This window comes from Vicugna pacos, chromosome 30 (assembly GCF_048564905.1).
Source record: "Vicugna pacos chromosome 30, VicPac4, whole genome shotgun sequence".
Lineage (NCBI taxonomy): Eukaryota > Metazoa > Chordata > Mammalia > Artiodactyla > Camelidae > Vicugna > Vicugna pacos.
The window spans coordinates 18,726,948-19,207,500 of record NC_133016.1 but is presented as its reverse complement, the minus strand read 5'-3'; the positions used below and the strand labels follow the sequence as shown (position 1 = coordinate 19,207,500).

The following is a 480,553-nucleotide window of genomic DNA, read 5'->3' as shown; positions in this document are numbered from 1 at the left end:
TGGCCGTCCAGCACTGTTCATCCTACAGTGCATCACCCTGCAAGCGTATTGACAGCCTTCCCATGGTCCTTGCTCTGCCTTCTTACGCTTTAAGGTCACAGTTATTATTGATCAATTTTGTTTTATAACAAAAGAAATACATGTTCCTTGGGGGAGAAACCAAGCATTGTAGAATTGCACAGAGCAAAATGTAAAAATACCCCTCACCTCCCACTCCTGCTTTCACTCTCCACAGGTAGCCAATATAAGCAATTGTGTGTGTATCTTTCCAGTCTTTTTGTTTTGCATATTTGTGTGTGTGTGTGTGTGTGTGTGTGTGTGATATTTTTAAAAGTCACATTATTCTGCAACTTTGCTTTTTCAGCCCTAATATAGACTATGGATATTCTTAGACATCAGAGCACACAGATCTACTTACCTTATTCTTTTTATTGTTCTTTTTTGGGGGGGGTAATTAGTTTTATTTATTTATTTTAATGGAGGCACTGGGGATTGAACCCACGACCTCATGCATGCTAAGCACGCAATCTACCACTGAACTCTACCCTCCCCCTTATTCTTTTTAAAGGCTGTATAATATTCTTTAGCATGGATGCACTATAATTTAATTTTTTATGACATTTTAAAGAAGTATAATCAAGATGCTTTCTCCATTCACTTATCATTTATCTTCCTGAATGCCTAAGCCTTTTCCCAGCTGACTTGGGCCGAATTGCATTTTTGCTGCTGAAACTGATGAGCTGGGTTTCTCCTTTGCTCACTGCCTTGCATCTGACAGCATCTCTAAGTCTTGGCCCTGGCTGGCTGTCTCCACTCTGATGCTCTGCTCTTTGGATGTCCCACTTTGTCACTCAGTCTTAAGTTGCCCTTTCCCAATATGATAATATCCAAATAGCCCCTGCAGGGCATGGGGGTCCTTGCAAGAGGAGTTCAGCCCTGTCTCAGGGGGATCAGATGATGGCATTTCTTAAGGTTGGTAGTGTGAGTGGGAAAGGGGTACAGGTGGCTTTGACAAATTTTCCATAAGGTGCCAGGATTTACTGAAACTATTGGCTTTAGCCTCTGGTTATAAGGAATAATGATGTACTATGGACCAGAAAAATCCAAATTATAGCCCTAACTTTGCAAACAACTGACTGCATGACCCTGAGCAAATTACTTCACCTCTAAGGGCATTAGGGTCATAATCTATAATTGAAAGAATTAGACTAGAATGAGGTTGGCAAACATTTTCTTAGAAGGACAGCTAGTAAATAATTTTAGGCTTTGAAGGCCATATGGCCTCTGTTTCAACACCTCCACTCTGTTGCCATAACGTGGAGGCAGCCAGAGACAGTAGGTAAACGAAAGAGCGTGGCTATGGTCTCATAAAACTTTACGACAAGGGGTCCAGCCTGCAAGCCCTAGTTTGCTGAGCCCTGGACGAGATGATGTTTAGCATCTGATCCATTTCCAGCATTTTGTGACCACACAACTCTATCAGGGCACAGTGACTCCCGCTGCACAACTGGTCTCCATCACCCTGTTTAAGTGCTTGTCCTGTGTTCGTTCTTGCTCTTTATTGCTTTGTATGAATCAGAGCTGTCTTCATACCTGGAGGGCAAGCAGTTGAGTGGCAGGACTGGCCTTCAGTCCTACTGAGAGCACATCACTGGGCAAGGGTTAAGAATTGCATAAACAAGACATGCAATGCAGTTCTCACTGACGAGGTGTTAGGTACTTACTGACCGAGGGGGCCAATCCCACAGGAGCAGCTCGTGCTGACGGTCTCCGTCTCTCCCTCCCCCAGCAATCGCAGAGGGGGTGAAGTGTGAGCACGAGCGGGCCGTGCACCTCTTTGTCGACTCCCTGGTGAACCAGGACAAGCCGAGCTTCGCATTCCAGTGCACGGACTCCAACCGCTTCAAAAAGGGCATCTGTCTCAGTTGCCGGAAGAACCGTTGTAATAGCATTGGCTACAATGCCAAGAAAACGAGGAACAAGAGGAACAGCAAAATGTACCTAAAAACCCGGGCGGGCATGCCTTTCAGAGGTAACCTTGGTCCCCGTCTGCGTCGCCCTGGGGGAGGAGCTTTATCTTTTTTCCTCCTTCTAAATACCACGTTGTAGAACAGGACACATTCCAGCAGTTAATTTAAGTCATTGCAAATCAGGTCATGTTGTGCATGCCCTAGTAAAGTTAATCTTTAAAAAATTAACGATGGGGACTCCTTTTGTGGTGGGAAGCATCACTCTAGGATCACGAATATCAATATCTTAAATTTCTATCTTGCACTTAGCTTTTCAAAGCTGTTCTATATTTGTTTTCTCACTTGATTGTCAACATAGTCTGAGGTAGGACCAACAAGAGATCAAAATTATGCCTTGCATTTTTATAACATGTTATAAAACCATAAGGTTTTGTGGGTATTGTGGGTGTTATTTTACACATGAGGAGGTTGGGGCTCAAGAGGTTAATACCTTGGTTTTTAATTCAAAGTCACACAGCTGGAAAGTATCTAGGTCAGAATCCCCCAAAGGTTTCCCTAAACCCCAAGTTCAGGGCTCCTTCTTCTGCAGTGACCTCTCAGGCCATCAAGCAGAGCGAGATCAGAGGGAGGTAGAGGCTGGGCTAGACCCAAAGGATGTCAGTCCCTAAAAACTCACTGTGCTGGGTGACTCAGTTTGGGTCAGGGTGCCCTACGATGGCAAGCCAGGCTCACACATGTCTTTATTCTGCTGTCTCTGCAGTTTATCATTATCAGATGAAAATCCACGTCTTCAGCTATAAGAACGTGGGAGAAATCGAACCCACCTTTTATGTCACCCTTTACGGCACCAGTGCAGACTCCCAGAGTCTGCCTTTGGAAATGTAAGTCATGTGTTTCCTTTGCTGGGTCCAGGACAGAGCACAAGTTGGTTTGAGAAGGAGAGAGAGCGCAGTCGCAGGCGGACAAGTGCAGGAGAGTGTAGTCTGGGAGGAGATGCGTGGTTCCTCTCTTCTTCTTTATATCCTCTGCTGAGCCCTTGATTCAGAATGTTTCTGGGAGGGAGCGCCTGGGATGAGTCAGAAGGATGAGAATTTGCTGTTTCATCTCAGACAATGCCTGATTCCTGAGGCTTTAGGAAATTTGGAACTTAATAAACGTCATCCCTGGCCCGTTTTTAGTTCTCTGTGGGAGGGGCACATAGCAATGTGTACACAGCCACTGAGCACTTACAAGGTGCAAAGCACCACGCTGAGTAATGCTGAGATTGCAAAGTAACGTCATCAGAGGACTCGCTTTCAGGGCTCAGGGCCGAGTGGGGGGACCAGGCTTGTATGCCCACATAGTTGTGCACACAAATGGGGTGAGGCAGCCTCCCCCAAGTGCCAAGTGAAAGGGATAGGCAGGAGGGACTGGGAGCTCTGAGGGAGAAGGATGCCTGTGGGCTGAGAGCAAGAGGACATTCTTGAGTGAAAACGTGTCTTCTTTGTGCTTTCTCATGTCTGTCCTTTCCTGGTCCTATTCCCCCCTAGGAAGTAGCCTAAATGGGGAGATGCTCCTGTCCCCCCCAGGAAGGGTTTTGATAAGAAGCTGAGGTGCCATGGGCAAGGTCTGCATGAAGCAGAGCTGTGCTCCTACCTGGTCCTGCTGGTGGGACGTGGCAGGCGTTGGGGAAAGGGACCTCTTGCTCATTTCTCTCACCTGCTGGGGGCAAGTGCTGCTATCGTGTCACCCCAAGTGGTGCTGCAGTTTTCCAGGTGGCAGGGGACTGACACCAGCTTCTTCCTCCCTTTACAGAGTGGAGCAGATCGGGCTGAATGCCACCAACACCTTCCTTGTCTACACTGAGGAGGACCTGGGAGACCTCCTGAAGATCAAACTCACTTGGGAGGGGACATCTCAGTCCTGGTACAGCCTGTGGAAGGAGCTTCGCAGCTACCTGACTCAATCCCGCAACTCCGAGCGGGAGCTGAATATCAGGCGCATCCGGGTCAAGTCTGGGGAAACCCAGCGGAAGTAAGTGCCCCACACCCCTTTTCCTGTCCTGTGTCAATGGTCAGCAGAAGGCGTGTGCTCGGCAGCGTCCTTTCCTTTGCTGAGCACGCACCTTCCAGCCTTCTGTATCTAGAGCATTTGGCAAAACCTCAAACCCCGTGCAGAGAAAAGTGATTTCCAGATCAAGGCCTCTTGTCAACTGTTGTGCAGCTTGTGCCCGATCACAGGCCCTCAGCTGAAAGGGGTGGGCCAGCGAGGGCTCGAATCCAGCCCTTGTCCCGTTTGCCAAGCCCTGTGTCAGCCTGGAGGAGTGGAGCTTCTCCTGGACAGCGCTCTTTAGGAGTGCTGCTTGTTAATCTGCTTGCTCTGGGGTCCATGCAACCAAAAGTCTTTGCTTGCTCCCTTTCAGAACAAACCAGGCTATCAAGTCTAGGGAGCCTGCATGGATGAGGTCTGCAGGGGGACCTGGTTTCCCTTGCATCCAATTTTCGGAGCATTAAACCTGTCCTTGGGAGGCTCGGACTCAAGGACATGGGTGGGGTCCTAACGTCGAGTAACTGAGATTCCTCAGTGCCATGCCAGCTGGCATCTTCCCCATGTCTGCTAACTAAGCCTAGCACAAAAAGCCACACCTTTGTTTATCAGCCCCTAAAACCGTGCCTTGGCTCTCTGAGCAGTTTCTGTCTACGTGGAAGCCAGGGAAACCTGGGAGACCTCTGTCTAGCAAGGAGGTTTTCTTGGCCAAGTCCTTCCGCAGACCTCTGGGAGGTCACTGCCATGTTGGGACGGCGGGAAGCAGCCTCCATCCCCTGTGCATGTCCTCCGGTGTTTTCTCCATGGCAGGTCTTCACGTGTCCCGTGTCCATCCACCACCTATGGTGCAGCTTGGCCAAGAGGGGAGTGGAGGCCTGGGTCCCTTGTTTGAGTGACTCTGGTCTAGAAACCTGTGAACTGGGGCAGGGAGCAGGGTTGCAGGGGGTGGTGTGCCAGCTGTGGGGGAGCTGTTAGCACCCAGGCTGTGGTCTGGATAGTTGTGTGTCTTCTCCCTTCTCTTGGCACTTGTAAATGCAGCCTGAACCTATGTGTGGTAGCAGAAAGATGATCTTTTTTTTCTTTGTTTTAGAAAGATGATCATTTTTATAAAACATTTCAAATTTTATAAACCACCGAGACTTAATATAGGTAAACCATTTTTCATATTGGTTTCAGATACGAGATTTTAAAAAGGAAAACATTACAGAGAGAGTTGAAGCCCCTTTGTGCCCCTCCCCCATCTGACTCCTCCCCCTCCAAACCAAATGCACTAATCTTCCGACATTAACTATTGTTGGTGTGTTTCCCTCCTTCATGGAATTTATGCCTTCATTTCTTCTGCTTATATCTATAAACAACCTATAGAATTGTTTTGGTTGCTTCTGAAATTTACATGAGTGGACCTATCCCTTTAAAAGTTGCTTTTCTCCATTCGACACTGTTTGTAAGGTTTATCCAATACGTACAGATCTTGTCTGTTCTCCTTTAACTCCTACATGTAAACCGCCATCGTGCAAGCAATAGTTTCGCCATTGTTCTGCTGAACCTTTGAGTCGTTGCTGCTTTTTTGCAGTCACAAATAGTGCTGAGACGAACAGCCTGGGACATCTGACTTGTGTGCGTGTGTGAGGGCTTCTCTGGGGTGTGTTGAATAACTGGGCTATAGTATGTGTATTCTCCAGCTGGACCGGGTATTACTAAATCCCTCCCCAAAGTGGTTGGACCAATTTTCAGTCTCAGCCACAGAGTAAGAGCTCCCTCTCCCCTTCCTCCTCACCTACATTTGGTGCACACTCTGGCCATCCATTGGGTCTGAATTGGTCCCCTACTGTTCTCATTTGTATTTCCTGATTATGAGTGTGGTGGGTGTTTATGGGCTGTCTGGGCTCCTGATAGAGCTTCTGAAAGCTGTTCTGCATGTGGCTTTTGTCCTGCTGGTAAGCATCAGGGTCAGGCATCCCACACATCTACCGGTCACAGGATCATGCTGACCACACACCACCAAAGCCGGGGCCGCGCGCAGGGTTTGGCTCTAAGTTATAGTTGAAGTGGTTATCGGCCCACTGATTCTTCCTGTGATCTTGGTTGTCTGTTTCTTGAATCTTTGGTGTTGACTCACAGCTGAGTTCCAGTGACACTTGTCAGTGAATATTTCTGAACACTGTGCTGGAAGCACCTGGAGTTCCTCCATTCAAGGAGCTTACAGTCCACCATAGGTGACGGGAATCCACACGCTATTCAGGGCGGGATATAATGTGTTGGAATAGGACACAACCTTCATAATGAACTCTATGCCGTAAGAAGTGATGGAAATGACAAAAGCAACGTTTATAGGGATGCGCCTATTTATTAAATTGGGAGATCAAGGGAGTGTTAGATTAGGAAGGTCTCGGACAATCGGGACAGCCTCCAGAGAGGTTGTGCCTTGAAAGCAGCCAGCCTTTTGGGTAGGCAGAGGGGAGAAGGGGGAGGGGTGGGATTAAAGGCTGTATGAGCTGAATCTTGGGAGACGGCAAAGTGAGACACAGTTTAGAGTGCTTGTAGCAGCAGCGGAGAGTTCGGAAGGTTCTTGAGTCAGGATTGGCACGATGAAAACTTCCCTTTTCTCCTTGCTCCATCCACCCCAGATCCTGAAGGCACCGTCTGGCTGATGCAGGGTGCAGCCATGTGCACCCGCCCCTGGACTTTTGGCTTCACTGGTGGTTTCTTTTTCCTCCTAGATTGACTTTTTGTGTAGAAGATCTCGAGAACACCCGCATAGCCCCTGGCCAAGAGCTCTGGTTTCACAAGTGTCGGGATGGCTGGGGAATGAAAAACGAAACCAGGTAACCGGGACCTTCTCAGAGGTTCAAGCAGTGCATGTTGACGGGTCCCCTAGTGTACACTGGACATGAGTCTGGGCACTCGGGACATAGTGGTGAACAAAACAGACCAAAGTCCCTTCCTTTATGAAGCTGATCTTCTGCTGGAAGGAGAAAGACAAATCAGTGGGATAGACAGGGTGTTGGAGGGTGTGAGTGTCCCTTTGCCTCTTGTTCTACCTCACCCTGTAAGGGTCACAGCCACAGTCCTGCTGGAATGAGGTCTTTCCAGGACTAAGTCCCCGGAGTTGGCACCCACGTCCCCAATTTGGATTGAACTTCTGTGTAGTGGCCAGGGCTGAGGGAAGTTCCTGGGGATTCCTTCTGGGCACTAGGCTGGACTGGAGAGTTGGGTGGGAGGTAAGGGAGAAGCACAGATGAAGTCCTCTTTTAAGGTTTTCTGGAACCCAGGCTGGTGTAGGTGAATATTAGTGGGCAACTCTCCCCCTTTTTGAGAAGCAGGAGTGCTCGTGTGTGTGGCTCTGTATGCCACCAAGGGGTCATCTCGCTTCAGTGTCCCCATTGCCCCATGCTGGGGTCTCACTGTTTCAGAATTGGGAAGGCTGATCTCACGGTATAAGGCAGTGGGTACATCCAAAAGGGGAATCTGTCACATACCCTCTGAGCCTAAATGCCTCCTGAGGAGGAGGGAGATGGCCCCCCACAAGCCCCTACCCTTTGCCCCGTCCGAGGTACTAGATAATAACGCTGCTGCCGTGCACCGAGCATGCAGTGTGCACCCACTGGCATTCAGTGCCCCCCACACATCATCTCATTTGCTTTTATCATCAAGCCCAAAATGCTGGTATCATTAAGTATGTGAACAGTTAGGGAACCCCAGGCTCAGGGAGGTTGACTCACTTTTTCCCAGTCCCGCAATGGGTGATGGCAGAGTGAGGATATGAAGCAGGTTGGTTTACCCTGAAGCCCGTGCTCTTTCTTGAGCATGGAGGTCCCAGTTGCTCAGAGAAGTCACCTCTCCTTCATGTGGGTATCAATTATCAAGCAGCTGCACCCATGCTGGGGTCCCCTGTGATTAACTGTCTGCCAACCCTGAGGACCAGGCTACATCCCAGCTGCTCTGTCTCAGGAACATCAATGTGACCACAAACTCCGTGATCACAGGACTTGTGGGATTCTGAAAACTGCCCATCTAATTAAGTGACTCAGTCTAGTGTAGGCTTATATGATTTTCTACTATGATAATAATTTTAATTCTTTACGTTTGTATTCAAATGTATACCTTTCCAAATGCTTCCATATGTATTAATTTCATTGATCCTCAGAACAGCCATGAAGATTGCAAGAAGGGTTGCTATTCTTATCCTTATTCTTTTTTTTAAACATTTTTTTATTGAGTTATAGTCAGTTTACAATGTTGTGTCAAATTCCAGAGTAGAGCACAATTTTTCAGTTATACATAAACATGCATATATTCATTGTCACTTTTTTTCACTGTGAGCTACCACAAGCTCTTGTGTATATGTCCCTGTGCTTATCCTTATTCGTATATATTTCCTTTCTGCTCCAGAATTTCTTAACAGTTGAGAATGCTGTAACTGCCTCATAATACCTCTTTGAGAAAACAAGTTATCCTTTCCTTTACCCTTAAAGGAGCAGAAAATAATGGGAACCCAAGTCATAAATTAACACCTAGTCACATGTTAGCCCTTAAGTACTCTCTCTGCTGACATGGATACTGTTCACCTGTTCACTGAGAAGGAGACTGAGGTTCTGAGAGGTCCCATGGCACATCAGCGTAGCTGAGACTAGAATGAAGATCTCTTGACTCTGCCTTGCCCTCTTCCTGCCACACTGCAGGGTCTCTTGTATTTCAGATCAAAGCAGCGAGGCATTGATGTTTCTCTCTGCAGTTGTGTCTGTGCATGTGCCTGTGTGTGCGTGTGCCTGCTGTGGGTCAGTGTTGTGCAAAATCTGCAAATGCCAGCATTGAGGTATATGGAACTAGGAACCCTGAGTGGGCTCCAGTGTGGTGTTTCTCAAAGTGAATCTGTGGCTTGATGGGGAAGCGGGAGGAAGGAACAGTCAGGACCTTCTCCATTTGTTCTGAAAGGGAAGCAATAAAAGAGTGTGATGAGGTATGTGAGAAAGCTTGGTCTTGAGGTAAACAGAGCTGCGTGTTTGCTATGCCAGCTAATGAATCACACTTCCACGTGGTTCCTTTCAGTCCAACCGTGGAGCATTCCTGAGGGTGCCAGCAAGGGCCCCCGCCTTCCAAACACATGGAGGAACGTTACTGCTGAGGACCCACCTGCTGGAAGGACCCCTCTTGACGCTGGAGCCCTGGGAAGAGCCTGCTTGCTGGGCCCAGCACCTGGCCTCCTGTGATGGCTGGGACTTCTCGCCGGAGCGGACCACGCACTGCTGTTCCTGCTGCTGCTCTAGAATAGCGTTAACTCCAGATCTGTGTGCAAACAGCTGAATGCCAGGCCTCTGTGCACCTCGGGCTGGTTTCTCGGTGACCAGAGGAGCCTGTGCTTCACCTGACAAGGAACCCTGGCCCTGGAGTGGCTCTGTATGGGAGGCTGTCGGCTGTCTGAACTGACTTGAGTTGTCGTGAGGGGTCTTTCTGCTGGAAGCTGACTCGTGTCAGGATGGCAGACCTGGGACCTTATTCACCCGGGAGGGGAGAGTAGGTCTGGGGAGGCCCTTGCTGTTGTTGGGGTTCAATTGGGTAACCGGCTAAATGTACTGTTTACCTTTTAGACATTCCGTCCTGTTCCCCAACTCACTCTCTGAAGCACACATCATTGGGTGTCTTATTTTCCCATTGCTCCCTTTTTAATTGGACAGATGTTTATTAAGCACTTAAACTTAATTAGCACGTGGCCGTAGACACATTAGTAAGTCGCTGCAGACCACTTCCTCATTTGAAACCCAAGGGGGTTAAGATGTCTAAACTCCCTTCGAGTTGAGATGATCCATGAATATGCACGTGATGAAAGGCACGTGGGGCACTGGGAAGGCTACAGGATGTAAGAGTTGAAGACCCTGAGGGTTAAGTGATTTCGACCTATTTCTTCTTAGTTAACGTGCATCCCCTTTAAGCGTGACATCTTTGATCACCAGCAGAGTGGTAAGCAGAGTATCAGATGTGCTGGGGCCAGAATGGTGACCAATGGCCAAATGCGACTGCTTCAGAGCAAAACCTCTTCCGTGTAGGAAGTTGGAAGGTATTACATAGGTTATACATATCTGTTTATACAGAAACCAGCACCTGTCACACACAGCTGGTGCCAAGATTTAATTAATGCAGTGTTTTTTTCCCTCCTTGGAATACCTTGCTCTCATATGAGTGCCTTTTCTGAGTTGAGCATTGTCAAAAAGCCTCCAATTCTAGATCTCGATTTGAATTAATATACATGATATCTGAGGAACCCTTTTATAATTTTCTAAAGACTTGAACATGCATCACTTAATTAGAGACTCACAACAGGGGGTGAGAAGGGCAGTTACTATTATCTCTGCTTTACAAAAACCCAGGCTTAGTGAGGTTTGGCCACATGCCTAGAACTATATACCAAGTTGGTGGTGGAGCCAGGTAAGGACCCAGACCTCCTGGAGGCAATGCCCATGGTATGGTTATCTCTGCGACTCCATCAAGACTTCTACATCGTTTCCCACCAATATGCCCCAGATATGACAAACCAGGACTCTTTTTCAGAGCCATCCAGAAAACCCTAAACCCTTTTATTGATAAATAACCGGGAGAACGAGAGTGCCAAGTGGTTTGGATTTTTATGGATGAGGTTAATTTGGAAGGAGATGTGATGCCAGGTGGTGGTGGTGAAGAGTGATTTTCTCTGTGCTTAGGTTTTTAAAGGGCATTGTTTTAATCTGTATTGTGCCAAAGTTGTATCTTTGTTCAGTGCAAAACCTCTGAAGACATGACCAGTCAAATACCTTAATTCAAGGTATTTTTTATCAATCCAACGGGGTGCTTTTTCTGTTACTTCTGTGATTTCTAGCCAAAGTAGAATTTGTTATTGACTGTGCATCCTGGTTACTTTCTGCTTCTGCTTTTAGTAACAGAAGCCTTGGGAATCAAATCCCCAGTGGGTCCTGTATTTATACATTTGGCTTGAAGCCTTATTTGTACATAATGATGCTTTTTTTTTAATGCTTACAATACTATTTATTTCTCAAGTGTATATAATGTATAAAAACAAATATATGGTTAGTTTTTACTTTATGATTAACCCATTTCAAGATTAAAAATTGTTAATAGTGAAATAATAAAAATCTACAAAATTCTTAGTGGTCTGGCAACTCAATTCTTTCTGGGGGGGGTAATTAGGTTCACTTATTATTTATATACCTTTAGAGGTGGTGCTGGGGATTGAACCCAGGACCTGAAGTATGCTAAGCATGTGCTCTACTACTTGAGCTATACCCTCCCCTCCCAACTCAGTTCTTAAAATTTGAAAGAATTATGACTGCCTGGGGTTTAACAAAGTTAAATTAATGTAGGATGTATTCTCTACTTGATACTAATTATTGGTAGGAAGTGGACAACAACTCTTTTCACTAAAGAACAAGAGAAAAATTATTTGGGTTGCAGTGGAAATGCTAAAGGTGGATGTTAGGAAGAAATGGGATGGTGGCTGGACATTGGGGGATGCTGGTGAGGATATATGTTTGGTCTCGTGGGATCTAGATAACAGTGACTTAAACCAGCTAGAAGGTGAATTGTCTATTGTGTTGAAGTCCCAGTTGGTATTGAGGTTCTGTTCCATAAAGCCAAGAGGAGTTCAGGCTCTTACTTTGCTGTGCCATTCATAGGATGTCCCCCTTACCCCCACAGTCGAAAGTGTCCCCATCAGGGCCTCTTTCAGCTTGCAGAAAGGGAAAGGAGAACATGTCCTCTTTTAAGAGAATGATTGAGAAGTTGCCCACATACTACTGGCCAGAAATCAGTCAGATGATCACGCCAGAGGCTGGAAAATACTGTTTTTACTAGGGGTGCCCAGGGGCCCAGCTAAAAATGCAATTACTACTTATAAAAAGTGAAATTGGATAATGCCATCTGTCCATCAGGAATTCACTTTTTATTCCCTTTAAGTCATCCTTTAAATCATTCCATCTTGTAGTCAAGATTTTAGTAATCTTAAACTGATCTACCACTATGAAGTTTGATGAATTACATAAATTTGACTTTCTTTCTAGTCTTAAATGTTAAAATGTTTTAAAATGAGAAGAAATCTCTCTGCAAGGGGCCTTCATGATGGTGGAAAGTGGCTGCTCTTCCTTTCCACCCAAGACATTCTGAAATATCAGGCTTAATCATGGAAGTAGGGGAGGGGCTGTGTTAGTAAGAAATACATTGTGTGTGTGTGTGTGTGTGTGTGTGTGTGTGTTAAAAGGAACTTTACTGGGTGTTGGGGGTTCAGACGAGGTCCATGAGGATGTTGTCCACCATGATGCTGGGCTGCAGGCCCTGCTAGGGGACCCGGCCTGGGGACCGCCCCCCTCAGCAGCATCTGACCTGGCAGTGGAGCCCTCAGAGGGAGCTGGGCAGGCCAGCCAGGGCTGGGCGGGTGTCGGGTGCAGGAGGGGAGGCCCCAGCTGAGAATGCCCCAGGCCCTGGTGTGGTGGTGGCAGAAGTGCAGGGGCCTCTGATGGCTGGAGGTGGTGGAGGGAGGCCTCAGGGGACACCCCAGTCTGGGACGGTGGTGGTTTAAGGAGGAAGCTCCACAGCTGGGTTTTGTGGCCGAAGGATGAGTCTGGGAGGGGGTTGCCCAGAGGCCACTCCAGGAGGGCTTTGTGGGGCACCTGGAGTGGGGGGGCCTGGGAGGCACCCTGGGGCTGGGGCTGCCCCACGGCCGCTGAGGCCCCTGTGGTATCTTTAGGCCAGGGCTGCGGCGGTGACAGCAGTTCTGTGAGGGTCTTGCCTGGACCTCCAGAATGAGGCCCAGCCCAGGGGGCGCCTGCTGTGCCCCTAACCTGCGCTGCTGCTGGACTTGCTTGTGGTGGGTGATGACCGGCCGGATGCCATTGACGAAGCTGCGCTGGTCGTAGGGGATGAGGCCCCTGAAGATCTTCTTGGACGAGTTCAGGAGCATGAGCACGCGCGCCTCGCAGGGGGCCGTGCGGTGGAAGTGCACGCAGCCCGCGGAGCCGATGCCCAAGAGGCGGTAGAGGCCTTTGAGGGAGTCCAGGTCCTTGGTGACGGGGAGCTGGACCATCCCTGATTTCTGGAACAAAGGGCCCAGGGTGGTCCATAGCTGGGGGATGAGCCGCACGATCAGCGCCTGGGGCCACTGCCCGGTTTTCAGGTTCTCGCGATACTTCACGTAGACCGCCCCCACACAAGGCAGGGACACGTCAGCTTGGTGTCGGCGTCCACGGAGGCAGGTTTGGGCTTCTCTTGCCACCTGAGGAACCCGTTCCAGGCCGGGAGTGCTTTGGAGACTGACTAATGACCGCCGAGAGCCTGGGCCCGGAGCTGGGCCGGAGAAGGGCCGCTCACGCCGCCTGTGGCCATGGTGCCCGCCAAGGACGTGCCCGAGGCTGCGCAGGGGGCGCCAGGCCCGGGCCAGCGGCCACAGTGGAGACCAGGTTGGGCTGGGAAGCGGGAGGCGGCCTGGGGGCGCCAGGGACCCTTGGAGGCAGCGGGGAGCCTGGGCCAGGCTGTAGGGGGCCCACTCCTGGAGCGGCCTGCTGAAGAGAGTTGATGGGCGAGAAGCGAGGGCTCAGCCCAGACTTCTGGTTCTTGGCAGCCTCTATTGCGTTCTGGGCTGCCGCCTGAACTGCACTTAGGTTCCCGGGGACCTGGTACTACTGCTGAGGAACTGGTGGGGCGAGGCAGAGGCTGCTGGGGGGCTGCCAAGAGTGTAGCCCCCGAGGGTGGAGCTGGAGGCAGGGCACAGGCTACTCTGGCTGGAGGGGGCCTGGGGCCGAGCCACCCGCAACGGACAGCACAAGGCCCCGCACCAGCACCATGTGCATCGGGTCCTGGCTCACATCTGCTGGCGGCTGGAGTGGCTCCAGCATGGCCTGGCCGGAGGAAGCGCCTTCTCCAACAGAAGCTGCAGGGCAGGCAGCTTCTGGGGACACACGATGGAGAAGTAGATCCCTGGCTCCCTAGTCTTCTGCACAAGGCTCTCGGACGTGCACCCAGAGTACGTGGTACTCTCGACAGTAGGCAGCAGGTCCGGCGCCAGTTACAAGATAAGGAGGCCGACTCGGTGTGTTTGGCCGTTCTGCTCGCGCGTCTTCTTGAAACTGCCTGCAAGGCCCTGCTGAGACCTTCGGCGTGAAGCTGCAGACTTCGCCACCCCACCCATGAACTTCATGCCATCCAGCCAGGTGACAAACTCAGGCTCTACTGGTGGGAGCACGACATTGGACGTGGGACTGTGGAGCGCTGTCCACCGTGTTGAACACCACGAGGCTGTACTGGGCCCGGATAGTCTCCCCTGAAGCCCGTCTCGGAAGGAGGATCACCATTAAAATACTCGACCACCGGAAGCAGGTAGTGCTTGTGGAGGCCCTCGAAGCAGGTCCCCAGATTGGCCTTGCCCTTTATCACAAACACCACGTCAGCTGCGAGGTCCCCGGCGCAGGCCTGCCCTCGGACCTGGGGACAATGCTTCACGCTGCAGATGCTGCAGCCGCGGGCAGAAATACGTTCTTAAGCTAATTCAGGTGACAGAGGAAAGGACTGAAACCTTCTCTCTGGCAGACTAAAGGAACTTTTGAAATTGCCCAGAGGTAGAGGTGTAGTCTTGGTGCCTCCATTGTGTCTTATCTGACTTGAGGATTCAGTTGCTGTTCCTCCCTCCACTAGTTAGAGTCGGAGAACTTCCATGGAACCTCCTTTGACCCTGCAAACGACCCGAAGCACTGAACTCCTTGGAAGGATGGATGCCAGGTAGGTACCAGAACAACCATTGTTACCAAAGGTGATTTTCTTAGTTTTCACCTCTGTGTTCAGAGCTACCCCGGGCCCTCAGCCATGTTAGTTCTAGGAGGGCTGAGATTTTTATCTGGCTTATTTGCTGTTGCAGCCCTAGGATGTAGACTAGTGTCTGGAATATATTTAGGTGTTCAATAAATATGTAAATAAAAGAATAAAATTAGGTACAAGAAATCAGTTGCTTCAACAGGCAATAGGGGAATTGAGAAAAGAGAAACTAGTTTGGAGTCAGAAGTCCTGGTATGTCACTCAGTATTATGTGGGTTTTAGGCTAAATGCAATCTTTCCAAACTTCTCATCTGAGAAACACAGACAATAACTTTCAGGGTTGTCATGATTATTAAATATATAGAGTAAAAATATATAGTGTTTTGTAAACATTTGAATTGGGAAAGAGCAAAGGTAAAATAAGATACATTCTGTGGCAATGTGGACATTTATACAAAATAAAAGGGGCTCTGTTAATCACTGGGCAAGGAATGGGTGGTTAGATAGATGATGCTTGGGAAACTGGGCTCATTAAAGGATAAACCTACGACTAGATCCCTATTTCATATGATTTACAAAGATTAATTCCATTTAAATGAAAGATATAAATGTAAAAGAAAGGTATAAAGCTGATAGATGTTAGAAGTATGAATTTGAAATCTGGGTAAAACCTGAGGAAATATGAAATGTCACAATCAGGACAATAAGAAATAGAAAACCTGAATAGATCAACAAATATTAAGGAAATTAAAAAGCTAATAAAAGATTCCCTTTTACCTCATACATTCAAAAAACTCCCTAGTCTTAGAGGTTTTCTTTGCTTCTTTTAAATGGTTCAGATGATTAGATTAGTCCCACACCGGATGGCCACCCTTTTGAGTAACTCAAAGTCTACTGATTAATAACTTAATCACAGGAATGACATGCCATCACTTCAAAGGTTCTTGCCACACTTCGGAGGAAGGATTACACAGGGTGTGTAAATCAGAGGGTGGGAATCTTAGGGACCATTTAATTTTCTGACGGGGAGGTAATTAGGTTTCTTCATTGATTTCTTCTTGGAGGAGGTACTGGGGATTGAACCTGGGAGCTCCTGGGTGCTGATCATGTACTGTACCACTTGAGCTGTACCCTTCCCCCAGGAACTATTTTATTTTATTTTATTTTATTTATTATTATTATTTTTTAATGGAGGTACTGGGGATTGAACCCAGGACCTCGAGCATGCTAAGCATGCGCTTTATCACTGAGCTATGTCCTCCCCCCCATTTTAGAATCTGCCTTTCCTAGTGTCCTTCCCTAGGGGTGTGGGCAAGTAAGTGTGGTGGATGCAGTCTAGGGAATACAGCACAACATGGACTAGAAGTGCTGGGCCTGATTCAACTTGGATAGACCTTGAAAACTGTCAAATGAAAAAGTAAGCAATAATAGGATGTTTATAGGACAAAAAAAGTTATATAAATGAAAATGCATATACTCAAATAACACTATACATTTTGTAAGAATATGTATCAAATGTGTTAAGAATAGGTGCCCAGGGTGGGAGGGAGGAAATGAAAGTTAAGATTAAGTGGAGGGTGGGGAAAAAAATAAAACGAGAGATTTGATGATGAGAGAATGCCGTGAACTGAGGCGAATGGATAATTCAACTCCCTGAAGCTGGGATACAAAAGGAAATAAATTGAAATACTTAAAATAGAAACTAAATTCTTTGACACAGCTCTCTTCCTTGCTTGTTTTCCTCTGCCAATGACTTAGAATGATTTTAGGCATAAGCAGAGCATTTCCTATGTGCTGTACAAACTATTTCAGTGGCTTCTTTTCTCAAGCAGGTTTCTTAGAAAGGCTGTTGGATTTGTAGGGCAGGTCACACAGAGGCTGAACACAAGTGCCATTGTTGCTCGAGGGGAATGGGACCTGCCCTGTTGGGGTGGTGAGGCAAGCAACTCTGCCTTGTCTGAAAGAATAGAGTCCTTATTAAAGTAACAATATAAATTAGCAAAATGTTATAATAATTATAGGCAGTCTCCAATTTGTGAACATACGTTCATTTTTAAATTGAATTTTGGGAACGTTCAAGCTTTCCTCTATAGGAACAATGCTATAAATAATCGTTATATACCCAATATTTGCTAGACCACACACACCACATAGCTGAAACAGGATAGGGGTGGAGCTCACTTGGGTTCTGAGTCTTGGGAATCAGGAGAAGGAAAAGAAGGAAGACTTCCAAGGCTGACTATAATTAAAATATTGAACTAAATGAAGTTCACATTTGTCAGTCTCTGATGTTTCTTTCTTATGTCTCTTGCTTTCTTCGCTGTACAATATAATGGGAGTATTTTTCTTGTTGCAATAAAGCTTATGATTATTTTTAAATGGCTGCAGAAATTTCCATACAATGGGTAGATGATCATCCTTTGCTTAGCGGTTTCTCTGTTGCTGACGATCCGGTCCACACTCCTTTTCTGCCAACTTTATTCCCCCTGGGTACCTCCTTTCCCGGCCCCTGTTACACATTCTCTAGTTGCTCTGAACACTTCCCCTCCCAGACCTCTAAAGCACTCCATTTTCCAAACTTACTTGACTTTCTACTCTCTCAACCCAAGCTCTTGTTTATTCAGTGCAGCTGACTTCTGCAAAGATTCGTTGGAAGCTTTGAACTGAACTCAGTCATGCTCATGTATCAATGGCTAGTAGACCTCTAACCAGTCCAGAGTTATTCACATTGTTAAAAGAAGATGCTCGTTAATCCAAATTAATCTTTGCATTGAGCCAGCTGAGCAGATCAAAAGGAAAGTTTCCCGTTAGGGTAGAAAAAGATTGGATCAGGGTGGTCACCTTACAAATAGGCTAATCCTGCTTGGGAATCTTTCCTCTAACCAAGTCCCCTAAGATATTGCTGGGTTTGCACAGTTGATTTCATGCCTTTAGTCTTTTTTTTTTTTTTTACATTTTTTTGAGTTATAGTCATTTTACAATGTTGTGTCAAATTCCAGTGTAGAGCACAATTTTTCAGTTATACATGAACATATATATATTCATTGTCACATTTTTTTTCACTGTGAGCTACCACAAGATCTTGCGTATATTTCCCTGTGCTATACTGTGTAATCTTGTTTATCTATTCTGCATATGCCTGTCAGTATCTACAAATTTTGAAATCCCAGTCTGTCCCTTCCCACGCTCCTCCCTCTTGGCAACCACAAGTTTGTAGTCTATGTCTATGAGTCTGTTTCTGTTTTGTATTTATGTTCTTTTTTTTTTTTTTTTAGATTCCACATATTAGTGGTCTCATATGGTATTTTTCTTTCTCTTTCTGGCTTACTTCACTTAGAATGACTTTCTCCAGGGACATCCATGTTGCTGCAAACGGCATTATGTTGTCATTTTTATGGCTGAGTAGTATTCCATTGTATAAAATATACCACATCTTCTTTATCCAGTCATCTGTCGATGGACATTTAGGCTGTTTCTGTGCCTTGGCTATTGTAAATACTGCTGCTGTGAACATTGGGGTGCAGGTGTCTTTTTGAAGTAGGGTTCCTTCTGGATACATGCCCAGGAGTGGGATTACTGGGTCACATGGTAAGTCTATGCATTCCTTTACTCTTGATCCTGTGGATCCTCTGAGCAGCAGTTTTTGTTTTTCCCTCCCCTCCTCTTTAATGGTTTCCATGTGGCATTGGTTGCCACTGAGAAGGGAAGAGAGGTGTCTAAGCTGTCTTTTGTTTTTTTCCTCTTTTTTTGGTGGGGAGGGGTTGTGGTAATCAAGTTTATTATCTTTTTTATTTAATGGAGGTACTGGGGATTGAACCCAGGACCTTGTGCATGCTAAGCACGTGCTCTACCGTTCGGCTATATCCTCCCCCACGTCTTTTCTAACTGAGGGTTTAATTGGTAAATTGGGAATGGTCTCTCCTAGAAAAAGCTTAATAAGCAAATAAAAAGAATAAGAGTAAAGCAAATACAAAGTAGAGTTCAAGTCATTTGTTTTCCTAAATGTCTGCAGTTGGCAATATGGTGTAACCTAGACTTTCCTTATATCATTTCAGTGCATGTGTGTGTTGTAGTGGGAAAGGGCTGCTGGAAGCTAGGACAGGTCTAAGCAGGCAAGGGCTTAGGTCCAGAGGTCAGCAAGGAGCAGATTTATCTGGACCAGTGCTAATTATCTCAGCCCAAAGGAATCCACATTCAAATCTGTTTATACTTTCATAGGAGAGGGGTGATCATCATCAGATGCCACAAAAACTTGAAAGCGTTGAGGCCAGGAAGAGAGGCTGGGAATATCTCCGTAGAATGGAGATGCTAAGAGCACAGATCTTTGCTTCTGCTCTGGTCATTATCCCAAGACAGCTTCGGTGGGATTATTGCGAAGCCAGAGCCTCACTGAGTCACCAACAAGGCGTGTACTCCATCTGACTCATTTCAGTCCACTCATTTTCTTTATTCTGTCAGAGATCTCAGTCCTACTGTGGTCCTGTGCCCTTTTTTAGGACAAACACATCTTTCTTCTTTCTGACTTGGTTGCTCCAAACTCTCCACAGGTTTCTTTATTGTCTCATCAAAAAGAAACCCTCAGAAATGTGGTTTCACAAACCTGCAGCTCATTTCTGCTGTGACCCAACCACATTGCTGCCATCTCTCCCTCCTCCAAGGCAGACCTCTTCATCCATACATCTCCTTCTCCTCCTTGCCTTCCTCGCCCTCCTCCTCTTCTTCATTAAACGGTTTTACACACTGAGATTTAATGGACACACAATACACAGCACCTATGTAAATCATGTAATTTGATGTTTTGGTATGTGAAGTCATCATGAAACTGTGACCTTGTCACCACAGTTAAGATAGTGAACGTGACGATCACCTCCAAAGATTTCCTTATACCCCTTGATAATCTTTCCCACTGCCCTCTCTTCAGCCAATCACTAATCTGCTTCCTGTCACTGCGGGTTAGTTTTATAAGTGGAATGAATGTAGAGTATGCTGTCTTCTGTTTGCCTTCCCTCACACGGCATAATTATTTTGAGATTCATCCATGTTTCTGCATGCATACTGGTCTTTGTAAGGACGTGGCTTTTTTTCTTGGGTTCATGTCTAGGAGTGAAATGGCTGCATCATGTGGTGGATGCATGTTCAGCTTTTTAAGAAACTGGCAAATTGTTTTCCAAGGAAGTTGTAACATTGTTGTATTCTTAGCAGCAATGTGTGAGAATTCCAGTTGTTCCACATCCTTGTCAACACTTGTTATGGGTCAGTCTTTTGTTTTTCAGTCATTCTAACAGGTATGAGATGGTATCTCATAGTGTTTTAATTTGCATTGACTTAATGACTAATGATGTTGAGCATCTTTTCATGTGGTTGTTTGCCATTCATATGTCTTCTTTGAGGAGATACCTGTTCATATCTTTTCTCCATTTGGGGAGAGGTTGTTTGTTTTCTTCTTACCAGGTTTTGGGGATTATGTATTCTGGATATAAGTTATCAGGCATATGATCTGCAAATATTTTCTCCCAGTCTGTGGTTTGTCTTTTCATTCTCCTGTCTTTTGAAGAGCAGATGTTTACAATTTTGATGAAATACAATTTATCAATTTATTTTTAATGGATGTTGCTTTTAGTATCATCTGTAAGAAATATTTACCTAACCCAAAGTTACAAAGATTTTCTCTTATGTATTCTCTGAAAGTTTTATAATTTTAGGTTTTATATTTAAGTCTATGGATGTTTTAAATTAATTTTTTGTACATAGTGTGAGGTATTGAGAGTTCTTTTTTTTTAAACACAGATATTTAGTTGTTCAGGCAGTATTTGTTGAAAAGACTAGTCTTTCTCCACAGAATTGCCTTAGCATCTTTGTCAAAAATCAATTTTTTTACAATATATTTGTGGCTTTCTTTCTAGACTCTGTTTTATTGATCTATTTTGATGTCAGTAACACTCTTCTCATGATTACTGTAGCTTTATGTCAAGTCTTGAAATTGAGCACTGATAGTTTTCCAATTGTGATTCATTTTAAAATTGTCTTAGCTATTCTAGGTCATTTGCATTTTCATATGAATGTCAATTTATACAAAAAGTCTGCTGAGATTTCTGCAGGGATTGTATTATATTTATAGGGCTGTTTGAGGATAATTGATTTCTTACATCAGGTTTTTCAACCCACCTTAATCAGTTCTTCACTTGAATTATAGTGCTTTTTACGTTAAGTTGGGTATTTTATAGCTTAGTTTTCTACAGACAAAATTATTTCTTCAGGGAGCTATGGCTTACTCTTTCCGAATATGTAAAACTTATTTTTGGATGAAACAGTTTTAAGCAAACACACAATTACTTATTTACAATGGCATTTTTATTTTTAAAGTTAAAAATTTGAACATTAAAAAATGCTAAAAGGCGGGAGGTGGTAGAGCGCATATTTAGCATACACGTCCCGGGTTCAATCCCCCGTACTGCCTCTAAAAATAAATAAATAAATAAGTAAATAAACCTACTTACATCACCCCCAAAAACTAATAAAAAATTTTTTTAAAAAAATGCCAGGATACCACTTCCGATGGTCTGTCGGATGTGTGGAGGGCCTCTCAGACGCCCCCTTCAGATCCGAGGCCCTCATCCTCTGGCTGCTGGGAATATTGATGGTTGACAGCGCTCATCGAGCCTCTCTGGGGATTGCCCTCAGCCGACCAAGGGACTCAAGGTCACAGCCCTTCCCTAGAGGCAGTACACATCCAATGACTAGTCCATAAGGCCTGACCTCCTTGCCTAAAGACAGAACCACTCTGAAGGGCTGCAGAAGCCGCACAGCTCCTGGTGGGATCAGCCGAAGCCTCTGTGATGTCGAAGTTCAACCCCTCCCCCACCCAGTAGACATCCTGCCCTCTAATCTCCATCTCAGACAGTCTGTCTCCCAGGGAATCCAAGTAAAGACAGAAGATAATTTCCTAATCAGCTCGCAGTTAATGCAAGGGCTTAAAGGAATGGAGATAGTGACCCAGGGCCAGCCCACAGGGCCCAGAGATGAGATGTGGCAAAAACCGGAAGCCAAATATTTTGACTGTTGGCTTGTGGTCAAAGTCACATCCTTCACTTAGAAGGACTTTTCCCTTTGACATGTCACCTTTTGAAACCACCTTGACTTTGGGAGGAGTGGAAAGCCCCTGGCAGGCTTCTGCGTCCTTGGTGGGGCAGGGACACCGAGGGCACACGGCAGAGAGAGAGAGAAAGAGGGACTTTCCGTACAGGCTAATTGACTCTGGCTGGAGAAGCTCGCCCTCTGGGCACAGGGCATCACAGTTGGAGGGGCTGACGGTAGGGGAGGGCTCACTTTATTAACTATTCTCAACTCCTGTTTGATGGGCCCAGGAGTGTGAGCCGGGAAGCAGGAGGAAATAGTACCAAAAACCACTGTAAAATTAAAAGTTGTGATCCTCAAACACGGTTTTAGTCACCTATTGATGCTAATAAAACCTAGAGTGATCAGAACTGACATGTGGCGACCAGGATCCTCAAGGAGGCATTTCTCCATGGCTCTTCTCTGAGACAGGAGCCAGCATTCTGCCTTCCATTTTGACATAAATCCTTCCCTACTGTGATTCCTCTTGGAATCACCCCACATTAAAAAAAAAAGTTAGAATAGGGCCTTTAAAAACAGCCTTAGGGTGGTGGGTAGGTATGGCTCAGTAGTAGAGTGTGTGCTTAGCATGCTATGAGGTCCAGGGTTCAATCCCAGCACCTCCATTAGAAAAAAAAGTCAAAAAACCTTGGGTCAGCCCATGTAAATGAGTTTCACTTTATACAGCAGATATATTTATGTAAATTTAGTTATATAATCATGACTAATAAATAATTGTATTATAAAGTCATTTCACCTGTTTTCCCTCCTCGTTTGACATTTACAACAGTCTATGGCAGAGGAGGAAACTGAAGTTGAAAGAGGTCACTGGCTGGTACTGGGCCTCTTAGTAAGTAGATGAACTTGAACTTAAACTTGGGTCCACAGACACTAACACCGGTGTTATTTCCTTCGCTTAAAAGCACTAGAAGAATTTACCTTCCAGAAGACTCCTCCATAAGTCTGTATCAACCTGGGTGTTCATCTGTTCCGAGGTGGGGCCAGCTGTTCTCTTTGAAGGAACACAAATTTCAAGACTTTCTCATAAGAAAATGAACAATGAAGGAACCATCACTGTGGTGCCCTAGGTGGGTGGGAGATTGGCAGGCACCAAAGTTTCCACACTTGCCTAGCTGGCTTGCTGTGGGATACCAGCATGACGCACATTCCTAATGAAAGTTCTGGAGATGTTTGCCAGCAAAACTACCTTGGCGGTGGGCGGGGAGGCTCCCTGAGGAGGGGTTGGGGGGACGGGACAGAGGTGCTGTGGAAGAGGAGCTGCAAGCGAGGCCTGATGCGCTCCAGCTGCCACTCGGTGAGGCAGGCCCAGAGGGTTCTGGAAGGAACAGAGGACCCAGTGTGAAACCAGGCCCTTCCCAGCCCCACTTCATTTAATCCTCACTCCGCTGCAGTGAGTTTTCCTTTCTTTTATTTCAAGTGTGGAAAGAGATTTTAAGAGGCTGAATTATCAAAGGTCAGAACAATTAGTGGGATGTGAGCCCAGGTCTCTCTGATTGCAAATCTGTTGTGTTTAACCACTCGGTTATATTGAGTATAGAGGTAGGTAGGCAGCATAGTGAACTGCTTTGCATACCTTCAGGCTTGTATTTAAAATATTTTTTCAACATTTACCTAGTGGAAAGGTTCAGGCTGAGAGGGGGAAGTTGACAAGTGGGGGCAGCATCCAGCGTGGATACATCACCTCCTCCCTCCATGAGAGGCAGACGGGGCAGCTCTGGGTTCACCTGAGCCCAGTGTTGGGAGGGATGTCTTCCCCACCCTAAGCAGCCCATCAGAGTATCCCTTACAAGGACGAGCAGTTCGGCCCCTGAGAGGCAGCCTTGTAAATAACGCTGCCAGGGAGAAGGCAGTGCTGAAGGCCGGATCCCTGGGCACTACCCTGTTTCCCCACGTGGTCAGACCACAGACCACAGACCACATCCGTGGACACTCTGGAGAAGTCTCACATTCTATCTGTTGGCTTCGTTCATCATGGCCTGTGTCTATGCTCCGTTCAGGGCTGGCAGCCTGCCTGGAAATGCTGGCCCCACAGGCCAGACGGCTCCACCTGGCCCTCCTCCATCTGGCTGTATTGCTCCTGTTCTGCAGCAGGGGTACAAGCACCCCTTTCTCAGCCAGGAGAACAGTAGTCCGGGGACCTGGTGACTGTTACCTGCTTGGGTGGCTTCCTCCCAAGAGACATCGCCTGCTTCCCCTTAGATTGCCAACTGCCCCAGGAAATCAGAGGACATCCTGCATCCATCCACCTTAATCTGAAGGAAGTTTGGATTACAGGAAGACCATCCTCGAGGAAGTGTGCCCCAGGATTTGCACAAGATGATAAATAACCAAAAGCCTACTGCTTGCATTTTATTTGCTGTCTGTAAATCATCTACATATTTGATTGAGGCTGCACTTCATGCATAGGTGAATGGGAAGTGAACTGAATATTTTTTAAAACTAACTTTATACAGTAATTCAGACATTTTTCCATCAAGGGATTAGTAATCTACCAAGATTTCAGTCCACGATGTGGGACAAATCTTATGTGCCCAAGCCAATTTCAACATGTGGAAAAGATAAGGTGAGAATTTGTGCACAAGTGAGTATGGGTGTGTGGGGATAAAAGGAGAGAAAGGAGCAAAGATGACCAGAGGTGACTGGCAAGGAAGGAAGACCCAAGAAAAGCCTGCACCCGCTATGATGTGCTCATCGGAATGCTAATTATTAGAGGAAAGGAGACACGGAAGATGAATGTCCTGTCCCCTTTGGTGAGACGTAAGTCAGCTAGACGTGCCAGGGAGGCCTGTCCTAATCTGTGCAAAGCAGGAAGGGCTATTGCCTGGTATTTACAAGATTCATCTATGCTCTAAAGATGTGCAGATTATTCCACGAGTGAGAGACTCTGGAAGAATGCTCAGCTGATGCTGGCAGAGATTGAATTTCCTGGAGGAAGATGGATCATCCTAGCCTGCAGATGTATACATGGTTTCCCAATGCCTACTGGTGAGTTTGAACAAATTCTGTGAAGACAAATCAGCGAACACTATTAAGGAGTGTCATGAAGTCTAGGGGAAGATACTGGTGCAGTGGATCTGGCCACCACAGGGGCAGGTAGGAAGGTCTGGAACATCTGGCTGTGAATGTAACATCTGAATGATACGGTGTTATTCATCATGGTGTCAATTTAACCTTTTGTTCTGGAATAAGTCTCTCTTGCATAACAAGTTGATACTCTAATAAGGATTTAATTAATGGTTTCCCAAGTCCTTTGAGAAAGAGAAATTAAATTAATTAAAGCAGGAAAGTGGACAGAAAAAGCAAGTAGCTTAGCCAAGATCTCATAGCTCAGTGGCACCTAACTTGAGGTTTTTGACTCTAGTAAACGATCCAAGGGAATGTTACTGCTGCCTTCTCTCCTTGTATCAGTTTCTTTCCACCCAAAATGTTGGGGTGACCAGCAGGATTCTTGTTTTTTTCTGGTCCTTTCAGAAAGCAAGAGGCCATTTTTTTTTTTTGTACACGAATGTTCATAGTAGCATTATTTGTAATAGCCAAAAAAGGAAACAATCTAAATGTCCATCAACTGAAGGATGGTTAAACAAAATATGGGGTGTCCATGCAATGGTGTATCATTCAGTCATAAAAAGGAATCAAGTTCTGATACATGCTACAATGTGGATGCACTTTGAAAACATTATGCCAAGATAAAGTCAGTCCCCAAAGACCACATGTTGTTATGATTCCATCTATCTGGAATAGAATCTATTTGGAAATGTCCAAAATAGGCAAATCTATAGAAACAGAAAGTTGTTGGCTGCCTTGGGCTGAGGAGCTTGGGGGTGGGGGATGGTACAAGGTTTCTTTTTGAGGTGATGAAAATGTTCAAAAATTGTGTGAGTGGTTGTAAAACTCTGTGAATATACAAAAAAACCATTACATTGTACACTTTCAATGAGTGAATTGTATATTAATTACATCTCAGTCAAATGGTTCAAAACAAGTAACGAGAGACCGTTAGTAAGATGTGGGGTGTTGTGCTAGAATTTTTTGTTTTGTTTTGTTTTAGGTTGGTGGACCTTCTGGATGCTTCTTAATTGACGTCAGTTAGACCAGTGCATCTCCAATTTGAATGTACAGGTAAACCACCTGATACTCTCATTAAACTTGACTCTAATTCAGTATGTCTGGTTGGGGCTCTCGTGAGATTCTGCATTTCTAACAAGCGCCCATGGGCTGCTAATGTGGCCAGTGGGGACCTCCTTTTGAGTAGAGGGGCTGGATGACCACCACCCTCCATTCAGCAGCACTAATACATGCAGGAAGGCGATGAGTTCCTCTTTCTTAGAGTCCCCTTGACAGCAGCAACTGTGTCATGGTCGCTCCATTTTCTTTTTTTTTTTTTTTCTGCAGTGTTACTTTATTCATCATTTCCTTCTTCAAGGTCCTTATGGAATCATACTAGGAAAAAATTCGTAAAACTTTATTAATCATTACATGTGTGTATCCGATTGGTACAGTAATCATAGGTTACATGCATTATGATCTAAAAAAATTGTACAGTAAGATGTAAATGACATAGTTTCTGTGAATGGTCGCTCCATTTTCATCTCGGTTTCTACCTCTCCTCACTTTAGCACTGTGCTTGGCATAAAGAAGGCACTTTTTTTTTTTTTTGCCTGAAGAATTCATTTTTATCTTTTATTGAAGTATAGTCAGTTTACAATGTTGTGTTAATTTCTGGGGTACAGCATAGTGATTCAGTAATACACACACACACACGTATATATATGTTCCTTTTCATATCCTTTTTCAGTATAGGCTATTACAAGGCATTGAATATAGTTCCCTGTGCTATAAGGTAGGACCTTGTTGTTTATCTGTTTTACATATAGTAGTTTGTATCTGCAAATCTCAAACCCCAGTTTATTCCTCTACCCTTTTCCCCCCTGATAACCATAAGTTTGTTTTCTATGTCTGTGGGACTGTTTCTGTTTTCTAAATAAGTTCATTTGTTTAGATTCCACATATAGGTGATATCATATGGTCTTACTTTTAATGTTGGACTATGAGCAGTCAGCCCTGAAGGTGATCAGATAAAGTCATGAACTCTGAGAGTTCATGATACCTCTGTTCCTGCTTGGCCACATGGTGTAAACTGGTGCTTTTCACCCCCACTGCAGATTAGGGGAATTTAAGAAATAACCAATGCCCGGGTACACCCCAGTGCTCTGATTTAATTGAACTGTTCTGGGGCCTTTGTATGGATGGATGATTTTAGAAGCCTTCCAGGGACTTATAACTCAACAATAAAAAGACAAACCAACCAACTGAAAAATGGACAAAAGATTTGGACAGAAATTCCTCCAAAGAAGATATACAAGTGGCCAATAAGTACATGAAGAGCTGTGCCAACTCATTAGTCATTAGGGAAAGGAAAATCAAGGCCACAGTGAGATAACACTTTATACCTAATAAGATGGTTAAAATAAGAAAAAAGACAGGAAGTGCTGGTGAGGACATGGAGGAATCAGAACCCGGATACCCTGCTGGTGGAAATGTCAAATGGTGCAGCTGCTTTGGAAAATAGTTTGGCAGTTCCTCAAAAAGTTAAATATGGAATTGCCACATGAACCAGAAATTTCATTCCTGGTTAGTTAGTACCCCAGAGAATTGAAGACATATGTTCTCACAAAAAATTGGACATGAATGTTCATAGCAGCAGCATTCATAAGAGCCCAAAAGTGGAAGCAACCCAAATGTCCATCAACTGATGAAGAGATAAATAAAATGTAGTATATATAATGGAATATTATTTAGCCATAAAAAGGAATGAAGTGCTGATACACATATGGATCAACCTCAAAAACATTGTGCTAAATGAAAGAAGCTAAAGGCCACACATTGTATGGTATGGTAGTGGGTACTCCTGAGGATTTACAAGCTCTTCAGCCCAGGATGGTGGCAGAAGGAAGGGTCAGCTCAGAACTGGGCAGCTGGGCAACATTGGTTGGGGTGGGGGTTCATTTGTGAACCAGGCCTCCTGTTCCCTGTGTTTCCTCTACTGCTCAGGGCACCTGCCTTCCCAGCCCCCCATCCCCACCCCTTGGGAAAACTGTATACCCATCCATTTACACGAAGGTGTTGGGAACTTAAAGTGCTACTTCTTCCAGGCTCATTTGCATTTAAGCAGTGGCTTTCAGGAGAAAGTGGTCTTTCTAAAGTGCAGTTTTAAGCTCTAGGGTGCCTGGGTTGGAAGCCTCCTGGTCTTCAAATCACATCTCCTCAGAGACAGCCTATGGGGCACAGGAATTCAGCTGTGTCTCCAGCTTCCACTGCTGAAGGCTGGCGGGCCCTCCCTAGGTGCAGCTGGGCTGCTGGAGCTGAGGAATTCCCCATCTGCTCACAGCCCCGTCCTCTGTGGGAGAGAGGCAGCAATTAGCATCCCTGGAACAGATCCTCTTTGTTTACGTTCCAGACTGTGGGATTCAGGCCTCCCCCAGAGACATGCTGATTTTGTGGAAGGGACCCTGGGTGCCTATTGGCATCAGATCCCGGCTCAAATGTTGCTGCTGCTGGAAATAAGCCAGGTGTAGGTGAAACCCCGTCCAGGCTTGTGCATTGATTGTAACCCGCTTCTCATCCAGGAAGCCCCCTGCTGCTCCAGCCCCTGGAGCTCTCTCCGTATCTTCCTCCTCCAAAATTTCTATAGCTCCCATGGTCAGGAAAACATGCTTGCTCTCCTCATGAGTATCTTCCATCATCTCACCCACGATTGCCTTTCCTTCCTATCTAGATTGCGGTTCCTTCACAGGGGACCTTGTTTTATACTTAAAGAATCTACCAACCAATCAATCGATGTTTATTAAAGAATCCTTTTTTGCCAAGCACCACACAAAGATCAACAGGGCACTGTCAGCTGAGGGGGGCTGAAGAGGGATTTGAGGAGGTGAGCTGCTCCAACTGGAAGAAGGCGCAAGGAGCCGACCTGGAGCAGAACTGCACAGTATAAGGGGGTGGTGTGTGCGGCACGGCGGCGGTGCCGGCTCTCAGTACTTTCTTCTAGTTTAACAAGGTGGTGCTGGCTGTGACACACTTGTCCTGCTTTTATCTATTTTGCCCGCACATGGGCGTTGTTCATTTCTTTGTTCATACTACTTACATAACGCTGCTAGCGCATGCATACCTTTACTTTTCTTTGTTCATAAGGCTTACATAACTGGCGCATGCGTATTGTTCATAATGGTTACTCAGCTACCAGCACGTGCATACGTTTGCCTCTTACCAGGTGCAACCTATTGTGAACTTTTGTTCTGGGCTCCCCTGGCCTATTCACTTAAGGCTGGGTCCCATGGCCTACTCACTAAAGGCTGCCAACAGGCACCATCTGCAATGAGTCGTGTGCAGCTTAGTTGGGGGTCGGGGGATATACAGCTGAGTGAACAGTTACATACCAATGGCTAATAGAGGAATGCATTGATTACTCTGGGAAGGTTGAGGAGGGGGTCCAGAAATGTGCCTGGGAAGAAGGGAAAGGAGGAATGACGGAGGGCTTCCTGGAGGAGGTGACATCTGGACATGATTAAGGATGAGTAGTTTACCTTACCAGTGTTACAGACAGCTGGAAAAGCATGTACAAAGTCACATGGTGGGAAAGAGTTTTGGGCTTTCCTGGGACCGTGGGAAGCTGAGGTGATTGGGTTGTGGACCACCTGTGAGAGGGACAGAGGCAAAGTGGAGAGGCAGGCGGCTGAGTCCTAAAAGGTATTACCTTCCAAGCTAAAGAGTTTGCAGGTTGACTTGAGGTCCTGGGCAACCAGTGAAGGATTTTAATGAGGATGGTATGGGCAGAGTTGCTTCTCAGAGAGAGAGAGGACAGTGTGGAGGATGAGATTGGGGTTATGAAATGAAAGGGGGGGACCAGGAAGGTGCTAGGACTGCTGAGGACTGAGACCCAGGCAGGAAGAGTAGGGCAAGGAAGGAGGTGGTGAGGGAGAGGGGAGACCAGATAGCACAGGGGAGTTAATGAGATCAAAGTGTGGACACATTGGATTGTCCGTCATGAGGTTACTGGTGATTTTAGAGCAATTTCAGGGGAGCGGCGATGAGTGGATAATACTTTCAAAAAACTTTGCTTTGAAGGGTGGGAGATGATAGAATGAAGTCCAAGTGGAGCAGGTATAGGAAATACTTCCTTCTAAGACAGATTTTGAACATATCTCTATCCTTTCTCTTTCCCTATTTTACTGAAATCATCTGAGCAGGTGGATGGATGCCTGCCTCCCTGACCACCCCAGCATTGCTGTGCATCCCAGTCTGGATCAGGGGCTGCTCTTCTCCCAGTGCCCCAGCCCCATGAAGAGCTGTGGCAAAGCACACAGGTGGTGAACCAGGTTGTCGCTTCCTTATGTGTCTTCCTCATAGACCGTGAGGGGCACAGGAACTACGCTCACGTAGCTTGGATTTCCCATCCCCCATCTTGGTGCTTGGCACGAAGTCGGTGCTCAGTAAATTGCCTTGAACCAGCTTGTGTGAGCAAAGTGGTTGCTGAGGGCTCTTGTTTCCAGACACTGCCTACCTGGGGAGACCCAGGTGGAGTGAACTGTGGTTATCCTAGCATTGGAGCCACAAAGCATCTGTTGACTCTTGTGTGACCAAGAAAAATGACAAAAGAGCTGAGATTTCTCTGCCTCTCAATCCAGGGCCAACACCTTGGGGATAAATGTTTAACTGCAAGTTCAAGCACATCCACATCAGGTATGTGAACCCAGAGTGGCTCACTCGTGTTCCCGGAACTGGTGTTTGTGGCTGCCAAGGGTGTGCTAAGTCTTGTCCCTCCTAGGTCATGAAAAATCTTAAAGGAAGTGCAGTCATCCTTGTTGATTTCCTAAGTGGAGGCTGTGAGTGAAAGGCTCTGCCCACTCACCGATACGGTTCCCTCCTCACTGATGCCTGGAATTGTCCTTGTCTCTGTGAGTGTGCATTACCCCTTAAGTACCGCCGTAACCTGGCTCTCCTCACCTGGAAAGTCAAGGAGTCATTTCAGCTCCACTTCGCTCAGATTCTGCTTAATTTTTAGATCCTTTCTTGAGATAAGGTTTTGATAGGGAGAGCCTGGAAGGATGTTATTTATGTACCTGAGAGGGAAGAAGGGCTTCTGTGGAGGGTGAAGGGCTGAGAAATGGGAGACTATGGCTCTGGGAAACCAATTGCCTACGCCCCTGCCTGCATATCACCTCCCATGCAAATGAGGGGTCAGGATGACCCTGACCGTGAGAAACCCAAGCAATTGAAGCAAGTTCTTGGTGATCATGTGAAGTCATATCTGTGGGCTCCCACGGGAAGCGGCAGTTTGGACCAGACCAGTTCAGACCTGCCCTGAAAGTAACTCAAAGGCCCCTGAAGTGGTCTCAGAACTCCTGGGACTGCTCTTCCTGGGACCTGCTCACTGGATTTGCTCTGGCCTGGACAGCCTCTAGGCCTGCCCTGTGCTGTGACTAAGCCCTCACGGTGATTCAGGCCCAGAGCACACCCAGCCTGCAGGGAGGTAAGGCAAGCTCCCTGTTCTACAACAAAAGCATTGAAGGCACCTCTATCTGCCCTTGACGCCGTGAAGATGCTGCCCCGAGAAGGCCTGGTTCTGGGTCTCGGTTGGTGGATAGAGCAGAGATTCTGAGAGAGCTTTCTTCACTTTCTGGTTCTGAGTAGACAGTGAGAGTGCTTGCTGTGACTTGGTCAGAGCTTGGTCCGGGCAGTGGTTCTCACATCGTGAAGTTGAGGAGACCCTTCCTGATGCGTCGTGGCCAACTAGACGTGAGAGGATGAGGAACATAGAGCATCTTCAGAGTCTGTTTTTAACTCTCAGTGCAATGACCACTCTCTGAAAAGGGGAGGCAGTACACTTTCCCAGGAAAAACCTGAACTGGGAGCCAGGATGCCTGAGTGGTTCTACCACTCAAGATCCAAGTGCACTTTACTACCTGGGTCTGTTTCCTCACCTCTACAGTGGGGACGACAATACTTGTCCTGGGCCCTCTAGTTTTGAGAATCAAATGAGATAAAAATATGAAAGGGCCTTGAAACTGCCACATGCTGTCCTGAGATAGGAGATGGTTCTTTTGTTGTTTGTTTGGTTTTTTTGGGGAGGGGGGTAATTAGGCTTATTTATTTATTTTTAGAGGAGATACTGGGGATTGAACCCAGGACCTTGTGTATGCTAAGCATGTGCTCTACCACTTGAGCTATATCCTCTCCCAGGAGACGATTCTTTTGGTTACAGACCAACTGGACTCTCCCTCCTCCAGATCTTTGCTACATTAGACCACACGGGCCTGCAGGGGTGGGCGTACGTGTGGCAGTGGGGCTCTTTCAGCCCAATTTGGGGCCTTCCAGCTGGCAGCACAGTTTGCTGCCTTGTGTCTCTTGTCCGTCTGTCCCACAGCAGAGCCAGTGGGGGCCTCGAGGCAGGAACTGTTTTCACGGTTTCTGGCATGAGCAAAGCAAGCTTTCCCTGGTCTGTGCTCCAAGCCCCCGGTTGTTGGAGAGGATCGGAGACTTGCTTTTATCTCTGGAACAGTTACAGCTTTTATGGTCGGTCAGGCGTTTTATTGTTTCCGTAGTGATGCCATGGTTGGAATTTGGTTCGTCTCTTTGTAGTGCTCCCCGCTGTTGAATTAATAAGGGGGAAGTCAAGGGAGTTGTGCACTGGACAGTGAAAGCTGTGGGCTTGGGATTTTACAAACTCACGGCAGTTCTCTTTCAGTTGGGAGGCTGCTGAGCTAGGAAGGGTTGGAGATCTGGAATTCTCCTTTCTCATCTGGTTCCTGGGAGTGGGGCCGGGATGGCTTACAAATCTCTGGGCATTGTCTTATTAAAATTCTCTTGTGGGAAGCAGGCCAGTGCCAGAGGAGGGGCTTTCTGGGGACCATCTCTGAGCGGTGACAGAGCAAAAATGTCAGCATCAGGTCTGTGAAATTTAGCCCTAAAATGATCAGTTTCATGCAAAGAGCAATGTCAAACAGGGAAACAAGATTCAACCACTTAGGATTCTGGCTCTTTGGAACCTACAGGAAAGGAAATTGAACATAGGCACACGTGGTTAGGACCCATGGTGGACTCTGATGACTGCCATTAGGGAGGTACCAACACAGTGTGATGAGGGTTTAGAGTCTTGCTATGTGTCCCCCCAAGTTCATGTGTTGAAGCCTAATCCTCAGTGTGATGGTATTAGTAGATGGGGCCTTTGTGAGGTAGCCCCTAGTGGTCGTGAGGATGGAGCCCTCATGAACACGATTAGTGCCCTTACAGCAGAGCCCTCAGAGAGCGCCCCAGTCCCTTCCACCATGTGAGGGTACAATGAGGAAATCAGAAAAGGGCCCTCACTGAGCAGGCTGGCACCCTGCTTTGGACTTCCAGCCTTCAGAACTGTAAGAAGTAAATGTCTGTAAATTATCCAGTCTCTGGACTTTTGTTAGAGTAGTTCACATGGACTGAGACAGGTATTGTCGGGAGACTCCCAGAAGTCTGATGGCTGATGGGTGGCTGCAGCAGCCACACCTGTGATCAGGTGTCTCCACAGAGCCCCACGTTGTTGCCACCTGAGCTGGTAGCCTGAGAGCATTGTTGCATCAGCCTGAGTTTGAGGCCAGTCTCATCAGGCAAACAAGCAGCTCTCTCACGGGCCATAACAGGTATGTGCCCGGGGTGACTGCCTGCCCAGGGATGCCAAGCCTGTCACCCTGCGATGCCTCCTCTGACTTGGACTAGCCTGTGTCCCAAAGATGAGGTCCCTCTTATTTAGAAAAGAAAAGAAAACTAGAAACCATCAGAAGCAGTCCCATCCCCAGTTCCTCATCCCCAAACCTTCCTCTTTTTGTTTGCACCCTGTGACTCCTCCCTGTGTCGCAATGAAAGTGTGTCTGTAAAATCCTCCCATCCAACTCACCCCCACCACCTGTCCCATCCAACTCACCCCCACCACCTGTGGCCCCGGATTTCACAACCTACTGATCCCCTGAAATGTCTCCTCTCTCCATGTCTTCAGCCCCCTCCCCCGGGCTAATTTATTTTCCATCTGCATTTAACACATTCAAGTCTCATTCACAAAAATAAAAGCCTCCCTCCTTGCCCTCATATGCCCTACCATTCTGTTTCCTGCACCTTCTGGAAGGCATTTCTGTCCTTGCCTTCTCCACCACTGTTTCCCCCTCATGTTCATGCTTGAACTCACCGCTCTCTGGCTTGTCCATCTGCCCTGTGGTACCAAAGGCCCGTCTCTAGAGCCAATGTCCATTTTCTTGGCAAGTTTGATTCTTTTGGCCTCTCCTTCCTGGCGAAAGAAAAAGCCTCCTCCTCCCTTAAATTCTTTGACACCACACATGTTCCTGGTTCTTCTCTGTCTGCAACTTCTCCTGCTCAGTCTCCCCTTCCCAGCTTCTGTTCTTGTGTTCTGAACTTTCTCTCTCTCTCTCCTTGACCCTCACCCTCAGCTATTTGATCCATTTACATAACATAAAAACTCACCGCCTACCTCTGATTCCAGCCTACACAGCTCTCCTGAGCTCTGACACCTGCCATGAGCATGTGAGGTGGGCTCCCCTCCCTCTTGTGTGCATCAACAAATGGCATGGTTGGTAACTCTATCACTCAAGTCAGGAACCTGACTTTGTGAATAAAGTGTGGGATGCCTGGTGAGTACATGAAAACTTCCCTTGAGCTCACATTTTCTCCCACCACTCTGGGGAAGTAGGTTCTGGAAGGACAGAGAGAGAGGAGGTGGGGACGGAGAGGTAGGAGGAGAAGGAGAGAGAGAGACATAGACAGAGGTGTGAAATAGAGCCTGAGTCCTCTTTTTTAAGGATGAACTTCTGTGACATGTTTTATCCATGTTTGCAGCATTTGAGTAGTGAAGAGTTGTCAAGGCAGGATTCTGGTGGATTCCTCATCAGAGGGCATTTCAGAGAATGGCCTTAAGGATGAACCCAAACAGGAAGATTGTCCTGATGTTTTCTTGAGTTTAGATCTGGGTCAGCATTGATCAAAAGCTGAAGTCCCCAACAAGAACTGGTGCCTGGGGGAGGGCTGGGAAGGAGGGAGGACAGGCTGCACGTGCAGATGGTGCCAGCATCGTGGCGCTACCACCAGCGAGGGGCTCTCTGAGCGCTGGTGGGCAGCTCTTCCTCCCTTCCCTGAAGTGGCTAAGGTTCAGGCAAACAGACCCTGGAGGCCTAGAAGGGCCGTGGTGGGAGGGAGGCTCCAAAGATGATACAGCCCAACTCTTCTCACTTTCGGTGGGGAGACCAGAAGCTGAGGTGCGCATGAGCCTTCGTCCCCTTTGGCACAACCACCCTGATTTTGGTGGATCGGTTCTTGTACCTCCTCATGGGTTCTGTGCAAAAAACTCAACACCTCTTTTCTGTTCCTGGTTTTGAACAGGCAGCATAGCTCCGTGGAAGGTTGCCTCATGGTCTCTACCCTTCCAGTTCACTCTGTCTCCTGCTCTTCCCTTGACGTTCCTCTTCTTCCGACACCCATCTCCATTCCCTAGTCTAACCAGATAATTCATCTACTCCAGTTCTAACCTGGATTGGGTGCCCTAATCTCTCAAGATATAGACATCTGTTGTAAGGTTTGGCTTTAAGGAGGTTTTCTTCAACCCTTTTCTCTTTTACAACATTCCCGTGACAGCAGGATTCTTGTAAGAACTGTTTCATCACATCACTCCACAGGCCAAAAGTGTGTGGAAGCTCTCCCGAGTCCGGTGGACTCATTCTGAACTTCACACCAAGTGTCTGACTCTCCACAATCACCTACCCTGCCTTTCCACCTTGTCTGCAGCCCATAATTACCCTGCTCCAGCTGCTCACCTTTCCACCATCTTTGACACACACACACACACACACACACACACACACACACACACACACACACACACACACACACACACACACACACTTACTCACACACTCTTCTGTTCTGGAATGATTTCCTTGGGATCTCATGCCAACTTTCCATTGTCAGGTTGTGCTGCCTGGGGCAGGTCCCTTCCCCTCTCAGAACCTCAGCTTCCCCATCAGGAAAACAGAGGGATTGGACTAGGTGAGCTTCATTGGGGCCCCTTTCAACGCCGAGATTCTTTAGCTTGGTGATGAGTTGGAAAGCCACTGGAGGACAGGGACTCTGTCTGGTATACACCTTTGTGTTCACCGCAGAAGCCGCATAGAAACTGCCGTCTAGGTCAGTGCTGATTTTGTTATTGCGACAGTCTGCCCCACCGTGGGGACAAAAGGTCTCCTTGCTGGTGTGGTTGTGTGTTTGTGTGGCTGTTTTTGTTTCTTGGACTGTGTATTCGTCAATAAGATGTGTGCATACCTAGAGAGGGTTATTTTGAAGAATTGGCTCATGGAATTGTGAAAATTGGCAAGTCCAAAGTCTTCAGGGACCGTCAGCAGCCTGGAGACCCAGGGAGGAGCTGCAGTTCAAGTCCAAAGGCTGTCTGCTAGCAGAACTCTCTACCCACCTTAGACGTTGTTTCCATAATCCCCAATTTTACGACATTTTCTACCGATTTCCATCAGTTCTCAGGCCCAATTGTGTGGGTGAGCGTGAGTGCTTCTATCGTATTACCTCCCTGGCCAAAATGTAACTCATTTGGTTCAGGAATTCCTTTTCTCTCTGACTCAGACCCAGAACAGCGCTTCAGTGAGACATCACTGGTAAATTGCAAGGTTCAGCACCAGGCATTTGGAAGCAATGCTCTTTCTTCTGCAGCCTTACACTTACCTTAGGTAGGGGAAAAAACAAAAGAAAAGAAACTCTCTCACCTGCCCAGGCAGGTTTTGCCCTGGGGTATGGGTCTAAGCCTGCCTTTCCAAATCACTTTGCCGCGGAAGGAAGAACACCAGTCCAGGCGAACAGAAGCTCCAGAGAAAATAAGAAAGTAAGATGAGCTCCATGACCCTGGGCTCATCTTGAACAAGCCAGTGGGAGATGGGGTTCCACCTTACCTTTGGCAGGTGAGGTTGGTTGGCAACCATCTTAAGCAGGAAGAAGCACAGTATTCAAGTTTCCATCGTCAAATATCTATAAGAGTTGATTTTGTGAAAATAGACAAGAAAATGTTAGAAAAGAGGTTCTGTGGATTAATGGAAGTTGACCAATCCCAGGCGATCACCTGCAGTGGCCGAGTGTACCAGTAAGATGCTCAAGCTGCGTGGTGCTTCTCTGGGAGTAGATCTGGCTTGCCCATCCCATGTTCTGGACCTAGGACCTGTCTTCGAAGGGTTGCCTGTGGCCTTGAACAAAAGCATCATCAGTTTGCAAGGAATCACACTTGAATCCAGCAACTCGAAACTCAGGGAGGGGAATGCAGCGTGAGAATCCCAGGGCAGCTTGTTGGACGCGCACATACCCAAATATCCCCACCCCACATGGTTCTGACTTGATAGGACGGCAGAGGGGCCCAAGAATATTCAGGCTCACTGGTCTTGCCAGGTGATTCTGCTGCCCAGCCAGGTAGGGGAACCACGGTCCTAACCCAGTGTGGAGTGATTGGGGATAGACCACTGGGTTCCATATTAGCTCCCTTTATATTCCCTCTGTTTTGGAGCCTCAGCTCTACACCACGAACTTCTGCATGCTCTCAGCAGTGTGTGTTACCAGAGGCCCTAGGTGTTTGACCTGCCCTCCCCACAATGAAAGAGATTCTCACACCCCTCCCTCCCCAGTTTTGAGAATTTATTAAATTCCATGTGTCTGGCTAGAGGGGGAGAGGAAGTTCCCCTGCACACACACACCTGGGCATTTGAACTCTTCTCCTTTATTGCCTGCCCTTCCTCACATGGTCCTGGGGGACGCCAGGGAGCAGAAGGAGGAAATACGCCTGGTGGTGGAGCTTTCTGTGACCTGGACACCTGCCCAGTGACTAACAGTTTTGATGTCAGCAGGTGCCCTTACAGTGGCTGTGTAAAAGTCCTCTTGAAAGACAGGGGCCAAGTTGGCTGAGAGCTGTGACCTCAAGTGCCAGCCCCCAACCCCTGCCACCTCCTTTGCGTCTGCTGCCTTCCCTGGGAAAGGCATGAGTAGTAAGAGGAATGGAATCGGCAAACTCTGCTCATGCTCACTGATGATATCAAGCCAGAGTGGAAGGACTGGAGGAGGGAAAACCTCATGTGTGCTCCCTGGGGAGCCCCAGAATGACTCCTCAACACCTGGGCTCACCACCGCCGCCCACTCTTGGTCTGCTTGCCTGTAGGTCGGATGTTGCTGCCCACCCTTCCCACACATTCTTATCTCCAAGCCCCTCCTCTGCCCCAGAAGACAAGCACAAGGTGTCTTTTTGTTAGAGGGTCTCGCTGCCCTCGCCACAGCAAAGGACAGAGGAGCGGGATCGCACACAGGGGAGTTGCAGAGTGTACAGGGCACACATAGGCTGCTCCGTGCTTGGCCCCCAGTTCCTGACTTCCTTCTGAGATGGTAACAGGGAGCCCCCCATGGACACAGCTCATCAAAGACTCCCCCCCACCCCAACCCCTGGGCCCTCTGTGTAAAAAGAGGTTAACAACTCACACTTCACTTGTCTTTCCAGATCTCCTTTCTTGCCTGTCTAGTTTTCCGTTCTGCTGGCTCTTTGGAGTCTTCCTCTCTGTTTCCTCTTCAGATCCGTAGCGCATGCATGGGAGCTGCCTCGTGTTCTGATGTGGCTGAGACGTTGCCTCTCAGATTAACCACCCCCCCGCTGAGTCAATTGTGCATCCTCCACCCCACCCCCCAATCTTGTCCCCTATTCTGGCCCCATCCTTTGGCTCTTGCTGACCTGGGTGGAGGAGCAGACATGGACAGATGGCGTCTCACTGGGGAAGAGAGAATAGGGGGCGCTCTATGACGCCTCCTTGGACACCCAGCCTCCTCCCTGCCTCCACTTGACAGCCCTGTTTTATACCTCCTTCACATACTCTCTGATTAGGACAGCTTTACCCAGCTGCTCTTAGCCCTTACGTATGTCTGCACGATGATGGGCATTAACAGGAAACCAAGCTTCACATGGGCACAGTCTACCACCCCAGATCAAAGAGGGCAGGAAATATGCCCCCAGCACTCATAGTGTCCTGCACGCTGGTGGAAGTCCAGCTGCACTGGCAGCTGACTCCTCCTGGTGAAAGTTTCCTGCTTTCCGTAGGCTCCAGGAGGTACTGGAAGCAAACTTTCCACCAGCGGCTTTGTTGTGACGAAAGCCAGTGGAAAGAAGAGCTTTCTTGCTGGGAAGAATTCTGAATTCTGGGCGTGTAAAGAAAACATTTCTCTGACCAAAGCAATCCATATATTCATTCATTTGTCCTTTCATTCACTGATTCCCAGTAGCCCTACTAAGTGCCAGTTCTAGGTAATACGCAGTCCCTGGCAGCCCATCATCTTGTTGGGGAGATAAGGCTTGAAACGATTAGACAACACAAGACAAGTCAGCACGTGACTAAATGCCCCAGGTGTTTGGTTGGAATCATGAGTTGAGGAGGTCAGAGAAGAAGGCCGGTAGGGTTGCCGGGGAGGGTTGAGGGCACTCTGTGGTGACGAGTGGTTTCCCAGGCCCTCAAAGGAAGGGCAGAATTTAGACTCACAGAAGAGATTGTGGAAGATCTTCCAGGAGGAAGAAATGAGCAAAACCATGGTGTCCTGCAGTGAGCAGCCGGTGCTCGGGCCGTGGAGGAAGCAGGAGAAAATGAATATTGGCTCCATGCTGCTTCCATGGATGAGCAGGCATGTGGGCCCACACTGGCCATTCCAGGCCTTGTCTGGGAGTCGCTTTGGTAACCAAGAATGTGTTAAAGAAGCTTGTCGGGGCTGCCCTCACCTCTTCCCATGCCCTACCAGCTGGCCCAGCCAGGGCCAGGGCCCCCATCCAGACCGCTCTCGTCTCGCTTCAGGAGCAGAGGTAGCAAAGACGCTGGACAGGCCAAGATGTTTGATTTCCAAGGCCTTCGGAGCCAGCCGGGTGGAAGGCAGCCAGGGAGGCAGCAGCTGGTGACAGGCTGCCTTACTGCTTAGATAGCAGGCAGCTACTCAAGGGAACAATTGGGCAGAAAGTAGGGTGGCAGGTCAGGGAATACGGGCCAGCGGAATTCTGAACAAGGTCAAAGTCCAATTTGGTACAGTGCTTTATTGCCAATTTAAATCTCGTCTTTCCTCTCAGGGCGGCTGCCACCCCTGCAGAAGAGGCTAGGGCTGCCACAAGGGAAATTTGCATTTCAAGACTCCAAGTGCCAGGCACCCTGGCAGGGCTGCAGCCAGGCCTGCAGGGCCTGTATGTTCATCTCAATGTCTAGAGGTCATATGCTAAATACTCACACGCTGAAAACGCTCCTGTTTTGCCCATATTTGGGTGTCTGCTTACTTGGGAGGAGGAAAAAGATCCTAAACTCTTCTTACTTCTTCCAATTTGGGAGAGGATCCTGGAGTATGCAGAGTGGGAGGTGGTGGGGTCTGGAAGCTAGTGATCATCTTTTTCTTTCTTTTTTTTAATGAATTACAACTTTATTTTTTTACTCTTAAAGGCTGATTAAAAACCCTTAGTAATCCTATTAAAGAAAATCCAACACAACATCTCAATTGAAAAACATGGTAACCGTATTTACTCATGTTCTAATATAAGTTCTACTTTTCTAAAACACAACTTGGAAACATCTAGCATGCATGTTTAATCTCAGTATAACGGTTTCAAAACCGAGCAAACATGTTACATGCATCAAGGCTAGATTACAGATTACTGAAGTCATCATCATCATCGTCACATTTCCTTTTCAATGCTTTTGGTGATTCATTGGCAGTATTTGTGATGGTGCTGTGTTAGTGGTAGCAGGGATATTTTTGGACCCAATTAATGATGGATTAATTAGAACATTCTGAACTGTTGATGTTACAGGAACTGATGCTTTCACAGCTGGGGATTGTGAAGTGGGTGTCTGCACTGTAAACCTTTGCCCTGTGAAGGACACAGGAGTCCCTAGTTTAGTTGAAACAGACATGGTTTGTGGGGTTGATGTGCCGAGTGTGGGAGTGCTTGGCCTGCTAGTAACTGAAGGGACTCTTCTCTGTGGAACTGTTACTCTTCCCGCAGAAGTACGTGCCTTTCTTTGTAGACTTAAGTCTATAATTTGGAGCAGTCAAGCAATGTCTATCAGGTGGCAATCTAGGGCCTGAATATGGCTTTATCAATGGCAAAGGAGTTTGATTTCTTTGCCTTACAATATCCAATTAAAAAAAATCTCTTGGAGGAGGAGAAGTAAAAGACTGATCAGCACAGCACTGGATTGCTGACCTGAATTCATTTTTGCGTCATCTAGGATTGTGGTCACGTATCAGAAGGCAAACTCCAACATCTGATTTATAACTCTCGGCTCATATTCTGTAGTCTCCATATCCTTCAGGATTTGTGCCGTCATCCGTGCGTCTTTTGGCATGCTCTTGGGAGAAACCATCTTGCCAGACTCCACGATATCTAGTGATCAGACTTCGTGGGCTAAATCACCCACCTTAACATATTTCAGTGCTGATCTTTTTTTCTTTTTCCCTTGGAGGAGGCACTGGGGATTGAACCCAGGACCTTGTGCATGTTAAGCATGCGCTCTACCACTTGGGCCATACCCTCCCCACCCCCGGTCCTGATCTTGATGCAAGTTCTTTGCCTAGCGTGGTTTTTTGAACCCCTGGTGTATCAGTAAGCTGAATGTTCAGAAGCAACATGGTTCTCACTGTGTTCGGTCAGGATGCCAATCATATGTTTTTCTTGCCTGGGGCTGGAAGAAAGTCCTAAGGGAACGGCAGTCAATAGGTAGCAGGGATATTTAAGGGGCTAAACTGGAATATGGGTCGGGGGAGAGATGTGGAATGTGGCCGATAGAAGCAGGCAAGAATCTGGGTTACAAAGAGGGTCCAGCAAGTGGATTCTGTAGCAGTGGTGGGTTGATTTATCCCAGGCCCATAATTCAATTTGAAAGAAGGCTCCGCTTCATGCCTCTCTCCTTGGGACCGTTGGTTCTCAGTCTTCTTCATCTGGGGAGCTTTAGGAAATATGAATGCATGATTACAAATGCCCCAGAGATTCTGATGTAGCAAATCCATGATGTTTCTCCTTCCCCATCAGTCCCACCACCTCTGCTGCCATTACCCTGAGGGAAAGGGATGGAAAAGCCCTCCTCACTTCCGTGCGTTCGTCTTTTCATGACTCCTTTACTGTTAAATCAACACACACTTATGCATCTCTACCTGTTGGTGAAAACTTAGCCACACAGCTTAAAGTCTAGGTGCCTTGGTGTTTGCTTCCAGGACAGAACTGTCTGTGAGAAGAGGAAGCACATGGTGCAATGTGTTCTTGACATCAGGGTTCGCAGGGACAGTGACCTTCTCAGAATGAGACTCGGTTATTGGTACCCTCAAAGGCAGAGCCTGTCGCAATCGTTTGGCTGGGACATTAGGTGCCGGTTACCCAACAGCCTGTGCCTGGAAGCCCCTCATGTACTCCTTTACACACACACACACACACACACACACACCCCTCCCTGAGGCACCTGAATGTACATTCTGTGTATCCTGCAGCCGTGCTGATGGCCAAGCAGGCCTGGCTGGCCTAGACTCCATCTGAGCACTCCTGGGACCCGGGGGTGCCCAAGATTGCACTGTGGACCTTGGGGCTTCCTCATCCTCGCTTTTCAGCTGGCAAAGCTGGCAATGGGGAGCAGAGGTCGATGTGCCAGGGACTCCCTGCTGTCTGAGTGGCAGGAACAAGGAAGGCTGGAACTCAGCTGTGCAAGAGCACACGGGCCCCTTAGGCCTCCCCATCATGCTTGGGAAGCTGAGGGCTCCCGTGGGCTCTGGTGAATCTCCGTAGCTGACAGGCACTCTGGGAGGGAAGTTACTCGGGGATGGGCACTAGATAAGTGGGCCACATACAATCTTTGCTAGGACACATTCCTCACATTAAAAAGCCCAGCCACACCGGCCCCATCGACCGCTCACTTTGGAAGTGGCAGGAGTTTGGTGGGCACGTTAGGGCCCCCTAGATCAAAAGTCCTCTGCAGCTCTGGGTTCCCACAGCCCAAAGCCCAGGGTCTTTGGGTACCATGCAGGACACTTTATCATCCACCTCCAGTTGTCCCATCCAGCCTCATCTGCCTCTCTGCTCTCTCTTGGTTCTTCGTAGACTGACCCACTCTCTGCCCACCTCCAGCTCACCTGGATGTTCCACAGGCCATCAGTCCCAGGTGCCAATCAAGCCACAGCTATGGAACACCTGCTTCCTCCCTCAATACCTATCAAATCCTACCAGCCCATCTAGGACCAGTTCTGGGAGACCTTCCTCGACTGAAGGTCATTTCTCTGCACTTCCTAAGGTTGGTGCTGTGTCCCTGATGCTTAGCTCAGTACGAGGAAGGAGTTCAATGAGGTTTAGTTGAGTAAACAAGTATGTGGATGATCTATGTCATAACTTGGTACTCGGCCTTGACTGTGTTTTTTTCATGGACGTACATCATCAAGCTAACTTATGAGCTCATGGAAGGCACAGACCCTGCATTTCACTCCTTTCTGCACCTCACAGCACACAGCCCATAACCTTGTACGTGGAGGTGTTCAGAGACAGATGCGTTTTGATAATGAGGAGGAGAGACATTAAAAGTGGGATCCTTTGTGTTCCATAATTTGTACCATATGGTCCAGCCAAGCCCGTTTCATCACTATCCCTGCCATCTGAGCTGTCACATAGTCTCTTCTTTAGTCCCTTCCTTTGTCCCCACCCCTCCCCGATCCCTACTTGCTGTTCTCAAGGTGAAATTGAACCCCACTTGATCCATAAGACCCACCTCTAGATCTCATATAACTGGGAAGCTTCTCAGTTCACCAACTCAGGTATGCAGGTAATAGAATAGTTCTTTATTTTCTATAAAACATCTTGCAATGGTTAATTTTATGTGTCAGCTTGACTGACCTAAGGGATGCTCAGATAGCTGGTAAAATATTATTTCTGGGTGTGTCTGTGAGGGTGGCTCTAGAAGACATTAGCATTTAAATCAACAGATTGAGAAAAGAAGATCACCCTCATCAGTGCAGGTGGGCATCATACAATCTACCGAGGGCGTGGCTAGAGCAAAAGGTGGAGAAAGAACAAATTCACTCTCTTCTTAAGCTGAGACACCCATCTTCTCCTGTCCTTGGACAGTGATACTGCTTGTTCTTTGGCTTTCGGGTTTGAACTGAATTATACAACCAACTTTGGTGGTTCTCCAGCTTACAGACACAGCAGATCCTGGGCTTCTTGGACGCCATAATTGTGTGAGCCAACTCTTATAACAAATCAATCTGTCTGTCTGCCTATCTATCTATCTACCTATCTATCATCTCCTACTGGTTCTATTTTTCTGGGGAACCCTACCAATACACAGTTTAATGTCGACTTCACATCCCCATCCCACTGGGATGTCAGGAAATTCAACCCAAATCTTTCTTTGGTCCCTACCTGATCCCCCACTGGGTTGGGTAAAGGCTCCAGGCCCCTCTTGCTGCGAGTCTATGTTAATCACAGGGGAGATGCCCCCTGCCCCAGGTGTGATCCCTGCAGTCTCCTGCTTTGCACCTTGTGGATCACCTTTGGGTCACGGGCTCCTGTGGCGAGCCCCAAGCCCAGGATGCCCCAGACCAGTGTTCCTTCTGAGGGTCTCCCAGTTTGAGGTGCCTTCAAGGAGCAGGTTGCAAGTTCCTATTGATCTTGTGACCCATAGACCCCACCCCACCCCTGATTTTAGTCTAGGAAATACTCCTCTTCTCAAACCCTATTCTCTTCAATTGAGCTTTGATCTTGGAAAGCCAGGAAGCCCCTGCAAAATTCTCCCAGGCAAGGAAACTATAGACTGTGACCTGTGAGAGCTGGGTAAAGCAAAGAGGAAACAAGAGGGGAGCATTATTATTTCAAAAAATGCCTTTGTCTCCTGTCCCTTCTCTTAGCTCCATTTATATCATATGACACTTTTTTAGTGTTCTTCACTTTTTAAGTGCAATACTCTTGTCTCTCTTATGAAATTGTAAATTCCATGAGGCCCATTTCCTGCTTTATAATGTGTATTTCCTCCTTAGCAACTTGCGCAGAGCTAAGCGTGCAAATGGTAAGTGATAGAGCATGTTGACTGATTCTTCTCTTTCCAAAGTTCATCCGAGAATGACTGTCTCTGCTCCCTCTTCTCGGAAAGCTGGAAAGGCTAGTCTCTTGCCTGGGTGGCCCTTGATGCTTTCTGTCCCCAAGAAAACGTCAGTTCTGTTCACGTAGGCTGCTTCCATCCCCCAAGCTCTTCCTGCTGTGTGGTCCCCTCCCACAGCCCCCACTCTGCTTGCCTTGGTCTGCAGCTGGGGAAGGCAGCCCACAGCAAAGGGACACACTCCCTTTTTCCTGGCTGGGATCTGACTAGAGCAGAGCAGAGCCATGCCACTCCCAGTCCCTTGTGTGATAGGGAGGCTGTGGGTCTTTTGGAGAGAGTTTTGAAATTTCCTTTCCCTTTCTCTCCTGGTGGGACTGAGAAATTGGTAAGGAGTCTGGAGGAGAGAGAATCCAGCAAAGGAGAGGTCTGCAGTCGAAGCCAGTCTTGCACTAGTTCTTGCCTTGAGCCCTTCCACCCCTTCCCCTCCTCCCTGCACCCCCCTCCTCCCTTCCTTTCCTTTCCTTTCCTTTCCCCTTCCCTTCCCTTCCCTTCCCTTCCCTTCCCTTCCCTTCCCTTTCCTTCCTTCCTTCCTTTCCTTCCACTCACCTCTTTCCTCATCTCTAACCAGTCAACTCAGGTAATCAGTGTTAATAGACTAGTGTCTCTCCTTCCACAACTTTCTCTATATGCATACAATCATACATACTCTTCTGTAGGTTAACTTATGATTGTTTATTTTTTAAAAATAGGACCAATCTATATATACTTTTCTGCATCATGCTGTTCTTATTTAACAATATAGTATGAAAATCCTTCCAAGTTAACTGGCATAAATATAATGCATTTTTAAATGGCTAAATACTGTTTCTTGGAATGGCTCTCCCACCATTTATTCAACAGATTCTTATCGATGAGGCATCAGACTATTTTTTGTTTTATGTAATATAAACAGACTTCTGTCATGGTGCTTTTTTGGTTTCGTTTGTTTTTTGTTTTGTGAGGGGTAGGGAATTGGGTTTATTAATTTATTCCTATTGGGAGGAGGTACTGGGGATTGAACCCAGGACCTCGTGCATGCTGAGCATGCGCTCTACCACTTAAGCTATACGCCTCCTCCTCTATCCTGGTGCTTTTTAATTCCATGGAATAGGTTCCTAGACCTGAGATTTCTGAGTTGAAAGAAATGTGTAAAGTTATGATTTAGATACAGGAACGTCTACCCATTTTAGTGTAGAGTTCTGCAAATTTGGATAAATGCAGACAGTTGTCTAACCAGCACCACAGTCAAGATAAAGAACAGCGCAATAGCCCCCAGCAAATTCCCTCATGCGTTTTTTGTAGTCAGCTTCTCCATCAGTTTCTATGCTTGCAGTCACTGACCTCTTCTCTGTTTCTATCATTTTGCCTTTTCCAGATTGTCATTTAAATGGAACCACAAGAGTAGCCTTCACTGCATCTGGCTTCTTTCACTTAGCTTTTGAGATTCAGCCATGTTGTTGTGCATATCAGTAGTTTGTTCCTTTTTATGTCTGAGTGGTATTCTCTTAAATGGAATTATTTATCCATCCCCCAGCTGAGAGACATTTGGGTTGTTTTCATTTTTTTGGAAATTATGATTAAAGATACGATAAACATTCATGTCGAGGTATTTATGTGGGTATATGTTTTCATTTCTCTTGGCTAAATTTCCAGAAGCAGGATTGTAGGTTATATGGCTTGTATATTTAACATTCTGTATTTTGCAAATATTTTCTCCCATTCTGTAGTCTGTCTTTTCATTCTGTTGAGTGTCTTCTGAAGGATAGACATTTTAAAATGTTATAAGGTATAATTTATCAATTTTTTATTTTATGGGTCATGATTTTGGTATAGTATCTAAGAAATCTTTGCTAACCCAAAGTCACAAAGGTTTTCTCCCTATGTCTTCTTCTATCTTTTATAATTTTGGTTTACAGTTTCAAGATTTATGTTTAGGTCTATGACTCACTTTTTAAGTTAATTTTTGAATAAGGTGAGAGGTAGGGGTTGGGTTTAATTTTTCTGCATAGTATGTTCAAGTTAAAGGATTATTTATCCTTTCTCATTGACATGCCTTTGCATCCTTGTCAAAAATCAACCAACCATATCAGTCTGGGTCTATTTCTGGACTTTCTATTTTATTCGATTGATCTATATATTCTCCCTTTCTCCAATACTAGGTAGGCGTATTTTTAATTTTAATAAATGTATTTTTTGTATTTTATAAATATATTGCTAGATTGCTTTCCAAACAGGCTGTCCAGTTTATTTTTTCAACAGCAGTGTATCCTGCAGTGTTTCCTGCATATTTACTAGCAAACGGTATTATCCTACTTTATTTTTTGTTGGTCTCCTAGGTTATAAGTGATTTCTCAGCATTACTTCAATTCTAATTATTTTCTCTTGATTAGTTCTCTGTACTATACTGGGGAAGGGAGGGGTAGGAGAGGGCAGAAGTGGAAATGAGCTCACTAACGTAAGCTATGATTCAAAATTTCAGGTAGGTTTTTTTTTGTATGTTAAAAAATTAGTATTTTATTGTGGTAAAACATATACATGTTTGTTTATATGTACATTATATATGTGTGTGTGTATGTATGTGTATGTGTGTGTGTATATATATATATATGTATATATAAAAGGAGTTCTTCCCTTGAGCTGGGAAGATGTGTGGGTCACGTCCAGGCTGGTTGGCTAGTGGCCTGGATTTAGCCTGGCTAATCTGGGTTTGCTTTTTCTTCCCTGGAGATATGCCCCCCCCTTTATTTCCCCAAGACCCTGAACCAGGGGACACCCAGGAACAAGAAAGGAGAAGCAAGCCTCAGATACCAAGGCTGTGGACAGGATGACCGAGTGAACTGAGGCAGCCTCCCTTCAACCAGTTGCTTGCTCACGTGGTTGGTGAGGGCCAGACCCCCTGGCGGGTTTCGTTTGGCTATGGTTCCGTCATTCACATTGCCCTCTGTGTCTGGGCTGGAGCTGTGCTGGTGGGAGCCGTCAGCTCCCTATGCTGGGCCTGGGCCTGGAAAATGTCAGGCTGTGGCCGACTGTACGTAAACAACCAGTCACTCCTGGGCTGAGGACAGTTTTCCACTCACCTTGCTCCAGATTTCCAGAGCCTGCATCTGTCTGTGTTTATGTCTTGGCCCTGTGAGGGGAAGTCTCCTTCCTCGAGAGGCCTGTCCTTGGGACCAGAACCTGTGGTGACCTACTCCCCACAAGATGAGGGGCTGTGCAGTCACACCTGAGCCCTCCACAACACATTCCGACCCTTTTGAGGGGAAGCAGCCAGGATCTGTGCCCCCTGAGGCTAGAGCAGTGCTGTGTGGGGACCAACACTATGGGCCCAGTGGGTGAAGTGATTCAAAGGAGGCAAAGTCCTGCTCCCCAAAAACATCTGCCCTTCCCTGTGTTGCTCCCATTTCTACCGAGATGTGACTCAGACTAAAAAGTTATAGCAGGTGGAGGATATTGCTCAGTAATAGAGTGCCTGCTTAGCACACACGAGGTCCTGGGTTCAATCCCCAGCACCTACGTTAAAAAATAATAATAATAAATAAAACTGATTACCTTCCCTCACCAAAAACCAAACAAAATTTTAATAAATACATTTTTAATTTTTTTTTAAGTTATAGTAATAGGAATGATGACATTTCTTATCTGAATTGTGCCATCCAGGTTTCATTAGCTCCTTTAGTCTCCATGTCAGCTTCACAGTAGCTGGGCCAGGAATTGTTTCTGCTCTTTCATGGAGGGGAGGGATGGGACACTGGGAGGTTCAAGGAGAGGAAGCAGGCTCGGATCGGAATCAGTTGGCCTGGTTCCCACCCTCATTCTGTTGCTGTCACTGTCCAGGAGAACAAACGACTCCTTCCTTGAACTTAGTTTCCTGATTCAAATGTATTTTGTAATTTATAAAATTATTTTTCATTTCCATCTGACATATCAGTGAAAGGCAGGTGTTTATGGTCTGACATGAAGGGTCTCCAAGATAAGGCGCTAAGTGCAAAGCGTAACATGTGGAGTGTGGGTATGATCTGCTGCTATTTGAGTTTTTATAAAAAATGGCCGTATATCCACACACATGTTTGATTGTGTGTGTGCATCAGTGTCACTGGGAGCATAGACAGGCCATGTCGTTGGTGGGGGCTGGGGTGGATAGAGGTGGAGGGTGGCAGAAGGGAGCACGTCAGGGGTGGCTGGCAGGTTGACTTTTCTATGTCTTTGTACCTTTTAATTTTCTACCAGGTATAAGCAAAATTTTAAAATAAAAATATCTTATGTTGCAGGGCTTCAGATTTTCTTTTGGAGCCGCTGGGGTGATGTAAATGCTATGAGACACTTCATGTGCATGACGGGCTTATCATTATTTTTTTTGTTTTGTTTTTGTTTTTTGTTTTTTGTTTTTTTTCTTTTTCTTTTTTTTTTTACATTTTTAATTGATTCATAATCATTTTACAGTGTTGTGTCAAATTCCAGTGTTCAGCACAATTTTTCAGTCATTTATGGACATATACACACTCATTGTCACATTTTTTCTCTGTGATTTATCATAACATTTTGTGTATATTTCCCTGTGCTATACAGTGTAATCTTGTTTATCTATTCTACAATTTTGAAATCCCAGTCTATCCCTTCCCACCCTCTACCCCCGCCCCCCGGTAACCACAAGTCTGTATTCTCTGTCCATGAGTCTATTTCTGTCCTGTATTTATGCTTTGTTTTTGTTTGTTTGTTTGTTTTTGTTTTTTAGATTCCACATATGAGCGATCTCATATGGTATTTTTCTTTCTCTTTCTGGCTTACTTCACTTAGAATGACATTCTCTAGGAGCATCCATGTTGCTGCAAATGGCATTATGTTGTCGGTTTTTATGGCTGAGTAGTATTCCATTGTATAAATATACCACATCTTCTTTATCCAGTCACCTGTTGATGGACATTTAGGTTGTTCCCATGTTTTGGCTATTGTAAATAGTGCTGCTATGAACATTGGGGTGCAGGTGTCATCCTGAAGTAGATTTCCTTCTGGGTACAAGCCCAGGAGTGGGATTCCTGGGTCATATGGTAAGTCTATTCCTAGTCTTTTGAGGAATCTCCACACTGTTTTCCATAGTGGCTGCACCAAACTGCATTCCCACCAGCAGTGTAGGAGGGTTCCCCTTTCTCCACAGCCTCTCCAGCATTTGTCATTTTTGGATTTTTGAATGACGGCCATTCTGACTGGTGTGAGGTGATACCTCATTGTAGTTTTGATTTGCATTTCTCTGATAATTAGTGATATTGAGCATTTTTTCATGTGCTTTTTGATCATTTGTATGTCTTCCTTGGAGAGTTGCTTGTTTAGGTCTTCTGCCCATTTTTGGATTGGGTTGTTTATTTTTTTCTTATTGAGTCGTATGAGCTGCTTATATATTTTGGAGATCAAGCCTTTGTCGGTTTCACTTGCAAAAATTTTCTCCCATTCCGTAGGTTTTCTTCTTGTTTAACTTCTGGTTTCCTTTGCTGTGCAGAAGCTTGTAAGTTTAATTAGGTCCCATTTGTTTATTCTTGCTTTTATTTCTTCTAGGAGAAAATTTTTGAAATGTATGTCAGATAGTATTTTGCCTATGTTTTCCTCTAGGAGGTTTATTGTATCTTGTTTTATGTTTAAGTCTTTAATCCATTTTGAGTTGATTTTTGTATATGGTGTAAGGGTGTGTTCTAGCTTCATTGTTTTACATGCTGCTGTCCAGTTTTCCCAACACCATTTGCTGAAGAGACTGTCTTTATTCCATTGTATATTCTTGCCTCCTTTGTCGAAGATGAGTTGACCAAAGGTGTTGGGCTTATCATTATTATCTCAGGGGGCTTCCTTAAAAACTGTGATCACCATTCGACTTGGCGACATCGAGTACTGAAAAATTGTGGATTTAGGAATGGAGTAGATGTGAGTTCAACTTGGCTTCTGGTTTTCTCATCTAAAAAGTTAGAGGAGCCAGGGAGTGGGGGAGAACAGCTATGCTGAGTTATGAGAAATGTAATGAGAACGTGAAAACCCAGGTGCAACAGAGCATGCTGTCTGTTTTCCCTGCCCAGGACCTGTGCCGGCAGGGCTCTGGGAAAATGGAAGACTGTTCTGTGTTTCAAGTAACTTTTGACATCAAAGAAGTTCTCTAGGGCAGCACTCTCCGATAGAAATATAATGCAAGTCACACATGAAATTTTAGGTATATAAAAGTACAAAGAAGCAGGTGAGGCTGAGCTTGATAATATATTTTAATGAACCCAATATATTTAAAATGTAATTTTAGCATGAAATCAATATAGAGTTACTCCCAGGGTATTTTATGTTTATTTTCATACTGAGTCTTGGAGAGAGCAGCTGGAAGGTGGGGGCTCTTTGCCAGGGATGACTTGCTGGAGGGCTCCAGATAACCTGGGGGCCTGGGGCTGGAGGAAGTTGGTGGAAGGAAAGCCAGGTTTTCCCCGTCCAGGTTATGATTAGGTAACAAAAGCACAGAACGTGCTTCAGTAAATAAATAGGGGACCGTACACGATGTCCTTTGAGGCTGGCCTCCCATCCCCCCAAGCAAGGTCAAGTGCTTTCACTGCTGCAACAAAATGGAAAGGGAACTGGATGGGAGGCGAGGACGCGGGGCAGGGAAAGGGCTGGGCACTGTCTCTTTGTGTGATTGCCCTGTTGTCTGTGCTCCTGGTCTCTCGTCCCTCCTCCTTAGTATTTGTTGTGAGCTCTTTGTCTTCCCAAGCCCTAATTGTTGGTGCTCCTCTGGTCTGTCTTGAGTCTCCCCCTCTCTTCACGCTCTCATTCCCATGGTACCAGGTCCTTCCATGGGCTCACTCCAGCCCTGAGAGCTCCCCTGAACTCGAGTCTCCTGCATTGAGTCCAGAATCTTTTCAGCATCTCCACTTGGATCTCCCGTCTCCTTCCTCCCCCATGGTCCTCCTCCCATGTGCCCTCTTTCACTTCCCTGAGACAGAAACTTGAGAACAAAATATGACTTCTTTCCTTCTTCCCACTTCCAAATCACCACCAAACCTTGTCAGTCCTGTCTCCCCAAAACCTACTGAATGTAGAGAGATAATTCTCTCAGAATTGCTGCAGACTTTGTTCTTCTGTGTCTGATTTTGCCCACGCCCAATCTGTCCTCCATCCTGCAGTCTGCATATCTTTAAAAAGCTTAAAATCTATACTATAACCTTTTTCCACAAACACATCCATCTGTCACAAGTGTCCCTGAATGAAGTCCAGGGTCTTTGTGTGTCCCCAGCCTACTTCTGAGAATCTCATCACTCCACTTCCACCCTTGCCCACTGTGGTGGGTTGAATCATGTGACCCTCCAAATTCATGTCTCCCCAGAACCTCAGAATGTGACTTTATTTGGAGATAAGGTCTTTGTAATTGAAGATGGAGATGAGTTCACTCTAGATTAGGTGGGCCCTAAATCCAATGAATGACAAGTGTCCTCATGGGAAGAGGAGACACAGAGAGATACACAGACAAGAGGCAGAGGTTGGAGTCATGTAGCCACAAACACCAAGGATTGCCGGGACCTACCAGAAACTGGGAAGAAAGAAGCAAGGAAGGATTCTCCTCGAGAGCCTTCAGCAGAGAGTATGGCCCTGATGGCACCTTTATTTTGGACTTCTAGGTGGCAGAACTGTGAGAGGATAAAATTTAGTTGTTTTAATCCACCCTGTTGGCGGTAATTTATGATGGCGGCTCCAGGAAAGAAAAGCACTCATTCTTTTTCAGCTGTAATGAGCCATTACTCGGATTTCTTTGTACTTGCTCTGCCATGTTCGCCCCGTCCAGGTTATGATTGGATAGCAAAAGCACAGAAAATGCTTGAGTAAATAGATAGCGGCCCGTACACGATGTCTTGTGAGGCCTTGCCTCCTTGGCCCTTCAGCCTGATTCATGGAAGCCCCTAATGTGTGTTCTCAGATGGGTTGGCTGTGTCCCCTCAGTATCACCAGAGCACATGGCTATCTGCATGCTAATTGCCTATCTGCCCCCTCAACTGGGAGCCCGGTGAGGACAGTGGCATCTTAAGGACGCCAGCATTCTCTTTCCCGCCCTCCATCCTGTGCTCAGACAGTGCCTGGCCTCCTGTAGATCCTGGGTAAGCATTTGTGGGATGACTGATGACTAGTTTCTCTGTCAGGCATTATCCTTACAAAAGTCTTGTGAGTTAGATATTATTTATTTTCAATTCAAGACATGGAAACCAAGGCTAAGGGCCTCCAGGGGCTGACCTGAGGGGCATAAAGGTCTGTTTACAGGCATTGTAGTCAACAGGAGTTTGGAAACTTATTTTGGGCTCTACACAGCCTGGCTGTGAAAACTGTATTTTTCACTGTCTGAAGTCCAAAAGTAAGACTTTACTGAGGAACGTGCATCTGACATCGAGTAGGAAATGGTGGTGGTCGTCACTGGGGGGCAGAGGGAGGCTGAGGGAGGAGCTCCAATCTGGAAGAGCAGACACTGGGAAACACTCCAGGAAAGTGCTCGGTGTTGGTTCCCATAGGCTCGTGGTTGCTATGCGAGGGAACTGAGTTCCAAGCTGGGAAACCTTAGAGGAGTCCAGGCTGCTCTACCGGTGGCTTTGTGACCAGGCAAGTCCTTTACTGCTAAGGCAATCATCCAGTCTTCCTCGTTACCTCCAGACAGACTGAAAAGGGGTTTCTAGAGGAGGGTCCATGTCAGTGTTTTTAAAGATCCCAGAGGAGATTCCAGTCCTTGGGAAGGGTTGAGAATCAATGGAAGCCTGGGGGAACCTGAGAGCCTTGGGTGCTGAGATAGAAGGGGAAGCCCCAAGGGGGTAGAGGGTGAAGATGGGGTAGCTGCAGAGATGAAGGCAAACTTGGCCGAGCTGTAACTGTGCCCTGGATGGGGGTTAGGGAGTGAGTCTGTCACAGCTTCTAGAAGAAGAGCGTGCACCTGCTCAGCCCACTCCCCCGCCACCTTGTCCCAACAGGGGCCCTTTCCCACCTGCTATCGCTCAGCCCTCACCTTGGCCCCAGGGGGCTCCGGGCTCACTGGACCCTGGGCCCTGCCTCTCTCACTGCCCATGTGAGGCCCAGGCAGCTCTTGCCTTCTGCACGAAGCTCCCCTGCACTTGGGCCCCATGATCTCCCTAGAGGCTGAACTCCTTCAGCCTGAATTGACACCTTAACCATCCTATATCCTCACCCACACGCATCCTGTCTCACGCAAGTTTTCTGCCCTGGAGAGCTGGGCAGAGTCCTGGAGTGCAAAGAGCATGGGCTTTGGAGGCCCCACACCTGCAAGAGTTGTCATTTACTGGCAACATAACTTTGAGTAACGATTAACCTGGTGGCCCAGCTTCCATTTCCTCTTCCCTGTAATGAGAATAATAATATCTTCCTCTTAGGGTTGCTGTGAAAATAAGATTAGGCACTGTGTAGAATGTCCTTGGCATTATAGTAGGTGACCAATAAATTCATGTTGATTAACCAAGCAACTGGATAATCATTGCCATGATCATGATTGAGATCAGGGAGCACTTTCTTATTTCCTCTTTTAATACAGTCAGCCTGTGGGTTTTTATGAGTCTTATTTTGCAGATACGGAAAAGTGAGGGTGAGACAAGTCCTCGAGGCACACCACTCCTAAGAGGCACATCTGGCGCTGCCCTAAGGATGTCTCCCTTCCGTCCTCCACTTTCTCAACTCCGTTGCTCCTTGGGTGGATATGAGACACATAAGGACAACGGTGGCTGTTTTGGCTCTGCTCTTGGGCTGAGAACCCAGTCCGTGTTTCAGTAGGCTCCTTCCAGGGTCTTTTTGACGGAACTCAAGCTTAGAAAGCTTGGCCGGTCCTGCTGTCAGCCGGGGAGCTGGGAAGGGTCTGTGTGTTTGGCTGCAGGTTCTGGTCATTTGCAAAGGTGTGCGGCTGTGTCATGTTTTGGCGTGTTCCCCGGTGCTATTGAGTGTTGCTGCGTTTGCTGCCCTCCTGCTCCTGTCACGGGGTACGGGTAGGAACGGGCACGCACTCTCTGCCTCTTTTCCCCTCTTGGTCCTTTCCAGGCCTGGCCTCAGGGCTGCCAGCATGGTCCAGAACACCCCCGTTCCCCCCCCCCCCCCGCAGTGGTACACGTTGTCCTGTTGCCTTAGGGCAGGTGTGGAGAAGAGGAGGAGGGAGGCGGAGGAGGGGAATGATGGGGTTGGGACTTTTCTGAAAAGTCACGTGGGAACAGTTGCCACATGTGCTTCTGCTCAGGCTGGTCTGAGGCCAAATTGTTGGAAGGCCAATTGGAGGATATGATTCAGAGTCCAGGAAAGATCACCATGGGGCCTCCGGGGCAGGAGACAGGGCTGGTGCTGGGGTCTTGGCCTGCCTTCCCTACATGCCCTGATAAGAAGCCTGTGGAGTTGCCAGGCCGCTATGTCCAGGTTGGGGCCTGGCTTCCTGAGCCAGGAATTCAGTGCCACACTTTCAATAATCACTGACCAGGCTTCCCAGGTTTTGATCATAGCTGAAGAAATGATCTCATGTGTGATTTTTTCCTGTTCAGATTTTATTTTGAACATAAAAGATTATTGTAGATGCCCAGTGCCACCAGCCTCTTTTATTTTCTCCCCAGGCCCTGGCTGTGTACACCGGTGTCTGGAGGAAAGGGGGTGTCCCAGCTCTGTCTCCCAACAGCTCCCCTCACACAAGCCTCAGCCCAGCCAGGGAGGCAGAGGGAAGCTCCCAGTGCTTCTGATCCTTTCCTTGCAGTCGGGAGAGACCAGAGGTCTTTGAGGGAGACGTGGTGGCTGGAAGCTGTGAATAGTGGAAGCTAAGAAAGGGGGAAATGCGCCCATCCTGGGCTTGAGGGAGAGCTGAAAGGAGCATGAAGATGCCTGGAGCTGAAGGGGAGAAAGATGAGAGAGAAATGTCTCTGAGGGCCCCTGGCCTTGTCCCCTCTCTCCTCCTGAGTGTTGAGCTCAGGTGTCCCGTGAAAGTTGGGGTGAGCCACTCCAGCTCACCCAGGATGGGAAAATTCCACCCGCTCCACCTGGGCTCCTTCCCTTGCAGGGAGAGAGCCATACTGGGCTCATTGGGAGCCACTCTGGGTCTGTTCTCTTTTGAGAGCTGGGCCATTCTGTTTGGAGGTCTCCGTCTGGGAGTGAAAGTGGAATTTGGGGGCCACACCTTGTTTGATCTTTTGTTCGTGGGATGATATTTGTTGTTTGGGTCTGTGTCAGAACTTTCATTGGCCAGTTGAGACGTCTCTGAGTAATGGGGACCCCGTGCGATGACACCAGGGCACCCGTCCCTATTGCGTTGGCCTCACCTGTGGTGGTGGAGCTGGTCGGGATTTCCCCTTTCTAGCCTTGGTCTTTCATTCAGCTTCCTTTCTGATGGGGCGTCCGGTTGGGGGTCTCCCCTTTTGGACTGATGAGGCCTTGGTTAGGAATCTCCCTTTGGGGCTAGAAAACTGTGACCATGAGAGACTGTTTTAAGTTGTTGTATGCGTGATATTTGATAACATCAGCTGTGAATAATTAAGAAGGGATGATCAGCATTCTGTCCCATCTTACATATAGTCCCCCTAGAGTGTTTTCTAAAACCAAGAGATCTTCATCTATGCTCCCATAAGTAAAAGAAAATGATATTTTTACTGTAACACTGTGTGACCTCAGGACTCCCTGAGATCAGGAGAACATTGGCCCTCCTAGCTCTGGCGTTACATCAAAGTGGGCCTTTTGTAACTTGGCTTTTATCTTGCGTGTGTATGTGTGTGTGAGCGTCTTGGTATCTGAGTCCAAATCTTGTCCTCTCTTCCAAGTTTTGCTGAAAATGAGGCATATGAATGTGAACGAATGATATGTATATATATTATTGTTTATTACTGTTATTTTTTAAAACTGAAGTAGATATTTGGGAACTGGAAAAAAAAAATCCCTGAAAATAGCCAAGATGATTGGGTTTTATATAAACCACTAGGGGAGGAATTTGTATTTTTCTTCCTGTGCCTTTGAGATGTAAAAAATGTCAAAAATGTTGTAACCAGATCGTTAACCTTGCCTTTTAAAGTCTTGTCATTCATAGACAGTTAAGCTGCTACTTTGCAAAACTGCATCATCTTTAATAAGATTCATAAAAAGGACTTTCTGACAAGTACAGGTTTCTTTTAAATCATACTGCCGAACTGCATAAGATATTTAAAGTCTAATGAAAACTCTGATTTCGTGAAAGTGTTAGTCAAAAGGCTTAATTTACTTTACTTTAAAGAAAAGTAGACTGGTACCTGGCTACAAGTCTTCCCTAAAGAGCCAGGTCCAGACTGGTTTTCAGGCTTATTCTCCTGAATTCCTCTGGGAATGGGGAATGAGCTCTGTTTTGTCTGTTAAAGTTCTGGTTGCCACTCCTCTACCTACTTCTAATTTGTTCTGGTGGCATCAAAAGGGCTGGGATCTTAATCATAACACCTTTTTTGGAGGGGTAGTGGTGGTAATTAAGTTTACTTATTGAGGAGGTACTGGGGATTGAACCCAGGACTTCATGCATGCTAAGCATGCACTCTGCCACTTGAGCTATACCCTTCCCCCTGGGATCTTAATCATACAAGACTTGGTCCAGGACTTGAAACTTAGGAATATTTTCAATTTGGTGTTGGTCCCTCAAATTTGAGGCAGGATGAGGCCCCATTTCAGCAGGAAGTAGCCGGAGTGGTTGTCGCCCCACTCCCTGAAAGATTTGGGGAAGAATGAAATAGGACTGGAGACTAAAACCAAGTTCCCCTAAAACTGGGTTCCTCTGCCGAGCTTGTGGGTAACCTTTCTGTCCGAAATATTACTCACTTTCTTGTCCAACACTTGTTCTCCTCAAGACTGAGGAGAATCAAAGAAGAGGGGGAGTTGTAACTGAGCAGAACCCTGGGGGGCCGTCCAGGGTCAGGCCCCTCCCCCATAGCCTCTCTGGCAGCTCCTCTCTGAAGTACCCGGATAGTAGTATCTCACGTGTACTCCCTGAGTCTTCCAGATGCTTAGAACCACCACCAAAGTGAAAAATTAACTACTTGAGTTCCTGATAATATCCTCAGTTCTTGAGAAGCCTTCAACACATATTTATTGTGGACCCGCACAAAGCAGTACAGGCAGATGGTGTCCTCCAAGAGTTCAGGTTCTCAATCTGGGTGCTTAAACCATTAAGGATTTGGGGCCAGACTCGGGATCTGAATTCTCATGAGCTTCGTGATCTTTCTAAAGTTACTTGAACACTCAGTTTCCTCATCTATAAAATGGGCCTAATCACAGTACCTAGTCATAGAATGAGTAATGTTCTTAGAACAATGCCTGCCACAAAAGAAATTCTCAAAGCTGTTAGCTATTAACTTTATCACAATACAGTGTGATCAACACCATGGGAAAGATGTAAACAGAATGCTGGGGAGGCCTAAGTGAGGAATGTTACCCAAGGCAATCCAGGGAGGCTTGTCTGTGTGCATCTCTGTGGCTTTAACAAAGGAAAAGACTCAGAAACCTGGAGCATCCAAGTAAATCCCGTTACCCAGCAGCCTATGTGGCTTTGCTGGAGCCCTCGGGCTGTCTTCCAGATGTCTTCCGGAAGTGGGGAAGCTTGGCTCCCCAGTGTGATCATTGTGGCATGGGTCCAAGTTCTCTTGAGGTCACTCTAGACTCATGGAACTGGGAACAGCTGCTTTTGGGGAAAAGTCAGCTGTATGTTGAACTGATGGAATTTCCTAGCATTTTCATTGTTTATGAGAAACAAATGACCAGTGATTCAGAGAAATAATATCTACTATTAATACTGAAAAAAACCTCTGAAATTTCTGTACAGTCTTGGTGAATACAAAGTCACAACTATCTTTTACACTCAAGCATAGCTCAAAATCTTTGAGTCTGGAGAACTGACGGAGCTAACCCTAATGACAGGGCACCAGAGAAATGCAAATCCCAGAGAAGGGGCATTGGTACCCTGGACAAGGTTATTAATGAGTCCTAAATTTCACTTGGCTTTTGGCTTTCTTTCTCTTGGTTATTCTGGCAGTTATATTGAAGGTAACTGTCAAGTGCCAAGATAATTCATTGAGGAAAAGGATAGTCTTTTTCAACAAATGGTGCTGGGACAACTGAATATCACATGTGACAGAATGAAGTTGGACCCTACCTAACACCATATACAAAAATTAACTCAAAATGGATCAAAGATCTAAATGTATGAGTTAAATCAGTAAAATTCTTAGAAGAAAACAGGAGTAAATCTTTGTGGCCCTGGAGTAGACAATGGTTTCTTTGATATGACACCAAAAGCACAAGTGATAAAAGAAAAAATAAACTAGGCATCATCAAAATGAAAAACTATGGTGCTTTAAAGGACTCCATCAAGAAAGTGAAGAGACAACCCACTAAATAAGAGAAAAAATTTACACACAAAAACTTGTTCACAAATGTTCACAGCAGGGTTCTTCATAACAGCCCGAAAGTGGAAATAAAGCCGAGGACCATCAGCTGATGAATGGATGGATAAGTGAAATGTAGAATATCCAAACAATGGGATGCTGTTCAGCCACGAAAAAAAGAATGACATTGCTACACGCTATAATGTAGATGAACCTTGGAAACATTATGCTAAATGTAACAAGCCAGCCCCTGAAGGACACACGTTCCATTTATATGTAATGTCCAAAACAGGTCAATCCATAGAGATAGAAAGTAGATTAGAAGGTTTCCAAGTTTTCAAATCTGTTGCACTACCAGAAATACATATCCCTATGATAAAATTTCTCCCTATTAAACTGGCAATGATTTAACAAGGGCATATGTGAAAGTGAGGGAAGGACTCTTATCTGCAACTGATGGGAGTATAAATTGGTACAGCAATTCCTGAGAGAATTTGACAATAATTATTAAAAAGTGTGGACACCTTGCATACCTTTTGTCCAGGTAGTTTCATTTTTAGGAATCCGCACACATTCTTGATGATTTCAGCAGAACAAAGTCTCAGCTACAAGGATGTTTGTCGTATTATAGCATTTCCCTTAATTGTAAACTGTTTAAATATTCCAGGCAGGAAAAAACAAACAAACAAACAAAAAAACCAAAGAAGAAGCAGAAGCACTTATGCCAGGAAAGGAAAACTTTCTGAGAAATTGCCAGCAAATAACTTTTTAGAGCTCCTTCTTGGCCATCCCTAGTTATAGGGAAAACTGGGAAATGTAGAATTTTATTTGGGTACAAAACCAAGGTTTTCTTAGTAAGAAAGAAGGGAGGAATGGACACCATAGAGTATTTCTGTCTGTCTGTCTGTCTCTCTCTATTATCTATCATCTCTGGCTTTCTATCTGTCATCTATCTACATTTTGAAGGCTAGACATCAAGTTCATTTGATGGTCATTCCTACTTGGTGGGATTTTAAAGATGATTTTTACTTATTTTTGCATATTTGAGATTCCAAATTTACTTTCAATGATGCTGTGTTATATTTATAAAAAAGAAAAAGTCACTTAAAAGAAGTTACAGTTAAGAATGGGATGACACATGGTGGGATAGGACCAAAACCAAGTGTGGTTGCAGAGAAGCTGTGAGGAGCAGAGAACCAAAATATCTCAGGTGTGGGGGGTGCGGAAATTTATGGAGATACAGCAACTGCAGTTTGTAGGGAACTCTGGCTGTTCTTGCTGGATTGTTGCTTCCTTGGCTTTTAATCTAAGGAGAGTCCAAAATGTTGCCTGATGTCTTCAAGTTTCTACCTACAATCTAGTTGGAATTTATAGGACTCTGCAGCCCTTACAGGCAGCCCTGCCTATGGAGAGAGAATTTCTCGAATATGTGTAGCTTTTAAAACCCAGGTAGCTGTCTGACACTGTGTTAACTTCTCATTTCAGCCCTTTAGTCGGTTGATGTTGTTCTAAGACCTTCTTATTGGATCCAGCCTCAGAAGGCAGGCAGAGGTGTCTTCCCCCAGAGGAGCAGACCATATAGCTATTAGCATCCTAGTGTTATTGAGTCCATACTCGTTCTGCTCACCACACAACAGGCCAATAAATCAGGGGATGAGGTGTTGGGGCAAGGAATAATGACTTTATTTGGAAAACCAGCAGACCAAGAAGATGGCAGACTAATGTCCTAGAGAACCATCTTACTGAAGTCAGAATTCAGGCTTCTTTTATACTAAAAAGGGGAGGGAGAGTGGTTGGTTGTCACAAACTTCTTGGTGTAGAAATTCTTTGTTCTTGCAGCTGCCCACATGGGTCAGGTCATGGTGCCCCTGTAAAACCACCAACAAAACAAATGTTATTTTCTATTCTGCAACTTGCTATCTTTGTATGAGCGCAAAAGTGTTAAAATTCTTAAAGATCAAAGCCTTGAGAATAGGTTCTCCTGTATATTTCAGGCTAAAGGCAACATTCTTTTACAAATGGTGCAGAGCTTGCAAGACTAAGCCTAGAAAACAGGGCACAGGATTAAAGCCAAAGGAACAGATCTAATATGGAGTCAGATTTGTTCTTTTCTGTTACAGTTTTAGCATTTTAAGTCCCACATCTTGAGAAATCCCTCAGTCCCAGGCAAACCCAGATGGTTGGTCACCCCAGCTGCTCTCCTTTCTCTCCTCCGGCCCAAATCTGATCATAGTTTAAAGCCTCCTTCAGGTCTTCCTAACCTCCCCAGCCCCCTTTGGGGAGTCCTTTGGTGTTTAGTTCTCCCACTGAGCACTCAAGTGGTGGCCACTTTCTTCACACATGGATGCCTTCCAAGCTCACCTGGCTGATTGAGGCTGAGGATTTTCCATAATGCCCAGGGCAACAATGGACACATAATTAGTCCCGAAGAAAAAAAAAATCCTAGTGGAATTAATGACTGAATAAATGATTGACATCACCTGGAGCAAATGCTGATAAGAGTCTTTACTGGGAGCAGGCCCTGTTAGGTGCTGTAGGAAGTACATAAGTGAGTTTTAACTAAATAACTGAGTAATGAGAAGTACTGACTTGTAGTTCCGGGTAGAGGCCTGTGCTGCTGGTGATGTGAACAAAGATTAATCAAGGGATGCTGCTGATAACAGCAGTGGTACCCACAGCAGCAATGCCGCTCTGCTTCTGTAGGTCCTAAATTTACAAGCCTTCTTGTTCACATGATATCATTCCTCTGCCTCCCAGCAGACATTAGAGATAAGCAAGAGGAGATGTGTTTGGCCCCATTTTAGAGGCAAGGAAGGTGAGTCAGAAAAATTCCACTAGTGATGATTGCATAGTCGGGGTCCAGAGCCACATCCAGGCTGCTGCTATATTTTGTGGTTTGCACGACATTCTAAACAACTGAACTGCATGACATTTAAAGATGGGGAGATTTTACCTAAATCTGGATTTCTCGTTCCTCCTGACAAAATGGAAGATGTGGTATCCGTGGTCGTCACTTTAGATGAGGCATGGGCTAACATTTCCAGGACCTTCCTGGCCTGTGTTACTTGAGGCACCACAATGAGGAGACCAGACAATAAAGAAAATATCTCCAGTGCCAGAAGGCATGTGGTTATAAGCATCCTTAGGACCCCAAACGTTGTCCTGTGTTCCAAGTGATCAAGAACGCACATAGGAGGAATGGCCACATCTACCAAGGCGCCTGCCCACCCCTTTCCCCTTTAGGAAAGTGGACCTTACCCTTGACCTCCCCCTCTCTGCATCACTGCCTCCCTCTCCCATCTAAGTGGCCAAGTTCCACATCAAACTTTTAATTTTTCCCTGATGACCTTTATCCTTCTATAAATGGCAGCTCCATTCTTCTAGTCATTCAGGCCAGAAACCTTGCAGTCTTTCTTGACACTCTCACCTGAGCAAACCTTGGCTTTGCCTCAGAAAGATATAGTGAAGCTGCCTACTTCTGCTGGTCCCAGTGGTAGCCTCCTAACTGTTCATCCTGTTTCTACCACTGCGCTGCTGCTGTCTGCTCCCTGTGCTGCCACAGAAGGATTCTGTTAAAATGATTCTGTTGAAATCATGGTCACCTGCTCAAAATCCCCCCTATGGCTTGCCAATGGAGTAAATCCATTGTCCCTAATGTGGGCCTGGCTACTCCTCCTTTTCTCCTCCACATTCAGCCTGTCCCAGCCATGAACCCCCCCCATCCACTGATCTTTGAATACAGTAAGCATATTATGGCCTGAGGTCTTTTTTTTTTTTTTAATTACTTTTGATGGGAGGAGGTAATTTGGCTTGCTTGTTTGTTTGTTTGTTTGTTTGTTTGTTTGTTTGTTTATTTGTTTATTTATTTATTTATTTATTTATTTATTTTTAGAGGAGGTACTGAGGATTGAACCCAGGACCTTGTGTATGCTAAGCATGCACTCTACCACTTGAGCTATACCCTCCCCCCGGCCTGAGGTCTTTAAATTTGCTGGGGATTTCAGTTATCTAAGGGTGCTAACAGCTCACCCCAAAACGTAGTGGCTTAAAACCATAACAATCTATTATCACCTATGGTTTCTGTGGGATAGGAAACCAGGAGCAACTTAGCTGGGTGGTTCTGGCTCATGGTACTTCACAGGATTATAGTCAGATGTTGGCAGGGGCCGAGGCATCTGAGGCTTGACTGGGATGGGGATCGACTTCCAAGGGGGCTCGCTCACATGGCTGGCCAGTTAGTGCTGGCTGTTGGCAGGAGGCCTCATTTCCTCTCCACTTGGGCCTCTCCATGGCTTCGCAGCAGGACGTCTTGAGAACGTGAAGGTTGGAGTCCCTCAGAGTAAAAACCACAAGAACAAGTGGAAGCTGCATGCCTTTTATGCCTTAGCTTCGGAAGTCACATACTGTCGCTTCTGTTGGATTCAGTTGGTCCCATAGAGCTGCACAAGGTGTGCAGCCAGGAAGCAGGGATCACTGTGGGCCGTCCTGGAGGAGTGTCTGCCTGGGGTGCGCTTCCTTTGACAATTGCAGGGCTAACTTTACGTTTCCTTAGGATCCTTGTTCACATGTTCCTTATCAGAGAGACCTTACAGACCATCCCTTGTAAAATAATGCCCTGCCCTCGTCACGTTCTTATCCTGCTCTGATTTTCTTCACAGCACTGATCATACCTGGACAGTTTCTATTTCTTTGTTTCTTGTTCCTTATTTTCTGGCATTACTAGATGCTCCAGGCTCATCTTGTATATTTCTTACCCCAGTCCTAATGTCTCTAAGGAGCCTTGGTCCCTTTCACTGGAGAAATTAGAAATTTGTATAAGAAACCAAGATCTGGAAATACACTTTAAAAACTCCCACTTCTCCCCATTTCCTCAGCACCACCCTAATCTTGGGCATTACCTCCCTTTGTGGCAACCTGACAGCCACCAGGTGTACTGCCTCTGCCTTTGCTCTGCTCCTCCATGCCTTCTCCTGCAGGCAGAGGCATTGTTCTAGGTCATAAATCTGATCATGCCAACCTTTTAATGGACACCATTGCTTCCAGGTTAAATTTCAAACTCCTTTGCACCTTTCTTGACCTGGCCCCTGCCTACCCCTCGAGCCTTATATTTTCTTATTGCCCCAACTTGGAAGCTGTGCTCTAGACACATTGAATTTTCCTTATTTTCTGTGTCTTTACATTGGTCCAGGCAGGACTTTCACAGTGTGGAGAGACAAATCCCTAGCCTAATGATTGTTGTGAAGTTAAAAAATGTCTCTTTTTCTTTTCTCTTGTTTGGAGCTGAAATATAAAAGGCCCCCTGTGAGATGAAAAGTGTGTATTTCATCTTTTCCCCTGGTTCCTGGCACACAGCTCCTAAGTCCCTTGGAATTTTCTGGGTAATAGGATTGTCTTTTGTTCTAACGAGGGCACTTCTGGTGGGCCCCTAGTTAGCTTCAGGATGGGGGCTGGTTACCAGAAAGGCCAAGGCATGATTAGAGGGGCCACACTTTAAGCCCTGCCTTCTGATCTCCAAGGAGCAAAGAGGGGCTGGAGATTGAACTAATCACCAACAACCAGTGATTTAATTAGTCAAGCCTATGTAATGAAACCTCCATACAATCCCCTAAACAATGGGTTTTGAAGGGCTTCTGAGCTGGTAAACACATCAAGGTGCTGGAAGGGAGGGTGTGGTGCCTGGAGAGGGCATGGAAGTGTTACCTCAAAAGGGAAAGGGAAAAGACCCCAGTTCTTGTCATACCTGAAAGAAAAGAATTCAGTCGGGGGATGGAGTGTTGTGTAGCAAAAGATTTTTAAAGGATTTATTTAGAAAAAAAGTTTACACCTCCAGGAACACAAGGTGGGGTGATCCTAGGGAGGAAGAACGACGGTCTTTGTTTGCCCCTTCTCTTATTCCCTCACTTAGAGGTGGCCTTTTGATTGATTGATGGCTCGTCCCTGAAATGCTTAGTCATGTTTGTCCCCTTTGTGCCTGTCTTTGCCCTTGATGTGCACATTGGGGGGGCCTAAACCTCAATGTTAATTATATTGCAATGAGCATTAGGTTCTTCTTGCTGCTGCACAGTTGCAGCAGTAACCTGTTTCTTGCTGGCATTCATTTAGCAGAAGTAAAACCCCTTTATGCTGAAGGTGGGCATACAGCCATCCTCCCTCTCCTCCACCTATCTGCCCGCTGCCCCTACTTACCTAACTACCTAACAGAAGCTGTGTGCACCGCCCACATACCTCACCCCATGCATCTCTTCTATTTGACTGGTCCTTTATGGTAAACCAGTAAGTGTAAGTAAAGTGACTTTCTGAGCGCTGTGAGCTGTTCTAGCCAAGTATTGAAACCAAGCAGGGGGCCATGAGAACTCCTGATTTACAGCTGGTCAGTTAGAAGTGCAGCTGCAACCTGGGACTCAGAACTGGCATCCAAAGTAGGGACTGAATTGTGGGACTGAGCCCTTCCCCGGTGGGGTCTGCACTGACTCCAGCAGTTAGTGCCAGAACTGAGCTGGATTTTAGGACACCCAGCTGCTATCTGGAGAATTGGAGAATTGGTTGGTGTGGGAAAAACTCCACATATTTGGTGTCAGAAATGTTGAGAGTGAAAACAGTTCCCTCTCCTCTGCTAATCTGGCTGGCTGGGGGCCAAACTCCACACTAAACTCTAGAAATGTGTTAGTGCACATGTGGGTGCATGTGTACGAGATGTGCGTCTCACACACGTGTGAGTTGTGTGCTTGTGTGTGCACACGTATGTGCGTGCATTCCTGTGTGTGTAGTGGGGATGGGACCAAACCGATCTTGCCTTTTATTGCCCTGTAGTTGTGTTTACCCACCTCCCCAAGTAGACCGTGTGTCCCATGAGAACAAACACGTGTAACATCCTTCTGGTCCCAGCACCTGGGTGCACACTTGCAACATAGTAGATGAACAAGTATTTGTTGATTAAATTATTAACAGGATGAATAACTAAACTAAAAAGTGAATAAATGTAAGGTTGAGTGAATGGTTAGATAAATTGGTCATATCTTTCTTTGCCCCTTCTTTGCCCTCAGGGTCAGAAGTGGTTTCTAAATGCTGAAAATTTGAACGGTGAATTGAATTGAACTGAATTTTGAATACTGGTCAGCAGTCCACTGGGGACAGGGGTGGTCTTCACAACATTGGTGAGCGTTAACACCCATCTCCACAGCACATCAGTGGGGAGGAAAGATGGTGTGCAGTGGGCGTGAAGGGGCTGCCTTTAGCTCATGCTGCATGGAGGGAGGAGCGCTTCTTGGGAAAGTGAGGTTTTCTTTGTGCCTGAAGTACCGACAGTGCCTGGGAGAGCCACACAGCCAGTTGAGCCTCAGGTGCTAATTTCTGGCTCACCTGGCATATGGGTGGCCGGGGTGGCACTTTGAGAAGGTGGGGCCATAAACACTGCTGGGATTTGAACAGGTGGAGAAGGGGCGAGGGAGGCTGTGGGACAGGGTGGAGCACAGCTTGGGTGGGAGCCAGGGAGGAGCATGGCCTGAGGGATGGAGTGAGTAGCAAGGTGGGGGGCGTGCCTTGGACCTTTTACGAAGGGCCTTGAATGCCAGTGTGGGCGCCTACAGAGAACTCTTTTAAAACAGATAATAAAAGAAATGTACTTTTATTTTTTATTACAAAGAAATTGTTGTTAATTATAGAAATATTGGAAAATATAGAAGAGAATGAAGACAAAAAGATCACAAGTTAGTCACCGCGAGAAGGCAATTGCTAACATTTTGATGAACACGTTTCCCTCCGGTGATTTTCAGTTGCAGTCATATGTTTATGGTCCCTTCTAACTTGTTTTCAAAATGTAACTAATACATTGCAAGCATTCTCCATGAAGCAAATGATCTTTTAAAACACAATTTTAATGGCTGCATAGTATTCCATCTAGAATGTATTTAATCAATTTCCTATTAATGTTTAGCTGAGTGTTGTCAATTTTTTCAAAACAATGCATTGATGGCATTCTTGTATATGCATCTTTGTGTGCATCTCTGATTATTTCTTGAAAATAAATTTCTGGAGGCAGAATTACTAGGTCAAAGTTTCTGCTGATTTCAAAGGTCTTTAGTGCCCTGGGTCCTGGGGAAGCTTTTGAGTAGAAGAGGGATCTGGGAAGGTCTTCTTTTCTCTCCACTTTTCCTGATCACTTTTACCTTCTCAGTAGAAGACAATCACTGGGGAGCCTGCTTCGCCCACACTCCTTTCTCGAGAATGATCCAGGGTCCACTGTCTCTGATGAAGAGGGGCTCCCTCCTTCATGATCCTGTTGCACACATCCCCCTCTCCATCCTCCCCATCCCTGGCTAAGACCTGTAGGACCTGGGGCTTGGTCAGTGCTTGATATGGGCTGAGGTCACAGAGAACTGAGGCTGGGACAGGGCTGGGGGAGTGGGGCATGTACCTGCTGAACAGAACTCCCCAGCTCCTTGATAAAGTAAATAAGTTACAGGGATGTAATATACAGCACAGGGAATATAGCCAGTATTTTATAATAACTTTATAGAGTGTAATCTTTAAAACTATCAGATCACTATCTTGTACACCTGAAACTAACATAATATTGAAGGCAACTATACTTCAAAAAAATGACCCACTCAACACTTACTCTGCATCCTGGGGATGGCCAATGCCCTCCCCATGATTTCTGCGAATTCCGGGGTTTATGCATCTTTGAATCACCTCTGGCTCCAATTTCCTGTTTCTTCTGAGCTCTCCAAATCTTCCTCTGTCTCTGCCCCTTCGTTTTGACCCCTACCACCCACTGCATCCCACGCAGGGATGCTAAATGTTTTGTTCTAGAAAATGTAACTGGCAATTCAGGGATTTGTATGAGGGGAGCTTTATTGCAGCATCATACAGTGGATAAATAAAAACAGAATATTCCTGTCTTTACTGTCCCCCACCCCACCCACTCCTTAGTTCCAGGTACCGACCGTGTTCTCCACTCAGCACTCCCCTGCCCCCCTCCCCATCCCCGCTGAGAGCTGCAGGCTGTTCGGTTATTTTCCTGAGAGGAAGTTTGGTGCCACAGGTAACCTTTTCCCTCACTCCTCTCCCTTCTGTTCCATGCAGTTTCACACAATGCTGGACACACTCCTGGGGCTCCATCTATATTAGGTGGCCTCTGAGGGGCCCAGAACACGGTCAGGGGAGAAGGAGGAGGAAATATTCAGGCCAGAAAGGAGCAGCCAGCTTAGAGTGACACCCTGTCCCTGTCACCAAAATCCTTCCTGGAATTTGAGGGCTCCCAGGAACTGGCGCAGAGGCCCTGTCCCATCCTGTCCCGATAAACGATGTTTCAGGGCTGGCTTGAGATTGTGGGTGATGTGGAGAAGGGGAGAGACCTCTCCTCTTTACCTCACAGGGCAACTGAGGGGTCAGATGACATAATGGATAAGAAAATGCCTCATAAAACACCTCATAAATATAAGAGCTTGTTATAAGATAGTTTTGATTGAGAAATGTAATTTGAGTTCCAAACAACCACTTTCAAATGAGTTCTTGGAACATAATTGTAGTGGCCATCTGTTGTTTTCGGTCTTCCCAGTGGCCTTTTCCCCTTCTTCTGATAACAGTACCACCTACCCCTCTTCCTCTGAGGAAGTGTGCCTCCTCAACTCCAAGCCTGTGGTACTCCTGGGGCCGCCATTACATCACCCCACTGCCAGGGCACAGGGATGGACATGTGACCCAGGCTTGGCCAATCACAGTGGTCCCCTCACCCCCTCCCCTGCCCTCAACTCACACAACAATGGGTCCATGGGATCCATGACCAAAGTCTGGCCAATCACTGTTCTACCTGGACATTTTGACACGGTTAAACATGAAGAAAGGCCCTTTCCTTCTTCTGGGGGTTGCTGAGCAGGGGTGACATGAGCTGTGGACAGTGTTGTCTTGCCCCCATCCTGCCTCCCATGGCCACTTAGAGGAAGTCTTCCCCAGTCGGAAAGAATAAGGCCGATGTGGGGGTTGCTGCTGGGAAGCTGAGTCAAGAGTAGGAGAGAGCCTCCGGGTCCTTCACGGGAGCCCTGGTCTCCATCCCTGAACCAGCTCCTGTCCCTGCGCTTTCCTGTCTCCTGACTAACACATCCCCTTCTTTCCTCCTGCTGCAGCAGACTTCATGCCTCTTGCGTCTGAAAGAATCCTGACCAACATAAGTTAACCCATTGTGAGTGGGAGGGGATTATTTATGAGTCTCAAGCTACTTCATGTGTGAATATCTCCCTCGTCCAAAGAACTTTGAAAGGTCTCACGGGCAGGAGACTGGGGTTTGACGCAGGGTCGTTAGCAGACAATAAAGACATAGTTACTGGATTAAACTGAACTAGTGATCTTTACACATAAAGTCAGCATCTGCCTTACTTCCTTTTCAGAACACAATGGAGTATAAAAAAGTAACATATAATCGATGCTAAGTATATGTGGCTGGATGAGCCAATGAATATATTCATAATTGAGAAACGTTGTGTTCATTCATTTTTGTCTCTAACTTGAGGTGATTCTGTTCACAACACGAGCTCAAGAGGCAGGGCCCGTGTGCTCTGGGGAGGAGGCAAGGGAAATTGGAACTTCTTTTTCTGTTCTGGGATCTTGTTTTGAACATTGCTTAAAAGACTAGGTCTTATCCCGATGCTGGTAATCATTTCGTGAGATTTCTGCCAAGACAAGATGTAAACTGTAGATTGTACCAGTTGAATGGAATGTGGAGTTGAGGACGCACAGAAGATGTGTAAAGGGGGGCAGTTTCTGGGTAGTGGTGAGAGCACCAGCTGGCAGGCAGCCCAGCCCAGCTCATTTTTTGAAAAATCAGAACACCACCACCGCCACCACCACCAACATAGCGTGACTTCAGCAAGGAAGTGTGGCAAGGAAGGGGACAGATGAAGCAATTCAGGAGCTAGGATGATGCTTAGGAATTTTCTATTGCTTCACACTATTAGCAAAGATTAAATAAATACATTTCAATTAAAGTCTGGCATTTGAACCTAAATTTATGCTTCTGTTGAAGGTTAATAAAATGTTTCAGATAATAGGCGTGTGACTAAGTAGTACCACATCACAGGGGCTGTGGAGGACCTTCTGCTCGCAGGCCAGGCTTCCTAGCTCATTCCAAGTCTGAGCAAGAGCTCAGCGACCTGGTAGCAGGGGTCAGAGGAAGGAGACAGCGCTAGAACGGTTCCGGCTCTGACCCCTTGCCAGTCCAGGGACTTTGTTCTCCGTTTTTCTCATCTGCCAAGTGCCCTGCTTGCTTTATAGAGTTGTTTCCAAGATCAGATGAAATAATGGATGACCATATGTTTTGAAAACTTTAAATAACTATCAAAATGTAAGCTCTACTTAGGAGTAGGGGAAATAGACGCTAAGAAGAAAAACAATAAAGTCTAAATTAATGAGGAACTAAAGCAAGGGTCTGAATGGGACAGAAGGATTTTAGAGGATCAGTGTTGTCCATCCAGGAGAGTCCTGCTTTTTGCTGACCAGTCAGAATAGGAGTTGTTAGTAGGACCTAGGCAGAGTGTTACAGGTTTCATGGCCTGGTCAGACCCTAGAGCCAGACTGTCTGGATACAAACCCCAGCTTCACCCCTTTTCAGCCTTTGGGTTGGACACTTCGCTTCTCTGGCTCAATTCCCTTATCTGTGAAATGGGCATAACTGCACCCTTCTCAGAGGACAGTTGTGAAAGGTAAGTGAATTCATTCACTTGAAGTACTTGGAACAGTTCTGTTACATAGTAAGTGCGCATTATTTATTATCCAGGCAATGGTCTCGGCCTTGCTCATGGTCATTTCTGTGATCTTAGGTGAATTGCTGGACACGTCTGTGATACGACAGTGGGTTGCATTTCTAATCTAGCAGGGTTCTCAACACTGGCACTATTGACATTTTGGGCCAGATAACCCTTTGCTGTGGGTGGTGGTCCCATGTATTACGGGACATTTGGCAGCACCCCTGGCCTCTACCCGTTAAGACACAGGGCCAAGATTATCCTTGGTTGAGGACACTGGGCTAGAAGCATAGTTCTTAGGTTAGGAATCTGTAGAATTTGGGGGTCCCAAAGATGAGTTTGGAGAGTTCTGTGAACCTCCTGGAATGGTATGTGAACTTTGTGTGTGTGCACGCATGCACGTGTGAGTTGTACAGGGGAGTAAGCTCAGATGCAGTTTTCTCAGGGGAGAGCTCCATCTTTATCAGCATCCCAAGGCAGTCTGTGACCCCACAAAAGCTTAAAACACTGGTCCCAAGGCCCTTCCAGCTCTGACATAAAGCTATGCTCTGGAAAGAAAGGTGTCTTTTAGATGAGCACCATGTCCCTCCAGTCACAGTGGGAAGTTCCCTGGTCTTTCTCTCTGAGCCTTTCTGATAACTCTTCTGCATTCAACCTTCCTTCCTCCTTCCCCCAGCCCCTCCTTTCCCTCCCATGCCAGTGACTTCAGGGGATTTTCCTTCGAAGTCTGAGTACAGTGTCCAAACAGCCGCTTTGTGCCTACACACCCTGTGTAAATGGTAGCGGTGGGTGGGAGGTAGGAGGAGTGTGGTTGGGAGACATGGGATGAGGTGGGTCATAGGACCCCCTTTTCCGAGTAGCCTCAGTCTTCTGCTGGCTTTGTTCACACCCCTTCCTGCTGGTATCTAGTCCTTATCATCTTGGACAGAGCCAGAGATGCCAGCATCTTCTTGTCCAAGGTCACTCTGCTGGAGAGCTAATATTCATACTGCTGGGACAGGGGAGGAACCTATTGCATTCTGTGGCTGCAGCAGGGCTCGGCCCACATCTCTTGATGCCACACAGCAAGAGTCTCCCATTAAGCTCCTGGCTCCTGACCAAGGAAATCTGTTCTCCATCCAAATCAAATCCGAACCTTCATTTAGACTGGATCAGGGGTGGAGAGAAGGGAAAGGAGGCCAAGGCACTCAAAGGGTTTCTGATTATGTCATAGTTTAAATAAAAGACTGGGGAGCTGCGTGAGAAGAGCAACTATTCAAACACTGTCAGCCGGTGCAGGAGCTGGACACCCGAAGGCACGCTATGGGGGAGTTCCCCCTCTCTGCTCCCAAAGGGAGGGCTTGGAAGGAAAGCACCCATCTTTGTCAAATCCTTGCCCCTTCTCTGCCCTTCCACGTCTTCCCCAAGGAATGGATTAGGAAGACTGATCGCTCTCCAGTGCGAGTCTCAATCTGAGGTATTTGTCAGGCATTAAGGCTGATGAAAGACAGACGTGGACTGGACAACCAGCTCGGCTATTTGTCCGAGTCAGCTGGCACTGTGACTCGCTGCACCCCCTTGGCTTCGACAATCGGGGTTCTTCTCTCTGTGGTGCTGTTGGATCATGTGGGCATGGGGCCATCTGAATTAGCAAAATGGATAAATAAAGGGGTAGTTATTCACTTCACAATTTCATCTTTACTAGTAAAAAGCGAGTCACTAAAAGTTTTTAAAAGCATATTCCCTAGGTGAACATTGAAAAGGATTTATTTACCTACCTTCTCCAATTCACAGCCTTCTTGACAATTTGAAGGGTCAGACAGACCACCCACCCATGGTTCCAACAGCATCACCATCGTCAACCAACACTTATCAAAGATGCCCAGAGGATGGTGGAGTCTGGCTGTTCCTCCAGTCTGCTGGATTCATGTGAGATGTGTGTAGCACCCTGTGTAGGAGAAGGAAGGAAGCTATAGGATGCCTGTCAGCCTCCCTTTCTACCCCTGGAAATTAGGGCAAACTGACTCAGCTGGAGACCCTGCAGGCCAGTCCTACTGTTTGTGAACTGAGGGACTTATGCGTTAATAATAGGATTCTTGTGAGGACTAAATGAGATGATGCATTAAAAAAGTTTTAAATACAGTGTCTGCCACATAGTAAGTACCCAATAAACATGAGTTACTATTTCCACCAGGACTGAAGACTGTAGCACTTGAGACATACCGAGCAGACATAGCTAATGTGGTTGTGGCCATATTGGCAGTAAAGAAGCCAGTTAAGCAGGAGAGAATGTGGTAATAAGATGAATATATTCTGAAGTCATACTTAGGGAAGTTGGGGGTGACATCATTTGATGCCCAAGACCAGAAATCAAATCTTATATGTTCTCATGCTTTTGCTACTCCAGAGATTCTTGCTGTATCCGGGAATCAGTCCGCTATATCTTCCTAATCTGGAATCAGAATGATACTGTCTACCTCCTTGGTTGTAATGGGAACATAGAGTGGCTGGGAGCCCAATGGCTTGAAGATCCAAGGGGAGATTTGTAGAATATGTGTCTCCTCTTGTCTTGTCCATGAGTAGCCTAGACTTGACCTAAGACCCATGAATGAAGGAGAGCCTACTTTCTGTAACCAGCAGTGGGGGGCCTGAAGACTAACTGAAAAAGTACATAGGATGCCAGGATTTGGGGTGAGTGAGACTTTGTATTGGACAGAGCAGTGCTTTGGGGATTTAGGAGCTCAGGTAACATTGTAGGAAAAGTACCACAACAAAACTTCTGGGAGCCCGCCATGAAAAGAGGAGTTCACTGTGAACTAGTCAGGTTCTCCAGAGAAACAGGGCCAATAGGGTGTCTATATTTGTATCTTCCTATCTATCTATCTACCTACCTACCTATCTATCTATCATCCATCTGTTGAGGGATTTATTTTAAGGAATTGGCTTATGCAACTGTGGTCGCTGCCAAGTCCAAAATCTACAGGGCAACCCAGTAGGTTGAAGACCCAGGAAAGAGCTGCAGCCCAAAGGCTGTCTGCTGGCACAATTCCTTCTTGCTCTGGGAGGTGAGTCCTTGTTCTATTAAGTAAGACCTTCAGCTGATTGGATGAGGCCCACTCACATTATGGAAAGTCATCTACTTTACCCAGAGTCCACCAATTTAAATGTTAATTTCATTAAAAAAAAAAAACCAACAAAATACTTGCGCAGAAACATCCACAGTAATGTTTGACAAACTATCTGGGCGTTGTGCCCCAGTCAAGTTGGCGCATAATCATCAATCATCACAAACTGAAAATGCATGGCTGAGACTATTGATCCGTGGAAGGACTCTATTCACTGTGTAAGCTTGGGAACATGAGAGTAGCCTCTGATGTACTCCAGGTGACCTCATATTCAGCCTCTCACTAGATAGGAGCACATTTCTTTGTTCTGCCTCTTGTATGTCCAAGTTAACGTCTTTCCTCTCGACTTAGAATGTAGGATGGTAAAAGAAACCAGAATTTGTTTAATAGGTTGTCTGTAAAGTTTCAATCTCTTTACAGAGCTTGAAGGTACAATCCTAATGAGGTAACTTAGCCACTTGATGTCAAGGTATTTGGAACTGATTTTCTCTGCCAATGTAACACATGGCAACCGCTGGACAATAATTTTGTGCTGTGTCTGGCCCAACTGCGAACAATGTAGTCAGTGTTATAAATTCATGAATAGAAGCCCTGGTGCTATAACTGCCCACTGCCCAGCTCCCAGGCATGAGAAAAGGAGCCCTTCTTTGGAGCAGATATAGGGGAACAGTCTTAGCAATTCAACGCACAGGGCAGAGGGTGGAAACATTGTCAATAGATGGCAACAGCATACAAACTGCTCAGGAGGTTTTCATGACCTTATTGCTCCTGAAACCAGGCTCAGAATGACTCCCCAGTATCGCCTGAGAGCCTCGGGGGTGAGGCAGGCAATTTCATAGTGCACAGGTTCCTGGCTCATCAAAAAGTTCCCCAAGGAGGGTAACAGCTGCATGTGAGAGACGCAGAAGTAATAAACATCTGATCCCTTCAAGAGCCAGTCATGTATCTGGGAGAACAGCATGAAAACTTGCCTTTCAAAGTCTCCATCAAAGACCTAAACACCTTTCCCTCTTTCTGGGAAGGTTGCGGAGAACGTGAACTCTGTAGATGAATGCCTAAGTGGAATTCCTGGCTTCACCACATCCTGTGTGCCCTTGGGCAATTTTCTCAGCCTCTCTGTGCCTCCATTTCCTCCTCTGTAAATTTAGGCAAATAACAGTACTTTCCTCATAGGTTTATTTTAATGATGCATTGAGATAAAAAGTAAAAACCTTTATGTTGGATTAAGTTATTTAAATTAGAAGTCATCATTGATTTCATGAAGTTGGATAATGTTTGATTTGAACTGATTTGTAAAAAATTCAAAGAAGAAAAATGTTAGCAAAAGATCGTTTATTACAGAGGCTTCTTCCTGTTTCCAAGTGTTACGTTAAAAAAGGGCAGACCTAAACATTAAGTAACCAATTACTATATTCCTTTATTGTTAGTGTCTATAAAGGACTGTTTAAGTATAAAGCGCAGCTCCAGTGAAAGACCTTTACCTTTGGAAGAGGAGACCTACACCTGCCATTTCCCAGGCCAAGTAGAGGATTATTCATAAGGTCCCCCCACCCCGTTTATTCTCATCACCAAGCTATTATTCTGTGAGTCCTTGGCGCCCAGTGATGAAGCAGTGACAGCAGGGAGGCAGTGACCCTGAGGGAGGGAGAGGATGAGGGTATAGAGCAGGGAAGGATGGGAAGCCACTGCATTTATGGAGTCACTGCTGTTAAAACTGCTCACCACTCTAACAAGGCATTTTTGGTTCTCTTGAAGATAAAGGACAGGCCTTACATGAGAATAAGTTTTAAACTAAAGTGCAGTAAAAAGCAAATTATACATAATGAACAACTTTAAGAAGAGGTAGCCACATACCCCACTGGTTTAGACTGGCGGCTAAAGCAAGTGAGTGTGTGGGTTGGAGGGTGTGGGTCATAATGTCACGTTATGCGGCTGTAGCTGGGACGGGAGGGAAAGCGCAGCTCTGCGCAGTGCCCAGAGAAGGCGGGGGCTCTGTGCGGAGGCAGAGGGGACAGCGCCGCCTCGGACACTAGCCGGGACGCAACACTGGCTGGGACGCGGTGGGCAGCAGTGTCCTTCCAGCGGGCAGGGAGGATGGCAGGGAAGCTGTGCACATGTCTGTTTAGGGCTCAGAGTGCAAGTGTTTCCAAGAGCCTTTTAAGTTGAGGGGCTGATTAAAGAAGGTGAGGGGAGTGGGTTCTTCTTGCACTTTGTGGAGAAATTGTATCTTCTTGATAAAACATGAAGGCTCTTCAATGGTTTGCACACACCATCTGTTCCTGTCATGGGAGCAGCATACTCTACCACTGGGCCGCAGTGATAAGCCAATTTCACTCATTATGGTATCTCCCACCCCCGGTTCCCAACAGATTTAGGTTCTGGGGTCTCAGGCTACACCAAGACATCAGGGTGGTGCCTGCCCTCATTAGTAGTCTGTCTCCACAAATGACTGCCTAGACCCCATTATTATAGCTCACACCTTCCTTTAGGTCCAGCGGCTCTCATTCAGTGGGTGCAGAAAAGTCTGGAAAGGCTGGTGGTCTCAATGCTTGCTCATGCACCTCCCTAGGGCACCCCATTGCCACCCAGGCGAGGGCTCTCAACCTCCCTGAGCTCTGACCCTGAGTGGGCTGCGGTTCCACTCTTGGATTCACTTCCACTCCCATCTCCCTCTCTTACTCTGGGTGAAGTCCCTCTCTCCGTTGCTCAATCTCAGAGGTGCTCCTTTCTTCCTCTCTCTTTCACAACCATTTCTATGGTCCATTAAATTCCAAATCAGAATAATTAGCAACGGAAAAAATTAATTTGCCTCCCTTGAGGGCAAGGAGCTATTAATTTCCCAACTTTCTAAGGAAGTGAGAGGAAATTCATTATATTTCAGTTTTCCAGTATTGCAAAGAAAAGTAAAACAATGAACTTTCCAACTAATTGTGGATTTGTCTATCTTTCTTGTTCTACCAAGGCTATCATATATTTTGAAGCTCTGATATTAGGTGCATACACGTTTAAGACAAGTCCCTACAAGTAGACATCTAATCCTCCTCATTTTGGTAATAACGCCCCTTTCCTGCGCCTAGTCCCTGCTATATGGGAGAGTCTAATCCTTCCCTCTGACTACCAGTTTGGTCCATGACCAGGCGTGACCAAGGAGAGTACCCCCACCCCCACCACTCCCATGGCTGACTTAGGAGTATGTACATGACATGAGATGGGCTAATTGGAACCAGTAAGCACATCCCAGGGAGTTTCCTTGGACTCGTGATGAAGGCTGAATATCTTTGAGCATGAGACATCTTACCTCCTCAGGTAGTTGATATGATGTTAAAATTTAAATGGAAACCACTACATGGATAAAAGTAGAATCAATCGCTTCCAAACAGTGGAGTGATAAAAGGGGATGGAAAGTTCTATGCAACTCGATCCACCTCAACATACAGCATAGACAGAGGGAAAAAGAAAGGAAAAATGAATGATAAACAGAAAATCAAAAATAAGTTGGTTCACCATAAATGTAATGGATTTGTCACCAACTTAAAGATGGATATTTTTTAATCACATTGAATAAAAAAGAAAACAAAATCCAGCTATATGCTATAGCCAAGACACTTGGCTGAAACAACTTCATTCAGAAGAGTTGAAAAGAAAGAAATGGAAAAAGCGTAGCATGCAAAAGCTAACCAAAAGATAGTTTAACAATATTCATATGGAATTAGTATTGGAAAATCAAAGTAGAATTACAGCAAAAATAGTGATAAAAGAGGCCCTTTTGTAACAAAGATGCAGGCTATTCTTTTCCATAGTAACTGATATTTGTAGCAGGACATGTGGGCACCCAGAATAAAGACTATTTCTCAGTCTCTTACACAACCAGGCATGATCTAAGTTTGGACCAATGGGATGTAAGCAAAACTATCATGTCGTAACTATCAGAAACCTTTGAGAGACAGGTGGTATATGTCCTTGACCTTTTTCTGGTTTCATGTGTGTGTATGTTCTTGGGATAGGACAACTCTAGAGGTCACCATCATGAATACCAATATAGCCACTTAATGTATCTCTTACTTGCTTGACTGTTATAAACGTGCTTAAAACTGAGCTCGTTTATCATCTAAATGCCTGTGTAGGATGGCAATAGAAATTAGTCGCTGCGCTAATTTAGGGATCATGTTTTATGGGGGAAACGTTTTGTTAACATGTTATTTATCTTCAAATTGTTTCTAAATTGTGCACCCTTGTATAGCTCCTCCTACGACTGTGGTGTTGTTGCCCCTTCTCTCACTGATTAAGGCTTTTTGTCCCAGAGGGGAGATGGGGGAGAAACATTCGGGTGAGGTGTTGTATCCCTTTCATGGTGGTGGATGTTCATTTTCCCCAGGTCTGGATCGCAGGGGATGCTTTCTCAAGGACTCTCCCCAACCTGGGGGTCTAGAGAGAAAAGCAAATTTCCCCCTTGGGCTTCACACTTTGTTGCCAGCCCACACACCATCTCTACTAGTCTGTTAAGTATTCCAACTGAATTCTTACTGTCTGTAGATGTCTGCTCCAGGTAAGCCGGCGCTCATTCCCTGTCTCTCCCTGTGGGCACCTGTTTCTTCTTGGATTTCTTTCTAGCTGGTTGCCCAATAAAAGCTGTCAACTTGCCATTTTTCCAGCTTAAAAAGAAATCTTTGTAGTGGTGGGAATAATACTCTTTCCGGGTTGTTGCACTTAGGATGGAAACTGGGAGACAGAGTTGAATTACTTTTTAAAGGAAAAGAAAAATAAATCATTTTGCTCACTCATGTTTGTGGACTGAATGGTAACCACTTCTCCTCTAGTGAATTGCCATTTGGGTCTTATACCCCTGTGAGGTGAGCACTACTCCCATTTACAGATGAGGTTCAGAAGAGATGCAAGGGAGAGGTGGGACTCCATGTTGGTCCTGCCTGATAGACCACTGCTCTATGCTGCCTGCTGAGATCAAGAGGTGTGGGTGCGAGCTTTGGGAGGAAGCTGAGGGAGAGGGCAGTACCCCCGTGTCCTCAGCCTGCACTTAGCTGAGCTTTTAAGGACCGAGCTGGGGAATGACAAGGGCGTTTAGGATGAGGGGAAAGATAGGATGGCTGGGGATGGGCTCAAGCTTTAGCTGGTGGATTTCACATCTGGACTCAGTAGGGAGCAGAATTTAGGGAAACGAGGACCACAGCTGGAGAGATGTGGAAAGCTTTCTGCTGAGATTTTTGCTGCCCACACGAGAGAGTGGAGTCCTTGCAACCTCGGAATGTGGGCTCAGTACCAGGGCAGGAGTGGGGCTTTCCCAGTGTCAGGGAATTTAGGCCATGGCCCTGTGTGGGGGGAGGCTGGGGGTGGAGGAGTGAGTATGGGAAATTGATGAGGAAGATGGAGCCACAGGATAACAACCCTAAAGTTTCTGCTCAGAAGCACTAGTAGCCCCATTACCCCCAGACTAAGTGTGGGATTGCACCGTCTTCCTGTAACACGCAGGCACACGTGCAGACACACACACAGTCTTTTCGTGAAGGTTTCAATTACATATTTATCCACTCATTCATTCACTTGTTCATTCATTTATTCATCAATAAATATTCATTATTTCCTGGCCTTATACCCTGTACCCTGATCTTTGTGAATTCAAGGGATGGAGGAGGGGAAAACATGTAGCTGAGTGGCTGTTAGTTCTCTGCTCCCCTCAGAGATGACCTCCAGTAAGGACCTGCATGTGATATGTTAGCAAGGGTCAGTTTTCCAGAACCTTCTCACAGATGAACAACACCTTGGTGTCACCTGGACAGCTGGCCTGGCCCCAGATCCCTGCTGGGGGCTTGTGCAAGGTTTACCTTCGAGCCCACCATTCCCTAAACAAAAAGCCACAGATCCTTGGCAGCCAATTTAATACACTGTGCTGTTCTGTCCTAATCTGCTCCTCTGCCTCCTCCCTGCCAGGAGGCCACTCTGATGGACCACTTGTTTCTGAGGCTAACCTTCCACTTCCAGGCTTCTCCACCTTCCGTCCTCCCCTCTGCCCATCCAAACCATCACACCCTTCAAGGCCCAGCTTAAATGCCACCTCCTCCAGGAAGTCTGCTCTGAATCCTCCAATTGGGATTGATCACATTAACCTTTTTTTTTCTTAAAAAATTTTTTCTTTTATTGAAGTGTAGTTGATTTACAATGTTAGTTTCAGGTGTACAGCAAAGTGATTCAGTTGTCCATATACATACATACATAAGAGAATTTTTTCAGATTCTCTTCCATCATATGTTATAAGAAATTGAATGTAGTTCCATGTGCTATACAGTAGGTCTTCGGTGTTTATCTATTTTGTATAAAATAATATGTGTCTGTTAATCCCCAACCCCTAATTTATCCCTCCCCACCCTTTCCCCTTTGGTAACCATAGCTTGTTTTCTGTGTCAATCATGTTAACCTCTTGGCTTTGACATCAAAATGCTTGTACCTCTCTTCTGTACTCAACCTCATTTGGTCATGGGGAAACCAGAGGCTGTTCCTGGAAAGCTGGGTTATCACCATCCTCCCTAACTCCCAGGTGTGCTCAACAACATTGAAATATGATCAGGCCTTTCCTGTGGAAACCCTTTCGTGGCCTCTCTTTGCTCCGGAGATCAAATCTGAGCCTTCAAGACTCCACATGATCCAGCCTCTCTCTCCGGTCTCATCTGTAAACTGTTTGAGGGCAGGGACCAGAGGAAGACATGCAAATCATCTTAAACACCTGGGCCGACAGAGGTAAACTAGCTCAGCCCTTCTTCTGGACACTTGGCGCTTGTGTGGTCTGCCAGGCTGGAGTGGCCTGGAGGAAAGGCCTTTTGTGAAGTAAGGTTCGGCCTCCAGATCAGCCCCTCCTCTCTCCCCTTCCTGGAAGGTGAGAGATACACAGGCTTACGTAACAAGCCCTCCCCCTTCAGCACTGTCTGGCTCAGCCTGACTCAAGGGCCTCTAAGTATGGTTCCCTGGAAGAGCGCTTTGCAGCCGTGGAAAGTCCCTGCAGCAGTACCTCCTGACCCCTCGGCCTAAACTGTCTGCTGTCTGGCTTCACGGGCTGCTCCAGGAAATGTCCACATACTTGGGATATGATTCTATCTGATGCCAACCTGATACTTCTGGCAGCTTCCACACTCCCCAGGGAGGAGGAGGTCCTGAATGGGAAGATACCAAGGTTGCTAGCCTAAAGTCTTAGGCTGCTGAAGGTGTAGACACATCTAGTCTACGAACCTTGGCCGTGGGCTTGTTGCAAACTCTTTTCTTTATCCATAAAATAATCTGTGGGGTAGCTAGAAGGAGAGTTGGATTTTCAGACTTTTTTCTTCTTGGCTGTGGAAACCTTCCTTCAGTGGAAACCTGACAGAAGAAGCCAACTGTGCGGGGATACCCTTAGAACTTCTGCTGTGTTTGAAATGGGAACTGGGACCCTGTTACTCACACTCCCTTGCCAGGCTAAGCAGAAACCCCAGGGCTCCTTTGGGGGTCCGTTTATATGACCCAGCTGTTATTATACTCCTGGTATTTACCCAAGAGAAAAGCAAACAGGTCTAAACAAAAACTTGTACACAAATGTTCCTTTCACCTGTTTTGGTAACAGTCCCAAACTGGCTACAACAGCAATGTACACCAACCAGTGAATGGATGAACAAATTATGTTATTTGTATAATGGAATACTGCCAGGCAACACAAAGGAGTGAGTGAGCTATCGATATGTGCAACCACATGAATGGATCTCAAAATCATGATGCTGGGATGAAGGAAGCCAAACCAACAAAAGTATATCCTGTATGACTCCATTTGTATGAAACTAGAAAACCCAAACTAACCTATAGTGACTACACACAGATCCGTGGTTGCCTGGGATAGGAATGGGAGTGATTCCAAAGGACCCTAGGAAACTTTAGAGTGATGGGAATGTTCCATATCTTGATTAAGGTGACAGTTTTTAGGTGATAACGAAACAGATCAAACTGCCTTTAAAATTTATTTATATGTTAATTATACCTCAAAAAAGTTGTAAAAGAAAAACAAAAGGCCACCAGATTGTTCTATCTTGGAGAGCTAGCTTTAAAGAACACAGAAATCCTCATCAAATTCTCACCAAAGCTAGTCCTGGGACCTCATTCTTACCAGAGCCTCGTGACCAATGTTGGACCCAACCCCTGCCCTGGTACCGTTCAATGACCCAGGTGAGAGGCTCTGAAGTTTCCAGGAAGCCACCTAAGAAAACCCTTGACCTTTTTGCTGGCAAATCATATTAGATTCTGCACTTTTGTATTTTCAAGTGACTGCAAGCGAGAGTCCCGTAGTCTAACTGGCTATGTCCTCGCCAGCAGGCCTGGCTGTACTCCCGCTAATGAGCCTTTCATAAAATATTCAACTCATACCCCCGGCTGAGTTTTATTACTGATGAATGTTTAAATCGTCTTGTTGGAAGGGCTTGTTCCCTCCTGCTGCTTGCTGAGGACAACATCAGAGGACCTGTTCCCTAGAGCTATTTCTCCAGAAAAGGGGTCACCAGACGGTGTGGTCAGCAGACGGAGCAGGGTGCTGGCTCACGAATTTTCCAAACATTGGAATGAAATGGAAAAAACACACTTGTGCTGCCAGGTGGAAAACAGAGAAGCAAGGCAGACATTACTTCTTTCTCTGCCAAGAGCCTGCCTGGCGGGACTCAGAGATTCCGTAGGAAAGTAGTCATCAAGCAACAAGATTTTGCTTTGATTATTTTATTTAATTTTTTATTTTATATTTCATTTCATTTCATTATTTCATTTCATTTCACTTTTAAAATTTTTTTATTTTGCTTTTGAATTCTTTCCCGGTACCTGTTAGCACCTAGTGCTGTGCTGTTCACTGGGAAATGCACAGGAAGTTCACGGTTCCATGGGGTAATGATTCAAGTGCAGTGTAGGGCAAGGGCGATCATGTACTACTTTGAGGCCACACCAAAGACTTTCTGAAAGCCTTTATGCCTCTAAAATGTTAGGAATTAAAGAAAGGGTAGACCCCCTGGGCCTAGAATCATCAGGCAAGGAGGAAAAGTTTAAGCCTTAGAAAACATGAAGGAGAGGAAGAAATGATAAAGTTTGATGATAAAGGCAGAAATAAATGTAGTGAGACAGAGTGGAATTTACTTTGATTGGACACAATGCTGAATATGACAAAAATTGTGTAAAATTATAAAACCTCAGAAATATGCTGGTTTTGTATGTCAATGCATATCACTGGAAATGCCCATAAGCTAACTGTCTGCAGGGGAGTTCCTCAGACTGAAAACAGTGGTAGTAGCTGATGAGGGCATACGACTTTGGCTTTATCTATATTGTTTAAGTATTTTGCAATTAACTATTTCCAAGAGATATGTGAAATTTTCTCTTATTATTAATTTTTCAACTTCTTTTATTGTGATAAAATATATGTAACACAAAATTGGCAAAGGGTACAGCTCAGTAGCATTAAGTACACCTGCCTTGTTGTTACTATCACCTCTACCATCTGTCTTTAAAACTTTTCATCATCCCGAACAGAAACTCCGTACAAAATTAAACCATCACCTCTCCCAGCCCTGAAAACCACCATTCCATTTCCCGTCTCTGTGAATTTGACTATTTCAGGTACCTCATATAAATGGAATCATACAGTGTCTGTCCTTTTGTGTCTGGCTTATTTCACTTGTCACAATATTTTCAAGGTTCATCCACGTTGTACCATGTACCAGAATTCCATTCCCTTTTAAGATGGAATATATTCTGTTGTATGTATGGACCACATTTTTTTTATCCATTCATCCACCCATGGACATTTGGGTTGTTGCTACCTTTTGGCTATTGTGAAAAATGCTGCTATGAACATTCATGTACAAAAATCTCTTCAAGACCTTGCTTTCAGTTCTTGTAGGTATATGCCCAGAAGTGGAGTTGCTGGATCATATGGTCATCTGTGTTTAATTCTTTAAGGACTCACCATACTCATTTCCACAGCAGCTGCAACATTTTACCTACCAGCAGTGCACAAGGGTTCCAACTTCTCGACTTCCTCACCAATACTTGCTATTCTCCCATTATTTTTTTTAACAACAGCCATCCTAAAGGGTATGAAGTGGTGTCTCAAGGTTTTGATTTGTACATCACTAATGATTTGTAATGGCATCATTTCATGTGGCTCTGTGAATTTTTAAGTAATAAAATATTTTAAAGATGTCAGCAATGAAAAGGGAAACATAGACTACCAGGAAAACATCATACATGTATCTTATCTCTTCAAATGTTTCTAGCTTTCAACAAACTTGACGTGGGTGTTTTTGCCCTTCACCACGTGGAGTGGTTCTGGATGGTGGCGAAATCACCGCTCATTCACTGCTGAGACGTGAACTCTCTGCCCAAGCTGCAGTCTCCAGAGTAACTTGGAGGCTGCACTGCTTCCCTGTGTTGGTGGCCAGACAGAGGTGTAAGGGTCGGGGAGGTGGGGAGGTAGAGGAGAGGTGAGAGTCCTACAGTTAGCATATAAGATAAGGAAGTTTCAATCCTCTGAGCAATTCACACCTACTTTGCTTCTAGGTAGGTCTAAATAAACCGAGGTAGGGCTGGTCAGCTGCCAGCCTCTGCACAGGTTAAGAGCAGTTTGCAGGTGGGGGGACCTGCTTGTTTCCGAGTAATGGTGAAGACACAACTCTGGCTGAGTTTAGACTTGCTTGGCTTTGAGACAATTTCTAGACATGCCCCTACACAGCTGTTAATTGAGCCACACAATTTAAAGAGACTTTCTGGAAAGGATGTGGGCAGTTTGGCTGTCTTCACTTTATTGAGCTTCTTGTTTGCAGACTGTGCTCAATAGCTTTTTCTCCACATCCACTTCCCCCATCTCCCCTTAGCTCTGGTGCATAGATTCCTGATTCAGGGAGAAGCTCTATGTAAAATGCAGCCAAAGTCAAAGTCAGCACTTGGACTTCTTGGCTGAGATTTGCTATCTTTGCAATCAAAAGCTCAAAGCATTTCAGTGAAATGAGTCGCTTTTGATATAACACTTTTTTTTTTTTTAACTAATTTTGCTCCAACTGGAAGTTGAGCCGGGAAACTCTCATCTGCACCCTTTCTTGTCTTACTGTTTTCAAAGTCTCATTCAGCCTCCTGGGGTAATGCAGGAGGTTGATTCGTTTAAAAATAATTGAAATCCCCTGTGAGTTCCCAGAAAGAACATGTTATTGCACTGGGAAATTTCTGTTTGGGGAAAGTGACCTCAGAGTCACTTACTCAAAATCTCAATATGATTGCAATCCAATTAAGAAAGCTTGAAGAGCCCACCTTTGAGGGTCTTTGCCCTGCCATTCCTTCTGCGGGGACCGTCCATCATCTTTTCTATCTGGCAAATCTGCCCTTCATGATCTGGCTTGGGCATCATCTCCTCTGTAAACCTTTCTTGGCTCCCCAAGGCAATTATAAACTCCTTCCTCTGGGCTCACGCAGCACCTTGAGGGCGCTTAGAACATCAAAGTGGGTTTCCTCTCTCCCATTAGCCTTGCAAAGTGTCTGGCACATAATAGGCCTTCAGAAATCTGTTTGTGAAGAGTTTTCACGTCATGCCATGGTTTCTGATTGGGTAGGAACCAGGCTTCACATTTTTTGATCCTTGAGTCTTTTGAGGACAGGAGACTGAACAGAGGCCACCAGCAATACCACTGCTGGTTTCCATGGTATCTATCCTTGTGTCCAGTCCTCCAGAGGATGCTCCCGTGCTCCCCATAGTCAGAAGGGGAGTGGCGGGTTTATACTGAGAAAAACCACAGCCCACAGTTCTAGGCTTTTTCTCAGAAAGTTGACCTGACCCCAGGACAACATCTTGCCAAGCTCCTCTGGGCCAGTCAGTCTCTGCACTTCCCGGGGGGGCTTCCTGACTCTGGGAAAACATGGGCTCCCTGGTGCCAGGGCCAGAAAAGGGCTGGAGACTGTGGAGGGGCTGCCGAGATGCTCATGTGCAGGCTCCTTCTCTGTTCAGATTGTGGAGGGGAAGGGAAGTCAAGGGAACAGCCATTTATGCCATTATGCCTCCAGCTCTGTCCGATCAGCTACCAAGAACCATCAGTCTGTTGCCTGACTCACACTGCAGTCTGCTGATCTTACCATCAGAATGTCATTGTACCCACCTCCAAGTGAGCATCTCATGTAAGTGGGCACACTCTGACTTTACAAGAACAGGCTGTGTAGACTGTTTCTATGTAAGGCTTGCTTTTGGCAGAATTTGTTCTAAGACTGGCTTTCGTTGTAACATGCCACCATGGGAAGAAATTGGGGGAAGGAGACAAATGGCCTCTATCTAATCCCCATTCCTAGAGGTTACTGAGAGAACATAATACAGGCTGGAAGACCAAGGAAATTAGCGTAGGTCATTCCTACCATCATGGACTCATAGCTTGTCCTAAAGTGAGAAGGAAAGTTGAAAATTACCTTTGAAAACCCCTTAAATTTCCCCACAATTACACCACACATGGTTTAGTGTGTATAGCCTGTTATCAGTTTCTGTCATTGATAGTCAAGACTTCTCCAGGACCTTTAATTTATTATTTCATTGCTTCTTTAAGGACCTTGGCAAAACCATCACGCACCTGCCTGGCCACTTGCAAACAGCTCCACTTTCTCTGCCACTGATCAGGAACCTTCTCAAATGATCCAGACGTTCATTCCACAGATCTCGCCAGCCCCGTTCCAGACCCGATGGCCTCCATGCTGTTGGCCATAAGTGGTGCAAGAGGAGTGATGCCTAGAGGTTAGGTTTAAATTCCCGTAAGTTAAATGTGCTCAGGAACAGCGTCTGTGTCTTCCCTGTGGGGTCTCCACCAAATAAAATTGGCTTTCAAAGTTGACATCTCCATTGACACAGGAAGAAACTAGGGCTCAGAGGCCATGATTTGATTAAGGTAATTTGACTGAAGTGACTCCTTGATGAGTCTTTTTATTCTGACACACAAACAATGGCTATGTTCTGTGAGAGTTTGTGTATTTCTGCATTTGGCCATTTAAGACAAGAACTATCAGTGTCTTGCACTTGACCTTTGTTGGTTTTTTGTTTGTATTTATATAGTGAATTTTCCTGATGAAAGTAAGTCTAAATACACAGGAAGTCTGGGGGAAGTAAAGGAGGAAAGATAAACTGGAGCCAAGAGGCCTCAATCCCTGCAACTTGGGAGGCTACAGATGTGACTCTGACCTTTCTCACAGCCATTGCTAAGTTTTTGCCACCTTGTGGCCCACGCTAGGTACCTGGAGGAATGCTGGTAGAATGGCAGGAGGGCAGCACTATGACAGCTGGCAGAGCTAATGTCCCTAAGTAGCGGTTGAAAAACAAAGTCCAGGGGTTGAGGGATAGAGCTCGGGCAGAGCGCATGCTTAGCATGCATGAGGTCCTGCATTCAATCCCCAGTACCTCCATTAACAGAATAAAAAAAAAAAATTGTACCTCCATTAACAAAAAAAAGAAAGAAGAAAAGAAAAACAAAGTCTGCAAGTTGAGAGGACCTTCCTTTCTTATAGTAATTCACCAAGGAGGAGACTTGGGTCCTTTCCAGGGGGGAGGTGGCATTTGATCTGCTAATCACTGCTGCTTATCAGCATTTCTGCTCTGACTCCTTCACCTCCAACACTCGGTCCAGAGCAGGTGGCACCTGTAAAGGGCGGAAGCACACCGGGCCACCTCCCTGTACCATCCGCACTTTGATCTCAGTGGCTCTCATTTGCATCACCTTGATATTTACCCAGGAACCAGGATGTGGCATTTTCTCATTTGATTCTTGCACGAACAGGAAGACAGGTAGGACAGGTGAAAGGCATTACTTTCATTAGAGGGAAAACAAGGCCTACAGCAGGAGATGGAAAGGACCACGCTTGGTTTAAATGCTCTGTTGTCACCATCTTGAATCCTTAATAATTTTACCTTTAAGAAAATGTATTGTGGTAAAATAGACATAACATAAAATTTACCATTTTCACCTTTTTTAAGTTTACAGTTCAGTAGCATTAAGTACACACTGTTGTATACCTATTACCACTATCCAATTCCAGTACTTTTCCACCACCCTAAACAGAAACTCCTCATCCAGTGATTCCCCATTGTCCTCTGCCCCCAGCCCCTGGTAACCTCTACCCCACCCTCTGCCTCTATGAAGTTGATTATGCTAGGAACCTCATCTAAGTGAAATCACACACTATTTGTCCTTTTGCATCTGGCTTATTTCACTTGGCACAGTGTCTTCAAGGTTCATCTGTGTTGTCTCTTTTGTTAGAATTTCCTTCCTTTTTAAGACTGAATAATATGCCATTGCATGGAATAGAAACTAAACTACACTTAGTTTATCTATTCATCCCTCAGTGTACACTTAGGTTGCTTCCACCTTTTGGCTATTGTGCATAATGCTGCTAATAACTTTGGTATACAAAGTGCTATTAGTTTTCAATTATTTTAAAATGGAGGAAACATTAATAATAGATGGACTTTGGTAGATAAAAACCTTCAAAAACCAAGGCCAATGGAAAGGAAATAGCAAAAAGGATCTTATGCAGTAAAAATGCAGGGAAACTTGCTCAAGGGCAAGGTTGTCTCCTGTTTGATTTTCTTCCTTGTTCATTTGCATCGACCTGTTCCTCCTTACCCAGTTGTTAGACACCTTATTAGTTTAATAATAGCTTTGGCAGGGGAGAGGAGCACTACATTAAATATACCTACTGACTATAAATGTACCCCAATTTCACAAATGCTCAGTGTGGATAATAATTCAAGCTGAGCGAGGGGTATATGGATTTGCACCGTACTGTTCTATTTTTTTAATGTTTGAAATTTTAATAAGAAAATAGAAAATAATTTTAAAAACTTATAAAATATATCTTGAAGTAGAGGAAAGAAAGTCCATTCTACTTCCTGGTTTAACCCACCTTTCCTGGCTCAGTCTCCATCCCAGAGTTTGGAGGTTGGAGGTTGGTTCAGGTCCCTGGGTGCTGACAGAGAGCTGGGTGCCCCCAGGAGGCCTGGAGGGGTATAGGCAAGTTGCTGGGGACTTATTCCCCTCTTCCTGTGGCCCCATATACTGTACTGAAAGAGATTCCGGTGAAATTAACATCCTAGATGGAGAAACAAGTGGAGGGGAGACCCTAGATTTGCTCCTGGGAAGCCCTCCAGTCTCCGGTCACCTGAGAGGGCTAGCAAAACCTGAGCTGCCAGGGAGAGGGGGCAGGGCTGTAAAACGAGGCTTCCTTCAATACCCAGCCCCCACTTCCTTATATTAGGAATTTAACAAAGGAGGGAACAGTAAACCATATAGTAATACTCTGCCAGCCTTTCTTGTGGTCTGGGAACATCTGCTGGAGAAACCACACATTGTGGGTGAGTCACAGGTCTGGCCTCGCATTGGCTGAGACGATCTCCTGATGCTGGAGGAACACTGGTCTTTCTTCTATTGGAAGGGAGCAGACCCAGGGCCGCCGCCAGCAATTTCTTGGGTCCGTTGATGCTGGAGCACGTTGCCACCACCATGGCCTCCTGGCTTCTCCTCAGCCCCTGGCAGTGTGCAGGGCTTCCTGAAACTGTCTGCGGAGTTTGGAAGAGGTTAGGAAAATGAGAAAGACAGTCTCAGGACAACCAGCAAAATCTGCACATGAGTGTCTGGCCCTAAAAAACTGGCCACTACATCCACACCTCATTGAAATGAGCTGACTGGTCAGTCCTGGGGATGTCAGTCCTGATGTGATTGAAAATGTGCGACGGCTGCTTAATCCTGCAGTAAAACTCTCACCTTCCATCATAGCAGCTCATTCCTTCCTGGTTTGGATGTTAAGACTTGGGCCTGGCACGGGGGTCCCAAGGCAGACCAAGGAGGGTAGGGCCTGTGTGAAGACCTGTGGCCTCAGTTCTGTGTAATCTTAGAAGGCAGGATTCACGGGTTCGTGCATGACGACTGTCTGGAAAGAGGGTGGCCATGGTTACCACAGGCTCACATTTTCAGGGCCAGTTCTGAGCCAGCTTTTCTCCCTCCACCTCTGCTGGCCACCTCCCTCTGGTTACCGTGGACACAACTTTTCCGTTTTCTAGAAACATTTGAGAAAAAGAGTAAAGAGGCCACCTCTAATATCTTTGCGTACACTGTATTTGGGACAATATCAAAGTTCTGAGGGCTTAGTGAAAATGGCTTGGAGTAACCACAGCCAGAACAATAATAGCTGGTTTTTGGTTTTAAGTCAATATACACCAGTCGGTGCTGAACTTACATGGACGATTCCATTTAACCCTTACCACAAACTGCCTAAGATAGTATCGCGGTTTTACAGGTATAAGCAGGTCAAGCAACTTGTCCAGGGCCACATGTGTTGTAAGTGACAGAGTTGACCTTCACACTCAACCCTGGCTGAGCCCAGAGCCCACGTGTTATCAAAGTCAGACCCCTGAAAGGCCTTGAGAGCACCTGCTTAGAGCACACTGTTCAACGAGGCCGAGGCTCATGGTTCCAAGGCACTTGCCCAAGGTCACACAATTCGTTAACAAAAGGGCTGGGAAGAGAGTCAGGTGTCTTGTCTCCTGGGCCAGGGGGACGTGGTTGAAAGAGCTTGTGCTGACCAGGCAACCTTCGGCTAATTAATGTCTCTGAACTCCACATCCCCCTCTGCAGAATGAGCATGGACATTCCTACCTCGTAGTCTGGAGTGAAGAGTAAATGCAGTAATATACACAAAGCCCCTGTGTTGACCTTGGCGCTTCTTAGGACGGAATCCTGCTAATATTATTATTATTATTTTCCCTGGCTATTGTTTTGTCCTATTTTACTCACAAAGTTCCTCCTTATCTGCTCAAATAATAAGTGAGCCTTGTTTCCCTGGCTGGGCATGGGGCACAACCTTGTAGATCCTTACTCTCACCTGACCTGTTGTTTGGAGTAATAATCAAAACCCAAGGGTGGGTTCTGAGATCTGGCCCAGAGCTGACTAACCACTGAGTGAGGGGGTAGGGGGTGGTATAGAGACCAATGTCCTGGTTTGCTCAGGACTGAGGAGTTTCCTGGGATGTGGAACTTTCAGTCCTAAAACCAGGACAGTTGTGGAAATGGGTGGCCACTCAAGATGGAGGCAGTGCTAGGCCAGAGTGAATATCCTTGGGGAGCTCTGGGCATTTAGGTGGAAAACCCTGATCTGTTGGCACTCACAAGGGCCCCAAAAGTAGGTGGCTAGGAATTTGCCCTGTCTGCTTGACAGAGGTCTTCCCTCTCTGGCCAAGGGAAAACAGAATCTACCTTACTCTGTTGAATCAGTGACTTAACTATGAAATGATCACAGCCTGGATCCACTGCCTGCTGAAGGCAGTGGCTATCGGGGTTGAACCTGGGCCTCAACAGGGCAAGGAGTCCCTCCCAGGAGAGAATTTAGGGCATCTCCAGCCTCAGAACCTGAGGCCACCCATGGAGAGTCACTACCCAGTGAAGGTGAAAGAATTTGGAGCAATGAAGACGTTCCTGGGGAAAGTAGCTGTGACCCTAAACTCCTGCGGGGCAGGGAAGTCAGCCGCTTGTGGGCCCTTGGGCAGTCTGTTCTGATGCTGAGGGGGCTGGATGGAGGGGTACAGACTGCTGAGGGAACATGCCTTGAAAACAGGGAGGCTGACCGGCCCCTTACTGCCACCGGAATTTTGATGGGTAACCTCCTCCATGAGGCTTTGTTCTCAGCACTAGGTTCTGATTCAGGGGAAGGTGAGGCAAGCTGGTGCCCCATAGGGCTAAAGGCTGGAGTGTGGCCTCCGAGGACAAAGCCCTGAGCTGTGCTGCCGCGGGCAGGATGCTTCCTCCCTTGGTCCTCAGTTTCCCCCACCTACAAAATGCCTAACTGACTTATAAGGACCACCCAGCTGAGATCTTTGTTGAAACAAAGTAGAACCCAGCCTGCTACTTTCTCTTCATCTTCTCCAAGAATGTCCCCATTCCATCAAAAAGAAAAAAAGGGAGCAAAATGGTCCAAGGTCATGGGGTGAATCTTTGTCAGTCTGTGCCTCTGTGCAAGGCAGGAACCCCAGGCAGGAAAGAACAATCTTGACTTCCAGCTGCACCCTTAGCAGTCTGGCAGATAGAACAGGCAGGAGTTTAGGAGACCTGATTTCAGTCCTGGCTGTTACTGTCCTCTGTCCCCAAGTCTGTCTGAACCTGTGTTCTCACTCATTAAATGCTGGTGGCAGGGGAAGGAATGTCCCCAGCTTTCCTATTATGATTCTTTCTGAGCGTGTTGTAAGAATCAAATATGAAAGGGCTTGGAAAAGGATAAAGTTCCACTCACACTTAGAGGATTATTGTTTACTTAATTCCTTGAAGGAAAATCACAGTGAGAACTTTCTCCATCCCAGGAGGGCTGAGTTTACTGAAAATAATTTCAACACCATCCAGTGAGACTTTACACCTGCCCTAGCCTGCCGGTAACTGCTTGTCCCGGAGATTTTTTCACAGGATCTCACTGTTATACAAAGAGGCCAAATATGGCCTTAGTGTATCAGCCAGCCTAAAATGTTCCCACGTTTTTTGATTCATAGCAAGCGAGGGCCGTTAGCCCAAAGCCTTAGGGCCAAACTCAAATTGTTAACACATCTAACTGCTTTAAACATAATCCAAAGAAACATTTTTAGCTATTTAGAGCCTACCTACTTTGCATATTCCTTGAAACCTCACTCAGCTTCTGCTCACCGTAGGGAAGACAAACATCAGCAAACCTGCTTAGTCTGAAAGTTCTCCCTGCGGAACTTGGTTCCCCAGTGCTCAGGGCCCTGGGGTGGCAGCAGCTCCTGGGAACCAGAGGGGCTAACCCCAAGACCAGCGCAAGCACTGCAGGGGTCAGACAGGGTGCCTGCCTGGAGGTGGCAACGGCTCCAGGGTCCACCAGGGCTGCACCTGGGGTAGGGACCAGGGCGGACAGGGGTCCAGGGTGTTGTTGCCATAAGGTTGGAATTGGCAGGTAGTTTACCCAGAAGAGAGCACTGAAGAGCGAGCACTGGAGCTGGAAGGTCCCGTGGAGACCATTTTACAGAAAAGGAAATTTCAGTCTAGGAAGTTGTGTGATGTGACTTGCCCCATTCACAGACTAATTTCTGGCAGCGCTGGGGTGCCTAATCCATTACTTTCAACCCCAACACCTGACTTAAACTTGCACAGGGCCAGTTTGCACCAGTGAGCTATGTACATGAGTTCCCATGAGAACGGTACCTGTAGACTGGCCGAATGTTCTACCTTACAGCTGTGAAATCAGCACACCTCATTTCCCAGCCACAGCGACTGGTCAGGGTGAGAACCATGTCACCAGACGTGTGTCCCCTCAAGCTCTGCACAAACCTGGGCAGCGTGGCCCTAGACCTGCCTGGACCCCCCTTGCCTCACATAGAGACTTGAGCATGAAGACAGCGCAGAGAACAAAGGAAGCAGAGAGAGACTTTATACGCACTCTGTGGAGGGAGGGGAAGAAGGCAGAAAAGTGTTGAAACTGAGAAAACAAGAGCCTCCAGACGGCCCAGGCCAGCAAAGCTCAGACACTCCTTTTCTCTGCTGCCACTGAAGGCCACCATCAATAGCAGTCAGCCCTGTCACCCACTGAGGGTTCAATTTAGAATGACAGCATCCATGCCCCAAGATGCTGTCAAGGCCCTTCTGGAAGGATCTAGCCCAGCTGGACAACTCCTGCCTAACTGCTGGAACCACCCAAAAGCCACCTGCTACCCTAACATCACAGTCATCCTTAGATTGTGTTGTTACTGGTGGCAGGGACATCTCCCCTCTGGTTTGTGAGATCCTGGAAACAGGAGCTGTGTATTTTCATTTTTCTGTCTTCGAGGCCTAGCACAGTACCTAGTTTGTAGCAGGCATTCAATCAATGTATGTTAAATGAGTCAGTTTGTGAAAAAATGCAGGAATGAATGAGTGAGCCCTTCCCATGGATGGGGACTGGTAATACAAAACAATTATTCTAACTGTGGGTTTTGGAAGCCTTATCTTTCTTACCTGAAAAATGAAGACAGTGCACCACTGTGTTCAGGCTCAAAAATGTGGATTTTTCAGAGCACTGAAATCTCCCCCAAGTGAAATCGGCTGCAAGAGCTCTTGAAATGCTCTTTCAGTCCGATGATTCCCATCAAAATCCTGCACAGGCTGGAGGACTAGGTGCCCCACCCTAGTTCCTTCTTAATGCAGAGGGTCCCGTGCCGGTTAGGGTGGAGCTGGATACCTGCTCCAGATCTCTAAGACCATACTGCCCCATCACACTGATGATACCTGGAAGGCTGCAGACATGTAAATATGCCAAGTGTATGCACCCTTCTATAGCTCCTCTGGTAGAGGGGAACTACGGAGGTAATTAAATATGCCAGTGTACTCCAGAGAGATCCGTGCAGTTGCCAGACAAAATGTGTGGTTATAGCTGGAGGGGATAAAGAGAAGTTGATCTCATTGGAAATGTAAAATCAAGAGAGACTGGTGAGACTTCTTGGCACCCATTTTGGGTTAGATGAACTAAGAGAGAAATCGGGAAGTGGAAGTGAAGGAAAGAAGGAGTTTGAAAAGAGGTTGTTATTAGCAACTGGACAGCTGGGCTCAGGGCCAGTTTCCTGCTCAGTAAGTAGCTCTGTGCCTTTCCTGGCAACAGGATGTGGCTCTTGGCTGGGGAGCCTTGCTTGACTGTGGCACAGGAGTTAGAGATGCTGGGCTTGTAGGGTTTGGGGGTCATTGTGCTTCAAAGTTAAGAGGGCAGAAGGCTGTGCCACTAATTAAATACTAATTCCACCTGACCCTGTTGAAGAACTGGTGGGAAAGGAAGGTTGGCTTCCCTAGAAAGATTTTAGAACGTGGCAGAGAGGCAGCTGTGGCATAAGCTTCAGCATCCAGGAAGCCTACTCTTCACCCCCATGGATGAGACCAAAAGCTGTTCTCAAGAATGGGGGGAATGAGAGAAGACTTTGATGTCAGGTATCCATGCCAAAAGTTTAGGCACCTTCCTGGTACTGTTACTCCAAGAGATTTTGGCTTCAGCAGTATTTCTGAAAGTGTGTTTCTATGGTTAGATGTCAGAACTCCAAGGGGGGAAGTTAAGTCCATTTCTTTAAGGCTGTGTGTGGCAGACACTGTTAATTGGCTACCCTCAATGTCTCTCCCAACCCCCTCTACCTTGCCATTTTTCACTACCAATGCTAGAATTCGTTATTCACTTCCTGTCTTCCTTGCAGATAGTGGTGAGCATATGACTCTGTTCTAACCCATGAGTATAAACGGAAGCCTTGGAGGGTAGAAGTTGAGGGATTCTAAGAAAGCTTCTGCTTTCATAATAAATGAAACAGAGGGCCAACTTGGGATTTTTCCCTTCTTCCTCCTACATACTATAAATACAAATGTGATGGCTGGAACTGCAGCAGCTATTCTGTCATTGTGAGGGAAGACCAAGAAAATTTCAGTGACATCTGCTCTGGCACAACTAGTCCATTGAACCAAGGTCACAACCACCTCTCTCTAGGCTTCTTGTCTTAAAACAGAAAAGCTCTGTGGTTGAATGTAGTCATAACCGATACCCAAGACTTCTCAGTACATTTAATATGCTTGTGTGTATTTTAAATTTCTAAGAAGGGGAGAGATATGCACAATGCAGCAATTCCAAACTTGTAAACTTGAGGTATGAATTTTTTTAAAGTAATTTTTGCAAAACTAGTATTTCAGACATACCCTTTGGGAAACTCTGGGCTGGGGCATCACAAGCCTGGTATGACAGACAAACCCTAGAATGGCTCCTTTGTTCTCGTGCTGTTTAATCCCTTCCTTTTGAGTGTTGGCAGGACCTATGACTTGCTTCTAACCAGTAGAATATGGCAGTGGTGATGGGATGTCACTTCCAAGATTACGTTACAAGTGGATAGATGATACATACATACATGCATACATACATACATAGATTCTGCTGCTGATCTTGAAGAGGTAAGCTGCCATGCTGTAAACCACTTATGGAGAGGGTCACATGGCAATAACCATGGGTGGTACTGAGGCGCTAAAGGCCTCAGTTCTATAACCACAAGAAACTGAATCTGCCAACAACCACATGCACTTGGAAAAGGACCCCTGGTCTCAGGTGACTGTGCAGCAGCCCCATCTGACTTTATTGCAGCCTTGTGAGATCTTGAGCAGAAAAGCTAAGCTGTACTTCATTTTATTGTGCTTTGTAAATATTGCATGTTTTACAAATTGAATGTTTGTGGCAGCCCTGTGTTATCAGATGATGGTTAGTAATTTTTAGCAATAAAGTGTTTTTTAATTAAGGTATGTACATTGTGTTTTTAGATATAATGTTATTGCACAATTAATAGACTACTGTGTATGTAACTGAACAAGACCCTGTGAGGCTTCCCAGGACAGACCCCTCCCCTATATCCTCTGCTGTAGCTCCTCTCTGAAGTACCCAGATAATAGTATCTCATGTATATTCCCTGAGTTTTCCAGATACTTCAAACTACTACCAGAAGGAAAAAATTAACTACTTGATTGAGAGCACATGGACTTACATTCTGGTGCCTCGGGGTTGATAGTGTTGACCACCCTTTTATCGCAAAGTCAGCCAATCAGAGAATTGTGCACAGCTGATCACGTACCTGGCTACCCTGCGACCATCCACCCTCCTCCCTTACCTGGCCTTTAACTAAGCTTTGCTGAAACCTTTCAGGGAGTTTGGGGTTTGTTTGGCCTCCTGGTGCATCAGGTACACACACTTGCCTTCGGTAACAATTTTGGCGAGCCAGCGCAGGAGTCTGCGCCCGTGGCAGGTTGACCGCAGCAGGGGGCAGCCCCTTCCCTGGGTCCCAGCAGCTGCTGGAGCTCACTTCCCTCCGGGAACCGGTAGGGACTCTCCCAGACAGGCTTCCGCCGCCCCGCAGTACAAGGCTGTCTGGAGCTAGAAATGTCTGGAGCTCCAGTCCACGTTTGGAGTCGCCTGGGGGTGAGTAGCTCCAGCTCTCACAGGCTGGGAATTCTCTCCACTCTATCTGGACTTCTTCCCACCAGGAAGTGAGCTGCTGTGGGCTCCTCGCGACCCACTCTGGGCCTGTTCTCTGGGGCCCATACATTTGGAGGCCTCCGTTAGGGAGTGGAAGTGGAATTTTTGGACTACGCCTCCTCTGATGGTCTGTCAATGTGACCGTAGGTTATTTGTTGTTTGTGTTTCTGTGTGTATGGTCTTGGGGGTGAGCCACTCCGGCTTGCCCAGGATGGGAAAATTCCACCCGCTCCACCTGGGCTCCTTCCCTTGCAGGGAGAGAGCCATTCTGGGCTCATTGGGAGCCACTCTGGGTCTGTTCTCTTTTGAGAGCTGGGCTAGTCTTTTTGGAGGTCTCCGTCTGGGAGTGAAAGTGGAATTTGGGGGCCACACCTTGTTTGATCTTTTGTTCGTGGGATGATATTTGTTGTTTCGGTGTGTGTCAGAACTTTCATTGGTCAGTTGAGACGTCTCTGAGTAATGGGGACCCCGTGTGACGACACCACGGCACCCATCCCTATTGCGTTGGCCTCACCTGTGGTGGTGGAGCTGGTCGGGATTTCCCCTTTCTAGCCTTGGTCTTTCATTCAGCTTCCTTTCTGATGGGGCGTTGGTTGGGGGTCTCCCCTTTTTAACTGATGAGGCCTTGGTTAGGAATCTCCCTCTTGGGACTAGGAAACTGGGACCCTGAGAGACCATTCAGAGTTGTTGTTTGCATGACATTTGATAACATCAGCCGTGAATAATTCAGTATGGAAGATCAGAGTTCTGTTCCATCTTATATATAGTCCCCCTAGAGTGATGTTTTCTAAAACTAAGAGATCTTCAGCTATGCTCCCATAAATGAAAGAAAATGATATTTTTACTGTAACACTGTGTGACCTCAGAACTCCCTGAGATCAGGAGAACAATGGCCCTCCTGGCTCTGCTGTTATATCAGAGTGGGGCTTTTGCAACTTGGCTTTTATCTTGCGTGCGTATGTGTGTGTGAGTGTCTTGGTATGAGTCCAAATCTTGTTCTGTCTTCCAAGTTTTGCTGAAAGTGGGGCATGTGAATATGAGATGTAAATGATCAACCTGAGTTCTCTAGGAAAAAAAATTTTTTTTGAACTTTGGCAGAAAAACTGAGATCTCTGCTTCTGTCTGTCTTTAGGTAAAAGTTAACATGTAAAAGAGCTCTATTTAACTGACTTAAAAGTAAGCACTTACAAATTAAATACTTCTAGGTCTAAGAGAAGTTAGACAACAAATTTTAGGGTCTTGTGATCTAGGAAATATTCAAAATTAAATTAATATCTGGTATTAAAGCTAGCTTAAGCTTGTTGATATAATCAACAGAGACATGTCTTTTATTGTACCTAGGTTTACTGAAGGTCAATAGGTTCATGTTTCTGTTGCAGAATTTGTCAGAAAAAAATTCCGTTAACTTGGTATGGCAAAATTCTTAATTTTTTTTTTATTAGAGTACAGTCAGTTACAATGTATCAATTTCTGGTGTAGAGCACAATGTCCCAGTCATGCATATACATACATATATTCATTTCCAGATTCCTTTTCATTAAAGGTAATTACAAGATATTGAATACAGTTCCCTGTGCTATACAGAAGAAACTTTTAAAACCTATTTTTATACATAGGGGCTAACACTTGTAAATCTCAAACTCCCAATTTTATCCCTTTCCCCAGTAACCATAAGATTGTGTTAATCTGTCTGCAAGTCTGTTTCCATTTTATAGATGAGTTCATAGTGTGCTTTTTTTTTCTTTCTCTTTCTGGCTTACTTCACTTAGAATGACATTCTCCAGGGACATCCATGTTGCTGCTAATGGCATTGTTTTATTCTTTTTTATAGTTGAGTAGTATTCTGTTGTATAAATATACCACATTTCTTTATCCAGTCATCTGTCGATGGACATTTAGTTTGCTTCTATATCTTGGCTATTGTATATAGTGCTGCTATGAACATTGGGGTGCATGTATCTTTTTGAATTAGAGTTCCCTCCGGATATATACCCATAAGTGTGATTGCTAGATCATATGGTGAGTCTATTTTTAGTTTTTTGAGGAATCTCCGTACTATTTTCCATAATGGCTACACCAAATTACATTCCCACCAGCAGTGCAGGAGGGTTCCCTTTTATCCACATCCTTTCCAGCATTTGTTCTTTGTGGACTTTTGAATGATGGCCATTCTGACTGGTGTGAGGTGATACTGCGTTATAGTTTTGATCTGCATTTCTCTGATAATTAGTGATATTGAGCATTTTTTCATGTGCCTGTTGGCCGTTTGTATGTCTTCACTGGAGAATTGCTTGGTATGACAAAATTCTTATAAGTAAATTAAATGCAAATAACGTAAGAGCTTTGGGTGGACTCTTTGGAAATAATTCTGTTTCAGGAATGTCTACTTAAAAATGATCTCTCCAGAAACTTAGTAACTTAATTTTAGAGTTGTGCTAATTTAAGTTAAATAATAAAGTTTGTTGAATAGCTTCGGTCATTCCCAAACAAAATAAGATACTGGAACATTATGTACTGAACATTGGCTTCTCTTTACAGAGAAGCTAAAAGTGTTTAGGATTATTATTAAATATTAAATACATTGTATATTTATTTTTATATAATATATTTTATTAAATATATTTTTATTATATATTTTATATATTTAATATACACAGATATTTTCTATAAAAAGCATATTTTTAGAACTTATAATTGGTATTTGTGTTTGCCAATCTACAGAATGCTAATGTAAAATACAGTACATAATTACTTTACTTTTGTTTTCATTAGAAATTAAAGTTTTTAAGAGTTGAGAATTCTAATTTATATATGTCATTAAAGCTACTAAAAATGAAACATTTCAGTATACAGTAAAAAAAAGTGGGTTATATGTTTTGAGTCAAAAAATTTTTTTGTTCTAAAGCTGGTTGTTTCTAGATTTAAAAAAAAAAAGAGGGACAAAGTCATACAAGTATAGAAAGTTGTGGAAAGTTCATAAAAAGGGAGCCCTAAAAAAGGGGTTTTGCGCATGGTCAGGCTGAGATGAGATTAAATTTAAGTAGGTATGTGGATTTTGTTATTAAAAGAAGACTGATGCAGCACAGATTTGCTTCCTCTCTGTTAAGAGATCAGGTTCACTTGCTTGTGATAACAGATGCTTCTGATAACAAATTTTGTGAGACTTTTTGATGTTGTTGACAAACTTCCTATCAGATTTTAATCAAAGTTCTTTTGACTTCAGCTAACTTTGAGATGCTTCAGAGGACCCCTGAGACATCTCAAAGGAAAATAGTAAACCAGCTAGGACTGGTTGGTATGTTAAATTACATGGCATTGTCAAATGAGTGAGAAGCCCCCTCAGACTTAATGGTACGGGTAAATGTTGTTAATATTGGCATTCTGGAAATTATATAAAGTTTCTGAAATTTAGATACATCCCGGTATAATGCTATCAGTGATAATTCTAGTTGTCCTGGACATAATTCTAGTTCTAGCCTAGTTATCTTAATATGTCATATGCCACAGCAACATGATTGAGCTTCTTTGTCAAAAATGTTGTAACCAGATCGTTAACCTTGCCATTTTCAGTCATTTGTCATTCATAGACAGTTAAGCTGGTGATTTGCAAAAGTGCTTCATCTTCAATGAGATTCATAAAAAGAACTTTTTGACAAGTACATGTTTCTCTTAAGTCATACTGCTGAACTGGGTAATACAGTTAAACTCTAATGAAAACTGATTTCATAAAAGTATTAGTCAAAAGGCTTAATTGCATAGGAGTGAGTTAACTGGTGAATATGGTTATACGTTTTTGGTTTTGTCTAAAAGATTACTGGCTTATAATCTATTTTCTAATTGAATTGTTTATCAGATATTTCTCTCCCTATTAATATTGAAAGTTATTGTTTTACTTCCAACCACACTGTTACCACCAATGTTTAGAAGGAGAATTCTCTAATGAAGTTGTCACAAAGTATAACTACATGATGTGTAATAAGGCTTGCTCTATTTCTGTTGCTCAAAGCACGTGTAGAATGCTTGTGTAACAGTTGGGTATAAGTGATTAAATGTATGGCCAATAATTGTGTTTCCCCATTAACATACCTTTGAGTCTGTTCCTGATATCTGAATAGTTTTTCCCCCAACGTGGATAACTAGGCAAATATAAAGCAGGCCTAGCACCAAGGGGCATGATCTGAACCTGGGGTAGGAGCCATCAGCCCTGCATAGAGAGATGAATATTTTGATCATCAATGCTTTCTATCGAAAAATTTATAATCCCAAGGGGAAATGATGGAAAAATCTGCACATATTGAGGTATGGGGAAGTCACTGTGGCTTATACATAGTTTAACTTAAACTTACTGACTGAAGTGGCCTGTTTTATGGCCTTTTGGACAGGCATTGTACATCTGCTTTCCCCTTGAGGAGAGGAATGCATTTGAAAGTCAAAATGGAGTAACTGACTACTTGATTGGGAGCACATGACCCCAGACCTTCTGGCACCTCAGGGTTGATAGTGTTGACTGCCCCGTTCTCGCAATACCAACCAATCAGAGAATTATGCACAGCTGATCACATACCCTGCAACACCCCGCCTCCTTACCTGGCCTGTACATAAGCTTTGCTGAAACCCTTCTGGGAGTTGAGGGTTTTCTTGGGCATGAGCCATCCCGTCCTCCTTGCTCGGCCCTGCAATAAACCTTTCTCTGCTCCAAACTCCGATGTTTCAGTTTTTTGGCCTCATGGTGCAGTGGACACACGAACTTGCCTTCAGTAATATGTAGTGTAAACAACTTTAGTATGCGCTGGGAAATCAAGAAATTTGTGTGACCCCATTTACTGAGATACTTGCTTTATTGCAGTGGTCTGGAAACAAAGCTGAAATATCTCTGAGATATGCCTATATTGATCTCTGACCCACACAGTAACTGAGATAATAAGTGTGCGTGTCCTTTTAAATGCTAAGTGTGTAATCATTGTTTGCAGTAGAAATCTAACACCTGGGAAAGTGCCAGCTCCCAAAGCAAGGCTCCAACTTACGGATTAGTTCTGGGGCTAAGGAAGTTAAGATTTTCCCATGTGGCTCACCTACTTTTCTTCTAGGGTACTTCTCCTCCAATAAATATATCTTAATCCAGCAAGCTCTTTTACATATAAAATGCTCAAAAAATGAAACTGCTCCAAACACGTGCTGCTCTGTCATGAATTTTGTCGTGTCTTAGTGGTCTTTGTGTCTTTTGAAACACCAGGTGTGGAGAGCTCATTCTAGGTTCCATTGACTTGGAGAGAAATTGGCTGCCCTCCCTGGGAGGCACACTGTCCTTTGAGACTATTTTGGTCTTCAGAGAAGAGAAGCAGGTTTCCTGGTATTTTGGTTATTTATCATCCTACTTTGTCCTCATTTGACATTCAAAATACATGTCTTCCTGTGAAATTTCCAGAAGAATAGATGGTGAGAGTAGCAGATTAGTTTGCTGGGTCCTTTAGCCAGTGATTATTTCAAAACTTTTTTTTTTAAGTAAAAAGAGAGTTCATTTACCCAAAACTATTTGTAATTTCTGTCCTTTGCTCCATGCAAACAAGGAATTCTCTGACACCAGCCTACAACTTAATTCTGACACTATATGCCCAGAGGTAGCACCAGATCCCACGGGTTAAGGGCTCAGTCCTACAAGATTGCCCTGCCCCCTCCAACTCAGAGGTCAGAGGCAAGTCCTGGTTATCACCCGTTATCCTGAGTGACTGGCTATAGATTGGAGTTTTTGGCGACTCCCTCTTTCAGCTTGATTAATTTGCCAGAGCAGCTCACAGAAATTGGAAACATTTCACCAGTTTCATTCTAAGAGGATGTAACTCAGGAACAGCCAGATGGAAGAGATGTAAGGTGTGGAAATTCCATGCTCTCTGAGGTGCCCTCTTCTGGAATTTCCACCTGTTTGCTATCCGAGAAGCTTTCTGAATCCCGTCCTTTCGGGTTTTTATGGACGTTTCATTAGATCACTGGACATTGACTATCAATTCAACCTCTAGCCCCTCTCCCCTCCCTGAAGGTCAAAGGGTGGGACTATAAGTTCCAACCCTCCAATCACAGGGTTTTCCTGGCAACCAGCCTCCATCCTTAGGTGATCCTAGGAGCATTCCAAAAGTTGCTTCATTAACAGGACAAAAACAACTTGACTTCTCTCACCACTTAGGAAATTAGAAGTGCTTTAGAAGCTCTGGGCTTAAAACGGGGGACAAAGACCAAAAACACATTTCTCATTGTAAATCAATATCACAGCATCCCATAGAAAACATGATGGAAGACAGACCGTGAAAATCATGGAAGAAGAAATACAACTGATCAGTGCCGTGAAAAGATAATGATAGTTATCTATTTACTTAATGTTAATCAGAGACAGGCAAATCTAATTTCAATTTCAATTTTAGAATTTATTTGGCCAGTTTTAGGTTATCAAAGATTAATCAGAATGATAAAACCTAGTGTGGTCAAGGTCTAGAAATGTTGGGCAATTTCATATCATGTTGTTAGGGTTGTAGATGGATACAGCTAATCTGGAAGATTTCCATTGTGACTGTTCAGTGTCACCATTTATGCAGATCTTTATATATTCTTTATATTGAGACATGTTCACCACATATTGCTGAACAGAACACAGCATCCTTTATCCCAAACTATGTCCTGTAGATAGATGTTTGCAGGTGTGCAGTTCCACCTGCACAATGTACGAACTGAGAGAGGGGTTTAAAAGGTGGTCATAGTAGTTCTTTCTGGATGATGGGATTTGAGGTTACCTTGTTCTCATTTACCATATCTGAGAGACCAGCCTGTTCCCACCCATCCTCACACACTTCTGTGACAATAGCTCTGGGTTGTTGACTCCCCTTCCAGGTACCTGGCTGGACTCAATTCCCTGGGCAAAGCCACCCTGGGAAAGGAGAACATGGTAGTCAGGCGATTTAAAGGAATGCAAAGGAAATTTTGGCCTACCGAGAGGAGAAAACAAAAGTCATTCATTTGAACACTGAAGAACAACTACTTTTGAAACTAGGAGAATCTTCCTGGACTAGGTGCCCCAAGACCACCACAGGTAGTTAGTTGCTTCTGTGGATTTTCAATATCCTTTTATTCTTTTCTTTTTGGAGCATTTGTCTATACTTCCCACTCTCTTATATTGTGAAAGTCTTTTTTTTTTTTTTCTGAGAATGAAAGTAGTACACCTGCAAGTCGACCAAACCACAGAGTCCTCTACCAGATGGTGTTTCCCAGCCCAGCCACGCGAAACACTGGTGACTCAGACTGATAGGGAGAGGCTGGGTGCTTGTCACTAGAACTTGTGCATCTTGGGGTGGGGAGGGTTTTTCCAGCTTTTCAGCCTGTTTCCTTGGAAACAGTTGGGCTTATTTAAACTGTGGTCTGGATGGAAATTTTTATGAAGAACAAAAATGAGAATTTAGAAAATCATTTTTAGGTTTTATTTTCCCCTGGGCCCAACATTTACTGTAAGAGAAAGGCTGAAAAGGAAAAGAGTGTGTGAGTCTTGGGTTTTCTCTGGAATGGGTGGCAACTGATATTCTGCTCTTTCTTCTGCTCAGGGTCTGGAAACCCCAAAGTGATGGGGCCAGGCTGCTGCCGGGGAAGCTGGTGGATTGAGAGTGGCCCCCTTCTAAAGGGGAGGCCTTAACCCAGAGCCCGGAATGTCACCTAATTGTTTTTTTTTTTTAATTGAAGTACATTCAGTTTACAATGTTGTATCAATTTCTGGTGTACAGCCTAATAGTTCAGTCATACATATACATACATATTCATTTTCATATTTTTTTCATTATAGGTTAGTATAAAATATTGAATATAGTTCCCTGTGCTATATAGTATAAACTTGTTGTTTATTTATTTTATAAGTAGTAGTTCGTATCTGTAAATCTCAAACTCCCAATTTATCGCTTCCTACCACCTTCCCCCTCTGGCAACCGTAAGTTTGTTTTCTATGTCTGTGAGTCTTTTTCTGTTTTGTAAATAAGTTCATTTGTCCTTTTTTCAGATTCCACATATGAATGATATCATATGGTATTTTTCTTTCTCTTACTGGCTTACTTCACTTGGAATGACAATCTCCAGGTCCATTCATATTGTTACAAATGTCATTATTTTATTATTTCTTATGACTGAATGGTATTCCATTGTATAAATATACCACATTTCTTTATCCAGTCATCTGTCGATGGACATTTAGGTTGTTTCTATGTCTTGACTATTGTAAATAGTGCTGCTATAAACATTGGGGTGCATGTATCTTTTCGAATTAAAGTTCCCTCTGGATATTTATCCAGGAGTGGGATTGCTGGATCATGTGGTAAGCCTATTTTTAGTTTTTTGAGGGATCTCCATACTGTTTTCCATAATGGCTGCACCAAACTATATTCCCACCAGCAGTATAGGAGGGTTCCCTTTTCTCCACACTCTCTCCAGCATTTATCCTTCATGGACTTTTGAATGAGGGATTGTTTATTTTCCTTTTCTGCTATCTCATTGTTGGTGTAAAGAAATGCAAGTGATTTCTGTATGTTAATCTTGTATCCTGCTACCTTGCTGAATTCTTTTATTGGCTCTAGTAGTTTTTGTGTGGAGCCTTTAGGGTTTTCTGTACATAGGACTTTTGACTTTAAATTCCACTATGATGTTAGTATCTCTATTTACCTGCTTTCTTTTTTGAGTGTGTTTGCTATCTCTTTGTCCATTCCTTTATTTTCTTCAAGTATGTCATTATTTTAATATAAAGTACACATGCTTATTATAGAAATATAAGAAATACAGAAAAGTATAAAGAAGAAATTAAACTACCAAAAATTCTACTATCTAAAAATAACTGATGATTACATTTGGTTGGCATCATTTCAGACAGCTCTCTATGCATATATAGTGAGAAGGATCTAGATAAAGACAAAGACAGAGAGATGAAAACAGTTGTATAAGGATGGTATCATTCTATATTTGACATATTTTTAACAACAAATACTGCTTTTAATTTTAAGTGATTTAACAGAAACGTTTAGATCAAACTACTTCAGGTAATTGTTTCTTCCCTACAAGGGAAATAAGTTCCTAAAAGATGTCACTAAATTAAGAGAATTTAAGAAATTGGAAACATTATGGGTTTTTAAAAAATGCTAGTTTCCAGATGGACAGGATTGGTTGATAACTTGCTAGGAAAGATAAGGAATTAGCAGTAGATATATCCTCCATCCTCACCTCTCCTTCCACCCAGGTTTGATACTTACATTATTTTAATTTTGTCAATGTTGTCAGAGTTTGCAACAATTGCATTCAGCATTGTGAAACCATAATTATCTCAGATGTTTATAGCACTCCTACATGTAAGTGAATTCTGTGCTCCCCATCAGACCGACGTTTATGGCTTCAGAGTAACAGGGCTCTTTATTTCAGTTCATCCTTTAGTGAGCCAGCTTTCACCACCAAGTAGACTTCTCAAAAGGGCTCATAGATGCTATATTTTCTGAGTCCTTTCATGTCTGAAAATGTGAGCTCTTGCCTTTATACTCAAGCTCCAATGTGGCTGGGTGGAATCCTCTTGGATCATATTCTTTTCCCTTGTAGACATTTCTCCTTTGTTCTGGCACTGATTGCTGCTGGAAAGACATATGAAACCTGCCCTATTTTTCGCCTTGTAAATGAATTTCTTTTTGTCTTGGATGTAAAAAGGTTTTTTTTTAATTTTCTAAGCTTAATAGTTTAGCCAGAATGTGTCTGAAGGTTTAGTGTTATAGAATTTTCTACTAAGTGGAATGTATTTTCAATCTTGCAGATTTAGTCTTTGTTCAAATACTTGTAGGAGTTCATTTTAGAAATATAGACCTCTCGTTCATTTGGAATTTATTCCTGTCTTATGAGGGATAGATCCAATGTTATCTTTTTCCTAATGACTATTCAGGTGTTGTTTGGGGCATTTTGAATTTAAGTGCTGATGGAACATGCAGGTGAAGTTGTCTGCAGGGCCACTGTCAGATCGGGGCTGAAGAGGAGGGGTCAGGGACAGAGGTACTGATTTGAGGGTTATAGTGGTGATGTCCATACAAGAAGACAAATGGGACTGATAGGTGTCAAAAATCCAGAAATGGCTAAATTAAACCCACCAAATCAATAAACAGTAGTTAGTAAGAGTTTATTGTGTGTGTAAGAACAGCTTGTGAACTGGGAGCTTTTAAATTCAAAGACTTAAATGGAGCTCAGGTGCATGACCTTATAGGATGGCTAATAAAGTGACAGTGAGGAAGTTGTTTAACCTTTACAATGACTGGTTATTATAACAAGGGTTTCCAGACAGCAGGGAATGGGTTATAAAAGTGATCCTCTCATATCATTCTTGAAAAGCTGACTTAAGTTTCCTTTGCACATTTACAGGAAGTAGACCAAGTTTTGCTTGTTTTAGAGAATAAACAAAATTAAATGTCACTTATGTGGCTTATGTGGTTTTGTCTGTTCAGGGAATTTTCAAGACTGGTCTCCCTTTTGAATTTAATTTCAACAGTTCCCCGCTAAGGTTGACCTTATGGAATCAATAAAGCCCCTTGAATATTGCCAAAGCTTTGACTGGAGCTTCCAGTCAATCAGTTTTCCATTAGAACTGTAGAAATTCAGCAGAGTATGAACACCTAGTATAGCATTACTCTCAGTTATCACCATTGATGGAGCTGGGAAGGAATCACATATCATTTTTCTGTTAGTTGAGTTGTCAGGACAGATGTTCCTGAGTCGCTGTTGCATTATCATCATAGACATGGAGGTCATATCATTGAGTTCATCCGGTTGTCTAATCCTGAGGGATACCATTTGGTACATGAGTGGCTGCCAAAAGGCAGGATGACAACTATAAGGAGAATAATAGCCAAGGATTGAAAGTTCCCCAGTGCAGAGATTCCCAGGAGCCCAGATTTAACTAATTAAATAAATTTAAAAGTTATCATCAGATTCAGGTTTTACCTTTCCAAGTCAATCTATATATTTTTTTTGATAATGTGTAATTAACTTTCATTTTTTTCTGAGTTACTCACATAGGTACAGCACGATGTCTGAGCAATCACACGTCCTCATGATTGCTTAGGATGTTCATGAGGATGTTTTATTTCAGGAGACAGTGTTACAGGTGGGCGCCCACCTAAATTAGGCCTCTATACGGTGTGAGCAATCAGGTCATTGAATAAGAAGCCTTTCTATGGAATCAAAAGAAAAACAAAAGTTACTAGTTAGAGCAAATTATAAATGCAGTTTCTGAGTTTGGAAAGCAGCAGCTGAGAAAATTTCTAGATTTGAGTTAGGACCATCTTTAAATAATGGAATGAGGATGGTTGTTTCAATCTCATGGATTTTTTTCTGGTTTGTAGTTTGACTGTCTTTGGTGGTGGTATCAGGTGTTCTGGTAAACTCTCTTGAGTGGCCCATGCAGCAACAGGCATGAAGGTTGTCCATGCATGATCTGTTGTGGAGATTTCTCTGAGGTTAACAGGTAGATTACAAAACCTTAAAGACAGGACTGAATCTGATAATGGGTACACAATAGTTTTCTACTGAAACAGAATTTTTTTTTACAGTCACCCCATTTTTATCAAAGGTAATTACAATGAAACTAACTTGTAAAGTAAGTCTAGTCTTACTAAACTTGGCTTGGTTATTTTATACATTTATGGTAAGAATAGTCATTCTGTGTATGACACTCCAATATGACACTCCAGTCAAAGCTTTGGTAATATCCAAGGGGCTTTATCGGTTCCATAAGATCAACCTTTAGTTCCTTAAAATTGCCTGGTAGTAAGGAATCTCAAGATTAGGTCTTTAAAATTCTCATTAGGCTAAGAAGCCAGTTAAAGACTTGTCCAATTGTGTCCTGTTACAAGAACAGGTTCTTTTTGGACTTATGTAAATATACATATTGTCCTGAAAAATAATAATATTTGATAAGAGCTTCTGAATTCTGGAGGGATCAGGTAGGGAGAAAAACACAAATGTTTCAACTTTTGTTTACAAAAGTATATTTTACCAAATTGCTGTAGTTATAGGTAGCTTAAAAGAGAAGACAAAAATGGGTTCTGGAAAATATAACATTAAAAAACCAGCAATATTTTAAATTAAGTCATAAAAATTATAATCATCTTTATCAGTTCATTGTTTTCCATGTAATTAATTATTTTGCTTGATTTTGGGTCAACAGTTTTATGAATCAGTTTTCCATTGGAATTTTAGAAATATTTACCCAATTCAGTGATATGATTTTTAAAGGTTTGAGAAACTCATTTTCTAGAATACCTGTCAGGGTCATTTCCATGAATATCTTTGAAGATGAAGCATTTTTGCCTGATGTTGGTTGTAAATACTGTCAGAGAGGAATCGAGAGTAAAACAGTAACTGCCTGAGAGAGACAAAAATTAAAAATGGCTGTGGTTAAAGGTCTGGTGAGAATTTATTTTAAAAAATTATGCAACTGATGAGCAAATTTGATTAATTTTGTGATACACAATATTTTAAGATAATAGATGGAACTACGATTGATAACATTATAACAGGATAAAACAGAAAAAGCTGTAAGTTTGCATTATATTTAATGTTAACAATTCTGAAGACATACATGTTTTTATTAAATCAATAAACTTAAACTAGCTTTTATTTATCAAATATTAGGTTCATAAATCCCAGATTATGTGAACCTAAATGGAAAACAGTTGAGTTAGTTTCTACAGTTCTGTTTTAACAGTACTTAATTCATGTAAGCTTTTATTTTTCTTTAAGCCAATTAAATAGAATTCTTTAACAAAAACTCATATACATAATATACATACATACATAGATATACATAAATAAAGAGACACAAACAGAAATCTCATAGCTTTTGTTTTAAAATTTTAGCCATGTCTCAGGTACAGTAATGCAAAACTTGAAAGAATGGCTGGATCCAAATTGTATTTCTGGCAGATAGACTAAGATTACCTGCTCAAATGGTGTTAAGCCAAATCCCTAAAGTGACCCTTTCCTCTTCACCCTACTCCTCTCAGGTCCTTTGAAGGATGTCCAGTTTTTAAAGCCCTGTGCCTCCAAGCCTGGTCTCATTAGAGTCCTTGCCAGGCTCATGTGTGTACATTAGCACCCTGGTGACCTGAAGACTCCATGTAATTGTTTTATATATTCATGAGAATACATAAATGCCAGCATTTTAAATAATTTGATAAAGTCTTTGTAGCCACTCAAAACAAACAAACCAAAAAGAACAAAAAAGATTACCTGCTTCGATGGCCAAAGTGTTTTACTAAAATTTTAAAATTTGTGCACTGTAAAGATTCTTTTATAGAAACATTTTTGGAGTCATTTTGCCTTTCAGAAGCTTCTTAATGCCAATCAAAGAATGCATTCCCTTGTCTCTGAGAGGTTTGGGATCCTCTCTTTTCAAAGGTGCCCCTTTAGGTGGATTATCTTATCTAAGTTAAAGTTTCCTCAGAGTGGCCACTATAATTCCAAATTATCCAAACTTTCACCCATTTTCCAAAAAGGTACAAGATCCTGGCTTGTAGAGTATATATACAGGAAGCAGGAGTATTCGAAGGAGGTGGAGAAAGAGTTTTAGACCAGGTAGAACCCATCTTTGACTTTAGATTCACTAAGATCTCTTTAACTGTGAGGGGCCTTTTGTTTCCATAGATGTTCCAAAACACAGGAAATTGCGTGTGCCTCCCCACCCCCCACCCCCCACCTTTGGAAAAGATTAGGGTCACTTACCAAGAAGCTTCAATAAACAAAATACACGTATGCACAATAAAGTCGGAGAGCCCAAAACACAAAAAGGGAGCACAGCTCAGATTCAAGAGACCTGCACAGGAGCTCCATGCTTGGTGAGAAAGCAATGAGCTCAGAGGGCACCGTGGATTCCACAGCTTGATCTGCTCACCAACCTCAGAGTTTCTGGGGTGAGGTTGGAGGCTCCTTTGGATCCCACCTCTAACACCAGAAACTGTCAAAAATCCAGAAATAACAAAATTAAACCCACCAAATCAAAAATAGTATTTAGAAAGAGATTATTATGCATATAAGAACAGTTCGTGAACTGGGAGCTTTTAAATGCGAAGACTGATATGAAGCTCAGGGGCATGATATTGTAAGATGGCTTATAAAGTAAAAGGGGGGAGTTTAATTTTTACAATCATTGATTATTACAATGAGGTTTTCCAGAGGGATGGGTTAAAATTGATTACCTCATATCATTTTAGGAAGATAACTTAAATTTCTTTTATGATATCAGAGGCTCATATAAGAAGTGGTCCAACTGAAGTTTTGCAGAATAAGCTAAATTAAATTTCATTTATGTGGCTTAAATGGTTTTGTCTGCTCAGGGGATTTTCATGTCTGGTCTCCATTTTGTATTTAAACACAGGAAAGAGTATGTCAATGCCAACATAAACCAAGAGCCAAGCCTTGGGAAACTTGTTCATTTGGGGAATGCAAAGAAGGAAAGAGAGGGAGGGGTTTGAACAGGTAGGAAAAATGTCACGCAGCGTTAAGGAAGCCAGGGCAAGGGGATTTGAAGGAGGAGGGAATCAGCAGGGCCAAATGTACCACAGAGATGGAAGAGGATGAGGATTAAGAAAAGACCATTGGATTTGGTCCTGAAAGACTGGCCTCCATGGGAAGGGAAGGTCAGGAGCCAGGTGTAAAGGGAAAAGGAATGAGCAAATGATAAGTGCCACAGCTTTTTCCAGAACTATGTGGAAGCAGAGGAGAAGATAGAGCTGTTCAAGACTTAGCAAACAGAGGGAATGTTTATTTTAGGCAGGAGACGTTAGTAGTTTAATAGAATCATGGAAGGGGTCAGGGAAAGGAGAGGTGGAAGACAAAGAAAAGGAGCACCTGGGTGACCCCCATCCCCCCGTCCATGTTCCCCAGGCTCCCAGTCCTCCTGCCCAGCTTGGAGAAGGGCCTGGTTCTCGAGGTGGGTAGCAACATGTTTTTGTTTTGTTTTGTTTGTAAAAATAAATAGTAATGAAAGGAAAATCTTCACAGGCCATGGAAGCCAACTGGCAAGACAATCCCCAAAGGGCAGTTTTAAAATTGCTCTTGGCAGAAGCACGCTATGAGAAAAAAACAAACAAAAAAAAAAAACAGTGTGACCCATAATGAGGAAAACACACACTGGGGTTAGTAAGTTCTGGGATGATTGTTTCAAAATTCAATATCACAATCAGTGTATTCTGAGTCTTGTGAAAAGATAAACACTTGGGAATAGTAAGGTCCATTTAAGGAAAGGACTGTGAGCTATGAAGACACTAAATGAAAATAAAAGGCATTTTATTGGTCCAGGAAAAGACAATTTGATCAGTGGAACAGAAAAGAAAGTCTGGAAACAAACCCATGTACATATGAGAATTTAATATTTGCTAAAAAAAAAATACCATTTCAAGGCATTAGGTAAGGAAACATGACTTGGTGTTGGAATAATTGGTTATCCACTAAGAAAAAAAAGTTGTAACCCTACCTCATACCAGTCACAAAATTAAATGAGAGATGCTTAAAGACTGAAATCATTTTAGGTGCTATAAATACATTAGGAGAAAAGGCAAAATAAGAGGGGGGAAAGAGAAGGCCTTCTACACAAGGCGCACACACACACAAGTAAGACAAAAAAGAAAAATAGGAAGTCTCATAAGTTGAATACAACATTAAAAAAAAACACTTGTAAATGACAAATGACAAATAACAAGTGACAATGAAGAGAACAGGAAAATGACAGGGTTTGTCTTGGATGATAAAGGAGGAAGCTGGCCTCCTCTGGCTGTGCCCAGCCCCGCTAAATTTCCCCCAGCAATGACTTTCCTGTCCTTGGAGGAAGGATCTGGGTGGGCCCACCTATTCCAGACTCCACCCTGCTGCCCCTCACTGAGCAACTCTAATGAGCTCTGCCCCGAGGACCAGTTCTGACTTTGAATCCTGTGCAGCTGGTAGGAGGGCCTATCAGGAAACAGCAGCCCTAGAATCACAAGGTCTGCCTTTCTGAGAGCTTTGCCCCTTTAGCATTTCCTGAGGGTCCTTTTCCCCTCCATCTCCTCTACCGTCTGCCCTGAACTGCTGCAAAAATGAAATAAAGCCTTTGCGAGCAAATCAAGCCAGCGTGTGCCTGGCGAACATGAGGTCTGGGTAAGCTGGATGGAGGGACATAAGAGCTGGAGGCTGACTTGGAGATCCTCTTGGGACCCATTTTCAGATGAGGTGAGTTCTGGAGAGGTCGTTGATCAACATCCCTCTCCTGAGTGTCCACCATGTACCAGGCATTGTTCTCAGCTTGGGTTGGGTGTTAAGCAGTGGTGAAGATGGACAACTCTGCCCCATGGGGCTGTTGAGGGGGACAAACAAAATCAAATGCAAAGAAGAAGAAAACTGGCTTTCAGGATAAATGTCAAAGAGAACTTTCACGTGGTGTGATGTGGAGTGGTTGGTGGCAGGTGGGCAAATCAAGGATGGTCTTGATTTCCCAGCTAAGACTCAAATGAGGAGAAGCTAGATGGACAAAGAAGGGGAGTGGGCTGGGCCAGGGAGCAGCCTGGCTGAGGTCTGGGCTGGGCTGAGCTTGGTGTGTCTGGTTAGTAGGAAGAAAGGCAACGTGTAGTAGGTGGGGAGGAGCTGGTAGGGGTGTGGCTGGCAGGCAGGCAGAGCGTTTTAAGCCAGGGAAGGACTTGGGATGTTTCTCTGAATGTGATGGAGAGTCTGAAGCAGGGATTTGATTTGACCTCTAGGGCAGCAGAAGCAGAAGCCAGGAGACCACTTGGGAGGCTGCTGCATGTCCGGGTGGCTTGGCTAACATGACAGTGGAGGGGGAGGGAAGAGGTCTGGCCCAGGATGTGATGTGGAGGGATGGCCAGCGGGACTTGCAGGTGGTGGGCTGGGCAGTAAACGGTAAGAGGAATCCAGTGAGGTCCCAGGTCTTTGCCTTGCAGATTCCCCCCTGAACAAAGCAAGATGCACCATCACAGCATACTGCAGTCAGTGCTGGCTCAAGCCAGGACTATGACACCCCTTGACCATCTTCTTCTTGCTCCTGCCCTCCAGGACTCTGCTGGCCTCATGAAAGTTCCATCCCTTAAGTGGAAGCTCTGTAATAGAAGAAACTAATCCAGGTCCTACACTAATAGGAAAGGGAACGTGTGTGTATTTTATTTGTGGCCTTTGGTCAATTTAGCTTTTCTCAAAATATTTTCTAGGTAACAGTGATATTGTGGAATGCTCTGCACTACAGCTGCCTGCTACATCCTCCTTGTCGGGTCTATAAACATATCATATTTAAGGCTCTGAGAAGTCCTGTGGCCAGGATACCTGTTTATCTTTCCCAAACTCCGTTTACCATGGAACCCCTTTCACTGACCCTGTGTTGGCATCTTAAGGACCTGTACTCTGCAGATAACACTTGGGGACACTGAGCTAATCCATTATTGCTCCAAGTAGTAAAGCCTAAGGTGGGGTAAAGGTAGGCTTTTGGTGAGAGATGGTCCCCTGAATTGTGCCCCGTTCCATATGCTAGAGTACAGAGCCACACCGATGTCCTGAGTGGGAAGGGAAGCTGTTTCTCTCTCTACCCTGAATCATACTGTGTCCTCAGCCCTGCAACTTGAGCCCCAGGGTTGCTTGGAGAGAGTTCCATTGGCTTCCATCTGTACCATCTCTTCATAGGCCCACTTGTTCTAAGGGAGGCTGGAGAATCAGCTTCAGGTCATCTCTGACTCTGCCCCTAAATTACACTGAGCAGGTGCCCATACCTCCTTAGAAATCTAAATCATGCAAATAGACATACTGGGGTGCAGGGTGACCACAGTTCATCAGAGGCAGCCAGGACTCGGGCCAAGTGCATGCAGAATGCATCTAGCACCCACAAGCGTCAGTTCAGGAAGGATGTGGTGGCAACCATGGGATAGGGTGACAGTGTCCGCTGGGTGGATTGTGTGTATTGGCTGGGGTGGCTGAGGGCTGAGCGGCAGTGAGCAGCCCTTACTTCTGGCCTCTAATTCTTGCATCGTGTTCACATTCCTCCCCTTAAGTCCCTCTGGGCCCTGTCTGATGGCACATGAGGACACAGAGGAGATGCTCCTTGGAGTGGAGTCAGCCCCCGCCCACTCCAGCTGGTCCAGCTCCCACATCTAGGGCTTGGTTCCACTCCAACATCAGGGAAAAGTGCCTCAAAGTCCCTTAGGCCCACTGTTGCTGGTTTTGAGACATCTAGAACAGAAACCTGCAATTACACCCTCCAAGAGGCTGGGAAGAAGCCATCCTGAGGTTCAGACAGGAAGCCCACAGCCCCAGACAGTCTCCCTGTGCTCCTCACACAGACCTGCCAAGCAGGCAGGGTGAGGTTACTTACCTGGCCCAGGCAGAGGAAGCAGAAGTTCAGGGAGTGATGCAATGGCTTGGGCAGGGCTGAAGCTGGAGTCAGACCCGGGCTCTCTACTCCCGACCCAGAGCACTCCTCGTGCAGGTAGAGGATTCGGCAAATGTGGAAGTTGTGTGAGGCTGTGGGCCCCCCTGGTCTCATGTGACTGAGTGGGCAGCTCCTGGAAGAGGGAGTCATGAGCTTGCATGACTGTGACTTCCAGATGGATCCTTGACCTTGCACAGGTAGTGGGTGCAGGGGAGCACCCTTAGCCTGAGTAAGTATTATTCGCAGTGTCCATCTTCAGAAAGAACACATTTGCTTAGACCCTCTTGAAGGAAATACCACAACAAAAGAAACTGGGTATGGGGCCCGTGAATGAGCCCTGGACCCAGCTTCAAAGTGCTTCCAGGTATACCCACAAATGGCTGTGTGACCTTGGAGAGATCACTTACCCTCTCTGGGCTTCAGTTTCTAGAACCAGCAAATGGCAGCAATATTTGTCCTAAGCACTATACAGAGCTATTTCAAGGATCAAAGACAGAAATGGATGTGGAGGCATCCTGCAATCTGTACAATGGACAGCATTTTCTTATTATTCAGGAGCCGGAAGGCACGGAGCCAGTGTTTTCACAGCATCCCCTGCCCCCAAGTCCATTAAAATCAACTTAGAACTTCCCAGCGGGATGATTTCACTTCTTGTCTGGAAGCCTGACTTAATCGTTTCTTCAGCTGGCTGATCTAGGGTGGTTTTCAGAATGTAAATTTGCCCACAAATTGTAAACAAGTTTGGGCAGATCAGCTCCAGGGGAGAAGGTAGTGGGGGGATTGGGTTGAACTTGCTGGGGATATTACGGTATGCAGTCTCAGGAGATTTACGCCATCCTTGCGATGCTTCCTTACTATACACAGATGATGATACTAGAGAGAGCCTCTCTGTAGGAACAGGACTAATTATGTTGCTCTAGAAAGTGTTTCTCAAAGTGGGTTCCCTTAAGATACTCAATGATAAAGGGTTTGTTCCCTGGTCATATCTCTTTGGCAGGCCTCTGAATCTGCATACTACCTCATCCTCTTAACAATGACCAGTGAGTACTTCTCTTTTTAAAGGCTCTGAGAAGCCTAGAACTTTAATTTAATTTGGTATTTTCCAAACTTACTTTGCTGGGGAACCCCAGCCCATATTTCAGCCCAAGAGTGCTGCAGGGGTAGGGGAGGTGTCAGCGGAGGCAGTGTGGACCAGCTGCGCACACAGTATTTAACAACAGCCTGGCTTAGTTGGGATCAGGCTTGGCTGGGAAGCCCAGGCCGTCAGGTCTCAATGAGCACGTGCTGGCCTCCAGCTGTAAGCAGCTTACGGGCTGGCCAGAGATGGAACTGACCTTCATGTCAGCTGGTTCACGGAGGCTCTGGGGCGGAGGGAGGGTTTAGCGTCCTCCCAGAGACAGTCTGTCTGGGATGGATCCGGGACGAGTCAGGGAGGTCACTGCGCCAGGTGCAAGGGTCTAGTGGCAACAGTAGCTTGGTGACAGTCTGGCTGTGTGTTCAAATCCTACCTCCACCACCGATGAGCTCTGTGAGTTTGGGCAAGTCCCTTCCACTCTGTATGTCTCTTGTTCTTCATTTGAAAAGGAGGTTGCTGATAATAGTACCTGTCCCATCTAGCGGTAGGAGCTCTGAGGGCTTCAAAAATTGCCAGCTGTTATTTTAATGCAAACCTCTTTTTTCTTTCTCCTTCGCCTTTGAAGCCGCTTCCTCCTCAGGTGCCTCTCTGGCATGCTGGGAGGGTGGGGTGGGGGGAGTCAGCCCATTGAGGGCAGCTGAGGGAGGTGCCACTTTAGAAATCAGGGCCTGACAAGGTCGGGAAGCAGGTGCTGGGCGCAGGGGCGGGGGCGTACTCCAGCTCTCCTCAAGCTCCCACAGCCCCCTCTTGCGGATTGAAGTCTGATTCGGGTCAGCTGTGTTGCTGGCTAAGAACGCTGTTAAGAAAACTCACAGGCTTTCTGACGTGGAGGTGGGGGAGACTGAGCGGCCTCCCCTGGACAGGCTGGCAGGCTCTCAGCTCCGGCCAGACAGGTCCATCCCCAACCCCGACCCGCTCACATCTCGGGGGACCTTCACTGTCCTGTTGGCCAGTGGCCCATGGAGAAGGACACCGGAAAAGAGGTGAGAGGCTCTGTTCTTGTGGTTTCTGGTCACTGGGGCAGCCCTGTGCTGGGGCAGGAGGATCGAAAGGGGAGTCTTTGTCGACCAAAATGTTGTCATCCAAGTGCCTGGAATTCTGCCGTTGGAAAGAATCTTTGGATTACGGCCCCTGGGGCTCCAAACAGATGCTTAATGTGTATATGTGCCCCGAGGCAGGCCTCAGGTGCAGTACAGTATCTCTGTAGCTGCAGGGGGCGGGGTGGGGTGCTGGATCAAAAGAACAGGCAGTGGATCAATGCTGAGAACAGTGCACAAGAATGAGAGATGGTGCAGGCTTAAGAACAGAGCAGGGTGGAACAGCCCCAGTGGGGTCAGGGGGGCTAGGAGGCCAGCATTCCAGCTGTGCCATTATTTTCAAGGTGAAAACGACCCGGTATGGGTCAGATGGGAGTCTGTCATGGGTAAAGGGAGAGAGTGGTTCAGACCATCCCTAAGGCTGGCGGATGATGGTAGGCCTCCTGGGGGGACACACTTGGTCAACTCCCAGTTTTTCTCCTTCTTTGTGGTTTGAGGCTCCAGGACAATGAAGCACTAGGGTGGAAGTGATAAGACGTTGCCAGTGGGAAGTGACGGAGGTCTGAGTGAAGCGCTGGGGCAGGCAGGGGAGGCTCCGCGAGCCCTGGCTACGGCCCAGCGCCCGCGCCCCGCTCCGTCCGGCTGGAGCCCCTCCAGGCAGTGGCGGTAGCGGCGGGGGCTCGGGTTTCCCGGGGTGAGCAGTGGCCCGAGGCCAGCCTGTCTCCACTTGTCTCCTTGTGCGCCTCGGGGAGGGGGCAGGGGGCTTCTCCTCCCACCTCCGCCCGCCGAGTCTGCCTTCGGCTGCCCCTTCCGCATCCCCTTTTCTCCGCCGTTTGTCTTCCTCCCCCATCTCCAGCCAGGAAACCCACGACCCAGTGTTCCTCTCCCCGTTCTGTCTTCACCCGCGTCCCTCCCGCACTCTTCGCTCCTCCCCGCAGGAGATGGTTTGGTGATACAGGCAACCACTCTCCCAACTCGACTCGGGGCGCCGTGGGGCTGGGGGCTGCTGCTGAGCAACTCTTAACACAGCTGTTCTGGACAACCCTGGTGACGTGAATGTGACATCTCTGCTTAGCTACCACAAAGAGACATCCACGGAAGCTTAGGTTCTCCTGGGCTTGGTAGAAATGGGGCTGACTTTTCTGGGAAGAGCAGGACCAGGCCTACGCTGCGGTAGACAGACCTTGTTAAAGCTCTTAGTGCCACAAGTCCCGAGTCAGGATGTTTTGGGAGAGGGGTGTCCAAAGTTGGAACATTTTTGGAGGAGAGTCCTGGGAGGTTTCAGGAGTGACGTCTCTTAAGATGCCTTTTAGGGACGTCTGGAGCTCTATTTCAGCTTATCTTGCTCAGCTGTAAAAAGCATTCTGGAAGGTCAGGGGATGAGCTTTGAGAATTTGCAAAACATCAAGAGAAAGATAAAACACCTTAAAGAGAAAGATAAAACCTTGACCTCTGGAATGGCAGACCATCCTGCTTCAGCCAGCAAGCCAGGGCAACTGCTTTCTGCCAGCTCAGCTGTTGGTGGAAGCGGTGATCTTGGGCAAACCATTTCCCTCTCTGGGTCTCAGGGTTCCAGATAGGATAGAGGTTAGGCCCTCCAGGCTTCTAATGATGGGATTCCAGTGTGGACTGCCAATGGGGGTCTCTAACGCGCCCCTCCGGGCAGATCTTAGGTTCTGCATCTGTATGCACTGTTAAATTTTTCTTCCTTTAGAATTAACTAAACTCATAGGAATGTTACTGATAATTACCCTCCTTCTCCCTGTTTTTATCGTTACTTGAAGATTCTCACTAAGTATCTGGGGAATGAGGCCTGGCAGATGTGCAGGACTTGGAGGGTTGGATTCACTGTTGGAGACAGAGCCCTGGAGCTGGCTCCTGAGGGGCCTGGGTGCCCCCGTGAGCACGCAGCAATCCATCACCTGGCCTGTGTGTCCGGGAGCTTCTGCTTCCTTCCCTTGTTCTCCCCAGGGCAGGCACTTAAGCCATAGGAGATTCTCCCAGCCTGGAGCCTGGAGGAGGTGGCTGCAGGTGGGGCAGCCTGGGAGCATTGTGGGAAGGCTCAGAATGAGCCCTCGCCTGGAGCAAGGGTGTGGTAGAGGGCTGGGCTAAGAAGCCTTCAGCTGCAGTGTTGGGCATAGCATCCCAAGTAGGGGATAAAGATTTAGTGACAGTGGGCATCAGGCACTGCTCTAATCCTTTGAGGCCCATCTCAGAGCCCATCTCCTCTCTGCAAATCTCTCTGCAAGTAAGATAAGGAAAAAAAAAAAAAAGCAAACACTTCCTTAGTTCTCAGTGTGACTGTCTCCTGTAGTCCAGACCAGATAGTGTATGATTCTCTCCCGTCTTGCATTTAATTATTTCGGGGCTCTTACCATGGGTTCTCGAATAGGATATGTCCCCTACCTGTATGAGAGGCAAAGGAGCCCCTTTCAGAAGTACCGAGGGATGTGCCCGTGGACTTGATGCTTACACATGCGCGCTTCCGGCATCCCGCCCCTCTGCCCCGGCCTAGGGAGCAGAATTGTGTGTTGTGCTCCCACCTTGCCCTCCCCTCCCTGTTCAGTTGTTTTCAGCACTTGTCTTTTCCTTGTGCCATTTGCTTTGTCTCACCTCTGCCAGCCTCTGGCTGGAAATTAGACACACAGAAGGAATTCTTTCTGTTGCATCTATTCAAGGAGAGAACGGCCCTCCCTGCTTCCTGCCTGCACAGGTGTCTGCTGCTCATGATAAGGCCACTGAGAGCCCTGGAGGACCTGGGGCTGCTGATGGTCAGACGTGTTCAGACACACTCAAGCAATTCTGATTTTCAGTACATTTTATTACTTTCTGACGCTTTATAAAATTAGAGCCACGCTAGTTCATTGATTCTCCGATGCTCATTCTGTTTAGTGTCTCTGAAGCTGGGATGTATCTTACTTAATTAAAGCAGGCTTTTCCAGAGAGGGCTGCAATCACTTCTGTTGGGTACCTGGGGACCACTTTAGAGTCTTGGCTTCAGGGTTGTTTCTTGGACCACACATGTAGTGTGAATTCAGACTGCAAGCCTGCGTGAGGAGCAGCATGTGGTTCAAATATTCAGACTTCCTTCCCTTCACTCCACTCCGTGCCGGCGTAAACTTGAAGTCTCCTTGCTGTCCCCACCATGAGGCGAGGTCATCACTTGTCACCGGTGCACTGGGCCCTGGGATGTCTCTAAGAGACCCTCTATTTGGGTTTCTGTCTCAGGGACACATGAAATAGTGTTTATCTTACCATTCCTGATAGCTTCGATTTGAAACATGGTTGTGGTTTCTCTATTAACCAGAATTCCCCATCTTCCCAGGACAGTTACGCTGTTAGTGACGGCGGTCACTGAGAATTCTGCTGTGGACCAGCACATGGGTCGCCCAGGTGTTCTGAGTCTCCCTGGCGCACGTGGGCTGGGTGGTTGAGAGCAAGCCGCACCAGGCAAGACCCACAGGGACTGGCCAGAGAGCGAGGCTGGAAGGAAGAGCCTGGAATCCATGCAGCCCCAGCCCCAGAGGTGGATGAGGGGAGCAAGATGGGTGGGAAGGGAGCTCCTGTGTGTTAGTTCCCTTCTTCCATGGAGCAGGAAACAGAGACTCAGCTCACGTCTGGTGATGGGGTTTGAGCAGGGTGTTTGGCTGGCCGACAAATGGCTGCTTTGGTGCCAATTTCTGGTCCATCAGCTGTGGCCTGCCTGGGTCACTCAATACATAGCATAGAACCTCCTGTAACCACTTTTTCTCAGAAAGGGGCAGTATTACTGCTCAGGAAATATATTCACCCTAAGGTATAAACACAAGGCCCAGGCAGTTTCACATGTCCCCCTCCCTTGGCACTCTGAATTTCAGCCAAGGGTGTGGAGTTCACTGTGCTGACTTTTTAAAAATGTGTTTTTTTACTTAAAAAAATGTTGAGCATGTAGCTGACCTAGAACACTATACTAGTTTCAGGTGTAGGCCATAATAATTCGAGATTTGGATATACTGTGAACGTGCTGGCTGCCCTTGTTCAGCTCGCCTTTTCTTAGATTTCTTAAGGCCCCTCAGCTGTGACCCAGCACTTCTGGAAATTCCACGGTGCCCACTTCCAAGTGGGTGGTCTTCATCATTTTGAAAAATGTCACAAATGGCTGTGTCATGAATCCATCCTATCAGGTCTATGATCCATCCAGAAACAATTCTATTCAAATGAGGGGATACAGACGTGTGTGCTGTGGAAAGGATGCTAACCCACAGTCTCCCCAAATATTACTTCAAATACCCTTGGTTTATTTATTTATTTACTATTGAAGTACCGTCAGTTACAATGTGTCAGTTTCTGGTGTACGGCACAATGTCCCAGTCCTGCATATACATACATATATTCGTTTTCATATTCTTTTTCACTAACGGTTATTACAAATATTGAACATAGTTGCTTACGCTATACAGCAGAAACTTTTTTAAAAATCTATTTTAATGTATAGTGGCTAACATTTATAAATCTCAAACTCCCAAATTTATCCCTTCCCAGCCCCTTTCCCCAGTAACCATAAGACTGTTTACTGCATCTTTGAATCTGTTTCTGTCTGGTTTACTTTAATAACCTATTCTGATTCTATCTGATGTATACTTACCTATATGTTTCTTAAACATATTTCTTTTAAAATATGGCATTTTTTGATAGTGCAAGAAACAGAAACATGTTATAAATATTTGGAAAGTAGGAAAAAAAGAGAAAAGTCACCCATCTCACCACTTATATACAGCATTGATAGTATTTTAAAAATATGTATAGCAAATACAGTAAAGAACACAAGCCATTAAGTATAGAGCTCAGTGAACTTTTGCATGTGCACATCTGTGTTACCGCCACCCCCATTAAAATATAGAAGGTTCCCAAAGCCCTAGTACATGCCCTCGTGTCCATTTCAGGAGATACTCCCTTCAAAGATAACCACGTTCTGACCTCTGTCATCATGGATTTGTTTTGCCTATTTTTTGAACATCATACAAATGGAATCACATAGTATGCAGTTTGATGTCTTTTTTCAAAGACATGAACCTGTGAGATTTGTCCATATGTCTATAGTAGTTTGTTTTCACTGCTGCATAGTATTCCACTGCATGTATTTCACAGTTTCACCATCTTAATAGGAACACCATTAGCATTTTAATGGAATTATCTTTTTTCTGCATGTGTCTTTTTAAACATAGTTATAAAGCTGTGTACTACAACTTAAAGTGTTTTTTTGTCTCTTTATACTTAACATTTTTGAAACATTTCTATTTTTACCCTGTTCTGTGTTTTGGAGAAAAGCTGCTGGAGTTGCTTTGCACCCATGTAAAGATTTCTTCCTTTTTGTTCTAAAACAGCCACTTAGAAAGATCCAAGGGGCTAAACACCACAGTATCCTTCATAACTTGGTCTGTCCCAACTCAGCCACTGTCTTTCCAGATGGAGGTCTTGTTTCCTCCACACAGTGGTGGGCTCAGGCCCACATCTGGGAGCTCACATCCATGATGGACATACAGACCCATGTGGAACAGAATTTCTCCCACTTGCCAGACTGTCTCTGCTCAGGGCAAATCCACATGGTCTCAGGCTCTGGGCTGCCTATGGAGACCAAGAAGCAGACTTGGTAATGCTCGATGCATATAGTCGGTCCACACCGAGGCTGGGATGCTGCTTAGTTGGTGGATGCTGCTGGTTCTCCCTGAAGATGCAGACTTAGAGCCCTGAGGGATAGTTTGCCTGGGGTCCTGGCTCCCACACACCCTTGTTTCCCAGCTCCAGGCACATGGCAGCCCAGGTACGAATCTAAAGGCCGGCTGAGCTGTGTGTTCGTTTTCATCTGCTGTGGCCTTGGCTCCTGGGAACTTCACTTCTCTTTGCAAACTAGAAGTGCAGCGTGAGGAACAGCTCTGTGTGTGTGCGTATGTTAATAGCCAGCATAGCTTGCTCTTTGCTCTTGGTATCAATGTGTTCCCTCATTCTGCAGTTTCTGATTTTATCTTGTCTTGTGTTTCTAAAAGGCTCTGGCATGTTCAAAGCACAAATCTAGCTTTTACTTCTGCTGGAGCCCCTTGCTTCTATAACAGCTTCAGGCCTCTTGAGTGTGTCTGCATGTTGACTGTGCCAAGATGGAACCAAAGCGTGGCTTTGGAGGACCCTGTCTCATTACTTTCCTTTGCGCTAACTTGTTGGGACAGGGCAGAACTGCGGGGACAGCGGATGTTGCAGAGCTTGGCAGATGGGGCCTTGTCTTCTTCCACTGGCCGTGTTCTGAAAAGTATTATGTCCACCTTGTTTCTTTACTGAGGTTCTTGCACTGGAGGCACCGAGGTGGAGGTGGCGTCCCAGGCAGCGTGCCTGTCCCTGGGGAAGTACAGCTAGGGCACAGGACACAGCCCTCCCCCGACCCCGCCTGCGCTCTGTGTCCTAGCTGCGCCCGCAGCCCTCAGACCTCACTGGTTATGGCCCCAGCATCAGCCGCTGTCCAGGAAAGCGTGGAGGGGAGAGGACAGGCAGCTCCCGGCAGCCCTCGCTTTGCCGGCAGGGGAAAGGTTGGGGGCAGCTGGGGGCTCTCACATAAACACAGGGTCCAGAGTGAAGATGAGGAGCCCTTGGGCTCCGTGTCCATGACGGCGAAGTGTGGGGAGTACGACTGCAGCCCCATCTTCTCTGCTGCTCCACACTGGGTCCCCAGCCATCTCTCCCTGTGTCCTCATCTGGCAGGGGCCAGGCAGGGCTCAGCGCCTTGGTGGGGCCTGCAGTCTGTTACTAGCAGCTCAGAGGCTGTGTGACACCAGACTCCCTAGGCTCTGGGCCTTTGCATCTGCCGTGTTTTTACTAAAGGAAATAAAGGGCAGTGTCCTTGGCCAGAGGGACCTGGAGCATTGGCTAGCAGGTGGAACAGACCTTTTGTCCCCAACCTGCAGCCCTAGGTTTCTTTACTAATGGCTCCTCCACTCCCTTCAATTCCTAGGAAGTGAGAAGGACCAAGAGTTTGTCCAGCTTTGCTGAGAGAAGCGTCTTTGAGATGCTGTTGAGAAAGGGACCAAAGCAGCACAGGCCTGTGGCGCCACCTAGGGGAAGAAGTGTCCCTGGGCTTGCTGCTGTGCAGGTGGACCCCCCACTGCAAACCAACCTGATCTGTGAAAATGCGCAGGATTCACTTGAATAAAAAATGAGATGGAGAGAAAGGAAAAGGAGAGTCATTGTTCAATTCATAAAAATTATTTCAATTATTTCTCAATTGCAAAGGCATCCCTTTTAAGTTAGGGTATCTTTAAAAAATGTATTCTCCCATTCTTCATTTTAAATTATTCAATTTAGTGAGGAATTTACATCTTTTTCCATGAGAGTAGAAGAGATGGCACTTATTATGTAAAATGATAAACTTATAAAATAATTGAATCACTCTCCATACGGATAATACAGATATACTTGTTTTTATAGATTATTCTTATTCTCATTTAAATTTTTGAGTCATAAAAAGAAAAACCTAAGAGTCTTAATAGAAGGGAAAATTATTCTTTTCTTGTTTGAGTCTATCTAGGATGAAGGTCACTAATTCTTTAACTTTCGAGGTATAGGTGATGTACAATATTACATGAGTTTCAGGGGTTCAACAGAGTGGTTCACAATTTTAAAGGTTATATTCCATTTACAGTTATTATAAAATCTTGGCTATATTCCTTGTGTTGTACAATATATCCTTGTAGCACACTTATTTTATACATAGTAATTTGTATCTATTAATCCCCTACCCGTATCTTGCCCCTTCCCCATCCCTCTCCCCACTGATAACCACTAATTTGTTCTCTATATCTGTCTGTTTCTTTTTTGTAATATTCACTAGTTTGTTGTTTTTAGATTCTACATATAAGTGATATACAGTATTTCTCTGTCTGACTTATTTCACATAGCATAATACCCACCAAGTCCATCCATGTTGTTGCAAATGGCAAAGTTTCATTCTTTTTTATGTCTGAGTAATATTCCTCTGTGTGTGTGTGTGTGTGTGTGTGTACACCGCTTCTTTATCCATTCATCTGTTGATAGACACTTAGGTTGCTTCCATATCTTGGCAATTGTAAATAATGCTGCTATGAACCAACTGAGGTGCATGTGCATTTGGGTTTTTTGGATTGATACCCAGGTGTGGAATTGCTGGGTCATATGGTAGTTCTATCTGGTAGTTTTCTGAGAAACCTTCTGATTGTTTTCCATAATGGTTATACCTTACCTTTGTACCAACAGTGTACAATGGTCCCCTTTTCTTCACATCCTTGCCAGCATTTGTTATTCATGGTCTTTTTGATGATAGCCACTCTGACAGGTGTAGGGTGTTACCTCATTGTGGTTTTGATTTGCATTTCGCTGAAGATTAATGATATTGAGCATCTTTTCATGTACCTATTTGCCATCTGTATGTCTTTTTTGGAAAAATGTCTATTGAAGTCTTCTGCCCATTTTGTAAATCAGTTTGCTTGTTTTTTGATGTTGAGTTGTATGAGCTGTTTATATATTTTGTGGTATTAACCCCTTATTTGTCATATCACTTGTAAATATTTTCCCCCATCCAGTAAGTTGTCTTTTTGTCAATAGTGAGGCTAATAGTTATTGATTAAATCCAATTTACATGCCAATGACTTTCATATCTAGCTCTATCCAAAATGCTAGACCCCTTCACCTAAATGCCTACTCAGCATCTCTGCTGGGATGTCTGAACTGAACTCCTGAACCTCCACTCAAACCTGCTCCACTTGCAGCCTTCCAATCTCAGTGTCCGAGGTGAAAAGCCCAGAGCCATCCTTGGACTCTTTTCTCTACCAACCACAGCTCTGTCTTCAGAATATAACCAGAGTCTGGCAGCTTCCCACCACTCTTCTGACTCTAGATCTTAGCTGCCGTCATTCTTGGCTTGGATGACTACTGTGACAGCATCCTATTCCAACACTGTGCCTCTACAGTTCACCTCAATAGAACAGACTGAGCTGTCCTTCAAATGTCAGTCAGGTGAAGCCTCTCCTCTACTCAGAAGCCTGCAGTGGCTCCCACTGTACTCAGAATAAAAGCCAGAGTCCCTGCAATGGTGTGTAAGGCCCTATGTGATACGCACCCAGGGTGCTTCCCTGACTCCTCTCCCACCTCTCTGCTCCTGCTCCCTCTGCTTCAGCCACACTGGCCTCCTTGCACAGCAGGCACGCTCCTACCTCAAGGCCATGCCCTGGCTGTTTCTCTTAACCTTTCTTGGGTATCTGTGTGGCTGTCAGCTCTTTCAAGTGTTTGCTCAACTGTCAAGCACTCAACAAGTCCACCTCGACAAATTACTTAATCATCACCAATACTTTTTTCTGTTTTTTTTATATATATAACAGCCATCTTATAAAAAACAAACAGAAAAACAGTGAAATTGGTGAGGATGTGGAAAAATTTAAACCCTTGTGCAATAATAGTGGGAGTGTAAAATGGTACAGCTGCTATGGAAACAGTATGGCAGTTCTTCAAAGTATTAATAGAATTATCATATTCAGGAATCCACTTCTGGGTATACGCAAAAGAACTGAAAGCAAGGCCATGAACAGATACTGGTACACCTATGTTTATAGCAGCATAAATTCACAATAGCCAAGAGGTGCCTCAAACCAAATGTCCATCGATGGATGAAAGAAAAACCAAAATGTGCTATATACATATAATGGAATATTATTCAGCCTTCAAAAAGAAAATTCTGAGACATGCTGCAATATGGATGAATCTTGAGACCACGATGCTAAGTGAAATAAGCCAGGCACAAAAGGACAAATACTGTATGATTTCCCTTATATGAGGTAACTATTGAAATCAAATCCATAGAGACAGAAAGTAGAATGGTAGCTGCCAGGGGCTGCAGGGAGCGAGGAATGGGGAGCTGTTGTTTAATGGGTACAGAGCTTCAGTTCTGCAGGGTTAAAAGAGGGATGGTGGTGACTATTGTATTTAATGCCACTGAACTATACACTTCAAAATGGTTAGTATGTTACATTTTCTGTTATGTATATTTTACCTCAATTAAAAAATTTTTTTAAATACAAAAAATGACAGGAAATGATTAGCTGAAGTTAAGGCAGAATTTATTCGATTTCCTAGCAATCATATTTTTTAAGGCAGAAGTGGTGGTTATTTGGGAAGGATACAATTCCTTTTAAGGCCTTCTATAGCTGGGTTTTAGTTCAGACGTACATCATATTTGGTGCAAATTTGAGAGAATTTATTCTGACATGGGCTCTTGTTCATGATAAATGCATCTTTGCCCCACTACTCCCTGATCAAACACCATCACACTCAGTGCAGGGCATGGCCAGTTGCGCATTAGCCAGGTCACGTGAGCCTGGGCCGTGGAGGCTCCCTGCTCTCCTAGGCTGTGCTCTGGATGATGACCGCGATTCCCTGGCCCCCTCCAATGCAGGCCGATCCTACAGCATATCTTCCACCCCGGCGCCTAAGAGAGAGAGCAGTGGCTGAAATCTACTTCAATAAAGACTACACAGAATTAATGACATCATTAATTAACTAGAACGTGTAACGATCACATTTGCATGATTCATTCTCGTTCAGCTCACCAGCTGAATCTTTTCTCCAATCCTCAATACTGGGGAAAAGAACAGAAAGAATTTGGAAAGCTGAATATTTTTATTAAAAAAAAAAAAAGGTAGTTACACAGAAGAGAGGGGGCTGAAACAAATATAAAAGCTTAGTTTGCTGTGAGAAAGGAGTGAGGAGAGGAGGAAATTGGGGTGAGCCAGAAGTTGAAGAAGGGGGAGTAATATTCATCCCCTTTGATTTACTGGCTTTAGATTTTTATAGCATCTTAGAATAAATATAATTTACTGAGGTTTGTCCGTATAAACGGTCAGATGGTTTAGAAACATTTCATGTCCCTTTCATAAAAATTAGACTCCTTTAAAGTAACATCTGTTTTCATTCTTCAGTTCTGATAGAATGACCTTGAGAAAACCATCTAGGAATTACTTTTGTGCATGTCAGTCACTCATTTCAACCCAATCAATCATCAAGTTAAATAGGAATCCCATTTACCTTAACCTCACAGGAAGCCAGCATGATTTTCTGGCCTGATGTATTTGGTTTTGTTTGCAATTTTCCTACCAACAGAGCAAAATGGTCCAAAGGACACAGTACAGAAGGAGGAGCTCTTCTATTAAACTGAAAAGTATCAAACACACAGAAGGCTCCCTCCTGGTGTCCGGGAAACGGTGAAGGAAGAACTTAGCTACTACCCAAATTGTCAGTTGTTTCATGTTTTTCTGCAAAAGATGGTAAATCTGAAATGCAACTATCTCTAGCAAGTACCTTAATTCATGAACTAGGTGTGTGGTAATTCTTGATCCAGATCCTCCCAATGGGTGACCCAAAGCAATGGCTCCTCCATTCACATTGGTTTTACTTGGGTCAAGATCCAAACTCTTCTCAACTGCCAAGTACTGGGGAGCAAAAGCTTCATTCACCTTTAAAACAATCACAACACTGATAAAAATCCTTATTCACAAAATGATTTTTAACTGAGAATTGTCCAGTCTTATCAATGACTAAATTTCCTGTTTTTCCTATTTAAATTAGTTTGCAAGGTTATTTTATCATCATTCTTTGTGAAGATAATAGGTTTGAAAATGGGTATATTCACTAAATGATACTATAGGCCTAATTCATCCCTTAGGAAAAACAAATCCTCAGTGATACTATGAACAGATACTGGACTCAAGGCAGTGGGATACTGTAGAAAGCTCACGGGGTCTGGAGCCAGATGCACAGTTCAGATCTTGGCTGTATGCACATTCATTAAACTCTCTTGGCATTCAAGTTTCTTCAGTGGTAAAATGTGACTGTAGTAACATCTTAAGAGTTATTGTTGAGGTTAAATGAAATCAAGTATTAAGTGTTTACTGTAGTACCTGATAGAAGCAAGTGTTCAATAAATGGTTGCTATTATTAGTACTACTTTGCAGTACTACCAGCCATACTTCCAAGAAGAAACTGATAGACAGCAAAGAATAAACCTTCAGAGCCGGATTCATAAGAGGAATGGTTACTGTGTTGAAATGCGGCCAGAACTAAAAAGTGTCATATTGTTGTATTATACTTAACAAGGCTGGCTGTGACCTTATTTCATGTTAATAACACTATATTTTCATATGACCTTAGCTAGGAAATTTTTACAGACAAGAAAACTGACTTTAAGAAAGCCAGCTTTTCCAGGGTTGGGATAAAGATCTAGCCTGTGTTCTTTCCTACTGTGTTTTGTGCTCTCCCAGGATGGTGCTTTATTTGTCCTTGGAGCCAGTGTTATTTTCCCATTTTATATGGTTATGCTTAAGGAAGTCCTAAAAGACCTAGAATATGTTGTGAAACTAGGCCTTTGAACCTAGGAAAGACGACTGCGTGATCCTCCAAAGTCCCGGAGACGATCACGGATGTGCTGAGAGCTGTATCCTGGAGTATTTATACATCGATTCATGACTATGGACAGCTCTGCAGAGCTGCCATATTTCAAGAGTTTTAAGTGTGAAATCTAAAGTTGGAAATTTAGTGGACCTATTTGCCGATAGAAACATGGTAATTAAGTAGCCCCCTCTGAAGCTCTGGGCTGTGATCCCCTGAGAATGGAAGAAGAGATTTAAGGATAACCATTTGTCTGAAACCACCATTTCCTGGGTGAGAGATTACCACAGAGGATGTCACACAAGTGCCTAGAGTGAAAAGGCCCCTTCTCCATCAATTTAAATAGATTTCCTTTGTTATATTAGTTATTTCCCAGTGTCAAGCAGCATTACTTAATTACCTAAAATATTCAAATACTCTCCAAATGTAGAATATAATAATCCATCTTTAAGCATTTTCTTAACCCTTTCTTTTAATTGTACTAAATATTTAAGATGTCTTTGTTCTAAACGAACACTAAAGAAGTCACTCTACCAATAAACTGAAGTTTCCAGTGCCAAAAATTAAGATTGGTGCATCCCAAATCAAGACACAACTATGGTGTAAGAGCCAAAGGTTAAGTTTGGTGGGGAGGGTGCTCAACTTGGCAGGAAGTGCAAGAACGTTTTAGATTTGGGATCAGATAATTGGTTTTCTATTAGGTCAATTTTTTTTAACTTTAATTTTTTCACTTTAATCCATAAAATAGGGTTCAAGTTTCTTCTCCCTCACCTTATGTAACATCCAACCCAATTCAATAGGCACATTAATAGTCTAAAATGTAATAGAATCTTACAAGGTCATAAAAAGTTTCCAGGAATTTATACTTTAGTAGAAGAAATCAGGCTGTTTTAAATTATTCAAATATAAATAAAGCATTTTAATGAGGTAGGGCCTGATTATATACCAGCACAGGGCATGTAATGAAAGTAATACTTATTTAGATGCACATCACTTGGAAAGTTTAATAGTACTAAAACAAAAAGAACTATAAAATACCCAACTAAAGCCATTTATGCTACAGAAGTTGGTGGTTCATTCATGTTGTAGAAAAAGTAGGACACTTACTTCTACCAAATCCATGTCCTTAAGACTCAGTCCTGTTTTCTTCAGCGCCCCACTGATGGCGGGGACGGGGCCTGTATAGGAACAGAAGTCAGTTTCATCGTGAAGTGTCAAATTTCTCCTTTACCAAACAGGTTAAGTAAGAAGGAAATAATGTGACAGTTAGTAGCTATAAATCTTGCCATCCTGATAGCTCACTATTAAAGGATGTGACAATAAAGAAAATGGGACCAAGGTGAAAAGCTGGTTATGCTGTCAGATTGTAGATGGGAGATTTACATGAAAAGGTCTGCCATAAATGACATTAAGAATTCAAATAACCAAAGGAGTCATTTCTGGGACTTTGCATAGAGCATTCTTAATCCCAAATGGCAAGGCAGACTGAGTGCTCTCCTGGGATACACATCATATGCGTTCCCAGTATAGAAGTGACTGTGGCTACTTCCTGAGTTTTCAGGCCCATTTGAACAAAAGGCAACAAGTAGCGGCAGTCTCGCCATATGGGCAGAGCAAGACAGGAAGCTACCAGTCACTTCAGGGAAAGATACCTGAAGCAAGCAGACATTTACAGCTCGAATAAAAATAAAACACAACCCCTACTGAAGAAATGCAAATCCACCTAAAAAAACTTTTGAAACAAACTTTAGCTCCCAGATTTCTGATGATCACCAGTGGCAGTTTGATACTGCTCTTAATTTTTAAGTAAATTGTTATTTTTTCCCAAAAGGTAAAAATAATCCGGCTAGGGATGATTATCTACATCTCTATCTGTTCTTAGAGAATGAAATCACCATAAATGTCTAAAAAGAAAAGGATGTGGTATGTTCTGTTGGATTCAAGTAGTCAAATATTCTGTAACAAGCTTCACAAATATACCTCATGTAAAGTGGGAAGTCAGTCTTTACAAGAAAAGCGTTAACACAATCTAAATATAATGTAATTTATTTTGTCAGCTACTTAAATTTCCTCAGACAACAGGCTGCTGATGGGTAGGGCCATCTAGTTGATAACGCTTTTCAATTTAAAGCATTAGGTCTGTTCTGGCTACTGATTTAATACAGAATCTAATTCCAGATTCTTTCTGTATCTCTAAGGCATGAAAACGGGATGGACGGTCAATAACAGAGCATCAGTTATCTAACATGGTCAGGGATGAAGCATCCTACAGGGGTGAAAGGTACACAGAACTGAAAGTGGAGGGTGTAAAACCATTGTACACACCTCTCTGTCCTCATGACACAGTCAGCATGAGCAGTGTGCTCACGTTAACTTAGGACCCTTACAGCCATCTGTAGCAACAGGCTTGGCCACCAGCTGACTTTCAAAGGGCCGCTCCCACACCACCCTGTGACTTGCTGGGACTCAGGGAGGTAGGGTATTCTTGTTGGGGACAGGACAGCTTATTTCTGGCACTGGCTGTTACCACTAATAGCCGTGTGACCTAGGTACCTTTTGGGGCTACAAGCTTCTCTTCAGAAGTGCTTTGAACTGGTTTTTGACCCATTTCTTTATAGGCAGTGGGATCCTTTCCACGGATGAAGCCAATAATAGAGGAAGCTAGCAATGCCCCAGCTGGAGAGGCTCAAAATGCCACCGACCAACCCCACCTCTACTGCCACCCTGGGGGGCTGCAGGGGCACCATCTCCCCATAACTGCGTCCTTCCTTGGAGCCATGACTGCTCTCTTCAAGTGCTGGCTTTCCCCCTTTTTCTGGGTCTGCAGCTACTCTGGAGAGCGAAGCATTGCTATATGTTGGATAACTGCATTAACTGGGGAACAGTTATTCTTAGAAACTGGATTGACGAATCAGTTCCCACTGGATGCTCAATAATCTGTTCTCCTGTGTTTATTCATCCAGTGCACTTCGCACAGTCACCTTGTTCAATCCCATACTACAACTGATAGATGAGCAATCTAGGTGAGGGGGACATCTGGCACTGTGGGACATCTAACATACACTGCTCTGTTCAAACCCTGAGGGAAAAGAGAAACTCCTTCCACAGTGGCATTTATTGTGCTACAGGGCAAACATCCAGGCCTGGGAACAGAAGGAAGGGAAACGTTTCCTTGCTCACTGACTATGTTAATGTATCAGAGCCTCTTAAATGAAGTGAAACTGAAAACTATAAAATAATTACTTATCTATATCAGATAAATATAGTTGATCATCAAAACCATCAAGAAAAAATATTCCTAGGCTCTACCCTGGACCTACTGAAACAAAATTTGGGTGGGGAGGATGTTAATAGGTGGATTTTGATTATCATTTGGGGTTGGGAATCACTGCCCTAGATAACAAAATGATAAATACCATAGCAATAGACAGATGTTTAATTTTTCAAGCTACTTTCCACTTTTAAGACAAAAGTATACTTTGCTGATAGTGGGTTGCTAACAGCTAGTAAGTTTTTAAGACTACAATATAGAAAACAATTGACTTTTAACAGATGCTAACATAGCTTGCAGTTTGGGCTGACATAATCTGCAATGCAGTGAAAGACGACAAGCTTACTTTCTTAGGAAGTCTGTACAGAGATAAATCTCTGAAGGACACAGTAGCAAACATGGTTGGGTATTAACTTAGTCTCAAATCAGCATAAGTGCTATTATTTGAGTAGGACCTGCAGGATTACACTAAAGGATTTCTGAGAAGGCAGGTCAGCAATAGGTGATCCTCCTCCTTCCATGGAACCTACTTCACATGCCAATTTTAGTCAAAAAAGGCCTCAGCATACAGGGAAGTCTCTGGACCTAGCAGGAATCTGAATCTATAACCTAGGGCAGAATTTTTCTTGGGGTGTGAAGGTACAGGTGGGATACATCAAAGCCTCTGGGTACCAATTTTATTTTTGTAAGTAAGGCACGTAATTGGTTCTCTGTTTCCCCAAAGAACGGTAACAGAAACTATTCAAATCAGCATCATCTGCAGTTTCTGAGTGTATTCAGCAGAAAGTCTTTGGTTTTCCTTCCAATTCATATTTTTTGAGCCAACACCATACATGTTTGGAGGGAGTTCCAAATTTGCTCTTGCCAGTACTTTGCTGATTGGGCTGCATTTCTTATAATTCTTCATTTTCCTATCAAGCCTCAGCTGAGTCAGGTGCATATTTCTTTGACATCTTGAGACAACACAGTGAAAAGAGCAGTGGAATTAGACCTGGATTCCCATCCCTGCTCCATCATTTACTGGTTTGGAACTTTATAAGACAACCTTTCTAAGCCTCAATTTTCTCATTCACAAAGAAGTCTCACTAGAGTTGTGGGAAGATTAAATGAGATACATTAATGACCATGTATAAAATACCCACTAGGGTGTGTATCTTCTATATTTCAATGAGTTCTCCCACCTCACATTTTCTTTTATCTTGTTAGTACCTTGTAATTCTTCTCTGTTTACTGTGTGATAATTTTATGTATCTGAAATGGACAACAGGACATGATTGCTGCCCACAAGGAGTTTACATGCTCTTGGTCTTCCTATTGTGCCTGGCACAGTTCTTCATAAAGATGAGTTGTTTAAATTACCAATCTCCTTTTCTCCACAAGTGACCTCGATTTGACTACTGTTTCAGGAATCCAAATGCCAAAGAAGACTTATCTCCAGAAATATAACAGAATCAGTTTGTTTCACTACAAACTTACCAATACCCATGATAGAGGGATCACATCCAGACACAAAGTAGCCCACGATTCTTGCCAGTGGTGTGAAGTTATGTTTTTTAACAGCATCTTCACTAGCTATGATGACAGCTCCAGCACCATCAGAAATCCCCTTGGAAACAAAAACAGATGATTAACTAGAGGGTAAAAGAATCTAGTCCATAAGGTTTGGACTTACTGGAGTAGCATCAGGAATGTGGCCATACATGTGAAGCAGTGCCATAACCTGGGACAAACCAAGCAGTACTCGTGGTACACTTGGGGATTAAAGAGAGTGTTTTAGGCACTAAATACAACCGCACTGAGGGAAAATAGGAAAAAATGTCATGGAAAAACATATCCGTGTGTGAGTAGAGGTAAGAAATCTAATGAGCTGTATACATGAAGGAAAAAAAGTATAAAAACTGACATAATGAATCAGATTTCTTTCTAACATTCTGAAAAGACTAGGAAACTGGAGGAGTATTAGATGGACCCTTGGCTAAAATATTTTGTGTTGGACTATGAAAACCCAAATTAATAGAAAATGAACACTACCCGCTTAAGCTAAATAACTAAAGACCGGCACGAACGGGATCTAAAAGGCGCTGTGCGATTATTTCGCATTGAACACATCAGGTGGAGTTCAAGCTAATCAGGGGTGCTACCCACTGATGCGTTCCCTGCCGTAACAGTTCCTTCTTTCTTGAACACTGGAGGAAGTTTATTTAACTGTTCCAGGGTGGTTTGGGGCCGGGGATGTTCATCCACTTGCATTGTCTGTTTTCCTTTCTTAGTCTTCACCTCAATTGGTGCCATCTCATTATGAAAGTAGCCAGCATCATTAGCTGAAATAGTAGAAAGACTATTGTAAGAATGGGGAGGAAAACGAATAGAAACTAGAAAAACAAAATCAAACATATTCTTCAATTTAATTTCTGCTCTACCCTTTCCTCACAGTCTTCTTCAATCTAAGCCTCTATTACTCACATAATTACCCTGCCTACTGGAGGATTTAATATACTCTCATCCATGCAGATGCATTCTGTATCTTTTAAAAAATTACAATTTTGATTTTTTTTTAACTTCAGGTTTTTTTTTACAAGGTACTGCTAGACCATCATTGTTTGTTAGCTACAGATGTAATAGCATTGAATGGATTTAATGCCCTTTTTAAACTTCTCTGGGCGAGGTAAGTATTAAAAAGTTACCAGACAACAATAATGTACACTTACAATTCTATTAAGAGGGTAGGTCTCCCATTAAGTGTTCCAACCACATTAGGAAAAAAGTTACCAAGTTTTCTACGTCACCAACTAGTCTATGACTGAAACTCAATGACAGGTAACCTGAACAAATTACATGACGCAGTTCTATGTAAAATGCTACTTCCACCTCCACTGCCTGAAGTGGCTTATAATCTAAAGCTTCAGAAATAGGGTAAGTTGGGAATAATAGCCCCTTAATTTTGATACCACCTTACAGGAGGCTAACACTTCCCCTTATTTGGTTCTCACTACAATTCTGTTAGGAAAAAAGGGAAGGCAAAATTTTTAGATCTCTGTTTTAATCTATTTTAATCTCAGTGAATAAATACTCAGTGAATAAGAATTGCTTGAGGTCAATCTTAATGTGGCAAAACTACAAACAGACTGAAATGACCTCTAGACCAATACTCTTTCACTTTAAATGTGTAACTGAAAACAGGATGAGCTAGATTAGCACCATTCCACTTAGCCCCCTGAAATGTTAAGATGAACTTTATTCTCACTGTTCTGAGTATTTAATACTCCTAAGTAAGAGTTCCTGCTCACTTATAATAAGTTTTAAAAACCCTTTTCAGAAGACTAGCAAGTTTCTTCAACTCACCATCCTGATAAAAGCACGACTGCCCTCTTGCTCATTTTGGACTGGTTCAACAGCAGTGTGCCGCGTGACATTGCCCCAGAGCAAGGGCCCTGGACTAGTCTGGAGTCTTTGAGACAGGCACAGTGATTCTCAATTAGGAGTGGGAGAGAGAAATCAGAAAAGGATACCCAGCGGGTCTTCCCCAATCATATCGTCCCCTTCTTTTGACTGTGACTTGTCTCACAGGGAAGGACATGCTCCCTGATGGGGAGTGTATCATAGCCCTCAGAGTGTCTACTGACAACAGGCTAGTTTGGGGCAAAATTCAAGTGTCCAGATAGGGCCAGTTAATCATACTACTATTTAAGTAGTATTAACATTTTGAAAATTTTTATAAACTTTATTTTTTAAGAGCAGTTTTAGTTTCACAGCAAAACTGAGCAGAAAGTACAAAGCTCCCATAATTCCCTACCCCAACACACTCTCAATCATTCCCACAATTGACATCCTGCACCAGAGTGGTATATTCCTTACAGCTGATAAATCTACGCTGACACCTCATTGTATTAACATGTTTTAAAAGAGAAATACCCAGTTAATTTGTAATCATTAATATCTGATCGTTAAAAACAAAGGAATGGTGAAAAATGGATTTTTCAAAATATGTAATTCTAAACTAGTATGATCGTTAAAATCTGAAATGATAAAAATCTTTCCTATAGTTTTCTTTCTATACATATTTATAATATCCAGTTTCACTGACCAGCTTTCCACCTCTGCTGGGACTGCAGGGCGTATTTGTCACAGTCTTCTCTGTTTATTTTATGTTTTACAGCAAGATTCTCTGCAGTAATTGCCATCGGGGTTTGGATATGCTGATCTGTTAATGACATCCACAAAGAGTCTTCCAGCTATTAAAAGACATTAATAAAGTGATTTGTAAAGCATATCTTTTGAAAGTAATATGCTACTATTTCTTAACATTTAAATAATTAATGGTTCCAATCAAAAAGTAAAATTAGATTTTCTGATAAGCGTTTTCTAATACTACAATTTATATTCGGTTCTGAGACATTTTTGAAAAAACATCCAACAATATAACAAAATGTGCACATTCTCCTCTCTAAATGTAGGGCTCTAAAGAGAGCCAGCAGTGCTAAATGTGCAGGGTAAGAACGCAGGGAGTCATCCTACAATCAAACTTAAACCCTCGAGGTTCCATTTTGTACGAAATCTCACGCTGAGTCCTCAGGCACTGTTTCCCTGCAGCCACCTTTGTAAGGCAGTTACAAGCTCCCTAGGAAAGAGTACAGCTGTGCCCTTTTTCCATCTGATGCTTTCAGTGGTAGGAACAGTTGGTTCTATTAGTTACTATGAGGTTGAAAAGAGCCTTACTCCCTAAGTAACAGTATTTGTTATCCAATAAGTCTCTGATAAGTGCACCCTATCTATTTCTTCTAGACTGCCCCATCACCTTTTGAGTCACTGACTTGTCTTCCCAAAGGTCTTCTCAAATGTATATCATAAATACTATCTCATATTTTCTAAGTCTTATTCCTTTCAACTTTCACAAAGGCCAGATGAGAAACTGGGTGAACAGGATAAATCAATCATTACAACTGGTAAATCCTAAGAATATAAAACGTCATTAGCCCTTTCACGTGGGAAGGATGGCGTAGTATCCTTTATCAGAACTATCACTCTCAGGCAGTTCTCAAAGGATCATCTTTTATCTGACTGACTTGGGGCACTATAATCTATATTCAAAGAGAATGTTTCCTTGGTAAACAAGAAATCTATTCAATGGAGAGTGCTCCAGAAATGAAACTTCAATACATCATGGTAAAAATTTAATTATTTGATTTACCAATTATTCAGTAGGGAGGTTCATTCAACCTTTACCTATCTTTTATTTATTTTTTATAAGTATATTTTATTTATTTATTATTGTATTATTTAATTATTTTATTTTGGTGGGTTGGGGGAGGTAATTAGGTTTATGTATTTTTAGAGGAGGTACTGGGGATTGAACTCAGGGCCTTCTGCATGCTAAGCATGCACTCTACCATTTGAGCTATACCCTCCCCCACCTATCTTTTAATTTTATTTATTTATTTATTTTTAATTGAAGTACTGTCAGTTACAATGTGTCAATTTCTGGTGTACGGCACAATGTCCCAGTCATGCATATACATACATATATTCGCTTTCATATTCTTTTTCATTAAAGTTTATTACAAGATATTGAACGTAGTTCTCTGTGCTATACAGCAGAAACTTTTTAAAATCTATTTTTGTATATAGTGGCTAACATTTGTAAATCTGAAACTCCAAACCTATTCCTTCCCAGCCCCTTTCCCCAGTAACCATAAGATTGTTTACTATGTCTGCATGTCTGTTTCTGTTTTGTAGATGAGTTCATAATGTCCTTTTTATTTCTTTTTTTAGATTCCACATATAAGTGATATCATATGCAATTTTTTTTCTCTTTCTGGCTGACTTCACTTAGAATGACAGTCCCTAGGTCCATCCATGCTGCTGCAAATGGCATTGTTTTATTCTTTTTTATGGCTGAGTAGTATTTCATTGTATAAATATACCACAGCTTCTTTATCTAGTGATCTGTTGATGGATATTTAGATTGTTTCCATGTCTTGGCTACTGTATGTAGTGCTGCTATGAACATTGTGGTGTATGTATCTTTTTGCATTAAAGTTCCCTCCAGACATATGCCCAGAAGTGGGACTGCTGGATCATATGGTAAGTCTATTTTTAGTTTTTTCAGAACTCCCCATATTGTTTTCCATAATGGCTGCACCAACTATATTCCCCACAGCAGTGTAGGAGGGTTCCCTTTTCTCCACACCCTCTCCAGCATTTATCGTTGTGGACTTTTGAATGATGGCCACTCTGACTGGTGTGAGGTGATACCTCATTGTAGTTTTGATTTGCATTTCTCTGATAATTAGTGATACTGAGCATTCTTTCATGTGGCTATTGGCCATTCGTATGTCTTCATGGGAGACTTGCTTGTTTAGGTCTTCTGCTCATTTTTGGATTGGGTTGTTTGTTTTTCTCTTATTAAGTTATATCAGTTGTTTACAGACTCTGGAAATTAAGCCTTTGTCAGTCACATCATTTGCAAATATTTTCTCCCATCCCATAGGTTGTTGTTTCATTTTGCTTATGATTTCCTTTGCTGCACAAAAGGTTATAAGTTTAATTAGGTCCCGTTTGTTTATTTTTGCTCTTATTTCTATTGCCTGGGCAGACTGCCCTAGCAGAACATTGCTAAGATTTATGTCAGAGAATATTTTGCCTATGTTTTCTTCTAGGAGATTTATCATGTTTTGTCTTATATTTAAGTCTGTAAGCCATTTTGAGTTTATTTTTGTGTATGGAGTTAGAGAGTGTTCTACATGCTGCTGTCCAGTTTCCCCAACACTACTTGCTGAAGAGACTGTCTTTTCTTCATTGTATATTTTTGCCTCCTTTGTCGAAGACTAATTGACCTTAGGTCTGTGGGTTTATTTCTGGACTCTGTATTCTGTTCCATTGATCTATATATCTGTTTTTATGCCAATACCACACTGTTTTGATTACTGTAGCTGTGTAGTATTATCTGAAGTCTGGGAAGGTTATTCCTCCAGCTTTGTTCTTTTTCTTCAATATTGCTTTGGCAATCCTGGGTCTTCTGTGATTCCATATAAATTTTAGGATTGTTTGTTCTAGTTCTGTGAAAAATGTCATGGGTAATTTGATAGGGATCCCATTAAATCTGTAGATTGCCTTGGGCAGTTATGGCCATTTTAACAATATTGATTCTTCTAATCCAAGAGCATGGGATATTTTCCATTTCTTTAAGTCATCTTTAATTTCCTTAATCAATGGTTTGTAGTTCTCCATGTATAAGTCTTTCACCTCCTTGGTCAGATTTATTCCTAAGTATTTTATTGTTTTGGATGTGATTTTAAAAGAGATTGTTTCTTTAACTTTCTTTTCCTGCTAATTCATTGTAAGTGTAAAGAAATGTAACTGATCTGTATATGTTAATCTTGTATCCTGCTACCTTGCTGAATTCTTTTATCAGTTCTAGTAGTTCTTGTGTGGAGAACTTCCTATATATAGTATCACGTCATCTGCATAACCTTTACCTATCTTCTTAATCCAATCCTTCTCCTCCTCCATCTTCCCAGGTGTTAATTCCACTATCAGAGGTGTCCTGAGATAAAAGTCTAATTTTATGTGAGTTAAAATGTTAAAATTAACAACTATGAAATGGTTTACAAATTTCAAATCACTCATTATTTTGTTAATTTCGTGGTTTAAAATTTTTCTCTCCCCTAAAATGGTGTTATTTAAATTATTAGTATAATAGCATGAGAAATAATTTTTTTTTAATGTTAATGGTTCCAGAGGGAGAGGGTATAGTTTAGTGGTAGAGTGCGTGCCTAGCATGCACAAGGTCCTGAGTTCAATCCCCAGCACCTCCACTAGAAAAAATTAAAAAAAAAACAAAACAAAAAACCTCTCCCCTCAAAACAAACAGAAAAACAAATATGTTTATGGTTCCAACCTTGACATCTGATCCAAACTTGGTTCCAAAACGAATATTTCTGACAAAGAAGGGAGCCTGGCTCATGCTTTCGGTTCCTCCACACAAGACAACTTCAGCATCTTTAACACAAATGTCCTATTTAAAAACAAATGAACAACAACAAAACCCTTTTACTATGACAGAAGTATGTATTAAAAAGTATTTATGTATTAAGCAGTAAATCTAGTAAGTAACTTATCCTCATTTACAATAAAAATTTTCAAATTACAGTGTCTCAAAGGGAAATATTTTTAAAATAATCACAAAGCAAATGCTAAGATATCCCATTGCCAAGACACAAGGGGAAAAAAGGTGAACAGAAAGACTTCAGTCACTTGTGCAGAAGTAACCTATTTTTCCTATTCCTACCTATATTTTGACAAGGAATGGTAATTCTTAACTCAATACAAACCTTGAAAATTAGCAGAGATACTAATGTCTGGCATAAATGTGAAGATTGCCAGCAGAGAATAAAGAATAAATCCTTTAAAAAGGGAAAAGTAAAATTTACCCTATTAATGGATGAATCTGAAGTAGACCACAGATGTATAACTAGGTTAACCTAGGGAACTCAGGAAAAGGAACTTATTTCATTCTTCCAACTTTTTCTACTATTTGCATTTCTCAGAAAAACACCAAATAACGACTGAGCCTGATGTTTAAAATGTTCACTAGGAAAATCAGAGTCAATACCTAAGATATATTCTTAAAGAAATAAATTCATGTGAAAGTAATTTATTCATTACAATAGGCCTTGTCTTTTACTTTGTCATAACATGAAGACTTTGACAAACTGGATTTCACTGTATCCCTTTTCCCTCTGCTCAAGGGAACAAACGTATTTGCCCAACTATCCTCTGAAGAGATCATACTTCTACCAATAGTATCATTCAGTTCCTTTGTAATAGAATATGTTTCTTATCAGCCCCTAAATTCTCCCTTTCTCACCTTATAGTCTTTATTCAGGGTTTCAAACTGCCTTTCCGGGAACTCTTGCACACGTGGGTTCAAATTCTGCCTCTACAACTTAGTAACCTTAATGCCTTTAATAATCAGTTTCCTTGCCTGTAAATGGGAATAATAATAGTTCTTGCCTCACGGTCCAGTTGTGTAGATTAAGTGAGATAGATCGTGGATGTAAATCTAGCAGTGCCCCACAAGTAGGAAGCCCTCAATAAAAATGACAGTCATGACTAGCTTTAAAAAAAAAACTGTGATAAAATACACACAATATAAAATTTACCATTTTAACCAATTTTAAGTGTACACGTCATTAAGTACATTCACACTGTTACACCCAACAACCATCCATCTCCAGAAGTCTTTTCAACGTCCAAACTGAAAGCCCGTAAACCCAATAAACACTAACTTTCCATTCTCTCCTCCCTCTGAGCCCCAGCAACTCCTGTTCTCCTTTCTGCCTCTATGGATCTGACCACTCTAGGGACCTCATATAAGTGGAATCATACAGTATTTGTCCTTTTGTGGTAGGCTTATTCCGTTTAGCATAATGTCTTCAGAGTCCATTACTAGCTCTTAAGAACTGTTTTCTATCTATGAATATTCTTCCAAGAAAAACCAAATACTGACCTCTCCTAATAAGTACTATGGAATAAAAACCTACAGTGTTATATTGAAGTAGGCACTTCCCCTAATAACTATTAATATGTTCAGAGAATTAAAATATTGTCCATACCTGGCATCCACTAACAATGGACTGAAAACCAGAGCCACAGAGCCTGTTAACAGTGAGAGCTGGGACCTCTTTGGGGATTCCCACACGCAAACCAACATGTCTTGCCAAGTATATAGCATCTGGAGAATTCTGGGAATAGAAGGGGGAAGAAAGAATTTCCTGTTTAAATCTTGGAACTAAGGAGAAGGACAAAATATATTAAAATGTTCACAATTTTTCAAAAATTACACACTGTATGGCTCTAAGGTAAGACACAATGCATGTAGGTTCAGCATAGTTTATATGTGTTAATGATTGGAATAAAACCTGTACTTTGGTCGACTGGTTTTTAAACATACTAAGTATGAGAAATCCTTCTATTAAATCTTCAGTAGAAAACAGGAACTTATAACAATTAGAGCTGTCTGAGAATGGAATAGGTTATCTGAAAGTAGTATGTTCTTTAACAGAGGAAGTATTCAAGGATGTAGTTCTCAGCCTTTGCTTCACACTGGAATAACTGGAGAGGCTTTATCAACATACTGATGCTCAAGCTTCTAACCAAACCAATTAAACCAGAAAGGCTGGAGGTGGGCCACAGGCATCAGTAGTTACTTTTAATAGCACCCAGGTGACAGTAACATGAAACCATGGCTGAGACCAGCTGACCTAGGAAGGGGAGCGATGAATGATGGTCAGGAGGATAAGAGGTGGGACTAGACCACTGTTTCCCAAACTTTAAAATGCACTCTGGGGCCTCTTGTTAAAATGTAGGTTCTCAATCAGCAGGTCTAGTACTGCCTGAGATTGTGCATCACTAACCACTGCCCTGGGAGGCCAGTGTTGCTGGTCCAAGGACCATACTTTGAGTAGGAAGGGATACAATGACTTTTTTTCCTTTTTGACAATAATAACAACCATTTTTATTGCAGAGACAGCTAAAGCACATTTGACAAAATATAAAGAATTGGTCCATCAAAGTAACTTTAGAGTGTTCATTGTCCTATTTTAACTTTTGACTAGGTTTGAACTCTCTCAAAATAAAATTCAACACATTCAGCACATCTATAGGTTAGGGGTTTTGAATGAAGATGGAAGCTCAGCATAACAACAATTAGTCCATTGACTGAATGTTTCATTTATTGATTGGGATGAAATAATCTTACTTTATAAATTAATGTCATGAAAAAGATTGTTGCTCTACAGATATTCTTTTGCTAGAGTTTTTTTCTCTTAGAATATTCTCTAATTTACCAGATTGGTAAAACAGGTGTTTTATAAAATCAAGCAGGAATCCAAGGTAATGGAAAAAATATTAGGCTACGATTTAGGATATTTGAATTAGAATCTAGACTCTGTCATTCATTAGCAGTGTGAGCTTTGGTTTATCTAAAGATCTCCATCTCAGCTAACTTCTTTATAGAAATGGAAAAACAAACAAAAACAAACAAACAAAAAGAAATGGAAAAACAAATTTGAAAATTCATATTGACTTGCAGGAGACCCAAAAGAGCCAAAGCAATTCTGAAAAAGAACAACTAAGCAGGAGGACTCACATTTCTTGGTTTCAAAACTTACTGTGAAGCAATGATAATCAAGACAGTGTGGAACTGACATAAAAGGACAGACATACAGATCAATGGAACAGAACTGGGAGTCCAAAAAGAAAACCATGCGTCAGTGGTCAACTGATTTTCAGTTAACAGTGCCAAGACCATTCAATGGGAAAAAGAACAGTCTTTTCAACAAATGGTGCTAGAACAACTGTGTAGCCAGGCACATGCAAGAGAATGAAGTTGGGACCTGTACCTCAAAACAGATACAAAAATTAAATCAAAATAAATCAAATATAAATGTAAGAGCTAAAACTATAAAACTTAGAAGAAAATACAGGGATAAATCTTCATGACCTTAGATTCGGAAATGGATTCTTAGATAATGACACCAAAAGCATGAGCAACAACAACTGAAATTGGGCTTCATCAAAATTTAAAATTTTCACACTCCAAGGGACACTACTAAGAAACGAAAAGATAATGAAGAACAGAAAAAAAAATTTGCAAATCATATATCTGATAAGGGACTTGTATCAGAATATATAAAGAATTCTTATGACTTAATAATAAAAAGACAAATAGCCCAATTAAAAAATGAGACAAGGGTATGAATTAGACATTCCTCCAAGGAAGATACAGAAACGGCAAGAGCACAGGAAATGATGTTCAACATCATCAGTCAGCAGGGAAAGGCAAATTAAAACCGCAATGAGACATTACGTCACATCCACCAGGATGGCTATAATAAAAAGATAGACAATAACAAGTGTTGACAAGGATGTGGAGAAACTGGAATCCTCATACATTGTAGGTTAAAAAAAAAAAAAGTTTCAGCAGCTTTGGAAAACAGTCTGAATGTGCCTGAAGCAATTAAACGTAGAGGTACCATATAGCCTAGCAATTCCACTTGTAGGTACATACCCAAGAGAAATAAAAACCTAGGTCCATACAAAAACTTGTACATGATGTTCAAAACAGCATCACTTACAGGGAGCAAGTGTGCACCTCTTTCCAAGCCTTATTCCAGCTCTAAGAGCTGAGCGTACTCCATGGAGCAGTGGCAGTAGCTTCAGGTCTTCCCCACCTGCCTCACCCAGTCTGGAACCACCTTACGAGCCAGGAGGATGGTGATTAGGGCTCCAGTACTCTCAGTGGCAAAGCCTTCTTCCCACCAATGAGAGCTGGGAGGAATAAGAGAGACCCCATCTCTTGGCCACACTCAAAGTGTGTATGAATATAATAAATAATGAATATTCAGCTTTCTGTTACCTGCAAATGAATGATCTGTTTTGTACACCATACATAGCAAGGTAGAGGGTAAAGGAGCTTCTTGTTTCTTATAACAAACATTGATCATTGCTGTGTGTTATAAATTATGGGGGAGGTGTTGCATTGGCTTGGGTTTGCTACCCTCCTTAGGTGGCACCAGAGAATCAATTAACTTCAAATAACTCAAGAAAGTTAATCTGCTATTTGAAAAGCAATAAAGTATATTCCAAGTCCCAGATATATCTCAGTCATATATATAGTTTCCAAATATATGCTCTTTTGAATTATATATGCCATTGCTTCTGAAGTCAGAGGACTGCTCACATTATAAATACCTTTAACTGTTATTGACTAGTACAGCATTATGACATGTCAAAGGAATTATTTTTAGAAACAGATAAAAGAAAACAACAGGTATGATTACCTCCCTTGTGCTGTACTAACCTGTATTACATTGCCTACAATGACACTGTCAACAGTTTCAGGCGAGACTTTGCCAGCAGACAAGGCAGCCCTAGCAGCAAATTCAGCCAAGTCAGTAGCTGTGAAGTCTTTCAGAAGACCTCCGTAAGCTCCAAAGGGTGTCCGCTTAGCAGCAACGATGAACACACCTATTGCGATGAGGAGATTTACAAGCAAGTACAGGTTAGTCAGTGTTCCTAATGTGTTTTAAATAATTTCACTGTGAATCTTATTGTAAAGTACAATTAGATACCAGAAAATCTTTGTCACATAATAATACACAGAATGGGTCGCACTCATAGAAGCAGTTTGAAGAGCTGTCATGTTGATCAACACTGACGTGCTGGCCCCAGGAACCGCATTGCGTGGCATGATGTAAATCCATTTTGGTTAGACAACATTCTTGTCCTCTGATGGTTTACAATGCTAGAAATATTTGTTTAAAACTGAAATGCTTCTTCTATTTGCTGGAGGATGTTGCCTAGTCATAGAATCAAAGAATCTCCCAACTAGAAGGTCCCTTAAGGCTGGTTGAGGCCAACCACTCACTCTGTGTGACAAGAGTTCCTTTCTAACCTCTGCTAGCAAATTTCCAGTAAGGAGGCATACTCCACTGTGTGAAGCAGTGTGCCCATGAACCGATAATACAAACTAATGACTTTTTTCTCATACTGAGCTGGCTCGGCTTACCAAGTCTTCCACCCACCAGTTCTAGTCTTCAATCCTAATGTGTCCCAAAGTCAGATATAGTTTCTAGAATATAGCTGCTTTGAATTTGAATTATATACACCATTGCTTCTGGAGTCATTGGATGACTCAAATGACAAATGTCAAACTTGACATTGAACTTGAACTATTATCTTGTACTGTTACCTTTTACTCTTAAAATAAAATGGGCAAAATCACCTTTATCATGGGCAGCCCCTCCAGTATCTGGAGCCAGCTAACCTGTAAAATTCCCCAGACCTAATAATAACTCTTTCCCCAATATATAACAAGCATTCTCTCAACAGTTCTCTACTTAACATTAATTCTGGTTGTTTTCCTCTGAAGACACTCTAGTTTGCTAATATCCTCTTATAATGTGTCAGTGAGAATATAAAAAAGTTTCCTACATGTGACCTAACCACAAAGGATACAGGGGAGTTCTCTATACACCTATTAATGCAAACAAAGCCTATAAATTTGCAGTGTAACTATTAGCTCAGTTGGTGTCCTTGTGCAGTAATGAACCTACAATGACTGTGATGTGAATGGCACCCACTAGAGTTAACAAAGTGCAAAGCCTGCATGGTGGTAAGCAACACTGATTACAGCAGTTCATCACTACTGTAGTAGGCACCTACTAAGTTCTAGACACTTCATCACTTCTCATATAATATCTCACCTTCCCAACAACTCTGCAAGATAAATGTTACAGTTAACATAGGGGGTACTTTCTGTATGATGGACTTGATGCTCGATGCTTTGCATACACTAATTCTCCCAAAGAGAATCCGAGCACACATTTCCACAGATTGCCAAGAAACTATGGGACTTTTAACATTGGTTTGTGCCCAGATATTAACCTGTAATTGAGACCATCAAACATTATACTACTATTTGTATCTGAGTACAATTCTCCTGTTTATGTTAGTGATCTCTTTCTATGGAACAAATTAAACCTACCCTAAAAAATATCTGAAGTGAAATATACACTAAATGCGTATGATAGCAGAATGGAAATGAAAGGTGTAAGATTCAGTGACTTTGACATAGATTAACAGACATTACCCAATCTAAAGAACAGAGAGAAAACGTGGGGAAAACAAAACAAAAAAAACATGGGTAGAACCTCAAAGTCTGATAAAGGAACAAAGACAGTTTAGTGCAGAAAGGACAATCTTTTCAACAAATGGTGCTGGGACAACTGGATCACTACATGCAAAAATAACAAAAAAAATGCAAAAAACTGGACAGACCTTATACCTTTCATAAAAATTAGCTCAAATTGGATCATACACTTAAATATAAAATGCAAAACTATAAAACTAGAACATACCAAAGGAGAAAATCTAGGTGACCTCTGGCTTGGTGGTAACTTTTTAGATACAACACCAAAAGCACAATCCATGAAAGAAAAATTGGGGCCTTATTAAAACTGAAAACTTCTCTTCAAAAGACACTATTAAAAGAACAAAAAGACAAACCACAGGCTGCGAAAAAATATTTGCGAAATACTTATCTGATAAAGAACTGGTATCCAAAAAATACAAAGAACTTTTTAAACTCAATAAGAAAACAAACAACTGAGTTAAAAAATGAATAAAAAATCTGAACAGACATCTCACCAAAAATGATACACAAATTGCAAATGAAAAGATGCTTGACTTCATATGTCATTATGTAACTGCAAATTAAAACAATGAAATGCCACCTCACACCTATTAGAATGGCTAAAAGTCCAAACACTGGTAACACCAAATGCTGGTGAGGATGTGGAGCAATAGAAACTCATCCCCTGCTTCTGGGAATGCAAAATGGTATAGGCACTTTGGAAGACAGTGTGGCAGTTTCTTCCAAAACTAAACATATTCTACCCATGTGATCCAGTAACCACCCTCCTCTGTATTTCCCCAAATGAGTTGAAAACTTATGTCCACACAAAAACCTGCACACAAATGTGTATAGCAGCTTTATTCTTAATGGCCAAAACCTGGAAGCAGCCAGTATGTCCTTCAGTAGGTGAATGTATAAACTGTGGTACATCCACACAATGGAATATTATTCAGCACTAAAAAGAAATGAGCTATCAGGTCATGAAGAGACATGAAGAAAACTTAAATGCATGTTCCCAGTGAAAGAAGCCAATCTGAAAAGGCTACACACTGTATGATTCCAACTGTATGACATCTAGAAAAGGCAAAATAATGGAGGCAGTAAAAAGATCAGTGGTTGCCAGGGGTTGGGGTGGTGGGGAAGGAGAAATGAATAGGCAGAGCACAGGGGAATTTCAGGCAGTGAAACTACGCTTTGCAATACTACAGTGGTAGGTCCATGTCGTTATTCATTGTCAAAACCTATCAACACAAAGCGTGAACTGTAATGTAAAGCTACGGACTTTAGTTAAAAATAATGTATCAGTCCTGGCTCATCAATTGTTAACAAATGTACCACATTAATGCAAGGTATTAATAATGAGAAAATGAGGTGAGGTAAGGAAGTATATGGAAATGCTCTTTCTGTTCAGTTTTCTATAAACCTAAAACACAGATTTACAGATTTGAGCTCTGTAAACCCAAAACAGAATAAATGCAAAATACACACACACTCTCACTCACCTTGGCACATCACTACCAAACTTCTCAAAACTAAAGATAAAATGAAAATCTCAAAAGCTAGGAAAAAAAGGACACATGGCACACGTGGAAATGATTCGAATGAACACCGGCTTCTCAGAAACAATGAAGGCTGATTTCATTTGCTGCTCCAGAAATTTCCTTTCATGAGTTTCTTCCTGGTACTTCATAGTCTAAGTAAGCATTTTTGTGTGGGAAGTGCTAACAGTGAAACGTGAGAGACCTACAAAAGTGAGTGTGTGAAAATGAAAGCAAAACCAATAAGGTCCCCTCTCACAGCATGTCTGCTTGCCCAGTGCTCCCAGACTGTGAAAGCTCAGCATGAGCGAGGCTAACACTGAGTGAATGCAATTATTTTAAATGGGGGAAATGCTATTAAGTGTATTTTTAAAAATAATCTGGGATGTGCAGTTACGAAGTCCAGAAAATTTAAAGGATTTTTTCTTGTAATTTCATAAAGTGGCATCTCAAACATGGCAATAATTATTTGATCTGATGTCAATTTTATATGTATGGTAAAAGGTTTAAAACTCAACAGTCGTTAACACCAAACTGAAATGATGCGTCTTTTAAAAAGCTCTGAAAATTCAGAAGCCAGATGTCTAAAAACTGAAACAGAGTGAAAAGACAAATCCAGAGCACAGTGTTGCAGAAATGCAAGGGCCAGGCAAGGGGACATGTGACCACAGAGTAAAAATAATACTGGAAGAGAAACGAATTCTGCTTTCCCTTCTGGCACATTTTTAGGTTAAGTATTTACTCACTTGAACTAGAGCAGTTGCAGACAGCAACCAAGGCAAAGTAAGGAAAACTGCTACTTTTGTATCTACTTCCCTTTCAGGATTAATTTTGCAGCACCCTCTCCCCTTACCTGACTTGAAAGGATACACAGATACACAAATGTTCCCAGCAAAGCTAAGGAGCAGTGAAGAGAACTAACACTTGTTGGGCGGAACCCTCCTACCAAGCTCTGGGATGGGTGCTAATAAGACACTGGGGGATTGGTTCTTCTTGGAGTCAGAAATCTGATAAATTAATGACAATCTTCACCAGAGTCAATTATGCTCCCAATTAAATGTGTCCTTTTCCCTACAACAATCTTACCCAGGAGTCCTGCAAACACCTGGTATGCTACATGAGAGAGGTGTGTATCTGCAATGTATTCTAGCTAACAGTAACAATCAAGACTAACTACCATTATAGACAAGCCATTTTATCTTTCTGGACATGACTGTCCTCATCTATAAAACAGGGAAATGGCTAAGTCACTAGCTCTAACACCATAGTAAAAGGTCTCCCAAATTTATAAATTTTGTGCAGGTGTTGGTGTACTTTCTTTTCCCTTACTGGATACAGTTTTCATCAAATTTTCTAAGAGGTCTGTATTAAAAGAAAGTGGTAAGAACCACTGATAAAATACTAAACAGAGAAATCAATAAAAAATATTGTATCTTTTTCAAGATAGCTCATTACAAAGCAGCTTTTAAATGATATGGGTTTTCTGAATAATGCATCTAAAAAATGAATATGCTGCTTTATTAGAGTTGGAAAGAGCAGTGACAAATCCAATTGTAGGAAACTGGATATAGTACAGTCTCAGAGTATCTGTTTTTCACTTGAACTGTTCACATGTCACTTTGGCTCTTCTGAGCTCCTGACTCCCCTAACCAACTGCCTACCTGACATCTCCACTTTGAGCACCTCAATCTTCTTTTCCAAACTAATTCTTTCCCCAGTCTTCCTCACTCTGTAAGTAGTACCACCAGGAACACAATTCCTCAAACCAGAAACCTGAAGTCGTCGTCTTTTTTTTTTTTTTTATTGAAGTATAGTTAGTTTATAGTGTTGTCAATTTCTGGTGTACAGCATACTGTTTCAGTCATACATAAACATAAATATATTTGTTTTCGTCTTCTTTTTCATTATAGGTTACTACAAGGTATTGAATATAGTTCCCAGTGCTATATAGAAGAAACTTGTTGTATATCTATTTTATATATAGTAGTTAGTATCTGCAAAGCTCAAACTCCCAATTTATCCCTTCTGACTCCCTTCCCTCCTGGTAACCATAAGTTTTTTTCCCATGTCTGTGAGTCTGTTTCTGTTTTGCAAATAAGTTCATTTGTCTTGTCTTTTTTTTGGTTTGTTTTTAGATTTCATGTATGAGTGATATATGGCATTTTTCTTTCTCTTTCTGGCCTCACTTAGAATGATGATCTCCAGGTCCATCCATGCAAATGGCATTATTTTATTCCTGAAGATATTCTTGACATTTTCTTCTCATTGACCTGCCACATGCAGCCTATCCCCAAGTTCTGTCAAATTCATTCTCAAATCATCCTTCCCCCCCTTTCCCCAACTCCACTGCCCCCAACTCGAGTCAAAACCATGTTATGATGTTGCCTGAGCCTTTCCCAGAGATCCTTAAATGGTCTTAAATTCTCCTCCTTGCTATGCAGGAAGCCTGACAGCCCTGTGGAAATCGAGGCGGACTGAAAACCAGATCCTGTCATTCTACTTCAAGGTAGGAGAATGCTTTCTTCTGAATTTAGAATAAAACCCCACCTCCTTCACAGAGCCCACAGAGCCCACAGTGCCCGGGGCCACCAGAATGTTGGTTCTTAGATCCTGCGAAGTGTCTTCCTACCCCAGGGCCTTGATACAGTGTTCCATCTGAAGGTTCTTCAAAGGACACATTTTTTTATGAGCTTTCTTAAGCTTTAAGGATGTGAGAGTTTACTTCACATCCTTTAAAGTAAAATTCCATTGACTGTGACCATTTGTTGTGAAAAGGCAGTTTACATAGTTTTTTAAAAAGTTAATAACCGAAGAATTTATGTACGCAGTGACTTTTCTGGAGTCACTCGAAGGAGAGAAAGGGAGAGGGATTAAGGCCAATAGAACCTCCACCAATAGAACGCCACCAGGTATTTCGGGGAGGGGCTGGTCCCTCGGGCACAAATTCCCTGGCGACCCCAAGAGAACATCCACTCTTCCTCCCAAGCCCTGCTCACCCCGTGACCAAGTCTGAGGGCCCGGGCTCCTCTGTGAGCACCCCTCCGCCCTAGGCCGCCTAGTGCTTATGGCGCCGCCCCAGTCTTCCCCTAAGCCGAATTCGAACCGGGGGGGGGGGTCACTACAGCGCGAAGAGGGGGAGTGACCCTCAAGGTCAGAAGCAAGCAAAGCGCCGTGTTTTCCCTTGAACCCAAACAATACTTTCGGGTCAGGTTTTTGTCAAGTCCCCTTTACTGCAGAGGAGACCCCCTGACTCCCACAAGGGGCGAGAGAGGCGGGGGCACGGCGCTCACCTCGGAGCAAGGACATGGCGGCAGCGCGGGGATCCTCCTCGGCGACGCACCATGCCGCCCGCCCCCAGCCCGGCTTTAAGAGCGCGGGGCGGCGCCAGCGCGGGGACGCCCCGCCCTTTCACCTACTCCGGGTCGGCTCGCGCCGGTTCCCTTTGGCCACCACGCTTCCCTCTCCGCGCCATCCGGGGGAACCAAGGGCGGTACCAAAACCTCCGGGCGAGACCGGCCTTGCACAAGTGAACGTTCCTTCAGAGCCAACTTTTCCCTCACATCTTTGCTTTTTAAATTTATCTCTGTTTCCCAGCTGAGTGAGTTGACTCTATTCTATCCGCCCCGCTCCACGCGGGTTAATTAATGTTCTCCTTCATCCCGGCTACCAGACTTTCTGAAACGTTCGACTAGGCGCCGAATGGGTGGAACGGGTTTGAGCGGCGTAGGGAGCAGCCCGGCGCGGCGGGGCGGGGCCGGAAGCCAAGTGGGCGGAGCGAGGAAGACGGCGCGAGGAGATTGGCTGAGCCGCTCTCGCAGTCGGCTGCGCAGACCAGGGGCAGAGGCCTAGGCGGCTGGGTCTGCTAGGGTACCAGGCCCGGTGGGGTGGCCGGGGGTGGGAGGGGGAAGGTTGGCCTGCGAGGTCTTTGGTGAATGTCCTAGAGCAGGGATGCCTCTGGGGTTCCCGATGCAGCCCCCGTATGAAGCCACAGTATTTTCCTTATATGATTGGGCCCCATTGCTGGCGGCGCCGCTGGCCCGGAGCCTGAGAGGATTATGAAAACGTGTGTCCGGCGGAGTGGGGCCAGAGAACCCGGGGCGGGGAGATAAGAGGCAGCTGGTTAGGCTAGAAATGAGGGAAGTTCGGGAGGCCTCTGCCGCTGTAACTGTGAGCCCTGGTCGATGATGACTTGACCACTGCGCAATCTGAGTTCTGGGAACCAGGTGATGGAGTGTGTGCTGAGAAAGGACTGAGACCGGGCGAGCAGGAGGCGACCCGGGCCAGCGGAAATGCGGTAGATCCGCAGCGCCAGGGCTCGGGGGCTAGCCAGGCTGCCTGGGGCTTGGTTTACTTGTGTGTGGGAAGGGATGGTGGGAGGCACTGAGGTTTTTTGTGAGCCGCCAGGAAATGCCTGCTCTGGAATCCTGCTTTCCAAACGCTTTCGTGGCCCTCTCACATTGTATTTGTTTGGTTTTTGATCCAATGTTTTTGTTATGAAAAATTTCGAACATACAGAAAAGTGGAAAGATTTATATACAGTAAACACCTATATATTCAACACCTGTATTCTACAGTTGTCAACAGTTTGCCTTACTTGCTGAATCACATCCATACATCTGTTCTTCCATCAAGCCATCTTATTTTTATTATGCAGATCTTGGTTCAGTTTACCCTCAGGAATATTTTGGCTCACATTAGAGGTCAGTATGTTTACAGTTCTTTTAAGGCAAAACTTCCAGGTAGTGAAATGTACAAATAATTGGATGGAGTTTCACAAATGCATACTCTCTCGTAACCCATACACTCAGCTTTCAAAATGTAATTAGAACATGTCTATCATTACAGAAAATTTCTTCATTTCCCTTCCCACCCTCTAGCTCCCAGTTATCCATTGTTTCTTTTTTCTCATCATCTGTTGTATTTGACTGATTTATTCCTTTTTTCTGTTGCTTTGATTTGAGCAAATCCAGGAGATTGACATTTATCAATTCAGTACATAAGTTCTGAGGCTATTAACTTAAAAAATAGATATTCTCCTTTTTCACAAGTGTATATAGTCAGTGGCATTTGAACTTTGAATAGATCAAATCTTCCTACATCCCTGACGATTTTTTTTTTCACCTGCATCTTCTGGATGATGAGCAGAGAACGAAAGTAAAATAAAAGCATTTTGTGGCACTGTGTGTCCAACACTGTGCCAGGCACGTCATATTCTGTTTAAAATTCATCTACTCAGGCAATATAATTGTTATATAAAACAGAATAACATACAATTCATATAGCATCAGACGAATCCAAATTGAGGGACATTCTGCAACCCTGTGAAACAGTTCTGGGTTTTTCCTTTCTCATTTTATAAATGAGGAAGCTTGGACTCAAAAGAAACCAAAGAATCTGCTAAGGCCTCAAATCTAGAAAATTGCTGAATTAGAAATTTCAGCCCTTGATTCGCAGCAGCCCAAGGCCCATGGTGTGTGTCTAGGGCTCAAGGCATGTGGAATATACAAATCGGGATAGAAAAAGAGACAAGTATCACTAGCTAAGATGTATGTTATAGAAAACAGGGAAGGAAGTGAATGTTAAGTCAATCTTTCCTGGTGGGAGAAACAAAGTAGTTGAAACCTTGGTAAGGTTAATATGTGTATATGGTGGGTTAGGTTTAGAAGGTTTATTTGCTTTATTTTGGCAAGAGAAGAGTCTCTGGGTGTGAAGTAAAGTGTGGTTTCAGGTAGGTGGAGAAGTGAAGCAATGTGTCACTACTAGATACTCAGCCTTTCTCAACCAGAACTCCTACAGAAAATGGAGTGGCTGGTTTCTCATAATTCTTCCAAGGACGGTACAGAGCTAGTATCATTCTAGATGCACAGGAGTTAAGTTATTACCTATAATGGTTACCTTGCAGCATTAGAACTTGATTTATGTTTGAAAGCTAGTAACTCATTATAAAATTGAAACCAAAATGAAATTCATTAGGGTGAGCCAGAATCAACACATGTTGTCTCAAGCTGACACTCAATGAACTCAACCCAGTCAACTGTGTGTGTTGTAATGAGGAAAATTTAAAAATCAGAAAACATGCGCAGTGAATTATGCCTAAGGGTGATACAGTGGTGGAGGAAATAGATCTTTAAAAGTTATGGGTTTTTTTTTCTGTTAAAACTTACTAATAGTCCAAATGCAGAGAAAACTCGTGGTTTGTAGAACTATTGATAAGGGTGAAAAGGCAGGTTCTATTCAATTTGCCCCTCCCCATATATTTATTAAGAAAAGTTAAGATACCATCACGAAGTGTCAGTTTCCCACCCAATACCCTACAGATCGCTGGCAGCAAGTTCTTCCAAATTTACTAAATTTTCTCTAATTTAAAATGTCACATAAATGGATAGATTTGAAAACTATTGGGTAAAAGATTTACATATATAAAAACATGTAACTCTATATAAAGATGTTTACACAGTCGCAAGTTATCACGAAGAGGAAAAGGTATCCTTACACTAGAGCGATCTTGTGGGTACTACCTTAACCAAATGATCAAGCTTAACATCACCATTAATGGGACAGGCTGATCTCATGCACTCTCTTGACACATTGAGAAGGACACAACCTCACCTATGAAGTATTTCGCAAAAAAAAAAAAAAAAAAAGTTTGACTTGAATCTAATCATAAGGAAACAGACAAATCCAGATTGAGGAACATTCTGCAAAATAGCTGACCTGAGCTCTCAAAAACTGTCAGTGTTGTGAAAAAGCAAAAAAGGCTGGGAATGGTATCAGATTAAAGGAGACTAGAGATGTGACAATTAAATGTAACGTGGGAATCTTTAATTGCAAAGGGGATTTAAAAACAACAACTCTAAAGAGCAGAACTGGGACAATTAGGGGAACTTTCTTGAAATTAACTGAGATAGTAGTATTGACATTACTTTTTCTCATTATGTTAATTAAATTGCAGATACAGGGGAAGATTGTTCTTTGATCTTAGGAGATACTAACATATTTAGAGGTGAATTAGTCATCATGTCTGCAACTAATCACCAAATGACTCAGAAAATGCAAAACAGAGAAAGAGAGATAGCAAATATGGCAAAATATTACCAATTAGGGAATCTAAATATAGGGTATACATTGTTTTATTTTTACAACTTTTCTGTAGATATTTAACTTTTCAAAATAAAAATTGGGAGGAAAAGTATCTTTCAAGCAAGCTGAAAAATTACCTGAAATAAATTATTTTGTAAAATAATTTAGTTATTTTCCTGTTTAACCATATGAAACCAGATAAATATTGTACAACACTATGTATATCAAAATTATTTTATATTTATTAAATATAATTTTTATTTATTATAATTTTTAAAATCTAGCCATGGACCATATGAGATGTAAAGTTATTATTCTGCTCTTAGACATTTAGTTTTCAGTATTTTTAGAAATGCCTTGTTATTTCTTTCTGTAATTATTTTTTGAAATAAGAGAGGAGTAGCATTGGTAAGACTGGAAACCAGTAAATCTATTATAAATCTGTAAATTCTGATATTAAGATTTCATTAGGTAGATACACACCAAGGACCTACTTATAGCACACGGAACTGTATTCAATATTTTGTAATAACCTATAATGGAAAAGTATTTGAAAAAGAATATACATATTTATATAACTGAATCACTTTACTCTCCACCTGAAACATTATAAATCAACTATACTTCAATTAAAAAAAAAGATTTCATTTAGGATTTCAGAAATAACCAGCCTCAGCCCTATCTCCTGTATTTTCTGGATAATTTTTCTATGCTTAAACTCTCGTAACACTCAAAATTGATGTTACCTTAAACAGATCTGGCTTTAGAAGTTTCAGTAATGGAAACTGGGAAAGCTAGTAGAGTTAGTTAGGGGCTAGGAAAATGTTAAGAAATGACTACAGTTGTCCCTCAGAATCTTAGGGTATTTGTTCCAGGTGTATACCGAAATCAAGTCCCTTATGCCCAAATGGCGTAGTATTTGCATGTAACCTATGCACAATCTCTGATAAACTTTAAGCCATCTCTAGATTAATTATAGTACCAATTACAATGTACATGCTATGTAAATGGTTGCTGATACATGCCAAATTCAAGTTTTGGTTTTTGAAACTTCCTGGAAAAAAACATTGTTCTTCAAATATTTTTGATTTGCGGTTGGTTAAATCCATGGATGCAGAACCCAAGGATACAGAGTGTCCACTGTATAGAATTTGACTAAGTGAGACAGGTGAGTTTCCTTATCTTGAGTAGCTTGGAGAGTTACGTATGTGCTCATTGTGAACCTAATTGCTTCAGTGATAACTTCAAATTTTGTGAATTAAGAGACAGCTTGGGTGTGGTTTTGTCCTTTTAGCAAATACCTACTCCTCAGAAAGTTCCAGTTGCCAAATAAGCACATCAGAAATGAAATGTAGACAGGAAATAATACAGATACTGATTTGCTGAACTTACTTGAAGTTTGCCCCAGGTCTAGATGTGTTCCCATAGCTTAAGACACTGTCACAAACTTAGGTGAAGAGTATATACAGCTGACCCTTGAACGACATGGATTTGAACTGCATGGGCCCATTTATATGCAGGTATTTTTCAATAGTAAATACTCCTGTACTACATGAATGAAGGTTGTATGGAACCTTGAATATGGAGGGACAGTAATGGAAGGCCAAGTATAAATTATACCCAGATTTTTGACAATGGAGTGGGCTGCTGTACCCGCCTCATTGAAGGGTCAGCTGTATTTGTGTTTGTTCCTCTGTTTGAAAATTATTTGCAATGTCTATATCCTTAAGAAGCCTTTGAATTTTATTTAGTAATACAGGCATACCTCATGTTATTGTGCTGCATTTTTTAAAAATTGAGTTTGTGATAACCCTACTTGGAGCATCTTCTGGTACTATTTGCTCACTTTGTGTCTCTGTGTCACATTTTGCTAATTTTTGCAAACTTTTTCATGATTATTATGTTTGTTATGGTTGTCTGTGATCAGTGGTCTTTGCTGTTATTATTGTAATTGTTTTGGGGATGCCACGAACCACGCCCATATAAGATGGCAAACTTAATAGATGTGTGTGTTCTGACGGCTCCACCAACCAGCTGTTCCCTTGTCTCTTTCCCTCGCCTTGGGCCTCCTTATTCCCTGAGATACAACAGTATTGAAATTAGTCCAACTCATAACCCTACAAGGTTCAAGTGAAAGGAAGAGTCGCATGTCCTCTCACTTTATATCAAAAGCTAGAAATGATGAAGCTGAGTGAGGCAGGCACGTTGAAAGCCATAATAGGCTGAAAGCCAAGCCTTTTGCAAATAGCCAAGTAGTGAATGCAAAGGCAAAGTTCTTGAAGGAAATTAAAAGTGCTACTCCAGCAAACACACAACGGTAAGAAAATAAAACAGCCTTATTGCCCATATGGGGAAAGTTTCAATGGTCTGGATGGAAGATCAAGCCAATCATAACATTCCCTTAAGCAAAGCCTGATCCCAGAGCAAGACCCTAACTCTCTTTGATTCTGTGAAGGCTGAGAGGTGAGGAAGCTGCAGAAGAGATGTTTGAAGCCAGCAGAGGTTGGCTCATGAAGTTTAAGGAAAGAAGCCATGTTTGTAACATCAAAGTGCAAGGTGAAGCAGCAAGTGCTGATGTGGTAGCTGCAGCAAGTCACCCAGAATCTAGCTAAGATAATTAATGAAAGGGGTTAGACTAAACAACAGATATTCAATGCAGACAAAACAGCCTTCTATTGGAAGAAGATGCCATCTAAGATTTTCCTAGCTAGAGAGAAATTAATGCCTGGCTTCAAAGTTGCAAAGGACAGGCTGACTCTTGCTGGGGGCTAATGCAGCTGGTGACTTGAAGTTGAAGCCAATGCTCATTTACCATTCTGAAAGACCCAGGACCCTTAAAAATTATACTAAAACTCCTCTGTGCTCTATAGATGGAATGACAAAGTTTGGATGACAGCACATATGTTTATTTATTTTTTTAAAACATTTTTTAATTGAGTTATAGTCATTTTACAATGTTGTGTCAAATTCCAGTGTAGAGCAGTTTTTCAGTTATACATGAACATACATAAATTCATTGTCACATTTTTTTTCTCTGTGAGCTACCACAAGATCTTGTATATATTTCCCTGTGCTATACAGTATAATCTTGTTTATCTATTCTACATATGCCTGTCAGTATCTACAAATTTTGAACTCCCAGTCTATCCCTTCCCAGTCCCCTCCCCCTTGGCAACCACAAGTTTGTATTCTATGTCTGAGTCTGTTTCTGTTTTGTATTTATGTTCTTTTTTTCCCCCACATATGTTTATCACATGGTTTACTGAGTATTTTAAGCCCACTGTTGAGATCTCTTCAGAAAAAAGATTCCTTTCAAGATACTACTGCTCAGTGACAATATACCTGGTCACCCAAGAGCACTGATGGAGATGTATAAGGAGATTTATGTTGTGTTCTTGCCTGCTGTAGGGAAAATGGAGTCACTTAGGCTCTCTTGCCAGACATCTGGTGCCCAGTGACTTAGATGTATTATCCCGCGTGCACAGTACCCATGTAGTGTTATATAAGCATGATTTGCACTCCGCAGGCACCCTGGTTAGCTCCTAGGTAATAGTTGGCTAGATGCCAGCTTTGTTTGCTTTGATGTATAAGGCAGACAGGATTTTTCACTGCGCCACCGCCACCACTGAAGCCTGTGTACTCCTCTGAAATAAAGGCATGTCAGAGGTACCTACGGCTCCAAGAGTGTTCTTCGGTCTGCCCAAACCCCGAGTGAACCTGCCAGGCCTTGAGCGCTTGCAGTACACCTGCTAACACAACATCCATTCTGTAGTCCATGAATCAAGGAGTAATTTTGACTCTCAAGTCTTATTATTTAAGATATACATTTTGGAAGGCTTTACCTGCAGTAGATAGTGATTCCTCTGATCTATCTGGGCAAAGACAATTGAAAACCTCCTGGAAAGGATTCATCATTCTAGATGCCAGTAAGGAAATTTGTGATGCATGGGAAGAGGTCAAAAATATCTACATTAACAGGATTTTGGAAGAAGTTGATTCCAATCCTCACAGATGACTTTGAGGGTTTTAAGACTTCAGTGGAAGAAGTGGTGGAAATAACAAGAGAACTAGAATTAGAAGAGGAGCCTGAAGATGTGACTGAATTGCTGCAACCTCATGATAAAACTTGAATGGATGAAGAGTTGCTTCTAAAGGATGAAATGAGTATAGAATCTGTTCCTGGTGAAGATGCTGTGAAGATTGCTGAGATGACCAAAAAGGATTTAGAATATTCAATTCACTTAGTTGATAAAGCAGCAAAAGGGTTTGACAAGATTGACTCCAATTTTGAAAGATGTTCTACCGTGCGTAAAATGCTAACAACCAGCATTGCATGCTACAGAGAAATTGTTCATGAAAGGAAGAGTCAATTGATCAGGCAAATTTCATTGTTGTCTTATTTTAAGAAATTGCCACAGCCACCCCAACCTTCAGCAGCCACCATCATGATCAGTCAGTAGCCATCAACATGGTGGCAAGCCCCTCCACCAGCAAAAAAAAAAAAGTGCACCTCGCTGAAGGCTCAGATGATGGTTAGCATTTTAAAGCAATGAAGTATTTTTAAATTAAGGTATAAACACTGTTTTTTTTTTAGACATAATGCTACTGTATACTTCAATATAGTGGAAACATAACTTACATGCATTGGGAAACCAAAAATTTCATTTTGGTTTTGAAAAGGGGGTAGTTATAAGTGAGCAGGACCCTATAGGGCCTTACCTAATAGACCCCAGCCGCATATCCTCTGCTGTACCTCCTCTCTCAAGTACCCAGATAATAGTATCTCATGCATATTTCCTGAGTTTTTCATATGCTAAAAACCACCACCAAATGGAAGAAATTAACTACTTGATAATCATGAGCACATAGGCCCCAGACCTTTTGGTGCCTAAGGATTGCTCACCATCAACCAGTTGGAGAATTGTGCACAGCTGATCACACACCCTGCATCGCTCCTCCCTCAGCTGATCTTTAAAGATGCTCAGCTGAAACCCTTCAGGGAGTTCAGGGGTTTTGGGCGTGAGCCACTCATTCTCCTTGCTCAGCCCAGCAGCAGGCCTCTTTGCTCCAAACTCCCATGTTTCAGTATTTTTGGCTTCACTCTATGTTGGGCACACAAATTCAGTAACAATTTTTGCAAAGCCAGCCTAGGAGTCTGTTCCCGTGGCAGGTCCACCCCAGCCAGAGACAGCCCCTTCCCTGGGTCCCCAGGAGCTGCTGGAGCTTGTCTGGCTCCAGGGAACTGGGAGGGACTCTACCCAACAGGTGCTGGCCCCCTCACAGTGCAAGGCTCTTTGGAGCCTAGAAGTGTTTGGAGCTACGTTCCGCTTTCGGTGTCGCTTGAGGGTGAGTTGCTCCAGCTCTTGCAAGCTGGGAATTCTCTTCACTCCATCTGGGCTCCTTCCTTTGCAGGAAATAAGCTGCTAGCTCTGGGCTCATTGTGAGCCACTCTGGTCAGTTATCTTTCAAGAGCTGGGCTCATCTGTTTGGAGGCCTCCTTCTGGGAATCGAAGTGGGATTTTTAGACTACACCTCCTCTGATTGTTTTTGTGATAGTAGCTTATTTGTTGTATGTGTTTGTGTGTATATTGTCGGAGGGTGAGCCACTCAGCTTGCGCAGGATGGGAAAATTCTACCCGCTCCACCTGGGAAGTGAGCCATTCTGGGCTAACTGGGAGTCACTCTGGGTCCATTCTCTTTTGGAAGCTGGGCCATTCTGGAAGCCTCCATCTGGGAATGGAAGTGGAATTTTTAGCCTACACCTTGTTTGATCTTTTATTTGTGGAACCATGTTGTTTGTGTGTGTGTATCAATACTTGCATTGGCTGGTTGAGACATCTTTGGTGAGTAATGGGGCTCACGTGTGATGACATCAGGGCATCGTTCCCTATTGGGTTAACTTCACCTGTGGCAGAGCTTTTGGTTGGGCTTTTCCATTTCTAGTCTTGGTCATTCATTCAGCTTTATCTCTGTTGGGGTATTGGTTGGGAATCCCTCTTTTGGGGGCTAGGGAACTGTGACCCTGAGAGACCATGCTGAATTGTTTTTGCTTGATGTTTGATAACATAGGCTATGAATAATTAAGTATGGATGATTGGAGCTCCGTTACATCTTATAGTCCCCCTAGGGTATATTTTGCAAAACTGGGAGATCTTTAGCTATGCTCCCACAAATGAAAGAAAATGATATTTTTTATTGTAACACCACCTGGGCTCAGTACTCCCTGCGATCTGAACAATGGCCCCTAATGGCTCTGCTATTATATCAAAGTGGGCCTCTTGCAGTTGCTTCGGCTTTTACCTTGGCGGTGTGTGTGTGTGTGTTAGTGTCTTGGTACCTGAGTCCAGATCCTGTTCTTTCTTCTTGGTTTTGCTGAAAGTGAAACATGTCAAGGTGAGCAAATGATTTCTTTTAACTGAAGTGGATATTTGGGAACTAGAAAAAAAAAACAATCTCTGAAAATAGCCAAAATGGTTGGATTTTGTAAGAAGTATTTAGAGGAGGAACTTGCATTTCTCTTCATGTGCCTTTGAGATGTAGATGATCTACCTGGGCTCTCAAGGAAAAAAAGAGGTTTTTTTAAACTCAAGCAGAAAAACAGATCTCTGGTTCTGTCTCTACATAAAAAATTAACTTGTAAATTTAAGTGCTTACACATTAAATACTTCTATATGTCAATTAAAAAATGTGTAACTCACAAAACAAACAAACCCCAAATACTTCTAAGTGTAAAGGAAGCTAGGCAGAACAAATTTTGGGTTCATGTGATCTGGAAAGTATTCAGTGTCGAATTGATATCTAACATTAGAGCTGGCTTAGGTTTATTGGTATGATCAGTGCAGACATGTATATTTTGTACCTAGGTTTACTGACAGTCACTAAGTTAATGTTTCTGTTGCAGAGTTTGTCAGCAGAAACATCTGCTGGTATGATGAAATTCTTCTAAGTTAATGAAATACAAATGAGTTAAGAGCTTTTGGGTGAACTCTTAGAAATGTCAACTGAAATAAAATTGCACAACATGAAAGTTGTAAGTTAAATTTTATTGGGGCAAAGTGAGGACTATAGCCCAGGGGACAGCATTTCAGATAGCTCTGAGTATCTGCTCCAAAGAGGTAAGGGGGGAAGTTCAGTGTACCTGTGATTTTGGTTAAGGAAGGCACATGAAATCGATCACACTTTTTTTTTTAATTGAAGTACCGTCATTTACAATGTATCAATTTCTGGTGTACAACACAATGTCCTAGTCATGCACATGTGAAGAAAAAGCCGGGCTGGGCCTACTCGTTTATCTTAAGTGTAACAAGTGTCGGATTACTGATCTGAGTTCTGCTGGGCTAACTCTTAAACCTAAGTTACTAAGTGTCGGTTTGCTGATTCCCTGCTCATGTTTTTTGCTAGCCAGCTGGATTTTCAGAGAGACATATTTGGCCTTGAAATGTTGGTTTGCTGCCTCCCTGCCTCTGCTTTTGTGATAATGATGCTGCTAAAGCTGTTCCATGCCTATTGGCTGAAAACCCCAAGCTTGTAATTAACCCTGTAAAGCCTCACGCACACAGCTTAGAGATGCTCAGAGCTTCGGAGCAGAAGCCCCTCTGAGCCCGCCAGTGTAATAAATCTGAGTACTCCAACCCTCCAAGTGGTGCTTGTTTCTTGGCTGGCCTGTCATTTCCGTAACCCATATACATAACATATGTTCGTTTTCATATTCTTTTTCATTAAAGATTATTACAAGATATTGAAACTAGTTCCTTGTGCTATACAGCAGAAACTTAAAAAAATTATTTTTCTATATAGTGGCCAACATTCGTAAATCTCAAACTCCCAAATTTATCCCTTCCTACCCCTTTTCTCTGATAACCATAAGATTATTTACTAATGTCTGTGAGTCTGTTTCTGTTTTGTAGATGAGTTCATAGTGTCTTTTTTTTCTTTTTTCTTTTAGATTCCACATATGAATGATATCCTATGGTATTTTTCTTTCTCTTTCTGGCTTACTTCACTTAGAATGACAATCTCTAGATCCATTCACGCTGCTGCAAATGGCTTTGTTTTATTCTTTTTATGGCTGGATAATATTCCATCGTATAAATATACCACATCTTTATCCAGTCGTCTGTCGATGGACTTTTCGGTTGTTTCCATGTCTTGGCTGTTGTATACAGTGCTGCTGTGAACATTGGGGTGCATTTATCTTTTTGAATTAGAGTTCCCTCCAGATATATGCCCAGAAGTGGGATTGTTGGGTCACATGGTAAGTCAATTTTTAGTTTTTTGAGGAGCCTCCACACTGTTTTCCATAATGGCTGCCCCAAACTACATTCCCACCAGCAGTGTAGGAGGGTTCCCTTTTCTCCACAACTTCTCTAGCATTTATTATTCATGGACTTTTCAATGATGGCCATTCTGAATGGTATAAGGTGGTACTTCATTGTAGTTTTGATTTGCACTTCGGTGATAATTAGTGATATTGAGCATTTTCTCAAGTGCCTATTGCCATTAAGCACACTTTTTTTTTTTTGATATGGGTCTTTCTCTTTTTCAATTGAAGTATAGTCCATTTACAGTGTTGTATTAATTTCTGGTGTACAGCATAGTGACTCAGAAAAAGAATATATATATTCTTTTTCATATTCTTTTTCATTACAGGCTACTACAAGTTATTGAATATAGGTCCCTGTGCTATACAGTAGGACCTTGCTGTTTATCTACTCTGTCCATAGTAGTTTGTATCAGCTAATCCCAAACTCCCAATGTATCCCAATTTGTCCCTCCTCCCCTCTTTACCCTCTGGTAACCATAAATTTTCTATGTCTATGAGTCTCTGTTTTATAAATAAGCTCATATGTGTCATGTTTTTAGATTCCACATATAAGTGATATCATATATTTGTCTTTCGCTGTACTCACTTAGTATGATGATGTCCAGGTCCATTCATGTTGCTGCAAGTGGCATTATTTCATTCTTTTTTTATGGCAGGACCACAATTTTCTTTATCCGTTCATCTGTTGATGGACGTTTAGGATGCTTACATCTTGGCTATTGTAAAAGTGCTGAGAACACTGGGGTGCATCTGTCTTGTCAAACTAGAATTTTCTACTGATAAATGCCCAGGAGTGGGATTGCTGGATCATATGGTAAGTATATTTTTAGTTTTTTAAGGAACCTCCATACTTTTCTCTGTAGTGGCTGCACCAAGTTACATTCTCATTAACAGTGTCAGAGGGTTCCTTTCTCTCCACAGTGCTCTTTGCATTTATTATTTGTAGTGTGCTTCTTCATAATGACTATTGTAACCAGTGAGAGGTGACACTTCATTGTAGTTTTGATTTGCCTTTCTCTGATAATTAGCAATATTGAGCATTTTTCATGTGTGTATTGGCCGTTTGTATGTCTTCATTAGAGAAATGTTTGTTTAGGTCTTCTGCCCATTTTTTGGTTGGGTTGCTTGTTCATTTTGCTGTTAAGCTGTATGGGCTATTTGTATATTTTGGAAACTAGTCTCTTGTTAGTTGCATCATTAGCAAATATTTTCTCCCATTCTGTAGGTGGTTGCTTAAATTTGTTTATTGTTTCCTTTGCTGGACAAAAGCTTTTGAGTTTAATTAGGTCCCATTTGTTTATTTTTGTTTTTATTTCCATTACTTTAGGAGCTGATACATAAAAAATATTGCTATGATTTATGTCTAAGAGTGTTCTGCCTATGTTTTCCTTTAGGATTTTTATCGTATCTAGTCTTACATTTAGGCCTTTAATGCATTTTGAGCTTGTTTTGTATTTGGTGTTAGAAAATGTTCTAATTTTGTTCTTTTACATGTAGCTGTCCAGTCCTGTTCTGGTGACCTGTCTGTTTTTATGCCAGCACCACACTGTTTTGATTAGTACATAGCTACAGTATAGTCTGAAGCCAGGAAGTGTGATTCCTCTAGCTCCATTCTTCTTTCTCAAGATTGTTTTGTCTAATTGAGATCTTTTGTATTTCCATACAAATTTTAATTTTTCTCGTTCCAGTTCTGTGAAAAAGGCCATTGGTTATTTGATTGGGATTGCATTGAATCTGTAGATTGCCTTGGGTAGTATGTCCACTTTAACAGTATTGATTCTTCCACTCTGAGAAAATGGTGTATCTTTCCATCTGTTTATGTCACCTTCAGTTTCTTTCATCAGTATCTTACAGTTTCCAGAGTCCAGGTCCTTTGCCTCCTTAGGGAGGTTTACTCCTAGGTTACTTTATTCTTTTTGATGCAATGGTAAATGGGATTGCTTTCTTAATTTCTCTTCCTGATATTTTATTGTTAGTGTATAGAAATGAAACAGACTTCTGTGTATTAATTTTGTATCCTGCAACTTTACTGAATTCATTGATGAGCTCTAGTAGTTTTCTGGTGGTATCTTGTCTCAGGATTTTCTATGTAGTATCATGTCATCTGCAAATAGGGACAGTTTCACTTCTTCTTTTCCAATTTGGATTCCTTTCCTTTCTTCTTCTCTGACTGCTGTGGCTAGGACTTCTGAAACTATGTTGGATAAAAATGGCAAGAGAGGGCATCATTGTCTTGTTCCTGATCTTAGAGGAAATGCTTTCAGGTTTTCACCATTGAGTATGATGTTAGCTGTGGGTTTGTCATACATGACCTTTATTATGTTGAGGTATGCTCCCTCTAGGCCTGCTTTCTGAAGAGGTGTTTTTTGTTTGCTTTTTTAACCATAAATGGATGTTGAATTTTGTCAGAAATTTTTCTGCATCTAGCGAGATGATTGTATGGTTTTTATTCTTCAGTTTGTTAATGTGGACTTGGATGACTGTTTTCCTTTCCCAAGTTAGGGAAGTTTTCAGCTATTATCTCTTTAGATACTTTTTCAGATTCTTTCTTTCTTCTCTTTCTGGGACCCCTATAATGCGAATATTAGTGCTCTTCATGTTGTCTCAGAGTTCCCTTAAACTGTCCTCGTTTCTTTTCATTCTTTCTTTCTGTTTTCTGTTCTGTGGTAGTGATTTATACTACTCCGCCTTCTAGCTCACTGATCCATTCTTCTGCCTCATTTAGTCTATTCTTGGTTACTTCTAGTGTATTATTCATTCCAGTAATAGTATTCTTCAGTCTGTTTGGTGGTTCTTTATATTTTCTCACTCTTTGCTAAAAACTTGGCTCTGTGCATCTGTTCTCCTCCCAAGGTCTCTGATCATCTTCACGATCATTACTCTGAACTCTCTCTTAGATTGCCTATCTTTTCATTACCTTTTTCTTCTTCTGGGCTTTTATCTTGTGCCTTTGCCTGGAACATATTCCTCTGCTGCCTTGTTTTGTTTAAATTTCTATTTGTATTTTTATGTAGGTTAGTTATGTTTCTTGACCTTGGAGAAGCGGCCCTCTATATGAGCCATCCTATGCATCCCGGCAGGGCACTCCCCTCTCATCACCCAAGGGCCCAGGTCCAGCTGGTCCCAGGGTAGAGTCTGGTCCATGTTTGCGACTCCTTCCACAGGCTGTGGGATTGTTGTTTTCTTACTTTTGGTGTCTGGCCCCTGGTGGATGAAGCTGGACTGGAAGCTTGTGCAGGTTTCCTGGCAGGAGGGGTTGGTGCCTGCCCAGTGATGGGTGAAACTGAGTCCTGGCCCTGTGGTGGGCAGGGCCGTGTCCAGGGGTGTTTAGCATTGGCTATGAGCTCAGGAAGTTTGCTGGTGTTCCCACCCAGAGGCATCTCATCACTGAAGCCTACAGGCTATTGAGTGGGGCTAGGTTTTGGCATTAATGACCCAAGCAAGAAGTCAGCATCCAGGAAAGCTCATGTAGATGACTACTCCCTGAATGTCCACCACCAGCTTTTATGTCCTCAGGGTGAGCCACAGCTGCCCACCCCCCACCCCGACCTCCCCAGACCTTCCAAGACCAGCAGGCAGGTCTGGCCTAAGTTCCTATGAAATCACTGCCTCTGCCCTTGGTCCCGGGACACACGAGATTCTGTGTGCACTCCCTAAGAGAATGAAGTCTCTTATTTCTCCCAGTCCCATGGAGCTCCTGTAATTAAGCCCTGCTGGTCTTGTCAATTTTCACTAAAAAAAAACATAGTGAGGTTGTTTTTAATCTATAGACCAACCTGGGGACAGCTGACAGTTTTGTGCTATGCTGTCTTATCCGTGAAACAAAGTTCTCCCGTTTTTCAATGTCACTGTTAATGTTTTTCACTTATAATTTCCTCCATACACATCTTGTAAATATTCTCACTGATTTTTTCATTGCCATCTTTACCATATTCAAAGTTACTCATGAGTCTACCTCTGGGCTCTGTTCTATTCCATTGGTCCACTACACCAGAAACTGTCTTGTTTGACTTGTGTAGCTCAGTCAGTCTTGTTTTACAGGGCAAGTTTCCCTCTACCCCTAGCGTGCAGGCTCTAGTTAGCCAACCCCTGGCTTTAAATGATCACAATGTATGAGTACAGGCCCCTGGGTAAAGTATCTTAGGAAAGCATTAAAAAAAAAACTTTTCAGCCAATATGTTTAGAGTTTTAAATTTCACTTAAATTTTTCACACCACTTTATTCAAAAGTATTTATTTCCACAAATTTTTATCCACAACTGAATATTACAATGACTAATACAAGCAATTTTTATAAACAAAGATGTAGTTTACAGATTTGTTCAAAATGGAAAAAATATTTTTATCAGTAGTATTTCTTCTACATTGTTAGATTAACCCCTGAATACGATGTGAACCCCTTCCGTGAAGCAGTCCTTCATCTAAACGTCAGTTGGTAGCAAATGTTATATTCAAGTCTGGATTATTCTGATCCAGTGTCACTTTAGAAAGTATCTTAAATTCATTTTTGATTGATCCCCTTTGTGAGAATTAGAAATTTTTTTGAAAAACAATTTCAATATCTAATGACCTTTATAATAAGGAAAGAAGTCCTATGTTTTATTGTCATTGGCATCAACCTCTAATTTTCTACACCCCCTAATTTTCTAACCATGGCACCAGTGTGTACAAAAAGTAGATTATGGCTCATGCAGCAAATTAGAGAAACTGACTGCAGAGAAATATTCTATGATGAAAAACTACAGGGGCCTGCCCCATGCTGTTGAGTCATATAGGTCTTATACAAGTGCTTCGACTTTGGATTCCCCTGCTGCCTTAGAATTAGGTCAAATGTATGAAAACAATTAAGCTTACTATATGTGAAAGCAAGGGATTCTAATTAATCTGTTACTATAACCTTAATGCACTAAGACAGACTCTAAGTAAATATTTGATGAATTGATGGTAGGTAGCAGTGTTAATTTTTTTCTAAGTTTTCCAAGTTCCTGGTTTTGTCTTTTTTTTTTTTTCCCAAACAAAAGCCTTAACATTTAGTATAGGGAAATCAAGGAAAGAAAATTCTATTAACATGCCTCATAAAAAGGGGGAGAAAGTCTGTTTTCCTTTGGGTCTGATCTGCTGGCCGGGTACTACATCTAACTGCAGCTGTGATGGCACAGGAAGAATGCATGTGGGTGATGTGCTTGTCAGCTTCAGTAACAATTATTAATATGTACCTAACACACAAGACACTAGGTAAACACGTAGGTCCCATGTAATACTTAACACACAAGTTGTTTACTTGAGAATCAAATATTTATAGATTAATGTTTACAATTCTAATGTTTCAAAAGACAAATCAAAACTCCACCATGATATGTGGAACAGGAAAATTCTTCACACAGCAAGACTTCGGAGAACTGATTAAGTCAGTTATCTTGGTAACTGCTAAAGGCACACGGTGAGAAAAGAGTCAACTAAATTTTAAATACTAAAAAATGCAGATATTTGGTATAGAATTCAAACCTTTATGTTAAAGTTGTTTAAATCAAAAGTCATTGATTTCATGAACTTGGAAAATGTTTTCAGTTGAACTGACTTTAAAAAATGCAAAGAAAAATGCTAACAAAAGATTATTACAGCTTTTTTTTTTTTCAGTTTCCAAGTGTTTAAACGGGGCAGGTCTCAACATTAAGTAACCAATTACTATATTCCTTTATTGTTAGTGTCTATAAAGGACTGTTTTTTAAGTATAAAGTGCAGCTCCAGTGAAAAACCTTTACCTTCGGAAGAGGAGACCTACACCTGCCATTTCCCAGGCCAAGTAGAGGATTATTCATAACGTCCCCCCACCCCGTTTATTCTCATCACCAAGCTTTTATTCTGTAAATCCTTGGTGCCCAGTGATGAAGCAGTGACAGCAGGGAGGCAGTGACCCTGAGGGAGGGAGAGGATGACAGTATAGAGCAGGGAAGGACAGGAAGCCAGTGCATTTATGGAGTCACCACTCTAACAACGCATTTTTGGTTCTCTTGAAGATTGAGGACAGGCCTTACATGAGAATAATTTTAAACTAAAGTGCAGTAAAAAGCAAATTATCCATAATAAACAGCTTTAAGAAGAGGTAGCCATGGACGCCAATGGTTTAGACAGGCGGCCAAAGCAAGTGAGCATGTGGGTTGGAGGGTGTGGGTCACAATGTCACGTTATGCGGCTGTAGCTGGGACGGGAGGGAGCGTGCATTTCTGCGCAGCGCCCAGAGAAGCCGGGGGCTCCGTGCGGAGGCAGAGGGGACAGCGCCACCTCGGACACTAGCCGGGACACGACACTGGCTGGGACGCGGTGGGCAGCGGTGTCCGCTGGGTGGGCGGGGAGGATGGCGGGGAAGCCAGGCTGTGAGGGTGCCTGCACACGGCTGTTAAGGGCTCAGTGTGCGTGTTTCCAACAGCCTTTTAAGTTGAGGGGCTGATTAAAGAAGGTGAGGGGGTGTAGGTTCTACTTGCACTTTGTGGAGAAATCCTATCTTGATAAAACATAGAGGCTCTTCTGTGGTTTGCAAACACTGTCTGTTCCTGTCATGGGAGCAGCATACTGTTATCTACCAGAAATATGGAAAAAATAGTTAAAAAAAAAAGGGGTGTAAACAGTATGTAGGCTTTTCTAATTGAATGCCTGCTTTTGAGGAGACAAAAAATGATAAAAGCAGCAAACACATAAAATCTGTTGTACATCAGTTGAATACTCCTTTTTAATCCTTATTTCAAAAGCAGAGAGACTTACAATTTTTTTTTGGTAAATTTGAAAAACGTTGAAAATAGCCTGAAAAGGGAAAGTTGACGTAAACAATTCTCTCTTTAAAAAGAGCACATACACCAAACAAACAAAACAACAACCCTCCCAAGCTTTGGAGTAGTAATTTAAACTGGCTTTTCAGAGAGTCTGATCCTTAAGGTGAAGCTGGTTTGCCTTTACTATTTGGATTATCTGGAATTACTGGTGCATTTTGTGATGTTCTTGTTGGAGGTGTAACGGCATTAAGGGATTTAAAGGCTTTCATACTGACTTGTCTGGTTTTTAATCTGTAAGTCAAATGAGTTATTCTTTTCTAACATTTCACGTACATAGTTTTGTGAAAGTTCTGTTGATCCAGTAAGTGCAGGGACTAGCACTGGAAACCATCAAGGATATCTTTCTATTTGCTCAAATGTTAAGTTCGGGGCAGCAGCATTTTTAGCATAAATAACTCCTCTATAAATCCACAACTACACAAATAGGTTTGAGCACATTAAGGGCTGAGTCTTCTAATTTTGCTTCAGAAACCAGTCATCCACCTGTTTAGCCTGGAGGTCAGTTACATCATTGTCTCTGCATCACTGGGCATTAAAAAATACCTTTGGGAAACTTCTCAAAAGGACCAGGCCTGTATTTTTATCCTCAGAACGTCTCCACGTAAACCCGTCCACACCTCTGGTTCGTCGACATGGGGAAATGTCGCTTGCTGTAGGACAGTGCCATGATTATTAGTACCGTTGTTTATTAAAAAGTCCTCTGAAGGCAATTTATGTGACTTTTAGTATCATTTTACTTTGGACATTCTCCAGTTATATGCAAAGATCAAAGTTAGGCAGTTTTGATTTTATAAACTGCCACCTTCTGTATTGCCGTGGGGACTACCTGGTGGCTGTAGATTAGGATGTGTATTTGTTTAGACTGCAATCATACTTTAAAAAAAAATCTTCCATATTTCAAGTGTTTTTATTCTGAGCAGTAGGTACAAAATATAATGACAGATGTCTTATTCTGTATAGTTCACTCTGCACAGGCTCTCGACCTCTAATTTGATCTACTTTTATAGATTTGACAGATCCTTAAATTTGCTTTCCTGTACTATATGCTTCCTTCTTCCTCCCACTGGCAATCGAGCCAAAGCTGGAAATGCGCATTTTTAGACTTGATTAAGGAACTCCAGGTTGAGACACGCTGGGATGTGGATTGAGTCCATTGTCAGGGAAGATGGATTAAAGGGGAACAGGACGGGAAACATGTGCTTGAAGTCTAACAGCAGCTGCGGAGGGTCGTTCCGATCCTGCAGTTGTGCCTGTGGGGAAGAAGAGACGGTGTGAAATACCTGCCACCTCTAAAGAGAGCCAGTTCTGGTGACTCCACAAAAGCGAATCACAGAAGTATTTCTGTGAAGATAGGGAGGCTTTCAGGAGAATGTGGTCTCCCTCTCCCTGGTATTCAGCAAGGAGAGAAGCCCTGGTTTAGGCTTGCTGGAAGTCAGATGACTAACTTGCCTCCTAATTCTAGCATACTTTAAAAATTTTTTTCCATCTAAGGGAGAAAATACACTTCAGGTAGAAATCATATGGAGAGGCAATATGGTGAAGGGGTTAAGGTCAGGGGCTCTGCAGGCAGATAAGCCGAGCTCTAATCCTGGCACTGCCCTGGGCAAGTTCTCGAACCTTACAATGCCTCAGTTTCCCCATCTGTTAAAAGAAAAGGGGAGAGTGATATCACACAAAATGACAGAGCAGGAACCTCTAGGAGTCAGTGCCTCCACTGGCGCAAACACTGAGCTGGAAAAAGCAACTGGCACCCTCTGTTTGGGAAATCTGGAAGCTCACTGGACACTGAAAACAACCAGGAGAGTGCTGATCTTTGCTAATACAAGAGCAATGTGCATGAACCAGCTTCCAGCCCCACGGCAGCTGTAGTCCTAGAGCAGCTGGCTGTTATCAGGGCAGGCAGTGAGGCCTTGGCCTCCAAACACTTGGGTTTGTACACTTTGGTCTGGTGGCTCCCTGAAGGATTGGCACAGAGGCCTGCCTTGATTTTTGGCTCTCTTGGGATGCAGTGACTTCCTCCAGTGGCATCAATTAGAAGATTTAAAGGGACAGAGCCCCTCCCCCTCTACTTGGAACCAGATAATGTAGGAAAAATGTAATAACTAAAATGAAAAATTGCAGTTTATTAAAGGGGTCCAACAGCAGACTTGAGCAGGCAGAAGAAATGACCCATGGACTTGAAGATAAAGCAACTAAAATTCTCCAGTTTGAGGAATAGATAGAAAAAAGAATGAAATAAAAGTGCACAGAGTCTGAAAGACCTGTGGGACACCATAAAGTGTCCCAACATAGACATCACTAAGAGTCCTAGAAAGAGAATGAGACAGCAAAATATTTGAAGAAATAGTGGCTAGATTCCCAAATCTGATGAAAGCCGTATATATCTCCAAGAAGCTCAACAAACTCCAAGCAGAATAAACTCAACAAGATCCACACTAAATGATCAAACCCCAGCCACAAAGAAGAAATCTCAAAAGCAGCAAGAGAGAAGTGACTCATCAAATGGCAAGGTCCCCTCGATAAGATTAAGAGCGAATTTCTTGCCAGAAGGCAGTGATATATTTGAAATCCTGAAATTTCTTCTTTCAGTCAACCAAAAATTCTCTATCTGGCAAAACTTTCAAGAATGAAGGGGAATTACAGTCAGCCCTCTGTATCTACAGGTTCCACATCTGTAGATTGAACAAATCACGGATCAAAAATAGTCAGAAAAAACATTTCAGAAAGTTCTAGGAAGTAAAACTTGAATTTGACACACGCTGGCAACTATTTACATAGCGACTTAAGAGAACAAACTTCCACCTGACTGGCAGCCCTCCCTTGACCGTTGGCCTCTATTCTCTACTTACACATGATGCTAAAGTTAATTTACTCTTTCCCCCGTCTCCTGCTGCCTTTAACTCACTTCTTTTTATCCCTATTTCATGCTGGCAATAACTTCACTGGCTAAAGAAGTTGTTTTGTAAGTTTGAGAAAGCATTGTCTCCTCAAGGTGCTACCCACATATATTAGTAGGAGAAATGTTCACTGTTTTTTGAGTAATCTTGACGTGACTCATCACTTAGATGCTGTCAGCTGCAGTCACACATAAAGGTTAGGCGCACATCCTAGGAAACTCATCCTTAAGTAGAAATCCCTATACTCGTAAGATAGATTTAAATGGTCATTTCCCTAATGTTTTCTTTCAAGGCTACTCCTAAGGGCAGATAAGTCTTAGAATCAAGATTTATGAGCTCAAGTTGTTTTCCTGAAAGATTATTTCTTAGATCCCTCTGTGGGTAGGGTTGATACTCTGCTTACTTTGCTAAATCCATTTTGTGCCATAGTTTAGTAGTAACATGCTCGTGGCAAATGAAACAATACTTAGACCATGCCTAAAATCTGAGGCAGAGATGATTAAAGTTCAGTCTTCCGTGTATACATAATAAGTTAGTCATGGGTGGTTTAATTCATTTTTACCCAAGGAGAACACCTAAGAACGTAAGGTCTTCTAGAATATAATGTGGTCAGTATTTAAGAGAAGCAAGGTTAAAATCTAAACTTTCAATTCTCTTTATTCGTTCTGTTGAAGAGTAGGTTCTTGTCTTGCCGCAGAAAGAATTCAGAGACGAGACAGGAAGGTTAAGAAAGTAAAGCGAGGATTTGCTAAGGGATGGATAGTACACTCTCAAGGGGAGAGTGGGCGGGCCCAGGGGAGCCACTGCCCTGAGTTTCTTTGGCAAGCTGGTTACATAGAGAGTAAAAATTAATGGGTGGAAGAGTCACATTCCCTGATTTTCATCCCAACTTCGCCTTCCCGAAGTGGGGAGGGATTTTTGTCCTTATTTAGTCTGGATCAAAAGTGTCATGGCATTGGTGCACGATGGGGACTTCTAATCTGCAAGGCTAATCTGATTGTAATGAGGGTATATTGAGCCAAAGGTTATACTGGGACACAAGAGATTCCTGCCTTTTCCTACCTTTCTTTGTCGGCCTCCAGGCCACTTGTCACCCCAAAATGTGTGATGCTTATCAGCCCAGAGATTCCTGCTTTTCTTTCTCTGTCCAGGGACCCCTGTTGTTTACATGATACATGGTTTCCTGCATTTGGTGAGTGCTCCACTTTCTCTGCTCATATCTAGCTATCTGCCTGCTCTAACAGTTTTAGACTAGGACTTTATAAAATTAACATTTAAAAACTCACCTGGATTGTTCGGATAAAGGCCACTGTTACTCGTTCTTCAAATTCATTCAGGGGAGTATAAAGGTTTAAAATTTTGACAATCTGTTGAAATTAAAACCAAAGTTCAGCACAGAGCTAAATGAACATCAGACAACTTTGGCACAGGAGTACACTTCTTTTTAGTCAGGACCCCTCGACTTACATGCAGCTGGACTGATGTTAGGGGGTCTACATTTAGTAAACTCAAATCTGTAAGCTTTGCCCGGTAGGTCTGAGCTCTCTATTGTGGGCCACAACGCAGTGGTCGCGGGCGGTAAAAGAATTTACCAACAACCAAAGACCACGAGGAGTTAAGAATAAAGGGGAGGTTTAGTAGATACGCTGCTACCAACAACTGTGGGCCACACAGATGAGGGGTGCCTACGGGATCCCCGAGGATGGGCACGCAGGGTCTTTTATTGGGGAGAGGGGGCTGTGAACACAAGGAGTAGGGGGCTGCACGATCAGTTCTTGCACAGGTACCTGACTGGCTATAAGGTCTGTTAGGGATAACTCTGAATAATAGGATTTATGACTTTGATAATAGCAGGACATGAGGGCTGTCTGCCTAGGGCATTGTGAGCTGGGCTATTTCTTGGGGCGGCTTAGCTTTGTTAGGGTAAACACACATCCAGAGAAGATGTTTCTACCTTGCAGAGATGCAGGTAGGCCAAGGGTCCTGCAGTGGGGAGTGGGGGTTAAGGTGTCAGTAGGCTCCAGGCACACAGAGAGCCCAGGGGTGGGGCTTTTATGACTCTAGAGAGTGCCAGCCGGCCCCACATCTTACCTCCTTCCCGTCTCCTACATATCCACCCATCTCTCCCCCTCTGCTCCATGGCTTATAAAGTAATGAGGATTTTACGAAACTGGTGCCTGAAAGCCTCAGCCTCTTATCTGTAAGTAATTTAAAGGGTTCATTAAAAACGTACTGGGTATCTTACCTTATATAACAGCGGTCTTAACAACACCTTTGTGCCTCCCCCCACCGCCCCAATCACTTACTAAGGGTTTTTCCTATCTGAACGGAAGATAATCCTTTGTCTGCCTACCAACTGTCTGGTGGCAGTAGCCTGCCCCGATGCAGAGCAATGCCAGTTGCAGGCTAGAAGCAAAGTTATGAAAGCAAAATAAGTTTAAAAGGGGAAAAGGTCTGAAAACTTTCGGTGCACATATAGACGGAAGTGGTTTTCTTAAGAGTTTGTTTAGTAGTTAGCGGGGAGGTAGGAAAACTAATGTTTACTTTACTGATTTGGGATTTTGTTCTTTAGGTGCCGAGCAGGGAGAAAGTGCATGATTTAATCTGGTAAGTGATTTCCTGGTGGTGGGCCCATTTCTGAAGAGGCACATGTGTGATGGAGGGTGAGGTTGCCTGGGTGTGGATGGGGTTTATCTTTTTTTATAGACTATCTCTACAACTGAGTCCTAATATAAATACAGTGGGGTGGGGGAGGAAAGGAGCATTTAAATGCTTCTAGGTTCTCACTGACTTTATATAAAATAATGTAAAACGTAACTATAATGGAATCATGGTTGTAAAGAAAATGCCAAAAGCCGGATGCTGCCAGTTTCTGAAAGAAAAGTTAATTTCTAGGTGAGCGATTTTCCAGACTTCATCATAGGGGCTTAAAAAAGTTGGTAGCTAAGCTTGATGTTTTGTGGGTTGACTGCCTTATCTTTCTAAGTGAACGAGAGAGACCAGAGAGTTACTGGAAAACGGTAGCATCTTGTTTCACAGACCAGAGTGGTCCTGGGCTCATCTAGGAACATCGCATCAGCTGAAACTTCAGAACTGTGTCACTGGGGGTGTAAACGGCCGGGAGTGCAACACTAAAAAACCACCACCGGCGAGAAGGGACTTGAACAGGAAGCTGGGTTTGCTCTGAGTCTCCTGGCTGACAGTGCCCGCACCTGCTGGGTGCTGAGGGAGGAGCACAGGGAGCAGATGGCCTCGGCGTCCTCGGGGCTTTTCTTCTTTAGCTGCAGGAGCTGAGCTGCTTGGATCAGAGGTTCCATGGTTTCAGCAGCTCCGCTCTGGTGCAGGTTTCTTCCCCGAAGCCACTCCTCCAGCTGACTTATGTTGTACCTTAGGCAGAGTAAGAGTGAGCTGTGTTAACCTGGTCCCCTTACCTCACTGGGATGAACACACCTCTTGGGTTTCTTCTGAAGTGTTACCATCCTCCTCATCTTAATTATCTCACCTGGGCAAAAGCGTGAAAAGTGCCTGGCACTCAGTAACTTTCCGTGGAAAGAATGGGGGCTTCAAATCATACCAAGATGAAGTACTTCAAGGGTCTATATTAACTACATTGAATTTAAAACAACTTACATTTAACATTCACAAACATATTTGTACTTTTATGTGAGCCTTCATGCCTCTTAACTCATTGTCTTTCCAATCTTTATCTTAGGGCATGTAAATGTGTTTAAGCTTTGAATTAATTTGTTTACCACATCACCATCTCAGTGTGTGATAAATTTCACCAACAAAAAGGTGACAGGCTTGAGTCACATACTGGTGATGACAAGGACCATCAGCTGGATTTAGACTTCGTTTTCGGAGACAGGCGGCTCGTGCCGGCTGGAGCTGGCGTGTGCGGCCCCTCCATCCTCGGGGCCAGGGCGAGGCGCCTCTCCTACCTGAGCTGCATGCCTGTGCTCCAAGAGCAGACGTCCTTCCGCAGGAGCAGGTTGTTGAGAGTCATCGCGTTGATCATGTAGAAGAGCTGCTTGAACACCTGCAGGATGATCTCGGGGTCCAGGCCCTGGTCGCACATGACTGTGTGAAAGGAATTCATCTGGCGGATGACGGCATCCAGGGAGTACGAGTTCTCTCCATCCACCATGCTGGAGGAGCGCTTCCGGTAGCCCGTCGGCTTCACACCAGACAGGCCCTGAATGCTCTCGTTCTCCAACATGGCAGAAACTGCAAGAAAAGCATGATTAGAGAAGCTGCATGTTCCCAAAGACGACGACTTGGGTCACTCAGATCACATAGTACTTGGGGTTTTGCCTTTGATCCCCCGTGGAATTGCACAATGTCAACATGTTTAGAAATTCTATGCCAAATTCCCTAAGTTCCTAATGTGTTGACCTCTACATGGAATAAGATTTCCATATAGAAGACTTGGACCAAATCTGTTCACTTAAATTTGTTGGTGATGGGCCATAGGGAAAGGCATGTAGCAATTCAATTCTGTATTGGCTTCAGTGCTGAGAGTCCAAAATCTGAGAATTGAGCAACTTGGGTGTGGTTTTGGCCCAGCCACTGACCTGGGCCTGGATCCTGAGATCATCCTACAGTTGTTCAAACAGCTCTTCTACGTGACCCCTGACCACGTAAATCTTAGGTTAGCTGGTCTGTCATACTTCTTGCACAAAATTCAACTATATGCCAGGCACTTAATATTTCAATATTCCTTTTAATTGTCTAACAACCCATTTACTAATGAGGCAACTGAGGCATAAGTAACTTGCCCGAGGTCATGGTGCTAGGAACTGGCAGGGCCGGATTTAAACTCAGGTCTGTCCGATTCCAGAATTGATGCTGTTAACCATCACCTTATTCTGAGTCGAGGCTCAGACAGGAAGGAGGATTCGGAATGAATCTTATCCCAAGGGATGTATTTCTGGATGGCACATAGGACTCTGTCCTACTTGGAATTCACTTACAACCTACTTGTGTTGCAGGAACCTGGGGAAGGCTTTACCCACAGGTCCAGGAGACCGTTTCCTCCCTGCCTTTCAGGAGCACAGTGAGTGATGCACACATGTGTCGTTCTTCTTTTAACTTAAAGAATAACTGCTCTTAATTTTTCAGTTCTGATTTCATGTCAGCTGCCCAAGTGTACTACTGCTTTGGCTAGAACGTTCAGTATTTATTGCATGAGTGCTTACTACTGTGTTCTTTTAGATGAACATACTTTATTCATGAAAAAAGGGAAAGCAGTATCTATGGGCAAGAAGATTATATTTTTTCACTGTATGTGCACTTATGCCTTCTAAATTTATATTTATTACCTATGGAAATTAGTTTTGGGGAAAAATACAATATATTACAAAAAGAGAAAAGGGAAAAGTGATCTAGACTCTCACTACCTGAGCATCGCATACTTTGCTGGGACGGTGTTGAAAATTTCGTAGCTCTTTCTGAGCAGATGGCACACGCCGCCTCAGCTGCCTTCACCAGGAGGGCTCTGGCTTTCTGCTGGCCACGCCTAAAATACCCATTCCTCCCCGAGCAGGCAGTGCTTACCTCCACTTCAGACCCCAGGACGAGAGCGGGCTATCTCCTGTGCAGCTTACCTATCATAGGCTGCAACAGGCCCTCGGCGATTTTAATGAGCTGCTGGTAGATCTGAATGGAAAGGTCGCTCAGCACCTGTCGGTACTCAGTGAGGTCAAAGTTCTTAAGACAGTGTTCATTCTGCTTCGCGGTATTCTGGGTCATGAAACCCTGCGGAGGGAGAGGCGTGCTTTACTGAGGTGCCGTGGTCTGCCGGGCCCAGCAGGACTTCTGGGCCTCCAGTCGCTTTGGCAATACCCTGTCTGTGGGGATTTGGGGGGCTCTGTCAGGCTCTGTCTACTCATATGATGTTCTACAAGACCCTGTCAGGTTCTCTGAGGTCTCCATGATGGCTCTTCAATTTTAGGCCGTGTAAAAACTCAGCATGATAGAAAAGTTGAAACTGCTTAATTAAAGAGGCCTAAACCATTTAGTCCAAATCTCTGGAGTTTTCCTAAGGCAGCAGGTCCCTGGAAAGAGGGATCTACCATGCTTTCTGAGCCTTTGCCCACTTCTCTTCCCAATATACCAGGTTCGCCTAAAATGTTACATTACACAATCCCTACAGGAGTACCGCGGTCAGACTGTATGTTTTTAAAATGAGAAATTTTATATGGATTTATCCCTTGGGTATCAGAATTAATGGATGAACTGAAACGACTCCACAGCTATAGCATTGTGTCTGCTTAGCTCTCAGGCCAAGGGAAACAAAGAGTAGCTGAAAGGCCAGTGTTTTCAAAAGGGTGCCTACCCCCAGCAGAGCCTCTCGTCCTAGGTCAAATCACAAAGCAAGTTTTAATGAAAACAAACGCAGGCAGAAGAGGGGATCACTGAGATAGATGTTAGTCTACAACGATGTGGTTACACCGCAGTTCAAGTCTTGTCCCAGGGCTATAAGCACATGGAACAACAGCCTAACGTCACGGAACTCTGGGTCCTCCCCAGCCCTGTGCTGCGCTCCGTGCAGGATGCACACAGCGTTGGGCCACGTGATGACCCTCCATGAGACAACCTTAAATGCAGCTCTGTGCTCGAAGTAAAAGCTTGTATGTGATATTGGGGTTACGTGATAGAGGATATCTGGTTCGAAAGGAAGGCCACGTCTCCCATTAATACAGTAAAAGCCCCTTCTTTAATGTTTAACCCATCCCCTTTCATAATAAAAGCGGGTGTCGAGCAAAGTTCTGATTCTAAGGAGAGAGAGGGAGTCAAGGCCCACTCCCAGGGCGGCAAGACGGCCGGCTCGGTGTGTGCTTTTATCATCCCAGGGAGAAGAGTCTGTCGCAACTTGTGCTGGCACCGAAGGTGGAATGAAGCTTTCAAAATTATTGCGCTATACTGATTTACACCACGTGCTGGCCTTGGGAAGGGTGGAGAGTGAGAGAAGGGAAAGCCGAGGAGGCCTGCAGGGAACTGGGAGTGTGGGCAGTGTCTGGGACGGGCTGGAATCTTCCCTGGAGAGACTAGGGTGGAAAGAGGCCATATGTTACTAGGTCATTGGGCTGAATGCAGAGCATGGGAAGAGCTCTTTCAAGAACCAACAGTGGGAACAGTGAGCTCTAGATAAAGCAGGACCCTGGAGGTCCACGGTGGAACATGGAGTGATGGTCCTCAGGCCAAGGAATCGAACTTAGTGGGAAGCATGAAGGGGTCGGTTTGCACATAGATCGATCACCCTGTGCCTCTTGGGCCACCTCCGTCTGCCTGAAAACGGACAAGCTAGCTGGCTGGCTTAGAAGACAACGGTGCGTCCTGTCAGCATTCACAGAAATGGGGCTTTTCTAGAGCTGCTTCAGAAAATTAAGGTCACAGGGGCTCTCAGACAATGGATGGTTTTTGTAAACTCATTTACCCACAAATCTACTTATTTCACTTAGATGCTTTCCAGGGCCCTCGGGGTCAAGGAGGCCCGCCTTTCCCCTGCTTCTAGCTAGCAGGTGCCTGGAGCCTGAGGTCAGAGAGGGTGTTCCAAAGACCTCACACCCTCTCCTCGGGACACATGTCACCTCAGAATGATGTGCGGACAAGACCGAGATGCCTTCCATGACTGACACCTCTGCCCCCGTTCTAACCTGAGATCCTAGGTGCTCTGAGGTGGAACGCGTGTTGCTGGGCACAAGGGAATGAGGACCTAAGCGCTGAGGACACGGGGCACTTCAGGGGCTCACCTCATCCCCACTGTACTGCTTCAGGCAATGCAGGAGGCGGCAGGTGTTGGATAACCAGAAGGACGTCATCTCAAAGTCATCATTATGCTTCTGTGACAAGAAAAGACATTCTTGGTTATGCGTCAGCAGTTCCCATCTGGTTAAATGCTTACCCGTTAACTTCCATGTCCACATTTCCTCCTCTCACCCAGCAGTCCCCAAGCAGACCCAGTGACAGGCGGGCCCTCGCCAGTCACGAGCAGAGATGAGACTCACTGCTTCTCCACTGCTGGGGATGGTACACGACCTCGTCCCGGTCCCCTGATCAGAGGCATGCACACGGAGGACAAGTCTTCTCTATGGCTACAACACCAAGTGACACAGAGCCCTGGGCTCTACTGTGACCTGGCCGGGCAGGTTCTCAGCTATCAGCACTCAGACAGAAGGAGTGGCAGAGAGCATGCCAGTGAAATATTCTGGTATCCCATTTATCTACAGAGGCCAGGTGTGCAACAATTTGAACTCTGGAAAATGGCAACAAGCTGTAACTAAATGATAAAGGTTGATCAACAACCTGAATAGCAACACTGCAGCTCGTGCACCAGGACCATGGCTTTGGAGCACGTTCCGTCAGGTCAGTGTGGTCATGACGTAAATGTCAGGCAGAGGGGTGAGCTATGGCGACAAGGAAGCTGAACAGAAAGTGACCGGCGGGGGCTGAGTGTGCTAATTCAGGAAGCGACACCACCTAGACTGGCACGAACCCCCCTGGAGCTCACAAAAGAGGTCAGGGCAGGAGACGCAGCCCTGAGGGTCGTGAGCAGGCGATGATGTACGTTTAGGGCCAGGAGTGGATAAAAGTGACCACGGAGCCCATGGCAGAGAAGGCCTGGCACGGAGCTGGGATGTGCGGGCTGGCGCGGGCCCTCACAGAAGGGAACGGGTCAGGCAGCGGGGCTCAGAGCTGGGCGGGACTCCATGCTTCTGAGGACGGCTTGCACCCTGAGTGGCAGCGTCTGAGAACTGGGGACCAAGGGCTCGGGCCTGCTGGGAGCTGTCAGTCTTTCTCTCACTGAGGACTAATGTCCCTCAGAAATCTTACTTCCCACCATGTGACCCCACCCTCTGTGCGGCTGGGCCTCAGCAGGCAGCCTGTGACTGCAAGGGCTACCAGCACATCCGTGAAGAGCCTTGGGCCTTCAGGTGGTGCTCCTGAACCCCATTAGAGCCCCGCGAGCAGCCCTGGCCCAGCCTAGTGTCTCACCTCGGAAGGTGGTGACTGTCAGCACCCTCCCTATGCCCCCACCCTGGGCAGCAGGCACCCAGCCCCTTGGAAAGGTCTGAAGAGAGCCTGTGTTCAAGTTGCATCCCTGAACCTCACTCCAGGATGGGGTCAACCTGCCCTCAGCTGAGGCAGGATGTCTTCCTAGCATCTCTGGTCAAGTCCTCTGAAAATGCCAGTGTTCCCTGGAGGTTTAGCAGGGAGCGGCTGGAGGGCTACACGGGATTTCTAGGCTTCCTGCTGTGAGCCCAAGCATCCTTCTTGAGAAACTGCCCAGGCACCCCTGCTACACAGGCGAGCTGCTTCTGCACTTGAATCATTTACCTTCAGAGCTGGAGATTTTGGAGAACTTGCTACTGCAAAACCCAGACAGAGAGAGGCAACGGTGGGCTGCTGGCTTCACTCAGTGCCCCCGCAAACCACCACCTTCAGCCTGGACACTGACCTTGAGGACTCTCTTGATGCCGTTGATGGTGGAGGTCAGCAGGGAGTGCACCTTGAGGTCATCGTTCACGTAGTCCGCGTACCTGATGCACATGTAGAGGATGTAGGCAGGGAGGCAGGGCACCGTGCCCGCCAGTGTCTGCGGCTTCAGGTCTAAGAGCAACAAACAGCAAGAGTTAGATTTGTAGCCGGGCACCTAAGCCATGCAGTGAAGTCCCAGCGTTCGTGCGGAGAGGCCGTGTGCAGGCAGCTTAGCAGGTGAGCTTGCCTGGGGCGCCAGAGCGATGACCGCGGGAAAGAGCCACCTGCCTGCTGGCAGGAGCAGTCTCCACTCCCTGTTGTTCCCTTTCACTCTGATGCTGTGAACTTTGAGTTTCATTCATCAGAGATTAAAGCTTCATTCCTAGCGGCATTTGAACAAGATGCATGTTGTTTAAGGATATTTGAGATGAACTTACACTGCATTTCGTTGCCAGACAATTGTGGGGGAAATCTACCTTTACAAAAAGAACAAAATACTCAACTACTGAAAATACCCAAAACAGAGAGCTGAAGCAAAACTTTTGTGAGGCTGAAGTCACACTCCATTCTTCCTGTGGCCCTCGGCACAAAACTCAGCAGAGTGGGACCTCAGCAAACTTAAATCTCTCTAACATAACATTTACCTTTTATTTGAGCTTTACCCCCGCAAAAGCTACCACCTCTTCAAATCCCTCACATTTGAGAAGGGTGGTGCGGCTTTAACACAGCACCGTTTCCTGTGAGGGGTGGGCGGGGCGGTATCCTTGTCCCATTTTACTGACAGGAGACCTGAGGCACAGGGAATGGAGCTAATGGCTCAGGGGCCAGAGGCCCAGACCACCAGGACTTTTCCTCCAGCTCTGCAGGTGGCTGCTGCACTGGGCTGCGCAAAGAGCAAGAGGGTGGGCTTGCTAAAGCGAGATGGGGTGTGAGACCCGAGAGGTCGAGGGGTCGGAGCTGGTACCACTGGCAAACCAGGCCCGGGGCTGGGAGGAAAGCAGCTCCCAAGAGCCCTGCATGCTGAACCCTGGGGGCAGCCCCCAAACTGGCCACAGCGTCAGCACCACCTGGGTGCCTGTCAGAACTGGGACGCAGCTCCAGGTGGTGGCTGAGAGGAGGCAGGGGCTGTACGGGGTGGGGGGGGATGGGGCTGTGCAGGAGGTGGGAGTGGGGTGCATAGGGGGCCCCGACCTGTCACCAGATTCCGCACGAGCAGGGCCTCGTCCTCCTTGTGGTACTCCAGCATGCCCTGGAAGTCCTTCTCCTTCCGCTGCACGGTGACCTGCCTGTTGAGCTCGTGGCGCTTCCTCTCACTCTGGGCCAACGCCTGGGCCGCTGAGCAGGAATGAGAGACGCAGCATGAACTGAAACCTGCAGGCTCAGGCCCTGGGGCCAGGTCATCTCAGGTGGGTGGGGTTTGGGCCTGGTCTGGGGACCCAGGGATCGTGGGTTCTCTGGGCTCCCACACTCTTTACACAGTCTGTCCCTGCAGCCTGGGCCATACTCCAAGTGTGACAAGAGGAGCTTAGCGGCAGGCACTAGGGTCCACTCCAGACTGGAGCTGGGGAAACACCCAAAATGGTAACAGGCAAGTTTGGACCAGAGGAAACTTGGGAAGGATGTGAGGTAAGGACAGGATGGCTGTACAGCCATGCTCTTGGGCAGCTGCTTTTCCCCACCCAGCTGTGAGGAAGGGAAGGGGGGTGTGGGGGAGGAGGGAAGGGAGAAGAGGTTAGGAGAGAGGGAGGAAGGGGATGGGGTTGGGGGGGAAGGAGGGAGGCAAGGGATAGGGAGAGGGGAGAAGAAAAAGCCTGAGTGACCAGGAGAATGAGAACTCTAGGAACAGAAAAGAGGATTCCAAAGAGGAGAGGGGCATGTGGGATATGGAGAGCATGGCCCAAGCTCTGCCCTCCCAGAGCCTTGTCTAGAGCAGCAGGGGGACACAAGCAGGTGATTAAACAAATACATGATAACTGTGATGGGGACTGTGACTGGTAGGCATGTGGTGTTAGGACAGTGAATGAAGGGACTTGAGCCCTGCGGACACAGCTTCTGAGCTGAGGTGGAAGGGTTAGGGGTCGGGGGCATCACGGTCGTGAGGGGACCAAGAGAGGGTTCCTGACAATGTGCAAAGAGGGGTGGGAAGTGACATGATCAGCTCTGCAGCAGGGCGTCGGAGGAAATCATTCTAGCTGTTCCTGGAAGAGCGATTTAAATCTCTGCCTGACTTCTCTGGCCCAGATTCCAATTAGGAAGTTTAATCCCAGAACTGACCTCTCTCCTTTCTGACTCCCACAGGATGGAGCGAGGCCCCGTGGTTTGGGGCTTTGTGTTACAGAGCATTCTCTCATTCAGGAAAGTTTTGTCTTCTAGTTTTAAGCCCTTTGAGGGCAGGACCACAGGGCCACCGTCTTGGCTGCCCCTGTAGAGCTCAGTCAGCACCCAGACACCCGCTGAGTTCAGGTGTCCGTAGTCCAGATTCCGGCAGACGGAGACTGTTCAGGCTCCTGGGGTCTGTGTGACTCTGTCACGTGACTGCACTGGGCAGGGGCGGCAGGAGGTTGGGGAAGGGTCGGGGTGGGGGGCAGGGGGTCCCCTCCCAGGGGCGAGGCTGAGCACACCTGCGCCTCACACACACCCACTCACCACCTACCTTCTAGGTCCTGGACTTTCTTCATGTAAATCTTCAGTTGTTTTTTCAGCTTCCTCTCATTCTTTTCCAGCTTTTCAACTAGTTCTTTAAGGTCCTAAAAGCACAAGGAAGCAGTGTGAGAACAGATCTAATCCTGCCCTAGTGGGCAGGAGCTAGAATTCGGGCAGCCATCGAGGCGGCCGGCCCCCCACAACTTGCTGCTCCCCAGTCTGGACCCACAAAGCGGGAGATGGGTCAGAGCGCTCTCCCAGTCAGGACGGCAGACTTCTCCCGGCTCCGGCTGCCTGGTGCTCTGCCAAACACACAGCTCTCTAGGCCAAGGCTCCTCGGTTGCCATGATGACCCCCAGGAGACTCAGCCTGGGCATCCCCAGGTGGATGGGCGGTGCCCTGGGAAGGAAAGGCAGGTGAGGGCACGAGAGTGCAGCGGGGAGGTGTCAGCTGCAAAAGCCCGCAGGCCAGGGAGGCTCCCCGAGGCCCAGAAGTAAAACCGGCCCTCGCTGGGGCCCCTCTGTGGCAACCTAATCCCTAGCAACCATCGCCACTGGGACCTGGAACAGTACTGATGTCATGCTGTTCCAGCTGGGCAGTGGGCCTCTGTGGCTGGGGAAGCAGGGCGCTCCACCACCGTTACAGACTCTGCGACCAGGGGTGATACAGAAGACAGAAGCAACATGCCACTGTGGGACCTCAGAAGACATCGGGGTGGCAATTTTTAAGCTTGGCCTACGGATGAAAGTTTGTTCCCACTGCAAACTGCAAACCTAGTTATTAACATCATCAAGGACTTCATTTATCTTAATAAAAAAAGAAAATAAACTTAAGTTCTCAAATTGAGAGGTATCTAAAAATTCAGCTCAAATGACAGGAGGTGCAGCAGAGTCAAACCCAGACCAGAGACCGACCGTCATACCCGCAGCTGGAGTCAGTGAGTGGAAAAGACCCAGGCACCTCGAGAAACCTTAGCCGGGATTCTTCTGGGTTCATCAGGTCTCCTGTGAAGCCTCAGCTCTACCCACCCTCAGCTCATCCTCAGGCATCTTTCCCGAGCTGTGCCATAGTGTGTGGATGTCCCTGTGGCTCCCTGGGCCGCCTCCCGGCCCCAGCGGCTTCACTGCATGCCACCCACCTCTACCTGTGCTCACGCGGCCCTCTCCACATCCAACTGCAAGGAATCCTCACTTGGGTTCTTACTCTTGCAAGTGAAGAAATGATGCTCAGAGGCGACTGATTTGGACAACCCAGTGAACACAGAACCTGGTGCTGCTCCAGACCAGAGTCAGGACCGCACTGCTGCAACAGCCATCCGGGCGCCACGCTCCTCTGTGCGACGGCTGTGCGGGAACCTTCTGGACAGGCCTGGGGGACTTTCTTCTGCTCCCCACGGGGACACTCAGCTCCAGGAGGCCACCAGCCCCCTGTGTCATCTCATCCTCCTCTCACTGTCACTCCTGTCCTCGCTCCCTTTTTCCATCCTCCTCTCTACCCATCTGCATGGCTGACCTCCCTTTCATGCCTCCTGCCTCAGCTCAAGCCTCCCCTGCAATTCTTTCCTGTAATACTTGTTCATCCCATGTAGAAGTGTGGTTTTAGAAACACCGTCTTTTTTTTTTTTTTTAACATGTGTTGTTTCTCCTGTTAACTCTCTGAGGACAGAGACTGTCTTCCATTTCTCTGGCATCTGCCAGGGCTTCTTTGGTGACTGTCTGCAAGAATGGGTCACCAACAGTTCCTCCCTCTACCCTTCCCAACAAGAGGAAGAGCCTGGCCAGCCACAACATCTGTCTTGGTCAGCAGAGTGTGGCAGAGGCGACCCTGGGCCAGTTCCGGGACTACATCTTGGAGGTCAGCTGCCACGTAAAGCAGCTCAGGGTGACCCAATTAAAGGTGAGCACACGTGTGCAGAGAGGACCACGCGGAAGAGAGCCAAGGCCGCAGCCACGGGACTGGGCGGGCGTGCATCCTGTAGCCTCAGCCAATACCAGAGGAGCAGAGAGAAGCCGCCCCTGCTGAGGGCTGCCAGGAGGCCTGACCGGCATGACGGGGTGGTTCTTCTAAGCTGCTGAGTTTGGGGGAGGTTGGCTGTACATTGACAGACAAATGAAATAGCTCCACAAACCTTTGCTGACGGGAGGTTTCTGGGTTCTCTGTTCCTGCCACAGGGCCAAGGACATGAACCTTGTCCAGCTGGCGGAAGACCATACCTGGTCCCCTTCTCTTCCAGAAAGTGACCTCCCAGAGCTGGGCTCCGCAGGGCACACCACTCACCAGGTTCTCATTGGTCAGCCGGGAGATCTCCTGCTGGACGCCGAACTCCACCTGGGCCTCCGGGGAGAGCAGGAGCGTCTGGCAGAAGGTCTGCTGCTGCCTGTCCATCTCCTCCCTCAGGGCCTCCACCTGGGCCTTGAGCCCCTCCACCTCCTCCTCATGCTCGCGGCTCTGCGCCTGCAGCTGGGCTTCCAGCAACCTGCACCGGGGGAGGGGGCGGGTGACCGTGGGGCTCGAGTCAGTGTCCCCAAGTAGGGGCCACAGACAGACACATGACAGGGGAGCAGCCGAGCAAGGACACAGCAGCAGCAGCAACTGCACGAAGCCACCGGGATGGACATGGAGGGGAGCAGAAAGCTCACAAGAATCTGCTAAGACAAAGCTCTGCAGACTGAACCCACTGTCAATTGCATATTTTCCCTACAGTAGATTCCCTGCAAGTGTCAGACAGGCAAAAATATTAACCGCTTTCTTTTTATCTTACCACTATTACCCCCACTTCCTCTCTGTATACAATTTCCCCAGTCAGAACAGAAACTAAGACCAATTACAAATTACCTGGGGGGAGGTTTAAAATCAACTGGTGTCATGACAAGAAGCGGAGAAGGCTGGGAAGGAGTTTTGGAAGCCCCTCTGGGAGACACGGAGGCAAGGAATTAAGGAAGGTTTGTAAGCAGCCTCCGCTGTAGGAAGTTAACTAGTGATACAGCCATGGTGCTGTCTTCTTGGACTCAACTACTTGGGCAAACTTTCATCTGAAGTCCCCTCAGTTGGTCACCCCAGCCTCTGCCTGGGGCGCAGGTAAAGACTGGGACCAGAGCTCAGCAGAGGTAGGAGCTCAGCTGCTCCGGCCTCTGGAGGGGGAGGCGCGGCGGCGCCATGTCTTGGCAGGTCTGCTAGTTCTGCTGTCCCTGTGGGAGGTGACATCACCACAAGAGAGGAGGGAGAAAGAGAGAGGGGACTGTCTACACTGTCACGTCCCAGATGGAAGCGACCCATAGCAGCTCTGAGTGCAGCGCTTGGCTCCCGGGGGCTTCCCAGCCAAGTTACACAAGAGAGTGAAGAAATGACAGAGGCCTCACCGCTGTACCCACAAACCACAGGCAGCGTTACCAAAGCAAAGCAATAACGCGAGGATTGTGGGAGATGATTTGGTAATCAGATCATGATTTTTAGAAGACACAGGATATTAGGTAACACCCAGTTTTGGCTGCAACGCACTAAAAGTAATCACGAGTAAGTCATAAATGGAGAGAGAGACTAGGAGCCTGTGGAACTCTGCCCAAAGGATTAGTTCCTGGTTCGTGCTGTTTACTGCTCGCATCTTGTTCTCCGTGTAGACTGGAGGTGGGTGACAGCCCAGGGTTCTGGGCAAGGTCCGAGAATCCCTGCCCAAGCTCAGGCTAGCCACCTCACTCTGCAGGGAGAAAACTCAAACAGGGAGAGGTGTGAGGCCACCGCCAGTGGCAGAGATGGTTCTGGAAGCCAAGTCTCCTGCTGTACAGGGCTATGCCTTCTTTGTTTTATTAATGCACTCATTTGCTTATGTATTAAGCCACATCCAATCCCTCCTTCCCCACCTCCCCCAAAAAACTTCTAGATGGAACGGGAGTCTGATCTTACTGAAAAACAGCCACTAAAACACAAGCAGCAGCTAATGTATACTCCGCGCTTACTACACGGCAGGCGTGTGCAAAGTGGCCCGCCTGTGTTAACCTCCTTCTTCACAGTGACCCGAGGAGGCAGACCCGACCCTGATTCACATTCTACCAGTGACAGAATGGAGCCAAGGTCACGCTGTTCACAGGCTGTGGGGCACATCTGAACCCAGAGCCAAGAGACACGCTGCCCTGAGCACCAGTGGACCTTAACTTTCTTTGGCCAAGAGAGGCTTGTGCCGCTGTAACGAGACCTCCGCTCTGTCATCAGCGGGCAGCACTCGGGAGACGGTGCGTGAGGCGCTGGGCTCCCGGGCGGCTGGCACGGTACTCACGCTGCCTCGCCGAGCCTGTTTCCTCTTTTGGGAAACGAGCCTGAAGACCGCTGCCCCATCTGTGGTTGGGGGTCTCTAAAGCTCAAAGCTATGCCACAGCTCTGAGAAGCCACACGCTGCCAACAAACACGCAACATGACCATCAGGTTGTGTTAATTCTCTGCACGTCTAATCTCTCTGCTAAACTGCTCACCCGGGGCTGAAGGCCAAAGGGCTATGGATTCAGGCTCTGGTATCAAATGGAACTAGGTTCACATTCTGGACTTTCCTCTCAAGCTCCAGGTCTTCGCCCCTGAACGTGCAGGGAGGGTCACACGTGACAACGCTGCAGCCCACTCGGCAGCTGCTGTGCGCTCCAGGCTGTCACTGGGACAAGGGTGCAGCACACGTGCTGGAGGCAGGCAGCGAGGAGGCCTGTGCTTGGAGCGTGACCAGCAGCACAAATGCAGCCGGTGCTCTTGGCTGGTCCTGCAGTTAGGACGGGGCGAGTACGTAGCATGGGAGCAGCACAGACACAGCGACTCCCAGAATTACGTTCGCCTTGTTCCAGAGAGCTGTATGCCTGCTGCTGTATTAACCCCCAGGTCTGCTCCTTCCCTGCAGAGCCGGTGAGCCGACCAGGTGGCTTCTAAGGTTCCACTGAGCCATCAAGTGCTATCACCTGGCCCCCAACAAGCAGCCTCCGCTGACCTGATCCGCACAGCCTGGACACAAAGTGACAGACGGCGAATGCAAGGGGCTACCCACAGCATCCCTGGGACTGTGCCCCTGCACCCACTCCAGCCGGAAAACAATTACGGAGAGACACGAGCAGGCAGGACGAAGCAGACACAGGAAGAAAGGCACGCGTTTGACCTGGCAACTTGCTTTAGGCCTTGGTAGGCCAGGCCGAGCTCTCCATCTTCATTCAAGTATCCCCAGTCCTCAGTCTTGCTAGAAATAAAGGACAGAAAAACAGGGCATCCAGTGTGCAGGGGAGAGACAGGGCAGCAGAGAGGTGGGAAAGTAAGGTGATTGCAGCCGAGGTTCAGAACGGCAGAAGGGAAGGCTCCAGAACACCCAGCTCCCCTCTGTCCCCTCCCGTCACCAGCATCTGGGCACCAACAAACATCACCTCCCCCAGGTCTCCCAGCATCCAGTCACCGTCCTGTGAGGCCCCGTGCTCTCCCGCGGGGCTCACTGACCCCTACCAGGCCAGAAAGAAGCATTAACACACGCTCAGTCTCCGTCCTTCCCTCAACTAGGGCAATCCAGAAAAGAAAGGGAGAGTCGGGAGAGATGCAGGCAGGGCAGGGAGGGGAGGTACCAGCTGTACAGAGCGGGCAGGGCACAGGCGCGGCATCTCTGGGGACATCTAGCTCAATGAGGACAAAAGCAGGAGACTATGCATTTTGCCTGCTTTTTAATGCATGTCTCCTTCCTGTCACTTCCTTAGGGTGTTAAAAAGTATTAACTCATCTCAACTGCAGAGTCTTGCACAAAGAAACAGCTAATAACTTTGTGGCCAGCAGGACGAGAACTGAACTTTCTCCCCTCGACCTTGGGACTTGGGTGCAGTACTCCTATTTACTCAGCTGGGAAAGCAGGAGGCCAGAGGCCCTCCATTGGCGAGCTCTGTGTCCTCTCCATTGGCCCCGTGTGTACCCTATGCCAGCCGCGCGGCTCCTGGAGATGAGGCGCACATCACATGCTCCCCAGCCACGTACCAGCCCCGGGCACACACTCAAGGCCCTTGGAGACCAGCAGGATTGGGTGGTGGGTGGCAGGCAGAGCCCTGCTGTCCCTGCCAGGATTCGGCCCCTCCGTCCCTGCTCCCAGGGGGCCTCTGCTCCTGCTGGTTGGGTCCCAGCTTTCCTGGCAGGAATCAAGAAGCAGGAGCTGCATCCACACTGCTTGCTCTCAGGACCAGCAACCCTCTCCTTTCCAGGGGGAAAACACTCCTCCCCAGGAGCATTTTTAGTGACAGTCAGCCAATGGGTGCCCCTGTGAGGCTGTGTGTGAGGCTGGGCTGTAGCTACCCATTGCAGCCCCCCAAGCTTGGCCTCACAGAGAAGGGCCCCAGCCCCTGTGGGGCTCACACGGGCTGCTTCTTGGGCACAGCTGGTTGCACCCACAGCATGCCTGACCGTCAAGTATCTGAAGAGGGGACGAGGGCAAGACAGCAGTGAGGACGCTTATAGGGCCGCTCCACGGCCTCTGCTCCCTGGTAGCCCTCTACTGTCACGCTGCTGTCCCTCCAGTTGGGTGGTGGGGGGGATACCTCCAACCAGTTTATCCTGGGACCTCTCCTAGTCGGGGCGCCAGCCCCTCTAACGTCTGTAGCCCTCACCCAGGCCTGGCCTCCCCAGGTACGGCCTTTGCTTGTAGACTTTGCCACCCCCTCTCCTGCCCCTGCCATGCTTAGCACTCGGCTGGCCCATGTGTTCTATGCATCCTTGAAACTCCAACAGGCCTGGCTGTGTTGAGCGGGAGCTGATAGCTTAGCACCTTCCCCTTCTCAAGTATTAATGAGGTGGGCAGCCCCATAAAAAGACTGGCAGGACCCCCAGGCAGGGCCACTATTTCTGCCAGCACCATCTGGTTCCCTGGCCCAGAGGCTCTATCTCATTTTTTGCCTCTGAAACAGCTTGCTTACCCCTAAAGTTCTATTGATTCCCTGAGCTCACTCCTGATTGGTTATTTCTCTCCCTCCTGATTTGTCCACTTCTACAAAGCTTGTTCCTAATTAGTCAACTTTTGTTATACCTTATTTGGATATGATGTTGCAAAGTGTAAACTCGCAGCCTATAAAAGCCTGTGTAAACCTACAGATGGAGTCTAGAGCTTGGAGTGTTAACTCCTCTGGGCCCACTGGTGTAATAAACCTGAGTTCTCCAAGTCTCTGAGTGCTGCTTGGTCTCTCGCCTGGATCCACATTGCTGTCACAACTGAGCTGTTAACACCCAGCTGTAACATTGAGCCGTAACACGTTTTTCTGCAACATTAACATGTACATGTAACTCATGCTTTTAAGCGGCTACTGAGCTAGCACACTGACCTAGACGGCGGTTCACTGGGACCAAATCCAGGCACAGCTGTGGTCATTTGTGGGTGGGACCCAGAGGTGGGCGCATCCTTGCTGAAGGGGCCTGGAGGATCCTTTCCTCCAGCTAGCTCGCTTCCACCCATGGAGAGACACCGAGGTGATTTCCCACCTGACACCGACACCCGGGCTAGACCCCAGGTGGTCTCCTGGCCTTGCTCTCAAGCTGGTTCCTGACTCACATTGGCTGGCCCCTCAGACCCTGAGGACAGGCTGCCGGGCCTCTGAGGGTCCCTGTGTTCCCACAGCTCCCATGAAGGCAGATCCCCTCTCCAGGGGGTCGCACGTGAGTTGCTGAGCTATACAGGGAGAACATCAGCATTAATCCCAGTTCAGAGGGAGGTACTCACGGAATCCTTAATCCTGTAACATGCCAGGCATTATGCACAAAGATAAAAGTAGAGAACTGTGTAGCCCAGTCGCCACACAGTACTCACAAAATCAGGCACATGAGTAAATTAAAAACCAGCCATCCAGCTCCAGACCCATCTTCTGTTCCAGATGAACAAGTCCCTCCCTCTCCTCTGACACCACTGAGGGCAGAGGCTGGGGAGGGAGTGCCACCTGGTGGTCTCAGAAGGAAAATCCCAAACAAGCTCACAGGAATTTACTTTTTAAAATGTAAGCCCTTGATGTCACTTAGTATCAACACGTATGTGTTGACATATGTCCTGTGTATGTCCCACTGTGCTGAACCTTGTTTCCAAAGAGACCACAGGCACACACATGAATAAGCAGCGAGTAGAGTCTCCGACTGCAGGAGGCAGCAAGACAGAGCCCTGTGGGAACCGGCTGGGGCCCCTGAAGGCAGCTCCCCTCTGCTAACAAGCTCCCGGCCAGGGCCTGTCCTACACACCCCAGGCCTGTTTCTTAGATGTAAAGTGAAAGTGCACCGCTGAATTATCTGAGGTTCCCTCCAGGTCTATAGTCACACAGCCCAAACTGTGAATGTCACGTCCCAGGAAAGGCCTGGGATAATATTCCTCTCCCTCTGCAGACGCTGTGAAAACTAGGACCCAGCCACCGTCCCTCCACCCAGCGTAAGGACCTGCCGCCCTGTGGACAGAAGCAGGCAAGGTTCCTGCCGGCTCGGAGGTGGTGGGCTTCCCACTTCTACAAAGACCACTTTGTGCTCCGAGGATGTTCTCATTTCTGTGCTTCACACTCAGACTTTCTACCCAACTGCCCAGGAGATTCCGGGATCTCAGAGAAATGGGAGGCGGAAACCCCAACACCATGAATGAGAGGGGAATGTTGAAACTACAGACCTGGCCACTTGGGGGGAACTCTCCATGGATAAATGTGGTTGTGCCACGGAATCCAGCAGACAGAAATTGTGCTGATGGCTCAGGACCAAGAGATTTGGGGAAACATAGGGAATGATCACCCCCGAGGAGAAAGCTGAGAGCTGCGAGCCAGGGGCAGCTCAGGCACACTTGTGAGCGGAGCTGAGCAGTGGAATCAGTGCCTCCCCTCCTCCGCCAGGCCAGCAGGACACCCTGCAGCAGCCGGGGCTCAAGGCCAAATGAAGCATCAACTCCAAGCCCACCGTAAGGCGGCTGCACATACCCCTTCCTGGTTAGACAAGGTCTCCACTCTCCCGCGCAGGCCTGTTAGGGGATGAGTGCCAACCCCAGGTCCACCTGCCCAAGCCCAGGTGGCAACAGCACAGCTGCTCTCTGTGCCGAGGACCTGCTGTTGTTGCCCAGCACCTGCTGGGTGGTCAGGGCCTGCAAGGAGGTTTCCGAGGACCCAAGGAAAGGTCCAAGAATGCACCCTACTCCTTGCTCTGGAGTTCCACAGGCTTGGCAAGGCCTGGGTAGAAATGGCCAGTGGCCAAAGGAACTTGTTTCTGGAGCCAGACCTGAGCCTTGGTCACTCCCGCCCACCTCACTATGTGACCTGAGTGCAAGCCAGAGGCGAGGCCAGCCCCAGGGCAGCAGGAACTGCTGTCTCCCCGCCCACTTGCCCGTCTCTCCCGGGAAGACCCTGATGGCAGCTCTGAGAAGAAGGCCTCTCTGAACACCCAGCCTGTCTGCGGCCACTTGTTTCTGGGGCACAGACCAGCCGTCTCTTTACTTTTGTTCTGCCATTTATAAGATGGTAATAATGATGCTGGTTTCTCTTAGTTCCCAGGGTGTGAAATGAAGGCGCTTTCGGAAGCCAAGTGCCGTACACATCCCTGTGGCTATTCTCAGAGCAGGCCCTCCACACTGGCTTTTCTCCAGATTCGAAAACAAAGGAAGACAGAGTTGCAAAGATCAAAAAAGAACTATAAACTATGAAAGTTAGCAACTGAAAAAGTTCTGACCTTGGGACCAGTAGAGGGAGGGGCTATGATTGGGTGGGAGTAGGTGGATCTGCTGGGATTCATGGAATTGGAAGAGAGACAAACCCACAAATGTCATTGCCAGGTGCGGCAGGCGCTGGGGAACCAACCAGGTCCTCCCTCTTGCCCTCCCCGAGGCAGCGGCTCCTTTCTGTGCTTAACTCGGTTTCTCAGGCTATTAGTTTCCTATTATACCCTGGGCTTGCAGGGAACCGAATTATTTTAAGATATAAGAAAAGCGATTTTTATTTTATCATCGTCATCATTATTGCTGCAAAGGAAGGCAAACCCAGGGCATTAAGCATTCCCTGGGAAAAACCTATACTTGGGACTGGATCCCTGACAACCATTTGGATGAATAAAAAGGGAGCTGATTACAGTGACGGCTCATGAAGATCAGAAAGATATGCACACTCACTTGTCAGGACCAAGCTGGCCTGATTCCTTCTTTTTTTAAAAAAATTTTTAAATATCACCTGTGCTCTTTTCCCTTATTCATCTCATTTCTTATCTTCACCCAAGATAATTTAAAATGACTAAATCTTGACTTCAGTTTTGGCATTCAGAGATTCAGCTTCATTTCCTTTTCTCTCAGAAATAAATTGAGTTTCCTCCTGGGGGCCTGTTAAAATACCTTCACCTTCTGATCTCCTACGCCGTGGGCGGGAGGCAGCCCTGCCTGGGAGTCTGGCCTTTCGGATTCTATCGTGACTCAGACTCAGGCCAGTTGTGAGCCTGAGAGCTCAGTTTCCTCGCCTCCAGAAAGGGAGGCTAGATTAGGAGACCTGGGGATCAAAGCCTCAGGAAGTGCTCACATCACTGTGACACGCCTGCAGACATGTGCATGCTGCCCTGTCAGTAGCGCCACCTACTGACAACTTCTGGATGCACGTACTGTGATCAGCAGTTTTGAAGAAATGCTTAATGACTGATTGGTGTTCAATTAGCTGAGGGAAGAGAGAAACGGAGCCAGAGAAAAGGCCACATTGCCCACGGGGCATAAGGAGGTAAAGGTAGTGACAGTGGCTATAACAGCACTGATGTTTACTGCTCTGAGGGCTTTGCACAGGATAACCTCATCGTGGTCACCACCTGCGGCACACTGCTCTGACTGTCCCCAGTTCACAGATGAGGAAACTGAGGCACTGAGCGGCTGTGAAGCAGTGACACACTCAAGGCTCTGCTGCACTACCCCGGGTCCCTATTCCATCCTGCATCCCCGGGGCCCTGCTGCTTGCATCAGACAGTCACTCTCTTTTGCCTTAACCCTGGGCAGCTCATCCTGGAGGGGGAACCAGAGGTGGTCTGTTCACTGAAATCCAGGGAAGTCTCATTTTAGCCAAGAAGAGATGGAATTCTCCCATCCAACCTCTACAGTGCCTAACTCTGAAGTGATTGCGCGTGGGGCCACCCCGGTGTACGCCCACTGGCCGAGCTGGGCGAAGATGGCAGTGAGGTGACAGCTAGAGCAGGCCCCGCCTATGACTCAGTGGGCTCGCCGTGTGCCTCCTTCCGTTCCACCGAGAAGTCACTCCCAGCCAGTCCTTCCCTTTCCTCCTGTCCAACCTCCCAGAGCACCTTCCCCAGTGTTTTTCAGAGGACCTGGGTTCTGGACGCTCCAGCTATGTTATGGAGTCCTGCTGAAGCTAGCAGTAGCTTCCAAGCGCGTGAGACTCACTGAGGCTGCTCCTCATTTATCTCTAGACCAAGTTTCACCCTGACGCTGAGCGCAGGTCTGGGCCTGAGGAGCAGCCTCGTGTACCAGGCTGGGCAGGGCCCCTCCCTGTCGCCTCTTCCAGGCTCAGTTACTGCGGGGTGCGACCTACCGGTTCGTCTGGCAGACCCCGTGGTAGGCCTCGATAGCATCTTCCTGATCCACGTGCTTTTCACTGTTAGGCCAGCTGGTTCTGGCATTGATGTTCGGTTCCTAGAAGGTCCCAGAATGAAAACTAAGTATCTCTAGTTAATACAAACAATTGCCATAAAGTGACTACACACAGAGGCATTAAAACAAGCCTCTGGGAAAAGACGAAGGCCCAGGAAGTTTGACCCAGGCAGAAATGTGATTTTAAAGATCCCAGTGCAAGAGTCGGTACACAGAAGGTCTGGCTGTGGAGGCACGGAGTGCGGCGTGGTGGGGGAAGGAGGCGAGGACAGTGTCCCTGGAGGAGAAAGCACCCAAATCCAGAAGATGTGCTGAAGTCTGTCTCAGTTTTGACTCCACACTCAGTGCTGCTGACCTGCCCCAGCCCCGTCGCACCCCAGGGCCCATGCCCAGCGTGGCCCAGGTGGCCTCCGGCCCCTGCCTCCCGCTCCGCAGCCTGTGCAGGAGGTGGAAACACTGGAACAAAGGCTTAGCTGGACCTGCTGCCCTGGGAGGGCCACAAGGGAGGAGGGACTTTCTCTACTTTGGAAACAAAGCAAGTAGCAAGGGGCAAGGTGTGAGCTGGAAAACCAGGCCAAGGGGGCTGCTCAGGCTGTGGCCCTGGTTTCCTCTAATTCTGTGCCTTGTTCTTTTTGAACACATTCCTACTGAGTAACTTCACAGGATTCTAGAAACTTCCAGCGAAGTCTCCCATGGAAAGTCACGCTGAGAGGACAGTGAGTCGCTTGCTCTGCTGTTAGAACAGACTCCAGAGCAGAAGACTCCGCCCTTTTAGGTTTAACACCCCCCCCCCAGTAAAGGCATGAGAGAAAACACCTCCCCCCAGGGCCGCCCCCAACAGGCCCGTCTGGTTACCGGGCTCCTGCCGGCCAGGCGGCGCTGGTCGGCGCTCACGATCTGGGTCCGCAGGATGAGCACCTCCTCCTTGCGCACCTCCAGCTCCTCGTGGGCCACCCTGAGCTGGTTCAGCAGGAGGCTGTAGCCGTCGGGGGCGCCTCGGGCGGCGGTGTGCTCGGAGGCTTGGTCGGCCACGGCTTTCCTCAGCTCGTTCAGCTCATTCTTCAGCTTCTTGTTCTCCGACTCCAGCTCCTGCCTCTGGAAGGCAGCCCGGAGACACCCTCCATCACCGCCTGGATCCCCCAGGCGGCCTCCTCCCCGCCTTCCTTAACCACCTGCTGACCTCCTGGGAAGCTAAGAGCAACCTTCCCGCTTTAACAAAGGGACCCACAGCAGAGCTTCTGATGACGTCAGCAAGCAGCCAAAGTTGGGGTCTGGATTTGAACCCACAACCCCAAGCTAACGGGGTCAAGGATCTGACACGATGCCTCTAAGGTCTCGTTCCCCTAAGTGATTCGATGGTGTTTGTACTTCTAAGCATGATTTGGCTATAAAACCCTTCCTTGTGGAAGCACCGGGTTAATAATTTTAAACAACATTTTAACACAGGACTTCCTAGAACTCCAATATGTTAGTGTACTTTTTGACTTTCCAAGAGAGACTAAGAAATGCCGGATATCCTAAATTCATTTGTCTAGAGAGACCCCTCTTTCTTCTAAGGAACATCACACGGCCTAATGTTTTGGAGAATGTACCAAGACCATCGTTTTGGTCATGCAGAAAGTCACCAGCTGGCAATGCTACCAGAGAAAAAAAATTGCCTGTATACAGAGTCAAAAATACCAGTGAAACTCAATTTTGCGATGTATTTAAAATTTTCTAGGTAAAATGTTCTGCTCTGTGTTTGAGATGAAGTCAGACAATTTACAGTCTGATAATTATATATAAACTGCTGATAGAACTCTGGAATATACAGGACTCAAAATTTCCCACAGGAAAGCAAGAACATGGATAAGTGGGCACTGGCTGCACTTTCTTTACAGAGCCGGTGCTTCGCTGATGGACTGGAACGTGGGTGCCAAGCTGAGGGGGCAGCGGGATCCCGGCAGGGCAGATTAAAGCACAGATTGCTGGACCCTCCAGCCCCCAAGAGCTTCTGATTCAGCTGGAGCCCAAGAATCTGTATTTCAAGCACGTTCCCAGTGACGCTGCTGGTCCCAGGACCAGTCCTGGAGACCCACGGGGGCTGGGCCATTTTACCAGCTTTAAAATGATGGGTGAGCTTGATGCCCCAATAGCCTAAGGAGGTCACGTGTTCCTTTCCCACCTCTGGGGCTAAGCCTTCCTCAGGAAGGCAGCTGAAGAATGGCATACAGAGGGCCCTGTAACAGGCATCTATCACAGCAAGAGACTCCCCCTGCCCCGTGGAAGGGTTTAAATCTTTTAAATATCATATGAGGAAAATAAGTCTAATCAGTATTTCAGAAAGGAAAACCCTACAAAGCACTGTCTCCTTATACCACGAGTGTGGCCCTAGTTGTTCAGAAAGCTACAGGAATGGTTCAGGGCTGTTTTCCTGAGCAGTATGACTGTTACCGGAGTCGTTTGTGGTCCTGTAAGTGGGCCCAGACTGACCGACCCTGGCAGACTGGATACATGCCCAATTCCCAAGTCTCCGGGAAAGAGGACAGGGGAGTGAAGATGCTCTATCTAATGCTGCTCTTCCGTACACGGTTCACCGGGAGAGCCCTCTCCGTGCATCTCTCCATGCTAGTCTGGGTTGTCCTCAAAGTGAATTCACTCCACTGGCCACATTTTATTTTAACTGAAACTGTATCAGGTAGTAAGACACATATGACATAACAAATATTTGGCCCCTCGCCCTGGTTCCTGGCAGAGCTTTTAAAGCTCTTGAAACTTCCCAGCGTCAGGGGTGAAAGGAACGTCTTTTGTTATATTTGGTGTTAGTCCCTGGTTCCTGGCACAGAGCTCCTAAGTGTTACAGGGGTTAGAGCTGTCTTGTGTTATTCATAGTAACCCCTTTCAACCCCAGCAGAGTTGATGCCAAGATGACTCCAGGAGGTTGGGGGCCGGCTGCCAGAGGAACCAAGCTATGGAGCCTTCAGCCCCACCCATCGGCCTCGGAAAGGGAGGAGGAGGGCTGGAGGCTGAATTAAACGCCAAAGGCCAAGGATTTAATCAACCATTCCTGTACTGGGGGCGGTTTCGGGTGGGTGAAGGTAGAGGTGTGGGGAGAGGGCTGGAAGCTCCAGGCTGCTCCCACACACCTTGCCCCTCTTCCATTTGGCCTTTCCTGGGCTGTATCCTTCAGAGTAAAGCAGTAACCGTAAGTCAAATGCTTTCCTGAGTTCTGTGAGCCGGTCTAACAAATGGTCAAACATGGTGGGAACCCATAATTGTAGCAAACTTCTGGGGACTCACTAACGTGACGGGCATGTGAAGTGGGGCAATTTTGGAGAGCCCCTAACCAGCAGGGTCTGTGTTAGCTCTGGGCAGTTTGTGGCAGAACTGAATTACATTGCAGGACACCTAGCTGGTGTCCAGAGAACTGGAGAACGGCTTGGTGTGGAACTCAAATTTTGTGTCGGGGTGTCCTGCAGAGAGGGAGCAGGGTCCTCCTAGCATATACTATAGTTCCTACACCTCAGGTCCTGGGGTAAATACAGACTTTCTTTCATCTCAGAGATGAAGAAACTCAGTGCGGGAAGAGGACTGCGTGCCTGCGGCTCCCTCATTGGCAGCCGGGAGCTTGGGACGGATCTGCCGCTGCCCAGCCTGCGTCACCAATCCTCCAAGGGAGACAGTTCAAGGAAGCTCGCCTTCCAGGAATCTCACCTTCAGACTGTTGTAGGCCAGATCTGCATCCTGGTCCAAATCTAGGTCATTCTTTGGTTGTTCCACCTGCACAGATAAAGAGGCAGAGCTGAGCGCGGACTTCAGGGCAGCTGTTCCGCAGGAGGGTTTCCAGCTACGGTCAAGGCGTGCTTGCTTTGCCCTTGCACGGGAACCCAGCACTCCCATCCCCCGTATGCCCACTTCCTTCCTGCCTCGGAAACGCAGCTCACTCCCGGGGCCACCACGAAGCTCTCCATAAATAACTCCCTCCTCGCCCCTACGTAACTTGATTCATAGGATCTTTACAAGCACCCACGGGGTGAATGTGCATAACGCTGTGTCCCGTACAAAGACACACTCAAGTCCTCGCTCCTGCTACCTGTGACTGTAATCTAATTTGGAAACAGGGTCTTTGCAGATGTAAGAAGGGGAGAAGACACCCACACAGGGAAGAACACCACGCTAACTGAAGATGGAGGCAGAGACTGGAGTTCGGCAGCTGCAAGTCAGAACGCCAACGGTTTCCAGGAGCCCTAGACGCTCGGAGAGAGGCATGGAGCAGATCATCCCTAAAAGCCTCCAAGAGAGCACGACGGCCCTTTTGACACCTTAATTTCTGACCTCTGCTCTCAGAACTACGAGAGAATAAATCCGGGTTGTTTTTAGCCATCTAGTTTGCGGTCCTTTGTTTTGGCAGCCCTTGGAAACTAGCATGGCTAGATTTGCGTGCCTGTTAAGAAGGTTAATATATGTTAATCATGTACTTATTAGGAGGTTAATGAGCTCCTCCTAGGTTTCTGGGATGCGTGTGTACACATTATATTCTATTTTCCCAACTAAGTCCTCTGAGCACCTCGTGGAGAAGCCTGCTGCCTCCACATCACTCCCACGGGGAGTCCGACGGCGGGCCCGCTACGGTGCACCACGCACGCCGGCTGACGCCGCGCCTGCAGAGCTGGTGGGGGTGGACGGCGACGTGAGCCGTCAGGACTCAGCTGAGCCAGGGGCTCCTGCAGCTGTCTGGCAGCTATCGGACTTGACGTGTCCAATGAGAAGGGGTAGAAACGTCTTCATAAATGGTTAACTGCTTGGGGTGATTTCAAGTAGTGGGCGATAGTCCCTGATAAGATGAGTTTTTAGAGCTAAAACCTGGCAGTGCTTAATTAGCTTATCCACAGCGCTGGTGACCTGAAGTCCAAGGTAAGGCCACCACCGGCTGTGGGTGGGTCAGGTGCGCCCCAGGCTTGGAGACTGGGGATGGCTCTGAGCCCCTCCTGCAGGCCCTTCCAGGCCAAGGACCACTGCACTGTTTCCAGCCCGCAGCCCGGGAAAACAGCTCTCCAGGGTACCAGTCTCTGCCCCATCTCCCGCCACCCCCGGTGGTAGGAGAGGTGACTGCTCGGGGTCAGCTCGTAGCCTGCTGCCCCGCGGAGAGGCCTGCCCTTGTGTTCTACGTGGCACGGGTTTGCCACATGACCACAGATTACTGTTGAGCACATTAGGTTCTTGGAAAATGGAGATCATCTGTTCAGATCTGTGGAGCTGTATTAAGGTGGACTGGCAATTATGTTTCTAAGTGGACAGTGCACTGGAATCCCTCAGGTAACCACGGTGACTTTGTGAGGCCCAGGGACGGGGAGTTGGATGGATAGGAAGTCAGATACACGGTCAGCCTGGCTGGCCGTCCCTGGGCCCCATCCTCACATCAGGCTCAGTCACTCCCCCACTCACAGACTCCCTACAGACTTCCCAGTCATCCCCCATTCAGGGCCTGGCCCCGTCTGTAAGTGAGATCTTGGCCATGTCGCTCCAGAAGAAAGACCCAAGTGGCTCAAAATTCCTCTTGGGACCGAGGGCAGATGCAAGCACAGGAGCCCTGAAAGCTGGGCGTCAGGGTTTCTGCAGTGGGAGCCCACACTCTCCTCTGCCCCACTTCCGCCCTTCTTACTGCGCTCTGGAAGAAACAGTCATTCTTCTTAAACAGAGATCCTCGATCCTCGTCACAGGGCTGCGCACCAGGCCTGCAGTTCTACCCCGTGCTCAGCGATTATTTTTTAATGGGAGAACTATCATTTTTTAAAATTTGGTATCAAGACAAGCAGAAGTCCTAAAGCCAAGATTCGAAAATGGTTTGGCATTTCCGTGGTGGGTCTGCCCAGAGAGCCTGTCTTCAGGGGCAGCGGGGCGGCTGGGAACTTGGACGCCAAGCGCCGTCTGATGTCTGTGCAGCTTTCCATCTCCTTGATTTGTACTCGCCTGTCAGAGCAGCTTCTCCTCTAATTGAACGAGTCATTTATAAACCTAATCTTTTCGCTCTCCATTCTGAATCTAATCCACCTGAGAGATTTAAATCCATCAGCAAGATTTACTCCTCCCCCACCGCTACTTACTGCTCAGGCAAAAACCCAAGAATTTACCAGTAATACAGATCAGCATCTGTATCCTATCTGATTGGAAAGGGAAGTCGGGTGTTAACCAAAGGAGACAGGAGTAGGGGATGGAGCTGGGGAGGGGGGCTGAGGGTGCAGAGAGGACATCGACCCTCACAGTGGGCGATGCAGGCCTGAGAACAGACCAAAGGCCTTTTATAAACGCACTGTGAGGTCAGCGAATGATGTGCTCCATGCCAGAAGTGGCCTCGTATCCCATTAGAAGTGGTCCTGACAAGAAAGGGCTCTCATCTCTGCATCGCTGCTGACTGTGGCGGGCTCTCTGCCCCTGCAGCACCGCTCTGTCTGTGCTCAGCCTTGCATTTATTTCAGTACTACTGATGTTATTTTTCATCTTTCACCTGTGTCATGTCTGGTCTTTCTGAACTAGGTCACACATTCCTCAAACGTGTAATCTAGTCAACCTGGGGCTTCCCCTTACGCCGGTATCCCCTGATTTAATCAGCACTTTGAAGCCCTCTAAGAGCTTGGCACCAGCACAGCGCTGGGCGTAGCACAGGTGCCCAACGGGTCCCTGAGATGGAGTGATACATCTGGGGACACTAAGGTTTCAAACAGTATCTTTTCAAGACCCAAGATACTGATGACAATGTGGACTGCGGCGAGGGTGCAGTCCTGGGAAAGGGGGGTGAGTGACTGCAAACTTGGTCTGCCCTGACCCCACAGGGTTAAACTCAAGTCCACGCCAGCTTCCAGGTATGAAAGGGCATCAGTTTTTCTCTAAGATTAGACTTCTGCCCAGACAGATGACCCTTGAACAACACAGGTTTGAACTGTACGGGTTACAGTATGTTCTCTGCCACCCAGCACCAGCAGGACCCCACGTGGCCGCGCCCAGCCCTGTGAGCGCTGGCAGGAGTGAGCTGGGTCATTCTGACGCCAGCACCTCTGGGCACCGTTCTGCGGGCCCACGGCCCCTTCACGCACCGGGACTTTCTTGCCGTCCTGCTGTTCTCTCTTCTCCAGCTGCACCTGTAGCTTCTTTCTCTCCTGCTCAAGCTCCCTCACCCTCTTCTGTAGCTTCAGGAAGACTGTCATGTCCATGGCCGCCTTCTCCAGGCCGATCTCCTGCCAAGGAACACGAGGGGCAGAAGAGGTCTGAATAGCACAGATGCCTTAGCGAGTAGGCAGCAGCCTCACTGTCGGTCTGTCAGCTGTCCTGTCCTCCCTCTCCCTCCTGAACATCAATCCACGCCTCAGATACAAAGCCAAGGCCAACCAACCGTCATTGCCAATGTGATAGTTGGCGCTCCAGGCTCATCATGTCTAGATAGCATGGGAGGCTCCGCCATTTGTATTCTGCCTGTATGAGCCACTCAGAATGACTGGTCATGTATCCCAAGGACAAATGGATAAAGAAGCAGCCATTTTACTTGGAAGTTTGAAGAGCTCACTTCTGGAAAACGGTCTTACACTAGAAAAACTGTAAAACTTCCTGATGAAGGATCGATGTGGTTACTAACCACTGTAAATGTGCTGTCAACCACCACTTGACTGCACCTTGAAACAGAACCAACACTTGTCCTGCCATGGAACCCATTTACCCAACAGATCCTAAGGCACAGTTTCCCAGTAGCTCTCTTCCTTCAGATTCATGCCCGGTTTCTCCTCCAGGGCCTGTACGTGCAGGTGTGCATGTACACACACGTGGCTCTGCACAAGCATATCCATGTGGATTCTCAAAGTACATGTGTGTACATATATGAAAACATAATTTGGTTCAGCCAGCACCTAACGAGTGCTCCATGCTGAGCCAGCATGATGCTCGCTGCTCTGGCCAGTCCCAAGAAGCAGCCTCAGCTTCCTCGAAGAATATAAATCCACGGATGGAAGTGCTTACGTCTGCACATAAACAAACAACTGGGTGGTGCATCTGGAGTTCAGGCTGACCAAAGCCTCCGAGACCCAGATTTAGGAGACTGCAAAGCAAAACCAAGGGCCTGAAGCCAGCATTTATGAAACTGTATAGTAAGTGCATGGCGGTGGGCAGCAAACCACAGCTAACTGTCCAGCACGCAGACCTTTCCCCGGGTGACCTCCTTTTCTATCCTTCCACCATTTATTCCATCGCTCGCCGACTCTCAGCATCCTTCACTTCCCTTTACAGCACTTAACAGTACTTGCTTTTTCCATCAACTGACCAGTGTCCAACTCTCCATGAGACAAGCTCCGTGAGGGCAGGGACCTTCTCTGGCTCGGTCACTGCTGCTCCTCCAGCACCTGCCAGCAGTGCCCGGCACAAGGACATGCTCAGAGCACGTTTGTTTTTATAACCGTCTCTTTTCCACATCTGTCTTCACGTGCTTCATTAGGGTTTGTGTGCTTGTGATTTTCTGCTTTTCAAATGCCAGAGGAAAAATCGTGTGTCTGCATACCTTTGATAAAATTACAGACCATAAAGACCACTGTGGGCTTCATTACTTAGTGACTCCAGGAGGCTATTACTGACAAAGATGCAGTCATTCAGCAAATATCTGTTGTTTCAAGTATTGGTTGCTGGCCTCTAATTTTATCCAGCTTCTAAGGCAAGGGGCACATTTTCTTGTGCATCTATCTGTTGATAATACTATGTGCACTGTGATACCAAATGGGGATGATAAGTTACCCCTCTTTTAATGACTTAGCTGTTTTACCTCTTTGCAGTGGGTCCTCAGTTTTGCAAGAGGAATCAGGGATCTTACTTTATGGAGAGTGGGTGGGATGAACGATAATGTATCACCTTGCTCAGTAACTACTGACTCCAGAGAACCATCTATAAGCCCACTGCAGTCCGAGTGCCCTGCTGTCAGGAATGAGCCTCCGGCGCTGTGATCACCAGAAACACGTCAGCGGGGTCGGGGCTCCGCACAGGCCACAAGCCCTCCCTCTGAAGCACAGACAGCAGCCACGAGCCTGCCTCACTCACCTCTACCTGTTGGAGGGCATCCTCTGTGTCTCCGACCTCAGATGTGGAGATGGAGGGGTAATTAGAGTCAGATTCTAAGCTACTCTGGTTTGACGGGTTCCGCCTGTGGCCTGGGGTTTGCTGTTCAGGGAGAAAAATGTGAAAACTCGTAATGAACTGATGTTAGTAAGAACTATTACTTTTCAAATAGCAGCAGGCACTAGAGTTGGACTTTTGTCTTATTTGTCAATGAGAAAAGGTGTCACCGTTTCTTGGAATGAAGGCTAAACACAGCTGTTCCCTCAAAAAGTTTCACCTACAGTTCTTACAAGTCATCTATCCAGCTAGGCAACAAAATGATGCTTGGAAGAGAACACAACTCCATAGTGGGACTGAATTCCCTCGTGTCTCTTAACGAAATGCTAATCCCTAACACTGGGTCCAATTACTCTGGCAAGTCCTTGGGAGATGACTCTTAACTCCCAATCGCCCTGAAGTGCAGAGACGGGGCGATTGGCCTCCGACTTGCACACCTGCCCCTGACGGCCCCTGCTTCAACCTGCACCCCACCGATCCTGTTTTTGAAAATAATAAGCGTATCAGAAATAGAGGTTACCATTTATACATTTCATTTAAAAATAACTTTTTCTCCCCCTTGCATCTGATTTGGCTTTGAGAGCAAAAACTGATCTCGGTAGGAAAATTTTAGATTTCTATTATGTTCCTATTCAGCTTCCCTTCCCGGTTTCTATGCAATTAACTTATTCAATCTTGTTTGACTATGCATTTCTGGAGGGAATAGTTACATGGGGTAAAAAGGAATGACACATCTTGAAATATGGAAAGGTTCCTGTGTACGTGCATCGCGTGGACGATGAGGAGACACGACAAGACCCCTGTGGCCCGCCCGCAGCGCGCACGCCCAGCAGCGCCGCTGCTTCCACACAGGGACTTCCCAGAGCGGGAAACAAGACAGAGGACTCGTACACGTGGGTGGAATTTTCCTTCAAGTCCCAACTGAGCTCTTCATAAGACCCCAGCGCTGGAAAATGAGTGTCCTTGGGAATGACTCACTGCCCAGCCACTTGCGTGTGTGACAACTACCCGCGGGAAGGGCCAGGACAGATGCGGGGAAGGGACCCTGTTCACACAGAGTCACTGAGCATCGCAGAGCCAGGAGCAGTGCAGGGGCTGCAGCTGCTCAGGAACAAGGGCTGCAAAGCTGGGGCGGGACGGGGGGTGGCAGAGCCGCCCTCCTTGCCTTTACGATGGTCATCTCGTCCCGAAGGTTGTCGTATCTCTGCTCCAGCCGGGAATACTCCTTCACCAGGTTCTGGTACCGGGAGCGCTCCTCTTCCAGCTCCTTCTTCATCAGGAGGTTTTCCTGGACAGAGTTCTGGGCTGACTCGTCTGGAAAGCAAGCACACGGAGCTGCAGTCTTGCTTCACAACGGATGCCCCTCACAGGTGCTCACTCGTGCCTTCTGACGAGCCTCTTGCTAAAAGGCTGCCTGGGATGTGCTCACAATGCGGACACTCCCTCCCCGCTGCAGAGCCAAGGGAGGCCCGGACTTGCGGTCCAGCCTTCAGGGCGGGAGGGGGCCCACCTGCTCCTAGGGGTGGGGGGAAGCCGGCAGCACACACGACAACTCCCTGGGTTAATGTGCCAGACTCTCTTACGACAACTGTCACAGCACTGCCGGCAGCATTTCTGGAAGAACCCAGGTTCTGTTCCAGAGTTTCTTCCCTACTCCTGGTCTCTCAGGTGCTCGGAGTGCAGAGAGATTAAAGGAGATTCAAGGAGGAGATCAGGCCATGGGTCAGGTGAGGGGAAGGAGGGAAGGCAAAAAGCTAACATGGATGGGCTTGTCCCCACCCAAACTTACTCTTCCTGTCAGCACCTAGCCCTTTGTAAAGGGAAATAAAAAACAGTTACGCTTCCAACGAGACAGTGCTGGGTGGGCCTGAGCACTCACGGGGTTCAATTGTCCCGTGGTAAGAGGGGGAACCGGGAAGGGGGTTCGCCTGCTTAAGGCCTCACTGAGTCAGCAGAGAACTGGAATTCTCTGCTCCTCTTTGGTCAAGCAGCACATGGGGGTGATGATGGCCCCCAGTCGTGGCTGCTTGAGCTGGGTGACCTGGGGTCTGACCCACGATGCTCTCTTGAGCAGACATTAACAGGTGACTCACTGGGTAGAAGAAACCACGCCAGGTACTAAGGATGCTAAAGATAAACTGAAAAAGAACAATGAGGACAGTTCCTAAGTACTCACTATGTGTCAAGCACCATCCTAAGCACGTCATGTTCTGAGGTCTGTACCTTTACGTCCATTTTGCAGAGGAAGAAACTGAGGTCTACCGTCATTAAGGGACTTGCTCAAGGCCACACAGTAGCACTGTCCAGTCATTCTCTGAGTGCAAAGTCTCCCTGACTCCAAATCTCATGCATTATCTGTCCATTATGTGTGTGTCTCGCTGCATTCAGCTGTTGAAATCCAATGTCAGCAGCAGGGTCTTAAAGAGCACCCTTTCTTCAGCTCTCTTCTATTACAATCCTTTCCCCACCGCAGCATCCCACCTAACTGCATGCTTGGTAGAGAATCTTTGGGGAAGATCAGTGTGGAAAAGAAATTAAAATCCACAATGAAAAATCAAGCACTTCGGTACTGACCTTTAGACTGGCACAGGATTTGGTTGTTAAGCTGTTCTTTCTCGTCTTTCAGGAGAGCATTTTCTTGCTCCAGGTCTGTGACTCGCTGAAAGAGAGCAACAGGGAAAAATGTTTCCCGGTGAAGCTGGGCAGAGGAAAGGCTCATTTTGTGGGGTGTGAACTTCAGCTGGTTATGTGGAAATGCTCTTTTTATTTAAGAAAATTGAATCAGCCAAAGCTGCTTTCATTTGGAGATAAAAATGGTACCTGGAAAGAAAAATCTCATTAAAACAAGACAGATGAGTTCACAACTGTGTATGGTTCTCCAATGCCCACAAAAACCTCATGAAAATTCTACACCAAGCTTGTCTGCTGTGTTCAGGAACTTACAACAGTAACTGGCTTTCCTGCATGTGGTTGTGGGTCACAGTAAAATATGAGCTTTCAGATCTGAGTCGCAGGAAACCCCGAAGCTCATGAAGAATTATCTCTGGCCTCTGTCTCCCCCTTGCCCAAGCCTGACTCACTGGACCAGCACAGCCCAGAGGCTGGGAAAGGGAAGGAGACTTGCTGTGGACTTTCAACTACAGTGTGTGAATTATATTCAATAAGGCTGCTACTTTACCAAAATCATTCCACGAATAAACCAATCTAGTGAGCACAGGACCCTGTGCTAGGTGTGGCAAAAGATGAGCGTGAGACAGGCTCCCGGTTCTCGGTCTGAGTGACGAGCCCCCCCCAGACTCTGCTGAGCGACCCCACTCCCTCTGGTTCCTGCCAACGTGGGTACGAGTTATGATGGACTCAGGAGAGGACTCTTCCCAACCTGTGCAGAAAGAGCCTCAAAATGCCATCCTCAGTACAGCAGCACAACACATGACGCTAGCCTGTGCACAGCAGCTGAGACTAGCTGGTGACCTACCAGGACTGCGACACAGAATCCAAGAGGAGACGATCACGCCGATCCCGGAGGACCCACCTGCACTCCCATCAGAGAGACACCTCTCAAACTCTGCTGGACCCCTTTGGCAGTAAAAGCAGGAAAGGAGGCCTCAGGGATGCTGGCTAAAGGGCAGAAGTCATGGTGAGGTTTGGATTTCAACTGGCCATGTTTAAATGCCATCTTCCCTCCCTCCTGGCTTCTAAGTTAAGCTTAAGGCACCAAGAAGTGAGTTAGGAGAACTGCTCCCCTCACCCTCAGCATCTGGTAGGAAGGGTCAGGGGAGAATTTCAACAAGGCTGGAGCCCAGGAGCGAGGTCCGTGCTCCTCCCCCAGGGAACTCAGGAGGCAGTGCCGCCCACTTAGGCGCCTCAGCCCGGCTGGGGAGCTGCTGATGGATGGGTGGGCGGCTCGCCATCTCCGGCTTGTGCCCTTCACGTGGTTACAGGCTAGCTGAGGGAATGGAGAGCGAACACTCACTGAACTTTCACTGTGTCCCAGGCAGCATTACAGATTTACTTAATACCTTTGAGGTAGGTGCCGTTGTTATTTGCTTTTAAAGAAATGAAGGCACAGAAAAGTCAGTGAGCCGGCGAAAGGTCACACAGCCAGGCAGCCATACAGCTGGCCGTGGCCCTGAGCAGTCCGGGTCCGGGCTCTTAACACTCTGCCGCCGCGTGTCCGGACAGGTCAGAAGGCGGACGTAGGAAGAACAGCGATGGACAGGCCTCAAACGCCTGGTTCCGACAGCAAGAGCTGCACGAAGGAGTTCGGGGCAGGAGGGGATGGTGGGGGCTGCAGGGGCCAAGTGTCTAAGACAGGCTGTGCGTCTCTCTGGAGGTTTCACAGCCAACACGGCCTTCAGGGTCGGAAGAGGCTTCCTGATCTGACCTCACCACCCTCCATCCTCCTCCTCCCCGCTCCCTCCACCTCAACCCGATGGTCCTCGAACCGCCCAGCCTATGGCCACCTCAGGGCCTGTGCACCTGCTGGTACTTTGTCCCCTGTGCCCTAGAAGTCCTCACGGCTCACTCCTCACCTCGCCTGGGTGTCTCCTCAGACTCTCTGGCCGTCATAAATGAAACACCTCCCCTGCCCCCAGGGGTCTCTCTCTTTCCCTTTACTCGGCTTTATATCTCTTTCTAGCGCACGAGGGATAATTTGTATTTGATCCCTGTCTGTATATTCTCCAATACCTCCAACTATTTAAGCTTCCTAAGGATGAGAAGGACTTTTAAAACTGCCCACTTCTGCCCCAGAGTGCAGAACAGTGCCTGACAAATACAGGCTAAACGCGTCTGCTGAATGAACGGAGGGCTCCGAGCATCCACGATTTCTGCAGTGAGATCATGTCCTTCCACAGACACGGGGTGGGTTCCTCTTTCTGATGACCATCAACTTCCTTATGAAGCATGAATCCTCCCTAGAGCACAAACGCTGAGTCCTAATTGGCCAAAGAAGTCCTGTTCTGTACCTTTCGGGGAAAACTCACAACACTCCACTGTGAGAACCCCCACTGTCCCCACGGGTGGAGCTGTTTATTTCTATTTGGAAAAACCCAAAACCTTTATACTGGAACTACCCAAGGTACCTATCGGCTAACGGTTGGGTGACCGATGACACGAACACAACCCCGACCACACCTGCCCGAGGGGTTCACACGTGTTCGGGACCCTCCGAGCCCGGCACCTGGCTGTGGGCTGCTCCTCCACCACTCGCAACCCTGCACCAAACCAGACCACGCTGGTCTCACAGGCAACCTTCCAGGCAGAGTCTAGACAATGAGCCATTGCCTCTGGGTCAAGGGCAGCCCTGGGAGTCATGTCTTTCATCAGGGACACAAATCAGCTCAGCCACACAAAACATCACAGCTGCACAAGTCATTCAGCACAGGGATCACTGACAGCTTTAAGGAAGAGTAAAATACACAGCACATGAGCTAAAAGGAAAGGAGGCTTAAGGCTTCGGTGCAGATCACTCTGGGGAGAGGCCACAACAATGGGTACCTTTAATAGAAGGGGGGCTGCCCCAGGCTCTGTGGACACCAGTGAATTCCTGCCCCTAGGGAGACCTGGCCACGTGTCCTGGCAGTGAGAACACTGTCAGGGGTGGGAAGCCCAACGCTTTCCAGGATGCCAGCTCCAATACAACATCTGCTGACGGAAATATCAAATCCATTAATTAAACATCTACCAGCAGTCAGCTCCCTCCCCGCTTCGCCTGTCTCATCAGTCTTGCTCAGTGAGGAGCAGGCTGCTGGACGGGCCCGAGAGGAAACCAATTGTCTGATTATTCAGCATTTGTTAAGACTGGACACGGTGCTGTGGATAAATATTAAACCCTAACCAGGCAGAGAAGAGCAAGAGGGGAAAAAGAAGCCAGCTCCCTACCTGCCTACCCCCACAGCCACCAACATTTGAAAGACCTTAGAGAGAGGAACATTTGCCTCCACCTTTTCTCTTCCTGGAAGAAGGTGGACAGGGTACTTACTGAGTCATCTTGCTCCAGTTTTTTACGTTGCGGGGAAGGCGCTTTTCCTGCTCTGCCTCTGCACCTACTATAGCCCCCTTCTTGTAGTGTCCCTGGGTTTTGTTTTTTTCCTTGTCAGGCCTAGGTTCTCATTGTATTTAAGACCCGGGTCAACACTTCAATAGTGACAATTTTTTTTCCCCAAAGAAGAGGGGGAAATAGTAAAAACATTTTTTCCAAGGAGAGGAGGGAGCCTGCTGCTTCATTTGGCTCTGCAGAGGAAGACTGGGATATTATAAACCCTCAGGATCCCTTGGATGGAGATCTGGATATTTTAAAAGCACTCTTGAGTCCCCAAACCACAGCACCGAAGAGGAAGCAGGAAGGAGCCTGGGGAGTCGAGGAGTCCAGTGCTGTCTGTGGGGATGCAGATGGGAGACTCCGATTTTGTGATCTGCTGGGTTAACAGACTTCCCGGTATCTCACGGTGACTGGCGCCCAAGTGCAGGGAGCCTGCTTTTCTTTTTCTCCCAGGGTCACCAATCTCAAGAGTTTTCAGTTCTAATCTTGGCTTCTTTATGCCTCCCGTCTTTTATTTACATAGAAGCATTACAGTCTACCTGTTCTCAAGGGCCCATAAACCACAAGACAGGGATTCCATGCTCTATAAGTTACAAGCTTGTAGCTGCATTTTAACAGGAGTCTCCTAAAGCACGTGCTTTATCCCAAAAAATGAAGTCCACTCCAGGACTCGTGATGGGTGAACTGGAGGGTTTATCTGTGCAACATGCTGCAGGGGTGGCCTTTTCTGTGCCAGGCTGCCTGCCTATGTCTCAATTTCTTTGTCTTCTGATCCTCCTGGGATCCCACCTCTGACTCAGGAAAGCCCCAGGATCTGGGGAAAGCCGTGGCTGATGGTGCGGAAATTCTGCCCGAGACAGGAGATGACGGAGGCACGCCCAGCAGGAGCTGGCTCTGCAGGCTCTCACGTCCCACCTGTTTCCAGGTTGTGCCTGAGGCTCAGCCCACAAGAAGGTAATGGGGCACCGGCAGAGGGAGGCACTACAGAGCAGGGCTGAGGGGGGTCCTCTTCCTGTCTAGAAGCCACCCAATACCATCTCATGGAGCTGATCAGGTGCAAGTCCAGAGGGGCTTTAAAGATGATCTAAGGGGACTTCTTTTTTTCTTTTTTTAAACAGATGAGGGAACTAAGCCAGTGAGAGTTCCTACTCCAGTGTCTCCCTCAGGACCCCTTCTGTGGCAGCATTCAGCTTGCTCCAATTTTTAAACACTGAAAAGTATTACTTCAACATTAGGAACACTGAGTCCTTCCCCGCTTAAGATTCTCAACCCTTTGTGACTCTCCAGCGATGGACAAGCTCTGAACAAGCAGGCAGCGTGGCATCTGGCCTGTGGCCCGTGGGTCGCTGTCTAGACGGGGGGAGAGAAGCAGTGTCCTGAGTCCACGGAAGGCTCTGCAGTGGGACTTTCCGGGTTTGAACAGCTCTCTTGGGAGTGGAGACAGGAATCTTCATATCCTGACATTTGAGGTGGGGGAGTAGGGTCCAATTCCAGAAAGTTCTATTTTATGGGGTGAAGAGTAAAACTACGGAGCACACTGACCAGAGTGGGCGGGTCAGGCACGATGCTTGTGGGCGGGGATGCCTGGAGATTGCCCCTAATCCCTGTGGGCAACATCAAGAAGAATGGCCACTACCTCGGGACCATCTTCCCTGCCAACAAGGACTCAGGGCACAGAGCTGACTCAGTGGCTAAGGAACCTGCCCAAAAGGCACACGTGTGTAACCCTTTCAGGGGATGCCACTGTGTCCAGCTAATGGTAGGAACTCAGTCAACACTGGTCAGGTGAATGGACACTTGCTTTTGTGTGTTCCCCCAAAGCAGGGGCACTTCCCATCTAAATGCAGAGGGATGGTCAGTCTCGGGCACAAGCCCCAGTGAAGTCTAGGCAGTTTTATGGCTGGAAGAAGAAACTGCCTCAGAGGGGTGCCCTGCAGGCCAGCCCACCACTCAGCTGCCCCACTGGCCCCAACACACCTTTCTCAGCTCATCCTTCTCACGGGTGTGGGCATCCTCCAGGACCTTGCGCTCCGAGTGGGCCCTCTGCAGCTCAGCCCGCAGGCTCTCCACCTCCTCCTGCAGCTGCGGAGTGCTGTCCTCACCCTGGCTCTGCTGGTAGTAGGCCAGCTCCTTCTTGAGCTTCTCCACCTCCATGGCATGTGTGGTGGTGACAGCCAACAGCTGCTCTGACAGTGTCTTGAAATCTTTGTTCTGTGAGAGCATCAGCAAACAGGGAGAGGGGAGACAGAGTTGGAGAGCAAGGTTATTGGGGCAGGTGGAAAATGGGAAAGCAATTAAAAAAGGCCCTTCCAAGGTGGGATTAAATCTCACAGTCACTGCATGCCTGAGTACTTTCTTGGCATCTCCCTAACAAAACTCCATTGTGAACCTAGGAGAAATACAGGAAAAGAAAAAAAACCCAATACTGATGTTCTAGGAGTGTTTGGGAGCAGTGACACAGCTGGAGGCTGTCTGACAGCAGCTGACCCTCCATGTCCAACTGGGCTGACCTCATGCCTAATTTAGAAGTTTTGAGAACAACATGGCTTCTTGGATCTGCAGCCTTTGCTTTGCAGTCTTCCCTGCTCTTTCATGCTGGGCCCTCCTGCCCTACTACTCAGTGGCACAAAGAGCTGCAACCTAATCTCTGGCTCTGAGACAAAGGACCCCTTCAGCATCCCCGCCTTCCAAGGAGGCCCTCCACAGGGCCCCCTGATCCCTCTCACCACCTGTCAGCTTACCCTGTAAGACTCTGACTCCAGAAACTGATGCCCTGGCAGAACTTGTCCCTGCTAGGTACCCAGTCACGTGCCACTCAAGTAACAGGCGAGTGGGAAGCATTCCCCCAGGTGCCTGGTGCAGGTACAGAGGGGGAAGGGGGGGGGCAAACTGTAGATGAGCTCGTACAGAGGAAGCCCCGAGGACCCAGGGCCAGTGTCAAGTGCTGGTGTAAACAGGGGCCAAGCAAGTGATGCTGCAGCTGAGCGTGTCAGCTGAAAGCGGTCAGCAGGCAAAGCGGAGAGGAAGAAGCAGGGCTCTCCAAATAACCAAGCAAGCAGTGAACAGTCACTGATTCTTCTTCACTCCAAGGAGAATAGAGCTATTGGCTAAAACACCAATAAACTGGGGCATCAGGAACCCATCCATGACTTGTTCACATCAGAAATGAAGCTTCGTGGAAAGCAGTGAGGAGCAGAACAGCAGCCGCTGGACCCAGCACAACACCCTGAAGGCCGTGGGACCTCACAGCTGAGACCCGCTGTTGGTGTCCAAGCAGTACATCTCCTGCACTGATACAGCACAAGGAGATCCTCCCACGGTCTCTGGAAACCTCCCAGTTACAGCCTGATACACCCTTATGTCTGGTCTGGTGGTCAGCCCTGCTCTAAGTAATCACAAACAAGAGACCCAATTAGGCAGCAACTGTTTAAAAAAACCCAATGTCATCTGTACCTCCCACCCAGGTTTGGGTCTCCCCGGAGGCTGAAGGTTCTCTGCACAAGGCGTGTGGGATTCAGGGAGGAAAAGCGAGCTGGACTAGCCACCTTGACTTTGCTCTGCTCTGGGTGTGAAGTGAGGTTCAGCCCAACTGTTACCTCCAGGTGGTGCAGCCTGAGTCAGATCACAGGAGAGTGGGGAGACGGACTGGACTGTGGAGACCTCTAGATGGAGCAGGTGTGGGGTGTGGGGGGAGGCACACCATGCGATGGTGGAGGGGACACAGGCACATCCCATGACCTTGAAAGATTCTCAGGGAGAACTTGGTTGTACAGATCGGCAGATGGTGGCACCCTATTATGGGTCGAGATACCACCCCAGGACTCTCACGCAAAGATGTGTCTAGGAGGCCAGCTCTTTGCTTTCACTGACACCCAGGCTGAGGTGAGGCTCATGGATCTCGGGGAGTTAAGTGGCTGGAGCCAGTCAGACCTATGTTCAGTCCCGAACTCTATCCTGATCAGCTGAGAGCCTATCATGAGGTCATCCCACCTCCCCGTGCCCCAGTCCTCACATCTGAAGGAGGGATAACAGTCACTCCTCCCTCATGGGGTTTTATCAAGGTTCAGAAAGATGGAGAGCTTCACCGGGGCTGGCACACCATTAATGCTCCATAAAGGGCAGCCCTCTTCATCGTTCCATTCTCCAGGGACCCCTGGGAGAGATGCTCCCAGCTCAGAGCTGACCGCCTGGGGTGTGTGTGTTGGGGGCTATTCCTGACAGCAGCACTGGGGCAGCTCCTTCTCACCCAAAAATAATCACTGGGGACTCACCGTGGCTGCACATTTTGTGTTCTGGAGGTGGGACTTTAGACAGAAAGACCCCAGAAGGGCCCAGCAGTTTCCTGTCTCATCCTCATGCTATGATGGCCGCATCAGGCGCCCATGGCGGTGCAGCCAAGTCCAGCACAGGGAGTGGCGAGGGGCACTTGCTCCTGCATAGATCCCAGAAACCCTTCCTGCGAGGCAGGCCAAGCTCCCTGGAGCTGCCTCTGTCAGGGGACCTGAGACCTGGCCAGCTCTGTCCCAAACCAGAGAGGACCTTTCCCTGACTCCAGGGGAATGTTTTTTGCATACGGACCCCTGTTCTCCTCGGGCTCCTCAGCCACCCCTAGAGGACACTTACTCGGCGTCTACTGCTCAAGGGCACAGGTCTGTCCTCAACTGCCAACAAGGAACCCAACTGGGAAGGTAACTTGAGACTCTCGGCTATTTGCTACTTTTTCAATAGCTTTTTTTTTTTTCTTTTTGGTCTCAAAGGTTTGCTTAGGCAAGATCTTTTTTATTTTAAGATGTTCCCCCACCTGAAGGATATGATATCCACCTGTTCCCCAGTCAGTAACCCCAAGTCCTCTGCCAGCCTCTCCAGCACCTTTGTGTAAACCAGAAAAGGCACCACCTCCAGAGGGACGAGCGTCACAGAGCTGCCCCTCTAAGTGGACACAGCCCCAGGGTGCACGGCTTGAGACAGATGACACCCCTTCCTCAGGGCAGTGCTGCACCAGGGCTCAAGGTCAGGTGGACAGAGTGTGGGCTGGATTTCAGCCCCACTTGTCCCCATAGCCAGCTACCCTTCCGCAGTGCACAAATGGCAGAACTGTACCAAGAGTTCTACAGACTCCTGGGGGAGAGGGAAAGTCACTGTCAGACAGCAGCACCATGAAAAATACCACATTCCACACCTAGCACTAGCACTTACCGCGTGCCTACTGTGGGGCAGGCACTGTCCTGCCTGATTCATGTCTATCATCTCATTCTCTTCTCACAAAAATCCTATGTAGTAAGGCTGATTAATATCCCCATTTCACAGATGAGGAAATGGAGGCACAGAAGGCCAGAAAGCTGTGACTTGTAACACAATTTTACAAATATATATAGATGCTCTTGTGAACCATAAATTATTAACTAATGTTTATTGAGTAAATACAAAGTATACTGAATCAATTTGATTTAAAAGGCTACTGACTGAATCCATATGCATGTATCATATTTTTTTCTGATAAAATAGATTTAAATATAGCCTTATATTCACAAAGGTCTAAGGAACCTGACCCTCATAAAAAAACTGTAGGCTCAACTGGCTTTCTCACTCTACACATTGTGCTTGAATAAAGCCAGGCTGGTAGAGAACCGAGTTCTTAGATGACATCATTTTGGCTGAAAAATGTCACACCACAGGTCTACACCAGGGGCTCTGCAAGAAATGGTCCCAGGAACTGTCCGTTTTTACTGTGAAGGATGTGGTTTATTACACCACAGATTACGAAACCCACAGGAAAACTGTCTCAGCACCAGGGACAGCTCCAACCCTCCTGAACAATTTCATTTCTTTCAACAGCTCTCAAGCGACCTTATTTCCTTCTTTCTGTTTGCTTGGGAACTTGGTGCCAGTTTTGCCTCTCGTTGGGTGCACAAAACCTGAACATGAATTTTGAGTGCCAATCTTACCCTGGTTTTATTTTTCATTTTCCTCCTTTGCTGACTTTTGGCAGTGGGGATACTTCAAAAAAAAAAAATTCTCCTGGAGATTCTACAGTGCAGCCTGGAGTTGGGAACCACTATATTAGCCACATCATGGTATCAGTGAATTTTTGAGCTAGAAGTTACTTTAGAGATCTTAGGATAATTCCCTCCGAGGAACTCAAGGCCCAGTTAGAGATTTGGTTGTAATCCCAAGGTGTCACCACTGGTTGCAAGTGTAAGTGAGACAGAACTCACGGAGGTCCTGCTGGGACTCTGTCCACTGCCCCACGCCGCTCTGACGAATGCTTTGGGATGCCTTCACCTAAGTTGTTCCTGACACACGTGTACCCTCTCCTCCTGGCGAAGGAGAACCTTGTGTGTCAGGGGAGCTGCTGCCTGAGTTGTCTCCAGGCATTACACAAAGAACAGAAACCCCTTCACAAAAAGGTCAGCCCCGCCTGCTATGAGATTGCGGCAGAACAAGAATCTCTAAAGTCCTGGTGCCACAGATTCGCTGATGACCCCTCTCGTGACAGAGCGCCAAGCATGTTCTTTGACACAGAGTCACGCATCCCACTGTAAAATGCCAGCCAGTCCAAGGACGATGCCGTCTGTGAGAATGGACCCAAACAAAGCTCAGCGTCGTCCTTGGACTGGGGAATTCTCACATGTCTGAAGAACCTTCCAAGGTGCAGATATCCTAAAATTTGCTTGGAGGTGGCCGAACATTCTCTGGAACCAAAGTGCCAAGTTTCAATCCTAGCCATGCTTTCAGACTAGCTGTGTGACCCTAGGCAGGCTATTTAACTTCTCGGGGCCTCAGTTTAAAATGGGAACCACGTTAGTATCTCATAGGGTTGTGGTGAGGATTAAATGAGTTGACACAGGAGAATAGTACCAGGTACACAGTTGGGCAACATGGGGAGGGGCCCAAGAAAACAAGATCTAAGATCTAACCCGCCTCCTCTCATCACCCTCCACACAAAGGGCACCCTGTCCAGGGCGGGAAACACCTGCCACTGCTCACAGATGTTTGCCAAGCAGGAAGCTTAAGGCAAACAGCTCTTTTTAAAAATAGGCCTTTTAAATTTGCTTCTCTTTGATGTTTCAGCATGTGGAGTGTAAAATACCGGATTTATTTTTAATTTCTTGAGTCAACTTCAGAAATCAGCAATGTCAATGCAGGGCCCTACAGCTGGAATGCAGGGCCGAGGCAGCTGGGCAGTACATGAGGCTCCTGGCAGGGTACAAAGCCAGCTCGTCCCTCTGACTAGACTTTGCTCAGAAGGTTAATGGGCGCAATTTGACTATGCAAATGTCTTTCCTGGCCAGTCATCAATAGCCACCATCATCATCGTCGTCATGATCATCATAGAACCCTTGGCCCTCCTTGTGCTTTCGTTTTTCAAATGGCTGATCCCAGAGACCAGACCTTTCTCTTTCCACTCCCTGATGGTCTGAGCAGATATGTCTCCCTCCCTGACTTGACCTACCACTGCAGGCTGACCAGGGCCAGGTACCGAGTGTCCTCCACCCTGCACTGAGCTTTCTGTCCTGCTTCCCACTAAGGAGCCAAGCCAAACAAGACACCTGCAGAACTCACACAGAGAACACAAACACCCAGGGTGACTGACAGTTTCTTCTCGGGAAGCCTAGTCTTTTGCAAGAACAGAGAAGCAGGAACATCTTACTACATTTGGGGTTCTGTTTAGGGCAGCTGGTTTAGGTGTAAAATGGCTCATTTATTTTCTTGCCCTGTTGGGATCCTTAAGAAGCTTACGAAGTGCCTCGAACAGAATGGGTACAATAAAAGCAGTGACCTCCAAGGCCGTGCCTGGTGGCCCCAACTCTAATTCTCCCCCTCCACACCCCACATTGTGTGCCCTCGGCAGGTTCTCTCCCCTCCTTCTCTCCATCCTCTTCTGTCCTTCCTCTGGAGGCCCGTGAAACCCTCTGGGGCACTGCGGAAGCCTGGTCCTGTGGTCATTAAAGCCCTCCCTGAGCAAGATAACAGTGAGCCAGTTTTCAACTCTGGGAACCCGTCTTAGCCATAACCCAGGAAAGGACCGACTTTAGTGACATTTGGAGTTAAAAAAATCGCCCCACTATGGCTGTGGGCTCAGACAGACCTGGATTGGAGTGCTGGTTCCAGCACCTTCTAATTCTGTGATCTTGGCCAGGTACTGGATGCCCCTGACCCACAGTTTCCTTATCTGTAAAATGGCCTCACAAAGTCACGCAGGGATCATATGAGAGCTCCCTGGGGAAGCCTCCCTGGGTGGAGCACTGACCTGGTCGTCGATCTTCCGCTGCAGTTGGACCACCTTGTTCTCCATGCCCACGTTGAGGCGTTTCAGGTGCTCTGCGGAGCGGGCCTCGATCTTGAGGGCCTTCAGCTCCCGCTTGGCCTTGAGCCTCCGGAAGGCGCACTGCATGACAATGGCTGCGCCCCGCAGCCGCTGGAAGCGCCTGCGAGCCATCCAGCCCCGCACATGCTTCTGGATGATGGTAGCCTTGTGCTCCCTGAGGACCTGATGGGGGACAAGCACACACCTGATGGGTTTGCACGGCAGGATGGGAGCAAGAGGGGCTCATACTGCCCTGGGGAGGTGAGAGCCAAGGTCAGCGACATACAGCCACCCTAAGACTGAAGGCCTTGGTGACTTTATGAACAAGTTGTAACTAGGTCTGCAGCCTGTGCCCCTGCAGGGCATCAGCTGTCAAATTGTCATTTCTAGTTTATTTTGTTGGCTTTTTATTCATTAGGAAACCACAGTCTAAAAATCTCAAAGTTGGAGGGGCCTAATGATTATCCAGCTGACAGTCCCCCAATCAACAGATGTGGATCCCTTCATGGTGACAGTGAGCTGGAGAGAGGAAGTGAGATTGCCTAGGGGAAGTCCACATTGGGTTAATGGCTTACAATTACAACTTGGCTTGTAATTCACTGTTTTCCTTTTTTCCTATCCGGTTAAAAGCCACTCAGAAACTTAAAGCATCAGCAATGTTCTTGCCCTAATGCCCTGCAAAATAAACGTTTGTGGAGTGAATGAATGAATAAACATGCTGAGAGACTTACATGCCCAGCATCACAGCTCTGAGATGAGCTGGGTTTAAACCTAGTGCCCTGCAAATGCTACCTGCCACGTCCATGGTGACATCACACACGTCACCAGTCTCCCAGGAATATTCACAGAACCTTTTCCCACTGGCCTGTGTTTCTTCACTTATTGTATTAGGGTGTGTTCCATCTCCATCCTAACCATGTTTGCTTTTTCACTATCATTTAATGCTTTATAGTTTTATTACTTAGAAAATCATACCTTCTCTATCACAGATGAGAAGGTAGATAGATAACTCGTTTTAGGAAAACAAAAGACCATTTCAAATACTTCCTCCCAATCCATCTTTTGTCTTAGCATCGACCTTCAGCTGTGTGTGGATGTTAAATGAGTTGGTGGAACAAGTATGTCCTGACTTGGGGCTACCTAACTGGGTCATTCAGCATCACTGGACAGTGGCCCAGCATGGGGGAGGCTGGGGTCGCTCTCCGGACTTCACCTCCCTGGGCTTCAGGATGCTAATGTTACATGAAGGGCCAGACCTGATGACGCTTCGTGTCACCCCTGCTCTCAAGTCTGCCTGAGCCCAAGGTGGGTCAGGAGGCCCTGCTCCAGCTGACTGCGTGCCCTTGGGCAGGTGACTCAGCTTCTCCGAGCATTTCACAGCTGTTAAAGGGGCACAGCGATATGCATCTTTCCTGTCTGAGATGGTTAATCTTATGTCTCAACTTGACTGGCCCTGGGGGCCCAGGTTAAAGACTGCCCCTGGGTGTGTCTGTGAGGATGTCTCCAGAGAGATGAGTAGTGGAACTGGCAGACTCAGTAAAGTGGGCTGCCCTCCCCTGTGTAGTGGGCATCGTCCGATCCCCTAGGGGCCTGAATAGAACAAGAGGTGGAGGAAGGAGAATTCGCCTTTTTCCTGCCTCACAGCTGAGCTGGGACATTTCATCTCATCTTTTCCTACCCTTGGACTGGGATTTGTACCATTGACTTGCTGGTTCTCAGGCCTTCACACTCGGGCTGAATGACACCCCTGGCTTTCCTGGGTCTCCAGCTGGCAGATGGGAGACGGGGGCTGCTCAGCCCCCATAACTGCATGAGCCCATTCCTCATGGTAAACCTCTGTGTGAACACACACGCATGTGCACACACACGCATGTGCACACACACACGTATCTCCTGTTGGCTCTGTCTCTCCGGAGAGCCCTAAAATGCTTCACCTCATGAGATTCCTGTCGAGATGCAGGGAAAGCAGGGCTGCGAAGTTACTTAAAAAAACTGAGAAGTGCCCAACATTTATGCTGGTGCCAATCCACCTGCTGCTGCTTTAGATCTGAGCTTGCAGCCTGAGTCCCCAGGGGGGCTACACACCTGGTGGTAGATTCTCCGCACAAACAGGCCCCGAGCGAAGGCCTGGATGACGATGGCAGCCCTGCGGACCCTCTGGTAGGCCCGGCGGGCCCTCCGCATGCGGCACTGCTTCTGGAGCACCACGGCCGCCCGGGTCCTCCGCATGTGCGTGGCCAGCCTGTGGAGGGAGAGACGCGGGGGCCAGGCTGGGAGAGGCCTCTAGGCTGCTAATGAACTCAAGCCCTCCCACCTTGGCCCTGCCTGGACACCCCCAGGCCAAGCCAACTTTCAGCACCCTTTCCGACCCTAGCAAGGCCTTGGGGACTTGAAAGTCAGCTCAGAACAGCAAAACTGGCTTCCTCGCTGTCCACCAAGTCTTCCCACATGTTTGAAACTCGGTCTAAGTCTGATCAACTCTGTGGTCCTCATCTGTGCACTCTCCACCTGCAAGCCCCTCCTGCGACCTGGGCGGTCCTCAACGACATCACATGTGCACTCTTCTGTCTGTCCCTGGACCTCACTGGGCTTGGAGATAGCAGGGGCCGCATCTCAGGCATCCTTGTACCCTCTACTGAAACCCCCTAATCTAGTACCGGGCCCAGAATAGTAGTGCTTGGTTGAGTATTTGCTGAATGAATAAAACCTCCTTAGGCCTGCAGCGAGCCCTCCTTGTTTCCTCATCTCCCAGCCCTTTCCGCCCAGGACGCAGTGCACGTGGACACCTACTTTCCTCTTTCATTTCCACATTCCTCATCTCACCCTCCAGGACAGACATAAAGTCAGTCCCACACTTTTTACCCTCCTCAAGGGCTTTGTCTGGAGCCAGGCTCATAGCAAGTGCTCCATTAGAGACTCAGAATAGTAAAAGCTAGAAGGGATCTGAAAAATCACCTGGTGCAGCTCCAGGTTGGAGGTGACCCACTCAGCCCGGCTCTGCTTGCTGACACGAGCCTGATTCCCAGCCCAGCTCTCCCTGAACTCTGTCCACATGCGGGCCCTGCACACCCACTAGAATTCAAACTCCCTGCGGGGAGAACGCAGGCCAGCTTGGTTTTATACCCTTAGCATCCACTGCGCAGGAGTGAGCCCCCGTGCAGAAAGCTGCTCAGTGATAATTAGTGTTGCTACTACTGACAACCCTCTCATTTCTATAGCTTTTGTTCCAGAGACCATCTCTCAGCTGCTCCCAGGTAATTAATGGCGTTCATCATCTCTGGTTATGCTCGGATAAACAGCCAATGGCAAGGACATGAGGGGGAGCAGGAGCAATCTTCTAACTTTGTGGTACAAAGGGTGCCTGCTCTGGGCTTGTTTTTTTACATTCAAGCAGAGATGCCTGAGCAGCCACCTGTGAAACTGTGGCTTCCCAGTGCAAGGCTTCCTGATAATTACTGTCACTTCTCCAGGGACATTTGTATTTGCAGAGGTCAGTGATTTTTTTTTTAATGGAGGTACTGAGGATTGAACCCAGGATCTAACCCAGCGTGCTAAGCATGCGCCTGACCACTGAGCTATACCCACCCCACCTCCCAGAAGTCACTGACTTTGAACCAGAGCTGGGTCCCAAATCTGATGACCTGTGTAAAGGCCCGGTGGTGGGTTTAACGGGGGCCGGTGTCCTCCGCATACATCTCACTGTAGACACTCATACCGCCTCAGTGCTCCATCAACCCAACGACATCACTTAGGAGGGGGCAGGTAAAGCAGCGTCCTCTGCGTGGTGCTGGGCTGGGAGCCTGTAGGTAGCTGCTTGCGGTCAGACAAGTCTCACCGTCTCCGTGCTGGCTGAGTGCAACAACTCATAGAAGGAAGCTCCCCAGGCTTTTCCAGCCCTAATTACCCAACTCCCAAGGAATTCTGAAACTAGTGGTGTAAATCATGAAGCCGAGGATACATTAACTGTGACAGAAAGGCTGAATTTGTTTCTTTTCCTGGAGGAAGACTGTTCTACTTAGGAGTTTACGCAAAGGGAAAATGGTGGTTTTGTGGCAAAAGCAGCCAGCCCGAGGCTAGCACTGGTGGGATGGCACAGACCAGGCAAGTCAAGAGACCTGAGAACTAGACTCACCGGCCCAAGTGAGAAGCGCGTGAGAGAAATGGGCCCAGCAGCTGGGAGAAAGCTGGACACAGACAGGACGCAGCAGGAACCACTCTAACTACAGGGGCTGAGAGAGGCCAGCCAGCTCAGAGCCGGTCCTGACCCTGCCCCCCGCCCTTACCACCAATCTGCCACCTTAGATGCGCCCCAGCTCGGCTCACCTGCGGGCCAGGAGTCCTCGGCAGTACCTCTGCAGGGTTAAGGTAGCCGCCCTCAGCCTGCGGTACTTCACCTTCTGCAGCCAGCCTCGGACAGTTTTCTGGATCATGATGGTGGCCGCCCGGAACTTGTCAGCCCGAAGCTTCTCGAGGTAGGCCACCTGGCCCGCCCGGAAGAAGATCTTGGTGCGGCCAAACTGGAACTTGTCAGGATCCTTTCCGAGGCAGGGAGGAGAACCGGTTCATCATCCGTGAGCAGCAAGGGAAAGTGCCCCACCGCCCCAGTTCCTCCGGCGCGCAACTCCCTTGCCAGAGCTCACATGCCCCTGCTCCTTCAACAAACACTGAGAGTGAGTATGTGCCAGACGCCGAGTCCGCCCCTGCTAGTGGTCAGACACTGGAATGCAGCAGGGAGAAGGAGGCCTGCCCTCAAGCAGCTGACATCACGGTGAGGGAGACGGACAAGCCAACAGGGACACAGGACGTTTTCAGGGAGCGGTGAGGATTATGAAGACAGTAAACGGGGGGCTGGCTGGAGGATGGGATGCCAGTGTTTAAATAGGCTAACCGAGGAAGGCATTTCCAGGGAGGTGATATTTGAGCAGAGACCTGAATGAGGTGAAAGGAGGCAGGCACGGGAAATTATGCATATGTTGCAAATAACCCCCAAACACATTTATTTGGTCTCTAAGTTGTGAGATTTTTTGAGACATGTCATTGCTGTCTTTTATTACATCTATTTAGGTTAATTTTTTTTTTTTTGGTGAGGGGGCAGGTAATTAAATTTATTTATTAATTTTTTAAGTGGAGGTACTGGGGATTGAACCCCAGGATCTCATGCATGCTAAGCACACACTCTACCACTGAGCTATACCCTTCCCTGAATATATTTAGGTAAAAATCAGTTGCCCTTCCCTGCGCTCGCCCTGGTGGGTGAGGGAAGATGACCAGCAGCGTGCGTGTGGACAAGCCTGGGACAGAACACGCCTTAGGGAGCCCACAGGAACCGAGCGCTCTCTGTAAATAAACTTCATCTAACTGCCCACTTGGCATGAAGACCATAACAAGGAGGAGATAATGCGCCAAGGTCTGAAGAAAACACAAGAACATGTTTCACGCTGACAAGTGGCTCCGAGATAACGCTGAGTCACCACTCTTCACGGCTGAGCCCCACATGGCTAACGGGAACCTAGTTCTGTCTACAGGGAAGACAGGCTGCCCGAGCCGTGGCTGAGCCGGGACACGGCGTCTGGCTAGACTGCCGCTGACTGCCCCCTCCCCGGCCAGGCTGCCTGGTTCTCATCTCTGCGTCTGCTCAGGGCCCCCAGCTCACGCGGGAAGGCACAGGGGCCAGACTTGGGAGAGGAGCTTCGAGGCAGCCGAGGCCTTGCCCTCACCACTATCCTGCTGGGGAAGGAAAGGGGTTGGGAAGCAAAAGGCGGTGGCTCAGCCCTCACAGTCGGGGACAAGCCTGGCTGCTAGGGCGTCAGCAGAGCCAGGGCCTGGAGGGGCCTGCTGCATCCCGGGAACCATAGTACACAGGTTCCACTTCCTGTTCTGGAAAAAAAATACCAGGAAAAAGGCAATCTGGTCTGCAAAGCCACTATTTTTTTTTTTTTTTTTACAAATAAGTGTTTCTCTGAAGGCCCCACCTGCTACAACTGTCACCACCCGCCTGATGGCTGCAACCTTACCCCACGTGTCTTGAGCACTTCCCCTGCGCAACGCCTGCTTTCTGTAACCCTGAGAACTGACTCTCCTTTTCATATACCAATGAGAGGTCCTCCTTTGAGAACCTCGCTCCAATAATCAGAGACCGAGGGAGTAGAAAGGAAGCTTAGCAAGTGTGAATGAAAAATAATGCAAGCCACATCAGTAAACAAAGAATGCTGAGGCCATCAAGTCGTCAGCTGCTGCCACCACCCCTCAGTGAAGACAGGCAGGCAGCCCAGCCTCTGCAGCTTGAGGGGACTCAGAGTGTGAAAGGACAGGACCCTGGCCCTAGCTCGCTAGCTGCTTGTCAAGAAATGATTTCAATGAGCCCAAACATTTGCTCCTTTCCATACACAGAAAAAACATTCTTTAACTTGAGATGTCTGGCTTTCTTTAACAGTAATCTTTAATGTTCCGACTACCTGGTCTTTGTTGTAAAGCTCCTATATATCCTGGCTCCTTCCCTACCTCTTCAGAGCAGTCCCTCAGAGCGACCTGAGAGGCTGTCATCCAGGGGTCTGAGCGGTTCAAGTCCTCAGAAATGTCCGCCGAACAAAACGTAGCTCTCAACTTCCAGGCTGTGCATTTATTTCAGTCAACACAAGCCATCCCAAGCCACTCCTTTTATTTCAGATGCCTAGAATGGTGAGGTGACTTGTTCAGGGTCTCCCTGAAAAGATCAAGGAGTAGAACCGAAGACCCCAGGACTCCCAGGCCAGAGGTCTCTTCCTACACCATGCCCTCCTGTAATACCGTCTCCTTTCCGCACTTCTACCTACACGGTTCCCAGTGGATGCTTGTTAATAGCCCCCTCACTGTCAGGATAAAGTTCAGGTTTGCGTGACGACCAGGCTCCGTATGATTCCCTCCCGTGATGTCTATCTCATCACACTAGGTAACTGGTCGTCCAGAGGGCAGGGCTCCCTGGTGACGCTCTTTTATAATCCTCGCACGGACCACTCCAGGTTAGAGTACAAGGAAGAACTCAACATGCGTTTGTGAAGTTAAAGAAAAAGACAAACTCAGGCTAAGGAGGAAGGCATTCCTCCGATCCTTGCTGTTGGAGACTATCACTCATGCATAACCTGACACAGCCCCCTGGCTGCCTCCCAATGAACGTGGCCGTGAGGTGCCTATTGCCTGGCCTACATGCCACCCTCGTCACTGCTTCTCTCTTCATCACTCTGTTGCAAGCCGTACTTAGCACTTCCTTAGGCAGGGCAGGAGCTGGCGTGTGCCTGCCTAAGCTAACGTGTGGCTTTGCCAAGTCTCAGCTGCTTCAAGTTCCAGGTCATTTAGCATGAGCACTAGGAGCACTGGTGACTAGATTGCCCCCTCTCCACCACCACCACCAAGGGCAAAAGTCAAAAAGGAGGAAATACAAGCTCTCCAGGGAAGTCTTGAGGCACTGATCCCGATTCCATCTCTCGGACGGATAACCGTGCACAATGACATTCATTAATCAGACTGGATAAGTGGGCAGTGTGGTTTAGACTGTGGGGGTTTCTGAGTCAGTCTACCTCTGCACCTTGGGCAACTTGTATCAGCTTTCTGTGCCTCAGTTTCCTCATCTGTAAAATGGGGATCATGTTCGTATTTCTCTCATTGGCGATGCAAGGATGAGATGAAGTGTGTAAAGAAGCAATTAGAAGAGTGTCTGACTCCTACCAAGTGCTTCATAGTCATTAAGTGAGCCACTGGTGGCAGGTTTCATCAGGACAAGTTCATCTGTCACCTACGTAGCTACCTGTGCCAACTCAGAGCTCCTGTGTCGACCAGTAACTGTGCTAGGAACACAGTGACACTAGGATTCTTGTCATTTCCTTGTTTACAGTCTGGTGGGATGATAAATCCTCAATTACCATACAAAGGGAGGAAGGCAATAATGGAAGACAGAAGCTGAACACTGTTGGCCAATGACTAACTCCAGCAGGGAGGCCAGGAACAGGCTTCACAGACCAGACAGAAAGCATTTTAGAGCTCAGTCTAGAAGGAAAGCAGAACCCAGCCAGCCAGACAGGTGAAAAAGGGAAAAAGCATTTCAGGCAGAAGAAACAGCTCGTATCCATAGACTTTTTTAAGGCAATTCACTTACTCATTCACTCATTCCACAAGGATTTGGTGAGTTACTTCTATGCGTCAGCCCTAGTGCTTGTAACGAGGGGACTGTCCTCTGCACGAGAGGAGACACACCTGGAGCACAGGACAGCACGCTACGGGCTCAGAGAGCGACACAAAGTACTGGAGCTGAGTGCTGGATTGAGGAAAGCAGGGGGCAGAGCCAGCAGGTAAGCCGGGCGCTGATAAGCAGGTGGGCGCCTCGCCAGGGAGAGGGGAGGCAGCTGAGCCAGGCAAGGCCCTGTGGCCTGAGTGCACCCAGGAGAGCCCCCGGGGCAGCGGCACCCTGTCCTGTTAGCGGGTGGGGAGTGGAGTGGGGGAGGCGGAGTCAGCCAGTCTAACCTGGGCCCCTCCAGAGTACCCTCTGTCTGGGAAGCAGGGGTTCTGCTGAGAGCCTGGGGAAATCCAGGGAAGGGAGAGGAAAGGAAGAGTAGAACTAGGGCCTGGACAAAGGAGAAGACAGCCCCATGGCAGGGCGGGCTACGTGCGAGCCTTGACCACAGTAAGAGCCAGCTCCGGTACCAATAAGGAGAAAGCCTCCGGACGCTCCACGTCGACCGGAATCGGCTGACTGTGCACAGAGATTTTCTCACCCGTGAAAAGGGAGCTGTTGAAACGCAGAGACCGAAAGACGCACCACAGCGAAAACTGCAATTAACCAGAGTCCAAATAACCAATCGCAACCTTCACAGTTAAGGAGACCGTCACCCTCTTACTCCCGACTGAATACTTAGCACAGCTCCCTGCACTGTCTACAGCAACAGACTTGAGCAGCTGAGACAACGCTCAGAGGGTGACTGTATCACTTTCACAAAGTAACACATGACCTGAAAAGCTGATCATCTGGCAGTGAGCTACACTCCAGATGAATAGATTTTCCTAGCAAAACAGTACTTGAAAATTACAAATCTTTGATGTAATTCTCTTACTTGCTTAAAGGAAAGATTTTTGATATAATTGAATCCTTTATTGAGATCATCAGGTATCATACTCCACCGTAATCCCTAAATACTCTGAAACTAAGAAATATGTAAGGATCTGCCCCTCAACAAACTCCCCCCCACCAAGAACTCTGCGTTCATAGTTCCCCAGTCTCAGACGTCAGCTGTGAGTTCAGACTGTTTCAATTAAAATGAAATCCACTGTCTCATTTACAACTAGCATCTGGGGGCGGGCCTAGAGAGGAAGATACAGGAAGGGCAGATATCCTCCCCTCCAAGGCTGTGCCTGGGCTCCAGATCAGGAGCCCTAGGTGGTGTACTGGGTGCTGGCAGGTGGGCTGAGCGCTATAGCCTGAGGCTTTGGAGAAGCCAGAGATCCCGGCCAGTGGCTCGTAGCCAGGAGTGGCCTCGCCACGCCCCCGGTGGGCTGCACAAACAATTCCATTTTCTATGTGAGCTGAGATGTGGGAAAGGCTAGTTCTCTAAAACAGTGCAGGGGCTTTTCCTTTACAGTCGCTGGTGTGGGAAAATGGATTAACATCTCAGTAACAGTGTCAGTAAGAGGAAGACCAGAAAGGCAGTTAACCGCCCCCACCTCCCCAATCCTCAGGGCATGGCGGTTGAGCATCCCTGCAGCCTGGCAGCCGTGGACAGACCCAGCTCACCTTGACGAGGCTCTCCAGCACAGACCTGCAGGCGGCCTTCTTGTCTGCGCCAGCAAGCTCTCTCTTCTTGATGAGCACCCGATACCGGTTGAAGAAGTCATGGTAGGCCCACCTGGAGGGAAGACGCGTGCGTCAGGGGACATGCCCAGCCTCTCAGCCACCCCAGGGCCACGGGTGATCTCAGACAGTGCCCCCTGGGGTCAGTATTTCTAGCACAAAGCCCTTTCTCAGAGCAGCAAAATACGTTCCGGGGCATGTCTGTGCTCCCTCAATGCCCTCTGAGAACTGCAGTGTGTAGTTTTATTTCAGAATTGTGGCTGGAAGACCTAAGGAAAAAAGAAAAGTTTTGGAGGCTCCCCTGGGAGGACTGATCAGTGGCAGAATGGCTCACAGGGGGTTTCTGCCCCAAAGTGTGGAGCTCTGTCCACTGCTGCTCAAGTAAGGGACCTTACCCGCAACGCAGCTGGGTTTTTAAATGTGGATTTTCTTAGAAAACTGAAACAGCTCACTGAAAACTTTTTTTTTTAAATGCAGAAAAGTATACGTGGGCAAATAAAAAGAGGCCATATCCTGGAGATACCGCTGTTCACACATGTTGTATAGTTCAGAAGTACTTTCTCCCCAAAGTAGATTTTGCTTATAAGCCCGCCCACCCCTGATCATGAGGGTCATGAAGGCCCACTGTAAAGGAAAGGTCCAGCAGTGCCCAGAAAATAAAGAGCACTTGTAAACTCACTGCCTTGTAAGTAAGTGCTGTTCCACTTTGTTCTGGAAGGAAATCATTAAGAGAGATTTCAGTTTATCCCTTGGTCTCTGAGGAGACCTCTTTAAACAGATGCAGTCTTTTCAATGAGCAAAGATCTTCTAGGCTGGCTCTGCCCCCTTCTTGGGAAAGCTGCCTCCTTTCACAAAGACACTCATACTCTGACCCTTCTGGCCTCTCATCTCTGTTTTCAGGGGTCGCTCACAACCCCCTCAAGGAATCTCACATTCTGTTGCGGTACAATGTCACCCTAAGGAGACTCTGAACTTCCCGTGTAAGTCCCTCTGAAGGTGGATTCAGCCCATGCGTCCCCAATCATTCCATGTCTTCGAGGCATCAGGAGATGCAATGCACACTATCTTCAGGGACACGTGCTGTCCACGTCGCCCATTTGGAAACCACTGAGGTGCTGCCTTGAGACTGTCCATTACTATTTACCATCACCTGTGGCCTTGCTGAGTGACTGTCCAGTTATGCAGATCATCTCCCTCATTCTGCAGTATCAGTGAGGAATAAGTGGACTGCATCTCTTCTCCTGGAGAACATTTACTTTTAAAAGGGGTCCTTTAGAAATTTTATCCAAAGAAACAAGAACCGTGGAATACCAGGTACCACTGTGGGTGGTGGACCAATGTGCTGGGAAGCGGGCTCTAGAACTCCTCTCCTCGCCCCCGACAGTCACATGTGGTCCTGGGGTTCCCCTTTCCGTCCCAGGCCACGCCCCTGTGCTCCCTGGGATGAGAAGGAAAACCAGGGGACCTCCCTGCCTCCCTATCTGCCTCCGTAAACACCGTGCTGGCTTCGTGGAAGACGCCTAACACAGCTATGGGGCTCAGAGAAGGTGCGAGTAACAAAGTGGCTCTTACTCCATCTTACTTTTTTCTCTACATAAAATCGCTTGTGCTAACTTAGTAACAGCTTTACTGAGATAGAACTCACACCCTGTGAAAATGTACCCTCTTACAGTATACAATTCAATAGCTTTTAGCACTTTCGCAAAGTTGGGCAACTATCCCCAATATTGAGTTTCAGAACATTTTCATCACCCTCCAAAGAAACCCCACTGTCAGTCACTTCCGTTCTCCCCTCCCCCCGGACCCTGGCAACCACTAGTCTACTTTGTTTTCACGCTTCGTAAGTCTCTTGCCTTTTCCAGTGGGTTGTGTCTGTCACAAACGCACCGGCTCAGGGGAATGACAGCATCTACTCTGCTCAGACCTGGGTGTGTGCGTGACTCTGCTCGACAGGCTCACAATGTGTGTGGTTCCTTTCAGGAGGGGGTGCAGAGGGTCCTGGAGCCCCAGAGGCCTCTGTTTTAGGGCCTCGGAAGGGGTTCCTGCCCCTGTGCCCTTGGGGACCGTGAACCAAACCTAATTACTGGCCTAATCTAATGGGCTTTAAAAATGGAAACTGTTCAGATTATTTGCCCAGCTAAATGCTGCTTCAATTATTTCAATCAGAAATGTCAAGAAAACTCCTGAGCCCTGACAGACGTAATACTGGCAGCCCAGGAACAGAGAGCTAGGTGGATAAGCTGCCAATCAGATGTGGGTTTTATTTTTAACACGTGCAAAGGCCGTTGACTTTTTTCCAGGCTCTTACTGCCTCAGCCCACAAGTTTTAAATATAGACCCTCTGTCTGCGGATCCTTCCACGTCTGGTAAGATGGATTTGGGCAAAAATCAGTAAGAATGAGAAGTGTCCCGACTCCCCACACCCACCATCAGTGTTTCACCCCTGTAATGCAATCTGCCCTGCCCACCCGGTGGGGTGTGGATTCTCTCTTGAAAGTGGCTCGCCACTTCCTGTCCACATTCTGCATTTCAGTTAATTGTGTGCTCGCCTGCCTTGTTTCTCCCTAGGAGCTTGCAATTTCTCTAGGGGAAATCATTAGAGCAGCATTTCACAGGGCTGAAAACCTTAAATGCTTCTAATTTGAAAACCTCTTAACTGCTGACAGTTCCATAACCCAGGGAGGTTACAGGCTCGAGGACGTTACCAGGGAGTAGGAGATGTGACCGCAAAGGCATCAAGGCCAGCAGAGAACAAGCCTGGAGCAGGGAGGCAGAGAAGGCCACTCTGACGCTGGCCAGCCGTGTGATCTTAGGCCAGTCACAGCCTGGCCTCCTCACCTCCCCGTCTGCAAAATGGAAAGGACATCACCCACCTCACGAGCACCTCCCAACGCTTCCGCAGTCAGTGAGCTCACGGATGTGGAGTGTTGGGAAAGCTGCAACACTTCCTAAAGATCTGAGTTACTCTCCCGCCCTGCCCAAGCCCTGCCCCTTTTCTTAGAAAGCAAAGGCTTCCTCAGACACCTGCACCCAGGTGAAACCTACAGGGGAGGAGGCTGCAGGAAGCATCCTGTCCCCGGAGAAGGGCCTGGGCGGCCCCTCCCTCACTGGGCACCTTGGTAGGGTCTGGGCATGTGCAGGTATCCTTCACCGAAGGACCCAGATCCAATGTGGGTTCCCTTTTCTGTGGACCTCTGTGCTCTGTGAGTTAAATCCTCATGGGAAAGGTTCTCCCATCTGTAAGAAAACTTTCCAAGTGAAGCTAAACAGAGTATGTGATTTTTTCCAAAAGGAGATTTTTTTTAAAAATTGGGGGGGGTGGAATTAGGTTTATTTGTTTATTTTAGAGGAGGCACTGAGTATTGAGCCCAGGACCTATTGCATGCTAAGCATGCACTCTGCCCCTTGAGCTATATACCCTCCCCCCTCAAAAGGATGGAGGATCTGGATGGAAGTTTTTGTGACCATGTAAAAGGCGGGAGAGATCACTCACTACCCCCACAGGCACCCAGGATTTCCTCTGGGCTTCGTCACCACCTTGGAAGCTCTCTCTCACAGCATTTTACGTACTCCTGTCCCATGTGGAACACAGAGATTTCTGCCTCGTTTTAAGGATATTTTTTATACATGTGTTAGCTTCTCTGCCAGATGTGAGCCTCCTTCCCCCAGGCTGCTATGTTTTCTGATACATTTTTAAACCTCCCAGCACCTTCAGTATCTTTATACACAGTCGCTTATTTTTAAAAAACCAGTCTTTTCCTGACTGGCAAAATGATTGGAAGCCCAGCGTTAAACTTTTCTACCAGAGTTTCTCAAGGAGGGCACAGCTGGCTCTGGGGCAGGACGCTTCATCAGCCTGTGGGACAGTCTCCTCCCTGACACAGGACACAGGGCACCTCTGGGCTATCACCCTCCACCCCATTCATCGCAAAAATCTTCATCACAGAACACAGTTCTAGGCCAAGAAACCTTGAGAACACTGACCACGACATCATGACTGCCACCTGCCTCTGCCGTGTGACTCCATTACTTCCTTCCCCCCTCCCACCCCCATCAGGCGGCCTGGAGGCATCCTCTCCCACATGTGGCTCTGTGGCTCGCTGGCCTGGAGATGTCTTTTTAACCAACCCTGGGCCTGGCTGTGCTTCCGTTCCATTTCATACTAGCGGTGGGAGAAGGGCCCATCCTAAGTCTATTACTGGGCCCCAAGTGTGGCCCTAAGGCCGGGCGATACAGAGTTGTGGGGACCTCAAGGACAGAATTCTCGCTCAGCTCTGCTCTCCCTGGATTCAGACTCGCTGGACTTCGATATGACGGTTCCTCTAGAATAAAGGCCTGCCTCCTGCTATGTGCCCCTGGCCTGCTGGGGGGCAGGTGTGCCAGGCGGGCAGAGTAGGCCCCGCTGTGCGGGGAAGGCCAGGACCTGGGATCGCTCTCGGCAAGAACAGGGGCTGCAGAGGCAGCAGGCAAGGCTCGAAGGAGACGAACCAGGGCAAGAGCTCAGCAGAGCCCGCCCGTCGGGAAAGATGCTCCCCCGTCACAAGCCCCTCAGGCCTCAAGACGTAGGTGGCGGTTACACTTCTGTGGATGGTGGAGCACACACAGCAGGGTGGTATCCTGCTTGACTGAGTTCCCATCTGGAGCCCAGTCCTGGATTTAACGTCTAGCTGTGGGAACAACCCACGAACACGCCTGCCTGAGCGGCCCCACTGGGCCAGTGTGAACAGATGGGCTGGACCTGCCGGGCCGGCAGCGCTCCGCCTCCCTTCTCCCGGCCGGGTTTCCTCATGCGGAGACTGGCTGGTTTGGACAAACTGTGAGTTTGCGGGGCAGAGGTGTTTGGCCCGGCTGTGGTGCCCACTAACCAGGACCAATGGACTCTCTCTGGATACTGAGCTGTGGGAACGGTTTTTCTTATGGCCACCAAGCACCATATTCTTCTCTTATCCCTTTTGAAGAAACAAACCAGAAGAGAAATAAATGATGTTGGAGACAGAAGTTTTCTTTGGAACTGTATCAAGGATGGACACACTTTTCAAAGGGACACAAGAGGCCAGAATCAGAGAGGAGAAGGCACTCTGTAGAAGACTCATAAGTGAAGGCGTCCTTAACCTACAGGCACCTGGTAGGAGGGCTCCACCCCTTTCTGTCTGGGAGGGTTAATCTGATCACTTAACTCTTATGGGATTTATTTTGTCATCCTAAAATGGATGTGATAAACCCTTATCTTGTCTACCTTAAAAGAGTCAACATGATCTTTTCAACAAATGGTGCTGGGACAACTGGAATCTGTATGCAGAAGAGTGAGGCTGGACCTCCACTTCACATTGCACACATAAATCAACTGAAATGGATTACTAAAACTACAAAACTCTTAGAAGAAAACATAGGTATAAATCTTTGTGATCTTGGATTGGACAATCAACCAAAGGAAGACAGATACACTGGACTTCGTCTAAACTAAGCTTTTACGCTTCTAAGGACACCATCAAGAAAGTGAAAAGACAGTCCACAGAAGGGGAGAAAATATTTGCCAGTCATGTAACTGATAAGCATCTATTATCTTGTTATGTAAAGAACTCCTACAAACCAACACCAAAAAGACAAATAACCCAATTAAAAAATGGGCAAATGATCTGAATACACATTTCTCCAAACAAGATATATGAATGGCCAATAAACACATGGAAAGATGCTCAACTTCATTAACCATCAGGGAACTGAAAATCAAAATCACAATGGGATGGCATCTGACATCCACCAGGATGGCTACAAAAAAAGACAACAAGTGCTGGTAAGAATGTATGTAAATGGGAAGCCCCATCCATTGCTGCCAAGAATGAAAAATGGTGCAGCCGTGGTGAAAAACAGTGGCAGCTTCTCAAGAGTAAAGAGCTACCATATAACCCAGCAACCCCACTCCTAGGTAAACAGCCAAGAGAAACAAAAATACATGTGCACACAAAAACATGTGCACGAGTATTCATAGAAGCATTGTTCATACTTGTTAGGAAGTGGGAATAACCCAAATGTCCATCAGCTGATGAGTGGATAAAATAAAATGCAGTATATCCTTACAGTAAAATAGTGTTCAGCAACATAAAGGAATAAAGTTCTGATAAATATCTGCTACCAACATGGATGAACCCTGAAAACATCATCCTAAGTGAAAAAAGCCAGACACAAAGGCCACTTATTACATGCTTCCATTAATATGAAATATCCAGAATAGGCAAATTTACATAAAGAAAGTAGACTGGTGCTTGCCAGGGCCAGACGGATGGCGAAAGGCGTAGTGACTACTAATGGGTACAGGGTTTCTGTGGGGGGTAATTAAAATACTCTGAATTAGATAGCAGTGATGGCTGCACCACTGAAAATAATGAACATCACCAAATTGCATACTTTAAAACGATAATTTTATAGGACCTGAATCATATCTCAACTTAAAAAGTCAACGTGATGAACAAATGACATGAGGTTTGTGGGGGGTGGTCTTCACAAAGTAATTCACAAACGTCAGATTTGTCATCATTACTTCCGCACTGATACTCATGGGTAAGTTCCCATGCAGAAGTGGCAGGGCGCTCACCCACCATGGACACCCCATATCTGCCTTCCCCCTTTATCCCTTCCTTATGTCCTGGGCCTCCCAGGCTCACATTCAGAGGTAGCCCTGGGTCTGCAGGTCCTAAGCTTTGCTGCGGAGAAAGGGAGATAAAATCCTTCCCCACTGGCTCTGAGCTGGAGCTGGGACATGAAGTAAGGACAGCGGAAAATCTAGTCAGTCCAGGCACCGCCCACATACGACCATGGGGCCAGTTTACCAGCGACCAGCACTTGCCTCCAGGGAAGAGCTGCAAGGCAGGATGCATTTAAAAATCACTGGGAAACACTGACAAAGGCAGATGTACAAGTCTGCGGTGGGGAGGGGGTTCTGCTTTCTGAAACATTCCCACATGACTGCGACGCACAGCATGGTCAAGAGCCTCGTGTCAGACTCTGGTCCAAGGAAATGAGCGCAGGGCTCGGGGTGGGAGGTGGGGGCAGAGCTAAAGGCGGTTAGAGCTGAGAGAAACAGTTATTCCCTCCAAAATAAGTTCTATGATTGTCTTTCCTGGGGGGCTTTTTAAATAACAAGGCAAGTAAGCATGTGTCTGTTTAATCATGATTGAACAGGAAGGAGAACCAAGCAATTTCTCAAGCCTCCATCTAGTTCTCAACCCTCTGCTATTCAGTCCATAAGGGGCAGGTGGATAGAAGTTGGGGGAGGAATGGCAATTTTTCAGAAAGTACCACTGAGCTTTACTGAAGTGAAGAAGAGACGAAGTGAAGATTTATGATGATTTTTTCCCCTAAAATATAAATAGTGCATATTCAAGCAGCATCCCCCCAACACACTTGTTCTGGTTAAATGGAATTGGCTTCATGATTCCTCCAGGACACAAGGAAGAGGGGCACAGATGACTCCACAGGCCTAACACACATAAGGGGGAGCCAGGAGCCAGGTGCTGGTGGACGAGCCCGCCTTCCTGGATGGTGCATTAATCACAGTGCTTTATGTATGTGATCATGGACATATTTCTTAGCCACTGCAGTGCATTTCAAATTGAATGATATATTTTCATTTTAAATCAGACTCACAGAGGGTCATAATTCTTAGGATAAAAATAGATAGGTAGGGTGAAGTCTGCAGCTGGGGTGAGGAAGCACCAGAGAGTCGCTGCCAGCCTGCATTCGTCCTCCCTGGCTTGGTGGAATCTGGGGGCATTGGGCCTAAGTTAATTTCGCAACAGGGCTAGGAGTTCCACACCCAGGGAGTGGATGGATGCAGGAACTTGGCCTGAAAACCCAGCTGAAAAGGGATGCTTTCTACGTGTGCTCCCGGGGAAGAGCCCCCTGGACATTTCATCACAAGTCCCTGCGATCCTGGACCATGCGTTCTCTTTCCCTTTGCCATTTTCTTCCCTGTAAAGTGATACCTGCCCCTCGGCCACTGAAGTAGGGGAAACACAGGAAAACACTTTATAAAAGTTGTTATCCCCCTAAATCCAAGAAGCCGTTCGAGTTTCCTTTGGAGACAGCTGTGCAAAGTTGTGGCTACCGGACAAGCTAATGCAAGTGAACTCACGTGGCTGTGTTGAGTCTCAGGAGACAAGGAAGGTGAATTCTTTTTGTGATGACCCCAAGTCTGCTCAGGTCCCTCTGGTCCCACTAAGGTCTCCCCAAGTCAGGTAAACAAAACGACTGCTCAGCTCTACACTGAGGGAGCTCACGTGACACTTGTGTGTTTCCTTCAGTGGCAGACACCTTGACAGGCACACAGTATCTATTAACCCTTACTCACTTTATCCCCAGACACAGCAGACACGCACCAGCCTCCTGGACGAAGCTGCCAGGTAGTACTTTTTTTTTAACCAGTGAGGTCACTCCACGCTGTTACCACGGTTGGCAGGTACAGAGTTAGGCGATGTGCAGAGTCAGAGACTACAGGTGTGGGGGCTTGGCCTGAAGCAGGGTCTAGGGTTAACCATCAGGAGGATGTTACTGGGGACACCCACACTTCTCAGGCCAAACTGAAATTCCTTTATCTGTCAGCATCCTGCTTGAGCTCTCTGTGTTGGGGAACTTTTAGGGGGCTCTGTCTCTGGCTGACAGCACACAGGAGAGCTCCCTGTGGAGCCAGACTCCGGTGCACACCGTACCTGGATGGGTAGCCAGCTGCACTGATTCGAATGGTCTCCAACACACCACACGCTCTGAGCTGCTGCACTGCTCTCTTCGGGTCAAAGCTGCAAAACACAAGACAGGCAATGAGTGGCCAAACTGGCAAAGACATGGGGCAGGGGAGAGGGAGAGACCACCCCTTCCTGCACCAGGGTATAGGCACCGTGCATCCTGGAGCTCAAGGTCAGGGGCCAAGCACAGAATACAAGATGGTGACAGGCTGCACCTGAGGCATTGCAGTATCTCGGTTCTGTGCACATCCTCATCCAGGATACTCCTCTTCTTTGCCTACCTGCATTCTGTCCGCCCTCCAAGACTCGGAGGGAGACAGCACTTTCCTTCTAGAATGTCAATATCATGTATTTTAATGACACAAATTCTTACACTTGTCGCAAATAATCCCATCTCCTTGCATTCTTCCATCAGGATAATTATTGTTTTTTTAGCCACAACTATCGGAAAGCGAGAGGTAAAGGACCAGCTCGGGATTAGTCAAACAACTGGTAGATTTCCTGACAGTTCTGTATTCTCCCCACTTTATCGGGAGGAAGCTTTTGGTCCTGTAGGTAAAGGCGGGTCTTTGAAAAATGGGCTTTAGGATTAGAAAAGTCCCTTTTAAAGTCCCCAGTGTCTTCTCTCAATGGGGAGGAGAGACTCAGCCAAAGGATCCAGCACGTGGAGGGCGCCCGGCTGCTGCGACGCACAGGCTGCTCAAGGTCACGCCGGCTGGGGGCAGAGCTGGTGCCCAGCCAGGCTCCCCTCTCCTGGGCCCAGCACGCTGCTCCTGCCCTTCACACAGAATCTACGTCTTTCACACATGCTGCTTTTCTAACAGCCTCTTTTCTTCTGGAGGCAGCTGGTAAACAGATGCCACATGGGGGGAATTCCTAAGTGTGTCTCAGCAACTCGGAGGAAGGGGAGGCAGGGAAAAGAGTGAAAAATCACCATGCCTCCAAGAAGGCTGATTCAGTACTGTCTTCCCAACCTTTCCCAGGACAAGGCCCCTGTGAGTGGAAGTCAAGCCTTATTAACTGATACAAACTGCAGAAGGCAGTTCAGATATTCATTCTGAGGGTCAGAGTTGCCAACATAAATTATTTCACAGAGACATATCCTGCCAGGACCAAAAAGGAAGTCAGAAAGATGGCAAGAAAGTGGTTTAAAAATGTAAAAATATATCTCCTCCAGCCAGAGGGAACAGCACGTGCAGAGGCTCGGGGCAACAGAAGGGGCTGCAGAGCCAAGTGGGAGACCAGCCTGAAAGCTCAGGGCAGCATTCCAGGTAAGAAATGAGGACAGTCTAACACAAGGTGGTAGTGGAAGGAAGAGACAAGGGAGACCAGGGTGAGAAATTTTCCAGTAGACTCCACGGGACTGTGACAATGATTAGACCCTGGGGAGTGAGGGGAAAGGAAGAATCCAGGGTCACGCTATCCCGTATGGTAGCCACCAGCCACTTGTGGGTATTTGAAAGTAATTAAAATGAAAATAAGAATGCACTTTCTCAGTCACACAAGCCACACTCCAAGAACTCAGCAGCCACATTGTCTAGTGGCTACCACGCTGGTCAATGCAGGTCACAGAACAGTTCCATCACCACTGGACAGCACTGGTCCAGATCGACCTCAGGGTTCTGGTTTGGAAGACCAGGTTTGGTGGGTGGTTGAGATGTTGGGAAATTATTATGCGGTTTGCTACAATGGAGACCAAATACGGAGGAACCATTCTGGGGGGTAAGGGGTGAGAGGGGGGCCATGAGTCTGGTTTCAGACACGTCGAATGTGAGGAGGCTGAAGCCACAGCAGGCCTGCAGAAGTGCCAGACCAGACACACAAACCAGAGACAACAAAGATTTTGAGGAGTCACTGTTACAGAGATTTGGGTGAGGACAATCATGTGAGCGGGGATGGAAATAGAAGACGTTCAAGGTGGGAGCAGTGGCAGAATTTGCATCAGAGTCAGCTGAGGTGGGAGGGAAGGTGAGCAAGTGTGGACAACTCTGGAAGCTCAAGGGGAGAAGGATGGGAGAAACGGGACCATCTGCAGGTCTTGTCACTCGACACACCACTCGAGGTTACGTTTCCTCAGTCAAGAGGCCTTCCCTGAGCACTCAGCGACGCTGTCTCTGAACCGATCATTCGCTGTGAGACGCGCTCGCGCCTGCATTTAACGGCCCACTTCTAAGTGGTTCTGTGATTCGTGGGCACGTTCAACAGCACTGTAAGCAACGTGGGATCGGGGAATCGCATCTTCTCCCCTCACCGACCCTCCTGACGGTGGACAGGTGGGGCCTGGATTCTGCACATAAACCATCTGGGGAGCAGATCAACCACTCTCCCTGCTGAAGACTGCCGACCCCGTGCCCCACGGACGCCCCGGCCCCTGTTCCCCTTGAACGTCCAGGGACACACGAGCGTGGGCGTGGCTGGCGGCCGGGCCCCCCGGGCACTCACTGGAAGGGCAGCTTCTCGTCGTTGGGTTTGATGCAGCGGACGTAGTGCGGCGTCGTGGCGTTCAGGGTCTCCATGAGCAGGTGCAGGGAGGTGCGGAACTGGGGAGACAAAAGGCAGTGTCTGGTGATTGATTCACCTTTAGCCTTTTGTGGCTGAGGTTGAAACATGAAGGAGCACCCACAGAGGGCTGGTGGCAGCTGGTGGGACCTTGTTGATCATTACTGTTGATCCAGAAGGACCGGAAGGCACTCAGGGACCGGCTGTGACAGCCTGCCCCACTTTATGACAAAACTAAGTCCCTGCCGTGTTCTGGCACCAGGGCTCCTCCAGGCTCGTGGGCAGAGACGGCTTCTGACGCATCAGCGCCCTGATCAGACAAGAGAAGGTGAGCGAGTGCTGAGAGTGGGAAGGGATGGTCACTGTGACTGGGGGCCCATGGCTCCTCAACGTGAGGCCCGCAGCCCTGACGTGCGGTGCCCAGGCACCTGGACATCACTGCATCAACAGGAAATGCCCAGAGGAGGAAAGCCACCGAAGCAGAAAGGTGAGTGGTTGCCAGGGCTCAACAGGCACTCTCTTCTCGTGGGAGAGACGCTGGACGTAAAACCCCAGAGAGACACCACAGCAGGGTATTTACCCGTCCTGGCCCAACTGCACCTCTAGACCTCGGGCCTTGCCCACAGGTGTCTTTGGTCCTGTAACACAGCCCCACCACAGGGGTTAAATGCACGTGTGGGGCTAGAGTGGCCTCCTCTTTCCCGCAGTTCCCTCCTACAAAGGGCACAGTAAGACTGAGTTGGGTGCCGGGGGTGAGGACGCCGAGTCCACTCTGGCCTCCCTGACTCTGCACCCACACCTTCACCTACAAGAGCGGCAGCCCCGCCACACGAGCCGTGGCTCACAGCCCCCTGCCTTGAGGCTGAGGGCTGACCTGGTGGCCCACAGTTTTCTTGTGCTCCTTGTTGGAGGCCTTCAGGGGGGTTCTGGCAGAGCGAACGTTGACCTTTGAAGACGTGGCGGTGGCAGGAGCAGAGTCTCTGTCTTCGTGGAACAAGTCAGCCACCAGTGGGAACTAGAAACAAACACAGGAGTAATATGCAGCATGAGAGCTCTTGGGCTTTTGGCTGCTTAAACCTTCCCAGAGTAGCTCCCCAGTACACACCCGAGAGGACGGGAAACACACGTCCACACGGAAACCTGATCCCCGGAGTCCAGAGCACCATTATTCACAATAGTCACAAAGCAGGAACAACCCAAATGTCCATCAACTGATGAATGGATGTGGTGAATACACACAATGGAGTATTATTCAGCAACATGAAGGAGTGAGGTCCTCATTCATGCTACAACATGCATGAACCTTGGCATGAACACGCCAAGTGGAAGAAGCTGGGCACAGAAGACCACATAGTGTGACTTCATTTATAGGAAATGTTCAGGGATCAGAAAGTAGTTTAGTGTTTGCCAGGGGCTCGGGGAGCAGGAAGGTGGAAGCACTGCTACTGGGGACAGAGTTTCTGTCCGGGGTAATGAAAATATTCTAGAATTTAGAGTGATGATAATTGTACAACTTGGTGAATATACTAAAACCATTGAAACCACTTTAAACGGGTGAATTTTTGGTATAAGAATTATATCTCAATTTAAAGAAAGGAAAGAAAAAAAGTAATTTTCCCAGACAATCTTACTTAACTTTCACCTACAAAGATGGGCAAAACTTAAAAAAAAAAATTAAATGTTTATGACTAAAAAAAAAAGAAAGAAAGAAAAAAGATGGGCAAAACTTCCTTCTCTTGTGGTGTGGTAGAAGGTAGCTATGGTCTAATAAAATTGTTTACATTTTTCCACACTTATTATTACTGGATCTTGTATTTAACTTTCTTGAGCCTTCTCTTCATCAATAAAATGAGAATAAGAATGTATCTGTTACGTGGTGTTGTTACGAGACTCAGTAGGAGGACTTGTTACTGCTGTGTGGCCCCGGGTGAGATCAGGCCATGCATGAGGTGCTGGTGGTGCGGTGAGTCCCAGTCTCAAAACACAGTCCTGCCAGCATCCCTTGGGGAAGTCAATGCTGGGGACAGAAGCAAGTGTTGTGAGGTCATGACCACAGGCCTGCCGGTGGGGAGGGAACAAAGGGAGCAGCAGGCCCCATGCTCTACCCCTGAGCCACTTCCAGCCCCAACAGAAGACAGCCTCACATGCCAGTGCCTCAGACTTCAGGCTCTGCCCCTTCCAATCCCCTGCACCTCTCTTCCTATAATCCCCAATAGATGCGTGTCTCCCATCTCCTACCAATTCTGAAGGTGCTAGTCTGTCTTCCAGGAGCTCCACAATCGGACCCCACTCACCCGCTCTCAGATAATACGTTTTAAAGCAATGAAGTTGATCACTTTGCTGTCCCGTAGACCACCACACTCATTATGCCCATCTCTACATCTCTGCTCACTGTTTTGCTTATCTGAAACACCCACTCCCTCTTCCTCTCTGCTCAACCCAAGAGCCCCATCTCTCAAGGTCCAGTCCTGCATCCTCCACGACCCTTTCCCAGATCACTCCATCCATGCGTGTCTGCCTCCCCCAGGCTCAGCCTGTGGCAACTGGGTCCCACCTGAGGTCTGTGCTGGGCCCTCCAGCCTCCTGGTCTTCCCCCTTGATGGAGGATGAGAGCTGAAGAGAGGACTAAAGGAGACAACCCATGGAAGTGTGGAGAAGAGTGCCTGGCATACAGTAAGCACTCAATTATGATCTAGTTTTATTATTTTTATTAGGGGGTATATACATGAAAAATCTTGTCTCCATTGTCAAACTAGGAAGTTGTATGCTGAACTGAAGAGGAAACAGAATCACAGAATTTAGATCTGCAAGAAACAAAGGTCAAGGCTCACCTTGCTGTGGCTGGTGAGGGAAGAGCGTGCAGGGAGAAGGGACCCACCAGAACCGCATCATGGCCCACATGCCCGGCAGCGGCAAAGGCTCAGCCGGGGCTGATAGTTAACGGCTGAGCCAGGGCTGGAGCCACTGACCCCGGCGCCCTCTCTGAAGACCTCTTCCCTGAGACTCAGCAGCTCCGCATTCCTCCAGCTCTCTGCCCACTTTTCTCACACTGTGCTCTTTTCCCACACTATCTCCCTGCATTTCTCTCCTCTGAGTTGCCATTTCCCAAAACTGCATCTTCACCACTGAACTGTTCTAACCCTCATCCCCTGGACGGTGTCATTCGTGGCTTCAACCATCACCTTCGATCCTGCCTCTCCAGGCCTGATCTTCTTCCACCACCATGACCCACGGTGCCAACTATCTGCTCACCATCTTCCTCCTTCCTCTGGGTGTTCCACTGGGAACTCCAAAGTCAGGATGGCCCAAACCACCCTCACCTGCTGGCTTCCCAGATTTAGATTACAGATCCGGCCATCACCCTTCTTCTTATCCCAGTCAATTACCAAGTTCTATTGGTAGTTAAGTTTCAGCAGCCCTTTCTTAATCAACCAGAATGCCACTGCCCAGGTTGAGGCCCACCTATGCCCTCCCCCTCCTGGATCACTGTAGTCACCGGCAAATTTGAGTGCCCACCTCCAGGCATTCCTTCATACAAATGCATTCTCCCCCACAGCCAGAGTTTCCCCTGAATGCAAACCATATCCAGTAACCCCTAGTTTACGCAGGGAGCCAGCTTCACACATATTAACTGAGAACAGGGGGAGGGGCAGGGACCGAGGGACTGGAGGAGCGGGAGAGGGGCAGTCCAGGACGGGGGCTTTGTAAACCAGTGCCAGGGAGCCAAGGCACATGTGAGAAAGGGCCAAGCACCCAGTCACAGTGGCGCCCAGAAATTTCCATAGGGAAAAAAATTAATGGGAGGCTGAAGCCAGGTTCATATTTTAAAGACAGTGATTCAGGCCGTCAAGTCAACAAAATACAATTATTCTAATTCATATACTTAAATGGACTTCCAAGATGTTTGAGTCTCTGGTAGAAGTTACCAACTACATGACTACAATGTTTGAGGGGTCTGATTTATAGAAACCATTAATAGTGGCTTTTTCTGTGAAAAAAATCTGTTAATTTCTAAGGTCAAGAGCATATATCAAAACCGCATGAGGAGAGTATCTTAAAATTTAAGCCCTTTTCTCTTGCTTCAATCAGAAAAGCTATGCCTTTTATTTATTTGCTATATTAAAGGACTTATTAGGACAGAAGAACAAAACATGAAAATTTCTCCTCAAGGCAGATTTTAATCTATATTGCCACTGGGCTAACATTTGGGAAAAAACACAACAAAGGTTTAGCCTGGAGAATCTGTATTTTATTTTAAAAGCTATGTTTTAGTTGTAGATCCCTGCTTTTGAGACTACATTTGGAAGTGGCTGGGTCTCTGGGATGGAGAGGGAGAGGAATTTGTTGGGACATGAAATCTAGGAAGGGGGGGCAGGCTTCACAACCTATTAAGAATTTGTATTTCTATGCTCAGTGAACACACAGGGACATTTAGTTTGACCACAGGACTGAAAGACCAAGAGGTACCATGTTCAACCCTGGGCTGTAGGCAACAGCAAGAGACTGGGCAAGAAACATGGATTACCGCCCCGGCCCACCCCCAGTCCACAAGCAGGGTAAAGGGGCTGGCCCACAGGGACCTCCGTGTCCCGGGAGTGCCCAAGTGTAAACAAACCCAAAGTCTCAACAAAAAGTAGTCACCATGCTCTTCTCTGACAGAGGATTCACGCAAAAGAACACATTTCTGAGTGAGAGAAAGCTGTTTTTTCTTTAACTGACTAACTCAGTTATGCTTTTAGAGCTATTAGAAAGTCTATTCATCAGCTGGCTGACCCATAAGGGAAGCACTACAATTCATCTTAGGGCAGCCCCAGGAAACAGGGTCCACCTGGGCCTTTCTAGAAATTTGCTCCCTTCAATCTTGAAAGCACTTCGATAATACCTGCAGACAAACCAGGCACTTCCCTGATACTGTTTGTCACTTATTTTCAAAGTGTCCATAGGTACTGGCTTTGGTGTTCTCTGCTATTCAAGTCTATATATAGATTTTAAAAGCCTGAGGTAGATCTATTTGAAAAGGAATTAAAAGAAATATGAAAACTTTCTAAAGACCACTTGACAGTTTCAGAAAAATGTCAATTACAGCTGTACACATAGTTGTTAGCTTGGAAATCACGACTATTCAGTTCTGTTCAGATGAATGTAAAATTTCTTTATATCAGACATGTGAAACTAAAACAAAATGCACGATAATAACCGTTTGATTGGAATCTCTTGCCTAGAATCTTATCTTTAAAAGCTCTGGCTGTAAACATAATAAAAAATACATTTTCTTTTCAATCAATTCTTTTACATGGTAAATATTGACCCTTTGGGAAAAATAATCTTGAACTTTTAGGTAAGAAATACTTTGTTTCAAACAGTTTTAAAGGGGATTTGGAGGAAAAGTCTTAGCACTTCACTTTTTTTAAAGAAGGAAAGAGGGGACTTTTCTGTATTGCAGAGGATGAGTGTATTGTTTTATTGACTAAAGTTCTCTCTTACATAGTTACCTATTTATTCTAAATATTGGTAGAGGCTTTTTAACTACCAGCACAAACTGATTTTAAACAGGAAGCACCCCCAAATCATTTAAAAGCAAATGTTACACAGTGTGTCTATTCAACAGCTGTTTTATATATATAAAAAAGTAAAAAAACATAAATGTATTTGCTCAAAATGGAATGTGTGTGTAACCTATAAGGAACCTAGCAGTGTGTAAAGCAATGGAACGTATACACAGTCATCCCTGATGAGTTGAAGTCGAGGGAGAAAGGAGATGGGGGCAGAGCATGTTTAGACTTTGTCTGAGCTACTTCATCCTGACTCCTGGATGCCAGGGATTGTCCCAGCCCAGGGGAGGCAGCTCAGGACCAATACGGTCTACCTGGCCTCTGGACTGTACCACTCTTGAGATCCCTTCTGCAGGGATGGCGTGGAGAGATGGCATCAGGACTGCCAGCAGAGGAACACGGCCCAGCACAGCCCTCGCTGCCCAGCACCTACTGGCATATACCCTGGACCCACTGCTCATCCCTCGGACAGACAGTGCTACCCTGGAATAGGATATCTCCAGAGGAAAAAATCCTCCTTTTGAGATCTTTCTTCCAGACTGATAAATTATTGCTTTTTACAATAAACATTAACAAGGGACCCCCCCATCTTTACTATCTAAAACAAATCAGTGTTAGTAACTTGAAGTCACATTGTAAAGAGGCATTTCTTTACTTAAGTCTCTATTTATAGCTCTCTGATAGCTGAGAAAGCAATTAGCTGTATTACAGCCTCTTAGGCAGTGTAACTGGCTTTACTAATTACATTCTCATTAACACCGTTTTATTTCACTGCTCTTGGTGGGAGTTCTTCAAACACCCCTTTGGCTGATAGGATACATGGGAGTCTTCCATCCCACGCAGCTTAATTATTCATGATGCTTTCTTAATTTTTTTTTATCAGAGCTGCCACACAAAAGAAAAAAGCTAACAGATCTCCCCATCTCAAAAATTTCTTCAAAAAAAACTGAATTCATATATAGGATGTAAGGTTTAACCATGCTTAGGGAGGAGAGAACCAATAAAAAAAACTGGGCGTTAACTTGATAACATAGAGCCTTTTATCTTTCCAGGTCTTTATTTTTCTCTTTGCTTTTAAATGCATCTTACATGAACCTTGTGGGACTGCCGTGAAAAAAATTTAAAGAAAATGATAGAGGCTCAGTAAACTATGAGCTTTAAAAATGCTACCATGACAGATGTTGCCATCTGTCCAAACGATTTAAAGCACATTTCCAATCACTCTCTGATTTGTAGCTGCAGTCTGTGTAGATCCTATCTGTAAGTGTTTTAGTGACCTAGTGCCCATCTTTGCTTTCCATCTTCTGGGATGTGTGAAACGGGCTGCAGTGGGTCCAGGGTGCAGCATTCTCAGCCCTTCTCGTGTGACGGTCTGTAGGCCTAGAAATCCCTCCTGGTTAATCTGAGTGCTGCTGGCCACCAGCACCACACCTCCGAGGGCTTGCTGCAATGGGGGCAGGAGGCACTGGCAACAAGGTCATTTTGGTTCTTTAGAAATGTTAAGTTGGTGGAGGGGAAGGCTAGGTTTGTGGCAGGTGGGCAGGGAAGGGAAGGGAGTCGGTACCTTTTAAAAGGAGATAACAGACGTATTTGACACCCCAATTTAGCAAAACTATAGACTTTTGAAGTGCACACTGTTTGACCCTTCAATTCCACTTCTAAAAATTTACCGACAGACATGACTATGCAAGTAAGCAAAGCAATAGGTAAAGGGCATTCTTTGCCGTATTATTTGAACTAGCAAAATACCAGCAGCTGTTCAAAATAAGAAAAAGAAAAGAAGTGGACATGTATTTATCTGGCAAGATAGCCAAGACATAATGGTAAGTGAAAAATTAGGGAGGACTACATAAAATAGAATCCATTTCGATCTTAAAAAGATGTACCAGTATGTTTTTATAATCAGAATGGGAATTCATGAAAAGATGGGTCAGGAGTGGGAGAGAATACTTTTTTTTTATGTATTTCCATACTATTTGAATTTTTATGAGCCTGTATTTCATTTCTAATAAAGATCCAGTACTCCCAACCTAAGATGATGCTCCTGTTTAGAAAACAGCCACACTGCAGGCCTGAGACTGCCATCTTTGGAAAGACCTGCTTACAAGGTTGACCCTTGGCTGGTGTCTGGAAACATGCTTTTCGGGGGGAGTTTTCCACAATCCCTGATAAGAATAGTTCACTGTGCCTGTTTATGCAAACAATATGGTTTATGCTGAACACATGCTTGCCTGTTGGGAGTCTGGAATTCTGGTATGTGCCAGGCAAAGGGTGCCCACATACCTGACTCCCAGTGGGAACCCTGGACACCTAGGCTCAGGCGAGCTGTCCTGGCGGACAGTTCACAGGTACTGTCATAACTCAATGCGGGAATTCAGCATTCAGTGCGACTCCCCTGGGGAGGACTCTGCAAGTCTGCACCTGGTTTCCCCTGGACTTGGCCCCATGCACCTTTTCCCTTTGCTTTGTATCCTTTTGTTGTAATAAATCACAGCTATGAGGATGACTGTCTGCTGAGTTCTCAGTCTTCCTAGCAAATGGTTCAATTTGGGGGTGATCTCAGGGACTCCCAGCACATCCCTATAACTTTTGTCCATATTATCCTGGTCGAGAATACCTTCTTTACCTTCACAGCATTACCAAAATTTATGATTAAACTGTGTATCTCTTCCCTAGACTCTAAGTTTCATGAGGTTAGCTATATGTACTTCTTATCCCTATAAACCACACAAACATTCAATAACGTTTATTAAATAAAGATAAGGAAAAACTCACTGACTAATCAAAGATGATCTGCTAGAGAGAGTGTGAGAGATTCCCTTTTAGATTCTGGGTTCCCTGAGAGACACTCAAATTAAGACAATAATCAATGGCAGAACCAAATTCTGCATTTAACGGAGCATCCCAGACTGTCTACCCGAGCCCCTCATTTTGTGCTCCTACCTGAAAGGAGAAATTTATAACAAGACAATAAAGTTTCTCAGCCCTCTAAGGCCACTGTCACACTTTCAGGAGATCACAGGCCTCTATCTTCTAAGACACACACGATGAGGAAACGTGCTCAAACCACCCACTTCTACTCTCTTCCTGTGGTGGTGTCTCTTTTCCTGTCCCCTTCCATCCTTGCCAAGAATGGAAAGTCACGTTAACCACCAGAGACTAGAGGGCTGAACACTTGGCAGGCTGAGGGGTTAATCTTGCACCCAACTCCAAAATGACATGCACATTTACCCAGAGCCAACTTGTCTCAGTGAAAACTAATTTCCTGATGTGCCAAATACCCGGAGATGACACTGGGCTGGGGTCTGCCCCAGGCCACCCACATGCTGGTTCTGACTCAGATCCTCCCAAACCCCTTGCTTTGGAGCCATGTGACTTAGTGGGGTTTACTTGCCTTTAGGTGTTTTGGTCCATTTTGCTGGGTGTATTCTCTCCTCACCCTACTGCATTCATCTAAAGCTTATCACAAGGAGAAATCAGTTTGCCTTCCTAGTGTTACCAGGCCCCTGCAGTGAGCTCAGCATCATTTGGTGGGGGAGAAAGCCTCCTAACTCCCAGAGAGTCCTTTTCTGGGTTTGCTGCGAAGGGCTGAAGCCAGCAGCGGCATCTGCATGGGTGCATCAGCGAGCAGGCTTCAGGTCGGGGGTGACCGTGCTTCCTCTGCCCACACCCCATCTCTTTCCAGTTACTGTATGTTTGTTCTTCTGCCCACTCATAGCCCACTAGAATGTAAACACCTAGGGGGTAGAATCGATCTCACTCGCCTTTGTACCACGCCGGTGTGTGTGGGGGCAGTGCCTCACAAGGCAGGTGCTTAATAAACCCTTGTTTAGGTGAATCGGTGCCTTGTTCCCTCTATCTATGGAATGGACACAACATTTGCTATCTTTCTGTTATGCTCATGAAAAGGAAATAACTGAAATTCTGCAGGTAAGAGAAGGTAACCATCCAAAATAGTCGATTTAAGTGTCCTTAAATCCTATTTTCTAATCCAATTAAGTTTTTGCCTATAGGGAGGTTCCAATCACTACTAAGCAGAAATTAAATGCACTCATTCTAGGGTTGGAAGCGTTTCAAGTGCTTTCACACCTGCTGGTCGGAAACGGAGGACAGGGGACCTAATGGGCGCCGGCAATGCTTTCTTCATGACACTCACCGCCGTCTCTCCTGACAGTCACCTCCTTTGTTGCTCCCACTACCACATCCTTCCATGAGCTGGTATCCTTCCCAGTCGCCTGTGCCATCCTTTGCTTTCTTCCCTCCCTCAGGCCGCCCTCAAGTGCCTTCAGACTGAAATTACCTACAAGCCCCTCGCCCCTCCCCACCCCAGCCCCCGCACGTCTCTGCCTTCCCGCACTCCGGGGTGGGCGGGTACCACCATGCCCCGCCCCGCCCCGCCCCACTGGCTGTGGACGCTCCGCCTCCCCGCTTCCCGCGCTCTTTACCTTGCTGGCCTTCAAGATGTTGATCTGTTCCTCATATACCGTGTCTCTGTTTTTCTCCAGAAAACCATCTGAAAGGTACTCCACCTGGGGTCGTGGCAGGAAACAGAAACAGTTAGTGCTCATTTCTGAGCAAGGACCGGCAACAGCTTCTGGAGTAGTTTCATCTCAAACATATACTGTTTTCTTAAGAGTCGTGAGTACATGGGAAACCCAAAGATGCTCTCATTTAAAATGCAAACCCAAGACGTGATCAGGATTTACGTAGAAGGAGCTGAGAAAAACCATATAGTATTAAAAAGGAGTTCTCATAAGATGGCGTTTAATCGAAAGCTTCCTCTGGGTGCTCTAAATGCAGCTTGTCAACCACACCCTAAATCTACTGAATTAGAACTTGCCTTTGAGCAAGACCCCAGGTGACTTGCATGCACAGGAAAATGTGTGAAGCACTGGGCTAGTGCACACAGAACTCAAATCCACACAGAGAAATTCTAAGTTTCCACCAGTGGCTGGGAAAGGAGCCATCTGATGAAGAAGCCACTCTTTCCTTTTCTTTCTCAAGCTCCAGGAGGGCAGACAAGTCCCCACCTAAGAGACTACAGGCCGCTTGAATTCAAAGGTTAGCTCCCTCTTGCCCAGGGACCCTGAGTCCACCTCAAGCGAGGCTCATGGAATGCAGAGCCCATCAAGAGGAGACCCACCTTATCTGCAAAGTGGACGACAATGAAGGCTGTGTTGGACATGCGGGGTTTCTGGAAGTGCTGGCTGCTAGAGTGCCGGTCATAGAGCTTCTGAGCCCAGTTCTGGTCAGTTCCTTTGGGGACCTGTGGATCCACACAACCAGGTGCTTTGTGAAGAGGAAAAAGGAAGCCAAGAGTCGAGGCAGAGTGATGGAGCTGATGTCGTGAGGCTGGATTCAGTGCCCAGACGTGGACCTAACTGGACATGGAAAGCAGGTGCAACTGTGGACACTTAGGATCCCACCTGTGTGCTCTCCACATACCCTGTGGGCTGGCTCCTGTGGCATCCACTCAGCCTCAAAGAACCTGCTGGTTGGCAGATGTTGGAAGAGTTGAGAGAGGATAAGGATGGAGGCCAAGGTCACAGAAGCAGGGTCACAACCCACAGGATAAATCTTTTTCCCCTTTGAGGGGGCAGTGACTTCAGTGCCATGAACACAACACATCCACCACCAGAGCCAAGCCTCCGCTCACTCCAGGCAACTCTGGCAGCAGGAGACGCACACTCTCTCTAAGCTCATCTAAATACCAGCGTCTGGGCTCAGTTCAAGTCCATCCTTTTCTCTGGAGCCTTTCCTGATTGCTCTTGATCTTATGCTGGAATTCCTCCAGTTTAGCTCTGACACACACACTGTCTAATATTGTTCATCATTTGGATTTTGTGCATTGTCTTTTCTCTATAAACTATAAGTAAGCTTGTAGGGTTTAAGAAGTCTGCCTTACTGCTTTATTCCTGCCCCTCAAAGAACTTAAAATTGGGTTCCAACCATGCCTTGGGTACTAAGTACCTAGTGGCTGATTTAAATTTAGAGATTTTACTATATTAAGAATTCTGAAGGACAGCCTCTTTCAATATCTTCAGAGATGGCCTCAAAAGTGAAAAAGCATCTTTCTTTATTCAAACACAACACAGAGTCACGGTAATCACCACTCAGATTATCAAAGATGACGGCACCTCTTCTGATGGGAAGATGCTCCCCCACGTCATCCTTAAGCATCACTGCACACAACCCTTTCTCAGTTACGGGCCACTAACTGGATGAGGTAGGGTTGAAGGTGACCCTGGCACTGGCCATTTAAAAGGGGCTTTGTTTAGTAAATTAATAAAACCTGTGCCATACGGAAAATGCTTACACACTTGAGAACAAATTTCTCAAAGACTTTGTAAGCAGATTTTTCTCAATATTCAGTTTAGCGTAACTAGTATTGAGTATCCAGCGCTAAGTACCATAGATTTTTAAAGAAAACCCTTTCTTAAAGCAGGCTATTAATTGTATTGGGCAGACAAAATAAAATGTATTTAATTCAGCATTTTAAAATATATTCTGTTTTATATTTCTCTCCAAGAATCCTGGCTTAGAAACACCAGGTACAGGAGAAGCAAGAGGCCAGCCTGGCCAGGCTGTCAGGAAGTGAGGCTGGAGGACAGGAACACAGTGGACCCAGGACTGGCAGAACCAGAGCAGACAGGACAGGAAGGGCCAGGCCATGAGGAAGAGCCCCATCCAGGTCAACTCTTACAGTTGTCAGTATCAAAATCATCTCATCTTGACGTTAGCAGACTCCATAATCCTACATATTCTCTGATTCAGACTTGCATCAAAGAGCAAAGGAGACTGAGAATGAAGGTTATGTGTATACATATTTCCTGACAAGGGTCAATCTCTCTTCTTATGCCCACCCTCGACTAAAAATAAGGGCTGGCAAGAATTCACAACAACTAAGAATCTCAGATAATACTAAGAAACTTACTGCCAGGCAGATTTCTATTCATTTTAGATGTATTAACTCATTTAATCCCCGCAATAATCCTGTGAGCTATGGACTATGGTTATACACATTTTACAGCTGAAGAAACTGAGACAGAGAGGTTAGGTAACTTGCCTGAGGTCACACAGCTGGGAAGTAGCAGAGCTGGGGTTCAAACCACGCCAGGCTGGCTCAGGAGCATGTGTTCCTTGCTATGACACTCTCCTGCCTGACAACAGTTTTAAAGGTAGCCACAGAGGCAGGGTTGGGTGGAAGGCACTCACTTCCAAAAATATTTACATAAAAGTAGATTTAAAACAGGCATAGGAGACAGAACGCCAATCTTGTATTATGATAAAATCTAGATTGTGGCTATCAGTAGCTCTAGAATATGCAGTGAATCAAATCCTTGAAAAAAAAAAAAAGAATCTATAAGTGGCTTCCTGCAAGCTTCCTTACTCTCCTCTCAAAATAATGTGCAGAGGGCACCGGACCAGGAGCCTGAACCCCAGCTCTGTCCTCGTCTAGCTGGGTACCGTCCCTCAGAGGTCTAGTCCCTCTGACCTGCTCTGCTGGCCACCGGTCACATCAAGAAGTGCAGGCCCCATCTATGTGAAATGTCCAGAATAGGCAAATCTAGAGAGAAAGGAAGTGGATGAGTGGTGGCCTATGGCTGTGGGGGGACGGAGAGTGACTGCAGATGAGGATGCTGTAAAATCGATTGTAGTGGTGATGGATGCCCAACTCTGAATATACTAAAACACACTGATTTGTATATTTTAAATATGTGAGCTCTGCTTACTCCAGTCTCTCTGTCCAACTGACCTTTCACCCGGTTGTCAGGGAGATTCGTCCAAAAATGAGGCCCACCCGATCACATCTCTCCCCTGCTTCACACCCTCCCAAAGACGTCTTCTCTGGGCAGGCAAGGCAGGCCTCCCATTCCCGGTGGTTCCTGCTTCCCACTCTCACCTGCCACCACCACGGGCTCCAGACAAATCGGACTATTTCAAGTTCTGCGAATGTGACATTCCCTTTGCCCAGAACACTGCCCCCTCCTGCAACCCCTGCTTACACAGCAGTGCTGGGGATGCTTTCTCCCGCCTAACATTCTCTTCTCAGTGTTTCCATTTCCCTGTTATCATGGGAGAGCATCTTGGGGGCATGCTGAGGGGCTAGGGGTCAGGTGGTTATGAGGGAACTCAGGGTTTATGGGGGGGATGAATGTGAGAAAGCCACCTCTCCTCCCACCCCTGCAGCCTTCAAACCTGTTCGCAAACAGTAGCCTCTTAGGCAGTGTGTTCAAAAACCACAAACCACTGGTCTTAACACAGAGTCAGCTCTCATGAGAGCAGGCGGGACCCAGGTAAGGAAACAGAAGGGTATTCAACCCCCACCACCTGCAGCCTGCTTTCATTCTGCTGCACATTTCATTCTCCTGATTCTTTCTCACTCTGCAGAGTCTACCTGAGCATGTCTGAGGCAGCTCCACATCCAACAGGATGGCTCCTGAGAAACGCCAAGCTGCCCAGTTGCGACCAACTCCATAGGAATCCTTAACCTGCTCAGGTCAGAGCCATGGGTGCTTCCAGAGGGCAGCAGGTTGCCTTAGTCTTTAAAGTCAGGTTTATTACACTATAAACTCCATACAGTAAAATGCACCCTATTTAAGGGTGTGGTGTCATGACTTTCGACAAAAGTGATAACTGTTGGTTTAAAATCCATCTGTTACTCGACGCTGTATCAGATCACACTCTGCATGCAGCCCGGCAGTCTCTCTGACTTGGTGTGCCCTGCCCTCGATGCTGCTTAGCTGTCACTCTGCTGCCCTTGGGCTACGGCCTAGGCCTCTTCCAGCCTGCTCTGGGACCTTGACCTCCGAACACAGGCCCTGGTCCCTACCCATAGCTGTCCACGGGCCCCAACCCCCCACTCAGGCCACACTCTTCCCAACACGATTCCGTCCCTCTTTACCCTTCTCTGGCTGGCAGGGAGATCCTTGCCTCCTCTCCTAAGGGGTTCCCTCTCAACACCAGACATACAGTAGGTGCATAATACATTCTGGGTGCCCAGCAGGAGTCTGAGTTAGATGCAATCTTAATCATCTAATTTTATACAGACCCAAACAGAAGGTTCCACAGAGCCTAAGGCAGAGACCATCCATATAGACACAGCTGGGTTTTATTTCCCCTTAGCTTCCTGGAAGTGAAGCAGGAAGTGTTCACTTGGTGGGAAGACTGAGAACTGGAAGGTCTGGGATCCCTACTGCTTCGGGAATATCCAGCGCTGGGGACGTTACTTTGAAAACTCCTGCGTACTTGCACCTTGGGCCTCCCTGCCACCACTGCCTGCTTTTCTACCACCCTGCTAAGCACCTGATCACCACTCCTGCAACCACCTGCTCCCCAGCCCTGCACTGCTCAGGGTCTCCCCACCCCAGCTCCAGCCCCACCCAGTGGCCTGGGTTCACCCTCTAGACAGCAGTCTGTGGTCTCTGTATCTGTGCACTGGGATGACTGTTCTCACTGTTGTGACTTGACATTCCTGGGACATGTTCCCTTGGGTAGTGGCACCTCTGAGAACCTCAAAACATGAGGCAAAACAAACCCACAAGTGGCCCAGGTTTGTCTATCAAAGGCAGGGTAAATCAATGAAAATCAGGCAGCTCCCCAATTTACAGAATCAATCCCCCGAGGCACCGAAGCGTTCCTGCAGAGGTGTACAAGCACCAACGGAGAGGCCAGGCCTCCGGGGCTGTGCTTTACAGTCAGCGCTCCATCACAGGGCCAGGCAGAGCAGGGCAGGACAAGCCGCCTGCCTCACATGCCCCTCAGAGCCTGGTACACACGACCCTGGCCTTCACCACTGGGTAGGGAGCGAGGAGCTGGAAGCCCCCAGGAGCCAGGGCCTGGGGAGCTTCGCTGGCTCAGCGGCCCAGAGCTGGGGTTGGACAGAGGATACTATGTCGTCTTTGGGTTGGTGGGTGTGGAGCTGGAGGAGAAGGTTACGGAGAGGATCACAAAAGAGACAAAAGGAAGGGGAGTGCGTTCCTCCTGAGCACTGGAAGGGAGCTGTTGGTAGTGGACACCAAACGAGAGAACGAGTGACTGGTGAACACCAGGAGGAGGCCCGAGGGCCTGGGCTGTGACTTCTGTCATTTAGCCAGTGCCACTCAAGGCAGGGACAATTGGGCTATCACCTTTACTACAACTCACAGGTGGGGCAAGACAAGGCACACACCTGCCACACTGAGGAGTCAGCCCTTCCTGGGTCTGACTCTGGATGAAGCCCTCAGATCTGAAAACATGCTGAAAGCCATCAGATAAAAGTGCTGTGGATTTCAGTGTGTTTTCACTTTGTCTTCCACTGCTTCATTAATTGTTCCTTTTCAGTTTCAATGGCAATGAAATGAAGAGAGTCCTTCTGGAAGGGAAATACTGGCTCTTCCCAAACCACCACGCCACAAGCCATCCTCTACAGGTAAGACACAGGAAACCAGAAGAGAAAAGCAACTGGCTTCTTCCCTTTCAGTAACAAGAACCACGTGGCTTCCACATCTTTTGATTAGCATTTCCAGCACTGCTGGAGTTGGGATGGCAAAGATGATCCTGGGCTCTTGACCCTCCCTCTCGGGAGAACTGTCTAGAAGATGGGGTCCTCTTGGCACCTAGGAGATCGGAAGCTCCAAATCCACATGACCACCACATCATGCCAATCCATAACACTCCGTCTCTGCCAAAGAGGCACATGTTCACCAGCGCAGCAATACCTGCCAGTCACGCTCAATGTGTTACCTTCTAGTACGCGGAATAGACACCAATGCTTCTCTTAGCAAACTAAAGGCCAACTAATCACAGGTGAAATTCCAGCTTTGAGAGCGCGCACGTTCCCCCGCACCACATGGGCATCCTCGGCCCCACACTCCAAGCCTGGAACTGAACTGATTCAGAGACAGCATCACCCGTTTTACCTTACATTCTTCATCCAACAGGTCCAGGATGCCCAGCTTAGCTTCTATGAGGTCGATACAAGGTTGGTTATCATAAAAATCAATCAAGGTCCAAGGGATCTGCTCCTTCATGTATTCCTCTTGCTCCAGCTTGAATACATGCTAGTGCAGGAAGTGAAAGGGCAAGGTTAGTGAACTGCAGACACACCTTAACATTCAACTCCCCTGAGCTTCGCCCACACAGGTCCTGAGTCCTAGCGGATGGTGCATCCTTGGCAGGAAAGGTTTGGGCACAAGGCACAGTCACAATGCAGAAAAGCAAAGCTCAGTTAGGTGATCCTCACTCCCATGTGAACCCCTCCCTAGGACACTAATAATCACCTGCGCTGTCATACCCCAACCAAGCGCAGGAAGCCTCACACCTGGCTTGCAATTACTCAGACACCCCAGAAGCTCAGGCTCAGAAGGAGCAGGAGTCAAAGGGGGAGGATCACTAACCCCCTAGACTCAGCTGCCCCGATTCAGACCTCCTTCTGTGCAGTGGGGAGCATCTGCCTAAAGCTGGGGCACCACCAGGAAACCAAGGTCAGGGCAGAGCTAGAGCCCCGTGACCCCTGTCCCCCATCCAACATCTCCAGATCCAGAAAAACCTACCGAGTTGAACTGTTGCTGGAGCTTCTCGTTCGCATAGTTGATACAAAACTGCTCAAAGCTGTTCACCTCAAATGTCTCAAACCTGCAGAATGGAAAGAGCAGAGGACAAAAAGAGACACGTCTCCTTGTACCAAAGGAACCACTAGGACTTCAGCAAGGCTGCCTGCATCCTCTGCTCCCACCCAGCTCCACCCTTAACTCCAGCACAGAAGTCCCATCTGCTCTTGTGCCCAGAGACCACTGTTGCAGGTATCAGCACGGCAAGAGTCCTATTAAATTAGGACAGTAAGAATGCATCTTTTCATAATGAGAAAAAGTACCAAAAGCAAGAAAATTTGGAAAAAGCAGGTGTGAAAAAGAAAGTCACCCGTGAGTCTATCGCTCCGACTAACCACCAGTTACACTGGGACATGTGGTCCATTTCCTCAGCAATTCTACATTTTTGGAGGAAAGTAGAATTATATATAAAATTATAGCGGTGCTTGTCATTTAACTTCCCATTTGGCATTTAACATCTCCCCGGGCCACTGTTCTGCCTCACGGACCAGTGCGTGGATCAGATGTGCTGCTTCTGGCCTCGGGACTGCACAGGTGCCCAGGTGAGGGGACACGTGGGACTAGAATGTAGTTGATGTCCCCCTTAAGTCTGGGAGGGAGTGTTCACCCCAGAGGGGACAGCTTTTTCCAATTCACACAAAGGCGCCCCCGGGCTGGCAGTGGCCCCCATGCAGATGAATCAGACTTTGACTGATAATCACCTATTGCAGGATATTTTGGGTTTTTCCCCACTTTTTAGCTGCTATCACTGCTGCGACAAATATTGTTCATACATATTTGGTTTTTTAAAAATTCTTTTTTTGAGAGGAGGTTATTTATTCATCTATTTTACTGGAGATTGAAACCAGGACCTTGTGCATGCTAAGCATGCACTCTACCACTGAGCTATAGCTTCCCGCTATGTACATATTTGAATTCATGATTTTCTTAGGATGCTATTCTAGAAGGAAAATTACCATCTCAGAGTTTGTCTTCCTAAATGGTAGCAGTAAATTCGCTTTCAGAAAGATGAGAACAATTTATGTTATCACCCCACCCCCACTTCCATCCCAACCAATGCAGCTTGTTCTCCTAATACTGGTTAATGATTTTTTTAAATTCATGTTTTACTTAGAGTTTATGTACAATAAGGTATGTCAATTTGAAGGGTATATTTCAATGAGGTTTTGATAAATATTACACTGCATGTGTTCACCACCACAGGTACAGAACATTTTTATCACCCCAATTGCCCCCAAAAGTTCCCTTGTGCTCCAATCAGGTCAGTACCCCCTGCCCCTCACTGTGACTGTTAATGCATCACAGCTCTTTGGTCAGTAACGTAGATTAACATTTAAAAATCTTTGATTACTTAATACATGAAAAATATTTTTGTTTGAATTTCACTTTCTTTGATCATTCACAGAGCTCGATATTTTTCTGCATGTGTGTACTAGTCATCTATATTTTGTGAATTGTCTGTGATTGCTGGTGAATTATTTGTTAGGTTTTAACTTTAAAAATGGACTTGTCTGAGCACTGTATACTTTAGAACGTCAGCACTGTCACCCGCTGCTCCACTGAAATGTCTGCAGTACTGCTCCATCACCACTGGGGAAGAGCTGGCACCTGCAGAGAGGAAGGCAGGTGAAGAGCTGAGGGCCAGACATGGTCCCACCTGCAGGCCTTGTCTGTTACACGTGAGGGGTTTGGATGTTACCATGAGCAATGAGGAGAATTTGAAGGATTTTAAATTAAGAAATGACAGCCAGACTTACATCTTAGAAATGCTGTGATTTGCAGGAATGCTGTGATGTGCAAGACTGAATGTAGGTCGAGTAAGGCAGTTATTACTGGAGTAATAATCTAGGAAAGATCCAATCAGGGCATGACTTAGGCTGGTGGTAACCAAGTAATGGAATGGTTCTAAAGACATTAAGGAAGGTACAAATGAGAGGATTTTAAATGACCAATGGGCTGTGCAGGTGAGATTCACTTGTACAACCGAATGGGTGTGGTAACCACCAATCTGGGAGCATTTGTAACAGCACCAGCAGCTTTAGCTGTAAGCGACTGGGGCCACCATGTACGCAGAGCAAGGCATCGAGCCCAGGGGATGAGAAGGGGCAGAAATCTAGGAGGAAGCGGTACCCTTTTCTTATTCACACAATGGGCTGACCGAGCTGGCGGGGGCCCTGTTAGTCAGCACCTGCTAAGGCTAGGCCCCCAAATGCTTCATGAGCTCTCATTTAATGCCCACAACAAACAAGGGTTGGGGTCTATTACTAATCCCATTCCACTGCTGGAGAAACTAACCTGCCCAAAGTCAGAGTCAGTAGACAGAAGAGCCAGTTTGAACCCAGAGAGTGATTTCTGAGACCACATTCTTAAGTGAGACAGGAATAAAAGGAGCATTTAAAAAAGGAGGAAGAGATGACTAGGAAGGGCTGTGGACAAGAGGATAACTTCCCAGAGGAGGAAGTGTCAGAGCACACGGAGAGTGGGAAGGCAGTAACATCTGTGAGGGACCTGGGCTGGGGGCACAGGCTTCAGCCTTCACACCTCCAGCCCTCTCACTCTTAGCATATGGACAACTGAATTTTCTGTCTTATATAAAATTATACCAGTCCTTCCAAGTAGATTGTTCTCCCTAACTATCACTCTCAAATAGAAATGTTGAAGCTGCCCCTAGTGGAGTTAGGGATGATGGTGGTGATGATGGTGGTGGTGGTGGTGGTGGAGAGGTAACATCCTATGCAGAGGACCAGCAAAAATAAATGCATCAGAAGTGCAACAGGGCCAGCTCAGTGCCCAGGAAGTATCAGGCTCTCTCCTCCCCTGTGCCCCCCCGCCACACACACACCAAGGTATAAGACAAGGAGAAGTGGGGAATCATTTTGAGATCAAAGGAGTCAACTGCTTGGAGACAACCACATTAAAGAACTGCCTTTCATCATACCCATGTCAGAGGAATAATTCTAGGTTAATAAAACACGATCAAAGATGCAAAGTCCAAGCTGGAGGCCCTCCAGACCATGCAGGAGGGAGGCACTGTGCCTGCCAGTCAGTACCTTGGACTGGAGTCCTCTCAGTCCAGATGACAGTCCTATCGACGGAGTTATGTCTCTCAGAGCCTCGTTTCCTCTCCCCACAATCCCAGTGCACCCCAAGAAAGGTTGCTGATGACAGCTAAACTCTAGAAGAAATTTAATTAATAAAACCCAGAGAGAAGATAAAAGAGCTACCCTAGCAACTGACCAGGTGATAGCAATTGCATGCGCTTCTGGAGCTTGTACTGAGCCCCACAGATAAAGGACTTCTTATCTCCCACTTCTCATTTTTTTTTAAAGGTTTACTTTGGTAGCGCTCCACAAAGAACATTCTCATTAATTTGAGGCGGTCTGAATTAGCTCATAATTTCCCTATTTCTAAGATATTATCTGGTAACGATTCCTTTGCCATCTAGTATAATTACCATAATGCCTGAGGGCCAAGGATGAATGAGGGGTTTGGGTAGCTTGGAAAATGTCTGAGATGACTGACCTCAGAAAGCCACAGATAAGGAGATAGGGCAACTTCTCCTCTACAATGAAATTATATTTGTAGTCATTCTTACCATCAATAGAGATGATTTTTTAAAATAAACACAATAGATCAGTTTATAGTTCACAACATTAAAACGTTACAAAGAAATTTATTCATGAGAGGGAGTTGGATTTCTTCTATAAAATCAATGTTGAGACTATTTAGGCCAGAATCCTTGGGTAGGAGGAAGGTCAAAACACAGAGTGAGACTTGATGCCAAGAGCTGAGCTCTTTACTCATGGTGGTACAATTATCATCCCTATTTTCAATGTTCTCCTATCTTCAAAACACAGTCAGAAGTAGACGATTCCCTTCTCATTCTACCCAACTTCAGGGTGGGGTAAGGGATACAAATGCCTCTATAAAAATAAGGCAGTGTCTGTGGGAAAGCGAAACTGCAATAAAAAGTAGTCAACCCATCACTTCTGGTTAATTATCAACCTCCAGGAAGCACTTACTCCAGAGCAGAGAAGCAAGGAGATGCTCTGAAGGCTGGGAAACAGTTCTTTCCCTGGAGCTTGGGTCAAAGGAACTAGAATTTCTTAGCTCAGCCTTGTCTTTCTATTTTACCAAGACCACTCTTACCAAAGGTGGGAGGAGGAGATATGCAATATAGGTCAGACACAGAGGGGGCTTCCAGGGAATGATCACTGAAAGTCAAGGAAGTCCTCTCAAGGTCTCTTTCCTTCCTGAGGCCCATGAAACCTCATGAGGGCACCATGCAGTCTGTTAGGGAGGCCAACCCTTTGGAACTCTTTACTGAACAATCTTGGGGTGCCAGCTGCACCTCAGGATGGCAGGACTGGAATTCTACACATGTACTTCTCTCTGTGCCTGGACGTGCCCACACAGGACTTGTCCTTCAGGGAGAGCAAGGTCCTAGGTATCACTCACGGGAGAGCAAGGTCCTAGGTATCGCTCACATCTCAAGGTCAGGAACAATTATTTTTCTGGAGGACCTAAGTCCATTCAGCTTGCAATGTGCTTCAATCCCAAGATCCTCTTCGTGCCTGGAAATTCCATGTGGGACAGGAAGATGCCCCCCATATGGTAACCCTCTCCCAGTCATCAGTCAACTGTCCCAAGAACTGTAAGGACTACAAAGAAGAGCAAGTCATGGACCTTGCCCAACAGAGCTATTAGGAAGGCAACAGGGAACCAGTACATGGAATCTCCCAAGGAATAGAGATTTTGTGTGTCCTAGGATTTTAAGAAGGGTGAGTTCATGAGGGTACTGGCATGGACAGAGAAAAATGGGACTTTATCTGAGCTTTAAGTGTATGTAGTGTATTTGGCTCCAGGTATGCTCCAAAGGGCTGCATCAGAGCAATTCTGGAGAGTTAAGCTTGACTTTAGAGCATTCTAAGTTACAAGGCTCTCCTGGGAGAGTTAGAGATTCTAGGGAAAACCCAATTGCTTTGGGTGATCTGCCGGATCTGAGAACACTGGGGCCAGCTATGCATGTCCACTCTGAAGAAATGTCCAGGGATCTTCTGGGCTATCCAGGGTTGGGTCACTGTTCTCAGGCTGAAGGGTAAATGCAATCACTGATATCTCCCCCTCTATTCTCCATGAAACCTTTCCACACTGGATAGAGAGGAAATGGCTAGTCTTCTCCCAAGAACTAAATTGGAATTGTAAGATTATCCGTTAGTCTATTTTGAAGAGTGAGACCAAGAAAATAAAACAAAGAAACAAAGAATTTCCATCAAAATGATGAAGGCAAATGGTGGGCCTAAGAAGTTTACTTAAAATATATCATTAAAGGCAACTTATGGAATGGTAGAACATATTTGCAAATCATATTTCTGAAAAAGGGTTAATATCTAGAATATATAAAGAAGTCTGACAACTCAAAATCAAAAAACAAATACCTTGACTTAAAAACAGGCAAAGGACATAAAACATTTCTCCAAGAAGATATACAAATGGCCAAGAAGCGCGTGAAAAGACAATTGATCATTAGAGAAATGCATATCAAAATCACAATGAGATACACTTACTAGGATGGCTACTATCAAAAAAGCCAGAAAGCAAGTGATGACAAGGATGTGGAGAAACTGGAACCCCTACACACTACTGGTAGACATGTAAAGTGGCATAGCCACTCTGGAAAATAACATGGCGGTTCCTCAAAATATTAAAGATAGAATTACCATATGATCCAGCAACCCTACTTCTGGTTATATATTTATTTAAAAGATTTAAAAGAAGACGTAACCACACACCCATCCTTGTTCACTGCAGCATTGTTCACAATAGCCAAGAGGCAGAAGCAACCCAAATGTCCATCAGTGTATGGATACATAAAATGTGGCAATGCATACAATGCGGTGCTACTCACCTGTAAAAAGGGAAATCCTGTCACTTGCTGCAACATGGCTGAATCCGGAGGACATTATGCTAAGTGAAATAAGCCAGCCACAAGAAGACAAATACTGGATGATTCCACTTACATCAAGTACGTGGAGTTGTCCAAATCACAGAGACAGAAAGTAGAATGGTGGTTGTCAGGGACTGCGGGGAGGGAGTCTGGGGAGTTGTTTAATGGTAGAGTTTCAGTTTTTCAACATGAAAAAGCTCTAGAGATCTACTGCACAACAATGTGAATATAGTTCTCATCACCGAATGGTACATGTAAAAGTAGTTAAGATGGTAAATTTTAGGTTGTGTGATTTTATAACTACAATTTAAAAAATTTAATACATCATTTAAAAAGCACTGAATAGAGTTCAGCACAAATTTAAAGTTACACAAAACCACAAGAGACACAGAAAGTAACATGAGGGCTGTGAAGGATATAAAATCCCAGCAAACCCCCTTTCCAACTTCCCTCTGCATCCTCCCCGTCACCATTCCTCAGCGGCAGGCATGAACCTACCCGCACCTTGCTCCAGAAGTCTCCTAGGCCAGCTGTCCGCACCAAGAATGAGCTGGCCATAGCCAACGCCTCACCGACCTTGGCATTTTGAAAGCTCAAGTCAAAGACAAATAAATGTGTGTTTTTCCCAAATTGGAGCTATTTATTTCTAGTCACCTCAAGGATGGGAGAGGAATAAAGGATTACGACTGCAATTAATCGAGCCTGTAGAGGCAAATGCTGGTTAATGCAACATGAAAAGGAGACCCCAGCCAAAAGCTGCCTGGCTTTCTCCAATTAATTTCCAACCCCTGCCTAGTAAGAAATACCCTGCAGGCAGCGTCACAGATCCTTAGTCAAGGAAAAGAGCTTGGCTTGGCTGGCTAAATTGCTCTGCGTGTTGCTTGCTTTGTACTTTTTTAGGAGCGGGGGCAGGCGAGCAAGACGTAGGGAAGTCATGCTTCTGAGGGAAGGACACTGGGTGTCTGCAACTGCTCAGGAAAAGCCCCAGGGAAGGGCCTCTGAGCAGGGGAATCAGGGACCAGAGTTGGGGTGGAGGCAGCTGAGGCTCATGCCATTCACTTGGGTGCTCACAGCCTTTTCTACCATCTGAACTACCTACAGTCAGAACATCGCGATGAGGCGGGGTATGTGTGTACGATGCTGGCGTGCACACTGCTTGCATATGTGTGTGTGTGTGTGTGTGTGTGTGTGTGTGTGTTTATTCACTCTAGCTGCTGATTCTATGGTAACATTTGAAACATTTATAGGAAAATCTGGAGTGACTCATTCAGATACAGAACCCCTTCCCAGTTGTCTCTAGGATGAGCTTGACTGGTGAGCCAGTAATTCTCTAGCTAGGTGCCACAGCTAACCTGGGGACAGCTACCCCAGTTGAAGTAATTAGCGCCTAGTTGTAAGGGGGCAGCGATTCATTTGCCAGCTTTGCACATTTCTAACCTAATTCAGAGAGGGAGATAATGCCTTATTCCTCTCCTCTCAAGCTATGGGGTTTAAATGTATTGAGAAACCTGTCCCCACGCTCTTTCCTATTCTCTGCAGCTTCCACATGCCCTCTGCTCACAGATGACAAGGAGGAGCAAGAAAATCAAAAACATTAGGTCATCCCAAGGGCATCTTCTATGTGCTCCAAGGTCTACCCAGACTGGGGCTGAGAAACGAGAGAAACAGTGGGAAAGACGGTCTCCTTTCCAGTCTTCGGTGGTCAGGGATTTGGGTAGGAAACTCAAAAAATAAACAATAACGCTGGAGTTTTCTGATGCCATGGAAGATAAAACGCTCCTCAGAGAGAATCACGTACCATCGTCATGCTGTAAATAAAGCCTAAAGACAGGAGCTAGTTTGCAGCGGGAGGCAGCTGGCGACACCGGCGAGGAACGAGCATGACGCGCACGTTCACATAACTGAAAACGAAAGATTTGCTGGGTTTCTGAAAGGTGTCTTTTTTGAAAGTTTCTGAAAGATACCATCTGGTGTCTTTCAGGTGACTTCTGGTGACAGTACATAGCTCAATGCGAATTCCCGGATTCCACCAAATCTTGTCATTTTCTCCCAGATTAAGAAATGATGTCACTGACCTGATAGATCACAAACAGTATCTCCAGATTCAAGTCACCTGCTTTCCTGTGGTGAAGTTTCTGGTTTTAATCTCCTAAGAGTTCATTATGTACCCTCTGACCTGAAAAGTGAACCAAATGTCTACGACAATCTGTCAGCAGACCAGAACCGCTGAGAAGCACACGTATGTACATGCAGGGACGTCTGTAAGTGCTTCCTTGTCAATGAACAGCCCAGGCAGGCAGGCAGCTGCTTAAGTCTGACCCTACCCGTCTCTAACTTGCCGCGCTGAACCCTGCCGGCAGGGCGTAAAGTCCACGCTGCAGTGAGCGGACGCAGGAGGAACCGTGTGGCATTTCTCTCTCCTCAGGAAGAGGGCGAATCACTTTCTAAATGTGACTGCTTTATGCTAAAGTTTGAAAAAGCAAATTAGCTTCCGAGAAAGAACAAGGATTAAGAAAAAAGAGAAAGAGAGAGAAAAGAGCACAGCAGGCCCGGAAGGATGCACGGGGGCAGGGAACCCCCCGAGAGTGTGCGTTACACGGCCCTGCGCTGCCCTGCCCTGTGACGGGACCCGTCCTCACGGGAAAGCTGTCCCGTGTTCTCAAAGGAACCCGCGGCCACAGTGAGACGAGGGAGACACACAGGTCAGGAGCTGGCACCCAAAACAGGAGGAGGAGTTCTCTGAATCCCCACCCAGCCACGAACAAGTGTGCCTTTCAAAGCACAGACAAGTCTTTGCTGTGATCTATTTCTCCCCTTTGGGCAGTCAGGCCAGGACTGTAGAGAAAATAAACTCAACTATAAAAATTAAATGGCAAATATAAGCACAAAACCTCAGTTTGCAGGCGCCCCGCTGATACCTTCAGACTCAGGAGCACCAGGAGCCCAACACACAGAGGGCCCCCACTGACAAGCGAAGCCTCTCACTGGGGAGCCCTGGGAACAGGCACTGAGGACGGTCTGTAGCTGTGACAGAACTGAGGCGTGATGCTCTGCGTATCAGTGACACTGCAGTCATCATACACGTATATGCTATTAACAACAAGTCTGCATGTTAATCTTCCCAAATCAAAAACTTAGTAAAACTAGATTCTTGCCCAGGTACTTAGTCAGGTAGGAAGAGAATCGGGTCAGAGAATGCAGCCCGAGGTTCTCTGGGTCTTACACCAGAAGGTAGTACTAAAGGTGAGCTTTTTGGAAACCCGATTACCTGAAAGTGCTCATGGCAGAGGGAAGAGTGACACAGAATTAATTACTGACTCTCCCAGGGTGCACAGACTGGCCTACGTTGCTCTGCCCAGAGCAACCGGAAGGCTGAGCCAAAGCAGGCACGAGACGGACCAGGAGGAGAAGCGGCGCCCACCGTCGCTCGGCTGGAGCCCTGGAGAGCCCCGAGAGGATGCCCTCGCCTGCCTCCCCTCGGGGTCACTCTGCACTGTGCTCCTCATCGCCGAGGCGGCTTCCTTTTACCTCTACTTTCTCCTACCACTGGGACTGTGATCCTGTTCCAAAGGGCTTCCCCCACCGTCCATGTTCTACCCTCTCTTTGAAAGATCACAGCTCCAACCTCACCTTCCGCATGAAGAGAGCTCTTCCTGACTGCGCCAACAAGCACGCCCCCTTCTGCCTGTAAAGCGGCGCAGCGCTAAGTGACCAAGCCCTCACGCTGCCCCTGCTACGGCTCCTGTAGCTCGTGCACACGACTTAACTCTTCAGCATGTTCTGGAGGCACTCGTGACGCCAAAAATCAAGTTTCCTTCTTCCTGCGTCGCTGCCACAGCATGTGACATGGTTTGATTTGAAGCCCAGGATGAATAAGAGCAGCAGAGAGGGACCAGGACGGCACACCTTTGCCCGGGGAAGCGGCCGCCTCTGGAGGAGGCTCTCCTTTCCTGCAGCCTCGACTCCAGGTGCGCGCTGGCACGGCGGCCCATGAAGCGGTTGTTTCTACTCAAGCATCGCGGCTCTTACAACTCTGCACTTTTATGGGTCCAAATTTCTATTTTAAGACAGAAGCCATGACTTCTATGATATAAAGATCCAGGAGAATTTCATCTATTATTAGCTTAAAGAGGGCAGGACATTGATCATAAAAGAAGTGCAAGGAGGTTTCAACCCAGCACATATAATTTCAAACAATTCGAGAAGGACCTGGAAAAACCCTCAAAGAGGCTGTGGCTCAAAACTTCATTTCAAGCTAAGGAAACTAAAGATCAGAAGGGCTGTGATCTGTAGAGGGCCATTCAGCTAGCTGGTGACAGCACTGCGTCAAAAGCTCAAGCGAACGCCTAGTGAAGTACACTTTCCACCATGTTGCCTCTCCCTGCAAGATACGCTCTTATAAGTAATAGTCCTTTCCGTTAGGCTAGGATTCTGAACTGAGAAATTTCAGGAAGGACCACACACAGCATCCACCTGTATAGCACTAGGCACAATTATGGTGTTAAAACAATCACACTGATTGGTGATACAGTGAATGAGGTTGAATGTAGATTTACATAAAAACATAATTGAAATATGAAACCTGATGTTAAGTCCACAGTAACCCCCTGTCTGATGCCTGGCAAGACACTGACTCTGGGCCTCAGTTTCCCAGCTGGAAAAAGGGATGTATTCAGGGCTTCTCAGTCGGGGAGTTACTGGGTTTTTTGACAGGATCCATTCTTCCTCCAGATTGTCCTCCACATTGTAAGACATTGAGCATCCCTAGCCTCAGGCCACCAGGTGCCAGTAGTGACCGAGTCACTGTGACAACCAGAAATGCCCCCTTCCTCTCATGTAACACACTTCCCTGATTGAGAACCACCAGCAAGGGCTCCAAGGTGCCTCCTGGCTCTGAAACACTGGAGGAAGACACTGCCGTCGGCAGGTGGAGGGGGGCCTACCCGTAGATGTCCAGGACGCCGATGAAGGAGTGCTGCTTGAGGGAGGTGTGCAGGGCCTTGTTGATGTGCGCCACGATCCAGCCAAACAGCTGGGCGTAGATGTGCTTGGCCAGGGCGTTGCGCGCGTTGACCACCTGCTGCAGGGACATGGTCTTGACGTAGGTCTCTGAAGTGGTGACCAGCTTGCGATGGCACAGCCAGTGCTCCATCTGGCCGTGCTCCACCCCCAGCAGTTGGCAGAAGTTGCTTAGGTGCTCGTCCTTGGGCTGGAAGAGACAGGGGAGGAAGGTTCAGGAGGGGCGTGAAGGATAGCCCACCACCACGCCCTCTCCCCTCCTGCCTGGGGAGCGAAGCCAGGCCTCCCCAGAGCCCCATTTCATCCCCGCCACTGCTCTAGCCCTCTCATGCCCTCGCTAAGTGAAAACTAGGGCCCAAAGAGTGTTGCTCAGACCAATAATACCTGCTAATGACCAAATCATCAGCAGGGCTTTAAAAACAACTCTCTATTCTGGGGCACTCCTCCACTGCCAGCCGGCTGCAGAGTACCTGGAGGGGAGGGTTCCCAAGTGAAGGGAGCAGCACAAGAACTGAGAGCTGAGGAATGGATAACCCGTTAAGAATAAGGAACCAGAAGGCAAAAGTCACAGTGACTGCAGTTTCCTTCTGCAGAGTTCCACATGCAGTGCTTCATCCACGGCCTGGAAAGAAGTCCCCACTTACAAACATTACCCTGGATCAGCACCTGGACTGAGGGCTCGGAAACAGGCCCTGAGCTGAACCCCCTGGACAATGCAGGGCTCTGACGCTGCTCGGCCCTAAGCTTCCAAGTAGATGTGCTTTACCTTAACCTCAGTGATACTAACATGTTACTGAACTTACTTACATTCTTAAAGCACTTGCCACTTGGGTAAAAAAAGTAAATCAAGGTGGAAAGCTAGGACAAATGACAAAAAAAGGGAACAAATTTTGACCTGGAAAAAACCAGGAGTGCCTCCAGTTTAAGCCCCTTCTCTGTACAGGTAAGAAGCTGAGCCCCAGGGAAGTATAAGAACTTACCCAGGTACCCAGCTGCCTCTCCCAGCTGCATTTGATCTTGACCCTCATTTACCCCAAAATACCAAACATATCACCTGGCCTTTGAGTCACTGATAACTAAGTCACCCACAGAGTCCTATTTCACCCCAGGTGTGAAAGTCTCCTGGGTAATCCTTGCTGCCCATTCATGACACCCCACAGAAAACCTGCATTTCACCCAAAGGTTCTTCTTGCCTCTTATTCATTCCTTCATCTAAATCCCCCCAGGAAAGCTGATAACCCAGCCATAAGCCTGCCGGAGAGCTTCATAAATCTGAGGCTTGAAAGGGAGCCCTCTGCAACGTCATGTGCCACCTCCTAATGGCCCTAAATTGCTTGTGGGACTCATTTTCTGATGAGGCTGCCACGCAGGATGTACATGTAGTCTTGTTCAATTAACACAGATAACTGTACCATTTTCACAGGCAATTTTTTCCCTCCTACAGATATTTAAAATCCATCTACCCAAATACACATAATTACAAAATAACAGAATGTCAGAGTAGGGAAGAACTGCCAAGAATCATTAAGGCCAGTGTTTTTCCAGGGTATGGTTTGTGGAGCAATAGTTACAAAGGCCATTAACTGGCTTTATTCAACAAAAGTGGGTGTGGGGCGGGGATGGGATGCTGACACCAGGTTAAACATGCTGAACTGGCTTGTTAACGTACCCTGCAAACACCAAGAGCGGTGTATCACAGAGCATTTCCTGAATTTATTTGACAAAAGACCCTTATCTTCCTAAGAAATGGCCTAGGGTTAAGGTTCCCAGGAAAATATTTGGGAATCATCATTCTAATTCAATCCCCCTTACTTCTCAGATGAGGAAAATGGGGCAAAGCGAGGCTCCCTGACTGTGGCCCAGAGCTCCTAACCAGGCCTGGGGGAGAATCAGCTTGGGCTGGGTGGGTGTGGACAGGCCCCTGTCTTTTCTCTCGTTCAGCAGGTGAGGTTGCCACAGCTACTTCCCCTGGCCAACAGTCTTCCTCTCTGCAGCCCCTCACCCCACCCTGGCTCTCCCTGGAAAACAGAAAGCCATATGTGATAACGTTAAGTGCCTGGGGACAGCTTGGCAGGCAACAGGTTCAGAGGTGGCAAATGTCCAACTTGTTAATCTGACCTATTTCCAAGAAATTCTTAACTGCTTGGCCTAGCACTGCAGCTAGATTCCCTGTCAGTAATTGGCCCGCTAGCAGCAAACATGACCCCACAGGCTCTCCCTGCTCACTGGCATCTCGCGGGTGAACGCAGTGGAGAAAGGGCCCCAAGTTTTGGAACTTTTTGATGACCACCCGGGACAGGTTCCCATCGGCTGCAGAGAGGTATGGCTCACCCCTTTATTACCTGCATCTGGCTGTTGATTAAAGGTGCTAGCTGAAACTGATTTCACATCATGCAATTACATTTAAGCTTAATTAAATGATGCTAAATCCATTACAGACAGCCAGCATCATAGGCAGCAGATGAGTTCTGTGGGCCCATATTGCCAAATTCAAGGAACAAATTGCCTCTGGTGTCCAAGTAATTGCACACTGTTGCATCTCCAAGGTAACTCAGGCAGTCACGGAACACATTTTCATGCTTTAATTAAAAATAAAAACTACCGAGCAGAAGGCACCTTACATCTGGACAGACAGCCTTTCCAGCAGGAGGTCGACCCTATGTACCCACGGAATAAACCAAAATCCATCTGAGAGGGACTTCCACCAGCAACCGTTTAGTGAAGCATTTTGACAAGCACACTCTGCGTGCCCAGCAACGTGCACTGCTGGGGGCAGCAGGCTAGTGGAGGACAGCCCCAGCGGAGGCGCTGACAGCCCCGAGGAGGAAGCAAGGCTGGCAGCGGTACAGGGAAAGAATGCTGACTGGGCCCCGGCCTGACTTTGCCATTAACTGTCATTATGACTTTGGAGACACAGTTTCCTCTCTCTGGGCCTGAGTCTTTCCAATCTGTGAAAGGAGAGGGATGCCTGGAAGGTCCACTCTGGCTCTACCAACAGCGATGGTAATAGTCCAGAACTCAATCACGTGAGCCCTGTGCCAAGGCAGGTAAAGTCACCCCCACCCAGATGAGGAAACAGACTCAGAAAGGTAAGTAACGATCAGTAAGTGACAGAACCAGGACTTGAACCCTGGCCGTCCTGACTATACTTCTCACTCTCAACCAGTTCTCGACACAGCCTCTAACTGGAGGACCATGTAAGACTAGCCTGGACCACGGACCTGTGCTCCAAAGCCTCTGACTTCCTGTCATCCGTAAGAGGAAGGACCTGCTGTGCATGTGGTGTCCAGACCTCTACCTGCCAGGCGTCCTCCTCTTCCTCCCTCACCAGCATCTGTGTCCTCCGTCCACACTTCTGCAAGTGTGCCCTGAGAGCCCACCTTCACACAGTCTTCACATGTACACTCAGTGGGTGCCAGTGTGTGTCAGGGATGGAAGAGTGAGCACAGGAGACATGGTCCTAGGATTTGGTGGGGGGACAGGCATTGATCAAATAGCACCAATAAACATTACTTTCCTTGTCACCTGAAGGTCCCCTCAGAGGTTGATGTGGAAGGTCAGCTATAAGATCAGAGAGACACTTCATTCACGAGCCCAGTTCTCGGCTTTCCAAAGAGGTCCTGGCCCCACCCCACCCCCAACCACAGGTGCTCAGGAGCTCACTGCCCTGGTTCTCATGCATCACCGTCAACCCCCATCAGATCTGCTTGTCCGCTCCCGCCTGCATCACCCCTGCGCCCAGGGAGCCTCCATCATCCACCCATCTGCTTACCTACTGCCCACCCACCAAGCGCTGAGCTCAGAGCGGGTGCTGCTGACACAACGTGAGCACAGCAGTTCCTGTCCCCATAGACGCTGGGGTCTCATGAGGAGGAAGACACACAGAGCTAATCACCACACAATAAATGTAAAACTGTAACCATGCTAGGTGATTTGGAGGAGAGAGACAGATGCTGTAAGAATCCACGATGGGGGATGTGACCTTGAGAGAAAGGGGACTAGGAGAGGAGGGGGTGGAGGCCAAGGGAGTATCTGCCATCTTCCCTGCATTTCACCCGCCTAAACCCAGGACTTTTTCGACACCAATGTTCCTAACCTCACTGTCCCCAATACTGAGCAAAGTACAGTTACCCTTAGGAACCAAGGGACATTTACAGGGGTGTGGGACCGGGGACAGCACAGACCCTCCTTGCTTTTCTCATGAGGGGACATGCTCTGTGGGCCCTGAAGACTCAGGCCAGGGGAGTGTCTGGCCTGCACTGGAGGCCCATCCACCCCCCCACCAAGGCACCAGGTCCTCCTCTACTCACCTCGATCTGCCTCACAGCATCATCACTGCCAACCGCAGTGCCCTGTGATGCGCGTACGCACACACACACACACACACCCTGTCCCAGGGCACCAAGCACTGCCCAGCTCCAGCATTCCCTCCTTCACGTTGGGCCCAGGCGGGTGAACCTCTCATGAGGTTGCAGACTCCATGCCGAGGATGGCAGCAGCCCTGAGGACCCAGGGACTCCCCCAACCCAAGACTATTTGGCCTTTAGGGGAGATGGATGGGGGTGCGAGAGGGTGGTGAGCTCAGGCAAATGCCAGCTACTGTTCAGGCCTTCCCCTCCCTAAAGGCAGGGCATTTTAACTTCTGATAACCCCTAACCCCACTAACAGTGGGAGGTTAAAAAATGTTGGCTCAATTGAAAAGCATCAGCTTGTGGGCGGCCTGGACTTGCCCACGTTCATATTCTGTAGTACTACCTTCTGTGTTTCCCCAGCACCCCATTATTGAAATTCCAAGTCCTTGGTAGCAAGAATCATACCTTGCGCATCCCAACACTTAGCCATAAATAGGCACAAAATAGATCGAAAGTAAACACCTGCAGATTCACTTACTCAAGGTCAGAACAGCAGTGCTAGCCCAACCCGACACGGTTACACCCCAGACAGCACACAGCACGCTGTCTACACTGCTTGTAACTGGCAGCACACCACCCACTTACACATTTTTTATCTCCCACATATAAGGTACTACATGGGGCACCAGGAAAACAACAGACACTATGAGCATTTATGGAGCACTTCGCAGTCTGTAATCCTTTCATACAGATGTCTCAATATTCTGCCTGCACTGTCCAAATCTTGGCAACTGTTATCATCTGTCCTATCTACCCACTTAGAGTGTGTAAGCCCCTTGGAGACAGTCACCAGGTATGGTGCCCAACACTCCTTCATTTCCCTGAAGCACAGACCTCGGCCAGGAGCTCAGGAAGAACTCACGCACTGATAACACAGACAGAATTCCATGGAACTCAGGGTACTTAGGAAATCAAACCATCAAAAAGGATTTACTGAATAGCTACTAAATTCCCTGCCCTCAGTGATAGGAACTTGATGGCAACTGATTTCAAAAGGATTTGTTCTTCTCAAAAATTATCAGCAAGGCAACAGAAGCCATCACCGTTAAGAAGAAATAACCTATGAGTGTCCTCTAAGTGTAAAGACACGTTTCAGTTGTATAAAGCTGAACGAACAGAATAAATTGTGTACATTTTATCTCTAGTGCTGGTGTGCAACTTACTGATATACTGCAGGATTCACCATCACGCTCAGCCTGAATCTCCACGTTTCCAAGGTGTAGGATGGAAGCAATTATCTTAAAAATGCTTATCTGATGGGACTCTCTCACTCCTGGAGAAAAAAAAAAGAATGAATGACATTCAATATACATGGTAGGATAGAAAGGGTGTTTTACTCTCTTATTAAAGACTTTAAAAAAAAATAAGGTTTCATTTTCTTTTCTGGGCCAATGAGTCCTAAGACGATCCAGGCTCCCCACCAAGTAATTACCACTCAGGGAATCAGCTCCGAGGGCAAAGCGGCTCCTTGGACTAACAGGGAAATATCTTCATGGTGACTGTCCAGATCGAACCAGATGGGTCACTATCACCTTAACCTCTCCAAGAGCAAAGGAGAGGGAGCAATCATGCAGACCCATTTTGGACTTCATTTCAACCGAACACTTTATGGATGCTTTTATGAGTTTAGTAAGAATGGTCATTTATCTGCGGTCACTTTTCTCCCAACATAACATCCTGCAAACATCTGTGACACACATCCGAAGTGCCAACAGAGGGAGAAGAGGAGACACTTCTCCTAGGGGTGCTGTTATGGGGCTGGCCGGCCAGCTGGCAACTGACTGTTCCCCACCGGGACTGCTGTTCATCAGATGATCTGCTCCCTCAGTTACAGACACGCACACCTACTCCAGAACCACTCTGGTAGCAAACATTGGCTGTCAATTCTGTTACTTGTGCAGGTTATCAAAGACATGGATAATCACTTAAAATTTATATTTAGCTTTAAGGCATTATCATCTCTTTTTGAACTACAAAATATTTCAGACTTTGCAAAAGGCTCCAGAATAATATAATAACGCCAATCAACCTACCATTCAGTCTAAGAGATAATACAATTATCCTCCGGATTCCTCCCCAGATGGAGCTACTTATTTTTAAGGCATTATTTCACTCAGGCTAAAAAAGAGTCAATGACATCTATATAAATGGGAGTAAAGATGTGTCATGCTAGGATTAAAAACTTTACTCAGATAATCAACAAAGTAGACAACCCAAGCATGAACAAATTAGCTCTAGACTTTAATGTTTGAGGACCTCTACCATGTAAATTTCACAGGGGTCAGGGATTTAATTTTTATTACACAATATTTTCAAAATATACAAATTTAAAAAAATATAACAAATGCCTGTTCTTGCTTCGTCACTGTATCCCCAGGGCCTGGCACACAGTAGGTGCTCAGAAACAGGAGTGATAGAATGACTGAATTGATTCTTGCTACACAGAGGCAAGTACTTGCAAATGTCTACAGAAATGTATGCATCATTTAGATATCTGGTTTTATTTCAACTGAAAAAAAAAAAACAGCCAGAGAGTGAACAATTGAGGCATATGTCCTGGTTCAGTGTAACCGAGCAAAGACTGGCAAAAGGAAGAGGCTAAAGCCAGAGGCTGAAACCCAGGACAAGGACAAGACAGTTGTGCATCTGTGTCAGGAGGACAGCACCGGGCTTTTGATCAGAGTCTGCAGTGCTCTCAAGTGCCACGGAAGGACTGGTCAGGAAGTGGGTGCTGGGGCCATCCATCACATGATGAGAGGGACAGATCACTTTCCTCTCCCCTTCACTTACTCTTAGGAACCAATGCTTTGTCAATTTCCAGAGACCTAACCACCCTGCAAGGTAGGCATTTAAGCAGTAGATATTGAATGACTGTTGAATCCTAACCATAGTCAGGATTCCTGCACTATACTGACTAGAAAGTCCCTTCTTAAATACAGGAGTCTCTGAATAAGCAGTGCCTCACTATGGGAAGCAACAAAACAAAATAAAAAAATCAAACACAAAACTGAAGGTGTAAGACAGGGGTTGGCAACCTATGGCCTGTAGCTTCCATGGCCTGTTTTTGTAAATAAAGTTTTATTAGAACACCACCATGTCTTTCCTTTTACATCTTGTCTATGGCTACGTTTGCACTACGTTGGCAAAGTTCAGTAGCTGCTACAGAAATCATATGCCCACAAGGCCCAAAATAGTTACTATCCTGTCCTTTTAGAAGAAGTTTGCCAACCTCTGGAATTAAAAAATGGACATGTTTATTTAAGAGTAGGGAAGATGGCTTAGTAAAATGATTAATTTCACAAATTCTGTTTGCTTTGAGAATTAAAGCACCCGGTCTCTTAGAGCCTTGGAGGAAACCACCTTCTCCTTGGATCAGCTCTGCCCAAGGCTCGCGCCAGCCCCACAGGAGCCTTCTCCTTTCTGGGCAGAATGCTATCCAGCTCAACTTCAAGTCTCCTTCAAACGTGCTCCCCAGCTCTGGAGAATAAAATAGCCATGTGATACTGGGGAAGTCAGGGGTGCTACTATTAATGTGTTATCTCCCAGCTTCACATCTGCCCTTCTTTGCCCTGCTCGGTGGTACTGGAGCTAAAAACCCTGTCAATACTTCTCCTTTGCCTGCTGGTGGCACGTCACACTTGGTCAATAGAGGGCACTGCAAGGACTTGGCAAGGCAAGAGCAACAAGAAGACATTTCCACTCCTAACTCTGATCCTCCAAGCAACCAGTGTTCATCTTGGAGCCCAGCACCCTCCCAGGCGAGCTCCAGCTGTGTCCTCAGGCTGCTTTGAGAAGTTGTGGTCCCACCACCCCCTGGGGCACTGCAGGCTGCTTATACAGACCAGTGCAGGCCCACACCCTCCGACAGGTTTCCTCACCACCAGAGGGCTTCCTGATCTTGGGGCAGCCACATCCTCCTAGAAGTGATCAACATCTCAGCCGGGGGCAGGGGGCTCTCCTCATCCACAGCTCCTTTACTGGCTGTTCTTCCTCACCCTTGAGGTAGTTCTTTTGCACCTGCTACTTCTGAGTCCTTAAAAATCCTCTTATTTAATAGTTAATTACCTACTACTGCTCTCGTGAACAATTATTTACAATAATTTTTCTCTGTTGGAATAATCAGTGTGGTTTCTGTGTCACTGGTACAAAAGACAAACCATGTCTATTACCAGTTATCCACAGAAGTGAACAGCACTCAGACTTCAGCGCATGAGGTCCTGGGTTTCTTTTTCTCTCCATCTGGAGATCAGGGTGTGTCCTGTTTGGCCAGGTTTTATTTGGACACTGGATAAAATTTCCCTGATTCCCAAAGAATCTAAGAAATGCTGCTCTGGGTTCGTCGTATGTCTGTCTGTCGGGGAAGGGCTGGGAAAGCACAAGGGCCATCCTGAGCCACTTTGTGGATTTCAGGCTGACTTTCTGGTTGTAGGTCCCAGGAATCTACCACTTCATCTGCCCAGTTAAGCAAGGATTGCCCTCCACCTTACCATTTGGGGCTCTTCTCCCCCAAAACTGGCAGGGGAAAGGGGCAGTTTTCTCCAGCCCTACTGCCCTTTATGACCCAGAAGGACAGAGAGATCATGTTAAGGATTCCACTGCTAAGCTCTGCATGGGAGCAGCAGTAACAGAAATGACACTGTGTGTATGGGTGACAGAGCCTCCAGACCCTTACAGTCTGTTTCCAACTTGCAGCCCATGATTGTGGAACATGGGTGGTTTTGGTCCCCAAGGCATGTTCTTTCTGCAACAACACACTGCCTCTAAACCCAGACTGTACACGAAAAGACAGGCTCTTCTTGGTTTTCCTCCACTGGCATCAATGGCCTGGAGGAGGTGAAGAGGAGTACTCCACAGAGCCTGAGACATTAACTCTTAAATCCTTACTGTTAAGAAAGGTCAGCAAAGCTCCACGCCTTAAGCTTGGGGGCCCGAGGGCTGGGATGGATAAGAGAGTAAGAAGATATTCACCGAGGGCAAGAGGGCTTCCCCACCAGCTTATGAAGGTTGGCAAGCAAAGTGAGACACTGCAGGCTTTCTCTCCACCAAATAAACCCTTCGGTCCTTTCTCCCCACTGCCAGGCCCCTTACCAAGGAGAGTGAAGGCTTGTCGGGTCTTCTCAAAGTCCTCAGCATCATCTACACCCTCGATGGACGTGTCTCCTCCCTGTGACGTGTAGAAGAAGTCCTCCGCACACGCTGTGGCAGGGGAGGAGAAGGGAGCGTCAGGCATCAAAGGGATGTGGCCCAGTTTGCCACAGACCGTGACCCTCGAAGATTTCTCCTCCCTCAGCAAGCTCTCCCAGACCAGACCGTATTCCCAGCTGAGTGTGCAACCCTTCCAATATCATCTTTACTGACATCAGCCAATGGGAGAGAAGAATGAGTAACAACAGATAGAAAATCACACCACACTGACAAACCCTGCTGCTGTCTTTGTTACTTTCACTGATAACCTGAAAAACACAGGAACGTAAAAGTCCTGGATAATTCACGTTACAGTCGGATTCGCCACAGACTTGTTTTTAAAAAGGCTCTGAGACACACAAGGAAAGCGACCCCCACCCTAGAACCAGACCTCCGTGACTGCCAATAAGCTGAGTCGGTCCGACAGCCTCATCTGACAAACGAGGGGCAGTGATGTGCCCGGGGGACATGGCTGGTTTTGTGTTTTGCTTTTCTTTTAAGCTGGGGCACCTGGAGCTACTTCAGCACAGGTACCAGAGTAGGATGAGATTTTCATATGTTTGCTCTCACCTCCCAGCTTCATTCCTCATCAGTCAGGCCCCTGGTAACAGCCTGGGGGACAGCTGGTGACGAGGGGCTCAGTTCTGTCCCAAAATTCAGAGTGGAGGGCAAAAACGCCATCAGCCCCGGGTGGTACACGCACTACAGGGCTTGGAGGTCAGCATTTAAGGCTAAAATTCCACCTAATCAAAATTCCCCTCGAAAATCAATTTTCCACAAGACATAGTACAGCTCTGTCCAGTGCTCCGTCATTTCTAAGTGTATAATGTCTGATTTTGACAAGATGCTGACACTGGACACTGGCTGTTTCCCTCCCCCTCTGAGAGCACCAGTTAAATGACTTTCTCCCGACCTGGGCGTGGACGGCTGAACGCACTCCACTTACACAGGCTTAGACGCAGCTTCACTGCAACTCCCGGGCCTCCTTCCATACTTTGTCCTTCCAATTTGAGCTCCCAAGAATTTCTTATCTCTCTTTCCTCCATCCCGACTACCACTGCCCTGGGGCTGACCTTCAGCACCTGTTGTCTGAGGATTGCTGCAACAGACTCTCAACCTGTCTCCCTGCCCCTGTCCCTGCAAACCCTCCGGCAAACCACTGGTAACTCCGATCACACCACTCCCTACTTATAGCCCTTTGGAGACACCCTCCTGCTCCATTGCCCTCAAGGCAAAAGTCAAACATGGTAGAAGGGCACCACAGGCCTGGTGTGACGTGGCCTCCTCCGACCACTCCAGACTCAGGCTAACCCTTCCTTCCCCCACCTCTACGTCCCAGGCACAGCAGTTTCCTTGCTCATTCCTCAGCTCTATCTCCTGTTCATGCCTCAGTGGCCCTGCCTACCTCTCCATCCTGGTCTCTTCCATTTCCCACCTTGGAGTCTTATGTTCCAAGCCACCCTAAACGCCAACTCCTCCTGCCGGTCAAGTCCACGTTATCAGGCCCAGCTACAAAGTGGCAGAACTCAACCCCAAACCCCAGTCTCACGCAGTCTGAAATACAACCATCAGGCAACACTGCACACAGGAATGAACAGCAGAGCATCGGTCATATTTTATAAGGGAAGGCTTCCTGGAGGAGTAACTTCAACCCACTCTGATGACTGGAGGCACTTGAACTGGGAGAGGAAGGACTTCAGCCCTGAGCTCACTCACAGCTACAGCAGAAGCGAATTTTTAAGAAGCAAGTCACACTAGGTCTTTGTGGCATGTTTAGATCTTTCATACCTAATCACCCTGCAGGCTCTGGCCCAGAACATGTAACAGCTTCAAAGGTTTAATAAAAGCACCAATTCTTTTTCCTCCTTTACACTCACCTTTCAAAATACCTCATTGGATGATTTTTACAGTGCCCTGGAGAAGACTGAATACAGCTGTCGCTCTGTATCCACAGGGGATAGGTTCCAGGACCCCCCCCACCCCGCCCAGATACCAAAATTCACAGGTGTTGAAGTCTCTTACATAAACTCATGTAGCACAGTCAGCCCTCCGCAACCAAGGGTGCCACCACCCATGAACTGAACTTCTGTTGGCTGAATCCACACATGCAGAACCCATGGATATTAAGGGCCAAGTGTGTATTTACTCCCACTTTTCAGCAGGCAAACTGAGGACCAGAGGGCTTGAAGAGGTTGCCCAGGCTCACCCAGGGTTTGGCCAGGCCTAGGAGTCCATTCCTTCCCCACCCTAATAAGGAGATGGTTGTTTATCTGTGACATTTCATGACTTAGCCATAAACACAACCTAACTCATTATCAAAAATATCAGTGGAGTTCTTGCCCACCCAGGGACACACACACAAAAAGCATCAGGGCACACCAGAGTCACCGAGACTCAGAGGACAACACTAAACTCTCATACTGGAGAGGAGGAGGCATTTTCAGCATCCATCAAAGACTTTTCATTGTCAACTGCCTGGGCTCCACTGCCTGATATTCTGAGTCAAGCAGACCACCCCCTTTTCCCTGCTTCCAGTTCCCAAACCCACGCGCCCAGCAGGATAACTTCCTCCTGCAGAGGTTCATCCCTGCAGGGCCACCCAGGTCAGTCACAGCACTCACTACTAAATGATTTTAACCCAATCATCATGATCATCTCCTTTCCTTCTGCTTTAAGATCTGCAATCACCCCTGTTAACATCACTCCCCAGACCCTCCTTATAAGACAGACACCCCAGCAGGTTGCAGTCACTCTTCCCCTATTTGCTTAGCCTGCTTGGATCTCAGCTCTCCTTTTAGGACCATGAAGCCAATCGTCTCATTCCAGAGAGGGATCTCTTGTCCTCCCATTTGGATCTGTTTCTACTTAAAATTCCCAAGGAGATATACACCACAAAATTCTCTATTAACTGGCTCGTTGGATCAGGCCAGCGTACAGATGGGGTGTGAAGCCAGTGATGAGAGCAGTGGACCATCAAGGTCACAGCCAAGGGCTTGCACTTCACCTGGGGAGGCTCTACTCTGACCTGTGCAAGGGAAGAGAGAGGTTGTTTATAAAACTGTTATCAGTACACCTATGGAAATGAAAAAGATGAAAGGATTTATGCCTAATTATCTGAAGGCTGCATTTAAGGAAAATGTGGGTACATTATAACGCTTTTAATCATCATTTATTCACACTGTAATAAATTATTCATTGTACCATTTAAAAAAAAAATCTCATCCTGAAGCCATTTCAATGCAATAGACCACCAACAACGGGGCAGAGGAAAGTATGGATGGACTGTATGCAAAACCGTCCACACCATTCTCAGACAAATGCACAAAACTCCTGCAGGGCCAAGGTGTTTTACAGAGACTTCTGTGCATTTGAACAGCACAGTTTAGGTGAAGAAAAGGGGGAAAGAGGTGAGGCAGGTCTCAGTATTTACTAGGAGCTGCTGGCTTTTCCTTCATTTATTTGACGGTTCCATCCACTCCACCAGGGTTATCAGTGGAACTAAATGTCAAGCTTCAGGGCTCACAGCCAATCGGCCCACAAGGCAGAAGACAGCCTCATGCCTGAGCACAAGAGCTTATCAAAGGCTCTTCACTTCATTCCAAGATGCTCTTGGAGGGCACATGTAGGTAAGAAAGCAAGAAATTGATTGAACTGGGTAGTTTTCAACTGCTCCAGCCAGGAGTTCAAGGAGTCTGTATCTCGCTGAAACATGGAGTAAAGTCATTTTTCACCTCAATGCACTTGTGTAAGTGGGGGGGGGGGATTTCTTTCCTATTACCTTAAAGTTACATTTGGGATAAAATGGTCTACATACAGTCAAGATGGACCTTGCCATTATTCATTCATTTTCTATAAAATTGGCCCTGGGAACCAGTTTTCATCTCCCATGGGTTGGCCCTGAGAAGTCCAGTTGAGCCCATAGAAGTCCAGGGGCCTTTGACCTGGCTGCCTCCCCGGTCCCTTGTGACTAGAAGCCAATATCAGAGCCCAGCTCAGGGCAGTACTCATCAGACAAGGCTTGTAACAGTCATTCCTTGTCCCCAAGGAGTTTACAATCTCACCAGGGAGAATCAGAGCTGCAAGCACCGAACAGCCCGAGTACAGTACAAAACCACTGTCATATATGTCATCCAAGGCTTCCTCCCCTGGGGCCCAGTTTAAATTTACTTCCCTGAGCAGCTGCTGATCCACCTCAGCTGTGCTTCACCTTACACACCCTTATCTGTATCGTAAATGCAAGCTAAGCAGGAGCAGGACCCATAACTGCTTAGTTTAATGCTACATCCCCAGTGCCTACCTTGCCTGCAAAGGGTTTGATGAATGAAGGAAGGAACCGAAGCCCAATCACATGGCACAGGCACTGAATGCTACCGGAACCCACCCGCTAGTGAAGCAGAGTTAAGAAGGCAGACCAAGGTTTGAACTACTTGCTGTATTTTACCTGCTGGGAGCATAGGCTGGAGCGGTCAGAGGTGGATCTGCTGCTGGGCCTTTGAGATGACTAGGAATTGGGTCTGGGACGGCAAAGTCTGAGAAGTCTGTTTCTCTTACAGCTGCACAGAGACCAGCTCACCTCTGTCGAGATGCCCAGGTCTTTACACCATCTGCTAGTGCTGGACCTACCCACACCTCCCAAATATACAGACGACAGGCCAGGGATGGGGGAGCTGCACGGCCCTGGGGTCTGCCTTCATCCCACGCATCAGCAGCTGAGTCAGTCAAGAGCCAAGACAAAGCTTGCACACAGAAGCGGGTGGCTCCAGGCCCCGGAGGGGGCTGTGTCAGTGCAGTGTCGAGAGCTAGAGTCCGCCAGCTCTTCTTGCTCGGCCCTGGCCTCCACTCCCCTGGCTCCAAAGTCAACAGTCTCAAGGCATACAGAACTCACTGTGGCCCCTCAGCAAACAGCAAGAGCAGAAACAAAGGGTGACTGGGACCCACTGAAAGGCTGTCTTTTTATCTGATGCAGCAACAAGCTGACTCACCCAGTGGCCCCAGTTGGGAGGCACTTGGGTTGCTCCACCCCCATCCCCCACCCTGCTCAGGAGGGACCAGGGCACGCGGCCGGCCAAGGCTCTGCGGTCCAGTCAAACTTTTCCATGCCCTCCTTACCTTCCGCACGGAGGCCCAGGCTTTACTGATAAGCCTCTTGAGCCACCCTGATCTTACTCCTGCTTTATCCTCACTGTCTCCCTCCACCTCCTCCTTCTTTTTTTTTGGTCTCAATCCCCAAATATGACTTAAAACATGCTGGCCACAATTAAGTGACGTGCATTAGCCAAATCTCTAGATCCTCATGGCTGGGACACATTTCTTATGACGTAGAGTGAAAACATATTCTTCAAAATAATAATACATGGAAATTCTTTTAAGCTCTGCCAGACACTGTTGCAACCCCCTACCTCTCATCCTCTTAAGTTCTGTGGCTGGCAATCAATTGGGCATGAAGCTCATGGAGGTCTAGGGCACGTGCCCAAGGAAGAGGCAGAGCCACGGACCCACGACAGACAACGCTGAGCCAAGCACAGACGCGTCGCGAGCCGCAGCTGCAGCCCAGCCCCGAGGACGTGCACGCACGCGGGTACTTACTCAGTGCGAGCTCTTTAAATTCCGGGAGACTGGCAGCAGCACAGAGCTGGTAAAAGATGTGGTAGTTCCTCTCATCCTCTGCCTACAGGAGGAGAACAGTTAAGCAGTGTTAAGGGCAGTGACCTCCAAGACTGTCCCCTCGCCCATTCGTATTCCAGGGTGCTCTGGGCGACAAAGGTCACCTCTGCCACCTTCAGTTCCCAGCTGCAGACTTTTCAGGGGCCTCCCTCCAACCAGAAGACTTTTACCTCTTGACATACGCAAAAAACCAGTGTTTTCTTTTCCTTCCTCTATGGAACATCACTGCTAATCCACAAATGATGGGTCAGTCGATGAGCACTTACTCAGATAACTGTACTGCCTGCTCAGGTCGAGCAGACTATAATTTCCCTGCTGCAGGCTCCCCTTCCCCTCGGGGAGGCTTGGAACTAAGTAAAAGCTATGACCCTTCCCATCATGTCAGGCTGGGACGGTCAGGAAAGGTCCACGATTTTTGGACCTTGACTGACTGGACAAGGGGGCCAGACCTGCCTTAAACAGAGCTATGTGTGTGGGTGGGCGGGGGGTGTTCAGGAGGCCTGAGCAAAGACAACAAGGATGAGGAAAGCCCACGGGGTGCTCAGGAGAGTCTGGCCAGAGCCACGGCCGGCACGTTGACCTGAACGCAGCACAGCGGGCTATCTGCTTTGCTCCAGCGAAATGAGGGATGTGGGGTGGCTCAACCCAACCTGGGAGGCAGAGAGAACTACTCCTGGAGTCGTGAGCTACGCTGACCACCACTGAAGGCCAGGGCGGAGGAGGAAGAGAGTCCCCGAGAGGGCAAGGAGTAGATGGGAAGGAAAGAACAAAAGGTGAGCACAGAGTAAAGAAGAACTGAGTCACATGAGAAGCAAGAATCCCATTTATTTGAAAAGGAAACTAAGTAAGTGGCCAAGTAGGTTTTTATTCTTTCAACATAACTTACCAAGTAAGACCCACAGACTCTATACGCCATTCCCCTGATTGTAAGACTCTAAAGTCCACAAGGAAAACAACTGTCTAATTTGTCACTGTACCTTTAGTGTCCAGCAAAGGGCGAACACGTAACAGACAATATATGTTTGTTGACGGAATCTAAAAGCAATGCCCACTGAAAAATATCAATACTGGGTAAAAGATTTTAAGTCTGATACCTATAAATGAATACTTATTAACGGAAAAAAAGAGAGCGAGAGAGAGAGAAAACCAAAAGAACAAGTCCATCCAAGTCCAGGTTCAAAAGATGAGATGCTCTCCAGGCACAGGAAGTGGAACAGGGAGCGAGTGAGCATCACCCACAGGAAAAGCACATGAAGGCCAAGCCACACGGCCCACCTGGAAGACCACGCGCGACTTCTCCAACAGGTAGGTCCTCATGTTGGCCCCGATGATGTGGTACCTCTTGTCGAAGCCAATCTGAATGTACTTTCCAAATCGGCTGCTGTTGTCATTGCGAGTGGTTTTAGCATTTCCAATGGCCTGTACAGAACAAATAAACAAACAAAAGGTGTGCACAACAAGGCGGATTTCCTTAAATTTCAGGATTGTGTGCTCGTGGCAGCATCTCTGTTCTCTCCTCTTCCCTCCTTCCAGAATGTCTCTGCTATTAGGATGGCAATGGGCCAGCTAAAGAAATAAAACAGAACTTCACTGTTCTGCTTCCGTTACTCCTAAGGATGGCCAATGAGAGTGATAGCTGATTGATGGCCTCTTTAAAGAGGACTAACAAGCTGGAAGGTACATCCCATTGATCTTCCTCTCGTCTTCCTTCTTCCTGCCTGGAATGTGTGTGTGATGGCTACAACTGTAGCAATCACCCTGGGACCATGAGGGAAAGGTCTACAGAATCACAGAAACCGCCTCTCTGACACCTTTGTTAACTCTCAAAGAGATAACTAATCCTATGAGTTGATGTCATCACGCATGCCCTTCCAGCACCCACCAACCTCATCATTTCAGTAGAGAGGCCTCAGTGCACCCACTTCCCTCCCCAAGAGAGAGCTCTGACCCTTCAAGGCACCATGTGACAAACTACTGTCAGACTTCAAGAAGCCAAGCCTGTCTGAAAAGTGCAAGGATGGCTATATTCCCTAAAATGTGGGTAAAAGTGATCGCTTCCCAGGCCTCCATCATAAGCCAGGCTCTGTTCAGTTTCCCCAAATCCAGACAAGAACCCCAGGAGACAGGCATTATTAACTTTCCTCATGCTCATGGCAAAACTTAGGCTCAGGAAGGGTAAGTATTGTGTCCAGGGTCACACGGCTGGGTAATGGCAACACTAAGATATAAATTCAGATGCACCTGAGTCCAAAGTCTGTGTTCATTCCATTCATAATCCTTTTCAAACTCTCCAAACTACTCACCACCAGCCAGGAGCTGCCACATATGTGAGTAACTTCTCACATCTCCAACAGCAGGTCAAATTAAAGAATAAAGGCAAAGATATTAATCCTCACCTTTATCTTATAAGAAGTTGGGGAGCAGGGGAGCCTTTCAGAGGATGGCAGGAACCAACTCATTACTCTGAAAACCAGTAAACAGGGAATCAAACATCTACCCTAACTTTCCCATGTAAACTATCAGGGTAACTAGTTGGCGAGGAGGAGTTTCTCTTCCTAGACTTCTTCCAGCTAATAAATGCAAGAGGAAAAATAGAATGAGAACGTCACCACTTTGTAACTCCTGAAGAATTAACAGATCTGGGCATAAGCAATGGCTGCTGACATTGCAGGAAGATGGGCAGATATTCTGTCTGTTGGAATGGGAACACACACCACCACCAACAAAGGGTTCTTGGCTTTAAAAAAAAAAAATCAAGCCTAAATCTAATCAGGCCTCTAAATTTTACTACTCTTTTTTGCAGGAAACACAGAGGACAAAGGAAGATATTAACATCAGGAGGATGCAATCAGCAAAGGTCAATGTGTATAAAATTCTAAAGCATTATCCAGTTTCAACCAAAAATTCAAATTTTTGTAATTTGTAAAATGGCGACAAGAACCTTTATCATACCTGAGGCCACTTCCTGTGATAGCTTAGAGAAAGCCTGCCCACAGTCTAAGGACCACTGCCAAAAGATCTATCCTCCTTACTTCACGAGGATGCTCTGAGAAGTGACATAAGGGACCTACAGGGACTTCGAGAGTACAGAGTGGTACCCACAAAGGGATGAGGCTGCTTGTGTTATTACTACCAAGTCCATCAACTCCACTCTGGGCATGAAGAACTTCCAACTTCTGTGTGTGTGTGAAGGACCTTGTAAACCACTGCTAGATTGTTTGTTTGTTTATTAGAGAACATTTTGATGCCTTGAGTAAAGCAAGTCCAGCTGTTCTAGACGATAAAAAAAAAAAACAAAAACCCAAACCCCAGGCTCTGACCCTGAGTCCACAGTCCAACAAAAGAGACAGGTATGAAGCAAATAGTTAAAATTTGAAAAATCAACAAACGACGTGTGCAGAAAATTCATGGAAGAAACTCACGTGACCAATAAACAGAAGACACTCAACCTCAGCAGAAATCAGAGAAATACAGACTGAAATGACGGTTCAGAGCAGCAACAACGAAGAACTCTGATACTATGAAATGACGATGAGGACGTGAGGGAAAAGGAGCTCTCACACACTGCTGGTCTAGGTGTAAACTGCAACAGTTGTTCTTAAGAACAACCGGGCATACCTAGTAAAACTGAACATACTGAACACCTAACAATCAGCAACTCTACTTCCAGATATCACCTAGAGAAACTCACGTAAGTGCACAAGGGGGTGTGCAAAAGAATATTTAACGCAGACTGTATTTAACAATAAAAAATACAATCTAAACGCCTACCAGTAGGGGGAACAGATAGATAAAAGTGGCATACTCCTACAGTGGGATGCTATAAATCCATTCAACTAACTAGAGCATGATGCACAGACAAATAAAATACTGGGTGAAAAGCAAGTTGTAAATGGTTGATAGAATATGATACCATTTGTGTACGATAGAACTACCTTCTTTCTGGTTTACGCATACACAAATATGCAGTAATACAAAAATGGACCAGAACAAATCATCTCAGTACGACTGGGATTATACAGTAAGATACATATCAACTAGCGTGGAAACAGAGAAGGGAGTAATTAGCCAGTCCCAGCAGAATGAGAAAGGCTTTAAGTGGAAAATGAAGTGGATCTTAAAGGGTGAGTAGAGTTTTACCGTGCGGAAGTAAAAGGGGTTTTATTTACAAATACAGCAGGGCAAAGGGACAGTGGTATGCTGAGAGAACGAACCAGTGCAGAACGGCTCGAGTGTGTTGTAACAGGAGAGGAGACAAGAGCAGAGGGGATCAGCAGGATACGTCGGGGGCAGATTCTTGTATGAGCAGGTTAACAGCTATAGGCCTTCTTGTTTCTTTATCTTAAAAAAAGGTCAAACACTGAAAACTACATAGTGACTGGACTTGGTTTCTACTGATTTTGCTCACTGTATCCCAGCCCCCTTTCCTTCTCCCAGGATGAGGGCAGTTTCTGGGGCTTCTGGAATTGTATACCTGCAGACGCCAGTCACCCTAAGAAGCCCCTGTGGGCTGGATGCGGATTCTGTCCCTTCTCTAACAGCCTCTTGATTAGCAATGTCTTCTTAATCAGCGCAGCCCGGTGGACCAGTCACTCCCAGGATGCTGACAAGCTCTTACGCAGAATGGGGTCAGAGAGCTCTAGCTTGGGGCTGACAGTAAATCATCCCAACCCACCCCAGCCAATCCCAGTCCACCCTCACGTCGCCTTTAATCCACATGACTGCCACTTAGCGCAGCCCACTGGGAATCCCGCCTCCTCAGACAGCCCTCAGCGCTCCGTCTCCCCAGGCGGCACCTGCAGTGGCCGGGCTGCAGAACTAATGAGGTGGTGACGCGACCGTAACGGACGGCTTCGTTGGGAGGTGCCATCCTTCCCCGGGACAGGGCCAGAGTATCAGTGATCAGTTGTGCCCTGATTAAGACCTGCCTTGTATTGGCTATCATCCTCTGAGAAGCCACAAAGCTGACTGGGCTTCCTGACGCACGGGCCCACGTTAGACTCTGAACCTGGGAAAAGCTGGGTTTGTCTGGGCAGTGCAGAAGCTGCTTTCAGCTCCTTTCTCTGCTTGGCAACACTCTGATTCCACCCAGACCTCCTCCTGGCAATAACTCTTCCTTTCCATGTTCATGTCCAACGTTTTTCTCAAGTCTAACACTTAAAAACAGCTCAAGGGATAGCCTCTATGATAACAAAGTTCTTCACCTGACAGAATGAGCCTTCTGGACCTACCCACATAGTTTCCAAAGTACTAATTTGCACAACTGTAGAAACTTAATGCTTTGAGCCCAAATCACTGTAGCATTTGTTTACACGACATCATGTAAGATTAGGCTGGTTCACGTACATACTCCTCCTCTAGGGGTGTGCATGCCGCTCTCACATTTCTCCCATGCCTCCCCAGCAGTCCAACAGCCTACCCAGGCCACAATGGGTACTGAAAACATTAGAGCATTTCAGACGACTGCCATTTAAAAGACATCCCCAAAGCAGAGACCCAAACAGGCAGGTGCACACCAAGGTTCACAGCAGCGTTATTCACACTAGCCAAAAGGTGGAAACAACCCAACGATCCACCGTCAGAGGAATGGATAAACAAACAGTGGTATATACCTGCAACAAAATACTATGCATCCAGCAAAAGAAACAAAGTACTGATGCAGGCTGCAACACGGGTGACCCTTGGAAATATTATGCTCTGTGAAATCAGCCTGACACTAAAGGGACTTATGTTGTACGATTCCACTTACATGAGGGGCCTAGAAGAGGCCTAGAAATTAGAATAGAAGCTACCAGAGGCTGAGTGGAGGGGTGACCAGGATGTCACTGTTCAGTGGGTACTAGTTTCTGTTTGGGATGACGAATAAATTCTGGAAATGGATAGTGGTAATGGTTGCACTCAACTGTACACTTAAAATGGTAAGTTAATATGGTAAGTTTTATATTATGTATGTTTTTTACCAGGACAAAATGATAAAATTTTAAAAATCATTCCCCTTGTGTCCCATACCTGTTTAATAATGCAGTGATCTGTCTCATTAATTTCCCATCTTGACTAACAAGAACTGTCTTCAGTCACCACAGATCAAGCAGGTTTCTTACTATCTCTGATTTGCCCAGAATAACTAATTTTCACTTTACCTCCAAAAAAAGAGGCACTCCGTGTCTTTGCAATCTTACTACCTAAAAAATCTTACTACTGAGTTTTGAAACTCAGAGGCAAAGAGGAAGCTGAAATCCTGGTTTCACTCCCATCTGAGACGAAACATGATGCTAACTGTAGAGTGTTGTCTCAATGCCTTCATTTAAGTGCAGTAGATGGTCCAAGGAAGGTGGCCTCCAGAATCAAGGCAATGGCCAGGCCCCCATCTTGGGGCTCAGGATAAATGCTGTGAGCAAAGAGGCTCTCAACTAAATGTCTCACAATAGGGAGTTAACTTATAGTAAAGGCATCTATTAATGTGTGTTTATAGCCAGTAAGTTTATAAAAAGCTTAATGATAGAAGAACAAGGCTTATACCATAATATTCAGTGAAAGGAAATATACCAAAATATTGAATTATCAGCAGACTGTAGGATCATGGAGGGTTATTTCCTTCCATCCTTCCACATTTTCCAGTGAGTCCTTCTTACCTTTTTGGCACTAAATAGGTCAATGGTTTTCAAACTGTGGAGGCCAGACCAGCAGCATCGGGACCATCTAGGAACTTGTGAGGAGGGTGGACGCTCAGGCCCACCAGGTCTTCTGAGTCAGAGACTCCGGGAGGGGGCCCAGCAATCTGCTTCAACAAGCCCTCCAGGGGACCTGACGCACAGTCAAGTTTAGGAACAACTGGAATCGAATAACAGTTTTTCTCTTTGTTTTCATCTGATTTGGTGAAAGAGCCTTCAACTGTATTGACCATTTCCCAATTCACGTAAGAACAGATACCGAAACTCGCTTTTGTCTAGCTCTCAGTGAATTTATGTTGTGTCCTATTACTCATCAGAGAATAAAAGTTCTCCGGATAATACAACTCTGTAGGCAGGAGATTTTGCCTGGATCATCAATGAATGCCTACAAATCGAGACTCAGAATTTCCTCCTGCACTTAATAAAGGAAGAGGGGGAGAGAGGGGACCTGGCAAGAAGGTCCAGGCAGGTTCTTGTTCCTCCAGCTCCAAAATAATCTGAAGGCCTAACCACACTGGTGCCTTGTGTCTTAACTGATGGGGCTCAAGGCTGTGCAGAGAAATCTGATGCTATTTTGGCAGCTTTCGGTCTCAAGTGAATCTCTTCTCACTAAAACAAAGGGGCTCCTCGGGGCTGGCAGAAGGGCCTACTCCTACGAGACCGTAACCCAGACAATCATGAAGAGCCTCAGCTTCAAAGGCAGGAAATCAAAGCTGGTCCACGGACGGGGTGGCCATTTAGTTCCACTCCATCAGAATCAAGTTCTTATAGAGGAAAGGGAGAAAAAAAAGAAATGGAGTTCTGACCCTGTAACATGGTTTGTTACAGCAAGATCTATGTTTTTGGAAATGTCTCTGGCCCTGCACTTGTGTCTTTTTGGTTTTAATTGAAGTATAGTCAGTTTACAATGTTGTGTCAGTTTCCGGTGTACAGCATAGTGCTTTAGATATACATATATATATACATACATTTGTTTTCATATTCTTTTTCATTATAGGTTACTATAAGATATTGAATATAGTTCCCTGTGCTATATAGAAGAAATCTGTTGTTTATCTATTTTGCGTATAGTAGTTAGTATCTGCAAATCTCAAACTCCCAATTTATCCCTTCCCACCCCTTTTCCCCCTCTGATGACCATAAGTTTGTTTTCTATGTCTGTGAGTCTGTTTCTATTTTGTAAATAAGTTTGTGTGTGTCTCTCTCTCTCTTTTTTTTAGATTCCACATATGAGTGATATCACATGGTATTTTTCTTCCTTTTTCTGGCTTACTCCACTTAGAATGATGATCTCTGACCCTGCACTTGTACTGACTGCTCTGAGGCCACTGGGCCAGGGATGTGAGGGTCAGGGCTGGAGAAGATACAAAAGCTGACAAAAAGAGACAAAAGCTGCCCTGGCCAGTTCGTGCCAACATAGATAACATTTTCTGAGGATCTTCAACAGATTCTATGGTGTCACACAGCTTTTAACTCTATCTTCCCGCAAAAGATAAAATATCCAAATATTTTTGGGGGAAAAATGGGAATCTTTTACCTAGGCCTCCCCATCCCCATGAAAATTGCCCTCCTGATTCAGTGGGCCTTCAGAGCATCGGACGGTTTGGTGAAGCACTGATGTGCGGACACAGATTGGCAGTGGGGAGGGAACGCAGCAGAGATGGCAGCAGATGGGGATGGCTGTCACTACACTAGTCAGCAGAGTTAAGGCACAAGGAAAACGTGACGTGGACATTCTACCCAATATTGGGAACCTGGGCTACCAGCTCAAAATATTCCCAAATCTGTGGTTTTAGGGGCACCTTTATAATTTTTTCCTCAGCAGTGGACAATGTGTTCTCAGGGAGAGGCGTGAATGCTCACCCCATGAGCTGTTTCCAAGAATTCTTATGATCAACCACGCAAGGCTGGATGCTCAGCAGTCTTACTGCCAGCAGAAGGAACTCCAGCCAAGAAGGCCAAGGACATTTGGACAGCTTTACCTCCATGATGGGACTGGACGCCAGGACCCTCTCTTCGATGTTGGTGTCACCGGCTGAGCCACTAACCGTAGCAAAATAGCGCATGGCGTACTTGGCTGACACGGTCTTGCCGGCTCCGGACTCCCCGCTGACTATGATGGACTGGTTCTTCTCATCTCTGCAAAGGAAAAAGCTCCGGTCAGTCGCTGGCCATGGGGGTGCTCTACTGCCTTCCAAGGACTCTGTTGACAAGGGCCTGAGCCCCATCAGGAGCACCCTTCCGTTCTCTAGGAATAAATGTGAGGGACAGCATAAAAATAGGCCACCCTCTTCAAATGCTTGCACTAGATCTGAAAGAGGGAGAAAGAAGGGGCTCTGAGAAGGGCTTACAAACGGCAGGTGCCTTATTTAATGACTCACAGGAAGGGGGATGTAGGCGTTGGGTTACTCCCCCAAGTTCTCTCTGGATGCAGTAACCCCCCTCCACCCCAGCTCACTTTCTTATCTATACATCCCCTGAGAATTTACATCCATGCACTCTCAGCTATACAATCTCACCTTTCTGTTACATGCCCATCTTGTGCCACTGTATAAGTTACACTTTCTTCAAGAACAAAGATCTTTTCTTCTCCTCTTGTACTGGAGCCTAGATGCCAGCAGACGCAGTTTGAACATTTTTGTTCATGCAGATGTGTCAAAAAGGGCATGCTACTCACCACCAGGCTGATCCTGCCTCAAGTTTCTCAGAAATTAGATACAACAGCTACCAGTTGCAGTAAGAAGGAGTTCACTCAGACCAAATGGAAGGCAGAAAGAAGATACTCTATACCAGATAAAATGTATCCACATTTATCCCTTTAAACAGAGTATGAAGACAGACAAGTAATGGAAAGAGCAGCCTCCAGGGAACACAGATATTCAAGCAGGGAGTAGGAACAAACATTTGGGCCTGGAGTTTGGGAAATGAATTGCTTGTGAGGGCTGCACTCAGCCATCTACCTCCAGTTCACAAGTCCACTGCCAGGTGGGCTGGCACTTTGCTTTCAACCTCCAGCACCTCTAACAGTGCCTGGCACAAAGAATACACCCAAGATATAAATGCTGGAGTAGAAGCAACTTCGGGATCCACCAGCCCTCTTCCTTCCATGTGAATAATCTGAGAAGCGTGACAGCAGGTTTAGAACACAGGTCTCCTGGCACCAGCCCAGTGCTCCAACACCAGCTGCTGTGGCTTTCTGGGCAGGGCCAGTTACAGAAGAAAGGACAGGAGGCCACCATGGGCTGCCTGCGTCACCTCGGCAACTAGCAACACAGGCAGACTAGCTTATTAGCACAGGTGAACGAATGAACAGCCAAGACAATGAAAAAGTGACACTGACGTCAACTAGAGATTGACCAGACAGACAAAAACCAGTCTGAAAGTGGGGGTACAGGGGGAGTGTCAGGTGCACTAGCTGGGCTGCAGAAACCTTAACCTCCAGCTGTTCCTCAAGGTCAGCCAAGAGCTGTGTGGTCTCAGCTCACACACAGTCTTTACGTGGGGAAAGACTTGAGTGAATGCAGGTGGCTAGTAGACACTAATGAGAAAATGCAGCTGAAAAATAAATAGATCTTTCCAATTGGCTATACCACCCATCCCACCTAGTATTTGGAGGATGGGCTGAGAAGCAGCTTTCTGAGAGCGCTGTAGTGCTAGGATTCCACCGTCACCTGAGTGTCTGTTTCTCCTCTCCTTGTTCCTGTGAAATCTTTACATTGAAAGGTAGCCTCTAAAGGCGGCTGTGGGTGCTTGTATCTCCCATTCTCATTTATCTGTTTTATACAACATCCACTGGACCCTGGGGACCAGGACAGGTGTCACCCCTCCTCTTCTCAACACCATCCTAGTCAACTCCTTGGACAACTGCTTAGAAGCACAACCATTCCAAGTGACTAAGAGTCCAACAAGCAAGGCTCTAGACATCTGAAGGAGACCTAAGTCTGATGCCACCTTTAAAACTACCTGAATCTGCAACAAGGAGAGCTAAATTGCAGGAGCCATACCCAAAAGTTTGCAGTTTTGCCCAGAGTCTGTATGTGTAACCTAAACTGGATGAGCATAGGTTGTGTCTAAGGCTTAGTCCTCCGCAAAGAACCGTGTCAAATGGAGAGATATACACTGTCTGAAGAACTTAATCAGGATCCCTGGGAGCAACACACAGACACCAGGAGAGAGTTAATCAGATCGTTGCTGGTCGGGGGAGGTTGGCGAGGGGAGAGGGGAGGTGAGCACCGCCAGGCTCCTGTGGCAACACGGCGCCCAGGGACTGGACTGCAAGAAGACCAGATAACATATTACATACAGCACAGAAAAGAAAGCACAGATGGGTGACACCTGCCACTTTTTACTTGCAGTGTCAAGATGGCAACTGCCCTGTGCATCACTGGGAAGTGACTGAAAAGGAGAGGGAAGAGAAGTTTGAGGAGCAAGCAGGCTATTCCAAATGTCAGTGGCCAGAAAGTCAAGAGAGGCAGGCCTAGCTTACCTGACAACAAAGTGTCAGGACCTGAGAAAGAGAGGGAATCAAGGCAGGGAAACATAAAAACTGGCAGGACACGGAGGCACATTTTGGCATTCTGATGAAAATGTATATACATGGCCAAGCTCTGACAGGAGTTATAAATATTCCCCAAATTTTTTTTGAGCTTAAAAACTTTTTTTTATTGAAATGTAGTTGATTTACAATGTTAGTCTCAGGTGTACAGAAAAGTGATTCAGTTATACATATACATACATATATATATATGTATATATATATTTTTTTCTTTATAGATTAGTGTCCCAAAGCTTTAACAATCTTTACATTCAAGGCTCCTGGGCGTGAGGAAGTGTGGGCAATGACCACTGGTGCTGACTCCTGCCTAATTTGATGGGTATTCAGCCTGGTGTTGATTAGAAGACTCAAGTCAGGTAAATTCAACTCTTCTTAGACCAACAAGGACCTTTTAACAATTTCCCTGACTTGGACCAATTGAAAACATTTGAAAAAACTGATGACTTTCATTGCTCTCTGTTGCAGTGCCGCATGCCTGCCCAGCCCCCTTCCTCGGCTACTTCAGGGCGGGCACGTGACGCGTACATACACTATTTCTAACAGCCCACGAGCTGGCCTTACGGGCTGATATGCAATAGTATTCTCACTCTGCTCTGCACACATCAGCTTTTCTCTCAACTCAGAGAACACAAACCAGAAAATGGGAGGTAAAGGCAAACTTGACTGTGACCCTCACGTGCACTGGTTAGCTATGTGACTTTGGACAAGGCGACTAACTTCTTGGACTCTCAGGTTATCTCAGTCCAGCGTCTCTTATGACTTTGATCCCCAGCTATGCTCATGCTCTCCTATGCGGTCACCCTGATGTGGGTACCTAGGTCTCAGTTCACCCTAACACTCCTGCCAGATTAAATGTCTGAAGCACAGCACTAACCATGCTCTCTCCACTCAAAAAAAGTTCACTACTCCTTGCTTATTGATCAAGTCCAAACTCCTTAGTTGAACAGCTGAAATCCCCCACAACACACATCCCCTAAGCTAAAATGAGCGTGGGCAAACACTGGTGCTAAGAACAGAGCACTGGGCTTTTGGGCTGAGGATCTTCTGAGTCCTGGTTCTGCCATCAGCGGGTTCTTTGTAAGCCATAAGCACATTACAGAGGATCCCCCCCTCTTACAGACTGGCTGCAAGATTATATGAAATGATCTCTACGCTTCTTATAAGATGATGGTATTGTAGTCCAGCCAAAATGGGCTACTTCTCAGTCTCTGAAACCGCACACATTCCCACCACCGCCATTTGTGGTTTTCTCTCTACCTGAAATCACCATCAACAAACACCCTTCTACTGAGGTCCTACCCGTGTCCACAGCACCCCGGATCTGGCTTAGACATCCCAGCGGGCCATTCTTTCTCTGCCTCCTCAAGTGTCACATCATTTGCTCTGAATCACTTCTAAGACATTGTCACATTTCACCTCATATTGATGTCAGGCCCTGTGCGGTCATTTCACTTGCTGCGTGACTTTGGGTCACTTCTTTGAGCCTCTGTCTTTTATCTTGTCAAGTACAAGGCTGTGACTCGGACTCCCCCAGTGATCTAATCTATCTCTGACATTCAATGATTCTGTGACCGAAATTGTAACAGGAAGTACGGGTGGGGAAAAGCTCTCAGTTTCAAATTTCAGTTACTCAGCACTGGTTGTGAGGGAGATATTTCCAAGTATGAAATGCTACCGGACATCCTTCAAAAACACAACCAAAGTACGGCTCCACCCGCTCAGCCCAATTGTAGACATGACTTAGCTGACAGCTTGGGGCCATTTGCTTTTCAATAAATCCTTTTGTTTTGAGCCCAGTGAGGCTCCCTTCACAGGCATACCTTGGAGATACTGCATTGTGGGTTGGTTTCCACACCACCACAATAAAGTGAGTATCCCAAGAGAAGATTGCGATATGGCCAGTCACAGGAATTTTTTGGTTTTCCAGTGCATATGACTTATGTTTACTCTGTGTTGTAGTCTATTAAGTGTATAGTAGCATTATGTCTAAAAAAGGGTACACATCTTAATTTTAAAATACTTTATTGCAAAAAGATGCTAACCATCATCTGAGCCTTCAGCCAGTTGTAACCTTTTTGCTTCTGGGGGGTCTTGCTGCTGACTGACCAGGGTAGTGGTTGCTAAAGGCTGGGGTGGCTGTGGCAGTTTCTTAAAATAAGACAACAATGAAGTTTGCTGCATCAGTTGACTCTTCCTTACACTTGAATACTTAGCAGCCATTGTAGGGTTATTAATTGGCCTAATTTCAACGTTGTGTCTCAGAAAACAGGGAGGTCAGAGAAGAGGGAGAGAAATGGGGGAACAGCTCATCAGCAGAGCAGTAAGAACACGCAAAACATTTATTAAGTTCACCCTTTTACATGGGCATGGTTTGTAGCACCCCAAAACAATTTCAATGGTAACATCAAAGATCACAGACCACCATAACAAACATAGTAATTGTGAAAAAGTTTGAAATAAAAAGACACCTGCACCCCAATGTTCTGAGCAGCACTATTTACAATAGCCAAGACATGGAAACAGCCTAAATATCCATCAACAGATGACTGGATAAAGAAAAAGTGGTACATTTATACAATGGAATACTATTCAGCCATAAAAACCAACAACATAACGCCATTTGCAGCAACATGGATATTCTTGGAGAATATCATTCTAAGTGAAGTAAGCCAGAAAGAGAAAGAAAAATACTATATGAGATTGCTCATATGTGAAATATAAACAAAACAAAAATACAAATCAGAAACAGACTCATAGACATAGAATATAAACTTGTGGTTGCCAAGGGAGCGGGGGTGGGAAGGGACAGACTGGGATTTCAAAATGTAGAACAGATAAACAAGATTACACTGTATAGCACAGGGAAATATATACAAGATCTTATGGTAGCTCACAGAGAAAAAAATGTGACAATGAATATACATATGTTCATGTATAACCGAAAAATTGTGCTCTACACTGGAATTTGACACATTGTAAAGTGATTATAACTCAATAAAAAATGCTAAAAAAATTTTTTTAAAAAGGTTTGAAATATTATGACAATTACCAAAATGTGACATAGACACATAAAGTGAGTAAATGTTGTTGGAAAAATGGTGCCCAAAGACTTGCTCAACACAGAGGTTGAGCAACACTGCCACAAACCTTCAATCTGTAAAAAGATGCAACCCCCTGTTCTAACCACCACAGTCCATCCACACATCTGTCATTGACCTGACAGCTCCCAGAGGGCAGGGAATTGCTTTAACCTTGAACCTGCACTGCAGGGTTCCTGGCACCAAAGACTCTCCCTGTCCCTTCCCGTTTCCCCCACCCATCAATGCCTTCTCTGCGTAAGTGGCACCAGCCTCCACTCACCGACTTCAGCCAGAAACCCTGCAGTCACTGTGGATTGCTCCCCTTCCCTCAAGCCAGCACGTCCAGTTGAATTCATCTCCCAACATAGTCTGCTCCCTTCTCTGTACCTCTTAGTCCCAGCCACCATCATCTCTGACCAGTATTACAGCAGCAGCTTTGTAACCCTCACTGTCATCTTCCTGCAATACATCCTTCTTACATGATCTTTTGTAGTGAACATTGGATCATACCTCTCCCCAGCTTTAAGCTGTCCAGTCTGCCCTCTAAGGGTCATGTCTAATACCCTCCATGAGCCAGCACCTCTCCTTCTAGCTTCATCACGTGCCACTCTGCTCTTTGTTCACTACGTTCAAGCCACACAGGGCTTTATTCCTTTATTCCTTCCTCCTTCACAGCTGCCTGAAGCTACCCCAGTTCAAACTTCCCTTCTCTGACCACATGACTCTTAATGCCTGGTACTCAATCATATTCTGCCTTATGGCAGCTCACACATTACTGCTTTTCAGTGTAATTAATTAATACCACTGGTTTACATCATGCTCAAATGGTGTACAAAACTCTTAGCCATGTTATCCTTTGCTTAGGACTCATAAGACTATTGGGTACCAGCCTTCTCATTTTAAAGAGGATAAAACTAAAGTCTGGAAAGGCCAAGTGATATTCCCAGAGTTCTCACTAGTGAGACATCAAGCACAAACTAGAACACAGGCTTCCCTGCCCCTGTACAATTTGCCACTGGGCTGTGTTGTGACATCTCTATCAGCATCACAGCCCCTTCGTGTGTAACTAAGCATCCATTAGTGAATCCCTCTAACAAATCCAGCCTCGGTATAAGATAATAGGCACGAATCAGGCATCCTCAGTGCTAGCTGACTTAACATCACCTCCTCAGCTAAAATATCACTTCTTCAGAAGCCCTTTTCTAACTAACCTAACTTCACAGCATTCATGTACAACTTAATAATATTTTACTCACCCACGTAGTATTCCTTCTACCCCTGTCCTCCCCACTAGAACAGAAGTCCCATGATGGCTAATCTCAGATGCAGGGCTTGGGTGGGCAGGCCAGCACCTGGACTGTGCCAAGAATAGAGCCCCAGCCAGGGCTATTGTGTATGATGGTCCACAGAGGCTGAGCCCAGGGTCTGGTGCTCCCTAGAGGTGTGTGATTCACTGCCTGTAGATCAAACTTGGTGGCTCCTGCCCTAAGTTCAGTCTCCCCATCTTGCCCATGGGAAGGGGGCTGACTGCAGGGGCTCCAAGGCTCAGACAGTTCCAGCTCTATTTCCCTGGACTGGACACTCCCTGAGAGAGGATGAAGAGGCAGGAACAACATGCACTGAAGACCCCAAAACACAGTGAAGCTGCAAAACAGGAGGAGAGAAAGCTGGCTAAGGCACAGGAGGAAGGACACCTTGTCTCTGAACACATCATTAAGTCCCTCCATTGTTTCCTTCTCTGGTAACAAATCATCCGAAAATTTAGGTGTGTCAGTAGAGTATATTCTGTTCACTAATGGGATAATCAATCTACTGTTTCTTGCTTGTCTATGTCCGTCTAGCCTCTGATTGTATTTTCAACACCATTATCACAACATAGATCATCTACTGTTTTTTTTTAAGGACTGTGCTAAAGAATGGGGATACAAAGAAATTTTAATTAAGACTTCTGCTCAAGGGTGGGAAAGGATAAATCTGGGAGTTTGAGATTTGCAAATGTTAACCACTATACACAAAAACAGACAAAAAACAAATTTCTTCTGTATAACACAGGGAACTATATTCAATATCTTGCAATAACCTTTCATGAAAAAGAATATGAAAATGAATATAAGTGTGTGTGTATGTGTGTGTGTGTGTATATGCATATGCATGACTGGGACATTATGCTGTACACCAGACATTGACACACTGTAACTAGCTATACCTCAATTTAAAAAAAAAAAACAAAAACTTTCTGTTCAACAAAGATATTTGTGTCAGTACCATGGACAGAGTTAATAACTGGGAGACAGGCTGGGAAAATAATTAAAATGAATCTTAGAAGCAATGCTTACTTAAAAAAAAAGGCAATACTACATACGCTATGACACTTTCTTTAGAAACTAAACAAGCAAAAAAAAATGATGCTTAGGGATACAAACACAACTATATTAACACAAAATGCTATCAAAACCCCGTTAGAGTGGGAGAAGACAGGTAAAGTCAGACAGAGGGCAGAATCACACTGGGGGAAATAAAATTGGGTTCTGTGGGGAGGGCAAAGCAAGGCTGGGGAACAGAGATAGGTAAGGATGGGGGTAAAGTTAGGTGAGAAGGATACAGAAAATCACAGTGAGGCAGTTTGGGGCTCTAAACAGAGCCACACAATTACAGTGAGTCTAAAGTTAAAGATTTCCTCCCAAGGTTGGGGGCACTAGAAAGAACAGCTCTGCTGTGAGAAGAGGCCGAGCTCCAAGCAAGACGGCCCATGAACCCTGCCAACAAGAAAGCCAGGCTCGAAGTGGGAAGTAAGAGGTATGTCCAGGGCACCTAGTGGGACAGCCCCTCTGTGAGGCGTCCTCCCCGCCCAGGGCCCAGGCAGACCCTGGCTTCCAGGAGTGAGGGAGGCAGAGCACCTCTGCCATCAGGCACGGATGTCCTGCACTGCCGCACCCGCAGACTCCCGGGTAGGGTTGTGTGCTCCAGCCCCGAACACAAGCCATTCAGGAAGGCTGCCATAAATATTCATGAAAAACTGGTTAATTGGTATTTAGCAGTCAGAGTCCTAAGTGCCTACTCAGTAAGATGACACTGAACCTTCTGATAGTGCAGGCGCTAAGTACGTGGTGCATTTCATACCCAAGTATCATTTTTCTACCTCAGTTTCACAGTGGTCCTCCGAGTGCTAAGTTCTATTTATAAACCTCCCAGGTGTAGTGTGATACAGGCAGCAGCAAAATGAATCCGTCTCCTTCCACTTACTCGCTGATCCCAAGAGAGGCTGGTCTCCTCTCAGATGTGAAACATCACAGAAAGAACCTCTGGGAACTCAACCAGGCCCACCCTTCACTGGGAGATAAGCAGGGCAGAGTGAGACTGAAAATGGGTAGGGGCGGGGCGCTCCTCTGTGTGAATGGGAATGTGCCGGCTTCTCTGCTCTTAAAACAAAGGGCTGGAAGATGATCGCTAAGAGTGCCTGCTATTCCTGAGCTCTGTAAGTCCAGATCAGGTTATAGTTGAGTGTGTGATACAGTCCACATTAACTGCAGTTACCCGCTCATTTCGAAAATACACCTTGGAACACAGAGATCTGCTGGTTTAGGTGAGGGTGAGCAACAGAGGCAAATGTTTCCAGTGATTTTATATTTTACAGAATCATTTTGGTCAATGTTACCATTAGCTGGGAGTCAACTATGATAGGCACATATATTTGTACTCCATAGCACCAAACAGACACTTTCAAACTCCATTTCATTTGGTTTTGGAAACTGTTTTGCAACTGAAGGAACACATTCGAGTAAATGCAGGTAAAAAGGCTTCTCGCTCATTGGTCAGTGGGCCAGCTGGTACTAGCACCTCGTCTAAAGCCCGTCCTCTTTCTCTGCACTGCACTGTCTCTGCCAAACTACCAGGGAGATACAAGGTCTTCTACTGTTTCTCTCACAGAGAAATATATAAATAGAAGGGCATCCTGCGAGTCAATTTCAGCATCTCCTCTCGCTTTCCAGGTTGCCTCCAAGGTGATCTCATCTTCACTTACGACTGTAACTGCCACCCCAGAGCTGTCCACACTCAGATCTATCTCCCAACCCAGCTCTCTCCCAAGAGCCAAGCGCATATGCACAACTGTCCCTGGACAATGGCACACAGAGGTTGCACAGCAGCTCCCCCCACCACCCTGCCAAGCCTACACACATGCCCAGAGCCGAGCTCCCAGCTCCCCTCCGATCTGCTCCTCCCCAGGCGGGTGGCTCAGCACCCACAGAGCAATGAGAGGGGAACTTGCAAACAGCTCTTGACTCCCTTCTGTTCCTTATGCCATCAGGCAAAGTCGACTGTACTGCCTGGATTCTTACTCCAAGTCATCCCTTACGTTCTGTCCCTTACCCTTTCTCTCCTGGATCCTTCCACAGCATCATAACTGGTCCTCCTGTGTCTATTTTAGGCCCTACTCAGTCCATTTTCCTCACTAACTCTGAAGAGATATTTCCAAAACACTCATTTGACCACAGGTAGGTCCTCTGAGCACCCTCTCACGAGACACTGTGGCCTCTGCAATATTGTCAATGTCTTCAGCATTCCAGGCCCTTCATGATCTATCCCAAGAGACCATTCCAGGCATAGGCATCAGGCTGCACAAAGGGTGGGGAAGCACAAGCAGTGCTCAGGGAAGAAGGTGAAGTTCAGGGCTCTCAGATCCCAACAGATAAGTCCTGGCCTCTGGCAACAATTTGCTAAGAATCATTTGTTCACCAACCTGGACTGTCCAGTAGAAACAGTGGTGGAGCTTACGAAACTCCCCCTGCTGGATTCCACAACAGACCAACTGATCACAATTGGGGGGGGGGATGGCAGATGTATGGATATATTTTAATTCCACAAGTAATTCTAGTGTTCTGCTACAACGTTAGTTCTGCTAGGGTTAAGAACCCCTGCAACAGCTTAATTAAATGGGTCACTATATAAATATGTTCAGGTACTTGTAGAAATTCAAATACTTTGTAACTAATTCATGGTCAATTCTAGCCTAATACCATGTAACACTGAACTTAAGGATGAGCTTTAAGAGGCTAAACAATCCTGAATTTGTGGATTTATTAGCCATTCTTCCTTCCAGACAATAGGAGCCTTTACATTTAAGTCTAAGCTCCAGCTAATGGTTTATGATAAACCACCTGGAAGTCAAAGTAGCATTTTCTCATTAATTGGATGTACATTGTTGCCATCTACACAGCTGAAATGACAGTGCCTACTGGTCAGAGTTGGTGTTGGAAGCACACAGATGCACATGCACAACAAACAGCGTGCTGCTGCCCGCTAACGCCTGCAGGGGGGAATACACAGCTCCACGCTACCTCCTACCTCCAGTGTTCTTCACCTGGGGCCCACGAATTCCCAACAGGACCATGAACAGAATTCAGGGGAATCCATGAACTTAAATGCAATAAAAAGCACAGCCTTAATTTTATTAAATTCTAACAACTTAAACAGTTCCTTCAATTAAGAATATAGCCTCACAAAAAGCAAGAACAAAAGCTGTGACTCTGATACCATAATATTAATTTTCGCAGGTTACATTAAATATTTACACTCATCACTATGTCAAAGTGATGGTTATTATCAGACCTGCCACTAACGAATTAACAATGCCTTATATTCCCTTTATCACAAAATCCTAAAACATTTCGATCATTTCAATATAATCAGTCCTCTGTACATATTAATTTGATACATTTATATGTTTTACATAGAACAAAAATGGTTAAGATCCCCTGATTCTCTTTTTAAAATGGTTTTCTTTTCTTTGCCTGATTGCAAAATCATGACTCTTCATGCAGCATTAATGACGACTTTCCGAGGAAACCATGCTTACATCAGTCCTGCTGTATTTCCCAAAAGCCAATCAGAATCACCACTGAGTGTGTTGGTAGAGGTGGGAGGCAGGTTTCAGAGACCACTAGGATATGGGGCAAGGTTCTCTCCACTGGGAAACATTACAGTGTAAGCCACAACGTTGGTATATAAACTTTCAGGCCTTAAAACTGAAGTTTACCAGAAGACTAAACGGCATTCTCAAACTCTCTGCATTTTATTGCCCTTAACAGTCCAATACTGTCCTTTGGGAATGCAAAGATTTTGAGATGCACCTTCTAACAAGTTCCTGCCTGATGCTGACGCCGCTCCCCTCTCCTCCTTGGCATTCAATTTCCTCTTTGGTAAAATAAATGAGTTAGACCAAAAAATACCTAAGCACCATGCAGCTGTCAAGGTCTGACTCTGTCTCCTGGTCTCTCTACCCGACCTGTGACAAGCGCAAGGGAACCTGGTGAGACAGTGTGTGGCCCCCGACCAGGGCAGATGTGACAGATCCACAGGGATACTACACTGATGACTCCATCTTCAACACCACACTCTGGCTCACCAAGTTCACCTGCCACAGGCTCTTTGGAGAATGCTGCAGCCCCACTGCCACCCCCTGAGTCATCTGTCCCTCAAGAGACAGACATCTCCTCCCACCTCCCACCCCACCCTTACATCAGTTATCTCACAGCACACACGGCCGGTTCAGCGTCAAGCTTTCTTCTCCGCAAGTACATGTGATTATTCCTATCCCAGGGACTTCCCTGGGCACATCTACACTGTGAGGTGCTACAAAATCCACGTGTCATTCATCCAACATGTCAGTATCCACCGTGTGCTAAGATGATAGGAATCTTAGCAATTGAGGGCAGAGGCCTGCAACAGTCCATTCCTGCTACCATGTCCACCAGCCTTCCTGCAGCATCCACACCTAGCTCTTCCCCTCCCCTCCTCCAGCAACTGGAGAATACTCCCTTCTCGGAAGTGTATTTCTGGATCCCACCCTCATGTCCAGGATTCTGCTCTACCAGTTATCCCCTTCCCCTGTGTCCCAAACCCCTCCCAACTGTCAGCCTCTCTCCCCCAACTGGCTCCCTCCCATCAGCATTTTAACACTCTGAAATCATTTACCTGAAAGCAAACATGCACAAACAGCCCCTCCTCCCCAGCAGCACAGAGGAGGGGCTTGGGAGCTAATTAGAGAAAAGCAAGACTGAGGCCAGTTCAGAGGCTGCAGCAGCGACCCAGAGTATGAGTCCCTGCACACAGGCCGCGGTGGTAGGAATCGTTAGACAGTGGATTCGAGTTGCACTTTAAAGTTGTGACATATATGACACTTTCTCTCTCAGATAATATGTATATTTTAATAGTTTGAGTCACAGCTGAGAAGTAGGGTAACACTCTAAATAAAGCGATAGGCCAGGGAGACAGATATGTTTAGGCAGGAGAATCTTTGGTCAGCCATCTAATTAATATTACATAGTCACTTGTCTACTCTGAGAATTTAAAGGGCTGTAATCTCCAGGGCAGAAAGTTTGGTATCCAGAGCATTCCTATACATCACATTCTATGCCCACCTAAAAGTGGCCCATGTATGCACAGACGGGGCACATCAAGTGTGCAGAGACAGGGGAAAACGAAGGATGCATCTGCCTGAAAACTCCTGCTGGCTCTGCACTCAGAGCACACATGCGGGAATCCACCAGGGGTGAATTATAGCCTGCTCCGCGGTCACCCGTGGAGGAGCAATCCGGGTGTCCAACAGGACAGATCACACACCAGCTGACACTGTCATGCAGCAGCCGTGAAAACGTGCTGTCAGGTGGAACAAATTCATCAGCGTAAGCTCAGTGCCCCTGCGGGAGTTCAGCTGGAGACCCAGGCTCTCCAGACTCAGCCACCAAGAGATGCAGGAGGAGAAGGAGCAAGGACCCGGAGTGGCAGCAGGAGAGTCAGTCCCAGCGATGGCCCTGCCACTCACGAGCTTGCTGACTCTGGCTGGGCCCCTCAAAGGCTCAGCTCTCAACAGCCTATGTATGCTTCCACATTCCTCGAGTTTCAGTGAGGAGCCATGAGGTAAGGGAGACAAAAAAGGCCCAAAAACTAAAGGGCAGCATAAATGTGAGAGTTACACAGAATGTTAAAGATCATTTTGAGCACTTGGGGTGGAGCAAGACGAGGCAAGATGGGAGGCAGTGCTTAGATCCACAGGACCGCCCAGCCCCGCTGCAGGCTGCTCCAGATTCCTAACACTGATCAACGCAGTAACCCAGTCAGTGCAGTGCCCCACACCCGTACTGTTTGTGCCAAGCAGAAATCTTACACACATTTCCAATCGCTCCCAAGAAGCAGGCATCACCCTCCATCACCTATAAGAAGAGGGGATCATCACCCCCTTACAGGTTCTTCTTCCTGCACCAGATCTTCAAATGCTCCGTTTCCTCAGGGTTAGATCTGGGAACTTTTCTCAAGCATCTGTCCCAGGATGACATCACCCATTCCCAAGGCTTCGAGTCCCACCTATAGGCCAAGACCTCTCTCAAGTCCATCACAGACTCCACTGCTAGACAGTGCTATTTGGATGTCAGGGGTCAGAGTTTATCCCAAATAAACTCATGTTCAACCATCTCCTACCCCCTTCCCCCATCTTCTGTTCTCAGCAGACGGAACTTCTATTTACCCAGTTTCCCAAAGCAGAAACTCAGAAATCATCTTTTCCAGGGAGGAAGTGTACCAAACAGTCAAGAGCACAGGGTTTGGAATGAGGCCCAGGAGCCTATCATCTCTGCCAGCTGCCAGCTGTGTGCCTTAGGCAAGATGTGTGCCTCTTCTGCAGTAACAGTCAGGTAATGCTTGTACATCACTCATGACCTTAAGGAACATTCCCTGCTATTATGCATAGCAACAAAGTAGGGAAATATTTTTGAGACTTATTAATGTACTTTTCCCTTTTACATTGCTTTTACATGGCATTCTCCTTCCTCAACTCGAGGCATTATTGTAACAGGAAGGCAAAGACAAAGGAAAAGTGCCAAAGTTCACCTTGGGACTGTCACAACATGATATTTGAGTACCAAACGTGGTAATTGTCTCGAAATTCTGTCTGCTGTTGCGGAGAAATGAATTAAAAGTTTGTTAAGTTTCCATCCTGAAATCAAGAGCCAGGCCCGGGAGAAAGTGGACATCAGTTTCACCATAAACCACAGGTAAAAGAGAACTCAGGATGTGACGTGAGAGAACCAGGAGAGGCTTCTGGTGCACAGAGAGGATCCTGGAGGAAGGCACGCAGCGGGACCAAGGGAAGCAGGCAGTGTTATTTCCAACTTGGGCTCTTTAACCCCCACTTCTTGCTTTAGGGGAATCCCCCGGACCTGCTTAAGGAAAGCCCAAGTTCAGTTTTGGCATCCTTAACTGAAGACCAATGGCGCACCAGTATTGGAGAAGGAAAGGGCTAACTTGTAGGGTGCTGATGATGGAAATCAGAATTTTCTTCTTATTTCTCAAAATTTAGAAGGGTCTCCCAGACAGACTCTTCAAGGGTAAGTCACTTATTCTCTCTGTAATTACAGAACTGCTAAGTGAGAAACTCTGCAATCCCCTATGAAAAAGTCATTTTGGTGACCTAGTACTGTGAAGTAAAGACATCTTTGATTAGTTCTAAAACCAATGCGTCATCAGCCCAACTTAGCGAGAGAGGAAACAGCACAGGAGCAAAGGAAAACCTGGATGCTAAAATGGACACTGCCACTTCCAATGTGATCTGGACAGGGTCTACAACCACCGTGGGTCCACGATGCGTGTCACGGTAGTATTATACCAAACTGTGATCCTCACCTAGGAACACGGTTTGGATATGAAGAACTAGAGTACTTTGGTTGACTCATTATCAAACATCACAGCAAGAAACTATTAGTAAATTTCTGCTAATGCAGCCCCCAAGTATTTCTATCCCAGGAGAACAGGAGAGGGCCATGGACTCCTTCTCTGGTCAGTCTGGATCTACACTCTTGGCTTAACTATGGATGCACATTTTATGGGATATATTGAAAAATTGGAATATATTCAAAGGAAGTCAATCAGAATTGTGAACTGCCACACAAGGCATGTGAGCCAGACAGGAAGAGTCTAGCTTGGAGAAGCAGAGACTAAAGGTGCATTCCCAGAGCAATCTGTTCTGGTGACTTCTCCAGAAAACAGGCAGCAACTATGGTGGGAGTTAAGTGACGGTAAGATACCTGCTCACCCCTGAGTTCCAAATAATGGGATGAGGCGACTAGAAGTTTTCAGAAAGACTGGGGACCATGACACTGAAGACGCTGAAAAGGAACCCCTATCCTAAAAGATTTGGCCTCAAAAGCCTTCCAACTCCAAGTACAGAAATCTTAGCCATTCTGTGCATTTCATGAACGTAGACTCTGCAAAATAAAGTAAGAGGCTCTACAAATATAAGGAAGTGAAATGAACAGCACTGTAGTAATGACAATCTCATACACCTGGGAAGAAAAATCTCTGCCTTGGATTGCTGAGCCAGAGTTCCTGCCCACCAGGTAATTATGATGGATCAATATGTGCAATGACAAATGGACTAAAACTCTGGGAGCCCAACGACCCAGTGGGGAAGCGGAACAAACTGAGAGAGTGCATATCGATCCCCAATGTCCTAACTGAAGATTGGTGCTACACATTTAAACTAAATGCAGCTAGACTCGACAGAATTCACACACCTCTGTTAACGGGTCCCCAGGAACTTCTCAGTAAGCACAAGGTTAGGGGTACAGTACTGTCATCTGCGAAGGACAACTGATCACAAGTCACTGGATGCCAGGATTTTCCCCTGCTCTTTATCCCTCTGCTACCAGGTATGAGGCATTGTCTAAAAAGACATCCCATGCTTCTAAGTACTCTTGATACTTGCTCTTCTAAGGAAGGTTAAGTCCCTTTTTAACCAAAAGAGACATCTGTTTTTAAAGCAGGTCATCGATCATGAGGCATTTTGTTCTCTAGTTCTGGGAATACAGAGGACCAAATTAACTTCCATCATCTTTTGGCTGTAGGTGCCCCTCTTCTGGCTTCCAAAATCATTGATCTATGATGGAGGCAGGAGCCAGGCAGACTCAAAAAACATTTGCTTTTAAATCTGTGCACTGTGGTTCTAAAGGATATAAACGCGGGGCTTCTTCCTGGACGGGCGGCTTCACCTGCACTTTCTGCAACCTTTCCCTGCACAGAAGAGTCCCTCACTTCCCAAAGCTCCGCTGTTGACAAAGACCACATGGATCACCCAAGTTACACAGGTGATTTCAGCAAAATTCTCAACCCTGCCTCACATGGATAGCTCCCGGGAGTGTTTATATCGACACCTGAGCCCCATCTGAGTCACTCAACTTCTTGGGGGGAGGCGCGGCCATGGGTAGTTTGGAGCCTTCCCAGTGATTCTCCCGTGCAGCCAGGGTTGAGAACCACTGCAGACGAGCCTAGACAGCTACCACCTTTGAAGGATTCTCTGCCTTCTAATAGGCTCTCACATTCTGTGACTCCTTTCCTTGATCAAAACCCACCCACAGATACTCAGTTCATACTGAGATGCTAAAAGCAACCAAGCGTACTTCAAGACTGCAGAGACTATTGAAACCTGGGACAGATTGTTTTCCTGAGCACCAGGTCTGAATCCCCAAAATCATAGAGACAGCTCTTCTAAAATTTTCCCAAAAACTTGTCCAAAGACTTTCTCCTTTCTGAATCAGTTATAGAATTTTTTTTTAAAGATAATTTTGTTTTTCCCATGAAATTCTGATTCAGTAAAGCAGGTGTGTGTGTGGTGGGGAGGGTTCCCTCAGTGATTCTGAAATAGCGCCATCTGGGGGTGCCTCTGCTGACTCCATTCACAAGCAAGGCCCTTGCGGGGATTCAATTCTAACAATCTCTCTCCATTATCAAGAATCTCCCCAAGGCTTTCTTCTTTTTTAAGATAAAATACTGTCCACTGTTGTACACCTACATCCTAATGTAATCAAAGAGCTACTAAAAAGTGGGGCTCTTTAACCCAGCCTAGTAAGCTGACAGAGAGGAATAATGGCCATGTACTCTTAGTCATGTCCCCTATGATGGGGATGGCTTGCACTGAGCCAGCCACCTTCCTCCCTTTGTGCACATGGATAAGAACCACAGCAGGGGCTGGGGGACAGATTTCCTCTGTGGACCATGAACTAGGCCACAAAGACCACTGAATCTGTGGCTTTAGACACTGCCCTAGACACTAAACTAGTCCTCCTTTTTTTTCCCACCTGCAAGGAAAACTGAGCAAGCTCCCCCTGAAATATTTATAAATTCCTTTCTGTGCTACTATACTAACACACTGTGTACATTATAAGAGAGACACTAACTGAATTTTGTATCTTTAAAGATTGTGAAAAACAAAGTTCTAATATTTTCTTCCTGCACTTCAATCAACCCTACAAAAACCGATGTGCCCAGCAGTTTGAAGACTGCCACTCCAGCCATCTGATCCACCACTGCAGGCACCAGAAGTGACTAAGCCTCACTTCTACCCACTTGTGAAAAGCTGCTTTCTGGCCACCACCACATGCTCAGTTGGAGATACCAGGCAGGCTCTTTCAAGCCAGCTGCCTACAAAAACAATCAAATAATCACTTGGTTCCTGCAGTGTAACATATTACTTTCCTGTTGCTTAAGCTTAAGGATGCCATTACCAAAAGGCAGTGGTGCCCACATGCTGACACTATTCTAGGGGCTGTGTATGACAGAAAATGGGTTTAACATAGTACAGTTGATGCTGGCTTTTCTCTAGACAGACTGACAACCACCTACAAACCTCTGCACTTCTAATTGCCAACACGAGCCTATAAAAAAGTCCAAAAGAACATTGTTAATCCCACGAAATTGCCCGCCTTCTACTATCCCCTTGACCGTGAAACACCATCTGTTCCCCGAGGGCAACTCTAAAGGGAATCTCACTCAGCACTGATGTCGCCACCCAGCACTTCTTCCCTTTGGACACTATGAAATGATGATGATTATTATTTACCATCAGATCATTAGTATCATTTATCACCAGATAACCATTACCACCCACCACTGCACCAGACACTCACTGAACACTTACTCTGTGCCAGAAGTCATTCATTCTAAGCACTTTTCATTTACCAACTCATTTAATTCTAACAATCTTACGATTCAGACACTACATTTACCCCCATTTTAAAGATGAAGGCACTGGTACAAAGTGAGGCGAACCTAAGTAACTCGCCAAGGTCACGTGGCTGCTATGCTGAGAATCCGGGCAGTCTTGCTCCCGGACACTGAGCCACCTCACTGCACGGCGTCACCTCAGCAGACGAGGTTCACAGCCACTCCTGTCTTTCAGGACATAGATGTAAAACAACATAGTTATAAAAGAAAGAGCGGTCACCATGGCATGAAAGTTGTTAACCACAACGTGAAAAGAAACTATGTTTCAACCTGCTCGGCCTCACATTCCATTAGCTTTTTTCACTGAAAATTATTTCAGGCACCGTGAAAAACTAAACCTTATCACATGTCACCACCACTATGAATTCCAAAAGAAGTCCGTGTGGGGTGACAAGTATGGCTCTGACAGCAGGACAAGAACGGAGGGTGGTGGGGGGGGGGTGCGTGAGCGCACGTCCCGCAGGACGTGGTGCTCAGGCTCGTGTGTGTGAAGTCCCAGGTATTTCTTACAATAACCTGCAAAGGGAAATCCACATGCATCCTCCTGCTTCAGCTGAGGACGTGGAGGTGCCCTAAGTGACAGTACTTGACCAGGTGAACGTGGGGAGGAAGTGGCTAACTGGGGTCTGGCTGGCCCGCATCCTCAGACCAGACCTCAGATCACGTCACCATGACCGACCTGGCGTGCACGGCTCTTCACATGACTTCAAACACAAGTCAGTACCTGACTACATTTGTAGTTCTGTTAGATTAAATTATCTGTACCTAGTCAAAGAGCTGCTCCCAGCATGTCACAGCAATTTATCCAGATGAACACCCCTTCACCAACAGATAAGAAAGAGGCAAAGGACTTGTTAAATTTGCACAGGCATCGAGCCAAGGAGATCTAATGTATCAGACACAGAACTCAGGATTCTCAAAGATACACTGGGATAATCGAACACAGGGACCAAAGGTGAAAAATGCAGATAACTGAACCCTGCTCAGCACATAAAAAAATCAATCGCACATGTGCAGAATGAGGGCAACATATCTTAAAGGAAGTTTGAATTTACAGTGACAGAAAGTAGATCAGTGGCTACCCGGTGGTGGAGCAGTGGATTTTAAAGAAACACAAGGAAACTTTGGGGAGCTAAGAAAATGTTCATTGTTTGGACCATGGTGGTGATGGTTTCCTGGGTGTACGCATGTGTCAAAATCTGTCAAATTGTATCTGCGACTTAACGTGTGTAACTGCAATATGCACAGCTTATTGCGAGTCAACGAAATCTCATTAGAGTTGTAATAAAATTCTTGTGCATGTGTGGGCAGAGGGAGGAAAAACAGAAATTTAACAGCTTGCAAACGTAGTAAAATCAGCAACATGAAACGCCTGCCAAGTCGGGGCAACTGTAGGCTCCTCTAACAGAACTTCTGTGTGTGAGTCTTTGCCTCACCTGGCAGACCGCCTTCAGAGACCTCGGGTATCAGAGACAAAGACCGGATGGTGTCCGAGGGTGGCCCCCAGTGGGAGAGGGGCTGAAAACCATGCTCAGAAGGAACGTCTGTCGGGGGCAAGATGCTCAGCCAGAGCTGGGGAGAGGGGCTGCCGCGTGTTAAGTAAACGCCTGCTGTCCCGTGTGGCTGCACAGGACCGAGCTCAGATGCGTGGTGGAGAAATTCCCAACAGTGAAAGATGTTTAAAACGGAACACATCTGAGAGCCGGTGTTACCTGGGCTGGGGACGGGCAGGCAGCCCCCAGAGGACCAGCGGCCAGGATGCGGTCTCCAGCATCCTTACAGTTTAGCCAATTCCTTCCAGATGACTGCGGGCCCTCTTCTTTCCAACATGCTGTGATTCCCCAGGTAAGATAAAAAGTGATTATTAATAAACTGAAGTATCTTTCAGCTCTGTGATTTCTGATTTGGGACTTACCTATTAATAACATTCAGAACCTCCGCAGTGTCACAGAAGTTAGACAAAGGAAATGGTCTAGTCCTGTTCTTTTCTAAATACACAATTTCAGAAGGAAGTGACAATATACACCTACAATTTCTTTTAACATAGGGACGTCATAATTAGCTACATTCACTGCACACTTAACTTCCCCCTACACTCAAATTTAAATGATATGACTAGAATTTTAAACATGATAGGTAGAAATATAAACTATACAGTCTAAGAGATTATAAAGGATCACGAGGAAGCTACAGACCTTGGTGCTGGGGCACCCACCCCGAGGGGTGTGCAGGCCTGGCTGAGCAGGACGGCACGGGAGAGCGGACAGGGGAGCAGGGAAGAGTCCAGGGAACACAGCATCCCAGGGAGAATCTCAACAAAGGGAAACACTCGGGCACGTTCCAGGAAGAGGTAATGCCGGAGGAAACAAAGTCCTTCCTGTGTTCAGACATCTTGAACATCTCCCAAACCCTGTGCTAAAGCAACTGACTCCTAACTAGTCCTGACTCGAAATCATAATGAATGGGAAGAAAAACAGAAGTGGTCTAAAAATCAGGGCTGACTGAAGTCATGGTCTCAGACTTTACCGTAAAAATTCAGCAAGTCATCGCTCCTTAATTACTGACCTCCCCAGTGATCCGTCCCTTGTCGTCTTCAACAACAGCTGATGAAGCTGTCAGCTTTAACATCAGTGCCCCACACTTTAATGCTGCTCCCGGCATTTAAAGGTTCCTCGTGGCTTCTCACAGGTCCAGGTCCCTCCCTGAGGCAGGGTCACTGCTCTTAAAGGGTGAAGACACTGAGAACCACAGGCCCGCAGAGTTCGTGCATGGACACACAGTAGGTGAGAGACGCATCGCCAGGGACAGACCCCTGGACACTCCCGCACAGCAAATACCTTACAGAGACACTAGACCTGGCTCTGCTCTAATCAGTATGATCATGTTCTCACCGAAAACATGAGGCTCCATCAGAAAGTACCTCACACACCCCGAATGTCCCCAAACTACAACAACCCAGAATAGTAAGCCACTTCACATCAAAAAGCAAGAAACTGACATCATTCTAGTTAAAACTTGTCAAAGCAAGGTTGTGAATTTAGGTCACCTATGTGCAATTCTTTTTAAAAATTATTTTCCCAAAGATCCTGAAACCATTCTTGTGGATCCCAGAGTATTCCCCGCAATGGCTAGGAAGGTTAAGTTGCCGCTTCTTTTTTTTTTTTTTGACCTCCAAAGGTGGAAAATGTAGAACTTCCTCATTTCTTCTCCCTTCTGCAGCAGAGTCAGGAATTTCTCTGGGGACACTCCCGTGGGCACAGAGCAGGTGTCAATCAGCTGCCTTCCCCGGCTCAGGACAGGCCCACCTTTCACTATAAGTCACAGCTTGGAAGCACAGCAGAGCCAGATGGAAATTTGTGTGCTCAGTTACCCTGGCTACCTGAGTGACTGAATCTGCTTTGCAGTGTCCCCAGTCTCTTTCAGAAAAGAACACAAAAACTCAAATTTTTTCAAAAAAGGATCAGACCCGGGGAGCACAATACGATGGCCTGCTCCCATCAGCAGAGCTAGAAAACACACCAAAAATTCTCATCTCACCGTGGAACTTAGACACTTTTGAATCATTAAGGGAAAAGGTCTATCCCTGAGGACCAGGCCAGTCAATAGGCACCCCTGGTGGAGGGACTGCAGGTTCTCAGCCAGTACAAAGGGCTTTGGGGCAAACAGACTGGGTCTGGATTTCAGCTTCACCGATCTACAGGTGTCCTCATCCTGGGAAATGATACAGGAATATGGAGGAGAAGAAAAAGATTTTGAAATAGGGCACATCAGAGAAAAACTGTTCTTTAAACTTCCCTCGTATCATATTGTCTCTTTAATGAGCTCTAAAATGTCTCCATTGCCCTAGGCCAGTATTTCCCAAAGACTCCTCTGGGAACATAAAAACAGTTCTACGTCTAAATAAGATTGGCAAACCCAGCATAATGCATCCCCACCTTGGAGACTCAGAACCTGTGTCAACGCAACTGCTCTGAGAAGCCCCCTGCCTTGAATGTTTCACTCGATTAATCCAGGATCGCTGGACCGTCCTCATAGCCTTTGCCAACAGAACACACTTTTCTTCCCAAGTCCCCCTGGCCTGCAGAGGCCTCCACAGTCTAGCCGCCCTGTCTCTAACTGTACAGTCCACAACCCCCTACAGACCCACCTGCCGCGCAGGTTAAACTTTCCTGGGCGCTGTTCCCTGACCACGCCTTTTGTGTACAATAGCTTTTTTGAGATGTAATTCACAGAACACACAATTCACCTATTTAAAGTACCAATTCAGTGGGTTTCAGTGCATTTGCAGAGTTGTGCATTAATCACCACAGTCAATTACAGAACATTTTCATCACTCCCCCATTTCCCCTCAAACCTCCAGCCCGAGGCAAATACTGATCTACCTCTCTCTATAGATTTGTCTATTGTGGACATTTCACGTAAGTGGAATCACACAATATGTGGCTTTTTATGTCTGGCTTCTTTCACTTCCAAGGTTCATCCAAGTGGTACTGTGTATCAGCATTTTGTTTCTTTTCATGAGCCAAATAATATTCTACCATATGGATACAATCACATTTTATTTATCCATTGGTCAGCTGATGGATATTTAGTTTGTTTCCACCTTTTGGCTACTGTGAGTAAGGCTGCTATGAATGTCTGTGTGTAAGTTTCTGTGTGGACGTATGTTTCATGTCTCTTGGGTTCACACCAATGAGTAAAACTGCTGAGTCATGTGGGAACTCAGTCTAACCTTTTGGAGAACTGCCAGACTATTTCACAAAGATGCTGCACATCTTACACTCCCACTAGCCGCGTGTGAGGATTCTAATTTCCCCACGGCCTTGCCAACACTTGTTATGATGTCTTTTGGATTATAAACGTCCCCGGGGGATGTGTGAAGCATTGTGTCACTGCAGTTTTGTGACTCTACTTTTTGACGTTCACTCGATCCCACCCACCTAGATGTCTGCTTTGCACTCTGTGTGTCCCACCAACTCACCAAGATCCAGCTTAAACGCTAAAGTTTCCTTGGACTGGGTGTGACAGTGAGTTTCAGACTCAATTACAATGACTCCAAGCATGGCTTCAACTCTCTGCAGTTACAGGCTGTTAGGCCCCACTCTGCCTTTTCTCTCCAACCAGACTGCGAGCACCTTAAGAACTGGGGAGCAGGGGGAGGGTATAGATCAGTGCTAGAGCGTATACCTAGCATGCACAAGGTCGTGGGTTCAAACCCCAGTACCTCCATCAAATAAAATAGTAATAATTAATAAATAAGTAAATGAAAACCTAATTACCCCCCCCCCCCAAAAAAAAGAATTAGGGAGCGAGAGGTCTTACATTTCTTAGTGTTCATTCAGGAAGGAGCCTATCAGATAACTGATACTTCACAAATGCTGGCTGTACGATTTAACCTAGGAGCTGAGGCTGAAGTCAGGGAGGTAAAAATGAGGAAAAGGGCATATTGGATCTCAAACTTGGAGGGAGGAGCAGAGATACAGTGGAGGTCAGTCCCCTTTCTCACAGGGGTTCTCGAGCAGACGACCTGATTCATGAATTTGATGTTTTGTACTACACTAACCTTTTTCTTCCCTCTGAATCTCCATTTAGTCCCAAGTCTGGACTTGGTGAATTCAGCCTGGACGGGGACAATGAACCGATCCTCTTATTACTGTGCCTTCTCTTCCCCTCCGTCCAGCACAGCAGGACCCTGCAGGAACTCTTGGGATGGGCATGAAGGTCTGGATTTATCCCTTTGAGCTTTGACAGAGTCCCCTCAAGCACTCAAAGCATTAAGAGTTGAGGGGTCCCTGTGTGAACCACATCGAGAAAGAAGATCCAGGTCCCAGTGAACCAAGGGGAAGAACTGCCGTGTCCAAGGTCAACTGAGTCACAGTCTCCAAAGACTGGGAGTCATGAACTTTAGTTTCGTGTACCCTTTATCCCCCCAGCTGTTACGGAAGCTCAGATTCTAAGCACACTGCGCTAGGCCATGGCTACTTGATCCACATAACAATTATTTCAACAACTACTGATGAGTCAGAAAGAGCACAGCATAGCTGGCAAGTATTGGTAAATGAATGTCTTCTAGTATTCACAGTCGACAGAGAAGGCCCGTATGGAAATACAGCAAAACCTTCCCTGCATCTGACCAGTGGGTCTCCCTCCTTCCCTGCACAACAAAGATTCTTCTGGGGCTTCTAATATGCGTCTCAGATCAATAGCAGAAACCCTGAGCTGCTGACCACAGAACTTATTCAAAAATAGCTCTCTCCAGTGGCCACGTGTGCTGGTCTTACACTTCTACGACACGTTCATGAGCAAAAACTGCACAAGAATTTCAGCAAAATTATTTGGCTACACCCTGGGACTCAGTGGGTAGAATGAATATAAACCTTAAGACCTTAAAGAAAGCTCTTAAGGAAGCAATTCCCAGTCCAACATTAACATCAAAACCCCTTAATCATCAAACTCCTCACCCCAGGCAAAATCGTATCACCACCACCCTGGGTGCCCATACTGCCCCTTTCCCTCTAAATGGATGTGAACAAGGACCCAAATGCATGCAATGACCCAGGAGGAGAATAACATGAGCACAGCTTCAGGCTGGAAAGGAAGGATGTAGGCATTTAATCCAGGGGAAGTGTGGTGTGGATAAAGCTGGAGGCTAGACGTTCCTCAAAGCTCTAGGGGCGCCTCAGGAAGTCTGACAAAGAACAGCAACTTCTGATACATCTACATGCAATCGGCTAAGAGAGGAGAGTGGGATGAGAAACACCAATGACGTCCATGAAAGGACACATCTCAGAGAGCCGGCGGAACTTTTAGCGTGGCAGGAAGTCGCCAGAAGCAGCCACACTCACCTTCTGTTTTGGAACCGTAAAGAAACCATTGGCAAAGAAGGGAAGATGGGCTTCCTCACATGAAGCAAAGGAAGACTCGGTTTAAGTGATTCTCCTGAAGCACAAAACCTGTGCAGACCCCTGAGCAGGGCTGGGCCCTGCAACACGCCATCCCTCACTCTTATCCCCACGTGACCTGACCTTGACCCACACTCTGAGTCAGGAGGCGTGGGCATCAACAGGTTACCAAGCTAAGCGACTCCTAGTTAAGCCCTGACAGCAGATTTAACATACTAGGTGATCTTTCTACAGCCGTAGCGAGGTCAAAGGTCATGACCATTTTAGCTCCACGACCTCTTACCGCATTTTGGAGTGGAAAAATGGTTCTAGATCATTCCAGTTGTTAAATTGCTCAGTTCTCCAGTCGCTGCTTATGTTGAGTCTGGTCATTGCATATCTATAAGGAAGCAGGCTTTGTAAATCCTGCTCTCCATGGTGAGCAGTGCAACGTTGTAAACGAGAAAGGAAGCCTCTGTAACAGTCTTCCCCTATGGAAACTTTCACTGAGCTGAAAATTACACTCTTACATCCACTGAAACATGGACCACCTTAAATGGGATGCTCTCTCACTCCTTCACTCAATTAGCCAAGCAGCCCCTCTCCCCCAAAAGGACTCCGACATTTGCTGCTCACTCCGTAAGGTGGTCTCTAGAGGTGGCAAGAAAGATTTAGCTGAAAGGATTCAGCATTTTGGTGTTAACTGGGATATGCATTTCCACTAAGTCTTTGGTAAAACTATCTTTCCCTATAATATACCTGAATAGTTCAAGTTCAACACTGTGGTAGTGAATTTTAGGTATCAACTTGGCTAAGCTACAGTTCCCAGACATTTGGTCAAACACTAGCTTAGATACTGCTGTGTAGGTGTTTGTTTTTTTTTAAGATGAAAATAACATTTCCATCAGTAGACCCTGAGTAAAGCAGATTACTCTTCATAATGTGGGTGTGACTCATCCAATCAGTTGACAGCAGAGGAAAAAAATGGTTTCCCCTACCAAAGGGAATTCTGCCTTCAGACTCAAAATGCAGCATCATCTTTTCCCTGGTCTCCAGCCTGCCAGCCACCTCTGCAGATCTTGGACTTCCAAAGCCTCCACAAATGTATGAGCCAATTCCTTAAAACAAAAATCTCTCTCTTGGATAAAGAAGTTGTGGTATATTTATACACTGGAATACTAGTCAGTCATAAAAAAGAATAAAATAGTGCCATTTGCAGCAACATGGATAGACCGGGAGATCGTCATTCTAAGTGAAGTAAGCCAGAAAGAGAAAAAAAAAATACCCTATGATATCACTTATACGTGGAATCTAAAAAAAAAAAAAAAGGATGAACTTATTTAAAGAACAGAAACAGACTCACAGACATAGAAAACAAACCTATGGTTACAAGAGGGGAAAGGGGGTGGGAAGGGATAAACTGGGAGTTCAAGATTTGCAGATACTAATTAATATATATAAAATAGATAAACAAGTTCATACTGTGTAGCACAGGGAACTATATTCAATATCTTGTAGTAACTTATGATAAAAAAGAATATAAAAATGAATATACATATGTCCACATATGACTGAAGCAGGAATTGACACAACATTGTAAACTGACTATACTTCAATAAAAATAGACATATATAAAAAAAAGCAACCCTCTCTCTGCACGCCCACACACGTACACACACACTCCATACTTGTCTGCTGCCCTGCAGAACCCAGAATACTACATCCACCTATCAATCTTCTGATGAAAGAGACCTGTACCTATCTTTCAGAGCTAGAAAAGAGCAAAATGAGATCTGCTTAAGTGCCTAAACAGAACTCTGCTTCCCGGCTAAAAACTCGAAACCACTATGAATGACAGCTAATTTGAAATTTCTGTTTCTGCCCTAAATGCATGGCATCTTCAGGAGTTGTCGACGAGTCCTGGTTCCCTCAAAAGGGAGCCTTCAGTGAGATCTGTAAAATGAATAGTGATGCTGCAAAATGGATTCATTACACCTGGAAGGGAGGAGAGAGGGCCAAAAGAAAACCAAGGAAAGAGAAAACTAAGGAGAAAGAAAGGCATTTATTACACTGCTCAAAAATGAAAATGAAATAAGTCTAAGGAGCCACTGCTCTCCAGGCCTAGGTTCAAGTTCACAAGAGTAAGATGAAGACATGAGGAAATGTGCTAAGAAAAGACCCTGGGCTGGTTTTGTTTCCAGGACTCTTCCTCAATCCCAGAATCACCACTCCATCACTGAGCAGCAGCAGCCAAAGAAGGCAGCCTTTCCCCCTTCTGCCCCCCGGCCACCCAAGAGGACTTCTGGGTGGAGGTTATTCTTACCTGGCCATCTGCTTGTAGGCTTCTTCTGCCACAGCAAAGATGTGGGGGTCCATATCCCCCATGTTTTGGCCACTGTACGCATAGATGACATCTTGACCGTAGATTGGCAGCTGTTCATAAGGATTAATGGCAACAAGCACGATACCTGCAAACAGACGATGCAGTCAGAGTCCGACTGCACGACAGCCACCTGGCGTGAGCTTCAAAGGCCCCTAAGCAGCCCCTCTCTTTGACATACATCAAAACCAGAGAAGCAAAGAGTAACAGAATGAGTCTTCAGCCATCACTCAACTAAATCAAGATTTATCTATGTGTTTGTCAGGCCCTCTGCAGGCCCTGATGGAGAAAAGGCTGACAGGCCAGTTCTCCGAATACCCTAGAACACAGAATAAGCACATGTGTGCACAACACACACACAGATGCTCAACAAACTGAATTCATAAAATAGATATGTGCAGTGTTACAAGGTCAGAAAGAAGAGGCTGCTTAACCCTGCCAACAGGCAGGTTAGGCTTAAAAAGCCATCTCAGATTTAAAATCTATAAGGGGGGCTACTAATTTCTCATTTGTATGTGGGTTTTCCTAACTAAAATACAAACAACTTGTGGACAGGAGATATGATTTGCATATCCTAATGTCAAACCGTGGCTCAGCCAATAATTCACTGTGACTTTGCCCAATTACTTAATCTCTGAGTGCCTTAGTTTCCTGCACTGCAAAAGGGGGACGATAATTGCATTTTCCTGGTTATCCTGAGGATACAATGATTAATAGAGAGAGCGAGCATTTAGACCAGCATCTTGCACAGTAAGCACTGAGTGTCGGCTATTTATTCTCTCACATCACATATATCATGTATCAGCTTTCATTTCACTGTTTTTTCATCTTGTGCCCCAAAAGGACTGCACTGCAGTGATGGACTCAATAAATACATGTTGAATGAAGAATCAGCAAATCTTCTAACTTTTCAGATCCTTTATGAAAGGGCAAGGCAAACTGGTATTTGAGAATGTGAACAGAGAGAAAACACCAATTCAATATTCAAGACAAGACAGATTCATTTTTCTTTCACATAAAAGTACATTCTGGATCACAAGGGAACCACTGACAAGGGTATAAACAGTGCGGGCTTTTTCAGTCATTTGGAGAAGAGGAGGCAGGAATGGAAATGGTCACGGCCAAGATGGAAGAGCTCCTGTGTCATACCCCCTCCGGGTGTCTGAATAGAGGCACAGTTAAAAGAATGACAAGACAAATCATAGATGGGGAGAAACATTTGTAAAAAACATATGTGACAAAGGACTCTTACCCAAAATATACAAAGAACACTTAAAAACCCAACAATAAGGAAATGAACCACTGATTAAAAATGGGCAAAAGACCTAGACACCTCACCAAAGAAGATACACAGACGGCAAAAAAGTGGATAAAGATGCTCCACATCATGGCATTAGGGAAATGCAATTTAAAGCACCAATGAGATACCACTACACACCTATTAGTGTGGCCAAAATCCCGAACACTGACAACACGAGTGCTGGCAAGGATGTGGAACAAAGGGAACTCTTGCTCATCACTGGTGGGGATGCAAAATGGCACATCCACTTTCGAAGTTTCTTCACAAAACTAAACATACTTTCACCATATGATCCAATAATCACACTCCTTGGTATTTATCCAAAGGAGCTGAAAACATATCCACATGAAAACCTGCTCATGGATGTTTATAACAGCTATAGTCATAACTGCCAAAACTCAGAAGCAACAAGATGTTACACAACAGGTGAACGGACAAACGAAATGTGGTACTCTAACGGTGGAATATTACTGTTAGAAAGAAATGATTTATCAAGATATGAAAAGACACGGAGGAAACTCAAATATGTATTACCAAGTGGAAGAAACCAATGTGAAAAGGCTACACACTGTGTCTCCAACTATATGAATTCTGTAAAGTCAAAATTATGGAGAAAGTATAGAAGATCAGTGGTTGCCCACGGTCAGAGGGATGAATAGGCAGAACATCAATGACTTTTAGGGCACTGAAACTACTGTTACGAAACCATAATGGTATCATTATACATTTGTCCAAACCTACAGAACACACAACACCAAGAGCGAACCCCTATGTAAACTATGGACTTTGGGCGACAATGATGTATCACTGTGGATTCAACAATCTTAACAACATGGCACTTCTGAGTACAATGTTGACAGTGGGGGAGGCTGTTGCATGTGTCGGGGAAGGGGGTACATGGCAAATCTTTGTACCTTCCACTTAATTTTGCTCTCAATCTAAACTTGAGGTAAAATGTAAAGTCTATTTAAGAGGGGGAAAAATATGGGAGAGAGGCAGACAGACGCACAGACAGAAAGAGCAACCTGGAATGTAATAAGCCAAACATTCCAGGTAAAGAGGGAAAGGCAAGGAGAGGAAAAAGACATGCAAGTCCTCCTCAGAGGAAAGTTTGCCTGAAAAGACAACCTGGCCTGAAAAACAAGGCCCAGAGCTCTGACAAACTCCACTTAATAAGGTGAATGACTTGGAGACTTCTCTTAAAAACAGCCTCTCATGTTCTAATGGTTGCTGAGTTGTATTAAACCCTAATTCATGCAGCATTCCATTCAAATTTGACATTATACTCTGGGCCACACATTTTCCCAAAATGTCTCAGCCTCCTCCAGAGCAGGTAAGACTGCTTCTTCGAACTCTCAGCTACATCACCAGTCGCTCTGAACAGCTGAAGATGGAGGAGCCACGGTGCAGCTGGATAAATATACACAGACACCAGGATCTCTCTTAGAAGGCACGCCTTTAAAAAGTGAAGCTGATGGCCACTTACCCTTCCTCCTAGAAAGGAAGATTTTAAAAAATATTCTTGGAAAAAAGAACACCTACTGAGGGCTCTGATAATTAATGATTTCTTTCAAATAAAACTCCCACTAGCAGTTGGGAGAAAGGAGCTTCGAGAAACTGTCAAACACTGAAATCAACATGCTATTCACAGCTCCCGTATTCTGGCAGAACAGTAGCCAACTCCAGACCAACGTGAGAGGTCGCAGGGCAGAGATCCCTGACCCCCTGAGGGCTCACCTATGATCACTGCCAAGACTGAGCTGCTGAGGCAACCGCCCACATAGAAGTCCTCGGCTCACTCCACGACCAGACCCAAAAAACCTTTGCCCCCTCAAACAGCAGTTTCCAGGGTTCTTGTTTTCATCATACCACTTAGCAATACTCTAAAAAAAGAGAAGCCCAAATGTGGGTGGGGGAAACAGAAATTTCAAGAAAAATAAGAGAGAATTTTAGGACTTTTGTTTAAAGCATGTGTCGCGGCGTCTGATCATGAATTCAACAAATACTCATCACATTTGCACCTGGGCAAGTAGGAGGGTCAGAGAGAAAAGCAGCCCTTTCTCAAGCAGAAAACAAAAACAAGCCAGGTACACGCCTGCAGCAGTGTGCTGGGTGGTGAGAGCGGATGCCTGAGCGAGGGTGCGGGGGTGGAGTTTTGCTCCCCTACCGACCCCAGGACTGTGCCTGAGCCAGTCAAGCCGCATAGTGTGGCCCAGTTCTTCCCTGGCTGAGCTGTGATTAACAGCAGCCCTCCCTCAGAGACGTAGGGCAGCCTATTTAAGGCACACTCACCGATTGCCAACCTTTCCAGGGTCTCAGAAGGGAGGCACTTACAAATGAGAGTGAAAGTAGGAGTCTTAATTGCTGGAGCTGAACACGTCAAGCCTAAAGCCTGTAAGCAATTTCAAACACACACAACCAACAGCTGCCCCAACTTACCACAGTAAGTGTAGATATGGTTGGACTCCAGGAAACGGACCTTCAAATTGTGCAGAACTGCAGGCTCATGCAGATAGCTAAGGGCAGTTAGGTCATTTTCTCCCACCAGGATATCCGGATTCCGCAGGAAGGGCAGCTGGTTGCTTTGGACATCAATGGGGTATTCCCGAACCTAAGGCAAGGCAAGAGACAGACATGAGAAGGCAGAGTTACGACGCGCTTAGCCTGTATTCAACGTCCTGTCTTGTCGGCGAGGATCACCACCCTACCATGATCGTAAGTGAAGACAAATAACACGTTTTAAAGAAAGGCAAACTGAACAAGATACCTGTGTTGCCATAAGAGACCAGCCCAGGTGGAAAATGTGCTGATAACTGAATCCCAGTGTATCAAGGTGGAAGACTGAATGCCATGAGAAATTCAGGAAGCACAGCTAGATTTAACAAAGTGTTCTTCTGCTTTTCAAGGTGTAAATACTACTGACTTCAATTGTAGTTGAAACAGGAGTACTGTTCTTGCCTCCATCCAGTAAAGCTTCTTTGGTTTGCCCACATCTAATCCTGGCGTTTCTTTTCTCTCTCTCCCACCCACCAATGCACTCAGCACTCAAAAAAAAAAAAAAAAGATCTTGCAACTAACAGACTGCACTCCGTAAGTTCCATTCAAGTTGTACACATATTCTCCCACAACCTAACTGCAAGCTACTTTCAGACAGTAATTTTACTTTGACCCAAAATATAACAGGAGCCTGAGGTGTGTGTGTGTGTGTGTGTGTGTAGTTAGGGACTATGATCACACATCTAAAGGCCAAATCTCAAGCGCAAGATGTTATCCTTGTATTCTTGGCACAGTACTTGAACGACATAAATGCCCAATATACGCTTACTGACAGGATATATAACTGACTACGTGTGCTCACACATACACATGTACACATGTAAAATTAAAAGATGTAGTTAATTTAAAGACAGTTTTTTTTTAAACATTTAAACAGGAAGAACTTGACTGCTGCTTACTATGGCTTAGCTCAGTGTTAAGTTTGTTATGATATTCTTAAGAACCATTTAAGAGTTTGTAAAAACAGGTTCCCCAACACAACTTAAATTCAGGGGCTCTTGGATAGGGCCCAGAAATACCAATTTTTAAAAATTCTCAAGTAGTTCTAATACAGGTGGCCTATATTTTAAGAATCACTATTCTGCACAACGCTTTCAAGAAATGCTATGGACAGCTTGAATTTACTGGGATAACAGTTAATTTTTAAGAGAATTTAAGTATCAGTGCCTTCTTCTGTCCCACTTTTAGAGGGACTTGTACTACCAGGTACGAAGATACGTTACTAAAGCCAGCACTTAAAGTACTATGGTAACGATGTTAAAACAGGCGGAGAAATGAAACAATCGCAGATCCAGAAATAAATGCAAGCACATATGGATCATTTGTTCACGATAACGGTAAAATAGCAAACAAATTGTTAAAAAGCATTTTTTTCAAATAACAGCGGTAGGCAAACTTGCAGCCATTTGGGGAAAAAAAAAAAAACAACACCTGAGCCAGTGTTCTATCCTCACTCCCTCATATCAAAATAAATTTTAGATGGAAAAAGTGTAAAAATTAAAACTGAAAAGAAAAATAAAACCAGTAAGGACAAGTGGGCACATCTTTGTAAAAGCTTTGGAAGGAAATACTTTAAAAGGGTGATGTAAAAGCCAGAACAATGCCGGAAATGTTCACTAATTTGACTACAATATAAAACTTTAAAACCATCATAAGACACACCATATGCAGAGTAAACTGAGAAGGGGACAGAGATTCTGCATCATATGGCAGAATTAATATTCTTAATATCCAAAGAGTTTTAAGAAATCAAAAAGAAAACCAATACTCCAATAGAAAATTGTGCACAGAATACAAGTCACAAAATAAGAACTACAAATGGACAATATATGATAAATTGTTCAACGTCACCGTTAACCAAAGAGATGCAAATGAAAGATTGTGAGCATGATTATCCATCAGCTAAGCAGAGGTGTAAAAACCGACAATGCGGGAAGGGAGTTGGCAAAAGGGCTCAGACTGATTTACCTGTTCTGGAGGACAGCTGGCAACACCTAGTCAGAATTTTTCATAAATATATTCTTCCTTGGCCCCAGGAGACAATCTCATAAATGAGCAAAGATATTGACTTTCCAAAGCTATAAATATGAAAGTAAAACACGACACAGACCTGCATTTATGGGCAGGCAGCTACCCACAGCACTCTGCTGAATCTAACAAAAGGAATGTTACAGAATGAAATTTAAAATAGGGTTCCATTTATTTAAAACTATATATTAAAATCTGTCTGGAATAACATCCCCACAAAATATCAGTGGCTACCTGTGTCAGTCAGGTTTTCTTTGTACGGTTCCCTGTTGTTGGGTTTTTTAAAAATATTTATCAAGGTTCTTTTCTTTCTGAGAAAAGCTTTCATTCTTATCAAACTTACTCCATACAGGAGACTAGCAAACAAATGACTATCATGAGGATGCAGATAAAATTCCCCAAAGGTGGGAAACAAGGGGAAACAGAGACTGTGAAGAGTTGATTTTTGTTTCATTAAATACTAGGGGTGATCCCCCAACCCCTTCGTCTCTGGCAGCGCTGGGGGCATCACCATGACTCTAACCAGAGCTCCCTCCTGAGCCATTCTGAAGACTTTCCCATGAGCTGTCCCCTCGCCCCAGCAGGAGCACGTCTGCTCTGTGCCTCCCACTCCCACGTGGCTCTGCACCCCACCTCGGGGAACAGCACAGCGACGGACAATTGCAGAGACACAGAGCTCCCCCGGCCAACCCCTCGTTTTTCAGATTAGGAAGCTGCGACCTGAGCCCAGGCTCTTCAAACTCTGAGGCAGAAATGCCGGCATTCCATCTTTTCTTAGATGAATCTCCCCTCAAAAGACCCCCCAACCCTAAGCGTGTTGGAGGAAACACATATGCAATTTTGTGAAAACATAGTCCAAAAGCCAATGGTACTGGTTACAGTAAAACTGAGAAGGAGTAAAATTGTCCAGAGCAGCAGAGAAGAGGCAGGTGCCACAGGTGCGGTGGTCGGAGCTGCTGATTTCTCAGTGTGGGTACGCCCGGAGGGGACGAGGGAATGAGAGCCGTGAGAACACGTTTTTTTTTTTTTTTCTTCTTTAACAGATTCTAACACCGCTGCTAGTGTTGAACATTTACAGCTAACATGGTTTTATTTGAAATCTAAGGGTTTATGACATGATCAGGGACCATGAACTTCCAGCACAAAACACTTCACTGTATGGTAACTGGGCCTTTGGAGGTGAAGAGGAGGCTGAATGTTAACACCCCTCACAAAACTAGTCATCCTTCTGGAGTGGACCTCGGCTTCCTCTCTGAGACCAGGGCTGGGAGTCAGGAACAGGTCCCCATCTAGCAAATGGGACTAGACAACACTTGAAAATACAGAGGCAGACATGGTGAAGAGGACTGGTGTAAGCCTGCACTCGCCAATAGGGAAGCACAGTGGTTATTTAAATTGAATTCACTCAAGTTAAATACAATTAAAGCTTCTGTTTATCACACCAGCCACATTTCAGGGGCCCACCAGCCACGTAAGGTGAGTGACTGCCACACTGGAGACAATACAGACAGAGAACATTCCATTGTGGCAAAATGTTCTGCTGGAGAGCATTGGTTTGGATGGCTCTAAACTCGGGGGATCTCTGATTCTACAATGCTTAGTAGGTGCTCCAAAAATATTAGTTGAATAGAATGTCTGATCTTTCCATGACCTCTCCCACACTTCAATTCATGTCCACAGTACACGGTACCACAGCAAGAGAACATAATCATAGAAACATCTTCAAATGACCAATCCCAACAAAAGATTTGGAGCTACTAATAAGCATATATGGTAGAGTAGGGGAAAGAAGTTTTCTTTATCTACACATAGAACCAGAAGATACAGAGAAAAGATAAGCTAGTAAAAAAAAAAGTGTTAGCAGCAGGCAAGGGGTCGGCGTTGACCCTGAGTCACCACATAGATCGTATGCTGACAGAAATGGAGCCCAGCGAGGAGTGAAGCCCAATATTCAAGCCCTGGCCATCAACTAAAGCAGTGGCTCTCAGCCCTCCCTGCACCTCGGAATGCCACGGGGGCCTTCAGAAAGGTACTGTGCTGTGTCCCACCCCCCACATCTCATTTAAGTAGTTGGACTGGGCTGGGGCTTTGCAATTTTTTTTTAAGCTCCTCAAGGGCTTCTGACATGCAGCCACTGAACTCAACTGCTGTGAGGCCGTGAATCCATCACTACTGCAGACAGCAGCTTCCCTAATGGTAGGATGAGAGGACTGGTCCCAACAAGCTGTAAGAGCCCTTCCAACTGTAACGGCCTACAGTATTTAACTTAGGTCAGTGGATGCAGGGGTGGTCTCTTCTGTATTCTCTTTGTGAGCTGTCCTGCAGAGAAAATAGGAGACCTCGAAGCTTGAATCCACTCACACTTACTGTAAGTGTGTGGCTCCAGATTCACTTAACAAATATTAAAAGGCCGTTTTATATTATGCTCTAAGCAAATACAAAAAAAAAATTCACTTAATGAATGTTCTGCTGTGTCTTACTCTGTAATAGTTCTGTGCTTAAGTCTTGTATCTCCATCTTCTCCCATTTCCAAAAAGATCATGCTTCTTAAAAGAGCCTTCTTACTCTTCCCCTCATGACACTCAGCACGGGCCCAAGAATAGGCAGGCAATTGTTTGAAAAATAAAATGCTCTGTAATTCATGTAAACTTCATAGTTAGGAAGGGTCAGTTAGGTTATAAAGAAATAACAAATTAACCCTGAAATCTCAGTGGCTTAATACCACAAAGGTTTCTCTCTCTCTCATGCTGGGTGCCAAAGCCTGGCTGGAATGGTAGCCCTGCTTCAGCAGGTCACTCAGACATGGCACGTGGCCTCCATCATCACCAGGCAGAGGGAGAGAAGAGCATGGAAACTCCCATGGGCTCTTCCACGTTTCTGCCTGGAAGTGGGAGACAGGAGTTCTACCTGGAGCTCTCTGACAGAAGTAATTACGGGGTCCCACCTAATTGGCAAGGAGGCTGAAGACCACAGAGGAACACCATGGTGAGTAGTCCTGCTTTAGGAAGTCAGCAAGAAACTCAGAGGTCGCTGCCCACCCAAGAGGCTTTCAAAAGAGTGTGGAGTTGAGTAATGAAGAGAGAAGGAGCAATGGGGTAAAGTTGAACACCTTATCATGTGTTTATAGACTTTAAAGATTCTTGGCCTTGAACTTTTCATATTCGAAATCCTATATTTGTGTATGTATCGCATTCATTATAAGTTAGACTAGCGGAGGGAGCGTATAGCTCAGTGGTAGAGTAAGTGCTTAGCATGCACAAGGCCCTGGGTTCAATCCCCACTGCCTCCATTTAAAAAATAAATTAAATAAATGAACCTCGTTGCCTCCCCTAGTGAAAAAAAAAAAACTTAAAAAAAAAAAGTTGGCCTAAAAGCTCCACTGAGGTACAGATGTACCATTTTCGCTGCTGTATAACTAGACCCTGACATACAATAATTGCTCAATAATAATTGCTTTTAATGAATGAATAATAAATGAATGAATGCAAGCATTTAAAGTAAGGAAAAAACCATATATGAAAACAGACAATTAAGTTTGAATTATAAACAACATTACAGCGACATAAACATATGAAGTCAGACTAGGAATAGACTTACCATATGACCCAGTAATCCCACTCCTGGGCATGTATCCAGAAGAAACCCCACTTCAAAAAGACACCTGCACCCCAATGTTCACAGCAGCACACAACAGCCAAGACATGGAAACAGCCTAAATGTCCATCGACAGATGACTGGATAAAGAAGATGTAGTATATTTATACAATGGAATACTACTCAGCCATAAAAACCGACAACATAACGCCATTTGCAGCAACATGGATGCTCCTGGAGAATGTCATTCTAAGTGAAGTAAGTCAGAAAGAGAAAGAAAAATATCATACGAGATCGTTCATATGTGGAATCTAAAAAAACAGAAAAGAAAAGAAAAAGACAAGTGAACATAAATACAAAACAGAAACAGACTCATGGACATAGAATACAAACTTGTGGTTGCCGGGAGGAGGGGGTTGGGAAGGGACAGACTGGGAGTTCAAAATTTGTAGATACTGACAGGCATATGTAGAGTAGATAAACCAAGATCATACTGCATAGCACAGAGAAATATATACAAGATCTTGTGGTAGCTCACGGTGAAAAAGAATGCAACAATGAATATATGTATGTTCATGTATAACTGAAAAATTGTGCTGTACACTGGAAATTGACACAGCATTGTAAACTGACTATAACTCAATAAAGTAAGATAAAAAATATGAAGTCGGATACAATCTTTTGACTTCAGTGTACTTTAGGGAACGCAGCTTACACAGTTAGAATCATGGAGCTATGAAAGCTTAGCTTTCAACATGGTGCCTTTCAGCAATGCACAGCTAAGGCTCACTTCCTCTATGAGCTTGAACCAGGGTTTCCCGACTTTAGCACTGTTTTCGTTTACGACTGATGCTTGTTTCTTTGGGGGGAGGTCCCTTTAGCACCATCCCTCCCTCTACCCACTAAATGCCAAAGGCAAACCTCCCTCCTCCGTCACGACAACAAAAATGTATCCAGACTTTGTCCCTTCGGGGCAAAATCACTGCTACACCAGTCCCTAAGCAGAAGCAGCCAGGCCAAAATATCCCAACCGATGGAAAAGATCATGAATACAGAAGGGGCAGAGGTTGTAACTAAGTAGACAGAGACCCTTCTGGAGATGTTAATGTATTTAATGCCACTGAACAGCGCACTTAAAAATGGTGAAGACAGTAAACTCTTACGTATTTTACAATAAAAAAATTAATTAAAAAAATAAACTCCACTGTAGACAAGATAACTAACGGTATTGGTAACAATATTACCAACAGATATTTACATGCCATGTATTATTTTACAACTTTAAGGACACATTTTTTGCCTACATACAATACAAATATTGTCTTTTTGATATTCTTGCCATCTAATCAGCAAAATGTAATATTGTCTCAATCATGGATTACTGAGCAATTGAGAACAAAGATAAAGGTTTTAAAAAGCATTAGATGACCCATAATCCAATATTAAAATAAGAAAGAATAAAAATGACCAATAAAACAAAAAGAAAAAAGAAACAGTCAAACTCATGCTCAGTAAGAGGCTTTCCTGGTACCAGAGGAGTGTTACTCAATACTCTTAGCTGTGTGGTTTTGCCAGATGTGGCACAGCTGGCACTTCATCTGCACAGGGCTCACACGAGCTCCGCAGGCACCCTCCAGGTGTGTGGCCTGAGGGCACCAACGTGTAAGGACGACAGCCCTAGCTCTCCTGTGAGACTGCCGCTTCTGGACCTGAAGAACCACGTTTGCTATTCTCCTCACTGTAATACGCTGATACGTTCGGTACCATCTTTAGACCTGGGCAAGAGGGGCCCTTTCCCTGGACCCTGCATCTCAAAGGGCTCCAGCATCACAAATGCAAAATACAAGCTTATTAAAGAACACATGGTACCTCTGTCACTTGGGATCAGCGTTCAGCACTGACACAATGCGATCTGTAACCCTCAGTATACAATCTTGTGATGAACGCCTTCAGGCCCCAGGGTAATGCTTCTGCACACTTCTTGCCCTGTGCCCCTGAAATAAGACACAATGTGTCCAGGCACCTTGAAGGTTCATAGGCTGTAACATTGCCAACATCAATGGCTGCTTTGGAGAGTGGGGAGGAACTGGGTAGCAAAGACATTTAGATAAAAGAAAAGACAAATTAGCTTGTTAATCCTTCCTTCCAGATAGCACAAATGCAACAGGAATTCTCATACGATGAAACACCATTTCCCAGTAGGGCAAACGTCCAGTTTCTCACTTCCCCGCATGTTCTAACTGTGGTTCCAGAGGCCCTCACAACTTAGTACAGTGTTTGCAACCACTGCAAACATGACACAGGAGGACACTCTGCAATACTGAAGGAGTCACATCACTTAAAATGTGTTCACATGTCGGTACAGCCATGACATGCCCAAAGCAAGACAGCAGATCTTTACATGAGCAACTAGATGGAGACTGAACAGTTATAAATCTCCCAGTTTTAATACACAAATCCTTTATTTTTCAAGAGTTAGAAATGTCAGATTTACCTAAATCATTCTTCTAAAATATCATTTTAATATTTAAACGGATGTAGGCTTCCACCCACACTCTTGCCCTGGCTGCGCAAATGTGAGCGGGCTTGGCTTGGATACGCAGAGGCGCAGGTAGAGCACACTGATCCCCATCATCCTCTCACTCACCAACACTGTCAGGGCCTTATACAAAGGGAGGATGCAGCATTAGGCGGCCACCAGACACTGGATACAAAATTTAAATGCAAACCCATCAGAACGGGGAGAGTGTTCTCTGCCAGCAGAGGGCAGGAGCTGAGCAGTTGGTAAGGGAGGCGAGGGCAGGAGAGGGGTCGGCCAGGCAGAGGGCCACACCACTTGCCACAAGAGGAATGAGGAAGCTGTATTGTCACCAAGGTTTGCATACACTGAGATGCTCGATCCGGTTTACACAGAGTACTGTGTTAAGGGTTGGCACATCTAGATATCCTGCACCCTTCACAACTGTGGAGAAAAAAGAGAACACATGATCCTTCACCCCCTCCCCAAAAGTTTCCCATCTTCTCCTTGGCTTAAATAGAAAACATCTTACACTGTGTGCTAAGTGAAACAAGCCAGACACAAAAGGACAAATAATTTATGATTCTACTTCTGTGAGGTACCTAGAATAATTCAACCCAAAGACAGAAAGGAGAATAGAGATTACCGGGGGCTGCAGGGGAAAAGGCAAGAGGGAGTTGGTATTTAATGGGTACAGAGTTTTGGTTTTGCAAGATGAAAAGAGTTCTGGAGATGGATGGTGGTGATGGTTGCCCAATAATGTGTAAATATTTTATGCCACTGAACTGTGCACTCAAAAATGATTAACCCAGTAAATTTTATGTTTTGTATATTTTACCAAAATAAAAATAAAGATGCAAGGAACAGGGAAAACATCTTAGAGGAATCCTGGGGAGCTTGACCATCTTGAACAGAGCACAGCACACATGGTACTTACTGCTAAGGTAGAAGCTGGGGTCAAGAACAGTATTATTTTAGGACAAAACTAGTTAATTTTCATCCTTTGCTGATGCAGTTAAACCCACACTACTGGACTTCACAGGGAGGGGTAGGGGGTGGGGGAAAGAGACCCTGGGTGGATTTTTCGGCCAGCCTAGATCAAGGATGGTTTCAGTACTGAGAAGGCTCTTCAAATATTCACAGTCCAGCCATCTAACTTCCATTCTCCTGCCTCTGGTCCACAGCTCAGCTGAGTTGGTCCAAATGACAGCTCGGAGCCAGCAGTGGATGAACCACAGCCCATGAGCCACCTGGCCAGAGTCTGATGCTCAGAGCCCATTATTTCTGGAGAGCTGCTAATCTGCAGCCCCGGGCATCTCTTCTGATTACGCGCTGATGGCCGTGTAGCAGGGCAGGGAGGGAGGAGAGGGTCCCGGGCAGCTGCCAGGATTAGTCACGCAGGGCAGAATTCACTTCAGCTGGGAAGGCGAGCATCTGCTCTGTTTTAGCAACACAGCAGACCATTCCTCACGAACTCCGTACAACTCCTTAAAAACATCCACCCACTTACAAGATCAACTGAAATGAAATCTGCTGGAGTGGAAGATATACCATTCAAGTGGGAGAACTAATTTTATACTGTTTGGGGTGTGGGGTGGGAAGTTATTCAACATGATTCCATCTGTTGGGAATTATGTTTCTCACCTCAAAACCAAGAGAAGGCTGGCAAAGTCCGCCTGCCATGACGGGGCAGGTGAGCGAGCACACGTGCGTGTCCACATCTTCTGACAAGCTAACCCACTCACTGCCCTAGTTTGACCAAGTGATGTGCTCGAAGGAAGACATTCAATCTCCCTGCTAATCAGTGAGTTAATCACCACCCACAGTAGGTACCATGAGAGCAGAGCCTAAGACAAGGGCCACTTCTCAAGCAGGCCATTACTACCTAGAAAAGCAAGACCAAAGTGCTTAGAAGAAGAAAAAGCAGTAAGACAGTAAATGACCAAAGGCTAAGTGACGTGGGACAGACTTTCAGCGCTACTGCAGCTCAGAGGGAGGCAGCAGTCACTCCAGCCCCAGCCTTCCCTCTACGGCACACCTGTTCTGCAGCCCTCAAACCCGACCCCTCCCAAAGCCAATTCCTGATTTCTTTTGGCCATTTGGTTCAAAGCCTTTTTCTTTCCCAGGCTCCCCTACTGTACATCCTGCACGCGCGGCCACTGCCTGCACCCTCAGCCTCAGAGCCCGCCTGTCCCCGTCTCCAGGGGCTTCCAGGTGCAGTGGCTTCCTTTCCCTCCACACACCCAAAGAGACACACTGAGGCCTCAGGGCCTGATGCACTTAACTCCTGCCTGGGACGCTCCCCTCTGCCCACTGCAGCCTGAGTCTTCGATGGCTCCCTCCTTTCCCCTGGCACCCTCAACCGGCAGGTTCCCTCAGACCTTCCTCCTGCACCTCGTCCACATGCTTCTGAACCCACTGCAGCTCATCTGGGCTCCCTCCAGCACTGAGCTGTTCACCCATAAACCCCCATGACCAGCAGAGGGCAAGCCTTTCAATATTTGTAAAATGCACATATCACAGGGAGGGATGGTCCTAAAAGGCTCATGAAAAGAAAAACTGAAACAGGAGGAATAGGACTTCATGGTGACTACCTGGTCTCCCTTGCCAGCAAAACCACCTCAGAGTCAACTAATGAAAAGGACTCTCACTGCAGCAACAGACACATACTGAGTGCTTATGTGCCGGGCAGGACTCTGAGTCCATGTCACATAGCAACTCATTTTATTCAGACACCCCCTAGACAAACTGTCACCCTCATGTCATAGACAAAGCAACCGGCACAGAAAAACTGCTCACCTGCTCAAGGGCATAAAGCTAGTAAGGGTCAAGCCAGGATCCCAACCCAGGCAGGCTGGGTCCAGAGCTGGTGCTCCAACCACTCTACCAGGCGCTGCCTCCCATAGTCAGCAGCTCCCCCTCATCCCCCACTGATGCCCCAGCCCCACGGAGGGAACCCTCTTGTGCCCTCCACTTCCCTGCGAGGAGTCCTGCCTCAGTCACGGGTGATCTCTCAGCTGCTAACACCAACCGGCACTGTCTGTAACGTGCCATCCATACCGCAGCCTCACGGTTTAGCGCGTTCACCTACAGTATCATCAAGAGTAACAAAAAGTATGGCAGGGGCTCAGGGCCAAGGCGTAGGAAACACTCCGGCCACAATGTAGCGTCCGGCCCTGTTCAGCGGGGCCTGCGCCCCCACCCCCGGGCTCACTCACAGTTTCATCTTCCAGTCTCAGCTGGAGGCTCTTCTCGCCCTCCTTGTAGTCCTTGGTCAATTCAGCTGAGCGCCACACTTCATCGGGGTCAGGGATCCAGACCCTCGTGTACTGAAACATAAAGAGAGAAGACACTTAGATGCCAAGAGAAGCTTCCAGGTTTCTAAACACATGTTGCTGTCTATGAGGGGCCCCTGGGAGACCTTTCAGAGTCATCTCCACACATTTGCCTGCCTTCTCATTTCAAGATACAAGAGGATCCAATTCCATGACAAGCAACTCACAAGATTGGTAACAGGGGACACCTTCTTGGTCCTACGAGAATATCCCAGATCAACGAAATTAGAATTTTACTAGGGGGACTGTCAAGCCTAGATTCTGTTACATACAGAGTTTTACACCATCATCTCAAAGAACGGTACCAAACAGTGATGTCAGAGGGAGTGTCTAATGTGCTGCAAACAAGGGATAAAACAACACATGCAAAAGCCAATGAGACAGTGCAGTAAGTCTTCAGAGCTCGGGGGTCTCTGCTTGATGTTCTGCATTCAGGGACAAAGCCGTTTTCCTGCGGAAATGAAGAAACGGGTCAGCAAATTGAAACTCTGTTTACATATTCCTGAGTTGTCAGCAACCTCAGTTTAGTTCTGCATTCTTCAAACCAGAAACATAATAAAAAATCTCACTCATCCTCCCCCAGCCACCATCCGGGTCCGGGACCTGCAAGGTCATTAAACTGGCCAAATCCTGGCCGGAAGAGCGCAGCCCCCGGTGAGCAGCGAGGCACCAGCGATGTAGCTCGGGGGCTCTCGGCCCTGACCGCACACTAGCATCACCTGGGAGCTCTGAAAAGACCAGGTCTGGGTGCAGCTCAGACCCACTCACAGAATGTGGGGTGACGTGAAAGCTCCCAAGGTGGGTGTAACGGGCAGCCAGGGAGAGCCACAGGTCTGACGTGGCAAACGGCAGCACCCGCACTGCGGGCCGTCACTCTCGGCACCACACTCCTTCCGTCTGCGCGACCCGTGTCTCAGAGCTTGGTGATTTCCACAGGGCCCACTTGCTTGAGAAGCTGTCTGTGTGCATGGGCGCACACCCCTCCCAAATTATATATATATATAATAAATAAATAAGTTTCATGGCCACACAATATTTTTAGCAAATCTGAAACTAAGAGCTCTTAAGAACAAAGGCCAGCCAGAATGTGTGCCTGTATCAGCATAACCAACCCTCCTCACAGAGGACGGCAAAGCAAAGGCCCTGGGGCCACTCAGTTGCCTGGGCACAAAGCAGGCAGCCAGCCTGATTGTGGTCCTGCTTTTTTTTTTTAAACAGCATTTTCCTCCAGGTAATCACTGGCCTTTTTTTTTTTTAAAGCAAGCCCAAGCCCCTGCTACACTTGTCTCTAATTCAGGATTGAGGAATGGAAGTCACGAGACAGGAGACTCAGAACACCCATCAACAGGAAAGCAAACCAGCTTGCATCCTTGATGCCCCAGCTCTGGATACAAAGCCCGGGTCGCTTGTTTGGGGCATGGCAGTGAGACAAATTCACAGTCTGCTCTCTGCCTCTGGCCTGCCTCACAGCAGGACATACTGTATCGTCACAGGAAGGTACTCTGGAGCTTTACAGTAGCTGAGAGCTTTAGAGGAAGACACTAAGAATGTTCGGAGGCTCCCCCAGAGAAAACTGGGCATTTCAACGTTCTTCTCCCTTCAGGTGTTCTAACTTACCTCCTCCACTGCCATTTAAGCCCACCATGTGTCAAGCTGCGATGACTTTTAATTCCTGTCCCCAAGTTTCAGGTGAGGGACTCTCCTGGGCCTCGCTACACTTCCCAGCCCTGAGTGATGCTCCTGGCCTTCCCCTCCCATCAGAGGGAATACAGCACACCCAAGAAGTCGTACTCAAAGCCACGTCTCCACTCAGTGTCAGAATGGCTCAAGATAACAGACTGACAAACAGCAGAGGAGGGGGAAGATGCCAACAGGAAGTGAGTGGAGGTGGTGACATGTGGACATCATCAAGCTGGGTAACATACTGGAAGCCAAGGAGTTCAGTCCCAGCTCACATGGGGACTGCTCCGGCCTTCACCCTGCTGGCCGTGCGCCTCCCCCGCAGAGTTCACTGCACCTAGGACTCAGAGTCTAACTGCGCGGCTCTGCCTCTGTTTAGTTCTTACTCTGGGAGGATCCATTTATCTTTCTACCTATATAAATCTCTTCCCTCTAAATAGAATGAGAACACCTGGTAGGCAGAACACTATCCCCTGTATTTCCCTATACCCACGGAACCCACCAGAGCGTCAGGGGCATTAGGGGACCCTCATGATACTTTAGCTCCTCCAAGTGAGGCCGCTAGCCTCACCACCCCCGGAAGCGCATGAGATGTGCAGAAGCGCGCCCTGCGCATCAGAGCAGGCGCACCGAAGCCTTGCTGCTCTGCTCCTGCGGTACGATCCCACCCTGCCCTGCCGTCGCACGCAGGTCAGCTGCAGCCCTGGGCCAAATCTAGTGTGCCACCTGCTTTTGTACAGTCCATGAGATACGAATGGGCTTTAATGGCTGGGGGGGGAAAGCAAAAGGATGATACTCACGTGACAATACACGACAACTCTATGTAAGTCAGGTTTTGGTGTCCATGAAGTTTTACTGGGACACAACGACACATTCTTCTTACAGACTGGCATAGCTGCTTCCACACATCAATCACAGCTGTGCAGTGTGATGCTGACTCCATGGCCCAAAACCTACAATATTTACTCTCTGGCTCTTTATGGAAAAGGTTTGCTGCCCTCTCCCTTTGTACATGCTGCTTCCTTGGCCCAGAATGTCCTCTCCTCACTGTCCACATGGGCAGAGCCCAGGTCCCAGCACCATCTCCTCCCTGACCCCCTCCTCCCTGTGTCCTGGGGAGTCAGCACTTCTCAACGCTGGGCGGCTGCAATCAGTTCTTCTATGGTCAACTTTGTTCATGGTTTTTAGTCATTTCTTTCATGTCAGTTTCCTCTCACTACTTCAACATCTTTCAGATACACTATCGGGCATCTTTGTATCCCTAGCATGTAGCCGATGCTCAGTAAGTGCTCACTGAGACAGGAGTCAGTGAAGAGAGAATGTGTATTTATGTATTATCGTTTATTCGTAAAACACTGTGATAAGCACAGGTAACCAAGTACAAACATGGGGAACCATACCCTCCCTTTAAGGAACTCAAAATCTGGGTGGATAGATAATTCACATAAAAAATATACTCCAAGGGGTGATGTGACCAGTTTCTAAGAAGAGTAACAGCTACTCAGTACGGGCAGGCAAGAGAGGAGGGGCAACCACAGTCAGAGAGGCAGCAGGTGACTCTCCTCTAACTTTGTAAAGGATAGTATGTATTACAGATCTGATCCAGCAAGCTTTAGCTTCAAGTCCAGTGAACATCTGAGCTCCCACTCCATTCTAGATGCTGTCATGTTCCCTCCGTCCCCACAATAAAGACACATGCACTGAGATTACAGGTGTCCACTGCTGAACAAGAATGAAGTAAACCCTGCATTGTATGGTGCCGGCGGGGTGACATCTGTAGGCAGGCCTCCCCTTAGCTTCCAGCCTCCCCACATTTATGCTACTTCATGAGTTCTCAGCTTAAGGTGCGTGTGAATTTCTGAGCTGGGCTGTTTCCCCAATGTCACATGTGACACCGCCCTTGATAAGCTATTCATAAGACTTCCAAGGGCAATGTTAGCCATAATCAAATGTTGCTTTATGTGCTGACTTAGCAACCACCCCCCACCCTTCCCTCCACAGACCTACCCATCCAAGGAAGCTGTTGCCACTGCAACCCAGGACAAGGTGGGATGTGATCAACGCAAAACAGCCAAGAGAACAGACACATTAAGAGGAAGGAGAGACAAGTGACAGAGGAGCCAGCAAAGACTTGAGGAAGACACATGTGATCTGAGCTGTAGAGACGGAAAGAATCTGGAAGGGAAGGGCTTCCTTTGCAGTGATGAAAATGTTTGGTAACTAGGCAGATGTGGGGGGTTGAACACCACTGTGAATGTACTAAATGCCAGTGAATTGTTCACTTTCAATGGTTTTCTGTTATGTGACTTTCAACTCAATTTAAAAGGCGAAAGCTGTTTCAGTTGTAGGTGATGCAGATAGCATCCTGGGCACTCTCTCCTGGCATGGGTTCTCACTTCTAATCTCCAGGAAGGCAGTAAGATAAAATAAGTTATTTAATAGAAAGCCATCATTCCCATGAGCCAGACAAAAACTCTCTAGAACCAAGGTTCTATGCTGCCTCTTCATTTTTCTCTCACCTTCAAGGAAATTCTTCAAACGAACCTGGAGGCAGCAGATTATAGGAAAGACAAGGAAAGATCCAATTATCATACTGCTCAGTTCGCTACCACATATTTAACAATGCTTAGTCCCATCATTTCAAAGTGAGTAAAATAATGTCTGATCTAATTATCAAAGAAAAACAGATTTTTCTTTTGGAAAGAGCCCTGTGTATTACTGGAGAAGGCAGATGTCTCCGTGAAACAAGACGCATTAGTACCGAGAACTATTCTCCAGCTGGAGTTCGAGTCTCCCATCTCTGCGGCCGCACAGAGGCGGCTCCGACACACAGCTGGAGGGAGTGGCTCCCTCTGGCGTTAGTGCTCAACCCTGGCTGCACAGCAGAATTACCTGGGGAGATCTGAAAGCTTTCCCAAGCCAGGCAACCCCTCCAATTACATCGATCTCTAGGCATGGGTACTAGGCAGTGTTTTTGGTTTTTTTTTTAAAGCTCCCTAGATGTATCCAATGTGTTTGAAAACCATCAGTTCTTGTGATTTGATTTGGTAACTGATTTGCAGGGCACCACACACCCTCATGTGCCCAGATGCCTCTCCCCACCAGCCTGTGGCTGAACATTCCAGCCCAAGGATTCTTTACCCTGAGCTAAAGCACTATCTCCAGAAAGCCCCTGCTAAAACGCAAATGCAGTATCAAGAAGAGTCGATTCTTCACCCCTTTATACTCATTATCACGCAGTGCCCTAGCGTGGTTGTGTGGGCTCGAGGGCTAGGCGGCCTTGGTAAGAATTCCAACCACTGCTAATCAGCTTGGGTAAACTGATGGATGGCGCTGAGCCTCGGTTTCCTCGGCTGCACAACGCAGGTGAAAGTCAGACCTACCTCGGGAAGCGTTCTAAGAATTAAATGAGGTCCCACAGTACCAGTCCTGTAAGCATTAGGCGGTAGTGATGGTGTGGATACTGTATACGGCACAGTTTAGAAGGCAGGACTCTGATAGGATCTTGCAGGGGATTCGGGAAGGGACACAAGCCTGAGGTGCTCCATGCTGCCGGGATCCTGGGGATGCTCTGAGCGACATCATACGTACAGAGCCACGCCTTGCCTTACAGTCCCCACCTGAGCCTAGCCTCCTTCAACTCCAAAACCTGAGAGAAGCGACTCCACTGCTGGTTGCCATTTAAGAATTATCTGCAGATCTTTTACAAACAGGCATCAATGCCCATGTCCCATGCTTGAATAATTAAATCTGACGAGGGCCCAAGCACTGTACTTTCTTCTGAGCTTCCCAAGTAATGAATGTGCCATCAGAGTTAAAACCACTGTTTCAGAGCCTCAGAACCAAAGCAGACTTCAGGGAAAAGAGAACACAACCGTGGAAGCGTTCACTCGTGCAATTATTAGTGACGCCACCTCCACAATCGTACACTAACGTTAAGTAACTTTACGTACTTTAATCATTTTGTCTTAGTTTTAAAACAGAAGACGAACGGGATTATTGCTAACATTTCATACAGAAGAAACTTGAGGGTAAAACATATTGAACAGTTTGCCCAAGTTCACAGTGAAGAGCTGAGTTCGGAGCAGAACCAGGGATAAGATCTCAGATTCTAAGACCCCCACCGTCTCCCCGGCACGGAGGATACTGGCTTTCCTACAGCAGACCAGGTCCCACTGAGTGTGTACTTTATACAGGTAAAGTGTCCTATAATTACCCGTGAAAAAGTGCACCCATTCACAATGACATGCCAAGTTAAGCCACTAGGTAGTTTCAGAGTTAAGACTCTGGTAGACTGAAGGCTTGGTCACAAGGTAGTCTTGACGTGAAGCAGGACAGTCTGGCACAGTCCCCGGGAATGGTCCCCCAAACCTGGGAGCCCAAAGTCAAGAACATCCTCGTCAGTGTGTTACTGAGCATCTTCCCTTCCCACCGACTGGGCTCCCACTGCGGGAGACAGGTGAGCAAGGGGGTTAAGAGGCAGATACCAGGTACTAGCCTCAACCCCCATCACACACTCTGTTTCTTCATCTGTGAAGCGGAGAAGTATCCTCTGTACTATGGTTGCTCTTAGGGTTACATGAACTAGTATATTTAAACAGTTAGCATAGCACCTGGCACAGCAGTTACTGCTACTGCTGGAACTTGAGCCCTGGGAAGGAGGGGACCCGGAGAACTCTCCAGGAAAGCACACACACAACCAAATCCCAACAGAACCACGTGAACACTAAGTGTCACGGGAACGTAGACACTCATCCTTCCCAGTTTATTTCCTGAGTTAGTTAATTCCTTCTCCCCCAGCAGCAAGGCCAGCCCCCTGGTTTCCCTGTTTACTCATTCCCATTAAAGACTTCCTGGACCACTAATGACTCTTCCCCAAATGCTCTTCACTGGGAAGCTCCCTATAACTTACAGCCAGAGGGAATTATATGTAAATATTGTCTGTCCAGAGCCAACAAGTAACCGAAAATCCATGTATAATTTCTGAGCTACGTTTCCTGAAGTCCCACCCAGAATCCTTCCAAACCTGCTCCATGTTATTTTCTAAACAAGACAATCAAGCCGGTCCAAATGCCAAGAACGTCAAAATAACGCATAGAGATTGGGATGCCAAAAAGCCACTCAGCATAAACAAAGCCACTCAGGATAAAGATATAAAGAGGCAAAGAAGTGAGCTTCATTCTGTAACATACCAAGTGCACAGTTAAATAGAAAAGTTATAATAAAACCCAATATTTCCTATCATTTAAATGAAACAAAAGTCAAACATACCAAAAGGAAGGTCCATCACCCTGTTTCCTACACCGGCCATCACATCCTGTTTTGGATACTAGCTATCTGTTGTGCTTACAGCACTATGTTATCTCAACCCACTCTTCTGAGAAGAGATTCAACTCTTTCCAATATCTGATTAAGTCATGTATCACAATTACATCTTAATCCACATTCTGTATCTGCTTTTGAGGCTAACACAGAACTGAGTCTCCATGTGGCTGGTGAAGGCAAAATTTACCTGTTTACTGGCCTGCAGATGTTAACAGAATAAGCAGTATGTCCTCAAATGACAAACAGACAAGACGGGAGGTGTCTGGTGTCTGAAGAGCATCGCCGAGTCACTGCATCCAGCCAGTTTATGCCAGCGGTGTTTGTGTTTGATGGAGCTGTGGTGATACCAGAGGATCAGAAATAGCTACAAAGCAATGGGTTGATTTTGAAGTTCTGGAAAGATCACTCAAAGTTCCCTATTTAAAAAGAATATGTCAATGGAAAGTCAGTTTTGTAAGCCTGCAGTGTTAAATCCATTTAACATGCTTGCCGAAGGAGCTAGAAAAGATTTACTCAAACCTAGTACATTTCACACAGCTAAATATATGTCTGGATCCTACCAAGAAGTTAAAGGTTTGTTGGAATCCCACTTCCAGGAACACGACCACAGCACCTAGACTGTGGACTCCCCTGTGCAGGGCAATTTAGTTTGTGAATTAAACAACCTGTAATCTTATTACAAATCTTTAAGCTCTTTAAGACAGTTTTCCAGAACATATCTTCTTCAGATCCACCTAAGCTCTTTGAAATACTCCAAATTTTAAAATCCATGTATGAGGCCATCACTGGGCAGCTGTTTTCCTCTTCTGTCCTGTAGGGAAGGTTCATCCTCCTGATCTCCACAATTGAAGACTACTGTATTGTTTTCCCCAGAGAAACAGTCAATAGTTTATAATCACCACCACGCTTATTAGAAAGCCACAGCCCTAGAAATATTCACCAAGTTAGAGTTAAGTTTGTTCGCTTTCATTTTTTAACTTAAAACCTGTTGCATTAACAGACCTCTAAACAACCCAATTCAGCAATGACCGAAGGCATTTCATGCTAAGCTAGATCCTGCACAGATCTTCACTGATCAAAAAGAAGTAATCAAGAGAATGCACTGGGACACCACTCTTCTGAAGAAAACTTTGGGTCTTGTTTTGTCTTTAAGAGACCTATTTTAGAACAAAAATCCCTCATACACTTGCATTTGGGACTCATGCCGGCTCTCAATCTCCATTTCACAGGATGAAGCATTTTGCACATTTCCCACCGCCAGTATGCAAACACTTCATCTTTGAGGCTCTCCAATAAATACTCTTCCAATGGGGATGTGTCCCCCCACAAGCTACAAGGTCCCCCGACCCAACACACCCGCTAGTTCATTCATTCCTCCATCAGTATTTACTGAACGCCTACCACATGACAGGCACTGTGCAAGGTTCTGGGACACAGAAAAAAAAGACATGTCCCTATTCTCAAGGATGCCAGACCACATTATGCAATGAGTCTACTGCAAAGGTCATAACTGACTGGACAGCCCAGACACTCACAGCATGTAGCCGGGGGACCTAGCCTAGGCTGAGTCATCAGGAAAGGTTTCGGCGAAAGAGCAAGATCCAAGCTGAATCCTAGATGGACAAGGAGTTGTCTGGCATGTTGAGGAGGGAGGACTGTTCTAGGCTGAGAGGTGACCTGTGTGACGAGCCTGGAGCAGGAAGTGCTCACTGAAGGACTGAAAGGAGGCCAGTCTGGGTGGGACACAGTACAGGAGGAGAGGGTTCAAAATGACACCGGGGAGACATGTGGGAGGGTCTCGAGAGCCATCCTATGGATTTTTTATATTATCCATGGCCAGTGCATGAATTTTAAACATGAAGAGGTAGTCCCATTTGTTTATTTTTGCTTTTATTTCCTTGCCTGAGGAGACATATCAAAAAAAAAAAATACTGCTAAGACTAATGTCAAAGAGTGTACTGCCAGTGCTTTCTCCTAAAAGTTTTATGGTTTCAGGTCTTCAGTTTAAGTCTTTAATCCATTTTGAATTTATTTTTGTGCATGGTACGACTTCAAATGAAAAAGCTTTTACACAGTGAAGAAAACCACCAACAAAATGAAAAGACCACCTGCTAGACAGGAGAAAATATTTGCACACGACACGTCCAACAAGGGGCTAATATCCAAAATATACAAAGAACTCATATGACATCAAAAACACCTAGTTAAAAGATGAGCAAAAGATCTGAATACACATTTTCCCAAGAAAGACATGCCAAGAGGCACGTGAAAAGGTCTCAACATCACTAACCAGGGAAATGTGAGACCAAACACCTCACACTCTAGCTCATAATAACCAGCAAAGAAAGAGAATATGAAAAAGACTGTATTTATATGTATAACTGAATCACTATACTGTATACCAGAAATTAACACAACACTGTAAATCAACTTTACTTCAATAATAAATAAAAGTCAGAAGAAAGGAAAGAAAGAAAGAAAAGAAAGAAAAGAAAGAAAAGAAAGAAGAAGGAAGGAAGGAAGGAAGGGAGGAAGGAAGGAAGGAAGAAAAACAACAAATGTCCTGGATGTGGAGAAAAGGAAATCCACATGCACCATAGGTGGGAATGTAAATTGGTGCAGTCACTATGGAAAACAGTATGAAGATTTCTCAAAAAATTAACATTAGAACTACCTTAATTACCTTATGATCCAGCAATTCTACTCCTGCATGTTTGTCCAAAGAAAATGAAAACACTAATTCAAAAAGGTATACGCACCCCTATGTTCATTGCAGTGTTATTTACAATAGCCAAGATATTGAAACAAACTAAGTGTCCATCAACAGATGACTGGATAAAGAAGATGAAATACACATACACAAACACACAATGGAGTATTACTCAGCCATAAAAAAGAATGAAATCTTGCCACTTGTAACAAGATGGATGGACCTAGAGGGTATTATGTTAAGTGAAATAAATCAGACAGAGAAAGACCAATACTGTATGATTTCACTTAATGTGGAATCTAAAAAAATCCAAAGCAAATGAACAAACAAAAAACCCCAGCCTTATAGATACAAATTAAAAACAGGTGGTTGCCAGAGGGGATGGGGCAGGGGGAGGGAAAAAACAGGTAAGGGAGGTTAAGAGATACAAACTGGCAGTTGCAAGATAAATGAGTCACAGGTATGAAATATACAGTGTGGGAAACACGGTCAATAGCTATGTAATATCTTGGCATGGTAACAGAATATAACAAGAGTTATCATGGTGATCACTTTGAAATGTTTACAAATATCAAATCACTATGTTATGTAACAGGAACTAACATAGTGCTGTGGGTCAATTACACTTCAAAAACAAACTGGCAGACACCTCTGACAGCACTGACCCAGATCTCCTTCATCTCGTCTGCATTGTTGTGATCGTCTACATGTTCTCCCTGCTTCCAATCTTGATCCCCTTAGCCGGAGTCTACCCAGCAGCCAGAGAGAACATTTTAAAAAGTAATAAAAATTGTATTTTGCTCTGCCTCATTTTGCCAGGGGGAAAGCTAGTCCAGAGTGGACCTTGTGGGCCACAAGATCTGATTCCTATCATGTCAGACTTTATCCGTCTGCCATCTTCTGTGGTCTCAGTGCTCTAGCCACCTGGCCTGTTTTCCGCTCTTCATACACCAGACACACCTACCCCAGAGCCTTTGCACTGCCATTCCTTTTGCCTGGATCATGACTCACTTGCAACTCCTTTAAGACTTGGTCAAGTATCATTTTCCCAACAAAATTATGACTGCCCCATTTAAAACTGCAATCTGCTACACCCTCCCCCTATCCTGAGCTCTCTTTCTCATCTTGATTTCTTTTCAAAATGTTCTCCTATTACACATTACCTTTTTTAAAATTTTTTTTTATTTTGGGGGGAGGAGGTAATAGGTTTTATTTATCTTTGATGGGGGTACTGGGGATTGAACCCAGGACGTTATTTATGTTAGGCATGCACTCTACCACTGAGCTATGCCCTCCCCACCTACACATTACTATATATAAAACAGATAAATAACAAAGGCACAGGGAACTATATTCAATTTCCTGTAATGATCTGTAATGGAAAAGAATCTTAAAGAATACATATATATGTATGTGTACATATATGTTTGTATATGTGTAACTGAATCACTTTGCTGTACACTTGAAACTAACATTGTAAATTGACTACATTTCAAAAAAAGAATTACAAGGAAAAATTTCTTTTAAAAAACCTGGTAGAAAGAGACCAGATTTGTGTTTAGCAGAAGAGAGGGGTTGTGGGGAGCGGGAATTGGATGAAGGCAGTCAAAAGTTTCAGTGATAAGACAGTAAGCACGAGAGATGTAATGTACAACATAACACTGCTGTACATTATATATGAAAGCTGTTGGGAGTGAAGGCTGAGTTCTCAGCACAAGAAAAAATTTTTAATTTTAATTCTTTCTATGTCTTTAATTTTGTATCCCTGAGATGACTGATTCTCACTAAACTTACTGTGATAATCACTTCAGATTGTGTACAAATCAAATCATTATGCTATACACTTTAACCTCAAACAGCACTGTAAGTCATCTATATCTCAAAGAAATTATAAGGAAAAGATCAGGACAATTAGATTGATACATAAGGAAAAAGAATTCTCCACATGAGAGCGTAGTTCAGTCATCCCTTGCGCACGCTCCCAGGCCTTCTCCTGGGTCCTCACATGAGCACTCACTATGAACACAAAATCAACAACACGGTTTATCCTGTCCCTAACCCCAAACTGTCCTCCGAATTCTGCCCCTGGCTCTTCCTATGACTTCACACACTCAGCAGTCATCACTCCACACTGCTAAACTGCCATTTCCCCCATCCTCTCTTTCAGTGATACACTTACTCAGCTTTTTAATCTTTATTATTTTATTTCACTCTCCTCCATCAGTATTTACTGAACACCTACCACATGACAGGCACTGTGCAAGGTTCTCCCAACCCTCTTCACTCCCAACCCTTTTCACTCTATTTTGCCACATGGAGCTTATTTGGCATTTCAGAGTTGAGTGGAAAAATTTGATGGTGAGAATGAAGAGGGAATGTTCAATCTGGTACATCAGCAAACAGGCACAGTGATAGTGTCTACATCCCTGAGACCTCAGGGGAAAGGGAGAAATTGTTCCAGAATCTACACATGACACTAAGTGGCAGCCAAGAAACTGATTGTGACTTGAGAGCCGGCAAGTTAAGTGGGTATCTGCCGTTTGAGTCACCATTAACCAGAGCCCTTAAAATGATGCCTCTGAGTTCCATCCCGGCTCTGAGAGGAAGCACTGAGCAGCCATCATCAATAATGCATCCTGTCTATTTGGAACAGAATCACTCTTTGCAGAGTCCTACTCACTGTTAATACCAAACAAACTTGCTGTCGGATAGCCATGGAGTCTCTGGATGATCAGGGCTAACACATCTCCTCTGTGCCGAAGGACTGCATTTTAGAGGCCAGTTCGGATCTAGTTTTATCCCGAAATGTCACTTCTGGTCCAGCTGAAAAGTGAGTCTGCAGCTTGAAAGAACTGCTGACCTGACCCTCTATGTTACCAATCAGAGAAGACGTAATAGAGTTTTAGAAAAGGACTGAAGGACAGAGGCAGTTGGTTTATTCTTAAGGATTATGGGTGGGAAAGAATTCATCTCAAGTCTAAAATGAGAGAATGTGGGTCATCATCTCAATCTACAACTCCTCCCTGCCCCAAGTAGGTATCATCATGAAGAAACATCTGAGGAAGGGTTATGAAATGAGTGAGAGGCTCAATGGTACTTCCTGTTGAACCTGAACATGGATAATCCACTGCTGGAGCTCATTTTGGATGTAGAAATGGAAGCCTTTGCTTACCGCTCCAATTCACCTGAGCAGCATTAATACACCACCAGGTGAGTGACGCCGCTTCAAAAGGCTGCTGTTCAGGGTCTGAGTTATCACTCCAGTATTAACAACACAGTAACCCACAAGGGAAGGGGACAAAGAAGCACTCTCGTCTTGCTGGTGCTTTGTTCCTTACCAAGTGTACCATAAGCGTGTTCTAGAAAAGTTACATAGACAAAATTTTTAAACTGGAAATATTTTAATCTAGAGTTGCTTAGAAACTCTGGGGCAGCATGAGTAACTCCCATTCTTCCACAAAATTCTCACTTGCATACAAACATCTTACATACTAGAAAACCAAAAAGCTTTTGGCAAAAGCATTAGAGGAATAATGATTGGTATAGAAGTAGGTGTGCATCCTTATTTTAACAGGTATACATCCCAGGTCTTAGAATAGGTACACACGCAGGGTGTTCAGTCATCCAGGTTCTGAACAAAGCTTAGAGTCACAGTCTTCTTTCCAGTACCACATAGGCGTTAAAATAGGGATGCATCCCATGTCTACAGCTCTAGCCTTTCCCAGTGGCCCCGACCACATCCCCGGCTGCGGGGCCTTCCTGGAGACCAGCACAGCATAAATGAGGGCCTGGGGAAATAGCACAACCAGAATAACCAAAACTCCTACAAAGGTAAGTGATGCAAGCAGTCCCCACCTTAAATGAACTGAAAATGTACAAAAGGAAAGAAAAGGAATCACATGGGTTCTGGACACAGGCTGAATCACATTCATTCTTCCCAAGATGACTGAAAACACGAAGCTGGGAATGCCCAGCAAAAGGCACTTGTGTCTGGTGGGACGGTGGGTGTGTTAGTCTGGTAGGCAGGGTACCAAGGGGCATGGATCTCCCTCAGCAGCCAAACAGCAGAACTGCCTTGGACAAATCATTCAAATTCTGCAGGCCCTGGTTTTCCCAGTAAGTAGGCTGAACCAAAAAGCACCAAATATTATGCCTGCATTTACCCTTCCATCACCTTCCTGGTTCCTAGTAAGAGGGCTGCCTATGGTAAAAAAAATCTTTTAATATCAACCTGCAATACGTCTGGGGAAAGATCATGGTTTGTGGCTCAACAGAAGGGCCTCTCTCCGGTCACAGAGACTACAGGAGCCCATCAGTTCAGTGCTTTGTTTTTAGGGGAAAAAGTTCTCTCCTTATTTAGTAACCTTTTTCTGGAGGTGAACAAGTTCCCCAGAAAAATCAGTGTCCAGCCCAGGAGCACACTGCTCTCCAGAGTTAAAACTGTCCTGAGAACCAGCAGGGAACAGGTGAAAGGAGGAAAGTTCCCTGATGAAAAATAATCATGAGACGTTTAGAACAGACCACTCACTGCCCCCTCCCTCCCCTGCCGTATCCACCATCTGCTTGTGTTTAACACAGTACCTTCCTATTTGGGTTGACGCTTAGCTCTAGAGTCTGTCTGACTGCTGACAGAAGGATGAAGGCAGCATCATGTTATGACAGAATTCCATCACTCACAGCTGAGATGTTAATCACCAGGACGTCAGCAAATGTCTCCCTGCCAAATGCCAACATCCCACTGCACATCAAGGGCTTCACCAGCTTAATGGAGTCCAGCCTCATCCTCCACTAGCCCACAGCTGGGCGAGGCACACTGTCCACCGTCCATCTGGGACCTCCTCCGTCTCAGTTGGTGTCTTCCACAGGCTCATCCCTACTGCCCGCACTCCTAAGCATTGTGCGGCTAGAAAAGAACGGTTCACTTAGCAAGTGTGCTGCCCTTTGCAAAGGGCTCTCATAAACATGAAGTCAGAATTCCACGAGATAGAAGCGCGGGTGTTCTTAGACACACTTACAGATGAAGGACACTGAGGTCCAGGGATGTTAAGGGACTTGGCCAACTCAGACCGCTAAAGAAGAATGAGCCCAGAAACAGAGCTGATTCCCCAGCCAGGGCTCCTTCTCCCTCCAAGCCGGACCCACTATCCAAAGCTGAATTAAGGAATCCCAATCAGTCACCAAGATCTGTTGGTTCAACCCCATTTGCTCAGGCGCCGAGAGCATGCCGGGCACTGCAGACAGCGCCTCCTTTAAATTTAGCACGTCCTCTCAATTCTGGATTTACTGTCTAAGACTTCATCCTCTATGTGAAACATTACTACCTAATCTTAACTGATCGCTCTGACTCCCGTCTCCCAACTCCAACCGATTTTCTAGACTGCTTGTTTCTGCAGCAGTTCTCAAGTGGGGTGGGGGGAGGGTAAAATTGTCCCCAGAGGACATTTGCTAATGTCTTGAGACATCTGTGGTGGTCACTCTGGGGTGTGAGGGCAGAGGGTGCTACTGGCTTCTAGGCAGAGGCCAGGTGTTAGTACAACGCACAGGTCAGCCCCTACAACAAAATGATCTAGCCTGACACGTCAACAGTGCCAAGGTTGAGAAAGTTTGTTCTAGAGCTACTATCTTCCTTAAAGAAGGAAAAAACCCCTCATCCCTCACGAAGTCATCCTCCTGCTTAAAAACGCCCATGCTGTTTACAGGGTAAAATTCATACTCTGCTCACAATCTGGCCCAAATGACTTTTCTGGCCACATCGCCCTCTCCTCCCTGCATCATCCCCACACTCCTGCCTCACTAACCTTGTGTTTCCAAACACCAGCCGAGCTTTCCTGTCTGTGAGCCTCTGCTCGGCCTTTCCCCTCTGCCTCAAACATCTTCCTCCCCCTTCCCCACTGCTATTCACCTAAGGTCCAGCTTAAATATGACTCTCCTTGCTGAGTCTCCTTGTTCCTGCGGACCCAGTGGTCTCTCTCTGTGTTCACTGTAGCAGCCTTTAATTGTCCTACCTTCACTTACAGATGTCTCCCTTCCCTCTGGAGTTGGAATAAAATGTCATTTCTCTTCTGTCCCGTGCAGAGAGGAGGGCCTGGAAAGTATCTCAGCTCATGTTGGATGGATGGAAGTACCCTAGCACTATAGGTTTCTGCTTCTCATAGCAAGAAACTGGAGCCTCCCACCAGAAATGCCAAATACAGTACCATCTAAATAACCCATCAGCGCAGAGCTGCCACCAGCTTGAGAACATCTGGGCACGAGGCAGAGCAGCTTTGCCCTCGACTCCAGCACCGAGGGCTGACGACGCTGCACTTCTCTCTGCAGAGTTAGCACAGCCAGAGCTCCTGGCACGTCCGCGGTCTCACTGCCAGAACTCCTGGCCCTGCAGATTAGACAGCCCTGATGCAATGAGTGTGCCAAATAAATGCACTGTTTCGTGTTTCTCTAAAGCTGCATGAAGGACACCGAGAGCAGGGTGCTTAGCTCAAGTCTACTAGCTAAAGGGGAGCATGCAAGAGGCATTCCACAAAGTCCCAGACTCCTGCCCTGTCTGTTAACAAGCGATAAATCAGCAGCTGACTTCCAGACTGCACTGTGTCACACAGGCTATCGATCCATCTCTCATCACGAGGAATAAGCAATCCCCACAGGGCTCAGGGCTTGGCCTAAAGGGTAAGAGAAGGAACTAGAAGTCATCAGGGCTCCTTGGAACCACCAAGCCCTGTTAATTCTGCAGGGACTCCCTTCAAAACCTCTCCGTGGGCTCCAGAAAACACTGACGTCAGCCCTGCGGGAACGATGCTACAAAGGAGGGGCACGCTGTGATCGCCCGGGGCAAAAAGTGGGGACAACACATTTGTAGCTTATATAACCAGAAACCATTGAAAAAAGAAAAAATAAACATTAAACAGAGCTTAGTGTTTGCTTCTGACTAGCGAGGACAGGAGAACGAGGCCACAGTCCAGTGAGGCTCTTCCAGGCTTCAGGGATCCCGTCCAAAGTCTATGGAGCAGCTTAAGTGGGAAAGCAGCGTAGCTTACGCAGGTGACAACAACGAACAGTGAATGGCCCTGTGTTCAGGGAGTACAGTCTGAGGTCGAGCCAGTGGTCTGGATGCCGGCCCCAGGCCTGTCACTAACTGCTGTGTGACCCGGGACAAGCCATGTCCTCCCAGAGGAAGGCCCACTTCTTCCTCAGTTTCCTCATTTGTAAGAACTGCCTGCCCTACTCACGAGGCATCAAAGGAGAATAAATCCAGCTGTCAAACCCCTCCCACGGGCGAAGATGACACTGCCCGGCCCGTAGTGGGAAGGAAGTCTTCTAAGGCACATTTTTGCCCTTGGAGAGCTAACAACACGGTTAAGCAGACAAAGCATAAAAAAGGAAACATTAATCATCAATTAAAGGTAAGTGGCAGGACACAGAGTTACTGGAAATCAGCACAGAATTGAACTAATGAGTGGTACCCAGCCCTGAGAGATGCTGAAACGGGAGCTCGCCCTGGCTGCAAGAGCAGGACGAGTCCCCACAGAGAATCTCACCCGCGTGACCAGCAGCAGGCATGGGACAGGGCTGACACTCCAGGCAAGAGCATGCGAGGCCACCAGCTGGGCTGAAGCCAGGGCCTTGTGGGCAGGTGTGCTGGAAGGTAAGTTCAAAAAGCAGGCCAGAGTCACGTCACAGCAGAGGCTTAGTTTCTAGCTAAGGGATTCTCACTTGATCCTTTACCCAGAAGCAGCCGGAGAAAATGTATGAATAGTTGGGTGGTGAGGCTAAAAGTCCATTTACAGCGACCAAGCATTATACAAATGCTCATTGTCATCACTGCTATTCTTGGCACCCACCACTGCCGCTCGGCACCCACCCAGATGGCAGGGGAAAAACATTTAAAAGATAGCTGGTGAATAATTTATATCAATTTAATCACTTAACAATACTCTGCACCCAGATGGAACTGACAAGATAAAAGCCAAGAACCTCCGGAAGCCAAGCAACCAAATCAAACCAAGGTGCGTTCAGAATTAAAAATCCTCCTCTACGTGAATGCACTGTTAGAAGCCCCGGTTCCCCAAACAACTCAGCTTTGCTGCCCACACTCCTGTCTTCCTCCTTCCCCGGCCTCTTCACTGTTCAGTTCACTGGTTCCTCTCCTCCAGCCAACTGTAAATGATGGAGCCAGCTTCTTACTTGGCTCTCTCTTCTACCCCACGCCCTCCCCCATCACACAGCCCCCCAATGTGATCTTGTGGCTGCAACTCTCATCAGTAACAGTCTCAACACTTCCACTGAGATCTAGACCCACACATCCAGCTTGATGTCATTATTTTGGTATCTAATACATAAAGAGTTTAAAAGACAGACTGAACTCAATGCCTGAAGTCTACCCTCCCTGCTCCCTGTTTCTTTCTGAGCATTTCCCATCTCAGAAATGATACCTCAGTACACTTGGCTGCTAAATCAAAAGCCTGGCAGTTGTCCGTTAACTCTGCCTCCAAAAGATACCCTGGATGGGACACTTCCCCACTCACCCGCCCCTTCCCTTCTCTCCTGGACTGTGCCCTGGTCCTGTGCGCTGTCACCTGGTCTCTGCTTCTGCTCTCACCTCCACCAATCATTCTCCCAACAGCTGGATGCTTCTGTGAAGAAGTCTATCAGATGCCACCCCCCAACTTAACATCTTCCATTGCATGAAGAATAAAATCTGAATTCCTCATGGACGCTGTCAGACTCCGCGCATTCTTTCTACAACTCCATCCCTTTCCATTCCCAGCACACTGCCCTCCAGCCTCCTTTTCTTTCCTTGGAGACCTTGAATGTACCACCCTGCAGCCCCTCTCCCGGTGGCTCTGCCTTGTCATGGAACTCTCAGCTTAAATATCACTTTTCTAAAGAGACTTTCTTGACCAACTAATTTAAAAACAGGCCCTGTTAATCACGTTCTACCAGCCCTGATTTTATTTTCCTTATGGTGTTTATCTGAAATGATACTATCCATCTGTTGTCTGGGTCAGGTTCATAAATGTAAGCTCCTGGAGGTTGGCGACCTACCTCTCTTGTTTGCCGTTACATCCCCAGTGCCAAGAATAGTGCCTGAGACAGGACAGGTGCTCAGATATTTGCAGAGGAACCAGACCTGAGCTACAAACCACATGTATTACAGGTGCTTCGTCTTTGGAGGAAATGGGAGAGCTCCAGTTGACCTTGCCCGGTGCTGAGATTTAGACTGGAGAAAGTTCTCTGGACTTCATGGGTCTGGGGAGACCTCATAGGAAAGAGACAGGACAGAGAAGCAGGAAGATCTCTCAGGTGCATGCCAGGACTCCCAGGAAGCCAGGCTTCAGGCATCTCCCAGCTAGTGAAGAGCGGGGCGAGGGAGGCTGATACAGAGGGGCAGTATCACCGGTTCCACAGCGTGAATCAGTCTATCATTTCCCTTCTCCATAGCAGGGAAAAGACAGGGACCACTGTTCTGAGCACCACAATGAGTCAGTCATCTTTCCAAGTAATTTTGTATCCACTGTCATTTAATCCTCGTAATTCTTCCAGTGAAGCCCTGGACCCCTCATTTCTATAAATGGAGGGGGGTCTGCAGCCCACAGAGGGTGTACCTCTCTCTGCCCAAGGCCATGCAGCAAAGGCAGAGCAACCCTGGATCCCAGGATGTCTGTGGTCCTTCCCTTTCCACCCGCACTGCACTGCTTTCCCCAAGACAGACCAACAGCTCAAGGCTTCTAGATTCAAGGTAGGTGCCAAAGGGAGAGGGAAGAACACAGGATAAAAAGCCCAGGTCCCCTATAAACGAGCTGTGACACTCAGTTCGGATCGAGGACACAGCCTTCACCCCTAACATGAGCACGGAGCCAGAAACCTGGGCCAGTGACTTCCGGCTCCCAGTTCTCTTTCCTCCCACCAACACCCCATTTCCAAAGATAAATATCGCTGGCAACGTTAAACTCTACCAGTAAGTGGACCTCAGGCCAAGCTACAGAATGATCAGAAGGGCTGGACTTGAGCTCAGCAAGTCCGACTGCAAATTGCACGCTGAATTCAAGAATGCCTCAAGGATAACCCCGTTAACCCTCCACTGACACCTCCTGGATGATCTCACGATTTGAAAAATTGTATCAAATAAAGCCACTGCTTTGAGGGCAACAAGAAGGAAGGTCTGGCAGGATGTTTTCTTTCTTTAATTACAGAAGATGGGCCAAAAGCAGTCCCCACCCAGGAGCAGAGCGTGCTCACTGCTAAGGGAAAGAGCCTGGGACGAAGTCAAGGTCCCCCCCTCCGGCTGCGGGAGCTGAATGGAACATGAGCCCAGTTAGGAGCTGCCGCACCTGAGGAGGCAGCAAGGACCGCCACGCTGACCCTCCCGTGTCCCCTCCCAACACCCCGAGAGTGAGGGGCAGTAGGTATCAGAGAGGGATGACTTGCCTCAGCAGGATGGAGGCAAAAGAAAGGAGAGAAAGCAGTGGCAGGAGAGGGAGAGAAGGGAAGAGGAAAATAAAAAAGTAGTAACAATAGCAATGTATTAATTCCAAGCCATAGCACACTGGCTAACAGTCACCTCCTCCTCTCTTTCAGAACTGATAAATACAGGTCAAGATTACAATGAGCTAGTTCAGGGATCCACCTACTTGGACGTTAGCAGCCTGCTGCACTAAGGAAATGAAGACAAGGCAAGGGGACTAGTGACCCAGCCCAGCATACTCTGGTTCTAAGGGCACCCACGTGGCCAAATTCGTACACCATCCAGGGGCAAAGGAAAGCACCAGACATCCCCACCTCCACCTCCACCACAGCAGTGCCTCCCCTGAGCTCTGCAGAATCTGGGACTTGTCAGGACACACCAGGCATCTATCCCCGCCCTTCCTGTCCCAGTGACAATCCACGGGCTTGTCATGTCCCTAGAAATGAGCAAAGAGGCATCCAGTAGTTGGTCTAGATCAGACATTTCCAAAAATTCGCCATGAAATGACCCTCAACTGTCTGGAGCGGCAGTGACTGCCCCACTCCACCCAGTCTTCAAAAGCTGGGTGTCTGAACCACTGCCCCTGCGACCCTCCAGCTCTTCAAGAAAAGTCAGAAGGAGTCATAAGCTACTGTGTCTGGTCCTCCAAGCCCTTCCAGAATATTTCCAAATGAATGAAGACAATGACTGTGACAAAACCAGAGTGGGAGGCTATAGCTTAGTGGTAGAGAGTGTGCTCAGCATGCATGAGAGCCAAGGTCCTGGGTTCAATCCCCAGTACCTCTATCTTACATATACCTAATTACCTCCTCCCTCCAAAAAGGAAAAATAGATACACATAAAAAAAGAAAACAGGACTTTCATGCTTTACTTTGTATTACACTGCAAAATAAAGAAGCCCAAACTAAACAAACAAACAAACAAAACTTGTATTTAAAAAAAGAAAAAACAAGATAATACTATAAATTAGAATTTTGGTCATTTTCTTCATTAGAAGTATTTTTAAATATATTTCCCTCTTTATGTTTGTAAGGGTGCCAACTGTCTTCATATGTGGAACTACTCTCTATGCTGAGATTATGTCCTTGTTGAAACATCTTCTCTTTTGAGGAAAAACTGAGGACGGTGAATGGGGTTTTTCTTTTCGTTTAGGGTAATTTATCTTGGCCAAATTAAAACAAACAAGCAACCCTATGCCAGTGACTGGCATTCCTGTTATTATTTTTTTTGTCTTGTTTTGCTTTCACTAGTTCATGAAATCCAGACAGTCTGGGAACCACCAGCCTACACGTTCAGGTGTGTAGAACACACCGTAGCTAGGACCAGAGATGCTTGCTACTCTGCTGCATTTACTAAGAAATCTTTTTCTAAAAGAAATGAGCCTGTAAACTCAAACTGGCCCTGGGTCCAGCTACTTGCCTCATACCTACTATGAGGTACTAACAGGTGATCAAGACAAGAAAGCAAAGTAAAGGTTCAGCGGTCAAACACACTCAGGACTGATGCATGCCCATTTATTTCTTCAGGTTCATAATGCTCATTTGCACATTAAAGGTTCTGATAAGTCCTGCAATTAAAATCCTGTTTAATCAGAATTTCAGAATCAGAGTTTTATTTATTTATTTTAAAGGAACACGACTTCTGAAGATTCCCATTCCACGACATACACTTTGGGAAACAAAGGCACAAAGGGAAAAAGCGTTTCAACGGGAGTCAAGGGCCCTCTCTGCTTCTCACCTGCTCTGTACCCAAAACAAGACACTTTCTTCACCCTAAGGCTCAATGTTCCTACCGGTAAGTTTCCTCTTACAGCTACTAGCTGGTCCCTACATCCCAAAATAATAACTGATGGCCTCTAATCAACAGACGCTGAACCAGAAATTTCCATGACAGCCACACACCCAGGACTGGACAGGAAGAGTAAGACACATGCATCAGCACACAAGGCAGCATGGCCTGGACTAATGGAGACAGGCAGCCAAGGAACCAAGATAACACAGAAACTTGGCCTGTAATGGAATCCCAGGCAAAGTGGAAGGACTCCCTTTAACATTAGCTAATCCATCTCCTCAAGGTCAAGTAAAGCCTTACCAGAGTTTCCAAACTCAAGTATCTGATTCCTGTTGAACTGCACGTCCTACTGGAGGAGGTCTTATGGGTGAACCCCACTGATGAGCACTTACTACCTTCTGACAAGTAAGTTTCAGATCCCCGAACATCTTCAGAAGCAGACTTCCCTCTAGGTCCTTCTGCATCATGCTGAGCACATCATCATATGCCATTCAGTTATGACTCTGTACTGACAGGAGTGTGAAAGCTTATTTTGGTGGGTTTTAAAGTGATTATTTCTCCGTAAGTGCCCTAATGGCAGGAGATGGCATATGCATATTGTTCACCCATTAAAGCTCTGATGGACATATTTCACCTTTACAGCACATGAAAATTGGAAAGAACACTCAACTTTAGTCATCAGGGAAATGCAAATTAAAAACACAAGATACTACTATAGAACACCAGTATATACATTCAGCAGAATAGCTAAAACAAAGACAAAAACAAGCATTGACAAGAATGTGGAGAAATCTGCTTTGTCAAACACGGTTCAAACAACCACTTTGCAAAACTATTTGGCACTATCTACTGATGAACACAATAGTTTTGCTCCTAAGTATGCACCCAACCGAAATGCACACACATGTTTACCAAAAGGCAGGTACAAGCCTACCCCCTGCAGCACTTTTTTAATTGCCAGGCATTGGAAACAACCCAAATACCCATCAATATTACAACGGACGAATAAATTCCAGCATATTTACACCGCAGCAGCACACAGCAATGATAATGAAGAAACGATAGGACATACAAGGATAACTCGAAACACAGTGTTGAAAGAAAGAATTCAGATATACAAATACATACTAAATTATTCTATTTATATAAACTTCAAAAAAAGGGCAAAGGTAAACAAGGATAATTCGGGATACAATTATTCATGCAAATTACCATTTGCAACTGGGTACACAAAGGAAACTTCCGAGTGCTGGCAAGTTGTGTCTGGATCATGGGATGGTCACAGAGATGGGTTCAGAATGTGATAGTACATCTAAGTGCACACTTACGATTTACACAATTTTTAATGTGTTTTACTTCAGCATAAAGTTTACTGAAGAAGTCAGAGAATTTTTCATTCTGTCATGCCACCTCTCCACATTTGTGCCTACGTGATTTCAGTTTTCCCCAAAATCTTTCATTAAAATTCACATTCTAGGAAAAGGCGCTGTACTTAGCCCAGCCCATGGCTTCTTTTCTTCCACAGAATACTGCCACACACTCCTCAGGTACGAGCTGTGGGTTACCGAGTCCACCTGTGGCTCCCCTGGGACCAATCACTGTCCTTTTTCCCTCCACTTAGAAGCTAGAAGCTCTGCCTGATGGAAGCCCTCTTGTCCTTCCCTCTGGGTGTGGCCCTCTCTGAAGCTCTGGGATAGAGAAATCTCCCTCACTTTTAACACCCGCTGGTCTCACTGGCACTGGAGACCACAAATGGGTGCTCACATAAATGGGTGCCACCTCTTCTGTACAGCCATTCGCCACCCTCCCAGGTCTGCGGAGAAGCCAGACTTCAAGGGAGCTGGTACTGAGAGAAGGCGCGGGACAGACGTGAGCCTCCGCACTGATGGAAGCAGGCTGTCTGAGGCTTTGCTACTTCTCCCCTGGGCAGCGGTCCGGCTGGGTGTCTCCAGAGGCACGCCTGCCCCTGTTCTGCCTGTGTGAGTCTCCACTAGGGCAGGCGGCACCATGCAGTGTCTCAGCGAGCCCCTGGGACCAGTCTGACACTAGAGTGGTTTGGTATCAGTGACGGGGTCAACCAGGTTAACTACCCACAGTTAACTGCCTACTATAGGCTGGATGTTTGTATCCCCCCCCCCACCAAATTCATGTTAAGTCCTAGCACCAGTGGTATCTGGCATCTGGAGGCGGGGCCTGGGGAGATGATCAGGTCGTGAGAGTACAGCCCTCATGACTGGGATTGGCGCTCTTATAAAAGACCGCGGAGAGCTGCCGGCCCTTCCACCATGTGAGGCCACAGCAAGAGGACTGTCAGGCAGGAAGCAGCCCCTCACTCGACACTGGCATCTACTGCGCCTAGATCTTGGACTTCCCAGCCTCCAGAACTGTAAGAAACAATTATGTGTGGTTTAAGCCGCCCGGGCTATGGTATCCTGTTACAGTAGCCCCAAAGGTCCAAGACACTGCCCTTCCTCACAGGCTCGGCACCTCCGCTCAAGGAGGAGATGTGCGAGGAGCAGGGAGGGTGTAACCCCCTCACCTCTCAGGTAGCCCAGCAAAGCATCTGCCTTCACCCGAGCAAGCCTGCCAGAGGGCCTCCCCTAACCCCCACACCCATGTCGTCGCCTGTCCTGTCCAGGTTCTCAACGCCCATGTTGCCCCAAAGTGGACATTTTCGTAAATTACATGGGGAAAGCCAATGGTGACTTGTCATGCCCCAGGAGTCATGCCGTTTGCAGGCCATCCACTCAACGGAAGCCTCCTGACGTAGTAGGTGTTAGAATAAGACAACAGGAAGAAGGACAAACTGGAAAAATGTTATTTCATCAAAATCCTCACTGGAGTTGGGCTGAACACCACCATTTCTGGAACATTTGCCATGTACAAAGCAGTGTGCAAAATACTAAGATGAGCCAAGCTCCCCTGTGAAGAACACTTCACAACAGGCATGGGGGCAAAGCCCTCCAGGTCAGTGTGATGAGGTGTCCCTGCAGAAGGGAGAAGGGTACCTGAAGGGTCTTTGGTCATGAGTCACTTGTCTGCCCATCCTTTTAAGGACAGTGTTTCTTTAAAACACTGAATTTGATCATTAAGCCTAAAAATAATCAGGAGGTGGGAGCTAAGAAGAGTATTTTCATGCCACCAGGAGCTATCTAAATGGAAGAAAGTTATGAGTCACCTGAGGCCCAAACATGCTGTCTGTCCAAGGAAGCATCACTCCGCATTCTCGAGTGGCTTTGCCAGCATTCTCTTCCTCCTACTTCACCTTTCAACAGGTCAACAAAGCCTCCATTTAAGTCACCCTCTTCGGTGGTTCCCTCCATTGGGCCAGCAGCCCCCGGGATAAATTATCCCAACCCAAACTCACCAGGTGAGTCGCTGGCAGTGCAGGGTGAAGAGGACCTATTCCCAGAGCCTGGGGACCCTCCAGCCCCTTCTTCCAAATGGCATGATCCTCAACTCTTAGGAAAACAAACATGTGCTATTTTTAAATACCTCACTAACAGCCAACAAAAGCGAGCTGATGGCTCAGGAAGCTGCTGCCTAACTCACACTCTACACACAGGTGATTCACCCACCAGTTACTGTACAGGTGCTGGGAAAGGGGGGAAAAACATGAGAGAAAAACAGCCTCATTGTGAAGGTGTACAATCCCTGCACTGTAACAAAATAAAACAGCTCTCTCCAAAACAAAGAGCTACATGCTCTCGGGCTGGCTTAGGGTTTTTGTTTTTGTTTTGTTGTGTTTTTTTTTTTCATCAAAGTACACAAATCAGATGTCCTGGGACATAAAGGCCCATGTAGGGGAAAAAGTCTTATTTCTGGGCAATTTTTTTTCAGTGCATAATTTAGTATTATGATTCATACCTGCAAATGTCTCTTTCTTCCCCTCTGTTGTATCAGTTTTGTTAGAAAATAAAATCTGGAATCTAGAAATTCACAACTGTACACAAAGAAGCAACCGTGGAAGAGAGGAGGCTTGAAGGCTAGTCCGGTGGCACTTTTTGCCCTCTTAGTTCCTATATGCATTTTCCAAATTCTTGGTTATAGAATTGAAATAACCAAATTATTAGTTTATTGGAATTCTACCAAAAAGTGGTTCATTTGGTTTAAAAGTATTTTCTGAAAATGCAGATATACTTCTAAGAGGAACATGGTATGTTGGTGATTCACACCCTTATATCAATTCACTGCCATTTGGAGGAAAACAGTTGGGGGCAGCTACTCAGAAGAAACATGTTTTCACCATGGTCAAGGCAACCTGAGGTGTGATGGGGCTCAGGGCCCACGAATGCACCAAGGGATGGAGGAGGTTTGAAAAGAAAGTCAAATATAATAGGAGGTAGGCAAAAATGAATGCCAGACATCACAGTCACCCCTAAACCATGAACCACCCCCTAAACCCCATGGTTAGCAGACCCCAGGCCTCAGCCCTCACTCAGTCGCATACTGAGAATATTATAGCCCAAGTGTATTGTGGACCAAATAGACTGACCTAAAACACAATCACCGCAAAAATATTTCTAGTGGGAAACCACATCCTAAAACTCTGATCAAAGAAATGTTTTAATTTTAATGTTATTAGGGACTACCTATATTTAAAATGCATTTTGACACCTCAAACCAATTCAGATCAAGGGCCTCACTCTTTTCTATGCTTAAAGCAAAGACTGAACAGATAGGTAAAATATGCTAATATCACATACAACTTATTCTGAGCCTCCATCCTTTCTATCCCAAGGGAATGTCTGGCCTAATATTAACTGTAAGATTAAGACTTAAATTTCTCTCACAAATTCCTTCCCCAACTTCTGTGACTTTTAAGAGCTGAGACCATTAGTCACTGAGATTCATTTGATTTTAGCTGAGAACTTGAAGCCATCACCCCAATAAAACAGAGGGACTTTCAGATTTGAGGAAGCATGTTGCATGTGACATGGGACATCAGAGCAAAAACAAAGCAGACAATCCATTCCTTGTGTGGTGATGTTCACTTCACTTGAATTCACAGCCTCCGAGGGCTTTCCTACCTCTGGCCAGGCATTCTGCAAATATGTGAGCTCAGTCACAAGGCTGGCCCCAAAGGCCACATACCGCTGCGAGTGAAGGGAGGTAACTGCCCTAGTGAGAGTCACCACCCGTCTCCCCAAGATCAGGGATCTGCAACTCATTTATCCTCAGGCACACCGCTCCAGTCCAGATTTATAATTGAAAGCAAATTACAGAATATGACTGTCATTTCCCAAAGTGTCATGGTGAAACAAACTCTGGAGCCAGACTGCCTGCCACTGAGAAACTGTGTGAGTCCAGCCTCCCTGGACATCAGTCTGCGATCGAGTCCCTCCCACGGGGCAGGTGGGCGAATTCCACGGAGCGTTTTTAGGACAATGCCTGGCACATGTCAGCCAGCATTTAGCAGCATATATCTGCAACTTAAACCTCAAATTTTCAAATCTGTAAAATGAGGGGGAGAAAACCCCAGAAGATCTGTGTTCTTTTTAGTCCTTTATCCAGGATGCATCAAGTGTCAATTCTGACAGAGTGGAATAATTGTCCTTGGATTTCTCTTCCTGGGTTATAGTCAGTTTTTAAAACCAAACTCTGCTTTAACCATTTTTATTGTTCTCTCCAGACCCATTACGTTTTCTATGCCTCACAGTCGGTTGGCAGATAGAGAAATGTGCTCACAGGGAATCTAAACCCTATTATCTGAGAGGGAGAGGACCTTGGAAAGGAACTGCCTACTCGGTTTCCAAATCCCTTCTTCTGAATCTCTGGCAGGAAGACGGTGACCCAGTTTCAGCTTAGATACCCTCGGCGCTGGGGAACTCATCACCCACAGAGCAGTTCTTCGCCCTGAGGGTGACGTCCCGTCTTAATGCTCCTACCTTCTGGGAACTTGTGACCAAATCTACACAGCTGACCCTTGAACAGCACGAGGGTTAGGGGTGCCAACCCTCAGCCCAGTCAAAAATCTGCATATAATTTACAGTTGGCCCCCGTATCAGCATCGTCAGATTCACCCAACCACGACCGTGTAGCACGGTGGTATTTACTACTGAAAAACACCCGCGGATAAGAGCATCTGCACTGTGCAAACCTGCGCTGCTCAAGCATCAGCTGTACTGCCAGACCGTCCTGGGGCTTGCTCCGACGCTAACAACACCAGAGCTGGTTTATAGTTTGGAGGACTTAAAAACTCTGGTTTGAACCTCACAACCCCTCTGAGAAGTAAGTTTTATTCCATTTCTGGCAAAATAAAGGGGCAGAGGAGCGGGGAGGCCAGAGCAAGTTTAAGTGACTTTGCCCACTTTTCCTATGAAACTGCAGAGTCAGGACTGGAACCCAGGTCTTCCAGCTCCAAGGCGGGGCTTTCAGGCCCCCGTCACCCACCTCCCCGTTCAGAACCATGGACGCCCAAGTTACCCTCTGCATGTCATGAACAACATCAGTTCTCCCGGCCCTGCCTGCTTACTCTGTCTAGGTAACTCCCAATGAGCGGTCAGCAGTAGTTTCTGCAACATATAAATGGCCTGGCATGTTAGTTTAACTAGGAAACCAAAAGCATAACAGGAAAGGCATTCACACATCGTATTCTTTAGAGCATCATAAACTCTCACCTAAATCTGTAACACCTGGAGTAATGATTGGCTAATAACCAGACCCATCTCCACTCCCAAACTAAGCAATGAATATTTTTATGTAGTTATTTTCCCTGAGGACACCAGCCATTCATTTCTCATTGCCTTCTTGAAATTGAGATAATCAAACTAGTTGATGCTTCGACACAGTGATTCAATCAGCCATAAAAGTGCACAAAGATCTGTTTATGACAGAGCGATCGCCCGCAGGGAAGGGCAACAACTCACAATGGAGTAGAAGTCTGTCTTGTTTTAAGTTTGTTTCTGCAAAGCGGTAACCCTGTTTCAGCTTTGATCACTGTAACAGTTAACACAGCAGACCTGACAGAGGAGAGGAGAGCGAACACAACTGTCTCATCCATCCCCTTCCCCCCATAAACTGCAATGTCTCCAGAAACGCTTCGGCACCTTTCTGTGGGAATGTGGTCCTTTTTACTTGCCACAAGTCTTTGGGATGCTGTTTTTGAGCTGACAATGAAATGCTTCACATCAGAGTGCAGATGGGGAAGAAGAGGGGCCCTGTGAGTCAAGCCTGCCTGCCTAACGGTGCAAGGAAAGCGGCTGCAGCCACCAGCCCTGGAGAAGCTTAGGAAAACAGCCAGGCATCAGCACGAGCACATGGGTCTCAGATCGGAACTGCAAGAGCTCCCACGAACAAACCTCCAAGCTGCTCCCAGGAAACTCCCTCCAGGTGGAAGCATTCTTTCCAGGCTCTGTTATCACTTTTTTGAGCCTAATAAATCCTATTTTACTCTCAGCATACAGGGAGAAGGTCTCATTCCCCATCCTGATTAACAATGCCACATGAATAAAACATTCTCAGATCCATTTATTCAAATAAATATTTCAGCACCAAAGTGGCAGGTGCCAGGACAGATGCATGGACAATTAAGACGTGGTTCCTGGTCCTCAGAGGCACCAAGTTAAGTGGACCAGCACTTCCCAATGCTGGGCCATCTCTCCTCGGCCCTGTGGGATCATACATAGTGTCTTTGTTGTGGGTATCATTTAAACAATCTGTGAGACCCAATGGTATCACAGGGATGCCAACAGATTCTCCTTAAAGAGCTGTTAGAACAGGGGCATAATAAACCAGGCCCTAAATACTCCCTGGCTACCCCACGCCCAGCACAGAGCTCAACTAACATGGGTAACAGGCAGCCAGTATCAATATGGCTGGAAAATGATCAATTATATTTACAAAACATTCCAGGTCTGACTATAATGCGATGATATGAGGGAGCGAAAGGTCAGCTGGGCAAGAGCCATGTCATCTGGGTTCTAACCTCTGGCACAGAAGTGAGATCTGCATCAAGTCCCTACTTCACTTCTCAGTGAGGCTCACGACATTTATTTCTACTGACCGCTGGTATGTCACTGTCTTTTTAAGAAAATTAGTACATTGCAGATTTTTTTTTAAGTACAAAGGAGTTAGAGCAGACATCCATTATCTCCAAGACACAGTTAGCATTTTATAGCCTATTCCTACTCACCTTAGACTTCCTAAAACAAGTTTAATTAACGTTACTGTTGAGGGCTCCTTCCCCTGCAATTGCCCTCCCTCTGACCCTGGAAAGAGAGCCAGTACCTCGACAAGAGAGCAGTTCCCTCCCATTCCTGTTGGTATACCGGGACCAGAGAAGTACACATTCATATCCAGAAATGCGCAGTAGTTTTTGGCTCTACACGTTAGGTAAGTGGCAGCGTGTACTGTAGACTCCACAATTTTATTCTTTTTTCCACTCACCACTGATATTTACCCTTGTTGATAAAAGTAGACCTGGTTCACTCCTTTCAGTGTTCCACTCTGCACGTGTGTGTGTGTGTGTGTGTGTGTGTGTGTGTGTGTGTGTGTGTACACACCATTATTTATCCACTATATTGGTGGGCCTACACACTTACTGACTCATCCAGTATTACTCAATTTACTATGTATGTATACCACATACTATGCAGGCACTGCAGACAATGACCGATTATATAGTTTTCACCTTTGGAAAGATAAAGAGCTGCCTTATGGAAATGCCAAGGTTGGGGGAATCTCGCCAGCTATGCCAGCAGTCAATTGGACGTTTATGTCTAGAGCTCAGAGAGGGAGCAAAGGCTTAAGAAATGAGCCTAGAAGCCTTACACTTACAGTGGAGGCTGAAGCCATGGGAGCAGACAAGCTGACCAAGGGAGCACACAGAAACATGAGATGAAAACAGACTGCTGTTTTTATGCCAGGAAACATTGGGGTGGTTTATACACAGCAACAGACAACGGAACAGAAGATCACTCTACCAGTATCCCCAAACCACTGATGGGGGCAGTGGCTCTCTACAGCAGATTGTGAAGACAGCCACAGGAACAGCGCATCTGGCACCTGTGTGTGTGTGACAGCTGTGAAAAACACAGCAACCAGACATCGACCCTACCCAACAACATACCGCCTTGTGGCCAAGGACACACCCTAGCATTCAGCTTTCTGCCCGCATCCTGAGGGCTCCCCCAGACTACAGCTGGGGAGGATTCTGATGTTTGCAAACGACTGCTGTGGACACCCTGCAGCTTCTCTGGGAAACTGCTTTGGATAAAAAACATCTTAGAGACCAAGTTATCAAGCAGAATGTTAAAAGATTATTATGCTTGTCTGTATGTGTCCACCACCTATGTACGTATCAGCAAAAGCCACCAAATGCACATGTAAGAGTAGCCACAAAGAAGTCCCTATGTTTACCAGGTAGGCCTGAAGAACTAAACCAACAACCTGGGTAGTAACTGGAGGCCACCAGTACTGACTCCCGAGGTGCCCTTTCTCAGGAGCTGAGGCTTCTTGTGTGGAAAACACAGCTGATGTCTGGTGCAGAAAAACAAGGTGAGAAGGGCCTGGGCCCTCTGTCCTCTCTGCAGGGGGAGGAGAAAAACTTCCTCATGAACCATCAATACCAAGGAGGAAGTACCAAGGGCACAAAAGCAGTGCGGGCTGGATGCCACCAAGCTCAGGGGTGGCAGGGAGGGATTCTCTCAGCTGGAAAGGTGAGAAGGCTTTATGGAAGCAGTGACATTTGAGCAAATCTTTGAAGGACATGCAAGATTTGAACATGCAGAGACGGGGACTACGAGGGAGAGACCCACACGGAGGACACACAGCAGGCTGTGTGGGTGAGGCTGGCTGGGGGTTTGGTGGGCAGAGGAAGGAAGAAGGAAAAAGCTGGAAAGTCAGGACCACAGGGGACCATGGAGGACCCTGAACGCCATTCCAGGGACGGAGGACTTCATGCAAGTTTCTGAACCAGATACAGATGAGATCAGACCTGAGCCTCGGAAAACTTTACTTGGCAGCTATGTTACAAGCAGCTCCCACACACATCAGAAAAGTGATGTGGCGTCTGCTTATCACCTCCATGGACACAGCTTAAACGCAGGAGGTCACACTGCTGAAACCACAGAGGTGAAATATTTTTCAGGTGACTTGAAAATCTTTACAACAAAAATTGTTCTCCTTTCTGTGTAACTCCAGGTTAGCTCATTAGGAATAAAATGGAACAGTGAATTTTTTTAATCTACATTTTTACATATCCTCTTGCATAACCCTTTGGTCTTGCCTCCCTTCAAAGACCAGCTTGAGCCTGTATTTCAGAAATTACTAAAATTCTCGAACTGTCTGGATTATGCATTTGAGTACACTGCCATTTAAAATGTATGCATTCATGTATATATATAATTTATACTCCCCATCTTCCAAAAATGATTTGTAGCAAAGCAATTCATTTCATACTGTCTTTTCCAGTCATTGTTTTGCATATCTATCTTATCTACATTATAAACTTCTTTTGAAAAAGGGTCGTGTATTATACATCTTTGGTTCTTCCGGAAGTCTCAGTCCAGAAGAAGGCATGTTAGTGCCCAACAGATTCTTGTTGATTGATTTCTATTGCTCCCAGTCTTGGTAATATCATTTGGGAGGAAAAAAAATCTCTCTGAAATGTCCATTATTCCTGACTAATCTTTATTATTCCCGTCCATTACACCTGACAAAAATAACCTTCCAGAAGGCGTTATCAGTTTCCTTTTGAAGTATCGTTTTGTAGAGCTTACCAAAAGCTCATGTTATAGGAACCCTTCTTCAAGTGTTGGAAATACAAAAAGCAAACCAAAGTTTCTCTCTGAAGACGACTAACAAAAGATGTTCGTGCAAGACCGACTTCAGGTCTGCCCATGGGAATGAAACAATTGCTCCTGACAGGGTGCTATCAAGCAAATGGTCATGTCTCCCCGAAATTCCTGTGTTGAAACCTAATTCCCAATGTGCTGGTGTTTGGAGGTGGGGCCTTTCAGAGGGGATTAGGTCACGGGGGGGGGGAAGCTCCCATGAATAGGATTAGTGCCTTACAAGGGACTGAAGAAACCAGAGTCTCCCCTTCCACCATCTGAGGACACAGAGAGAAGAGGGCTATCCATGACCCAGGAAGCACCCCTGGCCAGACACGGAATCTGTCAGTCGCTTGATCATGGACTCAGCAGCCTCCACAACAATGAGAACTAGATTTCTGTTGTTTAAAAGCCCCACTGTCTATGGTGTTCTACTATAGCAACCCTAGACACAGGGATTCCAGGAAACAACAGCCATGGGATGTTAACTAACATCTCTCGCTGGGTTTTCTCCACATCCATCTAGAATCCAACAACCAACATTATACTCCCTGTAGTCGGCATGTACGGGAAACCAGGAAGTCACCACCCCTCCGTCCCCACCAGGAGGGGGTTGCTGTTCCTGCTACTGTTGCTGTCCTTTCCTTGTTTATCTTTCTCGGTGTTTCTTTTTAAACCAAGATTTCAAAATGTCGTGTTTAAAATCAAAGCAAAGTAGCTCTCTAGTATCTTACGTACTGTAGTCTTCCTATAACTGACCTGACGTGTGTTACAACGCAACACAGGGGAGCTACTACCTCTTGGATCCATTCAGAGAGAACCTCTCTGTATCACCACTTCCCCTATGACGCGGTGCCGCATCCTCCTGCAGCATTAAGTAAGGGTTCCCTGTATCAATATTCAAACAAGCTGTGTTCTAAGTTCTAAGTCTGGAACTCAGAATTCACTTTTTCCATAGAAACCATCCTGAAAGTGATAGGTTTCCAGGACAGCTCACACAGCCTATGTACCCAAAATATAGGAGACATGTTTCTATGCGGAAGTGCATTCAAATCGCGTATCAGTAGCCGTGTGCTTAGGTATTCCTCTGCTGTCAGGGTAACGGAGTCCTCTCAGTAAGGGCTCCACCTGTGCCTGTTGGGTGCATTGCAGCCACTCACCACCTGGTCAAAGGAAGCTGGGCAAAGTCCTCTCCTATGATTCAAACGCACAAAGATTTATAAAGGAATTATTACATATTCGGCAGCACATCTTTTGGTAGCTTTGATTCGTCAATGAGTATTTAGGTATATAAATGCTGTGCATCCCCCTCTTACACCCAGGTTGATAGGAGCTCTCTCCTCTCAAATTCTTTAGCATTTTATCTGTTAAGTCTCCCAGGGCATTTACACATTTTACTCATACTCAACTTATCTTCATACCCATCCATGTATTCTTGGCAATTCAATCACCACCACAAGTACTAAAAAGCTACCACTACCATTTATAGATGGCACTTCATAATATTCAACATACACAAATCTTACAGGCATCCCCTGAAGTGGGTAGACTCAGAAGTCAAGGGATATACCTAAAACAAAAAAGCAGCTGGGAGCTCCCAAACTTCAGCCCAAATCTGGGTACTATCTTGCCTTCTTCCCATTGCTCCAGGCTGCTTCTCTCCTCTGCAGGAGGCTCTCAGGGTACACAGGCAGCCATTTGTTTATCAAATGGGCCGCATGCCCCAGGGCGACTTGACTTATCACCACACCCTGTCATCTACAGCTTGGTGACCCTGACCCCAACTTCTCTTCAGTGCTTGCATGTAGCTTCTGTAGATTTAAACTCCCATTTAAATACAGGTTTGTACTGAAAATTTCCCAAAACTTTTAATCCTAACACACTAAAAGAAAAAAAGGGGGGAAATGGGACTAGAAAAGTCTAGGGTTTGACCAAAGGGATTATGATATACTGAGGCCATCCTCAAAAGTCTAGGAGAAATAGAGGACCTGGTCAGGTCAGCGCCATCCAGAGCTCTCATTGGAATTAGAGCCAAACCCTCTGCCAACAGACTTGGGCTATTTCAGGCCTGTTACTTCATAAGATTCTAGCATCTGCTATGCTTCTGCAGGTTTCTAATTTCAGCTGCAAAGACAAAGTCCAGGAAATGAGGCAGACACATCTAAGGGCCTGGGGAAACAAAGAGAAGAATCCAAATGAATAACTGCCTGCCTTGAAGGGATTTCAAATAAGAGGCTCAAAAGATGGAAAGAAAAGATTAGAAGAGGTAAATGACAGACAAGAACCAGCAGTAGCAGAGACATTGCCCTAAGCTGAAATTCAGAAGAATCATGCAATCATGGAACCAAGAAACAGTGATGGGAAAGGCATGAAAAGGGATGACTGAGTCTTGCATTTGAAAAGTGAACAGAGGAGACTAGAAATGTTAAATGACAAACCCAAGGTCACACAGCTTAAAGGGGAAGGGAGATTATAGAGGTAGAGCTGCTGCCTCTGGGCATTGTCCTATTGTACCTCAGTAAATGAGGATGTGTTTGAAGCCCATGACTTTGGCCAAGAGTCAGTTTTTAATGAAAAAACACCCTGTCTGCTCAAAGAGCTATAAAGGGGTTATAAAGGTGCCATGGAAATCATGGGGTTCCTGGAAGAGTTTGGTCAAATGCTTAGCTGGACCATAACTTTCAGGTTTTCCAAAAGGATGATATTCTATTTCCTAAAACATCGGTGTCATGAATGAATGCCTTTGACAGATGGAAGCTCAAAATGGAATTAAAGGCAGGGGGTGGGGGGAGAAATGATAGTGTAATAAGTAGGAACAGAACACAGGACATAAAATTCAAAATCCATAAAGGAAAAAGACTGACAGATTTGACAACATTCTCTTCAAAAACTCTCCATGAACAAATTTAAAAGCAAACGACAGATAAGAAACATTCACAAATGTACAAAGAAAGGTTTAATATCTTACTCTTGAAGCTGCCATAAATCAGCAACAAAATATAAACAAACTATCAATAGACAATTCAAAGAAATTCATATGGTTCCCTTTTCCTGGAATGTCCCATCCCTCCAGTATCTTATCCTCTTGAAATCCTCACCATCCTTCATGACGTAAGCCTTGCGACTTTCCTCCCACACCCATTCCCCACAGGTGAACCTCTCAAATCCTTCTTGCCTCCTTCATCACGTGCCAGTGCATCCTGGCTGGTCCTCAGGTTGCTCACACACATATCAGCTAGACTGTAGGCGCCACAAAAGCAGCCTTAATTAACCTTATTCTTTGGACTCCCAGACCTAGTGCACTACCTAGCACATTAAAAGTGCTCAATAAAGACTTATTTAATTGTACCGATGAAATGTGTTTGGTCGACGTGTAAATTATACAACAGCTTGAACACAACTAGGAGTTCCAAAATTTCTCAAGCAATAGCACTGTAGTTAGTCCTAAAGTGGCCTCGCTCAAGAATAAAACTGGTAACATGTCAACATGTAAGTTTTGATGTTTGTTAAAAATCATTCATCACTTTATAGCAGCAGAATGTAGGACTTCTTTTCCAGGCAATAAACATGATGGATATGTAGACCTAGCAGGCAGGAAGTTTTAGGTTCCAAATAAGGCATCATCAGAGGACAGGAGTCAGTGGTCGAGGAGGGAGAGCAAACCTGCAATACAAGTCCCAAGCCTTGCCAGGTCTAGAGGCAAACCCCTGACAGCTCATGAAGCAGCTGCAGGCGCCAAAGGACGTGATGTCAACAAAGAAACCAGGGCAGTAGATCACAGACCCTGGTGAAACCGAGACTGAAGTGAAGCTGAGGTGGAGCAGCGAAAGAAATGTGAAACTGGAGACGGTACAACCTGGGATTGGCAAGGCAAAGTCAGCAGCAGGCAACTGATACTCAGTCCTCAACAAAGGGGAAACTGCACACACAGCTTTTGCCAAAGAGGCTAGAGGTGTGAGCCGGGAAAAGACGACACGGACCAGCCTCACTGAAGAGTGGGCAAGAGCCCACCTGTCAAGATCAATGTAAATGATTCCCTGCAAAACCAAACATTTACTTTAACATCTCCTCCACAATGTAATTTGCTTATATCTAACATTCCCCATCAAGCAAGCCAGTCTGTGTATTTACTCAGGGGTATGCTTTAACAGTTAATGCTCAGAGTTGTGGAGACACCACACTGCTCAGAGCCAGGTGTTTCTCTCACAGGTGTATTCTCAAACTCTTTAAGGGCCAAGCTGTTAACCAGCAATTGTCGCTTTGGAGCTACGGGCTCCAAACCTAGCTGCCGCGTTCTCTGGATTCCAGGTCAAGTATAGCACTCTTGTTAGATGTCCCCACGAGCCACAAGATCAAGACTAAAATATCTATCAAGTACCAAGCTAGTTTTATAAAGGAAACACAGAGAAAAGGGAAAAAAAATCCCTCACTTCAAGCAGCTTGTAAACTACAGCTCAGCTTTGGAAACAGGTAAGCCCAGATTGGAAGCACAGTGGTGCAGGGGCTGGGTGAACTGCAAAAGCCTGCTGGAGATGGTAGGGTTTAAACAGAAGAAAAAGGCCAAATACTTAGAAATGGGAGTAAACTAATGAAGACACGGCAATGTAAGGCAGATGATGAAGTAAGCTCTCCTGTACAATCAATGCAATGACCCGACTTCCTGCTCTTGGGGCACAGGAGGCTCAGGTACCAGTAGAATTCAACTCAGAGTGGCTTGGGGAAGAGACCTTCCCCAGAGGGAAGCTGGTCAGACCACACAGGCCCTGCAACTCAAGAAGACAACACCTAGGATGCCGAGGCCATCTGCCTCCATGCGCCTCCCTCAGCACCCAACCAACTGCCAGTATCATACACCTTTATCCTCCCCTGAATGCATGTGACAAACAGATAGCAGTAGCCTCTTGAAGAATGATCCAAGCACAACTCCAGGAGTATAGTGACCCTTAGTACCTGCTGTCAGGCTTGAAACACAACTCTCCCGTTTCGTTTCCATTTAATCCATCTTCTCTAACCACGGATGCAATACACATCTCAGCATGCCTCAATCTGGAGTTCTCAATGAATCTGAAGTTGCACATTTCCAACTTAAGACATTTCCTGTGCGTCCTTATCTTTTGTACATAATTCTCTCAAGAAAGTCAACTGGAATATGGGGAGGGGAAAAAAAAAACTACCTGAAACAGAAAATGCGTGTCAGGCAATGGTGGGAAATGGGTCTGGACAGGCAGAGGAGGGCAGACCATGGAGGCTCCTCAGAACTGGAGGCCCCCAGTGGATCCCCAGAGCAGTTCAGTGACATTGCGAGGACAGGTTGTCTACCAACAGTGATGCACACAGCAGAGGCCAAGGGAGACACCTGAGAACAGCAGTCTGACAATCCATCCACTCCCGAAGGCACAGAGCCACCAGCTTTTGGCTCTTAGGTGAGTAAAACGCAGGTGACTCTTGGGATTCTCATCTCCAAGGGCTCATCCCAGAATACAATGACCTTCCCCTAAGCAAGACCTTCTCAATCACGGGTGACCTTGACCCCCCAGGAGACATTTGGTGAGATCTGGAGACATTTCGGGCTGAGCTATGAGCTGCTTTTAAGTGGTGAGATGGAGCTGCACACCTTTCAGCAGCCGCCCCGATGACCACTCGCAGAGTGGTCAGCTGAGGAACACGAGCTTTCGGGCAGTTATTTTTCCCCTGCAAACCCAGCTGGCTTCACTGATGCCAACGGGCATCCAACACCAGACACATTAACGTTATCCTTTATCAAAAGGGCTAACTAAAGACTGACAAATATTCAACAAGGCCCCATGTGCCTGCCATGAACTCACTGGGCTGGATGAAGATTCTGGATGTAGGGCCAAGGCTCCATAGTCCACATCTAGTGATGTCCCTAAGGCCACCTTCAGGGAGTTACCTCCAATAACCCAGTGGTCATCTCCCAAACCCAGAGCCAAGATTCACGGCCCAGGTGTTGCAGCACAGCCCTGGCTGGGAACTGAAGGAAGACCATAAAACCACAAGCAGAGGTGGCCCAATGACAGCAAGGAAGGAGCAAGTCTTCTTCCGTACATTAGCACCTCTGTCTGGATATTCAATAGCGTAAATGCTTAAATGACTAATTCACAGTTTCACTTTGTCATAGTTAAAGTGTTTTATGTGACAGCTGTTTCTGCTAAATTAGGATCCTGTTTTCTCCTGAGCTGTCACACTGAAGACAGTGATGCACGCTGCTGGTGCTGCTGCTCAGGCGAGGGCCTGCGAGAGTGCTTTTTCACACTTGGGAATCCCAGCTTCACCGCACATCTCTGAAGTGTCTACTGCTGTGCAGCAATGGGCCCATCAAGAAAACCGCAGCTGCCGCGCACAGAGCTATCCTTACGTTACATTCTGGAAGGAAACAGCCCGTGTGGAAGGAGAGGAGCCTACCACCCTCTGCATCTGGTTCCTCACTCTTCCTCCAAAGCACATGATAGCAACTGGTTAGATTCCAGGACACTGATTGCTACTAGGGCATCGTCACTGGGGTCCAAAGGTCACACACGGTGCTTCTCCCTTCTCTCCTCTGGGTCCAGGGATTGGCAAACTGTACCAGAGATGAAGGCTCCTCAGTGTCAGGCTCTCTCTGTCCTCTCCCTCCTGTCTTTGCTTCACAGGGACAACCAGAGCGTGCTAAGACCCTGAGATATAGATGTGGCTCAGGGAGAGCGGGGGCCATTTCAACCACCCAAAATTGCAATGCTCCAACCCAGAATTCTGCTTTGGAAGGCACTGAGCTTCGGGCCGTTCAAAATCTAGTGGAACTTCGTTTACTATTTATTTGGCAATTGTTCTTTAAGAGGGTCCCAGGGAAGAGGGGTACTTAGTGAGGCAGTAGTCAGGCATCCTTGACTCCTTGACCATATGATATCTGTACCATGTAATCTTCACCTTAAGTCCTAAAGCAATCTTGATTGCCATATGCTGTGGGCTTTTTTAAGTTACTTAAAAAAAAAAAAAACAAACAAGTCTTGACCGTGGGGAAAGGACAGAATGTTCAGAGAGAATTCTCAGCAGGAATGCAGCCCTGATGGAGAAAAGCCAAGCAACAAACCTCCCCAGTGGTCCAGTGCTGCACAGACCCGCTGAGGAGCTAGAGGTGTGGAGATGGCTGCATGTTAGAAATATTAAGCCAGAGGGAGAGTCTGCAAATAGGATGTGACCCTGATACAGGGCAAAGGCTGTTGTGACCCCCATCCAGCATGGCCCAGAAGAAAGGAACAGAACCTGGCTGTTTCGAGTATGGCCACACACCAGGAGCAGCAGCAGCAGCAGTACCCGAGAGCTTGTTAAAAATGCAGCATCTCCATCCCAGACCCAATGAATGAGACTCTCCATTTTAAAATATCCCCAGGTGTTTGCCTCACGCTGAAGTTTGCTTTTTGCCCCAAATCACCAAGGCAAAAGAATGACATGATCCCATGCCAGCCCAGAATTTCTCAAAGGCCTTTCCTTTCTCTCCCCATTTCCTGCTTCAGCCCAGAAGAGACTTTTCTGCCCTCTCCAGGGAGCAATGAAGAGGTAGTTTTTTAACTTTCTTCACCCAAACTCATTCCTCTCTCACAGGAGAGTAGCTAATCCAATGGACTGGATGTTATCAGCAAGTGGATAATTGTGCTCTGGAAACAGGCTCTGCCCTCTTTCCTTTCTCTCCTGCCCCACCCCTTCTTGCTCTGCCGGTGCTCAGACAGTAGGCTCCCCTTGGGCTTCCAGCAAGTATCCTGTGGTTAGCAGACCAAGTGGCCTGCTTTGTGTGATCAGCCATCTTGGTATTTTGGCAAAGTCACGACCTCAACAATTTACCACCAGCCCTGAATTTGAGGGTAACAGAGTCTGCCTAGCCATTCCTTAAGCCACCACCTTGGTCTCCACCTCTAATTAGCTTTTGTGTGGACAGTATCAACCCAAGCCACGGAGGCCGGGGAGACAGACCCTGAAGCCCAGCCCTCCCTGGAATTTACATCAGCATCTCACAATCTCACACTTGTTTAAAATCCTTAAATCTCAACCCTTTGTTTTTCTTTATAAAGATTCCATTCAACCTCTCAACAGCTCTTTCTAATGTTATAACCAGATCGCTCTTTGAAATTTGATGGGTCCTCACTAATAATGTGCCATCAAGAGCATGGAGTTCCAAATGCGTAGGGCAACCAGGAAGCACCGTTCTGAAACAAGGTTTATATATTATGCTAAATGTAGTAAGAATCTCCTCCTTAGTAAAAAGAAACAGTAAAAATACCTTGACTTAGTTTAGGTCACTACCTGAAAGATAAGTGTTCATCTCTGTGATGGTTCTTGCGTTTCTTTAGGATGAAGAATAATGCTCAGATAGCGTGGGCATCAGGAAAACGGAAGGCTTCTGTTTTCCTACTACAATGGAACCAGTTCCTCACTAATATCATTAATAACAATGAGTTTCAGACTCTGCTCTCTGAAGCTTCAGTTAAGTCATACAAACCCATATGACATACAGCATGTGAAACCTACACCTCAAGTGGAGATGATGCTTTTTGGGGACAGAGATGGTGGGGGGTGAAACTCAAGCCAATGTGGTGCAGTATCCTTTTCTTCCCATTCACACAATATAGTGCACCTGGCTTCACACAGTCCCACAAGCTAGAACTTTGTTCTCTCTGACCAAGGCTCCAAGTCACTGGGCTGATGATCCTGAGACCAGCCACATGGGCCAGGACTAACTGGTCACTGGCACTAATTCAGGCCCTAGACATCCTGCCCACCCTTGACTCCCCCATCCACAGCTCCCATAGCTGTACGAACCACGATGAGAAAGTTTCTAAGGTTGATACATGGGCACATGACAACTTAATTCCAGTCAGGAAGAGAGTGTAAATGACAGACCACACACCTTCCTACGAAAGCAGGGTGTGTTACAGGACCAGAGGGAAGAACCATGAATGCTGGGCACCCAAGTTGGGAGAGAAGTAGCCCCACGGGATGAAAAATGCCCCCGGAAGAGTTAAGTCCTGTACAGTGCGCTCTCCAGATCAGCCGCTTGCAACCCTAGCCACGCCAGGTCCACTGATGGCGCCTTTTCCAAAGTTGTCAGCGCTCAGTGGACAAGAGTGGACTTTCATCCTCATCCTAACAGCAGCTCTGCAGGGAACCCTCTCACGGGACACCTACCGCACGCCAGGTGCCCTTCACACAACCGTAAATCCTCAAAAGACCCTTCAAGTCATGTGAAAACGAGGACAGGTGAAAAATCCCTGCCCTGCTCAAAGTCCTCCACTCATTCTTGGCCTCAGAGCTAAAGTCAAAAGCCTTGCAGCGGCCACCACACCCTACATGATCCAGCCTCTGTCCTCTCTGACCTCACATCCTACTCCCTCAAGTCAGCTCCAGCCTCAGGCTTCCGTGCTGCTCCCCCTAACTGCCAGGCCCCCTGCACCTCAAGGCCTGGGCTCCTTCTGTCCCTCTGTCTGGAATGTTCTTCTCCCAGATGTCCACGCTGTGTGCTCCCTCACCTGCTTCAAGGCTTTGCCCAAAGGTGAACTTCTCAGCACAGCCTCAAATTGCACCATCACGCCTCTCTCCTCTTTCGTATTTCTCTTCTCTCCTTCATCCTTCCCCCCAGCACGTAACAGTGTCTCTGAACTAAATTCTTTATCTTGTTTGTCTCCCTCACCCTGATGTAAGAGCCATGGGCTGCAGCCATCGCCCACCATTTGCCCTAGGTATTCCCACTCAAGTGTCTCAATGAATAAAACAATATTTTACTCTCATTTTACATAATAAAGTGGGGCAATTAACTGGCAAGATTAAGCACCTTGCCAAGCATACATTACTAAAAATAACCAAAGTCACGATTTGACCTTAGATCTGTGGGACTCCAAACCAATACTCCAAGCCCTCCCTTGCCTCTTCTCCTGAGTCAATCAAGTGCTCTTTTTCTTATCCCTAAACGTGTGTCACTCAAGCCTGCCAGTCCCAATCCATAAATGCAGACTCCATAAATGCAAAATAAAAAACAGTAGGGTTAAAAACACAAAACCAAACACCTATGGACTCAGATGGAGAATGCCGTACTGAATACAGAATACTAAACACATCAGGAGAAGATCCTATAATCACAGTGCAAAATGAACAGAATAGCAGCAGACACAAGAGCTACTTTTAAATGGTCACAGTAGTGTGGTTCTACAATATTGAGATTTCTTTTCAGGATTATGTCACATATTCCCTCTGGAAAGGATCTGTTAAGATTTCCATTTTTTGGTGGAGATCCTATTAAATAAGGAAATGGCAAAAAAAAAAGAATATTCACATTAGACTGGCTCCAAGATTACTAGTGTGGGAACTGAGGCCATCCTTGCCTTGTAGTCTCACTAGTGTTGGCTCCTCAGTTCAACCACTACCAATTCAAAGGGATGCAGTGAGGCCAGCACTAAAGGGACCACTACCATCACTTAATAATCAGAAGCACTTCTTGCTAGAGAAGTTGAATAAAAATTTAGACTGATTATCTTACAGAAGCAAATTCTATTCATAAAACCACCAGGTCCCTATGCTGCAAAGGGCAGTGAGCAGTAAATTATTTTGTTAGATTAGTCACTGAAATGGAGTTGCACCCAACTTCAAGATTATAATTTAAATTAGTAGGCAGAACAGACTCTTCCGGGTCGTGTCCTCTTTGCAGGTTCTGGAGTGAGTTCTCCAGACAGACTGCATCTTTCCCTCAAAATCATATTCTCTGGTTTAAGTTAAAGACAGTTCAAAAGAACCAGGAATCTGCTAAAACCTTATCTTCCTCAAGGAGTCGGTCATAACTGAGATCTATAACTGCTATTGTTACTGCGATTGATGTAAGTTTGCATAATGTTTGCCATCAGCACCAGGAGTTATTAAGGTCCTTAAATCCTCTGCACTTTATGCTCATAAAGTTATCTCATTAAGGTCAAACTCCAAGTTTATTAACTAAACATTAGGGCTGGAATTTCTAAGTCTTAGCTTTTTCCATCATCTCTTTAACGTACTGAAGGACTGCCTCTTACCAACTCAAGTTCCTATACGGCAACTGGAGGACACACAAGAGTAACCTGGAGATCTTCCTGTGATGCATCTATGGAGCACCTACTATTTGTTAGGTAGGCTTTAGGCACTGGGGTACAAGAGGAGGGAAAGACTGGGTCGCTGCACTCAAAGACCCACGTTCCAGTAGAGGAGACAGACAAAATCGGACACACAGATACCTGCTACAGTGAGAAGTAAAGCGTGTTAAGGGGCGGGAAAACAACACAAGTGGGGTCCCAAGAGTGCTACTTTAGGCAGAGTGATCAAAGGTGGCCTCTGCAAGGAAGTGACCATGGAGAAGAGACAGATGGAAATGAGGGAGCAAGGCCCATAAATACTGAGTGGAGGAAAGCATAATAAAGAGAACTGAAGCCCCTCTCCAGAGGATCTGGGATGGGTCTAGGAATCCTCACTGCATACAATACAGATACACACACACACACAAGCTAAGCGACGGTACCACAGGTGCACCAAGAGCCTCAATGCGAAACACGGCTTTAATATAAGCGTGAAGTCCTTTGCACACGATGATCGCAGCAGTGACCCATCACAGTAAGTCAGCAACACCGAGACGTCTCACCAAAAGGCAAAGACAGGGCTCCTACTGAGCCATTAATACACCTGTACCCACCAAACTGGACTCCATAGGCAGACACGGAGTAGGGGGCACCCATGCCCCAAGGCTCAGAGACACCGTGGTGCCTTAATCAGCCCAGCGCCACCAGCAGTGTCTTCCTCTAACCGCCTGCTGTGTGTGGTACTTGACATAGTTACGCCCTTTGAAAACCCTTTTCCGTCTGCCCCAAGCAGACATCAGGCCCTTCTGGTCCCAAATACCCCGTGTACATACTTTCATCAGAACAATAAACTCCCCAGTGAACTTCAAGTTTCTCAACTGGCAAGATCCAAGATAATAACTAACAATGACTAGTGACTATCATCAAATCCCTCTTATCAAGACCACTTATGGAAATGAACCAATCGGCAACAGCGTAAGCCCCAGTGTGGTGGCTCTCTACTTCCACAACAATGTTGTACTAAAACAAACTAGGACACTTGTTTCAGTAAGGCATTTATTAACGTCACACAATCACAAAATCTCAAACACCCAAGCCTATCTCCAACAGTAAACTTCCAAATCATTTCATTTAATTAAGGTTACACGGAGGCTGAGTGGTTGCTTATGAATGATGAGCATTAGAGCCCTTTCCTGTCACCAGGATTTAATCGTTGTTTCCTGAAGAGATTTTTTCCAGCTGTGCCCCTGGCCCTCCGCTTCCACCACCAATGCCACCGAATTTAAGTAGGCATTTTCTAAAGCTCCCATGGGCATCCGCTCTCTCCAAAAAATACCTGCTCAGCTCCTCTGTGGTCAGCACTGTTCTGACTACTGGGCATTGAAAAGTGAACACAACAGACAAAAACTCCTGCCCTCAGGAAGCTTACCATTCTAACACAATTTCAAGCAATGCTTTGACATGAAACTAGAAGTCAAATCTGCTCTCCCAAGAGTCACTGATACCTCCCTGCTGCTGCGACAAACTTTACTAACTTTACTACCAGGTTCACCGTGATTTGGAGGCAGATAACTACATTCTACATTTGTGCTAAAGATGAGGGACAAATGAACACCAGAGAAAAAGCTCATCACGGGGCCATGGTGTGGTTTAAAACTATTCAAGTCAGAGAGCTGCTATTTCCTTTAAGTCTGAACATCAAGTGTGGCCTTGTAATTATCAGGCTTAGATAGGAAATTGCAATTTGTTTCTGTACATTAAAGAATGTCCAAAAATATGTCACTACCCAGAGATAGTTACCACGGGGCCCATAAAGACTGAAGTCAGCTCAGGGGGTGTATCATAGCTGACTCCAACCTAGAGTGCCTTCTAAAAGCCCCTCTTCCCGCTCCCCTTCCCAGTTTTCATATGATCTTCGCTGAGAGCAACTCAGGCTGCTCTTTTTATCTGCCAGGCATCGCTAATGCTATTTTAGCTTTAAGTACATGGGAGTTTAGCTTTTGTCCAAAGCCTGAAGAGATGCGACACCAACGGAAAAAAGAGAACACACAATTAACTCATTTTATCGATTTCCCAAGGTAAGCCCTGAGACTGAACAAATGGGATCAGATTGCAAAAGATTAAACTTCCATCTCACAGCCCCATTTATAGCATTCAAAGCCATCTGCCACCTGAGCTTGATTCCATGGTCTTCGCCTCCTCTCTTTAAAGCACCCAGCGCTCCAGGTTGTCACTTCATTTGGCTTGATGTCAGCCCTAACGAAGCAAGCAGGGGATCACCATTTTACAGGTGAGTAAACTGAGGCATAGGTATAAGGAAAAAGTGGTAGAATTTAGAGCTTTTTTAAAAACGCGTTATTCTAACACTGAATTTATGCTACAAATGGACAACGCACAGAAAGTCAAGTCACAGCTGCCCAAAGAAAGAGCGGAAGCCCATGTCTCAAATATGGCTAAAGCTTCAGCTACCGGACTCCTGGGAGGCCTCTGCCCGCGCTCCAGTCACTTGCCCCAGGCCAGGCCTGCCGCCCCACATACTGACAGAGGGCAGGAGGCAGTCTGGCGTCAGAAGGGAGGAAGGCAAAAACGCCAGCCGCTGTGTTTTCCAGATGGGCACCTGCAACTACAGAATCCATTTGCACAGGTGACTGTTTTCCCCAGAACCTCAGTGCTCAGCAGAAGGCATTATGTTGAGACCAAAAATTAAAAAACAAACAAACAAAACAGACGTGCTCAATAATGAATGAATGGCACTTGCTGTCATTTAGTCCAAGAAAGTCTTCTCATTGCCACACATACTCCACGAGCACAAACCAGGGAGGCAGGAGGAAGACACAAGAGTAAGAGGCGGACATTCCTCCACCACGAAGCCCAGTGCAGCGCGGGGCCACGGCTCAGCACTGGGAACGAACCTGCTGACCAGCACACGAGCCCCCCGCAGACCCAGCCCGGCTCAGAGGCTCAGCACAGCCAGGCCCTGAAGGCAGCAGGCCTGAGGTCAAGCCCCTACCTGCCATTTCCAGCCCATGTGACTCTGGGTGAGTTATGGGCCCCATGAGGCCCAGACTCCACATTTGTAAGACAGGGATGCTGGTCCACTGGAGTACCACCCTCACAGGGTGACCGCAAGGATGAAATGATGTGTCTAAAGCAATTAGCACAAAACCTAACAGCATGTGCTGCGTGTGTGATAACTCATTACTAAATTCATGGGCAGGCTTTAGACGACTTAGACCTTCTCCAACTACCCCTGGTGAAGGACCATGTATTAAATTTCCAAACTATCAGACTGATGCTTTTGGAAAATAATGATAAAAATGAATCACTAGAAAAATCACGTGCTTCAATATCCCAGCGACGCTGACTTGCCTAACACTTCACAGGCACCATCCGAAGCTGCACTAACTCGTCCAGGTCACCAAGATATCACTTAGGAAGGCTCTTCATGTGACAAGTCCCCGAACCACCCCCAAAGAGCCCAGGGGACAGCCAGGCTTCCAGGGCAGCTGGCTTCCAGTTAAGGGGTAACTGAGGCCTTGGGGAGATTCAGGTTTATGTAATAAAGTTACATAACCCACTTACAATTCAGACGTTTGGCTGAGCTGGGTAAGCATGTTCGAGTCTCAGCTGACTCCTTCAGAAACCTCAACTCAACACCGCCCGACCGTGAACTTGGCAAAGAGCTGAAGGACCAGAGCAGAAATAAGAGCGCATCCTTCCTGAGGGGTCAGTGCCACTGCATCCAGGAGCAGAGCTGCAACGGTAACTGGAGGCTGGGGGTGCCAGGCTGACCGGCAACACGGGCGCTTCTTCCACAGGTGGAGACGCGGGGGGTGGCTGCCTTTTCGCTGAGGCCCGTGCAGCGCTTTCCAAGATCATATTTATCCATAGAGCCTTCCTCCTGAGAAGGTATACACGGTTACCTGCTGGCCCCCTTTACTCATCCAGGAGGCTCCTCGTTGCTCCAGAGGGCATTTGACAAGCACAGATACAGAGAAAAAGAACTAAAAGCCGTAAGACCTGGGTTCTACGCTGGGCTCTTCCACGAACAGGTTGTTTGATCTCGTACAAGTCACCTTCCTGCTCTGACCTGTTTCTCCACTAGGGCAGGAGGGGAACAAAGTGGACGTGACTGTCAGGTCCCCTTCAGACTCTGCATCGACTTCAGACACCGCACCTCAGTGGTACCTACCTGTCATTTACACCTGGCTCCACACCTGCGCCTCTGTCCTCTGTGCCACCATACCTGTCCTGAGTCACAGCAGCTCTCCGCTGACCCTGAGGTGGGGTAACAGCCTAGACTGAGCATCACCTCCCATGCTCACTGCCTGCACCTGGACACCAGGGGCTCTCTCCCCCTCAGGCCTCCCCACACACTCCTCAAAACACTCAGACAGGAGCGGGCCCCTTGGCTAATCTTCAAACGGCGTCTGTGGAATTGAGTCAAGGCTGGCAGTTACGTAACCTCTCTCTTTCAAAGAGAACTTCCATTCCTCATTTGTCGACTATGTATCAAGCACCTACCACGGCCGTGCCCTGTGCCAGGCTCTAGAAAGACAGTGGCAAAAACAAAAAAACAAAAAACACTGTCCCTGTCCTCAAAGAGCTGACAGTTTACTGCTGACGCCCACTAAGTCCACATTAGATGAGAAGCCTCATCATCAGTGTGGCCTCGAAATCTTACAGAACGTCCTGGAACTACCAAACAGCCTGCTCCAAGGTCTAAATCCCTGCTGTCAGGTATCTGTTATTGTAACACGCTGGGGGATTTTTAGGAGCAGCGAAAAGACTTTCTGGTGAGGAGTGTGTGTGTGTGTGTGTGTGTGTGTGTGTGTGTGTATGGGTGACTTCTTGTGACATTTTAGGGGGTTTGTTTCCTTTTAAAAGACAGGTTAGCTGATTGCCTTCTACTTTTGAGAAGACAGGCTCGGAATGTTTCCAGCTACAACTGATCACAGACAGTAAGAGGAGAAGAGTAATTTAACATCGTCACACCTTCCATGTGCCACCCAGTCCCTGCCCAGCCTCCCCATCTCTCCAGGATGCAGAGAATTAAAATATGGGGATTTTCCTAATAAGCAGGCTAATGTTTTCCTGGATGATTCAGGATGGGTCAAACAAATTTAATTAAGAAAAATCGGAAGTCTAGGAGAGAATCCTAAGAATAATCATCCGACACGTCTCTGTGGTCCTCAGAGACCAATGTTCTCAGCTACAGGACATGCAGCAATTTGGTATCACTCCACGGAAGACGAGGCTACTTTTCTTTCACTCTCAATCCCCCAGTAACACACGCGGGGAGATTCGTCCCCATAACAGCCTTCTCCCTGCTGTAGGGAGGGAGCACTCGAGGTGCACGGTGGCCTTCGTAATTTATTTTCTAGTCAACAGCCATCATCCAGATGCTCCACGGTCAGTTTTCAGAAGGAGCTCACCGCTACCCGAAGAGCAAGTGGGGACAGGATGCTTGTTTCCCAGATCAGACACGAGCTGGGGAACAGCTGAGTCGGTGAAGCGCACAGGCTTGATTTCACCAACGCAAACCAGAGTCCACCCGGAGACAGCGCCAGCTCTAACCCCAAAACAAGGCGTGCGGGAGCCCGCGAGCTCGCTGACGTGCAAAAGGGCGACTGTGCGCAGGAGGCGGCAAGGCGAACGAGGCAGCCCCTGAGCTCGTGGGACCTGACACTGGCCCTAGTCAGAGAAGCCACTCTCCAAGTGCGGCTCCTGGATCCACAGCATCAGCCTCACCTGGGAACATGCAAGAAATGCACATTCTCAGGCCCCGCCCTGGACCAGGTGAGTCGGGAGCTACAGGAGTGGACTCAGGAATCTGTTTAATAAGCCCTCCCTGGTGATTCCTATACGAAGCCTGAGAACCACTGAGGTAACAAAAGAAAAAAAGGTCCCAAAGTCAACCACGCAGACCATCAGCCTCTGTGATGTCCTTTAGATAGGAACACACTTCACGTCAAAACCACGCCTACCCACCCTGCAGGCAATAGCACACTGACTGCTACAAGCAGTTATGAAGTGCCAGTAAGTGCTGTCCAGCACTGACTTTGCTGTAGGATAAGCTAACATTGGTCCTGTCCCCTTTGATAATAAGCAATCTGAATATTCATCTATGTATTTAATAAGCCATTTCAAAAATGCCTCTCGTGAATATATATTTGGTCTCAATTTGGAAGGAAAAAAAAAAGCAACTTAGATGAGGCGGACTGTGGCCAAAGTCCTATAAAAGGCAAGGGACAGGAGTAAATGTCTACGAGTCCGTATGGAGGGGAAACCTCAAACTCCCATAAAGAATGGCCTGCCCACGAAGCATAAGCACAAGCTCTTATTCCTCAAGGCCCTTCCAGGAGGCTCCAACCTCCCACGCCTTGGCATGAAGCCAGTCTCCAAGGGCCCGAGGCAGACGGCACTGCCAGCCCCACTCGCGCAAGAGAAGCGAGTCTCCACGGTCCGAGCCCAGCACAGGGAACAGCTGCAGAGACGCCAGGTACGACGTCTGAAGAGTAACTGGACCGTACCATTCTACACACCGTACCATCGCCCCCTTTCTCCCTGGGAGTCTGGTTTTCTTCCTCTCTACAGCCAAACCCCTACAATCCACTAAATGGGAGAATCAGCAATGCCTGCTTGCTCCTTGAACACTCTGAAAAGCCCAGAAAAAATGGAAGTGCATGAAGAGAAGAGGGCCACTGTGCTCCGTCCACAGGCTTAGACAATACCCCTACCACGTGGCTTGCCGTGTGCTAACCACTCACTGTACAAAAGGACTGAAGCCAAGCACAAGGCCGCCCACCTCCTCCCCACAACTGTGCTCTGCATGGCCAGGTTCCACGTGGAGGCAAAAGAAGGAAAAGGATGACGGATTTGGGCAATGACAGCCATGCATTACCACAGGCTTGATGAAAATGGCCTTTTACGACCGCCTCGGCCTCCTATGCTCAATGCAATCAAGAAAATGTTTGTCAAATGACTCCCCCTCCGTAGGACACCAACTTCTTTTCCCCTAAACCCTGAGACCAGCTATGATGACCAATTGTTCCAGTTTTTCTGGGACTTTTCCAGTTCAGCACGACTGGGGAAATCCCCTTAAGTCCCAGGCAAACCGGGACGGAGGTGGTCACGCCGAGACCAGCAGCTCCTAGGCCACAGCTACAGGAAAACAAATCTACAGGTAGGGCCACATGTTTCCCATCCAAATTCCAGCAACAGCCTCAGGACGGGGTCATCACAGACTCCAGCAACTTAAAGTAAGTCTCTCTGGGTCAAGGAATACTCAGCTGAGAGTGGGGAGCCCAGGTGAGCCCAAGTGCTTCAGAATCTCCCAGAGGGAGGGTTTGCTAAAACGTGCTCACCCTTGGGGATCCCAGCCCATAGGTCTGGCCCGGGATCCATGCACCTGCGTTTCTAGCAAGCTCCCAGGTGCTACTGAGGCACTGGTCACAGACCACACTAGGAACAGGAGTGGCCTGGGTGACAGTCATCTGTCACCTCCCTCACAAAGCTGGAGTCAACTACGGACCTTCCTGGGAAGCCACTGGCCTCTCTGGGCTTCTTTCTTCACCTAGAAGTGTGCATGACCCCTGAGTGCTCCTCAAATGCTGCGCTTCCAGAACAGTGTTTCTCTCATTTAGCACAAGGAATCATCTGGAAGGCTTGCGGAAACCGATTCCGGGCTTCTCCCCGCTTACTGGTTTCAACAGGTGTGAGGTGGGCTCAGGACGCTGGCGGGTGGGGGACGCTGGTTCCACCGGGGGGCCCACTCTGAGGGGCACTGGGCTCCAACATCTTTACGTCAATCGTGCACATACAGCCAAGTAGCAATTACCCTACAGCCTTTCACATCTCTCAGCTTAATATTTTTTTAATCCTCAACAAATTCTATTTTCTCTCCTCACTCATTACACCAACAGCTGCATTCCACCTCCCTAAACGTTTTGTCTGTGGATTCACAGACTGCTGTCGCTGCAGATAGAGTAATCTCCCGGGCTGTACAAGGTTTTCTGCTCAGTGGTCCGCCCAGTTCACACGACAGGGCCACAGAGACATTCGGGCAGAAAGGACAAACTCTTCACTCTAAAGATGAGAAAGATTCAGAGATGCAGGGGCCTGCACCACGTCCCAGAGTTAGTCCTCTTGATCCCCAGCTGAGGTATTTACACACATTCTCCTTTCCCCTCCAAGGGAAAAATTAAAGGGGAAGAAAAACCACCATCAATCAGTCCGAGCTGTTTACGTCGGGCCCATCCCCGAGCTCTAGTTCTGATCTTTTTCAAGCGCTTCTCCCAGGGCTTCTCAGAAAATTCTAAAAGAAAATAGGATTAGCTAGAAGGATCTTGCCAATGAAGGCAAGAACCTTTAGTCTGCTTTGGATACCTCCAATAGGTAGAAATACTTGTAATGAGCTAATTGACTAGACCCCCCTCATCACTCTGAGGTTGAAGGTTGGGTTCGCCAAAAACGTAATTCCTAAAATATCTAGCTTCTAGAACACAGAGCCTCCAAAAAGGCATTAAATGAGAAACACTACTATGTACTCCATAAACAACACTGTGCATGCGTGCACATTTGCTACATTTCTTAAATATTTAAGCAGTCCTCTTCAGCTTTTTTTGATGGCATGGAGAAGGAATAAAGCCATGCCTCGAGCAAGGCTTCGCATTCTTCTCCCTGCGAGGGACAAAGCAGGACACCCGAAACTGGTCAGCCTCCGGACCTCTGCAGTCAGCATTCTTCCGGAGGGAGGACCTTCAGTCTCAGTGCAGAAAGGACTGGAGTGAGGTCTGAAGGTTGGGTCTGCTTGATACAGGCCTCCTACAGAGCCCGTGTCCCGAAGATCACGCAGCCTCCTACCCGAAAACCGTCTTCCCTCTGCCCAGAAGAGCGTGTTTAGGTTTCTGGAGTCTGTTTCCTGAAATCCTTCCCTGACTCACTAAAGGCATGAAATGGAAGAAGATGCAGGGCAGGAGAGAGACCTGCTACTTCTTGGCGCAGCTTTGGTCTGTTCCTGGGATCCACAGAACCCTCGTGAGTCCCAACAGGTCACGTCCTAAGGCAGGAGTCCTGGAAAGCGGGGCATCGTTCCACCTGCCCTCACCCACCTCACCTTGTGTGATCTGTTCCAGGTCCCGCCCTGGCCCTCCTCTGCGTAGGCTGCCTGGCTTTACACCGGTCACTTCACATCTGAGCCCTCATTTCCTCACGTGAGAAATGGAGACCACCCCTGCTTGGCCGGGGGTCGGAGGATGCTTTGTGCCAGAGTAAGGGGCTGCTTGGCTCCTGCAGGCGTCCACTGCTACTTCCTGGGTATCCGGCAGGTGGTGAAACTTACCCATGCTCTGCTTTAAAGCCTTCACATGTTCCAGGAGCTTCTAAGCCAGACTAGTAACTGAGGATCTCTTGCTGTCCACCTCTGACTTGCCCTCCAGCCCCAAAGCCAGGCAGTCTAGCAACTCACTGGCAATTTAGCTGTACATTCTCCTCTCTGGACCTCTGCACACACTGTTCCCCATACTTGAAATGCTTTCCCTCCCCCCAACCTCTGGGCTTTTCAAATTCCTCTAGGCCTAGTTTGGTCCCTATTTCTACAAAGCCTTTCTGTCCCGAGAGTTCTTCCCTTTCCCTTCCTTCCCCTGCCAGTGCCTTCATGAAGCCGCCCTGAACTCCCCCAAATGACACTGTGAGCATCCACTATGCACCTCCAGTACACCTCCATGGTCTTTATTCTACAGTTTGCCCATCTGTCCGCACTTCTAGGTTGATAAGCATCCTGAGGCCTCACTTACTTCTTCATCCCCAGGGTCAGTTGCCAAAGTGGTTTAATAAACACTGTTAAAATACATGAACAACATCCAGTAACGTAATTCAGTTACAGTATCAATGACCTTTTTAAGTAAATTCCCAATGTTGATCTATCTCACACTAAACAACACGTGAAAATCAGATTTACCTAAAAGACATATCCACAGGGTGATGTGCAGCAGGATTCACCAGAGGACTCTTTTTTTAAATATCAGGTTCCTGTGCATTTATAATGGGATTCAGTCTGGTATTTATTTTTTCAGGAACTCACACTCAATTTAGTTCCACCAACACTGACTGAGAACCAACTATCACCTCACGGAAGGCGTCCTTCAGGGCTGACTGTAGCTGGGGCTTTCCTGTGAATGTCCTCAACCTCATCATTCCATGTGATTGCAAAGTCTCCACTCAACAGGGTCCCCTGAGACAAGAAAGAGACCCTGCAGCCCGACAAATGTGCCTGGAGAGGCACTCTCTCCAGAAGCCGCCAGCCCAGGGATGCAGCAGCACCTGAGGCCCCAGCCCACGGACGCATCAGACTCCCAGCAAGCACCAGCGTCGGTCCTTTTCCATCACAAACTGTAAAGGCTTTGCTTTTCACTAAAATATTTAAATGGACAGCATCTTTAGCTTCTTTTCCTCTGCTTCCAAGATTCAAACTCCCTATAAAAGAGCATGATCTCTTGGGAGCTTCCAGAGTCCGACAGGCAGTACTAAATTGAACCCCAAAGCTGCTACTTAACAGCCATGCAACGTTAGACACATAAGTTAGCCTCTCTAGGCCTCTGCTTCCTCACGTGAAAAACAGGGTGATTTGAGAACTAAATAGTATGCAGAAAGCACTAGAATATTAGTTTAGAAGAGTCATTTGCTCAATGATCATTTTCATCACCAAGTCACTTGTCTCCTGATCACACAATTCACTTTAAGAGTAACTCCTTGCAGGAAGTCTGTCCTAAGAAGTAAAAACATGGTTCTTCCTTGGTGTTGCTTATTTTAAAAACAGAGCCCTAAAATGCAAATCAAATTCACAGTAAGATAGCATTTTGCACCCACTAGGATGGCTAGAATAAAAAAATAAAAAGTAGAAGATAACAAGCGTTGGCAAGGAGAAATTAGAACCCTCATACACTGCTGATTCAAATGTAAAATGCAACTGCTGTGAAAAACGGTTTGGTGTTAACTGAAAAACCTGAACAAAGAAACAACATGATCCAGCAATTCCACCCCTAGGCATATACCCAAGAGAACTTAAAACAGGTACCCAAATTCTCCTCCACAAATGTTCATAGCAGCACCATGTCTATCAGCTGAGGAATGGATAAACTGAATGTGGTAGATCCATACAATGGACTATTACTCAGCCATGAAAGTGGGGGGGAGTTCTGACACAGGCTACAATGCAAGGAACCTGCACAATGTTATGCTTTGTAAAAGCATCCAGGCACAAAAGGTCATATCTTGCATAATTCCATTTATATGGAATCTCCAGATGAGGTAAATCCATAGAGACAAAGCAAACTAGTTGGTTGCCAGGGCTAGTGGAAGGGAGAAATGGGTACATGTTCTCCTTCCCAGGTGACTGAAACATTCTAGAACCAGACAGGGTGGTAGTTGCCCAAAATTGTGAATGTACTAAATGCCACTGAACTGGAAACTTTAAAATGGTCACCTGCGTATCATGTAAATTTCACCTCAAATTTTTTAAAGGCTCTATAAGAAGATAAAAATTTTCCATGTTCAAGGGAAGAGGTAAAATTGTCATTATATGCAGATGGCACAATACTATATATAGAAAACCACAAAAACTACTAGAATTGGTAAACAAATCCAGCAAGGTAACAGGATACAATATTAACATGCAGAAATCTGTTGCATTTCTTTACACTAACAATGAAATATCAGAAAGGGAAAGTAAAAAAAAAAATCCCTTTTAGAGTTTGAGATTTGCAGATACTACTACATATAAAATAGATTAACAACAAGTTTCTTCTGTATAGCACAGGGAACTATATTCAATATCTTGTAGTAACCTATAATGAAAAAAATATGAAAATGAATATATCTATGTATATGCATGACTGAAACATTATGCAGGACACTCGAAATTGACACAACATTATAAACTGACTATACTTCAATTTAAAAAAAAGTAATATATTTACAGAAAAAAAAATCCCTTTTAAAATTGTATCAAAAAATAAAATACTTAGGAATAAATCTGACCAAGGAAGTGAAAGACTTACATGCCAAGAACCATGAAACACTGATAAAGGAAACTGAAGATAATTCAAAGAAATGGAAAGATATCCCATGCTCTTGGACTGGAAGAAGTAATATTGCTAAAATGGCCAAACTACCCAAAGCAATCTACAGAGTTAATGTGATCCCTATCAAACTACCCAGGACATTTCTCACAGAACTAGAACAAATAATCCTAAAATTTATATGGAACCACAAAATACCCAGAATTACCAAAGCAATGCTGAGGAAAAAATACAAAGCTGAGGCATAACCCTTCCCGGACTTCAGACAATATTACAAAGCTACAGAAATAAAAACAACATGGTATTGGCACAAAAACAGGCACATGGAACAATGGAACAGAATAGACAGCCCAGAAAAAAAGCCACATATCGACAGTCAATTAATCTTTGACAAAGGAGGCAATAATATATAATGGAGAATAGACAGTCTCTTCAGCAAACGGTGATGGCAAAGCTGGAAAGCCATGTAGAAACTGAAGTTAGAATACTCCCTCACATCATACACAAAAATGAACTCAAAATGGCTTAAAGATTATTCATAAGACCTGACACCATAAAACTCCTAGAACATAGGCAAAACATTCTCTGACATAAATCATACTAATGTTTTCCTAGGTCAGTCTCCCAAAGAAATAGAAATAAAATAAAAAATAAATGGGACCTAATCAAACTTATAAGCTTTCGCACAGCAAAAGAAACCATAAGCAAAATGAAAAGACAACCTATGGACTGGGAGAACATATTTGCAAGTGACACGACCAACAAGAGCTTAATTTCCAAAACATACAAACAGCTCATGGAACTCAATAACAAAAAAATCAAACAACCCAATCAAAAAATGAGCAGAAGATCTAAATAGACATTTCTCCAAAGAACACATATAGATGACCAACAGGCACATGAACAGATGCTTGCTAATTATTAGAGAAATGCAAATCAAGACCACGATGAGGTATCACCCCACACTGATCAGAATGGCAATCAAAAAGTCTACAAATAGAAAATGCTGGAGAGCATGTGGGGAAAAAAGGAACCCTCCTACACTGTTGGTGGGAATGTAAATTGGTGTAGCCACTATGGAAAATAGTATGGTGGTTCTTTAAAAAGCTGAAAATAGATTTGTCATATGATCCAGCAATCTCATTCCTGGGCATATATCCAGGGAAATGCTCATAGCAGCACTATTTACAACACCCAAGACACAGAAACAACCTAAATGTTCATCAACACATGACCAGATAAAGATGTGATATATATTCACACACACATGAGTGCACACACAATGGAATACTACTCAGTCATTAAAAAGAATAAAATAATGCCATTTACAGCAACATGGATGGACTGGAAGATTATTATATTAAGTGAAGTCAGAAAGAGCAGAACAAATACCATATGATATCACGTATATGTGGAATCTAAAATATGACATGAATGAACTTATTTATAAAACAGAAACAGATTCACAGACATAGAAAACAAACTTATGGTTACCAAAGGGGAAAGAGGGTGGGGAAGGGATAAATTAGGAGTTTGGGATTAGCAGATACAAACTACTCTATATAAAAAGTAGATGAACAACAAGGCATAGCATAGGGAACTATATTCAATATCCCATAATACCCATATGAAAAAGAATACATATATGTGTGTATATGTATAATTGAATCACTATGCTGTACACCAGAAACTAACACAACGCTGCAAATCAACTATATTTCAATTTTTTTTAAATTCCATTTACAAATAGTAGGACATGTCCCTGCTTGTTCAGTCATTTCTCAAATACCTACTGGAGGCCTGTTGTGTGCCAGGCACTGGGCTCAGTACTGATCCCTGCCTTCACGTAGCTCATCACCTAGTGGACCACTGGTATCATTGAATACGGTTTGTTTGTGCATATATACAACACCCAGACATACGCCACACACAGAATAAAATGTAGTTCTCTCCCATTCAAAGCTCAGTCATTTGAATAACTGCTAAGAGGCCCATGAACTGTGTGTATGTGAATAAGACCACTTCCACCACAGAACAGTACTCGTGCTTTTTGCTTTACTTAGTAAATTTCATTGAATTACCATCTAAAATTCAGCAAGACCACATTATAACTTATGATTAGCATGAAATTTCTTGGTATTCTATGATACCAGATTATCTCCTCTGAAAACACTGCCCACTTAAACTGGTTTTTGGTAACAGAACTTCTAGCAACTACAATTTTATTCTCAAAGCTTTACAGACTTCACTGTAAAACCGTGAGGTTCTTTAAGAGTTTTCCAACACAGTGGCTAAAACACATTTTCATCAAAATGTGGCTTCTTTAGTTGAACAGACACTCATTCCCACAGGGGAGACTGGATGGATATCTTATCCCAAGCACTGCGGCCCCACCCTGTGCCCCTGAATCATGGGGCAGTGGCATTTCCATTATGGAAGCCGTTACCATGGCTCACTCTTTTGTTTTATTAAAAGGCTTAGGGAAAGTGTGAATGTTTCTCTCTCTCACCTCTGTCTTCAAGTGAACGATAAAGAAGGGAAACAATTTCTCTCCAAGAATAGGAATACCATGAAACCAAAAAATGCTTTGGAACCAGAAGAAAAGATAGTCATATGAACTACAAGGAACCCCTTTGCATATCTCCAGTCCAAAGGACGCATACACTGTGAGCAGAGTGTCAAATCTTTACCATGGCATTCTTCTTACCATTAACTACACATCACTGCTTTTGGCACATCTTTCCAGCTGCTTGATCAGTTTGGGAAGATGAAAAAGCTCGGGAGAGGGATGGTGGTGATGGTCGCATAACAATGTGAATGTACTTAATGCCACAGAGCTATACCATGAAAAATTGTTAAGATATGGCTAAGATAGTACATTTTGTCATGTGTATTGAACCACGATATAAGCAAAAAACAGCTCTATTAGGTAGTTCTGTCACTCTAATGCTCATTTTCCAGATGTAAGCCTCCCCCCCCCAAATCCAGATGCCACACCGGGCACTAGGGGCACAGCAGTAAACACGACAGCCACTGCCCTGACCGAGCCTGCACTCCACTGGGGATGCAGACACCCCAGGTCATTCAATTACAACTGAGGCTCAGGCCACAAAGGTGAAACCCAGAGGGCAAACCACAGGGGCGCTATAGGGGAGCCTGTCTGGGAAGCGGCAGAACCCTGAGCTGTCTGAAATGTCTGGTGAATCCAACACGTCACTCTGGGGACCAACAGCCTTGACAAGAGCTGCTGCACACACTCCTGCTCTCACCTCACATGTGGTCCAGGCCTGGCCAGCTCCCTGGTGGCAGCAGTCACACGTTCATCACCAGGACCTGCTCAAATGGGTCTCAAAACAGCCACAAAGCTCCCCAAGCTCCCTCCCAATGCCCTGCACACAGTGTGACAGCACCTGATGATGGTTAAGAGCGTGCACTGTGGAACCAGGCTTCCTGGGTTGAATCCCAGCCTTGCTACACTCTGCCTTTGTAACTTTAAGCAAGTTATTACGTCTCTCTGGATCTTGTTTGCAAAATGGGAAAATACATACTTCACAGGGCTATGAAACTGAATGAACTGCCATGCGAAAAGTGCTTTAAGAACAGGGCTTGCCATATATGAAGTTAGTTATTATTATCATCATTATTAATTTATTCCATCCTTGTAAGACTAAAGAGGCAGGTGGGGCAAGACCAACAATCTGCATTTAACAGATGGGAAATGGGCAAAAAAAGAGCAAGTTGCTTGAGATTGCGTAGCTGGTTGGAGTTTACTGCTGTCCCCACCACACCCTGGGACCTACCACAACCCAAAAGCATATGATGAAAAGTTCAAGCATCTCAACACTGGGGTACCTACTATACCCCAAATATATACCTGGTGTACCCCTGGCTACCCCTCCCCTGGCTGCCTGTATGAAGTAAGATTCCAAGTTCTCCAAATCCATCAACTAGGCCTATGATCGCAGGAGGCAAGTTCAGTAGTCTTCATTTCATCCCCTGGGAAACAGAGCAAAGATAACAAACTTTGATAGAACATGTGCCACAGATCCTGCACTCAACCCTATGGGGGAGACAAAAAGGGTAGAACTTATGGTGTCTGTCCCTCAAGCCTGGTGGAAAAGGCAGGAGGAACTTAGCAAAAATAATTGAAGAACAATGGAGGGGTGGGTGCCATTAATGCTGAGCCCTGGTGGAGCCAACAACAGTGAGAGGAATCCAACTAGGCTGAGTAGTGTCAGCCGACGTAGCCAGGAAAAAGGCTGTGGAGCAAGTGGGGTTTAAATGCGGCTTTAGGGACCACTACCTGTGATAGTTCATTTTATGTGCCAACTGGATTCAGCTACATGGTGCTCAGATATTTGGTCAGACATTCTCATGTGTCTGTGAGGATGTTTCTGGATGAGATTAACATTTGAATTGGTGGACTGAGTAAAGTAGATTACCCTCCCTAATATGGGTGGGCCTCATCCAAGCAGTTGAAGGCCTGAAGAGAACAAAAAGGCCGAAGAGAATTTCTTCTGCCTGACTGCCTATGGGCTGAGACATCTATTCCTCCCTGCCTTCAGACTCAAATTGAAGTATTGGGTCTTCCTGGGTCTCAAGTCCGCTGGCTTTTGGACTAGAACTTACACCACTGGCTCTCCTGATCCTCAGGCCTTTGTACTTAGACTGGAACTACCCACCAGCTCCCCTGGGTGTCCAGGGTCCAGCAGGTCGTGGGACTACTCAGACTCCGTAATCGCATGAGCCTACTCCACCACACCCCCGCTACTGATTCTGTTCCTCTAGAGAACCCAAACTTACACGCTACCACTGGCTTGGTAAAGAGGAAGGAGGAAAAAAGTTCCCCTAAGTCTAAGAAACAGAATGAAAAGAGCCAAGAAGGTGGAAGCAAATGAATAAGGAAAAACATGGGAGAGATTTGAAGGGAGGAGGAGGACAAACAGAGGAATGAGGGTTGTGAGGTAGACCCAAGTAATCTGCGCACAGCTGGTGGATTCTGCAACATGACCCTCCACGCAGGCAGGCAGACAGGGTGCCATGATCTTGTGACTCACACAAAAGCTGAATGTGAGGAAAAGGAACCCCACGTAGGTAAGAGCCAAAAGGTTGAAGCAAGGTGGCCACTGTATGTGTCCAGGTAGGAGGAAGGGTGTGTGTGATGGAAGTGTGTACAGGCACGTTGACAAGAACTCTTACTCCTTTAAAAGCGGAAGATTCTCACACCCCCTGTGACTTGATCAACTCCCCACTCATGTACAAAGGCCAAACAGCCCAGGGAGAAGGCCAGCTGCCAGCACCTAATGATCTGAGATCACGTAATACTCCCACAGTCCCTCACTCAACTCCTCTGGACCTCAATTTCCATACCTGTGCGGCGGAGAACCACACAATTTACCTCAGAGAAGGACTGTGAAGACACAGTGTGCAACGTGAACGACATCAAAGCAGGAGGCGGCCCAGGGAGAAGGCAGGCACCGGCGGAGACCGCCCTGGTGTAACGTCGGAAGGAGCCGAGTCCGCCTGCATCCACTGGAAAAGCAGGCTTTCTACAGGCAAAGCCGGCAGAGGATCGCCCCCATAAAACACACCCGGAGCCTAATTAAAGTCACAGGGAAACAACTTGCTAAACCTCAGGGATGAATCACCACTGAACACCCTAACCCTCCCTACTAACGCCAGGGAGGGCACGGCCGCTCAGGCGAGTTCAGGGGGCAGGGCACACGCAGTTGTTGAAGGAAACCCTCAGGCCGGCCCTGCGGCGGTGGAGGTAATGGCTGGTGAAGGGTGATGGGAGGACGGGAGGCTCAGCCAAAGCAAGAAACTCTGGAGAAAGCAAGGACCTCCAAGTGAAAACAGCCCTGTGGCTGGGGCTGGAAACCCCACAGTCACAAACCCACAGCAAACGCCATCCATTAACAGTCCACCCGCAAACTCGGGGCATCCCTTCCCCTCCAGGGAACTACAGTGGGCAAGATCCCGCCCCGTGTTAAGTCTGTCCGCACAACCACTCTAACAAAGACTCCACAAATGCTCCGTGCCGAAACACGAAAGGAAGCAGGAAATATCAGACTCCAATAAAGCAGAAAGCTCGAAAAACTGGCTCCATTCGACTCTCGGCAAAGCAGACAAGCGATCCAGGAGCAAGTTCACATTAGAAGCGGAAAAATAACAGCAGCACTCAGAGCTTCCCTGTGCCCGGGCCTGCTTCCCAGCGCCCTCCGCGTATCAACTCTTGCCACCCTCACAGCCCTGGGAGGCATCAGCTCCACTACGCAGACAGGAAACCGAAGCACGAAGAGGTGACGATAAGTAGCTCAGGGTCACTGGTAACTAACGGAGCTGAGATTCCACCGCGGGAGTCTGTCTCCCCAGTCTGTGCTCTTAAGAAAGGGCCAAAGGACGACCTAAGATTCTCCACCTTTGGTTTCGAAAGGCCAGAAAATGGGGCCAATAGTGTAGGAACCTCGGCCCAACTAGAAAGGTCAGAGGAGTGGCTTTGTTTCGTCTCCTGACTTTTCTGATTTTTCTGAAATGAGTATGACATGTTTCTTTCAGCAGAAGAAACAGAAACCAAACCTAATATTGTGGGGGTTTTTTCACTGACCCGTCACTTTCCTTCAAACCCCTCCCAGATAGCGCCCAGCAGAGCTCTCCAGCCCACCTGAATGTCCAGAGCAGCTCCCCAAAAACACACCTGCAGATGCCACCCCAGCAAGGCTGAGAGCCAGGCAGGCTGCCAAGCGGCTGGGCTGCAATCAGCTGTCAGCTACCTAGTGATGCAATTAAGAAATGTTGGTTAATGCTGGGAGTACAAGTCAAAGTACAGCAGCTCCATCTTAAAAACAAACAAACAAAACTGACTTTTTCAAGAACTTATTCGACAAGGAACGAGCTTTGCTGGCTAATGATTAGCCAGCAGACAGCACCTGGACTGTAATTACGTCTTCCTGGGTGAGGGAGAACTCCCCAGCTGCCCTGTAGAAGCTGATGGATGAGCATCAAGAGAGATTGCTCATGGCCGAGAGCATCCTCAGGCTTCCAGATGAGTGTGGACAACCTCCGTAGCTTCTAAAAGTTGCCCGGATACGTGCACATACACAGTTCGTTTTTGTGACTCTACAGGAGGGCTCACTGGGCATCCTTCAGAAGGGGACAGGAAATGAGAACCAGAGATACCCACCTCACCCGAACTAGTGGGCACCCACACAGAAGTCAGGAAATGAAAAGCACCCTCAGTGGATTTTTTTTTAAAATCATCAACACCTTAAAGGGCTTCTTTGTCCTAAGGAAGCACAGAAGGTGTGTCATCCCTCCCACTCCCCTGGTGAAAAACTCTTAAGCTAGCCACAAGAGTGGTACAGACGAGCCCGCCAGGCCCTCTATACAGGATGCCACCTACCCTTCCCTGGACATTTTTCGTCTGCTCAACTTTGGGAAAGTTACTGTGATATGCTTGCCAGTATAAAACATTTCAGGAATCCTGAATGAATTCGTATCTATAAGGGTTGATGGTAGCTGCCCCTGGGCCCCTCTGCCCCTGTCTATCGGCTGCCCTTCCTCACTGTTTGGAACTCCCAAGCTGAGCAGTTAGGTGGCAAGAACACTGGCCTGGCAAACAGGAGCCCTGAGCTCTGGCCCCAGGCCTGTCATGTTCCAGCTGTGTAGTGTGGGGCAAACCTCTTCCTCCAACCTTCAATTTTTACAAATGTTGGATGAAAGGCATGTTCCACTCAGGTCAGAGGGCTTTTTGTGAGAATCAAATGAGATAATGTAGGTCATGGTGCTTTAGAAACATCAAAGCGCTATGCTGGCCAGTATTAGTCATTCACTGCATTGAATCACAGAATAGAATGCATCGAAACTTAGACCTGAAACGCTAAAGTAAAACTCAGGCTGCAGGAGGAGAGACCACGGAATTCAGGTCTCATCTTTATAGTAGAGGAAGAAATCGGGTGAACCTGTTTAGGACCAAACTTCAGAGGAGTTGTAAGGAGCTTTAGGCACCATTCCTCTAAGATGCCCCCACCCCTTCACCAGTCGACTCTGGGTGATGTCTAAAATGCTACTGCCAACATCTAACACTCTGGGTCAAGAAGGAACCCTGCGCTCCCCTGGGTACCAGACATGCTAGGAGTATGTTATCCCTAACACCATGGATCAGAGGCAAAAACCAAGCCCCCTGTGCTCGCCTGTGACACAAACACTAAAAGAACAGAAAATGCATATATTGTATTTCTATAAAAAGCTAACTTAAAATTATAAGTAAACACTTACTACTTTTTAGTGATTCCTAAAAAGATACATATATTCCTTAAGTTGCTGTTGCATGGAGGTATGACACCAACTAACCAATTAAGTCCGTTTCTGAAAGACACACAGCTACTCAGCCTGGGAAATAGAGTCCTGCCCATCACACTGCCCCCAGGAAATCACCAGACCACAATTAAAACACACAGAATGATTCCCAGATCATCTACTCCCAGCCTCCCACTGGCTCCAGCCCACCCAGTCATGCTGACTTGGTGAACCTGCTTCTCCAGCCTGTGATGCACTGATAGCCCCCTCCCTCCAGTGTCCCCAGAGGAGCCTGAGCACTTCCTCATTGCTCCTGACTCCAAGTAACAAAAGTAGAAACAAGAATTCGAGATAAGAATGCAGGACCACAATAAAGATGGAGGATGACGGTGTTGATCCATAAGTCGACCTTGGCTCTAGTTTCAGGTCCGCCGTTTAGCCGGCTTTGTGACCTTGAACAAGTCATTTCACCTCCTCCAGCTACAGCGCTCTCATCTGTAAGAGGAGAGGACTGGGTGAGATAACTCAAGGTTCTTCCTAGCTCCAACATTACAGATTCTAAGTCGCGATTTGAAACCTTCACTTTCATCTTTTCTTTCTAGGTTCCTCTTAACATGTCCAATGGTAAGTAATTTTCTGGCTTCAACAATATCTTTATTCTATATACAGTTTTTCATAAATTCCCACAATAGGAAAGTGTTTTTAAAAATCAGCAGTAGGTCAGCCCTTAGTGAGGGTAGCTGCAGGGGCTTCTGTCAGCCTTAGAAATCTCAATGAATCCCTCTCAGACAGCATCCTCTGTGACCCCTAAACTCCCAGGGCCTTGCAGTGGTAAGGGTAGACTCACAAGCATGTGCGGTCATAGAGAAATTCCTAGCTACTGGCCTAGCACTACCGCACTGCGCCCTCTCAAGAGAGCATCCTAAAATATGTATGAGTATACTGCTTAAGGAATGGCACAGAATGTAAGATACACATACACACATGTGGCAAGAAAGAAAAAGAAAGAAGAAGGAAGGAAGGGAGAAAGAGAAAGAAAGAGAAAGAGAGAGAGAGAGAGAAAGAGAGAGAAAGAGAGAGAAAGAGAGAAAGAGAGAGAAAGAGAGAGAAAGAGAGAGAAAGAGAGAGAAAGAGAAAGAGAAAGAGAGAGAGAAAGAGAGAGAAAGAGAGAGAGAGAGAAAGAGAGAAAGAAAGAAAGAAAGAAAGAAAGAAAGAAAGAAAAGAAAAAAGAGAAAAGAAAGAAAAGAAAGAAAGAAAGAAATTTTGCTCTATTAACTATTACTGGAGGAAATAACCTGAGAGAGTCCTCATAATTGGTCACAATATATTAATGTTGAAAAGTCAGTATTTTCAAACTCCAACACTTCAACTCCCTGCCCCTCATCCCCAGGCTTTAGCTCCAAGATTCATTTCACTCCATCCACGCACAGCTTGCACCACGAATCTTTGAACGTGTCAGTAGGACTACAAGACAGGCAGCCAAACCCCTACGTGAAATGGCCTCAAACCACATCCAAAATCAGTGTCAATGGAAAAGTAAAAGGTGCTGAGTCCCCAGCCCACCTGCCACCTCCTATGAACGCGCTCCAAACAGGCCTCCTTCCTGACACCAGCCCCAAGCACTGAAATACTGCCATGGCACTGAGCACAGGGCTTTCCATCCCTGGGGCTAAATCATCATCATCACTCTTATTATTCTTTGATAGCAAGGTAGGCTGAGCAGCGCTTTAAAAGCATTTGTAGCTCCAAAACCTAGGGGGCAACAGGCAGTTTCAAAGCGTTTAGCTGGATACTGAGATCACTGCATAAACCTATTTGTCACCATGACAGGAGGTGATAATGTGACATTTCACAAGTTTCAAAACAGCAGGGGAAAACCACCTCCCCTCTATTATTTGCAGCAATGCTGGACTTCTAAACACACACTCTGCGTGAACTATGAATCACTCTAATTATTCAGCAGGCTGAATTCCAAACCAACCACGGTCCACAATCAGATCTGTGCCTGAACTATTTGTGAAGAGAACGTTTTTAGCTTCTGTACCTGCAGTTTCCCCCACCAGCACCATTTTCCCCAACAAATAATAATTTGTCGAATTCTTCACTGAAAGGGGCTCCTGCTTTCACAGTCAGCACTGGCAAACACATTTCCTGTTTCCTCCCCTTCTCAAGCACACCAGTACCTCCTTCTCCCCACTTTAAGAACAAAATCAAGGACTCAGTATGATCCCACAAAATCAAGGAAAGTTGTCCCTCAAACCACTGTCTGCCCTTGCTTTGAAATAGTGTCTACTGCCGTCCATCGAGGACCTCCAGAAACTTAAGAGCAGTGAACATCAGAACATGCTTGGGAGGAAAGAACACAGTGGCTAGGTATCAGAGGCTCAAATCCTGCTTCTGCTACTTCCTAGCTGTGTGACCTTATCCAAGTTCCTAAACCTCTCTGGCCTCAGTTTTCTGTTCTGTTAAACAGAGATAACAGAAATGTCCCTCCTTCCACAGTTGTAAGGATTGAATATAAGATTAATATATATGTCAGGTACTGTGGTATGATTCACATCATAACGGTTCAATGTCAATTAACTATCCTAATAATTAACAACACTCTTCCTAGGACCAACAAGCCTGGCCAAATGCAGTCTGCCATGGGCTGGGGAAGAGAATGAGCATCAATGTTCATGTCATTGTACCAGTAAGATGCTTATTTCTGCCAAGTCCCCCTTCTTCACCATCTCCCTTCTTGGGACTAGGGCTGTCTGTTCGGATTTGTTCAGGAACAGGTTATGGTGGTTGTCACAGACCAAACGGCAACAAGAAATAGGCATTAGTTTAAGGTCCAATGTTTAAGAACAGTTAAGAGGGGGCGTGAAGCTCAGGAACTTTAAGTACTTCAGCTAAAACTTGAAAAGCAAGTAAATTTTATAAACACCGTCTAGTCCCTTAAAATCTTTAACATTTTTTTCCTCCACCTTTTTCTCACAGCACCCCGGTTATACCTACAGATGCAACCACTCAGATGTATTTTAAGTCTTAACCTAAATCAATGGCGGGTGGTGTTTTCTACTAATTTATAGAGACACATGGTCATAGTTATTTTTTGATAAGCCTTGAAGAAGAGTCTCCAAGACCGGCCTGTGCCACTGAAGACAGAATTAATCCAGGATCGGGTTATTCCCTTCTTGTAAAAGCACAGACATCAGAAAGGAGGACTGAGTGTCAAGTCATTCCTCATTCATGCCCTCTTAGAAGCACTTCAGCAGGGACCACCATATCCCAGGCAAGGGGAGATTCATCAGCCCGATCTTCCTTCGTTATTCTCTGTTTTCTGTATTTGCATCCTCTGCTCAGCTGAAAAAAAGGAAACGATAAGCACAAAGAAGATACTACAGATCAGAAAGGAGTTCATGAGAACACGTGCCGCTTTAGGCGAGATGAAGGTTAGAGTCTCATTTCTAGTCCAAAGTACTGAAGAACCTGCCACAGAACCAGCTGTCATCTTCAGGTATCTGAGGAACCACTGACAAGATTACGTGTCAGAATCCCAAATGGTAACCCTTTACGAAATTCTGAAGGGAGGGCAAACCCCTCTCCACGGTCTGTGATTTTCACTGCATCTTTAGAAATTTAAATACTTGCTTATCAGGTATTAAGAGAGGTGGTTCCTTTAGTGAAACTGAAATCTCAGAGATCAGGATGACTTCTAAGACCCTGCCCATGTCTAGCACTCGGCGACAACTGAAAAGCACCGTCCCTCCCTCCGTCCCACACCAGGCCTGCCCCACGCTCCCGAGGTCTCCCCAGGTCTGCGTGAGGCAGGAGCCCCTCGCAGCTGGACAAAGCAGCACGAGGAACAGCACCTGCTGTGACCACACCCGGCTGTAAGTGTGGGACAGTAACTCAGAAAGATGACAAAGCGCTCGACTTCAGTAAATCTGCGATACCGCTGCATTTAACCACATTTCCCAAGCTTCACTTACTTTTAAATCATCATTTCTTCCTCTTTATTTTCTACTTCCTTCAGCCACACAGAAGAACCATTTAGGGGACTGCAACAATCCCCTCGCAACACCGCCCTTGGAATGCGAGTTCCAGGAGCATGTGCCCGGCGGTGGGGGAGGAGTGGGCATCCCTCAAGCGTGGCTGAGAAAGGCAGGCAAAGGGGACGGAGAGGTGGGAAGAGAAGAGGCTCAAAGCTCATGCCCTGTGGACCTCAGAACCATCACCCCGAAGACAGAGGCAGGTGCAAGCTACTACAGAAACGGCCAAGGAGCGGACAACCTGCTCTGCCCCTCAGAACCAAGAACCCAGAGAAACTGAGTGAACCCGTAAATCCCGCATCCCTCCCAGCACCGCCCCGCTGTGTTATGGTCCAGCTTCAAAAGCCCCACAGAGTTTCCCGAAATTGGAAACGGCCTGATTTTTCAACAGTAGGAAGTGGGTTAATATACACAGCACAGCCATGCAAGAGGAGACCGCAGAGCAGCGGTCCTCCCCTCCATCCTTTTCAGAGCCGCCTGGGGAAGGCGGTCAACAGCAGAGAAGCCTGGGCTCCTGCGTTCTCCCCGAGCTCTCCAGGTGAGTCTGTACTCATCAGGCTTGAGATCCACTGTCACAGAGCCATAAAAAAAAGTTTCAGTAATAAAGAAGGAAGAGCCTTCAAGATACATAAAGGAAAGGAAAAAAGCAAGTACATAGGAGTGTGTTAAGCTGCCTGACATACAAGAGAAGATGGGGAATCAAAATAAAGGAAGAGGAGGGACATCGGCAAGATGGATGAATAAGACATCCTCCGTCCCATCTCCCTCTCCCCTTGCTGCCCAGAAACAATTTGGCATCTACCAATTCACAGACAAAAATGCCCTGTGGGAACTGTGGGGTCCAGAACCATGCCAAGGGACCTGGGAGGGGCGTCACCCACCCATGTGTCAGGGAGTAAGCCTACAGACTGCGGACTCTCACGTGGCCCATGAACCAGCTCCAGCCTCCCCTGGGAAACAGTGACTTAGACAATTATGTGCGGACGAGAGCCTTCGTGGAAGTTCAGGATTCTAGTGCAGAAGTTCCAGCACGCACTGGAGCAAAGACAAATCTGCATCTGGATGCTTTGGAGAGGTACAGGAACCAGTGTGACTTCACTCACATCACCGTCCCTCAAGGCAGCAGAGCTCAATGCCAAGAAAGACAGTCCCAGCCATGATTTCTCCTGGGGGCTGGGGGGGGAGGGTGAGTGCATGTGGGTTAGCACCCAGCTTCCCAAGCTGTGGGGGATGATGCCACAGAGGCTCATTTCTCTCCTGTCCCATCCAGAGTACTGAGTCTGGGGTGGGGGCGGGAAGAGATTGAGAGAACAGCAGATAGGACTCTCGGAGGGCATTAAAGGGACACAGATCCTACTAACCATGCTGCAGACTCCACCAAGAAGCCTGCCCACAAGCCGCTGGGGACACGTGCCCACAGATTCTGCCAACTGGACCACGGAAAGCCTAGCACTCCAAATTCCTCACTCCTACACACTCCAACCCCACAGCCAGCTCCCTGTGTGCACTCCCAGTGGCCATGAATGCGAGCTTTAGCAAATGGCTCGTGAGCAGACTGGAAGCCGGCCAGAGTCTGCAGACCAGGGACAGACCACAAACCTGAGCCCTCGCACCACCTCTGGGAAGCAAAAAGGAGGGAGGCTGTCAGCACCAAAAAACAGTAAGATAGTATTAACAAGCCCTCATTAACAGTTACTCTAAATGTAAATGGATTAAATTCTCCAATATAAAGGCCTCAAGTGGCTGGATGGATTAAAAAAGACCCAAATGGATGCTGCTTACACGGGACTTTAGTCAGCTTTATGGACACACATATGCTCAAAGTGATGGGATGGAAAAAGATATTCCTGCAAGTGGAAACCAAAAGAGCAGGGGTAGATATATCAGACAAAATAGACTAACTCAAAAGCTGTAACAAGAGATCAAGATGGTCACCATATAATGATTAAAGGGTCAGTTCATCAAGAAAATGTATCATAAATATATATGCACCCAACAGAGCACTTAAATATATTAAACACTAACATACAAAGGGAAAAAAATAAGACAAAAGGAAACTTTAACACCAATTTTCAATAATGTATAGATCATCCAGACAGAAAATCAATAAGGAAATGTTGGGCTTGAATTATACTTTAAACCACATGGACCTAATAGATATTTAATTCCATCCAATGGCAACAGAATACACATTCTTCTCAAGTGCACATGGAAAATTCTCCAGGACAGATCACATGTTAGGTCACAGACAAGTCTTAGCAAACTGAAGAGGACTGAAATTACACCAAGTATATTTTCCAACCCCAATGGTATTAAATTAGAAACAACAGAGGAAAACTGGAAAATAAACAAATATGTGGAAATTAAACAACACACTCCTAAACAATCAATGAATCAAAAAAATCAAAAAGGAAATCAAACAATGACTTGAAACAAATGAAAATAGACTCATATCAAATCTAATGAGATGCAGCAAAGGCCATTCTAAAAAGGAAGTTTAGCAATAAATAGTTAGATCAAGAACAAAAATCTCAAAAGAACTTAACTTTATACCTCAAGGAAACACAAAAAGAACAACTAAGTCCAGAGTTAGCAGAACTAAATAGATATTAGAGAACCCTAGTAGACATTTTTTCAAAGATGACATAATAACAGATGGCTGACAAGTACATGAAAAGGAAGTAATCATCAAGGAAATACATACCAAAACCACGACGAGGTAACACCTCACACCTGTTAGAATAGCTGTTCTCAAAAAGACAAGAGGTAAGTGTTGGCAGGGATGTGGAGAAAAAGGAACCCTTGTCTACTGCTGCGGGGAATGTAAACTGGTGCAGCCACTATGGAAAATAACACGGAGGTTCCTCAGAAGATTAAAAATAGAACTATCTCAGCAACCCCACTTCTAGGTATATAGTCAAAGGAAATGAAAACAGGATTTGGAAGAGATATCTGCACTCCCATGTTCATTGAGCATTATTCACAATTGCCAAGATATCGAAATAATCTAAGTGTCCATGAAGGAACGTATGGATAAAGATAACGTGGTGTGTGTGTATGTGTATATATGTGTGTAATATACATACTACATAACATTCTTTAGCCATGAGAAAGAAGTAAATTCTGGCATTTCTGACAACATGGATGGACCCTGAGGGCTCAGAGACAAAAACCGTATGATATTACCATGTGTGAGATCTAAAAATGCCAAACTCATAGCAATAGTAGAATGGTGTTGCTAGGTGCAGGGGAGCAGGGGAAATGGGGAGATGCTGGTCAAAGGGTAAACGCTTCAAGTCAAGAAATTAGTGCTAGGAATCCAATGGTGACTAGAGTTAACAACACTGAATTGTATACTGGAAAGTTGGTAAGTAGATTCTAAGCGTTCTCACCACAAAAGATGGTAATTAGGTGATGGAAGTGTTAATTCATCCTGCTATAGTAATCATGTCTCAACATATGTGTATCATATCATTACACTGTACACCTCAATCTTACACAACATTGTTATGTGTCAATTATACCTCAATAAAGCTAGGGAGGGAGAAATAAATTTTTAAAGGGTGGGAGAAGAGACACATACATGCAACTGCATACAAAGAGACATCTACTAAGATAAATAGAATATATATATTTTATCTACATAGAAAATATAAATTAGACATTATATTTTATACATGGACAAATATGTGTGTGTACACACACACAAAGATCCCCAAGAAATGGGATCACTGGTTGCTTCCATGGAAAGGAAAGTCCTTAATGGGGATAAAGGTGCAGAGAAACCTATCACCACATTCTTTTTAATCTCCGGAATCTTGAACTATGTCAATATATTACCTAACAAACATTTTTGTTGTTTACACTTTGAAAAAGATTTGGGCTGAAGAGACAAGAAATATAAGCAAAAAGTAAAGACAGTGATTTGGGGGTAGCAACCTCAGGGTTGGTGTCCCAGGGTTCTCATGGCTTCCTGCACACACGCACCCTTAGCTTTGGCCCAGGGTCCCCCTCTCCCCTGTCTGGGGGCTGCCAAAGTCAAGGTGGAAACAACCAAGCCCCTGCTAAGGGGAACAGTGTCTTGGAAGTTGCTCAAGAGGCACCTCATATGTCCTCTTCCTGAATTCTGTCTCCCAACTGGACTGCACACTTTTTGCAAGGAAAGGCTATTCTTCAACCACCTTAATATCTCTCTTGATGCGTAGAGTCAATCAATGCCTTCAGTAGCTCAGAGAGCTCTCTGCATAAGGTAGATCATTAGAGACAAGACCTTGAGCTTTGGGTAAGTTCCTAGAAGCTATTATAAATGCTGCTTTGATTGTTCTGCCTGATTATCAAATACACATGCCTCTAAGCAGACAATGCCTTCCCCTTTTCCTCTGTAAATTCACATGCCAAACCAGAAAAATGCAGGGGAACAGCAGTCCTTATAACCAAGTTTCCAGCAAAATTCTGCCCCCATGTTTGTTTTCTGCCTCATATTCCTAAAGCCACCTCCCTCTTCTCACTCCCTCCACCCCTTGGCGAGAACAAAATGGCCACATTTTTTGGAATTTCACGTCTCCCTTCAAGGAAGCCTGCTTGAAGTTGTTCAAGGCACACTAGTTGACAAGTGGACACAATCTACAAAGTGTAAGAGAAGCTAAAAGATATCAACTGAGCAATGATGAAAGGAGAATGGATAATACAATACCAAGAGTGGACCATATCTGTCTTTGCCAGAGTCAAAAAGCCACCTAAACTTTACTTCACTCCCACTCTACACACACACACACACACACCCCCCTCAGTAGACAAGAACCCACGAAGTAAAGGGACAGGGATTCCACACTTCCCCAAAGCCACCTCTCTGGGCTTGACAGTGTTAAAAATTCAGTTTGGCTCAAGCATTCTCAAGTAGTAGAGAGTTTATGTTTTTGAATTGCTGAGTTGGATAATTTCTTGCTTATTCCTTAAACATAAGTGGGGATTTAAAAATAACTTGAATCCCTCACACACCATCAGTCTATTTTAAAAGCACGATCTGAAATGTCTAGATCCTGACAGAAACTGCTCCGAAACAATGTGGATACCTCACCCAAAGACTTGGGAGGAAAGGCTGCAGAGCTCTCGGTGCTAAGACACGTGGCAGGCCCCTGGTGGGTGTGTTGGTAAGTGGTCTAACAGTTGTATGCTATGCAAGCACTTACATGTGAGTGGGTGCCACTCTTTTTTTTTTTTAGGTTTATTTATTTATATTTGGAGGAGGTACTGGGGATTGAACCCAGGACCTCATGCATGCTAAGCATGTGCTCTACCACTTGGGCTATACCCTCCCACCTTCATGTCACCACTTTTTGTCCATGCAAAAGCCCTGTAAGATAGATAATGTTATTACCATCCTGTTTGGACAGGTGAGGAATCTAGTCACAGAGCTTGAAAGCAGCTCTTCAGAGCCCACACTGAAAGGCCTTCCCACGGCATCACACGGCCTCTCGGGGACAGAGCTTTGGAGCTCCGTGACCTTACAAGGTCCGCTAATTCAGGGCCTTCACAGAGGATAAAACTGACAACTGAGGTGACACTCCCAAGGTCACACAGCATGTCCATGGAGAAGCCTTCCTGCGTTCTTGCCATCCAACTAGAGTAAACGTTTCAACAGGAATACACAAAATAGTGGCTAAAAAAGCCTTACACCCATATTACTCTCTATCTGCCCTCCAACTCTAAAAGGACTACATCAACTAATTTCTATTTTGTGGTTTTTTTATCGATGCAAATTAGTAAAAAAAGAATCAAATGGGGTTGTGATTATAATTTTCAGGTGAGAGAAAATTAAACATTAGCTGACAAGTAGAAAGCCTTTGTGCTGACAGCCACCCCCCACCCCAACTTGGAAGACCCTTGCCCATTCTTCTCAGCCTATTCAAATCCAAATCATACTCCAAGGCTGAGCTGAAAACCAACCCCCAGAAGGCTAGTGTGTGTGCGTGTGCACCTGTGTGTACGTGTGTGTGTGTGTGTGTGTGTGTGTGTCTCATGCAGTCCTGGGTGCACCCAGGGTAGGCAGGGCAGAGAATGGAAGGAACACAGGCCTCAGAGCCTAAGACAAATCCCAACCCTGCCATTTAGTGGCTCTTTGGGAAATGAACACCCTCTTGTTTCAGTTTTCTCAAACATAAATAAGGAGACAACGTCCCACCTTGGAGAATTACAGCAAAGATCAAAGGAGACAAAGGTTTAAGGCCCCCGGGTACAGCTCCTGGCACATAGGTGTTTAATAAATTACCATTAGCTCCACAAAGCACCCCTCAACTACCCAGCTCCACCAGGGTCTCTCCATCTTCCACTGCCAAGCCATCTGCAGGCACTCATGTATTACAGCAACCGGTGTCAATGTTTATCTGCCCCCAAAGACAAACACTTTGAGGGGTGAGAAGCTGAGAGGAAGGCGCATTCTTACCTTTCTATCTCTCACAGCCTCCTATAACATGCTCTTTATAATAGAGGTTCCGATATTGTGGAATGAGCTATTTCAAGGGAAAATAAGTTTCAAGCAAATGCAAAAAGAACAGTGGCCACTAGGGCAATTTCTCTACCAGTCAGAGGGTTTGCAGATACACATACCATTGCACTCCCAGCACCTCTGGAGGGTTCCCGTCAGCCAAAAGGGGAAACCCACTCTCATCCAGTTTCTATAAACATTCCCCAGCCCGCTGTATGCCAGCACTGTGCAAGGCCCTAGGACACACCTTCAGAGCGGCCCTGATGTGACAGCTACCAGAGATGACGCAAAGAGTGAAGGTGCCCACACAAGGTCCTGTTCTTCCAAACTCCACCTGGGCCTCAGTCTTCTCAGCTGGGAATGAGGAAGATGGGCAGATTGCCTCCGAGGTCTAGTGCAGCTCCGTCGAATAGCCTATTAATGAACTGTCTCTGGAGAAGTGTGGTAAAAATACACATGTATGTCTCTAGGCGTAACTTAGTAATACACAGTGTTAAAAGGAACGCTTCCCCTAGTGAAGCTGAATAACTTCAATCCCCCACCAGGGATGTCAGCATGCAGCATTCCTTCCTGCCATCTCTCCCACCCAGGAAACGAATTATTTATGGAAAGAAGCTATGGGGAAAAAGGGGGAACATGTGAAGTAAGCCCAGTGGGGGGCAGAGGAGGCAGAAAATGGGAGTCGTGCTGCTTGGAACAGGACCAGAGACTGCGGTGAGGAGTGGGCAGCACAGGAGACTAAAGGACAGCACAAGAATAGAACGCTAAATTATTCTGGTTCTATTCAGAAGAGGGATCAAAGGCCCCGCCCACCTCATTAGACCCTGAAGGAAATCTCATCCAAAACACACTGAAATATTGGGGGTTTTTGGCAACTCCTGAGTCATCAAGAAAATAAAGTGAAATTACACTTGGTAGCCTCTATTTGATAAATCCTCCCAAAATAAAGCTTGTGAAGCACTTTGATGCCCAACTCGTTAAACCTTCAGCTGCCACAAAATGAAGAACCTGTTACCCTCCTTCCTGGTGGTTTAGAGGAAAGGTTCCCCATATTTACTTTGTTTAATTTGTTAAGTACCAGAGCCCAGCCATCCTCCTTCTGAGAGGTGAGCATTCAAAGGTCTGGGGCGTCAATTCTGAGGAAGGAGTAAGGTCCAGGGTCTCATGAGCCCCATGGCAGTGGCCAGTCCGGGGTGGGCACACAACTCTCTCACCCTCCGCGAGCACCTCTTATTTTCGTTTCCCCACGATCCTGTTATTCTCAGCCAACAAGCAGGTTAAGTCAACGCATGTGAATACATTCCTGGTTACTTTTCCCAAATAACGTATTTCTAATAATGTTAAAATCTTCAGCTTATTCAAGGAATTCTGGTTCCATAGTCAGAAGACCTGGAGTGATAAGTGTGTCTATTCTCACACCCACTGTAGGGCAGAAATCTCCAAGCCCAACGAAAATCATTCTCAGTCCTTCCTTTCTGGGATTTACAACTGACACAGCAGACAGCCTCCAAAGGAATGGAAACCAGTTCCTTCCATTCGGCAGAGAAGCAGAGACAGGACCTAATGAACTCCTCGAGAGTCAATAAGCACAGTGGGTAGTGCTAAGAATGAGGGCCAACTGCCCAGTTAGAGGGCACACAGTCCACACCATCACCCTCACCTCTGGCACCAAATGCAAGTTCAGAGGTCCTCAGGTTCCATAATTCAGTAGGACTCACTGTTGTCTTCATTGCTACGGTTTATTACAGTGAAAGGATACAGAATCAGCCAGAGGAAGAGAAACATAGGGCTGAGTCAGAGAAGTACCAACTGCAGTACATTCCTGGCACCGATGTGACAGTACACACACAACACTGTCAACCGGGGACGTTCACCCAAGCTCCAGTGCTCAGGCTTTTTCACTGGGGCTCATTATGTAAGGATGACTGCTGTGAAATAATCAAGACTTATCTATCAGTTTCTGTCACAAGTTCCTAATATTTGGTCTTTGACCCTGGTTCCTGGCACAGAGCTCCTAAATCCCTTGGAATTTCCTGAGTGATGGGACCACCTTTTGTTGTAATGAAGTAACTCTTAGTGGGCTCCTGAATAGGGGCTGGCGGACAGAGAGACCAAGCCATAGATGGAAGCTTGGAACTTCCAGCCCCATCTCCCATTCTGCAGAGAGGGGCTGGAAACTGAGCTATGTCCACATGCTAAAGCCTTGATAAAAATCTCTAAAGTGTAAGGTTCAAAGAGCTCCTGGGTTGATGAACACATGATGTGCTGGGAGGGCGACACACCCCAACTCTGCAAGGACAGAAGGTCCTGTGCTCAGGACCCTCCTGGGTCTCACTCTATGTATCTCTACATCTGGCTGTTCATCTGCACCTTCATTATATCCTTTATAATAAGCAGTACATGTGCTTCCCTGAGTTCTATGAGCCCTTCTAGAAAACTATCAAACCCAAGGAAGGGAGTCATGGGAAACCTGATTTATAGCCGATTAGTCAGAAGTATAGTTCAAAACCTGGCACGCGAGATGGGTGTCTGAAGTGGGGGTAGTCATGTGGGACTGAGCCCTTAACTTGTGGGATCTGATGCAAACTCCAGGTAGACAGTGGCAGAGTGAATTTAACTGTAGGTCACTCAGCTGGTATCCGAGAACTGGTCAGTGTGGGGAAAAACTCACATCCGGTGTCAAAAGTGCTGTGAGTATGGTGGTCATGTGAAAGGGGAGGGGAGGGAAGGAAGAAATTCACATACCATTTCTTCTTTAAAATGTGTGCTCTGATCCACCAAGCAGTTCCTCAGCTACCTTTCCGAAAGCTAACCTAGAAGCCTGCTAAGCTAATGCAGCCATCAGTATAAACTAGGTCCTGCTGTGGTCACACACCACCCAAACACAACCGACAGCTGCTCCTTGCTTCTGCTCTGCGTTCATGGAGGGTTGGCTGGAGTCTGCTCTGCCTCAGCCTCGTTCCGGAATTCAGGCTGATGGAGCAGCTCCTACCTGGCACAGCGCGGGTTACCACAGGGATGAGAGCTTGGCAAAGGGTGCCATCTGAAGTGTCACAAGTTACTTATGCTCACATTTTCTCGGCCAAACCAAACCCTATGGCCGTGACCGAGTTCACCTGGGCGAGGAAGTACGATTCTACCAGGTGGTCAGAGGAAGAGGCAGATACTGGCGAGCAGCCCAGCCCCTGCTGCCACACCCGCTCCCACCACGTCCCTGACAGCACGAAGGGGCTCTGCCTGGGAACTCGGGGGGCTGTGCCATTTGGGGTTTGTGCTTGGTCCCTAAAACCAAGATACAGGGGATGCTTTCTACTGAGTTCCAAGAGTAAGATGGAAAACCTGCAGAGCTGGACGTTCCAGTTTCAGACGTCACTCTGCTTTGTAGTGTCAGGGCCAGACGTCCAAAGTCCCCATCACAAGAGGTCAGTAGCCCCTCACCCCCAAAAGACTCCCCAGCCTAAGTCAACGCAATGGCCAGAGCTGTAACAAGAGCTTAAGGGTAACCAGAGTCTCACACAGTCAGCAACAAGGTACACCCAGCTTCACCTCAATTTGCAAATCCAGGCACACTGATTTACCATCTGAAATAACATTTTAGCTGTAAGAAATCACAGTGAAGAGGCAGAAGACGTATGATAGGAAAACGACTCTTTTCAGGAATGGAGAAAAGATGAATCACAGACACTCCTGATAAATTACCAGCTCAGTTCAGTGTGAGCTAAACTAAAACCCCATCAGCTCTTCTCAGAGGCTCCTGTCCAGCCAAGGGGAATTCGGTACTTACACTATTGAACTGTTTTAACCTAAATGAAGCATTTAACGTTTCTATTAAGTTTTATATTGCTTGTTCCAACCCATCAAGGCAACTATCCAGCCCTGAGCACTACACATTCAGAGCTACCTACACACAAGGATCACTGGCAAACCAGCGAGTACTCATAGGAAGGAGAAGGCAGGAAATACTGCTCAGTGAGTAACAGTGGAGGGGAGTGGACATATTTATCTGCAGCTTGGAGGGGCTTTGGGAAGGCTGTTTTCTGTCTTAAAAGCATCTGAAGAGCTGTTGTGTAGAACACGACAGGCATTCTCTCTAACCCTGGAGGGCAGGAGTAGAGCCAAGAGGTGGGATTCAGGAAGCAGCCATGGGTTCCTGAGACAAGACCTACCCTGCAGCAGTGTGAGAATCCCACGGGCTCAGCACCACGGCCTTCTGCAGGACGTGGCTGACATCAGCCCTGGGAAGGGGGGATGGAATGGCTGACCCATTTGGGGATAAGGATTCTATGTGACTAATTATACCGGTATTCATCTGGATACATGAAGGCTAGGAATAAGAATTCTGTAACATTAGCACCAGATCCACAAAACCCCTGAAGGTCTTCTTTGAAAGTCTCTGTAAGCGGAGACAGGAAGATCCTTTTCTGATAGGCACCACAGGAAGCACACAAGGTAAAATCCGAGCTTAATATGCACCAGAGAGGCTGCAGGCAGCCCTGACCCCCTCACTGCCCCCTGTGCGTGCGCCTGGAGGCCCAGGTGACCCGCACGGCACCTTCTGCCCTGCCATGGCTCCCACTAGGGTCTCGCTTAGGGCTGAGCACACAGAGGCACTCAGGAAACAGTCCTCCAGCCGGACCACACTATCACCCTCTCATCCAAAGTCTTTGGTTTACAGTGAGGAAGCTGACGCAACACACAGCTGCGATGGGAACCCGGGCCTTTGTGACACTCACGTTTCACGCTCCCATCTGGAAACAGGACTTACATGGAAAATATGAGAGGTTTCTAGAAGATGCTCTCCATGAGCTGCATGAGTGCAGAATGGTAGCAAATACACCTGGAAACAACCCTCAGGAGACCTTAGAGGAAAAGAAACACATTCTTCAGGGACACGTAAGCTCTGCTTGGGATGAAGGGAGACGCTGGCATTCCAACCAACAAGGGTCTCTACAGGAAGAAGTGTGTGGATTACAAATTCCCCAGGCCCTTTGCCCACCTAGACAGAACCTAACAGATGCACGCAGTTCATCCAAACAAACCCCACACACATCCACCAGACCTTTAGAGGATAAAGACCCATCTCCCCCAAATCACATCCCACACATGGGCTGGTTGAGTCCAAGTACCAGGTAAAGTTTCTGGCAGCAGGACTCATGCCCACACTTCTTCAAATCTCTCAGAGTGTCAGGGACACATCAAGGCTCAGTGCTTACTTTCAACTGATCTACTAGTTAACTTAAAAACAGGGAACTGCAGGAGAGGCAGCAATTAGGCACCTCCCTGCAGGAGAAAGTTTCCCTTGCCTAGAATTTTCACATCTTTCTCAGCACAGAGGGAAGTTGAAGCTCCCGCCAGGATGCAAAATTTAGAATGACTACAAAGTAACCTACTTCTCAGGTGTCTTTAAAAGTTTTAAGAGCAGCAATCCCTTAGGATCATCCCCAAAACTGAGGTATTTAAATTAAAAATGCTGATGGGAAGAGCTTTCAAAATGGATTTCATTCATCATAAAAAGTGTATTTTTCCATTCGTTTGAAAAAATGTATTCTACAACAACGAAATCTCTAAAAAGATTATCCAACCGGCTTTACCGAGAGTCCTAAGAGGTGGAATTTAACACTGGAGGCCCCAGGAAAAGATTTCTGCAAACAAGGAAAAAAAGGTCATTTGAAGGATAGTGAGGCATATCAGGAAAAAAAAAAAAAAGAAAGAAAGAAAGGATGGTTTTCCATCAAAGTGGTGTTTTAAAAACTCAAAAGCCATTCTAATTAAACCTGCAGACGTGGTACATCACTGGCCTTCACTGGTGCCTGTGACATTGATGGAAGAAACCATTTACCAAAAACCGACACACTTCAAAACACCTTCCGCATGGCTCTTCTCATTTTTTAAAAAAACTTTCTCTTTGTTTTTTAAATTAAAGGGACAGCCCTTCCCAATATACAAATTACCATACCACTTCCCTAGAAGGCAGAAAAGGCGATGTAAAACCGTGGCTCAGCTTATGGTTTACCGAGGGCAAACTACACAGCACGAGGCCATTTTTCAGTCAGCTTTCATGCTCTACCTTCACTCAGTCTAATCCAGAGCAGGGGGATGGGCCAGCCATCGTGGAACGCCTGTGCCAGACACAGTCTTAGAGATCTCAGTCCAAGCTTCTCACTTTAGAGATGGGAAAACCGAAGCCCGGAGTAGGGAAGTCACCTGTGCAAGGTCACAAAGCCAGTGAATGGCAGTCTCATCAGCCAGGAAGGACTCTGGAAAGCCCTTCTCTTAAAGGGGATGCACGTGGCTAGAAACCAGCAAACCCAGAGCCTGCCATCAGGTGACCTCGCTGTCTCTGGAGTCCTGCTGCACAGGCCGGCTTCAGCTCAGCGCAGCCAGGAGACGGGGTGCCCGGCAACATCAGTGAACCACGCACCACAACACAGGCAGCAGGTGGGAGGGAACCGGGGAGCAGAGGGCAGGGCTGCGCTCTCCACCCTGTGTCCTCTCATGCGTTCAGTGAAGAAGCACAAATGCCCCCAAGGCATCCAGATGTTGCTTGTCAGACAACACTTTAAACATTCTGTAATTTTCACCCAGGGCTGTTAAATCTGAATTAACTCAGCCATAAGACTCAACCTGTATTTTTATGGGATCTTTTTAAGTGTTTTTCTATGTGAGTCACAGACTCTTAGAACACAAGGGGATGTTATAAAAGTGAAATCCAACTGGGTACAAATAAGCAGCACTCATATTTAGGCTTGTTTGGGCACAGAAAACAGCTGCAAGGATTAGAACGAAACGTCTTCTGCAGCTCCTTCTGGGGAGGGTATAAGGAGGGAGAGGCAGAGGCAGAATCTTTACTTCACGTAATTCTGTACTTTGTTTTTGAACAAGAGCCGGATCTGCGACCCCCTCAGTCCCCTGCCCTTGTGCTCCTCCTGCCCCTCAAGCATCAGTCACCACTTCACAGGGTTCCACTGGGGGCTGCCACCCTGTCTCCTTCTAGAGACTCAGGGAAGAACAGCTTATAGACAGTTTCCACTTCTACCTGATCCCTAATGAAACCCTAAATCCCTATTTTCAAGCCTGGCATGGCTCCTTGAGCTGTAGGACTGTATGTCTAAAGGCCTGCAGGTCAGTACCATCAGCTACCCACAGACTTCTCAACCCAACGTGCCCCTAAAAGAACTCACCTTCCCCGCCTCCCCTCTTCTTCCCCAGACTGGGCTCCCTCCTTTAAGTGTCCAAGTTGGAACCCTGGGAGGCATCCTCAGTTCTTTCCCTGCACCTGCCACATCCAGTGAGTCTGTCAATCTTCCTGGAACCCCTCTCAAAGCAGGTTTCTCCTCTAATCATCACTACTGCCTTCTCCTGAGTCATCCGAACTACTGCAGTGACCTGCCGATTAGCACTCCTGCTAATACCTCCAACCTACCACAGGGCTCGTGGGTCTATTTAATACACAAAGTTAGTGAAGTTCATTCAGTGTCTTCCCTGAGCAACTACTATGAGCCAGGCACCATTCTAGGTCCTGAGGATACAGCTGTCAACCAGACATTGTCCCCATGCTCATGGACTGTACATCCTAGTGATGAAATTAAAGACCACTTATGGCTCCCCACTGCTTCAGGTAAAAATCAAACATCTTAGGTAGCTCCTAGCAACCTCACTCACCTCACTGGTTGCCCCCACCTCCGAAATTCCAGACATTTTGGACCATTGTTGCTTCCTTGAAAGCACACAGCTTTCTCATTTCTGTACATACCATTCCCACTGCCCAAGATAACTTTCCCTTTTCTGCCTAGTTACCTTGTCCTCTAAGTCTCTAACGGTCTCCTCCTCCAGGAAGCCTTCCTTCCCTGACATGATTCATCAAGATTACCTTTCATCAGAGTCCTGTGCAGGCCTCCGTCACAGCACTTTGCACATAATCTTATATTTATGGATTTAATCTCCCCCACAGGGTCAGAAATTTCTTTAGAAAAGACCCTACTCTATCCTTATCTCTCTTCCATACCTGGCACACTCACACATAAACACAAAATACTTAGGCATCTGTTTCCTAAGGAGTTCAGTAAATATGTTGCCAAATCCTAGGATCCTGTGAGGCAGACAAGGGGCAGAAATGGTTACCAACATTGAAGGGGGGGAAGGGGGGTGGGAGGGAAGCAGGGTAGAAGAAGCCATAGCACATAACCAGAGATAGATACTACAGCTCTGTCTACACCACCTGTCCCCTGCACGCCTCTGCCTTCAGGTGCTCCGATACATGAATACACAAGGCCTGGCCTCTGCCCCTCAAAGGCTCACAGCCAATAGCAAACATGTGCATCAATTTTACAAGGAGTTTTTCACGCCCAGCTTTCAGGAGCCTACCTCTGACCCCTGGATGCCTGCCTCTGATGCCATCTCATAAAACAAGCTTCTGGCCCTTCCTTGGATGTGATTCAGAGAGACCTTGGCTTCCTTTTTATTCCAGGGTTCAGTTTTGCTTTTGCCTTACTGTTCTTCCTAATCCCCTCCCCTCCCTCCCACCACCACATCTACACACAAAGTGAAAACAGCTCCAAAAAACAAACATGCCAAGGTGTCCTAGCTCAAGGTTGACATGCCAAGGATAAAGAATTTCCATTACACTGTGACTCACTCACCATGAATTCTTCCCAGGAACCATGCTGGACACCACTGAACCCACTGGGTTCTTCCCCGACTTCCCCTTTAGGCATCAGTCATTCTGGGTCTCAGCCCCTTCTAAATCTCAAGGATCACGGCTCCAAAAGTATGATCCTACAATTCTATTACCAAGCCTTCCTGTATACTGATGGACTTCGATATAAGATCTAGTTTTAAACACAAGCTCCAGGTTGAGTGACCTCAATGCCATCATTCCACGTGCCAGTCAGACTCTGAACCTCGTGGCCCACTCTTCTGCAAGTGTTTTTAGATGTGTTGCTTTTCTTTGTTGCAAAAAAAAAAAAAAAGACTGATGTGACTTAAAAGTATTCATTCATTACTGCTTTCCTTTTCTGAACTATAATATTGTATTTGCTGATTTAGTTCATGTTTTTTCACTGCCACAATTAAGCATATACATGTAGTCCAATAAAAGGAAATTTTCAGTGTCACGAATAAATGAATACTGGCTCCATCACTTGTAAAATTAAGATAAACTTCAAAACATGGCACACAAATTAAGTAAGACCATGCAGGAAAAACACTTGGTGCTAGTAACAGTTCAATATATGCCAGTTTCCCTCTTTTTTTCCCCAACTGCATTAGTCTCTTTTTATTCTTTAAGTAATCTCTTCCAGAGTTAACTACTTCCGTTTGTAGGTGACGAATGTGTAAGGAATCCACTTCAAGTGTTGGCACTGCTATGAGCATGGTCTTTCCCTTTACCTCAACTCAATCACTTTTGATTCTTGTTTGTATTTCCAAGCCCCGAAGTAGTTTTCACTGCAGAAGTTATCTGAAGACAGTTTTATGCTTTCTAGCAGTGGTCTAACACCGGGGTCTAGCTTCTCCAGGAACACTACACAGGATGGAGTTAGATATGTATTAAACTAAGAGGCATTCTCTCAGATGAATTTAAATGCATTTTATTTTTAGACAACCTACACATGTTTTTTTCTCAAAAACAATGCCTCCACTCCAAGCAAATCACCATCAAAATAAATGAAGCTCAAGATGGCATCAGTTCCATTTGTCTTTTAAGTCCTGGTGTTGTGTGGATGAAAGCAGCAGCCAGCCAGTTATGACGACAGGTGATAGAGCCGAAGTAACAGCCAAATTTGTTAGCATTCTCCCATTTGTAAACCATCCTTAAAGAAAATCATATATGGGGTCACATCGTCCTCACGGTCATCCAGCAAAGCCGCCATGCCATCTGGATTCATGTTTTCACCAATAAAGAACTGATAGTTTCTGAAATTAGCAAGGATGTGCTTGACTGTTCTGCAGCCCCTGTCATAAAAGGTTTTACTCTTTCTGGTTTCTGTCCTTCAAGTTTCCCTTTGATTGGCTTCAAGTAATCTCTGATGTACTTCTTGTAGGCTTCTTTTGTGAAGCTGGTTTCCTGCAAGTGCTGGTTCATGACAATATCGACACCAGTGATAACTGTGCTTTTGGTGCCTTTGCCCTCGGGGCCTTCAGCGGAGGCATTTCCACCAATGAGCGAGTCGTCAGTGTTACCCTCTGTCCTACTGACCATCTTCCCCTCCACCTCCCGGATCTTGTAGATGTCGGAGAACATCTCATCATGGCTGATGAGGTCCCGGTAGATGATCATGATGGCAGCTGGAGGGAGATGACGGCGGCGCTAGCTTAGCTGGAGCTCGGAGCGAGCGCAGTGCGACCGGAGCGGCGCTCGGGGGTAGGGGGGAGTGGGCAGAAAAGCCAGTTTCCCTTCTTCTTTAACTCTGCTTTGCTAGAAAGCCCGGGCAGAGCTGGGATCTGGTTGCATCAGAGATCTCTGGGGCCACTGGAGTTTGTGCTTTTTCGTTTCCAGGGATATAACAGAGACCGGGTCACTCAGCATTCGTGGTCTGTCCGGTTTCTTTGGGGAAGGGTCCGCTCTGAACCCCACCAACTTCTGGGTTCCAGCTTCCTTGGCATATCTTGCAGCTCCAGGGATGCACAAAACCAGGCACCCAGAGAGCCCGTGTCCCAAGGGAGCACCTGCCCGGTTCAGAGCCTCCCTGGCCTCTGCTGTAAGACAGCTGGGGGCACGCTGAGAGCAGTAGCCGGAGTGAAGAATTACAGAAACAGGAGGGCTGAGTCATCACAAAGAGGAAGTCCCCTCCGGACCGCAATTCCTCAGCCGAAGACCAATACATTACACAGCGGTTCAATTTTCTAGGCCTCAGTGGAACACACAGCCTGCCGATCCTGCATCCTGGTCGAGCCCCCTTATTTCCCGCTGAGGTGGCAGGCAGTTAATTAAAGCCACCTGCCTAATCATACAGCGTAAGCTGCTTCACAGAATTTCAGAGGCTTCCCTGGGTGTTTCAGGGCTTGACCCACAGAGAGGGCACTCCCTCCCTGGGACCCATACAGAACACTCAGGGATGATGAGTTTAGATTAAGGCACTAAAGGCATCCCTGCCATACTGAGACAGGTGAAAGATGACAGGTGTGTTCTAGCAAATGAGGTGCCACTGCTTTCAGCATGATTCTAAAGGACAACTTTTGGGGGATTTTTATTTCAGATCTGACAAAAAAGCACTGAAACCAGGAAGCAGCTTAAAAGCAGTCTCTGTCATCCTGACCACTACAAGGCTGACTGCCCATGGGTCTTGGCATCACCAGCTTCCCCAGGTAAGAACTACAGCCTTGAGGGCAGGTGATCTGTGTGCAAAACCACCCTCAGGCCCAAATGACCAAAGAAACCTGCATAAGATGTTTTACTGTGATTTACACCTTGATCTGAAGACTCAGGAAAGCTAAAATAATCATTTCCTAAGTTCTGATATTGGGGTTCTTAAAACCTACATGGAGCAGGAGATATAACTATGTATATTAGTTAGTGTTGATCAGAAACCCATATTCTGCAAAACTAAAAAAAAAAGTGACATCACATTGAAAAGTACCTCATGGCCCTTGTACATACACTGGTGAATTCTCAATTCCACCCTCGGATAAGCAGCTACCAGAGTGAATTTTCCTTAAGAAAAATGCCAGAAATCAAACTGAAGTTACTACCAGTAGCACATTAATGCAGATTTGAAGCTGGGTGTCTCATTGTCAGGGCTATAAAGTAACTGAGTTCCTGATTAGGTCTTCCACAAGAACACCAATGTCCTGTGGCACAAATTAATCACCTGAGTGACATTCCAGATTACCCAAAAGGGTAACATGGCACACGGTATTTTATACACGGTAATTTCAGTAGGAGTATGGTCATGTGCAATGTTTGGAAGATTCAAAGTAAGGGTGTCTTGTGTATGGCACAAGAATACAGTGCTCCAAGTGCTCACTTCAAAACAGTGACCCTCCAGCTAGGAGGGATCCTGTGAGCAAAGAGAGATGTTATCCTAATAGTAATGCAGGACTTAGAAGAAACTCCAAGTGGATGGCAATTGATAAGCACAGCAGCAAACACCTGGGAGAAATATTGTTATCCTTATAAACATAAAACCAGGTCAGAGGGGGAGGCTATAGCTCAGTGGCAGAGTGCATGTCTAGCATGCACAAGGTCCTGGGTTCAATCCCCAGTACCTCCACTAAAAAAACCGAATTACTTCCCTCCAAAGTCGGGGGTGGGGGGGAACCCAGGTCAGCCTGTGAGTGGAGATTTGAGGAGAGCCTATGTCCTTGCCACCCCGCACCCCTGGGGCCTCGGAGCACACCTCCACCACCGCCGTCAGGACGCACAGGGAGCTGGGACAGCAAGGTGCCAGTGAGGCCAAGGACCCTGTCTGAGCCCTGACAAGAGCAGTTACCCGCCCCAGGCTCTGTGAACACCAGGGACCCTTTCTCCCTGGCCAGGGCTCCACAGGTGTGTGGTCACCTCACAAAGCCTGCCCTATTTCTGTAAAACCACAAGTCTCCACGTGAGTACACACGTATGCATGCAGACATGTGTCTGGAGAATAACAGCGGTTGTCTCTGAGAAAGGAGGGCTACGTGGATGGAGGGGATGGAGGCTTTCAAGTCTTATTCCAGAGATCCTTGTAGTGTTTGAATTTTTACAGAATTATATTAATTGTGTGAAATTTTTTAAAGTTTACCCAAAAAAAGTCAAGAAACATGTGACAATCCACGACCACATGACAATGGTCATGAGTCCTCTCTTTGTAGTTAAGTTTGGCTCACTTCTTTTTCATAATTCAAGCAGTGAATGCTTCACCATGCCTTCCTTGATGGGGAGGGGCAGGCAGAGGTCAAGTGGTGACATCAAGGTGGAGCTCAAAGACCTTGGGCAGAGTCCCCGAGCATCTCAGTACCCGGTTCCTAGTTTACAAACATCAGGTTGAGTTCACATTTGCTACCTACTCTCTGGAAGTACCATGAGGGCATTCAAGACAATATGCTGAATAAGCAAAAGTACAGATTAATAATTCATTAGCTTGTTTAATAAGCACTTCAAATTGGGACAGGCCACACTGAGGCAGCAGTGACTGGAATTAGTCACAGCTAGGGCTGTCTGAGGCCCTGGAATAAATCGTCAAGCTGAAGTCCCTTCTCTGAAAGCCTTTTAAAATGAAGGTGATTCCCACCTGTCCAAGGTGGTTCTACCACGACCCTGCCTGACACTGGCACTCAGTCTGTCTTCCAAGTACATTGCTTGCAGCACAATAAAGAGACATCAGAACAGACTGAAAAGGTCTGCTGTAGAGCAAACAGACCTTAATCCCAAATGCAGCTCTTCTTCTAGTGGTTTTAACCCACAGACTACTGTGAAAAATAAAAATAAAAAAAAACCCCACCACTTTTCCAACTTTAAATGGATGGGTGGGTATAAAGTCTCTGGTGTGAGGAGACCCGCCACGTACCACAGCTGCAGTCACGTGGCACAACTAGATCTCATTTCATGTAAATACAGTGAGCTAAGAAATGTCTTTTCTATCATATTATCCTTTAAAACATAGCTCTTCACTAGGAGAGCTTAATATAACTTGAATCATTAATCTGACCACCATTTTTTAAAATATGACCCCTATTAGGGCAAGATTTAAAAGAACTAAAAGTGCGTATGTTCAACCAGCTACAGATCCTGGTAACCTTGAGTAAACGTTTTTTCTTCTCACTCTCAGTATCTGAGTATCTTCCTAACTCTTATACAATCACCGCTGCTTCTAACTACCTTTCAGCAGTTTATCTACATGCTAATGAGAGTCCTGACTGCTCCCAGATTATTCAGAGAAGAGTCGTTAAGTCGCTTCGCCTGGCTGTTCCAATAAGCACAGGAGTTGTTCCATTCTATTGCCTCTGTTGAAGCAAACAGGGAAAAGCTACGCGTGTTTACATTAAGACTTGGCAACTGTGTTTTTACCGATCAGAAAAGTTCTTTCTTCTCTGACTAGTTTACAAGACGTAGAATTTCTGACAATCTCAAACCGTGACAAGCTAGATCCAAAAATGCTTTATGAACTAGGGAAGACGGCAGTGTCAGAGATGACTTCTGTGGAAGCTTAATGTGTTTGTTAAAGTTACCTTCAAGTCCTTTAATACTGTGTCCAGAGGGGGAACTAGGAGAGCTCTTGGCGTCATCCGCTCTGAGGACCATGAGTGAGGCAGCTCCCGCTGTGGTCCTGCACACAGAGGGAGGGTCCAGGGAGGTCCCAGGCCTTTTCTGGGACCACAGCCTCAATAGAGCCTTCAGACTGTTCCAATTTAAAGTAAAACCTCAATTAATCAAAACTCAGCTATTCAGAACCAGCCCAGTGGGCTTTCAGAAGAAACACAGATTAAAAGAAGATATATTTAGTATTTAAAATCAACTTCTAGGGGACATCCAGTATCAGCATGCAACCAACACAGCCTACCCACCTTTTCAGCAGACTTTATTTTTAGAGCAGCTCTAGGCTCACAGCAAAATTGAGCAGAAGGTACAGAGAGTTCCCACATGCTCTCTGCCTCCCCCACGATCAACACCGCACTCAAGAGTGGTACTTTTCATGTGTCAGTGTGGGCTTATCAATTGTTAACGTCACTCCAAGACCACAACTTAGGTTTCACTCTTGGTGTTTCATATTCCATGGGTTGACAAATGTCTCATGACATGTATCCACGCTGATGCCATCAGAGTAGTTTCCATCCCTTCCTTCTTACTGACCTCTGGCAACCACCGATCTTTCTACTGTCTCCATAGCTTTGCATTTCCAGAATGTCATATAGCCTTTTCAGATCGGCTTCTTTCACTTAGCTATATGTATTTAAGGCTCCTCCATGTCTTTTCAAGACTTGATAGTTCGTTTCTTTTTAGTGTTAATATCCCATTGTCTGGATGTACCACAATTTACCTATTTACTTTAAGGATATCTTGGTTGCTCCCAAGTTTTGGCAATTATGAGTAAAGCTGCTACACACATTCATGTTCAGGCTTTCGTGCAGATGTAAGTTTTCAACTCACTTAGGTAAATACCAAGGAACGTGGCTGCTGAATCATATAGCAAGAGTATGTTTAAATTTTGTTAAAAAGCTGCCAAATACATCCTTTTCATCTACAGAACAAGTACAGTAAAATCTGCTAAGACTCACATTTCAAAGAAAAAGTTATGCCTTTAGCTTTACTTACTTAGGTATAAAGTGTCCCAATACATTCTAAGAAGTTTCTACACTTTATCTCAGTAAACAGCATTTCCACTCTGATGACAGAGCCAAAAGTTAGGAGCCAACCTTGACACTTCCTCCCATCCCAGCCACTGCCAAGTTCCATCACTTCTCCCCAGGTTCAAGCCAGTGCTGTCTTCCACCTAAGCCACAACAAGCCCCTAAAACTGAACTTGCCACCTCGACTCCTGCCCCATCCAAACCATTCTCCACAATGTAGCCAGAATGATTCATTAAACCTATATTTACCTGTGTTGCTCCCTCCTTTAAAATCCAACAATTGATTTCCTTTGAATATAGGATAAAATCCAAATTTCTTATTTCACCAAAAGGCCTTAAATGACCTTAATAGGCCTGTTTCTTTATCTTCATATCAAGCCCCCTCTCCTGTTACTTACAATAGCCCCTCTGACCTTTCTTACTGTTCTTTCAACATTATAAGCTCTTTCCTGCCTTAGGGCCTTTGCACTGGCTTTTCCCTCTGCTTGAAACAGACTTGTCTCCCCAACTCCAACCAAACCCTTTCCCTCACTGGCTTCTTCTCATCTTCCACTTTCTAAAAGAAGTCACCCAATCTCAAATCTAAAATAGGTGCCCCTACTATTCTTGTGCCATCCTGTTCTGTTTCACTCAGACCATCCATCACACTGATCATCTTACATTTATCTATGCACTGACGAAAAGCTCTGAGGGCAGAAACCAGGTCTGTTTTGTTTACAAAGGAAGACCCAGTGCATGACAGAGAGTAAGTACTTAAATGATGGTGGAGTTAAAGAACTGACTGAACAAATATGGGACTTGGTTTTTAGGTTTTTTGTTTTTTAACTCTCAAGCAGAATTCACTAGAACTGTAGAGGAAAACTTTGGAGATTTTTACTGTGTACAACAAAAGAAGTTCCCAAAACTAAACCCTGGCATCTTCCCAGGTGGAAGCCGAGGAGAGCAGGAGCACATCTAACGTGGAAGGCGGCACACAAAGCCACCTCCCTGAGAACATTAGTTGATAACAGGGACCCAGAGGGAAGGGACCTGGAAGTGATAAATTCAGTCATCAATAAGTGGTTATATTAGTTTGATATAAGAAGGTTTTCTTCAGGGCACGTGTCTAAAACAGAAACCATGTGTGGCATGTCACAAATATTTATGGCACAAAAAAGGAAGGGGGCGAGAAAGACCCCGGGGTCTCTGATTAGCTCGCACGTGGATGTCACCAAGAACCTCGAGATCCTCAACCAAATCTGCCGTTTCCTACATCAACACCTCCGCTGGGCAGGTGAGCCTCGCCTCCCTCTTCTTAGACATTTAAACTCTCCACCTCCCTTTCTATCTTATTGGCAAAGCCCTTTCTGACCATTAGAATTCACAATTACCTCTCTCCCTCATGTGAATTCCTAGTTCTTACTATCTATATTTGTGCGATTTAATCATGTGATGCCTTTATAAGAGGACAATCATAGACTCTTGGAGCATAAAAGGACCTGGAAAGACCCCTCAAGATCATTTGGTCCAAAGCCCTCATTTTCAAGGGAACACCCCCAGGCCCAGGGGAGATGACATGATTTATTCAAGATCAGAGCCCACCACTGAGAGCACTCAAATGGGAATGTCTGTTGCCCAGCTCCCAGTCTAAAGTCTGCCTGGTCAGTCTCCCGAAGAAGCCCCTCCCCCTGAGGAAGGAGCTGTGGTCGTCAACCTCCTGGCATATGTCGAAACCTGTTGACTCTCTGATGACTAGGTTAAGAATGAAAACGTTTATGAATCAGAAAAAGAAAAGGTATGAATCACCATGAAGTTCGGATTAAACGTGAACCTACACCTGTGTTCCCACTGCACCGTGGGGTCTGCCTCTTTATCTTCATTGTCAGCCATTTCCAGAATACAGCTGGCTGCATGAGGCACTATAAATTCTACAGCTCCTCTCATGCGTGAAGGCTAACAACCACGAGAGACAAAGAGAGGTTTAAACTCATTACGCGGATAGACTCCGAGGAAGTAAGACGGGTTTGACTGCAGCTGTCAGTCACTTCTAAAAATAAACAGATCCCAGTTAAGACACAGTCTGCCTCAGAGTCAAATTAAACAAACCCACAGCTAACCATGGGCATATCTCCCCTGAACTTTGGAAAGACCTAAGAAATCAGGCACAAGGTTTGGTGCAACACATGGTCCTTCCACTCCCTATGTCTACAAAAAATGCTTTCCTCCACTTTCTGACCCAGATAGGTCATGGTGATTTCAATCCCTACAGAAAACTTTTCATACATTCCATCCCCCTGGCATCTTCAAGATGCTTCCACATACTTATTATCTTCCTTGACCCCCCACAACCATTTTCCAAGGCTGGGCCCAAACTTACAACCCAAGAAACCTCAGGCTGAGAGAGGTGAGGTGACATCCCAAGTCATCCGGCAGCAGCAGAGCCCAGGGCCCCAGCCCCCAGGCGCTCCCCAGCCCAGCACACCGTCACACCACCGGCTTCTCACACGGCCGCTTCCTCCCCTGCCCACATCACGTCAGTTCCTGACTCTTCCACCTCCCCTGCACAGACTTACCTCCCAAATGGCCCAACAGCCATCTTCTACTCCAAGGAAGTGCCTTCACTGTCCTCCATCTCCTGTGAGATGCTCCACACCTACAGTCTCCCTTCTGCCACCTGCCTGCTTCTCAGGGTCCTCCAGGTCCCAGTGTTTCGCACACCCCAGGTCCCAGTGGCCGACAGCTCCCGCATCCCCTGTGGCACCGACTCTCCCCCTGCTGCGCACCCCATCGGGTATGACGTGTGTTGCCCTATTCAAGACTGAGCTTTAGACGGCAGGAACTGTTCTGCTCAACCTTCATCCACCCTTACAGAATCAGGACAAGCACATGCTCACGAACGAATGTAACAAAGTTGGGTCTTGGAGAGCCACAAAGTAAACAGGATTTATGCAGCCACAGGTGGCATGGACAGGAGTGAGAACGGCTCCTCTTACATTCATGGGACCAGGTGCTAAGCACAACGTGTCAGTGTCAACACTTCCCAGTTAAGGATGAAATGTCAGGCAAGAACATCCAATGTAAAGACAGAAGCAGAAGCAACAATAGGGTTTGCCAGATGTGCACCTACGCCCGTAACTTGGGATCAATCCAGGGTAACTGCTCTCCTGGCAACTGTACTCTGTATGAGTGTTTTTTTAATATTTAGCAGCCATCTACAGAGGGCAAGGCTATATATATATATATATATATATATATATATATATATATATATATATATATATACCAGGCTCTCTAAGAGTTACCTTTGCAGAGGCCACAGCCATAGGACCTCAGTGTTGAAAGGGGTCTTACAGGTAGGTCCTGGGAGGCAGCCCTGCTCTATAAAACAGAATCCAGGGACCAGCTAGTATTTACTTAATTTCAGAGACCATCAGCAACATCCTCCAAAAGAACAGACATTTTAATCCCCCCAAAAGCAAAGACCATCTTAGGAAAGAATGGTCCTTAACTGACTACATCCTGTGGACAAGCCACGGTGCAGGGACACTGCTCATGAAAGGTCGGCCAGCCCCTGTTTTTTAAACACCTCCTGTGGCAGGAGCACAAGAGGGCAGCTCAGTGGACCGTTCCAGTCTTCCAAAAGCTGTGTCTCAGGGCTGGAATCTCTCTTGCTAAGACTATCACCCTCTAGTCACAGCTGTGACCTTGGGGAGGGGAGACAACAAACCTTAAGGGCTGGCACACAGTCAATCCTCAGTAACACAAACCCCCCTGCTCCCCGCTCCACTCTCGGTTCCAGGCTAAGCTCAGATTTACCTGGAAGACAGCGTTCGCATCCAGTGCCCAGCCCCAGCTCCAACACCAACCCGTTCTGAACTCATTCTCTTCTCCAGCAAACGCCCTGAGGTGTCTCAGCCATTTCTCACATGGTTTGGCTTCCCGCCTCCCTACCCGACCCAGCCTTTCTCCCCAAGATATGCTTCAGTTTGTCAGTGTCCCTCGCAGAGCACAGGACTCACTAGTGGCGAAGGGGGGTGGGATGAAGCCCTAGAAGTCATGCTTGCCCCCTCCCCCCCCACTAGATGGGGAAGAACCCCCTTTCCTCTCGCGCCCCTCAAAAAGCACACACCTACGCTTAGCTGTGTGACTAGATCACAGACCCGGATGGGATTTAGAGGATGGGGATGTTAACAAGGACTGGTTTCCAAGAGCACAAGTCACTCTTATATCCCACCTTCCCCCCAAAATCAGTCTGCAGAACAGACACGCAGCCCTGACCCCGCCTGCTGTAACCCTGACGCCTCGGTTTCCCTCAGAAGCAGAGACACCACTGACCCCGGGACGCATCCTTGGAGACAATCAAGTTCTAGACAGAGTCCCCGCCCTGGGGCAAGGCAACCAGAGTTCCAGGGTCCTGAACACCGTCAGACACAGCAATTGGGGCAGGATCCCCCTCCCCACTGCTAAATCAAAGGTGGAGGTGAAAGTTTCTAATGGAAAAACAGCATGAGGTTTTTTGTTGTTGTTTTGGTTTTTTTAATTAAAAGATGCCTACTTCAGGAAGCCGGGAGGCTGAGGAAACTTGCCAAGGGCAGGGCCACCAGATCTGTGCTAAACTGGTTTGGCATCTTTTTTTTTTTTTTTTTTAGTTTATGGAAATGACCACAGGCACACAGCCTGCCCTCCAGGCCCACGGCCACCTGCTACCTTGCACAGTCGCAGTGCTTCCCGGGAAGGCAGAGGCTCGCCCCTCACCAGGAGGCTTCACATGTTCTCAAATTTCTGTTTCCTTCTTGCAGGAAAGGGTCCTTTCTGAAACTGTTCTGCCTGGCCCAAACTCTTTGAATCAGATTCTAAAATTTCTGCACTTAACATTCTTCGACAGCAACAACATGAGGAAAACCACCTTCCGAACCTCCCCTCACCGCCCCACCCCGAGCGAGTTCCTGCCAAGCCCTAGCATGTTGCTGAATGTCATCACCACCTCAGACAGGGATCCCTGCGCCCAGTTTTTGACACCACAAGTTAAGGATCACAGAAGGATGTCCAATATGTTGTTAAACAATCTGGAAAGCCCATACTGATCTCCTAGTGCGATCAGCCTTTCCATACAAGATGCCTTGTCTTCAAAGAGCAAGTTTTGTATACAGTCGCCAACAATGCTCAGCCACGGCCTCGTGGAACCCAGGAGATAAGGTGAACACCAGATCATCAGGGAATCTGCGGCATATCCTAGGAGCCCTCAACCACATCACATGAACCCCTTACGCACATCCCCTTCGTGGGCTGATGCTGGAGGTCATCTGATCAGACTACAGAGGGTCCACGGACTCCCAGGTCCCGCACTGTGCCCACCTTCCTGAGGCAGCATCGTCTGCAACCCAGAGGTCAGCAGGGCACCACCCAGGTGACTGGAAAATGCGTCTTCTGGTTGTGCAGCGTCTCACAGGCGACCTCGCTCCAGCCATTCCGGCCTTGCCCAGCCGGCTTCTCCCTCTCACATTCCGGCGTACTAACAGCAACACCCACAGACAAAGCAAAGCGCCCTCGGAGAGAACCCCCCTTTCACAAGCTGGTTGAGGCAACCACGTTTTAAGGTTCAATGACTTTTTGTTTGGTGTTCATGCAGCCGTAGCTAATAACAAAAGCGACTTCATGGAACGCAGTGCAATCAGCAGATCCTCTGAAATGCATTGCTTCCAAAGTTGTCGGCTTTCCAACACGCGAAATGACCCAAGACCTCATGTCGTCAGGCTTCCAGTGAATGAGAGTCCAACCAAGCCCACTTATATGTACTCCTTTTCTCCCCATCCCACCAGGTTCCTCTCCAAAAGAGAAGTCACACAGAGGAATCAGTCTAGCCTGATGGAGAACTTGGAGTGAGTACCGAGCTTGGCCCCCGCTCACTCAGAGAGAGGTCTTCCCCCTGTACAAACTCCACTCTCCCAGGAGACTGGCCAACAGGGGCCCCATGCGCGTTCTGGTGTTTCCCTCCCCGGCGACGTCAGCCCAGCCCTGCATGCTTCACCTGCAAGCATTTTACCTTCCCAGCCTGTCACATTAAGGGAGAAGGGGAACTGCTGGCAGCAGTTCTAGGCAGAAACAGAGCGTGACTCTCCTGGGGCACATAATCTTCCCCTCCTATCTTATTCCATTATCTTTAGGCACCACCAGCAGCCCAGGTGCCTGATACTGAGGGAAACTCTGCACTGCATTTCCGACAGGACCATGAGCACCCTTCTCAACAAAAAAACAGTCACAGGGGCAGTCAGCATCTCCTAAAAAGCACTTCATTCAGCAGAGACGAGGCACCTCTCACAAATCAGGGTGAACAAGTAACCAGGGAGCTAGCCCTCCCGTGCCAGCCTCAGCGCTGGGTGACGACTTTGCTCATATCAGTAACAGGAGGAGAGAGGAGGCATGAACGTGATGCAAACTTGAATTTGCTCTGAGAACCCAAAACACAGATTAGATGGCCTCTAACATCCCTTCCATGTCTGCGGCCTGTAAACTTCACATGTTAACCATGTAGGCAAAGAACAGAACCCTACTATTTTTAACACTAACAGCATCGCAAAATAGTTCACACTATTGCAGGTGCAACATGCCAGGTAAAGAAAAATGCAAGGAAACGAAATATCTCTCTGCTGCCTGAAACCACAAGATGGTTTTTAGTGACGGTTTTAGGTTTTAGACAAGGAAGCCAACAGATCCTGGTGCAGGACTCAGACCACAGAAGTGGCCGTCAGGGGACTCACACTCCTAACCAGGGTAACTTCTGCATCATTATTTGTACTTAGTGATCTTTACGAGTAGTTACTCAGGTCTCATTTTCACCTTCTATTTCAGGCCTCACATGGGCCTCCCAAAGTCTGCACCTCATTGTGGGTGGTAACCTCTTCAAGCAAAAATACCCTAGCCTGGCCAGTGACACTTCTGTCTTGGCTGTCACCACATCACACCTGTGAATGGTGCGTCCACTGAGGAAGACAGGTAGCTTAACTGACAATTGAGCACACCCCGCCCCATTTTACAGGACTTTCATCTGAGGGCAAGGTCCCCTTGATAATGTGTCTCTGTCCATTACACACAAAATCTGTGACTCAATGCCCCACATGAAATTAGATCTGCTTCATAAAATCAAGCTTTCCAAATTGTGATGATTTTTTAAAAAATTTTGTTTCTGTCAAGTGGGACAAGTGCAAAATGTCCCTTCATGTTGGAGCCAAAGCTAGGTTAGGAAATGTTAAGACCAGGTGTCAACTCCGCGCCGATGTACCACAAGGTACATGTTGCTTTGTGAAGGCCCCCCACCTCCCTTCTATCAGCAGGGACTGCAGCTCATCAGGTAGCTGGCAGGGCTCCAGAGTGCCTTTGGTGTGCTGGGCACAACCCCCGCCTTGCAGGGGGGTCCCCAGAGCGGGTGGCTGCAGAGGGTGTGGCTGTAGGTTTGCAGGCCTGGAAAGCTAACTGATGACTAACTCAGGAGACTCACGTCTACCAGAATGCCACTGATTAAGATTTTAAATAACTAGGAGACCAGGGCCAGCCAGATTCCCCTTCTCCCAGGGGTCTGTTCACTCTGAGTAAGAGACGACTTGATGGAAGGTTCCTTCAAGCTGCAAGGCTGGTGGATGGCTCTCCCGCACCCCGGGGTTTGAATGGTTCTTCAACAAGCCAACATTTTCTCCCAACGTGATGGTTAAACTCTTACCACAACCTGTTCCTGTCGTCCTCTTATCAGTCACCAGAGGCGTCATTACCTTTTGCCAGGGATCAGGCAGCATGTCGCTCATGTCTTCCCCAGAATACACACTGGCATCCGGACTTACTGGCCACCCAGCTTATGAGCAATCCTCCAGGTGGGCTCACTGACTGATGGGTAACACTGGTAACAGAAGCCCCCATTATTGTCTGAAATGGCCGTGCTTAGTTCAGTTAAGCCACAGAAAAGACAGGCACAGAAAAATGTTAATTTTTTTAACCTGATATTTAAACAATTATTTCTCTAATAAGAACTTTTAAGAGTTACAAGCTCATTGCAAATAAATAAAATTTTGTACACAAAATATGATGTAAAATTTCTCCTCCTTACTCCCACTTCCCACCCCTACCAAGAAAAACTACTCATTTGTTCAGTTTTTATTTCATAAGATTCCTCATCAGGAGATTAGGTTGAGTTAAATGTCTCGTGAAATCACCACTGATAGGGACTCAATGCGTGGCTTTGGGGAGATAGAGGAGCACACCAGAGCTTCTTCCCATAGCTATAACCTACTGCAGCAAAAACCAAGTACAAGTATGTAACATTTCACTATATAAAGGTCACAATCTTGGATATCAATGGATATTTCATTTGGAAAGAACTGCCATTTTTCTAATGCATATGCTAAATCAATGGTTTCAATCTTTTAAGTGAATATAAAAGATGCCAAGAAAGGTTTAAAGGAAGAACTCCCTGGAAAGGATATTGAAGATCTACATGAGTTAACAAAATCCCCTAAGCGTATCTTCAGTGACTGCTACCCTGGCAAGCACTCCTCAGCTGGGAATGTTGGAACAAAGACCAAAGAATTTACCGTATTTCCTTAGGAAAAATCTCCCTGTGCATTGCACAAGCTTTCCTCTGCTTTCACCTCCTTGTACGCATCACAGTTTGAAAGTTCAAACACCTTTATTGTGCTTTCACCCCCTGCGATGTGTTGGTAGCACATGTCTCCAGGTACTAAGGACAATTTTTTCTTTTTAAGATGTGAGACTTTCTAGTACTGACCTCTCAAATAAGAAGGCTTAAGTTACCGAAGTGATGGGTCTAAAGGACCCCTGGCACCTGTTTCATTCATCCTCCCTCCGTTTCATATTCTGCTTCAAACCATTCACCCTCCCCCTTCAATCTAGAGATGATCTGTCAACCATTCCAGACTCTAGAGACCCGATCTACAATAGATGAGAAATAAGTCACTAAAGGCAAATAGCTACAAGAATCAGCACTGGATTACCCCAGGGAAGATCATGGAAACCCCTTTCCTCCTTGCGGTCCTCTGGCCCAAATCCTCCTGGCCCTTTAAGACCCAAGCCCTCCCTGAAGCCCTCTCTCCCTGCTTCCCCAGCTGTGACAGGCAACGAACCATAGTCAAGAGACTATCTCCTATGCCGAGGGCTCCTTTCAATTTTTTTAAGCAATGTGTAACTTAAATGTTCAGGCCTCCAAAATTAATAAAGCCAAGCCCATTTGCCATCTGCCCCCATTTGTGAGGCAAAAACACTTTACCATTTGTAAAAACCTATGTATAAAGGCCACTGCTGCCCCAGGGGCTTACAGTCTAGGTTAAACCAGTAACTCAGAAATAAAATTAACCACTGGAGGAAGCTATAAAATTTCACATAAAGCAAGGTTCTACAGTATTTATGTTGCACTTGTATGAGAGAACACATGGGGCCTTGGCTGGCTTTTTGTTGATTCTAAATTATTCAGTGCTGCATTGATAAATTGCTAATTAAAATGCTAACCCCTAAGGCACCAGTCCAGCTAGGAATGACCCTCTTGGTTTCATTACTCCCTCTAACAGCATCGGAGGCAGGACCTCTGCACTTGCATCCCTCCCCCCCAACTGCCGAAGTACCCCGAAGGGCCTCCATCCTCACAGCTAAGGAAGTAAAGCGGAAAATCTGGTGACTACTGAGGTCCTTTTAGAGGCCTGTAGTCCAGAAGACTCAGAAAAAGAAGGACATTTCAACATCTGGCATTTTAGAACACGGGCTGTCTCTTCCTTGAGTATGCCTATATCCCCTTTGTGTCTCCTGGGGGAAGGGGACAGTTGCCCCATTAGGGGCCTCTTCACCAAATCCCCTTCCCCTGCTGACTCTGAGATAACCGAGGGCTGCCCCATCCCTGCTACTCAGCTACACCAGTGCCATCCTGGACACCAGGTAAAAACTAAGGAAATATGGATAAAATATAGACTTTCTTTGGTTAATTATCTGTTCATTAATTGTAACACATGTAACATACTAAGATGTAGATGGGAAATTGGACATAAGGTAAAAGGGAACTCTAATATCACAATTTTTCTGTAAATCTAAAATAGGTTTATTTTTAAAACATGAAATACTGATGAGAATATGGAGAAACTGGATCCGCTTCATAATATTTGGCAGTTTCTTAAAAAACTAGACATGTATAACCATACCACCCAGCAACTGCACTTCTGGGCATTTATCTCAGGAATGAAAACTTTCTACACACACACACACACACACACAAATCTGCACACCAATGTTTATAGCAGCCTTTTTGTAACAGCCATTACCAAACAACAACCCAGACGTCCTTCAGTGGGTGAATGGTTAAATTACAGTACATTCTTACCATGAAATAACACTCAGCAATAAAAAGAATGAGTTATCAATATACTCAGCATAAATAAATCTCCACAGAATTGTGGAGAGAAAAAGCCAGTTCCAAACGGTTACAAACTGATTGCACACATAACACTGAGAGAAGTATAAATGGAGAATGGATCAGCGGTTGTCAGAGGTTAAAGATGGGTGGGGGCAGGTGGAGGTGGGTATGGCCGGATCCTTGGGGCGGTGGAAACGTTCTATACCTTGACTCATCAGTGACCAAATCCTGGCTGTGACACTGTGCTACACTTTTGTAAGGTACTGCCATTGCAGGGATTGAGGAAAGAGTACATGGGATCTCGGTGTGATGTGTTACAACTGCGTGTGAATCTACAGTTATCTCAGAATAAAGTTTTTTTTTTAAGTCATGAGGCCTGAACAAGCAGGAGGCCTAGAGGAAGGAGTCGGGAGGCCCCCATGGAGATCTGGAGTCAGGACCCAGATACAAGTGAGTGGGGGTCCTTCAGCCGGGGTGGGAGATGGGCCACACATGCAGGGTTGAGTCTGCGGAAAGTGAGGCCGGCCTGAATCTGAAGGTACTGGTGTGAACTTCCATTTCTTTATGTTAAAAACCACAAGGGTACACGTGTATACAGGGGTGTGCTGTCTACAGTCACTTCCCAGCTCTGTCCCGCTTAAAGGGCCTGGTGGCAGCAACACTCCTGAGCAACCACTTACTTCTCCACTGAAGAACCAGGGCTCCTTAGAAAAATGGTAGGTTCTGGGCTGGGGCAGAGACAGAACGAGTCTGAAACATCGCGTTGTGTGGTTAAAGGTGACAAGAACGTGTCAAGAGGGCATACCAGCCAGTTTAAAGGAGTGCCCGCTGACCTCCTCTGGGACAATTTGAACATGAAAATAAGTGACTATCAGGTACTAGAACCCACTGAACAAAATGCAAACTCACAAGCGCATACAGGTAAGTGAGTCCATGGATACATACGGGGAAGAGAAAGTGCTCCCTTACAACAGAAGCCAGCAGTTAAGTGGAGAAGGAATGATGGTAATAATAAGTCACCACGTGGCAACCACCACATCAAAAATAGGTTCAAGAAACGTGGAGAAGACAAGATTAGTAGCTAAAAGTCAGGTGAGAAATAAGAAATTTCTATCATCTCAAAGTAGCTCCCACAAAATATTTATTACAAAGGGGAGAAAAAAGGAACTTCAAGGAGGAGAAACCCAACAGACACCCTGTGAAAATGATCAAAGTTACCGCCACCAGCAACGGGACAAATCAGACGTCATGTGCCACCCAACAGGCTGCAGTGGTCATCACAGCACTCGGCCCAACATACATGCCCCAAACGGAGGGCTTTCTAACAGTCACTGGCCTGTGACCTTCAAAAACACCCAAGTCTTGAAGCCAAGGCAAGACCGAGGAAACGTTCCAGACTGAAGGAGACGAGAGTGATGACAAGTGGGTGTAACGCGTCATCCTGGATCGGATCCTTTACTATAGGAGACATCACTGGGTCACTCGCTGAAACTTGAAGCCCAGGGTACACAGGAATTCCTTGAATTATTTTTGTAAGTTAGAAATGGCTTCAAAATGAAATTATCTGTATTATATATACATATTTTTAACAGAAAAGGGCAGCTTTTGCTCTTTATTTTTCTACCTTCCTTCTGCCTCGAACACAAGCATGCTGGCAGGAGGTGAAGTCCCCAGATAAGGACAGAGAACCGGAAAACAGGAGCTGCAGGACGGCCCCACCAGCCCAGGCCCACCCACCTTGCCACTTCCTATTACGTGGTGGGAAATAAACCCCATGATGGTTCAAGTCACTATAGTAGGGTTTCTGTCACTCATAACCAAACAAAGTATAACCAACATACTTAATTAGGAAGAAGATTACTCACTTAGGTACCTTGGTTTTGAGAGAGAATGAACTTAGAAATAGAGGGAAGACTATTCCAGCAGAAGAGCTCAAGGTACATTCAGAAGATGCTGAGTGGACTGATTCTGCCACTGGGAAAAGATGGGCCATACAAAGCAATGATCACCTGACAGCATATCAGTCGTGATGCTCCGGCTACAAGAGAGGCTTCAAAGTGGCTTAAACAGAAAGACACTTCTATCCCACGTGAAGCAAAGTCTAGAATTCGAGCAGGTTCTAGCGTTGTTTCACCCAAGACACACAGCTGCACAGGGGAGGGGTTTTGTCAAGATCAAACTTCTGCCAAGAAGTCAAAATGGGGGTGTGGATGATCCTGGATGGGCAACCAACCATCACAAATGGTCACTGTTTACTGAGTGTTGAGCACAACCCACGTATTTCACCTTTAAAAACAAATCCGAGAGAGATTACAGAGGAAAGACCAGAAGAGGCTCCTCACCTGACAGCCAAATCCAGAACTAGATTCAGAAATGCAGCAACAGATCTCCCTCCTTGTGCCTGTTTACCAAAAAATACACATGGGTCCTAAAGGGGATCAGACCCCAACAGCTGCTCAAAGTCTGTTCCATCAGCAAAGACCTTCATTCTGAGGATCCCTGGGGGCCTGTGTTCATTAAAGCAAAACTGCACCAGGATGGTCCCCAACATGCCAGTGCAAGGAAGTGAATGACTGAATGCAAAGAGACTGGCCAGGCCATTTCTCATACAGGATGGCCCAGAAGAGACAGTGCATTGGTGTCCACCTCCCACGTGCTCCTGTTTGGTGAGGTCCTAGCACAGTCCGCTCTGGCCAGGCTCCGTACCGAAGCAAGACTCCTACTCCACGAGGGTACATCTCATTCTCACACTGAAAAGATCTGTAACCCAGGTTAGCGGAGTCTGCCGACTGCAGTGTCACTCTACAAAGTGCATCTTCAACATAAGGTCATTTTATTTGTTTAAAAACTGTTTCTCGAGGACCTTCTACGTGCTACACATGTTCTAGGCCCTGGGGATTCAGCAATGAACAAGCCAGCTGCTGCTCTCAGGGACGAGAATCTAGTTAAGGGAGGCAAGCCAACAGAAGCGCCAGGCATTGATAAGCACAAAGAGAAAAATAAAACAGGGGAATGCACTGAGTGGGTGGCGGAGAAGGCGTCTGAGGACCTGCTGAGAAGCCACAGGCGCAAAGCCCCGGGAGAGAACACGGACCCAGCAGGACCAGGGCAAAGGCACTAAGGTGGCAAGAAGCCTGCAGCGTTCAGTGAACAAGCAAGGAGGCGGCCAGCGGGGATGGAACCAGCAAGTGAGGGAGGCGGGGACGCTAGCGGGTCCCAGCAAGCGGGGGCCAGATTCCGCAGGGCCTTATAGGCTCAGCAGGGTTTAGGTACCAAAAGCAAAGAGAAGCAGCTGGATGGTTTTAGGCAAAGGAGTCACAGAATGACCGGGCTAGTGCATGGAGAACAGACTGGAAGGAGACAAGGGAAGAAGCAGGGAGCCAGTTAGCGGACTGCTGCCACTACCCAGGCCAGAGACCCAGTGGGCTGGAGAGGTCAGGGGTGCAGTGGTGAGAAGTGAGGGTCTGGGTCCTGTTTGGAAGTCGAGTTAACCAGACCTGCAGACGAACTGGATGTTGAGGGGAGGATGCCTGGTTCTGGGGCCTCAGGACTAAATCCCGGAGGATTAGCTGGATCAAGCCACTTCCTGGAACGAGACCGCGTGGGGAGAAACAGGAATAGCAACAACTTTGCTCCTAAGTATCTTCCATTCTGAGGGAGTGGCTTTTGGAAACGTACATTCACACCTTCAGGATGAACCATTTCACCTCCATAGATGGTCAGGAAAAAATATGCAAGAGACTTATTTGTTATTTTTAAAACATACAGATTGTGACTCGGAGATGGACACTTTCACACAATCTTAGACACAGAAGACACCCAAGACATCTGGTCCTACTCCCTTCGTCCATCAAATGAGGAAACTGAGGCCCAGAGCGATGCAATGACTTGCCCAAGTTAGAGAGCCTCGTGTAAGTGTCACTAGTTAGTGTCAGTGTCACAGGAGCCATTACTCCAAGTGAAGAGGTCCACACTTCCTCCACTGCACCACACTCAGCCTCTGGGCTACTTATCACATGGAGTAAATCAACGCACACTGCAGGCTGTGACACCAGAATACACCAACAGACCAGTAACTAGAAAAACAGGTGTAACCAGTGACATGGAACTTCAATCCTTTAGATGCAGACAAGCTACTGAGTCTCCAGGAAAACACACACACACAGAGCAAGTATGCAGGAAGATGGTACTCCCTCACCCCCATCAGCCCATCTTTCCTAATAAGGGACACCCCCATGATGCCATGTGCCGTAACCCTTGACTTCAGGGCCTGAAACCCTGCCTGCCAGGCCTGCCTCGCAGAGTAAGTCTGAGCAAGTCACTTAACAGTTCAGCGTCTCAAGCTCCTTCTTTATCTTCCTTACCTCTGAGGGCTCTAGTGAGCAAGAGCAATGACAACTCTATGGGAGCACAACTTGGAAAGCATCAAGTGTATATAAAAATATAATATATTGCTGTTAAGAATAAAGAGCTGATAACTTTTGATGGGGAAAGCAGAGGCCAACACACTGAGGAGGACAGTGCCACTGTCACTTAGTCCCCTTCCAAGGACATCTGTTTGCTTCACACCTCAAAGCCGCCTCTCCCTCACAACATGGCCAAAATTAGGGGACTGAGGCAAAGGAGTGATATATTTTTAGACACAGATATATATGTGTGAAATGGAAGAAGTCTTACTTTTCTTTCATTTGATTATACAAATGCCTCACATAGAGTGCGAGCGATCTGCCTGATGCAGACGTGCTGTGGCATCAGAAGCCACCTGACCTCAGGCAGCAGGCCCTGTTCCTAGAGAAACACACCCCGTGCCAGGGCTCTTATCAAGTGACAAGCAGAGTGATGGCCGGGGTTGTCAGGAGGCAGCCAGCCACGCCAGGACATCAGCACATCCTGGATCTCTCACTGATGGGACACTTTATCTAGAGCCAAAATCATCAGCTTCCAGGGCATTACAGGGAACCGATGTCAAAATAAGGCAAACCAGGTCCCAGCCAGCCTCTCAGGGTATTTGACCCCACTTCACTGTAGCTGCCTTTCTTGGAGGACTGGCTGCAAGGGGGTCCTCGGAACACCAGCCCAGCGCATGGCAGAGGCCACACTGCGCCCACTTGCCCGGACTTCCCCACTCCCCCACCTCGATCGCCTTCCTCTCTCTAATCCCCTTCCATCGTTCTCACCCTTCTCTCATCTGCATCCAAACTCACAACCTACACATGGTTTCCTCCTTAAAAAAAAAAAGAAAAAGAAGTAACAGGTAGTGCTCTCACATTGCCTTTCCACCTCCCACCACTAAGTAACCACCACCAAAACATGGAACTAAAGCACATTTTAAACTGGTTTGTACTGAATTGATAAAGCTTTGTCATTCCCGTTCTTCGAAATTCAAGTGAGTTGGAAACCTACTGCAACATGCCCAGTGTTGATCACCATGCTCCTCAGAAGAACTCAGAGGGAACACGCGAACGCCACGTGGCAGGCCCTCACTATTCCAGGGTTCTATCTCCTCTTCTCTGGCCTGTACACCCTGGGCCCCACAACTGTCCCTCATGTGATAGTTTCTAGGTACTTCTCCTTTCCAGGCATCTACCTCTAGCTCTATTTATCGAGATCCCTTAAAAATAGGTCATCAACCTCAGAATGGAGTGGAGTGGAGCCACACTGGGGGCTGAGGGAGCTGGATTCTAAAGTCATTAGCAGAACAAAAACCATGCAATACCAAAATGACTCCTGAAAGTCCCTGACACTGTCCGTCACAGGGAGATGCTTCAAGAAAGAGGCTCACTTCACTTCAGAGCCTCTTCTAGAGGCTCTGAGCTGCCAAAGGAAACAGATTCCCCCCTTATCACCCTCCCCGCAAGGCGCAGCCTCACCAAGCAGGGTGATCACTCACACAACTGACTTTTTCTTGTCTTTCAGCTGGTTTGTTTCTTGGGGATGGCTTGCTTTTGCCCGGCCCATATGCTGCACACTGACATGTAAGTGCATCCGGGAGCCAGACTCACCCAAGCTGGAGGACGGTGCCACCGTCACTTAGTCCCCTTCAAAGGACATCTGTTCGCTTCACACCTTCAAGTTCATCCTCCCCTCAACCTCTCACCCTCAGCCCAGGCCAATACTTCACGATGGCCAACCAAGAGCCACCACTGGGCACAGTTCTCGCAAAGAACTTGGTAAAACTTCCATTTTGAAGACTCACTACTGTAAGTCATTGTCTTGATAAGAGGTTGTAAAGAGGTTAATGTGATAGCAATCTCGCTGCAGTACATAAAATCAATAGCCTCTTCTAAAGGCTGCAACAATTTACGCAACTACAATTTTTTGCCTAGAAGACAATCATGCACTCTTATGATCATCATTTATCATCCCAGCTGAAAAAGCTGTTGGCACAGTTTTCTCGCCTGTATTTCTGGTTATGTCTGAAGTCACCTTAAGTCATATTAGTGCACCAGCAGCAGACAAACCGTAGTTACCACTTATGAACACAGAAAGTGCTATGTTATAAAGTAGATCATAAACACCAAGTTCTGAAAGAACTTTACATGATAATGCATTCAAAACAACATTGAAACGGCAGAACTAAAACAATGACAAAAGTCAAGATAACCCTAACTTTATGGATACAAGTTGGTCCTAAATTAATTTTGTTCTCAGGAACAAGCTCCAAAAATGGTACAGCTCAGTGCTGGAGGCAGCTCTGAAAAGATTCATGTAAATATTCTTCCATATTTTGGATACTATTGTATTTTTATGCTCTAAAATGGGTACAATAAACCCTTGTAATAGCATATAAACATTTTGTTCATTTGTATTTTTGTGCACCCCCATTTTCATCTTCCTCTTCAAATGGCAGGTGATTTACAGAAATCATTTTCTGACATCACTATTTGATGTTTTCTCCTTCTTAAACGGCTACACACACAAAACTTCAGCCTCATCCCGCCCATCCAATCAGGCGTTTCCCCTACATCCACCCAGCTCTCCTACACTGCAGATTTGAGCCCCCAAGGTGGGAGGGAGAAAAAGCAGTTTTCCAAGTGAAAGAACGGGACTTTCATGCTCTTTGAGTGGCTCAGAGAAGGAACAGCTCCAGATGCTGAAGGCCCCCAGGTGGTGAGATTCTGAGCTTCATCACTACTCACTGTGTGGTTCTAGGTGGGGGGACCTGCCCTTCTCAATGCTCAACAGGCAGGAGACACAAGGGCCTGTTGAAGGACTGACAGGAGGGAGAGGGGAGACTTCTTCTCTAACCACTGTCTTAGCAGCTGCCACGACAGCCCAGGAACCTCAACAGCTTCCCACCACACGGGGCCACATCCCGTCACTCTGGTCATCGTGGCACTCACCACACCCAGACAGCATTTATTACACAGAGTGTAATAAGCATCTGTACCTTTTACACCCAGTGCTGTGTCTGACATCAAGACGATCCTCAAACACCTGTGTCTGTTACATAACACTGCCCAGCCCACTGAGACCAGGGACAGAAGACATTTCCGCTGTGGGAGAGGGCAGTTCTGGTGAATGTGATGAGCTGAAAATGGACATCTCCACAAAGCAGAGCTTCAGACTCAGAGTTCACAGCCCAAACCAGCTCAGAGTAGCATCACCGCTACTTCCCACCCCATAACACTGTTAAATTAGACAGTATACGAATGAGAACCATCGAACTTCCTGTCTCAGTGCCATCAACTCAAATTCTAACCACTGTTTACCACAGTGAATAACCATGTCAAAAACTGCAGTTTCTTACGGTGATCAGAAACTTTGCAGGAAAAACTGGAGATGCATAAATATAGCTCATCAGGAAAGTGTGACCACTGAATCCTGGCAAAGCACAAGAAACATAAGGTGAGATTTTAAATTCCAGCACTACGCCCAGAGTCAACTTACAGGGTGAGCTCAAGTGGAAAACAGTTACAGCCTAACTAATTATTTGCTGGGCACTTAGCTACAACGTGTTACACACCGGTTACAGTTCCAGGGCTGCTGGTGTTATTTACAGCTGTGGACACATCATCATCCTTTGGCCAGCATTTAGGCAGCTTCTGATTGCGAAGATGGTTCACATTGCGACTTGAGCACAGTTCAGAGTGACACCCTGAGCGTCCGCCCCATTCGGTAAGAGCTCTCTGCATGGCTGCGTGTTCTGTAACCCCAGCAGCCTGCTGAGTGGCATCTGGTTCCATGCTGCCGGTCAGATTTCAGGGATGTTAACACAGTGGGCAATCCCTGGGGCCTTTGTTAAGGATGGATTACAGAAGGTTAAGGAATGTTAGGCAAGGAAGGAGGAAGTAAATGGAGAAAAAGGAAAAGATGTCGAACACTTCTAGCAGAAGAGGTGGACAAAATCCAATAAGGAAAAAAAATGTTTATTATTGGGCTACTGTAATACAGATGTTAAAGCCTGTATCTCAGCATTGTTTTTAGGGTGTAAGAGCAGGTTAGACATGCAAACCACCAGCAGAAACCATGGCAGGGATTGATGATAGTCAAAACCAGATTAGAAAGTCAGGCAAAAAGATCAAGTACCATAACCATGATCTAACAAGAAGTGGAACCAAGCCAAGGACCAGTCCCCCAAGCCCTCTTCTACAGGGATGAGAAGCAGCATCTCCATCTGTGCTAGTTCTCCTGGTCATTCTAACACACCTCTCAGTGGAAAACCTTGACTCTGGTGCCAGCAGCATCCACAGCCCCTCTGGAGGGAAGCACGCGGCTCCCTGTGACTGAGCCATCTTTGGTAGTTCCCTGGGCCTGAGGAGGCCAAAGCCACACGGACCTGGGTACCCGCCCAGGAACAGCAACCAACAGGCTGTTTCCTACAAAAGCTTTAAAGCTTTTGTCATCAGTGGACAAATTAGTGGACTGGGATAACAGCGGAGAGTAAAACCAACCTAAACTGGAACCGGAAATTCAGAAAGGGAGATTTAATCCGAGGCAGAGGTAAGAAGACAGGAAAAGGGGCAGAGCCAAGAGTAACTGAGTCACACTGACAGAATTGCACCCCTGCTGCTGACAGGATAACCTGGTCCCTAAAGCCTCAGGGCTCAGGAGCATCTTTCTGGTTCCCTGACGCTGGGCTGACCTGTTAAGCCAGGCTGCTCAGATGAGCTAAGCCTGGTTCCTGAGGAACAGAGCCTACATCTTGAAGTGCCCTTGCAACCAAAATACCTTAGTTCACCAGGTGCCAAGGAGGGCAGACGACACAGGCATCCCATTAGTGGTGTCCTCTCGGTGCAATCGAAGGGTGTCCCACCACTGTCAGCTCAGGAACAGGTAGGTCTGGAGCAACAGGGTTGAGGATTTGAGAGGACAAGTGGTTCACAGAGCCAGGACTTTAGGACTCCTTTCATTCTTCCCTTCCCCTCACCTGAAAGAGCAGCACACGCCTAGCCCTGGAGCTCCTCCACCAACGCTGGCGCTTGGCTAAACTAGATGATCCAACCCAAGGCTGGCCGCCCCGCATGCAGGGGCTGGAGTCAGCAAGTCAGCACCCACAGCACCCTTCCCAGCCCTTCAGGCTCTCACCCGCTGCCCTGCCCTGCCCTGTGGCTTCCCCGAGGAGGAGACCTTCTCCTAGCAACAGGATTAGCACCAGCTAGTATAGTTCACGAGTTCTCATCCCATCAAGCCCCTGAGGGCGGTACTAGCTCCTCACTCCTGTTTGACAGACAAATGAAGCCTAGAAGCTAAGTGATTGTCTAAGGTCACACAGCTGGCGAGTGCGGGGAGGAGAAGAGGCGACGACAGGACAACAGTGCTCAAAACCCAGGTCTACCCAGTCTAACGGTTATGCTCTTGGCCTCTATGTTTTCCCTGCCCTTTTTTCTCCAGAGTTTTGTTTTTTTTAATTGTGGTATAACAAAGCTTACCATCCTAACATTTTTAAATGTATACTTCAGTGGCATTAAGTACATTCACATTGTTGTGCAACGATCACTACCATGCATCTCCAGAACTTCTCATCTTGCAAAACTGAAATTCTGTGTCCATTAAACAACTCTCCCCTCTCCCCTCCCTCCTGCAACCACCTTTCTGCTTTGTCTCTATGATTTTGCCTCCTGTAGATACCTGTGTTAGTGGAATTATACAATATTCGTCGTTTTATAACTGGCTTATTTCACTTAACATGATGTCAAGGTTCATCAATGTTTAGCAGGTGTTAGAACATCCTTCCTTCCTTTGTTGTCTTGTTTGTTTGTTTTAACTGAAGGTTGCTTACTGATCTTGCTTCCATGAGTGGCCTCAACCAGGGGGGAAAGGGCAGGGGAACCAGGCAGCATGGGGAGGGGTCCTCTCCACAACATTCTATTTATGCACAGAACTAAACAGATGAGTGGACAGTCACTGCTGCAGTTAGAAGTTGGCAGCATGGGAAAGGGAAACAGGTGGGGCACTGGGGTGTTAATACAGACCCCTAAACAGGGGTGCCTGGGGGAACTTAATCTGCTTCAACCCAAGAAGAATGAGAAAATGAAAAACAGTATGGGAAGGCCAGAATCATCAGGGATGGAGGGAAGAGGAAGGTTCAGGACGTGGGGGGCTGTTTAGCAACTGGGGTGAAGGGACTGCTCTCCCCCTGCTGGGATCTCCCCAGCCCCACCAATCCAGCAAAAAGGGGGCAGCCTGCAACCCCCATGGGCAGGTCTAGGGCTGCCAGATGCTCTAGGCAGGCTTGCCCTCCAGGGAGTGATGGTACTGCCCCCCACCCCACCCCCAGCTTCTCTGCCAGGGTGTGGTGGTCCCTGACCTCCTTGTAGCAGTTTTCTCGTAATTCATTCTTGATCCCCATCAGCGTCTCTTCAATGGCATCCTTGGAGCTGGCACAGATCATTTTTCTCTGAAGGGCTGCAGACTCAGGGGCCCAGACCCCCTTCTTGCTCTCCTCCGTCTCACAGGTTGCATCCTAGAGGGCGTATGGCAGTCCTGGTATGGAAGCATCTTGACAAAGGTGGTGTGGTGTCATCTTCAGTCTGGCCCGCATCACCTACCAGCATCCCAAGCCCTCCCCCAGGATGAGGCTCTTCTTGTTCTCGCTCCAGCAGAAGATCACAGCCTCCTTGCACTTCTTCGCCTCCTCTGGTGAAGACGACTTACACCCCTTCATGTCACTGAACACTCTGATGGACAACAGAGACGGCCACACTGGAGGCCACGTTTCTAGAAGCGAAGAGGAAACAGCGAGGAGAGCCAGAAAGACAAGGGTCACTGCAGCTGCTGTCAGGATCCGACAGAACCAGCATCCTTCCTTCTTAAGGCTGAGTAATATTCCGCTGTACGGATGTATCACTTTTGGTTTATCCATTCATTCGTGATGGACACTGGGTTGCTTCCACCTCTTGGCTACTGCAAATAATACTGCTCTGCCTTCCTTTCTCATCTTATATTGAGTGGCTGACACCTTACCTGAGGCACAGCCGGGGTAAGAAGGTACAGAGAGCATCCTTCCACCTACTGTCAAAGACTGTTTTAGGAAATTAGGTGGAATGGGCTTTCCATTTGATTTTTAAATCAATAAGTATTTATTGAGGCAATTATATGCCCACGTAGTAAGTTAACTGTATTAACATACATATATATTTAAAGGGGACTATAAGTCAATGTTACTATAAAATTTGATAAACTTCTTAAGGTTTTAACCAAACAAACCAGAACTCTTATATTCAAACGAATATTTTCCTGACAGCCTGGGAGGCTTTACACTGATTGATCACAGAGAGCCTTCAAAGCCGACTGTACCTCCTCTGAGGGTGACAACTAGTAAGAGGCCACACAAAACTGTCATCAGTACCTACGAGTCACACTTTGCCTGTAACAGAAATCTAAGTCAGTGAATTTCTACCTCACTCAACCAGCTCAGTTCTTTGAGTAACTCTTGGATATTTTCAGGGATAGAGAAAGCGTACCTTCCAGGCACAGAGACTTTGCCACCAAAGGAAAGAGAATCACCAGATTTGAAGCCCGTTTCGGAAGAGATGTTGATGAGCTCCAGCATCCCTGTACCTCTGCCAAAGAGCATCCTGAAGGAAATGGCTTACATTCAGATGGGAGAGATCTGATACATGTCATAAAAATCACGTTTTAAGAATATTTTTATCATTTTGGTGCACACAGTTTATTACATAGTTAAGCACATGTGTACATAGTAAAATGGCCACTGAAAAAGCAAGCAGCTTGACAGCAAAGAAACACTAGTTTGTGGCTAAGGAGATATTCATTTTCCTTATTTCACAAATAAACATTAGCTCTCATTAGCAAGGGTAGGCAAATTAAGAATTTGATTAAATCTGATGAGACAAGATAAAGCAATTTATCTCCTTTTAATGTACTAACACCTCCTTAATGCTTACTCATACAACAGATGAACCCCTGAACTGGAAAAACCCAAGGTCAAAAGACCACTTTGCAGGGATGGGCTCTTCCTCCCTGCCTCGTGTCCGGGCAGTGACAGACATCACAGCAGGGAAAAGGTGCTCTGTACACATGTTGGCTGAGTGATGAACATGAAAGCTGGTCTGAATCTTCAGATGACAACTGTGAGTATTATCTAACCTGTGGGAGAAGAGACGACTGAAACAGACTCCATCCGACTGCTCCTCCTGGATTCATTGTTGCCTCCTCTGAAAGCCACCTGCTTTGTTGGATCTCACATCAGGAATGGAGATCCGTATTCACCCTCATCTAATGATGCAAATATCCATCAGTCTGGATGAGATTGTCAATAGAAACTTTAGTGAGAAAAAAATAAGATTTTGCTTTGAATGTAAATGATAAAACTTAGGGAGGTAACAGCAAAAAACACGTGATCAAAACTGTGTAAAATTGTTGGGGGGGCAGGTAGAGCTCAGTGGTAGTGTGTGCTTAGCATGCATGAGGTTCTGGGTTCAATCCGCAGTAACGCCATAAAATTTTTTTTTAATTTTAAAAACTTAATTATCTCCCCCCAAAAAAGATTTTAAAAATTATTTTTTAAATTATGTAAAATTAGGCTATTCATATCCACAAATGTTGCTTTCCTGATATTTCACATTTATACCTTGTGCTAAGCCTTTGGGCACAGTAGTAAAAAAAAGAAAAACAACATTTAATTATCTCCTAACAGGGGCTCCACATTCCACAGATTTAGGCAAGTGCCAGAGGAAACAGATGGGCTCTCCACCGGGCCCTCCAGCCCAAACTGTGCCAAAACGACAGAAGATAACATTACAGTACAGGTGGCTCCTTAGAGAAAAAAGGCCTTTCCTCCAAGAGCAATGGCCTGGAAACAGAAAGGGAGTGCAGGTGGGCTCTAAACCAATTCAAGGGCATTTATTGAGTGCCTACAGTATGTAAAGCCCATTCTCAAGAAAAGTGAGGGATATGAGTGTAAGATTCAACCAACATCTTCAGTGAGAGCAATTCTGCAAATACACACACTCAGCCACCAACTGCACACACGTAAGAAAAAGCAGTGAAACGCATTCTAAAATTACCTACAGTCCCAAAGCTTTTTCAAGTTTGGCTTTGTAACTCACCCTACATTCAGCAGAATCATCTTTTTTATATGTCACTGTGAAGCGCAGTAATACAGTGAATAACCCATGAACTGGTCACGAAAACCAGTCACCCTCCAACAGCACTGTTCCTGCTCCTGCTCCCCCGCCACCCCCTCCCACCCCAGGTAACTACTATTCTAGTTGCCTTTTCCCTCATTCCCTGGGTTTGACTCATTTTTGTCACATGTATATCCTTCACCAATACTGTTCATTTTGCTGATTTCAAAAATTCATGAAAATGGTATCAATTCTGTACGAATTCCTCTCTGAAGCACCTTAAGTGATACCTAAGCCGAGCATCGTATCAAGTCAGGTAATATGTTCTGAACATGCATCATATCATTGGTGGGATTGCACTGCAGTCTGGGTGGGCAGTGAGCAAAAGGAAGATTAAGCCAGAGTCTAAACTGAATGGCCAGGGCACACGAAGACAGCTGAATACAGTGCAATTTACCGTTCCAATGTTTTTCCTTTTCATCCCTCACCATAAACACCCAGTATCCAGGTAACGCTACAATGGAACTGGCATCTTATTGCCCAGCACCTTCTATCTTGGGGAGTCTCTAAGCCAGGGGACGTGAACTGCTTAGTTCTGAACAGACTAAAAGCCAAGTCTTTGAATTCCACGCAGGAGGCATCCGGGTGTTCTCCGTCCTTTAGGATTTCATTTCACTACGCGTTTGAGTTTTATAGCGACAAAAGCTCTATGGGAAAATCCTTAAGCATCCCTCATGATGGGCCTCTTCATTCCTCCCCAAACTTGAGCATAGGAGAGAAAAGCCTGAAGGGACTGCATCAGTATTAGAATCGTTCAAAGGAGGGTAATTTTTATGGGCCCTTGAATAAATTTTAAGAGGAGCATTATGGGCCATTAACTTGGAGCTCAGATATATAAGCGTGGTCATCCCCACAGCAAATCAGCGAGATACACCAGTGCTCATCTCCACCAGGACCCAGACAACGTGAGGACCTCCTGCCTGTAACAAAGCAAACTGCCCCTGTTTGGAGGAGCTTCCAGAGTGCTCTGACAAAGCCCTGGCCAAGCACCTCAAGCTATAACAGGGTTTGGGTCCTGAGTCTCCTTCTGTAAGGCTCTCCCCTCAGATGCTGGAGGAAGGGGCCTTGTCTGTGATGGCCAAGCTAACAACCTGAGTGAGGGGGAGTTCACTTTCCAAACATCTGTCCAGCCAACAGGCAGTGAGCAGGGCACACCCATAAACATAAAAACCTTTGACTAAGCAGGCAGATGAGAGAGGGCTTCCAGGAGGCTCAGACCCGCTTCTCTGATCTTAGCTCAGAAAGAGAACAAAATGCCCATCAGACATTGAGGCTGACTGGAGAGAAGATACTCCCACTGCGGGAGTTTAAGAGGGAGATGGAGCCAGGGAAAGTGCCTGGAAAGCAGATGGGGGCACTGGGATGATAGGAGGGTTAGATTTAAAATCAGAAATAATTTTACACTGAGTTTCATGTGCACCTTTTGTTACAGTTAGCCTTTTCTTATTTTTGAAGATGTGCTCCTCTTTGGGGGCCTATGTGGCCTACAGAAAGCCAAAAACAAGGGTTTCTACCTACCCTTGGGACAGTTTTTAGAAGCACCAGGACGCCTATGGGGCTGAGTGTGGCGGTAGCAACAGGATGCAAAGCAGCAGATTCCCCAGGGAAAGAGCCACAGGGCCAGACCGTCTGCCCTGCTTCTGCACTCAGAGACTATCCTTTCTCCTTTCCCTCTCTGCTGCTGGTGGGGCAGGGCAGTGCTAGCAGAAAGCACGCTCCATGTTAGGGCTTCTTTTGAGCACAAATGATGTTCTAGACCCACCATCAATGGGACAGAACCTCATGGAAGGCAGTAGAGCAGAGGGGTCAGACAGCTGGGGTTGGGGTCCCTAACCCACTCCACAGGAGGGGTGTGGCTGTGGGCAGGTCATGTAAGCTTGAAGTCCCTCATTTGTAAATGAAGATGGTGGGGGTGCCTGTGTCATGGTGTTATTGTTAAGTGAGTTAACATACAGCTCTTAGAAATGACCTGGTTCATAAGGTAGCTAACACTCATCAACTGCTTAATTAGCGTTTTTCCATTGTAGGGCTCAAGAGACATGGAAGCTCCAAACAAATGAAGGGGAACACTCATGCCAAGGTGCCTTATTTAACATACATATTTGTATATTTTATCCTGAACATTCTGGTTTCCACACCTTCCTATGTCTAAAAATATAATCCTTTAATGAGCAAAAGCAGTTATAAATGTCTTAACAGAGGAAATCCAAGGAAAACTACAAATGAACACACCAAGCATATGAAAAGATGCCCAACCCTTCAACGAAAGTCAACTTTAAACAAAAATAAAACGTTTACTGTAAGTTTAAAAAGGCAACAATGACCAGTGCCAGGGAAGGGTGAAGAAACAAACCAGTTCTTTCCAGGAAGCTATTAACCGTATCAGCGAGGACTTGTAAAAGCACATGCCAGCAATTCCACCTTTAGGAACTTTTCCAAAAAAAAAAAAAAAAAAAAAAACCGGAAAGGTTCCAAGAATGTTCTGCAACATTTTTCACAACATCAAAAAATGGAACCAATTAAATGTTCAAAGTGAGGGTGGTTAAAATCATTAAAGTACAACCGTATTATGCCATATTATGCAGCCATTAGAATAGTATAATTACCTTTATACACTAAAGAGGAAAAAAAGCATAGTAGAGTAAGATTTAAAATAAAAAATGGGACCCTGCCATACATATAAGTATATACCAAATCATGCACAAGTCAAAGCAATATTGCCTGAAAGAAATGAGGCAAATCGCATATGAAATCTTAAATTTGCTAGTAGCCATGTTATATCCAAATGATTATTTGAGAATTTAATAAACATACAAAAGCATAAATGAGGTATTTCATGTGCATTTGTTGTACTAAATCTTGGAAAGCTGGCGTGTCCTCGCCCCAGGCTAGGCCAGTCCCCACTCTGGCGCTCAGCTGTGGTCCCCTCCTAGACACCGCAGGTCTGGGGACCGCGCAGGAGTGGTTAGCAGCAGCCGTCTGGGAATGGGATTACAGAACCTCTGCCCTTCCTGCCTTGTATGAATTGCTTCAATAATCATTTGTATTAACCAAAAAAATAAAAGAACATTGTGAAAAATGCTTTTTAATTTTCCTTTAAAGCTATAATAGGAGGCCAGAAAGCACAGCTTAGATTTAAAGCTTCTTTCAAACTGCTCACGCTCCTTCCCCAGGGGCTGTGGGGGATGGGAAGTCTTTTCTCCCTGTGCCTCGGCTGTCTGTGGCTCAGGCAGTTACATATGTGCAGCAAGCCTTCCCTTTCTCTCTCACCAAGTGCCCTTTGACCTGTACCCCTGCAGGATGGCAAGGGGGGGTTGGGAGAAAAGGCCACCACCCAGCACCACGACCGAAGGGGGAAATAAGCTGGTAAACAGTTGCTAAGCAGTGTGCCAGACACGGTGCCAGGCAGGCACTTTGTGTGTCTGGTCACATAATCCTCCAGTCACCTACAATGCAGGTACCATGCCAACCTGTCAGATTAAGAAATCGAGGCTTAGGAAGTATCTGCTCCTAGGTATCAGAGCTGAGGCCGTTTAAGGGCACTCACCTGCACGGTCCACAGCAAGATCATGACCCCAGAGGTTAGGACTGCCCACATTAAGGTCATGGTCTCATCTTTACTAAAACCATGCTGTAAGACAACTGCATTTCTTAGAAAAAAGCAAATTCCAGGCAGCTTTTATTTGCAAGGACCCTGGAGCCTGATCTTTCTCCTCTAAGCTCATCGGTACATCCTCAAATGTAAATATTTCCACTTAGACAAACCACTCTCATCCCACACTCAATGTGCCAAAAATCAAGCATTATCCTTGCCTCATCTCAACTTCTTTATTTCCGTCCATCCTCGAGCTGGAAACTTCAAGGTCACAGATGACTCTTCTTCCCTTGCCTGCATAATTAAATATCTGAGTTCTAGGCTCAGTGATCCCTAAGTGGCTATAAAAACAGTAATAAGCACATCTAGCACCCAGATCGTAGTTTCTAGGTGCCATTCTTCCATACAAGGAAACTGACAGACATTACCTTAACCAAGGGACCACAGTGACACCACCAGGAACGGCACACTGGTATCACCTGCCTCCTGAGAGGGTACACTGAGGAAGGCATTATCACTTTTGTTGGGTTATTGCCAAAAATGCATTCATTAAAGCATGGGAAAACATAAGACAAACCCAAATTGAGGCTCATTCTACAAAAATCACTGACAAATACTCTCAAAAGTGCCAACATCAAAAGGAAAAACTGAGGAACTGTCACCATTTAGAGACTTAGGGAGCTGTAATGCCAAACGCAATGTGGAATCCCAGATGGGATCCCAGCCCAGAAAAAGGCCATTAGTGGAAAAACTGGTGAAATTCCGATCAGGCTTGTAAACAAGTTAACAGTGCCATCGGAATGTTCAATTTCTGGTTTCAACGACTGCACTTTACTTACAAGGCAGTAACATCAGGGGAATCTGGAAATACATACATAGAAACTATGTCGTTTTTGCAAGTCTTCCATAAGTCTAAGACTTTCATGAGAATGTTAAGATAGTAGTGTAGTTACTAGTCCCAATTACATCTAGCTCATCCCTGGCCGTGCTTAAACCATCACCTCCTACCGACCGTGCCATTCTCAATCTCCACGTGCACTCACATCCTATTCATTCTTCTGGAGCCAGTCCTGCCCCACTGTCCGCCTGCCTGACGCTTCTACAGAACTCCTGCAACCAGGAGCACCTGCTCGCCTCTTGTGGCACATGGATCAAGCTGGATTGTTAGGTAACTTTGTGTATTTCGGTTTTATAGCCCAGTGATGATGCAAAATGTCCTTGTGGAGACAAGGACATCAGGGTACAGATGCTCCACTCACTTTAAACTGAGCTGCTTTTGAATGTGGTTTCTGAGAACCTACTTAGGAAAAAGAGGTCAGCTACTATTTCAAATACATCCAGGTTTACTATGACAATTCTGTATGGATAGTGACAAATCCACTATCACTTAGGGAAGACAGTATTCGGACTTAGACATTGTAAGCAGTACAATTTATAGCTGACCCTTATCACAGAAAGTAACAGTACTGTAACACACCCAGGCCCTCCAGAATTTAGAATGCCTACTTAGTTTCCACTCAGAGGTGCCCTGGCCCCCCAACAGCAAGAGAACGCCATCGCTGTTGAACAATATAAGGACAACAATATACTCAGACTCCAACCAGACCTGGAGCTGTCAGAGAGCCTTCTGATGCACGGCTATCCTGCAGCTAACGAAATGAAATATTAGGAGCGCATTAACTAAAAGGAAATGGGAAGAAACTAGCAGCTGAAAAGCAAGCTTTCCCAAGAGGCCCAAGTGAAGAGATCCGGTGTCAGGGAATAGTTATGAGGAAGTCTGCAGCAGCAGAGGAGCAGGGGGGACTGGCAGCTAGGCATGGCAAGGCAGGCCATGGGCAAGGCAGAGCGCGAGGCGGGGGAGGGACACAGGAGCGTGGCACACAACCTCCACGCTGCTCCCCGGTCTCCCGGGGCCCTGCGGAGGCCCAGAGCCCTCCAGCTTCTCCACGCCCACCCAGCCAAGCCACCAGGGCTCTGTGTTCATCTAGGTTCCCAGCACCAGATCCTGAGACAAGGAGTCCTGTTCACAAGCTCAATAAGGAAATGCTCCCAGGAAAGCGGAGTGGGGAGGTGACACAGGGAAGGGACGGAAGCCACACAGGGGTGTGACATTCAGGAACGTCCCAAGGAGAGGCACTTTGGCTCAACCTGCACAGGAGCTCTGGAAACAGTGTGCGCCACATCTGCAGGCTGTTCCCAGGGTGGGGGACTGGGAGCTACAGCTCTCATACTCCACCGGGGAAAGGACCATCTCCCTTGGGGGATGTCAGTTCTCGGCTCTAGGAAGCGTTGACAGGGCGCAGGTGCTGACTGGGAGTGAGCAAGCACCAGGCCACGTGCAGGAGAACAGCCCGGGGCATACAGAAGAGCTAATGCATCTGCTACGACTGGTCACCAGACCCTCACGTCTCTACCGCGGGCCACAGAGCAAACAGGAGCCTCTTGCCACCTTTCAGACTGACACGTGGGAGAAACCTGCACTCCTGATGCACAGGTAAGGGACAGTTAGAAAACACCAGCCCAAAAGCACGAGTTCTATTTTTCAAAGGACTGGCCCCAAATGGACCTTCGTAAAGGCCCCTGTGCTCAGAGCCAACACTGACACACACAGGGCGTATCCCCCAGTAAAGTCACCTCCTAGCAGCATCAAAAATCCACTGCTCAGACACCACCTCTCAACTAAAAACCAGCAGGAAAGGGATTATTGGAAGGTACTGGTTTCAGTCTAGTGATTTCCCAGTCACTCTGCTGGCTAGAACCAAAGCCGCATACTGAAAACCTCATTATTTGAGAGAACAGTATTTAAATTTTTCATCCAGAATAATCCTTCTATAGAGAAGGCTTGCATTATTCAGCCTGAAAGAGAGGTTATGTATTTTATACTATAAAAGTCACACTATTTTCTGCAGTTATCATAATCAAATCATATTTACCATGCTTGCACATGTTTGGGCATCTTCCTGGCATCTGGGCTAATTTGATTTGTACAATGCAGTCTTTTTCTGCAGGTTGGAAACAAAGTACTAACACTTGCCACATACGTGCCACCTGTGACAGGAGTGCCATGGTCAGCTCCACCTTTCTATAAGGGCGGATGAGCCAGACTCACCTTGACATCACCCTCAAAGCGTCTGGCAGTGACTCCCATTCTCTTTTCTCATTGAGAAAAACCTCAGTACAAAGAAAGCAATTTCTCAGAGGCAAGGCGTTGGGTCTTCTGAAAACAGGAGTGCCTTTGTTATGAGAAATGCCCTTTGCCAATGACTAAAATCACCCCCCCCAAATATTCACACAGCATATGAGCCTCCAGTTGAAGAGAACAGATGGACAAAGAGAAGAGCAAGAACACAGTAACTTGGAGGGAGGGAAAAGCAGAAAGTCTTCTTGGGTAACTGGGAATAGACTAATATACCAAATTCTTATCTGAATCTATAGTACTTACAGGTTAATTTATACACTTAAATTTAAGTGTCTCATATTCCAGTAATAACATGTTCCTGCCATGTCACTAAAGCAACAGGTATAATCACTAAAGGGCTTTAAAATTTCCACCCCACTTACAAATACTGTTGGCATAATAATTATTTCCGTCATGCATAATACATTAAAGATGTGCCTGAATCCAGTGTTCACATTAGAAAAGACCACTCGCAGGTTAAAAATAAAAAGGAACATTGGCTATCTTGATAACACAAGAAAAATGAACAAATCCTCTCCCAAGAAACAAAGCGAATGTGAGCAGCAAGCACGACGTCTCTGCATAATGTCTGATCCATATGCACACTGCGAATCCAGCCTAACAAGTGGGGTGATGGTGGTTAGAGAGCAGCACAACTGCTGCTCACAGTAAAGTGCGTGTGCAACTCTGCCCGAAAAAGTAACAGCTGCTCAAGACGCAATCTGGAAGCCACTGCGTGAGCCACAGAAAATCTCAACTTGAGATTCATAAACCTACAAACGATCTAAGAACTAGAAACCCATTAACAGTGAGTACAGTCCCCCAGCCCTAGGGAGAATTCTAAGACTCTTTTTCAAGTATGGCAAACCTTCACACCAATGAAGCCACTTTTTTCCTTAAGCGTCTTGTGTGTCCTCCCAAGACCTTTTCCTCATGAAACATTTCTGTCCCTATATTCACAGGTCAAGAAAAAGTACACTGGAACTTTAGCTCAGACTCTCACTAACTGATTCCTAATAGTTAGCATGCAATACACTCATTTCTAACAGAAAACCAAATTGAGTGTTTTCTCTTAAAGTTGTCTTTAAAAGCAACCCAGTGTTCCTGTGTTTCAAAATCAGGACTCTAAAACTTAAGGGTTTATTCAATTTACCATGAGCTTCATATAATACAGCAATTAGTTACTGTCTGATAAAAGACTAACATGCATTGCAGGTATGTTCAGTTGAGTCACTCTACTTGGGAGCACAAGGGAAATTTTCATGCGCTTTAGTGTAACAAAGCTTCAGCACTTTACACTCCAGATCCTTCCCTGGCTGCCTGGGTTTCCAGCCTCTCTCGTTGAAGTTCCGGATAAGCCGCTTCAGGGATAGAACTGAAAGGGGAGTTCTGAGCGCTCTTCCCAAGACTCCCACAGGTCAACAGGGTGGGGCGCTCTTCCAAAGCCAGAAATGCCAGAGATTTCACCTCGTAACTGGAACCTCACACCCTTTCCTCCCAGAAGTGTCGTTCATCAGCTATCGCTGCCGGGAGGACGGGGAGAGACCCAACTGGGGGCGGAGCAGGTGCAGGGACCCGCCCCTAGCCAGGTCACAGCCTCCACTGCCATCTCGTGTCATCTCAGCTCAGCCCTGACCCCCTCCAGGAGGAAGGGAAGAGAAAATTCCTCAAACGAAACGGGATGGCTAACCCACCCAGCTGAAGGCTCGCCCACGAGCCGGGCAGCTGTGAGCACTCGCCAGGTGAGCAGTCACCAGGTGAGGATGCGGAAGTAGCTCTTCCTCCCCCGCCCAGACCTGTTGGCCAGGGTCGGGTCTTGGGTTTCGCACACCCACACCCACGCGCGCACCACACACCCCTCTGCACGGAGAGATGGGCACGAGGCACTGTCACACGTGCCCCAGCCACAGAGAAGGAAAACCTGCAGACGAGGTGTCAGGACATCCAAAACTTATTTTTTAAAAGGGGGTAAAGGTATGTGCTTAAAGGACCCTGCCCCCCTCATACCCTCCCCACCTCCCCCGGCCAGGCTGAAACCCGAGGGGGGCCCCAGCGGCTGCAGCTTGACCGTGGGCGCTTGGGGAAGCAGCGGCTGGTCTCTAATCACAGCAATTGCTGCGGAAGCGGGGCGTCTCTAACCGGCTGCACCTGTTCCCGACTTTGAGCACGGAGCCCCGCACATTCCTTCTGACCTTGAGGACAGCCTGGAAATCCACGCTCCACCCTCGGGTCAGCATTACTCTGACCCCTCCCCACGATAACTGAAGCCCACCGAGTGCGGCTGCCTCAAAACGCCCATCCGTGGCGAAGAAAGCACTTTCTCAGGCTCCCAGAGATTCCCTCGAGCAGCCTCTGACCCACCGCTTACCCACCCCTCAGCCGCCGCGCCCCTCACACCAGGCTGAGTTCCCCCCTCCACCCCCAAGGGCAGCAACACCCCTCAAGTTCAGGGTTCCCCCTCGGTGGCACGCGACAGGCGCCCTTCGGGGCTCATGCTGCAGAGCACGGGGTGCGGTCCACCAGCAGGGGACCACCGCAGGGGCTGTCCCAGCGCCCCGCGTTCTGAGCTGGCGGGGGACGCTCCCGTGGTTCGGGGACCTCAGCCGGACGAAGCCCGGTCGAGCACGGCGACCGCAGGGCGTCCGGGAGCCGGAGGCAGCCCGGGCCGGGGGCGGGAGCCGCGGGCGGTCAGCGCGGGGCGCTCCCGGAGCAGCCAAACTTTCTCCGCCACCGAAGTTCGGGGTGCGGAGGCGGCGGCGGCGAGGGGGAGGCTGAGAGGCGTCCCCCGCCGCCCCCGCCCCGCGGAGCCGCAGGAGAAGGGACCCCCGAGGACCACCCACCCCGCAGCCCGCACCTGCGCCCCGGGCCCGGCGCGGCCCGCACTCACCTGGCTGTAGAGCTCGCTGACCGACATGACCCCGCGGGCCGGGCCGGAGCCCGGGCGCCGTGCCCCGCGGGTGAGGCAGGTCCCGGCTCCTCGCGGCCCCGGCGACTCTCAGTCCACGGCCGGCCCGCCTGGCGCCATCTTCCCGGGCTGCCCAAGAGTTTCTCGGCTCTTTTCCCTCTTCCTCGACCTGCCCCGCAGGCTTCCTGGAGGCGCAGCGGCCGGCGCGCTCTCGGCCGGCGCGACCTTTACTCCCGCGGCGGCGGCGCAGGAGTGCCGGGCGGGCGGGGGAGGCGGCGGCGGCGCGGCGCCGCTCCCGGCTCAGGTGTGGGAGGCGGCGCGGGCGAGGAGAAGCGGCCCGGGAGGGAGAGGGCGGGCGCGCGTCCGAGCGGGCGGCCGGTGCGCCGCCACCGCCTTTGAGCCCTGCCAGAGTCCGGCCCGCCGCGCCCTCCCGCGCCCCCGCCGCAGCGGGGTCCTCGGGGCCAGGGGCGGGGCCGCGCGAGGGCGGGCGCCGACCGCCCCCTGCTGGACGCCGGGCGCGCGCGCGGGGACAGGTGCGCGCCGGATGCCGGCACCTGCCGCGCCGCTCTCACTCCTGGCGCCGGCTGTGCCCTGGAAGGCTGGGCGGGAACCCAGTGCAGACCAGAAAAAAGGGGGGTGGAGCAGTACCAGAGATTGGGCAAGAGGCGTAAAAAGGAGTGATGCCTGCTCCTGAAAGGTTCCAAACATTTTCCTCTGGATTTTATGTGGCTGCATTCAATAGTTTCTGCATTAAAATTATGTCGTAGATTAGGTGATTTGGAATATGCTAAAGATTGTCTCCGCCGAACTGAGCTCTCTGCGCTGAACTCCTGATGATAAAAAGTGGGAGTAGTAACTCTTTTGCACTTTGCCCACTTTAGTCAGCGCTTCCAACTGGGCTCCCAATCACCCACATCAGAGGATTGTTTGCTTTTCTGGGGAGTCCCATTGTCTCCCCTCTCTCACGCCAGCTCTCAGTCCCTCTGCCGCTCCCTACCTCATTTACTTTTGTCGCTTCTACCGGTGACATTTGGCAGCTTCTACTTCCAACAAAAAGTAGAAATTTCAGCTAAAAAGGAAAATAATTGGCAAGAGTCAGTAAAGGGAGAGCAGGAGCTGCTGGAGGAGACACGGCCTTGCTCTTTTTAGGGGGCTTTCGGACCTGAATGGACGGCCCCTGAGTGAGTCTCAACCAGAGCATCCATCTACCAGCTGGAACAATTGTTCTGGAGCCCCACTTCCTGGAAGGTGATTCTTGAAGGCATCCCATTTAAAATCTTCCCACTTAGAAGGCAGGATCCCCATTGAATCCACCTGCGCCCTTCTTAATGCTGTCTTCTCAATGAGACTCACCTGGGGAGCTTTAACAGTTCCAAGAAAGGGGCCCCACCCTGAGGAACTCTGATTCATTGGTGAAGGGTGGGACCCGAGTACCTGAATTTTTCAAGTTCCTCTGTAATTCTAAAGAATTGTACTTCCCGAGTTGACAAATGCAGTGAACAAAGCTTGAGGAACTCTTCTTGGATCTGGAAGGAAGTTCTTTATATCTCTGGCAAGAGCAGAAAGGTAATAAGTCCATCATTTCCCTCTCCCTCAAAAATCTGCCTGCCTGGTTTCTTCCCTGTATTCTGGTAATTCTTGAAGTGTAGCCCCTAGGGGCATCAGCACCACCTGAGAATGTTTTAGAAATAGAAAACATGGGGCCTCGTGGCAGGTCTACTCAATCAGAAAGGCTGGGGGCGGGGCTCAGCACTCAGTGTCTTTGCAACTCCCAGGTGGTTCTTCCCTCTCAGACTAAGAAAACCTCCCCACTAATGCTCAATCCTACCTCTGCTCCAGATCCCCTTGGCTTCTCCACCACCATGCTCCGTCAGCGGTCCCATCTCTCCACTGACAACTCTTTCTCAACTGACTCTTGACTTTTCCTCTGTTCTCCTTAACTGGTAAATTTCTTGAAGTGGTAACTTCTACTACTGCTTCCACTTACACCCATCCCTCCATAATTCACTGGTTCTCATTCTTTCTGCACATTGGAATCACTTTTATAAGAACAAATGCCTGGCTCCTGCTTCCAGAAATTCTGATTTAACTTGTCTGGAGTACTGCCTGGGCAAAGGGGTTTTTAAGAGTTCCCACCCAAGTGGCTCAAATGACAGCCAAGATTAAGACTCGCTGCTTTAATGGAGAGGGTGTGGAGAAAAGGGAACCCTCCTACACTGTTGGTGGGAATGTAATTTGGTGTAGCCACTATGGAAAGCAGTATGGAGATCCTTTAAAAACTAAAAATAGACTTACCATATGATCCAGCAATCCCACTCCTGGGCATATATCCAGAGGAAACTCTAACTCAAAAAGATACATGTACCCCAATGTTCACAGCAGCACTATTTACAGTAGCCAAGACAAGGAAACAATCTAAATGTCCATTGACAAATGACTGGTTGAAGTTGTTGTGGAATATATATATACAATGGAATACTACTCAGCCATAAAAAATGAAATATTGCCATTTGCAGCAACATGAGTGAACCAGGAGATTATCATACTAAGTGAAATAAGTCACAGAAAGAAAAATACCAATGGTATCACTTATAAGTGGAACCTTTAAAAAAAATGACACAAATGAACTTATTTGCAAAACAGAAACAGACTCACAGACATAGAAAACAAACTTACCAGGGGGAGAAGAGGTGGGAAGGGATAAATTGAGAGTTTGGGATCTGCAGATACTACTATATGTAAAATAGATTAACAACAGGTTTTTCTGTGTGGCACAAGGAACTATTCAATATCTTGTAGTGTCTATAATGAAAAAGAATGTGAAAACAAATATATGTGTGTATATGTATGACTGAAACATTATGCTGTACACCAGAAATTGACACAATTTTGTAAACTGGCTATACTTCAATAAAAAATCAGTCTTCACACATTTTTTTAAAAAACAAAAATAAAACAAACCAAAAAACAAAACAGAAACAGATTCACAGACAAAACACAAATTTATGGTTAACAAAGTGGAAAGGGAGGGATAAATTATGAGTTTGGAATTAGCAGATACATACTACTGTATAGAAAATAGATAAACAACAAGAACCTGCTCTATAACACAGGGGACTATATTCAATATCTTGTAATAACCTATAATGAAAAAGAATATATATACCACTGAATCACTATGCTGTACACCAGAAACTAACACAATTTTGTAAGTCAACTATACTTCAATTTAAAAATTGTTTTTAATTTTTAAAAAATTTTTAAATCAAGTTATTAGAGACGTTTCTCTTCTTGCTTATGACATAGATCTTTGTGTACTTTAATGACCCACTAAACAAATACTATCCAAAAAAAAAAAAAAAAAAGAGTTGCTGCTTTCCTACGTGGTTCCCTCTCAGTCCCTCTGAAGCAGGGAGCAGTAACTGACTCTCCTCACGTTGTTAAGCCATCCCCTCCCCTGGCCTCTATCATTTTTCTCCTATTTTCCCAGCCTCGCTAACCACAGCTTCTCTTTCTCTTCCTGCTTCTGGAATAAAACTGTGGCCCATTTCCCAGCTCTCCCCTTTCTCCTCAGCCACACCCCCTATTTCGCCTCCTGCTGCAGTGTTAACTCTCCAATCCAGTTCTAACTTTTAGACCCACTTTTCCACCTGCCAGATTAGCAATGCTAGCAATACCCCTAGGCCCTCGGACCAAGCTGAGACTCATGTTTCTGTCCTTTTTCCTACCCCCAACACAGTTCCAGCTTTCTGGCTTCCATCATACCTGGCACAAACTGAAAGTGGAATTCACACTGACTCAACTAAATCACATCCCTGAGGAGAATACTACTCCTGGCCAGAGCTTTGTGGATTTCTAATCCCACAATCAGATATGGGCTTTCCCTCCTTTGAATAATAATAAAGACATTTTAAAACTTACTTTGTGCCAGGAAACTTGCCAAGTGCTTCTGTGATCTTGTCTGAGCCTCAGAGCAACCCTATAAAGGAGTTTCGGGTATTAATTGTATTTCACAGATGAGCAAAGCGAGGCTGAGGGATACGGGGGAGACATTCTAGGTCAGAGAGCTGGTACTCAACCGAACTCTACCTCACTCTGGAGTCTAAGCACTTGCCAGTCGTTCTTGAATGTTAGTGAGTATCAGGATGAAGGTGATACCAGAGGATGCTAATTTGTTGGTCCACATGTGGTCCCTAAGTCTGCATGATTAATAAGTGCCCCAGGTGGTGTAGGGCTATACTTAAGAAACACTGCTCTGTGCTGCGTGGCTTCTCAAAGTAAAGAGAAGACATCCACTGGGAGTATCTTGGCCTCCCTACTGACTTGGGGCTTTCCATCACATACAAATGAGGAAGAATGTCGAGATTCCAAAGCATTTATTTGCACCTCTCTTAAGAAACTCCCCTTACCACACCCTATATTATGCGTGTGCAAATATCCCTGGCTCCTCCTCACCGCTAGGCTCTAAGGCCTTGAAGGCAGGGACCACATCCGACCCACATTTGAACCCTCTGCACCTCCTGACACAACACCTTGCAGAAAATAGAACTCAAGAAATAGTGGGTGAATTGTGTTGGGGCTGGTCCTGGTGATTTGCTTCTAACAAATAAAATACAGCAAAGGCGATGGGATGTCCCTTTAATGATTAGGTGGTGAGACTGTGACTTATCTTGCTGGACCTCTCTCTGGCGCTTCTCTGAAGTAAGCTAACATATTGTGACCCACCCTATGGAGTGACCCACGTGGCAAGAAACTAAGGGTGGCCTCAGACCAACAACCTTGAGCAACTGAATTCTCCCAGGAGCTAAATGGGTGAGATTGGAAGCAGATTCCTCACTAATCAAACCTTCAGACTCAACTTGAGGGCCACAGCCCCAGCTGACACTTTGCATCCGAAGTGATACAACCTGAAGCAGAGGATCCAGCAAAGCTGTGTCTAAATTAAACTGTGAAACAAGTTGCTACTGTACAGCACAGGGAACTGTATTCAATGTCTTGTAGTAATCTATAATGAAAAAGAATAAGAAAGGAATATATGTATGTATATGTATGACTGAAACACTATGCTGGACACCAGAAATTGACACAACTTGTAAACTGACTCTACTTCAGTAAAAACTAATTAATTAATTAGTGAATTAATTAATTAAACTATGAGATAATAAAGTCTGTGATGCATAGAAACTGTGAAAAATAACTGTGTGCTCTTTGAAACCACTAAGGTTTGGAGTAATTTGTTATGCAGCAATAGATGACTAATACAATTGCATACAAAAAGTGTCTCACTGGTAAGAACTTCATCCTAGCAATTTTTCTTCTCCTCTCACGGTAGGTTGGTTTCCCAAATACTCCCACCTGCTAAGGTGGCATCTTCAAACTGGGGTTTGTGGTCCCCTGGTGTATGCCAAGACTTTTCAGGAAGTTGTTCATTCATAGTTTAAGAAAATCAATTTCCAAAACCGACAACATAACGCCATTTGCAGCAACATGGATGCCCCTAGAGAATGTCATTCTAAGTGAAGTAAGCCAGAAAGAGAAAGAAAAATACCATATGAGATCGCTCATATGTGGAATCTAAAGACTCATGGACAGAGAATACAGGCTTGTGGTTACCAGGGGGGTAGAGGGTGGGAAGGGATAGACTGGGATTTCAAAATTGTAGAATAGATAAACAAGATTACACTGTATAGCACAGGGAAATATATACAAAATGTTATGATAAATCACAGAGAAAAAAATGTGACAATGAGGGTGTATATGTCCATGAATGACTGAAAAACTGTGCTGAACACTGGAATTTGACACAACATTGTAAAATGATTATAAATCAATAAAAAATGTTAAAAAAAAAAAGAAAAGAAAATCAATTTCCAGATCTTGAATCTACTGGCAAATCTAAACACTACTTTGTCCAAAAAAAGGTCTGCAGTTGGGGGGGGTCTCATTCTCAGATCACCCTTCTCACTTCTCACGCTGTAGAAGAAAGGTACGTTTCTCAGTCCTCCCAAGTTGTAGGGCTGCTTCCCAAGGGAAGCAGAAGCCGCCAGGACACCGAAAGGACGGACAGTTGGAAACTTTGGTCTTGAGAGAGTGAGTGGCTCTAATGAAAGGCCCACATTCTGTGCAGGTCAGGTAGGTTCCCAACTCTGTTATCAACAAAATTAAAGGAGGACCTAAGCCAGTTGTCAGCTGATAAATTTTTTAAAAATAATCTCTTGATGGATCACCGTGTGATTTTTGACAACTCAGAAGGAATTCAAAAAATTGAGGAACGCTGTTCTAACAAAATTTCCTTTCCTATCTATGTATATATGTAAGCAAATACATAGCACGTATCTCTGCGATAAAAGTAGGAAGAGATTTTTGAAGTTGAGTAATAATACCATTTGTGATCATTCATTTCAGGATAATTTTAATACTTGACTACTTGAAAAATGTTAACTATATTAATTTAGATAATATTTTTATTATAGTTAAGTATTATAGGATGATTATTAAAAATTTCTAGCATAAAAAATGTAGGATAAAATTCTATGGGGAAAATGGAATTTTAGGCTCAAGGAAAAAAATAAATGATTCAAAAACTTCTTTGCGTGGTTTTTAAATGGACAATGGAGGGTATCAAATTGCTATGGCGATTAGAGTCCACTGGGTTCATTTAAAAGTGATATGACAGTTTTCTTTTAAGCTGACAATATCTACAATATGCCAGAAATTACATCTTTTCCAACTATTAAACTTATTAAAAATATTAGTCTTTAACCTAAAAATGTGTGAAGACATACATGGTTTTCAAAATTCCTTGAGAGAGTTTGAGAACGAGAAAGTCTGAAGCCCACAGAGCGAAAGGCAGCTACTTCCACGCATAACCCCCCAAATTAGGTCTTTATTAGGAATTCAAGGTTTAAAGTGATGTTAAGAGCCCGACACTGGGGAACCTTTTCACTTTATTCAGTGGTCACCTCCGAGTCTCTCTTGGGACAAAGCAGACTTACTGTTCACCTGCTCTGAGTTAGTGCTCAGCCCACACGGGCTTAAGCCATGATATCTGTCAGTCTGTTGGGGAGAGACTGTGACAAGGACTCCAGCCTGGTTTCCCACTGGCCACTCCTCCGTGGGTGCAGGTGGGTGATGAGTGCAGAAGCCCTGATACGTGAGACTTGTTGAAGATCACGGGGGTGGTTTGGTTTGGGTGAGAAAAGACTCTGGGCACTAAGGACCAATGAGAGCTGGGGGCTCCAAAAAGGGAGATGCAGACATCATAGCTATTTTCAAATACTTGAAAATCTGTCATGTGAAAGAGGGATTAGACTGGTTTTGCTTAATGGAGGCCAGCCCCAGACCACAGGGAGGAAATTTCAGGGTGATAGATATTGCACAACCACAAAGTACCACTCCTAATAAAAACTGTTTAAGAGACGCCACTCATGAAAAAGTGAGCTTGCTGTCCCTGGACAAGTTCAGGCAGAGGCTGAATTATCACTGTCGAGGATTCTGTAGATTCTGCCGCTGGATGGGCTGCACCTCCACTGGGAGTCAGGGGTTGTGCCCTAGTGGCTGCCCTCCATACACCTGGCTCATGACACCAAAGAAAGTTTAGAGCTGTTGTCACAATGCTGTATTGATAACCTCAAATTAAAAAAAAAAGTCAAATCTTGCTCCCTTGGATGATTTGATATCAGTGCTTTCTTTACAACTCGGTAAGCCCGTAAGTGCTGTGTTCCCATGAGGGGAGTTTCAGTTAAAGCTTGACTTTAATCCTAAATGGAATGAAAGGGTTTGCCTCCTGCTAGGCATCCTGACTCTGCTGCAAAAGGGCTGGATTCCTTTCTTGGGGGAAGAGGGAGAAAAAAGAGTGGGGTTTACACTATCCCAAAACCTCCAAAAACTCTGGTTATAGAAGCTGTTCCAAGACCCAAGGGCTATTGAGTAAATAACTGTAATGACACCCCCACCTTCACCCAAGGATGGAGTGACCTTGGGGGCTTGGATGGAGAGAAGAGAGGAGAAAAATGAGGTGGTGTGGATCTGAGTAAACGGTGATGCAGCCGCCCAAGCGCCCACAGTCCATAAATCCCCCTAAAGTAACACAGAGCCCCCAGCCCTCCAACCCCTGCCCGTCTCACCTTCACCTGCTTTCAGGTAAACGGCTGCAGGAGCCCTTTCAGGAGAATTCCTGGGGACACAGTAGTCGATTCACTGGCATCTTGTGCCCTCTTCTGGACACTTTTCCCAACAGCTTGTTTTATTTTTGCTTTTTCTCTCATTTTCAATATTCCATCATTTTCTGATCTTCCAAAGCCATAACTGGAAGGGCCTTAAAGAGATCAACGTCCAGCTTTCTCACTTTACAAAGGAAAAAACTGAGACTCCGAGAGGAGGCGGACCTGCCCAAAGCCAGGCTGTGGCTTGCCGGCTGAGCTGCTCGCGGCCCAGATATTTCTGGGAAGAACTAGGAGGTGGATCGGGGTTCACAAACCCTGCCTGAGTACCTGAGAATTTCACTCACAATCTCTACCCACCCACCTTGCTCAGAAAGCATACTCGTCACCCTATATCACTCAATAAATCAAAAGTGAACCATTAAACGGAGGTCTTGCTGTGGGCTCAAGCGTTTGCCTGATTCCAGGTGAGATTTTCTCGTGTTCTGAGATTGAGAGGGAACCAAAGCCAGAGGCTGGGCTGAGGATGGATCTCAGGGATTGTATTAATTACACAACCCTGTAAATTAATAAAAGCTGCCTGGAATATGCTGTTTCCAAATCCTACCCATTCTTTAAGGCTATGATTCTTGGGCTTGGCTACGTATTGAAATCACCTGGGAATCACTTCAAAAGGCCTGATCCCTGTGTGTCATCCCAGAATCTCCAGTTGAATTGTTCTGGGGTGTGGTCTTTAAAAACTCCCAGGTAATTCTAAAGCAGAACACAGTCGAGAACCTCTGCTTTGAGGGCCTGCCCCATGTTCCACCTTCTCCACGAAGCCTTCCCATATTACATGGATATGTTTCTAGTCTATTTGGTACCTGGGATTGACAGTATCTTTAATAAACTTTGAAATACTTCTGTATATGCACTTATTTTGAATTTTAATTCTTGGGGTAGCAAGGTAATATGCTATGATGAATTTATATTCCAGGATGGGCAGCTGGCAGATCAGAAAAGGCCATACGATATACATAGCCTACAAGTCCTTCTGCTACTCATATTTTAATCAATACCCAAGTTTTCAGCACAGGGAAATATATACAAGATCTTGTAGCTCACAGCAAAAAAAAATTGTGACAATGAATATATGTATGTTCATGTATAACTGAAAAATTGTGCTCTACACTGGAATTTGATACAGCATTGTAAAATGACTATAACTCAATAAAAAAAATTTTTTAAATACTCAAGTTTTGGCTAATTACCATACCAATGTCCAAATGAGCTGTTATTGGTGAAACTGGTTACTTCTTTTTTTGTTTGTTTGTTTACTTCTTAAATAGCAGGATGGATGTTCAAAGTCAGCTCTCTTTGGCGAAATTAAAGATACTCAAGCTTTTTGGATTGGCTGGAGACATTCCTCACCCTTGCCGAACCAGACAGAATAAGCATCCTGAGTACCTTGTAAGCTGCATCCAGTGCTGGATCCCAGTTTGGTCCCGTGTCCAGCTGATGGTTTAGGAGAATTTCTGATTGTATCATGCTGACTAGAAGGCATGAAATCCTGCCTCTGAAATATCACAGTAAACTAACCTTTCATACAGGTCAACCACAAGTGACCTTGCTTTATTGGTCAGAGCCCCTAAAAGGTCAGAACTCTGGGACTTCATCACGCTTACAAAACCAGCTATATGATCATCCTCTACCTCCTTGCCCATGAAGGCTTATTTAATGAGTGTGTGTGTATGAGGCAAAATTTGGACCTGAATTGCTTTATTACTTACAGCTACCACATCAAGCTTCTTGGACAACAATAATTATCCACCAAAAACAAACAAACAAACAAACAAAACCCCTAAGTGTATGATATAACCAAATAAACCTAGTTCATTTTCCAACTCTGAGTCTTGTATATTCTGGATCCTTTTTTTAAAAAAATATAAATCTAACCATTATTTACTAAATGCCCACCATGTTTCAGAAAACTAACAAGGTACTAGATAGTTAGAAATAAATAAAATGTGTCTGGCAGCCCAGTCTCAAACATCCAGCTGTCTACTTGACTTTCCCACATGCATGTCTCAAGCAAAAGTCTTGATTTTCACTCCCATACCTGTTCTTCCCCACATCTTCCCCACGTTGACATCGGCCTTCACCACCTACCATCAAGCAGAAAACCTGTAAGTCATCCTTGATTCCTCCTTTTCCCTCAGTTCTCAGTTCTAACCCATCAGCAAGGCCTCAGAGCCCAATCTCCAAAGCACGCCCCAACCTGCCACCTCTCTCCCTCGAGACTGCCACCACGCTCCACCGAGCCCCAGCCATTTCCTGCTGGACACTGCAGGGAGCCACCCAGTTGGTCTCTTCACTTCCGTCTGTGCTTTTGACCTCATTTCTTCCTGTCTGTCTCTTACTGTTCTCTTCCAGCCACAAACCCTTTTCCTGCTCCCCAAACACGGTGAGCTCATTCTCAAGAAACTTGAACTTGCTGGCAAGTGTGGCATTCGCCTCAGGCCCAAAATTTAAAGGGGCACCAAAAATCTCAATAATCAAGACAATATTTTAATGCAGTAGTTAAAAAAAAAGAAAGAAAAGAAAGTGAATACACAGGTGAGGTTCCCCCTACTGTAACTGCCAATCTGCCCTCTGTGGCTAGGGGTGCGTGGGGATGTCCAGTGGCTGAAAGGATGCCCAGAGACCAATCCAGGTGGAACACTAGCCTTGGCGGAAAAGTCTAGCTTTTTCCAATGTTACCGGTTTAACAAGAGCTATTTAGAGCACAGACAAGTAACCATCATTCAGAGCGCAGAAAACACCTTGCATATTCAAACATCACGTCATTCAAATTAGCCACATGTAAACTCTCCAGCCTTGCAGGAAATATCCCTTTCCCACCGCTTCTGAGCTAATTAAGAGATACTTTGGCATGTGGCTCTGGTCTGTCCTGGGAAAATGATTCATTCTTTTCCAGTGGTACTTTGTACTTCTAAGCACCTGCTATCAAAATACAAACACCTCTAAAGGGAAGATGCATGAACAAGTCATCAGACACGAACGTTTGCATTTTAATGCCTTTGGTTCTGAGTCTAGTGTTGCTTCCTGGCTCTTGCCTGGTCACTATTCATTCTCTCAGCACCCTGAGTCCTCATCGGGGAAACCCCAACCTTCTCTTTCTGGCCTCCTGCCCGCGTCTACATGCTTCCTGACGTCAAAATTTCTGCTTCTGTCCCCCAGATCTGCCCGTGTACAAACCTTCTGAGGACGCCACATCTCACTTCGGGTACCAGCCAGGGTCCTTGCGACTCCTGGGCTCTGCTCCCACCCCTTCCGCTCCAGCGCCGGCCCTGTGTTTCCTGCACATCTCACAGCTGGTCCCTCTTGGGTGCCTTTTCCCTGTCCAGGGTTTTCAGCCCTCACCTCCTCAGAGCTTTTCCCGTGAGATCCTCCCTGTCTGCTTCATTGAAAACTGAATGTCTCCTTGTCCTTCCATATCCTCATCCCCCTTTATTTTCCCCTGTGCCACTATCACCATCTAGCATATTATATTTTCTCCTTACTCGTTTGTTTATTGTTTCCTTCTCCCTGTGAGGATGTTTCACGCTCTTCTTAGGGATGGCCTCATGTAAGCCTGGTCCTTTCCAGCATGAAGAGGTAGTGCGAGTAATACATGAGTTTCCTAAGCTGCCATGACAAAGAAGCACAAACTGGCTGGCTTACAACCATAGAGATGAGTTACCTCATGGTTCTGGAGACTAGAAGCCTCCATCAAGGCGTCGGCGGGCCACGCCGCCTCTGAGGCCTGGAGGGGAGACCCCTTCCTCACCTCTTCCGGCCGCTGGCGGTTTGCCGGCAACGTTCCGGGCTTGCAGCTGCGTCCCTCCCATCTCTGTCTTCGTCGTCACCTAGCTTCTTCCCAAGAGTGTCTGTCTCTCTGTGTCCTCTCCTCTTCTACAAGGCCACCAGGCATATTGATTAAGGGCTCACCTACTCCGGTGTGGCCCATCTTATCTAATTACACTCACAATGAGACCATTTCCAAATACAGTCACATTTGGAGGTACTGGGGGAGGCGGGGTTAGGATTTCAGCATATTCTTTTTTGAGAGGGACACAGCTCGACCCCTAAAAGGTGACCTTTCAGGATGTCCTTGTCCAGGGCTTGATCTGTCCCATCAAGACAGACACGGAGCCGGAGGCAAAGTCGTCTTTCCTTTCTTCACCATTTGTTCAACAAGCATCCATAGCGCCAGGCTGGCGCTGAGACAAAAAAGTTCCAGCAAGCCCCTCCCTCAAGGAGCGCCCGCTTGGCGATAGCGCGGGGGCACCGACCCAGCAAGGACAACCCTGCTGGGGTCTCGTCCTGGGCGAGCACATGCGTGGGACGGGGTTCCTCCCCTCCAGGGCTATGTGTCTGCAGCCACCTGCTGGCGCCTCCCGTAATATTTGCATCCCCAGCCTCAACAGCTTTGGAGTGTGAGGAGGCATTTCATTTTTATTTCTCCTTCAACATGTGTTACTCCACAAATTAAGCTGTAAAATTCGTACATACAAAAGTACCCCCCCTCCTTTTTTGAAAAGAATCTTCTTTTTTGTTGTTTTGGGGGTTTTTTGTTATTGCTGTTTTGCTTTGTTCTTTGGTTTGGGTTTTGTTTTTTTGTTTTTTGTTTTGTTTGTTTTTGTTTTTGTTTTTGTGGTGGTTTAGGTTTATTTATTTATTTATTTAAATGGTGGTACTGGGGATTGAACCCAGGACCTCGTGCATGCTAAGCACGCGCTTTGCCCCTGAGCTTACCCTCCCCCGCAAAAGGTATCCTTTGACTCAAGTATTTTGCTTTTCCTGCTCAAGCTGGTCTAATGCTTATTCCACAAGTGGCTGGAGAAGTAACTGTCCAGCTCTTGGCTCTCCACCCTTCACACCTCCAGTACCACCCACAGGCACGCTCAGCCCTGCAGCTGCCACCCATTTTAAGCCCAAAGTCAGTAAATTGTCCAACTCAGTCTTGACACTCATCTTGCCTTAAACTACACCCCAGGTCCAGCCGTTGGGATCCTTCCTTACAACCAGGCCTTGTCACAGTCTGGTGGTAGGAACCAAATCCTTGTCTTGTCCTAATGCCCTCATCTTTACCTGGTTCCCTATGTTATATCCTGATTTTCCTGGGACAAGACTTGACCTCACCCACCACAGGTCCTCCCTCCATCTCTGACTCCATCCTTAAGGATTTGATTTGCACTATGTTCAAAGCAATGATTTGTTGTTTTGTGTAATTGCTCTAAGTCCTTTTCTGGCTCTATTTTCCCATCCTAGTTTGCCATAGATCACTCTGAGCTGCATCCCACTTCTCTCCCCCAGTCAGTGCCAGACCCTGGCTGCTTCCCTGGGCTGGAGCAAGACCCAGCAGTTAGTCCTTTGCGAAAAGCTAGAGGGGCCCCGGCTGGTTCCTGGAAGAGAGGTCCCGGGAGCTCAGACGTGCAGGGCAGAGCACCGTGCCTGGGTTTGTGACGCAGGAAGAGGGGTGTGCCCACATGCACAGCAGGGTTTTGGAAGTTCACCATGATTGGTAGCATGCCAAGTTCACACATGAGCACACAATGGGCCAGCTAACCACCGAGGAGCACCGTAGGGAAACAGAGGTACTTCTCCACCCCAACCCTGTCTCACTCAGACTGTAGCTATAAACACAGAGTCGAAGGACTGAATCCATCACTCCAGGACTTCTTCCATGTGAGGTGGGACTATTAAGCATTTATTCAAAGCTTACCCTGGGCACGGTGTTCATTTGAAGTACCTACCTACATTTTCACATGAGGATTTCCAGCAGACAAAATGAGTTTTTTTTTATTGTTTGCTTTGATTTTTTGATTGACCTCCTTAGTCCAGTGGATTTGAACTAAGTCAAGCAGTTCAAAATTCTGCCACCTACGAAAAAAAAAAAAAGATCCAGAAAGCACTGCTCCGAAGTGGTACGTGAGAAAGAGCCCTGGATTTGAAGCAAGACCACTCCAGTTCATGTCCTGAACTTCCTGGCGGCCTTACCTGAGGGGCCGAGGGACCAAGTCACTCTGGCCCTGAAAATCTCATTTGTAAACTTTGTCTAATAACCCCTGCCCGCAGGAGAAGGGACGAGTGCACTGGGGCGTCTCCAAACCATGAAACTCTGCCCAGCAAGAACAAAGACTGACCCACGGGTATGTGTGCAGGACACGGAGAAATCACACATACGTTATGTTGAGCAAAAGAGAGCAGACACAGGACACTATGTTCTGTATGATTCCACGTATATGAATTTCAGGAGCAAGCAAAACCAACGGATGCCAGCAGAAGTTGGCATAGTGGTTATTTCTGAGGGGCCATTGCCCGGGAAGGGGTATGAGAACCTCTAGGATTCTGGAAACGTCCCATGTCTTGATCGGGTGGTTATACAGGAGCCCATGTGTGAACATCCCCCACACTGTGCACTTCACACATTTAACTGTATGACTGTTAGGTCTCCATCACAAAAAGAAAAAGCAATCCCCGTCTTGTGCCTGTGGCTATGGTGAGGACAGGTAAAGGTGGACATGCTTGTAGAACAGCAAACACATAGGAATGCTTACTGTTAAGCATTTCTAAGCATTAGAAAGATGTTAGATTTTTGAGAAAGTCAAGCTGTTCTTCCAGACCAGAACTACCTCGACTAGGAGCAGAAATGGAGCGCTTCCAGGAAGCTAAGTCATTTTGCTGCAAGGACAGGAACCGATGGCTCTGTAATATTTATGACGTTGCATTACAGCACTTGCCATTTGTCGGGCACTAACCCTGCTCCTGTACCATCTCATTTAATCCTCTAACAGAAGTCAAGGTTGTTGCCCTCAGCAACCGTCCCTGCTGCCCTCAGCTCTGACCTCTCAGCTGGCCTCAGAAGTCAGCCGAGCACTCAGGCCCCAACTCTCAAAGCTGCGAAGACCTGTCGGCCCCCATTGCCTGTCGCCTAATGATACATCTTCTCCTTCCCAGGGTCAACAGTCCAATGATCCCGTCCAGCCGTGGTAACCGTGCCGTCAAGACTGTGCCCCTAAACCCCTAAACCAAAACCAAAAACTCTGAGGAAGCTACAGCTCAGTGGTAGAGTGCGTGCTTAGCATGCACAAGGTACTGGGTTCAATTCCCAGTACCTCCATTAAAATAAATAAGTAAGTAAATAAACCTAATTGCTTCCCCCAAACAAAAACAAAAAACAAAAAAGACTGTGCTCCTAGTGGGAAAGGAGGTGAGGGGCCCGCTCTGAGGCATGCCTGAGATGGCTGTCCAGTTACTGAACTTCTAAGGCAATTAATTTCCATTGAAATCTGGTGGAGTTTGGCTGACTTTCCTTTTACTCATTTGGAAAATGGGACTTTCTAGTATGCCTCAGAATGCTCTGACCTCCTGCCTCCAAGATAGATTCTCTGAGTTAAATCTACTTCTCACTATGACTTGCCTGCAACAGACTCCCCTCCAAAGATCCTCTGCCTTCTCGAGGTCACCTATACCCCACATGACCCAAGTTCCAGGTCAAGTGCCACATTTTCCTGGAAGCCTTCTCCTTTCCTTCATTCCTTTTTTTTTTTTTAATTGAAGTATAGTCAGTTTACAATATTGTTAGTTTCTGGTGTACAGCATAGTGGTTCAGTTATACATACATATACATATTCTTTTTCATTATGGACTATTACAAAGTATTGAATATAGTTCCCTGTACTATACAGTAAGACCTTGTTGTTTATCTATTTTATATATAGTAGTATCTACAAATCCCACACTCCCAATTTATCCCTTCACCTCCTCTTCCCCTGCTAGATAACCATGTTTGTTTTCTATGTCTGTGAGTTTCTGTTTTGTAAATAAGTTCATTTGTGTCATTTTTTTAGATTCCACATATAAGTGATATCACATGGTATTTTTCTTTCTCTTTCTGGCTTACCTCACTTAGCAGGACAATCTCCAGGTCCCTCCATGGTGCTGCAAATGGCATTATTTCATTCTTTTTTATGGCTGAGCAGTTTTGCATTGTGTAAGTATACCACAGCTTCTTTATCCAGTCATCTGTCAACGGACATTCCATTTGCTCTGGAAGCCTTCTTGATGCTCCAGCCATAGTACACCTTTCCCTTTTCCGAAAACCCAGAGCTGCAGGGTTGTGGATCCAAAGCATGACTTGGTTAGTACCATCCTTCTTCAACTCACAAGAAGCTCTCCTTCAATTAAGCATAAAATCTAAGCAAAGGCAGAGTCCTGCTATTCCAATGCAGCTTCAAGACGTGCTCTCCAAGCCTGTCTTCCAACTAGGTGCCTCCCTCCAGCCCAAGCTAAATAGGAACTCTGGAGCATTTGAGAAGACTCCACAGTAAATCTATTCCACATACTTGATATATTTAACACAACACTGGGTTGTATGTTGCCTTGTATTGTTCACAATTATTTCTTGTCTCTAGCCCTTGATCTTCAACAAGACAGTAAATTCCTCAAGGGAAGAAACTGTGTCAGTCTTATTTTGGAGGCTCTGTGGGGTCTAGTTCCTAAAGACTTTGAGCTGCTCTGCTAAAAACATGCTCTACTTTGTAAATTCAGCAAATTAATTTTATTCATATTATTTGTCACAGTAATGCTGATGGTCATGATGAATAATTGCGAGTGTTCTTATAATTGAATTTTTATTGATTTCTCCCATTGTTAAACACAGTTTATAAAAAGACAATTGGAATTTAAACTGCTACTTTCCGAGGTAATATTGTGCTTTTTCATTACGTCTTTAAAAACTGTACTCAGCGCATTTTGTAGGCTGATTAAACAAACTGCTCAAAGACAGCACTAACATCTGTAGCGTGTGCATCAACCAACGTTTTAATTCCAATCACGCATCTCCCCAGTTTAGGTTTAAGTTATTTCTCATTCTGTTCAAATAGCCATTGCAGTTTACTGACACAGCAGGTAAGTAGCTCCCTTGGTCTTGCTCAAGTTAACAGCTGTCGGGTTGGTATTAACCCCCCTTAAGTAGTACAGGTCCACAATCCTTTATTTTAAACCCTTGGGGCCAGATATGTTTGGAATTCTAAAGGTTTTGGATTTCAGAAGGGTAGCAGATGCTCAAAGCCAGAGCTTTAATAATACATTTCGCCAGAGCTGGGGCAGTGCTCAGTCATCAAGGTCATTCACGGTTCTGTAGCAAAGCCTGGTGAGAGAACCTGAAGTCGTTTCACACTTGTTCGGGTCAGATTCTGCTACCTAATGAGGCTTAGCATCAGACTTTCTGGTGTCAGAGCTTTTTGGATCTTCCATTGTAGCTGAGAGCCCGCGGGCTGGTCTGTCTCCCACGGTGAGCAGCAGCAGGGCTGGCCGCTGGGTTCAGAGACTCCAGACCCAGGCAGCGCTGGGCATGTCTCACTGATTTGGGGGTTACACTTCAATTCAGCAAACAATCGCTAAGGGGTTGCTCCGTGCCGGGCACTGTTCTAGGTGCTGTGGGACTTTCCGGGGAATAAGAAAGGGCTCTGAGTTAGTCCGCTCTGGATGCTATAACAAAATACCGGGGGCTGGGGGCTTAAGCAACAGACATTTATTTCCTCACAGTCCTGGAAGCTGGAAGTCTAAGATCAAGCTGCAGACCTGTTGGTTTCTGGTGAGGACTCCCCTTCTGGCTGGAAGATGCTCACCTACTCGCTGCGTCCTCACATGGTTTCTTCTTTGTGCACACGGAGAGCAGGCAGTCCTGTGTCTCTTCTTCTTCCTCTAAGGGCACCAGCCCTGTCTGATTAGGGCCCCACCCTTATGACCTCATTATCCTTAACTACCTCCCTAAAGGCTCTAGCTCTGAATATCATCACATTGGGGGTTAAGGCTTCAACATGTGAATTTCATGGAGACACAACTCGATTCACGGCAGACTCTTTCCCTCAAATAGCTCATAGTCTAGTAGTGGAGCTAAACTGCACTCAGTGACATAAAAGAGAAACAGAGCAGGGAGTGAGCAGGGGGGCAGGGCGCCGCTGGGGAGTTGGGGCAAGGATGGGGGGACTATATGGAACAGATGACATCTGAGTTGAGCTCGTGGTGAAGGAGAGGCTGGAATTTCACAGGGCACATGGAAGAGAGGGCGTGACATCCTGAGGACTCTCTGAGTCCAGGCACAGCAGGAGGGAAACGTGCGTGCACGTGTGCGTCGGGTGGGGAGTGGGGCATCTATAACCTCATTGTACTCTCAACA

General features: G+C 46.2%; 3 protein-coding genes, 2 long non-coding RNA genes, 2 other non-coding genes and 3 pseudogenes across 10 annotated transcripts in view; 4 read left to right on the top strand and 6 right to left on the bottom strand.

Moving 5' to 3' along the window:
- The window catches only part of LIPG (lipase G, endothelial type), a 24,110-nt gene extending 12,976 nt beyond the window's left edge, over positions 1–11,134 (top strand). For both annotated transcript variants that reach the window (XM_072952260.1, XM_072952261.1), the window contains exons 6-10: positions 1,790–2,032; positions 2,731–2,851; positions 3,765–3,983; positions 6,716–6,820; positions 9,045–11,134. In XM_072952260.1, coding sequence (XP_072808361.1) covers positions 1,790–2,032; positions 2,731–2,851; positions 3,765–3,983; positions 6,716–6,820; positions 9,045–9,066 — 710 coding nt within the window. In that variant the 3' untranslated portion in view covers positions 9,067–11,134. The remainder of the gene's footprint in view (positions 1–1,789; positions 2,033–2,730; positions 2,852–3,764; positions 3,984–6,715; positions 6,821–9,044) is intronic.
- A 1,129-nt stretch (positions 11,135–12,263) lies between these two features.
- On the bottom strand, positions 12,264–14,836 carry LOC102541056 (mediator of RNA polymerase II transcription subunit 25 pseudogene; annotated as a pseudogene).
- Positions 14,837–21,112: 6,276 nt separating this feature from the next.
- On the bottom strand, positions 21,113–21,552 carry LOC140690433 (uncharacterized). Its single transcript, XR_012065704.1, has 2 exons — positions 21,331–21,552; positions 21,113–21,240 (listed from the first exon to the last, which is right to left on the bottom strand). It is a non-coding gene; the product is annotated as an uncharacterized lncRNA (long non-coding RNA).
- A 19,091-nt stretch (positions 21,553–40,643) lies between these two features.
- LOC140690473 (transcription initiation factor TFIID subunit 9-like) lies at positions 40,644–44,207 on the bottom strand (annotated as a pseudogene).
- A 53,105-nt stretch (positions 44,208–97,312) lies between these two features.
- On the top strand, positions 97,313–194,288 carry LOC107033658 (uncharacterized). 2 transcript variants are annotated; one of them, XR_012065760.1, is made up of 5 exons: positions 97,313–97,482; positions 152,334–152,398; positions 177,591–177,625; positions 180,010–180,074; positions 192,015–194,288. It is a non-coding gene; the product is annotated as an uncharacterized lncRNA (long non-coding RNA). The 2 variants fall into 2 exon arrangements; XR_012065761.1 differs by lacking the exon at positions 97,313–97,482 and adding an exon at positions 146,579–146,719.
- Positions 128,046–153,541, bottom strand: ACAA2 (acetyl-CoA acyltransferase 2). The gene is made up of 10 exons (XM_006205795.4): positions 153,183–153,541; positions 146,519–146,685; positions 143,271–143,399; positions 141,554–141,670; positions 137,741–137,888; positions 135,802–135,977; positions 135,133–135,262; positions 131,493–131,563; positions 129,300–129,454; positions 128,046–128,430 (listed from the first exon to the last, which is right to left on the bottom strand). The coding sequence occupies exons 1-10, from the start codon at positions 153,196–153,198 to the stop codon at positions 128,346–128,348; spliced, it is 1,194 nt and encodes a 397-aa protein (XP_006205857.2). The 5' UTR covers positions 153,199–153,541; the 3' UTR covers positions 128,046–128,345.
- Positions 153,845–153,990, top strand: LOC116279571 (small Cajal body-specific RNA 17). Its single transcript, XR_004188902.1, has one exon.
- On the top strand, positions 154,068–154,150 carry LOC116279570 (small Cajal body-specific RNA 18). Its single transcript, XR_004188901.1, has one exon.
- On the bottom strand, positions 173,010–462,761 carry MYO5B (myosin VB). Of its 2 annotated transcripts, none has more exons than XM_072952259.1 (39): positions 462,167–462,761; positions 338,433–338,543; positions 326,958–327,129; positions 323,162–323,306; positions 295,255–295,411; positions 287,877–288,020; positions 286,524–286,605; positions 280,842–280,949; positions 276,917–277,026; positions 271,266–271,531; positions 260,319–260,400; positions 259,686–259,826; positions 253,928–254,050; positions 253,230–253,313; positions 244,107–244,247; positions 243,176–243,273; positions 240,701–240,787; positions 231,939–232,050; positions 226,505–226,716; positions 224,267–224,423; positions 222,125–222,364; positions 215,851–216,084; positions 210,405–210,489; positions 208,996–209,144; positions 207,756–207,875; positions 205,778–205,918; positions 202,401–202,466; positions 199,563–199,802; positions 198,649–198,749; positions 189,419–189,617; positions 187,152–187,245; positions 185,690–185,833; positions 184,479–184,630; positions 182,773–182,862; positions 180,625–180,775; positions 178,960–179,245; positions 178,231–178,405; positions 176,305–176,385; positions 173,010–173,371 (listed from the first exon to the last, which is right to left on the bottom strand). In XM_072952259.1, exons 1-39 carry the CDS (start codon positions 462,191–462,193, stop codon positions 173,219–173,221), a joined length of 5,460 nt encoding a protein of 1,819 aa, XP_072808360.1. In that variant the 5' UTR covers positions 462,194–462,761; the 3' UTR covers positions 173,010–173,218. The 2 variants fall into 2 exon arrangements, with proteins under 2 accessions (XP_072808360.1, XP_072808359.1); XM_072952258.1 differs by lacking the exon at positions 462,167–462,761 and adding an exon at positions 372,052–372,125.
- Positions 423,055–423,548, bottom strand: LOC102536354 (translationally-controlled tumor protein-like; annotated as a pseudogene).
- Positions 462,762–480,553: the final 17,792 nt, after the last annotated feature.

Excerpts from the sequence above, each read along its gene's own strand:
- ACAA2 (XM_006205795.4), bottom strand. Across the intron at positions 143,400-146,518 it reads TTGTAGGCAATGTAATACAG|AATTCTCCAGATGCTATATA; the intron begins GTTAGTACAGCA and ends TTCTATTCCCAG. Across the intron at positions 141,671-143,270 it reads CCATTGTTAGTGGATGCCAG|GACATTTGTGTTAAAGATGC; the intron begins GTATGGACAATA and ends GTTTTTAAATAG.
- MYO5B (XM_072952258.1), bottom strand. The coding sequence starts at position 372,102 with ATGGATCCAAGAGGTAGTAGCTCCCCTGTGTTGCGTTGTAACACACGT. Across the intron at positions 189,618-198,648 it reads GGGGTCTGCCAGACGAACCG|GTTGCTGGAAGCCCAGCTGC; the intron begins GTAGGTCGCACC and ends CCCCCGGTGCAG. Across the intron at positions 176,386-178,230 it reads CCTCCCTCAGCACCCAGCAG|ATTGTCAAAATTTTAAACCT; the intron begins GTGCGGGCACTG and ends TAATTTCAACAG.